This window comes from Pinus tabuliformis, chromosome 3_2, assembly GCF_031772625.1.
Source record: "Pinus tabuliformis cultivar Carrire ecotype Pingquan chromosome 3_2, CPIR1, whole genome shotgun sequence".
Classification (NCBI taxonomy): domain Eukaryota; kingdom Viridiplantae; phylum Streptophyta; class Pinopsida; order Pinales; family Pinaceae; genus Pinus; species Pinus tabuliformis.
Window position 1 is genome coordinate 222,056,691 of NC_142302.1, and position 576,716 is coordinate 222,633,406.

General features: G+C 40.2%; 1 protein-coding gene across 7 annotated transcripts; it reads left to right on the forward strand.

Moving 5' to 3' along the window:
* Positions 1-47,907: 47,907 nt before the first annotated feature.
* On the forward strand, positions 47,908-479,072 carry LOC149180519 (Polynucleotidyl transferase, ribonuclease H-like superfamily protein). 7 transcript variants are annotated; one of them, XM_089416155.1, is made up of 16 exons: positions 47,911-48,153; positions 48,269-48,378; positions 82,206-82,262; positions 82,361-82,426; positions 82,590-82,723; positions 82,941-83,010; positions 83,213-83,345; positions 137,554-137,664; positions 137,759-137,829; positions 138,667-138,726; positions 140,148-140,203; positions 230,774-230,834; positions 231,024-231,291; positions 315,240-315,421; positions 315,573-315,874; positions 478,554-479,072. In XM_089416155.1, exons 2-16 carry the CDS (start codon positions 48,310-48,312, stop codon positions 478,675-478,677), a joined length of 1,764 nt encoding a protein of 587 aa, XP_089272281.1. In that variant the 5' UTR covers positions 47,911-48,153; positions 48,269-48,309; the 3' UTR covers positions 478,678-479,072. The 7 variants fall into 7 exon arrangements, with proteins under 7 accessions (XP_089272279.1, XP_089272278.1, XP_089272281.1 ...); XM_089416158.1 differs by lacking the exon at positions 47,911-48,153 and adding an exon at positions 48,993-49,111 and having other exon boundaries at positions 48,255-48,378; positions 82,356-82,426; XM_089416157.1 differs by lacking the exon at positions 47,911-48,153 and adding an exon at positions 48,993-49,111 and having other exon boundaries at positions 48,256-48,378.
* The last annotated feature ends 97,644 nt before the right edge of the window (positions 479,073-576,716 follow it).

Consider the following 576,716-nt stretch of genomic DNA (forward strand, 5'->3'; position numbering starts at 1 on the left):
TAGGCGATCTTTTCATTTGAGTTTTACGGGTTTGGATTTTGCATCATTAATATGAGGTTTTTTCTCCTTGTATTTCTATGAGTATTATAATCATTTATATGTGGATCATATGGCTGTGATTTCCTCGGTGTTTATGTTTCTATTATGTTGGTTATGTATATATTTTATGATAGTGGCTATGTATGGCTCTCGTCATGTTTTTATTTTTAAATGAATGGACTGTCTATAACCTAATAGATGATAATGCAACTAATGATGTAAGGGAACAATGCTTCTTAGCGATTCTCAAATAAGTATGAGACCCCTATGCTCAAATCTGTTGTTTACTCTTGTAGGTTGCATTGATGCCAAGTGTTTGACAGAATGTCAATCCCGGTTGGGGATGGTCAAGCCTAGTCCTGGAGTTAGTTTTTGGTTTATTAGTCTTGTCATCATGTGTTTAATGGATTCTGAAATTTACATCAAGTTTTGGGAAGTGCCTGGAATTCTGGGCTTGAAAAGTGCCTTAAATCTCGCGGACTCTAGCACAGGTCTGCTGGAAATGGTCCCTGGACACAGGTATGCAGGCTTGTGGGAGCATCCAGAGTTCTCTGGACATTGGCATGCCCATAGCATGGGAGCGTCCAGAGGTTTAATAGCTTAAAAACTTAGTGGGACCCTGGGGCTTGATACCTAAGTGGTTGGGATGGCTCCTGGGAGTGTTGTTGTTGATGTGGATGGTATGTTTGATGTGGTTCTGTTGATTCGACTTCCTTAAGGTCACCTAGGAGGTTGAATCATATCATAGTAGCCTCTCTTTATATGTTTACCCTGGTTGGTCGATTACTTGGGTAGATGTGGGAGGAGGGTGTTACACATTGTCTACCTTCCAACTCCTTATTTCTTCCTTTAAGCTTCTCATTGCATCTACCAAATCGGAAGAATTCCCAACACTGTGCTGCTCATTTTATCCGTAGGGAGAGTCTCTGGAATTGTAGTCTACCATCTTTTTGGTCATCTTTGATATTCTTCCTATAAGGTATATCATGTCATCTAAACCAAATCTCAATAAACCAACGTACCTTAGTATAGTTCGAGGAGGATATCTTGTCTGCAAGATCAACAAATCAACGTGATACATGTATAACATAATCATGACAACATATAAAAATATAACACATAAGCATATAACCATACAACCATCATTCTAGCTAGAGTCCAGTCATCAATGCATGACCATGTCAACTACACATACCATAACCTCATGCATGAAAACAACCACTACATCACTGTACACTTGACCACATGTGAAAATTAACATGCATAAGCAATGAATAATCAACCACACACTCATAACGACACACTCGACAACAACACCATCAACTTTCCATGGCAACATCACTACAACCATGACTCATACCATACAAATGAAACAAGCACATGGTCCTACAACACAAGAGACACACATGCAACTGACATGAATGAATGACCAACACACAGCCCATCTAATCCGAGGGGTGAACCGTGCTATGATACCACTCTGTAACACCTTCCCCGCACATGATCCCAAGTAACCAACCAACCAGGGTAAACATGTGACGAGAGGCTACTATGATTGGATTCAACCCCCTAGGTGACCTTAAGGAAATGGAATCGAAAAAATCACATCATTCATACCTTCCACATTAGCTACAGGAACCCTAAGAACCATCCCAACATTTCTGGTAACCAACCCCTAGGTCCCACTGAGGTTTTAAACCACTTGACCTCTGGATGCTCCCATGCTATGGACCTGACAACATTTAGGAGGCTCTGGATGCTCTCATGTCAAGGCCTGCCAGCATCCAAGGATTATTTTGCTCAATGTTGTGCCAGCTCCCCGGGATTTGAACCACTTTTTTAGGCCTAGAGCCCAAATCACTGCCCATAATTGAATGACACCTTCAGAACAAAAAGATGACAAGGAAAAAATGATGCAAATGCAAATACTTGAACAAGCCCTTGACTACACCCCTACTAGTCATGACATGCATTTCGTCAAACATATCACAAACATGTAATCTATAGGTGTAAACAACAGATCTAAGCACAGGGGTCTCATACTCATCTTAGAATCGCTAAGAAGCATTGATGCCTCAACACATTAACTGCAATTTCATCCATTAGGTCATAGATACATTGTTCATTCATTTATAAGTAAAAACATGATGAGATCCATACATAGTTATTGTCATAAAACATATACATAACCAACATAATAGCAACAAAAATATGAAGGAAATCACAACCATATGATCCACATATAAACCAATATAATGATCATAGAAATACAAGGAGAAATAACCTCATATTGATGATGCAAAATCCAAATCCGGGATGGGACTACCACGTTCCACCCAACCATAGAATGGTTGAGCCAAATCTCTCTTCATCCATTCACCCCCGTGCCATATTCCAAGCATGAATGTGGGATCTCATAGAAATAATCAATCCAAAACATCCAGGGCTTCCAGAGGCCAATCACCTCAACCCATCAAACAATGATTCCACCTCACGGTCGGACATCAAGAAATCATCATCAGGTTGGTCTCTACCCAAGACTTCTAGGGCTCTAGAGTGTTTGTTTCAAACAAGGCTTCCAGGATTAGTAACTCAACCCACAGCTTAACCAGGCTTTCAGAGTGTTTGTCCGACCAAGGCTTCCAGGGCTAGTAACTCAACCCACCAAGGGCTTCTAGATCATATTTCCAACCAAGGCTTCTAGGACTAGTAACTCAACCCAAGTTTTTACAGGGCTTCCAAGAACTAGTAACTCAACCCAAGTTAAAGGAAACATGAGAACCAACCAAAAAAAAAAAAAAATAAGCCATGACACCATGGATATCCTGGAAATGGCAAGGCTAAGCAAATCCATTGTCAATCCAGGAAATCCTTCGTGCCAGTGACAAATCATGACCAATAAACCACATGCATGTTGAAACTAGTGAGGAAACATACATGCAACTCGATACCTACAAGCGAAACCCATGTAGTTGTTGATCCCAATGTCCTCTTGCACTTTCCTTCACTTCCTTTTCCTTCTTGCTCCAAAAATCCAAGTATGTCACACCCTCCAAGAGTGCTCCAAGAAACTCGAAGTGTCCAAGAGTACGAGAGAGAGAATAGAGAGAGAGCTCCAAAACTGAACTGAAAAAAGGTCTGTGAATTGATCCTCATAAGCCTTTTTTATTAATGAGGCCTCTATTTTCTTCATTTTCCATTATTTTCCTTCATTTTCCTCCTCACATGCAACCTGCCACGTTTTACCTCCCCTTTCTGATAATTTCCATTATTTTCATAAATAAATGTGCCAAAAATGCCATTTCCTTTCCAAAGCCTTATCCATTGCCTTTGTAAATTTCCTTTTCCATTAAGCAACCACAAGTGATCCCCATCTCTATGCTTTTGCCCAACATTCAACTTGGAATACGTGTCCCATGAACCGTGGTTATCATTTTGCCTTTATTAACTTTTATTACATGGAATTTTCACCACGACTGTTACACAGGTTTGGGAATTCCACATACCACCCGACCATAGATTGGTTGAACCAACTATTTCTTTCAACCAATCACCCTTGTGCCATATTCCAAGCATGAATGTGGGACTCATAACCCAAACTTAACCAGGGCTTCCTGAGGCTACACCACCTCACCCTCATCAATAGAACCAGGCTTTACCGCAATCCTCACAAGATCACTATGCCAAAATAATCATGGATGCCACCGAATTTCTCCACCTACACCGTGACGAATTTTCATATCTCCTTGTCTCGAGGCTTTACCACAATCCACAGTCTAATTTAGGGACCACTAGGCCATAATCGAGACACCAGTCTCTGGGCTTCACCACAATCCACACCAGATCACTAGGCCCTAATTGAGACTTCACTCTCCAAGATTTACCATATATCCCATCTCGAGATTCCTAAGCTTGATGGATAGCACCCACCTCCATGATTTACTATATATCCTGTCATTCACCGGTTGAGGATCCCTATGCCCACCAAGGTACATGTCAATACTTGGCTTTGCTGCAGCCCTCGATCTGGTTTAGGGGATATTAGGCTACTAAATTTACCACAATCCACAATCTGGTTCAAGGATCACTAGGCCATGTATTCTTTCTTTCAGAGATCCACCTCACTCAATTTTGAATCCATCTGGAAATCCAACTCAACCAAAAACATGAGAACCCATCATATCATGACTATATCGAAATGGCAAGGCTAGGTTGAAGAACATTGTCACACCTGTTAAAACCCATGCCAATGACAACAAAAGAACCAAGAACACAAATGCATAACCATGCATGCCAAAACTAGCAAGGAAATCACACATGCAAATAATCTCTTTGTAGCTGCTTGATCCTGCTCTTCTTTGCTTGATCTTTGCTTCCTCTCGCCTTCTTTGTTTTCCTTGATCCAATGCTAAAGTGCTCCAAGAAAACTCTTAAGTATCCAAGAGTGTGAGAGAGAGAATAGAGAGAGAGCTCCAAAATTGAATGGAAAAAGTCCATGAACTGATCCTCAGAATCCTTTTTATTAATGAGGCCTCTATTTTCTTCAATTTTCCATTCTTTTCCTTCATTTTCCTCCTCACATGCAACATGTGACCTTTCACCTTCCCTTTCTCCAAATTTCCATTTTTTTCATAAATAAAATGTCAATAATGCCTCTTTTCCTTTCCAAAGCCTTTGTCATTGCCTTTGCCATTTTCCTTAAGCCATAATAACCGAAATGAACACCCATTGGGATATTTTGTGCACCACTCAACTTGGAATACGTGTCCCATAACCTTGGTCTTATTTTTTCCTTTATTAACTTTTACATGGAAGTTTGACCAGGGTTGTTACACTCTACTTCATGTGTTATGCTTTATACGAGGACTAACAATCATAAGTCTTAGTGAATGCCATGAGGAGAGATAAAATCATTCTTGTCTTCACCTGGGAAGATAGAATGGAGAAGTGGGTAAGCCTATGGCATCCAATATTCTTTGAGGATGTGGTTGGGCATGCAACATAAGAGTAGTGTAGAGGATCGATATTCTTTGAGGACAGGAAATCCACGATAAGAATAGTCCTAGTGGAACATACTCTGAGAGAACCTGGGTGGGGTGTGTTTTGAGAGAGACAATGATGAGGGTGTCTATAAATCACTGGTCTTGCTGAAATTGTGCTCTGATCTTGTGGAGAGATATAGATGTTAGTCAAGGCCTTGCTATGTGACAATGTCGGATGATATGATGCTATACAAATGGGTTACCAATCTGACCCTTCTTATGAGAATTCTTCAGATTGAGAAAGTCCAAGTACCTTGTATAGATTATGAATACCTCCCTAGTTAAGAGGGAGTGTTGAAATATGTAACTAGGTTCAGTCTTCATAATGGCATATGTAATCGTGATTTTATGTATTTAATGAAAAGAGAAAAATAAATTTATTATTTGTATTCTTGAGGCATGGGTTTCATGCTCAAGGGAAATTTATTTTTAGGTCAAACACCCATTGAGTGCTTCTAGGTTTGTCGTAAAGTCAATCGAGTCATTGTCATGTATTGAAGACCTATTACCCACCACTTTGCGAGTGATATCCCCAGGAGGAATTTTTCTCAATGATGAGCCTCAGCTGGCGGTCAACAACCCTTTGATGCCTCCTACTAGCTTGTTGTGCCATTTCTCTACCACCCAGTCCAGCCATGTGTTCCCTCACTGTGATGTAGGTAAATTCTTGATGAGGACAAAGATAATTCCTCTAGCCTGAGAGAGCCGGTCTAGCCACAAACAAACAATCTATGGAAAACTTCATTAAGCTAGAATCAAATAAGAAGGCCTCCCTCTTAGAATGCTACTATGCTTGGTGATGATCCTGCTTCCTTACTCCAGCTACTTTTCGTTTCCTTCCTTCGAATACCTGAAACAAGCAAACAAACAACAACAACAAACGTGATAGCATACAAATTGCATTCAGCCTACTTAACAGGTCAAGGAACATTAAGCCATCAAATGTAAGATAACACTTTAATGTAGGAAATCAATCAATAGTTGTATTCATATAAGTTCAGAAAGATATTACAACCAATGCCTTGACGTTGTTGGTATCCTCCGACGTATCTAGGTTCCCACACTTCTACTAGCATTTCATGGATAGCCCCAACAATGGAAGTTTCAAGGCTTCTTCCCTTTAGTCTCAAACCAAACCAAACACATTATTCTCCCTCAAACATAAACTAGAGAGCTATAAGCTATAGATGTCTTGCTCATTATTCAAGCTCAAAAAATACAAAGACTGAAAACTAGTTTTGCTTCTAAAAGGAGGGGTTTATATAGCTTGGACGGAGGGGAGATGGCTTCTCTTATCATGGGAGAAGGCCTCATCTCTTGGGTTTGTTCCATCCTAATAGGGTAAAGGAGCCCCAACTGACTTCCTTGGCTCCATCCAGCCCAACCATTTACCAGACTTCTGTTATGAAGCTTCCAAACTTTGAAGCTTCGACTCCATATTTAAAAAACTTGCCAAAAGAGGATCGACGTGACTGGGAAAAGGCACAATAGCGTTGTACGACGCTAGTCCTAGTTTTAATCTCTACAAATCTACGCGAGGAGGAAATGGGTCATTAGCACCCGTCTTGTAAATAGGGATAAAAATAAGATTCTTGGGAAATGATGCAAAAGGGAAATGTTCTCCTCATGAAGAGGGGTGAAATGCTTTACAAGTAGATGCAGGGAACCAGAGTCTGTTTTCGGAAAACCTGCAAGCAAGCATAGATACATATACATCACTGAAAACTCTGACAAATGATTCATGAATCGTGGTATGGACGCAGCCATCCAGAGAATGATCATGTAAATGGATCCAAGGCATGGGCGTAGCCATCCAGTAAGGAGGATCATATTGAAACCAAGGTATGGTCACAGCAATCCAATAACGATAAGGATCACATATGACAACTCATGGTATGGTCACAACCATCCATCCGAAAGAGACATTTATATCAACATGATCATGTCACATCGCCTTGCAACCTAGAGTTTTCTAATTTGAGCCCAAGGTCTTGTGGTCCAATACGACTCAATCAAAGTACAAATTCTAACATGTGAATAAATTTGTTGAAGTCAAAAATGTTAGAAAGTCGCTTGATTACCGGTCAATGATGTGAACCGTTAACAAACGCAAGAGAAACCACCAATAATGACAATGGCTCTCACGATACCAACAGCACAGTCCACGGAATGTGAATAAACGAACTGAAGTCAAACACCCATGAAATCACCCAATCGAAAGCAGATGATGTGAGCTTGTCATCGAGTGTGAACAACTTGCCATTAGGGCATGCAAACTCTAAGGTACTAGAAGGGAGTCTCTCGACCAGCTTCTTGGATAGTGAGTTGAAGTCGACAAGAAGTGACCGTGTCGAAGGAGGGCCATGATGTATCCCACATCATCGACACGAGACGAAGGGATGCAATGGTTTCAGATGATACAGAGAATTAGGAGTAATTGTAATTGCATAAGGACTAACTCTTGAACATATCGGCGACACGACTCTAGAGTTTGGCAGCTTTTGGATCCATAGGATCGGTGGTCATGATGACGTGGTAGAGATCAAATGGGAGGAAAAAATGAACGGCCCAACCAAGGAAGGTCAATGATGAAGGGAGGATATCCCAACCCAACACGAAGCAGAAAGTGTCATGTTCAAGAGTGAGCTCCCGACACAACTGATAAAATTTCCCATTTCCCCCCACCATCTCTGGCAGCTACCCCAATTATTTTTTAATTGCAATCTTAAAGGGGATAGCATGTGCTTGCATTTTAAATTCATCCTTTAGATGAATCCGACCTAGTAAGTTTAATGAGCCCTAGGAAGGAGAAGCTCATGTCCGTCATGGTGACGAATCCGATGTTTAATGTTTTAACAAGTCTGACATGTTGTAACTCAATATCTATTTCATGTTTGGAGAGTTTGAAAAAGACAGAAAAGAAAACTCCACATGGTCCCTTTTCGTACATTTGTGTCTCTCGAGCTCGAAAAGGTAGAAAACAATACTTGAGAGAACCACTTGATCATTTCAGTCAAGGAGTACCTTTTTCGTAAATAGTTTATCCCAACCCGAAAAAAGGGGTAAACATATACAAGGTAAACGACATTTCACAGCCTTTAATGAGTTCAAAATGATAAGAGCTAGGCAACCTTTTCGTGTTTAAAGAGTCAGAAAAGAGCTTAAAAGCGGACTCCCCATTTTTATTATCTTTTACGAGTTAAAAAGGGAAAAATACTCGGCGATCTTTTCATTTGAGTTTTACGAGTCGAGAAAAGAGCTTAAACGTGACTCCAGTACCATCATCAGTAATCTGTCACTTGTCGCTGCACAAAAGGTAAATGCATTATCCAATTTCTAAGGTAAAAATAGGTTAAAAATAATTTTAAAACCCTAATATTTCGTGAAAAATGAATAAAAGAAGGAAAAAGTAAACAATTTTTACCTTTTTACCTTTTGTGGATAACTTTTCGCCAATTTGTGCTCTATATTTTCAGGAGAAAATTGCGAGAGATCTAGAAGCCCATTCAACGATCCGTCAGTTGCAGGTAAGAGCAGAGACCTTTAGCTTAATTTTAATGCTTATTTTTCCTGTTTTTAACCATTTTTCGGATTTATTGAGGAGGATTTAGCAAAAAAAATCACCCTTGGTTGGCGTGATTTTCGGGCACGGAATCACATTGATCGAGGTTTATTAACTCTATGAATCGCATCGTCGGTGCTATTGCTTTTAAAACAGTCTCCCCGACGTCGTGAACACAAAAATTTCAATTTTTTTGCAGCAAATCCTGTTATTTCACTACCAGCTTGCTAAGGTGAATCCACCATTGCCATGAGACCCACTCATGGTTCATTGGATTGAATTGATGCCTAGAATCATCGGGGGCCAACATATGTCATATAAGCCCGCCTTCTTTTCATGGCTACGACACTAGCTGATCGTAGTAGAGGATTGGCCCTATAGCGGTACCAACTTTCGTGGCAATTCAGATATGCTGCTCCCGGAGGGAGAAGATTATGACAATGGAGGTAAAAACAATTTTAAATTTTGATTTTTTTTGTTGTTTTTGAAATGCATGCATTCATGACATTTCAATTTTGTAAATGCAGATGTGGGACTAGAGCATCCTGTCGGGATGTCCCCGATTGCCAGGCGCGTTGCTCGATAGTTCAATATCACTCCTTATCAAGAAGGAAGCAATAATGAGGAGGAAATTACACGGAACCTCGAGGGATTGACCAGAGGTATCCTAGAGTATGCCCGGGTTGGTGACATCCCAAACCAGTATCAGAGGCACACAGTGGGGCTATCAGACCGGACTCACTGACTACTGACTCGTTTAGCTCGAGCAGTTACGTGCTGTCATGAGCACAATGCCGAGTAGTCCATAGGATTAGCATTTTATATTTTTTAGGCCTCCGAGCCACAAATGTATTTGAACACATATATTATATTTTGGGGTTTTAATGCATGACAATCAAACATTATCCACACACACACATACATATGATATTTTTCCTTGCTTACTATGGCACAAATGTTTTGTTTTTGTTTTTCACATGTTTCAAAAATGTCTATCCAACACTGTTACACTAAAAAATGTCACCATGACTATTTGCAGTTTGTATGGCTCCATCAACTGTCATACTATCCTCCTTGGCAAGTCTCATGCCTCTGCTTTCCATGTCAAACTCAAAGAAAGAGAGAAAAGTCATTTAAAGTCAAGTTATCTCTGGTACGCAGTTTCTCTCAGCCTTACCTGCGGGTACGCAATCCAAGTTCACAATCCCTGCGTACTTGTACGCTTTGTCTGTAAAGCAATGGGTGCGTACTCCTGTAAAGGTCAATAAGCGCAAGTTTCACTCCAAAAAAGTTACTTGTGGTTATTTCTAGAGTATTCTAGAAGCTTGTTTGACGTGTATGGAGCGCCTCCAGATGGTTCATGTATCCCTATAGAAGAGGAACTTATCCCATCAAGAGGGGAGCTAACCCACCCAAAACAGGGGCTTATCCCATTGATGGTGGACCTGATTAACTTCTTCTACAACACTATAAATACAGGCATTGGGCCAGAGGGAGGGGAGGTTGAAAGCTGAAAATTCCTAAGGGTAGATGCTGCTGAGATTAGGACTTCCTTGTCGAAGCTTGTGAGGAGAGATTGTCATCCTTTCTTGTTTCATTTGGAAGTGGGTGAGCTGATCAAAGTAAAGGAAAACTCTTGCTGGACCCTGGGAGGAACTTGCACAACACCAAGGCTCAGGTTGTAATGGTTTCTTTTGTTTCCTATTAATACAAATAAGTCCATTCTTCTCAACAATTTGTTATTTATGAGTTGTTTCATATACTCCTTGGTCTGTATGTTAAATATATTTTGTTTTATGAGATATTCAGGTGTTATTTAATCGTTTGATTGTTAGTGAATGCAGGTTTCGAAGAGAAGGAGGAGCTCATCTGGATCGACGAGGTTGGACTACTACAACAGCGTTGGGTTACAGGTAGGATCTAAACACTTGATTTCTTGTATGATAAATGCATATTTAGAGAAGGATTGCTCTTAATTGTCTTGTTTGTCACTAGAAAGCCTTAAGCTTCTAGGGAGGTTGGTTGTGTCCGCACTATCGACTCTTTCCGCATGACAAAATGGCGACTCCGCTGGGGACTCCATTGATGTGAATGTGTTTTCCTTTGTCTGAAACTTTGTTCTGAGAAAAGTCTTTTTCTTTCTGGTTTTTGGTTGTCTGACTATGTGTTTGGGTGGGCTAGCTTAGGGTTAAATTAGTTTTTAGTTTTTCTTAGTTTTGCTATAAGTACGCAGCCTCTGAGTTCAGCATAGTGCGTACTTGTACGCACTGCGACTGTGTGCACAGAGCATACCCGCACCTGTGTAAACAGGTTGCCTGCGTACCCTGTCAAAATTGAGAAAATTTCAATTTTCTCCTTCTTGCTTGTTAGATTTTGCTTTTAATTTGTTTTTTCCACCCAGATCCACTGGTTTACTACCAGAGATCTTCATCTGAACTTGTTTCGTCAGTGTCAAGTGTTTTAGTGAAATTCATAGAGATTTTGCCTTAGGGTTTAATTTTTAACTGGTCCTGTAGTGACTTTGGCATTAGAGGTTGTCAAACTTTGGATCTCCCTGGTTTTGTTCAACCCTCTTAGGAGTCGGGCCTGTCATAGAATTCACCCTTGTGAGAGACCTACCTTTGTGTCTTCTCTGTGCAAATCTCGAAAAAGTTTGTTGATTGAACTTTGAATTTTATTTTTGAGAAAAAGAATAAAAGATTTTGATTTTTGTTTTTGACTAAGAAGGAGAAAATTGAAATTTTCTCAATTTTGGTTCTGCATTAACTAGTCCTTAGTTGCATTTTGACTAAGTAAAACATCCAAGAATCATCTTTAGTAGGCTTTTGCCTCATTAGGTTTGCTTGTTAGGTGAATTTTCGTTTGATTTGCTTTTAAGTAGCTTTGATTTAATTGTCATAGATTTGTAAAAGTTTGTTTTTTTGATTTTTAAATGCTTTGTTAAGTAGGGAAAAATCCAAAATCTCCTTTGAAAGAAAAGTTTGCTTAGTGGCATTTGAGTCTTTGAATGAAAAGGGCATTTTCGCAAAATAATTAGTGGTCATGAGTTGCATGTTTTGGAAAAGATAAAGAAATTGTTTCTTTGATTGTCTGTTAAGAAAGTTGCTTTTATCAATTTTGCATTTTCCAACTCTCTTAGCTAGGGAATTCATTGAAAAAGAAAAGTAGCATAAATCATCCAAAGTGCATCTTTGTAGTGGTTTGAGTCGAGTCTACACACCATCAGTTTCATCTCCGCTACCTTTTGTCTTAAAGAAAAGCCATAAAAATTAACGCTTAAAGTAAAATCAACTTAGTAACTTTTTATTTACTAGGGCTCTGAAACACCAATATAGATCAGGCTAGTGTCTTGGAGTAGGAGAGTAATTAACTCTCCAAGACAGCAAAACCAAACAAGTAGCTTATCTTGTGGTAGGATAAATCCAACTGTTGCATTTATACTCTGGGAAAGCTCCTCTTAAAGGAGAAGCAGTAGCTCGTGTCCGAACCAGTGAGGGGATCAATCCTCCCTCATTGGGAACGACGCCAGACACGCACGTATTACAAACGGTAAACCTCGGATTAACCATTGTCGAGGAGCCAGGGGTCACTTGTCGGTAAACCTTGGATTATTGTCAAGGAGCCGGCAAGGGGATTGAGCTTGATACTCTGCCCTTGCGTGCTGTCGGAGTGTAGACTGTTCCCCCAGGTGTATTTGTTGTTGTTGGTAACCTTAGTGACCATTATCTTTAGGATTCTACCCGAGGTGACGGTGGAGGGAAGATCCCACTGTACCTGGAGCAGACGTCGGCTAGACTCACTTGGATTTTCCGGGGGGTTCACTTCACTCGAGACGGTTAAAGTGGAGGAACTTGTGCCGGTCTATTCATTAAGCAGGTTGCCGGGGTAACTGTTCTACCCACCACTTCTGTACTGAATTCGGCGATGTTGGGCTTCATCACCAACTAGTGTTTTCGGTCCGGAAGGCTACTGTTTGTGCATGGTTTGACGCCCTAGATTCTTTAGGCGTGTGATTCAAATTTGTTTGGTTCTTTAGAGACTTTAGGTGGTTTGTTTTGAGATTTTTACTTTGTTTGCGTGTGCGGTAGTTAAAAGTTTTTAACTGTGGCGGAATTACCGAGACAATCCCGTAGACTTCGGGGCCAATCTCCTGAGCTTATCTCCGTGGCCGAATTGTTGAGGAGATCCCGTAGACTTCGGGGTGAACCTCCTCGAGACGACCCGAGTCATTACGAAGGTTTGAAAGTCCCTGTAACTCCTCCTAGTGGCAGTAAAGTAGGTTCACCTGAAGAAGGAGAATCTTCGTTGGTAGTCCATCCAGATTACCAAAGTCTAGAAACAGGTTATAATCCTGAAGCTGTTACAGTTTCTGAGCTTGCTGGTAGCTTTTCATCTACTAGTGATATAGGCGAAGAACCTGAAATATCTGAACCTGTTACTCCAACTTCTAGTGTTCCTGATTCACCTAGGGTAGAAAGAATCATAACCAAAAAGCTTCCTTCTGGTTTGACAGCTATTGAAGAACTTGCTCCAGAAGAAGAAGTAGGCCCTATTCTTAAAGATCAACCTACTCTTGATCTAAGAGAGCGTGAATCTATCTTTTACAGTCCACCTAGAAGTACTACTTGGTACTTTTCGTTAACTAATTACTTAGACAACTCAGGGATCGGTTTTTCTCCACCTCGTACTCCTTATCCACCCGGAGGTATTTATACTCCTGTAAATATGTCTAGTCAGTCGTCCGTGTTTACTCAACCCCCTGAATCTTTCTTGTATGGTGGTCCTTCTGTTCCTACTGGGTATCAATCACTTTCTGGTACCTTTGCAGGAGCATCTCCTCAACCCATTGGACATGGGTCATTAACTGGAAACAATGGTAATAAACCGTTGGGTGTAGGAGACATATATATGATGTCAGGTTCAATTCCCGGTTCTCAACCTCAAGGTGGTCAATTATCGCCTGGGGGGCAACCTCAAGGACAGTATGTACCTATGGTACAATACATTCCTCAAGGTCAACCCCAGCCTCAATATGTACCCCAGGGTCAACCTCAGTACCAATATATGCCTCAAGGTCAACCCCAGTATCAGTACTTACCCCAAGGATATCTACCCCAAGGTCAGTACTCGAGTCAAGGTTATCAGCCACCTCAAGGTCAGTCTTATGTTCAAAGTATTGGAAATGTACCTGTCAATTATCAATCCTACCCTCAATCCGGTTATGGATCTCCATATCCTCAACCTGTCATGGGTCAATACCCCGGAGTAAATGTAGTGTGGGATCCATCGCAAGTTCAACAAGTGTTGCAGCTAAGCGTACAATTGTCAACTCAAACTGGACAACCTGTGGTTTCTGGTCCACCCCAGCAACCAGTCCAGTCCAGTGTTCAAACTTCTGTACCTTTGGTAGTTACTCAGTCGCCAATTGCACCTAGTACTCCATCTCAAACGACTGTTGCAACTACCGCAACATCTGTTCCTTCCCCCACACCTACTTCTGGAGTATAGACAGCTCCGGTTTCTACTGTCTCAACCACTACTCTGCAGACATCTTTACCATTGTCTGGGTCTACGATTCAAACTACGGTTCAGATGTCCGTGGGGCAGCCAGGTTTAAGTACGGTTGTTACTTCTCAACCACAATTTGTTTATCAACCGTACCAGGGACAGTACCAATACGGGTCTGCTGTCCAACAACCGGTTTACCAGTATCAACCGTATCCTGGGTACACTTATCAACAGCCACAGCAACCCCAGTACGGTCTGGTTAATCCTGGTTTTCCAGGAGGATATAATATCCCGAATGCGATTCCTGTTCCAAGTTATCCTGGATATCCTCCTCCTGGGACTGGTCTTGTGACCCAGAGTTTTAGGGATCCTAATCGGCAATTGTCGTTTATCGCAACTTTAGATTTACCGGACTTGACGCGCCTAACGAACGATCCAATAAATTATCTTCCGTTCTGGCCGCCAATGCCAAATAAGTTGCCCAGTGACATACCCAAGTTCGAAGGTAAGTCTGGAGAGGATCCATCAAATCACGTGATGACTTACCACCTATGGTGTGCTTCAAATTCTATCTCGGATGATTCGATCCGTTTACGTCTTTTTCAGCGTACGCTCATTGGTCTCGCGGCCAAGTGGTACATTGAGTTACCACAGGCCTCTTTTTATAATTTTAGTCAGTTAGCTACCTCGTTCTTAACACATTTTTAGTTGCCGGTCAGATATGATAATGGCACCGAGTTATTAACTTCATTAAAACAGTCGACGTCCACTTATATTTTGGACCATATTCATGAATGGCGACGTCGAAGGCGTTTAGTGAAAGTTTTTATCCCGGACCAAATCTTAGCTGAATGGTTTGTTAAATCATTATTACCGAAGATTACTGAAGACGTAGCTAAGGCCGGAGTAGTTACTGAAGAGCAAGTCATTGCTCAAGCGCAGTACCTTGACTTAGTTTATACTCATTTGGGTACGTTACACGAAAAGATCCCAGATCTTCCAAAGTCGAATCAAATCACTGCTGCTCCTTCGGGATCTCATGCTGCTGATGGCATGATTGGTACGGTGAACACTAAAAGCAAGAAGAAGTCTTCAAAGAATTCTTCGCCCATTATCACCTTACCCGACTCCCCGACAGGAGAATCTTCTCCTGAAATTTCCGCTGATATTCACGTCGTAGAGTCATCTACGGCCAAATCAAAAAACGGTGGGAAAAAGAAAGGTAAGAAGAAGGATAAAGCAGACAAGGCTCCAAAGGAGAAAAAATAAAAGTCAGAAACCAATGACGAAAAACGCAAACCTCGATATTCTTGTCTTATTTGTGAAGAGGATCATTTTACAAGAGATTGCCCTCATCGGGCCGAGGTTGTGAAAATCGTCAAGGTTCCCCAACTCCTGTTGTTTTGAAGGATCCATTTCCAAAGCAGGAGAGTAAGATGATAGGTTCTTCCTCGAATGCCAGTGAAGAACCCATATTGATGATGTCTCATGTACGGATTGCGACTCGATCACACGATTATGGTAGTAAAAGTCTTGTTGATGGATCGAAAGAAGCAGAATCTTCTCAGTCAAATCCATCAACCTCAGCTCCCGGTTCCGATCCACTACAGATCGAGAAACCTAACCCTGACTTAGTAATCAAACCGCCCGCCAAGGGTGTACTTCGAAGGTCTGCTTTCAATCCACATGTGAAAGCGGCCCAGAATTACAACATTGTTGAGGATTTAGTTGTTTCACCCTCAGCGATGTCGGCTTTAGAAGTGTTGCAATCATGCCCGGCACAACGAAAATTACTTTTGTCGGCTATAGGAGCTGATCGTCTTCGATCATAGGTTGAAAAACACCTTATGATCGGCAAAAATGATAAGTACAAAAAACCAAAAATGTCATATGTGTCTACAAAAAGTGACTAGCCAATCACTGGTGGTGCTCTCTATACGAGACCACTGCCCGCGCTACCCTACACAGGAACCCCCTGATAGGTCCTGGGACTGCGACCACATAGTGCTGAATTCGGATAGGAATATTGTCTATAGTCGTCTCTGGTATGTTCGTCGTGAGACGCTCTAGGTCCTGTTCCAACTCGGCTAAGGTCTCTGCGGCCGCATCCTGTGGGGCTGGTGCTGGTGCAACTGGTACTCTTCTCTCGAATGGCCGGAGATTGGCCGGACGTTGTGGACCTACATCTGCATTTTGAAAATTGTCACTATCAGTTTTGAGACAATATAAAAACAAATAAAAAGTAAATAATTTAAAAACTTGTGGAAAATGAAATACCTCTGTCGTCCCATTGTTCTCCCTGTGGAAGAACCATGTCCGGATCACCGCGAAAATCTACTCTGGCATAAGGGAAGTCCTGAATCGCAAAGACCTGGTTCTCCAACCAGTGAAAGTAACCCGCAGGAAATCGAACAACTCCCGCTCCCTCATCAGGATGCCAGGCCATCACCGTAACCCATCGTATCAACTTGGGCTCCCGAGGTGGCCCAACTGCAACAGTGAGATGCTGAGGGATAAGCATCGGAACTCTCTCTAAGGCAAAGCTCACAACTAAAGGCCCATATCCAAAGGTCTTTAATTGCCCGTTCTTTGCCCTAGTTAGTTGGCCCTTCATGTTGGCCAACACAGCATCGCACCAGTTGAAAATGGTGCCTCGGTAGCAATCTATCGCCATCCGCATTTGGGACCCGGTGGCAATATGCAAAGCGGCTGCGCCGCAGAGTCTGGTAACTGTAAAGGCAATTACCATAAGTTCGGGCAGGGATATATACTTGATTTCTATCCCTTTCTCCTGGTTCTGATTGTTGCACCACTCTAGTCGGAGACTAGCAAGGGATTGGCCACCCGGCCTAGTCCCGAACAGAGACAGTTGCTCGCCCCTATTAGGCAAACCAGTGAGAAAATATATGTCAGAGGGCTCTATCTCGAGCTGGTGCCCTCCGAAGTAAAAGCATTGTTCCTCGACGTTCCACCTTTCAACCAACCACTCCAAGAATGGCACCTGGGCCCTCATGCCAGGTATGGCCCAATACTTGTAGAGACCACATGCCTTCAAAGCATAAATGGAGGGTTGATGATCAATTGCGGCCAAATCCACATCTTCGTGTTCTCTTTCACGCCAATCTAGCATGGTGGGCAATCTACACACCAAAAGACATTGATTAGAATTCATTAAATCAAATTTTGATGGTTAGGTTTTGAGTTGGGGTTTTGAAAATCCGCTTTGCGCGGAGTACGCACCCCGCGTTCAGAAACAGAGCGGCGGTACGCAGCTGTTCTGAAGGTGGGCTGCGTACCCCGACCTTTTTCCCATATACGAAAAAGTCGGGGTACGCAGGTCACCCATGGGGCACCTGCGTACCCCGAAAAGCGCACCCTAAAAACCCAAACCCTCTAAAAAATCAAACTAAAGCCTAAAATGAAATTCTAAATGGATGAAATTGAAGAGGAGGATGTTGTGAAATACCTGAAAGAGACGGCGCTCGATTCCGACGGTCGGATTCTCCGCAAAGTCCACGGGAAGTTTCTTGTCAAAAGCCCTTTTCTCTCCCTCAACAATAAAATGGTAAAAATGACATGGTAAAAAGTCTTTTTATAGGTTTTTTAGATAAATGAATGCTAGGTTTGTTTATTTTTCACCATAGAGAGATATTTTTCAATGCATTTTTGCCTATCTTAAACAGGTATGAGTAATGTGTTGTTTTTGTGCAGGACAAAAGGACAAGGACTTTCAGAGAAAATTATCATTTTTCACGAACCAAAACATCAGAGTCATCTTTTAAGCCCTTTTCTGACTCCTAAAACATGAAAAGATTGCCGAGTGTTTCTTTTACACTCGTTAAAATGGAATTAAAAGACGGTCCCCTTATAGCCCTTTTTCTGACCGTAAAAAACAGGAAAAGATTGTCGGGTTTTTGTCGTTTCAAACTCGATACTAGAAATAAAACGACGTGTCCTTGATCGCTTTTTACTTTTTAGGTCAGAGGCACTAATCATGAAAGTACTCCTTGGTCGCAAGATCAAGTGGTTCTCTCAAGTATTATTTTATACTTTTTCGGGCTTGGGAGACACAAATTTACGAAAAAGTTCAACCCTGGAGTCTTCTTTAGTTTTTTCAGACTCTTTAAAATTGAAAAACGCCGAGTTTCTCCTATACTGGACTCGTTAAAATTTTACAATAAAGGACCTGTTCGATTACAAACAGGAACGAACCACTCCTTCTTAGGGTTCGAATCTAAACTAAGTTGGACTCATCCGAAGGATGAGCTTATAATCAAGCATATGTTATCCTCCTCAAGCTTGTAAAAAATAAAGAGGTACTTGCCAGAAATGGTGGGGGAAAAGAGAGAAGAATGAACCTATTTGTTATCCTTTGTCACAGAAGAACCTTATTGCCACTCTTGAACATGACACTTTTCATTCACCTAGGTTGGGAAATCCTTTGTCTTAAAGTTGATTAAAACCACTTTGAAAGTCTTCAACCGTTTATGGGTATTAACTTTAGGCCAATCGTCACCAAGCCATCTGTCGTGTCGTTATGTGTTCAAGAGGTCTCTGCAAATAAACCATTCATATGCAAAATACTTGTCATCCATTTTGACCATCCTTGAGTCAGTCCTTACAGCAACATTTCTTCAACTTGAGCTATGATTTCGTGTTGTGGGCTTGCCTGCAACGGGTCGCTTTCTATCGACATCAGCACATTATCTAGAGAGATGACTTAGAAATCGTCAGTACCTTGAAGTCTGCATGCATCAATGGCAGGTTTCTCGCCTTTGACGACAGTTTACATCATTGACTTTCGATCGAAGGATTCCATGACCTATTCGACATCAACTCATTCATTCACATCTCATGGATTGTACTGGGTACTTTGAGAACCATTGACATCATTGGTGGTCTCTCTCACACTTGTTAACGGTTTACATCATTGACTGGTAATCAAGTGGTTTCTACCATGTTCGACATCAACTCATTTATTCGCATGGATAGAAGCGTACCAATTCGGGAAGTGGAAATGAAGACCCTGGATCTGGTTTCCACCATCCAGACTGCGAGGAGTTTTGTATTCATTATATAAGTAGACTAACTATAAACAGATGTCTGCGTCCATACTATGTCTACAAGAGTCTATGATTATGATGTATTGCGAAATCATTCCTATAACAGAGCAGTAGTTAGATTGTTAGTTAAAGTTTTCAATCTGAGTATGGGAATGCCTACCTCAGCGATGATATCATCTTATATATGTATTTTGTGTTGAATATTTGCAGGTTCTGACCAGGCTCTCCGCAAGATAATCCTTGAAATGATAAATTACTTCACCCATCCTAGATGATTTGAAACCCTAAATCTACTTCAGGCTTCGCACTTTAGGGGGCAATCTGTTACACTAAAAAATGTCACCATGACTATTTGCAGTTTGTATGGCTCCATCAACTGTCATACTATCCTCCTTGGCAAGTCTCATGCCTCTGCTTTCCATGTCAAACACAAAGAAAGAGAGAAAATTCATTTAAAGTCAAGTTATCTCTGGTACGCAGTTTCTCTCAGCCTTACCTGCGGGGACGCAATCCAAGTTCACAATCCCTGCGTACTTGTACGCTCTGTCTGTAAAGCAATGGGTGCGTACTCCTGTAAAGGTCAATAAGCGCAAGTTTCACTCCAAAAAAGTTACATGTGGTTATTTCTAGAGTATTCTAGAAGCTTGTTTGATGTGTATGGAGCGCCTCCAGATGGTTCATGTATCCCTATAGAAGAGGAACTTATCCCATCAAGAGGGGAGCTAACCCACCCAAAACAGGGGCTTATCCCATTGATGGTGGACCTGATTAACTTCCTCTACAACACTATAAATACAGGCATTGGGCCAGAGGAAGGGGAGGTTGAAAGCTGAAAATTCCTAAGGTTAGATGTTGCTGAGATTAGGACTTCCTTGTAGAAGCTTGTGAGGAGAGATTGTCATCCTTTCTTGTTTCATTTGGAAGTGGGTGAGCTGATCAAAGTAAAGGAAAACTCTTGCTGGACCCTGGGAGGAACTTTCACAACACCAAGGCTCAGGTTGTAATGGTTTCTTTTGTTTCCTATTAATACAAATAAGTCCATTCTTCTCAACAATTTGTTATTTATGAGTTGTTTCATATACTCCTTGGTCTGTATGTTAAATATGTTTTGTTTTATGAGATATTCAAGTGCTATTTAATCGTTTGATTGTTAGTGAATGCAGGTTTCGAAGAGAAGGAGGAGCTCATCCGAATCGACGAGGCTGGACTACTACAACAGCGTTGGGTTACAGGTAGGATTTAAACACTTGATTTCTTGTATGATAAATGCATATTTAGAGAAGGATTGCTCTTAATTGTCTTGTTTGTCACTAGAAAGCCTTAAGATTCTAGGGAGGTTGGTTGTGTCCGCACTATCGACTCTTTCCGCATGACAAACACATAATTAGCTAATGCATCTGTCAATGTATTCATATGCCTAAGAATATGATGATACGTAATGTAATCAAAATTTATCTACAATAGATGAATACACAAATACATTCTCAATATTTGAGGGTTTCTGACGGAATATTGCCTATTGAGTTGAAGAACAACAAGTTGTGAATCAAGGTTGACAACCAATTCCAGAATGTCAAGAGCAATAGATTCTGACAGCAATTCGATAACTACGCTATACTCAGCAATGTTATTAGTTGTTATACCTAAACAAATACCTTGAAGATCAATAAACTCACCATGGGGGTCATAAATGGCCCATGTTGCGGATGATATATTTCGGGTACTACGGCAAGCACCATCAGCGAAACCGATGTGACGAGTCACAGATATCTGCAAAGCAGGCGAAGACATAATAAGCAGGAAAGTTGCTTGAAAAGCAACACACCAAACCACACTGCACAAAAATGAATAACACACTATTGTACAAAAGTAGCCATGCAAGATGACTCAGGCAGAATAATTTATCAGGGAGTCCATGCTCAGACTCGGGTAATCAATCAACAAAGATGAAAAACGAAGTTTCACCGTTAACATGATGAGTAAGCATCAACTCGGCTAAATAATAAAGTAGAACTCATATAAGGCTGTGCCCCCATTCCCCCTAGGCGAGGGAGGGTTACGAGTCAGATGACAACCCCATTGCAATAATGGGAAATCGGTAAAAACTCGAGGAGGGAAAAGAAACCTGAACCTATGAGTAGGTAAAGGTGTCTCCAGTTGAAATATCTTGACCGTATCAGGATAAGCTGACATGTCAATAGGCAAAGCAGAAGAGAACTTCTCGAGACAAGTAGACATGACCATCGGGCAAAAATTAAGCCACAGGGATTGAGAATACGTGTCGAGAGATGTTGTTGGGTCCCTATAATACTAGTGATTACCCCATTACTATTGTAGTTATACCCCTTATTTATATTGTTGTGCCCCTATTACCCCCATGTTGTTATTTTGTGCCCCATAGAATCCCTCTATTGTTATTTTTGTGGCTTTATATTATTATTGTTAGGTCGGCTGGATTATATTGTGACTCCTTAGACTCCTATATATAGAAAGGAGGTTTTGTCATTTGTATCATCCCAGAATTGTTCATTTATGTAATGTAAAGGAGGTTGCCCCCTCAAAGAGGCTGAATTCTAAGGCGTTGATCTATCTTTTCTATCTTTTCTTGAGCTAGTTTCATAACATTTGGTATCAGAGCTTTGGATTCTAGGGTTTCGCTGCTCCAAACAGGTCATTGTGGCATTTTCGCTATAACTTTTTTTCTGTGGCGTTTCAGAAGTCGCAAAAAAAAACCCATTTGAGAAGAAATCGTGCTGAACCTTGAGTCCGAATTTCAAAGCTTTTCGTGCGATATTTGCGTAGATATGATCTGAGGAAGTTGGTCTTTTTGCAGACTCCTGAATTACATTCAAAACAGGTGACCTGGGGAAAATCGTCATAACTTTCTCTCTGGGGATTGGATTGAAATTTTGTAAGAAAGTACAGAAAGAGGACGGACTGTAGTTTCTTGTATGTGAGTTTCAGATCGAAAGGTTGAAACAATGACTCGTGGCACGACGTACAAGTTCGCTCTACTGAACTAGTCTAAAAGCAAGTCACTGTGGAAGATTTCACATAACTCTTCCTTGGAGAATCCAATTTGGGTCAGACTTGTGGCATTAGAAAGAGGACACAGAAGGCTACTACAGGTTGCAACTTCAAAACTGGATGATCCGAAATTACAGAGATACATCAGATTCAATATCAGGCTTCTGTAAAGTGAAAAAAGGTGTGTAGTTTTTTTTAAATTTTTGTGTAAGCTTGGTTTAACGGAATTCAAAGGGCATAGTAAAGCATTATTATCGGTAACTAATGCCCCCAGGAAAGAAAATGAAAACACCTAGTAAGGAACCTGAAAGCTCTAGCATGACTCATGAAGAAGAGGAAGAAATGCTACATGATATATCAAAATTACAAGAACAAGTGCAACAAATGTCATGCTCACAAAAGCTAACAGAAGCTAAGATAAATGCCGTGGAATCTTAGATAAATGGCGTGGAATCTAAGATAAAGGGCATGGAATCTAATATGGATGATTCGAAGATAGATTTGAAGAGAGACATGGAAGTTTTGAAGACAGATTTGAAGACAGACATGACAGATTTGACAAATTTTCTACAAGAAATACTTACTAATGGTGAAAAGGTTATAAAGGAAACTCATGATGTGAACAAAAGTAATGTTAATCATGATTCCATAGACTCTAATGTTGGATCAAAGACCCACCATATTCCAAAAATCGATATGAGGAAGTTTGATGGCAAGGATCCCGCCACGTGGATATTACAGATGGAGCAGTTCTTCGATCTCAATAATGTGAAAAACACACAAAAGGTACGTATGGCAACTGTATATTTGGAACCAAATCAGTTTGTATGATATCAATGGCTTTGCTCTCGTAAAAAATTTATCACTTGGGCAATTTTTACGAAAGAATTGATAGCACATTATGAAGATACAAAAAGCAACACTTTTTTAGCCAATTGATAAGTCTCAAACAAAAGGGTTCAGTAATGGAGCACATTGAGGAATTCCAAAAATTGAACATAAGGGTAAAAGATATTTCAGAGGAGCATAGGATTGATGTGTTCATAGGGTCTTTAAAGGATAATATCCAACATGATGTTCGCCTTTGGGAACCTGATTCATTAGAGAAGGCATTCAGGTTAGCAAGAAAAATGGAAAGCAAAATTATGACAACTACGAAGCATACCACTCACAACTATAGAGACAGAAGTGTTGTTGCCCCTATTCTTCCACAACCTATAAGGTTGACACCACAACATGGAAGAAAAAAGAGCAAAAGGGCTTTGTTACAGTTGTGATAGCAAATACACTAAAGGTCATAAGTGTGCTCAGAAGAAATTTTTCTACATAGATTGTGAAGAGGAAGAAGAAAAGGAGCAAGAAAGGTCAAAAGAAGAAGATATACTCCAGGAAAAAAGCCTAGATGAAGTACAAATAAATCCGACCATATCTTGTAATGCATTGGCGGGAATTACCACTCCTCAAACCATCAAGATAGAAGGACAAATCAAGAAGAAAAAGGTAATAGTGTTGATTTATTTAGGAAGCACCCACAATTTTATTCATTGTAGGGTAGCAAAAGAATTGAATTGCTTCCTATATCCAGCACCAGAGTGTCAAGTGATGATTGCAAATCGAGGAACAATAAATTGCTCTAGAAGGTGCCATAATATCAAGCTATCCATGGGAGAATATGTATTGACTAGCCCAATGCTTTCCATTCCAATGGGAGGTGTTGATGTTGTACTAGGAGTCCAATGGCTACAATCCTTGGGTACAATAGCTTTTAATTTTCAATAACTTTTCATCAAATTTTCTACGGAAGGAAAGGAAGTTGAATTAAGGGGTATTGCAGGGAAACCAGGAAAGATAATAAGCTCTAATGGTATGACAAAGCTTCTAAAAAAGGAGCAAAGAGGTGTAATTGCACAATTATGTTCGCTAGATGTTTCCACATCGGAATCATCTATTTCTCCAGATCTCCAAAAAGTCCTGGACAATCATTCCAAGGTATTTGAGACTCCCAAAGGTCTCCCACCTATGCGTGATCATGATCATGCTATTCATCTGATTCCAGGAAGTGTTCCTCCAAACATTAGGCCGTACAGATATCCCTATGTCCAAAAAAGTGAAATTGAACGTATGGTTGCAGAAATGCTAGAGGCTAGTATAATTCAACCAAGTCAAAGTTCTTTCTCTGCTCCAGTAGTATTGGTGCACAAGAAGGATGGATCATGGCGCATGTGTCCGGATTATAGGGAGCTCAACAAGCTCACTATTAAAGATAAGTTCCCCATTCCTGTCATTGATGAATTATTGGATGAATTGCATGGACCAATTTACTTCACCAAGTTGGATCTTCGTTCGGGATATCATCAAATCAGAATGAAGATTGAAGACATTCCGAAAACGACATTTAGAACTCATGAGGGTCATTATGAATTTTTGGTCATGCCTTTTGGCCTTACTAATGCACCTTCAACATTTCAAGGTTTGATGAATTCAATTTTCAAACCATTCCTTAGAAAATTTGTGTTAGTATTTTTTGATGATATACTAATCTACAGCAAGTCTTGGAAGGATCATGTTGAACATGTTGACAATGTGCTACAACTATTGGAGGAGAAACAATTATATGCAAAAAGATCCAAATGTTTCTTTGGAGTCCAGGAGGTGGAATATTTGGGTCATATTGTATCTCATGAAGGAGTTAAGGTAGACCCTAGCAAAATTAAAGCCATTAAGGAATGGAAAATCCCCACATCCATAAAGCATCTGCGAGGATTTCTTGGGTTGACAGGGTATTATCGCAAGTTTGTTAAGAATTATGGGAGAATAGCAGCACCTCTGTTACAGGGAAAAGTGTCTATTTAGAACTGCTCTATCCCACTAAGGTGTGACAGCTGCCTTAGAAACAAACAGAGAAAAACTACTTTTGTTTTTCCTTTATGAATTATAGGTAGAGAGGAATAGAAAGACCAACCTCTGTCTTGCGCTAATCCTTCGATTCGATCCCTCTCTTCTTTGATAGTCCTCAGTTACCTGCTCTCTTGCACGCCCAACTTCAGAAAGTACCTGTAATATCACAAAAGCATAGCACTATACAAAGACATGGATCTATAATCATAAAAAATCTAGGATCAGATGTAAATTGACCATACAAATGTAACAAGCATCAATGATACAAAAGCATGGAGGAAAACTCAAATAGCTTTTATTGATAAACAAGAAAAGATCCAGGAGGAGTTACAACCAGTTGTTCCGACCCAGCATCAACCTCCCAGCAAAGAAGCCCCTCTTCACCTCAAACAAAGCTTAGATCACCCAACAATCTGATGTTTGTCTCTAGAAACCAACAACAATTCCTTACAATATGCAAAATTCCAGCCTCAGGATCTCTGGGATGAGGGATCCATATATAGATATCTGTAAGGGGGATGAGTCAGCTTGTGATTTGATTAGTGTCTTCTCTCTGATAGTTCTTGCTTCCACTTGGAGACTGAGGGCCTCTTACTCATCCTTGGTCGAATTCAATGAGGCAAGTGTCACAGGGGAAGATTCTGGAAGCTTCCATTGCCTCTCCACCTCGCGGAATGACACTGCCATTTGTCATTTCTCGCCCATCGCACCCCACAGAAGGAATTTTTGAAATGCAACGCACCCTCACAGTGTATTTAGGTGAGATGCAACGCACTTAGCCAGTGGAGCAGCTGCAATGATCCTGTTTTGACCAATTTTGAGCAGCTTCTCATGGAGAACTTCTGGGAGAAGCTGTAATCTGTTGACCTTGTTCCTTTAGCGGTTAGAACAACAATTTTAGGGACTTAGGAGCCCTTGTTTTATGGACATTTCATGCTTGGGTTGTAGGGCACAAAAATGTCTATAGCAGTTGCCCCCTAAAGTATGAGGCCGTTAACCTTTTGGTGTCGCGTGAAATGCTTTATTATGAGGATCCGAAGTTCTTTCAATGCTGGGAGGAGACCTGTAATAAGATACAATACAATACATTATCTTCATATTATTTTCATGATCTAGCTGAGGCGGGCATTCCCATGCTCAGCTTTATAAATTCATTTTCATGTACATAGGACAGACAATCGTCTAAGTGTAGACTGATGATTCTGATAGAGCCATCATCCTTTTGAGTGGATGATTATCTGTGCAGCAATGATGTACATTTAATGTCTTTATTTCCCTGAAAATATATCACAGCCCGGATGGATGAAACTAGATCTGGGATCTTCAATCTCGTCCGATCTTCACTCGAAGTACAAGTCGATCCATGTGAGAAATGTTCTGAAGTCGAACATGGAAAGACATCGCTTGATTACTAGTCAATGATGTAAACCGTTAACAAGCGCGAGAGGAATCACCGATAATGATAATAACCCTCAAGGTACTGCAGTACAATTCACGTGGTGCGAATAAAGGACTTGGCGTCGAACACCACGTAAAATCTTTCGGTCAAAGGTCATTGATGTAAACTTGTCGCCGGAAGTGAGAAACTTGCCATTGAAGTATGCAAGCTTCAAAGTACTGAATGGGGTGTTCCTAGATCAACTTCTTGGATAATGAGCTGATGTCGACAAGAAGTGATCCGTCACAGGAGGGCCTTAATGAATCCCACATCAATGACACGGAACGGATCAAATGATTTTAATGGAGGTGAAAACGATCTGGTGATATAAGGTTCAGGGTGGCGGTCATGAAACAATGGAGTATAATGTATGGTAGTGGGTGAGACATAGGTGAATTCTTTGGATGACTTCTCTTGAACATGTCGGTGACACTGATTTGATGGATTGGTAGCATTAACCCCAAATTTGGATGGTATGGCGTGACCATGGTGATGTGACCGGTGAAGGAAACAACCCAACCCGACTCGGACACGGAGTGGAAGTGTCATGTTCAAGAGCGACTTGCTACCAACAAAGTTTCTTTGAGTTTTCTTCCCAATTTTCCCCAGTCATTGCTGATCAGTACCTCTTTATTTTTGTCAAGCTTGAGGAGGATAACATATGATTGTTCTATAATTTTCCCTTCGGGCAAACCCATCGCTATGTTTTAACGAGCCTAGCGATAGTGAAACTCGTTCTCGTCTATAGTCAAATTTGTCGCTATTAATCTTTCTAACGAGTTTAACGACAAAGATAACTCGGTCCTTTTCAATTTTAGAGAGTCTGAAAAGGAACGTAAAGGTAACTCCAAAATTCCTTTTTCGTCATCTAATCCCTTAAGTCCGAAAAAGTATAAAACAATACAGAAGGGATGAATTTTCGATACTTTTAACGAGCCGAACAAAACAAGCGCTCGATCTTTTTGTGTAATAATCCCTCAGGTCCAAAAAGATTAAAATCTAGAGGAGGGATAGCACTTCCTGTCCCTTTAACGAGCTGGAGAGGCCAATGGATCGACAATCTTTTCATATTTTACAAGTCAGTTGAAAAGAGCTTAAAGGAGACTCGTCTTTTGAGGAACGAGTGATAAAACGGGTAGCAGCTGATTCCAGGTAAGGTTTGGAATTTTCCAATCACGGCAGTGTCACAAGGATGGCTAGTGAAATCACTCTTCGCAGCTTTTCCTCAAAATGGGTAAACAATCAAATGGAGGTGAATGATTGGCCAATGAAAAAGTGGAGGTGACGGTGCAAACACGACCAAGGCTTTAACAGCTGAAGTACTACATTCACGATGGTTATTTACCGGGGAATAGTTCATTTTTTAACGAGCTTAAACGCGGGGGGAAACATTTGCTCATGCCTTATGTTTATTTTTTAACGAGCTTGAACTATGTGCTAAAACTGCTCGATTAATCCAGTCGTGTGATAAGAATGTCTCATATAAAATGACAACTTTTAGAGTTTTGCCCCACATCCTTCCTTTATGCAAGTTAGGAGACGACCAATCCTACGAGTTTAAAGGGTTAGAGGTCCTAAAAATTTAAAAAATAAATAGTCGCTCTTCGCTTGCACTCCAAAAGGCTTGCATGCCCCCAGGTATAAAACAGAGTTTCAAGGTTACCCCTTCTTTAGTCCGTTAAAACATTTGTTCTACTGAGAGAGGCCTACCTCTTACAGGTTACCAAAGATTGTTCTATTTACAGCGCAAACAAAACACTTCCTCGGCGATGTCTACCGAAATAGACAAAGGTGAGTGAAGGAGGCTACTCCACTCACATAACTTTGACAAGAGAATCTTGTTCTAGAATAACCCCCTCTTCCAATCACGGACGGGGGTACAGACTAGTCATATTCTCTCGCGGAAACCTACCCTATACCCGAAGTTTTCTTGCTGAAGCAGACCAGGGTGCATGCCCGCTGGCCTTCATTCATGTCCCCCCGAATCACTCGCGCTCATCGGGAGGACGGACTGGAGATTGAGACATTTCTTGCGTGAAAAGACCATTCAGGGATGGTATATGACTATTTGCTCTGTATGATCCGGGAAATGAAAGCTGGTCCACGAGCTTGACCACTCTTCCTTTGTGCAGAAAACACATTACTCTAAAGAGTGAGGAGACAATTGCTCCCATGCAATAAATATAGTCTCGTCCAAGGAGTAGATTGTAATCCAGGGGTCCTTGAACTACCATTACGTTCATGTGAACGATTTTTTCTCTCAATGTTATGGGCACATCGGGAAGGATCCCTAACGGTCGAATGGTTCCTTTATCAAAGCCTGTCAGATTTCTCATCTCAGGCAAAAGCGATGGCGAACCAAGCGCTTTCCAAGCAGTTGAGGAAAGGATACTCACAGAAGCCCCCTCATCTATGATGGTACCAGCCATAACCATTCTACATATTTGAACAATAATTCGGAATGGTATACTAGCTAGTAAACGGGGTCTGCCTAGTTGATTCCAGTCGAAGGAGACAACTAGGTTGCTTGGAGGTGGGACCGAATAGACGGCCGGGTAAGACTCTGACGAACTTCCTTCTGCGGTAAAGGAACGGGTAAATTGCCCCCATGTTCGTTGGAGTCTGTGCTTATGAAAAGAATTTGGACGGTGTCATCCTTGTTCTCTTCAGTGACTGTATCATCTGAAGATGGAACCTCTGAAGGCAAGACCGGTTCAACTGCCACCTCGACCTTTTGACTTTCGTCTGGTATGGATTCAGATGGTTTACCTTCAACGATAGATGCTTCGGCCGACCACCTGAGGGGGCCAGCCGGATTTTCAACTAGTGACGGACTTGGCAAGAATTTTTTATATCCAGGAGGAAGTCGTAACGGTGAAACCAGACGATCATCCAAAACTCTTTTAGCTTCGTCTAAGAAGGGACAACGGTGGACGGCGTGACCGCCTTCGCACAGTTTACAAGGAAATCTATATTTTCCTTTTTGTCTTGGGGCTTCACTTTCACTAGTTGACGGTGTGTTTTCAACATGATCATCAAAGGTTGACGACACCGGGTTGTGCAAACGAGGAGACCAGTCCCTTAAGATCCGAGGGATGCAAGGACAATCTCTATGATAGTGGTCTCCCTTGCAAATGACACATGGCGATTTAGGCCTGGTAAGTGCCGTGTGCGGATTTTCGCTAGACGACACTCGTTTGCCCCCATTCGCTTTTGGCTCCTTCTTCTTCTTCTCTTTCTTCTTCTTTTCCTTCTTCTCCTTAGGCACTTGACTTTTGGCTTTACCAGCCCCATCAAGCGAAGAGGAAAGAGGAGAGGAAGAATTAGAGGAAGTAGAAGGTTGGTGGGTAACTATGGACTCGTCTATTTGCTGATTCGATTGTTCAGGAATTGCGGTGTTCTGAACGACAGAGGTTGAGAAGAGCCATACAAGCAAGCCAATTGCCAGTCCTGTCAGCGACAATGTGGCCATATGGGGTGCACCAACATCTCCCCAAGAGGAGAAGGGACTAGGATTTGCTCCAAGAGGAATTCCTTGGTTGGTGGACTCCATTTTCTCAACCCAAGATCAACGTAGGAAAGGGGTAATGAATATTCCATTTAAAATAAATTTTAGACGCTTTGACACAACTTGTTTTTTCAGTTTTTAAGAGTCGAGAAAAAACAAAAGATGACTCTAGTCTCCTTCGATTTTTAATGAGCCTGAAGTGACAAGTGCTCAGATGGACCTTTTCCGTTAAGGAGTCTGAAAAGGAACGAAAGGGACTGCTCTGGAAATCTAGGTAGAGGGATTACCAAACCAATCGCAAAACTGCAGAATACTTTTTACGCTACGGCAGTCAATCTTCCTGAATGTTGTGTTCAGTGCATTGCGATCGATAGGGCGGCAGACACGGCTTCCTATGGATAAAGGATTAAGCCTATTGGGGTCTCCCAAAATATACTCGACGGTACGTGGGAGCATAAATTCGTACTGGCACTTATCGTCTCAAAGTGGAGGAATCACCCAACCATCAGTGCGAACAACAGTTACCAGGCTTTACGACGTCGGAATACGTCTCTAGCCTAGACTTCTAAATGTTGTGCGTTAAGTTCCAAAGCGTTGTTAGATTCATTGAATTTATTTTAAGTTGATCTTGTTTATGAAGTTTGCCTTTCGGGTTCACCACGAGATGTAGATGTAATTCCTAAAATGCAATCTAAGATGATAAACAAACTTTTTATCTCTTTTATGCAATGAAAATCCTAGCTACTAGGGAAAAGAAAGACAGAATCTTTTCACAAAGAGCAAAGAGCACACTCTAAATGCACTTTCCTAAATCAAGCCAATCAGACTGTCTATATGCAAATGCACATGCATGTATTTGTTTTTCGACTTTCTTAGTATATGGATGCTAAAAAGAAAGTTGATGCACAATTCTGAATTTCTTTTCAAGCGACAAATATCAACAAGCTTCTTTTCGAAATCAAAAAATGGAGACGATTACAACACCTTACGATTTTGAAATGAATACTTGTTCTTGGCACTAGAAAATTACAAATTCAGACCAAAAGCAATATTAATAAGATAATCGACCATCAACAACAATCAAACTTTTTCCTACGATCGAAATCGACACTTGCGACAGATTCAAATCAAAGGACGACAGTATGACTATGCTACTTTTGCAAAGGAGAATTGTAAATGACTCAACAAACACACAAAAACATCTACAGTTCTTTTGTACAAAGGAGGCGGAATAACAACAAGGAAAAGGGGTTTCAAACAGACATATACTGATCACAGGCAACAAGAGTCAAGAATAGAACTGGAAAGAATGAAGCACAGAAGCCATAGTTGCACAGAGCTAGTCTGATCAGCGCACCTGTAACACAGAGAATCTGAAATGCAGCGCAGGTTGTCCACTCAGGAAGTGCGCTGAAATTCAGAATCTCTTAACAGTACCTGCGCTGGGCCAGAAACGAGACTCTGTTCGGGTTCCGGGTCACAGTTTGCAGTTCAGTTCTTGGGTTTTGGCCGAGTAAAAAGCAATCAGTAATTCAACAATCAGGGGTAGATCTAAGGAGGATCTAAGAGCTATCACAGGGGCAATCAGATAGTTTGTGAATCAGTTGTTTAAATCATAAACAGATCCAGTGGATGGACTGAAGTAGTAGTTATCTACTTTGCATTTGTTATGGCAAATACTGTTCGAATGCTACTTGTAAGTTTATGAAATAGACAACAAGGAATGATAAACAAACAAACTAATTACTTCCCCAGCGGAGTCGCCATTTTGTTACAGGGAAAAGTGTCCATTTAGAACTACTCTATCCCACTAAGGTGTGACAGCTGCCTTAGAAACAAACAGAGAAAAACTACTTTTGTTTTTCCTTTATGAATTATAGATAGAGAGGAACAGAAAGACCAACCTCTGTCTTGCGCGAATCCTTCGATTCGATCCCTCTCTTCTTTGATAGTCCTCAGCTACCTGCTCTCTTGCACGCCCAGCTTCACAAAGTACCTGTAAGATCACAGAAGCATAGCACTATACAAAGACATGGATCTATAATCATAAATAATCTAGGATCAGATGTAAATTGACCATACAAATGTAACAAGCATCAATGATACAAAAGCATGGAGGAAAACTCAAATAGCTTTTATTGATAAACAAGAAAAGATCCAGGAGGAGTTACAACCAGTTTTTCCGACCCAGCATCAACCTCCCAGCAAAGAAGCCCCTCTTCACCTCAAACAAAGCTTAGATCACCCAACAATCTGATGTTTGTCTCTAGAAACCAACAACAATTCCTTACAATATGCAAAATTCCAGCCTCAGGATCTCTGGGATGAGGGATCCATATATAGATATCTGTAAGGGGGATGAGTCAGCTTGTGATTTGATTAGTGTCTTCTCTCTGATAATTCTTGCTTCCACTTGGAGACTGAGGGCCTCTTACTCATCCTTGGTCGAATTCAGTGAGGAAAGTGTCACAGGGGAAGATTCTGGAAGCTTCCATTGCCTCTCCACCTCGCGGAATGACACTGCCATTTGTCATTTCTCGCCCATCGCACCCCACAGAAGGGATTTTTGAAATGCAACGCACCCTCACAGTGTATTTAGGTGAGATGCAACGCACTTGGCCAGTGGAGCAGCTGCAATGATCCTGTTTTGACCAATTCTGAGCAGTTTCTCATGGAGAACTTCCGGGAGAAGCTGTAATCTGTTGACCTTGTTCCGTTAGGGGTTAGAACAACAATTTTAGGGACTTAGGAGCCCTTGGTTTATGGACATTTCATGCTTGGGGTTGTAGGGCACAAAAATGTCTATAACAACATCTAACAACATTATTGAAGAAAGATGCATTTTCATGGACTTCGGAAGCAACAAATGCCTTTGAACATCTTAAAGAGGCAATGTGCTAAGCACCGGTCTTAGCTACACCAGACTTCACAAAAACCTTTATTGTGGAATGTGATGCTTCAAGAAATGGAATTGGTGCTGTTCTAATGCAAGATGAAAGACCCATTGCTTTTGAAAGTTGTCCAATCAAGGGAAAGTTTTTAAGCAAAGCTATTTATGAGAAGGAAATATTGGCAATACTCCATGCACTTAAGAAATGGCGACCCTACCTAATAGGAAGACACTTCAAGGTAAAAACGGATCATGATAGCCTTAAATACTTTTTAGAACAAATATTATCCTCTGAAGAGCAACAAAAGTGGGTCACAAAGATGTTGGGTTATGACTTTGAAATCATCTACAAGAAAGGGAAGCAAAATGTGGTGGCAGATGCACTCTCAAGAAAGGATGAGGATGTGGAAGCATTGTTGTGCGCCATTTCTATTATCCAACCAGATTGGATAAACGAAGCAAGGGAGGAATGGAAGAATGATGAAGAAGTGTGGGCACTTATTCGAAAGCTACAACAAGATTCCAGTACGTCTGATACATTTAGCTGGCAAAATGATTCATTATGGTACAAAGATCACTTATACCTCTGTAAGAATTCCCAGCTAAAACAAAAGATTCTTATGGAATTGCACACTTCTCCCTTAGGAGGGCACTCAGGATTTTTAAAAACTTACCACAGGGTTAAGAAGGAATTTTTTTGGGATGGCCTTAAATCAGATATTCAAAAGTTTGTGGCGGAATGTTTGGTTTGCCAACAAAATAAAGTTGAAACAATTAAGACACCGAGTCTATTACAACCTTTATCCATTCCAAGCCAACGTTGGGAGGAGGTTTCAATGGATTTTATCACAGGTTTACCCAAGTCTGAGGGAAAGAGTGTCATCATGGTGGTAGTTGACAGACTTACCAAGTACGCACACTTTTGTGCATTATCACATCCATTTAAAGCCAGTACAGTTTCTACTGCATTTATGGAAACAATTCAAAAGCTACATGGAAACCCAAAGATTATTGTAAGTGACAGAGATCCCATTTTCACTGGAAATTTTTGGACATAATTATTTTATTGTCTTAGTACTTAGTTAGCTCATAGCTCATCTTATCGTCCTCAATCTGATGGGCAAACTGAGATAGTAAACAAATGTTTGGAAGGATATCTTCGTTGCTTTGTATCTGATAAACAGACACAACGGGTCAAATGGTTGCCTCTGGCTGAATGGTGGTATAACACTTCCTTCCATACAACAACAAAAATGACCCCATTTATGGCACTTTATGGGTATCAACCACCATCCATCACATCATATTTAAGAGAAAATTCTAAGGTTCAGGCAGTGGAACATCACATCGAACATCAACAACAAGTCCTCCAACTCTTAAAGGATAACCTCGTGTTGGCACAAAATAGAATGAAACAACAGGCAGATCAACATCGCAGTGAAAGAAGTTTTGATGTAGGTGATTGGGTATTCCTACGGCTACAACCATATAAGCAAATGTCCCTAAAGCAAGCTAAGAAGGATAATAAATTATCACCAAAGTATTATGGTCCGTACAAGGTGTTGCAAAAGATTGGTACTATGGCATACAAATTGGAGCTTCCTGCAGCTTCTCGATTGCACCCAGTTTTCCATGTTTCATGTTTAAAGAAGGTTATAGGCGACAAGCTCCCAGTTCAAACAATATTGCCAGAACTTGACGAGGAAGGAAAAATTATATTGGAACCGGAAGAAGTCACAGAAAAAAGAACTCGACAGCTACGAAATCGATCAATTTCAGAGTATCTTATCAAGTGGAAGAACTTATCCGCTGAAGATTCCACATGGGAGGATGAGAATTTTATGCAGAAGTATCTAGAACTACTCAAGCGTTGAGGACAACACTTTTTTGAAGGAGAGGGGCATGTTGGGTCCCTATAATACTAGTGATTACCCCATTACTATTGTAGTTATACCCCTTATTTATATTGTTGTGCCCCTATTACCCCCATGTTGTTATTTTTGTGCCCCATAGAATCCCTCTATTGTTATTTTTGTGGCTTTATATTATTATTGTTAGGTCGGTTGGATTATATTGTGACTCCTTAGACTCCTATATATAGAAAGGAGGTTTTTTCATTTGTATCATCCAAGAATTGTTCATTTATGTAATGAAAAGGAGGTTGCCCCCTCAAAGAGGCTGAATTCTAAGGCGTTGATCTATCTTTTCTATCTTTTCTTGAGCTGGTTTCATAACAGATGTTCTCGAAACAGGATGATTAGTGAATACCGAAGTTGAGGCTGAAACAATCTCCAAATAATTAATTTCGGTGGGACTTAATGACATAACCTCGCCCCATGTATCAACAAGATCTGGTAAGGGAATGACCCAAGGATCAGACTTGATCGAGATCATGTTGACAAAGGCAACATTAGGAGGTGGGAGCGGAAAAATACCCATCAAGGCGGGATATTTAAAGAGTCCTGCCCCCACACTCTCATAAGGAGCACCAGTTTGCTTTATATAAGGAACATTGCCACCCGAGGAGGAAGAGGCAAAGAAGGACAGTTGGTCAACTGTGACTATCTTCCCTTGATGAGGAAAATGAATCACACAGAAAAGGGAGGAGGATACAACATGCATGGCATGGGTCCAACTCCGTCCAAGTAGAATATTATAATTCGGATTAGTGTCAACAATCTCTACTTCGACGTGAATTGTCTTGCCCTCCAAAGTAATGGCAAGGTTAGGGAGGACACCAAATGGTCGTGAATTGTGTCCGTTGAAAGCTTCCAAAGTGTTAGGGGACTGGTTCAGAGTAGGAGAACCAATTGCCTTCCAACAAGCGACATACATGATGCAGGTAGAAGCACCTTCATCGATGACGGTCCTATGAATGGTTTTCTCATTTATGATCACCTGAATGAGAAAGGCAATCTGATGAGGTAAACGTGGAACGTGGTTTTCCAGATCAAAAAAAAGGAGATTAGAGTCAGTTGGATCAATACCTCCAATAGCCGAGAGTAAGGATTTTTGTTGAGAAGGACAGCTTTGAAGGACCTTGAGAGCAGACATAACTGATGGTGCTTGAGCCAAATCCTCGACAATGTTATATTGCTGAGTGGCTCGAGCATTTGGATTGTATGAGGACTTTCGTAGCACACCTTGTGAAGGTGGTCGAATGGCGGAATCAGGATTAGGTCGCTCTATATGGAGAGGACCAAAAACTGGATGGGGTAGAAGAAGAAGGGGTACCTTCTTTCTTTTTCCCTACATTCAGGGTATGAGTTTGACAATCTTTTGACCTGATAGCCACGTTGATAGGCGTATTCATCATGAACACTTGGGAACTTGAGGAAGCGGATGATTGGGGTTGGTCTACCATTTGGGTCTATTGGGATGGAAAGGGATCTTTCAGGACAACTGGGGTCCCTTTGAGCAACCGACTAACTTCGGATCGTCTGGGACAATGTTTAGTATAATGATCATCCTCACAGATGAGGCATGGATACTTAGGCTTCCGTTGAGAAGCATCACCAATAGACGACTTAGGAGGGCTCTGTTTCGAGGCATCGACTTTACCCTTGCCTTTGCCTTTCTTATTATCTTTAGAGGAATTGTCTGGTGCAGTAAACTGGATGGCGTGAACCTTTGAGGTTTTACCAGGGCCAGGTGAATTGCGAGAGGAATCATTGGAAGCAGTGTTGGAGACTGACTTCTGTTTGGAAGAATATTTTGCAGGGGTCTGAGTCACTGAACCAATTACTCCATCAACAGAAGGTGTAGCCAAAGACTTATATGTTGCCAGATCAAATGATGGTATGGGCGCATCGGGTAACATATCATATAACGTGCCATATTGTGAATAGATGAGGTCTAGATACTTGGCACGCACGATGGCAATGTCCTCAACAATTTTGCTAACGAATGATTTGGTGAACCACTTGGTCAACAACTGACCAACAATCTCAAACTTAATCAGGCGACGACTACGTCTCCATTCATGGATGTGATCGGAGATGTGGGTCGCAGTGACTTTCTTGAGCAACGTTAGCAGATGGTTTCCAGTTTCATAGCGGACTATCAACTGGAAATGTGTGAGAAAGGCCATGGAAAGAGCGTTAAAGTCATGATAGGGATTTCGAGGCAGCTCGATAGACCGCTTGGCTGCAACACCTATGAGAGTTCGTTGGAAAAGATGAAGATGAATGGAATCATCAACGTAGGAATTCGAGGAGCACCAGAGGTGATATGTCATCACATGTGCTTGTGGATCCTCTTTCGCTTTTCCGTCAAACTTCAGACAATCGCTTGGGATCTTGGACAAGACTGGAGGCTAGTATGGCGAATGAAGAATCAGGTCATTTGTGAGTCTAGATAAATCTGGCAATTCCAATTGGGTATTGAAAGGCATTTGAGGCAGATAAGCGAGCCCAGCCGATGGAACACAGCCCTGCTAGTAAGGATTTTGTCCCCATAGTGGAGGGTTTTGTCCATAAGACATTTGATTTAGCCCCCGTTGTGGGTTACCTTTCTTGTAAAGAGGATTCTGGCCTTGGAACTGTCTAGCCATAGGCTACTGATAAGCAACATACGGTTAAAAGGTTATTGAGCCTGTTGACCTTAGACATATGGATTTTGCACCTAATGCCCCTGAGCATAAGGGTTTTGAACTTGTTGCCGCTGGACAAAAGGGTTTTGAACCTACTACCCTTAGACATGGCTGTTGAGCCTGTTGACCTTGGACATATGGATTTTGAACCCAATGCCCCTAAGCATAAGGGTTTTGAACATGTTGCCCCTAAAAAAAATGGTTTTGGACCTACTGCCCTTGGACATATGAATTTTTCACTTATTGCCCTTGGACATAAGGATTTTGGACCTGCTGCCCTTGGACGAAAGGATTCTAAACCTATTGCCCTTGGACATAAGGATTTTGGGCTTGTTGCTGCAGGACTTGACCCTGACCTTGTTGATATAAGTATAAGAGTTGCTAATACTCAGGTTGACATTATTGCTACAAGGGCTGACCTTGTGGCTGTAAAGGTTGTCCTTGTGGCTACAGAGGTTGACCTTATGAGGACATAGGCTGGGAGGATTGCTGAACATACTGCATTTGCGGCTGCACGGTTTGTTGCAACAGTTGCAAGGGTTGCCCCTGTAGTTGTTGTAGTTGTCCTTACTATGGCACTATCTGCCCTTGCTGCTGCATGGATGGACCTTGCTGCAACGAAGGTTGCCCTTGCTGCTGCTGCAGTTGTCCTTGTTGCTGCAAGGGTGCTTGAATAGTTCCCGAAGTGACACCTTGAAAGTTCCCGAACTGTATCTAGCCATATCCACCAAGCGCGGCGGACAGACCAGGTTGAACATAAGGTCTAGGTTAAGGGACATAAGGTGGATTAACCATCACTTGTGAACCATATGGAACATAAGGAGGTTGGTACTGAACCTAAGCCACATAGGGTTGTTGGTACGGAACGCTACTTGACCCAGAGAGACCAACAAGATTCGGTTGTTGGTACTAGACATAACTCGATGCAATAGGGTTTAGAATGGTACCAGAAGAGGGTTGGTTCATCCCAACCATGTGAGTTTGTGAGCCACTCACATTGGTTGTGCCATACATCATAGAAACATTCAGACTTTGACCCCCAGGCGGTGGCACAACCTGTCCACTTACTAGAGGGATCGAAGAACTGACAAAAACATGACTCAAGGCTGTCGGTTGAACCGGACGGGTTACTTGGACCGACGAAACAAGAGGATTCAGAACGATGGGTTGCATCAGAATTGAAGTAACTATAGAATGTACAATTGGCTGGGAGGTCGAGTTGTGAATGAATGGACCTGAGGTAGGCATAACGCCAGACGACCAGATAGGGTTATGATATAGCGATGAAGCATTAGGCATACCTAAAACCAACTGAGCTAAAGTCACGTAATTATGCAGTAACTTAGGATGAACACTGGTCGGAATGCTTCCTGTGTAAGGGAAACCTTCAGGAGGGAAAGGATATTCCTACTCATCGATAGTGTGTGGAGTGGAAACCTCTGAGTGACCCAGAGAGGAGACTGGGATTTTGCCTTTTGATTCCATGGGTGGAAACAAATGATGGCAGACGACCGTAGATGTTCGAGGGGATAATTCCAAAGGAATACCTAGTTGATCGTACGGACTGTACGGACGCTATGGTGATATCACAACATGATCGAACAAAGGATTCAAAGGATAAACAACCAGTCCTAGCTGACCTTTAGAAGTCGGCGAACTCTCGGGAGTCTGGATAGGATTATTTAGAGATTCCAGGCTAATGTCAAAAAGTAACCTAGTATTCGAGGGAGGAGGAGGATAAGACGACAAAGGTTGAATGCTCAGAACAATCCCAAGTTCAACACCTTGGTCCTCAAGTGACTGTGGTAATTCAGGAAAAGGCTCCTCAGACAATCTTTCAGGCAGAGGAGAGGAAGAGGAACTAAGCAAACTTGATGGTTCGACCACGATGACTTTGTCTCAATTAACAAGAAGAGAGAGATTGATTCCAAGGCTTTTAAAATGTATTTAAAGGTATACTCACAATGTGCTCTAGAAAAATACTAACATGAATGTTATATGATCGTGGGCAACAGTTTTTTAAGATGCAAAAACAAAATGGTGCTTTTTCATGTTTTAAGAGTCGAGAAAAAAACAAAGGTGACTCTATCACTTTCGGTTTGAAAAGAACTTGAAAGGAAAAACACTCGGTTATCTTTTATATTCAGGGAGTCAAAAAGATCAAAATGACTACTCATGATAATGTAGGCAAAAAGGATTACCAAGTAATCGTGAACTGCAAAATACCTCCTGGCGAACGGAGAAGTACGGGCAGGAAATCTCCCCAAATTTTGTGTTCGATGTATCACGTTTACAAGATGACAGACTCGAGTTCCAAAGGATAAAGGATTGCAACCTAGTGGGGTCTTCCTTTATATACGTGACAGTATGGGGAGCACAAGTTTGTACTAGCGCTATCTAGTGCCGAAGCGAATGACAGCTGCTAGGTTTAAAGACGTCGGAACACGTCTCTAGCCTAGACCTTCTAAATGTGATCGTTAGGTTTCAAATGCGCCTTAGGTTAATTGAATACATTTTAAAGTTTATCTTGAAATTATGTCTCGGTTTTTAGGCCTTATCGATGTGACTCGAAAAAAACTCCTATATGCAGCTAAATGAGACAAGACCCTTTCAATTCGATGAATGTTTACACTAATGAGAGTAGAAAACACAATCAATGCAACAAACAAGCAATCGAAAACAAAATGACCTTTTCACTACTTCGCTTTTTGAAAACAAAATGATGAAAAACTCTTTCCAATTCCTATCTTTCCTATCAAATGCACTTCAAGTAGTCCTTTCAATAGTAAAGAGAATTCATTTCTTTTCCAATGCAAATGATGATGAAACTCTAGTCTTCAATGATGCTAGCTAATGTAACATATTGATTTAGCAAACTAGAATTATGTATTTGTCAATGAAATGATAAAACAAATCTTTCACAAAACACTTCATTGAATTTTTTTCAAAACATTCAACCTCAAGCAAATGCAAAGCCCAAAAGAGAATTCCTTCCAAACTAATGATGCAATGACTCAACCAAGAACAATACAAGCAATGTAATCTATGCCCGAAAAGAGACGCTTAATCAACAAACGAAACTTTTCAAACTTGTTTAATGGAAATCAAAGCAATAAAAGGACTAAAAACGAAATGCAAGGAGCAACTTAACCAACAACTTGACTTGCTGAGCGCACAAACAACTGAATGGATGACGACCTAGATGCCCTAGGGGCACAAACCATCTATGGACTCAAGAAACCAAGGAAAGAAAAGGCAAACCAAACAAGCACATAAACCAAGGTAATGAAGCTTTCTAGCCAAGGAGAACACAGGCAGAGCAAGCTAAGAGGCAGAAATCAAGAGGGCAAGACACACTGGTTATGATCTAGGGTAAACCCTGATCTTCACCTATAGGAATCGGCGCAACTGCCTAACTGACAACAAGCACCACAAGGGGGTCAGCGCGACTATTTTAGAGAAACTTGTGCTGATCGGCATGACTGTCAGAAAAAAATAAACGAGCTGACCGAGGATTCAAGAAAATAAATAAAAAATTTCAAAGGCTAAAACCAGAGTTGCTATTGTAAATTTGAGACTCAGAGCAGTAAACCAGGCAAAGCAGAGAAAAATAAAGGGAAATGGTGATACTAGAAAAGTTCACACAAAATCATAAAATGACAATCAAGCAAACAGAAGGATTGCCCAGCGGAGTCACCAATTTGTGGTGCAGGTAAATTCTCGATGTGGACAAAGGCAATTCCTCTAGCCGAAAGAGCAGGTCTAGCCGAAAACAAACAATCTATGGAAAACTTCCTTAAGCTAGAATCAAATAAGAGGGCCTACCTCTTAGAACGTTATTCCACTTGGTGATGATCTTGCTTCCTTACTCCAACTACTTTTCATTTCCTTCCTTCGAATACTTGAAACAAGCAAGCAAACAACAACAACAAACGTGTTAGCATACAAATTGCATTCAACCTACTTAACAGGTCAAGGAACATTAAGCCATCAAATATAAGATGACACTTTAATGTAGGAAATCAATCAATAATTGTATTCATATAAGTTCAGAAACAGATTACAACCAATGCTTTGACGTTGCTGGTCTCCTTCGACGTATCCAGGTTCCCACACTTCTGCTAGCATCTCATGGATAGCCCCACCAATGGAAGTTTCAAGGCTTCTTCCCTTTAGTCTCAAACCAAACCAAACACACTATTCTCCCTCAAACATAAACTAGAGAGCTACAAGCTATAGATGTCTTGTTGATTATTCAAGCTCAAAAAATACTAATATTGAAAACTAGTTTTTCTTGTAAAAGGAGGGGTTTATATAGCTTGGATGGAGGGGAGATGGTTCCTCTTATCATGGGAGAAGGCCTTATCTCTTGGGTTTGTTCCATCCTAATAGGGGAAAGGAGCCAAACTGACTTCATCGGCTCCATCCAACCCAACCATTTACTAGACTTCTGTTACGAAGCTTCTAGACCTGGAAGCTTCGACTCCATATTTAAAAAACTTTCCAAAAGAGGATTGATGCGATTGGGAAAAAGCGTAGCAGCACCATACCACGCTAGTCCTGGTTTTAATCTTTGCAAATCGGCGCGAGGAGGAAACGAGTCATTAACACCGATCTTGTAAACTGGGGTAAAAGGAAGATTCTTGGGAAATGATGCAAAAGGAAAATGTTTTGCCCATGAAGAGGGACATAATGGGAGTTTCTTCATGATGGGGAAGCATGTAGGGTTCATTGCAGAGGTCCCCCAGGATCGTGGAACGGGGAGTATAGGGACAGTGACAAAATGTTGTGTAACACTCACCCACCTGTATTGATCGTTTGTTTGAAGGTGGGCCTCTTGAATCTAAAGGTATGTCTTGTCATTTGGTAATTGAGTATTGGGTTTACTTATCATGGATACTTATGGGTATGGATTGATGGGGGGATTTGGTAGAAAGAGTGGGCTTAGTTTGTGCTCTTGTCCCCTTAATCTCTTTTGGTTGCTACCCTTTGATCTTAGCCATGTGGGATCTCCTTTATTGACCATTTGGTTCTAGGGTGGTACTACTTGGGAAATATTTACTTTGGGTGTGTGGTCCCGCTCCTTTACCCGCACATATTATTCCCTTTCCACTCATTGTACCCCCATTCATTGTTTCTCCCACCCTGGTCCATATTTCCATTTTGGGTCCACATAGGGCCAACCTCCCTATCCCCTTGCCCCTGCCTTGGGTCAGGCCTAGAATGATGCCTCAGAGGTTGAAGCAAGTAAAAGAAAAAGTAAAAAGCACAATTGGCTACATTTAAGATGAAATTGTACCACAACATGAAAAAGATGTCCAGGACAAAATTATTAGCACGTGGGCAAAAGACAAAGCATGAGCTCTACCCCAATCCATGGCCATCATCCTGGTTCCATAGGCCCTAGATGAGTCTCCTTTATCATTCAGGAACCCATGATTATCCCAACCCATAGAGGGCAATGAACCGCCCTCCCTAAAAGGGGGTAATCACTGCCATATATTACATATCATGCTATTGTCCTATGATTCCCGAGCAACTAATTAAAAAAATTCATAAAAGTCAAAAGGCATATAAAGAAGGGTGGAAAAATCAAGGTTGGAGCACCTCATGGACCACAATTTCTTCCTCCTACACATTACATACCCAGGTGTGGACTTCCCCTTATCTAGCTACCCCTATGCCCCATTATGTGGCCGAGGACTGCCCCTCTCATTCCCTATTCCATCTCACTTATTTGTCCCTTGCCACCCCCATTAAAGGGATGTACCTTGGACATACTATCCCCTTTAAGGGCTAAAACCACCTAATAAGGTACTTGGCTAACCCCCTTTGGAGCTTCAAGACACTAGCACATGCCAAAGCCCACTACGAAAGGGCATGCCATTATGAAGTGCCCACTTTGTTATCCATGATTTGTAAGCTCTTTTACCCAATTATTTTAATGACTGGTTATACTAGAAGCCTAGGGGATGCATTGGATCTTATGGAGGATTACAAGTGGTTTCCATTTGGTTTTGGTCTCCCTATATGGGATCCTAACCCCAAAGGTTTGCATTGGCACATGTAGGGTGTGCATAGAGAGCCATGAGCCTCCACAACAACAAACAACACTCCACAGATCTTCATGGATGCTCAAAGACTACTAGCTATCCAATTTTGGGATGGTAGTGATATGTTTGGTACATTATGCCCGACAGCCCTGACACCCCACTCCGCCCACAGGAGCCCCACACTCTTGGCAGGTGTCCCAGGACTTGTACGATGTCATGGCAACATTCATTCAACCACTTGGACCCTTACAAAGGATCTACATTCATCTTTGACTCATATGGAGACCCATGTGGTCATCTATGTGCCCTCATACCCATTGGGAGCACCACAAATCTACTATTTAGAGAACAAGGGGTCACCCCCTTGTCCATCATATTCCGAGGAATTTATTCCTCAATATGGCACTTCAAGATATTATTGAGCCTTTGGAGGGCCCTATGACATGCACATATTATTATTTGGCACTTTGTGAGGCTTATTTTTACATTTGTAAGCTAGTTTGGTGGGCTTGTCACCAATAGGGGTTTTATTTGCACATTATTTGATCATTAAGGGCTAATGTAGGCCCATATGCTAATTCAAACTCCTTAGGAGGCTATATATATAGATTAGATACATTCATTTGGATCATCACTTGACTTGGGATCTCTCTAATCATAAAGAACTTCACATTTTTTCCTTGGAGGATATTTTCTGGAGATGGATGAATTTTGACGTATGGATTTGGGCTATTTATCTTGTCTTGGAGCTTTATCTTGTGAACGAAATACTAGTTGGATTTACTCTATAATGTTGTAAGCGAAATTTTGATCTTATTATTCTTGTTGCTGCATACTGCTAAAATTAGGGCTAGTTGCCGCATAATTGAAATGCGAAATTGAGCATGTTTTAGCTAATTTAATGTATGAGCCAATGTTATATGAATGAAATGTCCTAGAGATTGTTTGTCTCGATAGGCTTGCTATTAGAAAATTATATATTACGGAGCAATGAAACACATAAAATATTGCAGAAATATAAACACAGAGAACGCATAAAACAAGAGAGACACAGATATACGTGGTTCACCCAGTTTGGGCTACGTCCACCCTGAACAGCCAGTCCTTCCTTTCTATTATCCAGCAAAATGAAGAGACACAACCTACAGCAAATCTGCTGTAACATCCTCTGTTTTCTCTCACAGTGTCACCTATCAGTTTCTCGCTCACAGAATACACATCTATATCTCAGCCTCCAATACAATGCCCTCATACAAAGAGAGGGGTTGCCTTCTAGGGCAAAAAACCCTAAACTAAACATAAGTTCTACCGTAAGATCATCTGCCTAATGAACGGCCCAGATTGACTAGAAATTACTATACTTTTACAAGGCAATTTTACATTTGTTTTTAGCTTCGGGGGCACTGCCCCCGAGCCCCCGCCGGGGGACTGCTGGCCCCCGGACCCCCGCGGGGGGGACACCCCCCCGCGTGGAGGGGTGTACAAACTTCCTGGGGTATACATTCGGCTGAAACAAAGACCTTTGAACAATCATGCTCCACACACAACACTTGCATCATTTTCTTGGAAGTATAAATGCTTGAAGGTCACTTTTCTTTTCTTTCTCTCAGCATTGGATGAAGTTGACTTTCTGGGCCTCCTTGATCAAGAAACTAAGTTCTTACTCATCACCATCCTTGAATCCATATCCCCAAGTGAATTAGGCACTGGTCCCTTAAAGGGGTGATCATTTCAACCTTCCCTTTTACCATTTTCCCCGTTTTCCTCAAGTCTAGCCCCATAAGGTCACCTAGGGCATCGATTTCGTGGGAATTGACCCAAGGAAAAACTTCAATCTCCTACAGGCTACTACGCTGGTGGGTCCCCTCCCTCTCCTCCTAATTTGAGGCAATTCTAACGGTGGAATCTCCGGGAATCCCAACCCCTAGCTCTAGGATCGAATTTTGCCTAAACATCCCCAAGGCTAGACCTTGATATGATCAATTCAATCTTTCAAAGTGAATATTCTTGTTTGGTCCTTTTCCTTCACCTTGTCCAAGATAAGAACGTCATTGGTTGCTGCATTCCATCCTCGAACCTCGGCTGGGTCAACTTGGCCCCGTGTGGTCCCACTTCTCAATAAATATTATTTGTCAAGGACCATTTGGGAATCCAAGTTTCCCAAGGATTATAGGGATTGAGAACCTCGTCTATAAGCCTATCCTTTCTCCCTCAACCCTCCAATCCTCACCCCTTACCCTTGGTGGACCAAGTCCCTTACTTAAAGAGCAAGCAAGTTCCATTCTTCACTCCATCCTTGGGAAAGGGTTTTCAGGGTCACTTCTCACATATCCATTGGCATATACTTTACAAGTGATCCCTACACTACTGAGACTCCTCCCATCAATGAAAGTCCGTAAAGAGGAGGGAGACTTAACTATGGTGACAGTGGGCTAAGCCTCCACTGTTGCCCTTAACCTAACAGTTGCCCTCTTAGGAACCCCTTTTAGGTCCCCTGCTGGTTTGAGTGGTAGCAATACCCATTTGGGCATATTACATATTGTAAAGAAAAAATTATCGAGAAAAGACCCTCCAAGACCTCGTCATGGCACAAAGATCAAGTCAACCTATATGAAGGGACAAATTGACCTCAAGATAGCAATTCACACCCCTCACAAGTCTATAACTAAGAAAGAATTCAACCTCATTTGCACACTCACTCAAGCAAGTTTGATCTCCTCAAGATAAAAGCTGGAAAAGGGCGAAGAAGAAGAAAAGATCAAGATCAAAGTTTTTGGGTTTCTCTCTCTCTCTTTCGTTAGGGTTGCTACAGTTCCTAGTCTAAACGAAATTTTGAAGCTACAAGGTTGAAGTAGTGAAATTGCGTCTAGATCAAAGCTTTTAGATTTAAGATTTATGGGCCTATTTATTAGTTGTAATTGATTTCCAGGATCCATCCCATTCAAGTTGATTTTTAATCAACGTTTCGAACCTACGACTGAGGTTCATCATCAGGAAATGAAAGTCATAGGTTCAAAATGTCGATTAAAAATCAACTAGATCAAAGCTATGAAGCTGTTAGGTTGAAGATGCATCAAGGTCGAAGCTGTGAAGCTACTAGGTCGAAGTTGCTGAAGTTGCTAGGTTGAAGTTGTAGAAATTGTTGTTGGGGTCGAAGTTGCTGGAAGGTCTAAGTTTGTTGTTGGAAGTTGTAAGGAAAGCTCATCAAGAAGGAAGGATGACTTGGTCTTGGAGGGTCTTGGTCAAGGGTCATAGGTCTTGGAATTCGCCAATTGAAGTTTTATGAAGAGAAGGATTCTAATGGGGTTTCCTCTCAGTTGAGAGGTTTTGGTCTTGGTTGATCGCCTATATCTTCTGTCCTATTGTCTCATTGTTCTTTAAGATTTAGTAGCTGTTTGATGATAACGAACACTAATAATAATAAGAAAATAAGAAGTTAATCAAGTAAAGTAAAAATACATCATAAACAACTATCAAAGCAAGATAAATGACCTACACTTGTTGCCCCCTGGATTTATCAACAAACCACTCGGTCATCCCACGAGGAGACAATAATAACAACAATAATAATCATAATAGTAATAACAATACCAATAATCATTTAATTTAAGGTCATGATCAAGTCAAACACCAAATTAGTGCATGATACCCCCTTATTTGTAAGACAATGGACTTGTCTCCATGTATTTATTTGAGTGCTAAAATTTATGGAGATGTGGTCTCCTTGTGGGACAACTGAGTGGTTGACATAATGGGATGTTATCCACCCAGTTTTGAATCCCACAAGGGGACATCTTTGGCCCATTGTGATAAGGCTCAATGAGTAGGTTCCCCCATTCTCATGGAGTCTTGGCTCTTCCTAAGCCATAGATTCCTAGTATATTTGGCTTAGAGACTGATGAATATACTCTTGCCACTAGGTTTCATCTTGGACTTTGTCCCAATTAATCTAATAAATTATTAATTCACCATAATACAAAATAAAAAAATATTTATATAAATGTATACCTTTTATGGAAAAATACATATTCTTTATCAAACTCGGAAACCAATTCACAAATTTTTTGAGTTGTTTTCTTAATGAGATGAAAACTTGAATGCGTTCTCACATTTATAATAATAACCCGTTAATTGAAAGGAAAAGGACAGTAATTTTTTTTATTTTATTTTATAAAGATGTATACCTTTTATGGAAAAATACATATTCTTTATCAAACTCGGAAACCAATTCACAATTTTTTTGAGTTGTTTTCTTAATGAGATGAAAACTTGAATGCGTTCTCACCTTTATAATTATAACCCGTTAATTGAAAGTAAAAGGACAGAAAAATGGAGTTGATATTAAAATTATGAAAACAGCTTCGAAGTTTTTTTGGTAACTGGACTAGAGTTTTTCGCTACCAGTTTTGAATGTCATTTATTCACTTCCAGGGCAGAACGAAATTGGCAATAAATAATTAGAGAGAAAAGGCGACAGTCCGTCCACTTCTCTTTGGTGTGCCCTTGCTCGAAACCCCTGGTCGCTGCTTCCCAGGTGTTTCTCCCACGAGTACATCATCATCTTTATTCCTGTTTGTGTAAATATATATGTGTACAATTTTCAAGCGGAATCGGAAGTGGAAAGGCAAATTCAAATATTTCAGTTTCAGTTTCATTTCAGTTGAGCCTGGTTATTATTATTATATTTGCCATGGCACCTCCCGATTTGAAGAGAGGGACATCTACTCAAACTGCATACTTCGATATCTATGGAGCAGAGGTATCTCATCTTCTCATCTATAAATTGCTTTATGATTTCCTCTTCCTTTCTTATTTATGTTGTTATGCCTTCAACATGCGCAAAATTAAGAGAGTAGAGTAAGTATGGACTGTAACGGAATATATTATGCATGTAATTACATTGTATAGATAACCACGGCAAGCCAAAAACGGCTCACAAGGCGAGGTTAGTAGACAAAGTAGCCACAGTTCCGAAGGGATTGTCCATAGGTATTTCTGCATGGGATATATGAGTATAATTTAGATAAGAAGTGAGTAGTGGTATATGCAATGTTTTTAAGGGTGCAATTATCATACCCGTCTCTAAAGCAATATGTGTCTTTGTGCTCTTTCTGGGAGCTTTTGTTCTGAACTTCCGGTACTCCTGTTCCTGCCAACCTGTCATATAAAAAGCCACCCTTCTCAACAATTTGGCCTTGAATATGTCCCAATCTGTATTTTCAATGAATACTGAAATCCTTTGTTATATTTATGGAACGAGAAACATCCGAGATGGAAATGATGAACTACATTTATTAATTAAATTTATGTTCAATGCAGATTGATTTATGTCTCTATTCTGTTTCAACCAATCGTATACATGTTTGGATGCAGCTAAATAAATGACTTTGCAAATTGTCCTTTACAAAACTTGGGGCCCATTGTCAATTTGATCCCAACCTCCAAAAAAATGCTCTTCCGGATAGTTGGGTAAAAAAAAAGGTGTTGAAGTGGTATATTCTAGGTCCCTTATATTTATCAGTTCGATGCTTGGTAAACATTTTGAAGCTCGTTTTCAAATTTCAGCAAATTTTAACCCCAAAACTAACCCATCTCATTATTGTGTTTTTGCAGCTGGCCCAAATCCCAAGTAACTTTCCTTGCCCACGTTGCTATCAACTGCTATGTGTTGCTTTTCCACATTCCAAAAATATTAAACTGTTAAGCATATTAGAATGTTTGTTAGAACCACGATAAGCAAATTTTGTACTAAAAGAATTCCTAAACTACAGGATAGCCGAAACCTAAAAGCCACTCAAAACTGTTGTTCTAATAATGCTAAAGCATACAAAGAAATACTGCAGCAAACACAACACTGCACATCCATCACTAGATTGTCAAACACATAAGTCTGAAAACACTAACAGCAAACACAAAACTGCAGCACTCAATCACTTCACTCTATACTCTAAAAAGAAAGAACCACATTGCAAGTAGCTCAAAACTCCATTATATGTAGCCTTTCTTTTATAGAAGGACCAGGAAACAACACCTAGGCTAAATCTGACAATTACCTATGCCACATGCTTTATCTAAGTTTAGAACAACAGCACTTAAAAATGAAAATAGTGCCTAATCTAGAACTGAACAGCATATTTTAAATAAAGAGAAGGCAGTGCCTTCCTCAACTGAAAAGCACCTTCCAAGTCTATCATGTGAAAGATGGCACATGCATGCATGTGCCTCTCTATCAGAGATTGCACGTGTCTCTCTATCAGAGATTCCTCTAACTTCTGCTGCACCTTATGGAGGCTTCCTCTAATTGCTAGGGTTTACAAATATTATAGAGCATCCCTATGGTGCATCTAGGTTGGAAAAGAAACCCTAACCCTAATCCACACTTAGAATAGTGCACCAAATCATGCATGAGCATCCTGCCTGTTTCCACTCAAACTAGCAAGGGGTCCTAGAGGGGCACTTGCTAGGTCAAGAGCAACAATGAAGCTAAAGCCCACTGTCACCGCAACTAAATCTTCCTACTCTTTACGGACTTTCACCGATGGGAGGAGACCCAATATATAGAGAATCACTTATGAAGGATAGATGAACTAAGATGGACGTGAAGTGATCTTGGGGACCCTTTCCTAGGGGATCAACAATGGGACTTGCTTGCTTCTTAAGCAAGGTACAAAGCGTTTTAGGAAAAGGGGACGAGGATTTAAGGGCTAGGTTTAAGGAGTGTGAACTGTAAAGGAGCTTACCAATCTCTAAAATGCTTATAGAACTTGGTTTCCCAAGTGGTTTTTGAAGAATTAATTTCATGAGGTATGGGACCACATGAGACCAAGTGGACCCAAGCTAGGTCAAGAGGAAGGAGTTTAGCAACCAATGATGAACTTGACCTAAACAAGGAGGAGAAGGGGATCAAAGAAATTATTTTCACTTAAAGGTGCAAAATAATCCCTATGAGGAACTAGCCTAGGGAAACTTAGGGCAAAAACCAATCTCGAGGCTAGGGCTTGGGATATCTCACAACTCCACCTTCAAAATTCCTTTAAATTTGGAGGAGGCCTAGAAGACACACCAACGCAGTAGAGGCCAAGAGAGTAGAGTTTTTCTATGGGTGGTTTGTCGGGAAAATGATGCCCCAGGAGCCCTAATGTGGCTAGACCTAGAATAAAGAAGGAGAGGCGAAGAAAAATGGTTTTTTGAGGAATCACCTTATGGTAGACTAGTGGCTAATCCTATGGGGAGATTGGATTCAAGAAGAATATGAGAATGGACTTTGTTTCTAGGTCAAGGAGGCTTCAAGGAAAACTTTGCTTGTCATTTGGACAAAGGAGAGTAACCTTAAAGCTTTTACACTGCGTTTTGCAAAATAAGACAAATTGTCAAGATAAATTCAACCATAGAATTATCCCTAGGAGAATTCGTTCAACATACATGGCCCGTACATAGAGAGATGCTATATAGAAACATAATTCTACAATTTTGTAGTAAATGCATACAATTAGCCCTAGTATAGCGAAAATCTCATCATTAATGCATGTGACAAAGTAAAAGAAGAAATAACATTAAATTTGTACTTACATGTAAGAGAATATATCCAACCATCAATAAACTTGCCAATCAAGAAGCTCTAAGATAAGAAAAGATAATCCAAACATCAAAATTCATCCATGCTCCAAAATTTTGTCCACCAAGAAGGAATAGCGAAAATCTCTAGAGAGATACAAGTCCAAACCAAGTGATGATGAGAAATGAACTCTCATCATTTGTATTTATACACTCCTAATGAGTTCGATTTAGCTACTTGGGCCTACATTAGCCCCTAAAATAAAAATAATGTGCAAATAACTAACTTTTGGTGACAAGCCCACCAAACTAGCTCATAAACAAAATAACAAGCCTCTCAAGAGGTCGAATGATCAATAATACATGTCTTTGGGCCTTCTAAGAATCTAAGAAGCCTGATGAAGTCCATAAGTGCCATAATGATGAATAGGACTCCCAAAAGTAATGGACAAGGGGGTGACCCCTTGCTCTCCACATAATAAACCTGCGGTGCTCCCAATGGGTGTGAGGGCGCACAAGTGACCTCATGGGTTTCCAAGTAAGTCGAAGATGCCTGTAGACCATATGTAAGGGCTCAGATGATGGTGTAAGTGTAAGTGATGCCACATCAGCATACAAGTCTTAGGTCATTTGCCAAGTGCATGGTACAACTGTGGGGCCGACTGGGCAGATGTGAACCAGGTGCATCTTCCTTGTCCAATAGGTGAATATCGATCCATCTCTGAACATTTCTGGGGATCCATGGAGTGTTGTCTACTGCTGTGGAGGCCCATGGCTCTCAACACACTGTACATGTGCCAATGTAGCCCTTTGGAGGGTTAGGACCTCATATAAGGAGACCAAACCCAAAATGGGATCATCTGCAATCTTGCATAAGATCCGATGCGTCCCCTAGCCTTCCAATAAAACAAATCATCAATGGAAATTGAGTAAAAGAGTTTACAACCATGGACAACAGGTGGGCATTTTATAATGGCATACCCTTCCATAGTGGGCTTTCGCACGTGTTAATGTCACCAAGTTCCAAATGGGGTTAACCAAGTATCCTATTAGGTGGTTTCTACTTCTAAAGGGGATAATGTGTCTAAGGTACATCTGTTAAGGGGTGAGGGAATGTGATAAAGTGATGAATGGAGTAGGGGATGAAAAGGGGCAAGCTTGGGCCACATGCTAGGGTACAAGGGTAGCTAATAAAAGGAAAACCCACACTTGGGTATATAATGTATTAAGAGGGAGCAATCGTAGTACATGAGGTACCATGGCCTTGATTTTTCCACCCTTCTTTATATGCCTTTTGCCTTTTATGATTTTTCTTTAATTCACTGCTTGAGGCTCAAGGGATAAGAGCATGATGTGTGAGATATAACAACGGATACCCCCTTTTAGGTAGAGGGCGGTTCATTGCCCACTAGGGGTTGGGACAATCATGGGTTCCTGAATGATAAAGGAGGCTCATCTAGGGCCTGTAGGAACCAGGGTGATGGCCATGATGATGGGGTAGAGCTCATGCATTAGCTTTTGCCCACGTGCTAAATATGTATGTCTTGACCATCTTTTGCATTTTGTGGTACATTTTCCTATTGAATGTAGCCAATTATGCTTTTACTTTTCTTTTCAGCTGCATCAACCTCTGGGGCATCATTCCAGGTCCGACTCAAGGTGTGGGCAAGGGGAAGGTGAAGGCTAACCATATGTAGACTCAGTGGAGGAATGTGGAACCAGGTGGGAGAAATGATGAATGGGGTAATAATGAGTGGAAGGGGGGTAATATATGTGGATGAGGGAGTGAGACCACGCAACCAAAATCATGGTTTTCCACGTAGTACCATCCCTAAAGCCCAAGGGTTAGTAAAAGAGATCCCACGGGACTAGGGTCCAATGTTAACATCCAAAAGAGGTCTAGGGGACAGGAGCACAAACCTAACCCACTCTTTCTACCGAATCCTCCCATTAATCCGTGTTTAGAAGTGTCCATGTTAATTTTAGGCAACAATGGTATGTTCTATGCTTTAGAGCAATTTTACTTCAATTTCTTTATAAGCCCAATATCAATTTCAGTTTAGCAATCACATAAACATGTAAGTAAAATGCTGATAAAACCAAAACATAAACAACAAAAGACAAGCCAAGACAAGAGGACACAAGATGTGGCACTAGCCAGGGACAAACCCCAATGTGGGCAAACCCTTGATCAAATCATCTTTTAGTCTTCAATAGTTCAGCAGAGAGAGATGGTACAATTTACAAATTCTGAAACTTTATAACAGCAACAAAGGAACCCTAACTAGAAATGTCACGCTGGTCAACAGGGCAAATTTCTTCCTCAATTCAGCTCGGTCAAACCCAGTCAACTTCAGTCTCCAACAGCAAGTCTAATAAGCCCAAAACAGTCCGAAAAAGTTCAGTCAAAACTGGTCAACAAAAGTCAACCCTGTGACCAACCCTAGTACAATCAACGCTGGCCAAACAAGAGGTAAGATTGCCTCAGTTCTTGTGCCCAAATCTGCGGCTTGCTAGGACAGAATTCCTCCACCTAAAATCGCATCAAAAACAGGTCAACGCTTGGTCAATGTAGTCAAAACAACCTCCTGCAAATTTGGTCAACGCTGATCAACCACTGGAATAGAGAAGTACAGTCCTTCTTTGCACGTGTGGAGAGCTGCCCAAAAATCCATACCCAATCATGTGAGGAGAGAGAGAAGTGTGAGAAGTGAAGTGTTTCCAAATGAGGATGAGGCATCATGTATTTATAGGCTAATGTTGAGGATGAATAGACGTGACTGTTGGGCTTCTGTGCCTGCATGAGTTTGCTGGCCGACCTTGACAATTTGTCCATAACATAAATAATTTCATATCTTCATTTGTACATGTCAGAATCAGATGATCTTTAGATCAATCCTACACCTCTCAGAGAGAGGAATCCAAGAAAAATATCGGTTGTCATAAATAAGATGACCCATGTGGAGTTTGGCCCTAGTTGCCAATTTTAACAATCCATGATAAGCAAACTACAATACTCAATTACCAAATGACAAGGTATACGATCATAACAGATGGGTGAGCGACCACATGGTTGACTCAGGTGGCAGAGAAATGGCACAACGAGCTAGTTGGTGGCTACAAGGGGTTGCCGACTGAGGACCATCTTGGAGAAATTTTTTCTCCTAAGGATATCACCCACAAAATGTTGGGTTACGGGTAACATTGCCCTAGCAATGCCTATGCTAAATCTGGCACTACCTGTGCCATTTGCTTTATCTAAATTTAGAACAACTCCTAAAGATTAAAATAATGCACTTGCCTTCCTCAACTAAAAAGCACTTTTTAAATCTAGCATGTTAAAGATGGTGCATGAATGTGACTCTACCAATGTTACTTGGGAGCAGGAGTGAAAGCGGGGAGCGGGAGCGAAACTGGTGTGGGAGCGACATTTTCAAAAGCTCCCAGTTTGGGAGCGATTCCCGGAGCGTGTTTTATATAATATATATATATTTTTATGTTTTGATACATATATGTCAACAAAAACATGTAAAATGATGAATTAGATATAAAAAACATAAAAAAACATAGATTGATCATTGAACCATATAACAACAATCATCTAGAAGTTATAATCTTCATCAACCACGTCCACAAGTTAGTAACATACAACATATTGAGTCTCATGAATCATGATTCATCAATCTTAAAGTTTCAAATTCAAGCTTTCAAAATTGAAAATTCAATATATAACATTTATCATCATTGATCACCAAAGTTGTACTTGTAAGCTAAGTTTAACCATTACAAGAAATAATATCTAACATGAAATGAAATGTTATGAAATGAAATGAAATGAAACAACTTTCATGAAGCATCATATTCATAATTCATAATCACTACCAATGAGTTATAATTGCCAACTTCAAACTTCAAACTTAAATTGTCATATATTGTTTACAAAAAATATCATAATAAATATGAAAGAGTCAACAGTTATGGAAACTACAAGAAACTTGCTCTCTCTTGGCCCTCATTCTCTCTTGCTCCTCACTCTCTCTTATTCTCCTCTTGCTCTCACTCTCACTCTCACTCACAATTTCTAAAATAATGAAATTCATTGGAGGGAGGGTTTATTTATATTCCTGCCCTCCCTCCCTTTCCTCCCTTTTTTCCCCAACCGACGCCTTTTTTTCTTTTTCTTTGGTTCTTTGCCGGCGTATTTTATTTTTTTTTTTCGCGCGATTTTTTGGGCGTCGCTCACGTTGCCGGGAGCGATCGCTCCCTGACCGCTCCCAGAGCGATGCTCCCTAAATCGGTTTGGCAATAGGCAGGGAGCGAATTTATTTATTTATTTATTATTATTATTATTATTTTTTGTATTATTATTACTATTATTATTTATTTATTTATTTTATCCGGGAGCATGATCCCAAAATCGCTCCCAAAAAACGGGAGTGACGCTCCCCATATCGGTCCGGCAATAGGCAAGGAGCGAAATTTTTTTCTGGGAGCGCACTCCCGACCTGCTCCTGCCCGGAGCGCGGATTGGGAGTGGGATCGAGGGGGGGGGGGCACTCCCCCCGCAACCCTGGACTCTACCATAGAGGCCTATAACTTTTGTGGCCTCATAGAGGCTTTTTCTATTGCTGCACCTTCATCCGCGAAACTCGATACTGTGCTAAGAAAGAGGTTGCGTGGATCTATTCAACATGCCGATCCATTGAAGGAGAATTACCTATAGAGCAAAAGGTAAAGAAACTAACACTTCCTCTCTGCAAGGAAGATGTTCTCCACCAAGCCAAGTTGCTCTCTCAACAACTCAAACTTCCCCTTAGTTAGGGGCTTGGTCAAAATGTCTATCACTTGCGAGTTTGAAACCACATATTCAAGAGCCACTACTACTCTTTGAACTCTTATCTTTGAGGAAATGGTAGAAAAGGGCAATTTGCTTTGAACGATCATGAAACACTGGATTCTCAAAGAGCTTGATGCAACTTTGTTTATTATACCAAACAAAACAATGAGTTCCAACATCTGATTGATCAACTCTACTATCAACTTGTGAGGCCATATGGATCTTTGATTGATCAACTCTATTATCAACTTGCAAAGCCATATCACCTCACTACTAGTAGCAGAAGTGGCCATCCACTCAACCTCTACTGAATTTAGTGCAATTGTCTTTTGCTTCTTGTTGAACTAGGAAATCTTACCTATTCCCAAAGTGAAACAAAATCCAAAAGTGCTCTTTCTAGCACTAACATCCTTTGCCCATTTAGAGTCAATAGATCCACGCAACAACAATTGACCATCTTCCACATACCTCATGCCATAATGAACTATGTCCTTCAAGTATTTGAGCACATGCTTGGTAGCTATCCAATGAATCTTCAAGGTTGAACCATGAGCTCAAAGTGTTTGTTGCAAAACGTACATCAAGGCTGCTATTCACAAGATACATTAGGGAACCAATCAATTGCCTACACACAAAAAGATCTATCAAGTTTGAATTTAACGCAACAAATAATCTCATATTTGGCACCATAGGCGTAGCCATGTGTTTGTAATCCAACATCCAGAATCTCTTTAAAATCTCCTTGTGTACTTCCCTTTCTTAAGGAAAACCTCCCTTATACCGTACCAAACCTTGAGACCAAGAAATAATGCATAAGACCAATGCCTTTCATATCAAATTCACTGGCCAACTTCTCCTTGTACCATGCAATGAGCATGTCATAACCACTTGTAAGTATTAATTCATCTACATATAGAACCAATACAAGCGGATCGTATTTATCATATAAATAATAAAGGAGATCTTCAATAATCTTGGTGAAGTCCGTTACCCACCAAAAAGTGCGTAATCACCAGGAGAAATTATTCCTCCTCATTTGATAGCCAACTAGCCAACAACCCCATGGTGGTCAACAAATAACATTGTGCCAGGATTCTTGACCCATTGCTCCGATCAACTCTCATTTGACATTTCTTCTTAAAGGAAGGTAGGTCATCTGAAGCATAAAAACTGATAGCTTATAGACTTGAATGTAAAAATACACAAGAAGTATTTGTAATAATAATTTATTAGTAGATATAAATGTATAATTGATGAATGTCACAATGAGGACCTTGCTTTTATACCTCAGCAGGTGACTTTTCATGATTAGGCATGTCTTTTAGACATGCCTTTTCACTTAATGACTATTTAACATAATCAATCTTTTTCACTTAATGACTATTTAACATAATCAATTTTTTGATTATTTAATATTTACATTTATTTTATTTATTTACTTGTTATGAATTATATTCATAACATAGCCCCTTCCTTTGGAAGCTTTGTCCTCAAAGCTTTAATGCAGTGGATTTTCTTCACTTAGTGTTTGTTGTCTCGATGTGTATAATCTGGCCATCCTCTCGTCTTATAGCTCATCAGTAATATTTCCTTGCATTTTTTTTGAATAAACTCTAATTTTTATTTTTTATTTTTTTTTGCGCTGATTTTTTTTGTTTTTGTTTTTGTTTTTTGTTTATTTTTTATTTATACTGAATATATTATTATTATTTTTCTATGTTGTTGTTAATATTAACTTATATAACTATATATATATATACTATAAAGTTATAATATATAAGTTATGATTTATATATAATATGTAATGACAATCGTATTAATAAATATATATCAACCGTAACACAATCGTATTAATCACCGAATCGACGGCCGTCAACAGTTGTCCTGCTTCGTTGACAATTTGACTGGCGCGTTCTCCGAATTGGTTGATACCCAAGACAATGTCAATTACCCCACTACAACCTTGCGGAGCGTTGTTCTCCCCGATCATTGACGGCGTACTGTCCACGGTGGTCGCGATGGCGTGCTGTACACGGATGTCGATGGCGGGATTTGCGGACGCATAGTGGCTTGGTTTCCCACGCCGCGGAGCAGACCCGAGAGGTGTTGACTGTGCGTGGACAGGCAGGACCTTGCGAGGATAAAACTGATTGCATCTCATAAGGATCTGATACATAGGAAAGTCGTAAGTAGGGAAGCATATCTAAGACAACTTCCTTTTCCCAGCCAATGTATATATTAAATGTTTGCACAAACAATTTGCCATTCCTCTGTGCAATAATTCTTTTGTCCTGGTATAGAGGGTCCTTTGTATCTAGTGATACCTCCACTATAAGAGGGTCATGAGCATTATCTTCATCCACAAAACCATAATTCAACAACAATCTTGCATTTGGCTGAGGGCCACACCAGACAACAATTGGTTCTCTTGCTTTGTAGTCACGGTCTACTTCTAAAACCTTTTCAAAATTTGATAGAGAACTCTTAAGATCTCCCCACCTCATTTGAATTTCTATGGCTGAAGACTGACTACAAACTGATGACATCACTGATTCCTTTATCTCAATAAGAACATATTTATCTTTTGATTCCATGATAAAGGAATTCATTTGCTTCCCAAGCGAATAGTCCTTATTAGCCAATTTTAAGTTTTCAGGAATATGTGGGAAATACTCTTCCTCACATGATGAATAGAATGAATCATTTTGTAATTTTTTGGTTCCTCCACTGAGAATCATCATTTTCGTTGGTAGAGGTATCACGAAATGATACTGAATTGCAATTTGGATTGGGTATGTTCTGGAGACACTTCATTGGTCCATCAATACAATTAATGTCTTTGCTCTTATTGTCTAAAATCTCTGATGATGTTACTGACCGTGAACTTGCCAGAACATCATCTTCTTGCTTTCCCGTTGAGGACCTATTTTCTGAATGACCTCAATGTCACCATCTGAGCCATCAGGAGGAGAAGAGGTGTTTTTTAACATGGGAAAAGCTTCCTCACTCTCACTATCAATGTCAGATTCTTTGTTTACCTCCAACTCAACAATTTTGATATCTTCCCCTTCACCATAAGTGGCATTGATTCCTCCACTTTTACCATGTGAATTCATATTTTTCTCTCCATTATCAGAATTAGCCATTTTCACTTCACTTTTATCATCAAAATCAGAATCAGTAATCATCACATCTTCAAAAACTTGTTTTTTCTCAAGAGCCACCAATGGCAGATTTTCATTAATATCTTCTTTCAGCCAGGATAAATCTAATATCCTTTCATTGCCAATATCTACAACAACCTGCTTTTGCTCCAGGGTCATGGATGATAGTTTTTCATTTACAACATCTTCTTCATTGTTATGATATTGTACCTCTCCTTGTTTCTCAAGATAATCCTCATCTTGATTTATATCAGCTTCATCGGAATCATCATTTTGATAATTTTCTGCAACATCTTCATCTTCAACATTATAATAATCTAATGCTTTATCTTCTTTTCCTGCCTCACCTTGTTTCGTCTCTTCAATGTCGCTATCATCTCCCTTACTATCGATTTCCTTTCGTCATGCTTTAACTTCTGCACATGAGTTTTCTAATCGCTGATATACTTCTTGAATTTTATTAAACTGCTCAACACAATCAGGACGTGAACGTAATGGCACATTGTGCGGTGAACAACGTTCAAAGACCCGCATGATTATATTGTGTGCCATGGCTCTGATACCACTGAAGCATAAAAACTGATAGCTTATAGACTTGAATGTAACAATACACAAGAGGTATTTGTAATAATAATTTATTAATATATATAAATATATAAGTGATGAATGTTACAATGAAGACCCTGCTTTTATATCTCAGTAGGTGACTTTTCATGATTACGCATGTCTTTTAGACATGCCTTTTCACTTAACTTAATGACTATTTAACATAATCATTTTTTGATTATTTAATATTTACATTTATATTATTTATTTACTTGTTATGAATTATATTCATAACATCATCTATCGACAAGTATTCTAACTATTATTGCTATCATGTGCATTCATTTAATGCTATGGGCATATTAATGTGGATCATAGGGTATACTGGATGATTGATCGATCTCAATTGTATTCTTGTTCCCACACTTTTTTGGGAGGTTAGTCTTTGACTCTAGTCTGGTGGGACCTCTTTTGAGGCCTTAGGGTTTAGGAAGGGCACAACTAGGGAGTTTGATTGATATAGCATGTCTAAGGTAATCCATACTCACCACTTTCCATCTTTTCTGATTATCCATCTCCATTCTTTGTTGGCAGTCATTGGTCATTGAGATTGACACCCTTTATCTACATCCTTAAGTCAGGGTCCGAAAACTTGGCCCCGGATGTTGATGCAACTAAAAGAAAGTTAAAAGCATATAAATTCACAATGAAAGAAATTGTAAAATGCAAAAGCTGGTTGGGACAATGTCTAGTGTGTGGGGAAAAGCCTAGTGTTGCATTCAAATTGTCAAAGTTCCAGGGAAGTGGAAGTACCATTTTTTTCAACATAATCAGATCACATATCAACAGTCTATGTGTCATGGTTATCCCATTCTGCAAGTTATGTAACGCAAATGATCTTAGTAAAACCTTGAGTTAATGTAACGACCTAGGTAAGTCTATAATTTTGATGACAAATTTCATCCTAGGAGGTTTTTTAACCTCCCTGATTACCTGTGTTTCTAAACACGGCTAACCAGAAGAGTTTTTTCCCTCCAGCCTAAACCCCAAAGCTAGGGTGAAATTTATTGTCGAATTATTAGGTGAGTCCTAGTGTTTTTAGTCGAGTCTGATGTAAAAGTGGTTTGGGAATAATTTAAGCTAGTTGGCTTAATTATTTTATTACAAATCACTTGGTTTACTAGATCATATTATGTCACAGATGGGTTATGTGTCTTGAGGGTCTAAGCCAAATGTGTATTCCCTCTTTGAGTCTTGTAAATGTAAAATCTTATGTATTAGAGGGTCGGAAAAATATTAAATCCCCTCATGTGTAAATTAATTAATTTTTTTGGCAAAATAAAATTAAATCCTAAGCTAGAAAATTAATTAATTAGAGTCAAATTTAAATTGTCTCAGGAAAATCAATTCTCCAAATGGAAAAATTCTTGGGTCTCAAAAGAGTCAATTTTTAGAGGTCCTCCGCCAAGAGAATATTGTATATTTCAAGAAAATTTGGACCCTTGGACTTTGGTGGTTAAGTCAAAGTCAAAATTTTGAGGAAATTAGCTCAAAATAATTAATTTTGAGCTAATTAAAAATGAATTAAATGATAAATTCGAAAATTCCTCAAAAATAAAAAATTCAAGGGCCAAGATTTTTTTTTTTGAAGTGTTTATCAACGGCCAGGATTATTTTGACAAGGATCAAAGAAACTAGCCATTATTTTTCCATTTGGAGGATTTACCTATAAATTAGAGAGTCATTTGAGTCTCTAGTATCTTGATCTCTGACTAGAATATTGCTGCTGAAGCATTTTTGTAAACTATTGTCCCGCTGGGAACTATTTTTTCTGCTATAATAAAAGACTTTGGGGTGCAACTCGAGGTGTTCTTGTTCGTTGATCTGTGGTATGTATTGACTATGGGCTTCCTATGTTGTGCTTTATGTGATTATTTTGAGATAATACATAGTGTTTGCAGGTACTCAATCCTTGGTCTCCAAGTTCACAGACTGTGGGCAAGGATCATTTTACTTGGATCCTTAGTTTTTATATGATGGATTAAATCTTCGCTAAGGCTATAGTGAGCATAATTTTTCTTAAGAATTTTTAGGCATTAATCAAAGAAAAAATATTATAAAAATATTTCTCTCAAAATTCATTTAAAAAACCTTGTATAATTTGTAAAATAATTTTGTAATTTTAATTGTAATTTATTCTTGTAACTTGGGGTGGGGTTTTTTAGATTTATTTTGTATATATTTGGGGTTTGGGTGTTGTATTTTTATTTTTCGTAGGTTGGATCAAGAGATTAAGTGAAGGAAGAGCTAGATCTAGGCCCTTGAGGGTAAAATCTAGGCTCTTGAAAATTTTGCAAGGCTATTCACTTAAGATTTCACGACAAAATTTAGATCCGAGGAAGATTTTTTTCAAGACAAGGGTTTTCATTTTTCGGGCCTCTTGGGCCTAGATTTGGCCTCCTCAGCCCCTGTGTCAGCCCAGTGACCCCTTGCGTCAACATTTTTCAGCCCTTTAGGGCTAGTTGTAAGGCCTAAAGGCCTCCTCCTTCTCCTTCCTTGCACAGAGGGTTTTAGCCCCTCTCACGGCTAGCCGTAACGTTTTGGGGCCGCCTCGACCTCGCTTTGGAAGGCTAGACGCTGCTCTTGAGGGTTTTCTGTGGCCTTTTTGGGCCCAAAACCCTTAACATCCTCCCTTTTAAGCCCCGTTTAACCCTGCATCAAGCCTTTGAGGCTCTTTCTCCCCCAATGTTGCCTCTTTTGGGCCTCCTCTTGCCTTTTCTGCCCCCGATATATCACTCTAACCCCCTTATCCCCAAACACTGGCCTTCTTTGGCCTAGGCTTTTCTTCGCCTCTTTTCCCTAATCTGCCCTAAAACCCTCCTCTGATTTTTGATCATTGAATACTTGATGGTTTTGCAGGTTTTGAGGCTCAAAATTTTTATTTTTCAAGTGGCAACTTGATCCCAAAGTTTCAACAAATTTTGACCAAAGGTTCTTCAAGGCCTTGGGCCTAGGGTTTGACCTCTAAACCCTAGTGTTATCTCTGTTTTATCACAACAGTCAAATCAGTGATAATTAAGCTCTAAAATCACATGTTTAATGGTCAAAATCACCTAAAATTGTAAAATCTAAATTTTTATGAGTTTTGGCCACTTGGGCATCTAAGATCTAGCCTAGATCTAATTTTATGCTTGCTGGAATTTACTGCATAACTGAGAATTTCAGACCTGAAATTTCTAAAGCATGCACTTAATAAGGGTAAAAAATTTTGAATTTTCAGTTTCCGGCAAAATTTTACTATTTTTGGGCATTGTCTTTAGTATTTCTAGCTCTCTAATTATCATCTGTTTACTGCTGTAATAAACATATCAGTTCTGAAATTTGCTGAGTCATACTCTTTGAAACCTTAAAAATTGAATTTTTCAAGTTTCAGTGCATTTTTGCTATTTTTGGGCATATTGGTTATTTATTCTTGGCATCATTAGCTTGCTGATCTGTGGTTATTTACTGCTAATCAGATTTGACATATCACTGAATACACCATCATAAAGTGGGTTTAACGAGTTAATTTTCATTTGCTGGTCATTAGAAAATTTTATATTTCATGTGTTGGGCAAATTTCATGATTTGAAGTGGTTTCCTTACTGCTGTCATAACATTAACAAATTCTGAAATTTCTGAAGTGTTGTTGCTGATCTAAATTGTCGTAAATCTGAAATCAACTTATCTCATCTTGGTCTCAAAGGTTGTCTAACTTTGCACTCAAAATCTGAAGTTAATCTTGTTGATGAATAGAGTTAACTTGGGCATCTAAGTTTAAATTGGCATGATATCTTGTGTTGATAATCATTGCTGGATAAGTTGATTTACTTAAGCATCTTGTGGATTGACCTATAGTTGAATCTTGCTCCTGTATCTGTTAGTATCTATCTTGTTTAAGATTTCCATCTCAATATTGTTAAGTACTCTTGCTATAAGAAGATACTCGCTAAGTACTTAAGTAACTTAAATTTTTTTAACTCAAGATAAATTTCACTCGTCATCTTGCATTAAGCATCCTAGATCTAGTTTGCATTAATAATTTACCTCCTAGCATAAACTAGGTTGATAGAAATATAGGGAAACCCTTCTCACCTAGCTTGAGGGGCCTTGACAACTCTTCAGTGGTTAACACGGTGACTTTGCAGTTGTCAAAGTCACAATCTTTGCAGCACCAGAGGCATCGGGTGATAGGATCACAACAAAAAGTATCGTTAATCAGGTCATAGCCTGTTTTTTGTTGGCCTCCTTCCCACAACCTACCTTGGAACCCAGCTTCAAAACAGTTAAGGGAAGGTCATACTTAGACTAGGCATATAATCTAAAGCTAACTAAGATCCTTGCACTTCACGTAGATTTTAGGACTTGCATTTCATATAGGTTAGTCAAGCATTTAAGCAACGGGTGTCCATCCTGCGACTTGGTTTCAATTTTTAATAAGCAGAATTGTGACTCCATTAAGACACTGGTCGCATTCCTTGAAAATCTAATCTAATCAATAAATCTTGCTCTAATTTAACCAAGTGTCTAGGCCACTCATCCGTGTCTCTTAGGCAAGTTGGTCCCCAACTTGTCTTCCTTCACTTCATCTCATTGGGACTACCCCCGATAGCCAGCTGTTGGGAGACAGCTAGAAAGGAGTGGGCGGGGATCAGAGTGACAACCCCTACCCTGAGCGGTTGTCACAGGGGCCTGTACAATCCCGGCGACAACACCTAGCATGAGCTATACCCCTCTCATTAGTTATCATCCAATTCCTCAAGCATTTAATGCTTCATCTAAAGAAAGGAACTCTTGAAAGTCCCAACCCATGGGCAAGAAACTGTTGCATCTTAATGGGGCGTTGGAAAAATGTAAAAGCAAGCTTGGGCTCGTAAACTATGCACGGATTAAAGATAAGTCATTAATGTAAAAGGCACACCAAAGGGGTGGAAAAGACAGGCCAAGGAAAGGGGTAATTCAAGCCACCACGACTACTCCCTCCTTATGTCTATACTCTTAGGATGTTGGACCTGTTAACCACTCAAATTACATTTGAAGACTTGTCAAAGGTTTCATGGGCAAAGCACATTCAAAAACATTTCATCATCATCAGATTATGTCAGAAATGCTAGAATTCCATAATCCATCAGTTTTGTATCCCAGATTCTACAACTTTGTGGGGATTATGTAAAAATGATTCTAGTATGATGAAAATGGGTCATGCAAAAAGCCTCGGTAGGGACTATGCAAGCGGTTCACTCCAGGGAGTTTTTTTTCCTTAACCCATTATTTTGTTTTTCAACACTTATAATCAATTGAGTTTTTCACCCATATATACCCCAAAGCTAGAGGACGGCTTGATGATAAAGTCTTGACTCTTAGGTGAGTCCTAGTGTCTATAATTAATGTTTATTACCATACTAGATTATCTCTAAAGTTTCACAAATTTTGGTCGAGTCTAAGTGTCACTTTTAACTATTAAAAATTTCCCACTTGTTGGGATTTTTAATAATTATTTGTTGTAAAATGTAATAAGTGTTGTCTATAGAAGTTGTAGGGGGTATGAGTAATCAAAATTCGACCTCTACAACTCAACTTTTTATCTAGACACACTTTGTGGGTGGAAAAATATGTATTTACACCTCAAATCCCATTTTTTCTAATTTTTGGAAAAAGAATGGCAAATAATTAGCCAGAAAAGAAAATGAGAGATTTTTGTTTTGTTTTGTTTTTTTCCTTTCGCCAAGTGAAAATGATAAAAAATGAGATGGAAATTTGCAAATATTAAAGTCAAGTAAAAAATATTAAAGTCAAAAATTCCATTTACCGAGAGAAGATGGCCTAAGGAAAAATTTGATGGTCCAGAAAAGGAGCCAATGATCTAGTGAATCAAATTTTTTAAGAGGATGGTCCATGATGGCTATTTTAAATGAGAGTTTTTCGAGGAAAAGAAGGATGAGAAATATTTTTGGTGGTCCAAACCACTTTGGGACCAAACTTTTGGTCAATCTAGCATCTCCTTCAAGGCACACAAATTTTATCCTCATGATCTGCGTAGCTCATCAAGGGACACCATTTTTTGGCCATGGATCTAGTCGTTTTCCTCTTGGACTTGTTGTCGCCCAAATTGTACAAGCAATATGCGACAACGCTCAGGGCGGGGGCTGTCACGCTAATCCCTGCCCTCTCCATTCTAGCTGTCTCCCTACAACAAGCTATGGGGGGCAGTCCCTATGAAATGTGAAGATGGGAGACTTGTTGGCAACCAACAACTCCAGGAGACACAACCGAATGGCCTAGCAACTTGGTTGATTTAACAAGTTAAATGATTTTATTAGATTATCGTGGAAGACCAGTGCCTTAAATGGCGTCAATTACTTGCTTAAGGTAGATTATTTACCAAGTTACCGGATGAACAATTGTTGCTTTAAAGATGCTTCACTATCCTATATGAAATGCAAATTCTTCAATCTAAGTGAGATGCAAAATCTTGGTTTATTTTAAGTTTATGCCTATTTAAGTGTATCATTCCTCTCAACTGTTTTGAAGTTAGTCTCTGGAGTAGGTTGTGAGAGAGAAACCAAGGGGAAACAAGCTATGGCTTGATTATTGATCCCTCCCCTTGAGTTCTAACCACTAGATGCCTCTAGTGTTGTAGAGAGAAGTTAATTAATTGATGTAAGAGGCTAGTCCTAAAATGCAAATGCAAGATGCGAGATTATTAAGTTTCTTAAGTACTTCAAGACAAATTACAATGATTTTCAATTTGAAACAATGAAGTACTTAGACAACGGACAAATGATAATTTTCACCACAAGAGAAAATGCTCAGAATAAACAAATGCTAGAAAATGTTGCCAATAATACCAAAAGACAATTCTTAAGAGATAAACAAGATCAAGTTGACAAGATCAATGCTCCTTAACACAATTAACAACCTTCAAGATTATAACAATGAATCACCAATATGCCAATTAGATACAATGAAGAGCTCCTTATGGACAAAATTAGATCTCTTATCACAATTAAATTTAAATTTGATTATGGTGCTTTAAGAGTGACTTAGATTACAAATCCACAAGAGCTATTTAACTCAACAATGAGCAATGTATCCACTTATCCAACAATAATGATAGCAATGAGAAACAAGAGCATTAATCACAATGTTACTTGTTAAGCCAATCTCATTGGACAATTATCAAATCAATTAGAGCACAAAAATGAAAATTATGAATTGATTAGGGCACATTATCTCACCATAAGAAAATTATGGCACATTAATTAATTAAGGCACATTATCTCACCATAAGAAAATTATTCCATTCATTAGACACTTATTAAGACAAAATATAGCATTATATTGCACTTAACAAACACCGAAAAGTATATCCATCAACAAACTTGCCAAAGAGAAGCTCCAAGACAGAGAGCGAAAACACTCTACACATCAAAATGCATTTAATCATCCAAATCATTCCACAAATTGCAGGTCTAAATTCATTAGAGATATATATCCCAAATCCAAATGATGATGAATGATACAATGAGGCTCTCATGTATTTATATGAGCCTTAGGGGTTCGAATTATGTCTAATTAGCCTAATGGTGCCCCTAGAATAAAATAATGTGCAAAATAACAAGTCCATCAAATAGCTCCAAAAGTGAATGACAAGTCTCTTAAGAGGGCCAAAATGATAAAACAATAGCCAATAGGGCCGTTGGAAGGCCAAATCGAGTCGCTCATGTGCCGTAATGAATAGAAGGTCTCCAACAACAATGATAAACAGGGTGCCCCCCTCAATCTCTAAGAAAATAACTTGTGGTGCTCCCAAGTGGTTGTGGGGGCACAAGGAATGGTCTCATGGGTATCCAACTAAATCGAAGAAGTCTATGCTCCATCAATAAGCGCTGGAACGATGAGACAAGCCCTCCTTTGTCTCCTTAGGCAAGACAAAACCTCATCTGGGCCTTGGATCCACTGCCAAGTGTGTAGCCGGCTGGGCAGTGTGGTCCAGGTGCATCATCATCATCGAATAACTGGGGCACGAGCTAGCAATAAGTGGTGCTGAAGGATCCCATGGTGTGGCTATCTACTCTCTGCGGTGGAGGAAACCCATGGCTTTCAATGTTCACCCTACAAATGTCATCATGACCCTTTGGAGGGTTTGGGTCCCGTATAGGGAGGCCAAACCCCGAGCTAGCAATAAGTGGTGGTCAAGGATCCCATGGTGTGGCTATCTACTCTTTGTTGTGCAGGAAACCCTATGTTGCAGGAAACGTGGGGCAGAGGTTCGTTTCCGTACGGAAACCGGTATGAAACTCGGAAACGCGTTTGGTACGGCCGTGAAACGCGTTTCCGACAGTACTGCCACGTTTCACAAAAAGGAAACGTGGCCAGTACGGCCGGAAACGCGTTTCATGGCTGTACGACCCACGTTTCATCATTAACTTGTGTTTTTATTTTTATTTTTTTAATTTTTAATTTTTAATTTGTTTTTTAATTTATTTTTAGGGTATGCTAGTGACTTCTAGTTGCTTCTAGATGCCTGTCTAAACTTATAAAAGTGAACTTTGTCTCATTCTCTCATCACACTATTCAGCAAGTTGTTTCTCTTGGAGACTGGCAGTTGTTTCAGTGAAGGTGTTTTGAGCAGTGAGCAAAGTAGATTTCAGCAGCAAGAGCAAGAGATTTCAGCAACAAGAGCAAGAGATTTCAACAGCAGATTTCAGTAGCAGCAGATTTGGCTCAGCTACAGCCATATTTCTCTTCTCTTTTCTGGCATTTTGGGGTAGCTTCAGCTACAAAAAATTAATTTGGTTAATCAGCATTCATTTTGTTAGTTTTTTCCTACTATTTCTTCAATTTTTCTAGGGTTTATGCTGCCAAAAATATGAAAAACGTTTTTTTATTTATAGATTTGTTTTTTTAATTTATTTTTGCAGTAGATTTGGCTCAGCTACAGCCATATTTCTCCTCTTTTCTGGCATTTTGGGGTAGCTTCAGCTACAGAAAATTAATTTGGGTAAGCCACATTCATTTTGTTAGTTTTTCCCTACTATTTCTTCAATTTTTCTAGGGTTTATGTTGCCAAAAATATGAAAAACGTTTTTTATTTACAGATTTGTTTTTTTCAATTTATTTTTGCAGCAATGGCTTCCAGCCAAAGTGCAGCTGCAAGTTCAAGCCCTAGGGCCAATCCAAGGGCTGAATATTATCCTCTTTGGAGGCATGTGACGAAGATTCAAAGATGTGGAGGTGGTGGCTCAAGGGAATGGTGATGCAATCTTTGCAATAATTCGTACAAGGGCTCCTACCCAAGAGTGAAGGCACATCTATTGCATGGAGGATGACAGGGGATTTCAGGTTGCACAACAACATCAGATCCATTGGCAAGGAGGGCATATCAAAGAGAGCAAGATGAGGCGAATGGTACTAAGAGAAGGCATGATGACCTTACTCAAGCTCCATCTAACATTGAGCCAAGGATTGTAGCTGAAGCAAGAAAGAGGAGAGCCGGTCCCACTCAACAACATGAACAATCAACACTCAAAAATACGAGAGGCCCAGGGGCATCCCCTTCAGTTCAGAACAACAGAATTGCTAAATTGGTGAATGTGCAAGCAAGAGAAGAAACTGATTCCAGAGTGGCTAGGTGCATTTATGCATGTGGTATCCCATTCATTGTTGTTCGCTCTCCTTACTGGCAAGATATGATAAGGGTAGTTAATAAAGCTCCTCAAGGGTACAAGGGGCCCAACTATGAGAAAGTCAGAACCCTGCTTCTAAAAAATGAGAAGGACCTTGTGGAGGATATTTTAGCTCCAATTCATTCTTCTTGGAGTAGCTCTGGGGTTACCATAGTTTCAGATAGTTGGACAGATATAAGGTGCAGACCATTGATAAATATCATTGCCACTTCCCCCAAAGGAGCAATGTTTATCAAGGTAGAAGACTGCTCAGGAGAGGTGAAAGATGCACAGTTCATTGCTGATGTTATTATAAAAGCTATTGAACAAATAGGGCCTATAAGGTGGTGCAAGTTATCACGGATAATGCACCAGTTTGCAAAGCTGCATGTTTAATTATTGAGGGGAGGTATGACCACATCTTTTGGACACCATGCATTGTCCATAATCTAAATCTGATTTTAGAGGAGATCGACAACAAAGTTTCCTGGATAAAGGAACTCACAGGGGAAGCAAGGGAGATTATCAAATTCATCACCAACCACCACCAATCTCAGGCCATATTTCGAGAGTACTCCAAATTGGAGTTGTTAAAAATTGTTGAGACAAGATATGCCACAAACTTCCTGATGTTGCGCCGCCTTGTTGAGGTTAAGCATGCATTAGTTTCTATGGTGGTGAGTCAACTTTGGATTGAGTGTGTAATATTCCTAATTAGCTATGGCTAATTGGAATATTTGATTTTGTTCGATTTTTGCCTTCTATAGTTATTTGTAAATAAAAAGTGAGGAAAGGGGAACATAACTCACTTTAGAATAAAAAGTCACTTCCTAGGTAGCACAACGTTGTGACTTAAGGGGGAACCAAGGGGGCCAAAGGGGGACGCAGAAATGGGGCCCACGCGGACACATGGAGGGACTGCGCAGGAGGGAAGGAACACATGGCAAGAAGGGGATCACGCAAGAGAAAGTGAGCCTAGGGATTGTGAGAGGCAGAGGCTATAAAATAGAGAGGAACCCCCTCATTTGGGATCATTCTGGTTATGAGCATTTGTGATAGTCATTTCGACTTAGAGCACGCTGGTTGTTTAGCTAGTCTGCAACACTGTTTAGTGCATTGAGTGTCTCCGTTCGGAGATCTCACCTTTAGCCCCGGGGGACTTCGAGTGCCTGCTCGGGCAAGGTATTTCCATTGGCATTCCAGCAGTAGATTCATTCGCATTTCAGCAGCAGATTCATTCGCATTTCAGCAGCAGATTCATCCGCATTTTAGCAGCAGTTTCATCAACATTTTAGCAGCAGTTTCATCAGCGTCTTTAAGGAACTGCACAGAACCCCAAGGGGGTGATTTTCGAGGGTTAGCCATTTCAGAAAAGCTTTTTGGGTTCTTCTGCGTTTTTTGAGTAGAGTCCGATTCCAGAGTTTTAGCCTTTTTTGAGGAGGGGAGCAGCCCAAAATCCTCATTTGATTTCCAGCAACAGCACCAGCACGACAGTTTCCTAGCAGCTGGGACACAGATCACAGTGAGGCCATTCCAGGAAAGCTTTTTGGGTTTTTCTAGGTTTCTTAAGTAGAGCCTGAATCTAGAGTTTTAGCTTTTTCCGAAGAGGGGAGCAGCCCCAAATCATCATTTGGTTTCTAGCAGCAGCAACATCCACGTAGAGAGGCCATTCTTGTCATTCTAAGAGTATTTCTTCACTTGCCTTATGCAAGTTGAGGTGCCATTTGCCTAATCACCTCTTGTACTCATTTATTGCTCAGTATAATAAAATGGCTTAGCATTTCTCGCTGCATTTCTTGTGTATCTCTTTATGGTTTATCTGATATATATAGTATCATTGTTACTTGTATCTCTGTGAGCATTCTCGGCTATTATACCACTCGTGTGTTTCTATTATACTCTTAGATAGAGTCTGGAAAGGGCCAGGTAGCCTCCGGATCTCGTCCTCTTTTTAGAGGCGACATATCTGGTAAATGCCCTCCCAGTCCATCTCTGGTTGGAGTTTGATTGTGTTTGGGTATATTCCTGATATGGGATATTACAGTGGTATTAGAGCATAGATCTGGCTCAGCCTGTGGAGCTAGCAATCTATGACACTGGGGGAAAAACCCTATATCTGTTACAGAGGTTAGAGATATAAAGACACTAGGCGTAGGTTAGAGAATACCTACGGAGAGGGAGATTGTGTTCCTATGGCAGATGCAGAACAAGAGGAACCTGTGGTAAACGCAGAACAGAGAGAGCTAGTAGTGGACGCAGAGCAGATGGCAGACGAGGACGGGAAGATATTTGCGGATATGCTCCTCAAACCAGTGCAGGATCTGTCGAGGCAGATTGAGGTGATGGCGCAGAGATTCACGACAGTAGAGGCGAGACAGCAGGAGAGCCCACGAGTTTTTTCAGATCGGTGAGGGATCAGGTGCATCCCATCACTTGCCAGAGCAGTGTGATACTGCACAGTAGGGGGCCTCACATGCCCCTACACGCTCTACCATGCCCACCTTCTTAGGAGCAGACACGGGGGCCGTAGTTCAACAGGAGGCAGAGCCCGGGCATATGGGCGATTATGTTGCAGAGTACCAGGCCTATGGGCAGGAGTTCAGGGAAGCCCTCTCATTCAGAGATTTTGTTCAGCTCCAGCAGGATAGCAGACCCCGCCATGATGGCGACACCCATCGTGCAGCGAGCAGATTCCACTTGCCTACGTTTGATGGCTCATCAAACAGTTCAGCAAAGTCTTGGGTGGAGAAGCTGGACATTTGTTTCCAGCTTAACCAGATGTCGGAGGCAGAGGCCATCAAGGTGGCAACGTTGCATTTGGATGGCGAGGCCCAGGATTGGTGGATTCATGGGATGGTTACATTGGGGCACTCCACAGTGACGTCATATGTCGAGTTTACTAGGAGACTGATGGAGTGATTTTATCGGAGGGATCCAGAGCAACATTTCATTGAGCTGACGAGGCTCAAACAGACAAGGAGCCCAGAGACCTACATTGCAGATTTCTTGAGGGTCTCCGTGATGGCTAAGTCACCGGATTCGCCGTATTTAATCCATAAAATTCGAAATTCGTCGTATTTCAAGCTCATTCGAATTTGTTCGTTCCAGTTCGCCGTATTTCATGCCGTATTCGAATTTCATGGCGTATTCGAATTTTTGTCGATTAAATTCGCCATTAAAATCGTTTAGATGCGTTGAAATTCGTTTAGATGCGTTAAAATTCGTTTTTTCGCGCCCGCGGGTATGAGTGTTGCTGTTTTAGCCTTAGGTTTCATTGGTTTCGTTGTTGAGTGTTGACGCAGATTCAAGATAATGCAATCTAACAATATATGTGTTTTGGACGCTTCATCTACTTTGACACGTATCCGACATGACAGGTCAACCAATCGAAAACGAAGCAACCTGATTGAATAATGCCACATAGGACAATTCCATTGCCGGACGCAATCTGATCGAGTGTCAGTTTCCCGGCACCCGGCTAGTTATTTTCGTCTGCCGGCGGTAGTCAATAATTGTGCCTTGCAGGACTCATTCCCACTCGGCGTTTATGACGAGTTCACAAGCCAACAAAGTTCATCTCTTTCTCATGTGGTGGTTGTCGAATCTCATTGTTAGAAATTGAAATATTTGTATAATATTTAATATAATATTATTTTAATCCATTTTATTTTTTCCTTAAATGGAAACTTTCAATATAATAACTTATATCATTGATAGAAATTGAAATGCAGTTAATTATATTTAGAGAAAGATGAATGCTCCTCTTTATCATAATTATATAAAAATATTTACAATATATATTTTAAGAAAATCCTTACGCAAATATTTAAAGTATATATTTTATGAAAATTATAGAATTCTTTTAATTATGTATATTTATAAAATTAATTTTAATCATAATATTTATAAAATTAGTGTTAAGTCAAAATTTTATTATTTAAACAGGTTTAGTTTAAGTGATGGTGAGATAGGGTATTATCTTTACTATTTATATTTTATTTTTGTAAGTGATATATTGAATTTATAATTAGTATATTGTTATAATGATGTTATTTTTGTTAATAAATAATATTTTTTTACATTAATATCATTCCTTGTAACTTTACATTTCCGCAGACCTTCCAGCTTATAATGGTTCCCTCCTGGTCAAATTTATGGGTATTCCATAGCTGAATATGAAGTATATTTCAGTTAATATAATTTCTAACAATAAGATAGTCTTTATAAGTGTATAAATCTGCCCTCTATCTTTAATATACTTTTTTTTTTTCGAATTTCTATATGTCGAATTTTATCGACAAAATTTGAGTTGTCGAACTTTATTCGAATTTCATGGTCCTCGAACTCGAACTCGAACTCGAACCTGGTGACTTAGCGTGATGGTGCCAGACCTCTCCACGGCACGGAGGGTTTATATGTATGTTGAGGGGTTAGCAGAGCCACTTCGGGGTCTAGTTCAATCCACTAGACCAGCTACGCTCTAGGACGCTATCCGCAGGACCCGAGACTTACAGGATGTCTTACCCAGGACCCGGACACCTTACCCCCAGAGACAGGCTTTCCAGTCTAAGGGGAAGGATGTGAGGATTCCTCCTCCAAAGGGGAATCCAGGACGAGTACAACTTGACGATGATGCCAGGAGGGAGCTGAAGAAGAAGCGGTTGTGCTTCACTTGTCAGGAGCCATGGGCACCAGGACATAGATGTGCTGCTGGTAAAGCACATTTTATTGAGGTCGTCTCTGAGAGCAGTGGAGAAGAGGATGACGAGGAGGATGTGGAGGCATGAGATAGCCATGCCATACAAGGACCTTTGCCACCTCCACCAGCAGCAACATGTGGTGCATCTTTTGCACCCACTAGAGGGGCCCTTGCAGCGTTGCGGGGAGTTCCCAAGTATCTGACGCTACGCGTACGAGGGACAGTACGTGGCCAGCGTGTATCAGTTTTGGTTGATAGTGGGGCAACCCACAACTTCATCAATGCCCAGATGGTTGAGTGGAGAGGTATACAGACAGAGAGCTTCGATGGGTTTTCAGTGTTGGTCCCAGGAGATCAGACCATGACGTGTGCTTGTTATGTTCCAGAGCTTTCAGTGACAATGGGCACCTACACATTGACTGACCACTTTTTCGTGGTCGATATTTCGAACACCAACATGATACTGGGTGTTTAGTGGCTTATCACTTTAGGGAAGACCACGACAGATTGGAAGACCCTAGAGATGGAGTGGGATGATGAGAAGATTGGGAGGCATGAGAAGATACGGGGACAACACACATATCCGCCTCAGACTATTTTGGCTCATCGGATGGAGGCAGTCTTCCGGAAGGGAGACATAGAGTGGGCAGTGGAGCTGCATGCATCAGAGGCAGGGACTACAGGGCAGACGATACATCCAGAGATCCAGTCCATCCTTGATCGGTATGCCATAGTGTTTGGAGAGATTCCACGAGGAAAGCCACCGAATTGGGGGTTTGAGCACACTATCGAGCTTGAGCAGGGCATCCAGGCAGTTATCACCACCCCCTATAGGCACCCCAAGGCCTATCAGGACGAGATTGAGTGGGCTATCCAGGAGATGCGCTGGCCATCATGCATGCATTAGCTAAGTACCGGCACTATCTGGTGGGTAACAGGTTTAGTGTGAGGACTGATCACAACAGCCTCAAGTTCTTTTTGGAGCAGAAGCAGCGACAGGAGAGGCAGCAGAAGTGGATCAACAAGATCCAAGCATATGACTTTGACATCGAGTATGTCAAGGGTAAGAACGACGTGGTAGCATATGCCCTTTCACGTAGACCAACCACGTTGTCTCTTATGAGCTTGGATACAGACTTGAGGGCTCGACTCTTAGTAGAGTACTCTGAGGACAGGTTTGCATGCGAGGTTCTGGATGGGCAGGTGGCAGATGATAGGTACAGGGTGGTCGATGAGATCATCTACTACAGGGACCGGATCTTCTTGACTGAGGGGTCTCAGCTCAAGAAGAAGATACTCCAAGCATCACATGATTCCCCATTGGCAGGACATCAGGGTTTTACCAAAACCTACAGGGCCATTAGGGAGAGGTTCTCATGGAAGGGCCTCAAGGAGGACGTACTCCAACACATCCGGGAGTGCGATGTTTGCCAGAGGAACAAGGGAGAGATGAGCCATCCCATAGGATTATTGCAGCCTCTTCCCATTCCGGAGGGGAAATGGGAGAGTATTTCGATGGATTTAATCACAGGGTTGCCCATGGTACAGGGCAAAGATTGTATCTTTGTCGTCGTTGATCGACTGACGAAGTACACACATTTCTTTGCCATATCCGCACACTATACAACAACACAGGTGGCCGAGCTGTTCTTCAGGGAGATCTTCAGGCTACATGGTCTTCCTAAGGCCATCGTCAGTGACAGGGACAACCGTTTCATGGGCGAGTTTTGGCAGGAGCTTTTCCGATTGGTGGGGACGGAGTTGACACTGAGTAACAGTTATCTCCCACAGACGGACGGACAGACGGAGGTAGTTAACAAGTCGCTGGAGGGCTACTTGCGTAACTATGTCAGTGGGCAGCAGCGAGCATGGCTGAAGTGGCTGCATCTGGGGGAGTACTGCTACAATACTTCGCATCACATGTCCATTGGTATGTCACCATTCTATGCCTTATATGGGTATCATCCTTTATCTTTTGTCAATGTGATGTTTGGTGATAGCAGGGCTCCTAGAGCCAAGATTTGGATCCAAGAGAGTCAGGATATCCTCCGAGCTCTCAAGGATAACATGGCTACAGCGCAGAACCAGCAGAAGCTGTATGCCGACAGGGGTCGGGTGGAGAGGCAGTTCGAGGTAGGGGACATGGTCTACCTACAATTACAACCATATTGACAGTCATTGCTGAAGCAGAAGGGGGCTGAGAAGCTCAAGCCCCGCTTTTATGGGCCATACAAGGTGATACGCAGGATTGGACAGGTTGCATATGAGTTGGAGCTGCCCCAAGGCAGCAAGATTCATAACATTTTTCATGTATCATGCCTGAAGAAGGCATTGGGGCAGCAAGTGACCGTGACGGATGAGCTACCACCCATGGATGATGAGGGGCATTTGGTATTGCAGCCGGAGGCTATCATTGACTCTAGGGAGAGACGGTTGCAGAGCAGGACGGTCCAGGAATTCTTGGTGAGGTGGAAGAATTTGCCGGATGAGGATGCCACTTGGGAGAGTGAGGAGATCTTACAACATCCATCACTTCAGTTGCTTGAGGACAAGCAACATTTTGCCGGGGGAGACTGTAATATTCCTAATTAGCTATGGCTAATTGGAATATTTGATTTTGTTCGATTTTTGCCTTTTATAGTTATTTGTAAATAAAAAGTGAGGAAGCGGGAACATAACTCACTTTAGAATAAAAAGTCATTTCCTAGGTAGCACAACGTTGTGACTTAAGGGGGAACCAAGGGGGCCAAAGGGGGACGCAGAAATGGGGCCCATGCAGATGCATGGAGGGACTGCGCAGGAGGGAAGGAACACATGGCAAGAAGGGGATCACGCAGGAGAAAGTGAGCCTAGGGATTGTGAGAGGTAGAGGCTATAAATAGAGAGGAACCCCTTCATTTAGGATCATTCTGGTTATGAGCATTTGTGATAGTCATTTCGACTTAGAGCACGCTGGCTGTTTAGCTAGTCTGCAGCATTGTTTAGTGCATTGAGTGTCTCCGTTCGGAGATTTCACCCTTAGCCCCGGGGGACTTCGAGTGCCTGCTCGGGCAAGGTATTTCCATTGGCATTCCAATGGTAGATTCATCCGCATTTCAACAGCATTTCAGCAGCAGTTTCATCAGCGTCTTTAAGGAACTGCGCAGAACCACAAGGGGGTGATTTTCGGGGGTCGGCCATTTCAGAAAAGCTTTCTGGATTCTTCTGGGTTTTTTGAGTAGAGTCCGATTCCAGAGTTTCAGCCTTTTCTGAGGAGGGGAGCAGCCCCAAATCCTCATTCGATTTCCAGCAGCAACAACAGCACAACAGTTTCCCAGCAGTTGGGACACAGATCAGTGTGAGGCCATTCCAGGAAAGCTTTCTGGGTTTCTTAAGTAGAGCCTGAATCCATAGTTTTAGCTTTTTCCGAGGAGGGGAGTAGCCCCAAATCATCATTTGTTTTCTAGCAGCAGTAGTAGCGCAGCAGCAACATCCAAGCAGAGAGGCCATTCTTGTCATTTTGAGAGTATTTCTTCACTTGCCTTGTGCAAGTCGAGGTGCCATTTGCCTAATCACCTCTTGTACTCATTTATTGCTCAGTATAATAAAATGGCTTAGCATTTCTCGCTGCATTTCTTGTGTATCTGTTTATGGTTTATTTGATATATATAGTATCATTGTTACTTGTATCTCTGTGAGCATTCTCGGCTATTATACCACTTGTGTGTTTCTATTATACTCTTAGACAGAGTCTGAAAAGGGCCAGGTAGCCTTCGGATCTCGTCCTCTTTTTAGAGGCGACATATCTGGTAAATGCCCTCCAAGTCCATCTCTGGTTGGAGTTTGCTTGTGTTTGGGGTATATTCCTGATATGGGATATTACAAAGTGGAGACAAGCAGATTCAGAGCGGGGATCTATGGTGTGTAGATTGTGCCTTGATGAGGATTGGTGGATCAAGGTAGATTTCTTGATAAAGTTCACAACCCCTGCATTTGAGCTTCTCCGGAGTGCTGACACTGACCAACCTTTCTTAGGAGAGGTATATGATGGCATGGATTCCATGGTTGAGAAAACTATGGAAATCATTTCGCAAGAGTCTCCACAACTTTTGTTTGCTGATGTTCATTTTGCTGGTTTGGTCAAGAAAATCATTGTTGATAGGTGGAACAATTTCAACACTCCATTGCACACTTTAGCACATGCTTTGAACCCCAAATTTTATGATGAGGAGCTTATTGCTCAAAGCAATGGGAAGAGGAAGGCACCCCATAAGGATAGAGAGGTGGCTAATGGGGTGAAAAAAGCCCTTATGAGAATGTTTCCTTCTCATCTACACAAGGAGGTAAAGGAGGAATTTGCCAGTTTTGCTGCAGGAATAGATGATTATGCAGATATATTAGCTTTGGAGGAGAGAAGCACCATGAATCCAGTTAGGTGGTGGATTTGTCATGGAGCAAATGGTGTACATTTGCAATACCTTGCCATTTGTATTCTTTCACAAGTGGCAAGCTCTTCATCAGCAGAAAGGAATTGGAGCACTTATGGTTTTATTCATTCTGTGAAGCACAATAGGTTGGGCTCACAAAAGGCAGAGGATCTTGTTTATGTGCACTCCAACCTTCGCCTTGCATCTCATAGGGGTCTAGAATACAACAGTGGTCCTTCTAAAGAATGGGATGTGGATGCAGAAAATCCTGATTTGGAGCTCTCTCTTGCTGCCCTGAATATTGAGGCCGATTCTGGAAGTGGAATTGGTGCATCATCTTCTTCAGCACCACCATCCACTGTTGAGCATTGTGCTGCTTCTATTTTTGATGAGGATTGTTATGACGAGGATTAGTCTTTTGTCTCTATAGTTCTTGCAGCCTTATAGTCTTTATTGTACTTGCAGCCTCATATATTAATATAAATAAACACTGATTTTGAGATTTGGTCCTTGGATATATAATAAAGGTTGATTTTTGATATTTGGATATTTTTATTTTCATTATGTGATCATTCATGAGTAATTGTGATGTAAATTTAATCTTAATGTTTAAATGTAATAAATTATAATGTACCATTTATGCTTTATGATTGCACATATATATATATATATATATATATATATATATATATATATATATATTTGCCTTTCCCCGTTTCCAAAATTTGGCGAGGTCGCGTTTTGTATCGCTTCTCGTTTCGGAAACTCGTACCCGTTTCCCTGTTTCGTGCAACCTAGAGGAAACCCATCGTTTTCAATGCTCACCTTACAAATGCCATCATGACCCTCTCGAGGGCTTGGGTCCCGTGTAGGGAGGCCAAACCCCAAGATGAAGACCCACCTGCAATCCTGAATAATATTCAATGCGTCTCCTCGCCTTCCAGTATAAAAATTCATTAGTGCAATTGAGTAAATGAGCTTACAAATCAAGGAACCAAGTGGACACTTCATAGTGGCATGCCCTTCCATAATGGGCTTTAGAATGTACAAGTGTCTGCAGGCTCAAGAGGGGAGTTAATCAAGGACTCTCTTAGGTGGTTTCAACCTCTAAGGGAGTGACAGGTCCATGGTACATCCGTCAAATGGCAGGTGTCATATGATATAATGATGTAACAGAGTGGGGGTAGTAGGCAGAGGCTCTAAACCACATGCCATAGTACAAGGGCAACAATAATGAGGGAAGCCCACACATGGATGTATAGATGTAGGAGGGAGTAATTGTGGTACATGAGCAACCCCGACCTTTGTTTTTCAATCCTTCTTCATATGCCATATGCCTTTTGCCTTTTATTGATTTTTCTTTCTTTTAATTGCTCGGGGTTCCAGGGAATAAGAGCATGATGTGAATGCTATAACAATGAATACCCCCTTAAGGTTAGGCAATTCATCGCCCACTAGGGGTTGGGACAATCATGGGTTCCTTAATGATGCAAGGGGGCTCATATAGGGGCCCTAGGAACCAGAGTGATGGCCATAATGATAGGGGGTATAACTCATGTTTGGGTTTTGTCCATGTGCTAAATTCTTATGTCCCGACCATATTTTGCATTTTATGGTACATTTCTTGTTGTAAGTGGCCAAATTATGCTTTTAACTTTCTTTTTAGCTGCATCAAAACCTTCTGGGCATTGTTCTAGGCCTGACCCAAAGTGTGGACAGGGGGGGGGAGGCTAACTCCTTGTGGACCCAGTGGACAAATGTGGACTTGGATGGGAAATATGTGGAAAGGGGTTATAATGAGTGCAGGGGAGTGATGTATGTGGTATCAGGAAGTGGGACCGTGCAACCAAAATCAGGGTTTCCCATGTAGTGCCGCTCCTAAAGCTAGTAGCCAATAAAGAAGATCTCACGGGACTAGGATACAAGGTTAACCACCAAATTGGACAAGGGCACTAGAGTACAGACCAAGCCCATTCTTTCTGCCGAATTTTCCTGCTAATCCATGTCCAAATGTGTCCATGATAAGTAAACAAAAATACCCAATTACATAATGAAAAGCCATACCTTCAGGGTTGGAAGGCCCACCTTCAAATGTATGATCATAACATATGGGTGAGGGTAGACAATGGTTGGTTTAGGTGGCGGAGAATGGTGGGTGCAAGGGGCTGCTGGCTACCCGCTGAAGACAAATCTTGGAGAAAAATTCTCCTATAGGGGTCACCCACAGGTGGTGGGTAACAGGAGGTATTCCAGAAAAGGAACCAAGTTTTTTAGATGGAGTGCAACAACCTGTTCTTGTTTTCCCAAGAACATATAGGACAATTTCTCTGGAGTTCAAGATTCATCATCTTGCAGTAAATGCAATATTGAAGAACAACCAGGTGAATGAAATGGAAGGAGGACAAATTTGGCAGCAGTAAGACTTGTCATTGCTTGAGGACAAGTAATGTCGGGAAGGGGGCACTATAAGGGGATTGTAATGTTCCCGAGAAATTAATTGCTGAGGAGACGAAGTAGCCTATCGATCCCTGTAGGCTATAGTCCTTGATAAAGGGGAAAACCCCAAAATACCCAATGTATGTGCGAGTTTTGGGGCAGCTGGGAAAAGAAACCCAACATGATTTAATTTTTTAAACCATTTCAAGCAACATGATCCCCATCTTGTCAGTTTCTTGAGTTCTCAATATATTTTAAACTATCAAACTCTTCTTAGATGCCCCCTCCATGCCATTTTCATGCATTTAAAATGTAGCAGCTTTGATCTTCTCTAGAGGTAGAAATTCTTCTCTTATCAGGCTGCCATAGCCCTTCTCATGCTTTTTATCTGAAAGTTTCTTGGCCTTGAGATAATGTAACAAAATTTGCTGCATTCTTGTCTTTACAATCAATTCATTTGTACTTGGAAGTTACCTGTCCATGTGTCTCATGATTGGGGTGGCTGCCCCTCTGACTTTTACCCTGCCGGGCATTTATATAAAGAGAACTAACAGTGAGGGTTAATGCATAGTCTTGACATTTGGCGCTTCCCATATGACACATCTTCCATGACTTTTTATTCATTGTTTCTTTCACATTGATTAGCTTTCCAAATGATTTTAAAGATATAGCTGGGGTGATGATTGGGTCTTGAGCAGTGGTTAACTGGAATATTGCTTCCAGCAGTTTCACATGGCAACTATGTCTCTTTCCTAGCCCCTTCTGCATTCCAGTAAGGTGTAAGCTTGACTAGGCTAGAGTAGGTGCATATTTGTGCTTGTAAGACATATGTAGGTTATATGGAGAAACTGCATCTAAACCTTTGGGACAATCCATATCATCATTGTTTTGCTGTTATTGTTTCTAAGTAGGATTGTATTTTGAAACAGTCATATTGAGTCTGTCATCTGTGAAAATATCCATGTATGGGCAGTTGTCTTTTGTCCTGTTGGTCAATTACTTGCTTGGTTTATCAATATTGGATTATTTCAATGCCGCCTTCATTTAATTGTTCTGAGAATTCCATCAGCCTTGCTAATCCTCTGACAAGATAGATCAAAGTAACTGACTATATTGACATTGATAGAGATCCTACCAACATTAGGATTAATATGTCAAATATATTATTTTGAATTGATTTCATGCTGTTGTCTTTAATTGAAACATGCATTTATGGATTAGTTTTGTCTATATTCAGGCAAGGGCAGAAGCTATTTTGAAAACACCAGAAGTCCACACTACATTATCTTTACAGGTATATGTGAAACAGAACAATTTTTTTTTGAGAAGTTTCCTATTTATTTTGAATCATAGGGACAGATGTCTTGAACAAGGATCCGATTGTCAGAACAGGATATTCAAGGACTAGTTACCTGGGTTTTTGGAGATGGAGTGATGCCGCCTTGGATATTTATCAAAGTAATCCATTATCTATAGGTTCTTGTTGGCTGCAGTTGTTGTTCTGCTTTCCGTTTTCTAATTTAGAAGCTATGAATTGTTTTCCAGGAGTTTTTGGTGCAGTTAGTGTTGTTAAGACTTGCTTATAAAGTATAATGTCAACTCAATTGTCGCTGATCTGCAGAATAAGCCGTTGATATCAAAAGTAGTACTTCTTTATTTGCCAGGCCTTGATGCAGCATTGTTTATGTCTCAATCTCATCTGCTAGGAAGTTTGAGAGAATGTTGTGGCAATCCGAGGGCTGTCATGGCTGTCAGGTTAGTTATACGAAAACATGATTTGGTCGATGTCCTAGCATCTACATGATTCTAGGCTATTATTTAGATAGAATGTTTTTTTTTTCATGGTTTCTAGTTCTCATCTCATAATATTTGTTTAATCATTACAAATCTTCAATAGCTTTCCAAATTCTTAATCATCTGATGTGGTACACGCATTTTGATTGCGACTTTTTTTGGATCCTTGCTTTGGCAGCTCAGTAGCGGATTCATCACAAACAATAGAGGCTCTCTTAACTTGCAAGTACAAAAGAAAGCGTCAAGATGTAGATAAATTTTCTTCTGAGCCAAATATCTGTTGCAGATTCTATGTTTTTTTTTTGAATGGAGGATTGATAGAAAATCTTGCTTACATGGAAGTGATGATTTTGAAGATTGATGTCAGTTTTTTCCTTTATATTTTCTTAGACAGCAATTTTTTTTTTCATTCACTGCAGTCTTATGCTTTACATTGGATTCATCTCGCAGTTCTCCCAAGCAAATACTGATAATGAAGCTTCTGGAGCTCCCAATTCCAGGCAAAACAGGGGGCAGATCATGGAAGAGGCAACAACAAACTTCAGATCTCAGAGAGAAACAATTGGGACCAATAGAACGATTGGTTTGCCCACAAAACATCCTTTAAATTTTGTCTGATGATCGTATGAAAGATTGTTGTCCATAGATCACCAAAATTTAGTTAATGAGGCTGATGATCACAAATGTTATATATCTAAAGTTGTGCATTTAGCATCTCCACCTTAAATTCAGGATCATCGAGAATCCCAATGGAGGAAATCTAATAGATGAATAATTGACATAATGCATGGAAATGTTGTACTACTATAAATTGCAAAGTTGTATGCATCTATAAGGTCCAAAGTAGGGTTATTGTAGAGACAAACCATCCTGTCTATGGTTCACAACAATAAACTGAGGCAGTATCACATGTATAATTCTTTTGGGATTATTTGTAATTGGATATCTATGTTGCAGGAAACGCCTAAAAAGGTGGCATACTGGTACCGGGGATGGCCCAAAACGCTGAAACGCGGCTGAAATGCTGTTGGCCGTACCGTACAGCATTCGCTATTTCGAAATGCCATACGGTATGACCGGCAGTGTTTCGGCTGCGTTTTAGCCTTTAGGCAGCAGAAAGGTGATTTTTTTTAACCTTTTCATCCAGCTCAAGGGGTGAAGAAGGGCATGGGTCCCTTCTAACACTCAAATGTCCAGATTTAGAGCTCTCTCTTTCTGCTCTTGATATTTGTGCCAAGGCCCAATGGTGGTGCAAGTGCAACTGCAAGTAATAGTAGAGTTGCCTCTTCTATTGAACAAGCATCTTGTTCTATCTTTGCTGATGAGGATGAGGAGTTTTATTAGTACTGATATGTTAAGGTAGCCATAATTGTTTTTAGCTCATGTTTTATTTCAGCTTTAGCACATATAGCCTCACATATAAAGGTTGATTTTGGAGCCTTGGATGTAAAGCCTCATCTATAAAGGCTACTTTTGGATATTTGCATCATGTAATCATCTGTTGGAGTTGATATAAATTGGGATTTCCTTCTAAAATTTCATTTATATGTCTCATTCTTTCTTTTCTTGGAAAATAATATGTTATTTAATATTGATTATATATCTCTCTCTCTATATATATATATGCTGTTTCAGTCACGTTTTGGGCTGTCCCCCTTTTGGAAACTTCTAGATGTTTCGTGCAACTTAGTTGGATATCTATCATAATGATTGCCCCAATATGCCTATAATCTCTATGATCGATCTAGGTTTTCTTTTCACTTTCCTCTGGTCTATCAGAATTCCCCTTGGCAACTCGTGGATCGTTTTTGTAGCTGGCACAAGTGTAGAGGCAATATTTCAATGAGCATTCGATGCAGTCTCGGGGTTGTGTTTGCTTTGCTATTGAAGCCACTGGTTGGAAAAGGAAATGTGTTTAGTTGAGTCTCGTTGACCACTAAAGATGCATTTGAAATTTTTTGAAGACTCCATGCCCAAAGTACATCTCAAGGCACTCTTGCACTTTTAGATCATTTAGAGTTTCAGATTTCATGAGGGCCTTTATACCCCTTTCTTCTCTCCTTCTTCTTTTTGTACTCAAATTCTGTAGCGCTGCGGGGATATTGTAAACATGATGCTAGCATGATGAATAAAGCCATGTAACATGCCTAGGAGATTAGGACTTGACCAACAAGCAAGTACACCTTGGAGTGTTTTTTTCACTTAATTAATTATTTTCGTTTTTTAACGAGGAATAATTAATTGAGTTTTTTCACTCGTTGCATACCCCAAGAGCTGGGGTGACAGCTTGAAGGTTGAGCCCCAAGTCCATCTTAGTGTCTAAAGTCAATGTATATTACCATGTTAGGTCATCTTTGAAATTTCACGGGATTTGACTAGGTCTAAGTAGTATTTTTTAATAATTAAAAAATTCCCGCGAAACGAGATTTTTTAATTTATTTCTATGTCAAGATGTAAATATGTGGTCCTAGGAAATGTCTGGGGCATGTGACTACTCAAAATTCATCCTCATAGGCCCAACATTATCCTGAGACCCACTTTCAGTGTCAAAAAACAACTTATCACACCTCAAAAACCACTTTTTCTAATGTTAGTGGCGAGAAGTGAGAAAAATTTCAAAAAATTTAATAAGTTAAATTTATAAATTTTTCCAAAGTCAAATGGAGTCAAACAAGTGACAAGACAAATTAATGGGAAGAAAATGATGATGTGGCAACCACGTAGAGCCTACCAAACAAGGCACAACTCACTGTCAAAGTCAAAGGCAATCAACAAGGTACCATGTTAAAGTTCATTAGGCACGACAAAATGTTTGAGGTTCCAAAGTTGATTTAATTTAAACAAGGTGAAATTAAAGTGTAAGGCATATTGTATAAAGTTAAAACTTTAATAAATTGAGTTGGGATTGGACCCCACCTCAATCTCCGTAGTATACACATAAGACAACAAAGGGAAATACGCACATGCATAAAAGAACTCCATGCAGTCCTAGCCAAATGGATGATACACATTGATTTGAAGACTAAAGTTTGCTGCCAGAATTTCGGGAATATTGTTCCCTCACCAAGCCGCTTCTCCATGTGTAGCAGCCAATGGATTGAGGTTACACGCTGGTCCAGAGATTTAGGTATGTACAACAGTTTGTTGGAAGTTTGTCAACTCATTTTTCAAAGGTGTCAACACACAACAAATTTGGTTGAGGATTTTGTGGGGTTGATTCCTCCCTCACCCACTCATGTCCACACTTGGCAGCCACCAGAGCTATGGACATGAAGAAAAGGTTGTACACTGGCCAGAACAGGGGATACACAAAGATTTGTCAATTGCAACCTACAACCATTCGATCCACTTGAAAATTTTGCTCATACACATGGCAAATTCAACCTAGCACAGGCATTGACTCCTTGTGCCACTTGTGGATTCTGTTTTCATTGGGATTTCCTCCCAAACTCCTATAAATGTAACCCAACTCATTGTTGAATCATTCTTAGATGAGCTATTGTGCTTGGTGAAACTCTGGCAAATTTTTGTATTAAATGTTGGAAATACTGAGGGGGGGGGGGTGAATCAGTGTTTCTTTTACAATTGTTACTTTACCAGCTTTAGATCACTTATAAACATAACACAAAATGAAAAATAACAAGATAAATAATTTTATTAATCAGAAATAACGAGGACTCCAATCCTCTTCTTTACAATAAATCAAGTACAATAATGTTTAGGGCTCCAACCCTAGATGAAGACACCAATCTTCAATCAACCAGGCTCCGACCTGTATGGTACTAAGGTCCAACTTGGTCTTTATGAGACTCCAACCTCTAGGGCTCCAACCCTATCTTCCACAAGGCTCCAACCTTGTCTTTATGAGGCTCCAATGTCTAGGGCTCCAACCCTCTCCACTGGCACAGGCTCCAACTTGATCTTCTTGAGGACACCTATCCTCTAGGGCACCAACCCTATCAATCTGCTTCAGCTCTTCAATGTAGGTTGAATGGTTCTTCAAGGCCTCCTAAAACCTTCTGCAACAAGCGTTGACAATATCTTCAAAGTTCTCCTTCAACAATGCCCTCAATTGGTCTTCAATACGCTTCACTCATCAATGACAACTTTATAATTCTCAAAAGCTGTGTCCACAGCTCTTCATAATACCCCATCAAACTTTTCCAAGGTTACTCCATGAGGACTTCAATCACTCATCAAGGTCTCCAAGGTCAACTTCTATTATGCTTCCAATTGTCTTCAATAAGACGCTCCAAATGAAAGTCAAAGCAATACTCCTCAAAGTATGCTCCAAAACTGATCTTCAAAATGGTCTCCAACAAGCTCAAATCTTCTCAAGTCTTCCCCAAATAATGGCTTCCAAAACACTCAAATGAACCCTTCAAGAATGCACTGAGATGTCTTCAAAAATGTCACTCAAGTTTGCTTCAAAATGTCCACGAAGTAAGCCCACAAGTCAGCTCAATCAAGCCCAATAAAACTGCCCAAACAAGCTCAACAATTTTTCCCAATCAAGAATGTCTTCAAACAGTTCTGAACTGCAAATATTTTCAAATACTTCTGAACTGCCAATACTGTGCTTCAAAAGTCTTCAATAAACTGCCAACTCTTGTGCTTCCAAGGTCTGCAATAGACTACCAATACTGTGCCTTCAAGATCTGCTATACACTGCTAATCCTGTGGTTTCAAAATCTGCAGTAGAGAATTAATATATCTGCTCCAAAGGTCGGAAATGATCTAATGGTAATTCCAGAAATTAATAATAAGTCCACAGAGCCAAGTCTGGTCCAAGAGTTTGTTCACAAGTTCCAAAGTGTTATTCCCACAGGTCTGAGCTTTTAAGTACATGTCTGATTTTTGTCACGCGAGATTCAGACTTCTGTAGTAGTTTAGATATACAAGTCACCACAGATTCGGACTTCAGTTGTCACTGGTTTCATCACAGGTTCAGTTCACTACACAGTTTTTTGTTGTTGTTGCAGACTTAATTGAGCCACAGAACTGATTGTCTCTTAGTCAAGATTTCGACCTTCTTTTTCATTTCTTTGCTCTACTCTGCACCTTATTCATCTCAGATCCGAACTGTTATTCCTTCTTCTTGACCGCAGATCTATGGCTAAAAAGGACGAGCTCAGATGGGTATTTATACTTGTTTGAACGTTTGATGAAGGGTCATGTCGGTTGGAAAGGTGTGTTGAGCCTACATAAGTCGGCTTGCATAGGCTGGCAAATATATATATTTTTTATTTCAAAAATCAATTTCTCCTTAATGACAAGGAGTTAGGGGGCATATGAATATTCATTGGAAAGGATTTTAAGCCCTCTACAAGCTGATGTAATCAGCTTTTCAAGACATTGTGTCTAATGTCAAAACAATATTTTTTCTTTTATAAAAATATATTTTTATGACAGGTTTTTTAGGGTTACAAACATTTGGAATGTGGATAGGCTTTTAGGGTAATGGATAGGACTTCATTTATTTATGCTAGGAGTTAATTATTTGGGATTTTATGGTATTAGGATTAGGGTTTCAACAGGACTAGGGAGCTAGGGATTTTCAATAAAGAGTTAGTCTACAACAAGGCTAGAAATGATATCATGGGACATGAAGTACAGTGCTAAGGTTTTTGATCAAGGCTAGCTTTGAAGGGTTTCATCATCATAGACGAAGGACTTCAACAATGTTAGGGCATATGTCATCACTTCATATGTCATCATGTGTCAAGGAGGATTTCATGGAAGGGGCTCCTTCATTTAGTCATTATTAGGCCATGCTTCAAAAAACGAAGGCTTGCCATTATATAGACAGGGATATATAGCTAGGGTATCACATAGAGCAAGATTTTATAGGGTTTGCATCAACAAGGGTTTACACAGGTTTTTCTCCAAATGTTTGCTTCAACAATGCACCTGTCATGTTGACATCAATGACAACTTTGACCAACACTCAATTCTTGCAAATAAAGTAAAGACTTTGGGGGTACGATTTGGTGTGGTGTTCTCCTTCCATGTTTGTGAGGTAAAATTGTTTCATCTATTTGTGCTTAATATTCTACATTGGTTCAAAATCTTGTTACTTTCATATTGCCTTTCATAAATGAAGAAGGAGGCTAAGGGTTCAACCAAAAACCTATTTTGCAATTTAGTCCCTTGTGAATGCTAATGCTATCTTCAAGTGTGTAGAAATATAACATTGTTTGAACAAGTTTGAGCGTGGGGTAAGTCTTTGGTTGGATGAACCCACTCTCAAGAGGCAAAGGTGGAAGGACCCATACTGAATCAAGCTACTCTGAAGGGGCTAATCCAACTAGATTGAGAAGGGAGTATCCCTACCTTAGTTCTCTAAAATCACCAAATCTAAATTTTGCTGTGATAAATCTTATGTGCTTTTCTTGACTATCTAGCTTTGAGAGTTCATAGGAAAGACTTAGCCTTTCCTTGCTTGCGCAAGAGAGGAAGTTTCTTCCTTCTCTTGTTGCATTCAATTGTTTTATAGTGTATATTATTTGTGAGTATTTGTGATCTTATTTCTTGTTTTCTCTCATGTCTTGTGCAAATCTTAGGGAGGATTGAAAGGATGGTCAAAATATCACTCGAAGGAGTTTCATAGGTGGATATTGGAAGACCAAAGAGATTTCACTAGATCCCTCTTATCTATCAGTTTCCTCCTTCATAATCGTTCTTCTCCTTTCACCCCTTGCGCAAGAATTTCCTCTTGAAGACCAAAAATCGAAGCGTTGAATTTGTAACTATGGTCGGTCTTCATAATGTACTATTGGTCACTTGATGTAATTATATTTATCATTGTAAAGCATATTTATAAATGCTTGAGTGAAAGAAAAAATTATCTTGAGTCAAAGTCCAATTACAACTTTTAAAAGATGTAAATTTGAATTTTTAAAATGTACTTTTTGTCTCCAAAAGTGACAAGTCGGCTTCCCTCCAAGTCAAGTCGGCCCTGGCCAAGAGACACATCCTTTCACCCTAGATAGACTACTATATAAAGGCATCTCGAGTTCTTCATTTGGGCAATTTCGCATTCTTCTCTCAAGAGTTTTTGGGCAAGACAATGAAGGACAAGAAGGGAAAAGGAGGACGAAGAAGAAGGCCAATGTTTCTCTCTCCTCTCTCTCTCTAGCAACTCGTGCGTGTGAAGGAACCTCTCTCTGTGATTCACATTTTGTTGGGTAATTGTTGCAGGAGGGCTGAAATTTTCTGGGTTACTGGGGGCCAAAATTTTGGGTTACTGGACAGTTGTTGGGAGGTCGAAATTTCTGGATCAGATAGGTAGAACGAAGTGCAGGATCACTTTGGGTGACTTGACTTGAAGGAGAAGACTAGGTTTGACCATAGGTCTAGGTGTGTCTCTTATTGAACAAGAAGAATTTCTCTATTGAAAAGGTTGTTGGATTTTTTCCCGTTGTGGGTTTTCCCAGGGTAAATCTTGTCTCTCTTTTCTGCATTGTGATCTTTACTGTTTTACTGTTGAATTTTTGAAGTATAATTGTTGAATGATATATTGGAATAAGATAAAAAAGATCTACATCAAAAGTAATTATTAATTGCACTAGAAAATCAACATGGTATTAGAGCTTTGGTGACCAAAGGAAGATATGTTGAAATCACTTTTGCAAAAACCCTAGAAAGAGCATTTAATTAAAATCCTTCTTATTCATTGGCATCTATGGCTTCCTCCATGAAATCCAAAAACAAGCTAGAGGGAGCATCAAACTTCAGAGCTTGGAAAGTCAGAATAGATCTTATTCTTGCTAAAAACAAAGTGTTGGATATTGTGACAGGAAAGACAACCGAATTGACCGATGTAGCTGGAAAAGAGAAGTTCAAGGAGGATGATATTTTTGCTGTGAGTGTAATAGTGGATTCTATTAGTGATCATATCATTCCCTACATTGCAAAACATGATACCTCCAAGAAGATGTATGATGCCCTAATAAATCTCTACACTATCAAGAATGTTGGTTAGTCCATGAGTTTGAAAATCAACACAAAGCACTAAGATAATATCTCTTTGAGGAAAGCGAGTTCTTCCATTGGAGAACTCCTCATTGTACTTTCATTATAAACATTGTACTTTCTTTTCTTATTTTATTGATCTTTCTTGAGGAAGAGTATTTGCTTGTTGAAGTTATTTGTAAACTCTCCTCAAGTCCTAAGTCCTCTTTCTCCACTAGACTATCAAGAATGTTGGTCAGTCCATGAGTTTGAAAATCAACACAAAGCACTAAGATAATATCTCTTTGAGGAAAGCGAGTTCTTCCATTGGAAAACTTCTCATTGTACTTTCATTATAAACATTGTACTTTCTTTTCTTATTTTATTGATCTTTATTGAGGAAGAGTATTTGCTTGTTGAATTTATTTGTAAACTCTCCTCAAGTCCTAAGTCCTCTTTCTCCACTAGAGGGCTTCATTATTAATAATAAAGAGTTTCTCTAATGGAGCTTGGGGATCACCCCTTTGGCATCCCAATCTCCTCATTTGGTAGGAGGCATTGTTCATGGTTGCATTCCATTATTAAGTCCTTTTTCTCATTTTTGCAAATAGCTTTATACTGTTTCTTTCACTCATTCACTTGTCTACTAATTCACACCCTTACTTGGGCTAGTGTAGTAGCTTTACATTGTTCATTTGAGGATCATAAATCTGATTTCTTGCAGCTGATATATATGTCCTCTCATGTGACTATTTTATAGATTTCATGCAAGGTCATTTTCACATGCTAATATTGTTTCCATATTGATGTAATTTGGTGATTTTATAATCTAATTTTCAGCTATCTCTTGACACCACTTGAATATGATTTCCATTGTTTATGCAAGTATTTTGTTGCCTTAATTGTGAATGAACATATTTACGTAAGCTATTTTGAAGCATTTCACATTTGGGAGCACTATCTCAACATGCAAGACACCTCTAATCATTTGCATATCCATTGCACTTCTAAAGTTAACCTCTAAGCATAAGTTGGTTGATAGCATTTTTAGGAAATCTTTTTCAACTTTCATTCAATTTCCCAAAATTTGAGTTTGGAGGAAAGGTAAAACTCATGACCTCGCAGTTCTTTTGTGGCCGAGTCCCTTGTAGGAATGAAGGAATGCAGGTTGTCTTGAAGAACTAGGTGGGTATTGTTGATGAAGCCTTAGCTTCCTCACTCTAGCCTTCTTGTAACCACCTCTAGTCCTTACCAAGTTAAAGGAATTGATGGGAAGAAACACCCTAGAATAGACACTTAACTAAAATCAACCAAGAACACCATAGCACACAAACACCTTACAATTTTGGATGGTTTATCTTGCATGCATTTGAAGTTGGAACCTTATTGAACATCTCACTATTTAAGTACTTTCTCAAATAGATGCAATATGTTTTGAAAGCACTTACACTTATTTCATTTGCAAGTACTTTAATTTCATTCTTGTACCTTGCTTATGCTCATTTGGATCAAGTCTAAAGTCTTGTTGATGCTATATCATTGTTGTATGTGAGCTTTTTTCCTCTTTTCAGTACAAGCAATTATTACTTGCAAGCATTTATTTCCAATTAGTGCTTTCCTTTCAAAATTGTACCATCATATTGTGGTTTTGGTTTGGTTCACTAACACTTGTCTTGCAACTCTTCTTTCCATTTGCTTTTGTTGTATCTTGAAGATATTTCCATTGTTGCAAGTACTTTTATTTATTTGAGCATATGTTTCATTTCTTTCAAGATTATATTTGGCACTAGTCTACTTACATTTGTCTTGCAGGATACATTGTTGAGTCATATTGATCTATTTACATTTTTGATGTTGATTACATGCTCATGATCATTTGTACTTGCTAAGTTTTATTGCTTCAAGTTATATTTCAAGTTATTGAATGGTTGATGCTCTAATTGGTCTACTAACTATCTCCTAGAACTTGTTAGTTTAACAAGTCTTCTTTAGGGTCCACCCTCCTCAGCTTTAGCTAGAAGAGAGCCTAGATGGAGAGAGTTGGGATTAGGTGACAACCCCTTCTCTGAGCTTTGCCACGAAGGCCACACCCAGTGGGGTTGAGGAATTTTCCCACATTAACTTAGTTGTGTAAGCTAGGCAGCAACAAGTCCCTCTTCCAAGTCTTACCTTAGCAGATTCTTTTTATGAAGAAATCCTTGAGAAATAGGGACACATGTTATTGTGTCCTTGAAGACAGAGAGATTCTCATGCTTCCCTACTAAGCTTAGACAAAGAGAGTTAGGATTAGGTGACAACCCCTTCTCTGAGCTTTGCCACCAATGCCACATCTAGTGGGGTTGAGTGTGATGTCCCCTCTAATTAAAATCAACAAGCAACACCACTATCTTTGTAATTTTGGTTAGGTGAGCAACAATTTTGGCCCACAACTTAGGAAAATGGATAAATCAAAAGAATATTTAATTTTTGGGTAAAGAGGAGCACCCACTTTGGAGAAAAGGGAAAAATCGTGTAGCTAGTGGAAGGTGGGGGCCGCTCCATTGTTGATCAGTGGTTGTCATTGATGTCAACTCAAGCAGCACCAGGGGCTACCCAAATCTTTCATGGGCATTTTGACTTGACAACTTACTCTATTCCGAGTCAAGGATATTCTAGATGGATTCTACACGTCGAGATGTTTCTGTTGATATATGGCACGCCAAGTAATTCTTCATGGTTTGAGAGATATTCATGTTTGAAGTTAGTAACCCCAGTTAGTGGGCTAAAACCCTATGGGGTTGTGGCATGACACTCATAATTGGTTGTGGTCATTGAATAGTCAATAATTAATAATGATTTTTTTTGCTCCTAAAATCCCTCCAACATTCACTTGTTGAGGACCCTCTCAACTCAAGACATTCATATAAATAGTGACCCTCATATCCTCCTCTAGTAGGGATTTTGTTGCTTCAAACAGGTCATCGTGGCATTTTCGCTATAATTTTTTTTTGTTATTCTCTACGAAGCTTCAGAAGCTGAAATTAAAACCCATTTGAGCCAAAATCTTGATGAACCTCGTGATCGAATTTTAGATCTTGGTTCGCTATATTTTCAGAGATATGATCTGAGGAAGTTAGGGTTTTTGTAGGCTCCCGAATTCCATGTCAAACAGGTGATGTTGGGAAAATCGTCATAACTTTCTCTCTGAGCATTGGATTCAAATTTCGTAAATAGTCATAGAAAGAGGATGGACTGTAGTTTGTTGAGTAGCGTTTTCAAGGCCGAAGGTTGCAACAATGACACGTGGCACTTTATACAAGTTCGCTCTACTGAACTAGTCTATAATCAGGTCATCGTGGGAGATTGGGCATAACTCTTTCTTGAAGAATCTAATCTTGATTAGACCTGTGGGGTTGGAAAGAGGACTCAAAGGGCTACCACAGGACGAAATTTTAGACCCTGGAGATCCGAAATTACATAGATATAACAGATTCAATATCGAGCTCCTAGAAGGCAAGAAAAAACATGCATTCAAGGATCACTGCAGTAAGGACCACACATCAACAGTCAAGGGTAAGTCTCCTACAACAAGGTATGTATGATTAGTGTTTACATTTGAAATATGAGTATCATCTTTGACATATGTTTTTGCAGGACAACGTAAGTACATACAGGGTCTTGGTTATATCTCTATGTCTCTATATGTCACAGTTAGTTTTGATACCACATTTCGGATGTCCTATTCTTGACACATTTGATGCTACATATTCTTGATGCTACACCAAGTCTGCTAAATCTATATGATGTTGTAAGTTCATGTTACTTGTCTTGTCATAGTTGATAGAATGGTCTCTGTTGTTGTACTTAGAACTTGGTCCATCATAAGTCTAGGGTCTGTCATCAGTTTTTTTTGTATATATCTTTAGGTCAGTTTTGCATATAGTCTTGCACAGAGTCTAGGCCTATATCAAGAGTGGGAGTCTTTGTCTACTGTTGCAACAAGTCAACAACAAAAGTGACAAGCACATTTCAGGTACACATTGTAATTTTAATTTGTATTTATTCATTATTATGCACTTACATGTGTTTTGCAGGTAGAGGTAAGTTGAAGGGTATTTTGTTTTGTTTTGGGATTGGTTTCGCCGGGAAAATTTTGCATGCAGGTAGAAGAAGATTCAAGTACAACTTCAAGCAAGAATTCAAGAGCAGAAGTATCAAATCAAAGGAAGCATTTCAGCGGGACATCCTTTGAAGACATGACAACCATCCATATATTGTGAAGAAGTGTCAAGGCCAAGAGTCATCATTGTAAAGTTGTAAAAGAGTCATTTGTAAAAGTGTCATCATTGGAAGAGTCATTATTGTAAAAGAGTTAATTTGCCTAGAGTCGAAAAGGCATTATTGGGAGGTATAGGAGTCTCTGTTGGGATGATGTCATGGTTGGGTTGTAGGGAATAGTGTGATTGGGTGTTCGGTCAAAATCATTGTAAATCATATTGTATCGTGGATCGTTTTCCCTGGTATGGGAATCCACACTCTTGTCTCATTTCAGTCATTATAGGGTGGCAAGGAGGTGCTAGGCTGGTGCGTGAAGTCACCTACAGGTTGGAGCCGGTGAACTCTTCTGGGTGGTAGGTTGGTCTAGGATGTTGGGGCATCCATTCAGTTGACTACTGAAGAAACTAGGGCGTCCATTCAGTTGACTACTGAGAATACACACCCTTGGAGAGCTCGACTTGGAGAGAGGAGGGAAAAGGAAATTCATTGGGTGGAGCCCACAAGGCAAGAGAAGGGGCAAAAATTGTAAATAGGAGGTGGAGCGCTCATTTTGGGACTTTTGCTCATTTGATATTTGAACTATTGTTTGCTCAAGCTGTTTAGTTGGGTCAACAGAGTGTTGTTTAGCACATGGGATTTCCGAGGGGAGATCTCAACTCCTACTTCAGTGGATTTTAAGTGCCACCATGTGGGAGCCTTTGTTGCATTCTAGGAGCTCTTTTTGGAGGGATTTCACAGGGAGATTTGAGCTGTTGAGAAGTAGGCTAGGCGCAGTAAGGGACTACACACTCTTGTGAGGAGTGAGCTTCACGACAATGTTGGTTTCGGGAATTTAGGGGCACATTCTCTTGGCATTCAACAACATTTTTGTAGTGGTTTGGTGGGCAAGTTGAGGGGACTTCCTTCAGGTTGAATTCCTTCTTCTCGGGCCTGTACAGAAGTGGTTTGACTGGGCCTACGTAGTCATTAAAGGAGCACCTTGGTTGTAGAGGCTTGAACCGAAGTTGGGGCAGAGTATTTATAGGGGGACATAAGGATAATTCTTGGAGAGGTTCTCAGTTAATTTTGGAGGGCTTTGGAAACTATTTCTCAGGCAGTATGAATTACCCAGCTGGAGAGGGAGCTCACACAAATTGGGGGTAATTTCAGAAGGTTGGAACGAGGCCCAACCCTTTCTGGGTTTTTTGAGGAGAGGCCAAGATTAATTTAGCAGAATTTTTTGAGCACTCTAGAGTGCTCAAACAAGGGTCTCTTCCTAGCCAACAGTGCAGATTTCTACGGCCAATGCAGAGCATTGAGGAGGAAGCACTTTCCTTGTCTAGGGAACACATTTTCTCACTTGGGATTTGTCTAGCTTGCTTTGGCAAGCCTAGGTGCACATATTCCATATATCTATTGTAATCTCCTCTTTGATAATAAAATGGCTTAGCTTGGCACAATTTTTGGTGTATTTGTGGGTGCCTAATTGTTGTTTGAAATTTTTGTGTTACATGTGTACTTTGATTGAGTATCACTGTTAATTTTCCTAATAGGAATATTACATTGAGGATTTTTCCGACATTAACTTAGGTGTGTAAGCTAGGTGGCAACAAGTCCCTCTTCCAAGTCTTACCTCAACAGGTTCTTTTTATGAAGAACTTCCTGAGAAATAGGGACACATGTTATTGAGTCCTTGATGGCAGAGAGATTTCCATGCTTCCCTACTAAGCAATAACATCTACCACTGCTATAAGAATAGAGGAATACTATGATGCATTTTATAAATCAGGAAATAAACTGGAAAAGCTACTGGAAATAATAGTATGCTTTTTTAGGTCAAGAACTATGATGTGAAATCTACAGTGAAATCATTTGATTTGTTGATTTTGAATGCCTACCTTAGAGACTTTCAACTCTTATACAACCAACCCAACTAGAATAGTTCATAGGAATCAAGAGTGTTCTCCATTGGAGCTTCTTATTCCACACTTATAGGGGGAAACTGATCCCCACTATTTTCCTCTTCCCATCACTTTTACCCACATGCCATAATCTGCGCCCAAAAAAGGTAAACTGGTTACTTGTAAAATCAAATTTTGCATGGGAAGTTGTCCCCACAGTTGGGGGATGTTTCCCTTGCACTTCCCCATCGTTGCTGATTTGTGGACTAAGGGGTCAACCCTCTTTTGGAAGGGAATGTCCACAACTACATGGAGGTGGCTTCCCCCACTTCCACAAGACATTTCCCTTCAAAAGCGAGGAGGTCTGGGAGAAATGCCTTGATGGTTTTGGGAACATTTGGATGCTCCCTATCCAAACTGTTACCCATTTTGCACTAGTTTTCCAAGAAAAATGTTGAAACTTTAATTCATGGATGTGCAAATTTGATTCTTTAGACCTAAAATTATCTGAAAATTAAAAGCTTACAAACTGTCATCAAAACTCCATTTCAAAATAAAAGTTGTAGAATGACAGATTAGGGAAACAGACAACATATCTGATTTTGGATCAATTTGCTAAGTATTTAGTGCTAGATCCAAGAAAGCCCCTACTGAAATTAGAAAACAACAAAGATCTGCAACAATAACTCATAAAATATTGAATTAGCTTGAAAACAATGAATATTGCTGCCGCCGAAATCCACACTCGGGCTAACGTGGAGGAAATATCTAACTCCACTTGGTGTGCCTTGGGGGCAAGTCTCGAGTTGAGTAGCTGTTGTGAAAATTCCTATACTCAAGGAACCCCTATTGCAACAAAACTGAATTTACTTCTCCTACTTGATTTTAATATACATTATCAAGTTATTTTTTGAATAATACTGAACTGAATTACTTCTGTAGCCTACACCAATTTAATTTGATTACCTGAAACAAGAAACTTAGCAAAGAACAAGATACATAGGACATTGTTATTTTTGGACAAAGTAGTCCCTGGAAAAACCCAACGCAAGAAAACTGGTGCAGCAACTCTGAGGGTTTTATATTATTAAGCAGTAGTTCTGAATACAATGCTGGATACCCTCCTGACAATCTAGTTACAGAGAAAAATATAATGGGAGAAAACCGAGTGAGATTACCTCACTTCACCCGACAGTTTCCGGTTGAGTCGACAACAGAACTGGCTAATCCAGGCTATCTCTGCGCTGGCCCTACGTAGGCCCTGCGTCAGCCTTACAGGCTATGCGTCAGCTCTGCACAATCTTTTCTGCCTCCTGGAGCTTTTGCGTCAACCTCTCCCGGCTGTTTCGGCAACTCCTTGACAAAATTTCAGATTTCTGCATGAGGGCAACTTCTCCTTTGCGCTGGCTCTCCCTGGTTTTGCGTTAGGCTTGCGTGGGCCCATACTGGCCCAACATCAGTCCCTCTAGGTGCTGCGCTGCCTCGACTAGTGGCTCTTCGCCTCTTTGCCTAGTATTCCCGAACTATGCTTGCCCCTTTGCTGCAGAATGATCACTTATTTCGAACTTGTCAATTCATTCTCTTGTTGTGTCTTTCTAAATGCACCCCAAGGCTCCTTATACTTTTCTCGTTGAGACTTCAACGACCGAGATTAAGTCTCTAATCAACGGCTAAGATTAAAACTTGACTTGATCTGCCTTCTAGATCATTCTCACCCATATTTTGATTAATAGCCATTAATACTTCAATTTTCCTAAGTTTAGACTTAGGAACCCCATTAAAAATATTAATTATTTTAATAAAATACAATCCGGGTGGAATTTCACCAAACGGTTTCTAGGTTCTTTAGAACTCATGTGCCTTAGCCTCTCCACCAATTTTCATGGCTAGAGCACAACCGATGCTACCAAAAACTAATAGCTGTCACTCAAATCTCAACTCCTCTGTCTAGGCTAACTCCTAGCAAAGCCAAAGGGGGGTGGACCCTATAAGACAAAAAGACTAAGGCTTGATTTAAGATGAATTAAACTAAATCAAGTTCTAGGAGTTAAATGAAATTACACAAGATACATTCAACCATCAATAAATAAATTGCAGCAGTGTTACACCAAAGCATGTAGATAACCTTTCAGGTAAATAAAATAACTATGAACATAAACAATATGTAGCAATAAAAATCAAATGACAACAAATGGAGACCAATGTCAAGATAGCTTGTGAAAGCAAATACTCAAATCAAGAGATAATGCTTGAAAAGTAAGTACTTGAAAGTAAATGCTAATTGCTTGAAAAGTAAGTAATTTGGAAACCAAGAGCTCAAAAGTAAATCCCTGAAATGTAAATTAACCAAGTACTTGCAAAGTAGATAATTGAAGCAAAAGATGATTGTTTGAAAAGTATTGGAATGAATCAAAGTGCTGTAAAGTTACTAGAAATTGAAATGGAATTGCCCAAATGTAAATAAACTTGAATGTAAAGTGGCAATGAGATAACAATGAAGTACAAAATGTTGCAAAATGAAATGTGATGAAGTGTGCTTGTTTGATTTTAGTTAAGATTATATTTTCAATTGGATTTAAATTGATTAGGTGTGTGAGTGCACAACATGCAATTGGATGATTGCAAAAAATTAAAACTAATCTAAGGTTGGTTTCCTCTTAAGGCCTTATCCTCGTTGGGTTAAGGAAAGCTGTAGGGGGTTCCTACAAGGAGAAGGTTAGGCTTTAGTGAGAAACCCTGAGAGCCCACAAGTCGGCCCATCTGCAAGGAGGTCCAACACTAAGGGAACAAGCCCAAAGCCTTATTTCACAAGTCGTAATTTTACTGGTTTCCCCCAATCTCATAATAAGAAGACATATAAGAGGGTGTTCCCTATTTAGTTTACTTCAACCAACAAGCCATTGGAACTTGTTGAAGGTTTGTTACTTTGGATAATGAAATCTTAGTTAATAAGATGAAATCAAAATTACTCTGATGCAATTAGATCGTCTTAATGAAATTGAAATGAATCTAAACTAGATTGTGTGCGTGAAGTTAAATCAAAAGAAATTGCAACCTACTCTAGTGTTGTTTGATTATTAAACTACTCGAAGGTTAATTTTAGCCCAAGAAAACAAACCACGAAAAGGGAGAAGCACACACAGGATCCCCAATGGGGAAATAGGGATTCTTAGGGGATTCCCCTAACTCCCAAAGTGTTACAATACTCTATTTAATCCTGTTACCACAAAATTTAGTAGGCCCTAGAGAGGGAAAGCCTATTAGACAAAAGCTAGGCTAAGTGCTAACAATGGGACAATGTCCCACTGTCACCACAGTCACGGTTGCTTGCTATTTATGGACTTTCACTGATGGGAGGAGTCTTGGTAGGAAGGATATCACTTAGAATCGATATGCTAGGTATAAGGGCACAAAGTGATCAAGCTAGAGCTCATTCGAAAGAGAGGCTCAATAAGGGTACAAGGTTTCAAAGAAGTAAACTGCTTTCTAAGAGAAGCCCTAAAAAAGAAGGCACAAGACCTAGGGCTTTGATATTTTTCGATGGTAATAGGTATTCACAAGGTCAAGGCTCAAGAGAAAAGACTTCTTGAAATATACATCAACAAGTACTAAGTTCATACAACTTCAAAGAAGTCCCTAAGTTAAGGGAGAAGAAACTAGGGATTCCCTCTTTGAACAATACCTAGGGCAAGATATTTTATTAAAATCGAGTGGATGCCGACCAAACTTGGAGCATAGGTAGCCAGATGCTAAGCTTGATGTTTAGGCTCTCAAATTCCCCAAAAGTCTCCCTAAAATTTCGTTGCAAGCCCTAGATTTTTGCCCTATCCTTAAAAGGACTGAATTTTAAGAGGAAAATTATGGATGAAAAGTAGAGATGACCACCAAGGACTTGGATTACTACCTTGTCCTTTGGGCATATGGAGTCTTAGGATGTTCAAGATGAGTTAAAGGAGGCCTAAAAATGATGCCCTAGATACCACTTTTAAGCATTTACCCACTTCAAAGATAATGATATTTCATGGAGAGTTCAAGAATTTTCTCTATTAGGAACATTCATTACATGCCATACATTGAATGTCATATGCAATACTCAACTAGAAAACCTTCCAAAATTATTTTTCAGTAATTAAGGCACAATTAGCACATTCTAGAAGCAACAATTCCATGCATTAAACGAATTCAAGAGAAAAATTCCATCAACATTAAGCACTTATAAGATGACATGCAATATATCCATCCAAGATCTAAGAAATAACTCCAAAGAAGAAATGCAAATTAGCTGCAAATGCCAAAATGCATTCCAAAAGATTCTCCAATAGCCAAAGAAACAAGTGCGAGTTCTTCTCAAGAGATCCAATCCAAGTGTGATGATGATCTCTCACAAATGAACCTAAGTTCTATTTATATGAGTCCGCCTAAATCGAAATTATCCTATTAGCCACCAAAATATTATAATAATGAACAAGATACATACGTTGGTCACAAGCCGACCAAGTAGCTTTTACAAATTATGAATTAGCGATCCAAATGCTAACCGAGTTGGTGACGTCATGTTGATGCATGGTCGTTTGTTGGAGGGGCACATTGAGTCCTCTAGGTGCCAAGATATGAGAGAGGGCTCCATAAATTACAAACTAGGGGATTGCCCGTAATTCTCCATGCAAGTCATTGTGTGGGGCCCCAAAGTGGGTTTGGGGCACAAATGCTGATTTCATGGGTCTCCTGGTGATAGAATAGCCTGTATGATGCTCCAAATAAGGGCTTTGATGATAGTGCTTTCCCTCCCATGTCTCAAGGGTGAGACAAACCTGCTTTGGGCCTCAGATCTACCACTCCATATGGTACATCGACTAAGCAAAGTGCATCATCTCATGAATAATATGGGGCAATAAACATACTGCCGAAGGTGCTTAGGTTGCCCATGGTGTGAATGATGCTTTGCATATGATGGGGAGTCCCATGGCTCTCATCGCATCCCCTGGGGTGTCAATATGACCCTCTGGTGGACATGGGCCCTAATTAAGTTACCCAACCCATGATGAAACCATCTGCTAATTACATATAATATCTAATGCGCATCCTCACCATTAGGTACAATAATTCATTAGTGCATCTAAGTGAACCAAACTTGTTTATCAAGGGCATGATTGAGACATCATAGTCCAAATTTGGGGCTTCAAGATCGTAATAGTGTTACCTCCCTAGGTAGGAGTTGCTAATAAACAACCCTATTAGGTGTTCCTAGCCCCCTAAACGGAAAGACAGTTCCCTAGTACATCCTTCATTTGATAGGTGTTATGTGGATGATGATGAATGGACAGGGACACAAGGGTCTCGATGCCAAATGCCATGGGTTCAAGGGTGGCAATGATGAGGGATGTCCACATATTTGGGTGTATAGATGTAGGAGGGAGCAATCGTGGATACATGAGTTTACCCAAACGTTGTTTTTCCAGCCTCATTTATTTTCCTTTTCCTTTTCTTGACTTTTCTTTGTATCACTGCTCGGGTCTCCAAGGAAATGAGAGCATACGGTGTATGATGTAAGCTACTATTACCCCTTTAAGGTGGGGTGGTTCATTGCCCACTAAGGGTTGGGACGTGCATGGGTTCCTTAATGTTGTGGGGGCACTTGTAGGGCCCTAGGAACTATTACCTACCACCAATGGGTGACCCATCCATCTTCTTAACTGTTGAATTCCTGGGAGATCAGCGAAAGGAGGGTTTCCCAATAGGCTGTCATTCCAAACATTTATCTCTCGATCATTCCCTGGCAGCCTTGAGGTTTTTTCCTTGAGGAGAGGCAAGACTTTTTTGATTAACTTCCACACTTGAGAGTACAAGGCCTGATTGCAGTTCTTTCTGAAAGGAGGGAGAATCAAGAAGGATCAACGTGGAAGGTGCCTCCAGATTTCTCTTCTGCATTCATTATCGGATTTAGGTCACCTCCTAAAATAATGTCCTTGTTGTGTTCCTAAAGTATAATGTTTTTGAGAGAATTCCAACATATCTCTTTTGCTCTGTAGTGATTTGGTGCGTAGATATTGAAGAGGCAATTTGCTCTTCATTTGTTTTATTTCTTAATTCAGTTTTTATCCAGTGTTCCACGGGGACGCGTCCCCCAGGGTCGGGTGCGCGCACCCCTCGCACCCCACGCACCCGGGACGGGGAGTCTCTTGGGGGTGCGTTTCCCCACGCACCCTTTTTGGGGAGTCTTGGGGAGACGCAAGGGGGTGCGTTTCCCCAGTGTGGGAGTCTAGACTCCCCAAGACTCCCCAAAAAGGGTGCTTCTGGGCGTCCCCCTTCAGTGTGGGAGTCTAGACTCCCCAAAAAGGGTGCGCCTGGGCGTCCCCCTTTAAATTTGTCTAATAAGACTTAAAAATTAAATATTAAAAATCAAAAATTCAAAAATCAAAGCCATTAATTTTTTTTTTAAACTAAAATTAAAACTAAATAACTAAAACTTAAAAGTCTAAGCTGAGGGATGGTGAGCCAAGTCATTGCCGTTGAGAGACACTGAGCCGAGACAACGTGTTGCGTCCCCTTGCAGGCTTGCTGTTGGCAGTTGCTCCAACCGCTGTTGTTTAAAGTTTTGACCACGACTTTCAAGTTTCAGCCGCAGCCCAGGGTCCTCGGATCTCCTGAGTCCTTTGCCGTCAACCCTCTGTCCCTGACGCTGTGCGGCTCCACCTCCAGGTAGCCATTAAAGCTTGAAATCTGAACTGTTTTAATTTTGTAGTTTAAAAAAAAAATGTTGTAACAGTGAACATACAGCCTGCGGCCCTGCTGTAATTTTTAAAATTTTTAATTTTTTTTTTTAAATTTGATATCATTTGTTTAAACTATAATTATAATGTTTTAAATTTTAATAATTTTTAAATATAAATTTTAATGAAAACTTCAAAATGCTTCAAAACACAGTGACTTGAATTTAATTCTTATTTTTTGCTTATGTTTTTGTTTTTAAATTTTAATAATTAAAATTTAATTCTACTATATTTGCATTGTAAATTTTAATTTACATGATGAATTTTTTTTTTAAACTCTTCCTGCAGGGCAGAAAAACAAAAAAAAAATTGCAAAATAAATTAAAACAGTGACACAAGATGCAAGCCTGCAAGTGTAAAATCGTTGATTACAACATGAGCATTATTTGAATATTTTATTATTGATTTTTATTTTTGTTTTTCGAATCTCATGGTATGTATGAATAATAATTAATTCAATAATGAGACTTGTCACTTGAGTATGTCATATGAATGATGTATGTATCAAAATGAATGATGAGGATGGATCAATGATTCAAATTTCAATTGTCTACTTAATATTTATATGCTTTCATTATTGAACAGTGAACAATGAATATGAACTTGAATTATATATATATATATATATATATATATATATATACCTCGACGACTCTCCGCACCCCCGAAATTTCCCTAAAATTTGAGGGTACTCCCACACGTCCCCCCTGTGCGTCTCCCCGCACCGGAGTCTTGGTGGAACATTGCTTTTATCCAGTGTAGATCTTTCTGTTGGTGCTGTAGATCCCAGATGTCCTTCCTCCATAAAGTGCAAATTCCTCTAGAGGCCCCTACAGCTTGGAGAGTTGTTCCATCATATTTCCTTGTTTTTTGAATAATTTTCTCCATTTCTTTTTCATTTATCTTGGTCTCCTGGATCATGAATATGTCTGGATTCTCAGATGTTAGGATGTCTTTGACTGAGTTGAATTTGTAGGAGTGTCCCAATCCTCTGCAATTCCAGGAGACCAGGATCATTATTTATTTTGGGTTGATGCCGAGGGACCTTTCTCTCAATTAGAGTGGTGAGTTTTCTCCTTGTTTCCAATACTTTTTTCGAGGAAAGAATCCATCGGTTGCTACGTTCCCCTTGCCATTTCCTTTGTTGCAAATTCATCTCTTAGTTACCTGTTTGTCTTTCTTCCTTGTCTTTTGTGAAGATTTAAGGAGGATTGGTTTCTTGTAAGAATTCTTTCATAGGATGGGGGAGGAGGACTAAGAGGAAAGTTAGAGGGAGAAGAGAGGGTGAAGGGGGGCAGGGAGGTTTGACCGAGAGGGGAGGAAGGGGGAGAGGGGGAGGCGATGAGGGGTTCATTAGGGGCCAAAGGAGGATCGAGGGAGGAGTCAAGAGGACCGAAGGGATTGGGATTAGAGAGGGGAGGAAGGGGAATGGCTGAAAGAGAGGGAGAGGGATTAGGAGGAGCTGAAAGGGGAGGAGCTTGCTGAGAGGAGGTTTTGTTGGTTGTCCTTTTTTTTTAACAGGTTCCCATTTGGATTCTAGAACTTCTACTTCATTAGTTTCTTGCTTTTTTGTACATCTGTTAGCAAAATGGCTGTATTCGTGACATACCTTGCATTTAAACGGGATTTGTTCATAGTCTAGTTGTTGTATGTGCATCCAACTATCGACTCTGATCTTTACAGCTTCTAGAAGGCCTTTTCCCAGGTCGAATTCCACGCAGATACGAGCACAAGCGTGCATATTCTCCTTTGGTTCGCTTCTGTCTATGTATTTTCCTACTATGTTTCTAATAGATTTAACTGACTCATCTCCCTAGTAGTGGAGTGGGAGGTGGGGAGGCGCACCCATACTGGAACAACATTCGGGACATCCAACTTAGGATCGAAGTCTGGCATCCAATGGTTAAGATAAAGTCCCCTTGTGTCCATGAAATATGGTCCATTCTTGAAGATCAGGTCTCTGTCTTCTTTGGTTTCGAAATGGAATGTGTAGTATCCCCTTCCACAGAAGTGTATGGAGATTTTCCCACTGATTGAATGTGACCAGTTCCGCTCGACCCACTTCTGCACTGATTTGGGAGAAGGCTAAAGGCCTGTAAATTTCCCAACCAAGCCACACTCAGAAAGGGAGAGGGCAACTCGACGGGGAAGAGTTGGAGGTAATACGATTTCAGGAATGTCATTGAGTTTCTTGACAAACTTGGAGATAACAGGCCTTGAGCGAGGAGGTCCCAAACAAGAGATCAGGGAGGTGAAAGCCGAGGCAAATTCTTCAGGTTGATTCGAAAGAGCGGAAGTAGGAGGTTGAGCCCCATCCAGAGGAGGCTCCGGAGGGGCCATAATAGTGGCTGGAGGCTGAGGCAACAAGAAAAAATGCGCAACAAGAGCTTAGAGCTAGGTCAGATTGAGCCACGAATGGTCTTTAAAGGTCTAAAGGTGGAGCCAATCTTTTGTTTCCTCAGAATCCTAACAATCTTGTCAGTCGTCCCTTGGATAAAGGGAAGCTGGATACTAGAGGCCACCTCAACCTCTTTCTTAGTTCTAGGTCCCTGACTAGCTTTTAAAAAGGCAGAAACCTTGGAACTTATTATAACCATTCTTCTTGAAGACATTTAAGAGATGGGTTTTTTCATTAGCCAGATGGTCTTCCTTAGAAACCCTTAAAGCCCTTGTTGCTAAAGTGTTAAGAACCCCTAGTCTAGGCTGGAAAGTGATGAGATTTAGCATGAAGATACTGTTCAGTGTGGGTTTTCTTACGAAAAACCTGGTGGGAGAAAAAACCATCATCTTTCTTTGAGATAAGCACATCAAGGAAGGGTAAGCTTCCATTAACCTCACATTCCATGGTAAATTTAATGGAATCAGATTGATTATTGAGATGCTCAAAAAAAGATACCAATTTTCCTGACCATGGGGCCATAAATTGAAGGTATCATCAACAAACCTTTTCCAATTTTTTGGCTTAAATCAAGCCAAAGCTAAAGCTCTTGATTTGAAATCTTCCATAAAAAGGTTAGCAACCACTGGAGAGAGGGGAGAACCCATCGCTACCCCACACGTTTTCTCATAGAATTTGCCTTTGAAACTAAAGAAGGTCGAGGTAAGGCAAATCTCTACAAGCTTGGTAGTATCAGGATCCGTTATGTGATTGATAACATCAATAGCCTCCTTAATAGGGATGTTAGTGTAAAGAGAAACAATATCAAAACTAACCATAAAATCTTCAGGCTCAAATTTCACATCTTTCAACTCATTCACAAAAGAGAAAGAATCCTTAACAAAAGAACTAGACTTACCTACTAAAGGTTTAAGCTTCCGAGCTAAATACTTAGCAAGGAGATACGTTGGCCCACCTATGGTATTGACAATAGGTCTAAGGGGGGCCCCTTCCTTATGAATCTTAGGAAGCCCATAGATCCTAGGAGTGAGAGGGTTACTTTCTATAAGCTTGTGACTTAATGAGCTTACAAATCTATTAGACTTAATATCCAAGGCAACAACTTTTGAAACCTTTTTAATGGGGTTCTTATTTAGCTTTCTATAGCTCCCACTGTTGCACAGGTGATCTAACATCTTCTTCTTGTAATCATCTCTATCTAAAATCACCACCCCTCCTCCTTTATCCGCTTTAAGGACAACAACATCAAGGTTGTTTAAAGATTTTAGGGCTTCAAATTCCACCTTGCTAATATTGCTTTTAGGCGGCTTAGCATTCCTAAGAATCACGAAACAATCCTGCCTAATGACATCCTTAATGTGATCAGGCAACTCCCTGATGCCGGATTCAATGGAGCAGATGATCTCCTCAACCAGAATCTTTCTAGGGCTAGAGCAAAATTCAACCCTTTCTCAAGAAGACTATAAACCGGAGGATCAAAAGAGAACCTGGAAAGGTTAATAACCTTATTATTAAAAGAGTGAGCTAATGAAGTAGAATTATTATTATTATTATCATCATCATCATCAAAAGAAGAATTAGTATTATTTTTATTAAAGGAGGATAATGAAGTATCATTAGAATTATTATTGTTAATAGAATCCCCTATGATGTTAGTGTTATTAAGACATATGCTATCAAAATAGTTAGATATATTAGAATTATGCCAATTAATGTTACACCCATAATTACTAGTGTCTATATTACTATTATTAATAGTTGAATAATAACTATCATTATTAGAATTACAATTAATTTCACAATTTTTGTTACTAGATTCCATATTATTATTATTATTATTAATAGTGGAATAATAGTTACAATTATTAGAGCTACCATTAATTTCACCAAAAGAAGGGTCAACGGATTGAGAGCAAAGGGACCCTTCCAAATTCGAAGGCGGAGCTGGAGATTGAAGAGCTGAAGTTGAACACTGAGAAGTTAGAAAATTATCAGAGGGGGAACCGCAAGAATGCTTAGGGGGCGGGAGACACTGCAAGGAGGCACAAGGGCCGCTCAAAGTAACGAAGGGAAAGGACTGGAGAGACTCATCGACAACAGGGAGTGGAGGAGAAAGAAGAAAAGGAAATGATGGAGAAGAAAAAACTCCAGACGGAGAAGAAGATGAGCAAGGCAATGAACGAGAAGGATTGTTAACCACAGATTTTACACCTACACTCTGCGCACAAACATGAATATCATTCTTTGCTTCTTTTGAAACATGAACGTAGGAAGAGCAAAATTCATCAATCGAGCTTACATTTTGTGAAACCAGTAGAGCATTATGATCTGTGCCATTAGAATTATTGTTGGAACTAATGTCAGAATTGACAGTCAGCGCAGATAGCTCATGATTGCCATTTGGGCCCAAATCTGAAACACGAGGGGCGACGGTATTATCACAACGCTCAGATGAGCCCAACGAACTGCTCCTTAACCATGAACGTAAAACATGTGCCTACATCTTGTGTCTACTGTTTTATGTGCTGCTACTTTTGGTAATTGCTTGATGAACTAAAGAAGGAAGATATAAAGAATTGTAATAATAAACATCACAAGTAATTATCAAGATTAAGAAAATCTTTTCTGCCTTTCTGATTTTCTAACATGGTTTTAGAGCTTTGGTGAAGAAGGAAGAAAAAGGAAGTCTCAAGCACTTGATCTATTCATAGTTACTATCTCAGGGAAGGAATCTATTATACTCAAGGAAGATGTCTAACTCAATCAAGGGTGAGAACAAGATTGAAGGAGCATCTAACTTCAGATCCTGGAAGAAGAGGATTGATGTAATCCTCGAGAAGAACAAGGTGTTGGATTTGGTAAAAGGAAATGTAAAGAAGCCTACAGAAGAAGCCAGTAATGTTGACAAAGCGAAATTCAGGGATTTAGAATTGGTGGCTATGACTTTGATGGTAGAAGGGATAAAAGACAATCTTGTCCCATTCATAGCTAACATCGATCATGCTTAGGAGATGTATGAAGCCTTGTCGAAGCTGTTCACTATTAAGAACATTGGTCAAGTAGCAAGTTTGAAGAATGAACTAAGGAATACGAAGATGACTAAAGAAGATACTATGGCTATCGCCTTTGTGAAGATAGCTAGACTCAGGGATGATCTCTTGGCCATTGATGAGATTGTTCTAGACAAAGAATTGGTGATCACTGCTATATTAGGATTGCCACCCTCTTGGAGTGAATTTGCTTAAGGTCTCAATAGTTGCAAGGTAACCCCCACCTTTGAAGAATTATGGACCGCATGTAGTCAAGAAGGATTAAGGATCTCAATAGTTGCCAATCTTGAAGGAGTATCAAATGCTTATGTTGCTCATCATAAAGATAAAAGATCAAAGGGACCAAGGAGGAAAGTTGACATGTCTAAGATAGAATGCTATCAATGTCATAAGAAGGGTCACTACAAAAATCACTGTCTTGAGAATCCAAGGAACAAGAAGAGAGGACGGGATCAAGCCAACTTTGCTGAAGAAGAAGACTCAAAGAAAGTCAAGTCCGAAGAATATGATATTAGGGACTTACACTATTAAGTCATTTAGCTTGTTTTATATGTTTTAGAATTTATAGGTTTTTAACATATTTTGGAAAAAGGCATTTTTGTATTGTTTTAAGTTTGTAGGTTTCCCTCAAGCTTTGGAGGGAGCTCCCAACAACTTCCAAAGATAAGTATTTCATGTCTTTTCTGTTTTTGTTTCATGTATTCATTTAGTTTTGATTATATTAAATACTAATCACCTTTCTCCCTCTAGTGTGTTGATCAGGAAAACATCCGAAAGGAGGAGGATCTCTCAAGACAAGGTTAGTCAAGAAACAAAGGTATGCTTTGAATACATTGATTGAAAGGATTATTGAATCTTAGTGATTCTTGTTTGGGTGATTCATCTCTTGATAAATCTACTTATACCACTCTTATCTGGTTTTGTAAAACCCTAGATAGGTTCTGGAAAACCCTAATTGAAGGGTGTGCTGTTATGGATGTCTGAAATCATAAAAGCTGATTATGGATATTGTGAATTGCTAGTTGAAGTCTTTATTGATGTCATGTTTGAGATTTTGGTATGATCGGAAAATCCTAACTTGTTAGGATGGAATGATAAGGTCTAAAATCCCGGAACCTTTGAAGTTTTGGGTGTGCCATGTTTGTATATTGGAACCCTAACTCATTACGGTTTGGTGGAATGTGTGAGCAAGACCCTTATACTGTGTTCTTATAAATGATTTCCTTGGTATATGTGTTTTTTTGATCAAACCCTACTGTAATCAAGATGGTTGTGTGTCTAACTCTTATTGATATTTGTGAAGTTGGGTTTGACTAACACATGATATGATGTATATTTGCATGATTATAAATTCTAGGCATATATATGGATATGTCCTTTTGGTTGAAGTCCTAGGTTGGTCTAGGTCAAATGTATTTATGTTATTGGACATATGATATGCTTATATATGATGTGTTATGAATTCCTAGATATGTGTGCTGACCTAGTCATTGATGGTCATAGGTCTTAGGATTTAATGGAAGTCCTTGTCTGAGATTCTAGGATGATAATATCCGGAATCTAGGGTGTTATAGCTAAACCCTAGTGAAGTTAATTGTATAATATGTGTGATATAACAATCTGAAATCTATTAGGTGATTGTTGAGAATGAAATTCTAGGGCTTAGGAGTTAAACCTTAATTGAAGTAGAAATATGATATATGATGACTATATGATAAATAAGGATTTGTGAAATTTGAATTTTTGTTGAGATTGATGATTGATTGAAAATCTAGGAGTTGGAACTAACCCTAGTGGAAGCTAGTCGGGTTAATGACTAAGCTGTGCTTGACTGTGATTGATTCTTTTGTATAAAATCTAGGATTTATATGAATCCCTAGTAAGAAGTCTAACATGTGTATCTTGAAAGGTTGTTAGATACTTTGTAGATATATATTTGTGGGTTTGCTATATGTTGTAGTAAGGCATGTGATACGTTTGGAAGACACATTGAAACCCTAGATGGAATGAATGTCATTCTAAAGTAGTCTAGGGTGTATGACAAAGTCCCTAGAGAAGATGTTAAAGAGTATATGTCTCTTGTTTAAGTTTGGTATCTGTTATGAATAAATTTGAAATGCTTCCGTGATTCTGATATGGCTAACATCATGCTTTTGTATATTTGGTTGTACTTGCTATTGAAGTTATGCAGGTACACAATCTTCAACTTGGTGAAGATGATCATTGATGTGATGAGCATGATGAGGATGATGATAACTTTGATGAAATGATTGAAAGCCATGAAAGATTCTCCTATGTCGAAAAGAAGAAGATGATCTCCTGGAGGAAGCATGAATAGAAGAGATCTCCCTAAGATCAAGAGGGAGTCCAGATAAAGAAGTGCTTCCTGGTTGAGAGGGAGAGATAGATATGGTTCTCTGCTTCATGTGTCATGCACTAGACTAGGACTAACAGCCGTAAGTCTGAGTGAAGGCCATGAATAGGAAAAGGAAATTGGAGAAAGCATTTTCAAGTGTTGCCGAAAGAAGGGAAGCAAGATCCGATTGAAGAATATGTTGTTGCATATGAAGTAGGAAGAAAATTGTATGATCGAGGAATCTCCTATCAAAGATTCGGTTGATAGTCCTACTTTGGAAAGTTGAGAAGCAACATCTGTTGCCTAAAAGACCTCGAAGGTTTGTATTTAATTGAGTATATGTGAAACTATATTATTGATTGGGGTTGTGTGTACAGGTGAATCTCTCGAAGGATTTGATAGCATCCTGGTTACCAATTAGTTTGATTGGGAGATTGGACTTTCTTGATCTGCTGGATCACGAGGTGTTGAGGCTCTGCAAGGGAAGCATTGCCTGGGCAAACATATGGCTGACACTGTGTTGATGTCTGGGTCCTGAAGCAGGAAAGGTGGCATTGGTCATTGAGCTCTGACACACACCTGGATTTTGGGTTGGTGGTTAGCAAGTAAGCCTGATGGTACCTAGAAGGGCTAAAAGATTGAGTCCACCATAGTCCCACTTGGATAGATTGCCCTGGTTAGGAATCTAGTCCATGGCATTGCGATGCCTAAACTATTGAGTGATTGGATAGATTGCCCTGGTCAGGAATCTAGTCCATGGCATTGCAGTGCCGAAAGTTCTTCATGGTTCATATAGTTTGAGATCTTCCATTGTATATGTACATTATGGATACCTCCCTAGTTAAGAGGGAGTGTTGGAAAAAGTAACTATGTTCGGTCTTCAATAATGTACTTGAGTCATTATGTAATGTACTTGTCAAAAGAATAAAGAAAATAATTTTATCATTATTATTTGACTTATTAAAGCATGGGTTACATGCTTGGGTCACCATGTTTTAGGTCAACGTGTCCCCATTGAGGACTTCTAAGATTTATTCTGAGTCTATAGAATTATTGTACATTTAAAGAGACCCTTCATGGCTTTCGAATCATGTAAAAATGTTAAGTGTTGAGTTAAATATGAATTATGGAACCTCTACACCATGCCGGCCTAAGAGAAGATCAAGTCAGCCTAAGACCCTATTCGACCCCTGTTGATCACTACGTGTCAACAACCCATAGCAGTACACCCTTTTTTTCGCAAAAGGGATAGTGCCTGATTGATATGTTCGTGCCGTCCAACGATCATCAACAACTTGATCATCATTTTATAATGTAAACCCATTCTACATGTGTATAATGTAAACAATCTCAGCAGATCCATATCGTGTATGTAATTACCTAGGTAAACCTACTTTTCTGGTGACGATCTACATTCTGGGAGGTTTTTTGTCTCACCGATCCATTCTCAGATGTCCGACAGAGTTTTCCTTTAGCCTTACCCCAAAGCCGAAATGGATTTTGTCATTGGGATCTTAGGGGGGTCCTAGTGTTCTAGATCGAGTCTATGTAAAAGTGATTTGGGAATAATCTTAACTATTTGGTTAGGTTATTTTATTACAAATTGCTTGGTCTGCTAGATTATATTTGTGTCGCAGAATTGGGTAGTCTGTGAGGGTCTTTTGCAAATGGGTTTCCCCTTGAGTCATAAAAAAATGTAAAAATCATGATGTAAAGTGTCTTGAGGGTTGGAAAAATAATTTATCCCCTCATAAGTTAATTAATTAAATTTTCTGGCCAAAATTAATTAAAATCCTAAGTCAGAAATTTAATTAATTCTAGGTCTTAGGTAATTTAAATTCTCCGAAGGCAAAATTCATTGGTCCTTAAAAATTAAATTTTAAGAGGTCCAAGGACTAAGATAAATTGATTATTTTGCTAAATTTTAAGCCTTTGATCCCTGGGGTTAAGTCAAAGTCAAAGTCAAACTTTTGAGGAAATTAATTCAAAAATTTAATTTTTGAATTAAGTAAAATGCATTAAATTGAAAAATTCGAATTTCCTCAAGAATTTAAAATTTCGACGGATGAGATTAAAAGAAATTTTGATCCTTATCAACGGTCGAGATTGCTTTGACGAGGATCACTCGAACTAGCCGTTGAAGGATTTATCTTTAAATAGGAGGTCATTTGTCAGTCAGTTCATCTGATCTTTTGATCGTGTGCTAAGCGAAATCTCCCTTGTAATCTTTTTATGGGCAATAAAGAAAGACTTTGGGGTTACTTTCTGTTGGTGTTACTCTTTGTGGAAATACTATAAGATGTGTCATTTTCATGCATAGATTCTTTTTAGCCATTGATGATAGCTTTTTGAAGAGTGATTTCAGTACAAGTATCTTGCTCAGTCGCTGGGGTTTGAATGATAATTTAAGTTTTGAATATAATAGCAGTTATCTCTATTTATCTGAATTTTATTATCGTTTTCTCGCTCTATGTTGATGGTTGAATTGAGTTTTGCAGGAAAGTCTTGATTTTTAGATCATTGAGCGTTTGGGGAAGTTTTCAGTTGGACCAGCCAATTCTCGAGACGTGTTTGCTGAAGAGCCCAACTTAATTTGATTCCAGGCATATCATAAGATATTTTTTTATGGGTGATGCATGAAGGGTTTTGAGCTCAGCACCTCCTTTAAACTTTAAATTTTTTAATTTTTTTGTGCTAAATCAATAGATTTGGCCGTTGAGAGCCTTGAATTATGCAACCTCCTAGCTTAGCCCCTCGACCCTCCTAACAACAGCTCTGTCACCCTAAAAATGACCCTGAAATAGTCCTTCTACACACTGTTCCAACCTCCATATGCTGCGGCTAGGGCATGTCATAACCCTCCTTGACTGCTGCTAGGTAGCTGCATTTAGGGCTGGTTATAACCCTCCTTCTTGGCTGCGTCCTATAGGTTACTAGGGCTGTGAGAGGACTGCGTCTAGGGCTTGTTTAGGATAGTGTTAGGGCTGCTTAAGGCCTCCTCCATAGCTACGTTAAACTTCTTCCATGAGCTCCTTTAGGTCAACATAGATCCTTTCCGTAGTTTCGTTAGTCTGTCTTCTTTGCTGCGGCTAGGGAAGCAACCTTCCGTCCAACGTCTAGGGCTTCCACTCGTATATTTCTCTTCCACTAAAACCCAAGACAAGTGGAGAGAAATCAAGAGAGAAGTGTATGTGAAATAACTCTAAAGTCATCTCCTTTTATACTAAAACGTTGACCATATGTGGGTGTTATTTGGTTGCTGGCCGACCTTGACGAATTGACTTATAACACAAATAAATTCATAACTCTATGAATACTTATTGGAATCAGATGATCTTTAGATCAATCCTACACCTCTCGATGAGAGGGATCCAAGAAAAATATCATTTGCCATAAATAAGATGATCCACATGGAGTTTGGCCCTAGTTGCCAATTTTAACACTCCCTCTCAACTAGGGAGAACTCCATCAGCTGATCCATTTGCTAGACTGTATTATCTCTGCCATCAGTGCCTTGCACTGCTCTGCTATGTTCTGCTCTGCTCTACTTTGTCGAACCATGAAGAAGAAGAATTGATCGAGAATGTCTCATACCATTCTCTACTGACCCGAAGTCAGTTCCATATGAAGAGAGTGTGTCATACCACTTGTACTGATCCCAGATCAGTTCCAAAAGAGAGTGAGTTATGTCACTCTTACTGACTCGAGGTTAGTTTCATTGATCCCAGTTCAATATCACAAGAGAGTGTCTCAAACCACTCATACTAATCCTAGATCAGTTTCATTGATTCCAGATCAATGGAGGTCATTCTAGCATAGGGAGTACAGTAGATACAACGATGCATCTATCGATAGTACTACTGTGGTCCCTAACCCCATTTCCTTTCTCATTGGTCAGATGAGAGGTACTTCCCATGAGTCCCAGATTGCATGGGTAGGATGCCTCGACAGGAGAACCACTCATCCTGTCCCTAAGTTGCGACGGGGTATCACAGGGGAAGGTTGAGCCATTCACCCTGTACACATCGCATCATTAGGGGAGGGTGAGTCGCCCTATGGTCACTTGTTGCTCCAAGAAGTACTCCAAGCCCCCAGAGCTCCCAGAGCTCAATACATGCATCATGCAAGACCCTCATAAGGGGGTCTCTTAACGACTCCAAGTTGTTCGAGAAAGTCACAAATTTGACCTTTCCCCGGGGCTTCGACAAAATGTCTGTGACCTGTATATCAATCTCAATGCGGTGGAGCCTCCTCGCTCATTGATGTACCATCTCCCAGATAAAGTAGTATCTGATGTCTATATGCTGGGGCAATCATAGAATACGGGATTCCTGAACAATCGTATCCCCCTCTGGTTGAGACAGAAGATCACGGTGGTATGCTTCATGTGTACAAACAACTCATTGAAGAACTTCCACAACCAGGCAGCTTCACACGAGATCATACTCGTAGCTATGCTTCACACGAGATCATACTCGTAGCTATGTATTCCGTCTCAACGGTGCTCAAAGCAACCGTCTTCTGCGTCCTGCGCATCCCAGATATCAAGCAGAACCCAAAGAGAACCAACACTCAAAAGTGCTCTTTGCGATCCTCCACTCTGCCTGCTTAGTCAACATTCGGCTTAGTCAACATTCGAATAATCATGCAGCTTCACATTTCCGGCAGTGTATCTCAATCCATGAGAGATTGTGCCTCGAAGATAGCTCAGAAGATTCTTGGCACCAATCCAGTGAGGCTCAACCAAATATGGGCCCAACATGGTAACTGCAAAACATAATATCTAGACGAAAGTTTACCAAGAACATCAATGCTAGTATGAGTTTGTGAAACTCAGAGGTATTTCCCAAAACAGGTCTGGCATCCCTACCACATAACTTCTGAAAGTTAAGATCCATCGAGGTAGTCATGGGCTTGCAGTTCATCATTCTAAATCCGAAATCCAACTCCCTTTTACTTTTGTAACTGAGAGGGTCTACACCTGTCAGAAGGAGGTCATCCTCATAAGGTGCCAGTATGAGAGGTCTATCATCCACAACCTTCAAGCAATGGTTTGGATCGACTTCACTCCCAATGAATCTCAGCTTCATCAGACAATTATCAATCGTCTCATACTATGCCCGAGGTGTTTTGCTTCAAGCCATAGAGGGCTTTCTTCCACCTACATACATGAGACTCCTGATCATGAATCTCAAACCCCTGGGGTTGTTCCAAACCTGTGGACCTGCTACATGAGGGGAATGGTCCCCTTGTAAGATTTTCCTTCCGTACATCTCAGACATGTACCTTCATGCTCTTTCTGAATTCAGGCATCCCTGTCACCATCTGACTGACATCGGGTAGGGCCCCATAATAAGTAGACCTCCAGTGCTATAGATGTGATGTGTCAACTCACATGGTCCCCAATGGACTTCCTGCAACTTGATACAAATAGCCAACCCTGAACCCATGAGTAAAAACATCTTTGGAAATTCTATTTTCAAACAATTACCTTTCCATCGATGAATGTCACCCTGAAACCTTTGACTTCCATTGTCGAAATGGACACCAGGTTCTTCTTGCGATCGGGTACATAAAGAGATTCTTGTAAATGAATCGAGTTACCCTCATTCAATTGAGGGGTAACATTCCCTACACCCTTTCCGGGATAGGTGGCATCGACTATAATCCCACGATTGTTTCCATCTCTCCCAAATTAGAGAGAGCACCTTTCTATCCGATGAAGTGCCTTGAATCACTACGATCAATAAACCAGATTCCCAAAGAGTCTGAAGGAGAGGGCCAATACAAGATAACGCTTCTTTATCTTATCAGAAACAACATTTGATTCTTCATACCTGGGGTTCCTTGCATTCTTTGAAGAGTCGGCCGTTTCCTGCATTACCTGTCATTCCTCTGATCATTGAAGATGTCCCTGGAATGATTGTTATCATCATCAAGTGATGTGTCCCTACCATTCAGACATTCCTTCGCATAATGGCCGAACTTATTACAACCAAGGCACCTACCTTTCCTTCCACCCTTAGATTTGGATTTCCCAATTAAGTGATCTTTAGGTAGGCCATCAGAAGTTTCCGCTGCGCCATTCTAATAATATTCTCTGCTTCGACTTCACCCTTGGTGAATTTGAAGAGGGATGAGGAATCCATTGAGCCTTTTGTCCTTTCCCAACTGTGTTTTGTGATTTCTCTTTCACTCTTGCTTGGGCTTTGTCTTCACCTCACCTCTGATACCATGTTAATTTTAGGTATGTTCTATGCTTAGAGCAATTTATTTCAGTTTTATAGTTAGCTCAATATCTTTTCCAGATTAGTAATCACATCAACATTAAAGTAAATTGCATATAGAACATAAACATAGATCATAGAAGACAAGCCAAGACAAGAGGACACAAGATGTGGCGCTAGCCAGGGACAAACCCCAATGTGGGGAACCCTTGATCAATTCTTCTTATATGTTCTTCAATAGTTCAGCAGAGAGAGAGAGAGATAGTACATTTACAACAGAAGTCAACACTTTGACTTATCTAAATAAGAGCATAGATCATCTCTAAGAAGATGATACATGAGATAGCTGAACTCAGTTGAAGACAAGCCTGCTTCAACTAATTCTTCAGAGTTGACTCTTTCACCTATCATTGTGCTGCACCTCGTCATCATGTTGCACCTCACCGTTCTGCACCCATCATCACTATGCTGGACCTCAAAACCATGCTGCACACATGATACTGCGGTACCTTACGTTGCCACTGCCATCCCATGTGCCATTGTTGCACCATGCTGCCACAACGGTCCCATGTGCCATAGCTGCACCATGCTAGCCACTGCTGTCTCATGTGGCACACTGTTGTCCCACTGTTTCATTGCCATACAATGTCATCGCTGTCCCAGTTGTATCATTGCTGCACAATGTCATTGCTGTCCCAATTGTATCAATGCTGCACAATGTCATTTCTGTCCCAATTGTATCATTGTTGTCCCAACTGTATCATGCCATCATACTACTAGCGTTGCTGTCCCATTGTTAGTGACATTGCTACTCCTATGTGGCAGTATCCAACACCTAAGAAACCCCTCCACATGGTTGCTAATAGATTCTCCAAGTGTGTAATACACCAATGAATAATCACTGTAGATGCTGCCACTGGTTAGGGCATCTAACCACCAAGTCTGACCCTCCACTTTGGCTACTACAGGCTGCAAACAAATTCCATCCAAATTGATCCAAAATCATGGACCTAGCACAAGTCATTAATGGAGATACCTCTGTACTGCTGTTCATGGGCAGAGTTCTGGCCACTGGTTAGGGCATCCTCCTGTAACTTGCAGCAGCCCAACGATCATGCCAAAACCCACCTTGAATTATGCGGCCTCCTAGCCCAGCTCCTCGACCCTCTTAACAGCAGCTCTGTCACCCTAAAAATGACCTTGAAACAATCCTTCTACATGCTGTTCCAGCCTCCATATGCTGCGGCTAGGGCATGTCATAACCCTCCTTGACTGCTGCTAGGTAGCTGCATCTAGGGCTGGTTATAACCCTCCTCCTTGGCTGCGTCCTCTAGGTTATAGGGTTGTGGTAGGACTGCGCGAGGGCTTGTTTAGGACAACGTTAGGGCTTGTTTAGGACAACATTAGGGCTGCTTAAGGCCTCCTCCATAGCTACGTTAAACTTCTTCCATGAGCTCCTTTAGGTCAACCTAGATCCCTTCCATAGCTTCATTGGACTGTCTTCTTTGCTGCGGCTAGGGCAGTCTCCTTTCCTCCAACGTCTAGGGCTTCCACTCGTAGATTTATCTTCCATTAAAACCTAAGACAAGTGGAGAGAAATCAAGATAGAACTGTATGTGAAATGACTCTCAAGTCATCTCCTTTTATACTAAAACGTTGAGCACATGTTGGTGTTATTTAGTTGCTGGCCGACCTTGACGAATTGACTTATAACACAAATAAATTCATAACTCCATGAATACTTATCGAAATCGGATGATCTTTAGATCAATCCTACACCTCTCGATGAGAGGGATCCAAGAAAAATATCAGCTGCCATAAATAAGATGACCCACATGGAGTTTGGCCCTAGTTGCCAATTTTAACATTAAGAAACTCCAAAATTTCGTCCAAGAGAGATTGCAAAAATCGCAAGAGATACTAATCCAATCCAAGTGATGATGAGAGAAATGAATCATCCTTTCATCTATTTATACAATCCAATAGGGGATTCATATGGCCTAACTTAACTAATTTAGCCCCAAATAATAAAATAATGTACAATAATGATTTGCCTTGGAGATAAGCCCACCAAGATAGCTCTAAAATAGAAAGATGAGCCTCTCAAGAGGGAAAAATAGTTAACATGATGAGTCGTTGGGATGTTGAGAAGGCCTAGTAGAGTCCAAAGTGTGCCAAGTTGAGAGAATAGGCTCCAAACAAAGTGAAAAAGGGGTTGGCCCCTTTATATCCAAGCAAGTCACATGGGGTGTTCCCAAGTGGGTGTGGGGGCACAATGTCATCCTCAGGGGTCTCTAAGTGGATCAACAATGCCTCTAAACTATCTGTAAGGGCTAGAATGATGGCATAAGCCCTCCCTTTGTTTCCCATGGTGAGAAACATCCTCATCCGGGCCCTGGAACGTCTGCCAAGTGTATGGTACAACTGTGAAGCTGATTGGGCGTGGTGATCCAGGTGCTGGGGTTCCATGAAGTGCTCTCTTCTATGGTGGAGGCCCATGTTTCTCAACTCTCACCCTACAAGTGTCAATCTGACCCTTTGGAGGGCTTGGACCCCGTCTAGCGAGACCAATCCCCAAATGGAGACTCACCTGCAATCCTGCATAAGATCTAATGCGCCCCCACGCCTTCCAGTACAACAAATCATTAAAGTAATCAAGTAAAACAGCTTACAAATCACAAAATCAAGTGGACAATTCATAGTGGCATGCCCTTCCATAGTGCGCTTTGGCATGTGCAGGTGTCTCCAAGCTCAATAAAAGGGTTAACCAAGGACTTTATTAGGTGGTTTCAGCCCTTAAAGGGGGTTACATGTCCTTGGTTCATCCATCAAGTGGTAGGTAGCATGCGATATAGTGATGGAATGGAGTGGTGCAAGGACGGGAAGCTTTAGGCAACATGCCATGGTACAAGGGTAGTTAAAATAAGGGAAGCCCACACTTGGGTATATGAATGTAGGAGGGAGCAATCGAGGTACATGAGTTACCCCGACCGTTGTTTTTCCACCCTTCTTCATATGCCTTTTCCCTTTGATTGATTTTTCTTCACAACTGCTCAAGGCTCCAGGGGATGAGAATATGATGTGTAGGGTATAATAGTGGATACCCTCTTAAGATGGGGTAGTGCATTGCCCACCAGGGGTTGGGCCAATCATGGGTTCCTTAATGATAGAGGGGGCTCATATAGGGCCTGTTACCACTCAAACCAACAGGGTACCTAAAGGGGTTCCTAAGACGACAATTGCTAGGTTAAGGGCAATGGTGGAAGCTTAGCCCACTGTCACCATAGTTAAGTGTCCTTGCTCTTTACAAAAGTTCACTAATGGGAGCAGTCCTGGTAGTGTAGGGATCACTTGTAAAGTATATATCAATGGATAGGTGAGAAGTAACCTTGAAAACTCTTTCCCAAGGATGGAGTGAAGAATGGAACTTTCTTGCTCTTTAAGCAAGTGACTTGATCCACCAGGGGCATCGGGTGAGGATTGGAGGGTTGAGAGAGAAAGGATAGGCTTATAGATGAGGTTCTCAATCCCTATAATCCTTGGGAAACTTGGATTCCCATATGGTCCTTGACAAATAATCTTTATTGAGAAGTGGGACCACGGGGCCAAGTGGACCCAACGCAGGTTCGGGGAGGGAATGTAGCAACCAATGATGTGTTGGAATTTCTAAGTCTAACTGTTAGAAACCCTTCATGTACTTTCTGATTTATTTCTGCCTACTTGTTCTGGTTACTTAACAAGTTATTTACCATGTAAATACTGCAAATAAATACAAGTACACGCTCAACACATTATAGATCATCAACTGAAGGAAACAAAACAAGCACAGAAGTGACACTATTGTTTTTGGACTAATGTCTGCGGAAAAACCCAATGCGGGAAAACCGGTGCAGCTATCTGAGGGTTTTAATTATTAAGTAGTTTCAGAATACAATCTGGCTGCCAAAACGGGCTCACCCAACAGAGAAAAATCTCGACAATAGTACCTCTCCTTTGGAGACAGATGCTTTGGCTGAAACCCGGGATAAACACTCTGACAACTCCTTAGCTTCAATTTGCCCCGCGAAAACCCTAGTGTCAGCCTCTAGGGACTGCGTCAGCCATTTTTGGCCCAACATTTGCCCTTTGGCTTGGCCTGCGTCAGCCTCTGGAGGCACTGCGTCAGCCATTAGAGCCTTTGCGTCACCCACGCTGGCTCTGTGAGGAACTGCGCAGCTCCTGGCTGGCTTTGCGTGAGCCCTGGCTGGCTCTGCGTGAACTTCTGGCTGGCTTTGCGTCCCTCTCTCTTGGCTACTGCACTGATCCTCCCGGTACTAGCTCTGCCTCTCTGCTTCTGTGTTCATTGCTCCTTAGCTACAACTCTAATCACTCTCTCAACTTCCTCAGCCAACCTTGCCCCAGAAAGTCGAAATCTTGATCAACTCGGTGTGTTCTCCAAGTGACCCTCAAGCCTCCTCCTATACTTTTCTCGTTGACAAATCAACGGTCGAGATTAAGTCCCTAATCAACAGCTAAAATTAGATCTGGCTTGATCCATGACTTTTGGACCATTCTAATATTAATTCACATTAATATTTTATTTTCCCTAAGTTTAGACTTAGGGACTCCATTAAAAATATTAATTATTTTAATATTTCCCAGTCTGTTTAGAATCTGCCCAAACCCTTTTTAGGTATTGGAGATCTCATGTGCCTTAGCCTCTCCACCAATTTTCGTGGCTAGAGCACATCCGATGCTACCCCAAAACAACACTCCCTCTTAGCAAGGACTGTGCTCTAGTAATACTCTTCACTGAGTATCACCCTGATCATCCGGCATTGGTCCCTATGCTGATGTTAGGCCTGTTGCCCATCATCTGCACTGCTGCATCTCGTACTGCTACCCATGGCCCTGCCACTGCCACTGCTACGTCCGTACAACTCCCTCTCATCCTGTTGCCCATAGTACTACCACTGCTAACTGCTGCACTGCAACTCAGTTACTGAGAAGTAAGTCACTGATCTCCCAACTCTGACATCTCTGTCCGGCTAGAGACACCCACGATTCTAAAACTCCCTCTGTCGCTGACAAATGCTCCCTTTCTGACCTCTATGCCACTGCAACTACTCCATGCATCTCGCATCGTTGCACACTCTCTGTGCCATCCTGCATTGATGCAACACTCCCATGCTTCTCACACTGTTGCCTCATGCTGTTCTGGGAATCCTGCACTATAGCTCCCTTTGTCGCTCTAGTCGCATCTGTCTCTACTGACATCCGCCAATGCTACTACTCTTCATCGGGGCTCCCGTAGCAAGGTATAATCCAAGAGGCTGGGTACCTCGAGGATCCTGCCCCTCATTGCGTATAGCTCGATGTCTCCCCACGTTTGCTCAAGTGGCGTGTGAGCACTCATGGCGCAATCATCATCTGTCTCCACTTCCTTCTCTGCTCTTGCTGGCGCAACCTTGGTCTCGGAGGCCTCTCCCTTGCTCTTCTTCCTCAGGCATTGGGTCACATAATGACCTAGCTCCTCACAATGGAAGCATTTGACCTTGGAGAGGTCCTTCTTCCGCTTTTCCTGCTTTCCCTCAGATGTTAGGGCAACATCCACCTCCTCCTCCTTCTTGATTCTGATCCACTTGTCGCTGCTTCCTGTCTTGGTCAACCTCCTGATCTCTTCTTGGCGAAGAGCCACCCATAGTTCCTCCCATTTGGGAAGGGTCGCCCTACCCAGTATGCTCTGGACAAACACCTCCCAGTCTTCTGAGACTGCATTCAGGGCTATTCTCACCATCAATTTTGGATTCGGCGTGGCCCCTATGGAAGTCAGCTGATCCTGGATCTCCTTCAATCGACCGAGGAAGGTGTCGATCTGTTTTCCCTTCTGCATCTGGTATGACTGCAACTGATTTTCTAGGAGCATCTTCCTCTGCACGGAAGTATGCTGATACAACTTTGTCAGGGCCTCCCACATCTCCTGTGCCGTGTTCTTCTTGGCAATATGTGGTACTATATGGTCCTTGACCCCGTCAAGGATGATACTCTTATCCCTCGTCACTGCATCCTCGTACTTGTCGTTATCAGCTGGGTCAACTGGGACCACTATCGTCTTCAAGGCGAAGTGCTTGACACGATTTCTGTCAAGGACGGATAAGATTCTGGCCTTCTAGACTACGAAGTTTGAGGCTCTGTCCAGTATGTCCTGGTCTCTTACTCCGTGTATTGCCATTTCGCTGCTCCTCTACTTCCCTCCTGGAAATTCTTGGTGTGACTCTATTTGAGCCTCGATTTCCCTCCTGGAAACCCTTTTGCCTATGTCGAGATGCCCCCACTCCGATCGCTAGTGCAGCTACACCACAGATCCGGATTTCTTGGCTAGAAATCCTTGGCAGCAACTCCTCCTTGGTCTTGCCCTGTTAGGTACTGTTCTGACTACAGTACCCCACCAGCTCCACTGTGCAACTCACATGTTATCACTTAAGAAATGATTTCTAAATTCGGAGCATCAGTTCCATTCCAAAGGATTGGTGTTAGCCTTGGTCTAGTCTTTCCATGGTTGCTTTAGTGTCTAAGATCTAGAGAAGAGTCTTGTTGGTATGGTCAAATAGGGTCAACACTCTGTTCTTGCCCATCACTGGTCCCACATCACACATTATTTCCATGTGTCAAGCTTGTGTCAAGGTTTACATTTTATATTTTACATTTGTTCCTAAGTCATAATGTTAGATGGTGGTTAAGTCGCTTTTATGGTTTTTAGAGTTTAAGTCATAGGGTTAGAGTCTCATTTCCATCATCAAATAAAGCTCAACAACCTTGTTTTTACACTTTATGGATCTCATATCATGTTTTGAAAGTCACGTGCTTAGCCATTTTGAAATTTTTTTGAAACTTGCTACGAATCCACGTTTTCATAGTGCAGACAGTGTAAAAAACTAGTTTTGCGCTACGAAATCACTGAACTAGGAGTTTTCGTAGCGTGCTACGAAACCCCTGAAGCAGCCTGTTTCAGCAGAAAAATTATTTTTACTAGTCAACTTCCAGAAGGTTTCCTGAGCAGCTGAAAACTCAATTTTGAAAACTGAAAGAGGCTTTTCTTCCTAACATATTGAACTACAAAAACCTCTTTCAGTTTCTTCAAATTCGTTCTGAGGTGGGAGAAATTTATGGTTAAACTTGCGCTACGAAACTACTGTAGGTGCAATTTTGTCTTCTGGTTTTAGCAGTCTTTTTCAAGATCAGTTTCTGGTTACAAGAAAACTTATTTTGGAATTCTGAGGGAGGTTTCTCTTCATCAACTCTCCAGATACAATAACCTATCTCACTTTCTTCATAAGTGTTTTTAGTTGGGAGATACTAAGCTTTCATTGAGACCTTAATTTTAGAAAACGGATTTTTCCTGTTTTACACGTGTTTTTCAAGGACAGATTCTGGACAACTGGAGAAGTGTTTTAAAAAACCAAGAGAGGTTTTTGTTCTAGACATCATGGACTACAAAAACCTCCTTCAGTTTCGAAAAATGTGTCATGGATGAGGAGATAAAGGCTCTGTCCCACGTGCCAACTTTCAAGGATCCTAAACCTAAAAACAGGGAAACATGTTCCCTAATTTCTAGGGTTTGTCATTAGCAGTCAGGTGACAACGTGGGAGGCTTCATCAAATTCGACTTCATGAGGTTGCAGTTGTCAAAGAATGCATTTAATGTTTAGTTGAGGTGGTTTAGTCATAATAAGGAGTTACACTCCTAGTTGTATTAGGTCTCTAGGACTGCTAGTTAGCTGTCAAATGCATTTAAAGGTTTGTTTTATGGTTAGAATAGGTGTCACTGATGGCAAATTCGAATTCCCCTCATGATGGAGGAAGGAATCCAAGCTTGTAATGAACTCTATATATGACAAGAGATGTAATGCACTTGGGGTTGGCAATTTTCAAAGAAACAAGCACATTGTGCTATTGTATATCACTGTATGTTTTGAGGTTAATACAAAGAGCTGCTTTCACTACTCAGGAATCAGAAAGGGTTTCAATGTTTGATTTTCCTCATGGCTTCCTTCATATACTTACTTGCAATGGTATAGACACATGTTACTTAGAATTCATTTGATGCTCTAACTTCCTTCATGTGTTTGTAGGCTGTGTTCTCTATATTATATCTTTATTTTGCTTTTATGTTAAAACCCTCTATTGCCTGACTTCCATGTGAAATTGATCTTGCTGTTGTACTGAAACACACTTAGACTCCATAGCGATCTTGCTGTTGTACTGAAACACACTTAGACTCCATAGCCCAATGGAAGTTTGTTAATTGGTATTACAACCATTTATACATTGTTGTTCGAATTTTCCATAGAGTTAGCCATCTAATCTTCAAAGTAAAATCTTTAATCCAGTGAGAGAGCCCTCTCAAGTTGAGGAGGCTAAGCCTCAGCCTAAAGTTGGTTTGAAAGAGTTGCACAAGGTCTACCTGATCGGCAGCCTATCAGGGGCTGATTTTGTGATAACATCACCCACAACCTCCTAAAACGCAATAAATTGAAGGTTAGAGCTCCTAGGCTCTGCGCAATCCCGACACCGGCAAATTAGCTTCCTCAGCGAATTGCGTCAGCGCTCTTGGCCTCTACGTGGGTCTACGTGAGCTTGTCTTTGCCTCCCTCAGCTTCTGCGCTGCCTCTTCTTGGCTCAAAATTGATGATGCAGGCACTGCGTCACCCCTTCCTTGCTGCTTCTCTGCTAGGAACAACTTCTGTCACTGGGGACAACTGTTTTCTGCTGCTGCTGCTCTGCTCGGCTGATGTCCTCAGTTCTCCTGTGATCTGCAACCACGTTCTGATACGATGTCGAATTTCTAAGTCTAATTGTTAGAAACGCTTCATGTACTTTCTGATTTATTTCTGCCTACATGTTCTGATTAACTAACAAGTTATTTACCATGTAAATACTGAAAATAAATACAAGTACATGCTCAACACATTACAGATCATCCACTGAAGGAAACAAAACAAGCACACAAGTGACACCGTTGTTTTTGGTCTAATGTCCTCGGAAAAACCCAATGTGGGAAACCGGTGCAGCTATCTGAGGGTTTTAATTATTAAGAAGTTTCAGAATACAATGTGGGTGCCAAAACGAGTTCACCCAACAGAGAAAAATCTCGGCAGTAGTACCTCTCCTTCGAAGACAGATGCTTTGGCTGAAACCCCGGATAAACACTCCGGCAGCTCCTCAGCTTCAATCTGCCCCACGAAAACCCCAACGTCAGCCTCTAGGGATTGCGTCAGCCTCTAGAGGCACTGCGTCAACCGTTAGAGCCTCTGCGTCACCTATGCTGGCTCTTTGAGGCACTGCGCAACTCCTGGCTGGCTCTGCGTGAGCCTCTCGCTGGTTCTGCGTGAACCTCCAGTTGGCTCTCTCCCGGCTACTGCGTTGATCCTCTTGGTACTATCTCTGCCTCTCTGCTTTTGTGGTCACCGCTTCTCAGCTGCAACTCTGATCACTCTCTCAACTTCCTCAGCAAACCCTGCCCCAGAAAGTCGAAATCTTGATCAACTCGGTGTGTTCTCCAAGTCACCTTCAAGCTTCCTCTTATGCTTTTCTCGTTGACAAATCAACGACCGAGATTAAGTCCCTAATCAATGGCTAAGATTAGATCTGGCTTGATCCATGACTTTTGGACCATTCTAACACAACTTTATATTAATTCACATTCATATTGTATTTTCCTTAAGTTTAGACTTAGGGACTCCATTAAAAGTATTAATTATTTTAATATTTCCCAAATTGTTGAGAATCTGCCCAAACCCTTTCTGGGTATTGGAGATCTCATGTGCCTTAACCTCTCCACCAATTTTCGTGGCTCGAGCACATCCAATGCTACCCCAAATCAATATGATGTTCCTATTCTGGACAAGGTGAAGGGAAAGGACCAAACAAGAATATCTACTTCAAAAGGTTGAATTGATCCTGTTGAGGTCTAGCCTTGGGGATACCTAGCCAAAATTCAATCCTAGAGCTAGGGCTTGGGATTCTCGAAGATTCCATCGTTAGAATTACCTCAAATTTGGAGGAGTGGGAGGGGACCCACCAAGGTAATAGCTTGTAGGAGATCGAAAATTTTCCTCCTGTCAGTTCCCAGGAAATTGATGCCCTAGGTGACCTAATGGGACTATACTTAGCGGAAAAGGGGAAATCGTAAAAATAGGGTTAAAATGATCATGCCTTTTAAGGTATCAATGCTTAATTCACTTGGGGATATGGATTCAAGAATGATGATGAGTAAGAACTTGGTTTCTTGATCAAGGAGGCTCAGAAAGTTAGCTTCATCCAATGTTGCGAGAATGAAAAGAAAAGTGACCTTCAAGCATTTATACTTCAAAGCAAACGATGCAAGCTTATCGAGACAAATAAACTCTAGGACATTTCATTCATATAACAATGGCCATACATTAAATTAGCTAAAACATGCTCAATTCCACATTTCGATTATGCAACAACTAGCCCTAATTTTAGTAGTATGCAACAACAAGAATAATAACATCAAAATTTAATTACAACGTTATAGAGTATATCCAACTAGTGTTTCGCTTACAAGACAAAGCTCCAAGACAAGATAAATAGCCCAAATACATACGTCAAAATTCATCCATCTCCAAAAAATATCCTCCAAGGAAAAATGCAAATTTCTCTATGATTAGAGAGATCCCAAATGAAGTGATGATACAAATGAATGTATCTAACATCAATATATAGCCTCCTAAGGAGTTCGAATTAGCCTATGGGCCTACATTAGCCCCTAATGATAAAATAATGTGCAAATACAACCCCTATTGGTGACAACCCCACCAAACTAGCTCACAAATGTAAAACTCCAAAGGCTCAATAATATCCTGAAGTGCCATATTGAGGAATAAACTCATCATAATATAATGGACAAGGCGATGGCCCCTTGTTCTCCAAGTAGTAGACCTGTGGTGCTCCCAGTGGGTCTGAGGGCACATAAATGACCCCATGGGTCTCCATATGAATCGGAGATGCCTATAGATCCTCTGCAAGGGTCCAAGTGGTGGAATGAATGCTGCCATGACATCGTACAAGTCTTGGGACACCTGCCAAGAGTGTGGGGCTCCTGTGGGGGCCTGTTGGGCATAATGTACCAAGCATATCACCATCATCCCAAAAGTGGATCGCTAGTAGTCTCTGAGCATCCATGAAGATCCGTGGAGTGTTGTCTGTTGCTGTGGAGGCCCATGGCTCTCTATGCACACCCTACATGTGCCAATGTAGACCTCTGGGGGTTAGGATCCCATATAGGGAGACCAAACCCAAATGGAAACCACCTGTAATCTTGCATAAGCTCCAATGCGTCTCCAAGGCTTTCAGTACAACCAATCATTAAAATAATCAGGTAAAAGATTTTACAAATCATGGATAACAAAGTGGACAGTTCATAATGGCATGCCCTTCCGTAGTGGGCTTTGGCATGTGCTAGTGTCTCCAAGCTCCAAAGGGGTTAGCCAAGTACCTTATTAGGTGGTTTCAACCCTTAAAGGGGATAGTATGTCCAAGGTACATCCATCTAATGGGGGTGGCAAGTGACAAATAAGTGGAATGGAATAGGGAATGAGAGGGGCAATCCTGGCCACATAGTGGGGCATAGTGGTAGCTAGATAAGGGGAAGCCCACACCTGGGTATGTAATGTGTAGGAGGGAGAAATCGTGGTACATGAGGTGCCCCGACCTTGATTTTTTCACTCTTCTTTATATGCCTTTTGCCTTTTATGAATTTCTTTAATTAATTGCTCGAGGCTCAAAGGACAAGAGCATGATATGTAAGATATAACATTGATTAACACCTTTGAGGTAGGGCGGTTCATTGCCTCGTTAGGCACTGTTCTGTCTCGACAGCAACAACACCCCGCCAACGTCACTCCTTGCAAACTACCCACAGCTTCCTAAGCCCCAACAACCGAAGGACTGAGCCTCTAGGCTCTACGCAATCCCGACACTGGCTGAAATGCTCCCCAAGCCAACTGCGTCAATCCTCCTGGTCTTTGCGTGGCTCTTTGTGAGCCCTTTTTTCTGTCCTCCTCAACCTCTGTGTTGACCTTCCTCTGGCCCGAACTGATGACGCAGTCCCTCTGCGTCAACCCTTCTCCGCCACTTTCTGCTAGGAACAACTTCTGTCACTCAGGACAGCTGTTTCTGCTGCAAATGCTCTGCTTCAGCTGGTGCTTTCAGGTCTCCTGTGATCTGCAACCACGCTTCGATACCATGTTGAAATTTCTAACTATTTCCTGTTAGAAATTTTATCTGTATTCTCTGGTTTATTTCTCCTACTTGTTAATTATGAACAAGTTATTTAAACATATAAACATTGAAATAAACAATATACAATCTCAACCATCTACAGAGCAACCGCTGAAAGAAATAGCAAACACACAAGTGACACTGTAACTTTTGGACAACTCGTCCCTGGAAAAACCCAACTTGGGAAAACCAGTGCAACAATTCTGAGGGTTATTTTATTATGCAGTCTATCCTTGAGTACAATTGGGTGCCAAACTGGCTCACCCGACAGAGAAAATAATCCGACAGTAATACCTCTCTATTCGGAAGCAGATATCGAAAAAATCCGCCCCACGAAACCTTCTCCAACACAACTGAAGCACTGCGTCAACCCTCTTGGCCTCTGCGTCAACCCTCTTGGCCTCTACGTCAACCTCAAAACCCTCTGCGTTAGCCCTCTTAGGCATTGCGCAACCCCTACGACCCTCTGCGTCACTCCTGCAGCCTCTGTGTGGATGACGTAGGCCCTTCTGGCCTTTGCGCTGTCTCTGCGTGGCTCCTTCTGGCTTCTGCGTCTGCCCCTCTGCCTCTGTGCTGGTCTTCCGGCACTATCTCTGCCTCTCTGTCTCGTAGTTACTGCCCCTCGCTGCAAATTGATCACTGATTCGACTTTTCTTTGCAAACCCTGCTCTAGAAAATCGAATGACTGATCACTCTAGTGTGTTCTCCCACTGACCCTCAAGCCTCCTATTATACTTTTCTTGTTGGTCCTTCAACGACTGAGATTACATCTCTAATCAACGACTAAGATTAGGTCAACGACTAATTATTTTAATATGTCCTTAACCGGGTAGAATCTACCCAAACCATTTCTGGGTCTTGGAGATCTCACGTGCTTTAGCTTCTCCACCAATTTTCATGGCTAGAGCACATCCGATGCTACCCCAAATCAACAGAAAGGATAGGCTTATGAACGAGGTTCTCAATCCCTATAATCCTTGGGAAACTTGGATTTCCAAATGGTCCTTGACAAATAATCTTTATTGAGAAGATAAATAGCCCAAATCCATATGTCAAAATTCATCTATCTCCAAAAAATATCCTCCAAGGAAAAATGCAAAGTTCTTTATGATTAGAGAGATCCCAAGTCAAGTGATGATATAAATGAATGTATCTAACTTCAATATATAGCCTCCTAAGGAGTTCGAATTAGTCTATGGGCCTACATTAGCTCCTATTGATAAAATAATGTGCAAATAAAATCGCTATTGGTGACAACCCCACCAAACTAACTCACAAATGTAAAAATAAGCCTCACAAGGGGCCAAATAATAATATGTGCATGTTGTAGGGCCCTCCAAAGGCTCAATAATATCCTGAAGTGCCATATTGAGGAATAAATTCCTCGGAATATGATGGACAAGGGTGTGGCCCTTGTTCTCCAATTAATAGACCTGTGGTGCTCCCAGTGGGTCCGAGGGCACATAAATGACCCCATGGGTCTCCATATGAATCAGAGATGCCTGTAGATCCTCTACAAGGGTCCAAGTGGTGGAATGAATGCTGCCATGGCATCGTACAAGTCCTGGGACACTTGCCAAGAGTGTGGGGCTCCTATGGGGGCCTGCTGGGCATGATTTACTAAGCATATCACCATCATCCCAAAAGTGGATTGCTAGTAGTCTCTGAGTATCCATGAAGATCCGTGGAGTGTTGTTTGTTGCTGTGGAGGCCCATGGCTCTCTATGCACACCCCGCACGTGCCAATGTATACCTTTGGGGATTAGGATCCCATATAGGGAGACCGAACATAAATGGAAACCACCTGTAATCCTGCATAAGATCCAATGCGTCCCATAGGCTTCCGATACATTCAGTCATTAAAATAATCAAGTAAAAGAGCTTACAAATCATGGATAGCAAAGTGGACACTTCATAATGGCATGCCCTTCCATAGCGGGCTTTGGCATGTGCTAGTGTCTCCAAGCTCCAAAGGGGTTAGCCAAGTACCTTATTAGGTGGTTTCAGCCCTTAAAGGGGATAGTATATCCAAGGTACATCCCTCTAATGGGGGTGGCAAGTGGCAAATAAGCGGAATGGAATAGGGAATGAGAGGGGCCATCCTGGGTCACATAGTGGGGCATAGGGGTAGCTAGATAAGGGGTAGCCCTATGTGGACCCAAAATGGAAATGTGGACCCATGTGGGAGAAATGATGAATGGGAGTATAATGAGTGGAAAGGGAGTAATATGTGCGGGTAAAGGAGCAGGACACGTACCCAAAATCGGGGTTTCCCTTGTAGTACCACCCTAGAACTAAATGGTCAATAAAGGAGATCCCACAGGACTAAGATTGAAAGGTAACATCCAAAAGAGATCAAGGGGACAAGAGCACAAACTAAGCCCACTCTTTCCACCAAATCCCCCCATCAATCCACACCCAGAAGTATCCATGATAAGTAAACCCAATACTCAATTACCAAATGACAAGACATATATTTAGATTCGGGAGGCCCACCTTCATACATACGATCAATACAGGTGGGTGAAGGACCACATGGTTGGCTCAGGTGGCATCAAGGGGCTGCTGACTGAGGCTCGTCATGGAGAAAAATTTCTTCTGGGGATATCACCCACGAAGTGGTGGGTAACAAGGCCCATAAGAACCAGGGTGATGGCCATAGATAAGGGGTAGAACTCTGTCTTGGGTTTTTCCCACGTACTAAATTTGTATGTCTTGACCATCTTTTGCATTTTCTGGTACATTTCCTGTTGAGTGGCCAAATTATGCTTTTGTATTCTTTCTAGTTTCATCAACCTCCGAGGCATTGTTCCAGGCCGGACCCAAGGTGTGGACAAGGTGAGGGGGAGGCTAACCCTTTGTGGACTCGGTGGACAGATGTGGACCTAGATTGGAAAAATGATGAACGAGGTTATATTGAATGGAGGGGAGTGATGTATTTGGTATTGGGAATCGAGACCATTTAACCAAAATCAGGGTTTCCCATGTAATGCCATCCCTAAAGCTTATTAACCATTGAAGGAGATCCCACGAGACTAGGATACAAGGTTAACCATCAAATTGTGCAAAGGAGACAAGAGTACAAACCTAGCCCACTCTTTCCGCCGATTCCCGCCACTAATCCATGCCCACAAGTGTTCATGATAAGTAAACAAAAATACCCAACTACATAATGGAAAGCCATACCTTTGGGGTTGGAAGGCCCACCTTCAAACATACGATCATAACACGTGGGCGAGGGCCCACATGACTGGCTCAAGTGGCGGACAAAATGGCACATCGAGCTATCTAGTTGCTGCAAGGGATTGTCGGCTAAGGACCATCCAGGGAAAATTTTTGTCCTATGGATATCACCCACAAAGTGGTGGGTAACACTTTCTTTGGTTGATGATTGTAGAGTGTGTAAGCTTCCCAAGAATGGTTCAAGTGTAGAGTCCTTTGAATGGAGATAGGATCTTTGAGGCCTTCTTCTTCTTCCAAGAGTTGTGATGTGATGGATAGTCCTCGTTGATGCTCTCCTTATGCTTGGCCCTTATGTATCCTTCTTCAATGGAGTGATCTTCAAGCTGCCTTTCCTTGTTGTTGTCTCTTTAGCTCTGAAACCATGTTGAGAAATCAAGGGCAGGTAGATTAGGTGATTTCTTTTGTATTTGATAACTGTTGTGATGTTCTTTTACTTAAGTTGATGTACTTGGTATTAGCTTCTCCTTATTATTGTTTCCTTATCATCAAACAATTACCAAACTATGAAGATGAAAGAAGAAGAGGACATGAAATATAGGCTTCTAGTAAGGGCCAAAACATCTCCTCTTGAGAGGAAAACCCAAAAAAATTCTTCTCTTCTTATAGAATCTTCAAATGACAAATTCCAAGACCTAAGACGCTTGCCAAAGACCCCTCCAAGACCAAGTCAAACTTCTCCTTGATGAACTTGCTTCTCAAAAATTCAACTCAAGTCAAACTTGCCTCATAGCAGCTGCAAATTCTCCTTTGACCAAAATTTTGGACCTGCAATTTTGGACCTGCAATTTTGACTGCAATTTCAGCCTCCCTAAGCTGCAATTTTAGGGCTCCTACAATTACTACAACTTCACATGTGTGGGTAGTTTAGTGGCTGAAATGACCTTCCCTCTCCTTCGCTTGATGTGCTTCCTCTTGTTAACTCAACTTTCTTCCTTGATCTTCTTGCTCTCAAATTTTGGCTTCTCTTGACAGATCTGCCATGACGTCTAGCTGCAACAATAATGATGTCCTAGTTTCACTCGTGCGGGAGATTTTAGCCCAAAACAGTCGCTTCAAATTCGGTTTTGTCTTCTTATTCTCTTCTTCTTTGCTGGTTATTCTTGTCCTTCTTGTGCTTGTGCGAACTGCTTGGATATATCTTCAAATGAGGTCGAGTACCTCTTATATAAAGGCTTCTTGTGGAGGTTGAATAGCCTTTCATGAGGCCGACTTACCTTATGCAGGCTGAGTTGGTCTTGGAGGAGGACATTTGACTCTTTTGACTCTAAATAAATTTCTTTTACATGATACAAAGTGCCCAATGGGGTCTTTCATATATGACAATGACTCAATTGACTTCTTGACTCTATGACAAACCCTAGAAGCACTCAATGGGTGCTTGACCTACAAATAAATTGACCTTGAGCATGAAACCCGTGCTACAAAAATAATAATAATATTTTTTCTTTATTTTTACAATATACAAGAATCAAGAGTACATTTCATATTTATGAAGACCGAACCTAGTCACATACTTCAACAGAAATTTCTAGGTGGAAACCCTTCTAGGAGAAAAACCACCAAATGCTTTTAATGTATGTGTTGAGAATTACATCTATAGGAAGCCCCAACTTCCAAGGTTCTACAGCAACAACTGGAAGGAGTCTCCAACCCCCTGGTTTTATCAACTCCCTCTGAAAGGATGCCCCAACATCCTTTTTTTACTAGCTCCAATTGAAAGGATGCTCCAACAGCCTGATTTTTTCAACTCCGATTGAAAGGATGCTTCAACTAAAATGATGCTCCAAAATGATGCTCCAACACCCTGCAAGGTCCAACTTTCCCTGTCACCACCCTACCACCCTGAAGTGTGCTTAGGCTCTGACCCGAAGGAGACTCCAATCTCCGTCTTGCACCAAGCTGCCACCCTAAAGATTGAAGCTGTTCTCAGGCTCCAACTTGAAGGAGTCTTTGGTCTCCTTTGTCCACCACGTTACCACCCTTAAAATAAAACATAAAAATTGTGGGCTCCCATACCATGGACAATGACCCACTTACAATGGTATTCAAATAAACCCTTACTGCTGTCTCTGCTGATATATGCCCAATGGTGTAATATCAACAGACTTGTCAAATTGTCAAGCTGCCAGAGAACTGCTAAAGTCTTGCCTCAATATTAAAGATACAATTCAAGTACAAGCTGAACAGGAACCTGAGCTCATACGTCAGATGTTTATCAAATTAACCCTGTTGTCAAGATGCACTTTCTCTGCCAATTATGCTTCAGATAAATACTTCCTTTTAATTGAAGTCTTGTAGCTGCCCTTCTCAGTTCTTTGCTAGCTCCACTTCTGATTTCAGTCACTAAAAATTTCTATTAGAAACAAATATCAAAATTGGTCTTTGTACCTTGAATTACCCACAGAAGTGAGGTCTTCAATTTCCCTTAAGAAGGGCTCAAATCTGCTCTCAAATCAGTGGTTTAATTTGGCCCTAACTAGCCCTTATCAGTTGTCCTGATATTTGGCCACAACAGGTTTAAATTGACAGTAGAAACAATCCTAACTTCACAGGTTTTAGAATAAGTCAAATTTCTAGCCCAAATGCAACTTCAAGAATCACTGAGTTATATCACAAGTCTGATGAACATAATGCCAAAAAGGGACAGATTTATACCTTGAAATAGGTCTCAAAAGGAGAGCGAATTTGTCCTCTGCAACTGTCACATAAGAGGGCTGAATTTGGCCTCAGCAATTTGTCTCTGAATATACCTCAGATAGCTCAGGGTCTGCCTCAATAAAATCACTTCAGGACCAGTGAAATTGTCCTCAGAGGGAGTCTCAGAATAGGCCGAAACCAGACTTCAGAAATGGTCAAAGATGATCCTTTAAAAGGACCTCGGAAGGGCTGATGAACTTTGCCTTAGGAAGGCCAAAACTGGCCTCAGAAACAGGTTCTGCCACGAATATAGCTCAGAAGGGTGTGAAAATAGGCCCCAGGAAGGCTGAAACAGGCCTCATAAATATGTCTGTTCTGCCACCAAAAATAGCCTTAGAAGGGCGAGGAAGTATGCCACAGAGGTCTGTCAAACAGGGCCGAAAATCTCAGCCCTAGTCCAGCGAATTCACATAAAGATATACAACGTTTAAGCCCAGAAGAAACTTCAGGAACTCCGCCTTCTACTCAAGACATTCGTGACTGCCCTGGCCTCAGAATTTCAGAGTGATTTTAGTTAGGTAATGCGTGAGAGATTGATGATCTTGAAGTGCAGACAAGCCCTTTATTTTTACTAGATGATGGGGCTTCTAGAGCGGGCATGACACGTTCAAAAGGCTATGGAGCCGACCTTAAACAATTCAAATTTGAATTTTCAAATTCATATTTTGCTGAGCCGGCCAGAACTCCAATATTTGAATTATCTTCATAATTAAAAATCCTGGACATGAACCTCCTTTGCAAGCCGGTTTGGGCTATAAGATATTCCTCATTTGGAGGGCTGATTGGTCAACCCAAGGTCCACACAATTTAATAATTTTTCTTGAATATTAATGCCAATATTTAACCAATCATCAAGCTGCCTTTAGCATCTCATTTTGGGGCACCTTGACCACATAATTGGGGCTCCAACTTTGATGAGGCATATCTCCTCAACTGTGAGGAGTTATGAGGAGTGCCACCTACTGTTGGAAATGGCATGACGAGGACTACACAATGATGAAGGTCTTCCTTGCAAACTCACTGGTATTTCCAAACATTTACCTCAACAGATGGTGGGCTTCTTCTGGCTGCTGCTTGGGTTGACATCAATGACAACCAAATTCCAACACTTTCTGTACTCAATTTCTTCTAATTAAGATAGAATTGTGAAGCATATTTCAAAAGAAAACGTCAGCCCATGTGATTCAGTGTGGTGGTGTTTTAATTATTTTTTCAATTGACTCAACAGCTGTTTAGGAGTATTTGTTAAATGAAAAGTGTCTGCATGTTGCAGATGTTTCAAAGGTGAAAATCCTATATATTTCCAGATTGAAATCTGTTTGTGGTTATTTTGCTAGTTTAGGTTATAATAACTGTACAAATCCTGTTTTTTCTTTTGCACTATGCTCTCTGTTCTCAATTTCTTCTAATTATATAGAATTATGAAGCATATTTCAAAAGAAAAAGTCACCCATTGTGATTCGGTGTGGTGGTGTTATAATTATTTTTTCAATTGACTCAACAGCTGTATAGGAGTATTTGTTAAATGAAAAGTGTCTGTATGTTGCAGATGTTTCAAAGGTGAAAGTCCTATTAATTTCAGATTGAAATCTGTTTGTGGTTATTTTGCGAGTTTAAGGTAATGATAACTATACCTATGTAAGAGCACAATGATGAGTCCTGTATTTTAAATTTCCAGGTAGAAGCGGATCATCCTTTTCAGGTACTACGGAGCCTCCATTTCCTGTAACATATTACACTCTCACCAACCGGGCACTGCAAGATAATGGATACCCTGTTGAAGTTGCTGGTAGTCATGACAGTAAACCAAGTTTATTTTCACTCCTGCAGTACTATACCTAGATGCTTTTTGCCATTGCTTCTTATTAATTTATTGGATGTAGGTTTTGTTTCAACACGGCATGCTCTTCCAGGATCTATTTCTAACAAGATGTTAGCGCTTGATTGTGAAATGGTATGTGGGAAAATCACCAAGTTAAACAATGTATGGTGTCAGCTTCAATCTTGATTAACTGCAGTTGAGAACATGTCTGAAGGAACGGCCTAATTCAGTAGTTGAAGCTTCATGTTGTTTAACATTAAAGGCATTCAAGGGGCGGAATGTATAGTCCTAGTTTCAATCTTGATTAACTGCAGTCGAGAGCATGTCCTGAAGAAACTGATTTATCTAGTAGTTAAAACTTCATGTAGTTTAACATTAAAGGCATTCAAGGGGTAGGAAAAGAACTTGCAAAAGGATTTCTAGGTAACCAGTTACAATACATAAATCATCTGAATATTTACCCCATTTGGCTTGTATGGAAGTTATAATTTGATTATCATAACCTATGTAGAAACAGATAAGATTCTGTTTTCTAAGTGGGTGACCAGTAGATTACTGCCTTTCCTGTACAGATGTACCCCCTTTTCATTGCAGTGAAAATTATTTCACTTCTAAGTTCTTCTATAGGATTTGTATTTGACAACCTCCAGTTTTGGTTTCGTTGATTGTTTGTTTTGCATGTCAGGAAATGGTTTAGAAACTAGCTAGTCTGTATTCTGGAAACTGTTTAATTTCTGTTATTTGTTAGTTAGATGTGTGCCGTAGGAGGGTGGATTTTATGTTAAGCTGGAACTTACAAGTTATCGGCTTGTACCTTAATCAGTAAAGAAGGAATTTGAAAAAGAGCAGATATTTTTCTGGAGAACTTTATGCCATTAGTTATCAATTTACCAGGATAAAACCTTTTGAGTTCATTTTACTCTATTGGCCATTGCTTATGCAGTTTGGTAATGCTAATTTGATTGGCAGTGTTATACATCAGAAGGCCTGGAGCTCACGAGGGTGACATTGGTGGACAAGGAAGGAAAGGTGTGTGATTTCAGATCAGTTTGAGATGGGAAGTGACCAAGTTTTGTTATCGAATAGCCTTTGCAGCCTATTCATCTGTAATATGAAGCCATGAGAACAATCTAAATTCTAATAATGCAGTTCTACCAGTTTTGGGGCGAAAAGGAATGACAATAGGCTGATTAATAAAAAAATATAATGACAGCTCTTGGAAAGATGTTAAACAAGATTGGTAAATGTTATTCTCAAGTATATTTATGCATAAGAGCTCTCAGTTAATTTTTTAGGATCTTGAGGGTGCCTTTCAGCTATGATGTTAAAGAAGTTTATATGATTTGCATTTGCATTGTGTGGTGTATAGCTGCTATTGATCTGTTTCCAAGCATATGACAGCATTTGCTGTTGGTATAATGAAGGATGGGTGCTCTAAATATTAATTTAGTGTTACTAGGTTGCTTTATCATCAGGCAGGTCTAGTGACAGTCTAGACTGTAACAAACTCTGGACCTTGTGGAAGTTGCTTAGATCATACTCTTTCCATTACTGTTCATTAAATTGATTAGGACATATTATTTATGTGCAGTTCTAGGAACTGCAGTCGTGTTTGATATGACAATAGTAACTTTTAGGATGGAACTATAGCAGAAATTCATTAGGTAGAGTTTAATTAGCATTGTGGAATGTTAATACACAGATACCAATTTTAGGTTCAGGCTAAATCAAATTTTGCAGTCATTGATACCCTGTCAATTTTGGTTCAAGGTAAATCAAATTTGGAAGCTCAATTTTTGTATCATAGGAGGTTGCAGTCAAACTAATAAATGTAGCAATGGATATTTTCCTTGACATTAATTTAAGCCAGATAATTTGGACACATTCTGGTCATTGTAATTAAGGATTATGAATTTATTGTAATTCTATGCATATCATTGTCCTAATGATACTCCAAAAACTGCTTGTTGAAGACTTCACAGGTTTTGAATTGTCCTATTGAAAGCTGAGTGATAAGGGCAGACTGTAGATCAGTGGTTTGAGGGGCATCATTTGCAGCGGTTTTGGAAATAAAGTACATTATTGATTAAATAAAGGGTGGTATGGTCTGTTTGACCATAATCAAATGACTCATTAGTGTAATATACGCTGGTCATAATCAAGAGTCTGAATCTTCCTAGCGGAAGAAAGCTTACCATTGTTACATGACCTATATGATCATATTTTAGGTGCTTTGGGCTCATCATTTTGGTTTAAGCCAATCTGTCAATATTAACACTGGGAGAATGTGAACTAATATATGCCTTTATCTGAACAAATAATGCTTTCACATGATCGATGGGTATACTGCAGCACTAACTTGTCTTTTTAAGCTTTTACCATTTGCTTAGAATATCATCCCAGTTGCTATTAAAAATATCATAATTCATGCCTATTTGTGCTCGCTTCAGGTTGTTCTTGACAAATTGGTCAAACCTTCAAGAGCAATTATTGACTACAATACCAGGTATGTTGTATATTATTTGAATATTCAAGGTGTTTCTTTTATAGTCTCTATTAATATTATTTTATCACAAATTATTCTATGCTTGTAATATTTTGTTTATTTGTTCTGTTTGTTTATCACATTCCCTCAATTCAATGATTATGACTTACATGTTTAGGACACATATGCTCTATTGATGTAATCATGTTCCTCCATGTGTTTACAAATTAGAGTCATCACAGCTAAAAGTAAAGAGCAATACTCTATTGTTTTGAGGAACCCTGTTGGAAATATGGTAGTCATGGTCAGTATTTTCATCATGTGAAGAAATGGAAAAATTTAAATTTTGAATTTTGCCTCCTAAAGTTTTCAAGTCGGCCTCCTTTTCTTTTAGGTCGGCTGGGCCCCAAAGAGGCACCCATTCAACCCCTTTTGAAGGCTATATATATAAAGGAGACCATCTCTCCTCATTTGTCAAATCGAATTTGTCTTGTCTATCTATGATCTAGTGAATTTTAGGAGGAGAAAAGGAGGGCCGAATTTCAGAAGAAGGGTTTTAGATTTCATTTTGTTCTTGGGTATTGGTTTGGCTATCTTGATGGTCTTTTTGATGTATTGATGAATCTCTCTCTCTCTCTCATTAGGAAGAATTTTTGGGTTTTTGCCTCGTGGGTTTTGCCGTGGCCTTAGGCCTAATTTTTGTGTCGCTTGTCTCATGGTTTCATGGCTATTTTCTATTGCTCTTTCATTGTTTAATGGTTGTGTAATGTTCCTTTTTCTGGTGTTTCTTATGACATGGTTAGGATGGACTTTCAGGGTTGGAGGCAGACAAATCATGTGAAAATTTCATTTATTATAGCAACTGGAAATTATTTTCCTAATTGTTAATTTATTTTACAATTTCTTTGCAGTTTGCTACGACAAATATTAAATAATTCACACTGTGATATTCACAAATAAAATACCGCGGAAATAATAGCACTGGAAACTGAGAAAATGTGCACACACATAAAACTTTAACACAGTTATTTTTGGACAATTGTCCTACGAAAAAACCCAACTTGGGAAAACTGGTACAACAGATGAGAGTTTTATTATTATTCTTCAACAGGAATTCTGAGTACAATAATTTAGATGCTCTGCTGACAATCTAATCTAAGGAAAAATACTGGAAAAATTATTGTGAGAATGTTCTCTCACCCCACAACCTTTGTGCAGTGCTTGCGTAGAGCCTCTAGGAATTTCAGCCTACCTATTACTGTCTCTCCCAAAACTGGAATACTTCCTCCTGAAATGCTACTGACCTCCTCTACCACTTGCTACTCACCCTCTGGCTCTATCTTCTTTGCTGAGTCTCTGTTATTGAGAAAATCAAACTGCCTGGGCAACTGAGTATTTGCACTGGTGTATTCTCCATCACATTGATCCCTTCTTATATCTTCCTATTGGGACTCCAATGACCAAGGTTAAATCTTAATTGATGGCTCAGATCGTTTCTGGATCGATCCGTGTCAGTTTCTAGAGAATTCGCTCCTTGACCTAGTTAATTCTGATTATTTAACCAATTTTCCTAAGTTTAGAGTCTAGACTTATGAAACATTAAAAAAATTGGTTAATAATCTAGTTAATTCATCTCTATTTGGAATTTCCAGAAACGATTTCTGGGTTTTGGAGATCTTATGTATTCTAGCCTCTCCTCCAAATTTTGTGGCTATAACACATGCGCTGCTACAGAAACTAACAGGTCACAGGTGTATGTTTACTTCATCAATGGACCCAGGGGTTTTCAAAGATGTTTTATGGGGTCCGGAAGATTTCACTTGCCATCTTCCATCATCAAGATTGATTCTGCACAACTCGCTTTTCATTCCATTGCATTCTGATAATTCCCATAAAATGAGTTTATTATTGTGTCTAACTCAATTAATAACACTTAAGGTGGCATTTCGAAAGAAATACTAGACAAAACACCTTAGTGTAATAGCTTGTTGGAACCAAAACGAGAAGATCTATAGGATAGGATGGTTAGTGGGGATTTTTAGTGGCTTGAGGAGGCATGGTGGCCAATTTACCATTTTCCCACATTAAAAAGATATTGTAATTGAATTAAAATGAGGGAAATGTGCTCAATGATTAAAATAATAATAAAATAGGAGTTTCTAGAGGAGGAGGATGCTATTAGAGGACATCTTGGACTTGGGCATTTGTCTTTGTTGAGAGTTGGAGGACAATGTTCTCTACTTCAGTAGCCCCAGGATGAAAACCCTCGGGTGATTCAGTAAGAGTGGGTGAGAACCCATTTCTCCCCTTGGTGAATTCATCCAGAATTCATAGGTGAGCCTAACAATTGTTTTCAGTTCATTTTTGAGGGCCAGTGCAACATTGGAACAGATTCTTGAGGCTAACTTTCCCATCTTAGCTACATATGATTGCATCAGTGTGTAAACCCCAGTTATCTATTATAAATAAAGCTAAGAATATTTTTGTTCATCCTGTTCTTGAATTGCAGTGTTCTACTTGTTTTATTTTACATGGCAATGTTCTGTTAAAATGCATGGGAAATTTTTATGTGGAGAATTTTTGATTTGAATTCCCAAACATTTTTAGTTTTGGATATTACAGTGGTATCAGAGCTGTGCCTCCTGCCAGCCTGAGGATATTTTTATTGCAGATTGATTGAGCCAAGTTCATGGGCTATTCTCTACTAAAGAGGGGCATTCCTTTGAGGTTGTTACCGGGTTGAGTTGCTTACAAGAAGTTGTCAGAACTAAACTTCATTTGCTGGAGCAAAGATAATTGCCAGAGGCCAAGATTATTGCTAAGACCAAATTTCTGCGTTGAGATCAAGCTATTTATTCAGCTTTGGGCCGAGTCCTGAATCAAGCGAGTTGGGTGAAGTTTATTGGCAAGTCAAGTGACGGGGGATCATCAATCCTTTCATTGAGATTCCACTTTGCAAATATTCAACCCTGTTGTTATGCTCTAGGATTGCATTAAATATTTTCTTCTGAACACCCTTAGCATCCTAAGTCAATGCCTTGAATTCATCGATTAGAAGCAGGGAATAAAAATATTTATTTGGGGATTGAAGCAATGAATTATTTTTATGTTATCATGAACACCACGTAGAGAAGGGTCAGTGTTGGGCATCTGCATTTATTGTATGGAGCTAATTATATTCTCTGCAGTCACTCAGAAAAATTGGTAAAATGGAGAAGCTTTGGCGATTGAAGTAGGTTATAAACTTAATTAATTCCCAGTCAATGGTATTGAGAGCTGGCTCCGTCAGACCTTTTGCCACGACAATATTTCTTTGTGAGACAAGCCGAGCATGATCGGGCTAATTCAATGGCTTTATTGTCTTAATACATAGGCTGCGACTAGCACAGTTGTTGAGTGGAAGGTGAGACAGTCGAATTCTCTAGACGCCAGTGACTGCATGTACAGCTGATTGATGGATCTATACAATTCACTGCATGTAGTGGTGGCCGAATTTATGTCCATTATTGAGGCTGCACGAGGGTGGAATGCTGTGTTGCCAAATCGACAGTGTCAGGAGATCGCACAGACTAAAATATTGAATGCACCAGTCGCACCACAGTGAAGTCCGTGCAAGAGTTGGTTGTTAGCTTGAATCGTCGCCAAGAAGGACGTAATATGTAGCTGAAAATTATGCCAGGATCGGAGGTTGCATTAGTCTCCCTTGTCGAATCCAAACTGCCGGTCACACATGGCGTGTTTCTGTTCAGCACAATCAATTTTATTAGTTAAATTGACAGAGCATCTTCTGCTGGGGTGATTCAAATTATAGTTGTTGTAACAGATCGAGAGACAGAGTGTGGGACTGGGGACTGAGGGTGCAAATGTATTGGCTCCTGTACGTGTTAAGTTGTTAACTCGGTGCACATGATAGCTGTGCATGAGGGGATCATGTTTTGTAGTGAAGAGACCTATTGTCTCCAACCCAATGGTCAGATCGTGGATAGTCTAGTCGTGGACTGGTTGATCAGTGGTAGCTTGAACCGCACTTTAGAGTAGTGCAACACAGAACGTGTGCAATCGCAACAAGCGAATAACAGTGACAACAAATGTGAACTAATCTCATACTGACAGTGCGATTAATGCTGAGTGTGTTGAAATCGCTCAGATTTTGTATTGATGTTCCAGTAATTGAGTTATAGGTCGAAGGTCAGAGAGTGAGAAAGTATGCGTGCAAAAAAGTGTGACCTGATAGCAGAGATCAATATATGCTGTGCATTGAAGCCAGTGGATTTCCCTCATATATCTGTGATATGGTGCATCTTCTCTGCAGGGCATGAGTCTGTGCACATACAGAAGAGCGATTAGACTAAAGGCTGAGTTCTGAGCTATCAAGGGTAGAGTTCATTACAGATTTCAGTGGTTGGGGTATCATCTTTGCGTGGCTACCCAGAGGAGCTGATCTACACACTGCTGGTGTTGCGACCATTTTCTGGGCTGAATGCATCTCAGAATTCAAGCTATGTAATCAAGGACTGAAAATATAGATGTGTTCTCCTGGAGGAATATTGGTATTCAAAGAGTTGCTTTGTGGAAGGAAATATCCTAGGTTCCCCTCTTCCTATTACTCTGTATGTATTCTTGTTAAGTGATTTATAAGCTTCTTGTGCTCAGATTTATGGTCCCTAATACATGTATCAGCATTGTAAATTTTCCCGAGTCCTTTATATACCAGTCAAGAATACTTTGAGACTCTCTTATGGCATGTAACAGTCACTGTATATGTATTGAATTAAATCATTAAGAAATTGACACCTACAACAACCTACATCTCTGAATCTCCAGTAGAGTTGTTGAGCAAGGTCTTCAAAGGGTAGATTGTCTTGAGTGTCAGGGCTGATCTGTTAGAATTAGCCAGTCTTATGTTAAGTTGACCATCAGAGTGAATGTGTGGCTGAGTTAAGTTTTATGCTGTTGTCCATGTAGCTGAGTATGTATGTCAGTAAGGTTGGGTCACTGAGTTGACAACCAAAAAGAACATGTGAGAGTATGCTAACTTATGGGGTTTAACATTTTGTTTGCATCACAACATTAACACAGTTGTGGGTGCAAGCACTATCATATTCATATTGTCCTTGTTGTACTATTGGTTAGTCTTGTGTCATGTTTACTGCTAGAGTTTTAACAGTGATGGTTGAATGAGGGTTTGATTTGTATGTCTTAATGCCATGTATATTGATGCCAAAGCCACAATAGAGATCAAATTGATTGTATGTTGATGTCTTGTTGCTCCTGAATGATGGAGTACTTAAGCACCTCTTAAATCAACACAACACATCAATGGACTGCAGATCAAAACAAAACAACAAACCCTTCTCAAAGGGGGTCTAAGCCATTCTTCAGAAAGAACAACCAAGAGATGTGCAGAAGGGGCAGGAAATAAGACATAAAATCTTTGCACTTGGAACAAATTTGAAACAAATGAGGGTCACAGTGAAAGACCTTTTCAAACAGGATGAATTGGATGCACTCCTTTCTAAAGTGAACCACTTAGAGGGGAAGAAACTAATTTGGGCTTCTAAAACCAGCTATGCTTGCTCTCATACAACACAAGTTCTTGGAGGTGTGAAAATTTCAATACTGAAATCCTATTGCAGCAACTGGAATTAATTCTTCTAATTGTTAATTAATTTAACAATTTATTTGATACGACAAATACCAAATTAATCTCACTGCAACTTCACAAATAAACTGCGGAAGAAAATAGTGCTGGAAACTGAGAAAATTCTAGCACCACACACATACAAAATTTACACAGTGATTTTTGGACAAATGTCCCCAAAAAAACCCAATTTAGGAAAACCAATACAACAGCTGAGGGTTTTATATTATTATGCAGTAGTGAGAAATCAATACAATCTCGATGCTGGAAACTAGCAATCCTACAGAGAAATTACTGGCAAAAATATTGTGAGGAATTTTCATCACTCCTGCTAGCAATCCAGGCTCTGACTTCAACTCCAAGTGAGCCGTCCAAATAGCCTCTGTGCAGACCTGTGTCGCCCTTGCACAGTGCCTTCCACGCTCTCCCTGAATCAACTGCTCCTATAGTCGTCCTGTCTACCGATGGCTGAGAAATTGTCTCTCCGACCTTCTGAAACACTTTCCTGGCCTTTGGAACTGAAATCCAACTTCTCTCCAGCAAAATTGAATTGCCTCTAGAGGATTCTGTGCAGCCCCTGCGCCAGCCTCACTGTGGCTCTTTCTGCCTCTCTGCAATGCACTTCGCCGGATCTAGAAAACTTCCTTCGAATCACTGTCCCTGCCGCTCTCTGTCTCTGCTCCCTATTGAAGCTCGAACTCTTCTAGCATTGCTGGCTTTATGGAAAATCGAACTCTCCAAGGATATTGAACTCCACAAGTGTGTTCTCCATCTACCCATTGACTTCTTCTTATAATCCTCTGTTGGACCTCCAACAACCAAGACTAAAACTTAATCAGGGGCCCAGATTAATTCCCTGTCGATCCGTGTGAGTTTCTAGATGATTCACACCTTATCTCAATTAATTTTGATTAATTAACCCCTTTTGCTAAGATTAGACTAAGGAAATAACTAAAAATAGGCTAATAATCTAATTGAGACACTTCTAGGTGGAATTTCTAGAAATGATTTTTAGGTTATGGAGATCTCATGTGTTTTAGCCTCTCCACAAAGTTTTGAGACTAGAACAACTTCGATGCTACAAAAACTAACACTCCCTCTTAGCGAGGAAGGTGTTCTCTCTAGTGCTGCACATATTGCCACAACGCCCTGCTTCTGTACCACCCTATGTCACACTGCTGATATCTGGCCATTGCCCACCAACCACTGTGCAAATCTGATGTTGCTTCTGTGTTGCTGTTGACACTGCCATACTGCTGCCAACTTTGCATTTGCACTGCAACTCCCTCTCATCTGTTGCTGCTGCAACTGCAACTATTGCAACTGAGAAGCATCCAAAATACTGAATCAATTGTATCTTATGTTGCATCAGTCTCCCAAGCATTTGACTGCTACTAGCCACTGCACTATCCATTGAAGAATTTGCGCTGCTACTGACTCTGCTATTGAGCCGCTTGCTCTGTTTCCAACACTGCACTGCGCTCCTCAGCACCTGAATGCCACCAGTTTGCAACTGTCACTCGCGTTATCTGACTGCAACTCCTGACATTGATCCAACTTGCTATTGATTACTGTGGGCCCCCATAGCAAGGTGATGATCCATGAGGTGGACTCCTCAGTGGACCCTTCCCATGTCTGCAACTCTCTGGGACTACAGCTCCAAATCACCCCACCTCTCTCTTGGAGGTATGGCTGCAAACATCCCAAACCCTTCCTCTAGCTTGGAGGACTACTTATCGATCTTGGTGGATGCTGCTGCCTGGTCCTGCTTCTCCATCTTGTCCTTCTTCCTGAGAGGATATTTTGTGCTATATTGACCAAACTCACCACATTTGATGCACTTGACCTTTGACAAGTCCTTCTTCTTCCTCTTTTCCCCCTGCCCCTGATTGGAACCCTTGGATGCTGGGGCCACATTTTTTCTTCCTTCTCACCCTTCACACCTTTGCTACTGCTACTGCTGATGGTGCTCTTTACTAGAGTCCGCCTCAACTCCTTCTGTTGCAGACCGGCCAACATCTTGTCCAACCTCGACAATTTGTTTCTTCCTAAGATACTTTGAACAAATACCTGCCAGTCATCTGAGACACTATTTAGTGCCAACTGACAAGCTCTGTGGGTTGCTAGTTGGTCTCGGACTTTCTGAATCTAGTGAGGAAGCCATCTATGCTCTCGCCCTTTTGCATCCTTATGCTCCTGAGCTTCTCCTGGATAAACATCTTCCGCTGCTCAGAAGAACTTTGCAATAGCTCGGAGAGAGCATCCCACATCTCCTTGGCTGTCCCTTTCTGTGCCACATGTGAGACTAGATGATCTCGGATTCCATCCAAAATCATTCTCTTCGCCTTTGCCATTTCCTTCCTATACTCCTTGAGTTGATTGACATCCTGAGGTACTGCTACCACATTCTCCACGTAGGCTTTTAGGCCATATTCATCTAGAAGGAAGGACATTCTAGCCTTCCAGATGACATAGTTGGAGGCTCCCTCCAACCTATCCTGATCTCTGAGCCTAGCTGTGGTCGTCTCGAATCTGGTCTGGAAACACCCTCTTCCTCTGCTCAGCTGCTGCGCTACTACTCGCACTCCCTTCTGGAATGCGTAGTCCTACTAGTTGCTATTGCCACCTGCAACTCGGAAAATCAGATTTCTTGTCTAGAAATCCTTTGAGAGAAATTTCCATTGTGTGTGCTTTCCTCTTCCACCTGATGCTGATTCTGTTGTTGCAAACTGCTGAAAAACCCTCTGCATCCAACCAAGGAATATGCTTAGCGAAAATTTGAGTTGCTGCTGCTCCCTCTGCCCGCTGGAATCACTATTATGGAAAAATCAAATTTTCTACCACCCCACAATTGCAAATCGAACCCTTGCCCAACAATTCGAACTACTTGGCTAGGTACTGTACAACACTAAAAAATTTCGACCTACTGCTCCCTCTAAACAATGAAATTTTCTTTCTTTTTCCTTTGAGCTTCCCGGGTGATCAATCACGCTTTGATACCATGTGAAAATTTCAATATTGAAATTCTATTGCAACAACTGAAATTAATTCCTCTAATGGTTAATTAATCTAACAATTTATTCGCTATGACAAATACCAAATTAATCTCACTACAACCTTCACAAATAAACTGTTGAAGCAAATAACGCTAGAAACTGAGAAAATTCTAGCACACACATAAAAAATTAACATAGTTATTTTTGGACAAATGTCCCCAGAAAAACCCAATGCGGGAAAACTGGTGCAGCAACTGAGGGTTTTATATTATTATGTAGCAGTGAGAAATTCTGAGTACAATCTGGATGCTGATAACTAGCCATCCTACAGAGAAATTACTGGCAAAAATATTGTGAGGAATTTTCCTCACCCCCACCAGCAATTCAGGCTCTGATTTCAGCTCCAAGTGAGCTGTCTAAACAACCTCTGCGTAGACTTGTGTCACCCTTGCGTAGTCCCTTCCATGCTCTGCCTGAATCAACTGCTCCTATAGCCGTTCTATCTGCCACTGGCTGAGAAATTGTCTCTCCGGCCTTCTGAAACACTTTCTTGGCCTCTGGAACTAAAATCCAGTTTCTCTCCAACAAAATCAAATTGCCTGTAGTGGCTTCTGTGTAGCCCCTGCGTCAGCCTCAGTATGGCTCTTCCTGCCTCTCTGCAATGCACTTCATTCGATCTAGAAAACTTCCTTCGCTCATTGTCCTTGGCCCTCTTTGTTTCTGCTTCCCTATTGAAGCTCGAACTCTTCCACCACTGCTGGGTTTATGGAAAATCGAACTCTCCAAGGAAATTGAACTCCGCAAGTGTGTTTTCCGTCTACCCATCGACTCCTTTTTATAATCCTCTATTGGACCTCCAACTACCAAGATTAAAACTTAATCAAGGGCCCAGATTAATTCCCTGTTGATCTATGTGAGTTTCTAGATGATTCACACTTTATCTCAATTAATTCTGATTAATTAACCCATTTTCCTAAGTTTAGACTTAGGAAATAATTTAAAAATAAGCTAATAATCTAATTGAGGCACTTCTAAGTGCAATTTCCAGAAACGATGTTTGTGTTATGGAGAGCTCATGTGTTTTAGCTTCTCCACAACATTTCGAGACTAGAACACCTATAATGATACAAGAACTAATAGGAGGAACCTTGTGAAGGCGTCAAACTTTCAGTTGCATCTTGTCTCAGTAACATTATGAGGTTGACTATACGTCCTTACAATGATGATGTTGTGAGGAGTGTTTTCAGATTGATAGGAGAGACCTTTCAGGACTTGGATAACACCGTGGGTCTTACCCTTGGGAGAAAGCTCCAAATTTTGGAAGATATGGCCAAGCTTCGAACTTATGAATCATGTTTGATCTAGAGTGTGATCACTTGATCCTGCAAATGCTCCAATGCTTTTTCAGCATTAGGAGACATCATCCTAACTCAGTCAAAGCACACGTGCAGTCCATCTTATAATCATGTATGAGAGGTCGTGATGCCATTTGCAGGAGTTGTAGTCTTGATTACTGTCCGTTTGGAGGAGAGAACAGTTGGTCTCACTTGCTGCTTATGAACAATCCGAAAGGTTGGTTGAACAAAACATAAATCTGGTCAAGAGGCAGTTGACCACGGAGGAGCAACGAAGAGTTGATGGGACATGCAACATGAATGAGTTAAGGAGAAAGGGTCTTTGCTTCATCTGCAAGGAACCTTGGGGACTTGACCACTCATGCTTGAGTGACATAGAGGGGATGATAGAGGTAGATCAGGGGGGAACTCATTCTGACCTTCCAGATGAGGATTCTTCTGAAGACCATCAACATGCATGTGGGGATGATGGCAACAGCCGTGATATTCATAACTATCTTGTGGATAGCTTTGATGAACAACATATTATTCCCATGCAAGGAGCACATTAGGGATATGAGCTATTAGTGGCAATCCAGCATGATGAGCACATAGAGGAGTTTGAGCAGACTTGTAGAGATGTTGACAACAAACCATATATACATCCATGTTCGATGAGTCAGCATGTGCAACACAGTGGAGCACAGTGTGCGTGATGGGCTATTTTTGGAGAGTCACCAACAGCTCATGTTGAGCCCATGGTGGAGGAGGATGAGCAACAACCCCTGGGGCCAGCCGTTGATGAGGGGCATACAGATGTGCAGGCTACCAGTAGGGAGGTAGTATTTGCAGACATTGATCATCAGGAGGCGTTAGACCTGACAGGACAATTTTGCAGGGGATGAGTGGACCAGTGGATCATGGAGTTTTCTGTCAGATGAGGGAGGTTGTTTTGGCGATAATGATGCATCTATCTTAGGGTCTACCCATTGACAAGGTGCAAGTAGATGTAGTGGCAGCTTGCAACGCTGCAATATTTCCAGGAAACAACCCTCTCGAGAAGTACATAGATAGGGTGTGCAATGGTGGTTTCCCACTTGTAGGGAGAGAGGCAGGGATTCCTGGACATATCTGGTTGATTGGTTGGGCAGAGCTGCATGAGTTGAGCATGGTGCAACATAGTGGACTCATACCATATATAAGTGCACATGCATCCGATCCTTCCCACAGGATGGATTAGCAGGAGATCATGAGTTGGTATCCTGTTGGTGGCCTGATATTCTCAGTTGGGAGCATAGTGCAACAGGGACACTTAGATATGAGGAGTACTACATGCTCCAGTTGGCGGTGGGAGGCAGAGCAACAACTTCCCAAGATTTTAGGCCTGCATCTACACAATGGGACTAACCTTGGCCTATGCCAAGGGTTGGACTGGAGAGAGGAAATGAGTTGGTGCGCGGTTGATGGAGCAACATTCATAGCCAGAGCTATAACACAACAGGAGCCATGGAGCATTGATGCTTGTTATTGGTGGTATTGTGATCCAGGGGGATCTGTTGATGATAGGTTCAGTTATAGATTGGTCTGGAATCTGGGCATTGACAGGTTCATTCATGGTGGGTTGACACAGAGGCATAGCATCACCCAGTGTTTTGTATGGGATCCGGGCATTGGGTCTCAATTACATTGGGCCACCAGACTCATCCACAGGTTTGGATTGCTTGAGGGCAAGTAATCTTGGGGTGAGAGGATTTGTGATGTTCCTTTATCTGGTGTTCCTTATGGCATGGTTAGGATGGACTTTTAGGGTTGGAGGCAGATAGGTCACAGGTGGAGATTTACTTCATCAACGGGTCCAGGGGCTTTCAGAGATGTTTTATGGGGTCTGGAGGATTTCACTTGCCATCTTCCATCATCAAGATTGATTTCACACACCTTGCTTCTCGTTCCATTGCATTATGATAATTCTCGTAAAACGGGGTTATTATTATGCCTAATTCAATTAATTACGCTTAAGGTGGCATTTTGAGAGGAATATTTGATGGAACACCTTAGTGTAATAACTTGTTGGAACCAGAACTAGAAGATATACATGGTGGGATAGTTAGTGGGGATTTTTTGTGGCTTGAGGAGGCAAGGTGGCCAATTTACCATTTTCACACATTAAAAAGATATTTTAATTGAATTAAAAAGAGGGAAATGTGCTCATTGATTAAATTAATAAAATAGTAGGAGCTTCTAGAGGAGTCCGTTAGATCTATAAAAAGAGGATGCCATTAGAGGACATCTCGGACTTGAGCATTTGTCTTTGTTGAGAGTTGGAGGACGAAGTTCTCTTCTTCAGTAGCCCTAGGACGAAAACCCTCGGGTGATTTAGTAAGAGTGGGCGAGAACCCATCTCTCCTGTTCGTGAATTCATCCAGAATTTACAAGCGAGCCTAGTAGTTGTTTTCAGTTCAGTTTTGAGGGCCAATGCAACATTGGAGCAGATTCTTGAGGCCAACTTTCCCATCTCAGCTACATATGGTTGTATCAGCATGTAAACCCCAGTTATCTATTATAAACAAAGCTGAAAATATTTCTGTTCATCCTATTCTTGAATTGTAATGTTCTTCTTGTTTTATTTTACATAGCAATGTTCTGCTAAAATCTAAGAAACCAGATTCGTTGCCCGGGCCTCATGTGTCTTGAATCGGGCGAATCAGACACAATTCAGTGGGACACGTGTCCTTCGGATTGTGTTTGAGTGTGTCCCATCAGGACACCTCGTGTCTCGATTGTGTCCCGATGGGACACCAATGTGTCCTGATTCCAGGACACTACTCACGATTTTTTGACTTCCTTGCGACCATAAAACGCTGATTTGGGCCATTCTAACTTCACAATACTCATTCTCTCTTACTGTGGGTTTGTTGTGGGTGTGTGAGAGTGAAGAGAAAAGGGCGTGGGAGCATTTTGGAGGTGATTCAAGCAACATGTAAGTGCATTTTCTTTCTATTTTTTGCATTTTTATTACAACAGTTTGCATGTGCATTTTTTTTTTTTTTTTTTTTACAGCATTCATGGCTCAATCAAGGGCAGCAGTGAAGGGGGAAAGGAAGGGGATACAGAGGAGGAGGATGCAGCAGATGCAAAAATGACATTAGATACAAAAGAGGAGGATGCAACAGAGGAGAGCAATGGTGACCATGATGATAAGTACCATGATGCTGATTTTGATGATGAGGATTGATGACTCATGAGCTACCTATTGCATTGAGGCTTGTAGTTGTTTTGTATTTGCTGTTTCTATTTGCCATTGGCATTGCTACTACCTATGTAACACATTTTGATTTTGATGACTTAATGAGAAAACTACAATATCTTGTCTTTCTCCTATTGGATCATTGATGAATATTGAATATGTATTATGTCACAATTGTATTTGTATGCATAATGTTACTTTGTAAAACTTACATCTTATGAAGATCTATGTTTGAATCAATGAATTTGTATCATGAATGAGAATTTGTGTAAGAAATATCTAATTTTTAATATATATATATATATATATATATATTATATATTTTAATAAATAATATATAATGTACCTGAATGTGTCCTGTTCTAGGGGGTCAACGTGTCTGTGTCCGACATTCGAATCCCCGTGTTTGGTGTGTTATGTGTCCCCTTGTCGAGTGACTTAGGTTAAAATGCATGGGAAATTTTTATGTGGAGAAATTTTGATTTAAATTTCCAAAATTTTACGTTTGGGATATTACAGTTGATATTTTTCTTCTGCAAAATTGATTAATGATTTTGAATAAATGCTATGAGGATTTAATGCTAATTGATAATTGGAAGTAGTTATCATGTAGAAGAAAAATTACTTCTAGTTGTGTCCTAGAAAGTCAACATGGTATCAGAGGCCTGGTTGAAGAGCAAGTTGACAAAAAGGATGAATTGGTAAAAGTCTAGCTGAGTTTATGGCAAGTCCTGGGCATATGAATCAAGAGAAGAAGGCCGAATCTGTAATGAAAACAGAGGTATGAACCTGTGATAACAATTGTGATAGAAGGCCAAATATCATTTGAGGTATGTAACACTATTTCTATGCAAGTCTATTCTCTCTTGTGCAAGCATTTCTAAGGTGTTGATTATCTGTGGAAATACGAGCTCTGTGACATAGTCTATGGCATCCCTTATGCTAACTTGTGGCATCTTACTATGCGAGCAGCCCTTTTTTTTGTAGCTCTGTTCATCTCTATCTAAGCTACCTTGCACTGATGTAAGTTTACGGACTTAGCTGAGGCACAATGATTATCTCTGTGATATTACTATTCTACAAAAAAAGATCTGTTTAACGATCCCAAGCATATTTGATCTGTATGATTGTCTCTGTGAAATTGGTTTGTATGGTTGTCTCTGTGAAATTAATCCGAGTCCTATACATATGTCCAAGCTACAATGGAGATCAAAATCTGTGAAATGACGAGCCAATTCTGTGTTGAATCTGAATCTTTCTATGCCGAATTCTATAATGATTCATGTAGGTTTTAACCTTGTACAAAAATTACCTACAAGTATGGTAAGAAGTCCGAACCTTCTTTTCTCTATGGGGGAAGACCTTGGAATGTGGGAAAAATCCTCAACCCCACAAGGTGTGTTCTTTGTGACAACACTTAGAGAAGGTGCTGTCACCTGATCCCAACTCTCTCCTAGCTAAGTCAAGGGGGTTGGACCCTAAGGAATATTTCTAAGGAAAGCTTGTTAAAGATAGCAAGTTCTAGGAGATTATGATGTTAAATTATTTAGACAGACTTGAGATATAACTTGAAGTGAAATGGATTAGCAAGTTTAAATAATTTTGAACATATATAACATCAATAATATAGATAGATCAATTAGATTCAATAAGATATCCTATAAGGAAAATTGTAAGTAGACTTGTGCTAATAATATACTTGCAAGAAATATGCTCAAAATGAAAATAACAATACTTGCAATAAAAAATCATTGTTGCGAACATCATGATCGAGATTAAATCGACGAGGGTCCGAGATCGGAAAAAATCATAAAAATCGGTAAAAATCAGCAAAAATCGGCAAATACAAGAAAAGCATTTCTTTTCAATTTTTTTAATATCTAAAGCATCCACACCATAAAATAAATTCATTGACACATAAATATGGAAAGAGAACTAATATATAAGATGTGTATATGTCTAGTGTTACATCACACATAATAGTGAATCATGTCTTGAATACTGAGTCCCGAGTCCTGACTTAGCCCCAAAATATCAACAAAAAATATAATAATGTATCTCATATCATGAGTCATAATATCATATACAATGAAATGAACCCAGTAACTAGTACTACTGATTTCCTCTGCCCTTCTTGCGAGAAATATAACTACTGTGCTCTAGAGGTTGAAGAACTAGGAGCTAAAGGATGTAGACCACGTCCTCTACTGGTGACCATGGTAGGTGGTGTCACCTCCTCCTCCTCCTCCCTCCTCCTCTGTAATGCTCCAAATGGAAAGTTAACAACAATATTAAGCAAAATACGCATATAACCTAGAAAAATTCAAACAACAATTAAACACCCATAAAATTGGACCATAACTACGCCAAACTGAGCCATTTTATTATCAAAAGGAGAGTACAATGCATGGAATGTGTGCACCTGGGCTTGCCAAAGTAAGCTAGACAATCCCATGTGAGAAAAATGTTGGTTGGATGCAAAGGAAAGAATTCTCAATGTACTACGCTGGCCATAGAATTTCTGCAAATGTTGACTGGAAGAAACACCTATTTGAGCCTTCAAAAGTGCTCAAATTTTTTTGCCAAATTAATCTTGGGCTCTCCACCATGTTGTAACTTTTTCTGACACCTTCAAAAGTTACAAGTTTTTTTTGAAATTTTCCAGTTGTTCAGGGCAAAACTCTTGGACATATATAAATCTTCATTGCAACAAGGTTGATTGGTTAATTTTGAATAATTTTAATATTTTAAATACTTCTTTTTATAAAAAATATATAATTATATATTTTTTAAAGTTAAAATTATTAAAAAGAAAGATATTGGGCTTGTCACCCAATCTCTAAGTTTAACAATTATCAAGCCCCATCAAACATCGAAGTCAAGTCCACGAAGCAACCAAACTACAAACCAAGTCAAAGACCAATCAGCGCCCAAGTGCCAATTTATATATAGAATAGCAATGTTGCTAGCAGGTTAAAGAGGTCACGCATTGGTAAATTTCAAAGGTGATACGGGTCAAAATATTATCATAGTTGAAATTCAATGGTTAATGTTTAATTGCGGGACCCCCAGGTAATCTGAAGTTTAACAAGGAAGGTGGGTTCCACAATGGTTGTTTCTCCAAAACTAATTTTCCTATGTGGCAAGCTCAAATGAATTGTGGTATCCCCCAATAAAAAGCCGCTTACTGCCTAACACCCCCTCCGCAATTCTATTCCGGTTTTAGTGATAACTCAAGTTTGGGCATAAAATGTCAATGCTTAAATGTGCCATCGACATCATTTAAACACTCAGATTTGCTACAATCATTATGGAAAACCCCATTTCAGAAATTGGTAGCCAGGGACTTGCATGGAGTTGAATAACGTTTTTGGCTTATTTTTTATGGTTATCCAAGATGAGGCAATGAATTGTTGCTTTGCCTTTCAAGAATTCTCAGCCAGTTCAGATGCCGTGAATGCATACAAATAGCTGCAAAAGCGAGACATTTTCTTCAGTACTGATAAAACTGCAAAGATGTCATTTGCAGAGACACTGTAATGTCCCTTTCAGGAATTTTGTGGTATTTTTTTGAGAATTCTCTTTATAAATTTTATGCCGACATTTTCACCAAAAACCCACGAAACTGTACCAAAATGCACCAGTAAATAGCAACCCAGAAGTTATATAAGCACGACAAATACTTTGACAATTTGTAGATGTGAACCCAGAAACTCAAATAACATCAGAAAATGCGGCAGAAGAAATGACCCAACTTTATTTATTATAATATAGCATGCAGAGTACAACTGGAACTATTTGAGACAAAAGAGAAGGATGATAGTTGAGTGAACCTCCAAATATTCTGCTGATATGCCGACCCTGCTTTCTCAAAACTCCACAATGGCTACCACTGAATCAACTGAAAGACGATGAAGCACCAATTGAGGACCTGAATGATCCTCACTCCAATATCCTTGAAGCTCTAGGAAACTCCTGGATGAAGTCTCCTCAAAGAGAGTTGGGTTTTCATCCAACACTCAACAACATACTCGAGGGTTTTTGTCCTGGGGCTCCATTGAAGTAGAGAATTGGGTTCTCAACCTCTCATACAAGAAGAAATAGCAAATCCAAGATGTCATCCAATGGCCTCCTCCTCCTCTTTTATAGAACTGATGAACCCCTCTAGAACCTCCTATTTTATTATTATTTTAATCATGGAGCACTCTTCCCTTTTTTATTTTAATTAAAATATTCTTTTTAATGCAAGAAAAGGGTAAATTGACCACTGTCTCCTCAGGTCACTGAAACACACATCTAACCATCCCGTCATGTAGATCTTCTCGTTCCGGTTCCAATGAGCTATTACACTAGGTGTTCTGTCAAGTATTCCTCCTAGAATGCCACCTTAAGCGTAATTAATTGAGTCAGGCCCAATAACTATGTTTTCTGAACGTTTCCGGAATATGTCGGAATGAAAGGCAAACTGTGCGGATGATGGAATATACCCAGCGCATGCCATCAAACCTCATAGAAACTCCACAAAAGCCCTCCAAAAGCCCCTGGGCCTGTTGGTGACACCAACCTGCACATGTGACTTGTCTACCCCAAACTATGAAAGTCCATCCAAACCATCTCATAAGGAACACCAGAAAAAGGAACATTACAAATCCTCCCGCCCCAAGATTGCTTGCCCTCAAGTAATCCAAACCTATGGACCAGTCTAGTGGCCCAACACAACTGAGACCCAATGCCCGGATCCTATATGAACCACTGAGTGATGCTCTGTCTTTGTGTCAACCCATCTTGTATGGGCCCCTCAATGCCCGGATCCCAAACTGATCTCTCACTGTACCAGTCATCAGCCAATCCTCCTGGATCCTAATGCCACCATGGCTAATCATTGCCCAAGTTCCATGGCCCAGACTGTGCTTTGTCACCGGCTATAGCTATTTCTCAATAAAGTGAATACCAACTCATCGACTCTCTCCAATGCCATCTCTGACATAGGTCGATGTCAACCCCACTCTGTTGATGCTGGGCTAGTGCTATTGAAATACTGATGAATTGTCGATCCACATACCATTGACCACTGAAACATGTAGTAACCCCCTCATCTAAGCGCCCTTGTTGTACGGTGCCCTAGACTAAGGTTGATACTCCATCAAAAGGATACCAACTCATGATCTCCCGCTAATCTAAGGCATGGACTCCGATGTAAGGAACAAGTCTACTATGCTGATGCTGGTCCATGCTCAACTCATGCTGCTCTACCTAGTCAATCGACAATATCCACTGAGAGAACCCTACCTCTCTCCCTACAATGGGTATGAGTGGCCAAACTGTGTTGCACGCCCTGTCTATGTACTCCTGGAGAGGGCTGCTGCCTGGAAACACTGTAGCTCTGTTGGATGCCACTGCACCTATCGACACCTCATTAGTGGGTAGGCCCAAAGATGGGTGCACCACCATCTCTAGAAGATCCTCTCTCATCTGTTCGAAAGCTCCATACTCCTCTGGTCTACTTGTCACCTGCAAAATTGTCTTGTCAGGTCCCAATGCCTCTTGATGACCAATATTTGCAAACACTACCTCCCTGGTGGTTGCCTGCACATCTACCTGCTCCCCTCCAATGGTTGGCCCCAAGGGTGTCTGCTCATCCTCCTCCATCATGGGCTCAATATGAACCTCCAACTGACTCTCCCCAAAAGGCTCATCATGCATACTGTGCACATCATCCCCCTCAGCTGACTCATGCTCATCCATATCCTGCTCATGCTGAATTATCACTGGTGACTCATCATCCTGAATGTCTCCCATAGGGTTCACTGACTACTCATCATACACACCGGAATATAAATCAGGTCTACTGTCGACAACTCCACATGACTCATGCTCCTTAGAGGCATCCTCGTATGAACCCATGGACTCGTCCAAAGAAGAATCCTCACCCTGAAAGTCAGAAGGAACCTCTATCATCTCCTCAGTGTCACTCAAGCATGAGTGATCAGGTTCCCAAGGTCCCTTGCAAATGAAGCAGAGACCCTTCCTCCAGCTCATTTTTGCTGTATGATCCAACAAACCTAAGAAGTTCCTCCCTAGTCAACTGTCTCCTAAACAACCCAATGTTTTTCTCAACCAACCTTTCGGCGAGTTCATAAGCAACAGGTGAAACCAATTGTTCTCTCCTCCAAATGGTCAACAAGATGGACCCCTCTAGAACTGATGGACCCCTCTAGAACCTCCTATTTTATTATTATTTTAATCATGGAGCACTCTTTTCTCGTTTATTTTAATTAAAATATTCTTTTTAATGCAATATGGACCCCTATAGATGGACTAGTTCATAAGCAACAGGTGAAACCAATTGTTCTCTCCTCCAAATGGTCAACAAGATGGACCCCTCTAGAACTGATGGACCCCTCTAGAACCTCCTATTTTATTATAGATGGACCCTATATATGGACCCCTTTTTCTCAACCAACCTTTCAGCCAGTTCATAAGCAACAGGTGAAACCAATTGTTCTCTCCTCCAAATGGTCAACAAGATGGACTCCTCTAGAACTGATGGACCCCTCTAGAACCTCGTATTTTATTATTATTTTAATCATGGAGCACTCTTTCCTCTTTTATTTTAATTAAAATATTTCTTTTTAATGCAAGATGGATCCCTATAGAACTGATGGACCCCTCTAGAACCTCTTATTTTATTATTATTTTAATCATGGAGCACTCTTCCCTCTTTTTAATTAAAATATTCTTTTTAATGCAAGAAAATGGTAAATTGACCACCATGTCTCCTCAGGTCATTGAAACTCACATTAAACCATCCCGTCATGTAGATCCTCTCGTTCCGGTTCCAATGAGCTATTACACTAAGGTGTTCTGTCAAGTATTCCTCCCATAATGCCACCTTAAGCGTAATGAATTGAGTCAGGTCCAATAATAACTATGTTTTCTGAACGTTTCCGGAATACGTTGGAACGAAAAGCAAACTGTGCGGACGATGGAATATACCCAGCGCATGCCATCAGACCTCATAGAAACTCCACAAAACCCCTTCAAAAGCCCCTGGGCCCACTGGTGACACCAACCTACACCTATGACTTGTCACTGGTGACTCATCATCCTGAATGTCTCCCATAGGGTTCACTGACTACTCATCATACACACCGGAATATAAATCAGGTCTGCTGTCAACAACTCCACATGACTCATGCTCCTTAAAGGCATCGTCGTATGAACCCATGGACTCGTCCAAAGAAGAATCCTCACCCTGAAAGTCAGAAGGAACCTCTATCATCTCCTCTGTGTCACTCAAGCATGAGTGATCAGGTCCCCAAGGTCCCTTGCAAATGAAGCAGAGACCCTTCCTCCTTAGCTCATTTTTGCTGCATGATCCACCAAACCTAAGCAGTTCCTCCCTATTCAACTGACTTTTGAACAACCCAATGTTTTTCTCAACCAACCTTTCAGCCAGTTCATAAGCAACAGGTGAAACCAATTGTTCTCTCCTCTAAATGGTCAACAAGATGGACCCCTCTAGAATTGATGGACCCCTCTGGGACCTCCTATTTTATTGTTGTTTTAATCATGGAGCACTCTTCATCCTGAATGGAGCACTACATCATCCCCCTCAGCTGACTCATGCTCCACCATATCCTGCTCATGCTGAATTATCACTGGTGACTCCTCATCCTGAATGTCTCCCATAGGGTATACACACCGGAATATAAATCAGGTCTGCTGTCAACAACTCCACATGACTCATGCTCCTTAGAGGCATCCTTGTATGAACCCATGGACTCGTCCAAAGAAGAATCCTCACCCTAAAAATCAGAAGGAACCTCTATCATCTCCTCAGTGTCACTCAAGCATGAGTGATCAGGTCCCCAAGGTCCCTTGCAAATGAAGCAGAGACCCTTCCTCCTCAGCTCATTCTTGCTGCATGATCCACCAAACCTAAGAAGCTCCTCCCTAGTCAACTGTCTCCTGAACAACCCAATGTTTTTCTCAACCAACCTTTCGGCCAATTCATAAGCAACAGGTGAAACCAATTGTTCTCTCCTCCAAATGGTCAACAATCTAGCCCGTAACTCCCTGCAAATGGCATCACGATCTCCCATAACTGAAGACAAAATGGACAACATGTTTGCTTTGACCGTGTCACGGTGATGTTTCTTAATGCTAAAGAAACATTGGAACATTTGGTGGATCAAGTCATCACACCCCAAAGCAAGCATGATGTCATATGTTTTGACCATGTCCATGACTGCTAAAATCTCAAGTTTCTTCCCGAAGGTAGAGCCTGCACTGTTTTCCAAGTGCTAAAAAGTCTTTACTATCGGCTTGAAAGCTCTCCTCATAACATCATCATTGTAAGGAGGTATAGGTGCGGTCAGTCTCATGATGTTACTAAGACAAGATGCAATTGGAAGTCTAACCCCTTCACAAGGTTCCTCCAAGAACTTGTGTTGTATGAGAGTAAGCATAGCTAGTTTTAGAGCCCAAATTAGTTTCTTCCCTTCTAACTGGCTCACTTTGGAAATGAGTGTATCCAATTCATCTAGTTTAAAAAGAGCTTTCACCGTGACCCTCATGTGTTTCAAATCTATCCCAAGTGCATAAATTTTGGGTCCTAACTCATGTTCTTCTTGTGGCTGCTCTTGCTGTAACATAGAAAGTATCCCTTTGGAAAGGGATCTATTGATTGTTGTTGCATGTTTATGAAGGGAGTTTATGAAGGCTTCAACCATGTTTTAGTCGAATGAAGTCAAGTGCATCACACACAGCCTTGACTAATAGCTCTAATAGCTCAACAAAAGTACCCAATAGTAGCTAACTCAATACATAGACCTTATATTCATCTCAACAATAGCTGGACAATTATATCAAACCTTATGTATAGTAAGAAATACACAGAATCTAAGACCATACCGTGCATATAGCAATACAGAGCTGCTATACCAACATACAACTCATTAAATTATCAAGATGCTAAACCCTAACAACCACAACTTAATAGCAACTCAAGGCAATAGTAGCATACAACTACAACAAGACTTGACATAACAAATTTAGCAGCGACATATACAATGGAAAAATCTTAGAAGCAGCTGACTCTTGATCTCAAAGACACTTTAATGCTCTAATACCGTCGTACATTGATTGGCAACATGCAACACCTACTCAATCTCTTGTACATAACAAATGCATCAAGGGTATATAATTAGTAATTCTATATGTAGAGGGAAAATATATGGCACTTAGGCATCACTCTTGTAATAATATTGATATTTGTTGATTTTGGGTAGCATCGGATGTGCTCTAGCCTTGAAATTTGGTGGAGAGGCTAAGGCACATGAGATCTCCAAGAACCATAAATCATTTGGGGAAATTCCACCTGGATGAGGAGTTATTAAAATAATTAATATTTTTAATGGGTGCTTAAGTCTAAACTTAGGAAAATAAAAATATTAATGGTTATTAATAAAGATAAGGGTGAGAAGCTTCTAAGAGACGAGGATCAAGTCTATTTTAATCTTAGCCGTTGATTAGAGACTTAATCTTGGCCGTTGATTCATCAACAGGAAAAGTATAAGAGAAGACTTGAGGATCATTTGGAGACACATCGACAGATACTTAGTATCCCAAGGAAAATCGATTCTCAAAGAGAAGGAGATCGATTTCAGAGGGAGAGTTGCAAGTTGGAGGAAGAAGAGGGCATCAACAACAATTAGTGACTGAGGAGTAGGCGATGTAGGGGCATTGAGAGATAGCGCAGAGGGAGACGCAGTTCAGGGGAGACGCAACCCTCATGCAGAGGGACGCAGAACCACGCAGAGTGATGCAGAAGTGACATAGAAGTGGGAGAAGGTCTCCAGGGTGTCAGAAAGTTTCTAAGGGAAAGTCTCGGGTGTTTTCTCTCAGTTTCTCTATAAAAGCATTCCTTGTAAAGCAATTGTTGCTGAAGGTTAATAAAACCCTCATCTGCTGCACCGGTTTTCACACATTAGGTTTTCCGGGGACAATTGTCCAAAAACAACTCTGTTGATGTGATTGGTTCTTGTGCATGTATATCGTTGTTATTTTCTCTGTGTAATTATGTGATAACTACAATAGAATTTATTTTAATGTTTGCTGAAGGGATTTTGTAAATAACTTATTGTGAAGAATAAGTCGGTGAAATAAATTAGTTGCTACAGTAGAATTTCGGGTTAGAAATTTTCACATGGTATCAGAGCAGAGTTCCGGCAATAGGAGAGAAGAATCGACTATGGGTCAGGAGCATGATGTAGAGGCATCAACTCAAAGGGACTCACACAGTTTTTCAGAAGAAAGCACGAGGGACATGGGTCACGATTATTCTATGTTAGCTTCCAGACTAGAAGAAGGAGTCGCTTGCCTAGCAAGTTTTGTGTCCTCTGAGGTTTGGTTTATAGATAGTGGAGCTTCCTGGCATATGATAAGAATTTGAGAATGTTTTTCAAATTATCAAGTGAAGGATGAATTTTCAGATCACCATGGAAAATAAGGCAAAGTGTACTGCTGTAGGAAGAGGTACTGTAGTCTTTCAGACCGAAGCAGGAGAGCGACTTCGAGCAACCAATGTGTTGTATGTGCCAAGATTGGGGATGAACTTACTCTTTGTATCTCAACTTCAAAACAAGGGCTATAACCATTGAGGAGAAGGGAAGGAGAAACAAGGTTTTTTAGTATTATTTTGGGACTGTTTTTGGGCCAAAATAATCTCCACATGTGCGCGATCGCAGACCTGAAGATTGCAGGAAGAAGACCGAAAATATTGCAGACCTCTAAGGCAACCGAATTCAGGAAGAAGTCAGGCCAATAGGTAGCCAAGTTGAAGGAAGAAAGTCTCCTTCTAGAGTGAGGAAGATAAAGGGTCAAAGTTGGTCAAACACATGTGCTAGGATTTTTGAAATAGAGATAGGGAGTGCAATGTTGAACCAAGGACCGAAAATTCGAAGAATTGTTGAAATACAAAGAAAGCAAGTAGTTGGATCAAGTATTGTCGTGGGCACGAAAGAGAAGCAATGAAGAAGGATCTTGGTGTCTTGATCTTGGAGTGGCAAATGTTAAGGGTCTTGGTCTTGGTATTCGTTAGTTGAAGTCTCTATCAGAAGAGGTTTTTGTTCGAGTTTTCCTCTCAAGTAGGAGAGGGTTTGGCCCTGGCAGATAGCCTATATTCCGTGTCTCTTTTCTCTTTATGGTTCATGCATTAGTAGTTATTTGATGAAGAATAACTCTATAATAACCTAAGTAAAAGAGGATCCTAATCTAAGAAGTAAAAAGCATTCACAGGCAGTTATCAATAGAAGAGAAATCACCTAATTGCTATGCCCTAGGTTTCTCAACATGGTATTAGTCTTTAGAGCTAAGGTGACTAAGTCAAGGAAGGGCATCTAATCAAGGGACTCTTAAGGATAAAATCTATAGGAAGGCATCAAAGCAAAGATCATCTTAAAGTCAAGATCTACAAAGGAAGCATCATAACCCTAGATCAAAGAAGTAGTCTACAAAGAAGTATTGGGATCATCTTAGGGCTTGCGGCAGGATTTTAGGGCCTTGCCTACCCTAACAGCAGGCCTAACTAGGCCTTTCATCCCTCCTCCTCCTCAACGCTAGCCTTGTAAGGCCTAGTGTTGCCCTTCCTTGGTGCTTATTTGCCTCCATCTCATCTCTATGGGTGCATTTGGTTTTCTAGACTGAATATTGGTGGTTTTGCAGGAATATTTGAGCACAATTTTGGTGTTTTTCAGGTGCCAAAGACATTGGAAAAAAATTGTGCAAGTTTGGCTAGTTCCTCTAAGGCCCCAAGGCATAAGGGTTTGGCCTCTAATCCCTCTCTTGTTCACTATTTGCTACAGCAGTCTTATCATCTCCTAACAGTGATAAAATACTCATGAGAATGGTCTAAAAATCACTCATAATTTGCTTAACACACTAAGGAATAAATTACTTAAGTTGGGTAATCATAAATTGGCATGAATCTACATTTTCTAGTGACTGTCATCTCTGCAATAGAAGTCTGATTTCTAACAGTGGCATTGGTGTCCTAAAGTGGCTAAGAACATTAAAGATATTTTGCATTTCAAGTGCTCTTAAGAAATTGGGTGTTTTGGGGTTGTTGGATACACTTGGTGATTAAATATTTCATTGATTGATTCACTGATTTCATAAGTAATCCACTGCCATCATAAAATTCAGCTGTTGCTTATCATACGTGCTTTCTCTTAGTCATACTCGATTGCTCATAACTAGAGGTATTGATTCCAATTTAGTGGCTAAATGATTTAACGATTATAGCTAAGAAAAGGACTAACACTTGTGGTTTCATTGTGAGTTTCAAAGTTCTCATAATTTAACATCTAATAAACTCACTCACTCAAGCAGTTAATCCATAATTGGACTAATCATTGAGGAATATTGGTTAAGAGCACTTGTAATCTTTTTGGCATAATTGAGCATCATTGAACAATTTGTGATCTTAAGGTTCGAAGAATCTACTTGGTTGTGATATCTTGACATATAAGTGTTCTTTGCTTGAAGGCTTCTAATCTATTTAAATATCCCTTGATAATTGGTGTAAAGTAACATTGTTATATTTTGAGAATCGATAATCATTGGTGTCCTATTAACCGTTGGTTAAATTATTCTAAGTGCTTCAATTATCATTGAATAAGTTATTACTGGATTTTGGCACATCTCGTAACTACTGAATAATTGCATATTGTGGGTATCTATTGTATCTTATTGGCACTTGGTAACTTGACACATTCTCTTTTGGTTAAATATTGCCTCTTAATTTCCATTAATAAGTACCTATCGTCATAATTGAAGATTAATCATAACTAAAGTACTTTGCACAAATAATCTTAACTCAAGACGCACTCAATCCATCTTGCTTTGCATTCTAAGTATAGTTGCATTAATAATTTATCTCCAAGCTTAAGCTTGGTTGATAGACATTTAGGGTCACCCTTTCTCAATTTAGCTTGAGGAACTTAGCACCTCTTTAGTGGTTAACACAGTGACTTTGCAGTGGTTAGAGCCACAGTCTTTGCAGCCCTAGAGGCATCGGGTGGTTGAAACACAGGGGGAGGTATCGTTAATCAAGCCTTTGCTTGCTTCCCGTTGGCTTCCATCCCACAACATACTCTAGAGAAAGTTCCAAAACAGTTAAGGGGAAGGTTACACTTGGAATAGGCATTTAATTTAAAATTAACGAAGATTTTGCATTTCACCTAGTTGGTAGGATCTGCATCTCATATAGGATAGTGAAGCATCCAAGCAGCGATTGTTCATTCGATTACTTGGCATTTGATTGATAATAAGCAAGAAGTTGACTCCATAAGGCACTCGTCTCGTATTCAAATCTAATCTAATCTTTAATTCTTGCTGAAATTAACCGGGTAGCTAGGCCATTCAATCGTGTCTCCCAGACTCGTTGGTTGCCAACTTGTCCTTCATCTTCACATTTCCATAGGGAGTACCCCCCATAGGCTACTGCTGGGAGACAACTAGAACGGAGAGGTTTGGGATCAGAGTAACAACCCCCGACCTGAGTCGTTATCACAATGCCTGTACAATCTGAGTGACAACATTTTCTGGCATTGTTGCCGGAGAAAAGTTTCTTGTTTCTAGTGTTTCGACATTCTTTCCATTTTTCCATCTTCATCCTTCATTTTTCATCTTTTCATTTAAGCCGACAACGCCACAACATTTTCTGGCGCCATTGTCGGGGAGGATTTTTTCTCATTATCGACGCTTTAATGACATCTTTTCAAATTTTCATCTTTCATCATTCATCATCCCATCAATGCCACATTTTCTTGCACCATTGTGATGTTTTCCATATCTCTGCATCTTTTCATCACCTTATCCTTTTTCCTCTCACTAATCTTTTTATCTTCTCTATCCACACCTTTAGCACCTGAACATTTAGGTTGGTTTCCTGTTTGGGTGGCAACTCCACTTATTCATTCATTCACAAGAGCTTACTCTAGAAGGAATTCTGGTAGCTTGGTTAACCCAGCTCCAACCTTGCTACCGATCCTTAAAAGGTTCGAAGTGCTCGGTTAAACAAATAACATTCTAAAAAGCTTTTAATCTTTCTTAGACAGGAATCTCTCCTTGATATCCATTTTCTATTCCATAATCCTATAAATCAAGACTTCATGGTTAATTACTTCAGTGCTTACAACTTTGCCAACATCTAGGGGTATCCTCATGATCTTCCAGAGGATTCTGCTATGCACAAGCTTCCGACTTTCCAGGGGAACAATGCAATCAATGTTTTCGACCACATAAAGAAGTTCAAAACTTTTATACAAAGATAATGTCATGCAACTGCATACAATCACGAAGACGTCAGAATGAAGTTATTTGTCCTTTCATTGGAAGAAGCCGCATTAGATTGGTTTCAGGATAGGTTGGATAATTCTTTTTATTCTTCGCAAGCTCTCACTGATGCATTCAAAGATAAATTTGGGGATAAAAGAGAAGGAAAATATTTGGTCAAAGAGCTTAATTCCATTAAGAAAAGGGAAAATGAAGCAGTTTGAGGAATTTAATCGAAGATTTAATGGTATTTCAAAGGATGTTACTCAAGACTACAAGCCTCTTGATAAAACAATTTTAGAACAATATCTTGAAGCCTTCAATGTTGATACTCAATATGAGATAAGACGTGCCAAGCCTGTTACTTTAGTCGCTGCTCAGAATGTTGCTGAAGAATTAGAAAAGGATAAGAAAGCTTCAGGTAAGTCAAAGATTCCTGGTTTTGAAAGAGGTCCAGTCAAGGGTAAAGGAAAAGAAGTTAAGGAAGAAGAGTGTGATTCAATCAAAGAATTAACTCAAGTAATTAAGGAAATGAGAATTGAGCATGCTAGACAAATTAGTGACATACAGTCTAGGATGATTCAGATGGAAAGAAATCAAGTGCAGAATATGCAACCTAGAAATAACAATAATAACAGAGGCAACAACAATCCTTGGCCAAGAAGGAACCCTCCTAATGATCAAAGGCCTCCTACCCCACTTGAGTCTATTAATGTTGTTGATCAACCTATCCCTTTATGTAGACCTTTCGAAAGTTTACATGTAGAAAGTGCATGTTCTTTGCTAGAAAAATCTTGGAAGAGGGAAAACGTCAATAGATAAATAATGTGAGTTAAGACGCTTCTAAGGAAAGCCATTGTGCAGACATGATTTCTTCATCCTTCGCCATAAATAACTTCAGTAACGAAAATGATCCCATCATGCAGACATTTGGTGAAAAGCCATTTCAGGGACAAATTCTAGAAATTGCTCGAAGTAAGGGTTATACTTATCAGGGGAACGGTAAAGAACAAAATCAGACTAAACAAGTTGCATTTGAAAGATATAAGTCAGGTTTAAAAGTTGATTGGGTTGCGTGGATTAATAGTATTAATATGTCAATCCTAGTCTTGGAACTGTTGAAGATCCCGTCACAAAGAGCTTCATTCTTCAAGGCTTTAGGCATTGCTCAACAAGAAAATATTGACACTCACCCTAAAGATGAAGAAATCAAGTTAAAGGATCTAAATTGCTACATGACTAATGAAGATCATCAACCTTTATTCCTGAACTTGGATATTAACGACCGTTTGCTCCATAATTGTATGTTGGATTTTAGTGCTTCAATGAATGTTATGACTAAGAAGGTTATGGATCAATTGAACTTAAGGATTTCTAGGCCTTATCACAACATTTGTTCTATGGATTCAAAAAAGATTGAAGTCCTTGGTGTGGTCAAAGAATTAGAAGTTTCCTTAGCTAATTATCCATATAAAATCATCACCATGGACATAGCTATCATTGATGTACCAGATGTATGGGGTATGCTCCTCTCACGGAAGTTTGCAGCTGATCTAGGGGGATGTATTCAGATGGATTTATCTTATGCCACTATTCCCGCAACAACAGGTGGTATGGTCAAGTTATATAGGGAAGTAGAAAGAAGATACCATGTCGAAGTTCCAAAGAAACTGGAAAATGGTGAAGAAGTTGTACCATAGGATCATCCACCACTATATGAGGTAGAATTCATTTAGCCAATTTATCACTTTTCCTCATCTCCTCTACCATCCTATCTCCCGAGCAGAAAAAAAAGAAGGTTTCAGATTGACAAAGATACGCACCACAGTTATCACATGCTTCATTAGCGAAAGAGGGTCAAGTTTTAGCAAGGGACATCTGATAAACAACCTATTGATCTACCTGTCAGCAAGAAAATGTTTCAAATTGTGCCACATAGATGACATCTGATGCCATAAGGCATCTTTTGTATAGTATCTCTAACCCTACTCCCTTTTATTTATGTCGTTAGCTAATTTTATTTCACGCACCTAAGTTATATTTTATCCATATTATAGTTTGTTGGAGTAGATTTTTCTATTCCAGTAGATATTCTATGTATGCATGATGATTTCAATTTTGAATGGATCTCTTTTTGATGGACTTTTGTTTTCTTGGATACAAGATTCTGGGATTCTCACGTTACTTCATGGAAGCAACGTGTCCCCATATGGAGCTAGATGTTGCACCCATTTTTTCAACATTCAAAGGAAGCAGGATCCGAGAGCTTGAAGAATTTTTTTCAAAGTCAGAATCATCATCCAGCTGTTTATTATGTCATTGTACACCCATTTTGCAAATTTGTAATGTATGATTCTAGTAAGACCGTGTATTTATGTAACAACCTAGGTAAGCCTATTATTTTGGTGACATATTTCGTCCTAGGAGGTTTTTCATCTCATTGATTATCTGTGTTTCTGAACACGGATGATCGGCAAATTTTTTTCTTCCAACTTCACCCCAAAGCTATGGTGGAATTTATCATCAAGGTCTTAGGTAAGTCCTAGTATTTTAGTCAAGTCTATTGTAAAAGTGATTTGGGAATATTTTAAGCTAATTGGCTAAATTATTTTACTACAAATCATTTGTTCTATTAGATCATATTGTGTCGTAGAATTGGGTATGTTTTATGAGGGTTTATAATGAACGGGTATTCCCCCTTTGAAGGTTGAATTTGTAAAATCTTATGTAAAAAAATTTCAGTGCATGGTCCTTCATACTTAGATACTGTGGCTAAAATATTTGAGAGTGGAAAAAATAACTAATCCCCTCAAATGTCAATTAATTAATTTTTCTGGCAAAAATAAAATTAAATCCTAGGCCAAAAAGTTAATTAATTAGAGTAAAAATTTAAAATGTTAGAGAAGTTAAATTCTCCAAGGGAAAAAATCATGGGCCATTGGAAATTTAAAAAAAATTGAGCCCTTGGACATTCGTGGTTAAGTCAAAGTCAAATTTGTGAGAAAATTAACTCAAAATAATTATTTTTAAGCTAATAAAAAATGGTTTTAATGAGAAATTCGAAATTTTTTCCATTTTTTATTGTTCGATGGCAGGGATTAAAAGTTGATCAAGGATTTATCAACGATCGAGATTATTTTAGTAGGGATCAACTCAACTAGCCGCTATTTTCCAGTTGGAGGAATATCTCTATATAGTATAAAGAGAAGGCTTTTTGCTGCTATTTTCATCTTATGATGAGCTGAGCTATGATGTAATTTTGTAAACACTGGTGTGAAGCCATTGTTTTGTTGGGAACGTTTTAATATCATAATAAAAGACTTTGGGGTACAGTTCATGGTGTCTTTGTCTCATTGATCTGTGGTATGTGCATTCATATATTGTGCTTTAATATTATCTGAATGGTTATTGTTATTTGTAGATGGTAGGAACATTCTATTGGTAAGTTTTGGGCTTATTTTGGGTGATCCTATTCATTGTTTTCTCTAACGATTTTTTCTTGAGAAAATATATAGAGTTTGCAAGTTCCCTGGCCCTTGGGCTCCAAGTTCACAGACTGTGGGCACAAGCTGATCTTGTTTGGACTTCAAATATTTTATGTGATGTTCTTACTTCGCTAAGGTTGTGGTTGAATATCTATCTTTCGATATACATCTAGCCATCATCATATAAAAAACTTAATTCTCCAAAAATCTTTTCAAGCATTGTATATTTGTATGATTTGTAAATAAATTTTTGTAAATAATTTTTATTTTCTAACCCTTGTTTTGCAGCTGGGGTTTTTGGTTTTGGGATTTTGAACTTTTTGTATATATTGGAGGTTTGGGCATTTATAAATTTATTTGTGCAGGTGAGATCCAAGAAGAATTGCTGGATTAGAGCTAGATCTAGGCTTTTGAGGGTAAGATCTAGTCTCTAAAAATTTTGCAGGGCCAACATCAAGAATTTTTGGGCAAAAATTGAAGATCTGAAGCAAATTCGAGTTTCTGGTGAGGGTTTGAATTTTTTTTAGTGCTTATATGCCCAACGTCCTCCTCCAGGCTAGCCATCCAGCCCTCCTTGCTTCTGTGTCAACCCTTTTTGAGCCCCTTAAGCCTAGTTGCAGGCCTAATTAGGCCTTCGCTTGCCCTATTTACCCTTGTTGTGGGTATTTTTGGCCTTTTTAAGGCCTGGCCGTGAGGCCCTCGACCTTCCCTTTTTTTCGTCTCGGCCCGTCGTTTAAGTCTTCCACAAGCTTGTTAAGGCCTTTCCAGCCCTCCGCTCCCCCCTTACTCTCCTCCATCTGCCTCCATCTGCCCTTCCTCCCTCTCTTCCCTAGGCCGCAACCTCCTTTGGCTTGTGATAGCCTCTTGTGAGGCCTCATCCCTAAGCTGCAACCCTCTTAGGGCTTGCGGCGAGCCTTTAGGGCCTTGCCTACCGTAGCCACAGGCCTAACTAGGCCTTGCAACCCTCCTCCTCCTCAACGCTGGCCCTCTAGAGCCTAGCGTTGGCCTTCCTTAGACCTTATTTGCCTCCATCTCATCTTTGTGGGTGCATTTGGTTTTATGAACTGAATATTTGTGGTTTTGCAGGAATATTTGAGCATAATTTTGGTGTTTTTTAGGTGCCAAAGACATTGGAAAAATTTTGTGTGAGTTTGGCTAGTTCCTCTAAGGCCCCATGGCTTAAGGGTTTGACATATCAACCTTCTCTTGTTCACTGATTGCTACAACCATCTTATCATCTCCTAACAATATAAAATACTCATGAGAATGCTCTAAAAATACTCATATTTTGCTTAACACTCTAAGGAATCAATTACATAAGTTGGGTAATCATAAATTGGCATGATTCTACATTTTCTAGTAATTGTCATCTTTGCAATGGAAGTCTGATTTATAACACTGGAATTCGTGTCCTAAAGTAGCTAAGAACATTAAAGATATTTTGCATTTCAAGCGCTCTTAAGAAATTGGGTATTTTGGGCTTCTTGGATACACTTAGTGATTGAATAATTCATTTATTGGTTCACTGATTTCATAAGTAATCCACTGCCATCATAAAATTCATTTGTTGCTTATCATATATGCTTTCTCTTACTCATACTCTATTGCTCATAACTAGAGGTATTGATTCCAATTTAGCGGCGAAATGATTTGATGATTATTGCTAGGAAAAGCACTAACACTTGTGGTTTCATTGTGCGTTTCAAAGTTCTCATAATTTCACATCTAATAAATTCACTCACTCAATCACTTAATCCATAATTGGACTAATCATTAAGGAATATTGGTTAAGAGCACTTGTAATCTTATTGGCATAATTGAGCATCGTTGAACAATTTGTGATCTTGAGGTTCGAAGAATCTAATTGGTTGTGATATCTTGGCATATAAGTGTTCTTTGCTTGAAGGGTTCTAATCTATTTAAATATCCCTTGATAATTGGCGTTAAGTAAAATTGTTATATTTTGAGAATTGATAATCATTGGTATCCTGTTATGCGTTGGGCATTGGTTAAATTATTGTAAGTGCTTCAATTATCATTTAATAAGTTGTTACGAGATTTTGGCACATTCTGTAACTTTTGAATAATTGCATATTGTGGGTATCTATTGTATCTTATTGGCACATGGTAACTTGGCACATTCTCTTGTGGTTAAATATTGTATCTTAATTTCCATTAATAAGTACTTATCATCATAATTGAAGATTAATCATAACTAAAGTACTTTGCATAAACAATCTTAACTCAAGAAACACTCAATCCATCTTGCATTGCATTCTAAGTCTAGTTGCATTAATAATTTACCTCCCAGCATAAGCTTGGTAGATTGACATTTAGGGCTACCCTTTCTCAATTTAGCTTGAGGAACTTAACACCTCTTTAGTAATCAACACAGTGACCTTACAGTCGTTAGAGTCACAGTCTTTGCAACGCTGGAGGTATTAGGTGGTTGGAAAACATGGGAGGTATTGTTAATCAAGCCTTTGCTTGCTTTCTGTTGGATTACATCCCACAACCTACTCTAGAGACTAGTTCCAAAACTGTTAAGGGGAAGGTTACACTTGGAATAGGCATCTAACTTAAAATTAACCAAGATTTTGCATTTCACCTAGTTGGTATGATCTGGATCTCATATAGGATTGTGAAGCATCCAAGCAGCGATTGTTCATCTGTTTACTTGGCATCTAATTGGTAATAAACAAGAAGTTGACTCCATAAGGCATTGGTCTCATATTCAAATCAAATCTAATCTTTAAGTCTTGCTTAAATTAACCGGGTAGATAGGCCATTCAATCATGTCTCCCAGACTCATTGGTTGCCAACTTGTCCTTCATCTTCACATTTCCATAGGGACTACCCCCGATAGCCTGTTGTTGGGAGACAACTAGAACGGAGAGGTCGGGGATCAGAGTGACAACCCTCGACTTGAGTCGTTGTCGCAATGCCTATACAATCTGAGCAACAATATGCATGATCTCTTCTTGTATTTGATCGAACCACAAGCATTCCCAATTTGGTAATTTCTCACTCCCATTCACTGAGTCCTGGTAGCTATGCCAACTTTTGGGAAGGCCTAGAAGAGCGAGGCTTACCAGGTCATCTTCTATAACATTGACACCAACCCCTCCAAGTTCATCACAAATTTGTGTAAATCTGCTAAGATGTTGCGAAATAGTATTATTCCTCTGAATCTTGATGTTTTGAAGTTTGTCTTTGAGGGCCAGTTTCTATGATCACTGCTATTCTCGAACATGTTTGCTAGTGCCTTCCACATTGCGAAAGAAGTTTCTTTCCCATGGAGATTTTGAGACAATGTGGTCTTGCACTCCCTCCAAGATTATTGTCCTCGCCATGGCTACATCTTTCGTCCATTGGGCTAGGTTTTGTGCATCAAATGCGTGTGGTTTTGCAATATTTGTCTTGACATATTCTAGCAATTTGTTGTCATCCAACATCGCCTCCATGCAATGTGTAATGTCCCTTCTTAAACTATTTTTGAACATGATTTATTTCTACATTTTGGGGCTAATTTTGGAGGAGATGGGGCCCATTTGATTTTATTACGAGACTTAGGAGTTAGAAGTAAGTTATTTTGGCTTTGTTCACACAAGGAAAATAAGAACTTCCTAAGCCAATAGTTCAAATTGCATGAGAGGGGAAAATCAATGGCTTAGTGACATACCCACAAAGGAGGGAAAATGGAGGGAAAAAGTGCTCCACTAAATCTATATAAGGAAGGTAGCTCTCCTCATTTCATTCATCTTACTGGAGTATATCGATTTCTCTTTGGTTGCTCAATTTGTTTAGCCGAGTCACTGGCTGTTTAGCACGAGTTCTCTAGGTGAAGAGCTCACCCTTTCTTTGGGGGATTTCGAGTGCCACCCTAGGAAGGTTTTTCTTCATTTCTTTAGGACGAGGATCTCATTGTGATTTCTAGTGATTGCATTCATCTCTAGGTGGTGCGTATTACTTGAGGGCATAGTGAAGAGGAGGTTGATTTTGCTTATGGTGTCTTGCAGTGGATTTTGGGTGAGAGATTTTCCAGGGAGGAGGCATCGGAGGATTGTTGGCATTTGGAAGAATTTTGGAGGTGGAGGAGTCTGCTACCTTGCAGGGTGACTTTCGCACTTCCTGGGTCAGCGTAGAGACAACACTGGGTGCTCAAGTGGAGGGTAGAGTATCAATATTTGCGAATGAACTTCACCGTGGAGGTTAAGGGAAATATTTGAAGAGGTGATTGTTCGATTTTGGAGCTTGGAGGAGGATTTCGTTGGTGTTCCTTGCAGGCTGTATTCCTTGAGCAGTTTGGAGGACGTAGGGCCTATTGGAGGCCGAATTTGGAAGGTCAAAATCCGAGCAAACCATTTTTGGGTTTTTGACAAGAATTTTCTGAGTACCGAAAGTGGGGTTTCCAGCCGTATCTTTGCAACAGATAGTGCAAAATTGTTGGGGAAAGGCATAGTGCCTTTGGGGGCCGATTTTGGGAGGTCAAAATTGGGCGAAACGAATTTTGGATTTTTTTTGGTTTTGGTCAAGGAGCTTGGGGCTGAATTTGTAGCATTTTCCGAGCAGTGGAAGTGGAGTTTCTTGCAGTTCCTTTCCAGCCAACAATGTAGTTTTCTGGGCAGTGCAGAGCATTAGAGGCGCAGACATTTTCTAGTACTTGATATCATTGTCTCATCCCCTGGATTTTGTCATGCTTGCCATTGAGGCAAGCCCAAGTGCATTCATCCATACTATTTTACTTCTCCATTGATTAATAAAATGACTTAGCTGGTTCTACTTCTAGAGTTTTTATGAGCATGCGTTGTTTGTTAAAATTTTCTATGTTGAGAATTGTTTTTGCTTTGCATATCACTATTTTTCCTATTTCAAAACATTACACAATGATATTTGAGCTGTCTTCCAAGGCGTACTCTAATCTCATCCCATTGAAGGTAATTTTCCCAACTCTAAAGAGCTCCTACTACATTTAACTGCAAATTTGAACCTTCTGAGAAACAACTTCGAAATTCTTGTTATAATATGAATCATGCTTTGATACCATGTAGAAATTATGGTGTAGAATTGCAACTGCTCATGAAATTTTAATCTAAATCAAGAGACACAATCTTACTCTACTGCTTTGCGGAATTCGATTCCCAATTTAGAACATCAATCACAAACATGCAATAAGAAACAACACACATGCATAGTATTTTTCACTTGTAGGTTATTCATTTGCAGCTTAAGTCACCTGACACGGGGTTCGGGATTGAACTGATATGGTGATTCGACTGTCAAATACGGACACGTTGACCCCTCGGAATAGGACACGTTCCGATACGTTATATATATATATATATTAAAAATTAGATATTTCTTACACAAATTCCCATTCATGATACAAATTCATTGATTTCAAACTTAAATCTTCATGTAGATGTAAGTTGTACAAAGTAACATTTTTGCATACAAACACAATTGTGACATAAATGATAAATCATAATACATATTCAATTCATCAATGATCCAATAGGAGAAAGACAAGATAGTAAGATAAAGATATTGTATTTTTCTCATTAAGTCATCAAAATCAAAATGTGTTATGTAGGTAGTGCAATGCCAATGGCAAATAGAAATAGCAAATACAAAACAACTACAAGTATATAAGCCTCAAGGCAGTAGGTAGCTCATGACTCAGGAGTCATCAATCCTCATAGTCATTAGCAAAATCAGCATCACTGTACTCATCATCATGGTCACCATTGCTCTCCTCTGATGCATCCTCCTCCCCTGTATCCAAAGTCATCTCTGCATCTGTTTGTTTGGAGGATGACCCCTCTACAGTATCACCATCATCAAATGTGACAAGCTCTAGCACTGGATCATTGAGATCCAAGTTGGCCAATGCCAACTCAACACTGTTGTCCAGACCAGGAATGACATCCCACATCTTTGTCTTTCCCTTCAACCACTCATCCCTCTGCCTGTAAATAAGACGAAGGTTTGTGTGGACACGCACCATTGTCTCTTCCCTGGATTGCTCAAGCCTGCTCTTCTTAACACTATACAAATTCCCATATGTGCTCCAATTCATCTCGCAACAAGAGGATGAAGTCACTTGAGAGAGGAGCCTCATGGCTAACTACTGTAGAGGAGGGATTGTTGCCCCATGATTTTCCCACCAAGAATAGGGCTTCTTAGCCCCCTTATCTCTAATAAGATCATCTCCTGCAAATTGACTAGTGCCAGTGGAAAACTCTGCAAAGGCATCCTCCACCTCATCAAGGGATGCTCTATCCTGAAAAACCCGCCTAAATGCATCTTTCCTCCCTTGTGAGATTTCACCATCCACGTGAGGAGGGAATTCGCGGGAAGGTCCACCATTCAGCGACTCATGGCTGAAGTATTTTGCCAGACAGTGTAAAGGTATGCAATTCTTGTCCCATCTGCTGACAAGAATATCCTGTATAGTGGTGAAGAAGGCCTTTGATGATGTCTCATACTTGGGGCACTCAATCTGTAAAATAATGCTCCTCGCAGACTCAATCATGGAATCCCATCCCTCATAGACCTCTCCTAGGATGGGTTGATATGTGTCTGCAAATCGAAGCAAAGAAATGATAGGGTCCATGATTTGAATAAGTAGATCTACCCTCTCCCACCAAGCATCATCTAACACTATGTACTTCACTCTTTTGGAGGCTACTTGATCTGTCTTTCTCCAAAAAGACCAAAACTCTGAAATAACCATGGCGCCAAGAGCGGTCTTGACCTCCCTCAACCTCTTCAACATGATGAATGAAGAGGAAAATCGTGTATCCGCAATCTTCAACAATGATAGATTGTTGTACTCCTTGTAGATAGTTAGGGCATTTGTATGATTTTGTACAAAGTTATAGATATGTCGTGCAACCTCAATAATGCTACCAATCCAAAGCACATCAAAAGCAATAGATTTCAGTGCTAAGTTCAATGAATGGACAATGCAAGGTGTCCAAAACACTTGTGGATATTTAGCTTCCACAATCATGCCAATAGCCTTGCAAGCAGGTGCATTATCTGTAATGATTTGCACAAAATAATCAACACCTACATATTCAATAACTTTAATAAACAACTCACCCATATATTGTGCATCCTTGTATTGTCCAAGTGCATCCACTACTTTCAAGAAAATTGGACCATTCGAGGAAGACACCATGAAGTTGATGAGTGGTTGCCGTGTTATATCTGTCCATCCATCATAAACAATGCTAACCGCAGATGTTGGCCATGATGCTTTAATAGGCTCAAGCCTTTTTTCACCTCTTTTTTTGCCTTCGTCAACAATGTGGTTCTAAGCTACTCTGACCCAGGGGGCACATACCTTGATGGAAACCCTGGAGTTAGAGTTCGACACATCTCGATAAATAGAGGTGAGTGGGCAACATTAAAGGATATGAAGTTTTGATAGAAAAAAGGCAACTGTGAGATCAAGCTCTTCCCGTTTCTCCTTTTGAGAAATCTTGTCTGTTGGACCAAGTGAAATTGCCTTTCTTTTTGCTGCTTGTCTCCCATTAGAACTCTCAAATGGGAATTTGTTGCTTCTTTTCCTCAAGAATGGAAGGGGGCCATCATTCTTGTTTTTTATTTTTTCTTTTGTAGCCACATTTGCCATACCAACATTGGACTCTCTTTCCATTTCTTTCTTTTTTAGGAAAGGTAGCTTTGTACAAGCTGCAATTCTACAACTTGGTAAAGCCAACAAATGACCTTTCACACGGAAATATGTGCTCGTGAAAGTAGTGTGGCAATAGCTGCATTTCCAACTCACATTGCCTCCTCCCTTCACCTTGCTGCTTGGCCCTTGCTCTCTTGTGACATATTTCCACAAGGGATATTTGTTATCTTGAGGAGGAAGTCTTCCCTCAACATTTGAAGCTGTTGTTGCAGCCCCACTTGCAATAGAGGGAACACTTGCAGCAGACCCTGATGAAATTGGGAGAGGAGGGGCATCTCTAATGGGGACATTCTTCCCCTTCCTTTGCCCCTTCCTTGCTGCCCTTGATTGAGCCATGAATGCTGTAAAAAAATAAACAAAAAATGCAGACATTTGTAAAAGAAACGCACATGCAAACTGCTGTAATAAAAATGCAAAAAAAATAGAGAGAAAATGCACGCACTTGTTGTTTTAAACTCCTTGAAAATGCTACCACACCCTTTGCTCCTTGCTCCCAAACACCCACAACAAACTAAACAACTCAATGTGAAAACATAATGGAGAAAACCGCCTTTATAACACCACGCGGGTTGCTAATTTCTAGATTCGAATCCGAAAATCGGGACACATCGTGTTCGATCAAGACACGATTTGGATTCGATTGTGTCTTGATTGGACACGACCAGACACGTTCAGAAGGACACTAATCCAACTGAATCGCTTCCGATTTGCCCGATTTGGGACACGACGGGCCTGGGGGACGAATCCAGTTTCATAGCTTACAGGTTATTCAGAATTATCTTCCACGTTGGAGGATGAGTTTGCGTGCTTGTCAGGTTCGACGTCATCTTGTGTCTGGTATCTTGATAGTGGAGTTTCAACTCACATGACAAGAGTTAGAGAATATATTTCTCTAGCTATCAGGTGGAGCAGATGGACTTCTAGATCACTATGGGCAACATAACTAAATGTACCGCTATAGGGAGAGGTACCATAAAATTTCAGACAAAAACAGGAACCAACATCAAAGCTACTAATGTATTGCATGTGCCAGGATTGGGTATGAACCTAATTTCAGTGTCCTAGATACAGGACAAAGGGTATGATGCAAAGTATTAAAAACCGGCCCAGCTAACCGGTTACTGGTCTAACCAGCCGGTTAGAAGGCCCACCGGTTGGAACCGGTCAAAAACCCCGGTCAGACACCCTGTTTGGCCAAAAATTGGAGCTAACTGGTCCTAACCGGTTGGTTTGTGGTCAAACCGGCCAGTTTTGTCCTAAACTGGCCGGTTTATTGCTAGGGCAAGTATAACCCCCGCAAAATGCATTTTTGTGAGTTTTGAAGCTGTTTTGAGAGAAATTTGGGGTCGTTTTCCTCCAAAAATAGTCCCTCCAAGAAAAATATGCCTACCCTCTCATTTTCCTGACACATTTCAACCCTAACAATGTTGGCAATTAATAGTAATGTTAAATTCTTAAAGTAAAAGTGACATTTCCTTTAATTTTCATTTTCATCCTTTTACTTAAATTTTTAACATTACCATAAAATGACTCAGGATGTTTCAGAGTGGTTTCAACCTCATTGGATTTCATATGGAGAAACTAGAATTTTAGATTTCACTCAAAATTCAGCAGACTTAATGGTTTTCAGGATTTCATGGTTTGGGGGTAAACAATAGATGCAATTGGAGCTCCAAATGATGAGCAAAACTCCTGATCTAGATCCCATTGTGTTGGACGATATTGATCCAACATCAAAATGGGTGGAGGAGACTAAAGAACCTGTGTTTGAGGCTGATTTTGATATCGACATGGCTTTAGCGGGGGATGAAGCAGATTATGTGGTGGCATCAGAACCAGGATAAGTAGCGGCATCAAGGAAAGGCAAAGAACCAATAGAAGGCACTAGTCATGCAGGTCGACAAACTCGTGCTTCCATTAGGTCCACTTCTATTGTTATTGGTGGCATTGATATTGAGGTTGCAGATCAGGTTGAGGCATCCTCAAACTCTGAACCAGATGATGTCTATGTAGCTCCTGATGATGATCTTGTGGCTAGTAGTGGCGATGAACTTGATGATTGATCATGTGTACACTGTAGAATTGTAGTAGGCCAATGGCGTCATAGCTTGCAGCATTGTTTTTGGACTTTATAGGCCATTTAAAGCCTCATTGCTTATGTATTTTGCTATTTTGTTGATGATATGTATTGCACTTGGCGCCATTTTGATATATTCACCTTGACATGGTATATAAATGAGAAAACTTTGCATATTTTGTCTCTATTGGCTTGGAATCATGGTTTTAAATCTTAAAAATAGTTGTTTCACTAAAAATTAATTGTTTAATGTAATTTTCTAAAACCGGTTCGTTTAGACCAAACTAGTCCCGGTTAGACCGGTTCCGATCGATAAACCGGTTCATTAGGTGGACCGGTTCGGTCACCGGTTCCAGTTTTAAAAACTATGGTATGATGTACACTTTGTGGGAAAGAAAGTGTATGTCAAACACTCTAGCTGGAAGAAGGTGAGACAGATTGGAGCTCGGAGCAACAAGTTATACAGGTTGCAACTCGATTCTCCAATGGCACTGATAGGCAGTGATAATAGCTGTTGGAAGGAGCTAAACGAACTATGACACAGGAGGATGGGACATTTACAGCATGGAGCACTGTAACGGGAGTTCTAGTTCTCAGCACAAAGCACGATGATGTGTGTAGAAGATGCATACTTGGGACATACGTAAAGGAAACATTTCCTAGAAGTGATAGCAGAGCAAATGGCATGTTGGGATTGATACACTCAGATATTTGCGGCCCTATGTCCACTAGAGCTCTTAACGACTACGAATATTTCATCACCTTTATTGATGATCATTCCAGGAAGACCTGGATCTATTTCTTAAAGACCAAAGATGAGGTCTTTGATCGGTTTAGAGAATTCAAGGCTCTCGTAGAGAACGCGACAGGAAAAAGATCAAGGTGTTACGTTCAGATAATGGTGGAGAATACACAGATAAAGACTTCACAGATTTCTGCACGAAGGAAGGCATCAAAAGAGAATGGAGTAGTGGAGCGAAAGGACAGAACAAATAGTTAGGGCTGCAAAGGCTATGCTGTATGACGAGGATTTGCCTAGTTTTTTATGGGTAGAGGCATGCAACACAATGGTGTCCATTCAAAACAGAACACCTCGTAGAGCATTGGGGAAGAAAACGCCAGAGGGGGTCTTCATAGGAAAGAAGCTTGAAGTAAGTCATTTGAGGATATTCGGGAGTGTGGCTTACTGCCACATACCAGATGAAAAGCGCAATAAATTGGATCAGACTGCAGAGAAGGGGTTCCTCGTAGGGTATAGCGAGATCTCAAAGGCATACATGATCTATATTCCTCGCAGTAGGAAGATTGTAGTAAGGTGAGATGTAAAGTTCATGGAAGATAGAGCTTTCAGAAGATCTAAAGAAACGCCTGCAAGTGATAAGTCAATAGAAGTTCTGTTAGTCCAGCAACATGGACAACAATTGGGACAAGCAGGAGGATAGTCACAAGGATCGAGTACAGTGACCAGTACCAATATCTCCTCAGGGGTAGGAGATCCAGGGAATTCTCAGCAGACAAAGCAGCAGGAACAGGAGGAGGAATTGATTGAACCTCCCACCACCAGTGGTAGAGCCATTAAGGAAGTGCATCAGACCTTGAGGGATGCAAAGGAGTTTGTCAGAGCTCCTAGGACAGACAAGAGACATCGCAGACAACCTGATAGATATCAAGCTTTGGTAGCTCAAGTTACAGAACCCTCCAGCTTTCAGGAATCCGCACAACATCATGTGTGGGTGGATGCCATGGTAGAAGAATACAATTCTATCATGCCAAATGATGTCTGGGAGATAGTGCCTAGACTAGAAGACAGATCAGTTGTAGGTTCCAGATGGATCTACATTATCAAGTACGCTGCAAATGGCAGTGTAGAGAATTACAAGACTAGATTCGCGGCGAAGGGGTATCCACAGAAGGAAGGGATAGACTATGAGGAGACCTTCGCCCTAGTTTCCAGATATACCTCTATCAAAGTCGTTATATCCCTAGCAGCGCAGTTGGGATGGGAGATTCACCAGATAGACGTCAAGACAACATTCTTGAATGGGGTGACAGAAGAAGAGGTGTATATAGAGCAGCTTGAAGGCTTCGAAACTCATGAGAAGCACACTCATGCATGCAAGTTGAAGAAAGCCCTATACGGGCTCAAACAGGGACCCATGCGTGGTATGGTCAGATTGACAGTTAGTTGCAATAGTTGGGATTCATTAAGAGTGATGTAGATCCCAATCTCTACTACTTGATGGTGGAGAGTGAGCCTCTCATTCTGGTTTTGTGTGTAGATGACTTGTTTTGACAGGATCATCAGGGCTCATAAATAACTGCAAAAGGAACCTTGAAGCAGAATTCGACATGAAGGATATGGGGTTGATGCACTACTTTCTAGGATTGGAAGTAATAGTATGGTTAAACAATGGGGAGATCTTCCTTGGGAAAGGGAGATATGCTATAGATATTTTGAAGAGATTCAGAATGTAGGACCCATGACGACGCCCATGATCACCAATTGGAAGAAGATAGATGCATGAGGGGACAAGGAAGTCAACCCTACCTTGTACAGACAACTCATTTTGTCGCTCATGTATGTGGTTCACACTAGGCCAGACATTTGTTTCGTTGTTAATACCCCTAGTCAATTCATGGTAGAACCGAAAACTGTACATTGGGCAGCAGCCAGGCACATTCTTAGATATGTGCGTGGAACAGTTGGATATGGGTTGAAATATACTCGAGGAGATGACATCAAATTATGCGGATTCACAGATGCAGATTGGACAAGTAGTTCAGTGGACAGGAAAAGCACTTCCGGGTACTGCTTAAGTGTTGGATCAAGGATGGTCTCTTGTTGTAGAAGGAAGCAGAAGTCAGCAACACTGAGCTCAACAGAAGCTGAATATATGGCAACCAGCACAACTACGTGCGAAGCTATATGGCTTAGGAAGCTGCTCGTGAGTTTGTTTAGGAAGAAGATGGGAGCGACCAGTGTTTACTGTGATAATTAGAGTTGCATAAAACTCTCTGAGAATCCAGTATTTCATGATAGGTCGAAGCACATTGATATCAGATGTCATTTCGTCAGAGACTGCGCTCAATGTGGAGTAGTCCAGCTACAGTATGTTCCCATAGGAGATCAGGTAGCAGACATACTCACGAAAGCTCTAGGGAGAGCTAAGTTCATCTAGTTCAGGGAACAAATGGGTATGGTAGAGAACCCGTTTCAGTAGCAGAAACAGATGGATTCTCAGTTGCAACAACAACAGATGAGAGGGAGTTGCAGTAGTTGGCAACCGTACAATAGGGTCAGTAGCAGCATAGATGCACACATATCAGAGTTGCACAGTAGAAACCAGACATCAACAGTGTGACAGGAGATGGTGCAGAGGCAATGTGTTATGGCAACAATTGTAGCACTAGAACACTTTCCTCGCTAAGAGGGAGTGTTAGTTTTTGTAGCATCGAATGTGTTCTAGCCACGAGATTTGGTGGAGAGGCTAGAATATATGTATTCTCCAATACCCAGAAATCGTTTCTGGAAATTCCACCTAGAAACGACTTAATTAGATTTATTAATCAGTTTTTAATATTTCCTAAGTCTAAACTTAGGAAATATGATTAATTAATCAAAATTAATTAAGTCATGGTGTGAATGTTCTAGAAACTCACATGGATCGACAGGGAAATAATCTGGGCCATCGATTATGTTTTAATCTTGGCCGTTGGTGCTCCAACAGAAGATTATAAGAAGAAGTCGATGGGTAGATGGAGAACACACCAGTGCAGTTACTCAGTTGCCCAGGCAGATCAATTTTCTCAGTGGCTGAAGTTCAATAGAGGAGATAGAGCCAAAGGGTGAGTTGCAGGGGAGAGAGAGAGGGTATCAACAGTGGTCCGGGAAGTGCAGGACGAATTCAGGAAGAGACAACGTGAGGAGAGACGTAGTCCACTAGAGCACTGCGCAGAGGGTGATGCAGAGACACCAACGTATGGGCAGAGGGTCCATCTCGGGGTCAGGGAGTCACTGTGGAGAGTGAGAAATTTGTTACTAAATTTCTCTCAGTATTTTTCCTCTGTTTTGCTGTTTGAATTCTTGTACTTGAATTACTGTTGAAGAATTAATAAAGAAACCCTCATTTGCTGCACCGGTTTTCCCAAATTGGGTTTTTCCAAGGACAATTGTCAAAAAATAACTGTGTCAATATCTTTGTGTGTGCTAGAATTTCTCTAATTTTCCAGCATTTATTTTTCTTCTGCAGTATTTGTTTTGTGAAGGCTGCAGTGTATATGTTTCAATATTTTCCGTAGGAAACTGCAAATAGTTTGTTTAATTAATTTAACAAACATAAGAAATATTATCAGTTGCTGCAGTAGGATTCCGGGTTTCAGAGTTTTCACACTAGCAAAGAAAATGAAAAAGGTTAGTCACTTACTTTCTAAAATCCTTCTACCAAATGAGGAGATAGGGATACCAAGGGGAAAACCCCAAGCTCCCTTAAGAAGAAAAAATGTTTTATTATTATATGAAGAGAAACCCTCTTGTAGAGAAGAGAGGGTTTTAGATTTTGAGGAGGGTTTACAACAAGGGTTTCAAAGAAAAAATACCCTTCCTCAAAATGCAAAATAAAAAATGAGAAAAATATATTACAGTGCCTCTTGCAAAATTAGAATGAAAAATTCCCCAAAAAAGGAATTCGCTTATCCTTCCAATGAATCTTGCTCTAAGGGTTTGACGTCAAGATTCAAGAGAGAAATTTTCGTAAGAGAGAGGAAGAGGCCCTCTTTTTGTCCACGACTAAGGGAAGGAGAAGGCCTAAAAAAGAATGAATTTCTTGATTTTCTCAAGGCTCAAGTGTATATCCCTTCAAATCTTTTTCAAAACCCTATCCATCTAGCCTCCACCAGCAGATCTACGTAAGAGATAAAATGGTGAGGTTTTTTGATCCATGAACAAGGGTAAAGGGGGGCCACAAATTTGTGTTTTCCTTGTTCCTTTAAGCCCCTTGATTGATCCCTGCAAATCGTCTTAAGAAAAACCCCTTTTTCAAGCTTGGGATCTGCGCAAGACACAAGGAGAAGGTTCAGATCTTATGCAAAGGAAAACAATCAGAAAATGAATGAGAAATATATACATAAAAGTACAAAAGCTAGCCACAAGAGTATGAGGACACCTCCACTCTTGGGTAAGCTGGAAAGGGAAAACCCTTTAAATAAGCACTAAATAGCCAAATCAAACTAGTGAAAGACAAAAAATAGGCAGGTAGAATTTAAAATTTATGATATTTGCAAGCTATGGCAAAGAAATGACCTCTTCAAAAAGAATCATTTGATAAATCCTTGAGTAAAATCGATATATTTTCTTCAACCTTCATCCTCTTGAGAGTGGGCTCATTCAACCAAAACCTTACCCCATGCTCAAGATCTGCTTCAGAAAAATAAACTACACAATGAAAAAGGAGGCTAGGGGTTCAACCAAAAACCCACTAGTGCTCCTAGATCTAAAGTGGTCCTCCAATCCAGAAATAAATACAAGATAACTTGCATAAATTAATCCACAAAGGCATATGAAGCTAACAAATTAGAGATCAAATAGGGTAGAGCATTAAGCACAAACAAAATTAAACAATATTGCCATAAAAGAAGAAGAATAACACCATAAATAATATGCCCCCAAAGTCTTCTTTATTAGATCAAAAAATATTCCAGTACAAAATTTTGCAGAGCTTTGTTAGCCAGTGGCTCGGCTCGATCTAGAACTGATGTTATAAATGAGGAGCTCAAGGCTCTCTTAAATAGAAAAAACGAGAGGAGATCATGATGTAGCACACATCTCCAAGCAAAACGTCTTGATGCCATGAGGAAATGGCTAGATCACTTAGAGAAATCGAAACCTTTGATAGGCCCTGCACAGATCTTGAGGAGAGAGAGACTTTTTTCCTTGGGAGTAGCTGGTTGGAGTTGAAATTCACTGTTGGAACCGTTTGGACCACTTCAAAAATATTCCTCTTATTTTTTCTTGGTAAAACCTCATTCAAATCAACAAACTTGGACCATCTCCTCAAAAATTCGATTTTGCTGGGACATTCGCTGTTCTCATGGACCGTCAAATTTTTTCTGGGTCATAGCTTCCTTTGTAAATGTAATCTTCATCATTTTTTGACTTTACCTTTAGCCCTTGGGAATTTCCACTTTCATTTTTTATCATTTGCCAAAAATTAGAAGAATGGGTTTTGAGCGGTGAATGATGACTTTTAGACCCTCAAAGTGTGTCTAAAGAGAAAGTTGAGGTGTAGAGGTCTAATTTCGAGTACTCATACACCCTACAACTTCTCTAGACAACACTTATTACATCTTATATCAAAATTTACATAGAAAATCCCATCCAATGAGAAATTTTTAATAATTAAAAATTGACACATAGACTAAACCAAATTTCGTGAAACTTTAGAAATGATCTAGTATAGTAATATACATTGACTCTACACACTAGGACTCACCTAAGACTTTACCATCAAGCCGCACTCTAGCTTTGGGGTATCTCTGGGAGAAAAACTTAACTAATTATAAGTGTTGAAAAACACAAATAGGAAAAAAACCTCCCTAGAGTGAACTCACTTGCTAGTTAAGTCCTTAAGCTACCTAGGCTTGTTACGTGACTCTTTTCCATCGTACTAGAATCATTTTTACAATATCCCCGTATGGTTGTAGAATTTGAACAACAAAATGATCTAGTGAATTCTGGAATTCTGACTAATTTGATGGTGCTGGAATGTTTTCTTAATGATCATGGAACCTCTGATAAATATTCAAATGCACTTCTAGTGGTCAACATAACCTTCTGTGATCCAAGATGAAGACCGAAGTTATCATGAAAATATGTGAGCCTCTGTAATCCGTGATTTAAATTGAAGAAGTATTCGAGCTTTATCTGGACTCATGATCCGAATCATCTCTGCATATGCATATCTGAGTCTATATTTCTATGAAAATTTGCGGACATGAGGTACCTAATTCTCTATGTAAATTTGCAAATCTGTGGCTATATATTTGTGGAACCTTGCAAAGGTTATGAAGCTATGGAATTGATAAGAAGTCCAGGCTCTTTATATTTATGCAAGTTTTGGGGCATCCGAACTCTCTAAGGCATTCTGGTTTCCTATCTTGTTATAATTCAAGTTCTCTCTAATAAAGTATGCAAGTCCGAGAACATTGCGAAGTCTGGATCATCCTTTGTGATTTGAATCTCTGTGGAGTTGGTTAAGAAAGTCAAAGAAGTCTATCACGAATTCAAGACATGAACTAAGTTATCTCTATGGTTTGGAATTAGCTCTGTAATGCGATGATCTGAAGGTCCCGTGGCATCAATTATGTATGATCCAAATTTTAGCCAAGTCCTTGAAGAAGGACTTGCGATGTAGCCTAATGAAACTCGCTCAAGATAAATGCTAATGACAAGTGCAGAGTCTTTGAGAATCTTGATAAAAACGAAAGTAAAGAATATGCCAAGTCCCTGTGGGATTGAAGAAGAGTTCGGTATCGGCAAAATATCGGCAAGGGTCCAGAAAATATCTTATCGGCAATATCGGCAAATATCGGCAATATCGGCAAATATCGGCAAGCATAAAAAATAATTTTTTCAAATTTTTAAATATAGCCGATATTTTCAAAATATCGCGATATTTTGCCGATATTTTCCGATATTTGCCGATATTTTGAAAATATCGCGATATTTTCAAAACAGAAAATATCGCGATATTTTCTCGGCGATATATCGTTTTGCCGAAAATATCGCGATATTTTCGAATATCGCCGATATATCGCCGATATTATCAACAGTGGTGGCAATTGATCTACTTGGCATCCAAACTAAATAATGGTGGCTGAAGTAACTTGTAGTCTGAGCTAATTCCTTGTGGCTCAAGACCATGGAAGATTTAGATCTATGGAGTGACTATGATAATAATAGGATGACGACCTTAGGCTATACAATTTGATTGATGCTCCAAATAAGTTTAAAGGAAAGGAATGATACCTCATCTTCATAATCTAACCTCAGAATTCAAATCCTTAATCAGATGTTTTGATGTCAACATGAAACTCTTCAGTGAACCAGACTACATGCACTCAAAAATTTTCAGGGTTTTCCAAGCCATTTAGAAGAGGGTATCTTACAAAGTCATTCTTGGATTGTCGCTAAACTTCAAGGTTTTGTAATGCATTTGAATGACACAATTCAAGCAATCACAAAGTCTTCTTAGGGCAATCTGATCTTATGCATCTTTTTGCCTTATATTTAAAATTGTCATTTCCCGAGATAAACTCGAAACGTTCCTTGTATTGAATCTTTGTGATTACACTTGTGTCATCAGTCCATTAGTCCTTGATTTGGTCATACGTCAAGCGTCAAATCAACATGGATCTTTGGCCAGTATTAGATAGGTCAACTCCCAAATTAGGTCAACTTTCTGTAATGCATTTTGACCTTTCTTTATGTATAGAACAGAGACCCTTTTTAATTTGTGAGCCATCCATAATTCAGTCCACAAGGATCTTTGTGACGTCCTCCAAGTGTACCTCTGATCTCGCTCTATGCCGCATTAGATCTCAAAGATATATCAAAGAGAGGCCTTGCAACTTGTGTCTTAAGATGCACATTCAAATAGAGATGTGCCATAGAGATGAGATATCCACAAGGGCCAAAACATATGCCTTCAAGTTCGAATGATGTCATAGAGAGGGTGTCTCAGATCTGCACTGTACTGCAAAGATATATTGTCTCAGATCTGCGTTGTACCGCAAAGATATATTGTCTCAGATTTTCACTCTACCACATACATATATTTGCCTCAGAGCCACACTGCTCCTCAAAGATACTTCTGCCTTAGATCTGCGCATTGGACCTCAATAGATTCGGTCTTTTTGGAGCTAGAGAGAGCAAGTATATTTGCTTCTAATCTGCATCTTTGATCTCCTTATCCTTCTCGTCCAAAACAGAGACATATCCACACCTTTTCCCATAGAAGATACATGCACTTCAGATCCATACTTTTTTTGCTTGAGAACCATATACAATATACCAAAACAAGGCATAGTGGTTGAGAAGTCTTCTGGTCTAAGGCACTGAATATATATATATATATATATATATATATATATATATATTCAGTGCTTCATTGAATTCACTCCTTAAACATAAACTTTGGACAATGATTGAACTTCAAAAAGGCTTTTCCTTATCCAATCACGTGAGACATCAATTCTCCATTGAGATATAAGACTGTGAGATTTTGGATCACTAAAATACCATGTTATGAATATAATATATACAAATAAGATAAATAATAATAATAATGAATAATAATTAATTAGTAGTGAATAGGCATGTCTCTAAAGACATGACCTTTTGTGAAGAGGTACCTGCCTAGGTATATAAATAGGCCCTCACCCTCAATTGTAATCATCTCACTTGTATTCAAATATTCTTATATATAATTACTTGCCCTAGTATGGATGTCTTTGTCTTTGAAGTGTTATGAAGGTTATTGCTAAGTATGAACTTTGTTCGTTACATTGGTATCAATGCTGTTCGATTCTGTGGCTGCTTAACCGCTACGTAGAGCCAGTATGATCCGACTTTTGGCCATTGACTCTTCATCAACCTTGTTGTCATGCAATTGAAGCGTTTTGCTACACATTTGTTGGAGGTTCTCCAGTTTACCCATTGGGCCTTTGGTGATTTAAAAATAAAAATAATAATAAAATAATAAAAAAATCATAAAAAGAAAGAAAAAGAAAAGAGTGGAAAAAGAAAAGAGAAAATAATAGATAATATTTAAAAAAACGTTAAAAAAATATTATATCTATAAAAAAGAGATTAAAAAAAAAGAAAAAAGGAGTGAAAAAAAATTGAAAAGAAAAAAATAGTTACTAAAAAAAAGTTATATAAAAAAAAAACTAAGTTAAAGAAAAATCAAATAAATAAATATAATATATATATATATATATATATAGCAAAATAAAAATAAAAAGCATTGAAAAAGAAAAGATACTAACCAAAAAGAAAATATACTTGAATTAAAAAATTAAAAAATCCATCTTCACTCCACCGCCACTTTTTCCCTACCATAGTTCATAGTCATACATTCACACATACAATATTTTTCAATGTCGTTCTATGCTTTACTGTCATGTCCCTTCCTAAATTAATTTGGAATAAGACTAATTGTTGCATTTTGGGGGCCAATTTTGGAGATAGTGGGGCCCATCGATTTTTCTTAGGAGATTAGACTTAGGAGAAGTTATTTTGTTGTGGTTAAATTACACATGGGAGCCACCCACACTAGGGAAATACGCACTCTCTAGTTCGGTTTGCATGGAGGTGGTTAAGTGAAGGCCTACGATGGAGGTAAAATTGGAGGGAAAAGTGCTCCACGAAATCTATATAAAGAAGGCAACTCTCCTCATTTCATTCATCTTTTGGCATATCGATTTCTCTTTGGTTGCTTGAGTTGCTTAGCTGAGTCACTTGTTGTTCAACAGGAGTTCTTCAAGCGAAGAGCTCACCCTTTCTTCAGGGGACTTCGAGTGCCACCCTAGGAATGCTTTTCTTCATTCTTCCGTAGGATGATTCCATTGTGGTTTCCAACGATTGCATTAACCTCTAGGTGGTGCGTATTACTGGAGGACATAGTGAAGAGGAGGCCGAGTTTGCTTGTGGTGTCTTGCAGTGGAGTTTGGTTGGGAGATTTTCTAGATAGGAAGCATAGGAGGTTTGTTGTCACTTTGGATAGTTTGGGAGCTGGAGGAGTGTGCTTCTTTGAAGTGTGACTTTCGCACTTCTTGGGCCAGCGCAAAGGCAACGCTTGGTGCACACGTGGGAGGTAGAGTATCAGTGTTTGAGGTTGAACTCTTCCGAGGAGGTTAAGGGAAGTATTTGAGGAGGAGATTGCTTCATTTTTGGAGCTTGGGAGAAGGATGTCGTCAGGGTTCCTTGCAGGTTGTTTTCTGAAGCAACTTCGAGGGCGTAGGGCATATCGGAGGCCAAATTTGGGAGGTTGGATTCAGCCCAAACCCTTTCAGGGTTTTTTCTGGATTTTTGACAAGGATCCCAGATATAAAGTTTCAACATTTTATGAGTAGCGGAGGTGGGGTTTTTTGCTGTATCTTTGCAGCAGATAGTGCAAAATTACTAGGGATTGCACAGAGTGCCTTTGGAGGTCAATTTTGGGAGGTCAAAATCAGGCTAAACTGCTTCTAGGTTTTTGTCGGTTTTGGTCAAGGAGCTTGGGGCTGAATTTGTAGCATTTTCTGACCAGCGGAAATGGAGTTTATTGCAGTTCCTTTCCTATCAACAATGCAGTTTTCTGGGCAGGGCGGAGCATTAGAGGAGCAAACATTTTCCAGTACTTGATATCATTGTTCCATCACTTGGATTCTGTCACGCTTGCCATTGAGGCAAGCCCAGGTGCATTCTTCCATACTATTGTACTTGCTCCATTGATTAATAAAATGGCTTAGCTGGTTTTACTTATCGAGTTTTTATGAGCATGTACTGTTTGTTAAAATTTTCTGTGTTGAGAATCATTTTTGCTTTATATATCATTGTTTGTTTAGTTAGGAACATTACATTTACCCAACAACCCACTCGCAGCCGCCACCACGACCTCGACAGGCCACTACCGTCCAAAAATTGGTTTCTTCTGCGGCACATAGCCACAACCACCACCATTTTGCAGCCGTCCCTACTACCACGACACCACCAGCTGCTGTCGCTGCAACTCTCTCCGTCCAACACATCACTGCTGTCAACCCTTTCTGCCACCAATGTGCAACTCTTTTGTTGGGTTGATTTCGTTGCAATTGCCCTCAATTGATGCACTGTCACTTTTCTACCTATTGGAACGTGACGACTCATAACATATACCAAATGAAATTTTAATCTAATCTTTCAAATTCGATATTTATAACAAGGTTAAAATATACCGAAATTTACATTGTAGAGTTGAAGCTATATTGTACGACAACTAGTATATATATATATTGCCTTCATTTACAGTCACGTCTTTCTCTTCACAATACCATATGATGAAGTATTTGGTCAAGCGACCGTATAGAAATAATAGCATTAAAATATTATTTAACAAAAACATGTAAATTTTCAAGCTTCAAAATAGTTTCAAAAGAAGACTTGAATATTATAAAGGAGAAAAATAGTATTTGGTGATATTCCAATTGATGAGAAATTTACCATTTATAAAGGTAATTATATTACTTTAAAGTAATAATAAAAGGGTTATAAAGGAAAAAATAGTATTTGGTGATATTCCAATTGATGGTAAATCGTACATTTATAAAAAGTGATTATATTACCTTTAAGTGGATATTAGTAAGGTTATTAAAAGGGTATTTAACAAAATAAAAATTAAAGAAGGTTTTGTTATCGCTCAAACTAGTAGGGGTCCTAAAAGGGGATCCTTGAAGGGTTACTACTAGGCTAAGGGCAACAATGGAGCAATAACCCATTGTCACTTCGAATAAGACTCCCTACACTTTACGGATTTTCATCGATGGGAGGAGACCCGTTATTATAAGGATCACGAAATGGATGGACCAATGATAGGGCGAGGGGTGATCCTGGAAGCCTATTCATAAGAGAGGCTCAAATATGTGGCTTGCTTGTCTTGGAAGACAAGATGGAAGACTCTCTACGAAGGGCTTGGAGAAATTTCTAGGGTTAGGTTTTGAGTATGTGTCTTATAAAGGAGATCCCTAAGTTCTAGAATTCTTGTGGAATCTTGGGTTCCAAGTGATCTTTGTAGAATTAACCTTGATAGTGCGTGGGACGACATAGGACCAGGTGGACCTGAGGTTTGGTCAAGGGGATAGGATTTAGCAACCAATGATATGCCTGACCTAATTAGGGAGGGGAAATGGATCAAGGAATGAATTTTCAATGAAAGGCAATGCAAGGATCCTAGTGAGGTTTCTAGCCTAAGGGAAACCAAAGGCAAAAATTGGTCTTCTAGCTAGGGCTTGCGATATCTCAAGATCACACTGTCGAAATATCATGAAATTTGAGGGCTTCTTGAGGACACACCAACGCAGCTGTGGACCAAAAATCAAAGTATTTGGATGGCTAGGTCGTGAGATAATTGATGCCCTAGGTGACCTAGAGGACTAGACCTAGAGAAGAGGAAAGGGGAGAAGGAAAATAGGTTTAAGGTGATCACCTTTGGGTGGACCAGTGCCTACTCCTTTGGGGAGATTGAAGTCAGGTAGAATTATTAATATGGACGTTCGAATTTTCTACGTCAAGGAGGCCTCAAAGACAACTGTGCTTGGCACTAGGGCAACAACAAAAGAAGCTTCAAACAATTTATACTTTGTTCAGAAAGATAAATGGCTTGTCAAGATGAATTTCAGTAATGAAACATCTCTAGGAACGTTCATTCATTATACATGGCCCATTCATGAAGCATTCACTATCCAAAAACAAAATTTCCATAATTTCGCATAAGAGATGCAACAAATAATCCCTAGTATAGCGAAATCCCAACAACAATGTATGTGACAAAATTAGAAATAAAGAATAGCATTAAAATGTACTTACATGTATATGAATATATCCAAAAACTTGCCGTCAAGAAGCTCCAAGACATGAAAATTATCTAAACATCAAAATTCATTCCATGCTCCAAAAATTCGTCCTCCAGGTAGGATAACGAAAATCTCTAAAGAGATACTAGTTCCAAATCCAAGTGATGATGCTAAAATGAATCCTCATCACTTCTATTTATACACTTCTAATGAGTTCGATTTAGCTACTTGGGCCTACATTAGCACCTAAAATAAAATAATGTGTTAAACAACTAACTTTTGGTGACAAGCCCACCAAATTAACTCATAAACAAAAGAGTAAGCCTCTCAAGAGGTCGAATGATCAATAATACATGTCGTTGGGCCTTCTAAGAAGCCTGATGAAGTCCATAAGTGCCACAATGATGAATAGGACTCCCAAAAGTAGTGGACAAAGGGTTGGCCCCTTGTTTTCCAAATAATAAACCTGTTGTGCTCCCAATGGGTGTGAGGGCACACAAGTGTATGTTGATTCCACATCAACATTCAAGTCCTGGGTCATCTGCCAAGTGTGTGGTACAGTTGTGGAGTTGACTAGGCATGGTGGAACAGGTGCATCTTCCTCGTCCAATAGGTGAATCTCGAGCAATCTCTAAACATCTCTGGGGATCCATGGATTGTTGTCTACTTCTATGGAGGTCCGTGGCTCTCAACACACACCCTACATGTGCCAATGTAGCCCTTGGGAGGGTTAGGACCCCGTATAGGGAGACCAAACCCAAAATGTAGACCATCTGCAATCCTGCATAAGATCCAATGCGTCCCCTTGCCTTCCAGTACAACAAGTCATAAAAGGAAATGGAGTTAAAGAGCTTACAAACCATGGACAATAGGTGGGCACTTCATAATGGCATGTCCTTCCATAATGGGATTTGGCATGTGCTAATCTCTCCAAGCTCCAAATGGGGTTAACCAAGTATCCTAGTAGGTGGTTTCTACTTTTAATAGGGATAGTATGTCCAAGGTACATCCTTCAAAGGTTAGTGGCATATGATAAAGAGATGAATAGAGTAGGGAATGAAAGGGGCAACCTTGAGTCACATGCTGGGATACAAGGGTAGCTAATAAAACGGAAACCCACACTTGGGTATATAATATATAGGAGGGATTAATCGTGGTGTATGAGGTTCCCCGACCTTGATTTTTCCGCTCTTCTTTATGTGCCTTTTGCCTTTATGATTTTTCTTTAATTAACTGCTTAGGGCTCGAGGGATAAGAGCATCATGTGTAAGGTGTAGCAGTGGATACCCCCTCTAAGGTAGGGTAGTTCATTGCCCACCAGGGGTTGCAACAACCATGGGTTCCTGAATGATAAAGGAGGCTCATCTAGGGCCTATAGGAACTAGGGTGATGGCCATGATGATGGGGTAGAGCTCATGTATTGGCTTTTGCCGACGTGCTAATGTGTTTGTCCCAACCATCTTTTTCATTTTGTGGTACATATTCCTGTTGAATGTGGCTAATTATGCTTTTACTTTTTTTTTTTCAGCTGCATCAACCTTCGAGGCATCATTCCGGCCCGATTGATACGTGGGTTGTATGTACGCTTGTTTAATTAAACTTTAGATATCCAACAAGAGAACATAATATGTATGTATAAATACTTTATTTTGTTGAAAATGAATGATGAATGAATGCCTTACATGGCCATGACGTTTCTCCTTATATAAGGAGTTTACTGGCCATGCCAATGTAGAAGGGTATGTCTTTTGACTAATGCCTCTTCAATTTAATTAAGTATCTTAATATTATTAGATATCATTTTTGGGATTCAACTGCGTTAAGTAAGTCATTCATCTATGACCATTTCCATGAGAAATTAGTCAGTTACGACTACCTCTCATGGAAATGGTCATAGATGAATGACTTACTTAATCCAGTTGAATCCCAAAAATGATATATAATATAATGCACTGCGAAAACCCCCCAATACTTAAATATCTTAATATTAATTTATGTTTAAATATTAATTTATTATTTAATTTAACCTTATATATGTATAGTTATGAATATTTAATTCATAACATTGCCTCTTCCTTAAAGGTGCTTTGTCCTTGAAGCATAGGTAGATTTGGGTGTTGTTGAAGAAAATGTTCTGACTCCCAAGATGAGTCTTCTTCTGGTAATTTCTTCCATTTGACAAGGTACTCCTTAGTTGTCTTGGACCGTAATACCTTTTCTCGGGTAGCGAGTATACCTTCTGGTTCAAGGATGACTCTTCCTTCTTCATTAGGCTCCGGTATTTCTGTTTGAGCTACTTGGTTTTGCCCTAGTTCTCTCTTTAGATTTGATATATGAAAGGTGTTATGGATTCGACAGTGATCGGGTAACTTCAGTCCATAAGCCACGCTACTTATTTTTTTGATTATTTGATATGGACCATAATATTTAGGTGATACTTTATTCTTCCCTTGTTGTTTTAATGACAACTGCTTATAGGGTTGAAGTCTAACAAAGACCCAATCTCCTTCTTCAAACTCCCTTTCAGTGCGATGTCTATCGGCATGTTGTTTCATTCTATTACATGCCATCGTTAGATTCTCTTTTAATAAGTTAATGGTTCTTTGGTTTTCTTTTAAGTGGTTTTTGACTGTTGGAACCTTAGAATCAAGTAGTGCAAGGTCCTTCCATCTGGGTGGTTCATAACCATAGAGAGCTTGGAAGGGTGTCATTTTAGCTGATGTATGGTAGGTGGTGTTATACCACCATTCTACTAGGTGTAGCCATTGAGTCCACTTATTTTGTTTATCAGTGACGAAGCAACGAAGATATGTTTCCAAGCACTTATTCACAACCTCAGTTTGACCATCTGTCTGGGGATGATAAGCTGAACTCATGTTGAGGGATATTCCTGCCTGGTGGCAGAATTCCTTCCAAAAATTTCCCTTGAACCTTGCATCTCTATCACTCACTATGACTTTGGGGAACCCATGTAGTTTGTAGATGTTTTTACAAAACATATCTGCAATTTGCTTAGTTGTGTCCGTTTTTTTGATGGCCATAAAATGGGCATATTTAGTGAGTCTGTCGACTACAACAAATATCTTGTCCTTACCGTCAGACGCAGGTAGTCCTTCTATGAAATCCATCGAAATCTCTTCCCATTTCTGGTTGGGAATGTGTAGCGGGTGTAACAACCCTGGGGTTGGAATATTTTCACTCTTATTCCTTTGACAAATATCACATTCTGCAACATATCTCTGAATTTCCTTGCTCATGCCCTTCCAATAGAATGACTGTCGAATGTTGTAGTAAGTCTTGTAGAACCCGACATGTCTGGCTGCAAGTGAATTGTGAGATTCTTTAAGAATTTTCAACTTAAATTTGGATGTTGGTGTTAGGTAAATTCTACCTTTGTACCACATTATGTCATTCTTCCACTCGAAATTGGTATGTTGATTGATATTCTTAATCATGGAATCACAATCCTCATCCTTGGCATACTCGGCTCGTATTTCGTCCAACCATTCCGGAACAACTATCATGGCGGCACATGTTGTGTTGTCGTCATCCTTACGTGAGAGTGCATCAGCTACGACATTCTCCTTTCCTTTCTTGTGCAATATTTCTAGGTCGAAAGTTGACAACTTCTCCATCCACTTCTGTTGTTTTGTTGATAATGTCTTTTGCTGAAGTAAGAATTGAAGACTGTTGTGGTCGGTTTGGATTGAAAATTTACTCCCAAGCAAGTATTGGCGCCACTTCGTTAAAGCATGTATGATGGCGAGCATCTCCTTTTGGTATGTTGATTTTAAGCTTTCTCATTTATTAAGTTTCCTGCTTTCAAATGCTATAGGGTGGTTGTCCTGCATTAATACGGCTCCAATTCCGAATCCCGAAGCATCACATTCGACTACAAACGGTTTGGAGAAGTTAGGAGTCGCTAGCATTGGTGTGGTTGACATTACTTCCTTTAAATTCTTGAAACACTTGTCTGCTTGGTCATTCCACAGTAAATCATTCTTCTTTAACAAATTGGTTAGGGGTGCTGTCAGATGTGCATAGTTTTTTATAAATCTTTTGTAATACTCGGTTAGACCAAAATATCCTCTTAGCTTGGATACATTCTTGGGTTTGAGCCATTCTTTAATTGCCTTGATTTTGTTGGGATCCACTTGGACTCCTTCCCTGGATATAACATGTCCTAGGTATTCAACTTCGTTTTGCCCAAACGTACACTTTGGTAGCTTGGCGTAGAACTGGTTCTTCTCCAACATAGACAATACTTCTTCTAGATGCTTGAGATGTTCCTTCCACATCTTACTATAGACCAGAATATCATCGAAGAAAACTACTACAAACTTCGGCAAATATGGGCAAAAAGGTTCATTCATGGTTGCTTGGAAGGTGTCTGGTGCATTTGTTAATCCAAATGGCATAAATTTAAACTCATAATGCCCTTCATGAATTCTGAATGTTGTCTTTTCAACGTCTTCTAGCCTTACTCGTATTTGGTAGTAACCTAATCTTAGATCTAATTTGGAGAAGTATTCTGCACCGTGTAGTTCATCTAGCATTTCATCAATGAACGGAATCAGAAACTTATGTTTGATAGTGATTTTGTTTAACCCTCTGTAATCTATACATAATCGGAAGGATCCATCCTTCTTCCTCACCAATATTACGGGTTTAGCTTATGGACTCCTACTTTTCGTAATGATTCCATGCTTCAGCAGGTCTTGTATTAATCGTTCTATTTCTGTCTTGTGGTGATGGGGATAACGATATGGCTTAACGTTTATTGGTGTCAAGTCTGGTTTGACTTCGATGATGTGTTCAATTTTCCTTTCAGGGGGTAATTTCATTGGTAGATCTTGAAAAACCTTCTCGTATTTCTGAATCAAGGATGAAATTTTTGATGGATGGTGAGTCCCTTCTATCCATAATAACTCCAACTGCTGACATTGTGTGACAAATGTGGTGCTCCCTTGCGAATAAGTTTCTTCATTTGCTGAGCGGAGATGACTTGAGTTGGTGGAGCTTGAAACCAAACAATTTATATTTCCTTTCGTCCAATTTGAATATAATCAACTGCTTTTGGTGATTTGCTGAATACGTGCCTAGTGTTTGTAACCATTGTATCCCTAAAACGACATCTACTCTTGCTAGGGGGACTATATAAAAATTGGACTCCATTTCGTATTCGCTTAGTTGCAACTTGAATTTATGGCACTTGCCTACTCCATCTATACATTTTCCATCTGCTACCAAAATTTTTAAATCTGCTACAGGTCAAGCAAAATTGTTCAATGTTTTTGCAACATTGACATCTACAAAGTTGTGCGTATTCCCTGAGTCTATTACAACGATGACGTTTTGCTTCTTGATGTGACCTTTAAGCTTTAGTGACTGTGGCTGAGCTATCCCTGTGATGGCCACCAAAGAAATTTGTGGCATATCTTCTGGTGATTCTGGACTAGGGTTTGAATTTTCTTCATTGTTCTCTTCGTCATAGCTGTCTTCTGAAGATTCTTCTTCTTGTTTGGCTTCACAATTGTAAAATTATTGCGTTGCGCATTTGTGTCCTGCGTAATACTTGTCTCCGCATTTCCAACATTTCCCATCTTTTTTCCTTTCAACACTAGGCTGAGCTATCCATGTGATGGCTACCAAATAAATTTGTGGCATATCTTCTTGTGATTCTGGACTAGGGTTTGCATTTTCTTCATTGTTCTCTTTGTCAGAGCTGTCTTCTGAAGATTCTTTTTCTTGTTCGGCTTCGCAGTTGTACAATTTTTGTGTTGCGCATTTGTGTCCTGCGTAATACTTGTCTCTGCATTTCCAACATTTCCCATCTTTTTTCCTTTCAACACTAGACTGTTTTTTCCCTTCATTGCGCATTTGTGGTGGAACGTACTTGCTAGTGTTCTCTGACAATGGTTTACTTGACTTCCCCTTGGAATAGCTGTTATTTCTCTTGTTACTAGCAAATGGTTCCTTGTGGAGTTTATATTTCCGCTTGATAATTATCGCTGCATGTCTGGCATCCTCAATGGTTTTGGGTTTATGCAATTTTAATTTTTCGCGAATGTAATCTTTAAGGCCACATCATTACATTTTTAATAGCTCTTCATTTGAGAACCCTCTCTTCCTTATTGCTAATACTTCCCATTCGTGAGTGTATTCACTCACTGATCCTTCTTGTTTCAGGTGAACGAATCTCTTGTAGACATCATCGTCCTCCTCGTCATGGATCCTTTTTAGTAGGGCGTTTTTAAAGTTTTGCCAATTGAACGAGCAACCTGTACATTTAGACGACCACCGCAAAAACCAATCGTACACTTCTGCTTTTAGGTAGTTGGATGTAGTCATGACCCTTTCTTGCTCGCCGAGTGGGGGTTCGCTAAGAAAATGGTGTCCATTTTATTTACCCATACGACAACGCCTTTATAGTTCTTACCATCATACTTAGGTAATTCATTTTTGATTTTAAGATGGTTCCTTTCAAAAGATTTGGTATAGTACTGGCTCTCTTGAAAGTGTATTTGCGGAATTCGTAACTTTTCGTGCATCTGGAACTCCTGATCTAGCGAATTTTCTCCTTCCAGGGTTCGAGGACTTTGTGTGGCTGAAGGTTGGTTGGCTCCTTTATTAGATTGTCTCACCATGTCTTGTATGTCTTAGATATTTTGTGCCATGTCGTTTTGAGTCTTCCCAAAATCGTCTTGCTTCCTTTCGACATCGTGAAGTCGTTTCCGCAACCTGTCGAGTTCTTCTTGAATTTTTTTGAATTAGCATCGTGACCCATTTTGTTCTTTTTCTTTCTAGACAAACCAATTGGTTTTTTTTATATAATTAATTAAATTATTTTAACTTTATAATATAATTGAATTATATTAACATTATAATATAATTATTATGAGTTGTATGTATCCCAGCCTATGTAAGTTACCGAATATATATATATATATATATATATATATATATATATCGATCACCGATATTTGACTGGGCCATGGTTGTTGTTGCTGGCCACGCTTGTTGGCCGAGTGTCAAGTCCCCTGCCAGACAGACGCAGATAATACGACGATCAACGGATAAGCGTTAGGTCTCGTTTATGTAAGTTTGCACGATGGTTAGCGGATAAGCCTTCAGGTCTCGTGTTTATGTAACGCTGCACGATAGTTAGTGGATAAGCCTTCAGGACAGTGGACAAGTCAATGGGCAACAGACAAGGGTGGACGCTAAAAAAATTTGCGACAACAGTGCGGACTGGAGGACGGCATGGGAAGGCAATGGATGCACGGAAATGGCAGCGTGGAGGCAAGGACGTGGATGGAAGTCTGAAGATTGCAGCAGACTGATAATTTGATGAGTGTGGAGGCTTGCAGGGCCGACGACCCACAAAAGGTGGCTCTGATACCACTAATACGTGGGTTGTCTGTATGCTTGTTTAATTAAACCTCAAATATCCAGCAAGAGAACATAATATGTATGTATAAATACTTTATTTTATTAAAAATGAATGATGAATGAATGCGTTACATGGCATGGCGGTTCTCCTTATATAAGGAGTTGACTGGCCATGCCAATGTAGAGGGGTATGTCTTTTGACTAATGCCTCTCCAACTTAATTAATTAAGTATCTTAGTATTAATTTATGTTTATATATTAATTTATTATTTAATTTAACCTTATATATGTATAGTTATGAATATTTAATTCATAACACTGATCCAAAGTGTGGGCAGGGGGAGGGAGAAGGTTGACCTTATGTGGACCCAATGGAGGAATGTGGACCTAGGTGGGAGAAATGATGAATGGGGTTATAATGGGTGAAAGGGGAATTATATATGTGGATGAGGGAGTGGGACCATGCAACCAAAATCAGGGTTTCCCATGTAGTACCATCCCCAGAGCCCAAAGGTTAGTAAAAGAGATCCCACGGGACTAGGATCCAGGTTAACATCCAACAGAGGTGCAGGGGACAAGAGCACAGACCTAGCCCATTGTTTCCGCCGAATCCCCCCATTAATCCATGCCCATAAGTATCCATGATAAGCAAACTATAATACTCAATTACCAAATGACAAGGTATACCTTTAGGTTTGGGAGGCTCTCCTTCAAACATGCGACCATGACAGATGGGTGAGGGACCACATGGCTGGCTCAGGTGGAGGAGAAATTCTAGAATGAGCTAGTTGGTGGTTGCAAGGGGCTACTGGCTACCGATTGGGGACTATCTTGTAGAAAGTTTTTTTTTTAGGGATATTACCCACAAGATGGTGGGTAACATTTGGCTCCAACTGGGATGTGATCTATCGAACAATGGGCAAAGCTACACGAACGAGAGGTCATGAGAACACCAACAATCTCTTGGTATACTAGATATCTGTTACCTGCACATAGATGAAAAACACGAGGCAGGATGCTTTCGCGGTGTCTCATGATTGTGTTGATTTCTGGTAGCATCGAATGTGCTCAAAGTCTCAAATTTTGTAGGAAGGCTTGGGAACATGTATTCCAAAGAACCCAAAAAGTGTTTTGGGAAATTCCACCCGGAGACAGTTTTATTAAAATAATTATTTTTTTTAATGGGTCACTAGGTCTAAACTTAAGAAATTTAAATAATTAATGGGTATTAATCTAACTGTGGGTGTAACTCCTAGAAGAAGACGAGGATCAAGCATAAATGATCTTAGCCTTTGATTAGCTTCTAATTTGGGTTGTTGAATGTCAATGAGGAGATTTTTTAAGGAGGCTTGAGGGTCATTTGGAAGACACACAGAGAGTTGATCAGTCAGATCGAATCGCTGAAGCTAGAGGCAGTGCAGTTATTTGTAGTGAGCACACAGAGAGGGGCAAAGATAGATTTGGCTGGAGGATCTTCTCCAGAGCCAAGAATACTCAGCAGAGACGCAGAGAGACACACAAAGGAGGCAACACAGAGGCCAAAGAGGGTGACGCAGAGCTAGGAAGGGTTCACGCAGGTCCCACGCAGAGCAGCGCAGAAGCCTTCACGTATAAGTTCGAAGTTGCTAAGGAGGCTGACGTTTATGAGCCGGGAGGGTTGGAATCAACTCTTGAGAGCAAATCGATTCCTAGCAGAGGTGATGCAGTGCCTTAGAGGCTGACACAAGCCCACGCAGGGGCAACGTTGAAGTAGCCAGGGGACTTGTTGGTTCAACTACTGGATTAGCTAGGACTTGCAGTGTAGAGTGAGGTAATCTCACTAATTTCTTTTGCCAAGTGATATTCTTTGTACTGGATTGCCAGCAAGGCATCCAGAGGTTGTATTCAGAAATAACTTTAGCTTAATAATAAAAACCCTCAGATCTGCTGCACCGGTTTTCTCGCATTGGGTTTTTCTGGGGACGTTTGTCCAAAAACAACTGTGTCATTTGTGTTGTATCTTTCTCTATTGTTCAGTTTCTTGTTTCGGCATATTATTTAAATGGTGTAGGCTGTAGTGTATGTATTTCGATGTTTGCCGTAGGAAACTGCAAATAACTTGTTCATGTAAATCTAACAAGTAGGAGAAATATCATTAGTTGTTGCAGTAGGGATTCCCGAGTTTAAGGAATTTTCACATGGTATCAGAGCAATGCAGGTGAAGCAAGAAGAATAGTGCCAGAGAACCCAGCGCTGAGCAGAAAAGGAGATCGAAATAGCTGCAGGAGGCAGCAGTTCGAATCCCAGAGGGGTTTGCGCAGTCCAAGCTAGGAGGGTTGAATTTTCGAGGCAGTCTCTCTCTAAGTGAGTGATAGAGAGGAAGGGCTTCTAGATCGAAATTTTGCTGTGGCAGAGGGAGCATTGTTGAGCCTCAGCGTACGGAGGAGCTGGTGGGATGCAGTTTTTCTGCAGGCCATTTTGCTGGGAAAAAAGACGTCAGAAGAGGGAAGAGAAGCACAGTGAGGGAATTCTTCCTCAATAGACTTCTCGCCAAGAAGTTTGTTTTCTTATTGGCTAAGCAACAACAGTAAGAAGCAAAGAGGAGCAGTTTGACATTTTCGTGGCAGAGATGGAAACTAGTGGGCTGAGAGATCAGGACAGGTTGGATGGAGCATCCAACTACGTCATCTGGAAGGCAAGCATATCATTCCTTCTAGATGAGCACTCTCTCAAGACCTATGTCGACATCGTGGTGGCTGTGCATGCAGATCAAGATCCGCTGAAGAAGTATAGAGCAAAAATGGTGAAGGCCAAGAGGATGATCCTGGATGGACTTAAGGATCACATGGTTTGTCACATTGCTAGCAGAGGGACTGCTAAGGAGATGTGGGATGCCTTGGCAACACTATATCAAGGATCTTTCGAACAACGAAAGATGTACCTAGAGCAGAAACTGAGATTTGCACAGATGCAGAAGGGGGAGCGCATAGGTCCGTTCTTCATGAAGCTTTAGGAGACCCGGGACGAGTTAGCAGCTGTGGGGTCTACACCTCAAGGGTCCGAGTTAGTTAGAGTGGCTGTCAATTCAGTCTCAGATGAGTGGCAAGTCTTTGTCCAGAGTATCTTGGGCAGGGCGACTTTGCCAAATTGGGATGAGATGTGGGCAACTCTTAAGCAAGAGGAGCTGAGGAGAGACTTGGTCAAGTGTAAGCTTGACAGAAGCAACAACAATGGGTCATAGCCCAAGGAGGAGGAAGAGAATGCAACCCTTGTATCCAAGGGGCAACAAGAGCAGCAGAGTCGGAAGAAGGACGTCTCCAAGATCAAATGCTTTAGGTGTGGTGAAATGGGTCAGTACGCAACATAGTGTCCTCTCTGGACGAAGGACAAAGATGAGAAGTACGATCTGAAGGCTGCACCCGCGAAGAGCGAGGAGGAGGAGTTTGCCATGACAACCGAGATACCTCCAGGAGGGAGGTGGGCTGATTTAGAGCTGTAGTTCGAAAAAGATACAAATGGGCAGGATCCTGGAGGAGCCCAACTCTCGGATCAATTCCTAGCTACGGGAGCCCAGATTAGTAGTAGTAGGATGGACTAAGTGTCAGATGGTGCAGAGGAGTGTTGGAGTGACAGATGCAGTGGCTAGAACACCAAGTCTGAGCAGCATAGTGCAGAGTTGCAGCAGTGCAGGGAGAGACAATGAAGTAGCAGCAACAACGCAATGGCTTTAGAGGGATGACATGGGACTTGCAGTGGTCAGATCTTCAACATTGAGATGCATCTATGCTGAACACTTGTTCAATAATTTGGGATGTTTTTCCGTTGTTGATGCAACAACAGCAACAATTTGGATGCAGAAACTCAGAGGGAGTTGCAGTACGGACGCAGTGTCGACAGTGGCAGTGTCAATAACAGTGCAGTTGTAGCAGCGCAATAGTTGGTGGACAACATGTCAGACATCAGTAGCATAGAGGACGAGTTATGAAGTCAGGGTGATGCTTCAATGAGAGGCATTGCTAGAGCACATTCCTCGCTAAGAGTGAGTGTTGATTTCTGGTAGCATCGGATGTGCTCTAAGTCTCAAATTTTGCAGGGAGGCTTGGGCACATGTATTCCAAAGAACCTAGAAAGCGTTTTGGGAAATTATACCCTGAGACAGTTTTATTAAAATAATTGTTGGAATTTCTAAGTTTATCTCGTTAGAAATTCTTCTTGTACTATTTGGTTTATTTCTTCCTACTTGTTTAATTACTTAACAAGTTATTTACCATGTAAATACTGAAAATAAACACAAGTACAATATCAACATCTACAGATCATCAACTGAAAGAAAACAAGCACACAAGTGACACCGTTATTTTTGGACCAATGTCCCTGGAAAAACCCAATGCAGGAACATTGGTGCAGCTATTTAGAGGGTTTTATTATTATGCAGTGTTTGGAATACAACTAGGGTGCCATAAATGGCTCACCCAACAGAGAATATCCTCGATAGTAGTACCTCTCCTTGGAGACAAATATTCTGGCTGATTAATCACCAAATGAACGATCCCACAACAACAAATGCAGCTTCCATTGCTCTGCGTCACCTTGATAGGGACTGCGTAACCCTATCCGGCTCACTAACTCCCAGTCTGTCCCATGAAATCCTCCCAGCGCTGCCTCTTGGCCCTGCGTCAGCTCTGCTAGCCTCTGCGCTGCTTCTGAAGCTCCTGCATCAGCGCTTAGACCCTCTGCGTCATGCACGCTGGCCTCTCCTGGCTCTGCGCAGCTCCTAGTTGCCTCTACCTAGCCCCCAATTTCCTTTGCATCAACCTGTCCAGGCTCTGCGCTGCCTCTTTGGTACCAACTTTGCCTCTCTGCTATGTATTCACTACTCCTCGTTGTTGATCACTGATTCTATCTCTCTTAGCAAACCCCGATCTAGAGAATAGAATGATCGATCACTCTGGTGTATTCTCCAACTGACCCTCAAGTCTCCTCTTATACTTTTCATGTTGGTCCATCAATGGCTGAGATTAAATCTCTAATCGACGACTAAGATCAGATTTGGCTTGATCCATAACTTTTGGACCCTTCTAACCCAGTTTTATATTAATACCCATTAATATTTTATTTTTCCTAAGTTTAGACTTAGGAACTCCATTAAAAATATTAATTACTTTAATATCTCCCAAATCGGGTACAATCTGTCCAAACCGTTTCTGGGTCTTGGAGATCTCATGTGCCTTAGCTTCCCCACCAATTTTCATGGGTAGAGAACATCCGGTGCTACCACAAATCAACACTCCCTCTTAGCGAGGACTGTGCTCTAGTAATACTCCACACTAAGCATCACCATGATTATCCGGCATCGGTCCCTGTGCTGATGCTAGGCCTCCCCGCCCAACATCCTCTGCATTGCTACATCTTGTACTGCTGCCCATGGCCCTGCCACTGCCACTGCGCCATCCGTACGACAAATCCATCTGCATCTGTGCTGTTGCTGGTCCATCCTCCCAGCACTGCATCTGCATTGCATCCTCTTCTCCTCATGCTGCATCGTGCTACTGCACTGCAACTTAGTTACTGAGAAGTAGGTAACTGATCCACCCAACTTTGACATCCGTGTGAGTTTAGAGACACTCTCAATGCTGAAGCTCCCTCTATCGCTAACAGTGCTCCCTCTATTGACCTCTGTGCCGCTGCAACAACTCCATGCATCTCGCACCGTTGCACACCTCTCTGTGCCATCCTGCACTGGTGCAACACTCTAGTGCTTCTCGCATTGTTGCATCCTGCTATCGTCGCGCTGTCTCCGGACTCCTGCACTATAGCACTCTCTTCTGCTCCATCCGCATCCGTCTCTACTGACATCTGCTAGTCCTGCTACTCCTCTTTGGGGCTCTTGTAGCAAGGTATAATCCTAGAGGTTGGGTACCTCAAGGATCCTGCCCCTCATCGCCTGTAGTCTTCCTGACTACAACTCGATGTCTCCCCACTTCTTCTCAAGTGGCACATGAGCACTCATGGCACAATCGTCCTCCTCCTCGACTTCTTTCTCCACCCTCGCTGGCGCTGCCTTGGTCTCAGAAGCCTATCCCTTACTCTTCTTCCTCGGACACTGGTTCGCAAAATGACCCAGTTCCCCACAATGGAAGCACATGACCTTGGAGAGGTCCTTCATATTCCTCTTTTCCTGCTTTCCTGCAAATGCTAGTGCCGCATCCTCTTCTTCCTCCTTCTTGGTTCTGAGCCCTTTGCTGCTACTCCTTGCCTTGGTCAGCCGTCTGATCTCTTCTTGCCGAAGAGCTGCCCACAGTTCTTCCCAATCAATTCCTCATCCGGCGTGACCCCTATCGAAGTTAGCTGATCACGGATCTCCTTCAACCGACTGAGGAAGACATCTATCTGCTCTCCTTTCTGCATCTGGGATGATCGCAACTGATTTTGAAGTAACATCTTCCTCTGCACGGAAGTATGATGGTACAATTTCTTCAGGGCCTCCCACATCTCATTTGTCGTATCCTTTTCGGCAATATGTGGCACCACATGATCCTTGACCCCATCAAGGATGATGCACTTCGCCCTGGCCATTGCCTCCTTGTACTTCTCATTTTCAGCTGGGTCAACTGGGATCACTATTATTTTCAAGGCGAAGTCCTTGATGCGATATCTGTCTAGAATGGACAATATCCTGGCCTTCCAGACCACAAAGTTGGACGCTTCGTTCAGCCTGTTCTGATCACTCAGCCCATTCACGACCATCTCGATGCTCTTCTTTCTGCTCCTCTGAATCTCTCTACTTCCCTCCTGGAAGTTCTCTGTTCGACTCCCTCTGAGTCTCGATTTCCCTTATGGAAATCTCTCTGCCAACGTCGAGTTGCCTCGCTCCAATCGTCTGTGCAACTGCACCACTGGTCCAGATTCCTTGGTTAGAAATCCACCTCGACAGTAACTCTGTCCTCCTTGGTCTTGCCTTGTTAGGTACTGTTCTGACCACAGTACCCCACCAGCTTCGCTTCGCAAATTACCCATAGCCTCCTATGCCCCAACAACTGAAGGATTGAGTCACTTGGCTTTGCGCAATCCTTGCACCGGCAAATCATCTCCCCCAGCCAACTGTGTCAACCCTCCTGGCCTCTGCGTGACCCTGATTCTGCCTCCCTTAGCCTCTACGCTGCCTCTCTTTGGCCCAGAATGATGACGCAGTCCCTCTGTGTCACTCCTTCCTCTGTTGCCTTCTGCAATGATCAACTCTGTCACTTGGGACAGCTGAATCTGCTGCAAATGCTCTGCTCGGCTGATGCCTTCAGTTATCCTGTGATCTGCAACCACGCTTTGATACCATGTTGGAATTTCTATGTTTAACCCGTTAGAAGTTCTTCCTTTACTATTTGGTTTATTTCTTCCTACTTGTTTAATTACTTAACAAGTTATTTACCATGTAAATACTGAAAATAAACACAAGTAGAGTTTCAACATCTACAGATCATCAACTGAAAGAAAACAAGCACACAAGTGACACCGTTATTTTTGGACGAATGTCCCCGGAAAAACCCAATGCGGGAAAACCGATGCAACTATTCAGAGGGTTTTATTATTGTGCAGTTTTCAAAATACAACCAGGGTGCTAGAAATGGCTCACCCAACAGAGAATTCCCTCGGCAGTAGTACCTCTCCTCGGAGACATATATTCCGGTTGATTAATCACCGGATGAACGATCCCACAACAACAATTGCAGCTTCCACTGCTCTGCATCATTCTGATAGGGATTGCATCACCCTATCTGGCTCACCAGCTCCCAATCTGTCTCACGAAATCCTCCCAGCGCTGCCTCTTGGCCCTACGTCAACTTTGCTAGCCTCTGCGCTGCTTTTAAAGCTTCTGTGTCAATGCTTAGACCCTCTGCGTCACACACGCTGGTCTCTCTTGGGCCTGCGCAACTCCTGGCTACCTATACATAGTCCCTAGCTACCTCTGCGTCAACCTCTTCGGGCTCTGCGTTGTCTCTCTAGTACCAACTCTGCCTCTCTACTATGTATTCATTGCCCCTCACTGCTGATCACTGATTCTATCTATGTTAGCAAACCCCGCTCTAGAGAATAGAATAACTGATCACTCTGTTGTATTCTCCAACTAACCCTTAAGACTCCTCTTATACTTTTCTCGTTGGTCCATCAACGACCGAGATTAAATCTCTAATCAACGACTAAGATTAGATTTGGCTTGATCCATGACTTTTGGACCCTTCTAACCCAGTTTTATATTAATACCCATTAATATTTTATTTTTCCTAAGTTTAGACTTAGGAACTCCATTAAAAATATTAATTATTTTAATATCTCCCAAACCGGGTACAATCTGCCCAAACCATTTCTGAGTCTTGGAGATCTGATGTGCCTTAGTCTCTCCACCAATTTTCATGGCTAGAGCACATCCAATGCTACCACAAATCAACAATAATTAATTATTTTTAATGGGTTCCTAAGTCTAAACTTAGGAAATTTAAATAATTAATGATCATTAATCTAACTGTGGGTGTAACTTCTAGAAGAAGACGAGGATCAAGCAAAAATGATCTTAGCCATTGATTAGCTTCTAATCTGGGCGGTTGAATGTCAACAAGGAGATTATTTAAGGAGGCTTGAGGGTCATTTGGAAGACACATAGAGAGTTGATCAATCAAATTGAATTGCTGAAGCTAGAGGCAGTGTAGTGATTTGTAGTGATCATGCAGAGAAGGGCAGCGAGAGTTTTGGCTGGAGGATCTTCTCCGGAGCCAAGAATACTCAACAGAGAGGCAGAGAGACACACAAAGGAGGCAACGCAGAGGCCAAAGAGGGTGATGCAGAGCCAGGAAGGGCTCATGTAGGTCCCACGTAGAACAACTCAGAAGCCTTCACGTAGATGTCTGAATTTACTGAGGAGGCTAACGTTTCTGAGCCTAGAGGGCTAGAATCAGCTCCTGAGAGCAAATCGATTCCTAGCAGAGGTGGCACAATGCCTTAGAGGCTGATGTAGGCCCACGTAGGGGCAGCGCAAGAGTAGCTGGGGAACTCGTTGGTTGAGCTGTGGGATCAACCGAGACTTGCAGTGTAGAGTGAGGTATTCTCATTAATTTCTTCTGCCAAGTGATATTCTCTGTACTGGATTGCTAGCAAGGCATCCAGAGATTGTATTAAGAAATAACTTCAGCTTAATAATTAAAACCCTCAGATCTGCTGCACCGGTTTTCCCGCATTGGGTTTTTCTGGGGACGTTTGTTTAAAAACAACTGTCATTTGTGTTGTATCTTTCTCTATTGTTCAGTTTCTTGTTTTAGCATTTTATTTAAATGGTGTAGGCTGCAGTTTATGTATTTCGATGTTTGTCATAGGAAACTGCAAATAATTTGTTCATGTAAATCTGACAAGTAGGAGAAATATCATCAGTTGCTACGATAGGGATTCTCGAGTTTAAGGAATTTTCACAGATCACACATGTTTGGATTTGACCCATAAAATTGACTCATAAAAATAAACTTTCAATTGTAGTTTTAAATCGAAATGCAGCTAATCTGTCATGAGAAATATCATACGACATTAGTTGTAATGCGAAAATCAGTATGCGATGCATCCTAACCTAACATGCACATGGTACAAAACTAATACTAAGTGTAATCATAAAGCCAAGAGGAACCAACATATTATCAAATCAATATGAAGATGCCAGCCTATATGATTACTCATGTAGCAAATGCCAAAGCAAATGTGGACAAAATCATATGGATGATAAGGTCGATGGGAGGCAGGAAAATAGAATGCCAACGCATGGATGATCATGTGAGAAGACTGATGAGATGGAGAAACACAAGTAGGTTGCCTATGATGATCACACTGGAAAGGGGAGGCTACAGATTGGTCATAATCTTGAGGGTGCGCCGAAGGAGATAAAGAATATTCAATGAGAGGTTCTTCCTTGAGATTATGCTCAGAAAGGGGAAAGGGATCAAGGTCACTTGAGATCATATGAGAACAAGTGTAGGAATCACTCTCAAAATGATGAATGAGGGAAGAAGGCAAAGGGGAGGGTGGAAGGCTAAGGGCAACAATGGAGCAATAACCCATTGTCAGCTTGACTAAGGCTCCCTACTCTTTATGGATTTTCACCGATGGGAGGAGACCCGTTATTATAAGGATCACGAAATGGATGGACCAATGATAGGGCGAGGGGTGATCCTTGAAGCCTATTCATAAGAGAGTCTCAAATATGTGGCTTTCTTGTCTTGGAAGACAAGATGGAAGGCTCTCTAGGAAGGGCTTGGGGAAAATTTCTAGGGTTAGGTTTGGAGTATGTGTCTTATAAAGGAGATCCCTAAGTCCTAGAATTATTGTGGAAACTTGGGTTCCAGGTGATCTTTGAAGAATTAACCTTGAGAGTGCGTGGGACTGCATGGGACCAAGTGGACCCGAGGTTCGGTCAAGGGGATAGGATTTAGCAACCAATGATATGCTTGACCTAATTGGGGAGGGGAAATGTATCAAGGAATGAATTTTCAGAAAAGGAAATGTAGGGATCCCAGTGAGGTTTCTAGCTTAAGGGAAACCAAGGGGAAGAATTCATCTTCGAGTTAGGGCTTGTGATATTTCAAGATTCCACCGTCGGAATCTCATGAAATTTGGAGGGCTTCTTGACGACACACCAACGCAATTGTAGATCAAAAACTGAAGTATTTGGATGGTTAGGTTGTGAGATAACTAATGCCCTAAGTGACCTAAAGGACTAGAACTAGAGAAGAGGAAAGGGGAGAAGGAAAATAGGTTTAAGGTGATCACCTTTGGGTGGACCAGTGCCTAATCCTTTGGGGAGATTGGGGTCACGTAGAATTATGAATATGGACCTTCGAATTTTCTAGGTCAAGGAGGCCTCAAGGACAACTTTGCTTGGCACTAGGGTAGCAGCAAAAACAACTTCAAAGACTTTATAGTTCATTTTGCAAGGTAAATGGCTTGTCAAGATGAATTTCAGTAATAAAACATCCCTAGGAATGTTCATTCATTATACATGGCCCATACATGAAGCATTCACTATCCAAAAACAAAATTTTGACAACTTCACATAAGAGATGCAACAAATAAGTCATAATATAGCGAAATCCTAACAACAATGTATGTGGAAAAATTAGAACGAAGGAATAGCATTAAAATGTACTTACATGTATAAGAATATATCCAACCATCCAAAAACCTGCCATCAAGAAGTTCCAAGACATATGAAAATGATCCAAACATCAAAATTCATTGTATGCTCCAAACGTTCGTCCTCCAGGAAGGATAGCGAAAATATTTAAAGAGATACTAGTTCCAAATCCAAGTGATGATGCTAAAATGAATCCTCATCACTTCTATTTATACACTTCTAATGAGTTCGATTTAGCTACTTGGGCCTACATTAGCCCCCAAAATAAAATAATGTGCAAAACATTGACTTTTGGTGACAAGCCTACCAAATTAGCTCATAGACAAAAGAATAAGCCTCTCAAGAGGTCGAATGTTCAATAATACATGTCGTTGGGCCTTCTAAGAGGCCTGATGAAGTCCATAAGTGCCACAATGATGAATAGGACTCCCAAAAGTAGTGGACAAAGGGTTGGCCCCTTGTTCTCCAAATAATAATCTTGTGGTTCTCCCAATGGGTGTGAGGGCACACAAGTAATCTCATGGACCTCCAAGTAGGTCGAAGATGCATGTAGACCATATGTAAGGGCTTAGATGATGGTGTAAGTGATTCCACATCAACATACAAGTCCTGGGTCATTTGCCAAGTGTATGGTACAATTGTGGGGCCGACTGGGCATGGTGAACCAGGTACATCTTCCTCTCCAATAGGTGAATATCGAGCAATCTCTGAACATCTCTGGGGATCCATGGAGAGTTGTCTACTTCTATGGAGGTCCATGGCTCGCAACACACACCCTATATGTGCCAATGTAGCCCTTAGGAGGGTTAGGACCCCGTATAAGGAGACCAAACCCAAAATGGAGACCATCTGCAATCCTGCATAAGATCCAATGCGTCCCCTAGCCTTCCAGTGCAACAAGTTATCAAAGGAAATGAAGTTAGAGAGCTTACAAACCATGGACAACAAGTGGGCACTTCATAATGCCATGCCCTTCCATAATGGGATTTGGCATGTGCTAATGTCTTCAAGCTCCAAATGGGGTTAACCAAGTATGCTATTAGTGGTTTCTACTTTTAAAAGGGATAATATGTCCAAGGTACATCCTTCAAAGGGTAGTGGCACATGCTAAAAAGATGAATGGAGTAGGGAATAAAAGGAGCAACCCTGAGCCACATGTTGGGGTACAAGTGTAGCTAATAAAAGGGAAGCCCACAGTTGGGTATATATTGTATAGGAGGGAGTAATCGTGGTGCGTGAGGTTCCCCAAACTTGGTTTTTCCACTCTTCTTTATATGCCTTTTGCCTTTTATGGTTTTTCTTTAGTTAATTGCTCAGGCTCAAGGGATAAAAGCATGATGTGTAAGTTATAACAATGGATACCCCCTCTAAGGTAGGGCAGTTCATTGCCTACCGGGGGTTGGGACTATCATGGGTCCATGAATGATAAAGGGGGCTCATCTAGGGCCTATAGAAACCAGGGTGATGGCCATGATGATGAGGTAGACATAATGTATTGGCTCTTGCCCACGTGCTAAATGTGTTTGTCTCGACCATTTTTGCATTTTGTGGTACATCTTCCTGTTGAATGTGGCCAATTATGCTTGTACTTTTCTTTTCAGCCGCATCAACCTCCGTGGTATCATTCTAGGTTATAATGAGTGGAAGGGGAGTGATATATGAGGATAAGGGCGCTGGACCACACAACCAAAATCAGAGTTTCCCATTTAGTACCATCCCTAAAGCCCAAAGGTTAGTAAAAGAGTTCCCATGGAACTAGGGTCCAGGGTTAACATCCAAATGAGGTTTAGGGGACAAGAGCACAAACTTAGTCCATTCTTTCCGCCGAATCCCCCCATTAATCCATGCCCATAGGTATCCATGATAAACAAACTACAATACTCAGCTACCAAATGACAAGGCATACCTTTAGGTTTGGGAGGCGCACTTTCAAACATACGACCATGATAGATGGGTGAGGGACCGCATGGCTGGCTCAGGGGGCGGAGAAATGGCACAATGAGCTAGTTGGTCGCTACAAGGGGCTGTTGGTTGCCAACTGAAGACCATCTTCTAGAAAAAACAATTTCTAGCGACATTACCCACAAAATGGTCGTTAATAAGTTTCGTACGAAGTTAAAACAAGTGAAAAAGATGGTTTTTCTTCTAGATGTCCTTTTTTGTTCAGAGGGATATTCTTATTTTCAAGAGTCATTCAAGAATCAAAATGTCGTTTGCACAAAATGTCACAAAACTTCTACTTTAGTCGAATATCTAAGTGATGCACAAAAACACTCATTAGCAAGAGATATAGAGCAATTAATGGCAATATTTGGGTGACAACATGCAGATTTTAATAACGAAACGAAGAAAATGGAATCCAAACTGCAAGTTAAAAGCCCGTCATCACCCTTACAAAAAGATGTAATCTAGTGTACTGAGAAACTACAGGTGGAGGAAGAAGAGAAAGACAAAATAGCCAAACTTCGGCAAAAAAGAAATCGTTACAAGAAAAATATAAAGATCTTGCTGATATGCATTACAAGGAAGTAATGGAAAAGGAAGAAGAAATTTGTCGCCTCAAGGACCACATTGAAAAATTACTTGCACAAGTCAAGAAGACTAAGGTCACAAAGAAAGAACTCAATAAACATTTATCAAAACAAGAAGAGGAAAATTTACGTTTAAAGAACCTTAATAAAAATCTATTAGAACAAATCAAAAGTTTAAAAAATGAAGAGAAGGATATTAAGGATTGTTAATTTTAGATAACAATGGTATGTTCTATGCTTAGCGCAATTTACTTCAATATTCGTTTAGCAGCTTGATAACAATTTCCAATTATTTCGAGTAATCACATTAACCATTAATGACATTGACAGTAAATGTAGATAGAACATAAAGCAAATGTAGAAGACAAGCTAAGAGAAGAGAACACCGGATTTGGCGGATGCCAAGGTAAAACTCCAATGTGAGGAAAACCCTTTGATCAATTCTTCTTATTATTATTCAATAGTGCAATAGAGAGAGAGAGTACAAAAGTCAAATAGACTAGCTCAATACAAAGACAAATTAGCCCTGTTAAATTCTACAGTCAACTGCCCCCAGTAGCTTGCAGAGCTCAATGGCCAACTCATGTGGGACCTGCTGCACTCAAATTGTCAAAGTTCCCGGGAAGCGGAAGTACCAACTTTTTCAACAAGGATTGGATCACATATCATCAATCCATGTGTCACCATCATTTCATTTTGCAAGCTATATATTGTAAATGATCTGAGTAAAACCTTGAGTCTATGTAACAACCTAGATAAGCCTATAATGGAATGACGAATTCCATCCTAGGAGGTTTTTTAACCTCACGGATCTGTTTTTCGACACGGCTAATCAGAATAGCTTTTTCCCTCCAGCTTAAACCCCAAAAGCTAGGGAGAAATTTATTGTCAGATTATTAGGTGAGTCCTAGTGTTCTAGTCGAGTCTGATGTAAAAGTGGTTTGGGAATAATTTAAGTTAATTTGCTAAATTATTTTATTAAAAATCACTTTGTTTACTAGATCATATTGTGTCGTAGATGTGTTATGTGTCTTGAGGGTCTAAGACGAATGTGTACTCCCTCTTTGAGTCTTGTAAATGAAAAATCATATGTATTAGAGGGTTTGAAAAATAATTAATCCCCTTATGTAAATTAATTTATTTTTCTGGCAAAATAAAATTAAATCCTAAGCCAAAAAATTAATTAATTAGAGTTAGGTTAAATTGTCTTAGGAAAATAAATTTTCCAAAGGGAAAAATTTGTGGGTCTTAAAAGAGTCAATTTTTAAAGGTCTTCCACCAAGGGAATATTTTGTTTTCCATTTGGAGGATTTATCTATTAATTAGAGAGTCATTTGAGTCTCTAGTCATCTCGATCTCTGGCTAGAATTGCTGCTAAAACATTTTGTAAATTATTGTCCTGCTAGGAATTAATTTTTCTACTATAATAAAAGACTTTTGGGGTGCAACCCGAGGTGTTTTTGTTCGTTGATATATGGTATGTATTGATTACGAGCTTCCTATTTGGTGCTTTAATTGATATTATTTTGAGATAATACATAATGCTTGCAGGCACTCAATCCTTGGTTTCCAAGTTCACACACTGTGGGCAGGGATCATTTTGCTTGGATTCCTAGTTTTTATATGGTGGATTAAATCTTCGCTAGGGTTATAATGAGCAATATTTCATTCTGAAGTGTTTTAGCCATTCTTTCAAGGAGAAAAATATCATAAAAATTATTTTCTCAAAATCCATTAGAAAACCCATGGATATTTTGTAATTTTTTTTTCTAATTTGGTTTGGGGTTTTAGTTTTATTTTTTGTATATATTGGGGTTTGGGTGTTTCTATTTTCATTTCTACAGGTTAGATCGAGAAACCAAGTGGGAGAAGAACTAGATCTAGAATCTTGAGGGTAAGATCTAGTCTATTGGAAATTTTTTGGAAAATCAAAGGAGCTGAAGCATAATTTTTTTTGAGTAAGGGTTTGAACCTTTTCCGGACTTCTAGGTCTGGATTTGCCTTCCTAGGCCTCGACGTCAGCCTTCCTCCCTTCAACGTTTTGGTTTAGGGCCTTGTTTAGGCCTTGTTGTGGGGTTTTGAGGCCTCAGCCTCTTCTCCCTCCTGCTCGGCCTCCCTCTGTCAAGCTTACCTCGGCCCTTCGTCCTCCTCCGCTCCCTCTCCTCGGGCATCCGTCCTCCTCGGCCTCCCCTCTCAGCCCTCCTCCCTCGGCCTTCCTCCCTCCTCCGTCCTCCCTCAACCCTTTTCTCCTCTCTCCCTAGCTCGCAACCCTCTAAGGGCTTGCGATTCCCTTTCCTTGGCCTTTACGCCATAGGCCTTAGCCCTTGCCCTAGGCCTCAATTCCTTCTTTTTCCCAAATGCTAGCTTCATTAGGCATATCGTTGGCCCTTTGAGGCCATATTCTTCATCCTTGTGCACCGATCTATCAACCTAGCCCATTTATCCTCGGAAATTTTCCTCCTTTAGCTTTCTTCTCTAATTCTAGGCCTCTTTTGCCTCAAAATTGACCTGAATCCCTAAGCTGAAGTTTTAAAGCTAAATACTTGGCGCTTTTGCAAGATTAATGTCTCAAAATTCTGATTTTTCAAGCGGTAAAGTAATCCCAAAGTTCCAACGATTTTCAATGGTGGGATCTTCAATGCCTTGAGCTTAGGGTTTGACCTCTAAACCCTTGTTTTCTGTAGTCTTATTGCAGCGAACAAATTACTAATTGGGCATTAAAATCACAAACAAAATGGTCAAAGTCATTTAAAATTGCAAAATCTTCATTTTCACAATTTTTGGCCTCTTTGGTATTTGAGTTTGGCTTAGATATAACATTTAAGTTTGCTAGATTTTTCTGCATAATTGAAATTTTCTGCATATCTGAAGTTTCTGAATCAAATGCTTAATAAGGACCAAAAACTGAAATTTTCAATTTCCGTAATTTTTTTTTCTATTTTTAAAAATATTGGACATCTATATTTAGCTTGATTAGTTTGATGATCTGTGGTTAACTCACTGCTATAATAAACATATTAGTTTTGAAAATTGCTCAGTGAAACTCTCTAGTAGCCCTAAAATTGAACTTTTCAAATGCTATTGTATTTTGTTATTTTTGGGCATATAGGCCATTTATTTTTGGCAGTTTATCTTGCTGATTTGTCCTTACTGCTGTAAATCAAGAAATCAGATCTGAAATTTTACTGAATACATCATATTAAAGTGATCTAAACAAGCTGAATTACATTTGCTGTTCATTAGAATTTCAGTGTTTTATGTGTTGGCCAAGTTTCATCATTTGAAGTGGTTTATGCACTGCTGTTACGACATTGATAATATTTGAACTTTTTGAGGTAGTATTGCTGGTATAAATTGTCATAAATTTGTGATCAACATTTTGATTGACTATTTTAAGCATTTGGCATCTTGGGTTACTCAGTATCTTGTGGAATATTGTTGAAATTTACACTTGTATCTTTAAACATTTTATCTTGTCTAAAGATTGCAATTTACTATTGTTAAGTACTCTTAAAAAGATTCTAATTAAGTACTTGAACAACTTAAGAAAATCTTAACTCAAGATAAATCTTCTTCATAATCTCTTGCTTAAGCATACTAGATCTAAATTTGCATTAATAATTTAGCCCCTAGCATAAGCAAGGTTGATAGAGACATAGGACAACCCTTCTTATTAGCTTGAGTGGCCTCGACAACTCTTCGGTGGTTAACATGGTGACCTTGCAGTCGTTAGAGCCACAATTTCTGCAGCGCCAGAGGCATCGGGTGATAGGAGCCTAACAAAATGTATCGTTAATCAGGCCCTAGCGTGCTTTCTGTTAGCCTCCTTCTCACAACCTACCTTGGAGCCCAACTTCAAAAATAGTTAAGGGAAGGTTACACTTAGACTAGGTATTTAACTAAAATTTACCAAGATTACTGCATCTTACTTAGGTCCTAGGATTTGCACATTATATAGGTTAGTCGATCATTCAAGCAGTGGGTGTCCATCCGGTCATTTGGTTCCAATTTATAAGAAGCAAGAATTTGTGACTCCAGTAAGGCACTGGTCTCATAATAGAAAATCTAATCTAATCAATAACCCAACGTAATTGCAACTAAGTGGCTAGACCACTCATTCGTGTCTCCCAAGCAAGTTGATTCTCAACTTGCTTTCCTTCACTTCATTCCATAGGGATGACCCCCCATAGTCTGCTATTGGGAGACAACTAGAACAAAGTGGGCAGGGATCAGAGTGACAACCCCCATCGACACCTTCCTCGGTCGACTGAATGAGATCCGGGATCAGCTGACTTCCATAAGGGCCACTCCGGATCTAGAATTTATGGTGAGAACAACCCTAAACGTAGTCTCAAAAGACTGGGAGGTATTTGTCCAGAGTATACTGGGCAGAGTGACCCTTCCACATTGGGAGGAAATGTGGTCGGCTCTTCGCCAAGAAGAGATCAGAAGGCTAAGTAAGACGAGAAGCAACAACAAGGGGATCAGAGTCAAGTAGGAGGATGAGGATGTTGCCCTAGCATCTGAGGGAAAGCAAGAGAAACGGAAGAAGGAGGTCCTCTCCAAGATCAAATGCTTCCCAGTGTCCAAGGAAGAAGAACAAGGGAGAAACCTTCGATACCAAGGCAACGCCAGCAAGGGCAACGAAGGAAGTGGAGACAGACAATGACTGTACCATGAGTGCACACATGCCACTTGAGTGGAAGTGGGGAGACATCGAGCTGTAGTCAGACAGACTACAGGTGATGAGGGGCAAGATACTCAAGGTGCCCAGCCTCTTGGATTAGACCATGCTACAGGAGCCCCGAAGAGGAGTAATAGGACTGGCGGATGTGGGTAGAGACGGATGCAGATGAAGCGGCAGAGAGAGCTACAATGCAAAATTCCCAGGACAATGCGAGGTTAGGAGGCTGCAACAGTGCATGAGGCATGGGAGTGTTGCATCAGTGCAGGATGGCACAGAGAGGTGTGCAACGGTGCAAGATGCAGGGAGTTGTTGCAGCAATGCAGAAGTCAAAGAAGGAGCACATGTCAGCGGCAGAGGGAGCTTCATCATCATGAGTACTCCAACCCGACAGAGAGGTCAGAGTTGGGAGATTAGTTACTTACTTCTCAGTAACTAAGTTGCAGTGCAACAGTTAGCAGTGGTAGTGCTATGGGGAGCACGATGCAACATGATGAGAGGAGATGCAGTGCAGATGCAGCAGTGGTAGTGGTAGAGTCATGGGCAGTAGCACGAATGCAGAGGGGGCTGTCGTACAGATGTAACAATGGTAGTGGCAGAGCTATGGGCAACAATACAGGATGCAACAGTGCAGAGGATGTTGGGCAGCAGGCCTAACATCAACACAGGGACCGATGCCGGATGATCAGGGTAATACTTAGTGAGGAGTATTGTTAGAGTACAATCCTCGCTAAGAGGGAGTGTTAATTTGGGGTAGCATTGGATCTGCTCTAGCCACGAAATTTGGTGGAGAGGTTAGGGCACATAAGATCTCCAATACCCAGAAAGGGTTTGGGCAGATTCTAAACAGTTTGGGAGATATTAAAATAATTAATATTTTTAATGGAGTCCTTAAGTCTAAACTTAGGGAAATTAAAATATTAATGTGAATTAATATAAAACTGTGTTAGAATGGTGCAAAAGACATGGATCAAGCCAGATCTAATCTTAGCAGTCGATTAGGGACTTAATCTCGGCTGTTGATTTGTCAACGAGGAAAGTATAAGAGGAGGCTTGAGGGTCAGTTGGAAAATACACCAGAGTGATCAATCATTCTATTCTCTAGGGCGGGGTTTGGTAAGAGAGATAGAATCAGTGATTAGTTGCAACGAGGGGCAGTGAGTACAAGGCAGAGAGGCAGGGACAGTGCCGAGAGACCAGCACAGAAGCAAAAAGAGGTAGACGCAGAGCCAGAGGGAGCCACACAGAGGCAGCGGAGACTGCGTAGAGGCTGCAGGAGTGATGCAGAGAGCTAGAGAGGCTGTGCAGAGCATCAGTAGGTTGATGCAGTGGGTTTCAGGCTGGCACAGAGGCCAGTAGGGTTGACACTGAGATTCAGATTGCGCTGGAGAGGGATTTCGTGGAGCAAGCTTTCCGAATACCTGTTTCTGAAGAGAGGTATTGCTTCTAGATTTTTTATCTCTATCGGGTTAGCCAGTTTGGCACCCAGTGTACTCAGAAAAGAGTTGCTTAATAATAAAACCCTTAGATAGCTGCATCGGTTTTCTCGCATTGGGTTTTTCCAGGGACATTAGTCCAAAAAATAACGGTGTCGTTTGTGTTCTAGTTTATGTTTCCTTCAGTTGATGATCTGTAATATGTTGAGCATGCACTTGTATTTATTTTCAGTATTTACATGGTAATAACTTGTTAATTAACAACACAAGTAGGTAGGAATAAATCAGTAAAGTGCACGGAGGGTTTCTAACTGTTAGACTTAGAAACATCAACATTGCATTGATAAATGAGAGGGTCTACACCTATCAGAAAAAGATCATCCACATAAAGAACCATAATGAGAGGTTGGTCCTTTTCAACCTTGAAATATAGGTTCGGGTCAACTTTACTCCTTGTAAAACCTAGCTTTATAAGATAGCTATCAATCCTCTCATACCAAACCCTATGGGGTTGCTTCAACCCATAGAGGGCTTTCTTCAACCTTCATACATGTGTCTTTCGATCTTGAACTTCGAACCATTCAGGTTGCTCTACATAGAATTCCTCCTTAAGCAAGCCATGCAAGAAAACAATTTTGACATCCATTTGGTGTAGGCTCCATCCTTGAGAGGTAGCAAGAGCTATAATCGAACGAATAGTGGTATATCGGGCAAACAGTGCAAATATCTCATCATAGTCCACTCCTTCCTTTTGAGAGAAGCCTCGAGCAACAAACCTAGCCTTGAGTTTTTCAGCACTCCCATCAGTTCCATGTTTGATTTTGTAAATTCATTTTCTAGTGACCACTGACTTGTCCTTGGGTCTAGGAACCACATCCCAAACATCATTCTTCATGATCGATTCATATTCCTCATTCATCGCATCCTTACATACTTGGTGCTTCATGGCTTCTTCGAATGTACATGGCTCATATTGAACAATGGTACTCATAGCAGCTAAGTACCTTTGGTACCTGTTTGGCTTCTTGCTTTCATGAAATGTGCCCCTTGGTGCAACTTGTCTTTCAACATCTTCAAGAGTATCTTTAAGCCACAAAGTTCTTTTCCTTGAAGTAGAGGGCTCACCAAGAGGTGGATCAATGGGATCCATCGGGCCTTCAACATGGGGCATTAGATCACCTGTCGGAGATTCATCCTTCTTTCCTGCATCATCATCATTGCTCTTCCTAGGGATAGGGAGATCTCTAACTTTCCCAAGGGAAAATTCTTCATCGAAGGTGACATCACGACTTATTTCCACTTCTCTTTGACCAGACACATAGATTCCATATGCTTTTGAAGTTTTGCTGTATCCCACAAAAGTTCCTTTCTTGCCAGATGAATCTAGCTTGTTTCTTTTCTCTTTCGGCACATGAAAATATACAGGACAACAAAAAATTCTAAAATGAGAAACATCAAGTTTCTTATCGGTGAAAACTTCAGGTGTCTTGAAGTCCAATGCCTTTTGCAGACATCTATTTTGAACATATACGACAGTGTTTGCAGCTTCTCCCCATAAGAATTTCGATAGACCTAGATCATGAAGTGATCTGAAATCTATCGTGAATGATCTCAGTTAATTAATGAAGGTATTACAGACTTATGTGCTAGGGGGGTGTCTATGTTATTTTATGCAACGGATCGATAAGATTGCGAAATACATAGACATTAAAACAGTAAGAGAACATAGTAAGCAACCACACAAACACAACAAATTTAATAAGGAGTTCACCCAATCCTCCTGGGCTACGTCTCCTAGTCCAACCTTCAGTGGTGACCTTTCTATTGTGTCTTAAAAAGCAGAGTTTTACAACAGTGAGCTCAAATTGAGTCTCACTTAACAGATAATGATCAGTAGGGCTGTACTTGCATCCCCCAAGTCTCTAGAGTACACAGACTCCCCTTACTGAATCTAGACTTCAACTGGTCTCAGTGGTATGAGTCCAATTTGGTACTCAATACTTGACAGATATACACAGAGGAGTTGCTTGAACCTCTCAAGCCTTCTCTAGAGTTCACAGACTCTCGGACTCTCTCTCTTTGTTTGCTCGATGCTGCCTTTGCTCTGCAGGTCAGCTTGGCTTGTCTGTTCTCTGCAATTTTTGCTTCTCTCTCTCTTTGCTCTCTTTTACTGCTTCCTCTCCCTCTGCTTTCTCTGTCTGTTCATGGCTTAAAGCCAATCTGCTCCCTGACTGTTCGTTTCTGCTTCCCGGCTTTCTAGATCGCCTACCTCTGTCCGCTGGAATTCCCCTGCTCTGCATCATTATCATTGTAACGCTTCACAGAGAGGTGGCCATCTGTTTCCTCACGAACTAAGTGTCAGTTCTCTTTGAACGGTCGTTATTTCTGTTGCTCGAAGATTGCCCGCGAAACAGATTCCCTTGCCAACTCATCGATCATGTCAAATCTCAAATCTTATCCCCTGTTGAATCCGGTCACGCATCGGATTGCTTCTCCGCCGTTGATCTGGGGCTTCTAGATCCTACGGTCTCCGTCCATATTGTGCGGGTAAGTAGCATGATCTTTACCCGGGCGATGAGAGCGGTTTTCTCTCTCATTGGCTGGACGCGTGTCACTCGTTGTATGGAATCGGGCAAGACTCGGTCGAACCCGCTTACTGCTTGAGGGCCTTCCGATATCCTGCTAGTTTTAGCGCGGGGCCCGCCTTTTGACGGAATCGACGATTTCTGTACGGTTCTATGCTTTTCCCCATGACCAAGTGCTCGTGGCTTTCCTTCACTGAGGGGGACGCCCTGCGATATGCGATTAGCGCTAATCGCGTATCAGAAACTGTCTCCATTTCTGGATCTAACTTCCCATTTTGCCAGTTTGCGCCAGCACACGGTTACCATGGGCCAACGGTCTGCGCGCTTTGACCCAGGGTCCTCGTTGCTTCGTGTTGACCACAAATTGCCATTGTTCAGAGGTTATTTCTGATAAGCTCGATATCCATAGCACTTTGAAACTTTGGTATGAGTTTTACAGAGTTCAGGGAACTGTAAGAATGTTTGAGGATCCAATTCGGATCATGAAGAATGGCACGGGTGGCTTCCATGATCGTTCAATTCTTTCTTTCAACAACTCCATTTTGCTCAGGAGTATATGCAGTAGTGGTTCCCTCTTAATGCCACCTTCTCTACAATAGTCATTGAATTTATTTGAGTCATATTTAGTTCCATTATCGGTCTTCATTATTTTGATTTTCTTCCCTATTTGATATTCAACCAAGGCTTTGAAAGAGTGGAACCATTTGATCACTTCATCCTTCTTCTTGAACAAATAGATCCATGTTTTGCGAGAGAAGTCATCCACAAAAATTGCATAGTACAAGTATCCTCCCAAATATGTTACAGGCAACATACCAGATAGATCAGAATGGACGAATTGAAGAATGTCGGTAGTTTGACTTTCACTTGAAGGGAATGGTCCCCTTGCATGTTTTCCAGCTGCACAATCCTAACAAACTGCTTCGTGATCTATGTTGAATTCAGGCATACAGGAGAAGTATCACAAGTCATAGCTCCCAAAGGACTAGCTCCAACTTGATAGAGACCTTCAACCCTAAATCCAAGTGTGAATGCATCTTTCGGGTTCCTTTGCCAAACATGTACTTCCATCAATGAATGTTACCTTGAAGCCTTTATCTTCCATCGCAGAAATAGATACCAGGTTCTTTTTCAAATCAGGTACATACAATACTTCTTGTAGATGAAGGATTTGACCTTGATTCAAGTGAAGAGTGACAGTCCCAATCCCTTTCATGGGGTAGGTGGCATTGTCCCCAAGTATGATCTCCAAATTTGTCTTCTTTTCAACCAAATTTGAGAGGGCCTCCTTGTACCCAGTGAAGTGCCTTGAGGCACCACTATCAATCAACCAATTATCCAAAGTGTCCGGAGGAGAGGCAGTGGTGAGGGCAGAAATAAGATAAAATTATTTTTGCTTATCAACAACATTAGTTTCCTCATACCTGGAGTTTCTTGACCTTTTGGGAGGGCGACCATTTCCATATCGAGCAACGACAACATTTCTCTTTCCTTTGTTGTTGAACTTGTTGTTCCTTTGATTGCCATTGCCTTTGTAGTTGTTGTTGTCATCATCCCTTGGTACTCCTTGCGAGGACACTCTCTAGCATAGTGGCCAAACTTGTTGCAATTGAAGCATCTTGCTTTTCTTCCTGACTTAAATCCTTGACCTTGTCTTCTTGGACCAGTGTTGTTCTTCCTTTTAGCATGAGCGGAGAAAGCAGTAGGATTATTTCCATTTGAGGGCTTATCTTTTTCCATCATCTTTATTTCTTCTTGAGTACATCTAGCTGATAATTCATCAAAACTAGGAATCCTGTCATTGTTGAGGATGGTGGTGTTAAACACATCCCATTCTGTTGTAAGACCTTCAAGTGCAATAAGAGTAAGCTTCCTGTCACCAACAACTTCTCCAATAGATAGATGATCATTCTTGATTTTTGTAATCCTCATGAAGTAAGATTGAATGGAATCTCCTCTATCCATCTTTATGTCTTTCAATTTGTTCTCGAGAAAGAGGACTTGATTTGCATTGTTTACTTTGAACATTCCAAGCAACTTGTCATACATCTCCTTAGATGTTTCCAAATCAGAAATATAGGCAACCAAAGGCTTGTGAATGGAATCGACAATAATTTTCTTAGCTTTGACCTCACCTTTCATGTAATTTGTTTTCGTAGCAACGGGTGCATTTGAAGGAGGCATCACCACTCTTCTCTTTACATAGTCCATAACACCATTCTATTCTAAAGTCAAATCCAGAGACATCTTCCATGCATGATAGTCGGATTTGTCCTTGAGCTTGTCCTCGGATTTGAAGTATGTTGTAGTCGTCATTGAAGGTAGCTCAAACTTCTTGTCCAACAAATTTCATTAGTGATTGCTTTTCTCACTCTTGCTTGGGCTTTGTATTCACCTGGGCTCTGATACCATGTTAATTTTAGATAACAATGGTATGTTCTATGCTTAGCACAATTTACTTCAATGCTCCTTTAGCAGCCTGATAACATTTTCCAGTTATTTCCAGTAGAAATCACATTAACCATTAATCACATTGACAGTGAATGTAGAGAGAACATAAAAAAAAATGCAGAAGACAAGCCAAGAGAAGAGAACACCGAATTTGGCAGATGTCAGGGAAAAACCCCAATGTGGGGAAAACCCTTTGATCAATTCTTCTTATTATTATTTAATAGTTCAACGGAGAGAGAATGTACAAAAGTCAAATAAACTAGCCCAATACAAAGACAAATTAGTTCTGTCAAATTCTGCAATCAACTACAGTCAATCTTCAACACTAACCAGAAAGTCAACTTTAGTCAAAACAACAGTGAAACACCTCCTTTGAAGCTCGGTCAAAAGCAGTCGAATTCGGCGTCCAACAGTGGTCAAATTCAAACCAAAACAATCACAAAAACTCTGGTCAAATTCAGTCAACCTGCGGTTAAATAGGCCTGCGGTCAACATAGGTTAAACAACCTAGAAAACTTTGATTTCTGTGCCAGTCAATGCAGCCTAAGGAAATCGAAATTCTGCCCTCAAAACTGCAGTGAAAACTGGTCAAAGCAATCTCAGTCGACTCTAGTCAAACTATCTGAAATTCTACAATTTTGGTTCTGTAATTTAGCCCAGAAATTCTGTCCTCCTAGTCGCACGCGTGTGTGAGCGAGAGGCTGCCCAAGCTATACGAACCAATCTGATAAAGTGAGAGAGAAGAATGTGTGAGTGATGGATGTCCAAATGAGGTGTGAGGTCTCTTGTATTTATACACTTCGTTGTGGGTGAACTTGTGAAGAGACACATCCATAAGGCTTCTTGAGCCTACATTTAGCTGAGGCCTACTTGAACAATTTGTAGATGTGTGGTCATAAATTCAAAATCACACTTCTGCTTGTCCGAATGAGATGATCTTTATATCATTCTTGGACCTCTCAAAAAGAGGAATCCAATGCAATCATCATCTCCATCAAATGAGCTGTCCCAAGGTGGAATTTGGCCCTAGTTGCCAATTTTAACAAGGATAAACTCAACAATTCAGAAAACGAAGAAATTTCACGTCTAAGGAATCATAATCAAAACCTTCTTATGCAAATAAAGATGCTTAAAAGTGACAAGAAGTCGCTAAAAGACAAGTTAGAACAACTAACTCAAGAAGAAGTATTGCAGTCTCTAGTCGTAACAGTCCAAGTTGAATATAATGGAACAAATACTTCTCTAGTCAATATCACAACTCAAGAAGAGGATAAACCAATTGAAGTGAAGATGTACTAAGAAGTTGCAGTTCAAGCATTGGAAATTTGAAGTGAAGATTTCGCAATTCATCGAACGACCTCTATCTTTGAAAGAAATCGGATTCCTTCAATGAACCACAAAATCACCATAAACAGATTAATGAGAGATCAAATCATAAGAACTCCTTATCACCATCCAAATTATAAAAGCAAATATCTCAACTAGAAACAAGTGACTTATGTTCCCAAGAATGTTGACGCCAACATAATTCAGTTTTGTGATAAAAATCCATCTCAAGTTTCCAATAACTGCAAGATTCCACAGAAGCTTGATTTAGGACGGTCAAATCCCTTCTTAGTTCGAATATTTTGTTTATCACTTAGAGGATCTTATCATTTCGTATCAATGAAGATGACAGATCGAAGAATTCCAAAAGATGCAAATAGATTACAAAGACAAAGAATAGATGATATGCCTTGTCAACAATAAGCTTTGAGGACAAATCTTTTTGAAGAGGAAGACAATGTTATGAATAAAATATATACAAATAATATATAAATAATAATAATGATGAATAAAAATTAATTAGTATTGAATAGGCATGTCTCTAAAGACATGACTTTTTGTGAAGAGGTACCTGCCTAGGTATATAAGTAGGCCCTCACCCTCAATTGTAATCATCACACTTGTATGCAAATATTCTTATATATAATTATTTGTCCTACAATGGATGTTTTTGTCTTTGAAGTGTTTTGAAGATTATTGTAGAGTACGAACTTTGTTCGTTACATACCGAGGCATGGCAGAGGGTTGTTTGATCTCCTGGTCCTGAAATCTTTCATCCTCTTAGAAAAAATGATTTTGGTCTGGTAGTTTTAATCCTTCATATTTTATTCTCTGAGATCTTTCATTAATCATATGAGGTCTCCTGAGATTAGATCTCCAACTAAGGCTTCCAAGAATTCACCATAGCTCTAATACCACGTTGAGAAATCAAGTACAAAGTGTCTAGTATTATTTTTGAACCATTGATAATTATTTGTGAATTTATTAGATCTTCTTTACAATTTTATTCTTCATCAAATAATTACACCTTGAAAATTCAACCAATAGCAGTAAAGGAAAGAAGAAGAGATCAAAGTGCACAAATAACGAGAGACACCAATGTTTAGGTCAGAGACCAGGGAAAAACCCCACAAGGGAAAACCCAACCAAGCTATTCCTTAGAGAGATCCTTCAACAATACATCAAGACATAGACAATACTGACCACAAGATGGTGTCCACAAGTGCTAAGTCTCCAATGTAAATGTCTTCAATTCAATGTCAACAAGCTGTCCAATAAAGTGTCCAATGAGTTCACCACCGAGAGGCTGATCCTCTCATCATATCACAGAAGACAAGGCTTGGATGATAGACCTCCTGAAGCTCGGACCTTGAATAGTATCATAGTCAGATTAGAACTTGGATCTAGGCTCAGATCTCGAACCCAGACTTCAGATCACTATAATAATAAGCAGATCTCGGACACCATACTTCAGATCACAATGATAATAGACAGATCTCGAATACCAGACGTCAGATCACAATGTTAATAAACAGATCTGGAATACTAGACTTAGGTCACGATGATAATAAGCAGATCTCGAATACCAGACTTCAGATCACAATGATAATAAGCAGATCTTGCACCACTTCACAAAGGATAACAAATGAGTGATACATGTGTGATCGAATTTCCTTTTAAAGGAGTGAATTAACCTGTTTATATAGCCATAATGAGATCCGAATGGGTGACTTTCTAGGCAAACTGACTTGACCATCTAGAAGGACTGATCTGAACTGAATGAGAGAGTTTCTAGGAAAGCCAACTAGCCGTCATGTGATCCGAGTGAGTGAGTTTCTAGGCAAGCCAACTAGCCATCACGTGATCCGACTTAGTGAGCTTTTAGCCATCATGTGATGTGATCTGACTTAAAATTTGTGGAGCCACTTGAAAATATAAATAAAACAATAGTTCTCTTCTTTCCAAAAAAACATATTTGCCAAATCAAAAGCATGAAGAACATGCTAGAAACAATAATAATTTTGTTCTTCTCAGGTACAATGATAATTATGAAGACTGACCATAGCTACACATTCTTCAACACCTCTTCCATCAGAATACTCTTAGGGTGTGTCCTTCTCACATTTCTCACTGTGCATTGATTGCCTCTTTATTCGAGCCTATAGTCAGTTCCAACAGAAAGAGACTGCAGACAGTGTAAGTTTTGGGTCCCCCATCCAGCTAGCAGCTCAACCCTCATCACCATCTTCTTTCCAGCCTTGGATGCTAAGTAAGAGAGTTGCCGAGCTACAGTTCTCTTGAGCTAAATCTTGTTCTTCAGGCCCCTTTGGCTCCTTGCCCATATTTCAGCTGGGTGTTTGGGGTTGTTTTGCCTTTGTTCTAGCTTTTCTTAGTTCTTGTCTTTTCCCACTTTTTCTTTCTAGCATTTTGGTATTTTGTCTTATGCTTTTGTACATACTATTCCCAATGCTCTTAATTTTCTTTGTACATTGGCCAATGGTGGTTATTAATTTATATATGAAGACTAAATTAGATCTCTGAAAAATATTTTTCAAAGAAATAAGATAGATTGGCTTCCCAATTTCTTGCAAACAAGGAAGGTCTTTGTTATAGTTGAGATCTTTTCAATGACTGCAGGTACAGTGGGATAACGGGTGAAATTATGGCCACAGTTACAACCACAATTCAAGATATTCAGGTTGGTCCTACTGATTACTAGTTATTTTACCCTTAGTCTTCCCAAACAGATGCCAAATTTTTTACTGTCTTGTTGACAAAGTGTATGCTGAATGCCTTACTCTATCATGCATTGCTTATTTTACCAAAAACGTTTTATTTATGGAATAGAATGTAATAAGAATAGTTCTTTGATTGCTGCCTCAAACAGGAAGAATTTCTGAACCTGGTTTCCAGAGAAACTGTTCTTGTTGGGCATTCATTGGAGAGCGACCTTTTAGCATTGAAGGTTATTCACAATCTTGTAATAGATACAGCCCTCTTGTACAAACATCCCCGTGGCACACATTTTAAGCCGGCTTTACGAATCATTGCAAAAAAGTTTTTGAACAGAGAGATTCAACAATCTGAAAATGGTCACAACAGTATTGAAGATGCAAGAGCTGCAATGGATCTAGCACTACTGAAGATTCAGAATGGTAAGTCTCTTTCATCTTGAACCTCTCCAAATGGAAATTGATGATGAGGAACTTTAATATGTTCTGATTAGAATGACAATATGTTTGACATGGTTTCAATACATCTTTTGCAATTATTTATTTATCCTTTTGTCTAGGGAGATATATGAGTTGTGCATATTTTTGTGTCAGATATACAGCTTTTAATTGCAGACTTTCCATGTGACTAGCCTTTGACATTATTGTTGATTTTTGTAACTATGGTTGGTTTTCATAATGTATAATTAAGTCATTATCTGTTTGTAAAGCATATTTAAATGCCGAGTCAAAGGAAAATTATTTTGAGTCAAAGTCCCATTGTGGCTTTCAAAAAGATGAAATTTAAATATTTTGAAATAAGTTTTGGTACGAAAATGTAAGGTCGGTCTCCTTTTAGTCAAGTCGGCCTTCTTGAATGTTCTAGTTGCCTCCATGAGATCAAGTTGGCTTCCTATATGCACAAGTTGGCTCCAAAAAGGGATATGTCCTTTTGGCCTGCAATATCCCCAATTTTGATTTTCCGCATTAGAGATGATTTTTGGAAGACGAGGCAATTCCGGCATTGGGACTTAGGAGGAAAAAGGGAAATCACAGCTTTAGTGGAGAGTGGGACCACAAGGAGAGAAAATTCGACCCAAGTGGCAATTTGCACTAGTGAGAAGAGAAAGAGAAAGGAAGGGGTGCGAATTAGTGGAAAGTGGGGACCACCAAGGGAGAGAGGGCCAACAATTATAAATAGAGCTTGGAGGCCTGCATTTGGTATCTTTTGATCATTTGACAAATTAACATTAGTTCTCTTGAGCTTCTTAGCCAAGACCACTGTGCTGTTTAGCACAAGGAATTTCCAAGCGGGAATGCTCCCCTCATTTCGGAAAACTTCGAGTGTCTCCCTGGCATAGTTTTAAAAACCGCTCAGAAAAACGGTAACCGGTCAAACCGGCCGTTAGCTAGCTGGCCGGTCCGAACCGGCCTAAAAACCCGGTCAGCCTCTGCATTTGCCCGATTTTTGGCCCTAACCGGTGAAAACCGGCCGGTTTAGGACGGAACCGGTTTGTATCAAACCGGCCGGTTCTGTCCTAAACCGGCCGTTTTAGGCACGCCAAGCAAAACATCAGCATACAGAGAGGACAAGAGCACTGCAGCCATCTCCTTTTCTCAGTCATGCCTATCCATTGCCATGGAGATAAGTTTTTTAACAAAATAATGGTGATAGCTCGGGCAGCCCAGATCAGAAAGATCAACGGCTGCTGAAGCCACATCGTCAGTAGCGAAATATTCCTTTATTATTGACCCAACTTTTCCCTTGTATTCCTCCAGAGACTCGGATACAGTTTTACCCACCAGTTGGTGAGATGATTTTTACTTCAATCCTAGTCGGATGCATCTCCATCATTAATTAACAAAAACATGGTTACATTTTTGCATTCAATGGACACTTTCTGAATAACTTCCAAAGTTCCAAGTGCAATCCATTGTTTGGTGAAATTTTCAAAATGGGTTCAATACAAGAGCATCAGCAGAAGACTAAATTCTAATATCAAAGCAGAGTAGATCAATCACATCATATGGTTTTTTTCCAGAACGGGTTCTCTGCACAAGAATCATAAACAGGAGTAACAGTGTGTCAATGAGTGGCTCCATTTGAGCATCCTGTTGCATCCATGTCTAAGAATAGCAGCATTAGACTTGAATTCCAGGAAATCTTTCAACGATACTTCCATATGGGACAGTATAACATAATTTTTAGAGAACAGATCCTATACAATCATCACCAATAGTAAGAGGGACACTAATGAGAAAGCAGTGCGGTGCCATGGAATTTTCAGTTAATCTGTCATGATGGCAACAGCTCAGCCTTGAAATTAAAGGCACTCTCTCCACACTTCCGTATGCTACAATCCATACTGCGTGAATTTTAACACAACTGGTGATTTTCCGAAAATTGGCCCCATGCACAAGAAGCATCATCTACAGAAGAACAATAATGACAAAAGTACAGTGATTTTCACGAACAGGTCCCAAATCTATGTAAACAAGTTTCAGTTCACCAGATAGGACCTCGGGCAAGGCATTTAGGCACAAGTAACTACTAACAGATCAACATATAGCAAAGCTTACAAGTTACTAGTAACTACTTAGAAACAACTCCAAGAACCTGGCAGTATATTCTTCATCTATCAGTTGCCCGAGTTTGAGCTCATAGAAATCTTTGGCCGCCTTATCATATTATTCCTAAGATAGATACATCTTAAAAATAGTTTTGTTTCATTAAAAATTAATTATTTAATGTATTTTTTTAAAACCGGTTCGTTTAGACCAAACCAGTCCCGGTTAGACCGGTTTCGGTCGGTAAACCGGTTCATTAGGTGGATCGGTCCGGTCACCGGTTCCGGTTTTAAAAACACTGCTCCCTGGTGAGGCAATTTGGGGAGCTCAACTTAGAGTTTCCATTGGGCAAAATTACAAGTTACCTCAGTTTGTACGTGTCCCTTCCAGGGCGTTGAGGTTGCTTGAATTTCTTGTGGGGAGATCAGTTATGGAGCAGAACACCAGAGGATTTGTAGGTATTTCCCCTTGTTTTAGTTGGATATTTTTGTGGTGATTAGTAGGGCCCAGTTTGAGGGAATTCTCGGGGCCGAAATTCTACAATTCTGGAAGTACGTAGGGGTCTCTAGGCAGGCTTGCGTAGGGGCTGGAGGAATAGAGGTTGAGGAGAGATAAGAGATTGGAGGTATGCCTTAGGGGAAAATTTAGCTAGAACTGAGAGAAATTTCTAGTGGTGGATTTGGTCTTAATTCAACAATATCAGTATTGTGGGGCATTTTCTGGCCAAATTGGGCAATTTTCACTTGTTGGGGGTCACCAAAGGTCAGTGGATTCAGCACAAACCCTTTCTGGGATTTTGTGGGTTTGGTGAGAGGAGGCTAGGATTAATTTTGCAGGATTTTCTGAACACTTCTGAGGGTAGAATCCCTAGTTCCATTCACCAGCCAACAATAGAAATTATTGGATTGAGGACGCAATTTATTATGTGATCATTTCCACCACTTGGGTTTGTGAGACATTTCTGGGTTTTGTTGAGCTAGTGGAGTAGTGCCCGTGGCTAATTTCTCAGAATTTTTGGAGCGGTTTGGAGGGTTAAATCAACAGTCCCTTTCCAACGTTAGCATTAATTTTTCTAGGTGGATGCAGATTTGGTAGTTGAGCCATTTCCAACAGTTGGGTGCCATCATATTCAATTGGGATCTTTGCCGACTTGCAGTGGTAAGCTCAAGTTCCTTTGATCTCATTTATTGTACTCATATTTATCAAAATTAATACAATGACTCAGAGTTTTCGTTCATATTTCCGTATATGGTTGTGTATAATTGAATTTTGTAGTTGTAGCTAGTTCATTGCTTCTATTATCTTATGGTATTTTTCCATTTGGAATATTACACGACCTAAGAAACAACTATATAAAGGGCCTATTTGCCCTTCCAAAAGGCTATCACATAGTTTGCATCATCTGAGGTAATTTCGGCCTACTTTAATGTAATATAAGGCTCACATCTTCTGAGGCTCAGATTTGTGGAAGGATAAGATTCACATCTTTTGAGTATATGGCTGGCATCTGCGGTGAGATATGGCTCACATTTGTGGCATGATACAACTCGCTTCTATGGTAGTTTATAATTTCTATTTGTGGCAGCCTATAACCCGTATCTATGGAATTTGAAGGGCGCATCTCCTGGGTATATATTTGTATGACAATTCAGAGATCTGTGGCTACAAGTAAGTGTGTCTCTGAAGCAACATATGGCATATTTCTAAGATAGAACAACGACCATCCTCGAGGCATGTGAAGGTCACTTATGAGGAGCATTGCTAAGGCAGACATCACGGAGTATGTTTGTGTGCTTGATTTACTTGACTAGGACGATGGACATTAGACTAGGTTGTAGTGGGCTTGTTGACCCCTCAAATTGCATTTGAAGTTTTGTCGACAGTTCCATGATCATAGCAAATTTCAGAGCATCCCAGCATTATCAGATCATGTCAAAGATTCCAGACTTCATTAGATTTCATCTGCTTTTTCTCTTTAGCCTGTTGTACAAATTCTGTAGTGTTGATTTGGGGTCGCATCGGATGTGCTCTAAGCCTCAAATTTTGCAGGAAGGCCTGGGCACATGTATTCCAGAGAACCCAGAAAACGTTTTGGGAAATTCCACCCAAAAGTGGTTTTATTAAAATAATTAATATTTTTAATGGGGTTCCTAAGTCTAAACTGAGGAAAATTAAAATATTAATGGGTATTAATCTAATTAGGGGTGAAATTTCTAGAAAAATCCACGGATCAAGCCAAAACAATCTGAGCCTTTGATTAAGATGTAATCTAGGCCGTTGATTGTCTAACAGGAGGGATATAAGAAGGGGCTTGAGGGTCATTTGGAAAATACAGAGAGAGAGAGAAAATCGATTTTCTGAAGCGAGAAGTTCTCAAGAGGAAAAATTGATTGAGGAAATCTCTTGCAGTTGAGGGGCAAGGATAGAAACTTCTGGAGAGAGAGATTCGCAGCCGGAGATACATCAGCAGAGAGAGGCAGTAAGTGATCTAGAAGCCTTGATGCAGAAGCTCACGCTGGGCCAGAAGGGCCACGCAGAACCAATGTAGAGGGAGAGAGAGGAGTCTGAAATTTGCAGAGGAATTCAATTTTCAGAAGCTGGGAGTTGGGGTCTGAGACCGGGAGGCAGAAATTGAATTTCCTTGGCAGGAGATCGACTAGCCAGAGAAGTGACGTAGCACATAAAGAGCTTGATGTTGGGCTGATGCAGACACTGCGTAGAGGTAGTGCAGAGGCATCCATAAAAGTTGGGGGGCAGTCAGTTTGGGGTTAGATCAGCCAGGATTTCTCAGTGATTGTGTGAGGTAAAACTCACAAAGCTTCTGCCATTATTTCTCTCTGTAACTGAATAGCCCTATGAGGTAGTCAGTGATGTATTCAGATTTTGTGACTGCTTCATATAATAAACCCTCAGAGTTGCTACACCTTTTTTCCCACATTAGGTTTTTCTGGAGTCTTTTGTCCAAAAATAACTCTCCTATGTGTTTCTATTTTCCTTGCACAATTTTATGTTTCAGAATCATATTTAATTGGTGTAGGCTGATTCAGTAATTTACTTCAATGTTTCATGAAGAAATCTGAAATAAGCTTGTAAACTAATTTACAATCTAGGTGAAGTAGATTCAACTAGTTGCAGTAGGATTACAGAGATTGTTAGATCTAGGAATTTTCACATGTAGCCATACGGGCATAATGTAAAAGTGATTCTAGTATCATGAAAATGTGTCATGTAAAAGGCCTATGTAGCTTAGGACTATACTAACAAGTGAGTTCACTCTAAGGGGTTGTTTTCCTCAACTCATTATTTGTGTTTTTCAACACTTATAATTGGTTGAGTTTTTCTCCCAGATATACCCCAAAGCTAGAGTGCGCCTTGATGGTACAATCTTATGTGTGTTTGAGTGTCTAGAGTCGATGTACCATACTAGGTCATCTTTAAAGTTTCACAAAATTTTGTTGTGTCTAAGAGTCTGTTTTTAATTGTTAAAAATTTCCCACTAGTTAGGATTAAAAATTATTTGATGTAAAATGTAATAAGTGTTGTCTATAGAAGTTGTAGAGGGCATGAGTAACAAAATTAGACCTCAACACCTCAACTTTCTATCTAGACACACTTTGAGGGTGGAAAAATATGTCTTTACCTCTCAAAAACCCATTTTTTCTATTTTTTGGCAAAAAATGGAAATAATTACACAAAAATTATCCAGAAAATAAAACGAGAGAAAAATAAAAATTCTCTCCAAGTGAAAATATTGAAAAATGAGATAAATTCCCAAGTATTAAAGTCAAGTAAAAAATTGATGGGAATTCCATTTACCAAGAAGAAATGGTCCAAGGAAAAAATTGATGGTCCAGAAAAGAAGCCAATGACCCAACAAATCAATTTTTTAAACGAGATAGTCCATGACGGTTAATTTGAATGAGAGTTTTTTGAGAAAAGAAGGATAGAAATATTTTTGGTGGTCCTGTTAGCACTCTAGGAAACTCTCCTAGGTTGTAGCTTGGAGATGCTTGGAAACATATAAATCTTCAATATTGTTATCTGAACTATTGGAATGGATTGGGGTTTGGATCAAGTCAGATGACTGTTTCAACTCCGTTTTCACTCAAGACATGCATGAACACCCTCAGCTTGACAAGGCTTTCGACCACTAATGCTCAATAGTTTATAGATTCAATGAATAGATGGAGAATCTTTACTGTACCAACAGATACATACATAAACACATATGAATGGCTAGCTACAGAAAGTAAATGAAGCTTACAAATCTAATTTATCAACGCAGAGATAAGATGACAGTTATCTGGCATTTGACACAGAAGAAAACATGAATAACCTATTCAAGTGCAAGCTTAGAACGGAGGAGAAGATGGCGATTGAATATGTAACAACAAAAGAAGCTTGTATTACTGGAATGAAGATGAGACGCTGGGAGGAACAGAGTATCCACAGTCTCCAAAAGTTGAACGTGTCTTACTTCGAACTTTTAGCCATTTATAGGCTTTTTACAATACTCTCGAACTCTCTGAGGCTCGAGATGTCTTAATCTATCCCCTCTGTCTTCTAATTACTTGATGCCGTAACTAGACAAACATGAGCTCAGAGAGCTCTGTTTCTAACACGGTAATCAAATTCTGGTAATTTCGCCGCGCTGTCAGGGGGTTCACTCGTGCCAATGATGTTCCATTATCACTTCTGTTGGTTTGACTGCATCACGCTGTTGTTTTTCTCCCTTTTTGGCCATGCATTCTGTTATTTCAGTTCACTGTCCGACTGTCAAAAACACTGACAACCAACAAATTTCATCCCCGGGTGACTGGTGGGAAGTGGGGTACGGGGGCCGTTGGATGGTGTGGATTGACGGTCGGGATGTTGGTCAGGGGGCGAAGATCGATCTGATTGGAGATCAGAGAATGGAGAGCGCAGCGGAAAGGAGATGAACCGAGAGCGGCCGTGCCGATATTTATGATTGCGGGTGTATAATTTTTGAAGTCCGACTTATGGTTCAGCTGCGGGTTTTCCCATGTTTGCCTTTGTATTGCGATAATTGTATGGTCCCGGGTTTTCAAAGGCTTATGGCTAAAGCGAAGCAAGAGGAGACGTGGACCATCGGAGCTAAAATAGGGGACATTTCCATTAAAATAACAACATTGCACCTCAGTGCTAACACTGGCTCCTTCTGGGGATGAAAGCCTCGCTATGACGTTTCAAGAACTGCAGACTACTGCCTTTCTAGTAACAACCAAAACAAACTTATCTCCTAGTGGTCCATTGGCATGGAGTTTATTTGCATAGAAAACAAAAACTGAAAAAACCTATTACAATAATAAGGCCTTAAAGCCTCATATGAAGTAAAGTTTCAAAAACCGCCCATTGACTGGGCCATCAAAAACACCTTCTCCTTCCAAATTGTGCAGAATGAAAGTATTGTTCATCTTAACTTGAGCAATGACAAATGGTCCCGTCCATAAGGCATCAAATTTACCATGGTTGGCCTTCTTTTCCTTCAATGTATCCCATTTGAGAACCCAGTCACCAACCTGAAAACTGTCCATTTTTGCCTTTCTATCAAAGGTTTCTTTGATCTTCTTCTGATGAATTCTTGACTTCTCAACCAGTTGTTCTCTGATCTGCTGTAATTCAACCAAGTTACTCATTCTCCTCGCCATGTCGTTCTCTTCATCCTGTTCTTCTTGCAAGAATTTGGCCACAAGGAGAATCAGCTGGATAGGAAAAACAACATCAGTGCCATAAACCAGCTTAAATGGAGAATTTCCTATGGACTTCTTGTTGGTAACTCTGTTAGCCCATAGTGCAAACTTCAACTTGGAATCCCAGTTCTTTTTTTTGTCCTCCAACAGTTTTTTGATTATCCTTATAAGACTCTTGTTAGATGATTATGCCAAGCCATTGCCTTGAAGATAATATGAGGTAGAATGCACCAATTGAATGCCCATGGATTCACACATGTCCACCAATTCTTCTGCCCTGAAAGATGCTGCATTATCAGTGACTAGTTTGGTTGGGTAACCAAATCTAGTGAAAATATTCTCATTCAAGAACTTTATGATAACCTGATGATTAACATTTTTAGTGGGTATAGCCTCAATCCATTTGGTGAAATAATCAGTGGCTACCAAGATCCATTTGTGATGGCCACTGGAATGTGGATTGATCTCACCTATGAAGTCCAAGCCCCACTGCTGGAAGGGACCATTGGCGTGTATTGTCTTCAAGGGTAGAGATTTTAACTGTTGTCTTCCTACAAACCTTTGACATTTGTCACAAGACTTCACAAAAGAAGACACATTAGAGAACAGAGTAGGCCAATAATACCCAGCCCTCAGGATCTTGTTGGCTGTGGTTTTCCAATAATGATGCCCTCCATAGATGTTAGAATGGAACTGGTGCGTGACTTCCACAGATTGTCCTTTGTCTAGACATCTCAAGAGGAACCCTGCTGGGTCTCTCCAATAGAGCAGGTTTTTATTAATGCAAAATTTGGCTGATCTGAGCTTAATGGCCCGGGCTTGACTTGAGCTATGCCCTGGAGGGACTTCTAGCTTTTGCAAAAAATGAACTACACTGGAATACCATTCACAAGTGGCTAGATTTTCAGCCAAACACTGATTCTGCTCTTGCTCTTCTGCTGCTTCCTCTGTCCGCTCACCACCTGAATTTGAACCCATGCAATTGATGTCTAACAAACTGCAATTTTCCTCAGCCATAAGCTTAGCCAAGCCCTGGCCTTTGACAAGCTTGGTGGGCTTCACCTCTATGTTGAACTCTATGAATTTTGCAATCCATTTAGCTCTCTTTCCATCAATATTTGGCTGAGTTAGGACATCTTTTACTGAGGCTGAAGGTACATACATGACCACTTTGGAATGCAGAATATAAATTCTGAATGCTTTTAAAGATTTTATGAGAGCATAAGCTTGTTTTTCAATAAGGTCATACCTTAGTTCAACATCCCTCAGAGTTTTGCTGAAAAAGGCCACAGGGTGCTCTACACCTTCATCATTTTTCTGCAATAGAACTGCTGCAAGTGTATCATAAGAGGCAAAAGAGAAGATATAAAACTTCTTGGTATAATCTAGGCTGATTAGAGTGGGAGCTTCAATGATAGCTTGTTTGATGGCTTCAAAAGAACTTTTTGCACCATCTGTCCATTTTATTTCTGATCCTTTCTTCAGCATGGAAGTGATGTGCTTCACTAGCTCTGCAAAGTTTGGAATAAACCTCCTGACAAAGTTAATCTTACCTAGGAAAGATTGAATGTCCCTTTTTGACCTTGGGATGGACAATGTCTAAATTTCTTGAACTCTTGCTGGATCGATCTTCACACCTTCAGCAGAAACAATATGTCCCAAAAGTTTGCCTTCTTCTAGAGAAAACTGTGACTTCTTTGGGTTCACAGAAATTCCAAATCGTCTGCAGTTTAGAAACACCTTCTTCAAATGCTGCAAATGGTCCTTGTGACTGCTGGAAAAGATTGTTATGTCATCAAGGTAAATAAGGACAGACTTGTCCTTCTCTCCCACAAAGGCTATGTCCATGGCCCTATGAAAATTAGCCCCAGCATTCATCAGTCCAAAAGGCATCTTGGAGTGCATGAAAGTGCCCCAAGGAGTAGGAAGGCGGTCTTTTCTCGATCTTCTGGATGTACAACAACCTGATTGTAACCTGAAAATCCATCTAAGAAAGACATGACTCTAGCCCCTGAAACTTTTTGCAGCAAGTGTTCCATCTTAGGCAAGGGGTAGTTGTCTTTTTTAGAGCATTTGTTCAGATTCCTGAAGTCAACACAAACCCTGATTTCTCCATTCTTCTTTCTTACTACCACAAGGTTAGCTATCTACTTTGAATACCTTAGGGGAACTATGATCTTGGCATCCAACAACTTCTTGATTTCCTTTTCAATCAAAGGCAATAGGAGATGGCTGATAGGTCTTAATTTCTGCTTCAAAGGGATGATGTTCTTCTCCAGTGGAATCTTATGTTGAATGATGTTGGTGTCATAGGTCCTAAGATCATCGTACTCCCAAATTGTTTCATCAGGGTGCAATACTCGGAACATTGGGCAGAAGACAAGTGAGTGGACAGATTTATGTACTTTGGATGGGTTGGACTCCCTACATTATGTCTATGAACTGCAGACTCATTTTCTTTTTTGGCAAGCTTATAAGGTACATCATTATGATCAAACAACTTCTCTAGGGGCACCAATCCTTTGGGTATATGGTTACTAGGCAGCTGAACAATGCTATCCTGACCAATCTCGTCCTTTAGCTTGGACTGGTTGCATTCTTCAATGGTTTCGTTTTCTTGGTCAATGTGCATTTCAAAAAATTCATCAATGACTTGTAAAAACCTATTAATTTCATCATCATCTTCAAAAAATTTCCAGTATTTGACATTGTCAGGCAGAGATGGTCTATATTTCACCTGAACTTCATAAGTCAATTTAGGAGGCAAAGGAGGAATAAACGTGCTAGCATACACGGCAAGGGATTCAACAAGCTGGCTCTTCATTCTAGGGATGTAAGACATGCTGAAAATATTAAAAGAACCCTTGAGCTTCCATGCCTTATCTCTGTATGCTTTGCTTGGAGAGTTTTGTGCACCTGCTGAATGATAAGGTTTGTGATGTAGGAGCATTCACCCAAGAGAAAAACCATTGTAATTAAGTAGACATAGGGGGTCATGTAGCTTTAGAGAAGTAGTTTCCTAAGTCTCAAGCTAATGCAATATTTAGGCCTTTAAGTGAGATTTAATTAGATAATGGAGGAAGCTGTAAAAGCTCTCAAATAAATGAGAAATGAGTGATGAATAAATGACAAGAGTCAGAAGTCAAATAGGATTCTTAAACGGTTGCATGATTCGAGGAATTAATTGAACCAAGAGGTGGACCATCGAGCAAAACAGGGGACAAATCTGTTTTAAAATGAAGGAAAAGATGGAATGGATAAAATTCTCGAGGAGACTTATTAAATATAATACTACCACATATGTATTCTGTAGCAAGCTTTATGGGCTTTAATTGAGTGATTCAAGGAGATGATTGATGAGATCCTTCATAGTGATCCGATCCAATGTATTCTTATAAATAGTGAACTTGCGCGTTCAGTTAAGGGAGAGCGAGACAGATAGAATATATGTAAGCCTACGGGCAGAGTCGAAAGAGAGGCCGCAACATTGAAGAACTGGCCTGTGTGAGACTCAGGGTCTTAGATATGTAATTTGCTATTTATATTAATATATGGAGATGTTATTTCCTGATTGTGTCAGAATACTGAAGATTATTTCATAAATGATTTATAGTGAATTCGTAGGTTCTGTAATAAGTTGCAAGCAGAATTCTGAAGGACGCAGAGGAATGGAGTGATTCAAAGGAATCACAATGGGTCATTGAATCCAATTGATGGATAGAGTGAAGCTCTGAGGAAATAGTGAAGTGAGACTGTGTAGAGGTGCAAAACGATTCAGAGAAATCGTAATGGATTGTTGAACCCTTTAAAGGGTCGAGTAATGCTCTGGAAGAACATTGGCTAATGGAGTTGTGAAGTTAAGTGCAAGTGGGAACGACTTGAGCAACAAAAGAACGGAAGATTGAAACCTAAAGAAAACACCAAATCACAGAAGAGTTGAAGGAAGTGCGGAAAAGTTCTAAGTAAAGGAAGCGAGAAGAGAAACAAAGGGTGAGGCACAGGTATCGTTAGATCTCGTAAGATCAACGGTCCAGATCATATCACATCGACGGATTAAGTACTGTAGGTGTAAAATCCAGTTTATACTAAGGACTGGCACAAAACATAGTCGGAATTGAGTTTCGAACTTGAAGTATTATAGAGAGTGGTCTAATCTATATCGGGTCCATAAGATCGACACTTTGAAGTGGAAGGATCCGGCCTGGAGGTTTAGCGAAATGCGATCGCGCGAATAAATCTCAACCGTCGGATCGTGAATCAGATTGATGGTCGTGATTGGATCGTTAAATCGCAATCGGAAGAGTTAGGGCTGGCAGTCAATGGGAATGTCGATGCGCCGATAGCGATAAAGCGCTAGTCGGCGATCAGGCAAGTGGAGTTCAGAGAGCGCGGAGGTAGTAGGTGGACCTGACGACAGTTGTTAATGCGATTTATAAACATTTGAAGTCCGACCTTATATGGTTCGGAGCGGGATTTCAATGGGTTTCCCTTTGTATTCCAAAATAGCGAGGCCGAGTCATTTAATTGGAAATGTGGTGTTAACAATTCCGATAGTCGCAGAGATCGGAGTCGAAGGGTTAATGAGGCATATGCGTGTTAAAGACCTATGAAAGGAGCCGATAGCGATTGCAATAAGGTGTAGCATCGAAATTTGTGTAGAAACTGTACAAAGAGTGGAAAGGTATGGTTTATGCATATTTTCCTTTGTAAAGGGTTATAAGGGGAAAGAGTGCCAATAGTATATTTTGTGTTAACCCATACGTAACCAATGGAAAAAGGGGAATGGTTACATATATGTAAATTATGGGTTATGTAAAGGTTTTGAAGGGTTGTAATTCCCGATAGAAGGATTAATGAAAAGACTTTAATCAAAGTCTTATACGAAGACTCGAGGGTTAATATAGCCCCGATAGGAGGTTTCAGGCGGGGTGATTGGTTCCGATACAAAGGAACTGTGTACAAGAGAGCCTTAATCATTTTATGTATGGAGATTTGACTCCATTGTAGAGTCAAATACTTGGGATAGTTGTGGTTATGCAATTTTATGCATACTGTGGGTATGTGCAGGTCTTACCCTGCACCATTAGTGGTACCAGAGTAGAATTGAAATCAGGGCAAGGGAAGATTTCATATGAAAAGGAGGTTGCACAAAAAAAAGGTAATGTGCATAAGTTAAATGGATGAATGATAGAGACTACAGCAGAAGACTGTAAGGAGAACTTTTGAAGTTCTAGAAGACTGTAGCAGTTCCAATAGAGGCTTGGAGTAGATAGGAACAGAGGATTCCTTGAAGGAAAGAGAAAGCAAGATTGCTTAATACAAGTTCTGAAGGAAAGAGGACTTGTGGGACAAAACAAAGGACAATCCATTCAAAGTGCAGAAGAATGGGTGAAACAAGATCATGCTGAGATATTGAAGGTGAGGTAATATGTTCTGTTTTAAATTGAGAATGCGTGTTTTTATATTAATGCACAGGTGACGACAAGAAAAGCTGTGAGAGGAGAACCAGATGTGTTCTTGAAGGCAGAGTAAGGAGAATACTCTGAAGAAGAAGTGGTAGTGAACCTGAAGAATCCAACAAGAGATTGGACAGAGAGGACAGTTGAAGTGTTCTCAAGAGGAAGTGAGAGATTGCAGAAGCCTAGAAGGAGCAAAGGTGTTGCTCAAGAGGAGGTTCTAGACAGAGAACTGTGCTTACCAAAAGATTGAGTGAGGAGAGCTTAGTGAGGTAAGATTGCAACAAGGAGGACTAGCTGTTGCAGAGGCTTGTTGCAAAGGAGCTCATGAAGAAAGAAGAGAAGAAGATGACTACTAATAGTCATAACAGAGGTTCAGAGAGAAGCCACAACAGAGGATATAAGAAAGAGGATGCCAAAGCAAATGGCAAGAGGATGAGTCAAGAAGAAATTGACAAAGAGGTTGCTGAATTAAAAGAACAACTCAATGCATTAAGGATAATGCTTGAGGAAATTCAAAGACTAGGTTGGGTCTTGAGGAAGAAGCCAGTGGAATGGCATGAGATGCAGAGAAGGCTACAGCAAAAGCAAGTGAAGTGGCTGATGGAAAAACTCAAGCAAGCTGAGTTGGAAATGGAAATGGAAAAGTACATTTGTAAACCAGAACAAGGAGAAATTCTGGGAGAGACTGAAGATGAAAACTTGAAGATTGAAACTTCAAGTGAGGCCAAAGGGTCACATGGGTTTAAAATTGACAATTTGTGTATGTATGCAGGTGAAACATGTAAAGAAGGACAATTGGCTGATATTGTCATAAAGGAGGAAGAAGACCAGCAGAATCTAAATTCTGTTCTGGAAAAAGATGAGATAGATAGATCTCATATGCAGTTAGAGAAAGATATCAAGCAACCAAGTGAAGGGCTTGAAGAGATTGAAGAAGAGACTATCAAAGAATTTCTGAATCATATGAATGATTTAGAACAGCAAGGAGATATGATGGCTGAACCATCAAGTGAGACCATAGGGTCTTATATTTTTAAAACTGATAGTTTGTGTATGATGGCAGATATTGCAGGAGAAAAGCAACCTTTTGAAGATATCTTCAGAGGAGATGAAGATCTAGAAGCAAAAGGTGACAAAGAAAACTTTTCAGAAGAGGAGGAATTTGACTGCATACAGAAAGAAAAGTCTATGGATGAGTTTATAGAAGCTGTCATAGAAATGAGGAATCAAGATCTTATTCCGATGGAGAATGAAGGAATACTGTCTTAGAAAGGTAATGAAATGAATTTGATTGTTATTGATGATAGTGCAGATGGTGAGGCAAGGATAGCTCTTGGGGAAGATAAATAGCAAGAGATTGAAGGCAAGCTTAAAGAAGAAACTATGTTAACTGAAAACATAGTAAAGGATCAAACTATGTTAACTGAAAACATAGTAAAGGATCATCAATTCACTATGATGATAGGCACAGTGGAAGTAGCCATGGAAGCGATAGAGACAGTCAGCGAAGAAGAAGAACATCTACTGAAAGATGTTAAGGAAGAAGAAGTCTATGGGAAAGAATTAGAAAAAGGAGAAAGGACATCTGATGATCTATCCATAACAAAGGAAGGTATGGAGAATTGTGTAAACTTTCCAAATCTACTCCAATTGAAGTTGTTGAGTTATATAGAAAATTAAATTTTCAAAGAAGGGAGTTGGAAAGACAGAGGATAGATGTTCAGGAGAGATCGCTGAAGAAGGAAGACAAAAGAATTGTAATGAATGATAGTCACAAGAGAAAGGAGGTGATAATGAGAATTTAGCAAATTGACACTGCAAAAGGAGTTCACTATGGTGGACAAAAGCAGAGAGATATCATTGAAGAAGATGGTATGAAAGAGAGACTAATGGACAGTCTCATGAATTCGGTTGAGAGTTCAAATCAACATACTGATGTGCTGATAGAGGAGGAAAAAATAGTGTAGCAAACTGAATTGTTGCCAAAGGAAAACAAGGCACAACAACCTTGTGTTTTTAAGTTTAACAAGTGTTTTGTGCGCGCAGGTTTTGTTGCAAATGCTGGAGGAGATTTGGCACAACTAAGTCACTTAAAGATGGAAGAAGGAGATTCTGTGGAAGAATTCAATCCATGGAGCAGGGATGTTAAATTGCTGGAGAGAGTGTTGAACAATGATGATTCAGTGCAAGAGGGTAAGGATGATAGGGAGGCAGCAAGCAAACCAAAAGTTGGAGCAAGGAAAAGAGAAGTCAGCAAAGCAACCAAGGCAAAGGTTGGAGCAAGTAAAGTTAAAGTCAGCATAGGAGTCACAATAAGCGTTGAAACAGGAGCAAATGAAGAAGAAAAAGAAAACCACCAGTAGTTTAAAGAATTAGTGGACAACAACAACTTGAAACAAAGAGGAGGCAGAAAAATGAAGCAGAATATGGATCAATCCAAAGATGTACTGGAAACAGAGATTGAAGAAATGTGGGAGCTGATGATGAAGCAGTCCAAATGGAGGAAAATGGTAGTAGCAACAAGAAAAATCAATCATAAGTTGAATTTTATTGATAAGAAGAAGAAAATGGAGCAAAAGACAGCAAAAGTGCAGCAACAACAAGGGAACAAAGCATGTGGACAGTTACAGAACAAAGTGTGGGATCCAGGGAGACAAAGACCAGAAGACACATGATTAGGAGATCATGAATATTTTCTACTTTGGGAGTTTGATGCAAGAGCATTCACCCAAGAGAAAAACCATTGTAATTAAGTAGACATAGGGGGTATGTAGCTTTGAAGTAGTTTCCTAAGTCTCAAGCTAATGCAATATTTAGGCCTTTAAGTGAGATTTAATTAGATAATGGAGGAAGTTGTAAAAGTTCTCAAATAAATGATAACTAAGTGATGAATAAATGACAAGAGTCAGAAGTCAAATAGGATTCTTAAACAGTTGCATGATTCGAGGAATTAATTGAACATAGACGTGGACCATCGAGCAAAATAGGGGACAAATCTGTTTTAAAATGAAGGAAAAGATGGAATGGATAAAAGTTTCGAGGAGACTTATTAAATATAACACTGCCACATATGCATTCTGTAGCGAGCTTTAGGGCTTTCGTTGAGTGATTCAAGGAGAGGATTGATCAGATCCTTCATAGTGATCCGATCCAATGTATTCTTATAAATAGTGAACTTGCGTGTTCAATTAAGGGAGAGCGAGACAGATAGAATATATGTAAGCCTACGGGCAGAGTCAAAAGAGAGGCCGCAACATTGAAGAACTGGCCTGTGTGAGACTCAGGGTCTTAGATATGTAATTTGCTATTTATATTAATATATGGAGATGTTATTTCCTGATTGTGTCAGAATATTGAAAATTATTTCGTAAATGATTTATAGTGAATTCGTAGGTTCTGTAATAAGTTGCAGGTAGAATTCTGAAGGACGCAGAGGAATGGAGTGATTTAGAGGAATCACAATGGGTCATTGAATCCAATTGATGGACAGAGTGAAGCTCTGAAGAAATAGTGAAGTGAGACTGCGCAGAGGTGCAAAACGATTCAGAGAAATCGTAATTGATTGTTGAACCCTTCAGAGGGTCGAGTAATGCTATGGAAGGACGTTGGTTAATGGAGTTGTGAAGTTAAGTGAACGCAGGAATGAATTGAGCAGCAGAAGAATGGAAGATTGAAACCTAAAGAAAACCCCAAATCACAGAAGAATTGAAGAAAGCGCGGAAAAGTTCTAAGTAAAGGAAGCGAGAAGAGGAACGAAGAGTGAGGCACATGTACCGTTAGATCTCGTAAGATCAATTATCCAGATCATATCGTATCGGCGGATTAAGTCCTGTAGGTGTAAAATCTAGTTTATACTAAGGAATGGCACAAAACATAGTCAGAATTGAGTTCCGGACTTGAAGCATTATAGAGAGTGGTCCAATCTATATTAGATCCATAAGATCGGCGCTTTGAAGTGGAAGGATCCGGCGTGGAGGTTTAGTGAAATGCGATCGCGCGAATAAATCTCAACCGTCGGATCATGAATCAGATCGATGGTCGTGATTGGATTGTTAAATTGCAATCGTAGGAGTTAGGGCTGGTAGTCAATAGGAATGTCGATGCGCTGATAGCGATAAAGCCCTAGTCGACGATTGGGCAAGTGGAGTTCGGAGAGCGCGGAGGTAGTAGGTGGACCCGACTACAGTTGTTAATGCGATTTATAAACATTTGAAGTGTGACCGACCTTATATGGTTCGGAGCGGGATTTCAATGGGTTTCCCTTTGCGTTCCAAAATAGCGAGGCCGAGTCATTTAATTGGAAATGTGGTGTTAACGATTCCGATAGTCACAAAGATCGGAGTCGGAGGGTTAACAAGGCATATGCGTGTTAAAGACCTATGAAAGGAGCCGATAGTGATTGCGATAAGGTGTAGCATCGAAATTTGTGTAGAAATCGTACAAAGAGCGGAAAGGTATGGTTTATGCATATTTTCCTTTGTAAAAGGGTTATAAGGGGAAAGAGTGCTGATAATGTATTCGTGTGTTAACCCATACGTAACCAATGGAAAAAGGGGAATGGTTACATATATGTAAATTATGGGTTATGTAAAGGTTCTGAAGGGTTGTAATTCCCGATAGAAGGATTAATGGAAAGACTTTAATCAAAGTCTTATACAAAGACTCAAGGGTTAATATAGTCCCGATAGGAGGTTTCAGGCGGGGTGATTGGTTCCGATACAAAGGAACTGTGTACAAGAGGGCCTTAACCATTTTATGTATGAAGATTTGACTCCATTGTAGAGTAAAATACTTGGGACAGTTGTGGTTATGCAATTTTATGCATACTGTGGGTATGTGTAGGTTTTACCTTGCACCAGTTTGCATCTCCAAAAACCTTCAGACCTTTGATGCCCATTTCTTTAGCAACGTTTAAGCCCAATATCAAGTCTCCGTACTCTGTTATGTTATTTGTGACTTGAAAAGCTAACTTGAAAGATAAATGAATACATTCTTGTGTAGGGGACACAAGTACTACACCTGCCCCTGCAGCTTCCTTAGAGCAAGCTCCATCAAAGAACATGTCCCAAATTTGTGGGCCTTCTTCCTCTGTGATCTGGACAGATCATTTTGCACTGTTCCACCTAATCTCTTGATCCAACCTCTGGAAAGCAACATGCCAAACTTCGGGGGTACATCTGCTACCACAATATCCATCATCATGCTCTTCATGGGCAGCTGAGACAAGGTGATGGCTAGGTCTCTGATCCCAAACATTTCACTTTTCTAGAGTCATAAGAAAATAGGTCATGATAAGACTTGGTAAAATCAAGACCCAACTCATCCATGATAGCCTTGGGCATTAGATTATGACTGGCTCCTGTGTCCAGAAGGCAGTTGTGAAGGATTTTGTCATGAATAGTCAAAGAGACATAGAATAATGGGGTGCTGTCATCACAATTTTCAATCATTGTGCTGAGAACAACAGCTGGTTTGTCATCTTGCAGATTTACATAGTCAGTGGAGGCTTGGATGGCTTTAGGCTCAAGGGCCTCGAGGATAGATCTCTTGAAGAACTCATTCTTCACTAGTTTGATCAGAGGCATAGGTATGCTTAGCTTCTGAATTTTTGATTCAAAACTGAAAGGAGAAGGAGACTTGTCAAGGCCTCTTACCTCGTGAGCTGGAGCTTTGAGGATGATGGGATCAACTACCGGTCGTTTCTGCATATTAGCTTGCTGTATTGCAGGGACAACAGCTCTCTGAACAAGGGTTTCCTTGGCATTATTCATCTTTGACCTCAGATCATATATATGTTGATCATCAGTTTGCAGAATGACTCCACCATCCCACTCTTGGCTGATCTGGTCATTGGATAATGACTTTTCATAGGCAGCTAAGGTCAAAAAGGAGGCACTGCCTTTGTCTTCTAGACAATGGATCTCATCATCTTCTTCAAACTGCTCTTCTTCCATGACTACATTCTGGAAAGGGGTTTTCACCCTTTGGTTTTCATTGGCATCTTTGCTTCTTTGAAAAATCTGCAACTGCTCATTAGTTCTTCTATATGGATTTGGATTTCTAGGAGCAAAGGTATTAGGAACTCTTCCTTTCCCAGGGTGCTGCTCAACTTTTAATTTGAAGATTTCAGAGTCTAATGACTATATCATCTTGGTCATTTTATCTATCTTGGGATATGAAGATGATGAAGATTTTCCCCCTCTGTCTCCTTCTATTAATATTCCCCTTGAGCTTCTCTTCGACCATGATGTTTGATTCTACTTCCAAGGCTGCATCTTGCATATCAGCCAAGGTAGCACATCGTCTCTCCCTCAACAGTAGACAGAAGTCAAAATCAAAGGCACTAGCATAGGTGAGTTTAGCAGAGGTAGTGGTGGGTTTTACTTAAGCTGGTATCTTGCTGTACATGCGGTTAAAACTCTTATTAAAATCAGACAACAACTCACCATTTTCCCTCTTTAAGTTCCCAAACTCGGTGTGGTAGTAGAGTAGATCCTTCTTATCCCCCCAATGCTTTAGGAATGCATCATCTAAAGCTTCAATATTTGCTATAGACCTTGGGGTCAGTTCTCTGAACCATTTTCTAGCCTCTCCATCTAGACTTTGGACAAAGACTCTCATACATACATCATCTTCACTAATGTCCAGGTTATCAGCATAGCTATAGAATGATCCAAGATGTTCCTCAGCTGTAACACCTTCAGTCCCAGTGAACTTAGGCATATACTTCTGATATTCTCCAGTAGGCATGGCATTGAAAGGAGTGGGCAGTGCTAGAGGTCCATACCTAGCAGTTATGATTCTTTCCATTTTTGTAGGTGCTGCCGTAGTTGTGGTGGCTATAAGGGTACTGGAAGTCTGAATGACAAAGGGTTGAGGAGTGACTAATAAGACTAAAGGAGTATGATGGATAGGAGGAGAGGCTTCCTTTGGGCTTACAACGAAAGAAGAACCTAAAGAATAAGGAGCTCTATGAATCTCTGAGATTTTTTCTTTACTGCTAGTATTAGATGCTATACTCTCAACATGTATTCATTCTATTACAGGATTTTTTTGAAGAGATGTAGAATATTGTTTAGAGCTACCTGAACCTGTTGCTCCTTTCTGCAACGCCTTTCTTTCTTTGATGATTTTTCAGGGTCAGGTACTGGGTTAGCTCGTGGCTTCTGAGGATTTCTCCGAGTATGCCTCACGAACTGAGCCAGAACTATGGAGTGGAGTCGCCAAGAGGTTCGTCCTCCATTAGAGTCGCCAGATAGATGACTACAACCCAAATAGTGTCTAGACTTTGTCTATCATCAAAGCTGGATTTGTGTCGTCCCCCAGGGAAGCTGAGCTTCAGTCTCCTCTCCCCGGTAACGATGCCAATTATGTTAGCACTCTAGGAAACTCTCCTAGGTTGTAGCTCGGAGATGCCTAGGCCCTGGAAACATATAAATATTCAATATCATTCTTTGAACTATTGGAATGGATTGGGGTTTGGATCAAGTTAGATGACTGTTTCAACTCTGTTTTGACTCAAGACATGCATGAACACCCTCAACTTGACAAGGCTTTTGACCACTAATGCTCAATAGTTTATAGATTCAATGAATAGATGGAGAATCCTGACTGTACCAGCAGATACATACATAAACACATATGAATGGCTAGCTACAGAAAGTAAATGAAGCTTACAAATCTAATTTATCAACGCAGAGATAAGATGACAATTATCTGACATTCGACATAGAAGAAAACATGAATAACATATTCAAGTGCAAGCTTAGAACAAAGGAGAAGATGGCGATTGAACATGTAATAGCAAAAGAAGATTGCATTACTGGAATGAAGATGAGACGCTGGGAGGAACAGAGTATCCACAGTTTCCAAAAGTTGAACTCGTCTTACTTCGAACTTTCAGCCATTTATAGGCTTTTTACAATACTCTCGAACTCTCTGAGGCTCGAGATGTCTTAGTCTATCCCCTTTGTCTTCTTACTACTTGATGCCGTAACTAGACAAACATGAGCTCAGAGAGCTCTGTTTCTAACAAACACGGTAATCAAATTCTAGTAATTTCGCCGCGCTGTCAGGTGGTTCACTTGTGCCAGCGATGTTCCATGATCATTTTTGTTGGTTCGGCTGCATCGTGCTGTTGTTTTTTCCCTTTTCGGCCATGCATTTTGTTATTTTAGTTCACTGTCCGACTGTCAAAAACACTGACAAAGCCAACAAATTTCCTCCCCGGGTGACTGGTGGGAAGTGGGGTACGGGGGCTGTTGGATGGTGTGGATCGACGGTCGGGATGTTGGTCAGGTGGCGGAGATCGATCTAATCGGAGATCGGAGAATGGAGAGCGCAGTGGAAAGGAGATGAACTGAGAGCGGCCCTGCCGATATTTATGAGCGTGGGTGTATAATTTTTGAAGTTCGGCATATGGTTCGGCTACGGGTTTTCCTGTGTTTTCCTTTGTATTGCGATAATTGTATGGTCCTGGGTTTCTAAAGGCTTATGGCCAAAGCAGAATAAGAGGAGAGGTGGACCATCGGAGCTAAAACATGGGACATTTCCGTTAAAATAGCAGCACTGCACCTCAGGGCTAACACTATCATCAAAGCTGAATCTGTGTCGTCCCCTAGGGAAGCTGAGCTTCAGTCTCCTCTCCTCGGCAACGGCGCCAATTATGTTAGCACTTCAGGAAACTCTCCTAGGTTGTAGCTCGGAGATGCTTAGAAACATATAAATCTTCAATATCGTTCTTTGAACTATTGGAATGGATTGGGGTTTGGATCAAGTCAGATGACTGTTTCAACTCTGTTTTCACTCAAGACATGCATGAACACCCTCAGCTTGACAAGGCTTTCGACCACTAATGCTCAATAGTTTATAGATTCAATGAATAGATGGAGAATTCTGACTGTACCAGTAGATACATACATAAACACACATGAATGGCTAGCTACAGAAAGTAAATGAAGCTTACAAATCTAATTTATCAACGCAGAGATAAGATGACAGTTATCTGGTATTCGACACAGAAGAAAACATGAATAACCTATTCAAGTGCAAGCTTAGAACAGAGGAAAAGATGGCGATTGAACATGTAACAACAAAGAAGCTTGTATTACTGGAATGAAGATGAGACGCTGGGAGGAACAAAGTATCCACAGCCTCCAAAAGTTGAACTCGTCTTACTTTGAACTTTTAGCCATTTCTAAGCGGCAAACCTTTTACAATACTCTCGAACTCTCTGAGGCTCGAGATGTCTTAATCTATCCCCTCTGTCTTCTAACTACTTGATGCCATAACTAGACAAACATGAGGTCATAGAGCTCTGTTTCTAACAAACACGGTAATCAAATTCTGGTAATTTCGCCGCGCTGTCAGGTGGTTCACTCGTGCCAGTGATGTTCCATGATCATTTCTGTTGGTTTGGCTGCATCGTGCTGTTGTTTTTTCCCTTTTCGGCCATGCATTCTATTATTTTAGTTTACTGTCCGACTGTCATAAACACTGACAAAGCCAATAAATTTCCTCCCCCGGTGACTAGTGGGAAGTGGGGTACAGGGGCCGTTGGATGGTGTGGATCGACGGTTGGGATGTTGGTCAGGTGGTGGAGATCGATCTGATCGGAGATCGGAGAATGGAGGGCGCAGTGGAAAGGGGATGAACCGAGAGCGGCCCCGCCGATATTTATGAGCGTGGGTGTATACTTTTTGAAGTCCGGCTTATGGTTCGGCTCCGGGTTTTCCTATGTTTTCCTTTGTATTGCGGTAGTTGTATGGTCGGGTTTTTAATGGCTTATGGCCAAAGTGGAGCAAGAGGAGACGTGTACCATCAGAGCTAAAATAGGGGACATTTTCGTTAAAATAGCAACACTACACCTCAGGGCTAATAGGTCCAAACCACTCCAGGATCAAATATTTTCTCCATCCAACATCTCCTTCAAGGAAAATGAATTTCCTCCCAGAGATTTGCCTTGGCTTATCAAGGGTTCAAAATTTTTGGCCATGGATCTAGCTGCTAGCACTTGGGATCTAGCCGTTTTCGCTTGGAGAGGGGTCTTTGTTTCTCATTTTTTCTATTTAAGGAAGCTCTAAGCTTCTCATTGAAAAAGATATTAGTTGTAATCGAGCTTCTAGCTCCTCATTGAAAAAGACATTAGTTGTAATCGAGCCTCCTGCCTTGGTCGCAAGCATAGGAGAGGTCTCTCCTTTCCTCTTGAGCAAAAAATCCTTCGAAGGGTTTGAGCGAAAGATTGTTGTAAGGGAAATTCAAGTTCGATTATGGAGAAAAGCACCATTTGAGGCTTGGAAAGTTCACGATAATTTTTTGTCGAAGCCATCCTTATTTTTAAGCCAATTTTCTCTTGACCACAAGCCCAAAGAGGGTTTCCTCCTCTTGTGCATGCTTTTTCTTGGACGTCTAGCTCCTTGAGTGATTTTTTTTGAAGGGAAAGGAATTTCCTTGTACATTTCATCCTAAAATTGGTAAATAATTTTCATAAATTTTTTAGTTCTTTGAGGAAAGGTATTAGCTCGTTAAAACTTCATTCTATAATGTTCCTAAACAGGAAATTAAGTGATAAATAGAGCAAGCAAATAGTGTAGCAATCAGAAAAACGAAATACACATTAGGGATCCATGGAAACGCTGGTAATAGAGAATTGCTAAGCCATTTTATTAAATTTTCAAGTGAAAATACAATGATAAATAGATGGTGCACTTGGGCTTGTCTCTAAGGACAAGTGTGACAAAACCCATGTGAGCAGATGTTGATCTGAAGGCTGCCCAACTGCTACACCAAAATTGATCTGTGCTGCCGAGAAACTACAATGTCTACTGGAATCAAAAGGCTGGAATCACTACTTCCTATGCTTAGAAAATTATAAGATTTTAGTTCTCAGATCCTCAGCCAAAACCCACCAAAACCTATGAAGGATTTGACCTTGTTCAGACTTCTGAAATTTGACCCCCAAGGAGCCCAACCTTTGCTACGATTGTAAAACTCGGCCTACCTGAGTGAAGATGGGAAACCTCCCAAAAACTACCCCAAATCACTGGTATGAGGCCACCTATGAATTTGCTTCCTTCCCAACTGTGATTTCGGGCTCTAGCTCTTTCCCTGAAGACCCACGTGTTGCCCAAACTAGCCCTCTGCACTGTCCTCCAAGACTGGAATTCGAACTTCTTGTTTGCCACACTCTCTTGCTCCAAAACTTTTCGTGAGTGCTAACCCAATGATGTCCTTCGAATCTACTAGTTTCTCTGGCTAATTGCTGGCCTAATGAAGTTCTCCCCTCAACTGCGTGTTCTCTATGTACTGGCCTAGAAATACGCACTTCTGGATAATCGCTGAATGGTCTAGCTGTAAATACCTCCTGGTGCTCCTTAAGGTGCTATGGAACTACCTTCCTAGGGTGGCACTCATAGTCCCCCGAAGGTAAGGTTGAATCTCCCGCTTGAGAGATTCGTGGTTGAACAACCAGTTGACCTGGCTAAGCAGCTCGAGCAAACAGTGAAGTGATTTTCGATATGCAAGAGTGAATGGATGACCAAGTGTGGAGCTCTCTCTCCTTATGACTTCGTGGGCCTCCCTTTGCGTCATGTGGGCCCCTCCAATAGCTATACGAATTCCCTCCAAGGTAATTCGAATTGCCTAGTACGATTTCCCACGTGGGTGGGCCCCACCTTCCACTAGCAAAATAATCTGGCTGTATTTCTCCTAAGTCCCTAAGTCGAAACTATTTGGGTCCTTTTCTTTAGCAAAATTGAGTAGAGACAAAGCTTGTTACAAATTCTTTTGCGAAGGGACATGACAGTCCTCCCCTCCCAAATGTTGCTTGTCCTCAAGCAACTTCAGAGCCGGGTGCTCCAAAATGTGCTCACCCTCCTTGGTGGCATCCTCATCTAGCAAGTTCTTCTAGCGAACCAAGAACTCCCTGATATTGCTGCTCCTCAACTTCCTCTCCCGCCTCTCCAAAATGGCCTCATGCTCCAAAACTAGGTGGCCCTCATCATCCAACATGGGTAACTCCACTGCTGCTGTCACCTGTTGTCCCAACACCTTTTTAAGGCATGAGACATTGAATATGTTGTGAATCCTGCTCCCCGGAGGCAGCTCCAACTCATAGGCCACCTCCCCGACTCACCTGACTACCCTGTATGGCCCATAAAAACGAGGCTGTAGCTGCTCAACCCCCTTTTGCTTCAACGTGGACTGCCTGTACATTGTAACCGGAGGTACACCAAATCCCCCTCGAAATGTCTCTTGGTTCGGTGCCGATCTGCGTACACCTTCCGCTAGTTTTGCGCTGCCACTAAATTATCCTTGAGAGCCTAGAGGATGTCTTGGCTCTCTTGGATCCAATCGTTGGCCTTTGGGGCCTGTCTGTCTCCAAAAACAACGTGAGCAAAAGATAATTCATCATAACCATGTAAGGCACTGAAAGGAGTCATACTGATGGACATGTGATGGGTGGTGTTGTAGCAATACTTGCCCAAATGCAGCAATTGAATCCAAGCCCTCTGCTACCCAGTCACGTAGCTCCTCAGGTACCCCTCCAGCCACTGATTAACTCACTCGGTTTGGAAATCTGTCTGGGGGTGGTTACTCGTTCTAGGGGTGAGCTCGGTACCAACCAACTTGAAGAGCACCAGAAGCCTCCCATGAACCTGCTATCCCTGTTGTTGACCACTACGTGTCAACGACCCATAGCAGTACACCCCCTTTTTTTGCAAAAGGGATGATGCATGATCGACGTGTCCGTGCCGTTCAACTGTCATCATCAACCTGATCACCACGTTATATTGTAAACTCTTTCTGCATGTGTAAATTGTAAATAATCTCAACATATTTGTGTCATGTATGTAATTGCTTAGGTAAACCTATTTTTCTGGGGATGATCTACACTCCGGGAGGTTTTTTGTGTCACCGATCCATTCTCAGTTGGTCGGCAGAGTTTTCCTTCAGCCTTACCCCAAAGACGGAGTGGATTTTGTCACTGGGATCTTAGGGGAGTCTTAGCGTTCTAGATTGAGTCTATGTAAAAGTGATTTGGGAATAATCCTAACTATTTGGTTAGGTTATTTTATTACAAATTGCTTGCTCTGCTAGACTATATTTGTGTTGCAGAACTGGGTAGTCTGTGAGGGTTTTTTGCAAATGGGTTTTCCCCCTTGAGATGTAAAAAATGTAAAAATCATGATGTAAAGTGGCTTGAAGGTTAGAAGAATAATTTATCCTGTCATAGGTTAATTACTTAAATTTTCTGGCTAAAATTAATTAAAATCCTAAGCCAAAAACTTAATTAATTATAGGTCCTAGGCAAATTTAAATTTTCCAAAGGTAAAATTCGTGGGTCCTCAAAATTCAAATTTTAAAAGGTCCTAGGACTGAGGTAAATTAATTATTTCGCTAAATTTTAAGCTTTTGGTCCATGGGGTTTAAGTCAAAGTCAAATATTTGTGGAAATTAACTCAAATTTTTTATTTTTGAGTTAATTAAAATGCATTTAATTGAAAAATTCGAATTTCCTCAAGAATTTAAAATTTCGACGGATGAGATTAAAAGAAATTTTAATCCTCATCAACGGTCGAGATTGCTTTGATGAGGATCACTCGAACTAGCCGTTGGAGGATTTATCTTTAAATAGGAGGTCATTTGTCAGTGAGTTCATCCGATCTCTTGATCGTGTACTAAGCTCTCAAGCTCTCTTGTATACTTTTTTGAATTAATGCAAAAGTCTTTGGGGTTTCAACGTGCTGTAGTGTTCCTCTTCATGAATTTATGGTAACATTGTTTTAATTTTTGCTTAATATTATGTGAAAACTATCAATCAATAACTCTCTTAGAATAATTTGAATACATGTATCTTATTCAGTTTGTTGAATCTAGGGTAACAATTTTAATTTTGATTGAAGTAGCAGGTATCTCTATTTCTTCAAAATTTTATTGTTGTTCTATTTCTCTACTTGATTTGATGGTTGATCTAGTGTTTGCAGAAGATCTTTCAGGTTCTCATTGAGCGTTTGGAGATAGTCTTCGGTTGGAACAACCAACTCTTAACACATATTTTTTGAAGAGCTTACTTCATATAAGCCTCATGATTTATCTAACAATAATATTTTTTCTGCAGGGTGTTTTTGGGCTAGTACCTCTCTAAATTTTCAAAATCTTTTAAATATTTTGTGGAAATTTTGATAGATCTAGCTATTAAGAACCTTAGATTATCAGGTTTAGGAGCGGAGTTGGACTCAAACTCCTCAGATCTGATAGATCTGTAAATTATTTGTATAGATCTGTAAATTAATTGTATAGATTTGTTATTTATTTGTGTAGATCTGAAATTTTGTAACATAATTTTGAATTTTAACACTTGGGTTTTTGGGATTTTCTCTATTTTTGTACTTATTGGGCATTAGGTTTTTCTCTTTTCACTTGTGCACGAATAGATCTAAGAAATCAGCCAAGAAAATCTTCAGATCCGAGCTAGATATAGACCCTAGAGGGCAAGATCTGGGCTCAAAGATTGTGTGTAGGTATAGATCTAAGAAATCATCCTAGTAAATTTTCAGATATGAGCTAGATCTAGACCCTGGAGGGCAAGATCTGGGCTCAAAGATTGTTTGTAGGGATAGATATGAGAAATTAACCAAGTAAATATTTTGATCTTACCTAGATCTGGGCTCAAAGATTGTTTGCAGGAATAGATCTGAGAAATCAGCCAAGTAAATCTTCATATTTGAGCTAGATCTAGACCCTGGAGGGCAAGATCTAGGCTCAAAGATTGTTTGCAGGAATAGATCAAAGAAATCAACCAAGTAAATCTTAAAATCTGAGATTTTTCAAGCAGATCTGGGGGTTTTGAGACAGCTCTAGGCCCTGGAAGGCAATATCTTATCCCAAATCTTTTTACAAGGCCAACCATTAAAGATTTTGCAATAAATTTGAATATCTGAAGCAAAATTATTATTATTATTATTATTTTTTTTATTTTTTATTTTTCAGAACAAGGATTTCAAGTTTTGGGGCTTCTAAGCCCAGATCTGCCTTCTCCTAGCCCAACACTAGTTCTATTGGGCTTAGTGTTAGCTCTCATTGGCCCTAGATTCCCTTGCTGCATTTCTGATTTGAATATTTGATTTTTTGAAGCTAATCATTGGTGCGTTTTTGCAGAAAAGTTAGTAAAAATTTGTGTTTCAGATATTGAAATTTTTTGGCAACTTGGACAAGTGATCTTCAAGACCTAGGGCCTAAGGGTTTGATCTCTAAACCATCTTTTTCTTCGCTGTTTGCTACAACAGTCATATACCTTTCTAATAGTGGTGAAAAACACATCTAAGTGGTTTGAAATTAACCAAAAAATTGCTAATTATGTTAATAAGTCATCTATTTTTGATGTGTATCAAGAATTTGGCTTAGATCTACATTTTGGGCCACTTTTATCTCTGAATAATTCTATTTTTGAAGTCTGAAATATAACAGTGGAAAAATTTCATGTGGGTTAGCGTAAAATCAATTCCTAAGTTGTCTAATACATTAAGGAATTATTTTCTTGAGTTGGGCATTCATCATTAGGCTTATTTCATGTTTTAATTGCTGACTATAATAAGTATATCAGATCTGATATAATTCTAGAAATCACATCATAACAGACTGAAATTTTTTGATAATTCATGTGGTTAGGTTTGGAAAAATTTCGGTAAATTTTTGGCATAAAGATATCATTGATAGCTTACTGTTTTCATTGTCATATTGCTGTTGTCATAAAGTTTTTCTTACTGCTGTCCTAAAAATTAATTTCTGAAAATTAAGTACTCTGTCATGGAATTGTGGTAAAATGCATAGTCTTTGTTTCATAAACTGGGTTATTTTTTTGAGCATCTGTTGACATTGATATTGAATTGCAAAGTTGTTTTTGTTCTCTTTGAGCTAAATTGTATCAAGAAGATTTGAAATACGCTGGTGTTTTAACTATAGTATCTTCAAGAGTTTATTTTCTAAGTCTTCATCTAAAAAAAGGCGAGCGTTTCATTTGGGTAATTGAGGGCTTTTGCGGCGTAAGTGTTTTCGCATTCTCGAGTCTAACTTTATCTCATCTTCTAGTGCATTTGCGTATAAATTAACTTTGCATGGATAAAATTTACTTCCAAGCATAAGCTTGGTCGATAGACAGATAGATCTCCATCTGTCTTTTCTTGAGAAGCCTGTTCTAATTGTACATAAAATGGTGACCTTGTAGTCATTAGAGCCACAGTTAGAATTTCAGGAGAGGTATCATTAATCACATCTTAGTGTGCTTCTCCTGATCTTCTCTTTGCCAATTACTACGAAATCAGGCTCAACATAGAAAGGATTGAAGGGTTCACATTTAAATAGGCATTTAACTAAAATCAACCAAGATTCTTGCATCTCACATTAGTTTTAGGATCTACATTTCATATAAAATAGTCATTCATCTATGCAGCAGTTGCTAATTGATTACTTGGTCTTGATTTCCCTAGCAAGATCGTTGGCTCCATAAGGCACCGGTATCAATCGTTTAAAATCTAATCAAATCCTATAAGTCTTGCTAAATCTTAATCAAGTACTTGATCGCTTCACTCTGTCTCCCGAACTGGTTGGTTCCCAACTAGTTCTTCTCCATTCCACTTTTCCATAGGGTCTACCCCCCTTAGCCTGTTGTATGGAGACAACTTAAACGAAGAGATTGGGGATCAGGGTGACAGCCCCCGATTTGAGCCGTTGTCGCGATGCCTAGACATTCTGTGCGACAACACTTGTCACTCACAATGTTCTTAGGAAGCCCGTGTAACTGAAAGACCTCCCTAAAGAACAACTCTGCAACCTGTGAAGCCGAATATCTGGTAGGGATGGCAAAAAAGTGGGCATACTTGGTCAACCGGCCTTGCCCTATACTCTGGGGAGCCCCGTGATGAAATCCATGGAGATACTCTCCCATTTCTCCTCGGGGATGGGAAGCGGCTATAATAATCCTGCAGGATGAATCAACTCCCCTTTGTTTCTCTGACATGCCTCGCACTCCTGTACGTGTTTTAGCATGTTCCCCTTGAGGCCCTTCCATGTGAAGCGCTCCCTGATTGCCATGTATGTTTTCCAGAACCCCTAGTGCCCTGACAATGGCAAGTCGTGTGCTACCTGGAGCACTCTCTCCCACAACTGCGAGTTGGGAACCATAAATATGCACGTAGATGACCTCATCCATCACCTGGTAGCTCTCATCTACGTGGGTACCCTCGAGAATCTCGCATGCCCTATTGTCCTTGGACTACTCCACCAATAACTGGGCCTTCCAATCATGGTAGATGATCATGAGTGATAGGCTTGCAAGTCTCCGGGATAGGGTATCAGCCACCACATTGTGTTTTCCCCGCACATATTCTATGTCAAAGTCATAGCCCTGCACCTTGCTGACCCATCTCTGCTGTCTGTTGTTGAGGCCTTGTTGTGCCACGAAGTGATGAAGACTGTTGTGATCGGTCTTCACCCGAAACCTAATACCCACCAAATTCTGTCGGAACTTGGCCAAGGTATGCATGATGGTTAACATCTCCTTGTCATATATAGAATATGACCATTCATGGGGTAAGAGCTTTCGACTCTCGAAAGCAATGGGGTGCCCATCTTGAGATAGTACCGCTCCGACTCCCTCCCCGGATGCATCACACTCCACAGTGAAAGGTTGGGAGAAGTCCGAAAGTGCGAAAACTGGACAACTACTCAGCACCTCCTTGAGGCGGTCAAAAGTTGCTTGTGCCCCATTTGTCCATGCAAAAGCCCCTCTCTTGGATAAATCTGTCAGGGGAGCTGCCAACTGTGAAAATCCCTTGACGAACTTCTGGTAATATGTGCAGATGCCAAAGAAGCCCCTCAACGCTGTCACATCTCTGGGTACTGGCCAATCATGGATAGCTCGTTTCTTCTCCACATGGAACTTCACCCCATTTGCACCAATGATATGCCCCAAGTAGAGCATCTCTGTCAGGCCAAACTCGCACTTGGACAACTTGGCAAAGCTGTTGCTCCAAAATACGCAGCACCTCCTCCAAGTTTTAGAGATTCTCCTCCCAAGTCCTACTATAAATCAAGATATTGTCAAAGAAAACCAACACAAATCTCCTCAACTGCCTCCGAAAAACATGTTTCATACATGATTGAAAAGTAGACGGGGCATTAGGCAACCAAAATGGCATGACCAGGAACTCGAAGTGTCCGTAATGGCACCAAAAAGTTGTCTTGGGGATGTCCTGATCCCTCACCTTGATCTGGTGGTACCCCAAACGTAGATCTATCTTAGAGAAGTACTTGGCTCCTCTAAGCTCATCCATCAACTCATCGATGCGGGGGATGGGGTACCAGTTCTTCAGTGTCTTCCTATTGAGGGCTCGGTAGTCAATGCACATGCACAAGGTTCCATCCTTCTTCTTCACCAACACTATTGAAGAAGCAAAAGGACTAGAACTTGGCCTGATATGGCCCAATGCCAATAGTTCTTTGATGGCCCTCTCAATCTCGTCCTTATAGGCCTTAGGATGCCTATAAGGGGTAGTGATCACCGCCTGCACACCTAGCTCCAGCTCGATGGTGTGCTTGAATCCCCTATCTAGTGGTTGCCGTGGTGGAATATCCCCAAACACCACTAAGTATTTGCTTTAGTGTTTAGAGAATAACTTGATAATGTATATTAAAATCAAGTAGGTGAAGTAGATTCAAATTTGCTGCAAGAGGGGTTCCTTGAGGATTAGGAATTTTCATAATGCAAATTTCTTTAGTGAAAGGATTCAACCCCAATAGATGATCAGTTAGGGTTTGCAGATTAGTGACATTTGAACAATGTCCATGCCTCAATGACCTATGGTAGATACATGATAATCAATGTGTAACAGTGAGAGCATCTGATAGTATTCTTATATAATATCATGTTTGACAGTAATGACATTATTACTATGATTCAATGATGACAAATATGTTTACAACTCTCTTGGATTAACTTCATTCAGTTCACAAACGAAGTTGTGAACTAACCCTAGATAGCCTTAGGAGACCTGATGTAATGATGTATCTCATTATGGATGTGTGTACCCTGCTGTTGTTGATTTTTGGTAGCATCAGATGTGTTGTAGCCATGAAATTTGATGGAGAGGCTAAGGCACATGAGATCTCCAAGACTCAGAAATCGTTTGGAGAATTTCCACCCGAATGAAGAGATATTAAAATAATTAATATTTTTAATGGGTTCCTACGTCTAAACTTACGAAAATAAAAATATTAATGTGTATTAATATAAAATGGGTGAGAAAGTTCTAAGTGAAGAGGATCAAGCTAATTCTAATCTTAGCTGTTGATTAGGGACTTAATCTTGGCCGTTGAATCGTCAACAGGAAAAGTATAAGAGGAGGCTTGAGGGTCAGTTGGAGACTCACCAAGAGAGATCAAGAATTCGATTTTCTGGGGTGAGGTTTGTTGAGAAATCAAGTTAGTGATCAGTTGCAGTGAGGGGCAGTTCAGCAAGGGATTTCAATCCAAGGTTGAAGAATACATATCAAAGAGGCAACTTAGTGTCGGAAGAGGCAGCGCAAAGCCTAGGAGGGTTGACGCAGAGGCTAAGGAGGCCAGTGTAGAGGACACAAAAGGCCATAGAGCCTGACGCAGAAGCCGTAGAGGCTGACACAGAGTAAGCAAAGGGCTTAAGAGGCAGCACTGGGAGATTCTGTGGGTCAGACTAGGAGCTGATCAATAGATCCTGAGCTGGAGAGGGTGATGCAGTTCTAGAGCAGTGCTTGGAGCAGCTTTCGCTATCGAGCACAGGGAATAGCCGGAGTGACTGTGGGATTGATCATCTGGTCGCTGATTTGCTGGAATATCTGTATCCGGAGAGAGGTACGACTGCCAAGGATATTCTTTGAATGGTGAGCCATTTCTGGCACCCTAGTTGTATTCATGAATTTGCTTAATAATACAAACCCTCTATATGTTGCACCGATTTTCCCGCATTAGGTTTTTTCGAGGACGATTGTCCAAAAATAACGGTGTCCCTTGTGTTATTGTTTTTGTAATGTAAAGAACAAGTAGGAGATAGTAAACCAGAAATTGCAGTAGGGGTTTTGATGTGTTAGATTCATAAATTTTCACATGGTATCAGAGCGATTGCAGATCATAGGCGATTGAAGGCATCAACCGGGAAATATGAGAGTTTGCAGTAGAGAAGCAGCTGTCCCGAGATACAGTGCTGTTCCGGCGCAAGAAAAATAGAAGGAATAGTGATGCAGTGTAGAGAAGGTGACGCAGAGGCTCACGCAGTGGTTGCGTCCTCATTCTGAGGCAGGAGAGGAAGAGACAATAGCTGGGAGGAGACCACGTAGTAGTTGCGTCAGCTGTCCAGGCCAGTGCAGAGGCAGAGGGGGGCAGATCAGGCCTATGCAGTGCCAAGTCATCTTTCTCAGTCAAGAAGGATTGATGCTGTGGCCAAGAGGAGCTGATTTAGCTCTCATTGTAATTGCGCAGAGCCAGAAGGGCTCAGATTCTTCAGTTGTCGGGGCTAAGAGAGCTGTGCAGATTTTGATTTGAGGAGATGGTGGGATGCTGGTTCTGTCAGTGCAAAACAATGTCTAAGGAGACTGAACCAAGGTAGAGGGAAGCACTACCTCGACAAATTTCTAGCCAAGAAATCTAGATCCGGGGTGCAGCGCCAGAGGAGGATTGGAGAGGTGTGATTCGACAGTTGGCCAGAGGATTTCCAAGAGGGAAATCAACACTTAGAGGGAGTCTAGAGAAGAGGAGCAAAGATGGCAGTGAACGGATTGAGGGATCGGGACAGATTGGATGGGGCTTCCAATTTTGTCATCTGGAAGGCCAGGATCTTGGCAATCCTGGATAGAATCGATTGAAGGACTATGCCTTGAAAACCGTAGCTGTCCCAATTGACCCTAATGCTAATGAGAAGTATGAGGAGGCTGAGGCGAAGGTGAAATGCATGACACTAGATGGGATTAAAGATCATGTCATACCACATATTGCTGAGAAGAACACAAGGGAGATGTGGCAGACGTTGACCACCTTATACCAGGGCTCTTCCGTGCAGCGGAAGATGTTATTAGAGAATCAACTGAGGTCATATCAGATGGAAAAAGGAGAGGAGATAGATCCATTCCTTCTCAGGTTGCAAGGAATTCACGACCAACTTACTTCCGTGGGGTCTACATCGGATCCAGAGTTCATGGTCAAGACTGCTTTGAATGTAGTCTCCGAGGACTGGGAGACATTTGTCCAAAGCATTTTGGGTAGTGCGACTCTCCCTAGTTGGGAAGAGATATGGGCAACTCTTTGACAGGAAGAGATTTGGAGATTGACCAAGGCGGGGAGTAGTGGTAAGGGAGTCCGAATCAAGAAAGAGGAGGAGGAGGATGCAACTCTAGCATCTGCGGGACAACAAGGGGTTCAAAAGAGGAAGAAGAAAGATATCTCTAAGGTCAAGTGCTTCAACTCTGGGGAGCTAGGACATTATGCATCTCAGTGCCCCAAGAAGAAAGGCAAGAGAAAAGCTTTTGATTCAAAGAATGCTCCAGCAAAGGCGGAGAAGGATGTTGAGACTGAGGACGATTGTGCCATGAGTGCTCATGCGCCTTTAGAGAAGAGGTGGGGAGACATTGAGCTGTAGTCGAGAGGACTAAAAAAGAGGGGCAGGATCCTTGAGGTGCCCAAACTCTTGGATCACATACGGCTATGGGAGCCCTTAACGATAGTAGCAAAATGGCAGGTGTCAGGTGGAGCAAGGAGTGATGGAGCGACAAGGCAATGCTAGAGTGTAGAAGTTTGTAGCAGTGTAGTGGAGGTTGCAGCAATGCGGGAGGCACAAAAGAGGTTGTTGCAGTGCAGTGCCAGCAAAGGGAGCAGAGGATAGCAATAAAGGTAGCTTCAGCGTCACGAGGCTTACAGACTGACCAAGATGTCAGTGTTTGGGTGAAGTCAGTTACTTACTTCTCGGTAACTGAGTTGCAGTGCAACAATTAGCAATGGAAGTGCTATGGGCAACTTGATGCAACATGTTGAGAGGGGGCTGCGGTACAGATGTAGTAGTGGCAGTGGCAGTGTCATGGGCAGCGGTATAGGAAGCAACAGTGCAGTGGATGTGGGGTAGCAGGCCAAGCATCAAAATAGAGGACCGATGCGGAGGATCAGTTTGATCCTTCTATGGTGAAGCATTGCTAGAGCACATTCCTCGTTAAGAGGGAGTGTTGATTTTTCGTAGCAGCATCATATGTGCTCTAGCCATGAAATTTGGTGGAGAGGTTAAGGCACATGAGATCTCCAAGGCCCAGAAATCGTTTGGAGAAATTCCACCCTGATGAAGAGATATTAAAATAATTAATATTTTTAATGGGTTCGTAAGTCTAAACTTAGGAATATAAAAATATTAATGTGTATTAATATAAAACTATGTTACCGGATCCGTCAACCTTGGGGGATGGATTCGCGGATCCCCAGATCTGATCCAGATTTTAGACTTAGGAAAATAAAAATATTAATGTGTATTAATATAAAACTATGTTACCGGATCCGTCAACCTTGGGGGATGGATTTGTGGATCCCTGGATCTGATCCAGATTCGCTTGGATATGCTTAGGGACCCATATGAAAAGGTTTTCTTCACCATAATGTGCACCCCGAAATTCAAACTGCGGTTCCTGCAATTTGGGATTTTTACAATACAAAAATACCTATATTCACTAAATTATTTTTTTGTTAATATTCGCTGAATTAATTCCTAACTTTGGGTCCCTTTAGTCATGGAGAAGTTCATATTCATTGAATTAATACTCTATTAATATTTGTTGAATTAATAGTTGAATTAACACACTATTAATATTCGCTGAATAAATACCTAGCTTCGGGTCCATTTGCTCACGGAAGAGGTTATTTCCCAAATAATACTTAGCTTAATGCCTGGCTGGTAAAATGCATTCGGTGGATTGCTTGTAGCCACCATCACAGGCACCCTCGCTGGGTCATCCCGTCACCAATGGAACATATCAGTAATGTTAGAAATAATATGGTATCGGAAACCAAGGGCTGACCATTCGTTGGAACGTGGGGACATTTGGGGACACTTATGGAAAATTTATTAATGTTCTATAGATTATTCACGTTCAGATGTCAGAGCTCAACTAGTAACTTATTAATATTAATAACTATATAATTTATAACATATAATAATAATATTAATACAGAGAATACTATAAAAATTTAAATTTATAATATCGTAAGCTCATATATTAATGAACTCAACTTATAACTTATTAATATTAATAATTATATAATTTATAACATATAATAGTAATAATACAGATATATTATACAAATTAAAATTTATAATATTGCAAGCTCATATATATTAATTAAATTTTAAAATTTGGTATTTTAAAGTTAAGTTTTATATTTATATTTTAATTTCTAAATTAAAATTATATATATAAGATTCAAACTTAGACTTTAAAAAAATTATAATTTAAAATTAAGTTCTATATTTATATTATAATTTATATATTGCACTATAAATAGAAAGACTAAAAATTTCATATATATATATCTATTAGATTAAATATATTAGTTTATTATATCAGATATTGAAAATAATTATTTATTATTATTTTTTTCTCTGCAAATACTAAAATCTATTAACTGAAAAAAGGAATATTTTTACATGGAGTTGAGGCCTCAGAGATCAGAACTCAAGAGCACTCAACACAGCAGAACTGCCCCCTTACAAAAAGAATTGGGGAGACCAGTTACATATAGCAAGAAAACAGATATAAAACCTAGAGAATGACTTATAGAGCGAAGATAGAGACATTGGCAGCAGAAAGCCTAAATTCTTAGCAAACCAACCGGTAAGTAAACCACCACTTCCCCGAAGGGATGCCAAAACATCAGGCTGAAGAAGCTAAACCTTGACTGTGAGCGGAGATGCCTGGAGGTGGTCATCTGAGCAGTATCAAAAACAAAAAGGAAAGAAGCAGGCCCAGGTGGCGTTAAACTTCCATATCCTCACCAGGAGTCTTCTCCGCAGCCAGACACACGTTGCCAATCCTCAGACTTTCATTGCCATCCGTCTCGCTAACAGGGTTTGCCAAGGAATGACTTGTGGCGCCAAGAGTCCCTTCCCCAGCTACTGAGCTTATATCTTCAAGGGGCAGAATGCCTTTAGGAATTTCCTCCTGACAAGACTTATCATTCTTCCAATTCTCCGGGCTTTCTTTATCCATGGAATGCTCACTGCTTTGAGAAGGATCAGGAGCGATGCATGCCAGAGGGGAGATTTGAGTTTCTTCTTCCGAAAGGATTATAGTAATGTTGTTAGGATATTCCGACACATAGGAAATAGTTAAGTACAACTTGGTCTAGTATAGAGTTAGGTAAAGTGTGTTTCTTTACCTTGTACATATTGTAACTTACAATCCGACGGTCACGATATGTAGTGATCCTACGGTTCATTCTCTCCTCGGTATTACCGACACTTGATCCGTGGCTTGACACCCGATTGGTCCATGATTTCTATTTAAAGCGCATGGAGGGTCATTTGTAGGGTAATCCGTCTATGAGAGAAGCTTAGGTAAATTTTCATTCTTTTATTAATAAATTGCCTGAAGTGGCCGCGTTGGCTCAGGCCGTGGACTGTTTCCCTCTTTGAGGGTTTTAACCACGTCAAAAATACTGGTGTATTGATCTGCGATCTGGTTGTGAGCGGTGTCCTTTAGTGTTATGTCTGAGGAACTTACCCTGTAAATTCCTACATGGTATCAGAGCTATTTGAGGGCCGCGTCCGTTGGTGATCCAAATCTGAAGCCGGTAGAACTGCATTCGACTGCCGTTTCCTAGATCTAATGTTTCTGACTGCTTTCGGGCCGAGAGGACTGCTCTGTTGTGTTGGGAGCATCTGTTCCAGTGAGAAACCCCTTTCGTTTCACGCGAAAAGGTTTCCGGTAGCCCTAGCTGCGTCATTTTTAAGATCTGGAGGTATACAGTGTTTATTTGCAGTTTACAGTTATTTTCTCTCTGTTTATTTCGGTTTCGGTTTATTTAGCCTTTTTCATTACCGAATCTATACCTTTCATTTTTGCGTATGCTCCTTGCCCCGCGACTCTGTGCGATCCGGGCAAATCAGAAACAGAAAAGAATGATTTTTCTCATGCGTATGCTCTTTTCCGCTGCGCCTTAGTGTGATCACGGAAAATCAGAAACATTGAGGAAAATATTTAGTTTCCGGCTAAAGCTAACTTCGAGCCGCAAGGTTCATTTTTTTTTGTATGTCCGTGTTGGGTTTGTGTTTTTTGTTTTGTAGGGAGAAAGAGCCTTCTCAAAGCAAGCACGCAACCCAAAGCATCAACCCCCCTCTCTCTGTCTCTCTGTCTCTCTCTCTCTCTCTCAAACTTTTTGTATAGCTCACTTGGTGCAAAGCTAATTTAAGAGAGTAGAGGTCTTGGGTTCAAATCTCCTTTTTATGAGGGCGGATTTTTCATTTCCGCACATTCCCGCACTTCGTCGGCATCTTCAACAACTTTTTTTTCCAAAAGCCATAACTTCTTCATCCGGAAGCCGTTTTTAGAGCCGTTTTTTTTAAACCACCCTAATTTTTCGAGATCTATCCATTGGAATACTTAGTTTCAGCATCTTTAGCTTCAGTTTCCGTTGAAATGGAAAGTCAATACCAAGTTACCCTTGACAACACCAACTACTTCCAATGGTTGTCCTACATTGAGGATTTACTTAGAAGTAAAGGTCTCTACAGAATAGCCTCAGGCCAAGAAAAGAAACCGAAGGATGAAGATAAGGCTGGTAAATGGGAAAATAGGCAAGATCAAGCACGTGGATTGATAGGGATGTCTATTTCTCCAGATCTTAGATTCCATATTGCAGAACTTGATACTCCTGATGAAGCAATGAAACAAATCAATAAAGTTTTTGGGATTAAAAATGAACTTAGGGCCCATCAACTTGAAAATGAGTTGCTTACATTGGACCCTAATAATTTTTCTTGCATTGAAGATTTCTTGTCCAAGTTCAAGACCCTTAGATATCTCTTGGAAGGTGTTAAAGTTAAGAAAGAAGATAGTAACCTTATCTATTCCATTCTTACAAAGTTGAGACTAGCCTACTCTGTGTTTGTTTCCACCTTCCATTCTACAAGAGAAGCCTTCATTTCTCAAGGACCAGACTACAAGTCCCTTTCTTTTGACTCTTTTTGTGATTCTTTAATAAGAGAACAAGAAAAACTCTTACACCTTGGTCTTCTTAATCTTGGAAACTCTTCCAAGAAAGCGTTAGCCGCCTAGCAGCAACCAAATTCAAAGAATCCTAAGAAGTCATATCCTAAAAAGAATGGTCCTAAACCAAACAAGGGTCCTAAGCAATCTCAGCCTCAAAATGAAAAATCATTTCAACAAAATGATAAGACAAATAAAAACAAATGGAAGAAGACTGATAGACATTGCAACTTTTGTAATCGAGATGGCCACTTAGAATCCAAATGCTTTAAGAAGATGGAAGTCTTGGAAGCAGCGATGAAGAAACATAACATCCATTTGGAGCAATCTGCAACTTCAACTTCATCTTCAGGAATGGCACTTTCTGCATGTGGTTGTCAAGCATCTCGGTCTGGCTATGCACTAAATGTATCTTCTTCTTCTCATTCTCATGAGTGGCTCATTGATTCTGGAGCCTCTTATCACATGGCCAAAAACAAAGCCATGTTTTCTTCTTTAAATGATTGTAACACCAAAAATATATATGTTGGTGATGATAGATCTCTTAGTGTTGTAGGGACTGGTACTATTCATCTAGACAATGGTCAGTTTAATGATGTATTATGTGTTCCAACCTTATCCTGCAACCTTCTATCTGTATATCAGATAACTCATTCAGGTGAAGGTAAAATCGTTGAATTTTCACCTCATGATGTTGTAATCAAGGACCTAAGAGATCCTAAAAAGATTTTAGCTACTGGCATTGCTGATGATTCTACAAGGTTGTATAAGTTTCACAACTTTGGGTCATCAAATCTTCCCTCAGTATTTGTTGCTCATAACGATGAAGTGAGCAAACTTTGGCATGAGCGATTTGGTCACTTAACTATCTCTCCCTTCAGCACCTATGTAAAGAAAATATGGTGACAGGTCTTCCTATGGTATCTTGCAGAGATGGTGTTTGTTCCGGATGTGTACTCGGAAAACATCATCCGGACAGTTTTGAAAAACGTGCCTCTTGGCACGTCTCAACCCCTTTACAGCTTGTGCATAGTGATTTATGTGGTCCACTTCCAGTTGTGTCATTCTCTGGCTGCAAGTATTTCTTAACTTTCATTGATGATTTCTCCAGACACACTTGGGTATACTTCTTAAAACTCAAGAGTGAAGTATTTAACACATTTTTGGCCTTCAAGGCCTTTGTTGAAAAACAATATGGACATCAAATTCTTAAGCTAAGATCTGATAATGGCGGAGAATATGTTAAAAACACATTCATCAACTTTTGCATTGAGAATGGAATTCAAATGCAACATACTGTTCCATATACTCCACAACAAAATGGTATAGCTGAAAGGAAGAATCGCACCTTAAAGGAAATGGCTAATTGTATGCTACAATCTAAAGGACTTGGTCTTAGTTTTTGGGCAGAAGCAATTAACTGTGCAAATTACATAATAAATCGCACTCCTACTAAGGCTTTAAAGAATATCACTCCAGAAGAAGCATGGAGCTCAATCAAACCAGATGTAAGTCACTTTCGTGTTTTTGGGAGTGAAGCGTGGGCCCATATTCCAGATGAAAAGCATAAAGCTTTAGAACCTAAGAGTGAAAAATGTACTTTTGTTGGATATTCTGAAGATGTCAAAGGTTATAGACTTATTCCATTTAAGTCCAAAAATGTTATCATTAGAAGAGATGTAAAATTTGATGAAAATATATCGGCCTGCGAGCGTAGTCTGGCGGATGTGCCACCTCTCGCTATCTCTTCTACTTTTGAAAACATTTCTTCTTCAGATGATGAAAGTTACGATTGACAATCCTCTCCCACCATCTCAGGATCCTCCTTTAGCTCCTCAGCTTCCAAAATGGGTTCGTGCTACTCGAGATGCAGCAGGTGATCTTGCCGGTGATCCTACAGATCAGCGACGCACACGTTCTCAGTTTGACAGAGCCTCTTCTTTACTGGCTCAAGCTCCAGTAAATTATGATCCTGACACCTTTGCAGAAGCTTCAGGCCATCCAGATTGGGAAGCAGCTATGAATGAAGAATATCATTCATTATTGGCAAATGATACATGGGATCTTGTTCCTCTACCAAAGGGACGAAAACTTGTTATATGCAAATGGGTTTACAGAACCAAGTATGGACCAGATGGGAAAGTTGATAAACATAAAGCTCATCTTGTTGCTAAAGGTTTTTCACAGGTTGAAGGCATTGACTACACTGAAACCTTCTCCCCTGTTGCCAAAATGAACTCTATGCGCCTTGTTCTTTCCCTTGCTGCCTCGTTCAAATGGGAAGTCCATCAGATGGATGTTAAATCTGCCTTCTTGCATGGGGACTTGCACGAAGAAATCTACATGGAACAACCCATTGGCTTCATAAAAACAGACTCCAGCCTTGTATGTCGGCTTAAGAAATCCCTTTATGGTCTCAAGCAAGCTCCTCGAGCTTGGTATGCCAAAATGGATAGCTTTCTTTTAGAATCTGGCTTTTCTAGGTGTCATTCTGACAATACTGTCTACACCAAGAAAGTGGGCAAGTCTCTTATCATTCTTGTTCTTTATGTTGATGATCTTATCCTGACTGGTAGTGATCGCAACCTTATAAACCATGTGAAGTCTAACCTTAAAAGGAAGTTTGAAATGACAGACTTAGGACACTTACATTATTTTCTCGGTCTTCAAGTCTTGCAATCCAAGGAAGGTATTTCCCTTTCTCAGTCTAAGTATGCCTGTGATATTCTACGCCATTTTCACATGGAAGACTGTAAGCCAGCCCCTTCTCCCTTTCAGTCTGGAGTCAAACTTTCAGTCACTTGTACTTCTCCTGAAGTTGATGCTACCTTATACCGTCAACTTGTAGGAAAACTTTTGTATCTAACCCATACTCGTCCTGACCTTTCCTTTACTGTTGGCCTTGTTGCTCGATTCATGCAAAACCCACGAGAAAGTCATTGGAAAGCAACTAAAAGAATACTTCGTTATGTTCGAGGTACAGTTCAGTTTGGGATTCATTACAGTGCCGAAGCATCTCCTCTATTGGTTGGTTTCACTGATTCTGATTGGGCTGGTGACCCTGATGATCGAAAGTCTACTGTAGGTTATGTGTTCACTCTTGGTTCAGGACCTGTTACATGGGCTTGCAAGAAACAAGGTGCCATTTCTCTTTCTTCAGCAGAAGCAGAATATCGTGGTGCCGTAGAAGCTAGTAAGGAAGACTTGTGGCTTCGTCAGATCCTGTCAGAGTTTGGCTTTCAGCAGCAGCATCCGACTACACTTTGGTGTGATAATCAAAGTGCCATTCAGCTATGCAAAGATCCAGTCCAACATCAGCGCAGCAAACACATTGAACTACACATGCACTTCATCAGAAAGCTCATCCATGACCATGTTCTTGAAATGCAATATTGTTCAACAGATGATAAAGTTGCAGACATCTTTACAAAGGCTCTCACAGAGGCGAAGTTCACTAAACTTCGGTTTATGGTTCAGGAAGTTATCACTAAGGGGGGATAGGCTCTAGTGCCTCCTTCCTTCTCCTATTGTGTCATATTTGTAAAGGCTCTAGTGCCTCCTTCCTTCTCCTATTGTGTCATATTTGTAAATCCTTCAATCCTATCCCAAGTTGTTTTTAAGGGGGGATGTTAGGATATTCCGACACATAGGAAATAGTTAAGTAGAACTTGGTTTAGTATAGAGTTAGGTATAGAGTTAGGTAAAGTGTGTTTCTTTACCTTGTACATTTTGTAACTTACAATCCGACGGTCATGATATGTAGTGATCCAACAGTTCATTCTCTCCTCGGTATTACTGACACTTGATCCGTGGCTTGACACACGATTGGTCCATGATTTCTATTTAAAGCGCATGGAGGGTCATTTGTAGGGTAATCCGTCTATGAGAGAAGCTTATGTAAATTTTCATTCTTTTATTAATAAATTGCCTAAAGTGGCCGCGTTGGCTCAGGCCGTGGATTGTTTCCCTCTTTGAGGGTTTTAACCACGTCAAAAATACTGGTGTATTGATCTGCGATCTAGTTGTGAGCGGTGTCCTTTGGTGTTCTGTTTGAGGAACTTACCCTGTAAATTCCTACAAATGTGAGCAGTAATCAGAGGCCGATTCAAATTGCTTTGAAATTTGAAATGCGTGGTTTGGAAAGCGCTATTAGGAATTGGCCTGCGCCCAGAGCTCAAAGGAGGCACATTCTCATGAGAGGAGGGAAGATTAATAGGCGACTGCTCAGGTTCCACAGGGTGACCGGCGGTTGAATGTTTGCCGCTTCCACGTCGCCCCCTTGGCGAACCATTATGGAAGACGAAGGGAAGGCACAGAGAGACCAGAGAGACCGGAGACAACAATAGAGGGATGGAAAGAATGACACAGAGACCGAATTGAACGCACAGAGAAAGCCCAAGATGGAGCCACAACACTTCCAATTCTGAATTCAAGAGCTGTAGAGAGCTTACCCCTTAAAGCCGTGTTGAACCTCTTCCGGAGATACAGAGAGTTGGCCACGGAGCGACTCCTTCTGCCTTGGCGAACCATTATGGAAGACGAAGGGGAAGGCACAGAGAGACCAGAGAGACCGGAGACAACAATAGAGGGATGGAAAGAATGACACAGAGACCGAATTGAACGCACAGAGAAAGCCCAAGACGGAGCCACAACACTTCCAATTCTGAATTCAAGAGCTGTAGAGAGCTTACCCCTTAAAGCCGTGTTGAACCTCTTCCGGAGATACAGAGAGTTGGCCTGGAGCTTGCCTCTGTTTGCAAGGATCTGCTTGTCACCATATACCACAGCTAACCAGGGCCCGGAGCAGGAAGACTCAGCGCATGGTGTGAGGAAAACATACAGGATCGACATGATTATATCAGCCACAATGTTGCGTTGAACAACACACTCCATAAATGCAGATATCCTACAATATCCAACCTTAATAACTCCCTCCCTCTTGCGTGAGGTGAAGCCCTGGGAAGCCACGCTGCCCTGCAGCTGGCAGTACCGGGTTTTACTGTTTTGCATGACATTCATTTAAAGCAGTTGTGCCACCCGCATCCAGGGAAAATAATTATTTATTATTAAATATCACATAAAACATAATTATATATTTAAAATTTTGTATTTTTATAAATTATAATTGCTAATGTTTATCTTGTTTGAAAGTAAGGAAACATATTAATGGCTCATGAGCTAAAAGTATCTTGCTAGGGTCGAAGTCGCCGGTATTACATACCACATACAAGTTATTAACTTACTTTTAGATGGCCAATTTTGCCTACACAATGATGTAGCTGCATATTGAGATCTTCAGATTGTATCAACAGAGGTTAGACGGGTAACCATGAATATTGTAGCCTTTTCCATACTATGGAAAATATTTATTACTATATACATGTCGTTTCCCAGCCGTATCCGGATCCTGGCTTTTGAAAAATCTAACGGATCCGTCCGTATCCAGATCCGAATCCTGGTAACTTAGATATGAAATGGGTGAGAAAGTTCTAAATGACGAGGATCAAGCCAATTTTAATCTTAGCCATTGATTAGGGACTTAATCTCGGTCGTTGAATAATGAACATGAAAACTATAAGAGGAGGCTTGAGGGTGAGTTGGAGACACACCAAGAGAGATCAAGAATTCGATTTTCTGGCAAGGTTTGCCGATAAATCGAGTTAGTGATCAGTTTCAGTGAAGGGCAGTTCAGCAAGGGATTTCGATCCAAGGCTGAAGAATACATATTAGAGAGGTAGCTAAGTGCCAGAAGAGGCAACGCAGAGCCTAGGAGGGCTGACACAGAGGCTAAGGAGGCCAGCGCAGAGGATGCAGAAGGCCATAGAGGCTGATGCAAAAGCCGTAGAGGCTGATGCAAAGGACACAGAGGGCTTTAGAGATAGCACTGGGAGATTTTGTGGGGCACACTGGGAGCTGATCAACAGATCCTGAGCCGGAGAGGGTGACACAGTTCCAGAGCATTACTTGGAGTAGCTTTCGTTGTCCAACACAAGGAACAACTGGAGTGACTGTGGGATTGATCATTCGGTTGTTGATTTGCCGGAATATCTGTCTCCGGAGAGAGGTACTACTACCAAGGATATTCTCTGAAGGGTGAGCCATTTCTGGCACCCTAGTTGTATTCACGAATCTGCTTAATAATACAAACCCTCTATATGTTGCACCGGTTTTCCCGCATTGGGTCTTTTCGGGGACGATTGTCCAAAAATAATGGTGTCCCTTGTGTTATTGTTTCTGTTTACTTCAGTGCATGATCTGTATATCTGTGAAGGTTGCATTTGTGTTTACTTCGATATTTATGCAATTAAATAACTTGTTAATGTAAAGAACAAGTAGGAGATAGTAAACCAGAAATTGCAGAAGGGGTTTCTGATGTGTTAGATTCAAAAATTTTCACCGCTGCCTACACCTACCTACAGTTAGTGAGAAAAGCTTTTAACCCCACAAGGTGTGGTTGGTGGCAAAAAAATAAGAGAAGGGGTTGTCATGTATTCCAAACTCTCTTTGTTTGAACTATCTCCTAGGTTAGCTATGGGGGGTGGTCGTTAAAGGAAAATTAATTCAAAGATGTGAGGTTTCTAGGAGAATGTTAAGGTGAAGTGGATTACTTTTTTAAGATTACAAGAAAATATGATGTGAGCAATATGAAATGAAATAACCATTAACAACCATCAAGACATGAAATAAGCATAAGCATATGAAAAACCAGTGCCTTTTAAGGTATTGCTCAAGAATGAAAGATATTTGCTTAATACAAATGAATGCCTTTCAAATAAAAGCACAAGTAATCCCGAAAGTGAAACAAGAAAACGTTAGCACAATAAAATAACCAATGCAAGATATAAGGATGCCTCAAAAATATATGATCAATTGCTAATTCAAAGCATACTAGGATATCTTGCAAAAGGAAAACCATTAGTATTCTACTTGCAAAATATAGAAGAAGTAATGCTTGCCAAAACAAAGCATTCATTTCGGCAATGACAAGTAAAATGATCAATTGCAAGTAAAAGCATGAGATGTGTTAATATGAAATGCACCTACACTAGATTTGGATGCAATTATCTTGGTTACTTTTAATCTAAAATGCCTAATTTAGAAGATAAGTCCTCGTCTTGAGATCTTACCAAAGGGTAAAAATTTGGGTGACTGTAAGAAAGAGGGGGCGAGGACACGATGATGTCATAAATGATACTCTTCCCCTGAGTCTTATGAGCCAGCGTGTGCTTTCGTTCTTAGAAGGGGACAAACCATCTGCTAGGTCACAACGCTTTTACCTTACTTTGTAACAAATGGAAGAATTTTCCAAGAAAGTATTTTTTCCTTATGATTTATATTAACTAAGCTTATGCTTGGAGGTTGATTTTAAATATGCAACTACGTTAGATGCCTAGTACGATATGCAAGTAAATTTGCAAGTGCCATGTAAAAGATAAGTATGCTTTAAACACAAGTTTTCATAAGCTTTATAACATGTAAAATTGTGAAGTGAAAGTATTTGCTTTGACTTATGATAAACTAATGATCCACCAAAAACAAACTCTTATGAGCTCTTACCAAAGGGTAAAAATTGGGGTGACTGTAGGAAAGAGGGGGCGAGGATACGACGATGTCATTAACGATACCCATGCCCTGAGTCTTACGAGCCAGCGTGTGCCTTCGTTCTTACAAGGGGACAAGCCATCTTCATAATTGCAGGGTCACAACGCTTTTACTTTGTACCAAATGGAAGAATTTTCCAAGAAAGTCTTTTTTCTTTATGATTTCTATCAACCAAGCTTATGCTTGGAGGTTGATTTTAAATATGCAACTACGTTAAGATGCCTACTATGATATGCAAGTAAATTTGCAAGTGGTATGTAAAAGCTAGAGATGCCTTAAACACAAGATTGCGTAAGCTTTATAACATGTAAACTTGTGAAGTGAAAGTATTTGCTTTGACTTATGATAAACTAATGATCCACGAAAAACAAACTTGAAACTTATGAGCAATTGATTTGCATGTAAAATAAATAGCAATGCTTGTGAAAAATAAACTCATTATTGTACTCAAAGTAGATTTGCAAAAGAAAGAAACTTCAACTTGAGAGATTAGCTTGACATAAAATAAATTGTTGCTTTGGAAAGTAAAATTGCCCAAATACAGAATGCATCAGAGCTCAAGATGTGAAATTGTTGCAAAATAATGAAGCATAAGTGAACTTTAGATAATACCCAAGCTAAATGTATCAAGTTAAAGAGATGCTTTGCATGAAAATAAATTGCTATGAGATAGAAATGTAACTTGTGACTTGTAGCAATTAATGTAAATGGTGCAAGCAAATTGTATTGAACTTTAGCAAATTAAGTGAGATGTATGGTTGTGTTAATCAGCGCATGGAAGCATGCAAGTGAGAAGAGAAGCTAAAATCAACAAATCAAACCAACCATAAGTTCTCTCCCAAAGTGGAGAGATAGGGATGGCAATGGGTAAAACCCACACTCCCAAAAATTAGAAATTTTACTAATTAATTTACGAGAGGCAAGGGCTCATGAAAGGCTCCTCCAAAATCAAGGAAAATATTTTACAATGAAGCCTTTAGACCATAGACTTTTCCTTTATGAATTACTGCCACAAATGAGACCAAGGAGGGCCTTGACATCTGAAATTTGAAAGGGGCACTTTAGATACAAAAAATTAGATTCAAGAAAAAGAAGAATTTGCACCAAAGCAAGAGAGGCTATGCCTCCCTAAGCCCATGGCCAAGAGAGAGAAATGCAGCCCCAAAAATGGAACGCAGTCTTGCCAAAGAGAGCTTCGAATGCCCATGACCAAGAGAGAGAATTAGTCTTGAATTCAGAGCCCAAGGCACTGCACACAACTTGTGAATAGTTTCAAATGATAAATCCTGCAAGCTTTCAAATGAAACAAGTTAGAGAGGGCTGTAAAACAAACCAAGTGTTAGCTATGAAATTACTCAATAAAATTACAAATGCATAGATTTAACATAATCTACAAAAGCTAAGCTAAAGAGTATGAGTAAACTCTCCTCTTTGCCTAACCATGTTTTAGCTCTAAAATGACAAGATATTAGCAAATGAAGCACAATATTTGAGAAATAAATATTGAATTATGAAGCAAGAGATATGAGACCAAAGCTGAAAACAAATCCTTGTAAGGCTGTGAAAATTCCTACACTGAAGGAACCCCTACAGCAACACATCTGAATCTACTTCACCTACTTGATTTTTAACATACATTATCAAGTTATTCTTCTGAATACTGAAACAAATTACTCTTGCAACCTACAATAATTAAATATTTGATCTCATGAAACAGAAAACAGAGCAAAGAACAAGATACATAGGACACACTTATTTTTGGACACAATAGTCCCTGGAAAAACCCAATGCGGGAAAACCGATGCAACAACTCTGAGGGTTTATTATTATGTAGGAGAAATATCTGAATACAAATCTAGGATGCTCATCTAGCAATCCTTTATAGAGAAAATACTAGCCGAAAATCTGGGTGAGTTTTACCTCACTTCACCTGGCAGATTCCGGCTGATTCAACAACAAGACTGGCTAACCTCGACAGCTTCTGTGTAGGCCCTGTGTCAGCGTTTCAGGCTCTGCGTTAGCACTGTGTCAGCTCTTCTGCCCTCTTTGTCAGCGATCCTGGCTGTTCCGGCAGTTCCCGACGGTTCCGACTTCTGCGCGACAAGCAACTTTCTCCTCTGCACTAGCCCTTTTGGCTCTGCGTCAAGGCTGCGTGGGCCCAGACTGGCCCAACGTTAGCTTTCCCGACTCTTGCGCTGCCTCCACAAGCTCTCTCCGCCTCTGTTATTTTTCTCCGGAAAGTTCTTTTCCCAGATTCTCTCTGCCCCTAGCTGCATAATGATCACCTAGTTCGAATTTCTCAGCTTCCTAGCCCTAGAAATCGAACTCCAGATCAATTCACTCTCTTCGTGTGTGTTTTCAAATGAACCCCAAGCCTCCATCTTATACATTTCCTATTGAGACTTCAACGACTGAGATTAAGTGTCTAATGAACGACTAAGATTAAAACATGACTTGATCAGCCTTCTAGATCATTCTCGCCCATAGTTTGATTAATACCCATTAATATTTTAGTTTTCCTAAGTTTAGACTAAGAACCCCATTAAAAGTATGAATTATTTTAATAAAATACAATCCGGGTGGAATTTCACCAAACGGTTTCAGGGTTCTTTAGAACTCATGTGCCTTAGTCTCTCCACCAATTTTCAAGGCTAGAGCACTTCCGATGGTACAAAAAATTAACACAGACAAATTCGAATGATGAGACTTTGGCAATTGACAATGTAGGTTTCCTTGAATACTTTCAAGAGTGGGCTGGTTAGCCCGAGAACTTCCCCACACCTGAAGCTTGATCAAAAAAAGATTTTCTAGACAGCTTCACATGAACATATTAGATCCACATGGGCTTAATCAAATGCAATGAAGAGAAAATTCTAGAGATATATTTGACATCAACTAAAACATTTCTCTATCTAGAGCAAGTAAATAATCCTTATGCTAATGTGAGATAGCTACACATCAACATAACTTGAAAAACATAATGGAAATAATAACATAATGAAACAAGTAGAAATATAAGAGCAAGAATATCAAGAAGTTACCATACACAAGGAGAAGAACACCTCAAATGTAACCCCAAAGTCTTTTGTATTAATTTGCAAAGAGTGTACAATCCAACATAGTATCCTTAAGCACAATAGCTCGTATTCCAGATTACAATATGAGAGCTCAAGGCTCTATTATATAGAGAGTTGGAAGAAATTCCCAATGTAGAGTCCACATGACAAATGGCTATGGAGCAAATCCCAAGGAGAGCAAGTCGAGTTCCAAGTGGAGATGAGAGAGACACCAAGGCAAATCGAATTCCATATGTGGCACCATGAGATCCTCAAGCAAAATCGAATTCTCTATGTGGCACCATGAGAAAATCCAAGTGTGAACCAAAACAAGGAGCTAACTCCAGTCAAACTCCAAGAACAAACCATGTGATGCCACCTCAAATGATGATCCCAATGAGCTCAGCATAGATCCTCCTCATGAACTGCGTGGTCCCTCCTCAAGGAAATTCAATGTGCCATGATGAATGCCAAGTGTAAAGGTGAGGGAACATAAGTGGAGACAAACTCCCAAGAATATCTCAATCAATATCTCTCCAAAAGCTTTCATGTGCATTAATTCCCAAAAATTCGATTTTCCAAGATATTTGCTGCTGCATTAACTCCAAGAAATTCAATTTCCTTGAGTGAGTGGTGTATTTATGATGTAAGGTGCTCAGTCATCCTCCATATGTCCCTTGACTCAACTCTTTGACTTTGGATAATTTCCAAGTCATTTTGTCACATGGAGCAATTTATTTGTCATGTCCCTTCCCAACTGGATTTGTAACAGGTTTTGGTCTCACCCCAATTTTGTATAAAATTTTTGATAAGTAAAGGATCCAAGCAATTTCGACTTAGGGACTTAGGAGAAATGAAGGTTGGATTAATTTGCTAGTGGAAGGTGGGGGAAACCCATGTGGAAACACGCATTGGGCAATTCAAATTGCCTTGGAGGGGAAATTGTATGCCTTGGGAGGGGCCCACATGGGGGGAAATGAGGCCCATGAAGTTATAAGGAGGAAGAGCTCCTCACTTGGGCATTCATTTTTGCTTGGACATCGAATTCACCTACATGTTTCCTTGAGCTACTTAGCCGAGTCAACTCGCTGTTTAGCCATGAGTCTCTCAGGCAAGAGATTCAACCTTACCTTCGGGGGACTACGAGTGCCACCCTAGGAAGGCATTTTCAGATTACCTTGAGGAGCACCGAGGAAGATTTGCAGCCACTACACTTAGCCCACAGACGAGCAAAGCGTATTTCTGGGCCACGCAGAGAGGGGAACACGCAGTAGTGAGCATGGGGTCATCTGTGCAGCACTTGCCAAAGAAACTTGGAGAGTTGGAGTATATCAGGAGATCAACCTAGGGAGGAGTTTTTGAGTAGGTGGGTGCAACATTTGGGCAGTTCGAAACTCAACCTTGGAGGACTGCGTAGAGGGCCAGATTGGGCATCACGTTGGCATTGAGGGAGAGAGGCACGACATCGAGATCGGATCAGAGAAGGGTGGAAATTCCTAAGGGATAGAATCCAAGTGATTTGGGGAAGTTTTGGAGAGCTTTCCCAACACATTTCAGACAGGCTGAGTTTGCCAGCTTGAGTAGGAGGACGGGCTCTTGGGTGTCGATTTTTAGGGATTTGAAATAGGCCAAACCCTTCTTGGGTTTTGGTTGAGGATCCGAGAGCTGAAGTTTCACAATTTTCTGAGTAGGGGTTCCAACACTTTCTTTCCAACATATAATACAATTTCTGGGCAGCGTGGATCATTTCTGGAGCAACAGTTAGGCAACCCTCAAATCATCATTGCTCACCTGGGTTTGGTCACGCTTGTCCTTGGAAGCCCAGGTGCACCGTTCCATTCACTGTTGTATTTGCCCCATGATGATTTAATAAAATGGCTCAGAATTTCTCCATTTCCAGTGTTTTCATGGGTGTTCGGTGATTGTATCTCATTTTTGGTTGATGGTTTGTTTGTTTGCTTTGTTTATCACTGAATTTCCTTGTTAGGAACATTATAGTGGTATTAGAGCCCAGACCTTGGCTTAGTCGTGGGAAGTTTCTCCTATGAGAGAAGGGGACCAACAAAATATTACATACAGGAGGCAGAGGCACCGGAGCAGAGAAATAGAGCTGGAGATCACTCTAGACACGGAGGATAGGGGAAAGACAATAGTAGTAGAGGAAGACATGGGAGAGCCCAAGAGCAAGGAGGAGATGGCCTTTGATAGTCTCTTGAAGGCTTTGAATGATCTAGCAAAGGGGCAAAAGGAAATGTTAGAGTAGATCAAAATGTAGAACCGGGAGAGAACCACTGCTAGGGGATTCCTATTTGGGGAGACTTCGGGGGCCTCTCAACAATTCGACCATCCTTCACCTGCAGCAAAACCTCCATCACCGAGTGGGCCAACTTGAGTTACACTGTGCTGAAGTTTCTAAGTTTACATAGTTAGAAACCCTCCATGCACTTTATCTGATTTATTCCTACCTACTTGTTATTTTCTTTAACAAGTTATTTACAATGTAAATACTAAAAATAAACACTAGTGCATGCTCAACATATTACAGATCAACAACTAAAAGAAACAAAAACAAACACACCATATGACACCATTATTTTTGGACTAATGTCCCTAGAAAAACCCAATGTGGGAAAACTGGTGTAGCTATCTGAGGGTTTTTTTAAGCAACATCACAGTACAATCTGGGTGCCGAAACTGGCCTACCCAACAGAGAATTTCCTTGGTAGTAATACCTCTTAGTTTCTGACAAATCTCTTGGTTGAAACCCCGAATAATCCTTCCGATAGCTACTCAGCACCAATTTTCCCCAGAAACCCTAGCGTCATCCTCCCTCTGGACTGCGTCAGGCCTTCTTTGCCTCACGCTGGCTCCGCGTCACCCCGGATGGGTTTGTGTCAACCCTGGGAGGCCCTGCGCCAACCCTCTAGCCCTCTGCATCAGCAACGCTGACCTCTCTGAGGCTCTGTGCAACTCCCGGCTGCCTCTGCGTGGCCCTGCGTGAGCCTTGGCTGGCTTTGCGTCACTCTCCTTGGCTACTGCGCTGCTCTTCCGACACTATCTCTGCCTCTTTGTCTTTCTGTACTCAACTGCCTCTTAGCTGCATCTCCCGATCACTAATTCTATCTCTCTTAGCAAACCCCGCTCTAGAGAATAGAATCACCGATCACTCTGGTGTATTCTCCAAGTGGCCCTCAAGCCTCCTCTTATACTTTTGCTGTTGACATATCAATGGCCGAGATTAAGTCCCTAATCAATGGCTAAGATTAGATCTGGCTTGATCCATGTCTTTTGTACCATTATAACACAGATTCATATTAATACACATTAATATTTTATTTTACCTTAGTTTAGACTTAGGGACTCCATTAAAAACATTAATTATTTTAATATTCCCTGATCTGTTTAGAATCTACCCAAACCCTTTCTGGGTATTGGAGATCTCCTGTGCCCCAACCTCTCCACCAAATTTCGTGGCTAGAGCACATCCAATGCTACCCTAAATCAACACACTGTCGTCTTTTGTGCCTTTGGCACAGGCTGAACCAACAGGGGCCAAAGACCCTTCACAAATGGGTGAACACTTCAGAGAATGGCAATCCATGGGTGCAAAATTTAGGGAAGCACTCTCTTTCAAAGATTGATGCAAGCTTAAGCAAAATGAGAAGAGCAAGGCCTATGGAGGATAGGGCACGCAGAGCTATGAGTTATAGAGGATGTTAGGGAGAATGTACTTCCCCACATACGATGGCATTGCCAAGTGCACTACTCGAGCATGGGTTGAGAAGATTGACACCTATTTCCAGTGCAACCGGATGACGGAGCTGGAGGCCATTAAGATGGTAACATTGCACTTGGAGGGGGAAGTCCACGAATGGTGCTTTCATGGCTTGGCTACCTTGGGGCATGCCAATGTGACTTCATATGAGGATTTCACCAGGAGGGTGGTGGAGCGTTTTGACTAGAGGGCTTTTGAGGTTCACTTCAGGGAGCTAACCCAACTCCAACAAGTAGGCAACCCAGAACAGTACATATAGAAGTTCTTGAGAGTCTCAGTGTTGGTACTGAACCTATTAAATGCTCCGAGGGTGCACACCTTCGTAGAGGGCTTACTCGAGCCCCTGCGTGGACTGGTGAAGTCACGCAGACCCTCCATGTTGCAGGAAGTGGTTACATGTGCTAGAGATTTTTAGGGGGTCATCCCCAAGACACGACACCCTATCCTGCATGTACCCCCTACCCCAGAAGGGGAGTGATAGTAGATCCCCACCTCATAGAACTGCCCAGGGACCGGGGCAACTGGATGATGAGACATGGAAGGACCTTACGAGTAGGAAGTTGTGCTTTACTTGTTGGGAGCCCTGGAACTAGGCCATCGGTGCACAATTGGCAAAGCACACTACATTGAGGTCTTTTCAGATAGTGACTAGGAGGATGAGGTGGAGCAGGAGTGTGGTATGGGACACGACGAGAGTCTAGCAGAGAGCGGACGACCACCACCACCTCCACAGGAGGGGGACATCCTTTGCCCCATCCGGGCGAGTCCTTGCTTCTTTATGCGGGGTCCCCAAATTTCTGACATTGATGATTAGAGGCACGATACAGGGACAACGGGTATCGGTCTTAGTTGACAGTAGGGCTACCCACAACTTCATAGATGCCCAGTTGGTTCAGAAGAGGGGCCTCACCACGACCGAGTTTGAGGGCTTTTCAGTCTTGGTGCTGGGTGATCGTACCATGCAGTGCACTCGATATGTGCCCGCTTTGACGGTGGCCATGGGGAACTACTCTATGACAAACCATTTCTTTGAGGTCGATGTGCCAGACACCAACGTGGTGATGGGTGTCTAGTGGCTGTACTCCCTAGGGAGAGTTACCACCAATTGGAAGAATCTGGAGACGGAGTTCACCGACCCGATTGGCAAATCGATGGTTCTTAGAGGCATGCATTCGTACCCACCACATACAGTGTTAGCACATAGGATGGAGGCAGATCTGTGACATGGAGACATAGCATGGGAAGTAGAGCTGAGGGTTTCAGAGGTTGGAGGGCAAGCCCAGCCACCACCTCCAGACATACAGGCTTTGCTAGATAGGTACCTAGTGGTATTTGGAGATATCCCACCAGAGCAGCCACCAGACAAGGGATTCGAGCACACCATCGAGCTGGAGTGAAGCATAAAAACTAATAGCTTCTAGACTTGAATGTAAAAATACACGAGGTATTTAATAATAAAAGGTATATGTGATAGGAATGTTACAATGAGGCCCTGCTTTTATACCTCAGCATGTGACCTTTCATGATTAGGTAGGTCTTTTAGGCATGCCTTTTCACTTAACTTAATGACTATTTAACATAACCAATATTTAATTATTTAATATTTATATTAATTTTATTTATCTTGCTTGTTATGAATTATAATCATAACACAACATTTTCCTTCGAAATCTTTGTCCACAAAGCTTCAATGCTGTCGATTTTCTTCACTTAGTGTCTGTTGTCTCAATGTATACAATCTGGTCATCGTTTTGTCATTTAGCTCATCAATGATATTCCCTAGGATTTATTTATTTATTTTTTAATAATAATATTATTATTATTAATCTTTTTTTTTTTTTAATTTTTATATTTTTTACTGCTGATTTTTTAAATATTTTTTTTGTTTTATACTCTAATACATTCTTTTTTATATCGACCTCCCATTATATATATATATTTATATAACTCTAATATATTATTATTTTATTTTTATTTTTTTAACTGAGCTCTCATATATTTTTTCTAATTGACCTCCTATATATCTATATATATATAAATATATATATATATATATATATTTTAAATTTAAATAATTAAATTAATTTTAATTATATAATTAATATTATGTAACTATTATTATTTAATATTATTATGTATGTATTACGTTATGAATTAGTCCTAACGTTATGTTAAACGTGACCATCCGAAGAGGTCACACCTTTTGATCGGCGGCTCCGAAGATGGCGACATTCTATTCAACGTGCAGATAGCAGAATCGACTGAGTAGACAGGCCAGTCGGAAGTGACGTGTTTATTTTTTTTTTTGTTTGGCAGTGGATGGCTCGATGGGAGCACGGCGACAAAGGCATGTTCGAGCCAATGTAGAGCAACGTCGGCCAAATGGTGGAAGATGGAGGGAGGTTGTGCGTGAGATAGGGACGACATGTGGTGGGTGACGACTGATTCTATAGGTGATGATAGGAGAAAGCTCGTGGAATCCTGGCGGAGGGTGGATGGAGGATGGAGATCGAGCACAGGTGGATAGATTTAGGCGGTGGATGACGGCAGCACAGGACGGGCAGTGGACGACGGCAGCAGCAGAACAGGACGACAGTGTTTTTAGCGGCGTGTGCGGACAAGGTGGGGTAATACGTTGACTGTGCGGTTCGCTCTTAAGCTGTTTGGAACATGTATGTGGGGATTCTTGGGAAAATTATCTGTCTTCAGGCACCCGTAATTTTTCATCGTTGTCAACATTGGTAGCAATATAGAGCGTCGTGGTCACCCAGCTGACAGAGGGGTTGTCGCATGACAAGGGCGTGGCCACGCACCACATGCCACCTCCGTTCTTCATTGCCTTCGATTACGTTGGCAAATTTGCGTAAGAGGGATAGGCTGCATTGATTCATTATAGAAATCGCAGATCCGATGAGGAAGCCTAGGGTGGATATTGAGTCGAAGAGAGGGTCATTAGTGTATTGAGAAAACCACATGTTCATTCTTTTTCTCATTCTCAGATTGGGCAACACATCTTCATCTTCTGTCATATAAGTGGCCCATTTTGTTATTTGTTGTGGAGGTAGATTCCTCAAGGGGTCATGGAGCTGTACCTTGAGGCTTCCATCCTGAAGATCACAAACCCCCATACCACCTTTCTCTACATAGATTAACAATCGTTGTGATTTACATAGACATACAAGTTCTTGCGACTTTTTTACATTATCTATATTAGTTGTAATTCTAAAATAAGTTTTAGAATCATAACCCTCTACCCTTATGTAAAAATTGAGTAATGGGCATCCTTGCCACTTAATCACAAGATACATCTCACAAAGTTGAATTATTTCAAGCTTTTTCCCTTTCATGGGACATATGAAAAGGTTGGTAACAACTCCAAATGGCTTTTCTGATAAATTCTTAATTCATTGTGCCTATGTGTATGGATGAAATATTTTGGATGTATTGCATAATGGTGGAACTCCCAGGTCTTCCCATTATAAAATTTGAAGTATGGTTGATATCTATTTTAGGAATTTCAAATATAGTAACAACATTATCCAACTCCATCACCTCGACCCAATGACGACAATTGGCCAGATTGAAACGGTTTGGGATGTCAAATTCCCAGTCCGCAGACTCCGAGTGTATGGTTAATCTTCTCGGAAGTTTGTTCAGGATCGGTTGTTCATGGATTTGATAGAGAGCAGTGCATGGAAAATCAGAGCTAACTTCTCCATACAATTCCATATACAACAACAAACAATTCATCTCATTGTGGTAGAAGATTTTCCCAGTGATGTCGCTTCTGATTGGCTCTCTCAGAATGTACACAGTTTCAAATTTCTCGCGTTCAATAGCCACAATCCTTCCTTTTATTCCGAGTACATATAATAGTTTATCAGAAAAAGCCAACATGTGAACCTCCTCCATCTCGGGCAACTGATAAAATTTCTTGAATTTGAATTTTGAGTGGTCTTCTTCTCTAGTTTTCATATACCCACTTGGACTGTCCTTCTCATCATAATCGTTGTTGAGATCACTTTCATCTTCATGTTCATTATCTTTAGAATCATCATCTTGACCTGTATCATTCTCATATTCAGTAATATCAACATTTTGATCGAATTCTTTTTCTTTTTCTTCTTCCACATTTTTCTCTTCATCATCTTCCTTATTATTGATTTCCTTTCGACATTCTTTAACTTCTGCAATTGATTTCTTTAATCGCTGAAATGCTTCTTGAATACTAAACCGCTTGACACAATCAAGATGTGAACGTAATGGCACACTGTGCGGCGAACAACGTTCAAAGACTTGCATCATTATATGTGTGCCATGGCTCTGATACCACTGAAGCATAAAAACTGATAGCTTGTAGACTTGAATGTAAAAATACACGAGATATTTAATAATATATATATATATATATATATATATAAAATGTATATGTGATACAAATGTTACAATGAGGCCCTGCTTTTATACCTCAGCAAGTGACCTTTCATGATTAGGCATGTCTTTTAGACATGCTTTTTCACTTAACTTAATGACTATTTAACATAACCAATATTAATTATTTAATATTTATATTAATTTTATTTATCTCACTTGTTATGAATTATATTCATAACATGGAGCTTGGTGTGCAAGCAGTGATGACCACCCCTTATAGGCATCTGAAGGCCTATAAGGACGAGATTGAGCGAGCCATCAAGGCACTGTTGGCATTGGGCCACATCAGGCCAAGTTCCAGTCCCTTTGCTTCGTCAGTGGTGCTGGTGAAGAAGAAGGATGGAACCTTGCATATGTGCATTGACTACCGGGCCCTCAACAGGAAGACATTGAAGAACCGATACCCCATACCTCGCATCGATGAGTTGATGGATGAGCTTAGAGGAGCCAAGTACTTCTCTAAGATAGATCTACATTCGGGGTACCATCAGAGCAGAGTGAGGGATCAAGATATCCCCAACACAACTTTTCGATGCCATTATGGGCACTTCGAGTTCCTGGTCATGCCCTTTGGGTTGACCAGCGCCCCAGCTACCTTTCAGTCATGTATGAACCATTTGTTCCGAAGGTAGTTGAGGAGGTTTGTATCGGTCTTCTTTGATGACATATTGTTATACAATAGGGCTTGGGAGGAGCATCTCCAGCACTTGGAGGAGGTGCTGTGTATTTTGGAGGAACAACAGTTCTATGCCAAGCTGCCCAAGTGTGAGTTTGGCCTGACCGAGATGCTGTACTTGGGGCATATCATTGGCACAGATTGGGTGAAGGTCCATGAGGAGAAAATACGAGCTATCCTTGATTGGCTAGTTCCAGAGATGTGACAGCGCTGAGGGACTTCTTGGGCATCTGCACGTATTACCGGAAGTTCGTCAAGAGGTTTTCGTACTTGGAAACTCCTCACGGATTTGACAAAGAGAGGGGCTTTCACATGGACAGATGGGGCACAATCAGCTTTCGACCGCCTTAAGGAGGTGATAAGCAGTTGTCCAGTATTCGTACTTCCGGACTTCTCCCAACCCTTCACCGTGGAGTGTGATGCATCTAGGGAGGGAGTTGGGGCAATACTATCTAAAGATGGGCACCCCATTGCTTTCGACCTTGAACATAAATAATAATAATGATAATAAAACACATGCTCAAAAATTAATAATAATATTTTTTTTTCATTTCATAATTTACAAGAATCAAAAATACATTTCATACTTATGAAGACCGAACCTAGTTACACATTTTTCAACAGAGAGCACTTAAAATGCAATGCTTATGAATGCAAGAGGATGATGCATGTGAAAATGCAAATGACGCAGCCAAGGAAAGACTAGAGAGGCAACCCAATCAAACTACTTTGCCAACACAATATTGCAAACAATGATGCAAGAGATGCCACGAGATGAATTCTCTATGAGCTTAAGATCTTTTTAGATGCCACTGTTATGTATGATCAAACTTTATGATGCTTTCCAAACAATGTGACCATCATCAAGATTTTATGAAATATGCCAAAAGTGATTACCCAATAGATGCAATGACTTGTTAATGTGTTATGATGAAATATTAATTAGTTTAATGCCACTTATATGAAATTTACACCACTGTAAGAAAAATGACAAAGGATGCTAGTAAAACAAAGATAAATATAGGGCTTTAGGAGGCAAACCAATAGGTGTTTATGTCTTGATATTGACTAGTTTCCTTGCCCAAAACTCTTCCAATGAATTGATCTCCTGCAACCACAATTGTTAGCTCAAAATTCGCTTGAATATCTCTGCAACCACAAAGTATTAGTGACAAAATTCTCAATTATAACCCAAGTAATGATTGAAATGAGGCAAAGAGGGATGGAGAGGGCCAGAAGAGGGAAGTGATGAGAGCTAGAGGCCAATGCTAGGGCAAGAAGGGGCCTACGAAACATAAGACAGGGTTGTTAGAGGATGTCGCTAGGGAAAATAGTGTTGCTAAGGAGGAAAGGGAGGCCTTGAAGCCTGTGGCAGAGGGTTAGGAGCTCACGGAAGGGGAAAGGAGTATCACAGAGGGAGCAAGAGGTCACAAAGGAAGGGATCAAGGCCTCAAGAGGCTTGCAGCTAGGGAAGGTAGCCCTCTTGGGCTGACGACAAAGGAAAAAAAGGGCTATGACAAGGGTTAGGAGGTCAAGATAGGCTAGTAGCTCACCAAGGAAGGAAGAAAAGGCCACAACAAGGGCTGGAGAGGGATACGCTAGGCCTAGAAGGCCCTAAAAAATTTCGGATCCTCTGCAAAACTAAAAATCTTGACCCAAAACTTCGAAGATTGCCACAAAATGCCACGAATTGACTTCCAAGTTCTATAGACTTCCCTTTATGCTTGTGCGTTGAGCTTGGAGAGAAACTAGAGGCCAGATCTTGCCTTCCTAGGCCTAGATGCCTCAAAACCCCAAGGACGCCTCAAAACCCCAACGACTTCCTTCAAAAGGCTAGACGTCTCACTTGGGTGAGAGAAACCCTTCAAACCGTTACACAAAATTTGAATTTTACTTGATGGCTTGAGAATTCACCTACACAACTGAAAGAAAAAATTCTTAAAAACCCCAAATATATACAAAATTTGGAAAACCCCAAAATCCACACTATTGCAAAACAAGGGTTAAAAATAATTTACAAAAATAGTCTACAAATTATTTACAAGATATTTACAAGTATACTATGCTTGTAAATTTAAATATTTGAGAAATAAATTTTAGCAGTGGATAAATCTGTTTTCCGAAATATTAGTATATTGGCCACAAAACCTTCTGCAAAGTTAGAATAGCATATAAAATCCTAGAGCCCAAACATAGTTGGCTCTTTCCCACAGTTTGTGAACTTGGAGCTTATTTCATCGTTCTCAACTTTTCTGCTTGATTTACTTTTACATGCATTCACTAATTACAGTTAATTTTACGGATCTAGAAATTAAATAAAATTGTAATAGTGTAGAATCTCATATTTTAAATATAATATTATCAAATCTGTTGTGAGGAGCTGTCCAGTGGAATATCCAGGCAATTTACGGATCATTTGGTATCAGAGCAAGTTTCTTTGGGTATTTTGTGTTGATTACAGGGATCTAGATCGGCGGGGTCGTAAATCGTAAAACCCTAAAAATGGGTGACGAATTTGTAAATGGACCTCGTGATGCTGCGGAGGTGAGGTTTTCGTGGCTCGAAGAACAAGTTGCAGATATAAATCCCAATGTAAACTTCCTCATGGCGACCCTAAGCAATAAGTTGGGGATATTTGGAGAAGAAGGGGGTTTGAATGGAGAGGACAATTAGAAGGGGGATCGGGAAGACACAGACAACCAACCGAAGAAAGAACCTGGGAAAGATCAACCTAGTTAGAGTGTCGTGAACCAATCTCTGTTTAAAGTGGGAGCAAAAGTCGATATCAAGCCATACCATGGCGAAATCAAAGCTCTGAAGCTGAACCACTGGTTGCAACAACTTGAAGTTTATTTTAATGTCCATCAGATCGAGGAAGGGCAAAAGATCTCATTCATGCGACAAAAATTGGAGGGCCATGCATTGACTTGGTGGGAGAGCCACACGAAAACACTGAGGTTGGAGGGAGAACCTCCAGTGACGAAGTGGGAGGATTTCAAAACATCATTAATTCACAGTTTTATCCCATTGGGTACATGGAAGACCAATGGATCTGATGGCATTACATCAGGCAAAAGTCAGGCCAAAGCATGCAGTACACCACAGAATTCAGAAAGATCGCTATAATGTTGGGTATCTCTCCAAAGAACCCAAATGTACTCCTCAAGTATTTGGGGGGTCTGCATCGCCATTTAAGTGAGCAAGTGATGTTGTTTAAGCCCAAAATGGTGGACGAGGCTTGTGTACATGCACAATACCTGGAGAACATAGCCCTGAAAATAGCGCAATCAACTGGATCGAAGCAAAAGGAGCAACCAAGTTGAAAGCAGCTCAGACGTGGATGAGAAGATTGTCTGTACATCAGTGTAGAAGGAGGTGAATTTGAGTAGCCTTCACCAACGGGAAGAGAAAGAAATGACCAAACTCTTCCACGTAAAGATAAGATACAGGTCAAGAAGACGAAGATTGATGCTTTGTTTGACTCAGGATCATAGGCAAATCTCATTGTAGTAGATTTGGTCAAGAAGTTGGGGCTGGAAGTTCATGATCATCCAAACCCATATCCACTGGGATGGGTAGATAAGGATGTAGAGTTGAAGTTAACAAAACAATGCAAAATTAGATTTGCTAAGTGTTGATTTTATTGATGAAGTAGATCTAGATGTGGCTCCCCTTGATGTATGTGGAGTCGTGCTTGGGAGTCCATATATGTACATGCGTGATGTAATATTCATGAGGAGAGCTAACCAATGCCGGCTCATCAAGTATGGAAAATCGTTCATCATCAATGTGCGCAAAGGCAAGTCGAAAATTTCACTGGTAAGTGCCAACCATGCCAAGAAATTGATCAGTTCCAACAAGAAGTATGTTTTATTGTTTTTAAGAGAAAGTTAGTCTAAAGAGGAGTCAATAAGAGGCAAGGCATCCCTAGAGGGGTGTACTAAGAAACAAAAACAACAATTGGAGGAGTTGTTACAAGCCTACAAAGACATGTTCTGAGAGCCTAAAGAGCTACCCACAAGAGAGAAGTGGAGCATGAGATCCAGCTATTGCCAGACTCCCTATTGCCAAATATTGGGTTGTACAGGCAGTCTGTTATAGAAGCAAGTGAGGTGAAGAAACAGTTGCAGCAACTGCTGGAACAGGGTGTCATTCGACCAAGTACATCACCATGTGGGTCACCCATCATCATTGTGCTAAAGAAGTATGGGGCTTGGCAAATGTGTATAGATTACAGGGCGTTGAATAAAATCACACTCAAGAATAGATACTCCCTACCCAGGATAAATGATTTGCTAGATTAGTTGCAGCAAGCAAAGTATTTCACCAAGCTAGACTTAAAGTCTGGATATCACCAGGTTCGAGTCAAAGAAAAAGATACATGGAAGACTGCCTTCATAACCAAGCAAGGTTTGTGTGAGTGGTTAGTTATGCCATTTGGCCTATGCAATGCACCAACTACATTTATAAGATTAATGAATGATGTACTGCGCCCTTTTATAGATTCATTTGTTATTGTCTATTTGTATGATACACTGGTATATAGTGCTACCTGGGAGGTGCATCTTTCACATTTGACGTAGGTGTTGGAAACATTCAAGAAGCACCAGCTGCTAGTAAATCTCAAGAGGCGTGAGTTTGCGCAACAGTCCTTGGTGTATTTGTGATATGTTATTGGTGGGGGAGAATTGAAGATAGATCCTTCCAAGATGGAGGCCATCATGAAATGGCCGGTGCCTACTAATGTTACTGAGTTTAGGATTTTCATTGGAGCAAAACAGTACCTAAGGAAATTCATAGCCTCGTTTTCAGCTGTAGCAGCACCGCTCCACGCCATAACAACAAGTGGCAAGAGTTTCCAGTGGGGAAAAAGGCAGCAGAAGGCTTTCGATGAGTTAAATAAGAAGATCAGTGAAGCACCATTTCTGGCATTACCAAACTTGCAACGACCCTTTCAAGTGGAGACAATTGCGAGTGGGTATGCTATGGGAGCTGTCTTGATGCAAGGAGGAAGGCCCATTTGCTATCATTCTAAAGTATTTCATGGGGCAGTTCTTAACTACCCTACCTACGATAAGGAGCTCTATGCCATGGTACAAGCTGTGAAGAAGTGGAAGCACTATCTGATGGGAAATGAGACAATAATCCACATGGATCACCAACCGTTGCAGTACCTGCAGGCCCAGAATAAGGTACAACATAGCAGGCATTACAAGTGGATGAGGTTTTTATAGCAGTTTCATTTGGTGATCAAGTATAAGAAGGGCAACACAAACAAGTTGGCCGATATGCTTTCAAGGTCACCCACATCAAAGATTATAGCTTTGGGGACACTTATGCACATGGAGCCATTCACCCATGATGCATACAAGGAGGCATATTCAGAAGATGAGGACTTCAAGGAGGTGTATCAGTAGTTGCAGAATCAGAGTGGTGTCCACGATGGCGACAACACCATTGACTACCATCTCCTAGATGGGTTACTCTACAGGCTAGATAAGCTATGTGTTCGTAAAGGTGAGCATTTGCAACTGATTAGAGAGGCTCACACCTCGAAGGTTGCATGGCACTTTGGCGTAGGGAAGATCGTGGCTAACTTGCAGAGGTATGTGTATTGGCCCAAGATGCAAGAGCAAGTAGCTAGGTTCATAAGAGGATGCATGCTTTGTTGTACCAGCAAGCCTACCAACAGGAAACAAGGTCTGTATCATCCCTTACCTGTACCTACTCGTCCTTGGGAAAGCATTTCCATGGACTTTGTGGGGGCTTTACCGACAACCAGGAAGGGACATGACTACTTGTTCGTGGTAGTTGACAGGTTCAACAAGATGTGTGTTTTAATGCCTTGTAAAAATACTATCAGCGAACAAGAAGCAACAAACTTGTTCTTTGGACAGATTGGGGTACACTTTGGGATACTAAGGAGCATCATTTGAGACAGGGATACAAGATTTCTCAATGCATTCTGGACTACATTGTGGGAGAAGATGGATACGAAGTTGAAGAGATCTACAACATTCCATCCACAGATAGATGGGCAAACAAAAGTAGTCAATAGGAATTTGGTGCAACTTTTGAGGGGTTACAACCAGAAGCATTCGAAGACCTGGGATGAAAATCTGGTATATATACAACATTATTATAATAGAGCAGTCCACACTTCTATAGGAAAGTCCCCATTTGAAACTTGTTTTGGATATTTGCCACCTTCACCTTTGGATATTGCATATGGGCAACAAGGAGGAGTGAAGGAAGACATTACAGGAGATGCTTTGAGGGCTGAAAAATTTATAGAGAAGATCAGGCAAATCCATCTACAGGTACATGAAACACTGCAGAAGTCGCAGGTGAAGTATAAGGCTAGGTGTGATCAACACAGAATAGAGAATTCATTCAAGGTGGGAGACAGAGAATGGCTATAGTTGAACAAGGAGAGGCTGCAGGGGCTTGGTAAGAAAATCAAGGCTCTAAGGCATGGTCCCTTTGAGATACTGGAAAAGGTGGGTGATAATGCCTATCGACTTAGTTCACCACCATATATGCGCATTTACTCAGCTGTAAATGTGGAGAATTTTAAACTCTATGAGCCTTCCATGCTAGATCAGGAAGAGGAACAGGTCCTACCTTCTGTGGAGGATTTAGCACCAGACGCTTAGGCAGAGTTGACAGAAGATACAATTTTGTAGAAGAGGTCCAGAAATACAAGACAAGGGCAACAAGACCTTTGGCAGATTGGGTTGAAGGGACAACTTCCAGGCAAAGCTAAATGGTACACCAGAGAGAAGGTGGAGGAAACGTTTCCTCACCTCATTCAGTAAAAGCTTTTGGGGACCAAAAACCTTCCAAAATGGGGAGATGTGATCCGAATTGGATCATTATATTGTTTGTCATCCATCTCGATGCATTTGGAGTGGAAAAAGTGGAAGAATCAGCTCACGAGACCATTTTTATCGGCGGGACCCAGTTTGGCGAAACAAGGTCTGAAATCTTATGGGAGTGTTTTGAGGCATCAAATGACGTTTTTTGGGGGTAAAACTTTTTTGCCAAAGTGCAACACCTTTTCATGCTATTCTACACAGAGAGCTTTCAACGACGCAAGAATCATGTCAATCGGAGTCCGTATGCAAAAGTTATGCCACTTAGAAGTTGACCTTACCATTTTCACACCTATGGTTCGGGAGGATGCTGCGTTAGCCCCCATTATTCATGGAAAAGGGGCTAGCCATGTGTTTGTGATGTAAAAGACTTTAGAATAGTCTATTTTGTAACTCTAGTTAAGTGTTGATGTAGTCAAACTTAACCACTAGTAGGCTATCAGGCTGTGTTATAACCAGACCATTAGGAGGAAGAAACATTCCATTATTTCAAGAGCATTTTGTTCCAAGGATGAGCAAAGATAGCCAGGAGAGATAGGAGGTAGATCACACAGAGAGGATCTGTGCACTGTAGCAGCTCATGGGCCACAAGCATTACTTCTTTGTATCAACAACCATATTTCCAGACAAAGAAAGAGAGCAAAGCAATTGCACCTTTCAGCTGGGTTTTCTCCTGAAAGGGTTTCGCAGAGAGCATATCTTGTTTATTATGTGTGTGTGAGCTTATTTTGTCGTTCTCTACTTTTGTGTTTGATTTACTTTTACATGCATGCACTAATTAGAGTTAATTTTACAGATCTAGAAATTAAATAAAACTGTAATAGTGTAGAATCTTAGATTTTAAATATAATATTATCAGTCTGTTGTGAGGAGCTGTCAAGTGGAATATCCACAACAATTTACAAATCACTATTTATATTATTATGATTATTATCTATTTTTATTTATTTTACATAATTTATGTTCATAACATCATTCAGGAGCAGACTGGGCGCAAAAAATGACCACACACTCTTGTGGGGAGTGAGCTACAAATCAAAGCTGATTCTAGGAATTCAAGGGCATAATCTCTTGGTTTTTAATTCAAGGGCACGTGCAGAGGTGACTGGACCAAGGCCTGCATAGTGATTTGTGGAGGCTATTCGTTGAGGGGGCTTGGCTAGGAGTTTGAGGCTGAGTTTTGCTGGAGGACCTAAGGAAATTTGTTGGGGAGTTTGCTCAGCATTTTGGAGGGCATTGGCAACAACATTTCCGGGTTGTACGAGCTACCCAACTGGAGGAGTACGCTATAATTGGGGGTAATTTCGGAGGTTGGAACTGTTATGAATAAATATATATAAATAATATAAATATAAGTAATGAGGATAATTGTAACAATGATTAGTTAATAATAATTAGTAATTAGGTTGAAGAGGCATGTCTAAATAGGACATGACTCTCCATGAAGAGACACTTGCTTGATATATAAGCAAGCTTCTCGTTCTCATTGTAAATCATTTTCATTCTTATTCATATATTTAATATAATATTTATATCCTCAATGGAAAACTTCATATTCCAAGTCTTCTGGAGTAATTAATTTATAGAAGGAACTATGTTCGCTTCATTTGGTATCAGAGCAGTTCGATCCTTTAGCTGCTTCACCGCTGCACAAAGCTTGTTCTCCGATCCAGGTCTTTGGCCATCGAAATTCGTCAACTTCGTTGTCGTTGCAGCGTTTCGCTACAAGAATTTGGAGTTTCTCCAAATCGCCATTTAGGCCTTTGGCCATTTACAAAAATTATTAAAAAGGGAAAAAAAATAAAAAAAATATACTTGCGTCGCCTATTTCACACGCAGACCTCTGCAACAATTGCACCGTCGTCGTTGTCAAACTGCAGCCTAGTCATCACGACAACAAATGCACGGAAAAATTGTGGTAAAAAAAAATAAAATCATTGCCACACAATTCTCTCGACCCACACCACTTCGTCGTTGTGCCACCAAATGTTGAGCTGCTTTTTCCATCACCGTAGCCCTCACGCACAAACCCCTATACAACCACTATGCCACCGCCGTGGGAAGAATCGATAAGAAAAAAAAAAGGGGTTTATTGCTCGCTTACATTCGCTATTTCTGTTGCTCGGAAATTCCTCGTTGTTGCCAGTTCTTTGTTGTTGACCCTCCCATTGATCCCTCTGTTACGTTGTCATTTTTTTTTCTTACCTCTGTGGCATCCATACTGTTGTGACCCATGCGCTGTAATACACTCCCTTCGGATGTGACAGTCATTGAACGATCTCCACTGTCGCATCTTCTACTTCGTTGGTGTGTCACAAAAGTCTGGTCTGCTTACCAATTCTTTCTCGTGGCCCTCCATTTCTGTGCACAAATTTCTCTACCTCACCGCTCACAGTTTTCTGTTGTTAAACTGAATAACATTAGATTGATCTAATTTTCATACCAACTTCCATCATTGTTCATCGTCACCCTCTCGTCATACAACAAAGTTGTGTTTCCTTAAGAATATCATACACACAAGTCTTTTGATCCCATGAGTCACGACTGTTAAGTCTTTCCGTCTCATGAGTCACAACTATATAGAAATAACATACCAAAGAAACAATTAAAATATTATTTAGCCAAAAAAAAATAAAAAAATAAAAATCCATACAAAGTTAAAAAAAAAGTGAAAAATATATATAGAAATAAGGGATATTTTATAATTAAAAAAAGCTCAAGTTGACATATTGTTTACGTAAAAACATCAACGCAAAATGGAAACTAGTGAGGGAAGATTTCCTAAAACCTTTAGTAAATGTGTTGACACACTATTTAAAATCAAAGGATCACTCGCAGGAAGAGATATCATAATCTCTATCAGTCCTACTGAAAGAAGTAATTATGTTAGTCCTAAATGTGCTAACCAATTGGTGATTCCTGAATCAAATATAGTTGAAACGATTTTTGTTGACACATGTGACAAACAATACGACATAAGCAATCTACATCTAAGTATTGGAGATTATACTTTTACCTCGCAATTCATCGTGAAAACCTTATTTTTTGATGATAGTGACATTGTTTTGGGCTCACCCTCGATGGAAACTCTAGGGTCCTTTATTCTAAATACGAAAAAGAAGCTTTTGACATTTTACCACAAGAAGAAGAAAAAACACTCCAAGATGTTACACTGAATTTTGAAACCAAATTCAGTGACACCAGAAAATATATCAGACATTTCAAAAGTAATTTCTCAAGAAGGTAAAAAAGTATTACAAAATATGCAAAATGATAAGAAGTCATTAGAAAACAAGGTACAACAACTTATCGAGAAGGAAGCATCAAATGTAGGAATTCAAGTTGATGACAAAACAACATATACCAATCCAGTGAATGTCACAACTTAGGAAGAAGACAAGCAAGTTGAAGAAAAGACGCCCTTGGATGTTGCAGTTCGGATGATAAACACTCCAAGTGAAGGTTTGGTAACGAAATCAACAACATCGTCCCCTGAAGTAAATAAAAAAAAATTCCACACACTTAATAAGGGAATGTCAAACCAAAAAAGTTCCATATCGGCATCTAAGAGAAGATTGATGTAACCTCAATCTAGTCCTATGATGACAAGTCGTTACAAAATTGCAGTGATCAGAATATTCCACAGAAGATTAATTTAGGATGGTTTGATCCCTTCTCAGTGCGACAATTTTGTTTGTCACTTAGAAGATCATATCAGCGTGTATCGACGAAGTGATTGTTCCGAGAGAGAAATTCATTTGCAGCCGAAAAAGAGATCAAACCTTTTTCATCGACAAGCTTTGAGGACAAAGCTTTTTGAGGAAGAAGGCAATGTTACAAATAAAATATATATAAATAATACAAATATAAGTAATGTGGATAATTGTAAAATGATTAGTTAATAATAATTAGTAATTAGGTTGAAGAGGAATGTCTAAATAGGACATGACTCTCCATGAAGAGACACTTGCTTGATATATAAGCAAGCCTCTCGTTCTCATTGTAAATCATTCTCATTCTTATTCATATATTTAATATAATATTTATATCCTCAATGGATAACTTTATATTCAAAGTCTTCTAGAGTAATTAATTTATAGAAGGAACTTTGTTCGTAACAGGAACTAGGCCCAACACTTTCTGGGTCTTTGTGGGGTTATTGAAGACAGCTCAAGTTTAATTTTGCAGAATTTTTTGAGCACTCTAGAGGGGTCAAACAGCAATCTCTTTCTAGCTAGAAGTTGTAGATTTCCAAGGCCAACGCGGAGTTTGAAGAGGAATCACTTCCTAGCATCCATGCAACACAATTTCTCACTTGGTGTTTGTCTAGCTGGCTTTAGCAAGTCCAGGTGCACATATTCTACACATATTTGTACATTCCTCTTTGATAATAAAATGGCTCAACTTGGCGCAGTTTTTGGCTGAATTTGTGGGTGTCTAATTGCATGTTAAATTTCGTGTGTTGCATGTGGAGTTTCGATTTTTTTATCACTGTTATTTCGTAGTAGGAATATTACGAATCTCTTTAAAATAAGTAAAAGATTTGATTTGTAAATAGATGATCTTGGCGGAATAAAAGGCAAGAAACTCCCGTGAAAGTGTTCTTATGATGAGCGTTTAAGAGAAAACCCATTATGGTTTCTTAGCCTTCATGTTTCCAGTAGATGGTTGGTTCAACTAAAACTTCCTGAAGTACTTGAAATTTGATCAGATAAAATTTTCTACACACGCACTTGAAAAGTTTGTTAGATCCATTGGAGTTGACTGGTATAGGGAAAAGGAAGTCTAGGGATTTAGCTAAAATATATTAGATTTGCCTAATCATCAATGTTTCCTCAACCCAAATAATAGTGCATAATAATTGTACACTAATAAATCCAAAAGGAAGATAGAACTAATACTAAAAAATCTTAGTAGAAAATTAAGCAGAAATTAGAACAAAATTACCATTAAATTGAAGAAATACACCATAGCTTTACCCCCAAATAATTTTGCTTCTATTAACTAGAAAAAATATTACAAAGCTTTTAGAGCCAATTACACCATCCAAAGATGATACAATGAGGAGCCTTAGGCTCAATTTATAGAAAAATGAGTGATCTAGATTCCCATCCAAGTGGAAAATGGCTATAGGTCCACAACTTTGACTTGATCATAGAGAATAACAGCTAGTTGATGCTTGATCCATGCCAAAATTTAATCTTGTCCCTTGACCTAAAAGAAGAAATTCGAATTTGTTGATGAAGGCTTTGATCTCGGTCGAAAAAATAGTTTTCTCGAAAATTTTTCCTTTAAAAATTCCCCTTCAATTAACAACCATGGTCCAAAAGTTTGATTTTTCTTAAAATTTCAATTTTTGCCTTTGATAGAGGGCCTCAAAAATATTTTCCAATTTCTTTCCTCAAAATTCCCTCATTCAATTTAACCACTTGGACCAAAAAAATCGATTTTCCTTGAGAAATTATTTTTTTGGTCCAAGGAATTTTTTGTGGGATTTTTCTGCCTTGGAAATGAGTCCTTAAAATTTAATCTTCCTCAGGAAAGTCCACTTTCTCCAAAAATTCGTTTTTCCACTTGGAGAGAATTTTATTTTCTCTCATTTTTAATTTTTTGCCATTTTTTTGCCGGAAAATAAAAAATAAAAATAATTTGAGGGGATAGACATAATTTCAACCCTCAAAAAGTGTCTAAATAGAAAGTTGAGGTGTAGAGTTTCTAATTATGAGTACTGTATCTCCTCAGCTATTACATTTTACAATTTACATCAAAATAATTATTAAAATCCCCACCACTGGGAAATTTTAATAACTAAAATTAGACACTTAGACTTAACCAAATTCTGCAAGATACAAGATATGATCTAGCATGATATTATATCCCAACTTTGTTCAAAATCCAATAGAGAAATGTATATGTTAATTCTCTTAACTTGATAACTGCTTGTGTTTTCTTTTTACTTATTAACTTTGACCTTTCTTATTCCAATGTGTAATACATCAAACAACTACCAAAACAATAAGAACAATGACACCTTGCAAGATTCAAGATATGATCTATATCATGTCCCTTCTCAAACACATTTGTAACAAGGTGTTTCCACACTTTTTTGCACAATTTTGGCCAAGGGAAAGAACCCAACATTTTCGACTTAGGGACTTAGGAGGAAATTCGACTTAATTTGGTTGCGAGTGGAAGGTGGGGGCTACCCACACGGGAATTCGAACTAGGCCATTCGAATGGTTTGGAGGGAATTCCAAGTGCTGGATGGAGGGGCCCACATGAGGCAAGGAATGCCCACAAAGATAAAAGGAGGAGAGAGCTCTCATTTGGATTCATTCTTACACCTTGCAATGAAAATTACTTGACTGTTCGCTCTGCTGTTTAGTTGAGTCAACCCACTGTTTAGCCACGAATCTCTCAAGTGGGAGATTCAACCTCTACTTCGGGGGACCATCCGTGCCTGCCCTAGAGAGGCAGTTCCATAAGTATTTTAGGAGTTTCGGGAGTGTGTACAGTACTACCATTCAACCACAACAGGGAGTGCGTATTTTTGGCTAACTGGAGAATACACAGGGGGAGTTTGGAGCTATCAGTGATCAAGCATTTTCCGATAGAGTTAGAGGATTGGGATAGCAACAAAGGGTCATCCTTTCTTGTGAGTTTTGGAGCCAACAAAGCCAGGATCCCAACAGTTCAATTTACAGTTACCCTGGGCCAGCCCAGAGAGCCACCACTAGGCTCACATGGGAGTTGGAGGAAGGAATTGTAGAGTTGGAGCTGGCCGGGAGAAGTAGGAGATCACTTGGAGGGCCATTTGAGGAGGATTGTTGGAGTTGGGAGAGCAAAGATTGACAGGATCAGTCACAGCAACATAATTCGAAATTGGAGAAGGGCCAAGCTGTGAAAGGTCAATTTTTGAAGGTTGGAACCAAGGGAAACCCTTTTTGGGTTTTTTTGGGTTTTGGGCAAGGATCACACTCCTGATTCTATAGAATTTTTTGGGTAGATCTAAGGGGTCAAACCGGGGTCCCAAGTCAGTAGGCTCCATATATCAAGGGCTAATCTGATGGATGCTAATCTGCCCTGTGTCTTCCACTGTGTATTACCGATGATTGCTGGAAGCCACCTGTGCCAAATAGCTACCCCCTGAATGCAACCAAAAGATGGGTATCCGATACTTGTAATTGACTCAGGGTATGTGGATCCGTCCTGTCCCTGCCAACCAGCTCCCCTGGGTCTGCCATCCACCCTCTCGATAATGTGCCAATATAAGGTTTGGAGTCTAGACACATATGTGAAAATTCTATCACTGCAACAACTGATTTTCCAATAAGTTATTTATGAAATTCCTTCAATAAACATTAAAATAAATTCTACTACAGATATCACACCATAAGACAGAAACAACACATGCACAAGAATCAATGCATCGACACAGATATTTTGGACAACAGTCCCTGGAAAAATCCAATGTGGGAAAACGGTGCAACAAAGGAGGATTTTATTATTTAGCAATTCTTCCTTACAACAGGGTGCCAAATTGGCTTACCGAACACAGAGAATTCTCCAGCACTTCTCCCAGTCTCAGCGTCAGCCTGGCTGACCTCTGCGTAGCTCCCAGACACTCTGCGTTAGCCCCTGCCTCTCTGCGTCAACGCTGGGCCTCTCTGTGTCACCCACGCAGGCCCTCCAGTGACTGCGCAGTCTACTGCTGCCTTTGCATCTGCCTCCCCAACCTCTGCGCTGATCTTTTGGTGTTGTTCTCGACTCTTTGTTCCGTACTTGTTGTCTCCTAGTGCTCTCCAGACCACTAGTTTGAATTTCTCAGCTAACCCTGCTCCAAAAATCGAACTGATTGGTCTCCCTCAGTGTGTTCTCTAATTGACCCTCAGGCCTGTTCTTATACTTTTCTCGTTGGTCCATCAAGGACTGAGATTAAATCTCTAATCAACGACTAAGATTAGATTTGGCTTGATCCGCGACTTTTGGACCCTTCAAACCCAGTTTTATATTAATACCCATTGATATTTTATTTTTCCTAAGTGTAGACTTAGGAACTCCATTAAAAATATTAATTATTTTAATATCTCCCAAACCGGTTAGAATCTGCCCAAATCATTTCTGGGTCTTGGAGATCTCATGTGCTTTAACCTATCCACCAATTTTCATGGCTAGAGCACATCCTATGCTACCCCAAATCAACACTCCCTCTTAGCGAGGACTGTGATCTAGTAATACTCCTCACTGAGTATCACCTTGATCATCCAGCATCGGTCCATGTGCTGATGCTAGGCCTCCTTGCCCAACATCCTCTGCGCTGCTGCATCCTATACTGCTGCCCATGGCCCTGCCATTGCCACTACTGCATCTGTACGGTAGCTCCCTCTACATCCATGCTGCTGCTGGTCCTTTCTCCCAACACTACAACATCACCCCCATTTCTACTACTGAAATGGATTCTTTACCATCTCCATATTTTCCTTGAAATAATCAAACTTTGTTCTTCCAAGGGCCTTGGTGAGGATGTTTGCCACCTGTTCTCGTGTAGGAGTGTAGCTCAACTGTACAACTCCTTGTTGGACACAGTCTCTGACAAAGTGACACCAGATATCAATATGCTTTGACTGATCATGAAACACTGGATTCTCAGAGAGCTTGATGCAACTCTAATTATCGCACATGATCTTGGTCGCCTCCATTTTCTTCTGAATAGGTTCACAAGAAGTTTTCTAAGCTATATGGCCTCACACGAAGCTGTGCTTGCCGCCATATATTCTGCCTCAGATGAGATTATAGCCACAAACTTTTGTTTCCTACTGCACCAGGAGGTCATTCCTGATCCAATGTTGAAACAATACCCAGAGGTGCTTTTCCGATCTATTGAACTTCCTGCCCAATCTGCTTCATTAAATCCACTCAATCTGATATCCTTACTCCTGATGTACAAGATCCAAAATCGATTATTACTAGTAAATACCTGAGAACATGTTTGGCTGCTGCCCAGTGCGTCCTCTTCGGTTCCACCATGAACTGACTCAAGGTGTTGATAGCGTAGCAAATGCTTGGCCAAGTATTGACCAGATACATCAGGGACCCTATGAGCTGCCTGTATAAGGTGGGATCAACATCCTTGTCTTTTGATGCATCAATCTTCTTCCAGTTGGTGATCATTGGAGTAGCCATGGGTCTATAGTCCTCCATCCTGAATCTCTTCAGGATTTCTGTAGCATATCTCCCTTGCCCAAGGAAGATCTCTCCCTTTTGCTGCCAAACTTCCAACCCTAGGAAATAATGCATTCGTCCCAAATCCTTCATATCGAATTTTGTGGCTAGATTCTTCTTGCAGTCCCCGATGAGCCTGGATGATCCTGTCAGAAAGAGATCATCCACATACAATACCAAGATTAGCAACTCATTCTCTACAACCAGATAGTAGAGATTTGGATCTGCGTCACTCTTGAAAAATCCCATTTTCTACAAGTAGCCATCGATTCGACCATACCATGCTCTAGGTGCTTGTTTCAACCCATACAAGGCTTTCTTCAACTTGCATACATGAGACTTCTTCTCATGTGTCTCAAAGCCCTCAGGTTGTTCAATGTATACCTCTTCTTCTATCACCCCGTTAAGAAATGTCGTTTTGACATCCATCTGATGAATCTCCCACCCCATCTGTGCTGCAAGAGATATAACGGTTCTAATAGATGTATACTTGGCTACCGGGGCGAAGGTCTCTTCGTAGTCAATCCCTTCCTTCTGAGCATACCCCTTATCCACAAACCTGGCTTTATATTTCTCAACACTGTTGTTTGCAGTGTATTTGATCTTGTAGATCCATTTCGAACTTACCACTGATCTATCTTGAGATCTTGGCACTACCTCCCAGACATCGTTCACCATTATGGAGTTGTACTCCTCTACCATCGCATCTAGGCAAACCTGATGTTGAGTTGTCTCTTGGAAACTGGCAGGTTCCCCATCCTGAGCTACTAATGCCTGATATCTATCTGGTTGTTTTTGCTCCCTATTATTGTTTCTTGGCGAATCGATGAAGTCTTCTGCATCTCGGAGAATTTGACGAAGTTCCCTGCTAGTTCTTCCTCTGCCAGCAAGTGCTTCTGTTAGCTCCTCCTCATCTTGTTAATCTTCCTAACTCGAAGAAGAATTCTTCACTTCCGTTGGTTGAAGAGGTGTAACCAACGACTCCTCTCTTGACTATTCCTCGGAAGGCATTTCACGAGATTTTCTGAAAGCCCTGTCCTCCATGAACTTCACATCTCGTCGAACCACTACCTTCCTGCTCCCTGGAATATAGATTCTGTATGCCTTAGCGTTCTCGGTATATCCCACTAGATATCCTTTTTCCACAGTTTGATCCAGCTTTTTCCTCTTTTCGTCAGGTACGCGACAATATGCTAAACTCCCAAATATTCTGAAATGACTAACTTCAGGCGCCGTCCCTGTGAAAACTTTCTTTGGAGTAATCTTGCCCAATGCCCGATCAGGAGTCTTGTTCTGAACATAGTCTGTTGTGTTGCATGCTTCTGCCCACAGGAATTTTGGCATATCGTGATCATACATCATGGCCCTAGCTGCTTCTACAATAGTCTTGCTTTTCCTTTCTGCTACTCTATTTTGCTTCGGATTGTAAGGAGCTGTCCACTCTCTTCTAATGCCCTCCTTAGCACAAAAATCAGTGAAGTCCTTATCGACATACTCTCCACCATTATCGGAGCGCAAAAATTATATTTTCTTCCCATTCAGATTCTCCACGAGAGCCTTGAACTCTTTGAATCGACATAAAACCTCGTCCTTGGTTTTCAGAAAATAAATCCAAGTTTTCCTTGAGAGGTCATCAATGAAGGTAAGGAAGTACTCGACACCAGTAAGAGCTTTAGTGGACATAGGTCCGCAAATATCTAAGTGTATCAATCCTAGTACACTCTTGGCCCTGGTTTCACTTCTAGGAAATGCTGCTTTGGAATACTTTCCTAGAGCACATCCTCTACATACATCATCTCGTTCCGTACTAAGATCTGAAACTCCTGTTACAGTGCTCTTGAGAATTCTCAGAGCCCCATGGTGCAAATGTCCCATTCTTCTGTGCCATAGTTCGTTCAAATCCTTGTCTCCATGACTGCCTATTAGTGCCATTGGTGATTCCAGTTGTAGTCTATACAACCTGTTACTTTTGATCTCTATCTGCACTTTCTTTTTCCAGCTCGGGTGTTTGATGTATACTTTCTCCTTGATGAAGAAGACGTCATAGCCTTTGCCATGAAGTTGCGATACGGAAAGTAAGTTCATCCCCAATCCTGGTACATGCAGCACAATGGTAGCAGGTAACTGCTCTCCTGATTCTGTTTGAAACACTATGGTACCCCTCCCTACTGGAATACAGTTTGCCTTGTTCCCCATGGTGATCTGAAAGTTCATCTTCTCCTCCTAATAATTTGAGAAACATTCCCGAATTCCCGTGATATGCCAAGAGGCTCCACTGTCTATATACCATACCTCTGATGATGCAGAACTAGTCATACAAGCCACTTCTTCTTCCAACTTGGAAGCCAACATAGAGAAATCGAAATCACTTTCTCTTGCGCAATTTTCTGGAAATCTGTGTGAGTCTCCTGACTTAGATGCCTCTGCATCATGTTCTCAACCCATAATTGATTTTCCCTTCCCGTTCTCCGATTACTTGCTCAGATACCATGTGAAAATTCTATCACTGCAACAACTGGTTTACTTTACCTACTTATTTTCCAATAAGTTATTTATGAAATTCCTTCAATAAACATTAAAAAAAATTATGCTGCAGATATCACACCATAATACAAAAACAAACACATGCACAAGAATCAATACATCGACATAGATCTTTTGGACAACAGTCCCTGGAAATACCGGTGCAACAAGGGAGGATTTTATTATTCAGCGATTCTTCAGTACAACAGGGTGCCAAACCGGCTTACCCAACAGAGAGAAAAATTCTCCAACACTTCTCCCAGTCTCAGCGTCAACTTGGCTGACTCATGCATAGCTGCCAGACACTCTGCGTCGTCCCCTGCCTCTCTGCGTCAACACTAGGCCTCTCTACGTCACCCACGCAGGCCCTCCAGTGACTGCGCAGTCAGCTGCTACTTCTGCGTCTGCGTGAGAGGCTCTTCGTCTGCCTCTCCAACCTTTGCGCTGATCTTCTGGTGTTGTCCTCGACTCTCTGTTCCGTACTTGCTGCCTCCTGCTGCTCTCCAGAGCACTAGTTTGAATTTCTCAGCTAACCGTGCTCTAGAAATCGAACTGACTGGTCTCCCTCAGTGTGTTCTCCAACTGACCCTCAAGCCTCTTCTTATACTTTTCTGGTTGGGCCATCAACGATCAAGATTAAATCTCTAATCAACGACTAAGATTAGATTTGGCTTGATCCATGACTTTTGGACCCTTCTAACCCAGTTTTATATTAATACCCATTAATATTTTATTTTTCCTAAGTTTAGACTTGGGAACTCAATTAAAAATATTAATTATTTTAATATCTCCCAAACCGGTTAGAATCTGCCCAAACCATTTCTGGGTCTTGGAGATCTCATGTTCTTTAGCCTCTCCACCAATTTTCATGGCTAGAGCACATCCGATGCTACACCAAATCAACAACATACTGCTAAACTACCTCAGTCATACCCAATATCCTCTGCTCATGCTTGATCTTGACATACCCTGAGAAAAGAGTGACACATGTCTCCCTCGTGACTAGCTCCGTAGACGTAGGCTTGGTGATGAACGATATGCCACCCCTGCAGATGATCACCTCATCCCCCAACCTATGCCTGTTAACTGAGGCACCAACCTAATGCCACTACTGAAAAGTCGCCTCCCTAGTGCGTTGAGTGTCACCCAAATATCTCGGGTGAGATCCTCGTCCTCTGTTGCTCATGCGCAGAGTGCGGAAAGTCGACATCAAAATCAACTGTGCCCGTGAGGGATGTAGAAGAAGGTTAGGCATGTGAGTCCCTGCGGATACCATCAAGTATCACTCATATGTTTCCCCGTCGATCCTGGGGAACTACGCCAAAAGTTGTGCCTGGTGTTTCCGTCCAAGGGTTTCTTTGGAGGCAACGCTCCCAGACCTCGTACTGCAGCACTATACACCCCTGCATACCATCGATCATCCCAATACTCTTGGACATGCCAATGTACACTGTGGCCTACCCCTGTACACCGCTAGATATGCTTGGTTACGGCTATGCCATCTTGTACTGGCTTGTGTCCCTCGTATGTCACTGTACCTATCACTCTCCGCATGTACTCAATGCGATGTGAGGCACTCCCGCTCCACAGGGCAATCCTACCCATCCTTGAATGAGATGGCCTAACGCTGTGTCCATATGTGTTGAGCCGCATCCAAACTGTATCATCACCTCCACTGTCGCATCACCATGATCTCCGATTAGGGGACCTCCCATCCACATCCTCCTAAAGGGACCCAAGAAGTGAATCTCCCCAGGTGTCAGCAACGATGCCACCATTGCTATGCTCTTCCATGTCCCACACAAATGTAAAGAATCCCCTGCTCCATACAAGGCATTGTTTGGCGGCCTGCCAATGCCATCTCCTCCGACAAACTCCTGCCAGAGTATGCTGATCATCCAGTGATCCTGTGTACAGATGCCATACCAAGACAACCAAAAGAGTCTGTCGATAAAATGGTTGGCCACTGGTGCTGACCGAGACTCCCTAGCGAATGTGCACACTCAATTGCTAGGTCAACTATACCATCCAGGTTTTAGTCAACCGACATACCTCGGAAATGATAGGTAGTCCTACCGGGAACCCAATGCAGTTTGCGCTGCTGGTATCCCCAGTGCTTGGAGCTCCTGCTGAGCTACACCCAGGTCCACCACCTTCTCCATAGCCCACTCCATAGGGTATCGACTCAGAATCTCTCGCCATCTAACCCCAAGAGAGGGATCGAATGCACGAACTCTTGCACATGGAACAACCCCTGCATTCAGGTGCTGCACCCTTTGCAACTCAGGTCGTCTCGTCTCGCTATCCTAGTCAATACATGAAATTTGACTTGGTAGCTCTGTCTCTCTCTGTCCAATGTGCCAAGGTAACCTAACAGTGCTGCTAACCCCGTCTATGTATGCTCGTAGAGCGCTGCTCTCATGCGCCAACGTGCGCTCTAGCTGCACCAGTAGGGAATCCAACAGCTCCCCAACGCGAGTCAATTTGCCCGTGGACTGAGCACAAACTGTTCTCATGCCCTCCAACTCCTCATTCTGCTGCAGAATAGCCTCACACACTAACATAATCTTCCTTTGTAATGCTAGAAGGTGGGCCTGAAATTGGTGGAATTGCTGTGGGAATCTATCACCTGTAAACTCGATCACAACTCCAGATACCTCAACAACTATTGGCATCTCGTCCATGGGTGGCACCCCCTCAATAGATGGCTCTATGTGTGTAGGCTCTATCCTCTCCACCAAGGTGTCAACTGGGGCTATCAAAGAGGTCTCTAATAAAGGTGACTCCTGTGCCACACTGGGTATATCGATGTGCTCCTCACCATCCTATGGGCTCTTAGCATCATGCTCAACCTCCTCCTCAGGCTCCTGATATCTAAAGCCAGGTCTCCACCAGCAAAAGCGCCCCCTGGTCTCACCCTCTAACTATCTTTGTCCTGCCTGCTCCTTTTCAGGAGATCTGGTGCCCTGATCTGGTCGACTTTCCCCACATGATGTAGATGGCTACACCCCCATGGCCTGCTCACCTCTAACGTCTCTGTTGTAAGGGTGAGGATGGGTTTGGTTTGTCACCCTCCTCAACTGGGCCAACTACTCATCGTCCTAATGAATTCTACCCTAGAATTTTTGCATACTAGATTTCTCTTGAGCCATGGGTTTGTCTCTGGTTTGACCTATCACTGTGCACTCATACTCAAAGCTTCCATGATCTTTTGGCTAGTTTCCCACAGGTGGGCCAAGATCATGCTTTGATACCACTGTAACGTTCCGAACTCGGAGGAATAGTGTTATGCAAAGCAAACAATAAAAACAACACCATAAAATTGAAACATTCAGTGCACACCCATAAAAAGTCCAGGAATAACCAACAACTGAGCCATTTTATTATAATCTGGGAGAAAAGTACAATAATGTGGAAGTGGTGCACCTGGGCTTGCCTCAATGGCAAGCGTGATCAAGCCCAGGTGGTAATATGTCAAGCCCAGATGGCACAAATAAGTGCTGCAATGATGCCCTGCATTGCCCTTGTGAAACTGTGCTGTTTGCTGCAAAAATGTTGCTGGAAACCTCACCTTTGGTGCTAAGAAAATTATGGGAATTAACCCCGGCCTCTCCACCAAATACCCAGAATAACCCACGAAGGGATTGGCCAAATGTTGACCTCGGAATTTTGGCCCAAATTCCCCTTAGCTCCTTTAGTTGTTGGCTGAGTTGGGACCCTTGTTTGACGCTTTAGATCTGCCCAGAAAATTCTATAAAATTAGGAGTGTGATCCTTGCCCAAAACCCAAAAAACCCAGAAAGGGTTTCCCTTGGTTCCCACCTTCAAAAATTGATCCTTCACAGCTTGGCCCTCCAATTTTGAATTCTGTTGCTGTGACTGATCCTGTCAATCTCTGCTCTCCCAACTCCAACAATCCTTCTCAAATAGACCTCCAAATGATCTCCTACTTCTCCCAACCAACTCTAGCTCTACAATTCCTTCCTCCAACTCCCATGTGAGCCCAGTGATGGCTCTCTGCAAAGGCTTAGGTGACTGTAAATCAAACTGCTCCAAAAAGCAAATTCCTGCTCCAAAACTCTCCCGAAAGGTTGATCCTCCACTATAGCTCCAATGCTCAAACTCTCCTATCAATTGTTGCTTGGATGAACCCACAAGAAATACCTGCGTGTTCCCCCTTTTGCGTCCTGCAGAAACACGCACTGGCTAAGACAAATGCTGAGTGATGTGACTCTGAAACTCCATTGGCTCTCGTCCAAGGTAGTACAAATTGCCTTCCTAGGGTGGCACTCGAAGTCCGCCAAAGCAAGGGTTGAAATTTCGCTCAGAGACACTCGTGTGCTAAACAACATAGTAACCCGGCTAAGCAGCTCGAGCAGCTAAGGTTGAGTTCAATATGTCAAAAAGATACCAAATGAGGCTGAGCCTTCTCTATTTGTAATTCGTGGGCTTCTTTTCCCTTGTGGCCCCCCTCCAACTAGCAATTCGACTTTCCCTCCTTTGTCATTCGAACTTCCCTCTAAGGTGGTGCGTATTTCCTCATGTGGGTGGCCCCCACGCTTTGCCAACAAAACATTATGGCGCCTTTTTCCTTCCTAAGTCTTTTCCGAAAATCACATGGGTCCCATGGCCTCACACGTGAGAGAGAATATGAGTTGTTGTTTGAGAGTTAACAGATGAGGAGATTAATTGCTCCTTTTATTTGTCAACCATGGAATGCTCCATCTCGGTCAAGCTACAAATATCCACTATGGTATTCTAGTCCAAGCAAGTATATCAACATCAATGATCCAATACAACCTTTGAAAGACTTGTATTCTGCCTCTTTAGCAAAACTCAATAAGGAATACGCCATGACAGTAAGATGTCTCCATCAAAGAGGGAATATGGCATTCCAATGTCCTCCACAAAGCATATTATTAATATTTGTGCAAACAACAACCTCCAAGTTTCTCCTTGGAAATTTTGAAATTCTGAGAAGATTGTTTTACACTCTAGAATGAATATAGTTACCATATGAATATGTGAACGCATACTGAGATTACTTCCTGCTCAAACTCAAATTGGCCCTTTACATCGCATAAACATTAATCATAATAACAATATTTAAATAATATAAAGAATAGAGCCCAAGGGAGACAACCCTTCACCTTCATGACTAGTCAATGCTTATATAAGCATACCATCACAAGGCTCATTGTATCTATCTATATCATTCATATATATATATGTCTGTGTGTGTGTGTGTCTAATCTATTCTATATGGATTTCAACTCTTTGTTCTTATGTTGGAGATTTTCTCATAATATATGAACTATTGTTCATTACAGTATAAGAGTTAAATATTTGCACTGACTAGTCCTTCAAGCGGTAAAAAAAAGATGGCCTTGGTTTTTCCAAAGTGAATCTCCAATTTTCTTAAGTCAAAACAAGTTGCAGGAGAGATTGATTGTTGCTACTTCCCCTTTGATGGGAGGAAGGCCATCTACAAGCAAAAGGGTAAATATCTGGAATTCCTATAGTCAACGACCATGCTTTGTCTCATTTCTTTAATATGTTCAAGATCATTAATGTAACAGTCACAAAGTTGTTTTACCTTAATGGTGCTATGAATATCCCGTGAGAACTGACAAGGTATGCATTCCTTGCAAATGACACTCTCATATAAAGCTATAACTACAGAAAGATCCTCAGTTGCTGAAGTTGTTCTCATAGGGGACATCCAAGGAATGCGTCAAATGCCACTCGTGTCCATCAATGAACTATATAATTTTTCTATGGTGATGTTTTACCTGCTTAATAACATGGATCTAGGGATGTGGAAGTTTCACAATCTAGAGGAAGAAACATTGTCATTCACAATACAATCTGCCAGCGAAACAACAAAATTAGAACAAGGTTTTCAAATAAATGAAGATTCCATCATTCTGCTGTCTGAAATTATAGTCAGTCCTTTTACTTGTTAGCTGGTAGTCTGTTCATAAGCTTTCTTTCAACTATCATTCTGTGGGCTCATCAGTCACTTATCATTCCTATATAAAATAGTTGTTCATAATAATGATTACAAATGCAACGGAAAAAGGATTGTAATAATTGTATAAGCAGTTGTAGGTCACCATTCCTCTGGTTAAAAGTTGAGATTCTGGTGCTTGAACATGTAGTGCTCAGAAAGTTCTGATACTCTTTCATTTTCCAAGGAGTTGGTCTGAAATTGGTATATGCTTGCAGGGCCAGCATTTGGAAATCCTCCATGTGGTTCTCATCAAAAATTAGTTTCATTGTTGAGTGATCATGGCAGGAGATGTTCACTTATTGATCAGAAGGAAGTTTTACAACGCTATGCCCTTGGCTCATGTAATGCCATCTTGTCTCTGTCAGATGATGATGCACTTTCCAAGGCCATAAAAGAGGTTTTTACCTTTAAATTACTTATTTTTCAACCAGTTTGAGTAGTAACCCTAAAAGTGAAAGTCTCTTTGTTCTAGGATTGGAGTTCATTCTCACTAAATTATAGATTTAATTTCCAAATACATTTCAATAGTTTGCATTGTACATTTTCAGGTGAAAAATGAACATGTGGATTTTGTTTGGACTCAGTTTTCAGAAATTAATTCATATTATGAAAACCAAATAAGAAATGCTCAAACTTTGAATGCACAAGCTGCAGAAATGATAGCATTGACAACCTGTAGTGACAAACTTGCCAAAAGCACAAAAAAGACCTTTGGCCATGAAGTTTCATCAGAATTGCAGGCAATCTTGCAGCACATGGACAAGAGGTTTAGAAACCTTTTCACTGCACTGCCAACAAATGGGTTGCTCATTATTTCAACTGGCCATGGAGATACTGCTACTGTAAAGAGGTCAGTGTTCAACTCTTTGGTCACTGTCAGAATGATATATTTTTTAATGGTTTCTCTTAGCTATTTGTTTAAGTTGCTTAATGGGAAATTCAAAATATCAATCCTGAAAATTACCTTAACCTTGCTTTTTTGTTGTTAGCATAATGTAATGTTCCAATCTTAAATAAATAGTGATATGCAAAGCAAAAGTGATTTACAGCACAAAAATTTTAAACAATCAACAAATGCTCATAAAAACTCTGGAATAAAGAACCAACTGAGCCATTTATTAATCAATGGAGCAAGTACAATAGTATGGAGGAATGCACCTGGGCTTGCCTCAATGGCAAGCGTGACAGAACCCAGGTCTTAATACAATGATCTCAAATGCTAGAATTAACTGCTCCTCTAATGCTTTGCGCTGCCCAAAAAATTTCATTGTTGTCTGGAAAGGGACTGCAAGAAACTCCTTCTCTGGTGCTCAAAAAATGATGAAACTTCAACCACAAATTCCTTGGCCAAAACCCACAAAAACTCAGAAATGGTTTGGCCCAATTTGGACTTCCCAAAATCGACCCCCAAAGGCACTGTTCAATCCCCAACGATTCTACACTCTCTGCTGCAAAGATACGCTTAAAACCTTCGGTACTCAAAAAATTATGAAACTTTATATTTGGGATCCTTGTCAAAAACCCAGAAAAACCCGTAAAGGATTTTGGCTGGTTTAGACTTTTGAAATTCAACCCCTTTGGAGCCCAACCTCAGCTGCAACTACAAAACTCGGCCTGCTGGAAACTGCCTGTAAATCCTCCTGGAAATGCCCCCAAAGTGTGGGGTGACCCTTGCTATCCAATCCCTGACTTCCCGGGTGAGCTCTTGGCCTAAGACACTTGCTCCTAAGCTCCACGAAAAATTGCTGAGTGGCCTCTGCGCTGTCCCCTAGCCCAACAGTTCGAACCGCTGGAATGCTGGCTCTGCTGGCTGTAAAACTCAACAAGAATGCTGGTCTATTGTTGCCATCTCAGCTCTCTAACTCTTCGACGAACAATCTGACCTCTGCTGTCGTCTGTCTCCCTGTACATATTCTCTGGCTGCCCAGAAATACGCACTCCCTGCTCTGCACTAGTTGGTGGTGCTATGTCACTACCTCGAAACTCTTGAAATCCTTGTAGAACTGTCTCTCTAGGGCGGGCATGGATTGTCTCCCTGAAGTAGAGGTTGAATATCTCGCTTGAGAGATTCATGGCTAAACAACCGGTTGACTCAGCTAAACAGCAAAGTGAACAATCAAGTGATTTTGTTTGCAACATGTATGAATGAATCCCAAAATTAGAGCTGCTCCCCTTGGGCCTCCCTTGCCTCATGTGGGCCCCTCCATCCACCTATTCGACTTTCCCTCCAAGCTATTCGAATGGGCCAATTTGAATTCCCATGTGGGTGGCCTCCACATTCCACTAGCAACCAAATTAAGTCAAATTGCCTCCTAAATCCCTATGTCGAAAATGATGGGTTCTCTTCCTTAGCCAAAATTGTGTAGCAACACCCTGTTACAAATGTGTTTGAGAAGGGACACGACACATAATTTCAAATCTAATGGTGATCGTTTGTTTGATTGTGCACTAGCTAATTATATCCCTCAAAATTTCTGTTCACCCTCATGGGTTTAATCTAAATTTGGTCCTCGCTTATCGACTCTTAGTAATCTGCCCCTCTGAATCTCTCGGTTGCACAATGTCTGTTACTTTGGATAGCCCAAAATAAACTAAAACCATTATCGTGCTGCAAGGATTGTGTACTTTAACGAAATTTATCAGATAACCTTATTGTTCATGTCCTTTTATTTATTTTAGAATGTCTATGTTGCTTTATCATCTTTCTATCATTCATTCATTCATTTGAGATTTAATTCATTTCTTTTCAGATGTCATGATATTCCACTAGATAGCTCCATGGCAACATGATCCTGTTGCACTGTTTCTCTTCCCTAGTTTGTGTGTGCCTCTCATTTTGATAGCCCTCAGAAGCTGGTATTGCCTTTCTCTTACAAGTAATGCGCTTTTCAAGTTCGTCCCTTGGTAGAGGTTGTATTATCTCTGACATAGTTTCCTCTTGTTTTCTACTAACTTGCGTAAATATAAATTCACATTGCTTCTTTTGAAAAAAATATATGAATTTTTTTATTAGTCTAGAGATGGAGTAATATGGGTAGGTTTGAGTCTCACCCTGTAACACTAGAAGGTAAGATAATCAAAAGTTTCTTATGCCTTTAATCATTTCTACCTTTTACCAAATATGCATCACTTCTGAGAGGAGATTGCATTACTCATATTACTCCTGGTCTAGATTATGAAGTAATCCTTGCTGGTTTGAAAGAAAATATCGCACTTGATAAAAAAATGACATGTGCAGAACAGCAAACTATTAGTGTAGGTTTGGGAAGAATTATGTGAAGAATAGAGGATCTTAACCAAATGTACAAGATCCATCCATTAGGCACACCCTAGAGAGGATCTTAACCAAATGTACAAGATCCATCCGTTAGTCACACCCTAGAGTTAGCATACACTAACATTGAAGAGAGTAGCTTTGGAGGTGACAGATCATTGTTCCTAGACTGTCCATTCAAAATCTTTTGAGGTTGACTTCTCAAAGGGAGTGTTATCCCTATATTAGTGGGGCTACATACTTTATAGTGCATCATTCACCACCATTGTAAGCCCAAGATCATAGGTCAAAGCCATGTAAAAACCATGCGAGGCCTTGTATTAGGTCTCCTAAATTTATGTCTTTTCATTTTGAGTTTGTCTCTATTGTGATTGGTCAGACCATGCCCTATCCCTTGAAAGCTCCATTAAGGCAATCACGTCCCTGATGTAATATCCCAAACGAGATATTTGACCTATACTTAATTAGGATTTGTCACCGCGATATGCCGACGACTTACCACTGGGAATCGTGGGTACCGTAGAGCTCATAAGAGGAATCCAGAAACGTATCACCCACTTCAAGGCCTCTATTGTAAAGGCTTCTCTCTTGTAAAGGCTTCTATGGGTTCCAGAAATCAAAATGTGTGTATGAACTGAGAACATCATAAATAACATCATGTTTCCTGAAAGCATAAAGGGCCATGCTGATTGCTACTTTGTTGGAGGCCTCTTAGCTCACAAAGAAGGCTTAGATGGTGGTAACAACCTAGAACAAACGACCCAATTTTGTTCCACCCAACATAACGTCCTCGTTCCGTCCAACCGTTCGAGTAGCTCTCCCCCCGCCCCCATTCCTCATTCCCCATTTCTTTCACAACTGCTAATCTCAAATAGGGGCAAGAGATAAGCCTTCGGTCCTTCTCTTCCACTTCACTTCGACTACCTTATCTCATGGCGCTTACGCGCTTAGGGGGCCCTCCAATGAGTTGGGCAATAAGCCAAACACTATAGCCACTAAAAGCACTACTTACTATCTCAGATCACGACCAAGTCATAGATGCGAATGAGTGAGCGTTAGCGAAGGCTGATCAAGTCATAGCTTCAAGTCAGAGTCCTGCTCGGAGATCAAGCTGATTTGGACCAAGAGCGACCAAGCTACCTACCTGCTCCCCCAAGCGTACCCGAGCGAGAAATACCCGGAGACGAATGAACAATGTGGGCTGCAGGGTGAAGGATATGGAGGGGCATTTCACATTCAATATTTCCGGAGCTGCTGCTACCTGCCCAAGACCTAGTACCCTATACTTGGATGAATGAGGGGCTTAGGAGGTACCACTATAGACCCGGCATGGGATGGTATTTCACTACCTTACTCTTAGCTTTACACCTTCAACCTAGAAGATAGAGTGATGGATGCGGATGCCCAACCCCCATGACTTTATCTTAGAAGCAGCACCAGATGGATCTTTGTTCTTCTTATTCATTATCTCTGTCGTTTCTAGCAATCAATCCTCCCTCTTACCACCGAACTACCTACCTATTAGAATGAATTTTTCCTTCACCAATCACTCCAAACACTTCGCCTAAGAAAGGTCTGTCCTGGTTTTTCCCCACTATTGCGACCACTGAACAAACTTGGTTGACGAACATAGTTTATGCGCCGCCAATGTAGCAGCTTGTCGAGCATCTGACAAACTAACACCATCCATTTCAAATGGGATTTGTCCCGTGGACGCACGAGCAATCCAACCCGTAGGATTCCCTTTTCCTTTTCCCATTCTCACTTCTGTAGGTTTACCGGTAATAGGGGGCACTCTTACCCGACTAATTTTGCAGAAATCTAACTGAACTAGAATTACTTCATAAAACTTACTGTTCATTTAACAAAACATTGCCATGTAAAATATAACCAATAGAATATGGAAAAATAACAACAAGATGAATAGGAACAATCTCAACTTTTATTATAATAGATAAACTAGGGTTTATATGCCGATACAACCAAATATAGCTGAGATCGGAAAACTGGGCTCAAGAATCTGCCCCAATGTTGTACTGGCTCTCCAAACTGATCTTGTTAATTTATGATATGTTCTATGCTTAGAGCAATTTACTTCAATTCTTCTTATTAGCCACTATTTAGCAATCACATAAACATAAAGTAAAGTGCAGATAAAACATTAATAGATCGACAGAAAACAAGCCAAGACAGGAGACATAAGATGTGGCTGCTAGCCAGGGACAAACTCCAATGTGGGGAAACCCTTTGACCAATTCTTCTTTAATCTTCAATAGTTCAATAGAGAGAAATAGTACAAATTCAGAAATCTGTAATTTTATGGCAGTAACAACAAATCCTAAATTAGCAAAGTCAAATCTAGTCAAACAGACCTGGATTGACCTCTAGTAAACCTTGAAGAACTCGGTCTGCAACAACAGTCTTTGGCAGCCCAAAACAACCCTTGGTCAACAGTCAAAACAAGAGTCAAAGATCAACAGTCTGTGGTCAGCCCTAACCAGTCAACGCTGGTCAATGCAACACCCAATCAGCATGCACAGGTCAGCGCTTGGTCGACGCTTCATTTAGGGGCCCAACACTTGGTCAAAGCAACCCTAGAAAAGTCAACGCTGCCCTAAGGAGTATGGTAGATACAACGATGCGTCCATCGATAATACTACTAATGATCCCTAACCCATTTCCCTACTCATTGATTAGATGGGAGGTACTTCCCACGAGTCCTAGACTGCATGGGTAGGATGCCTGGACAGGAGAACTAATCATCCTGTCCCAAAGTCACCACGGGGTATCATACGGGAAGGTTGAACCTTTCACCCTTTACATAGCGCACCAATAGGGGAGGGTGAGTTGCCCTGTGGTCGCATGTTGCTCCAAGAAGTACCCCAAGCCCCCCGGAGCTCCCAGAGCTCAATATATGCATCATACATGACCCTCATAAGAGGGTCTCTCAATGACACCAAGTCGTTCTCGGAAAGTCAAGAATTTGACCTTTCCCAAGGGCTTCATCAAAATGTCGGTGACCTGCTCATTTGTACCGATATGTTGGAGCCTTATTGCTCCCCGTTGCACCATATCCTGGATATAGTGGTACCTGATATCGATATGCTTGAAGCGATCATGAAATACAAGATTTTCTGATAAAGGAATCCCGCTCTGGTTGTCACACAAGATCACGGTAGTATCCAGTGTAAATCCAAATAGCTCACTGAAGAGCTTCCGCAACTAGACCGCCTCACAAGAGGCCATACTCGTAGCAATGTACTCTACCTCAGCGGTGCTTAAATCCACCGACTTTTGCTTCCTGCTCATCCAGGATATCTAGGCAAATCCCAAAGAGAAACAACACCCGAAAGTGTTCTTTAGGTCCACCACACTGCCTGCCCAATTAGCATCGGTATATCCATGTAGTCTTACATCTTCGGCAGTGTATCTCAACCCATGAGTGATTGTGCCACGAAGGTATCGCAACAGATCCTTGGCACCAATCCAATGTGTGTGGTGAGGCTCAACCATATGTTGACTCAATCTGTTGATTGCAAAACATATATCTGGACGGGAGTTCACCAAGAACATCAATCCTTCGATGAGTTGACAATACTTGGTAGCATTTTGTAAAATAGGTTTGGTAGCACTACTGCTTAACTTCTTGAAGTCAAGCTCCATCGGGGTAGTCACGGGCTTGTAGTCCACCATACCGAATCTCTCCAATATCTTCACCACATATTTTCCTTGAGATGGGAAAATCTCCCCTGGCTTCTACCAGACTTCCAGTCCTAGGAAATAGTGCATGAATCCTAGGTCCTTCATCTCAAACTCGAAAGCCAACTCCCTGTTACATTTGTGAATGAGAGGTTCTGCACCTGTCAGAAAGAGATCGTCAACGTACAACACCAGAATGAGAGGTTTGTCATCTTCAACCTTAAAGTAAAGGTTAGGGTCAGCTTCACTCCTAGTGAATCCCAGCTTCATCAAAGTAGCTATCGATCCTCTCATACCATGCTCAGGGTACTTGCTTCACCCCATAGAGGGCTTTCTTCAATCCGCACACGTGAGATTCCCGATCATGAATCTCAAATCCTTCAGGTTGTTCCACATAGACTTCCTCTTTGATCGAACCATGGAAGAACACGGTCTTGACATCCATTTGGTGTATGTTCCATCCTTGCAAAGTAGCAAGGGCTATGATCGAGTGGATGATGGTATATCGGGCAACAGGTGAAAATATCTCATCATAGTCTATACCTTCCTTCTGAGAGAAGTCACCAGTGATAAAACGAGCCTTATACTTTTCAGTACTTCCATCAGCTCCTTGCTTTATCTTGTAAAGCCATTTTGAAGTGACAACTGCTTTGTCCTGGGGGTCTGGGATCACATCCCAGACATCGTTCTTCATGATGGACTCATATTCCTCAGTTATAGCATCCTTCCATACTTGATGCTTGACAGCTTCTGCGAACGATGAAGGCTCATTTTGAATGATCGTGTTCATGATGGTCAAGTATCCCTGATACTTGGTCGACTTCTTACTTTCCCGGAAAGTCCCTCTGGGTGCAATGTGTCCTTCGACAACATCAAGTGTCCCCCTCAACCATGAAGATCTCTTCCTGGAAGAGGAAGGCTCTTGCGGAGGGGGATCAATAGGATCCATAGGTTCTTCCACATCGGACATCATCTCATCTCCTTTTTCCTCCAGTTTCCTGGTGTCAGCTTCTCCAGATTTCCTCAATATAGGAAGTTTGTCAATTTTGCTAAGAGCCATATCTTCGTCAAAGGTGACATCATGGCTAATCTTGAATTCCCTTTGACCAACCACATAGATTTTATAGCCCTTAGTGTTTTCGCTCTAGCCCACAAAGGTTCATTTCTTTCCAGATGTACCCAATTTATTCCTTTTCTCTTTCGGCACATGAAAATATACATGACTTTCAAAAATTCTAAAATGAGATACGTCAGGTTTCTTACTAGTGAACATCTCTTCGAGAGTCTTGGAACCCAATGCTTGATGAGGGCATCGGTTTTGAACATATACGGTGATATTCGTAGCTTCCGCCCATAGAAACTTCGGAAGCCTTTGATCATGGAGCATAGCACAGACAACTTCCACAATTGTACGGTTCTTCCCTTCCGCCACACCATTCTGCTTAGGAGTATATGGTGTTGTAGTCTCCCTTTTAATGCCAGCCTCTTTGCAAAAGTCATGGAACTCATTGGGTTCATACTCAGTCCCATTATCAGTCCTTAAGATCTTGATCTTCTTTTCGGTTTGATTCTCGATCAAGGTTTTGAAGTGATGAAACCCGGAGAACGTTTCATCCTTCTTTTTCAAGAAGTATATCCAAGTCTTGCGAGAATTATCATCTGTAAAGGTGAGGTAATATAAATATCCTCCCAAGGAGTTCACAGGCATCATACCAGATATGTCTGAGTGAACCAACTGCAATATATTGAAGGTCTTGCTATGGCTTGAGGGGAATAGTCCCCTTTTGAGCTTTCCTTTGGCACATTCAGGACATACACCTTCTTGCTCTAATTTGAACTCGGGCATCCCGGTCACCATTTGTCTCACATTGGGTAGAGCTTTATAATGAAGGTGGGCAAACCTCCGATGCCATAGTTCGGACTGAAGAGATGTGTCACAAGTCAAGACACCCAACGGACTTCCTCCGATCTAATATGGTGAATCAACTCGAAACCCAAGAGTGAAAGCATCTTTAAAATTCTTTTTCCATACACGTACCTTGCCATCGATGAAGTCCACTTTGTAGCCTTTGTCTTCCATTGCTGAAATGGACACTAGGTTCTTTTTGAGATTAGGTACATATAGGACTTCTTGCAAATGAATTGTATTACCCTGATTCAATTGTAGAGTAGCATTTCCTATGCCTTTCACGGGATATTTGGAGTTGTCCCCAAGAACAATTTCCAGGTTGGTCTCCTCTATCAGATTGGAGAGAGCTTTTTTGTAACTAGTGAAGTGCCTTGAGGCACCATTATCAATAAGCCAATTTCCTAGCGAATCCGGGGAAGCAGTAGTAGAGAGGGCCCCTAGGAGATAATATTCATCTTGCTTATTGTTAACAATGTTAGATTCATACCTAGAGTTTCTTGCCTTCTTGGAGGGTTGACCACTTCCTTGATTTCCGACATTCCTCTTTCCATTGCCATTGAGCCCGCCATTCCTTTGATTGCCTTGGGAGTGATTTTGATCGTCGTCATGATGTGTGTCTTTTTTATCAAGGCACTCCCTCGCATAGTGGCTCATTTTGTTGCAACTGTAACATTTCCTTTTCTTCCATCCTTTGATCCGACCTTTCCTCTAGATTTAGACCCGGAATAGTTTCTCCTTTTAGCATGAGAGGAGAAAGCAGAGGGATTGCGTATAAGTGCATGCATTTCTTGCTCTTCCATCCTTATCTCTTCTTGAATGCATCTTGCCATCAATTCCTCAAATCCAGGAATTACATTATTGTTGAGAAGAGTGGTTCTGAATATATACCATTCAGATGAGAGCCCCCCAAGAGTTGTGATGGTTAGTTCCTTGTCAGGAATGACTTCCCCAATTGATAGGAGATCATTCTTGATCTCAATGATCCTTAAGAAGTATGCTTGCATACTCTCATCTTTGCCCTTCTTAATTTCCTTCAGTTTATTCTTAAGGAACAAAACTTGATTTGCATCATTAACTTTAAATAAGCTTACCAGTGTATTGTAGATTTCCTTGAGGTGGTCAGCTCGGAAACATAGGCCACTAGACACTTGTCGATAGAGTCACGGATAATCTTCTTTTCTTTGACTTCTCCCCTGGTCCACTTGTTCCTAGCGGTAGCAGATGCATTTGATGGAGGCTCAACGATTCCGCCTCTCACATGGTCCAACACTTCCTGCTCTTTTAATGTCAAATCGAGAGACATCTTCCATCCGTGATAGTCAGACTTCTCATGGAGCTCGTCTTCAGTGGGGAAGTGTGATGAGGACCCCATGAAGTCTTTGAGATTGCTTCAACAGCCTTCAGTGATTGCTCTTGCTCTTGCTCTTTCTCTTGCTTGGGCTTTGTCTTTACCTCAGCGCTGATACCATATTAATTTATGGTATGTTTTATGCTTAAAACAATTTACTTCAATTCTTCTTATTAGCCATTGTTTAGCAATTAGATAAACATAAAGTAAAGTGCAGATAGAACATTAATAGATCGACAAAAAACAAGCCAAAACAAGAGACACAAGATGTGGCGGCTATCCAGGGACAAACCCCAATGCGGGGAAACTCTTTGATCAATTCTTCTTTAATCTTCAATAGTTCAATAGAGGGAAATAGTACAAATTCAGAAATCTGTAATTTTATGACAGCAGCAACAAATCCTAAATCATCAAAGTCAAATCTAGTCAAACAACCATGGATTGACCTCTAGTAAACCTTGAAGAACTTGGTCTTCAACAACAATCTTCGGCAACCCAAAACAACCCTTGTTCAACAGTCAAAACAAGAGTCAAAGATCAATAGTCTGCGGTCAGCCCTAACTAGTCAACGCTGGTCAATGCAACACCCAAACAGCATGTGCAGGTCAGCCCTTGGTCAACGCTGGGTCAACGCTTTTAGTAGCCCAGGACTTGGTCAACGCAACCCTAGAAAAGTCAATGCTGCCCTAAACAGAAAATGTGTCCTTCCTCTTGCATGTGTGAGAGAAGCTGCTCCTTCATTGGCCCAATGAGATGAGGAGAGAGAAGATGAGTGAGATGAGGAGAGAGAAGATGAGTGAGATGAGATGAGTGAATAATGAGTCAATCTCACTTGTATTTATATGATGTGCTGGGCATGTGTGCTACACATTTACCTGCTGGCCGACCTTGACAATTTGTCAAGTAAATACAAATAAATTCATATCTCCATAAATACTTGTCGGAATCGGATGATCATTAGATCAATCCTACACCTCTCGACGAGAGGAATCAAGGAAAAATATCAGCTGCATAAATAAGATGACCCACATGGAGTTTGGCCCTAGTTGCCAATTTTAATAGATCTGAAATCAATCACTGCACCTGTGAATTCTAGATGAATCCACTAAGGAGATGAGGTGGGTTTTCGTCCACTCGCTAAAACCACCCAAGAGTTTCGGTCTTGGGGCTACTAAAGTAGAGAACTGGGTTCTCAAACCTTTCACACAAAACAATGCTTAAATCCAAGATGTCCCCAAATAGTCTCCTCCTCTTTTATAGATCTGATGGACCCCTCTAGAAGCCTTTATTTTATTATTATTTTAATCACTTAATACCTTTTCCCTCTTTTTATTTTAATTAAAATACCCTTTTAATTTGGGAAAATGATCAATCAGCCACCATCCCTCCTCATGCCATTGGAAGTCAATTCCTACCATCTCATCCTATACATCTTCTCGTTTCGGTTCCAATGAGCTATTACACTATGGTGTTCTGTCAAGTATTCCTCCCAGAATGCCACCCTAAGCATAATTAATTGAGTCAAGCCCATTAATAACTCTATTTTTTGAAAGTTGTCAGAATGCAATGGAATTGAAGGCAAATTGTGTGGATGGTGGAATATACCAAGTGAATGCCATTGGACCTCATAAAATCTCCATAAAACCCCTCCAAAAGCCCCTAGGCCTGTTGATAGAGTACAATTGCTCCTGTGGCATAGGTGCCTCCAACCCTGGAAGTCCATCCTGACCATGCCTTAAGGGAAACCAGAAAAAGGAACATAACAAATCCTCCTGCCCCAAGATTGCTTGTCCTCAAGCAATCCACATTTGTCGACCAATCTAGCGGTCCAGTGCAATTGAGAATCAATACCTGGATCCCTTACAAACCACTAGGAGCTACCATACCTCCATGCCACCCAACCAAGAACGGATCCCTTAATGCCCATATCCCAGATTAAACTCTGACTTGTCCTACCATCAATAGATCCTCCTGGATCCCAATGCCACCATGGCCAATCATCAACACCCCTATCCCATGGCTTTAGTTGTGCTCTATCTCCAACTATAGCTAATGCTCCCTCAACCGAATACCAACTCATCACCTCTCTCTAGTCTAACCCCTGACTCAATCTAATGCCAATCCCACTCTCCTGATGCTGGGATGGAATGTTGATGCTCTGTCGGCCTGTATCCCACTGCCAACTGGAGCATGTAGCATCCGTCATGTCTAAGGGTCCCCGCTCTACTATGTCGTTGACTAGGAATATCATACCATCAATAGGATACCAACTCATGATCTTTTGCCAAGCCAACTTGTGGGAAGGATCGGATGCATAGGCACTTGTATATGTGATAAGTTCCCTATGCTTCACCGTGCCCAACTCATGCAACTCTGTGTGGTCAATCAACAATATCCATCAAGGAAACCCTGCCTCTTTGTTAATCTTAGGTATATTCTATGCTGAGAGAAAATTTACTTCAATTTTCATATTAGCTTAATATCAATTCTAGAATAACAATCATATTTAGCATGATAGTAAAATGCAGATAGAACATAAAAATAAATCACAAAAGACTAGCCAAGACAAGAGGACACGAGATGTGGCGCCAACCAGGGACAAACCCCAATGTGGGGAACCCTTGATCAATTCTTCTTATATTCTTCAATAGTTCAGTAGAGAGAGAGATAGTACATATACATGAGAAGTCAACATTTTGACTTGTCAAAATAAGAGCAAAGATCTTCACTAAGAAGATAACACATGAGGTAGATGATCTGAACTCAGATGAGGGCATACTGCTTCAACTGATTCTCCAAGGTGATTCCATCATCATGTTGCACCCATCACTCAGCTGTTCTCATCACTTTGCTGCTCCCATCACTGAGTTGCACCTCATCATCATGCTGCACTAACCCACTATGCTGCATCTCATCATGCTACACTAATCCACTATGCTGCCCCATGCTGCACCCATCATCACTGTGCTGCACCATGCTGCACCCATCATCACTGTGTTGCACCTTGCTGCACTAATCCACTATGCTGCACCCATCATCATTGTGTTGCACCATGCTGCACCCATCATCATTGTGTTGCACCAAGCTGCGCCCATCATTACTGTCACCTATATGCTGCATATTGCAATACTGTCATGGGACACACTTAGCTTCTTGCTATGGCTTGCAACCTAACAAAGCATCTAGCTGTAGCTATAGATTAAGAAACCCTTCAAATCAAGCTCACGGATCATCACTAACACGACCAGACAATTCTTAATTATGCCATGCTATCACCTACAGTAATGTGGCATCATGTCAGCAAGTAAGGTGATTGTAACAAGTTCTCTTTGAGCTGCTAATAGACAACAATTTAGGTCACCTTAGGATAGCAGTAAGGATCTCTTTGAACAACAATACAAGACTACTAATGGGCCTCTCTTAACAACATATAAGGGCTACGTAAGAAGTTTTCGTCCATGACTGCTTCTAAACAATGGTAGTCCTTCTCTTCCATGCTGGAAGTTCGACTACCCTTAGTCTTAGAATAGAGACCCTTTTCCTTACCTAAAGGATCCTTCTGCTTGCTGCGTATAAGAGCTTTACAAACATTGGTTTTTCTGCTAGCATATAGGAGTCTCTTGATTGTGTATAAGCGTCACCCTTTGAACAAAAATTAGGGCTCTTTAGAATTGCAGTTTATGCCTTCACACGCTGTTGGTTAAGGTCTCTCCCTCTGTGTCTTAGCTCACCCTTTAGGACTGCGGCTAGGGTAACATAGGACAACAACTAGGGCTAGATATGATAACGTCTAGGTCTCCTTGTCTGGACAACGAATAGGGGTCCTTTTGGGCTGTGTATAGAAGCTCCCTTTTACTGCATTTAGGGCTTGAGCTCCCTTCTAAGACTGCGGCCAGATCCTTCTTTTCTCTGCGGCTAGGGCATGGCTGTACCTTCTCTAAGACAACGTCCATAGGGTTGGCTTCATTGACTGTAATATAGGGCATCGTAGGCACTCCTCCCTGACTGTAATTAGGGTTCTCCATGTTAGTGTTAAGGCATCATTAGGCCATCATATATCCTAGGGCACTCCCTCTAGATCTCTTCTTCATCAAACCCAAAACAAATCGAAGAGAGATCACAAGAGTGTGTGTCAAAGTGACTTGAAGGCCACCTCTATTTATACTAAAACGTGGAGGACAAGTGGGGGTAATTTGGTTGCTGGCCAACCTTGACGAATTGTCACATAACACAAATAAATTCATATCTCCATGAATACATGTTGGAATCGGATGATCTTTAGATCAATCCTACACCTCTTGACGAGAGGAATCTAGGAAAAATATTAGATGCCATAAAAAAGAAGATCCATATGGAGTTTGGCCCTAGTTGCCAATTTTAACAGTCCCTCTCAACTAGGGAGAACTACATTTGCTAATCCATCTGCCAGTCTGTACTATCTCAGCTATCAGTTCCCTGCACTGTTTTGCTCTGCTCTGTGAAGAAGAAGAAGTGATCGAGAATGTATCATACCATCCTCTACTGACCCGAAGTCAGTCCCATATAAAAGAGAGTGTCTCATAGCACTCTTACTGACCCAAAGTCAATTCCAATAAAGAGAGTGTGTCATACCACTCTTACTGATCCGAAATCAGTTCCAAATAAAGAGAGTGTATCATACCATTCTTACTGATCCGAAATCAGTTCCAAAAGAGAGTGAGTTATATCACTCTTACCAGTTACTGCTGCAACTGCCTCCTTATCTGTTGCTGCTGCAACTGCGACATCTGCAACATGCAAAATAGCTTGTCCCCTTCTACTAAAATGGGTTCTCCACCATACCCATCTGTTCTCTAAAATAGACGAACTTAGCTCTCCCTAGACCTTTTGTGAGTATATCTGCAACCTTCTCTTTTGTGGGACCATACTTTAGCTAGACTGCTCCTCGCTGTACACAATCTCTGATGAAGTGGCACCAAATATCAATGTGCTTTGACTTGCCATGAAACACTGGATTCTCAGATAGATTTATGCAACTCCGATTATCACAATAGACACTGGTCGCCTCCATCCTCTCCCTGAAAAAGCTTACTAGCAGCTTATGAAGCCATATAGCTTCGCACATAGCAGTGCTAGATGCCATATACTCTGCTTCTGCAGAGCTCAGTGCTACTGAAGCAGTACCCAGAGGTACTTTTTTTGTCCACTAAACTGCTGCCCAATCTGCATCTGTCTACCCACTAAGTCTAATGTCCTCCTCTCGAGTATATTTCAACCCATACTCGACTGTGCCTCGAATGTATCTCAGAATATGCCTCGTTGTTGGCCAATGTACCCTTTTTGCTTTTACCATGAACTGACTAAAGGTATTGATTGCGAAGCAAATATCTGGCCTAGTCTTGACCAGATACATGAGAGACCCAATGAGTTGTCTATACAAGGTGGGGTCAACATCCTTGTCATCTGATGTATCTGTCTTCTTCTAGCTGGTAATCATGGGTGTAGACATGGGTCTGCAATCTTGCATTCTGAACTTCTTCAGAATATCTGTAGCATATCTTCCTTGCCCAAGGGAGATCTCCCCATCCTTTTGCCACACCTCCAATCATAGGAAATAATGCATCAACCCCAAATCCTTCATGTCAAATTTTGTTGCCAGGTTCCTCTTGCAATCCTCTATACACCCTAATGATCTCATCAAGAATAGATCATCCATATACAAAACTAGAATGAGGGGCTCATCGTCTACTATCAAATAGTAAATGTTGGGATTTGTGTCACTCTTGATGAACCCCATTTGCTGCAAGTAAGTGTCAATTCTACTATAGCATGCCTGGGAGCCTTCTTGAGCGTGTATAGAGCCTTCTTTGATTTGCACACATGTGTGCACCTCTCCTGAGTCTCAAACCCCTTTGGTTGTTCTATGTACACTTCCTCCTCTATCACTCCATTCAAGAAGGTTGTCTTGATGTCCATCTAGTGAATTTGCCATCCCATTTGCGCTGCTAGAGATATAACTAATTGGATGGAAGTGTATCTAGCAATTGGGGCGAAGGTTTCCTCATAAGCTATCCCCATGTTGCTTGGGAGCGGGAGCGGGAGCGGGGAGCGGGAGCGAAAACGGGAGCAGGAGCGACCATTTTCAGAAGCTCCCGGTTTAGGAGCGAATCTGGGAGCAATTTTTTAAAAATATATATATTTTTTATATTTTTTAATTTTTGATACAGATATGTCAACAAAAACATGTAGAATGATGAATTAGACATAAAAAACATAGATTGATCATTGAACCATATCACATCAATCATCTAGAAATTATAATCGTCATCAACCATGTCCACAAGTTAGTAAAATACATATTACAACTGCAACATATTGAGTCTCATGAATCATGATTCATCAAATTCAATCTTGAAGTTTCAACTTCAAGCTTTCAAAATTGAAAATTCAATAACATTTATCATCATTGATCACCAAAGTTGTACTTGTAAGCTAAGTTTAACCATCACAAGAAGTAATATCTAAGATATTTCTAAGTCCTAACTTCTAACTGTTAACATGATATGAAATGTTATAAATTTATAAAATGAAACATGAATAATGAAATGAAATGAAACAACTTTAGTCTTTCACGAAGCATCATATTCATAATTCACAATCATTACCAATGAGTTATAATTGCCAAGGCCCAACTTCAAACTTCAAATTTTCATTGTCACAGTGATATATTGTTTACAAAAAATATCATTATGATATGAAAGAGTCAAGAGTCAAGAGTCAAGGACTCAAAACTCAACAGTTATGAAAACTAAAGTCTAATAGAAACTAAAAAAGACAAGTAAACTGTAAATCTACATGTGGCCCTTGCCACGAGAGTCTCCAGGAGTATAAGCAGGTCGTGGTGGTCTTCTAGGAGTCTCCCGCACAGACCGACGACCAGAACTAGAACCTCCACGTGAGGGTGTAGATGGAGGTGGCGACAACAAAGGAACAAGACTCAGACCTCGAGCACTGCTACTGGATGGTGGAGGTGGCATGGCTGCTGCAGCTGCTTCATCTTCATCCCTTACAAGTTCCTCTTCCAGTTCTTCAATATGTACAATGCCATCCTCCAAATTGTCATCCTCTGGGTGATTGTCCCAAATTTTATATGTGGGATCCTCATAAGCCCGATCACAGTAATGACTCAACAACCTCAAGTTGTAGTGCACATAAACCAAGCTTTCTGCTCGGTTTTCATTGAGTCTGTTTCTTTTCACATTATGTATGTAGCTGTAGGTGCTCCAACACCTCTCTGCAGAAGAAGTATTTACAACCTGTGAAAGAACTTTTTTTGCCAATTTTGGCAAAATTCCATGCCTGCCATATGTTTCCCACCATGTGAGGGTATCAAATCTATCTCTGTCGTCCATTGCATGGAAGTTACCATACAAACCAGTGCCACTGAAGTATCTGCCTATTTCAAAGCGCACAGCGACACATTCCTCCCTGTCAGGTACCAACTTTTATAATGCTTCCAAATATCCTTTAGTTACCTCTGGATTTAAATGGGGTTTGGTCCTAACCCCACCCCCGCTGCAGGTTGGCCCAACCAAGATGTAGAGTAGTATTTTGGCGTAATGATATACGCCAAGCAATGTAGTGGAAGATTAAGCCTATTCCACCGTTCACACACACAATCATGAATTTGTACAAGTTGGGATCTCTATTATGAACAATGTCTTTTATTTCCCCCAACATGGTATCCATTTGCTCATACACCTCGCCAATCACTGGTTTGTCTGTATCTGCAAACCGAATCATGTGATAAATTGGCTTGGTGAAATCCAATACCTGCCTCACACTTATCCAAAACTGCCCATCAAGAGCGACCTCCTCCACCATTTCAAAACCTGCCATGTCAGCTACATTTGTAGCCCTTTCCTTTAATACCTGCCAATGTGGACTTGATACCATGCTAGCTAATGCCTCTCTTACCTTCAAAAGGCGCCTGAAGGTGAGGTAATAGCTACCAAATCTGGTCTTCACAATCTTCAACAACTCCAATCTCGAGTGATTGTGGAAAAGGCTATGGGTATTGCTATGATTTGTAATAAATTTTATCATTTGTTTGCCTTTCTTGTACAAATCACCAATCCATTGGTATTGTTCATTTTTGTTCTTGACAATATCATGTAACAAAAGGTTCAATGTGTGAACCAAACATCCAGACCAAAATATGTTGGGGTATTTATCCTCAATAATTGCTCTCGCTGCCTTACAATTAGGAGCATTATCAGTGATGACTTGGATGACATTGTATGGGCCAATATGCTCAATTGTTTCAAGTAATGCTTCTGCAATGTTGATGGCGGTCTTGAACTTGTCTGAGTAATCATGTGCAGCTAGAAAGATGGGACCATTAATAGACATCGCAAGAACACTTATCAATGGCTTGCCTTTTACATTTGTCCATCCATCAGATACAATGGACACCCCATGGTCAGTCCAAAAACTTGTCATTCTATTCAAAGAATGTGATATTTTTGCTTTTTCATGATCAAGGCCAACGGTTCTTGCCTTGTCATACCCAGGGCTCTTGTATCCTTTAGGGGCATCATTTATGGCAGAAACCATTTCGTGCCAATAAGGTGAGCGAAGAACATTGAATGGTACCCCACATGCATAGAGAAACCTGTAAACCTTCGAATCCACATCATTCCTACACCCCTCATCAAGAAATCTGATATGGTTCTACGCCTTAAAGATGATGACCCTGTGCCTCCATATCCACTGCCTTGGGAGGATGCTGGAGGAGTTCTTTGTGATTGTGAGCTTGGTTCAAAGAAACCCCTTGATTTTTTTGATCTGTATTGGGCTTCCTCCTCTTCCCTTATGTATTTGGCTCTATCCGCTGCTGACACCGCTGTACAAGTTTTGATTCCTATTTGTTTGTCTCCATCCCATGGCCTTTTCCCGCAGAGGTGTCTTCTTGCACGGGTGTATGAACCTGTGTAATCAGTGTTGCAATGGAGGCAATGAAATTTAGTGGTTCCACCCCGTCTCCCTGTTTCAGCCCTGTTAACATATTTCCACAATGGAGTGTGGTCTTGTTTAGTTTTTTGAGGGTCATGTTCACCCTCCTCCAGCTCCTCCCATCGGGGTTTTCACCAATTTGACTTTCTCCAGCTTCTTCATCCCCCTCTTCAGTTTGGCCCCTCCATTTCCTACTCTCCAGCACCATAATAACCATAAAAGGGACCAGGAAGAGGAAAATGCCCAGAAATATAGCCAGGTCCATGGTGTTTGATGTTTGTAGGGTTTTGATTCAAGAATTTGCAAATTAATTTAATTTATTGGGATTAATTAATTTAATTTATTAATTTAATTCAAATTCATAATTTTTAAACTCAATAAACTAAATTAAATTAACTAAATTACTACCTAACTAAATTAAACTAACTAGACTCACTAAATTACTAAGTTACTTACCTCTGCAGGCTTGCTCCTCGCTCCTCGCTCCTCGCTCCTTAGCACTTGCTCCTTGCTCCTTTGCTCTTGCTCTTTGCCAAGCTCTTGCTCAATGGTTTGATAATGAAATTTTTTTATGCCCTTTGGGCTTTTAAAACAATTTTTTTTTTTTAAAATTCATTTTTTTTTACGTCCGCGGAATTTTTTTCCGCCTAACTGCTCTCGGCGCCGCGCGAATCGCTCCCGGAGCGATTTTTTTAATGCTCTGGAGCGATCGCTCGCTCCCCGATCACTCCTGGGCTTAAAAAATCGCTCCGGGAGCGACCGAGCGACCGCTCCCCTATGCACTCCCGAAAATGGCAGGGAGCGCGCTCCCCAATATCGCTCTCGTCCGGGAGCGATTTCGGAAGTGCGCTCCCGAGGCGCTCCGGAGCCGCTCCCGCCTGGAGCGCGATTCGGTAGCGGGTTCGAAGGGGGGGGCACTCCCCCGCAACTATGAGCTATCCCTTCCTTTTGTGCATAACCCTTTGCCACAAACCTAGCCTTGTGCTTTTACACAGTGCTGTCTGTCGCATATTTGGTCTTGCAGATCCATCTCGAACCTACAACTGATCTGTCTTCTGGCTTGGGCACTACTTCCCAAGCATCATTCATCATGATAGAGCTATACTCTTCTACCATGGTATCTATCCACACCTGATGTTGTGCGGCCTCCTGAAAGCTGGAAGGGTCTGTAACCTGAGCTACCAATGCTTGGTATCTATCAGGCTGTTTGCGTTATCTCTTGCTCGTCCTAGGAGTCCCAATAACCTCCTCTGTATCCCTTAATGTTTGACAAACCTCTGTTGGCTTGACCACTATTCGGGGGAGGTTCTGCCAGCTCCTCATTTTGTCTTTGCTGCTCTATCTATTGAGAACTCCTCGGATTTCCTGCCCCTGAGGAAATACTGGGACTGGTCATAGTACTTGACCCTTGTGATTGTTCTCCTGCTTGTCCTATTGGCTGCTCCTGTGGCTACCCGTGCTGCTGGATTAAAGGAGCTTTTGCTGACTGATTTTGATCACTGGCAGGCATCTCTCGAGACCTCCTGAAAGCTCGTTCCTCTTTGAACTTGATGTCTCATCTTACTACTATCTTCCTACTGCTGGGAATGTAGATTCTGAATGCTTTGAGGTTTCATTGTACCCAATGGAAAACCCCTTCTTTGTAGTCTGTTTTAGTTTGGTCCTTTGTGATCTGATTCGTGATGATAAGAAATGCTGCCAAAATTTTTGAGGTGGTTGACATCAAGCTTCTTCCCCGTGAAGACTCCTCCTGGCGTTTTCTTCCGCAATGCTCTATGAGGAGTACTGTTCTGAATATACATTGCAGTGTTACATGCTTTTGCCCACAGAAATCTAGGTAGATCCTGGTCATATAACATAGCCTTTGCAGCTCCAACAATGGTTATATTTTTTCGCTCCACTACACCATTCTGTTGTGGATTATATGGAGTTGTCCATTCTCTCTTGATGCCTTCCTTTAGACAGAAATCTGTAAAGTCTTTATCAATATACTCTCCACCATTCCCTGAGCGAAGTAGCTTGATCTTCTTCCCTGTCGCATTCTCCATGAGAGCTTTAAACTCTCTGAAACGATCGAAGATCTCATCTTTGGTCTTCAAGAAGTGAACCCACATTTTCCTGGAATTATCATCAATAAAGGTGAAAAAATGCTCGACACCACTGAGAGCTCTAGTGGACATCGTTCCCCAAATATCTGAGTGTATAAGTCCTAACATGCCATCAACTTTGTTGTCACTCCTTGGAAATTCTGCCTTAGCTAACTTCCCAAATACGCACCCTCTGCACACATCATTGTGTTTAGTCCCTAGTTTGGGAACCCTTGTTATGGTTTCTTTGAGCATCCTGAGTACTCCATGATGTAGATTTCCCATTCTTTCGTGCCATAATTCATTCAGCTCCTTCCCACTACTACTTTTACTTCCTATCAGTGCCATTGGAGAATCGATTTGTAATCGGTACAACCTGTTACTTCGAACTCCAATCTGGCTTCCTTTCTTCCAGCTCGGGTGCTTGACATACACTTACCTTCCTATGAAGTGAACATCGTACCCTTATCCTGTAACTGGGATAGGGAAATCAGGTTCAACCCAATCCTGGCACATGCAATACATTTGAAGCATTGGTGCTTGCTCCTGATTTCCCCTAGAAATCTATGATACCTCTCCTTGCTGTAGTACATTTCGTTTTGTTTCCCATAGTAATCTAGAATCCATCTGATCGCCTTTGTAGCTAGAGAAATATTCTCTAGCCCCTGTCATGTGAGTTGAAGCCCCATTGTCTGTGTACCAAACTCCTTGTGAGGCTGATCCTGCTAAGCAAGAAAATTCGTCATCCAATCTGGAAGAGAAATCTGAAGTCTTTGAATGTTACTTCTGTCCTTTGCTAAACTAGAACAAATTTAGTATGCTATTTCTCTTTTCCTCCCAATGCAAATTTTGAAGCCTGCAACAAAATTTTTCTACGTCCAACCAATATTCTGCTCAGCGGAAAAAGATGAGTTGCAATTGCTCCCTCTGATTGCTAGAATCACTAACTGGGTATTTTGATTTTCCTGCCTTCTTTCAACTGAAAAATCAAACTGCTGCCCTAGCAACAAAAACTGCCTATTATGGGTTCTGTGCAGTCTCTTTGGGAATTTCAATCTACTGCTCCCTTTGAACATCGAATTTCCTATTTTCTGCGTCTGAGCTTCCTCGTTGATCAATTAAGCTCTGATACCATGTGAAAATTCTATCTATTGCAGCTATTGAGAAATTATTCTTCTAGATCAAAAATTAATTCTGCAGTTTATTTACTACGTCAAATAACGAATAAAATCACAACTGCAATTTTCACCATTAAAATACTTCAGAAAATAAAATACCGGAAACTGAGAAATTCCAGCGCACACATAATAAAATTGACACAGTTATTTTTGGACAATTGTTCCCGAAAAAACCCAACTTCAGAAAATCGGTGCAACAGATGAGGGTTTTATTATTAATGTTCAACATCAAATCTGAGTACAATAATTTAGATGCCCAAATGGCAATCTAATATGAAGAAAACATTGACAAAAATGTTGTGAGAAATTTATCTCAGCCCACAACTATTTTCTCCCTTCGAAATAACTTCCCCAACCTTTGCGTGAGATGCCTGCGTCAGCCTTTGCGCAATCCCTACATTGGCCCTCTGAAGATTTCGACCATCCTTCCTTCGACTCTTCCGAGAACTGAAAGCTTTCTCCTAGAATGCTGCTGCTCTCCTTCTCAACCTGCTACTCACCCTTTGGCTTTATCTTCTCTGCTGAGCTACTGCTACTAAGAAGATCGAATTGCCTGGGCAACTAAGTATTTGTACTGGATGATCTCCATCTCCACATCGATTTTCTTTTATTGTCCATTTTCGGAGCACCAACTGTCAAGATTAAAACTTAATCAATGGCTAAGATCATTTTTGGGTCGATCCATGTGAGTTTCTAGATGATTCATGCTTTATCTCAATTAATACTGATTAATTAACCATATTCCGTAAGTTTAGACTTAGGAAATATTTTAAAAAATGGTTAATAATCTAATTGAGACATTTCTAGGCAGAATTTCCAGAAACGATTTCTGGGATTTGGGGATCTCATGTATTCTTGTATCTCCACAAAATTTTGTGGCTAGAACACATCCAATGCTACAAAAACTAACAATTAAGGATACACGTGCTAATAAAGAATGAATCCACAAGATACTTCAACAAATTACCCAATTTATCAATTAGCCAATGATTAATAAAAAATATTCAAAATGTTCTTGTCACAATGGCAATTATATTTGAAATGCCAAAGCAACTTATACCATCAAGAAGATCGGAAATTTAGAGGTTAAGTGTATGAGTGCTTTAAGTGTATAATTCAGAAATTCTTGTAACTTAAAACAAGAAAAGAAAATGTTAGATCTCAAATATCCAAATCAGCAGTAACACTTCAGAAATTCCAACACTTATTAGTCTTATGACAGCAGTAAGAAAATTACTTTAGATCATGAAATTTACCAAGCATATGAAACATAAAATTTTCCACTGATTAGCTAATGTAAATTTATGAATTTAGCCCACTTCAGGATACAATATTCAGAAAATTTTCAGATCTGATCCACTTATTAGAGTAGTAAGAAAATGTGATGGCAGTAAGAAACTTAGGACAACAGTAAATTATTAGTGCCACAATATGCCCAAAATTTAGGAATTAGCTCACCAAACAAAAAAGTTAGATTCTTAGACCTCTTATGATGCAAATTTCAGAATTATATCAGATCTGATATACCTTGTTACAACAGTAATCAAATCAGCAAATCGGTGAGTTAGTGATGCTACAACAAGTGCTACTTCAAGCCCAAAAGTTTGTAGAACATTACCAAATTGAAAAATCTAGTTTTGAGCCCTTTTAGGTTGTATCATAAATAAAATTGCGGACCTGATTCAGTGATTTACGCATAAAATTTCAGCAAACAAATTTTAGATCTAGGCTAGATCTTACATGCCCCAGTGGCCAAATTTTAAGAAAATTCAAATTTTGCAATTGAAGAGTATTTTGAGTCTGACCAATTTAATGTGATTTTAGGGCTTATGTATCATTGTTATAAAATAAAAATTATAGCAAAAGTAAAACAGTGAGAAAACTAGGGTTTAGAGAGTAAACCTTAGGCCCAAGGCCTTGAAGATCCCTTGGTCCAAATTAGCTGAAACTTTGGGATGAAGTAGCCATCGGAAAAATAGATTTTTTGAGGCCCAAAACCTACAAAACCACCAAGTATTCAGTTCAGAAAAATCAAAGATGGATTTAAGGCAAATTAGGGCTAGAGGCCAAAGAAAAGGCTCAAGAGGACAACGACTAAGGAAGAGAGGCCAAGGAAGGCCGAAAAGGACACAAAAGAGGCCAAGGTGTTGGAAAATAAAAGATATTATATTAGGGTTTGAATCTCCTTTCTTGGTAATTACTTGTGAGTGTGTTCACTTCTTTTACTTTATTATCTTATCTTTCGTCAAGCAATTATACGTACATGAAGATACACAAAATATAGGCACATGCTAGGGCAAAACCCCCCTTGAGGGGAAACACCAATCAGAGTAATTCTTTCTTTCAATAGTATTCTTTGAGAATCTTCACCCTATATCAAGACTAGACATTCCCTCCACACCATGTTAGCCTCCAAGATCTTCGACTCCTTCCAGCAACTTCGACTAGGCAACAATTCCCAGCGACATGCAGCATCCGGCAACAACAAAACCCTAGGATATTTCGATCTCCTAAACCAGACCACGAAACAGAGGGAGAGAGGCACAAAGAGTTCAATTTTCCTCCTCTAGAGATTCCCCCAAGCTCGCACTTCTTTCCACCTTCCGGTTGCAGACTTCGCACTTCCTAGCTCTTCTAGAGATATTGAATTTCTTGAGAGAGTGAGTGCTTCAAATGACTTCGACTTTCTTCTATATATAGCCTTCTTGTGGGTTGAATGGGGGTCTTTAGGCCGACTTGATCTTCCTCAGGCCAACATGATGTGGAGGACACATAATTCATATTTTACTTGATACAAAACCTTTTTACATGATCTGAAAGCCCAAGAAGGGTCTCATCGAATGCACAATGACTTTATAAACTCAATATTAATCCTAGGAGTCCACAATGGGAACTTTGACTAATATAATGATGACCAAAGCATGAAACCCATGCTTTAATAAGTCATTGTTACAATAGTAAAAATTAATTTTTTTATTGTTTTGACAAGTACATTACATAATGATGACCGAACATAGTTACTTTTTCCAACACTCCCTCTTAACTAGGGATGTATTCATAATGTACAAATACAATGGAAGATCTCAAACCATATGAAAACATGAAGATCTTTGAGGCACCGCAATGCCATGGACTAGATTCATGATGTATGCGTAACAGACTGATATACGCATCATGGTATACGCACAACATGGATACTATACATGATATATGCGCAGACATAAAGACCCTAATCCGTTGTCAAAGGTGACTGATATATGCACTATCGTATAAGCACAGCATGGAGACTCTATACATGATATACACATGGAGAATACAACATAAGGCCACTGTCAATGCATGAAGCCGCAGTGAATGCATGAAGCCACAGTAAAGGCATGAAGCTGCAGAGAGCCACAGTCAAGCAAATTACTGTCTTGCTATGACTCGATGATGAGATAAGGATTCGATGAGGAGATCCTTGGCTTATGTATCATCAACGTATTCCTGTGGCAAAGAAGATCTATGAAATCCTTCAGCAGCATTATCATGATCATGAGCAGCATAATGATGAATGAGATCATAAGCAGCATGATGATGAATGAGATCATGAGCATGAGCAGCATAATGATGAATGAGATCATGAGCAGCATGATGATGAATGAGATCATGAGCATGAGCATCATAATGATGCATGATGATATGAGCATGGGCAGCATGATGATGAATGAGATCATGAGCATGGGCAGCTTGATGATGAATAAGACCATGGAAGATGCAGCATGATGAGCAGCATGAAGATGAGAGAAGCTCAGTCATCAAGGTTCAACACATGTGACAGTACAACAAGGTGTCACATGGTAATGTGCAGCAAATGAATGAGAGGCAACACTACAATAGGTGAAGTCTTCACCTTGGAGAATCAGTTGAAGCAAAATGACTTCAACTAATCTCATTGTTATAGGAAATGATCTATGCTTAGATCTAGATAAGTCCGAGTGTTGACTTCTATTGTAAATGTACTATCTCTCTCACTTTCTCTGCTAAACTTTGAAGAACATAAAAGAAGAATTGATCAAGGGTTTCCCCACATTGTGGGGTTTGTCCTTGGCTAGCGCCACATCTTGTGTCCTCTTGTCTTGGCTTGTCTTCTGCGATTAATATTTATGTTCTATTTGCAGTTTACTTTAATGCTGATGTGATTGCTAATCTAGAAAAGATACTGTGAAAATAAAATAAATTGCTCTAGCATAGAACATACCAAAAATTAACATTTATGTAATGTATATGAGTCAACGTAGAGTCTAGTTCAACCCTCCAAGACAAGCACAATCCTCTTGAAGAAGGCAACAAGCTAAACGATGAAGAGAATAGTTAAGTCGGCCAGCAAAATCGATATAAAGAAAAGCCACGTCGGCTCAGATGAAGTGACACAACAGTTCACATTCATGTCGGCTCATTTATAGAGACAGAACAACTATAAATACTCAACTAAACTTTGCAAAAGCACAGACAAAATCTCGCATTACTCTGTGGCTTTGGAAAAGGCAGCAAGGTGCAGTCACAATGATAACCATAGTGAATACCCTCACATTCCTCTCAGAAATATTGATCAAGTTAAAGGTTACAAGAATCTCGGAGGAAGACTTTATTATAGAATCTCGGTTGAGGAAAGGGTCTATGGTTCTCGGATGCAGATTATAAGAGTACACACTCTCGGCATAAATATCACAGTAGTGTATGCACAACATGACAAAGACGAGGATAATCTCTGAACACAGTCACATACTCGATGAAGTTCTCTATGTTGTCATAGTCATGGTAACAAGGATGATCACAGTCTCAACATAAAGGAAGGATCTCAATGTACGTCAAGGTGTCATCATAGGCATGAAGGATTAACATGAGGACTTCGATGCAATAGTCACATGTATATATCTATATACATGTCTCATCATAGAAACCTCATCTACATAATGATGATCTCGGTAAGCAGTAAAGAACTAAGTAAAGATAGAGATATGGTGCAGCAGTCTTGCTCTCATGAATATCTTAGTGATGTTGCAGCAGTAATGAATGTCTTAGAGGTGCAGTCACTAGTGACGACGATGATCTCAGCAATATTAAGAAGAGGATTGGTGGCTTGGTCTTGGAGTGGTTCAGTTAGTCAAGGGTCATGGTCTTGGTGTTTGTCAATTGGAATCTCTATAAGAAGAATTTTATGCGGCTTTTCCTCTCTAGGAGGGAGAGGCTTTGGCCCTGGAAGAATGCCAACTTATTGTGTTCTTGTCTCTTTGTTATGTTAGCTATTTAATGAATAAAAGAAGACATACTGATGTTAACAAGCTTAGCATTTATAGTTATCATGTAAAGAAGAATCTCATTAACCCTATGCCCTAGATTCTTCAACATGGTTTCAGAGCTATGGTTACAATCTAAGGAAGGGCAGAAAAGAGACATGGAAAGAACAAGCCTACAACAAGAAATGTACAATCGTTGTTATCAGATGGTACAGGCTCTCAGTGACACAAAACAGTGACATGTTCAAACTCTTCATCAGTCTTGATGAGCACAACAAAGTATAATACCTCAGTATATGAACTTGGTGGATACTCTGTTTCGGTAAAAGAGGAGAATACCCTGTCCCGACACTCTTATGATTTATGTACTGTCTTGGCATCAATACAATCACTGTCTCATAATCGCAGTCCTGTCACTACATGCTCATGATGGAGAGATACACTAACAAGTCTTGACACATCTCTCTCTCAGTAATCTCTCAGCATAAGAATGATGGTCTCAAACATCCTACAACACCACTCAGTTTCGATGGAAAGAATCATGGTGATCCCAATTCTACTTATGATGCTTAGTTATTAAGGATCTCAGGTAAAATTCAATCGTTTGAGTAATTCCATACAAGTCCTCGATACAAGGAGACATTTGTAATCTTAGGCAAACAAAGTATTGTTGGTGCTCAGAAACTCAGGAAAAGAAGGCAGGTTTGGTGATCACAGTCACATCCTCGGTAAAGATTTCTGTGCAATCATGATAAACGCAACTTACATTCTCGGTCAAGGTGCATAAGTTATGATCTCAGTAAAAACTATGAAGAGACAGCCATGATCTCGATAGATCAAAAGGCAGGTCCCCAATACATATCTCAATAAAAACACAGTGATGAATTTGGTGACAAGTTCGGGCTCACAACACAGTGCACAATTCGAATGAACAACACTCATGGACATCACTGTCTCGGTATAGTATCAATATACTTGTCACAGTTTCGAATCTGGTCTATAAACATGATCTCAATAGCATGATGCTCAGATCAGAGCATGAATTTGCTGATGCTGAGTGTAATAAGGTCCACTTGTGGGATGGCAATATCACTAGCATGTCAAATATAGGAGTCAAAAACACCTTGAAGATGAATTAGGAATCAAGATGATCTCAAGATCATAAAGCAGTTTCAGTGATGACAAGATCACAAAAGTCATAATGCTAGAAGGTCTCCAAAGAAGTTTTGGTAAAAGGATACTAGTGGTACATGATGGGCAGCTCAAGCAAAGGGAGCATCAAGGTGAAGATCTCCTCTTCACATGCCAAGTAAGTATCTTTCATGTTTTTTGGTTTAATGACTTTGATGTGCAAGAAAACATAAATATTGGAGGATAGTCATAGTCCTCATGATAAAGGTCCTTGCATAGAATGAGGAGGATGGTCTTAGTCCTCATAGATGAATCATTGAATAAGGTCTCCTTTGAATTCATGAAGGTAGACATTAGGGAAGCTAGTAGAACATTATAAGAAAATTCATGTCACTGGATAGGATGGAAGGATCTGAATGAAGTCCATGGTAAGAGAGAGTAGAATGCTTTAAGGTAGTCTCTCTCTATAAGTCTCTTTTTGGGCTCCTAGATCCTGTGTAGAATGTGACTACAATATATTATCAGATATGATGTGACATTATCTCGTGACATCATCACGAGGGTGACTAGATTCACAAGGATAAGTAAGATACCTCAGTCAACAACTTAGGGTTTCTATGAAAGAAGGCAAGTTGTAGGCTACAACTTTGCAGAACTCAAACATTTGAAGAAGGCTCATCATGCAAAAGGAAAACATTTGCTGAATAGGGATCTTTAAAGATCCTCAAGATTCTCTGGTAGAATCTTCACTAGTAGATTCATTGAGCCAGGGATGAAGCAAGTGTTTCAATAGAAACTCCAGTGTGTGGAGTTCATGAATAATAATATGATGACGTAAGAGTAGTTCAAGGGATTGAAGATCTTTCAATCAAGAAAGCTGTTGAAAGGAACCTAGACAATCTAAAGGTAAAATGAGGTATGTATACTTGTATTTAATTTTTATAATGTCATGTCGTATGGTTGCAGATCAATACTTCTATCTGGAGAAGCATGATCGAACGAAAATGATCTCCTCCTCTGAAACGGTGCAGAAAGACATAAGTCACACCAGATGAAATCAACATAATATGTCCTCATATGAAATATGAGGTGGTTGACCACAATTACATAACTTTGATTAGAAAACTCTAAAAGGACACCTGGGAATGGAATGTGTAAGGAAGGAAGAGATCGTGAGATATGCAACCCTGATGAAGGCAATCAACATCCAAAAAGATCAAGAAGACGTGACTAGAAAATCTCCTGAAAATATATGAAGACTTTGATAGAAAAAATGTAGACCCTTGACAATGGATATCTTTAGGAAATGTGTCAACATGTATGTAGGATGCTGATACCTACAAAAAGATGTCATGATGAAGAGCCATCTAGTAAGGTATGATTTGATTTAATGATATGTTTCTTGAATAATATCTGGATAAGTTCATGCAGAGCTACTTACAAGTACAACTAGCATTCATGTGATGGATGCAAGAAGCATGATGAGAAAGAAGTTTCATATGACGAAGGTTCCAGATATGAAGAAGGCCACTTTCCATGAAGAAAGGAATGCCATGACGAACTAAGGATGAAAGTGATCGATGGCTGTTTCCCTACAAGGAAGAAGCTCAACTAAAATTCATGACATCAAGGAAAGAAGTTGATCAAGCAGCTGAAGGACCCACAAAGAAGAAGTTGTTGATATATAGAAGAGTCCCTAGCTAAGAGGGATCTCTAACATGTTCTTGATTAAAAGGGAGCTTGGGCAAGTTTCTAATTAGAGGAAACTTGGGCATACCTTCCCCAGTTGAGAGGGATCTTTAACAAGTTCCTGATTAAAAGGGAGCTTGGGAAAGTTTCTGATTAGAGGAAACTTTGCCATATCTTCCCTAGTTGAGAGGGAGAGATAGACACAACCTTCCTGTCTTCACTTTGGAAGAAAGAATGGAGGATTGGGTAATCATTTGGCATCCGATGCTCTTTGAGGATGTGTAGGGCATCCAAGACAAGAGTAGGTAAGAGGAACGATATTATTTGAGGGTTGGGAACCCAAGATAAGAATAGTCCTAGAAGGTCATACTCAGTGAACAGCCGAGTGGTTATGTACCTTGAGAGATAATGATGAAGGTGTCTATAGTCATTGGTCTCGCCAACATTGTGTGTGCTCTAATCTAATGAGAGATAGAGCTGTCAGTCAAGGCCTTGCTCTGGAAACAATGTTGGTTAATATGATGCTATATTGAAAGTTACCAATCTGATTCTTCTTATGAGAGATTCTTCAGATTGAGAATAACCAAGTACCATTGTAAATACCTCCCTAGTTAAGAGGGAGTGTTGAAGAAAATGTAACTAGGTTCGGTATTTATACATGTAATTGTGATATTTGTACTTGTAAAGAAAAGAAACATTATTTTTAAGAATTATAAGGATGAGTTTCTTGCTCATTCCATAGGTCTAGGAAAGTCAAAGAGCCAAAGAGATCTTCTTGAGCATTTATGTAATGTATATGATTCAACCTAGAGTCTAGTTCAACCCTCCAAGACAAGCACAATCCTCCTGAAGAAGAAACAATCTAATCGATGAAGAGTATAGTTAAGTCGACCAGCAAGATCAATATAAAGAAAAGCCACGTTGGGTCAGATGAAGTGACACAACAATTCACATTCATGTTGGCTCATTTATAGAGACAGAACAACTATAAATACTCAACTAAACTTTGCAAAAGCACAGACAGAATCTCACATTACTCTGTGGCTTCAGAAAAGGCAGCAAGGTGCAGTCACGATGATAACCACAGTGAATACCCTCGCATTCCTCTCAGAAATCTCGATCAAGTTAAAGGTTACAAGAATCTCAGAGGAAGACTTTATTATAGAATCTTGGTTGAGGAAAGGGTCTATGGTTCTCGGATGCAGATTATAAGAGTACACACTCTCGACATAAATATCACAGTAGTGTATGCACAACATGACAAAGATGAAGATAATATCTAAATACAGTCACATACTCGATGAAGTTCTCTACGCTGTCATAGTCATGGAAACAAGGATGATCATAGTCTCAACATAAAGGAAGGATTTCAATGTACGTCAAGGTATCATCATAGGCATGAAGAATTAAGACGAGGACTTCGATGCAACAGTGACATGTATATATCTATATACATGTCTCATTATAGAAACCTCACCTACATAATGATGATTTTGGCAAGCAGTAAAGAACTAAGTAAAGATAGAGATATGGTGCATCAGTATTGCTCTCATGAATATCTCACTGATGTTGCAGCAGTAATTGATGTCTCAGAGGTGCAGTGACAATGATGATCTCAACAGTATGAAGAAGAGGATTGGTAGCTTGGTCTTGGAGTGGCTCAGTTAGTCAAGGGTCATGGTCTTGGTGTTCGTCAATTGGAATCTCTATAAGAAGAATTTATGTGGGTTTTCCTCTCTAAGATGGAGAGGTTTTGGCCCTGGTAGAATGCCAACTTATTGTGTTCTTGTCTCTTTGTTATGGTAGCTATTTAATGAATAAAAGAAGACACACTAATGTTAACAAGTTTAGCATTAATAGTTATCATGTAAATAAGAATCTCATTAACCCTGTGGCCTAGATTCTTCAACAAGTAGGACCCAAAGACTTTTTGAACAAGTCTGTCAAAAGCTTCCTTAACCAAACAACCTCTTTTCCTAGTTCACATGTAGCCACATATTTTGCGTCGGCACTACTCAATGCAACGGGTTCTTGTTTCCTATTCATCCATGAGATCATAGCAACTACTAGACCAAATCATCCTCTGGTAATGCTCCTTCCATCAGTCTTACTGCCACCCCAATCAGAGTCTGTGAAGCTAATAAGCTTGACTTCCTTACTATCATACTTTAGGCAATCATGTATAGTGCCACGAAGATACCTCGATATATGTTTCGCAGCGATCTGGTGATCATGACGAGGCTCCAACTGAAACTGACTAAGAATGTTTACTGCAAAACATATATATGGCCTAGTATTTACCAGATACATGAAGGAACCCACCAACTTACAATATGAGGTAGGATCCACGAGACTCGAGTTGGAGCTTCTAACTTCTTGAGGTTAGTGATCATAGGAGTGACTATTGGCTTGAATTCCATCATCCCAATTTTTTGGAATAACTTGATGATGTGCTTTCCTTGCCACAAATATTTCTCCCCAGGTCTCTGCCATACTTCTAGACCTAGGTAGTAATGCATCAGTCCCAGATCCTTCATCTCAAATTCAACTGCCAACATCTTCTTGCATTCTTGAATTCTTCGTTCTACACCAATGATGAATAGATCATCCACATATAGTAGAATAATGACTGGCTCATTATTCACGACCTTGATATATAGATTCGGATCAACAATACTCTTCATGAACCCAATTTTGAGAAGATATGCATCCATTCTTGCATACCATGCCCTTGGTGCTTGCTTCAAGCCATATAGAGCCTTCTTGAGTTTGCAAACATGAGAGTCCCTGCTATTCACTTCAAATCCTTCAGGTTGTTCGATGTACACTTCCTCATCAATGGTCCCATTCAGAAATGCGGTCTTAACATCCATTTGATGGATATTCCACCCCATTGTAGCAGTCAGTGAAACCAACGATCTAATGGTAGTGTACCTTGCAATAGGTGCAAGTGTTTTTTCATAGTCAATGCCTTCCTTATGAGAGAAACCCCTTGCAACTAACCTTGCTTTGTACTTGTCTATACTTCCATCAGTAGCATGTTTGATCTTATAGATCCACTTCGATGTGACAACTGATATGTCACTAGGTCTAGGAATGATTTCCCAAACCCCATTCTTCATGATGGATTGATATTCTTCCTGCATAGTTTTCTTCCAAACCTCTTCATGGTCATCTTCCTGGAATGTAGATGGCTCAACGTCAATCAACTTTGTCATATATGCAACATAACTAGAATACCTTTTCGGTTTCTTACATTCCCTGGAGGACCCTTTCGCAGCTTCATGTCCTTTAGAATCTTCTAGATCCACTTCGATGTGACAACTGATATGTCACTAAGTCTAGGAATGATTTCCCAAACCCCATTCTTCATGATGGATTGATATTCTTCCTGCATATCTTTCTTCCAAACCTCTTCATAGTCATCTTCCTGGAATGTAGATGGCTCAGTGTCAATCAACTTTGTCATATATGCAACATAACCAGAATACCTTTTCGGTTTCTTACATTCCCTGGAGGACCCTTTCGTAGCTTCATGTCCTTTAGAATTTTCTAATGTAGCTCTCAACCAATATGGCCCCTTACTTGTGGTTTGGATAACCACCGATTGAATAGGCTCACTTGGTCCTTCTTTTTCAAATATGGGAACTACTTCTTCGTCATAATCAATAGGAATATCCTTTGATTTCTTTGAAGCTTGATTCTCATCAAATATGACATCCTTGGTTACTTCAATGTATCTTCCCTCCTTTATGTATATTCTATATGCTTTTGAGGAAAGACAATAACCAACGAATATTCCCTTGATGCTTGTTGAGTCCAACTTCTTTCACTTGTGCTTAGGAACATGGCCATATGCTGGACTTCCAAATATGCCGAAATGAGCCACACTTAGCTTCTTTCCTGTGAATACTTCTTTGGGTGTAGTATTATCAAGACTCTTATGAGGACTTCTATTTTGAACGTATACGGTAGTCATCGCTGCATGATCCCATAAGAACTTCAGTAGATCTCAATTAAGGAGCATAGTTCTAATGCATTCTTCAATTGACCTATTCTTCTTTTTGGCCAATCCATTTTGTTGGGGATAGTAGGGAACAATGAGCTCCCTCTTAATACCTACATCCTTACTGTTATTTTTAGGTATGCTCTATGCTGAGAGAAAATTTACTTCAATTTTCCATATTAGCTCAATATTAATTCCAGATTAGCAATCACATTTAACATGATAGTAAAATGCAGATGAAACATTAACATAAACATCAAAAAACAAGCCAAGACAAGAGGACACAAGATCCTTACTGTTAATTTTAGGTATGTTCTATGCTAAGAGCAAATTTACTTCAATTTTCCGTATTAGCTCAATATCAATTCCAGATTAGCAATCACATTTAACATGATAGTAAAATGCAGATAGAACATAAACATAAACATTAGAAAACAAGCCAAGACAAGAGGACACAAGATGTGGTGCCAGCCAAGGACAAACCTGAATGTGGGGAAACCCTTGATCAATTCTTCTTATGTTCTTTAATAGTTCAACAAAGAGAGAGAGAGAGATATAGTACATATACATCAAAAGTCAACATTTTGACTTGATAAAATAAGAGCAGAGATCTTCTTTAAGAAGATGACACATGAGGTAGCAGATCTGAACTTAGGTGATTCCATCACCATGCTGTACCCATCACTGAGTTGCATCCATCACTATGATGCACCTCATCATCAAGCTGCACCCATCACTGTGCTGCACCTCATCATCATGCTGCATCCATCACTGTGCTGCACCTCATCATCATGCTGCGCTCATCCACTATGCTGCATCAAATGATGTTGCACTAATCATCACTGTGCTGCACCATGCTGCATCCATCATCACTGTGCTGCATCTCATCATGCTGCACTAATCACTGTGCTGCACCTCATCATCATTCTGCGCTCATCCACTATGTTGCATCAAATGATGCTGCACTAATCATCACTGTGTACACCATGCTGCACCGATCATCACTCTGCTGCATCTCATCAAGTTGCACTAATCATCACTGTGTTGCACGATGTTGCACCCATCATCACTATGCTGCATCTCATCATGCTGCACTAATCATCACTATGCTGCACCACACTGCACTCATCATCACTGTCACCTATATGCTGCATACTGCAATACTGTCATGGGACAACCTTAGTTGCTTGCAATGGCTTGCAGCCTAGCAAAGCAGCTGGCTATAGCTGTAGATTAAGAAACCCTTCAAATCTAGCCCATGGATCATCACCAATATGCCCAGACAGTCCTTAATTATGCCACGCTGTCACCTACAATTTTGTGGCATCATGACAGCAAGTAAGGTGACTGCAACAAGTTCTCTTTGAGCTGCTAATAGACAACGGTTTAGGTCACGTTAGAATAGCAGTAAGGATCTCTTTGAACAACAATACAAGACTAATGGGCCTCTCTTAGCTGCAGATAAGGGCTGCGTAATATGTCTTCCTCCATGACTACTTCTAAACAATGGTAGTCCTTCTCGTCCATGCTGGAAGTTCCACTACCGTTGGTCTTAGAATAGAGACCCTTTTCCTTACCTAAAGGCTCCTTCTCCTTGCTGCGTATAAGAGTTTTACAAACAGTGAAGTGTATAGGAGTCTCTTGACTTTGTATAAGGGTCACCCTTTGAAAACAATGAGGGCTCTTTAGAACTGCAATTTAGGCCTTCACACGTTGCTGGTTAAGGCCTCTCCCTCTGCGTCTTAGCTCACCCTTTAGGACTGCAGCTAGGGTAAGGATAGATCCTCCATGACAGCGTTAAGGTGACAGCGTTAGGATCTCTCCATGACAACAATAGGATCTATCCTTCTTGACTGCGTTATGGTCAAGGGCATGCTTTATTGACTGTGCCTCGATCTCAATTAGAACAACAGTTAGGGCATCCCTCATTTAGGACAACGTTTGGGCTTCTACTTAACTGTAAGTAGGGCTTCCTCATCTCAGCGTTTAGGGCTATTGTAACCAACATATAAGTCCTTGTTTTACTGCATTCTAGTCCCTCGTTTGATTGCGTCCTAGTCCCTTTTAGAATTGCAGTTTAGGGTATGACAAATCTCTTCGTAGGGCATCGTATCTTCTTGGGGACTTCCCCTTCCACTAAAACCCAAAATAGTGGAGAGAAGAGATCATAAGAGGTGAGTCTAAAATGACTTGCAAGGCACCTCTATTTATACTAAAACGTGGAGGACAAGTGGGGGTAATTTGGTTGCTGGTCAACCTTGACGAATTGTCACATAACACAAATAAATTCATATCTCCATGAATACTTGTCGGAATTGGATGATCTTTAGATCAATCCTACACCTCTTGACGAGAGGAATCCAAGAAAAATATCAGCTGCCATGAATAAGAATACTCGCATGGAGTTTGGTCCTAGTTGCCGATTTTAACACTCCCTCTCAACTAGGGAGAACTCCATCTGCTAATCCATCTGCCAGTTCGTACTATCTCTGCCATCAGTGCCTTGCACTGCCCAGCTCTGCTGAACTATGAAGAAGAAGAAGTGATTGAGAATGTATCATACCATCCTCTACAGACCTGAAGTCAGTCATATAAAAGAGAGTCTCATACCACTCTTACTGACCCGAAGTCAGTTCCAATAAAGAGAGTGTGTCATACCACTCTTACTGATCCGAAATCAGTTTCAAATAAAGAGAGTGTATCATACCACTCTTACTGATCCGAAGTTAGTTCCAATTGATCCCAGATCAATATCATCCTAGCATAGGGATTGCGATAGATACATGATGCGTCCATCAGTACTTATTACTACTATGGTCCCTATCCTCATTTTCCTACTCATTGGCGAGATGAGAGGTACTTCTCACGAGTCCCAGATTGCATGGGTAGGATGTCTCAGCAGGAAAAGCAGGAAAAGGATGAACCACTCATCTTCCCTACATGTCGCCATGGGGTATCCTAGGGGAAGGCTGAACCACTCACCCTGTACACAACAAATCACTAGGGGAAGGCTGAACCACTCACCCTATGATTGTATCTCAGCAGGAGAAGGATGAACCACTCATCCTGCCTACATAGCAGACGACTGGGGGAAGGCTGAACCACTCACCCTATGGTTGCTCATTGCTCCACGATGTACCCCCAAGCCCCTCGGAGCTCCCAGAGCTCAATGTCCATATTATATAGGACCTTCAGGAGAGAGTCTGTCCACGACTCCTAGTTGTTCTCAGAAAATCAAGAATTTGACCTTTCCCAGGGGCTTCATCTGAATATCGGCGACCTGCACATCAGACCTAATATGAAGGAGCCTCCTTTCTCCTTGTTGTACTATATCCCAAATAAAATGGTACCTGATGTCTATATGCATAGAACACGAGATTCCTCAACAATCGAATCCCCATTTGGTTGTCACAAAAGATCACGGTGGTATCCAACATGTGTCCAAACAGCTCACTGAAGAGCTTCCACAACCAGACAACTTCACACGAGGTCATACTTGCAGCTATGCATATGGCCTCAGAGGTGCTCAAAGTAGCCGACTTCTGCTTCCTGTTCATCTAGGATATCTGAGCAAAATCCAAAGAGAACCAGCGCCCATAAGTGCTCTTGCGATCCTCCACACTGCCTGCCCAGTCAACATTCGAATAATCATGTAGCGTCACATTTCCGGTAGTGTATCTCAATCCATGAGAGATTGTGCCCCGAAGATATCTCAAAAGATTCTTGGCATCAATCCAGTGAGGCTCAACTATATATGAGCTCAACATGCTAACTGCCAAATATATATCCAGACGAGAGTTATCCAAGAACATCAATGTTATTATGAGTTGATGAAACTCAAAGGTATTTCCCAAATCAAGTCCGGTATCACTACCACATAACTTCTTAAAGTTATGCTCCATTGAGGTAGTCACGGGCTTGCAGTGCACCATTCCAAATCTGGAATCCAACTCCCTCTTACTTTTGCAAATGAGAGGGTTTGCACCTGTCAGAAAGAGGTTGTCCTCATAAGGTACCAGTATGAGAGGTCTATCATCCACATCCTTAAAGTAATGGTTGGATTGGCTTCACTCCGAGTGAATCTCAGCTTCATCAAATAGCTGTAAATCCTCTCATACCAAGCTCGGGGTGTTAGCTCTAAATCATAGAGAGCTTTCTTCAACCTGCATATATGAGATTCCTGATCATGAATCTCAAACCCCTCAGGTTGTTCCAAATCTATGGTCTTGCTTTTACATGAGGGGAATGGTCCCCTTGTAATATTTCCTTTGGTACATCTCGGTCATGTACCTTCATGCTCTTCTTGAATTCAAGCATCCATGTCACCATCCGTCTCACATCGGGTAGGGCCCCACAAGGAATATGGGCAGACCTCCGGTGCTATAGAAGAGATGTGTCAACCAACATGGTCCTCGATGGACTTCTTGCAACTAGATGCAAATTGCTAACCTTGAACTCAAGAGTATCTTGAAAAATTCCTTTTTCAAATACATACCTTTCCATCGATGAATGTCACCTTGAAACTTTTGACTTCCATTTCCGAAATGGACACCAAGTTCCTTTTGAGATCAAGTACATAAAGAACTTCTTGTGATTTACCTTGATCCATTTGAAGAGAAACATTCGCTGCACCCTTTTCGGGATAGGTGGCATTGTCTCCAAGAGTAATCTTCATGATTGTTTCCTTCTCTATCAAATTAGAGAGAGCTTCCTTGAATCCAGTGAAGTGCCTTGAGGCACCACTATCAATTTTCCCAACGAGTCCAGTGGAGAGAGTCGACATAAGATAATACTTAGAAACAACATTTGATTCTTCATACCTAGAGTTCCTTGCTTTTCTTAAAAATTCGGCCATTTCCTGGATGACCTGCATTCTTTTAATTCCTTTGCTATTGTACTTGTCATTCCTTTGATCATTGAAGATGCCCCTGGAATGATTGTTATCATCATCAAGTGATGTGTCCCTTCTATTTGGACACTTTCTCGCATAATGGCCAAACTTATTGCAAGTAAGGCATCTGCCTTTCCTTCCATTCTTAGATCTGGAATTCCCATTGAAATGACCTATAGGTAGGCCACCAGATGCTTCTGCTGCGCCACTTTGAGAATCTTCTTTGCTTCGACTTCACCCTTGGTGAATTTGACGATAGTTGAGGAACCCATTGAGCCTTTTTGTCCTTTCCAACTGTCTTTGGTGATTGCTCTTTCACTCTTGCTTGGGCTTTGTCTTCACCTCAGCTCTGATACCATGTTATTTTTAGGTATGTTCTATGCTGAGAGCAAATTTACTTCAATTTTCCATATTAGCTCAATATCAATTCCAGATTAGCAATCACATTTAAGATAATAGTAAAATGCAGATAGAACATAAACATAAACATCATAAAACAAGCCAAGACAAGAGGACACAAGATGTGGCGCTAGTGAGGGACAAACCTCAATGTGGGGAAACCCTTGATCAATTCTTCTTATGTTCTTCAATAGTTCAGCAAAGAGAGAGAGAGAGATAGTACATATACATCAAAAGTCAACATTTTGACTTGACAAAATAATAGCAGAGATCTTCTTTAAGAAGATGACACATGAGGTAGCAGATCTGAACTCAGGTGATTCCATCACCATGCTGTACCCATCACTGAGCTGCATCCATTAGTGCGCTGCACCTCATCATCATGCTGCACCCATCACTGTGCTGCACCTCATCATCATGCTGCACTCATCCACTATGCTGCATCTCATCATGCTGCACTAATCATCACTGTGCTGCACCATGCTGCACCCATCATCACTATGTTGCATCTCATCATGCTGCACTAATCATCACTGTGTTGCACCATGCTGCACCCATCATCACTATGTTGCATCTCATCATGCTGCACTAATCATCACTGCGCTGCACCACGCTACAGCCACCATCGCTGTCACCTATATGCTGCATACTGCAACACTGTCATGGGACAGCCTTAGCTGCTTGCTATGGTTTGCAGCCTAGCAAAACAGCGGGCTGTAGCTGTAGATTAAGCAACCCTTCTAATTAAGCTCACAGATCATCACCAATATGCCCAGACAATCCTTAATTATGCCACGCTGTCACCTATAGTAATGTGGCATCATGTTAGCAAATAAGGTGACTGCAACAAGTTCTCTTTAAGCTGTTAATAGACAACGGTTTAGGTCACCTTAGGATAGTAGTAAGGATCTCTTTGAACAACAATACAAGACTACTAATGGGCCTCTCTTAACTACAGATAAGGGTTGCGTAATAAGTCTTCTTCCATGAATGCTTCTAAACAATGGCAGTCCTTCTCTTCCACGCTGGAAGTTCCACTACCCTTGGTCTTAGAATAGAGACCCTTTTCCTTACTTAAAGGCTCCTTCTGCTTGTTGCGTATAAGAGCTTTACAAACAGTGAAGTGTATAGGAGTCTCCTATCTATGTATAAGGGTCAACCTTCGAACAACAATGAGGGCTCTTTAGAACTGCGGTTTAGGCGTTCACACGCTGTTGGTTAAGGCCTCTCCCTCTGCGGCTTAGCTCACCCTTTAGGATTGTGGCGAGGGTAAGGATAGATCCTCCATGACAGTGTTAGGATCTCTCCATGATAGCGATAAGATCTGTCCTTCTTGACTGCGTTATGGTACAGGGCATGCTTTATTGACTGTGCCTCAATCTCAATTAGAATAGTAGTTAGGGCATCCCTCATTTAGGACTGCGTTTGGGCTTCTACTTAACTGTATGTAGGGCTTTGTCATCTCAACATTTAGGGCTATTGGAACCATCATATAAGTCCTTGTTTTACTGCGTTCTAGTCCCTCATTTGACTCCGTCCTAGTGCCTTTCAGAATTGCAGTTTAGGGTATGATAGATCTCTTCTTAGGACATCGTATCCTCTTGGGGACTTCCCCTTCCTCTAAAACCCAAAACAATGGAGAGAAGAGATCACAAGAGGTGAGTCTAAAATGACTTGCAAGGCACGTCTATTTATACTAAAACGTAGAGGACAGGTGGGGGTAATTTGGTCGCTGGCCGACCTTGACGAATTGTCACATAACACAAATAAATTTATATCTGCATGAATACTTGTGGGAATCAGATGATCTTTAGATCAATCCTACACCTGTCGATGAGACGAATCCAAGAAAAATATCAGCTGCCATGAATAAGAAGACCAACATGGAGTTTGGCCCTAGTTGCCAATTTTAACACTTACAATATGCAAACAACTTTTAGAGGTGTATTCCCCACCATTGTCAGACTTTAGAGTCTTTATCTTCTTTTCGGTTAAAGTTTCCACCTTAGCCCTAAACTCCTTGAACTTATCAAATACTTCATCTTTGGTTTTGAGTAGGTAGAGCCATGTCTTCCTTGAATGGTCATCAATGAATGTTACATAATAGAGATGACCTCCAAGTTTCTTGTTTGACATGGGCCCACACACATCAGAATGGATGAGATTTAATATTTCTTTAGATCTAGATTCACTATGATGAAATGGCTTTTGTTATGGATCTAATTTGAAAATATATGAGAATGCAAATAAAACCAGAAACAATAAGATAGAAATAGATAGAAATGTTTCTTTATTGATCAAACCCTTAAGGTAGGGCAACACCATACATTCACTCCTTAAGGAAGGAGTACACTCCACAAGCCATATCCCTGTTCATACAATATTCCTTCACATCTCTCAATGGGGAGTCTCTAACCTCTATATAGGCCTCATACATACAATACCATGGGTCATTACCATGGTTCCCTCAATACCATCTATCTAATACCATGGACCCATTATATTATTACTAACTACTTGTGGTCCCTTGCATGATACGGGTTAACCACCTTATTTATTACTATGGCCCAGCCCATTATTACATTATTCCCTTGGGTACCTCCCTTTGTACCCCATATTATCCCCCCTAGGTATACTACAGCTTTCTAGTATGCTTCCCCAAAGAACATCCCTTCCACACACTTTCATGGTCTAACTCCATATCAGGAATACCATTAACCAATTGAATAAGAGTAGGGATGACCCTATAATGAAGATGGCCATACCTTCGATGCCATAGTTCAATGGGACTTATTTCTATATGAACAAGAGCTTGAGGAGATGGAGGAATAACTCGTAAAGACTTCCTTCACGAACACCAATAACCCTAGCTTTATCAATACTAGATTTCTTTCCCCAAACCAATACTTTTCCATCAACAAAAGCAATCATTTTCCCTCTATCTTCTAAATAATAAATAGAAAGTAAATTCTTTTTCAAACCTGAAACATAAAGAATGTTGTTGAGATGCAGCTTCGATCCATTGTCCAACTTTAATGATGTAGATCCCAGGCTCTAACAACATAGCTTTTGTTGTCACCCAATTCCACTGCATCAGAGGATGATTCCTTTGATAGTGTGTGTAGTTGCCTACTTTCACCTATCATATGTCTCAATGCTCCACTATCAATTATCCATGCATTATCATTAGTAAGAGATGATGTAAGCATAGCCAAGGATCCATGACTCTTGACATTGTTGAATGGGTAGTAGATGATTTTCTTGATCCATCTTCTAGCAGAGTTAAAACCTAATCTTCTGTAGTTCACCATAGAGGGAGAATCCATGCCAACAAAGTGATATTCGACTTCTCTTGACCTTAGCTCTAAAACCATGTTGGAGAATCAAAGATATTATATTAGGGTTTGATTCTCCTTTCTTGATAATTACTTGCGAGTCTGATGGCTTCTTTTACTTCTTTATTATCTTATCTTTCATCAAGCAATTATACATACATGAATATCACAAAACAAGAGACACAAGATATCGGCACATGCTAGGGGAAAACCCCCCTCGAGGGAAAAAACCAGTCAGAATAATTCTTTCTTTCAATAGTATTCTTTGAGACTCTTCACCCTAGACCAAGATCAGACTTTTCCTCCACACCATGTTAGCCTCCAAGATCATCGACCCCTTTGAGCAACTTCAACTAGGCAGGAGTTCCTAGCAACACGCATCTTGCGGCAACAGCAAAACCTTAGGAGACTTCGATCTCCTGAAGCAGACCACGAAACAGAGAGAGAGAGATACCAAAAGTTTGATTTTCCTCTTCTCTAGAGACTCCCCCAAACTAGCACATCTTTCCTCCTTCTGGCAATAGACTTCACACTTCCCAGCTCTTCTAGAGATATTGAATTACTTGAGAGAGTGAGTGCTTCAAATGACTTCGACTTCCTTCTGTAGATAGCCTTCTTGTGTGTCGAATGGGGGTCTTTAGTCTGAGCTGATCTTCCTTAGGCCGACATGATGTAGAGGACACATAATTCATATTTTACTTAATACAAAATGGTTTTGCATGATTCGAAAGCCCAAGAAAGGTCTCTTCGAATGTACAATGACTCTATAAACTCAATATTAATCCTAGGAGTCCACCATGGGGACTTTGACTAATATAATGATGACCCAAGCATGAAACCCATGCTTTAATAAGTCATTGTTACAATAATAAAAATTATTTTCTTTATTCTTTTTGACAAGTACATTACATAATGAAGACCGAACATAGTTACTTTTTGCAGCACAGGGAAGGGAGAGCGAAAGGCAAAGAAGGAAAAATCCCTAAAGGGCTTGACATTGGGGATTAGAGGGTGGTTTAGGGCCCTAAGGGGTCACATCCAGACCAAAGGGCAACCGCTAGGGGTAGAGGAGGGAATCCAAGTGGCCTAGGGCCCACGGCTAGGCCTTTCAAGGCCTAAAACCCCTAATACTGGGGCTAAGGAGGAAGGTTGAGGGCTCTAGGGCTTACAACCTACCCTAGAAAGGGAAAATATGATGACACATAGGGGAAAAGAGATGACACAAGCGGGATAAAGGCCAATCTGGCCTTGGGAGCGCGGGATTTGGGCTTGGGAGGGCTAAATTTTTTATTTGCTTCAAATCTGAATTTCTTCTCAATTTCTTCAATAGCTGGCCCTACAAAAAAATCTTGGATACTAGATCTTACACTCAAGGGCCTAGATCTAGCTCTATTCCAGTTTTCTCCACTTGATTTCACCTGCACAAATAGATATACAAATACGCAAAACCCCAATATATATATAAAAATCTTAAAACACCAAAACCCTAATTAGAAAAAATAATTCACAAAATAAATTTACAAATTATTTACAAAATTTACAAATATACAAAGGTGTTTTAAAATAAATTTTGAGAAATAAATATTTTAGAATTTTCTTTGACGAATGGCTAATAATACTTTGGAAAATTAATGCACACTATAGCCTTAGCGAAGTTAAATCAACCACATAAATATTTGGAGTCCAAACAAGGTCGGTTTATGCCCACAGTTTGGGAATTTGGAGACCAATGACTGGGAAACCTGCAAACACTATATATTTCTCAAGAAAATTTGTTAGACATATGGTGAATCAAATCATCTAAGATAAACCCAAAATCTATCAATAGAATGATTTTATCCCCATCTAATGAAAAACAAATTTTAACATTAATCAACACAATATAGGAAAGCCCGTACCTAGCACATACCACAAATCAACGAACACTGAACACCTTGAACTACACCCCAAAGTCTTTATTATGATTCAAATATACGTTCGCAGCGGGACAATATTGTTACATCAATGCTGCTGCAAAATTTCTTTGCCAAACATCAGATGGCTAGAGACTCAAATGACTCTCTAATTTATAGATAAATCCTCCAAGTGCAAAAATAACAACTAGTTTGCTTGATCTTTTTCAAAATAATCTCGGTCATTGAAAAATACTTGGTTATCTTTAAATTTTAGTTGTTGAATTTTTATTTTTGAGGAATTTCTGATTTTTCTCATTTAATTCAATTTTTTTTAGCTCAATTTTTTATTTTTTATTTTTTTATTTTAAGCTAATTTCCTCAAAATTTTGACTTTGACTTAACCACCAAGCTCCAAGGGTTCAATTTTTCTTGAAATATCCAATATTCCCTTGGTGGAGGACCTCAAAAAATTAATTCTTTTGATACCCACGATTTTTTCCACTAGGAGAATTTAATTTCTCTAGACTTTTAATTTTGACTATAGTTAATTAAATTTCTGACTTAAGATTTTAATTTAATTTTGCCAGAAAATTTAATTAATTGACACTTGAGGGGATTAAATGTTTTTTCCACTCTCTAATATTTTAATCATGGTGTTTAAGTATGAGGGACCATGCATTAAAATATTTTTTACATAATTTTTTTTACAATTCAACCCTCAAAAGGGGAATACTCATTCGACTTAAACTCTCAAATTATATACCCAATCTGTGACACAACATGATCTATCGGACCAAATGAGAGGACCTCCAAAAATTAATTCTTTTGATACCCACGAATTTTTCCACTTGGAAGATTTAATTTTTCTAGACTTTTAATTTTGACTCTAATTAATTAAATTTCCGACTTAGGATTTTAATTTAATTTTGCCAGAAAATTTAATTAATTGACACTTGAGGGGATTAAATGTTTTTTTCACCCTCTAATATTTTGACAACAGTGCTTAAGTATGAGGGACCATGCATTAAAATAATTTTTACATAATTTTTTTTTTACAATTGAACCCTCAAAGGGGGAATACTCATTCGACTTAGACCCTTAAATTATATACCCAATCTATGACACAACATGATCTAGTAGACCAAGTGATTTGTAACAAAATTATTTATCCAATCAACTTAAATTATTTCCCAATCGTTTTTATAAGACTCGACTAGAATGCTAGGACTCACCTTAAGAGTTTGACGAAGAATTCCACCCTATTTTTGGGGTGAGGTTGCAGGGAAAAACTTTGTTGACCATCCGTGTCTAGAAACACAAATGAATCAGTGAGATAATAAACTTCCTACGATGAAACTCGCCAAAATAATAGACTTACTTAAGTTGTTACATACATTCGTGCTCTTACTAGCATCATTTACATTACATAACTTGGAGAATGGGTTTGCAATGACACATAAACTATTGATAGATGATCCAATCCTGTTGAAAATTTTTGGTACTTCTACTTCTTTGGAAATTTGACAAAAAATGTGCAACATCTGTTGGAAAATCAAAGATATTATATTAGGGTTTGATTCTTCGTTCTTGATAATTACTTGTGAGTGTGTTGGTTTCTTTTACTTCTTTATTATCTTATCTTTCATCAAGCAATTATACATACATGAAGATCACAAAGCAAGAGACACAAGATATAGGCACATGCCAGGGCAAAACCCCTCTCAAGGGGAAAACCCAGTCAAGATAATTCTTCCTTTCAATAGTATACTTTTAGACTCTTCACCCTAGACCCTGGCCAAACTTTCCCTCCACACCATGTTAGCCTTCCAGATCTTCGATCCCTTCCAGCAACTTCGACTAGGCAACAGTTCTAGCAACATGCAACAACAAAACCCTAGGAGCCTTCGATCTCCTAAACCAGACCACGAAACAGAGAGAGAGACACCAAGAGCTCGTTTTTCTTCTTCTCCAGAGACTCCCCCAAACTGACACTTCTTTTCTCTTTCTGACAACAGACTTCACACTTCCCAGCTCTTCTAGAGATATCAATTTGCTTGAGAGAGTGAGTGTTACAAATGACTTTGACTTCCTTCAATATATAGGCTTCTTGTGGGTCGAATGGTGGTCTTTAGGTCGACTTGATCTTCCTTAACCTGACATGATGTGGAGGACACATAATTCATATTTGACTTGATACAAAACCTTTTTACATGATCCGAAAGCCCAAGAAGGGTCTCTTCGAATATATAATGACTCTATAAACTCAATATTAATCCTAGGAGTCCACAATGGGGACTTTGACTAATATAATGATGACCCAAGCATGAAACCCATGCTTTAATAAGTCATTGTGACAATAATAAAAATTATTTTCTCTATTTTTTTGACAAGTACATGACTCAAGTACATTATTGAAGACCGAACATAGTTACATTTTCTAACACTCCCTCTTAACTAGGGCGGTATTCATAAAGTACATATACAATGGAATGTCTCACGCTATATGAAATCATGAAGAATTTTTAGGCACTGCAATGTCATGAACTAGATTCATGGCTAGGGCAATCTATCCAACGAATCACCAATTTAGGCATCGCAATGCCATGGATTAGATTCTTGACTAGGGCAATCTATCCAACGAATCACTCAATTTTAGGCATTGCAATGCCATGGACAAGATTCCAAACCAGGGAAACCTATTCAGGTGGGACTAAGGTGGACTCAAGCTTTCAACCCCTCTAGGTACCATTAGACATACTTGCTAACCACCAACCCAAACATATGCAATGGAAGATCTCAAACTATATGAAATCATGAAGAATTTTTAGGTGTTGCAATGCCATGGACTAGATTCATGATTAGGGCAATCTATCTAACCAATCACCAATTTAGGCATCGCAATGCCATGGACTAGATTCTTGACCAGGGCAATCTATCGAACTAGTCACTCAATTTTAGGCATCGCAATGCCATGGACTAGATTCCTCACCAGGGAAATCTTTCCAGGTGGTACTAAGGTGGACTCAAGCTTTCAACCCCTCTAAGTACCATCAGGCTTACTTGCTAACCACCAACCCAAGCATATAGGTGTGTATCCAAAACAGAGCTCAATAAACAACATCACCTTTTCAATTCTAGGATTCCAGACATCAACACATAGTGTTAGCCAGATGTCTCCCCAAGCAATGCTTCAGTGGCAAAGCCTCAACAAATCTCTTATGCTTCCTTATCATTAATACAATCACCAATATCTACCAAACCTAGCAGGTTTCTTAGATATTCGAACTTCTTATTACGAAGAGCCTTTGTCAGTAGGTCTGCTACTTGTTCATCCGTCGGAAGATACTCTAGCTTCACATTTCCATCCTGCACCAAGTTCCTAATAAAGTGGAACTTATTATTGATATGTCTCGTCCTTGAATGAAAGACGGGCTCTCCAGACATCTTGATACAACTTTGGCTGTCACAATTGATCACATAGGACCTAGAGACATCTCGAACAAATCTGTCATAAGCTTCCTTAACCAGACAACTTCTTTTCCTACTTCACATGCAACCAGATATTCTGCCTCGACACTACTCAATGCAACGAGATCTTGCTTCCTACTTATCCATGAGATTATAGCAGCGCCCACGCTAAAGCATCCTCGATAGTGCTTCTTCCATTAGTCTCATTGCCACTCCATTCATAGTCTATGAAGTTAATTAACTTGAGTTCCTCACTATCATATTTTAGGTAGTGATGTATGGTGTTATGAACTTAAAATCATAACAATTAAATAAAATATTAAAATGTTAAAGTATTATTTAAATAAATAAATTATTAATTATAATCAATTAATTAGCAAATAATTAGTTAAATGAAGAGACATCAGTCCCCAAGGGACATGTCCCTTTGATTAGGCATGGCCAGTGAACTCCTATTTAAGGAGCACCGTCTCAGCCTTGTAAACATCATTCAATTTTTTTTAAATTTATATATAAACATATTACATTTAGAATTTGTCTAGTGTTTTATAATAAGTCTACAAAATTCAGAAAAAATACTCTTAACAGTGGTATCAGAGCCAGACTCCGTCTGGTGACACCCACGATAGCTTGCTGGCCATCAGGCCCTACTGGCCTCCCATTTCCGGCCTGTTTGGCTGTGTCACTGTTGCGGACTGAATGGATTGTGACCATAGGTTCTAGGTTGAATGAGGGAAGGCGACGGTGGGCGTGGCTTTGGTTCTGCTGGCAAGCGGGTCCCCGAGATCCATTGTCGGTTCCATTGCTGTGGAAGACGTCTGCGTGTGAAATAGGTTGACATAGCAAGAAGGGTCGTTGTGAGGTCCACGGTGTTTAAACGCTGCAAGAAGGATCATCGTGAGGTCAACAGGTTGACATAGCTAGAGAGCCACGGTGTTTAAACACTGCAAGACGGGTCGTGGTGAGGTCAATAGGTTGACGTAGCAAAGAGCCATCGTTTTTAAACACCGCAAAAAAGAATCATGGTGAGGTCAGGTCAATGGACGTGACGAGGGGACTTGACCACACCGGTTCGAGAAAATTCCACGCAAATTGACTATTTAAAAAAAACGAACTATATATATATATATATATATATTCGTCCTTCTATAGAATATATATATATATATATAAACGTTGGAGAAGGGCCTGTTTCCAGCCAGAAACGAAACGGAAACAAGGAATCTCGTACCGTACAACTTGGAAATGCGTTTCCGACCGTACTGGCTCGTTTCTCAAGGAAGAAACATGGCAAGTACGACCAGAAACACGTTTCCAGGTCGTACGACGGAGTTTCCACTTCTAAATTGACTTTTTTATTTTATTTTATTTTTTCGCTTCTAATTTTTTATTGGGCGACTAAAATATCTTCTAGATGCCTCTCAAGTTATAAAAAATAGGATTTTTTTGAGTGAGGCAGTCTAATGTTCAAGCCTATGGCCTTAGTGTTGATATGCAGTTCATGGTAATGTTAAATTCTTAAAGTAAAAGTGACATTCTCCTTTACTTTTCATTTTCATCCTTTTACTTAAATTTTTAACATTACCATGAAATGACTCAGGATGTTTGAGAGTGGTTTTGCCCTCATTGGATTTCATATGGAGAAAGTAGAATTTTAGATCTCACTCAAAATCCAACAGACTTATCTGTTTTTCAGGATTTCAGCATTGGGGGGATTACAATGTTTCCATTGGATTTTGTCATGTACTAGGGTATCGAACTTGTATTTAATCAACAAAACCAAGCCCTCTATGCAGGGGAGGCTCCCAATAATCCATAGCACGTAGGATACTAGGGTATGGAACTTGTATTTAATCAAGAGCACTAAGGTCGTTCGACTATGTAGGAGGAGATTCCCAATCAAGCACGAGACAAGAAATTAGAAATTTCTCGTGGCTGATTTTGGATATTGTTATTTTCATTATGTGATTATTCATGAGTAAATGTGATGTAAATTTAGAGACTTATAGTTTATGCATTGACAATTTAATCATAATTTAATAAATTAGAATGTATCATATATGCTTTATGATTGCACATATTTCTTAAATGTCCTAATATATATATATATATATATATATATATATATATATATATTACGTTTCACCGTTTCCAAAATTTGGGGGGTCACGTTTCGTACCCGTGCCCATTTCGGAAACTCGTACCCGTTTCCCCGTTTCATGCAACTTATATATATATACATATGTATGAAATATATCAATATTATATATTTGTGAATTAATTAATTAGTTAATCAATTAATTAAAAAAAATTGGGTCTTCAAGAAAAAAAATAATCAAATGGCGGCGAACAATAGTGACAATATGAAAAAGGTTCAAGAGGACATCAGGGAGCTGAATAAACGTTTCGATAATGTCGAGAAGTCAGTTAGTAAGCAGGACCAGATGGATGACGATATATATTTCTTAAAAAACTTGATGAGTCAGCGCTTTGGAGAAACCGATCCACCTTCAGTGACAAAGAGTCCCACGACTTTAGAAGGGGAGACTTCTCTAGAGCATGATTTCCTGAGGCGTGAGAAGTAACAAATACCCCAAATTCACTTCGAAGGAAGCCAATATTATACTCATTCTTTTGGAAGGAACCATCTTAAAGTCAAAAATGAATTACCGAAGTATGATGGTAAGAACTTTAAAGGCGCCGTCGTATGGGTGAATAAGATGGATGCAATTTTTTTAGCAAACTCTCCGCCTGGTGAACAAGACAAAGTCGTGACTGCATCCAACTACTTAGAAGCAGAAGCGTACGATTGGTTTTTGTGGTGGTCGTCTAAATGCACAAGTTGCTCGTTCAATTGGAAAAACCTTAAAAACGCTCTGTTAAAAAGGTTTCATGATGAGGAGGAAGATGATGTGTACGAGAGATTTGTTTACTTGAAGCAAAAAGGATTAGTCAGTGAATACAATCACGAATGGGAAGTATTATCAGTAAGGGAGAGAGGGTTTTTAGATGAGGAGTTGCTAAAAATGTACCGTTGTGGCCTTAAAGATTACATTTGCGAAGAATAAAAATTGCATAAACCCAAAACTATTGAGGAGGCCAGACATGCAGCCATAATTATCGAGTGAAAATGTAAACTTCACAAACCATCGTATGTTAGTAACGACGGGACTCATAGCTATTTCAAGGGAAAGGCAGGTAAACCCTCGTCAGAAAATACTAGTAAGTACGTTCCACCACCATTACGAAGTGAAGGAAAACAACAATCTAATATTGAAAGAAAAAAGATGGCAAATGTTGGAAGTGCGAAGACAAGTATTATGCAGGACACAAATGCGCAACACAAAAATTGTACAACTGTGAAGCTAAACGAGAAGAGGAGTCCTCAGAAGACAGCTCTGACGAAGAGGACAATGAAGAAAATGAAAACCCTAGTCCAGAATCAGAAGACGATATGCCTCGAATTTCCATAGCAGCCATCACAGGGATAGCTCAACCATAGACGCTAAAGCTTAAAGGTTACATCAAGAAGCAAGGCGTTATTGTTATGGTGGACTCAGGGAGTACGCACAACTTTGTAGATGTCAATGTTGCAAAAAGACTGAACATCTTTGCTTACCTGATAGTAGACTTAAAAGTTATGGTAGTAGATGGAAAGCATATAGATGGAGTTGGCAAGTGCCTCAAAGTTAAGTTGCAATTAAGCGACTATGCAATGGAGTCCAGTTTTTATACAGTTCCCCTAGGAGGAGTAGATGTTGTTTTAGGTGTAGAATGGTTAAGAACACTAGGAACTTATTCAACAAATCACATAAAACAATTCACTAGATTCAAATGGGATGGGCGGAAATATCAGTTGTTCGGGTTTCAGGCACCACCAAGACAAGTCATCTTCGCTCAACAGATGAAGAAGCTTATTCGCAAGGGGGCACCAACATTTGTTGCACAATGTCAGCACTTGGAATTATTATCAACAAAAGGGACTCATCAAACATCAGAGATTTCATCCTTGATCCACGAGAAGGTTTTCCAAGATCTACCAATGAAGTTACCTCCGGAAAGGAAAATAGAACACATTATCGAAGTCAAACCCAACTCAACTCCAGTTAATGTTAAGCCATACCGTTATCCCCATCACCACAAGACAGAAATAGAACGATTAATTCAAGACCTGCTGAAGCATGGAATCATTACAAAGAGTAGAAGTCCACATGCTGCACCCGTAGTATTGGTCAGAAAGAAGGATGAATTTTTCCAATTATGTATAGATTACAGAGGCTTAAACGAAATCACTATTAAGCATAAGTTTCCGATTCCGTTCATTGATGAAATGTTAGATGAATTACACGGTGCATAATACTTTTCCAAGTTAGATCTAAGATCAGGTTACTACCAAATACGAGTAAGGTTAGAAGACATCGAAAAGACAACATTCAGGATTCATAAAGGGCATTATGAGTTCAAGGTCATGCCATTTGGATTAACAAATGCACCAGCCACCTTCCAAACAACCATGAATGAGCTCTTTCACCCTTACCTTAGGAAGTTCGTATTAGTTTTCTTCAATGATATTTTATTCTATAGTAAGACGTGGAAAGAACATCTCAAACATCTAGAAGAAGTGTTGTCTGTTTTGGAAAAGAACCAGTTTTACGCCAAGTTATCAAAATGTACGTTTGGGCAGAAGGAAGTTGAATACCTAGGTCATATTATATCAAGGGAAGGAGTCCAAGTGGATCCCAACAAAATCAAGGCAATCAAAAAATGGCCCAAACCCAAAAACATATCTAAGTTGAGGGGATTTTTGGGTTTAACAGGGTATTACAAAAGATTTATAAAAAACTACGCACATTTGACAGCACCTCTGATGAATTTGTTAAAGAAAAATACTTTTAAGTGGGATGACCAAACAGATAAGTGTTTTGAGAAATTAAAGGAAGAGATGTCAACCACACCAGTACTAGCAATTCCTAACTTCTCCAAATCATTCGTAGTCGAATGTGATGCTTCTAGGTTTGGAATTGGAGCTGTATTGATGCAGGACAACCACCCTATAGAATTTGAGAGTAGGAAACTTAATAAACAAGAAGGCGTAAAATCAACATATCAAAAGGAGATGCTCGCCATCATACACACTCTGATGAAATGGCATTAGTATTTTGTTGGAAGTAAATTCTCAATCCGAACTGACCACAATAGTCTTCAATTCTTACTTCAGCAAAAGACATTATGGACAGAACAACAGAAGTGGATGGAGAAGTTGTCAGCTTTCGATTTAGAAATATTACACAAGAAGGGAAAGGAGAATGTCATAGCTGATGCACTCTCACGTAAAGATGACGATCACACAACATGTGCTGCCATGATAGTGCATCCGGAATGGTTGGACGAAATATGAGCCGAATATGCCAAGGATAAGGATTGTGACTTCGTGATTAACAATATCAATCAATATACCAACTTCGAGTGGAAAAATGACATCTTATGGTACAAGGGGAGAATATACCTAACACCTACATCCAAATTTAAGGTGAAAATACTAGAGTCTCACAATTCACCAGCAACCGGACATGTCAGATTCTACAAGACTTAGTGTAACATCCGACACTCATTCTACTATAAGGGTATGAACGCGGAAATTCAGAAATATGTTGCAGAATGTGATATTTGTCAAAGAAACAAGAGCTAAAATGTTCCAACTCCAGGATTGCTATGTCCACTACACATTCCAAATTATAAGTGGGAGGAGATTTCGATGGATTTTATTGAAGGACTACCTGCATCTGACGGAAAGGATTAAATATTTGTAGTAGTCGACAGTGTCACTAAATATGCCCACTTTATGGCTATTAAAAAGACTGACACAACTAAAAAAATCACTGTTGTGTTTTGTAAAAACATTTACAAACTACACGGGTTTCCTAAGGTCATAGTCAGCGATAGAAATGTAAGGTTTAAAGGGAAATTTTGGAAGGATTTCCGCCATCAAGCAGGAATATCTCTCAATATGAGTTAGGCCTATCACCCCCAAACAGATGGGCAAACCGAAATCGTTAATAAATGCTTGGAAACATATCTTCGTTGTTTCGTTACAGATAAACAAAACAGATGGACATAGTGGCCACACCTGGCTAAATGGTGGTATAATACCACATACCACACGTCAGCTAAGATGACACCCTTCCAAACCTTATATGGTTACGAGCCATCTAGGTGGAAGGACTTTGCACTCCTTGATTCTAGGGTACCAGCAGTTAAAGACCACTTAGGAGAAAGTCAAAGAATCATCAAATTACTAAAAGAAAATCTAACCATGGCCCGTAATAGAATGAAACAACAAGCCGACCAACACTGTTCTGAAAGAGAGTTCGAGGAGGGAGATTGGGTCTTTGTTAGACTCCAACCTTATAAACAACTATCACTAAAACAACGAGGGAAGAATAAATTGTCACCTAAATATTATGGAACGTACCAGATAATCAAAAAAGATAAGTAGTGTAGCTTATGGGTTAAAGTTACTGGACAACTGCCGAATCCATAATACCTTTCACATATCAAGTCTCAAAAAAGTATTAGGGCAAAATCAAATAGCACAAATAGAAATATCAGAGACTGATGAAGAAGGAAGAATAGTCCTTGAATCTGAAGGTATACTCGCTACCTGAGAAAAGGTTTTACGATCTAAGACAATAAAGGAATACCTCATCAAATGGAAGAGGTTACCGGAGGAAGATTCGTCTTGGGAATCAGAATGTTTTGTGCATCAAAACCTAGGCATACCTATGCTTTGAGGACAAAGCATCTTAAGGGGAAGGCAATGTTATGAACTTAAAGTCATAACAATTAAATAAAATATTAAAATATTAAAGTATAATCTAAATAAATAAATTATTAATTATAATCAATTAATTAGCAAGTAATTAGCTAAATGAAGAGACATCAGTCCCCAAGGGACATGTCTCTCTGATTAGGCATGGCCAGTCAACTCCTATTTAAGGAGCACCGCCAGCCTTGTAAACATCATTCAATTTTTATCAATTTATATATAAACATATTACATTCAGAATTTGTCTGGTGTTTTATTATAAGTCTACAACATTCAGAAAAAATACTATTAACATATAGTGCCACGAAGATACCTTAATATATGTTTAGCAACTACCCAGTGATCATGACGAGGCTAGAACTGAAACTGATTAAGGATGTTCACTGCAAAACATTTATCTAGCCTAGTATTTACCAGATACATCAAGGAACCCACCAACTGTCGATATGAGGTAGGATCCATGAGACTAGAGTTGGAACTCCTCAAGTTCTTGAGATTGGTGATCATAGGAGTAACTATCGGCTTGGAGTCCATCATCCTAAATTTCTGCAATAACTTGGTGATGTACTTTCCTTGCCCCAAATATATCTCCCCAGGTTTTTGCCATACTTCTAGACCTAGGTAGTAGTGCATCAGTCCTAGATCCTTCATCTCAAATTCAGTTGCCAACATCTTCTTGCATTCTTGAATTCTTCGTTCTACACCATTGATGAATAGATCATCCACATATAGTAGAATAATGATGAGCTCATTATTCACGACATTGATATATAGATTCGGATCAACAGTACTCTTCACAAACCCAATTCTGAGAAGTATGCATCCATTCTTTCATACCGTGTACTTGATGCTTGCTTCAAGCCATATAGGGCCTTCTTGAGTCTGCAAACATGAGAGTCCCTACTATTTACTTCAAATCCCTCAGGATGTTCGATGTACACTTCCTCATCAATGGTCCCATTTAGAAATGCGGTCTTAACATCCATCTGATGGATATTCCACCTCATTATAGCAGCCAATGAAACCAACGATCTAATGGTAGTGTACCTTGTTGTAGGTGCAAATGTTTCTTCATAATCAATACCTTCCTTTTGAGAGAAACCCCTTGCTACGAACCTTGCTTTGTATTTGTCTATACTTCCATCAACAACATGTTTGATCTTATAGATCCACTTCGAGGTGACAACTGATTTGTCACTAGGTCTAGGAAAGGTTTCCCAAACCCCATTCTTCCTAATGGATTTATATTCTTCCTGCATAGCTTTCTTCCAAACTTCTTCATGCTTAGCTTCATTGAATGTGGATGGTTCGACTTCAATCAATTTTGTTATATATACAACATAACCAGAGTATGTTTTCGGTTTCTTACTTTCCCTGTAGGACCCTTTAGCAGCTCCATGTGCTTGAACATCTTCTATTGTAGCTTTGAACCAATTTTGCCTCTTCCTTATGGTTGGGATAACCACCGATTGAATAGGCTCACTTGGTCCTTCTTCTTCAACATTAGAAGGATCTTCATGATGAGTTTCATCTTCTTCAAATACGAGAACTTCTTCATCATCAAAGTCAATATAAATGTCCTTTGATTTCTTGTAGGCTTGATTCTCATCAAATATGACATCCCTGCTTACTTCAGTGTGTCTTCCTTCCTTTATTTAAATTCTGCAAGATTTTGAGGAAAGACTATAACCAACGAATATTCCTTTGATGCTTGTCGAGTCCAATTTCTTTTGCTTGTCTTTTGGAACATGAATATATGCTGGACTTCCAAATATGCGGAGATGATCCATGCTCAGTTTCTTTCTCCTGAATACTTCTTCGGGTGTAGTATTATCAAGACATTTATGAGGACTTCTATTTTGAACATACACAATAGTCATTGCTGCTTCACCCCATAAGAACTTTAGTAGATCTTGAGCAAGGAGCATAGTTCGAATGCCTTCTTCAATTGACCTATTCTTCCTTTCAGCCAATCCATTTTGTTCAGGATAGTAGGGAACAATAAGCTCCCTCTTAAAACCTTCATCCTTACAATATGCAATCAACTCTTTAGAGGTGTATTCCCCACCATTGTCAGATCTCAGAGTCTTTATCTTCTTTTCGGTTAGGGTTTACACCTCAGCCTTGAACTCCTTGAACTTCTCAAATACTTAGTCTTTGGTTTTGAGTAGGTAAAACCATGTCTTTCTTAAATGGTCATCAATGAATGTTACATAGTAGAGATGACCTCCAAGTGACTTGCCAGACATGGGTATGCAAACATGAGAATGGATGAGATCTAATATTTCTTTAGATCTAGATTCACTATGATGAAATGGATTTCTAGTAGGCTTCCCTAGAGAACATCCCTTGCACACACCTTCATGATCTAAATTCATATCAAGAATACCATGAACCAGTCGACTAAGAGTAGGGATGACCCCATAATGGAGATGACCATATCTTCGATGCCATAGTTCAATGGGACTTATTTCCATATGAACGAAAGCTTGAGGAGACAGAGTGATAACTTGGTAAAGACTTCCTTCTTGAACTCCAATAACCCTAGCTTTGTCAATACTAAGTTCTTTCCCCAAACCAATACTTTTCCATCAACAAAAGAATTTTTTTCCCCTTTATCTTCTAAACAAGAAATAGAAGGTAAATTCTTTTTCAAACTTGGAACATAGAGAATGCTGTTAAGATGCAACTTCAATCCATTATCCAACTTTAATGATGTAGATCCCAGGACTCTAACAACATATCTTTTGTGTCACCCAATTCCATAGCATGAGAGGATGATTTCTTAAATAGAGTGTGAAGTTGCTTGCTTTCACCAGTGGTATGTCTCGATGCTCCACTATCAATGATCCATGCATTGTCATCAGTAGGAGACCCTGTAAGGGTAGCCAAGAATCCTTGACTCTTGACCTTGTTGAATAAGTAATAGATGATGGTCTTGATCCATCTTCTAGCAATGTTGAAACCCAATCTTATGTAGTTCCCCATAGAGGGAGAATCCATGCCAATGAAGTGATCTTCGACTTCTCTGGACCTTAGCTCTGATTCCATGTTGGAAAATCAAAGATATTATATTAGGTTTTGATTCTCCGTTCTTGATAATTACTTGTGAGTATGTTGGCTTCTTTTACTTCTTTATTATTTTATCTTTCATCAATACATACATGAAGATCACAAAACAAGAGACACAAGATATAGGCACATGCTAGGGAAAAACCGCTCTCGAGGGGAAAACCCAGTCAAGATAATTCTTCCTTTCAATAGTATACTTTGAAACTCTTCACCCTAGACCAAGACCAAACTTTCCCTCCACACCATGTCAGCCTTCCAGATTTTCGATCTCTTCTAGCAACTTCGACTAGGCAGCAGTTCCAACTTCCAGCGACATGCAGCAAAAAAACCCTAGGAGACTTCAATCTCCTAAACCAGACCACAAAACAGAGAGATAGACACCAAAAGCTTGATTTTCTTCTTCTCTAGAGACTACCCCAAACTCACACTTCTTTTCTCCTTCCAACAGCAGACTTCACACTTCCTAGCTCTTCTAGAGATATTAAATTGCTTGAGAGAGTGAGTGCTACAAATGACTTCGACTTCCTTCAATATATCGGCTTCTTGTGGGTCGAATGGGGGTCTTTAGGTCGACATGATGTAGATGACACATAATTCATATCTGACTTGATACAAAACCTTTTTACATGATTCGAAAGCCCAAGAAGGGTCTCTTCGAATATACAATGACTCTATAAGCTCAATATCAATCCTAGTAGTCCACAATGGGGACTTTGACTAATATAATGATGACCCAAGCATGAAACCCATGCTTTAATAACACATTGTGACAATAATGAAAATTCTTTTCTTTATTCTTTTGACAAGTACATGACTCAAGTACATTATTGAAAACCGAACATAGTTACATTTTATAACAACCTCTGGCTCCATATGGGGACACGTTCCTTCCAAGAAGTAATGTGAGAACCCCCGAATCCTTCATCCAAGAAAACAAAAGTCCATCAATTAGATATCCATTCAAAATCAAAATCATGTATACATAATAAATGCCGCTGGAATAGAAAATTCTACTCTAACAAACTAAAACATGAAAGACATAATATAAATGCGTGAAATAAAACTATCTAATGGCATGAAATAAAAGGGAGTAGGGTTAGAGATACCATACAAAACGATGCCCTATGGCATCAGAGGTCATCGATGAGGTACAATCTTGGGCATCTGCCTGCTTATTGGTAGATCAGTGGGCTACTTTTCAGATATCCCTTGTTGAAATTTCATCCTCTTCGGTTGGTGTAATTGCTCATCACTGTGCTGCATATCTCTATCAAACTGAAATTTGTTTCTCTTTCTGCTCGGAGGAGGGGATGGGTGGTGGAATGAAGAAAAGTGACAGACCCACTGAACAAATTTTGACTTGAAGTGCGGTGGATGACCCTGTGGCATGACTTCACCATTTTCCAATCTCTTTGGAACTTCCACATGATACCTTCTCTCCACTTCTCTGTATAATCTGACCATGCCACTTGTTGCTGCTGGAATAGTGGCGTAAGATAGATCCATTTGAATATAACCACCAAGATCGACTGCAAACTTCCTAGAAAGAAGCATTCCCCACACATCTGGCACATCAATTACTGCTATGTCCATGGTGATGATCCTGTATGGGTAATCAACTAATGCGACCTATAGATCTTTAACCACACCAAGGACTTCAACTTTTTTAGAATCCATTGAGAAAATGTTATGATAAGGTCTAGAGATTCTTAAGTTTAATTGTTCCATAACTTTCTTAGTCATAACATTTGTAGATGCACCAGAGTCAAGCATGCAATTATGGAGCAAACGATCATTTATGTCCAATGTCAAGAAGAAAGGTTGATGGTCTTCATTAGTCATATAGCAATTTAAGTCCTTTAACTTGATTTCTTCATCTTTAGGTTGAGTATCAAATCTTTCTTGTTGAGCAATGCCTAAGGCTTTAAAGAATGAAGCTCTTTGTGATGGAATCTTCAGCAATTCTAAGACTGGAACTGACATCTTAATGTTATTGATCCATGTTTCCCAATCTACCTTTAATCCTGACTTATACCTTTCAGATGGAACTTGTCTATTTTGGCTCTGATCCTTACCTCTTCTGGTATAATCTTTACTTTTTGCAATGCATAAAGAATCTTCTCATGAGATGGCTTCTCACCGTATGCTTGCATGATGGGGTCTTTCTCTTCATTGAAGGTGTTGATGGAAAAAGTTGAAGAGATCACGTGGGCACATTGACTTCCTTGTAGTTATCTTGAATAGCGTCATGATCTTGCTGGTTTCTACTTTCCTCCAGGATTCTTCTAGCAAAGACATGTACTCTCTTCATGGAAACTCTCACAAGGTCTACAGAAAGGAACAACTCATCAATCATATTAGTAGACTCAAATGGTGTAGGAGGCCTTTGATCATTTGTTAGATTTCTTCCCGACCATGGATTGTTATTGTTACCCCTGTTATTATTATTAATTCTAGGTGGCATACTCTGCATTCGGGACCTTTCCATTTGTATTAATTGATTTTGTATCTCGCCTATCTGTTTGGCTTGTTCAATCTTCATTTCTTTCACTAATCGGGTCAATTCTTTAATTGGCTAAGATTTTTCTTCTTTAACTTCTTCCCCCTTAGGCTTGATTTGGACTCTTTCAAAACTAGGGATTTTCGACTTTCCTGAGGCTTTTTTATCCTTTTCCAATTTCTCAGCTGTGCTTTGGGCAATAGCTAAAGTGTTGGGATGAGCACGTCTTATCTCATACTGCGTCTCTACAGGGTAAGCCTCAAGATATTGTTCTAGAATTGTCTTGTCAGGAGGCTTGTAATCTTGAGTCATATCCCTTAATAGTTTATTAAATCTTTGGTTAAATTCTTCAACCGTTTCATTTTCTCTTTTCTTAATAGTGTTGAATTCTTTAACCAAATACTTTCCTTCCCTCTTATCTCCATACTTATCTCTAAATGCATCAAGAAGGGATCTCAAAGAGTTGAAGACATTGTCAACTTTGTCTTGAAACCAATCGAGAGCATCATCTTCTAGAGAAAGCACAAATAATTTCATTCAAACATCCTCGTGATTATAAGTAGTAGCATGAGTGAATCTTTGGATAAAGCAGTTGAACTTCTTTATGTGACTTTCAACATTAATAGCATTGTTCCCTTGGAAGAGAGGCAACTTACTCATAGTGGACTCATTCGGCAAATCATGCGGATATCCTTGAATGTTGGTGAAGTTGCAAGGCCCGTAGAAGTCACCCATGATATCTTGATTTATAGGATGGTTGATGAAAACCAAATGGAGATCAAAAAGAGCTTCCTGTCTGAGAAAATTTAAACAATCTCTAGAATGTAATTTTTTAACTGGACTCTTAAAACCTTTTTAGTATCATGAGTAGGGTTAACCAGGCTACCAGGATTCCTTCTAGAGAACGTTCTTGTGAATGGATGAATAAGTGGAGTCGCCACCCAAACAGGAAATCAACCTAAATGTCTGGGTGCTAATGGTGTGAATGAACAAGATGAGAAGATTAGTGAGAGAACAAAAGCTAAGGTGATGAGAAAATGAAGAATGATGCAAGAAGGGAGCCAAAAAGTGTGGGGTTAGCGGGATTAATGGAAAGATGGAAGATGATTAGAAGATTGAGAAATTGTCTTAAACACCGGTAACAGAAAAATCTATCCTCGACAATGACGCCAAAAAAATGTTGTCGCTTGGATTGTACAGGCACTGCGACAATTGCTCAAGGTGGAGGTTGTCACTCTGATCCCCACCGACTCCATTCTAGCTGTCTCGCAACAACAGGCTATGGGGGTAGTCCCTAACAAAATGAGGGAGGAAAACAAGTTGGGAACCAACTTGTTCAGGAAACACAGTTGAGTGGCCTAGCTACCTGACAAAATTTAGCAAGATTAATGATTTGATTAGATTTAATATTGAGACTAGTGCTTGATGGAGTCGAAACTTCTTTCTTATTAGAAATTATAGCCAAGTAATTGAATGGACAACTGCCACTTATATGATGAACTAACCTATATGAAGATGCAACTCCTAAGAACTAAGTGTGATGCAAGGATCTCGGTTAATTTTAGATTAAATGCCTAATCTAAGTTGAACCTTTCCCTTAATTGTTTTGAGAAACAATCTTTAGGGTAGGTTTTGGCATAATTAACGATACCTCCCCCTGTGTTCCAACCACCTAGTGCCTCTGGCGCTGCAGAGATTGTGGCTTTGACGATTGCAAGGTCATTGTGTTAACCACTAAGAAGGGCTGAATCCCTCAAGCTAGATGAGAGAGGGTTGTCCTAGGAGTCTATCAACCAAGCTTATGCTTGGAGGTAAGTTATTAAGTGCAAAACTAAGACTAGAATGCTTATGCAATGATTATGAGTGAAGTTACTTGAGTTAAGATTGTTTAAGTGTTTAAGTACTTAAGTTATGATTACTCTTTATGACAATAGTACTTAACAATAATTAGAAGACAATCTTAAAACAAGACAAATGCTTAAGGATACAAGTGCTAATAAAAAATGAATCCACAAGATACTTCAACAAATTATCCAATTTATCAATTAGCCAATGATCAATAAAAATTATTCAAAATGTTCTTATCACAATGCCAATTAGATTTCAAATGCCAAAGCAACTTATACCATCAACAAGATCAGAAATTTAGAGCTTAAGTGTATGAGTGCTTTAAGTGTAAAATTTAGAAATTCTTGTAACTTAAAACAAGGGAAACAAATGTTAGATCTCAAATATCTAAATCAGCAGTAACAATTCAGAAATTCCAGCACTTATTAGTCGTATGACAGCAATAAGAAAATGACCTTAAATCATGAAATTTACTAAGCATATGAAACATAAAATTTTCCAATGATTAGCCAATGTAAATTTATGAATTTAGTCCACCTCAGGATGTGATATTCAGAAAATTTTCAGATCTGATCCACTTATTAGAGCAGTAAGAAAATGTGACAGCATTGAGAAACTTATGAGAATAGTGAGTTATTAGTGCCACAATATGCCCAAAATTTAGGAATTAAATTGCCAAACAGAAAAGTTAGATTCTTAGACCTCTTATGATGCAAATTTCAGAATTATATCAAATTTGATATGCCTTCTTACATCAGTAAGCAAATCAGCGAATCGGTGAGTTAGTGATGCTACAACAAATGCTACTTCAAGCCCAAAACTTGGCAGAACATTACCAAATAGAAAATTCTAGTTTTGAGCCCTTTTAGGTGTATGATTCAGAAAATTGCAGATCTGATTCAGTGATTTAAGCAGAAAATTTCAGCAAGTAAAATTTTAGATCTAGGCTAAATCCTAGATGCCCAAGTGGCCATATTTGAGGAAAATTCAAATTTTGTAATTCAAGAGTATTTTGTCCAATTTAATGTGATTTTAGGGCTTATGTGTATCACTGTTATAAAATAAAAATGATAGAAGTAAAACAGTGAGAAAACTAGGGTTTAGAGAGCAAAGTCTGGGCCCAAGGCCATGAAGATCCGTTGGTCTAAATTTGTTGAAACTTTGGGATGAATTTGTCACCTGAAAAATAGATTTTTTGAGGCCGAAAACCTGCAAAACTGCCAAGTATTCAGTTCAGAAAAATTAGAGATATATTTAGGGAAAATTAGGGCTATAGCCCAAGGAAAATGCTCAGAAGGACAACATCTAAGGAAGAGAGGCCAAGGAAGGCTGAAAAGGAAACGAAAGAGGCCAAGGAAGGGAGAGAAAATGGCAAAGAAGAAGGAAAAAGCCCGAAAGGGCTTGATGTTAGGGCTTAGAGGGCAATTTAGGGTCCTAAAGGGCCACGACTAGCCCAAGGGCAGTCACTAGGGGTAAAGGAGGGCAGCCGAGTGGCCTAGGGCCCACGGCTATGCCTTTCAGGGCCTAAAACCCCTAAGACTAGGGGTAAGGAGGGAGGTCGAGGCCTCTAGGGCTTATGACCTTACCATAAAAAGGGGAAAAATGTTGACGCAAAGGGAAAAAGGAATGATGCAAAGGGGATAAAGGCCAACGTTGGCTCTAGGAGGGCTGGAACTAGGCCCCGGATGGCTAAAACATGAAACTCCAACTTCAAAAAAATTATTTGCTTCAAATCTGAATTTCTGCTAAGTTTCTTCAATAGCTAACCCTGCAAAAAATTCTTAGACTAGATCTTATCCTCAAGGGCCTAGATCTAGTTTTATTCCAACTTTCTTCACTTGATCTTACTCGCACAAATAAATTTACAAATACCCAAAACCCAAATATATACAAAAATCTTAAAACCCCAAAACCCCAATTAAATTTTTTTTTTTACAAATTATTTACAAATTTTAGAAATATACAAAGGTTTTTTAAAATAAATTTTGAGAAATATTTTTTTAGAATTTTCTTTGATGAATGGCTAATAATATTTTGGAAAATTAATGCACACTATAGCCTTAGCAAAGTTAAATCAACCACATAAATATTTGGAGTCCCAACAAGGTCGGTTCATGCCCACAGATTGTGAACTTGGAGACCAAGGACCGGGGAACTTACAAACACTATATATATTTCTCAAGAAAATTCATTAGACATATGGTGAATCAAATTATCTAAGATAAACCCAAAATCTATCAATAGAATGACTTTATCCCCATTTAATGAAAACAAATTTTAACATTAATCAACAAAATATAGGAAAGCCCGTACCTAACACATACTACAAATCAACGAACACTGAATACCTTGAATTGCATCTCAAAGTCTTTATTATGATTCAAATAAATGTTCCTAGCAGGACAGTTACATCAATGCTTGTGCAACAATTTCTTAGCCAGACATCACTTGGCTAGAGACTCAAATGACTCTCTAATATATAGATAAATCCTTCAAGTGGAAAAATAATGGTTAGTTTGCTTAATCCTTGTCAAAATAATGTTGGTCTTCAAAAAATATTTGATCATATTTTAATCTTAGCCGTTGAATTTTTATTTTTGAAGAATTTTCGAATTTATCATTGAATTCTATTTTTATTAGCTCAAAAGTAATTATTTTGAGCTAATTTCCTAAAAAATTTGACTTTGGCTTAACTGCCAAGGTCCAAGTATCCAATTTTTCTTGAAATATCCAATATTCCTTTGGTAGAGGGCCTCCAAAAATTAATTCTTTTGATACCCTCGAGTTTTTCCACTGGATTTTTAATGTTGAATCTAAATAATTAAATTTTTGGGGTAGGATTTTAATTTACTTTTTCCAGAAAATTTAATTAATTGACACTTGAGGGGATTAAATGTTTTTTCCACTCTCTAATATTTTAATCATGGTGTTTAAGTATGAGGGACCATGCATTAAAATATTTTTTACATAATTTTTTTACAATTCAACCATCAATGGGGGAATACCCATTTGGCTTAGATCTTCAAATTGTATACCCAATCTGCAACACAACATGATCTAGTAAACCAAGGGATTTCTAACAAAATAATTTAGCCAATTAGCTTAAATGATTCCCAAATCATTTTTACATAAAACTCAACTAGAACGCTAGGACTTACCTAAGACTTTGACAAAGAATTCCACCTTAGATTTGGGGTGAGGTTGGAGGGAAAAACTCTCATAACCATCTGTGTTTAGAAACACAAATGAATCACTGACACGAAAAACCTCCTAGGATGAAACTCTCGCCAAAATAATAGGCTTACCTAGGTTGTTAAATACATTCTGGTGTTACTAGCATCATTTACATTACATAACTTGGAGAATGGGTTTACAATGACACATAAACTGCTGATAGATGATTTGATCTTGTTGAAAAAATTTGGTACTTCCGCTTCCTTGGAACTTTGACACAATCTGTGCAATAGGGCCATTGGCCTAGTACAATACTACAAGTCTACTAGTATGTATGAGTGATCAACATGATCATTCCTCATCATGATCAAATTCATCACCACTACTAGACACAGGATGATCAACAAGAGCTCTATAAACATTATCTGGATCAGAGTTTGAGGATGCCTCATCCTCATCTACAACCTCAGTAGTAGCACTGCACCAATAACAATAGAAGTGGACCTAATGGAAGCACGAGTTGGTCGAGTTGCATGACTAGTGGCTTCAATTGGTTGTTTTCCTTTGCTTGATGCGGCTACTAATTCTGGTTCCAATGGCGCTACCAAATCTGCTTCATCCGCCCTAACACCATGTCAATATAAAAATCAACCTTAAACTCAGGATATTTTGTCTCCACCACCCATTCTGATGTTGGATCAATATTGTCCAACACAATGAGATCTAGATCAGATCTTCTGTTCATCATTTGGTTGTGCCTTGGTTGAAGGTTGTATTGCACGAAGACAAGATCATTTAACCATTTTTGTTCCAAATGGTTTCTCTTCTTCGTGTGTATGCGCTAAAATATAGACCAATTGCGTTCACAACCTGAAGCATTGTAAGTTTGGCTGAGGACTCTAACTGCAAACTTTTGCAATTGAGGTCATTGGTCGCCAAATGACTCCCAACAATGTGTTGCAAAGAAAAAGACATTAATTAGTAACTTAGTTCATTTCATTACTTTTTGACAATTATTTACAGACAATTTGAATTGTAAATTTGTAAACAATTGATCTTTTAAAGAAAAAAAATTGGAATTGCTTACCTGGTTGATCCACATCTCTTGCCATCTTTGCCATTTCCAAAGGTACCTGCTGCCATACTGAAAAGAGTAAGTTATTTATGTATTTCCAACTAGTTTGCATGGCTAGGGACCATGCACTCTAAGCAATCATACAATCGATCTCTGACTTGCCCAACCTGTAGATCTCCTAGCCGAGCTTTATAATGATACTTTGGGTTCAAAAAATACTCAGCAGCATGTATACTACAATGGAGTTTATTGTTCCATCTGTTATAAATGATCTCCCATATATGCCCATATTTTGCCAACTTATCCTTGTAAGCTGCTTATATCTGCTTCTTTTCTTGATCCATAGCCTCATAAATGTAGTCCATGGCCAATTTTTCGCCATCCACCATCTGTAGCACCTTAACAAGGGGTTCGGTAATTTTCACAAGCTCTGCAGACCTTTTCCAAAAACAATTGTCAAAAACTTTCTTTTTGGTGTCTTTACCATCTTGTCTACGAGCCCACCGAGATGAAGTCCAATCATAAGAAGAAAACATTTTCTGCAAGTTTTTTAGTTGAGAATTGAGACGTTGCAATGTGAGGAAGTGAGTTGCAAGTCTCGTAATTGTAGGCCTAACAAGCTCTTTGCTCCCCAATGTTTTTCCTCATTAGGCTCAATACCCATGAGTGGTTGTAGATGCATTTTGTAATGCACTTGGCATGCTCGACAATGTGTTTTACCGACTGCACTTTGCCTATCTCCTCAAGCATGAGATATATGCAATGTGCAGCACATGGAGTCCAAAATATGGTCTTATATTTGGACTCAATCATCTTTCCAGCAAGAACATAGTTTGAGGCATTATTTGTGATGACCTGCACAACATTTTGCTTTGCCACTCCCTAAATAATCTCATCTAAAAGCTCAAATAGAAGAGTTGCATCCTTCACCTTATCAGATGCATCAACTGATCTCACAAACATGGTTCCTTGACAGCAAGACACAAGGGAATTAATGATAGTGTGGTTCTTTCCATCGGTCCATCCATTTGGCATGATTGAGCAACCTGTTTTGAGCCATTGCTCATTATACTTAGCCAAATATTCATCAATGGAAGCAATCTCTTTTTGCAAAAGAGCTCCCCTTAAGTCATGCATAGTAAGGCTTTGAAGCCCTTTCTTGTAGCTATAACAGAGTCCCACATGGCTTGGTAATAAGGTGAGCTAGCAACATTAAATGGGACATCTGCATCATACCACCATCTAGGAATGTATTGAAAAGAAGATTCTTTGCATTTTTTTTTCCAATGTTCATCCAAAGTGGGATGACGACTTGGCTGGAAGGAAGTGGCATTGGCAGAGGTAGTGGTGGCAGAGGATGAGAAATAACTCTGGATGTTCAACCTCTTTGTTCCTTTAGATTGTCGGCCTTGATGATAAAAACCAAGAGCAAGAGGAACATAGTGAAAGGGGTCATTTATGGAAGGGATAAAAGAGGAGTTTTGAATCTCAAAATCATCATACCCACTCTCTTTCATGGCTTGCAAAATTTCCTTCTTCCTTGCAATTTCTTCTTAGATAGCCTTCTCACTAGCCTTATTCTCCTCAAACTTAGCAAGGCATTCTACCCTAAAAGGACCTATCACTTCCTTTGGTGCATCATATGGCTCAAAATGTCCTCTTATCCTAGCCAAGTGTTGTTTCAACCTGAGAATACTCCTACCTCCAATAGATTTATTGCAAAATTCGCATATCATTTTTGCATCAATCACATCACAATGAGCTCATGCATTGTCCTTGGATTTTGGAGGCATGGTGGCTAAAAATATTTGAAATTTGCAAAGGAATCTGCCATTAAAAAAAATTTGCGGCTAAGAAAAATGGAAAACCTAAGATAAAATTGGGAAAAAAAGGACACATTTAGCCTACAAAATTTGATAGCAAAAAACTAGAGATTTGATAACAATGTAGCACGAAACACATAAAAAAATTAAATACATGGACAACAATGAAATATGGATTTTTTCAAGTGAAAATCCTCACCTGGAAATGCAAACTAGCTTAGCCTCCTCTTGAAGATGCCAAGTCTCTTAACCATTGTTTTAAGAAACGGCCGCTTCGAAACCGAAACGGTCGGGTTGATCCGAGCCAATACCTTTTTCTATGACCCGGCCTTTGGAACGGTTCGACTGGCCGAGTCAGCCATGACTCGGCCGAGTCATGGCTGACTCGGCCAACTCGGCCGTTTCCGTTATGACTCGGTCGAGTCACAAAAAAACGCCCAGCATCATGTCAAACTGCGATTTAATAAAATTTTAATGGATTTTTAAATTGTTTTTTGGTTGGTTTGGACTCCAAGCAGTGATAAATTTTCATGGTAATGTTAAATTCTTAAAGTAAAAGTGACATTCTCCTTAATCTTCATTTTCATCCTTTTACTTAATTTTTAACATTACCATGAAATGACTCAGGATGTTTGAGAGTGGTTTCGGCCTCATTGGATTTCATATAGAGAAAGTAGAATTTTAGATTTCATTCAAAATCCAGCAGACTTATCAGTTTTTCAGGGTTTCAGGATTGGAGGATTGCAATGTTTCCATTGAATTTTGTCATGTATTAGGGTATGGATTTTGGAACTTGTATTTAATCAAGAGCACCAATCCCTCTATGTACCTTGATGTTAGTGACATTGGTTGTCGAACTCCTCTGGGATTCGCTCCCAAACGAAGAGCTTCTCAAAATGTCGCTCCCGCTCTCGTTTTCGCTCTCGCTCCCCACTTTCGCTCCTGCTCCCAAGTAACACTGAGCCAGATGATGTTGGCAACTCTAGTAGTAGCCAGTAGTACTGGTCACAGAGTTTTGTTGTAGAGGCCATTTATAGCCTCCTTGGTTATGTGTTTTTGTTTTGATCTCTATATCATCATCGTGTATGTATTGGACAATGTACTGGGTGCCATTTTGATATAATGGATATATTCATGTGCCTACTTTGATCATAAGTTGTCTTCTATCTGTATTCTAATGCTATGTTTGGAAACATGAATGAAAATCTTTAAAATTATGTGTTTTTATAAAAAATAAATATTTAATGTATTTTTTACAAGGACCGAGTCATTGAAATCGAGTTGGCCGAGTGATACCGAGTCGGAGTCGGAGTTGGAGTCAACCCTCGGCCGAGTCGGAGTCGGAGTCAAAGTTTTAAAACATTGCTCTTAACAGCTCCAAACTATCTCCAAAATAGCTCTAAGTCCAAGTCCAAGCCTCCAAGATGACTACTCCAACAAACACTCAACACTTTCCAAGCTCCCAATGAAACTCAAAAAAATACCAAATGAGATGTGTGAGAAAAATGAGAGCAGAGACCTCCTTTTATTGGCTTAGAGGGGGTGTTTTTGGAGGGGAACAACCCTTAGTCTCCCTCCAAACCACCTTGGAAGCCGCAAAACAACCTCTCAGTGGGTCGACGATCAACATGGCAATGAACCGACGGGTTTATGATGGAACCGGCCGGTTTACCCATAAATCGGCCGGTTAGGAACAATTTTTGTGAAGGAAAGGTGAAATCGTCCCATAAACCTGGTTTTTTGCCTAGTCCGATTGGGTTAGCTAGTGAACTGACCGGTTTGATCGATTTCCTGTTCAGGTTGACCAATTTGTAATTCTATGGTATTGACTACATCTAGCTATGCAACTGTCATCTGAATAACTAACAACACCACCTGATAGTGAACCTGCTATTATGATACTGTGGGCTCGTGTAGCAATGGGTGATGGTCCTGTTGCAACAAACTCGAACTGATCTCCTTGTTGCAATTGCATTGGAGCCTGCCTATTTGGCATATTGGAGTTTCATACTCCTCCTAGATCTGGTGCCTCACAATCTCCTTTTGAGCTTGGTCCCTGTTGGGGACCCAACTTCACTTTGCAACTAGCACAAGACAACTCGCACTTCCTACGACACCTGTCTCTGACAAATGGAAGTTGATCTATTGCCCAGATCTCCATTCTGGCTAACTTGCATGACCTCCACTGACAATCTCGTACACCCATCTCTGCGAAGACGCAAAGTTTGTGAAACTCAAAAATAGGAAAAATAAATTGGAATCTCCTCCCACTCCTTCTTTGCTGCTAGCTTTGTTATTCGAACTCCCTTCTGGAGTGAGAAAATTTACCTGCTACAACTGGTAATATTGGATTTTTGTACTAGAAACCCTTTGAGAGAAATCCCGTCTATGTGTGCACTTTGTCTTCCACTCGACACTGATTTTGCTCTAGCGAATTGCTGCAAAACCCTTTTGTGCCCAAACAAGGAATCTGCCCAGCAAAAATACTGAATTGTTGGTCCCTCTACCTGCTGGAATCACTCTTTCTGGTAAGCCGGTTTTTTCTGCCAACGCCGCACTGAAAAATCGAACTGCCCAACAAGTTGCACTTCTTGGCTAGGCACTTCGCAACCCTTAGAAAATTCATGCTGTTGGTCCTTTTGAACATCGAATTTTCTTCTTTTGCTTTTGAGCTTCCCCATTTGATCAAAGTCCCTCTAATACCATGTGAAAATTCCTTGAAATGCAACAACTTGAATTAATTCTCCTAATTGATTATACAATTTATTTAATTTTTCTGATTAATATTGAATTAAACACTGCAATTTCTTCACAAAATAAAATAAACTCTATGGCAATGAAAATGTTGGAAACTTCGAAATGCTAACACACACACAAAAATTATGACAATTATTTTTGGACAAAAGTCCCCAAAATAACCCAATGTGGGAAAATTTGTGTAGGAGTTGAGGGTTATATTGTTGAGCAGCAGTGAGAAAATTCGAAGTATAATAAATATCGCCAAACTGATGAATCTATCCAAGAGAAATACTGACAAAAATTATCTAAGGGATTTTACCCTCTGCGAGTAATCTCGACACTGTTTGACCTCTGAAAAGCTAGCCGTCAAAGTGGTCTGCACATGGTTTGTGTTACCCTAGCGTTGCCTTCCACACACACTGCTTGAATCGACTGCCAATCTAGCTGTTTTGCTTGCTGCTGATTGGAAAAATGCTTCTCCGACGCTCTAGAAAATCTACCTAGCGTATGGAACTGAAAACATCTTCCTCTTCAGCTGGATTGAGCTGCTATTCTGAAGCACCTGCATATTCCCTGCGCTGCTTCTTGGAGAAAAACTTGGCCTCGTTTTGTAACTCTCTGGAACTGGAAAAACTGTTGAGAAATCTAGGGCATCAATGAACAAGTGATTTCTCTATTTTGATAATTGCTTGTGAGTGCTTTTACTTCTTTATTTAAGATTTTTTATTCTTTCGTTATTATAGTGTTCTTTTCATCAAGACAATTACCATTTCATGAACAATAAAAGCGACAAGAGACGTAGTATGTACGCTGTTAGCCAGGGTAAAACCTCCCACTCCTGGGGAGGAAAACCCAAACAAATTCTTCTTATAGAAAGTTTCTCTTGACGAATACCAAGACCTTGACCTAGACCCTTGACATTAGAGTCCTTCCAAGACCAAGACACAATGTCTCCTCTTCACCCTTTACCCAACATTGCTCCTCTTCTTTTTGCTTCTGGATGATGTTGCTCCTCTTCTTTGTCTTCTCGGCCTCCTTCAAAATTCCAACTTTCTCTTGTAGATATGCAACTTCCTTTTAGGACAACAACCCGAGATTAACTTCTTAACCCTTGACTTGTATTCGACCTTCCTTCTGCGAAGTCTTCACACTTTTATGATTGTAATTCACTTAATGTAGCACCCTTGTATTGCTGCAACATCAGCCTCCTATTGCAGATTGGAGACCTGCAATTCTTCGCATGTGTGGGAGGAATATCAAAAAATAGTTCCAAAACAATGAACCTACAACTTCACTCTTCTTCCCTTCTTCTTCGCTGGTATATGTGCTCCTCAATGTGACTTTTGCACTTCAGAATCACAAAAAACCCTTGACTGAAATTCTGTCTCCAAATGGTAGTCGAGCTCGGTATATATAGTAGTTTGTCCCTACACTGGGGCTGACATGAACTTGTGAATAGGTGTGTCTTCCAATTGTTGAACTGACTTGAGTTTTCCATCTTCTTTTGAGGCAAACTTCAAGAGGAAAGGCATGTGCTTGTCTTGGAGGGCTAATAAACTTTCTCAAATACATTTTACATATGCAAAAGAAAGGCTTTACAAATATGACATTGACTCTTTGACTCTTTCTAACTAAATGACAAATCCTAAAGCTCTCAATTGGAGCTATCTACAAAAATAAAATTCTTGCTCATGAAACCCATGAAGCAAGCATCATAAAAATAATAATAACAATTTTATTTTTCCTCTCTTTCAGCATTTTACAAAAATTACATTTACATGTCTTTTTGAAGATCAAACTTACTTACATTCTTCAACACTCCCTCTTAATTAGGGAGGTATTCATAAAGGTACTTGGTCATTCTCAATTTGAAGAATTTCTCATAAGAAGAATCAGATTGGTAACCCATCTATATAGCATCATATCAACTAGCATTGTCACATAGGAAGGCCTTGACTAACAACTCTATCTCTCCACAAGATCAGAGCACAATGCTGGTGAGACCAATGATTTATAGACACCATAATCATTGTCTCTCCTCTGAAACACACCCACCCAGGTTCACAAGGTGTACCAACAAGACTATTCTTATCTTGGACTCCCTAGTCGTCAAAGAATATCAGTCCTTACGACTACTCTTATCTTGGATGCCCTATATTAGCCTCAAAGAGTATCAGATGCCAGATGATTACCCAATCCTCCATTTTGTCTTCCCAAGTGAAGACCAGAATGTTGTGTCTATCTCTCCCTCTTAATTAGGGAGGATACCAAGTTTATATCAATCAAGAAACTTGTTTCCAGGCTCCCTCTTACCTAGGGACCTACAACAGCTCCTCATGTGGAGATCATGGAACAACCAGTTGCTTGAAGAGCTCCTTCCTTTGATGTCATGAATTTCTTCTTCGTCATGGAGTCTTCATCTTTTGGGACTTCTTCATAGGGCAAAGACCATCCATCACTTTCAGTTGTCAGTGATGTCATCATTCCTTCCATCTGAAAGTGATTTGTATTTGGCATTGCTTCATGTCATGCTGCATTCTTTAAAAGGTTCTTACATTCACCGATCTTCCCTTGACAGTGTTGCATAAGCCCATCCAGATATTATGTTTAAAATAAGTAATGAAGGACCTTTGTGATGGTCCTTCATCATGACATCTTCCTATCAACATCCTACATTGTTAAATCTGGCAACTAGGGCCAAATTTCACCTTAGGAAAGCTCATATGATGGAGATGATTATTGCATTGGATTCCTCTTTCGGAGAGGAACAATTTTGATATAAAGATCATCTCATTTTGACAAGCAGAAATGGAACTATGAATTTATTTCTCTTATGGACAAATTGTCAAGTTTTTTTTTTTGTTTAATTCTTTTTCTGTCAAAGATAGGCTCATGAAGCCCAACAGATGTGTCTTTTCACCCTCAATGAAGTGTATAAATAAGAGAGACATTTTCCTCATTTGGACATCATTTCATCACATCTTCTTCTCTCTCTTGATTGGGTCATACAACATTGGAGGCATCTCTTCTTCTTCACACGTGTGGCAGCTCCCTCTCTCTCTACTTCGCACATGTGGAAGCTCCCTCTCTCTCTACTTCGCACATGTGGTAGCTACCTCTCTCTCTCTACTTCGCACATGTGGTAGGAGGCCGAGTTCTTTTGGTGAATCAGGCGGAGATTTCAAGTTGTTGACCAGCATTAACTTTGGGTGATTTGACCAGTGTTGACCTTGATTTTTGTGCTAGAAGTTCTATTTTAGGAGGCCACATTTATTGGCACAAAAATCGAGGTGTTTGGGGACAGTTTGACCAGCGCTGACTGCATGTTGACGTTTGTTTTGACCGAAGAAAATTACTGCAGACTTTCTCTGAAGAATTTGAGCTGATTTGAAGGCCGAATTGGACTACTGTTTGGTGGATGTTTCGGGGCAGCTTTGATCACCGTTGATTTTCTGGTTAGCGCTGATTTGTTTGTTGATTTGGCAGATCTTTTTTGGGCTTATATTTGTACTCTCTCTCCTTGCTGAACTATTGAAGAATAATAAGAAGATTTGATCAAAGGGTTTCCCCACATTGGTGTTTGTCCCTGGCATCCGCCACATCTTGTGTCCTCTTGTGTTGGCTTGTCTTATGCATATGATTTTATGTTCTATCTGTGTTTACTGTCAATGTTTATAAGCTAATGTTATTGCTACTGGATATAATTGGAATTTGTCATTGTGCTGTTAAAGGAACACTGAAGTAGATTGTCTTAATCATAGAACATACCATTTTTATCTAAAATTAACAAGGCATCGGAACTGAGGTGAAGACAAAGCCCAAGCAAGAGTGAAGCAAAGAAATCACTAAAGGAAGTTGTTGGACAAGGACTTGGAACTAGTCCCAATGACGACTATCAAGGAAAAGCTTAGGGACAAGTCTGGCTATCATGCATGGAAGATGGCTTTGGATTTGACTTTGGAAGAGAATGATGCCATGTACTATGTCAAAGGAAGAATAACCGAGCCTCCTTCAAGTGCATCTGCAACTGTTCAAACTAAGTGCAAGAAAGATGAGGTGAAAGCTAAAAAGATTATTGTTGATTTTATTCATAAGCCTTTGGTTGGATATATTTCTGATTTGGAAACATCTAAGGAAATGTATGAAAGGCTAGTTGGAATGTTCAAAGTGAACAATGTAAATCAAATTTTCTTTCTCAAGAAGTTGAAAGACATCAAGATGGATAGAGGAGAATCCATCCAATCCTACTTTATGAGGATCACCGAGATCAAGAATGATCTTCTATCTATTGGAGAAGTCACTGGTGACTGAGAACTCTCTCTTATTGCACTTGGGGGCCTTACAAGAGATTGAGATGTGTTCAACGCTACCATTCTCAACAATGATAGGGTTTTGGGATTTGAGGAACTATATGCCAGATGCACTCAAGAAGAAATAAAGATGATGACAAGCCCTCAAATGGAAACAATCCTACTGCCTTCTCCGCTCATTCTAGAAGAAGGAACAATGTTGGTCCAAGGAATCAAGGAGAAGGGTTCAAGCCGGATTCAAAGAAGGAAGAAAAGGAAGGTGCTTCATTTGTAACAGGTTTGGCCACTTCGCTAGAGTGTGTCCTCACAAGAAGGATACTCCAAGAGATGATGACAACAATAACAACAACAACTTCAAGGGCAATGGAAATCGAAGGAACAACATGTCCAATAACAAAGGAAAGAGGAATGCTCCTGCTACTCGAAATGGAGGTGGTCGTCCTCCAAAGAAGTCGAGAAACTCTAGGTATGATGAAGTTAATGTTGCAAAGAAGAGTGAATTTTATCTTATTTCTGCCTTCTCCACCGCCTCTCCTTCAGATACGTTGGACGATTGATTGATTGATAGTGGCGCCTCAAGGCACTTCATTGGGTATAAAGAAGCTCTCTCAAACTTGGTTGAGAAGAAGACAAATATGGAGATTATAGTTGGGGATAATGTCACTTATCTCGTGAAAGGAATTGGGATTGTTACTCTTCACTTAAATCAAGGTTAAATCCTTCACCTACAAGAAGTGCTATATGTACCTGACTTGAAAAAGAACTTGGTTTCTATTTCTGCGATGGAAGACAAAGGTTTTAAGGTGTCATTCATTGATGGGCAGGTTCATCTTTGGCAAAGGAATCCAAGAGAAGCATTCACTCTAGGATTCAGGGTTGAAGGTCTCTATTAGGTTGGAGGAAATCCATTGGGAGCAATGATCTGTGACACCTCTCTTCAATCCGAATTGTGGCACCGAAGATTTTCTCACCTTCATTTTAAAGCCTTACTCGCTGATGTAAGGAAGATGGTCACAAGAATGTCCGAATTCAACTTGAATCACGAAGGTGTTTGTCAGGGATGTGAAGCTGGAAAACATACAAGGGGACCATTCCCCTCAAATGAGACTAAAACCATTGATATTCATCAATTGGTCCATTCTAATCTATCAGGTATGATGCACGTTACATCTTTGGGTGGATATTTGTATTATGCTATTTTTGTGGATGACTTCGCTCGCAAAACATGGATCGACTTCTTAAAGAAGAAGAACGAAAGTATTCAAATGGTTCCTCTCCTTCAAACCCTTGGTTGAGAATCAAACAAGGAAGAATATCAAAATTTTGAGGACCGATAATGGGACCGAATATGAGTCTAATGAATTCAAAGACTATTGTAGAGAAGCTGGCATTAAGAGGGAGACTACAACTGCATATACTCCTGAACAAATGATGTTGCCGAAAGCAAGAATCGTACTATCATTGAAGCTATTCGAGCTATGCTTCATGATCAAGGTCTTCCAAAGTTCTTATGGAGAGAAGCTGCCAATGCCGTTGTGTATGTCTAGAACCGATGCCCACATCAAGCTTTAGACTTTAAGACACCTGAAGAAGTATTCACCTGTAAGAAACCTGATGTTTCTCATTTTAGAAATTTTGGATGTCCCGTATACTTTCATGTGGCGAAAGAGAAAAGAAACAAACTAGATGTAGCTGGGAAGAAAGGAACATTTGTGGGCTACAGTGAAACTTTGAAGGCATACACATTCTATGTGCCTAGTCAATGGGAAGCGGAATTACGTCATGATGTCAGTTTTGATGAAGATTCTGCACTTAGAAAGATTCGAGATCTTCCTATTCCTAGGAAGATCAGTGATGATGCTGTTGTAGAAAGGTAGGATGAATCTCCATATGATGAACTGATGCGCGATGTTGAAGGACCGATGGATCCCATTGATCCACCTCCTTGTGAGCCCTCTACTATAAGAAAAAGGCCTTTGTGACTTAAAGATACTCTTGAAGATGCTGAGAAACACATTGCACCAAGGGGGACATTTTGTGAAAGCAAGAAGCCGAATAGGTACCAAGGGTACCTAGCTGCCATGAGTACCATTGTACAATCTGAGCCTTGTACATTCGAAGAAGCCGTGAATCAACAGGTTTGGAAGGATGCAATGAACAAAGAGTACGAGTCGATCATGAAGAATGATGTTTGGGATGTGGTTCCTAGACCCAAGGATAAGTTTGTGATCACTTTGAAATGGCTCTACAAGATCAAACATGGAGTTGATGGGAGTGCTGAGAAATTCAAGGCCTGATTGAGGCTTCTCTCAAAAGGAAGGAATAGACTATGATGAGATATTTGCACCGGTTGCCCGATATACCACCATCCATTCAATCATAGCCCTTGCTGCCTCGCAAGGATGGACACTAAACCAGATGGATGTCAAAACTGCTTTCTTGCATGGTTCACTTAAGGAGGAAGTATATGTGGGACAACTCGTGGAGTTCGAGGTTCAAGATTGTGAGACACATATATGCAAGTAGAAGAAAACCCTCTATGGATTGAAGCAAGCTCCTAGGGCTTGGTATGAAAGGATCAATAACTATCTTATGAAGTTGGGATTTACAAGAAGCAATGTTGACCCGAACCTATACTTCAAGGTTGAAAATGACGGACCTCTCATTCTGTTCCTTTATGTGGATGATCTCTTTTTAACAAGTGATGACCCTAATGCAAGAGGGAGTTGGATTCCGAGTTCGAGATGAAGGACCTAGGATTGATGCATTATTTCCTAGGGTTGGAGGTTTTGGCAAAAGCTAGGTGAGATTTTCCTTTCTCAAGGGAAATATATTGTGGAGCTACGTGAGAGATGTGGGATGATGGACTGCAAGTCCGTGACTACTCTGATGGAATTCAACTTCAAGAAGCTATGTGGAAGTGTTGCTTGGCCCAAATTGGCGAACTCTACCGAGTATCGTCAACTTGTGGGGGCACTAATGTTCTTGGTCAACTCCCGTCCTGACATATGCTTTGTTGTGAACACGTTGAGTCAATATATGGTAGAGCCTCATCACATTCATTGGATTGCTGCCAAGAATCTCTTGAGATATCTCCGGGGCACAATTCGCTATGGATTGATATACACTGTCAGGGATTTGAGGCTTCATGGATATTCAGATGCTGATTGGGCTGACAGTGTGGCAGATCGTAAGAGCACGTCTGGATGTTGCTTCTCTTTGGGGTCTACTTCTATATCTTGGATGAGTAGGAAGTAGAACTCGGTTGCACTAAGAACTGCCGAGGCCGAATACATTGCTGTAAGTATGGCATGTTGTGAAGCAATATGGTTGGGGAAGCTCTTCAGTGAACTATTTGAGCACGTGCTAGATACCACCGTGATCTTCTGTGACAACCAGAGTGGGATTCATTTATCAGAGAATCCTGTGTTCCATGACTACTGCAAGCACATTGATATCAAGTACCACTTTGTTCGGGATATGGTACAACGGGGAGCAGTTAGGCTCCAAAACATCAGGACATATGAGAAGGTTGCTGACATTCTCACGAAGCCTCTCAGGAAGGTATTCTTAACCTTCCAAGAGAGACTTGGATTCGTGGAATGACCCTCTTATGAGGGTCCCCTATGAATTTGACACAAAGCTTTGGGAGCTCCTGGGGGTGTGGGGTACTTCTTGGAGCTAGCTATGAGCGACCATAGGGTGAGTGGTTCACCTTCCCCTGTGATACCCCATTATGGTTGACATGTGTGTAGGGTGAGTGGTTCACCTTCCCCTACCCGGACACATGCATGTAGGGTGAGTGGTTCACCTTCCCCTACGGTTGACATATGCATGGGATGAGTGGTTCACCTTCTCCTATGGCATATGAGCAGGATGAGTGGTTCACCTTCTCCAGTTGATGCCCCGACACACATCCTATCCATAGAGTCGGGGACTCATGGGAAGTACCTCTCATCTGACCAATGAGTTGGGAAACGCTGGTTAGGGACCATAGCACTACCGATGGAAGCATCATGTACTGCCGTACTCCTTATGACTAGGATGCATGGTGTTCAACAACTTGATTTAGGATCAAGGACTAACTTTAGTTAGTGGAGAGTGGTATGGTACACTCTCGATCACTTCTTCTTCATTATTACTTCATGATTCAACAGAGAAGTGATGGCATGATGGTATAGGATGATAGGTTGGCATGATAACGAATTGGCAGGTGGAATTCTCCCTAGTTGAGATGGAGTGTTAAAATTGACAACTAAGGCCAAATTCCACCTTAGGACAACTCATATGATGGCGATGATTATTGCATTGGATTTCTCTTTCGGAGAGGTACAATTTTGATATAAAGATCATCTCATTCTGACAAGCAAAAATGGTTTTATGAATTTATTTCTCTTATGGACAAATTGTCAAGGTTTTTTCCAGTGATATGTAGGCTCATGAAGCTCAACAGATATGTCTTTCACCCTCAACAAAGTGTATAAATAAGAGAGACCTTTTCCTTATTTGGACATCATCTCATCACATCTTCTTCTCTCTCTTGATTGGGTTGTACAACATTGGAGGCATCTCTTCTTCTTTGCACATGTGGCAGCTCCTTCTCTCTTTCTAGTTCCCACATGTGGCAAGAGGCCGAGTTTTTCTAGGTGAATCAGGCCGTAGATTTCAGAGCATTGACCAACATTGCCCTCGACTTTTGTGCCAGAAGTTCGATTTTAGGAGGCCGCATTTATTGGCACAGAAATCGAGGTGTTTGGGGATAGTTTGACCAATGTTGACTTCAGGTTGACTTCTATTTTGACCACAGAAAATTACAGCAGACTTTCTCTCTCCTTTGACTGGGTTTGACCAAAGAATTTGAGCTGATTTGAAGGCCGAATTGGACTGTTGTTTGGAGGATGTTTTGGGGCAGCTTTGACCACCGTTGACTTTCTGGTTAGGGCTGATTTGACATATCTGTTTTGGGCTTATATTTGTACTCTCTCTCTCTCTCTCTACTGAACTATTGAAGAATAATAAGAAGATTTGATCAAAGAGTTTCCCCACATTGGGGTTTGTCCTTGGTATCCGCCACATCTTGTGTCCTCTTGTCATGGCTTGTCTTATGCATATGATTTTATGTTCTATCTGCATTTACTGTCAATGTTTATAAGTTAATGCGATTGCTATTGGATATAACTGGAATTTGTCATTGGGTTGCTTAAGGAACATTGAAGTAAATTGCCTTAATCTTAGAACATACCATTGTTATCTAAAATTAACATGCATACATGTTGACATATCTCCCAAAGATTTCTATTGTCAAGGGTCTCCATCTTTATCAGATTTCCATCAGAGTCTTTACATCTTTCTGGGAGATGCCATAGTCAAATATTTCAGTTCCTGGATGTTGATAGCCTTCTTCCATGGTTGCACAGTCTACGATCTTCTTCCTTCCTTTCTTCACTTGATTCCTTCCCACGAGCTTCCAATCAAAGTTCCTTTAGATATTGTTAATCTCCTCATGTTCCATATGAGGATATTATGTTGATTTCATCCAGTGTGTTCCATGCTTTGTTGCATCCTTATATAGAAGAAGAGCCTTTCCTTTTTTATCATGCTTTTCTAAATCGAGCAGTGATCCATATTACCTGCAACCATATGAAATGACTTTATAATATTGAATACAAGCATGCATACCTCATTTACCTTCTAGGTCATCTAGGCTTCTTTCAACAACTTCCTTGATTGACAAGAGCTTCAATCCTTTGATCTGCTTTATGTCATCATAACATCATCCCATGAACTTCACAAGTTGGAGTAGATGAAAACACCTGCTTCCTTTCTAGATTGGAGAATCCTTTTGATGAAGATTTCATTACAGGACCTTGAGGATTTTCCATATCCTTATTCAACAGATGGTTTCCTTTTTACAGATGTATGATGAGACTTGTTCTGGATGACTTCTTCTTTTCTTTTCCCTCAAGTATAACTCGAGTTTTTTGTGAGGTTTCCAAGAGCTATATCCTTCATAATTGATTGTAGTAGATTTTGTACCAGACATCCTTCATGCTTCCTACGGTGATGTCTTGAGCTCTTGCTTCTAATGCTTCTACCATGATGTCATCTTCTAATATGATACATCCTACCTTACTTGCAATGCTTCCTAGCTACTATTTATAGACCTGAAAAGTACTTAGTGGAGGAGACTCTCTTAGTCGTAGTATAGGTATCTTACATCCTCCTGCTTTTCTTTCTTCTTTTCAGGTTCTTCAACTTTTTCGGTAATATGGGCTTCTTGCTTATTTCTCTTGTTGTTGCCCTTCTTGAACTTTGGACAATTTCTCTTATAGTGCCCATATTCTTGACACCCATAGCAGTGAATCTTTGATATGTCCTTCCTTTTCCCTTGAGGAACAAACTTTCCAATTTTTCTCCTTTTCTTTGCCAAAGCAGAATATGCTTGGTTTTGTTCGTTTGATCCCACATCTGTCTTTGCCTTCAATCTGGTTTCTTCAATTTTGCAGAGAGACCATAGATCATGGAATGTAGTGGCCTCTTTCTTCCCATAAATGCTTGAAGTGAAGTTGTCCCATTCCTCCAGTAGTGCATTTAACACTTCTGTAGTCATCTCTTTGTCAAACATTATTTCGCCCAAATCATGAGGTTGATCTCTTATTTTAGAAATCCTCATGAAGTATGAGGTTATTCCTTCTTCCTTGGAGATCCTTAATTTGTAGGGTTGTTGCCTTAGAGAGATTACTTCTCCTACAGTACTTTCGGAAAACAACTCTACCAACTTGTCATATATTTCTTTTGAAGTGTTTGGTTTCAATAGATATGGTATGTGGGAGTCCTTGATGGATTCTATAAGAATCCTCTGAGCTCTCACTTCCCCTTTCATGTATTTAGCAAATGCTGGAGCATCTTCTTTTGCAGGCTTAGAGATAGTTCCCTTGATGTGCTCCATGACTTCATTTTCAATAAGGTTCAGATCTGTTCTTTTCTTCCATGCAAGGAAATTTTCAGTCCCAACCAATTTGTTGCTCTCCTTGCAAAAAGACATTTTAATAGTTTCAGATGAAGTCATAGATATACTTACTTGAGTAGATGCTGCCTTCTCCACTTGCTACCTCCTTTGCTTTGATAGTGATATAGATAGTAGATGACTAGATCTTGATAGATTAGATCTTCAAGAGTAGTCCTTGATCCCTTTGAGAGAGATCACCAAGATGATGAATTCCTTTTGATGGAGTTCTACAAGGTTAGTACCTTGCTTCAATGATGAGATTGTACTTCCCTTACAAATCCTTTTGAAGATGATGATGATGTTCTTCGATCTAGCCTTCTTGATTCTGGAGCTTGCATTAGAGATGATTTTCCTCCTTGAGTGAAGATCTCGGTAATGCTTCTAAGGTTTAGATCTGCTTCCTTGAAGATGACTTGATCACCTTTTGCTGAAGTAGGTTTCTTCGATCTAGTATAATATAGATCTTGAACTTGATGAGGGGACCCAAGACTTTTGCTGGTGCAAACTTCTTGATGCTTTGATTTGATTGGTGATCCCAAGACTTTCTCCTTCTTTGTAGATTTCAACTTCGCTTTTGATGTCATCTTTGAAACTCGATCCTTGTGTGTCTCTTGATAAGATGCCCCTTCTTGTCCTTGTCACCTTAGCTTCGATACCACCCTTAGAAATCTAGGGCCTCAATGAACAAGTGATTTCTCTACTTTGATAATTGCTTGTGAGTGCTTTTACTTTTTTATTTAAGATTTTCCCTTCTTTCATTATTATAGTGTTCTTTTCATCAAGACAATTACCAATGCATGAACAATAAAAGAGACAAGAGACACTGTATGTAGGCTGTTAGCCAGGGTAAACCTCCCACTCCTAGGGAGGAAAACCCAAACAAATTCTTCTTATAGAAAGTTTCTCTTGACGAATACCAAGACCTTGACCTAGACCCTTGACATTAGAGCCCTTCCAAGACCAAGACACAATGCCTCCTCTTCACCCTTGACCCAATAATGCTTCTCTTCTTTCTGCTTCTGGATGATGCTGTGCAGCTGCTCCTCTTCTTTGTCTTCTCGGCCTCCTTCAGAATTCAGACTCTCTTGTAGATATGCAACTTCCTTTTAGGACAGAAGCCCTAGATTAGCCTCTTAACCCTTGTCTTGTATTCAACCTTCCTTCTGCGAAGTCTTCCACATTTATATGACTGTAATTCACTTGATGTAGCACCCTTGTACTGCTGCAACTTCGGCCTCCTGTTGTAGATTGCAGACCTGCAATTCTTTGTATGTGTGGGAGGAGGAATATCAAAGACAAAAACAGTCCTGTTGACCTCTACCGGTCAACTACCCATGCAGTACACCCCCTTTTTCTTTGCAAGAAGGGGCAGCACCTGATCAGCGTGTCCGTGCCATCCAGCAGTCATCAACAGCTTGATCATTTTTTATTATAAACCCAGTCTGCATGTATTAATTGTAAATAATCTTAGCAGATATGAGTCGTGTATGTGAATTGCCTAGGTGGACCTAACTTTCTAGTGGTAATCTACGTCCCGGAAGGTTTTTCGTCTCACCGATCCATGGATCGGCAGAGTTTTCCTTCAAACCTGACCCCAAAGCCGGGATGGATTTTGTCATTGGAATTTTAGGAGAATCCTAGTGTGTTGATCTGCTAGATTATAGTTGTGTCGCAGAACTGGGTGATTTGTGAGGGTCTATGTTAAAGGGGTTTTCTCCCTTAAGATGTAAATTGTAAAAGGCATGATGTAATGTGTCCTGAGGGTCGAAAAAATGTTTTAAATCCCCTCATGAGTCCTAAGTCCTAGGTCCTAGGTGATGTTTTCGAAGGCTTAGTTCGATGATCCATTTTAAAATGAATTAAAAAATTAAAAAATAAATAAAAATAATAAAATAAATAAAAATAAAAAATGAAATAAATAAAAAATTAAAAAAATAAAGCAAAAGCCCTAACTAATAAAATAATAATATTTTAAGTGAATAAATCGACGGATGAGATCAAGAGATGTCTTGATCCTCATCAACGGTCGAGATCATTTCTACATGGATCACTCGAACTAGCCATTGGGATCATTTCCTTTAAATAGGGTGCTAGGGGTCATTTCAGATCATTCGATCTGTGAGTCTTGTACTGAAGAAGCTCTCTTGTAAATCTGTTTCTGGTTAATAAAAGAAGACTTTGGGGTCCATATCTTGCTGGTGTTACTCTCTTGAAATGCTGTGAGATTGTTTTAGTTTCTGCATATTTTATTTTCAGCCATTAATAATAGCTTTTTGTAGAGTATTGTGAGCACAGGTATCTTGCTCACTTGCTAGGGTTTGAGTGTTGTTAGGGTTTCTGAAGTAATGGCAGGTATCTCCATTACTTTCTGAGACCTAGCAGCATTTTTGCCCTCTTTACTGACGGTTGTTTTGAGCTGTGCAGAAAACCCTTTCTGAAGGAAATTTGTGGGCATTCGGGGAAGTTCTCTTCTGAACCAGCCAACTCCCGCAAGCTTTTTTTGCTGAGCCCAGTTGGATTTGATCCTGGGTCTATCATTCGGTTTATTTTTCTAATTTGCATGAGAGATTTTCTGAAGTTCTTCACAGTGAAAATCTGAAATCTTTACTTCTTTAAAATACTCCTGTGCTCATTGCTGAATCTGGCTGTTAAGGGGCCAAAAAATTTGTACATTAATCAGCTGTTTTAGGGTTTCAAATTTTTCTGATCTAGGGTTTCAAATTCTTGCTTTATGCAGATTTTTTATTAGGGTTTTGTTTTTTGTGTACAGGGTTTTCAGTTTTGGTTTTAGGCATATATCATTCCTTGGGTGATCTTGTCCATCTCAGCAAATACCTGAAGCCATAAATCAAGCCACCAGTCCGTTCACCGTCGAAGTACATCCGTGAATAAGAAAAGCGAGTTTTTCTTTTGAGCCTAGCGTGAAGGAGTTTTCAGTAAAGCGTGTGTGGGCTTTTTGCGTGAGTAAACAGCGTATGATCACCAGCTTCAAAATACCAATGCGTTTCATTTAAGCACTGTCGTGATTGAAACTGCAAGAATCTGCGGATCATGGGCATCATGCGTATAAAGTATTGAAGCCGTAGCGTGCATCATACCCGCCTTCATCACTTACAGCAATACGCGCGTCCTTCTGCCGTCTTGCTTTCCAACCTGCGTCAAGTATAGACCTGCAAACACCAAATAAAATTCGATCTTGGGTTTTGATATATGATTCGGTAACTGGAAGCTTCAAAACGGTGGCTCAACGCATGAAAACGTCAAACTATCAAACGCAGGATTGCTCAGGGTTTCAATTGTGTTCTAATGATTGCGTTTTCAATTGCGGGTCAAACGATTCATGAATCTGAACCAAAGCAAAGACGTGGTCTCAAAATCGATCTGCTAAGCCATTAACACGTCATCATTTGAGGATCTTCTCGGCCTGTGAGATATCGTATTTCTTTGTCATTGCTGCTCAGGTAAATCATCCCGCCGTCTGAAAACTGGAAGCTGCAATTGTTATCATCCGCCGTCGAGAAGGAAATCGAATTTGTTCTTGCATAGGGTAAGTTATCCGCCACATTCGCTATCGTGCCAGGTAATTCCTCTGCCAAATATGCGTGTATGTCATTCTGCTCTGTGTGAATATCCGTCGAGGGTTGCTGCGTTTCTTTTTTTTTACTATTTTAGACTTTGACTTTCTGATATTACGTGATTTCGTAGGTTAGTTTTAGGCAGGGTTTAGTATAGTTTTTTTAAATTTGATTTCATTTTTATTTGCCTTATAGTTTTGTTTTGGTTTTGTTTCCTTATAGAAATTTTGTTTTTTTTTGGTTAGATTTTAATCATTTAAGTTTTTTTTGATTTAATATTTATTATTTTAATTTAGGACTTTACATTTGTTTAGATTTTAAATAATTGCAATTAAAAAAAATAAAATAAATAAAAGATTCATTTATAAAATCTGTAGGCTATAGAAATAGTTTAGATTTTGATTTAGTTTTATAAAAATTTTGTTTTGTAATAATTAGATTAGATTTTGATAAAGTTTATTTTTGAATTTAGATTTGATTTTTTAGGTTATGTTAGATTTTAGTTTTAGATTTTTCCTTTTTTAGATTTTTATAATAATAAAAAAAAAAAAAATAATAATAATAATAATAAAAAGCAAAAAGATTTTAGGCTTAGTTTTATTTTTTAGATTTTAATGTTTTTAGATTTCGATTTTTTAGATTTAAAGTTTAAAATTTTATTTTAGATTTTTTTATTTAAAAAAAAAATAAAAAAAATGAAAAAACCATAAAAATTTCGTGGAAAATTATTTTGCCAGATTCAGTGGTTTTCATGTTATATCTTACATGCTGAATTTTCAAGTCGAGATGCGAAATTGATATCTGGTTAAATGGATTATGACTCGTGGTGGTTTAAAGCATTCATTTTTTTTTTTAATTTTCAGTTGCCAGATATCGTTTTGGTCATGTGATTAAGCTGATAACAAATGATTGTTGTTCACGGTTGATGTTTCTATATCATTTAATAAGTAATCATTGTAATAACAATCTTTTAAGGCATTGGTCTGCTAATTTAACCAAATCATTTTAGTGCTTATCTCATCGTGTCTCGTGTCTCCCAACCAACTGGTCGACAGTTGGTCTCATCATCTCAGAGGGTCTACCCCCCTTAGCCGCGGGAGACAGGCTTAAACGGAGGGATCAGGGATCAGGGTGACAGCCCCCGATCTGAGGGTTGTCGTGTCAATCCGCGCGACAACAAGTCCCAAAACAATTACTCTACAACTTCGCTCTTCTTCCCTTCTTCTTCTCTGGTACATGTGCTGCTCAATGTGACTTTTGCACTTCAGAATCACAGAAAAACCTTGACCAAAATTCTGTCTTCAAATGGCAGTCGAGCTGGGTATATATAGTAGTCTGTCCCTACACTGGGGCCGACATGAACTTGTGAATAGGTGTATCTTTTAATTGTTCAGCCGACTTGAGTGTTCCATCTTCTTTTGAGGTCGACTTCAAGAGGAGAGGCATGTGCTTGTCTTGGAGGGCTAATAGACTTTCTCAAATAGATTTTACATATGCCAAAGAAAGTCTTTACAAATATGACATTGACTCTTTGACTCTTTCTGACTAAATGACAAATCCTAAAGCTCTGAATGGGAGCTATCTTCTCAAATACATTTTACATACGCCAAAGAAAGTCTTTACAAATATGACATTGACTCTTTGACTCTTTTTGACTAAATGACAAATTCTGAAGTTCTAAATGGGAGCTATCTACAAAAATAAAATTCTTTCTCATGAAACCCATGAAGAAAGGATCATAAAAATAATAATAACAATTTTTTTCTCTTTCATCATTTTACAAAAATTACATTTACATATTTTATGATGACTGAACCTAGTTACATTCTTCAACAAAAACTTCCTCCGGACTCATTGTCTCTGCCCCTCTGTCTCTATGTCCCCTCTCTAGTTTCAACTCTTTCGACAAACTATTGTTGCTCTTTGGAATGTCGAACTGCCCAAGGAAATTGATCTCAAGTGTGTTGCTCCATCTATCCTTCTACTACTTATAATCTCACTATGGGACTCCAACTACCAAGATTAAAACTTAATCAATGGCGGAGATTATTTCCTAGTTGGCCTGTGTGAGTTTTTAGAGAAATCTCACCTTCCTCAATTAATTGTTGTTAATTAATCATTTTCCTGAAGTTAGATTTAGGAAAATTTAATTACTGATTAATTAACTTAATATAGGCATTTCTAGGTCGTTTTTCATGAAACCTTTTTTGGGTTATGGAGTCCTAGAGTTTCTTAGCCTCTCTGACAATTGTAGAGACTAGAACACCATCCAATGCTACAAAAACTAACAATCAAGTCCCTAAGGTTCCTTGCAAATGAAGCAAAGACCCTTCCTCTCAGCTCATTCTTGCTGCATGGTTGGTCACAATGTTGCACGAAGCAGGAGCGAAGCGGAAGCGGAAGCGGGAGCACGGAAGCGTCATTTTCCAAAAATCTAGGAAGCGAAGCGTCCGAAGCGTCTGCTATATATATATATATATATATTATATTTTTTTGCATTTATACTCAAAACAAACATCCCAAATACCAAATTAATTGTAGAAGACATGAAAACATGCATATTTTTGCATAAATCAAGATAGATATGGCATCCATGATTCCATTGTAGTTACTAGTATGTACAACAATCATCTATATTCTAGCTATTACAAACATACATCAAATTTTTAAGCATATTATAAAACATAAAACATTTAAGCATATTATAAAACATAAAACATAGAGCATATTATGATTTATCTAGCAAGTGAGCAACTGTCAACATTTGTCATGTCCAAAATTCAAATAATAATGTTTACAAAATATGTCACTTGGTCACCGCCAAGCCAAAAAGGTTCAAAATTCAAATTCACAAGTCTACAAGTCTAATGAGTAATCTATGACAAAAAGTAGTAGATTGTGAATATATCTACTAATCTCTCCTCCTTCCACCACGAATAGAACGTGGTGGCGGGCCTCCACGTGGTGGAATGAAGAAGATGGTGCCTGTGTAAGTCGTGGCACTGAAACTGATGAAGAAGAACCCCCTACTGTTGGTGTTGAACCATGGAACCTAGGAACCAAGGGACCAGATGGGGGTGGGGGTGGTGGCATATCAACACGGTCATCATCATCCTAGAATCGCTCAAAAAATTCATGCAAAAAAAAAAACACTAGTTAACAAAAAAATTAAAAACATGAATTAGAGAAATGCTTTATAAGGGAAAATTGGAAAATTCATACCACAATGGACATACCTGGATAAGAGCATCCTCTAATTGCTCTAGTCGCAACACTCCATCCTCCAAATTGGGCTCCTCTGGATTCTTGTCCCAAATCAACAAGTCTTTATTAGACTTTGCATCTTCACAGTAATGGGACAACAATCGCAAGTTGTAATGAACATAAACCAAGCTCTCTGCCCGGTCTAAACTCAACCTGTTCCTTTTAACACTGTGGATGAAAGAATAAGAGCTCCAACACCTCTCTGCAGAAGAAGTGTTTACCACCTGTGATAGCACCCGCAATGCCAAACTCTGTAGAAGTGGAGTACCCCCTCCATGCATGTTCCACCACTCGAGCAGAAAAAGTCTCTCGATCTTTAATTGCATGCATGCTCCCAAATGGATCAGTGTTGAGCGTATAGGTGCTCACCTGTCTCCGTACCAATGCAGCGTCCTCCTCATCAGGGATTAATTTACTCAATGCAGCCATATATTTTTCGTGAACCTCTTTATCTTGGTGTGGTTTTCTCCTGCTTCCCCCCCCAGGTGCTGGTGTTGAAAGCCATGATGGATGATAGTATTTAGGTGTCAAAACATATGCTAATGCATGCAATGGAATATTTAGCATTTCCCATCGGTTTTGCACCTCTACACGAATATAATTGTACAAGGTGGTATCTCTAGGCTCAACAATGTCTTTAATCTGCCCCAACATGCTATCCATTTGCTCATACACCTCCCCAATTACTGGTCGATCTGAATCTGCAAACTTGATCATGTAATAAATTGGTTTGGTGAATTGCAAAACATATTTAACCTGTGACCAAAAGTAACTGTCAAGAACAGTGTCCTTGACTGCATTAGCACCATTTGTGTCAGTGTTAATTTCATCCCATGTTTCAGCACACACCAGATTAGTTAAAGCTTGTCTCACCCTCACTAGCCGCCTAAAGGTGAGGTAATAACTAGCAAATCTTGTCTTTGCAATTTTAAGCAATTGCAACTTGGAGTAAGTGCCATAGAAGTAGTTTACCCTTGTATGCCCTGTGATGAATTTAATGAGCTGCTTCCCTTTCCTATAAACCTCAGCAATCCACCCACAATCTTTGTGTTTCACAATATCATGCATCAAAAGGTTCAATGTGTGAACCAGGCACCCAGACCAAAAGATGTGTGGATGAGTACGCTCAATAATTTTTCCTGCTGCCTTACAATTTGCTGCATTATCTGTGATCACTTGAACCACATTATTCGGACCAACATCTTTGATTGATTTCAATAGGAGATCTGCAATGTTTTGTGCAGATGTAGTGATGGAGGAGGAGTCATGACATGCAATAATACTGCACCACTAGAAGAAACACCAAGAACATTTATCAAATGTTGGTTTCTAATATTTGTCCACCCATCTGATACAATGGATACCCTAGAATCTACCCACTCATTTGTAAAACGTGTCAAAGCTCTTTGAACCTTAGCTTTTTCTCTTTCTAATAACACTGTTCTAGCTTTCTCATAGTTGGGGGCCTTGTATCCTTTTGGGGCTTCATTGATGGCCTTTACCATTTCATGCCAATAGGGAGAGCGAAGCACATTGAATGGTACACCGCAAGCACAAAGAAAACGGACTATCTTTCCATCCACATCATCCCTCCCAGCAACATTAAGGAAATCCCCTATTGTTCTTCTACCTCTAGAGCTTGCAGAAGTACCATGAGGAGCTGATGAGCAACTACCAAATTTTGAGGTTGCACTTGATTCAGAATGAGTTTTTTGTTTCTTGTTTTTTTGTTGTGCAGCCATCTCTATTTGGATGTATTTTCTTCTTTCTTCAGTTGAAATGTTTGGGCAAATTTGTACCCCCACAGAACCCTTTTTTTCATCACTGTCCAGCACCCCACAAAGATGCCTCCTCAGACGGGTATATGAACCACAATATGGTTTTCCTCCATGACAACCATGAGGGCACACAAATTTGTAAGATCCACCACCCTTTCCCCCATCAAGTTTGGTCACATAGTTCCACAAGGGTGTTGATGTAGCTTTCCCATCTTGTGTTTCAGTGTCCCCTTCAAGTTCATCCGCTTCCTCTTCAAACCCTTCCTCCTCATCATACATTGGGTCACTACTATTAGGACCATCACCAATGTCCTCTTCTGTTTCTTCCCTTCTATTCCTCACCCTTGCCATCATTAAAACCAGGAGTGGAATGATACATAGAAGCCAAAAGAACACCATTTTGGAATATGGATATAGGTGGTGGACAACCTGTAAATAAAGGAGCAAGTAGAAACAATGGGAAAGAGTAGGAGAGGGAGGAGAAAAATACAAAAAAATTGTCACAAAAAATAAGGGAGTTTGGGGTTTAACTTACCTCTTTAGCTCTTGTAGATGAAGTCCTCCAAGCTCTTGCTCCAAGCTCCTCCTCCTTCTCCTTGCTCTTCCTTCTTCACTCCTCCAAGCTCTCCTCTCTTCTCCTCTCTTTTCCTCTCTTCTCTTCTCCTCTCCTCTCTTCTCTTCTCCAACTCTCATAAACTCAAAGTGAGAAAATGAGGAATGAATGGGGGCTTTATTCTTTTCATTCTTCACATTAACCTCACTCTAACCTCACCCTAACCCACCCCCTCAATGCTAACTTAAGTTAACTTTAAAAAAAAATTTAAAAAATGAGGTTTTTTTCCCTTGGGCGCGCGGTTTTGGAGGAAGCGCTCCGAAGCGCTGCGTGAAGCGCACGCTTCCTGGCCCGAAGCGCTGCGCTTCAGAGGCCCGAAGCGCCATCCGAAGCGCGCTTCGGGGCCGAAGCTTCCTAATTTCCAGGAAGCGCATTAAAAAGGCCGAAGCGCGCTTCGCCATTTTCGGAAGCGCGCTTCCGGGGGAACTTCCTGGGCGCTTCCGTACGGGGCGCGCTTCTGGCCTAGGATCCGGGGGGGGGGGGGGGGGGGGCACTTCCTGCAACATTGGTTGGTCACCGCTGATCCTCCGCAACTCCTCTTGGGTCAATCGTCTCTTTAACAAACCAATGTTTTGCTTAACCAACCTTTCGGATAGTTCATAAGCAGTAGGTGAGGCCAATTGTTCTCTCCTCCAAATGGCAAACAATCTAGACCGCAACCTCCTGCAAATGGCATCATGGCCTCTCATACATGAGGACAAAATAGATTGCATGTGTGTTATGACTATGTCAGGATGATGTTTTCTAATGCTGAAGAAGCATTGGAACATTTGTAGGATCAAGTCGTCACAGTCTAGCTCAATCATGATGTCATGAGATCTAACCAAGGCCATGACTCTAGAATCTCTAGCCTCTTTCCAAAGGTAGGGCTCTCATTATTATCCAAATCCTGAAAGGTCTCCAATATCAGTATGAAGATGTGATGTTCCCACTTAGCAATTCTGCTAAGTAAATACATTTTTGCACAATTTTGGTATTTTGACATGATGGACTTATGAAAAGTGGATTAGGCGGAGCCCACCTTGCAATTTTGACTAAGGGAGGCTCAAACATAGGAAAAAGGAGGCAAATCGAAATACAAGTGGGTAGTGGGGGCCACTCTAAGAGGGAATATGCACCCCTTGGAGACATTTGCACTTGTGGAGAGAAAGGGAAGAAATGGGGGATGAATTATGGGTCTCAGATGGAAAGAAGAGGAGCCCAAGGATAAATAGGAGGATCATGCACCATTTTGCGACTTTTTTCTAATTTGAGAATTGGCTTCTTGTACACTTGTGCTGTTAAACCAAGTCTACACGTGTTGTTGAGCACAAGAGATTTCCGAGGGGAGATCTCACCTTGATCTTTAGTGGACCTCGAGTGCCACCCTAGGGGGGTCCCTTGTTACATTTCAGAGCTGGTCTAGAGGGTGTTGCTGGGGAATTTGAACTTCATTTGGAGCAGATTGGACACAGTTAGAGGACCACGCACTCGTGGTAGAAATTGCTCTCGACCTTATCAACTTTTGGGTCTTTCAGGGACCTATTGTCTTGGTATTTTCTGGATGTTTGGGGTGTTTTTCCGAGCTGGAGTTCAGGGAGTTTGGAGCAACATTTGTCTATTATTTTGACAGTGCGCAGAGGCATTTTGGCTTGGCCTACGCAAGGGGTGATAGGTTGGAAGATTTGTGTAGAAGGATTGCCAGAAATTGGGGTTTGGCTGAGGAGATTTTGTGGTGGGATCGTTGTGTAGTTTCTGGGAGTTTTTGGGTGGATGCAGATTTAGTAGTAGAGATATTTCTGGCACTCAGGCACTTTCATTTCTCACCTGGGATCTTGTCTCGCTTGCTATAGCAAGCCCAGGTTTGCCTGTTCCATATATATTTGTACTCCTCTTGCTTCGGTTAATAAAATGGCTCAGCTTGGTGCAATTTTGGAGCAAATTGTTGTTGTTAATGCATGGACTAAATTTTCTGTTTCATGTTATAGTTTTGCTTGATTATCACTGTTATTTCCTAGTAGGAATATTACAGCGGTATCAAAGCACTGGTCTTGGCTTAGCCATGGGAGAAATCTTCTATGACCACAAAAGACGAGCAAAACATTACCTACAGGGGGCATAGGTATACAGACAAAGAAAGGGAGTTGGAGATCACACCTGATTCTGAGGTCATGGAGCGGGAAATAGAGAAGGTGAGCATGGTGGAACCAATTAGCAAAGAAGAGGCAACCTTCAATAGCCTCTTGACGGGTCTGAATGATTTGGCCAAGGGGCAAAAAGAAATGTTGGAGGAGATTAAGCAACAGAACTGGGACAAAAACGTCCACTGTGAGTTCCTAATAGGGGAGAGTTCGGGTGCATCCCATCAATTTGACCATCATTCTCCCTTGACCCATCCTCACGCTTTCAGTGGGTTGACTAGGTCCATGATACCCACATTTTTTCCACAAGGAGCTGGAGAGTAGACAGGATATGGCGAGATGCCCATGGGGGAGTATTTTCGTGAGTGGCAATCAATGGGGGAGGAACTTCGAGTTTCTTTGAGCTTTAGAGACTACTGCCAACTCAAGCAAAATGACAAGGGTAGGGATGCAGGAAGCTTAGGCACACAGAGCTCGGAGTTGCAGCGTACCATTGGGAGATTGTATCTCTCTACATTTGATGGGTCATCCAAGTGCACGACTAGAGCATGGGTGGAGAAACTATACACTTATTTCCAACTTAGTTGGATGACAGAGGTGGAAGCCATTAAAATGGCTACTTTGCACTTGGAGGGGGAGGCACATGATATGTGGTTCCATGGATTGACTACTTTAGGGCATGTTGGTGTGACCTCTTATGAGAACTTTACATAAAGGATTTTGGAGCATTTTGATAGGAGGGATTTTGAGGCCCATTATAAAGAGCTGACCCAACTCAAGCAGACTAGCAACCCAGAGTAATACATAACAGAGTTCTTGAGGGTGTTAGTGATGGTGCCAGACCTGTCAGAGGCTAGAAGGGTTTATACATTTATGGAGGGCTTGGTTAAGTCTTTGCGTCGGCTAGTGATGTCGAGTAGACCCACTACTCTTCAAGAGGCAATGAACTGCACATAAGACTTGCAGGATGTCATTCCCAGGACGAGAGCACCAGTGCCACCATGAGCCCCTTTTGCATAGAGAGGCTGAGACACTAGACCGCCACAACAGAGAGATGTTCAGGGGCATGGGCAGATGGATGATGAGACTAGGAGACGTCTCCGTAGGAGGAACTTGTGCTTCACTTGCCAGGAGCCATGGGCACCTGGGCATAGGTGCACCAAGGGCAAAGCCCATTACATAGAGATGTTCTCAAACAACGAGTTAGAGGATGATATTGAGTAGGAGGCGGTGAGTTGCAAACTATTGGAGGAGGTGGAGGAGGAGAAGCACCACCCCCACTAGATGGAGACCTTTTTAGACCCATTGGAGGGTTCATGGCTTCACTGAGGGGAGTACAGAGGTAATGCTGAGGATCAGAGGCACAGTACAGGGGTAATGTGTAGCAGTTTTGGTGGACAGTGGGGCTACCCATGACTACAATGATGTGTAGATGGTGGATTGGAGAAGCATACAAACATAAGGCTTTGACTGTTTTTCAGTTTTCGTACCAGGAGATAGGAATATGCAGTGTACTAGGTACTATGGGAAATTATTCTGTGATGGATCACTTCATTATGGTCGATATTCTGGAGACCAATATGGTGATGGTTGTCCAGTGGCTCTATTCCTTGGGACGAGTCACTACTGATTGGAGGAAGTTGGAGATGGAATTCATAGGGCTAGATGAGAAACTGGTGGTGTTGAGGGGGATGCATTCATACCCACCGTTGACAGTATCAACACATCGTATGGAGGCTGATCTCTGACAAGGAGATATAGAGTGGGCAGTGGAGCTCAACATCATAGAGATGGGGACTCAACCCTACAATTTTTGGGGATATTCCTCTAGGTAGACCACCAGAAGGGGATTTGAGCACACCATTGAGTTGGAGGAGGGAGTGCATGCAGTTATCACTATCCCTTACAAGCATCCCAAGGCCCTATCAGGATGAGATTGAGCGGGCTACCTAAGAGTTGTTGAGAAGGGGCACATCAGGCTCGGTTCTAGTCCTTTTGCCTCTTCGGTGGTGTTAGTGAAGAAGAAGGATAGGACCCTCCATATGTGTATTGACTACAAAGCTCTAAACAGGAGGAACCTAAAGAACCATTTCCCGATCCCACGTATAGACGAGGTAATGGATGAACTCAAAGGGGCCAAATTCTTCACCAAGATAGACTTGCGCTCGGGGTACCACCAAATTCGAGTGAGAGAGCAGGATATTCCGAAGACAGCCTTCAGGTGTCATTATGCCCTTTGGGTTAACCAACGCACTGACTACCTTCCAATCTTGCATGAACCATGTGTTCCACAAGAAGTTGTGCAAATATTGTTGAGAAATCTAGTGCATTTCAATGTTAAAAATTTCTCTGCTTGATAATTTCTTGTGATACACTTTTACTTCTTATCTTATAATCTTTTGTTCGTTAGTTTATTAATGTGTTCTCTTCACCAAGACAATTACCAAAATAAATAAAGACAAGTGACACAGTATGTAGGCTTCTCCAACCAAGGCCAAAACCTCTCACCTCTTGAGAGGAAAACCCAATCAAAATTCTTCTTCTAGATCTTCAATTGATAAGTACCAATACCTTGACACAGACTCTTGACTCTAGTATCCTTACAAGAACCTTGTCACTAACCTTGATGATCTGCTTCTTCCTTCCTTCACCTCTCTTCTAGATCTTGAACTGCTTTTCCTCGGCTCCTTCTAGAGAAACTTGGTCTCTATCTTTTCTACTACACCTTCACAACTTCCCTAGAGAATCTTGGTCTCTAGGTCTTCTAGAGAGAAACTTGGTCTCTACTTAGAAGAGTCTTCTTTTTCTGCCCCAAAAGATACCTTCCCAGAAGAAACCGTACTTCACAGGTCCCAGAAGAATCCTTCTTTGTTTTCCAAGAAGAATGCTATCTACTACCTCCTTCGCTGATCCAAAAGATTCCTTCTTTGCTGCCCCAGAAGATCCTTCTTCGCTGCCCTAAAGGAGTGACTTTCGTAACCCTAGAGAAAAACCCTTTTTACTGCTTTACTTCGCACTTCCTTCTGCACCTTTCTTCGCTCTTCTCTTAGACCAAAATGAGATTGAATTGCTTGTCCGAATTCTATCCTTCCAAATGAGGTCGAGTTCCTCTATTTATACACCTTCTCACTGGGCCTATAGGCCGACTTGACAGTTGGAGTTAGGCCAACTTGTTCTAGCAGCTTCTCTATCATTTGTAGGCCAACTTGAAGAGGTTTGGTGACAAGTTCTTGGAGGATACTTTACATAGACAATATTGACCTTTTACAAAGTGTAACATGACTTCATTTGCATGACAATGACTCTTATATTTTATGACTAGATGATAAATAAATCCTAAAGACTCTCAATGGGAGTCTTGACTCAAAAACAAAAATCCCTTGCTCATGAAACCCATGAAAGAAGTCAATACAATAATTTTTCTTATTTACATCTCATTACATAAAATCATAATTACATGTCATTATGAAGACTGAACCTAGTTACACTTTTCAACACTCCCTCTTAACTAGGGAGGTATCCATAATGGTACTTGGACTTTCTCAATCTAAAGAATATCTCATAAGAAGAATTCGGACTTGTAACTCATTTGTATAGCATCATATCAACCAACATTGTTATATAGCAAGGCCTTGACTAACAACTCTATCTCTCCACAAGATCAGAGCACAATGTTGGCGAGACCAATGATTTATAGACATACTCATCATTGTCTCTCTAGGAACATACCCCACTCGAGTTCACTCAGGATATGCTCCATAAGGACTATTCTTTTCTTGGACTCCCTAGTCCCACAAAGAATATCTGTCCTCCATGACTACTCTTTCATGGGATAACCTATCTCATCCCCTAAGAGCATCAGATGCCAAATGATTACACAATCCTCCATCCTGTCTTCCTAGGTGAAGATCAGAACAACATGTCTATCACTCCTTTTTATACTAGGTTGTTTTATTCCATTAAAGGAATGTATTCATTCCTATCACAAAGGAATGTACCTAAGCTCCTTGCTTAGGAATTTCCAAGTTTCTTCCAAGTAAGAAACTTCTTCTCAGGCTCCCTCTTAACCAAGGACCTATCGCAACTCTTCATGTGGAGATCCTAAAACAACCAGCTGCATGAAGAGCTCCTTCCTTCCATGTCATGAATTTCTTCTTTGCTAAGGAGTCTTCATCCTTTGGGAACTTCTATATAGGGTATAGATCATTCGTCACTTTTGTTCATAAGTCAGTCATGTCCTTAACTCATCAGAAAGTGATCCATCAGATTTTATTTGAAACTGCTTAATAAATCATACCCTCAGATAGTTGCATCGGTTTTCCCGCATTGGGTTTTTCCAGGGACATTTGTCCAAAAATAACTGTGTCATTTGTGTGCTTGTTTCTGTTCCTTTAGTTGATGATTTGTAATGTGTTGAGCATGTACTTGTGTTTATTTTCAATATTTACATGGTAAATTACTTGTTAATTAATCAAAACAAGTAGGAAGGAATAAATCAGAAAGTACATGGAGGGTTTCTAACTATTAGACTTAGAAACTTCAATAGCGAAGGGAAGAGAACGCCATACAAAGAAGATCGAAGTCTTCTAGAGGAGCAGTAGTTACCGAAAGGCAAAATTTTGGATCTGTAAAAGTGGGTCGAAGTTCTTGCAGCAGGAGGCCGAGTTGATCTTGATCTTGGAGGGCATTTGTTTAAGTCATTAGGTCATGGTATTCCAAATTCATCAATTAAAGGACCAATAAGAAGAGAAGAGATTTAAGGGTTTTCCCCTCAAGAGGAGGGGTTTTGGCTCTTGCTTGCAGCCTATCCACTGTGTCAATATTCTTATTGTTTTGATAGTTGTTTGATGTATATCACACTATAATAATAAGGATCAAAGTTAATAAGGAAAAAGGTAACACAAATAGTTATCAAGTTAAAGAGAATTAACTAGTGTTCCACGGGGAGGCGTCCCCCAGGGTCGGGTGCACGCACCCCTCGCAACCCTCACGCCCGGGATGGGGAGTCTCTTGGAGGTGCGTTTCGCCACACCTTTTTTGGGGAGTCTCGGGGAGACACAAGGGGGTGCGTTTCCCCAGTGTGGGAGTCTAGACTCCCCAAAAATGGTGCTTATGGGCACCCCCCTTCAGTGTGGGAGTCTAGACTCCCCAAAAAGGGTGCGTCATGGCGTACCCCTTCAAAAAGGGTGCTTCTGGGCATCCACCTTTAAATTTTTCTAATAAGATCCAAATTAAAAATTAAAAATCAAAAATCAAAAATCAAAACAATTAAAAAAATAAAATTAAAACTAAATAGAACAAAAACATATTAAATAACTAAAAGTCTAAAACCTAGGTTCAAACTTTGAGTTATATAAATTTATTGTTCAAACTTTGAAAATATACTAGTATGTTTTGCTTTCAATTTAGATTTTAGAATGATGAATGATGAATGATGAATTTGATTTTTAAATCAATGTTGATTGTAGAATGATGAATCAATGAGTGATGAGGATGGATCAATGATTCAATTGTCTATTTAATATTTTTATACTTTCATTATTGAACAATGAACAATGAATATGAACTTGAATTATATATATATATATATATATATATATATATATATATATATATACCTCGATGTCTCCCCGCATCCTCTAAATTTCCCTAAAATTTGAGGGTACTCCCACACGTCCCCCCCCATGCGTCTCCCCACACCCGCATCTCCCTGCACCGTAGTCTTGGTGGAACATTGGAATTAACATATTCACTGTCCTACTAAATTCTCAACAGGGCCTCCTTAGATGCTCAGGAAATATCCAGAAATTAACCCTGGGCTCTCCACCAATAACCCACAAAAACCGATGAAGGAATTGGCCAAATGTTGAACTTGGAATTTCAGCTCAATTTTCCCCTAGCTTCTTTAGCTGTTGGCTGAGTTGGTCCCCTTGTTTGACCCCTCAAATCTGCCCAGAAAATTCTGCTAAATTAATCTTGGCCTCTCCTCAATAAATCCAGAAAAACCCAGAAAGTATTTGTCCTAGTTTTGACGCTCCAAAATTGACCCCCAATGCTTGGCCCTCCTCCACAAGCAAAAGATGTAACTTGAAGCAAATGCTATGTTTGCTTCTCTGCCAAAATGTTGGAAAAGCTCCCACAACACTTCCCTGGACTCCACCTCAAGTTTCAGCGCCTAACTCCCTTCACTCCACAACCTCCAAGCATGCCTCCTCCAAGATTTGCGTAGTCCCTGTATTGTTGCTGCCAACTCTCTCCACAAACCAGAACTCCTTCTGCTGGTACAATCTGGTATAGGTAGGACTCCCTCCTTGTGCTAAGCACTCGAAGTCCATCGAAACAAGGGTTGAGATCTGAGCTCGGAGACGCACGTGTGCTAAACAACACTGCATACTTGGCTTCAACTCAAGCATGCTATGTCAAAGACACAATTTTTGAATAGATGAATGAATGCCCCAAATGAATGCCTCTTGCTTTATTTATCAAAGAGCCTCCAAGATGCCCATGTCAACCCAACTCGACTTTCCCCACCAACTTCACTCCAATGAAAGTGTCTCCCACATGTGGGTCGTAATTCTCGATGGGGTGCCCCCCATGCTCCACTAGAGCCGCAATATTTCCCTTCCTTCCTATTGTTTGGGGTCCCACTTAATCCCAAAATTCATGTGGGACCTCTGAACCCACATATCCTAAATGCAAACATGAAATAAGACAAAATTGGACAAGATTGATATTTTACTTAGCAATATTTCTAAGTGAGAATATTACATCATGGGATGCATTTGTAGTAGGCATAAGTAGTAGAAAGGAAACTCCCTCATTTGAAGAATTGTAGTTCTCTTGTGCCCAAGAAAAATTAAGGCTTATATCAAGAGATAGAAAGGAAGAAGCTTCTCAAGCATTAGCAACCGACTTCAGGAATAAAGGAAAGATGAAGGCTGGCTCTCAACACAAGAAGTCAAGGAAGAAGGACATGTGAAAGATTCAGTGTTATGGTTGTCAAAAATTTGGACATTTTGAAAGGGATTGTCTTGAGATGGCTAATAGAAAAAAGAAAAAGGGAAAACAACATGGTTTTGCAGCCGATGTTGAAGATGAACATCTAAGAAGTCTAAAGGTAACAAAGATTTCTTTTACTTCTCTGCTCTAACAAGTTTTGTTGCAGATGATGATGATATGTGGCTGGTAGATAGTGGTTCTTCAAGACACATAACAGGAGATCGTGGTAACCTTACTAGCATGATGGGAAAGAGGTTGTCTCAAAGGGTAGAACTTGGGGACAATGACAATTATGCAGTCAAAGGAGTTGGAAAGGCATCCATTGAGTTGGAATCTAGTAATAATGTACAATTATACAATGTTTGTATGTACCCAGGATTGAAAAAGAATCTTGTCTCTATTTCATGTTTATAAGATAAAAGAGATAGAGTGGCTTTTGTGGATGGAAAAGTACTTGTGTGGTCCAAGGGCTCTACTATAGATGATGCTAGGGTTATTGGGATTCATGAAGAAAGATTGTATAGGCTTGTGAGTCAACCAACTCAAACACTAGTACATGATGAAATCAATCCAAAATAGAAGGTATGGACATGTTCATTATAGAGCATTACCTAAATTGAATCAAATGGTTTCAGGTGTCCCTCAATTGCTCATAGGTCATGAGGGTGTTTGTAAAGGTTGTGCACTTGGAAAGAACATCAAGAAACCATTTCCAAGTAGTGACAATAGATCTAAAGAAGCTTTAGATTTGATTCTCTTATGTATTTGGTTCGATGCTTGTGAGATTGCTTGGAGGTTCATTGTACTATGTGACATTTATTGATGACTTCTCTCGTAAGACATGGATCTATCTCATGAAGAACAAGGATGAAGTCTTCACGAGGTTTCAGGAATTCAAAGTTGAAGTGGAAAACTTGACAGGTAAGAAGATCAAGATCTCGAGATCTAACAATGTAGGAGAGTACACCTCGAAAGAATTTGTGGCTTTTTATTATCCCCCTATAATCCACATCAGAATGGTGTAGCAGAATGAAAGAATAGGTCCATTGAAGAATCTGTCAAGGCCATGATGCGTAATCAAGATTTGTTGATGTTCTTATGGGAATAAGCACCATTGATAGTTGTATATATTCAAAATAGAAGTCCTCATCGAATTCTAGAAAGTATGACTCCTGAAGAAGCGTTCTCTAGACATAAGCTAGAGGTTGGACATATGAGAATCTTTGATTGTCCTATCTACGTTCATGTTCCTAATGATAGAAGGAACAAGCTTGAGCCTTCAGGAAAGAAAGGCATATTTGTTGGTAACAGTGAATCATCAAAGGCCTATAGAGTTTATATTTCCAGAGTAGCGACGGATTGAGGTCAGTCGAGCTGTCACTTTCGATGATAAAGTTGCATATTAAAAGTCTAAAGAAGTCTCCATGGATTCCTATGATGAAGTAAAGCAGGAGGCTTTGAAGGAAGAACATTCAAGCTCTATAGAATGTCCTGAAGAGCCAGATGGGCCTCATGAACTAGTAAAACCGGTTGTTGTTCTAGAAATTAGAAAAAATACCAGCATGACTGATCCGGATTTAAACAGGAACGCAACAAATTACAGAGATAACCATCAGCATATAGATGCAGCGGAAATAATACTTCATTTCATTAATGTAAAATACTGAAATATGCTTACAAACAGAATTGGAAATAAACCAGCTAGGGTGATGGTAGCTTATCTCTGAGAAGAGATGTGGCGGCCACATGCCTCTGAACCGTGTTACAATGAGGCTCGAAGGCCTATTTATTGTTGAGAAACAATGGAAAACCCTTAACATTCCAAAACCTAACCCTAGAAGATGAAACACCGAACTGTGGGCCCCATTTCGGTAAATTGGTACATCAACTTCCCGGGGTCGTAACTTTGGTATACGATCTCCGTTTGACGTGCACAATATCTCGATAGAAAGATCTATCCGAGAACTACAACTTTGGGAAGAGCAACATGCTCTTGGGTCCATGGACCCATGTTGCTCCTAGTTTTCCCAAAAAACGTCGTTTAGGGCCTCAAAACGGCTCCAAAAGTTCAGGACCCGAAAAATTGCTAAAAATAGTAAATTAGGCTACAATTAAGGAAACTGAAAAGCTGAAAGAAACAATGGTGGGGGTCCAAGTGGATTTGGCAGGTGACACCAATATCCACCTGGATCATTCTTCCCCCCTTAGGAAGCAATGGTCCCCATTGTGTTGAGTTCTTCCATGAGATGAGGAAACTTCTGTTGAACTTGGTCCCTGGTGAGCCACTTGCCCTGGTGAAGGAGTTGGCCTGCTTTGACAACTCAATACAATTGGATGTTCTACTGGCGAGTGTGCTTGATCTGTGTGTCCATGATCCGATCAGCTGCAACTTGTTCCATGCAATTTGGGTTTAACTCTGTCGATGTGCGTTGTTTTGCAATGTCGGATGTGTCTAGTAATGGTGGAAAGTATGGCCGAAGGTGGTCTACATTGAACACTGGGTGCAGGCCAAGGAATGGGGGAATGTTGAGCTCAAATGCATTGTCTCCCATAGCCTTGGTAATGGTGTAAGGACCATATCGAAGTGGTCTAAGTTTCCGATAGGCTCCGGTTAGGCGTTCCTTTTGCAAATGCAACCAGACTTTGTCGCCCACCTGAAATTTGTGTGGCACCCGATGTTGATCATGTCGCTGCTTGTACTTGGCATTTGATTTCTCCAAAATTTCATGGACCTGCTGGCGAATATGTTGGATGTGCTCAATGAAGCTGTGAAGCGAACAAAGTTCATTCTTAAGATTAATTACTCCAAAAGACTTGGAATATCAAATTATCCATTAAGGATATAAATATTATATTAAATATGTGAATAAGAATAAGAATGATGATGATAATGATTTACAATGAGAACAAGAGGCTTGCTTATATATCACGCAAGCGTCTCTGCAAATGGCATGGCCACATCAATGGGACATAGTGACTGGAATGCCAAGCCCACCTGAAAAGGGCTGTGGCCAGTCGAGCTGTGAAGAGCCCAATTGTAGCTATGCTGAACATAAGGGAGGCTCTCGTCCCATGTGCGTGGATGCTTTGAGTTGTACATGCACAGAATGTGTACGATCATCTTGTTGACAACCTCTGTCTGGCCATCAGTTTGAGGATGGAAGGCTGTTGACTTAGTGAGTTTGGTGTCGAGTATTGACCAGAGACTGGACCAAAATGGACTGAGGAACCTGCTGTCCCGATCTGAGATTATAGACTGTGGGATCCCAAAGTCTACCCACACTCGTTCAAAGAAGAGTTTAGCAGTGGCTTCTGCTATGATGTTCTTCTTGCAGGCAGCCATAATGGCCATCTTCGAGAACCTGTTGACGACCACAGAAACACAGTCATTTCCATGCTTAGTGGGAGGAAGGCTTGACATGTAATCCATGGAGATGGATTCCAAAGGTCAACTAGGGGTAGGCAGTGGGGTATAGAGGTCTTGCTTCTTGATGGTCAATTTGGCAATGGCACAGGCAATGCATGATCTGATGTACTTCCCGACATCCTGCCGAAGATTCGGCCAATAGAAATACTTATGCAGTACTGCTACCGTTTTCTCGACCCTGAAATGTCCAGCAGCCCGATTGTAGTGTGCTTCTCAAATCATCTTGGCACGCTTGCTTGAAGGAACACAACGGTGACCTAGGTGACATAACAGGGCATGCTGGAGGTGAAAATCTGGAACATGCTGACCCTCCAAGAGTGTCTGGTAGTTGTGGCCGAATTTTGGGTCGCTTTTGTAGAGAATTGGCCAATCAGAAGTCTCGTGCCCACAAGAGTTGAGCGCAGTGGTTAACACCATGATCGGTGGTCGGCTGAGGCAATCTGCAACATTATTGGTGCTACCCTTCTTATACTTGATATTCAAATGGAACTGTTGCAGGTATGTGGACCACTTCTGATGGCGATCATTATGCAATTTCCCTTGGGTCTGTATGAACTGCAGGGGTCGGTGGTCTGTGTGGATGACCGTTTCCTTCCCCAAAATGTAATGCTTCCATTGTCGGCGGGCCTGCACAATGGAATACATCTCTTTGTCATAAGTGGGATACTTCTGGACTGTGTCTGAAAGTGTCTCACTGTGATATGCCACTGGATGCCCGTGTTGAGTGAGGACTGCCCCAATAGCATAGTCAGAGGCATCTGTCTCAACCTCAAATGGTTGTTGCAAGTTTGGTAATGCGAGCACTGGTGCCATGCGGAGGCGATCTTTCAACTTTGTGAATGCCTTCTTTTGAGATTCAGACCAAAAGAATTTTGCTTTCGCTCCTCCCTTGGTGACTTGACTCAAGGGCCAAGTGATATGAGAAAATCCCAACACGAACCTGCAGTAGAAGTTGGCAAGACCTAGAAAGTTGCGAAGCTCTGTTAGTGGTTGGAGATGGCCAATCTCAAATGACTTGGATCTTGGATGGATCCACATGTACCCCTTGTTCATCAATAATGTATCCTAGATACTGAACTTGGGTCATGCCAAAAGTGCATTTCTCCAAATTGGCACATAGCTTGTGTTACCACAGTGTTTGGAGAACCTGTCGGATGTGGTGGAGGTGTTCTTCCCAACACTGGTTGAAGATCAGGATGTCATCCAAGTATACCACTGCAAATGAGTTGGTGAATGGCGGCGAGATGTCATCCATTAGCCTCATGAAGGTTGCAAGAGCATTCGTCAATCTGAAAGGCATAACCAACCATTCGAAAAGGCCCTCCTTGGCTTTGAAGGCAGTCTTCCACACATCGGAGGGTTCAATTGATACCTGGTGATATCCTAACTTCAAATCGATCTTGCTGAAATATTTTGCCCCCTTTAGTTGGTCCAAGAGGTCATCAATCTGTGGGATTGGGTACCTATTATGGACAGTGATCTTGTTCAGCGCCCGATAGTCAATACAGAGTCTCCAAGTCTCGTCCTTCTTCTGTACCAACATGATCGGGCTCCCACAGGGCGATGAATTTGGATGGATGTGACCTTTCTGTAGTAGCTCCTGAATCTGCCTCTTGATTTCATCATTCTCTAGAACAGAGTGTCGATACATTGGTCCATTGGGCAATGGCGCACCTAGGGTCAGATCGATGGAGTGCTTGACCTGACAGTGTAGAGGAACCCCTGCGGGGGAGGTGAAGATATCCTCGTACTCCTTCACGACCTTGCCGATTTGTAGTTGTCGTGTGGTGGGGCCCTGTCTGGAGGTCGGGGCCACCATCTTCTTCGTTCCTTGAGGGCGTATCATTAGAAAAACAAATTTCCTGGTTTTGGACGAGCTTACTGCATTGTTTTGCAGTAATCAAAGAGATGGCGGTAGGCGGTGCTACCTCCGATATCCTGTACAACTTATTTCCCAAAGTAACAATAACAGCACGGGGCCTTGATTCATACACAGCATGTCGCTTCCACAAGTAAGGTTGTCCTGATAATACATCACAAACTTCAAGGGGAGCAATGTCACACAGTAACTCATCCGTGAAGGGCTTGATGTTGTATGGAAGGCGACACTGCTGGCTCACGCGAAGATCCCGTCCTTGGTGAAGCCACCCGATGGTGTACGGTTGTGGATGTGCTGTGGTTGGTAAGCCCAGCCACTTCACGACCTTTGCCGAAATGAGGTTCTTTTGGCTCCCGCTGTCGACAATGAACTGTAGCGGGGAGCCCTTTACCCACATCTGGGAGTGGAAGAGACGCTCCTCCTCCTCTGGATCTTCGGGTTCCTCCTTCTGGATCTTCGTGGTGGCAACGATGGCGTTGGGCTCCGCATCGATAATCTGCTTCCCTTTATCATTCCCCTTGTCGGGTTCTGACTCAAAGTCGGAACATGCATCTGATTCTGAAACCTTTAGCTCGGCCACCAGTGACTGTTTGGACCGACACTCACTTGTGTTGTGAGTGGAGCTCTTATGGAACTCACACCACTTTCCTGTGTCCTTTTTCGGCTTCACAACGCTGTTCTTTGCTTGCAGCTTTGGCGGGTTTTCTTGGGCTACCCCGCCTTGGCTTTGTCCTTTGTTCTGTGGTTTGGAGGCACCTTTCCCTTGCTTCGGATTTGCAGATCCAAGGTCTCGCTTCTTCTGTTTAAACTTTTGCTCGACCTTGATGGCATATCGGTAGGCCGTGCTGAGCGAGGGGATGTTCAGGAATTCTATTTCTTCCTGGATGCACTTGTGCAAGCAGCCGCGGTATTTGAGTATCAAACGCTGCTCTGAATCCTTGATACCCAACTTTGTGCGAAGGGTATGGCAAATATTGGTAAACTCCGGCATGTCTTGGTCCCTTCCCTGCCGCACCGTGGTCCACATTATGTATTGATCCTCATAGCTTCCGACAGGGTACTACTGCCGCTTGATGGCCTCTCAGAATGAATCCCAAGTGGGTGCGGCTGAAAACAGTGAGCCTTACTTTCATCCTTCTGCTCGCAGTAGGTTTCCCACCAGTCCTTGACGTGGGGGGTTGCTTTGAGAAGAGAGAAAATAATCTTTTCTCGACTGGAAAAATCATGCACAGAAAAATAACCTCTAGCAAATTTAACCATTTATCGACGGCATCTACGTCTATCTGACCCTCAAATATGGGGATTTCAAAATTAACTTGTACCTTAAATGGTGTGGCATTTCCAGAGTAGCTGTTGGAAGCTGATGCGTCGCCCTTGGGTAGCCGCCTGATGCGTTTCTTTGTTGCTCGAGGGCTTCTTTGAGCAAGATTTTGATAGGATCTCTTGCCCCCTCGTCTTTCTTTTCATCCGCCATGGGAGGCCGTTGGGATTTGCGAGGCTGGTCTTGCAAAGGTTCGACTAGTTCAAGCCCTAACTCCTTATATCTCGACCTCGTTGGGGACATGCAAAGAAAAACCGAGAAAAAGCAGACCGCTCTGATACCACTGATCCGGATTTAAACAGGAACACAACAAATTACGGAGATAACCATAAGCATAGAGATGCAGCGGAAATAATACTTCATTTCATTAATGTAAAATACTGAAATATGCTTACAAACAGAATTGGAAATAAACCAGCTAGGGTGATTGTAGCTTATCTCTGAGAAGAGATGTGGCAGCTACATGCCTCTGAACCATTTTACAATGAGGCTCGAATGCCTACTTATTGTTGACAAACAATGGAAAACCCTTAACATTCCAAAACCTAACCCTAGAAGATGAAATGCCAAACTATGGGCCCCGTTTGGGTAAATTGGTACATCAACTTCTCGGGTTCGTAACTTTGGCATACGATCTCCCTTTGACGCGCACTGTATCTCGTTAAAAAGATCTATCCGAGAACTACAACTTTGGAAAGAGCAACATCCGTCCATGGATCGATGTTGCTCCCAGTTTTCCCAAAAAACATTGTTTAGGGCCTCAAAACGGCTCTAGAAGTTCAGGACCCAAAAAACTGCTAAAAATAGTAAACTGGGCTACAATTAAGGAAACTAAAACGCTGGAAGAAACAATGGTGGGGGTCCAAGTGGATTTGGCAAGTGGCCACCAATATCCACCTGGATCAATGATTGGGTTCTACATTGGAAGAAGCATAAGGGCATGCAACCCCTAATGGCACTTCCAAAGAAATCAAGAAACCTAAAAGGTTTTCTAGCTATGCAAATCTCATGACTAACCTTATTGATGCAGAGCCTTCCACTTATGTAGAAGCAGCTAGCCAACAAGTATGGAAGGAATCTATGAATGAAGAATACCATTCTATCATGAAGAATGATGTCTGGGAGATTGTGCCAAGGCCAAAAGGGAAGTTAGTGGTGACTTCCAAGTGGATATACAAGACCAAGTATGTTGCAGATAGAAGTATTAACAAATACAATGTAATATTCGTAAAGGAATTTTTATAGTAAAAAACAAGTAAACATAGAAATAAAACCACGAAAATCAAACACATGAGTCAAACTATGAAATCTCACCAAAATCTACATTGTTGAGTCATTTTATTATAATAAGAAGAGGGTACAATGAGGTGCTGGAAAGAGTGCACTTGGGCTTTCTCAAGGCAAGCTAGCTAAGCCCAAATGAATAATAAGAAATCCCTCTCAAATCTTTTGCTACTCTCTCCTTCTTCTACGCTGAAACTACCCATAAAATATGTTGCTAGCTGCAAAGAATTGTTGCTTAGGCCTCCTCGGGTGCTCAGAAAATTCCAGGAAATCAACCCTGGGCTTTCCACAAATAACCCACAAAAACCTACGAAGCCATTTGCTAAATGTTGACCTTGGAATTTTGGCCCAATTTTCCTCTAGCTCCTCTAACTGCTGGTTGAATTGGAACCATTGTTTGATCCCTCAAATCTACCCATTTTTTTTTCAAATTAATCTTGGCCTCTCCTCAATAAACCCAGAAAGGGTTTGTCCTAGTTTTGAAGCTCCAAAATTGACCCCCAAGTGCTTGGCCCTCCTCCACAAGCAGAAGATGTAACCTGTAGCAAATGTTGTGTTTGCTGCTTCGGCAAAATGCTAGAAAATCCCCCACAACACTTCCCCAGGCTCCACCTCAAGTTTCAGCCCCTAACTCCCTTTACTCCACAGCCTCCAAGCGTGCCTCCTCCAAGAGTTGTGCAGTCCCTGTATTGTTGCTCCCAATTCTCTCCACAAACCTGCAGTTCCTGTCGCTGGTACGAACTTGTATAGGTAGAACTCCCTCCTTGGGCTGGCACTCTAAGTCCACCGAAGCAAGGGTTGAGATCTCTGTTCGGAGACACTCGTGTGTTAAACAACACTGCAAACTTGACTTCAGCTCAAGCGTGCTATGTCAAAGACACAATTTCTAAATAGATGAATGAATGACCAAAATGGGTGCCTCTTGCTCTAGTTATTAAAGAGCCTCCAAGATGCCCACGTGGGCCCAACTCGACTTTCCCCACCAACTTCGCTCCAATGAAAGTGTCTTCCACATGTGGGTCATCATTCTCCATGGGGTGGCCCCCACGCTCCACTAGAGCCGCAATATTTCCCTTCCTTCCTAATGTTTGGGCCCCCACTTAATCCCAAAATTCATGTGGGACCTTTGATCCCACATCTCCTAAGTGGAAAGATGAAATAAGACAAAATGGGGCAAGATTGATATTTCCCTTAGCAATATTGCTAAGTGGGAATATAACATACAAGGAAAGATTTGCGGCTAGAGGGTTCTTCCAAAAAGAGGGAGAAGATTATGATGATACCTTTGCTTCAGTTGCCAAATACACCTTCATTAGATCCATTATTTCTCTTGCTGCTTCGTTGGGATGGAACTTACATCAGATGGATGTGAAGACTACTTTACTCAATGGTGTGATTGAGGAAGAGGTGTACATAGAGAAACCTCAAGGTTTTGAGGTGCATGGAAAGGAATCTCATGTTTGTAGGTTAAAGAAGGCCTTGTATGGACTCAAGCAAGCTCCAAGAGCTTGGTATGGTTGTATTGACAACTATTTGATGAGATTGGGATTTACCATGAGCAATATTGATCAAAACCTTTATTTCAAGGTTGTGAAGAATGCACCTATGATCCTATTGCTATATGTTGATGATTTGTTTCTAATAGGTGAAAAACCTCTCATAATTCACTGTAAAAAGAAATTGGCTTCTGAATTCGATATGAAGGATCTTGGTTTGATGCATTATTAGTTGGGATTGGAAGTATGGCAAAAGCATGGAAAAGTCTTCCTTGGCTAAGGGAAGTATGTTATTCAGATCCTTCAGAAGTTTGTAATGATGGATTATAAATCCATGGCTACTCCCATGGTGACTAACTTGAAGAAGTTAAGAGGCTTTGAATCCAATTTGGTAGATCCATCAATATACCAATAATTGATTGGCTCGTTGATGTATTTGGTTAACACTAGGCCGAACATTTGCTTTTTTGTGAACACCTTGAGTCAGTCTAGGTTGAATTGAGACATGAGCATTGGATTCTAGCAAAGCACATTTTGAGATATCTACGTGGTACTGTGAACTATGGTTTCAGATATGTTGCAAACAAAGATGTATGGGTTCATGGATATATGCTGATTGGGCAGGAAGTGTTGATGATAGGAAGAGGACTTTGGGGTATGCTTTCAACTTGGGCTCTGCTATGATATCTTGGATGAATAAGAAGTAGAGATTTGTCGCGCTAAGCACTGCAAAAACATAATATATTGCAGCAAATGAAGCGTGTACAAAAGCAGTGTGGCTTCGAAAGTTGTTTGCGGGATTGTTTAAGCAAGAGTTGGAACCGACCGTGATACACTATGATAATCAAAGTTGTGTAAAGCTTTCAGAGAATTTCATGTTCCATGACAGGTCGAAACATATTGAGATCAAGTACCGCTACATCCGTGACATGGTACAAAGGAGATCAATAAGGCTCGATTACATCTCCATCGATGAGAAAACAACTGATGTTCTAACAAAGTCATTGCCTAGAGAGAAGTTTGTGTGCTTCAGAGACAAGTTGGGGCTTGTGGAGATTACCCCTCTCATTGAGAGGGGGTGTTAATATGATATTAGCATGGATGGACATTCTCCTGAAGGAGAAAATGGTCTGAGAGGCCTAGAGTGCTCACCTGGTAGGGTTTAGTGAGTGCCTCTTAGAGAGGAGACCCGATTACTCACCATAAAGGGTGGAGTAAGGCCTGGACCCGATCACACACCAGGGAGGGTGTAGTGAGGTCTATCAGCTTTTGGACCTGATCACACACCAAGGAGGGTGTATTGACGTCCTGGACCCAATCACCTACCAGGGACGGGTGTAGTGAGGTCTTTCAACACCTAGACCCAATCACACACCAGGAAGGGTGTAGTGAGGCCTTTCGGCATCTAGACCTAACCACCAACCAAGGAAGGGTTGAGTGAGGTCTTGGCCTAGAGTGCTCACCAGGAAGGGTGAGTGAGTGCTTGTTAGTTGAGATCTCAACATTTTGGCCTAATGAGAGGCCTTGGGATTTGAGGACCGATCACTCTAGAGGAGTGAGTCCTTATATGCTAATGATATGCCATGGGCTTGGTACCATCCCAGATATGAGCACTAGCAGATATTGATAGTAGATGATGATGATGATGATGATTTGATATAACCTTTTCTTAGAGAAATTTGTCAACTTGAGAACATCTATGATAGTCATTATGAATACTTCCCTAGTTAAGAGGGAGTGTTGAATTTTGTAACGATGATCGATCTTCATAATGTATATTTGGCCATTTGATGTATTTGTATTTATTATTGTAAAGCATATTTTAAAAGAAAAATATATTTTGAGTCAAAGTCCCATTGCGACTTTTAAAAGAAGAATATTTGAATTTTTGAATTTGAAATTTGTGGCTCCAAAGTTGTCAAGTCGGCCTCCCTTCAAGTCAAGTTGGCCTAGGGTAAAGAACACATCCATTCGACCCAGCATACCACTATATGAAGGAAGCTCGACCTCATTCTCTTAGCACCAATTCACACTTCCTCAAAAGACATTTTCTAGGCATCTCATTGAAGATCGAGAAGGAAAAGGAGGATGAAATAGAAGATGAACTGCATCTCTTTCTCTCTCTCAAGCTTGCATGTATGGATAGTCTGTTCTTTTTTTGGCTCGCAAATTTTATGGGCAGTTCTATTACATGGGGTCGAAATTATGGGTTTACTGGCAGTTGCAGGGGGGTTGAAATTTTGGGTCAGATGAGGTGGAGCGAAGTTCTGGATCAGGATTGGATGGCTTGACTTGGAGGGTTGACCATGTGTGACCTAGTTAGTGACTAGGTCTAGGTGTGTCTCTTGTTGAACATAGAATTTCTCTATTGAAAAGGTTGTTGTGTTATTCGCCGTAGTGGGTTTTCCCAATGTAAATCTTGTCTTCTCTTGCGCATGGTGATCTCTATCGTTCTACTGTTCTTGTATGGTTGAATTTCTGAAGTATCAATTGTTGAATGATATATTGGAACAATTTAAAATAAGATCAATATCAAAAGTGATTATTAGTTTTTCAGAAATATTGTGCTAGTCTCTATTCCACTTAGAATATCAACACTTATAACCTCCTATCTTGTAAAACAAGTGAATTTCACCGTTGTAACCTTCTAAGGAGCCATTTTAATCCCCTTGATTTCAAGGGAATCCATTTGTAATTCCATCAATCATTCTTCACTCCTTTATTCAAAAGTGAGTTCTTTCTCTTGATCTTGATCTCTTTATGCACAAGGGATCTCATCAAGCATCGTAGCCTTCTTAGGGAGTTGGGGAAATCCCTTAAGCATCCCTCCTCCCCATTTGGGGATCTTCTTTCCTTCTGTGGTTGGATCTAAAATTAACCATAGAGTAGAATAATCACATCATATTAGAATAGGTTACATTTCTTTTAATTTAACTTCATTCATGCAATTTAGTTTAGATTTATTTCATACCGTTTGAACAATCTAATTGCAAATCTAAAATAGTTTTCTTCTATGCTCTTAATTTAGAATAATTGCTAATACCTGTTTTAGATTAGATTTAATTATGATCTCATGGTATTAGCTTAGATTTGATTTTGCAAAGTGATAAACCTTCAACAATTTCCAACAACTTGTTGGTTCAAGTAAACTAATTAGGAACTCCCTCTTCTATGTCTTCTTATTCTAGGATTGGGGGGGACCAGTAAATGCCTAACTTGAGATGTAAGGGTTTGGGCTTGTTCCCTTAGTGTTGAACCTCCTTGTAATCGGGCTGACTTGTGGGCTCTCAGGGGTATTCATTGAAGCCTAAGCTTCATCCTGTAGGACCCCCTTGCAATTTTCCTGAACCCAACGAAGATGAGCCCTAAAGAGGAAACCAACCTTAGATTAGTTCTATATTTTTTACAATCATCTATTTGCATGACGTGCACACGCACACCCAAATTAACATAAACCAAAGTGGAAATATAATTTTAATTAAAATCAATGAAGTCCACTCCATCATATTTGTATTTCAACATTCGATACTTGATCACTTATATTTGCCATGTTATGTTCAAGCATATCTACTTGTGGGCATTTACATTTCCAAGCACTCTATCTTTCAAGTACATTTACATTCCAAGTGTTTTACCTTTTGCAAGCACTTTGGCACTGGTCTTATTTGGTGTAATGTCCCCATCTTAGGAGACATAAGGGGATGATTCCACTAGCCTAATTAAGTTCCTTTTGGCTAGGACGAAAAATTATCAACATAGCACAATTGCCCGAGGAGAAAACCTTATAAAAGCAAAAAGGGGAAAAAAGAGGACATCGTCCTAGGTTAACAAAAAATCACTTTTAATTTATAACATGAGAAAACCCATACTAAAGTGACTTAAATAAAAAGATAAAAAGGTAACAAAAGAGTCAAGTGAGTTGGAATATTCCTAGTGGGAAATATTAAGTGATAACAACAAATCAAACATAAACATGTAACCTTAAAACTAACACACTAACATAATGACAAATTGCACAAGAAATTGTACTAGAGTTGAGCCATTTTATTAACTGAGAAAACAAGGTACATAAAAATGAAGAAGAGGAACCTAGGCTTGCTACAACAAGCTAGTCAAGTCCTAGGTGGAAATGGAGTTTCCCAAGTGTTGGGAACTGCTCTCCCAAGTCTCTGCATTGGTCCAATAAATTTTGTTATTGCTAGTTGGAAAGGACTTGGTGTTTCAAGCCTCTAAATTGTTCAGAAAATTATAGGAAATTAAATGGAGCTTCCTTACAAGGAACCCATAATAACCCAGAAAAATCTCACTAGCACAAGTGGTGGAAATGGTCCCAGAGTGAACTACATCATTCTCCAATAATTTTTTATCGTTGGCTGTTGACTAGAACACTGATTTTGGTTAGAAATACTGCCCAGAAATTCTACGAAATTAACCCTGGTCTCCTCTCACCAAACCCATAAAGACCCAAAAAGGGTTTGGCCTAAACCCACTGACCCCGGGTGACCCCCAACAAGTGCAAATCACCCAATTTAGCCAGAAAACGACCCACAATTTGAAATTACGGAACTATGACCGAATCTACCATTGGCTAAATTCTCCCGTGAGGTATACCTCCAATCTCCGACCCTTATCTCTCCACAATTCTTCTCACTTCTTCCCTTGTGCAAGCTAAGCCAAAAAGCCCTACACCCTTCCAAATGAAGAGAATTTTGTCCGACAGATTTGTTGCTATCTATCCTTGCAAAATCACGACAAAATTCTCGGCTCCAACTAGGAATATCCTCCTGCAAATAACCCAGATTCCAACTCGTTGTATGCTGGACCACAATGAATAAATTGAATTGCTTCTATGCCTAGAAAATACGCAAAGCTGGGATTACTATTGTCAATGAAGGTTTATGAAAGCCCAGTAATGGACTCTCCAAATTCCCAACTAGGGAGGCACTCGATGTCCTCCGAAGATTGGATGGAATCCCCCCTGGAATTCCTGTGCTAAACAACACTCTACCCTTGCGCTAAACAACTCGAAGAAAAGATGAAGTGTTAAGTGTAATTGTCAAAGGATGCCCCACAAAATGAGCCCTTCCTTTTATATTTTCTCTCCATCCTTCTAGACTCCTTTTAATATTATTCTATTGGTGGGGGCAATTTTCCACGTAGTTATTTTTTCTACCATTTTAATAAAATAATAATTTGTCACCAATCTGCAATAAATTGATACTTCCCACTTTTCTTGAAAATACTAGTTGCCCCTTTTAATTAATATTACCAAATTTGGGCAAAATTCCCTTGCTCACAAAAATGGGGATATTACAGTCCTGCCCAACAAAAATTGCTTGTCCTCAAGAAATGCCCGAACAATCACTCTCTCTATCCATTGAGCCAAATGGCTACTGCAAATGATATTGGGGTCCCAAATGTGCCACTGAGTCATGCCTATCCCCAACACTGTCTTGTCATGAAGCAATTCCTTGATACCAGGGTCCCAAGCTATCTTGATCAACGTGGAGCACACATTGCTCCACTCACTGTCAAACTTGGTATAGGCATCCAAATGTGAAAATTCGGTGACCCTGAATCCAACTGTAGCAATTGATAATGTTTCTTCTATTTGTTAAATTAATCAAACAAATTATTTGCAGTTTCGTACGACAAATATCGAAATATATACACTGCAACCTTAACAAAATAAATACTATGGAAGAAATAAAAACATTGGAAGAATAGATGCACACATACAACATTACACTGTTATTTTTGGACCAATGTCCCCGGAAAAGCCCAACTTGGGAAAACCGGTGCAGTAGTTGAGGGTTTTATTATTATGCGGTAGTAAATCTAAGTACAAAACTATGGAAGCTTAGATCTAGCTTTCTATATAGAGGAAATGATTAATAAAAGTCTAGTGAGAAAAATCTCACTTCCACCGATGAGTCGACAGTGACCTTAGCTCAAGATGAGCTGCTCCTTGTTGCCTCTGCGCTGCCTCTGCGCCACCCTACGAAGATCTGCGTCACCCATCTCGAACCAGCATCTCTCTCTCTTTGTTGATCCGCTGATACTCTGGAAACTTGATCTTCTGGCCTCCGGGCTCCCACTCTGGCTCTTGCCACTAAATTTCGACTTCTCATCAGTAAAATACAGATCTCCCTCTGAAGCTCTACGTCACCTCTTTGTGGAATTCTCTCTCTCTACTATGCACTCACCGGACTAGAAAAACTTCCTGTCGACCTTACTATCCCTATCCCTCTCTCACTGCTTCGAAACCACTGAATCACCTCCGACAACTTACTGCTGCTACTATGGAGTTCAATTTCCTAGCAATATCGAATTCCTTGCTCCTCAAGTGTGTTCTCCAACCCCCGTCGAGTTTCTTCTTATAATCTCTAATTGAAGCTTCAACGACCAAGATTAAAACATAATCGATGGCTAAGATTGACTAGAAATCGATCCAAGTCTTCTTCTAGAAGATTCTCACCATGACTTAATTAATACCCTTTAATTAATCAGTTTTCCTAAGTTTACACTTAGGTACCATTAAAAAAAGTTTAATTATTTTAATTAAGTCGTCTCTAGGTGGAATTTCCAGAAACAATTTCTAGGTTTTGGAGAATACATGTATTCTAGCCTCTCCACAGTTTCGTGGCTAGAACACATCCGATGCTACAAAAACTAACACTCCCTCTTAGCGAAGAATGTGTTCTAACGTTGCAACCCACTAAAGCAACACCTTGTTTCTACACCACCTCTTGTTACACTGCTGATGTCTGGTTGCTCTGCCCATCAACTAACTTTGATATGCGTTGCATCTATGTTGCTGCTGGCCCTACTGAACTGCTGCCAACATTGCATCTGAACTACAACATCCTCTCCATCTGCTGCTGTTGCAACTGCAATGGAAAAGCGTCCAAAATACTGAACCAATTGTGGTCAGTATGATGCACCTGTTACCTGAGTCCTGACTACTACTAGACTCTGCGTTGTTACTGAAGCCTCTGTGTTTCTGTTGACTCTTCTCTATGCCAACTACATTGCTACCAACTTTGTTCAGCGTCATACCGCTACTAGCTACTGCATTTGTCACTCTGGCACCTGATTGCATCAACTGCCACTGATCCATCTTGCTACTGCACACTATGGGCTCCCGTAGCAAGGTATTGATTCATGAGGTGGACCTCCTCAAGAATCTTGCCCATCTTGTAGCGCTCTGGGGCTACAAAATCAAATCATGCCACCTCACTCCTGGAGATATCTCGGTGATCATGGCAAACTCTTCCTTGAATCTAGAAGACATCCTAGCAATCTCAGTAGATGGAGCCTATTGATCCTGCTTCTCCTCTTTGTTCTTCTTTCTGTGAGGACATTGAGTGTTTAGTGGCCAAGCTCACCACATCTGAAGCATTTCACCTTGGAAATGTCCTTCTTCCTCTCACGTTGCTCCTCATGCCCCTTTGATGTGAGGGCCACCTCTTTGTCTTCCTTCACATGCTTCGTCTCACTGTTGTTGCTGCTGCCAATGATGGTGGTCTTCACCAAATCTCGCCTCATCTCCTCCTGCTACAGATCGGCTCACATATGATTCGGATCAGGTAACCTTTCTCTGCCCAAAATACTTTGGACGAAGACTTGCCACTCTTCAGAAACGTTTGTTTAGAGAAAACCACACCAACTCTTAGGCTGAGGCACTGACCCTACTGCAGACAATTGATCTCGGATATCCTGATGCCTAGTAAGGAAGGGGTCTATGCGCTCCCCTTTCGACATCCTTGTGCATCTAAACTTCTCCTCAAGATACATCTTCCGCTACTCGGAAAATCCCTCATATAGCATAGCAAGTGTTTCCCACATCTGTCGGGCAGTATCTTTCCCAGCGCTGTGAGATACCACATGATCTCGAACTCCATCGAGTATCAACTTCTTTTTCTTTGCCATCTCCTTCTTGTAGGCCTTAAGTGGATCTGCATCTATGGGTATAGCTACCACGACATTGATATAAGCTTCGAGATCAGGTTCATCTAGAAAACATGAAATTCTTGCCTTCTAGATCACATAGTTGGAGGCTCCCTCCAATTGATCCTGATCTGTTAACCCTGTTGATGCCATCTCTCCAAAAATGTCGAATTCCTCCTCTTCTCCTCTGCGCCGTTGTTGCCCAGCCACTTGCACTCCCTTATGGAATGAGAAACTCTGCACACAACTACCGTTGCTCTCCTTGGAAAAATTGAACTTTTGTGCTTGAAGTTCTTTGAGGAAAGAATTCCCTCTGTGTGTGCTCTTCCTTCCTCCTGATGCTATTTTGCACTGGCAAACTGCTGCAAAATATCAATGTCCCATCTAAAGATTAGCTCTGCAAGGAAACTGCTGCTAGTCCCTCTGCCTCTGGTAATCTTTGATCTGGAAAGTTTAGTTTCTTTGTTGACGCACTCAGAGAAATAATTTTTCCTCAAAAAACTAACCCTCTTGGCCCAAGGGACTACGCTGCCTTTGAGGGTTTTGAACTGTTGCCTCTACAGATATTCAAACTTCCTCCGTCCTTCTGCACCAGTGATGCAGAAATCATTATTGGGAGTAAATTGGCAAGGGGAAAAAATCGGAAAAAATTGTAAAAATCGGGATAAAATCAGTGAAAATCGGCAAAAAAAATGTTAATAAATACGTAAATCAAGATTTTTTTCCCAAAAAATCGGGATTAAATCCTGATTTTTTCGAAATGAAAAAATCACTGAATTAATCGTGCGATATTATTGGGAAAATGAAAGAATCGTGGTTTTTTGATGTTATCGCGATTTTCGCAACACTGTTCTGCGCTGAGCTCTCCGACTTACGATTTGTGCTCCGATACCATGTGAAAATTTGGTGACCCTGAATACTACTGCAATAACTGATAATGTTTCTTATATTTGTTAAATTAATCAAACAAATTATTTGCAGTTTTTGATGGAAAATATTGAAACATATACACTGCAGCCTTCACAAAATAAATACTGCAGAAGAAATAAAAACACTGGAAGAATAGATGCACACATACAACATTATACTGTTATTTTTGGACCAATGTCCTCGGAAAAACCCAACTTGGGAAAATTGGTGCAACAGTTGAGGGTTTTATTATTATGCAATAGTAAATCCGAGTACAAATCTATGGAAGCTCAAATCTAGCTTTCCATACAGAGAAAATCACTGATAGAAGTCTAGTGAGAAAAAGCTCACTTCCATTGGTGATCTGACACTGACCTTAGCTCAGGTTGAGTTGCTCCTTGCTGCCTCTGCACTGCGTTTGCGTCACCTAGCTCAGACCAATGTCTCTCTCACTCTATTGATTAGCTGCTACTTTGGAAACTCGATCTTCTGGCCTTTAGGCTTCCACTTCGGCTCTTGCCATTGAATTTCGACTTCTCCTCAGTAAAATACGGATCTTCCTCTGAAGCTCTACCTTGCCTCTCTGCACTGCATCAGCCTCTTTGTGGAATTCTCTGTCTCTACTATGCACTCACCGGACTGAAAAAACTTCCTTCCGTCCTTACTATCCCTGCCCCTTTCTCACTGCTTTGAAACTACTGAATCACTTCCAGCAACTTACCGCTGGTACTCTGGAGTTTGATTTCCTAGCAATATCAAATTTCTTGCTCAAGTGTGTTCTCCAACCCCATCAAATTTCTTCTTATAATCTCTCGTTGAGGCTTCAATGGCTAAGATTAAAACATAATCGATGGCTAATATTAACTAGAAATCGATCCAAGCCTTCTTATAGAAGATTCTCACCATGGCTTAGTTAATACCCTTTAATTAATCAGCTTTCCTAACTTTAGACTTAGGTACCATTAAAAAAAGATTAATTATTTTAATTAAGTAGTCTCTAGATGGAATTTCCAGAAACGATTTTTGGGTTTTGGAGAATACATGTATTCTAGCCTCTCCACAAAGTTTCATGGCTAGAACACATTAAATGCTACAAAAACTAACACCAAATCCCTCTGCATACTGTGAGTGAGTAGAGCATCATGATAATATAAAGTCCTGATCAACTCGTCGTGTCGCTGCTCTACTGAGTCATCCATCTCATGCACTCCAAGGGTGGAATCCTGAAGATGCAATCCAACCCTGGTGGAGATGAATCCTCGCCGCATGAGCTTCCCTTGGTCTCCTCCTACTGATCATCCCTCCATGTTGGTGAAATCCCCCACACCAACAGCAAACCACGAAAATCCAATGGAAGATCGGAATGGTCTCGCCCTATCGAAGTAGCTAAACTGTCAAGTACTGTGACGCCAAGGTCCCATGCCCATTGTAGGAAGAAAGTATTTTGCTGACCCTGTGATGCTCTGGTTATGACTCACTGCCCAACATGGTCGTACTAGAGCCTCCTATCCTGTAACTCTCGGTCATAATATATGTGATGATCAAGGTTATGCCCAACCTGGCCAAGTGACTTAGCAATTCCAGAGCCTATCACTCCATGGTTGACCCCAATCTTGAGCAACAACCTGCCTCGCCATATGATGAAGATCTTGGTGATTTGCCATGTGTCAGCCTAAGAATGAACCAGTTTGCTTGCTACCCTAGTTGTACTCACTAAGAAATGGAGTGTCTCACCAATTAACTGGATCCCTAGATCCCATAGCCATACTAGAGGTCCACAACTCCCAATCCTCATTGCGTGCTGCAGTGACATGCAACTAGCTACTAGGACTCCTGTGCCTTGTCTTTGACCCTTGTATGTATCCAATAGACAGGCACCAAGAATCAAGAATCACTGAGAAGTCTCTCCCTCGATACTCTATGTCCCAACTAACTGTCTCGAGTGAGCCTCTCGTGTCTTGCTACTCGTGATGAAGGTATCAAGGTACAACATCCAACTCCTTTGTTCCTGCAAACAATGTAGAAGTGAGAGAGGTGCGTGAGTCGCCATGGATATCATCAAATGATGCTCATCTGCGCCCTCATCGACCTTTGGTGAACTATACCCAATGGCATGTCTGTCATCTCTACCAGGCGATCTCCCTGGTGGTAACGCTCCAAAATCCCAATGGGAAGCATTACACATCACTACATACGACCAAGCATGCCTATGCTCCCTTGCATAAGAACATCTATCTCTTTGCCCCTTGGCACACGACTGCACCCAGTTGCACACCTTTATGCACTGTTGGACACCACTACCAGTGGCCATATCATCCTGAATCATCAGATATCTCTCTTGTGACGAAGTAGCTGTCACTCTATGTGAAACCTCGAGGTGGTGTGAATTGATCCTCCTACTCTGCAATGCAAGCCCGCACAATACAAAACTCCTCCATGCACCTTTGTGCTCCTCTAAAGAATACTAAACTTTGTGGCACGAATTTGTGCACCATTGAACACCTACGCTAACTGTCGCACCACCCAACATCCTCAACTATCCGAAATGTGTCAATGCATCCACTACTCTGCTAGTGATTCCACCATGATGTGGGTTACACCTCCTCATCTGCCCTGGTATACTTGAGCAGCCTAGCTCCTCACATGCTAACGGGAATGATACTGTTGTGCCTAGTCTCAGTAGCTCCTGCGTCCAGTATGCCAATAAGAGAGCACTATCTCCATACAATGCCTTCTATGATAGCCTTCTAATGCGACCTCCTTCGACTAGCCCATGCCGGAGTATGTTGAACATCCTAGAGTCCCATGTACGCCCAACATCCATGGACAACTCGCAGAGTCTGCTTGCTCCCTTGTCAATCCAACCCGAAACTAGTGCTGATGGAGAGCTGAAAGTGTGTGGGCGCTCAGTCACCGAATGCATCACACTGCTAATACCATCACTAACCAATCCCATGTTGTGACAGCGAATTTGACCTGGATCGCAATAACAATTTGGCCCTCGTACTCCTCTAGTAATCCACGACCTCTGCTAATATGTGGCCATGGATGTACCCAACCGCCTAACCTGCTCCATCGAGTACCTACTCAATACCTTTCGCCATCTAGTCCCAAATGAGGGATCTGTTGTCGCACAGAATGTCTAGGCCTCGCGACAACGCTCAGATTGGGGGTTGTCACCTTGATCCCCAATCTCTCCGTTAAAGTTGTCTCCCTACAGCAAGCTAAGGGGGGTAGACCCTATGGATAAACGATATGAAGGAGAACCAACTGGGAATCAACAAGCTCGGGAGACACAGCGAGGCAATCGAATACTTGATTAAGGCTTAGCAAAATTATAGAATTTTAAATGATTACTACCAGTGCCCTATGGAGTTAATGATCTCGCTAGATAAAATGAAAACCAAGTAATTGATTAGCTGCTGCTGCTTCAGAAACAGAGATAATTCCACGATAAAAATCTCTTAACAATCACTTGAAAATATTTGCAAAATGTCTAACATGTAATGAGCATTAAATGATTCAAGCAATGACAATCAATATCACTAGATGCACAATGTATTAGCAAGTAAATTTTAAGAGATACAGATACTTCAAACAACCACGAATTTAGATTATTAGGTTTAGTGAACCAAATCTAGGAAATTCACCACTTTCCAATAGTTAATCTTTAGATATAACAATTTAAGCACATTTAACTAAGGAAAAATTTTGATACGACACAAGCTCTTATTTTTTTTTGTTTTTAACGATTTAATTAGTCCTTAGGAAAACCTTTTCTAATGTGCTAAGCAAGACTTAATCAAGATTTTCTCTTGTGACCCAAATAAATCAAAAGATTAAACAATTTTTAACTTTTTTATTATTATTATTATTATTATTTTTAATGACTTTTTAGGCTTTTGATAAAACAATGAAAAATAAAATCAAAATAAAATAAAAAACTAAACCAAAACCGAACTTGGAAATTTTTATTTTTTTACTTCTTTTTTTTATGTTTGAAATTTTAATTAAATCAATTCAAAACACATTTCATAAAATAAAGATTAACACTACCTAACCTAAATTGAAAACCAAATAAAATGAAAAAGAAGATATCTACGTTAACCTACTCATAAACATATAATGAAAATCGAAACTTTGCTGTTGTGTGTTTAGTGTGTGCAGGTGAAGGCAACGGAGGAGCTGACAGACAACGGCGATGAAGGCTAAGCAGCGACGGACATGGATAGAGGGACTCACAGCGACAAGGAATGAAGATCTGTAGGTATGGAGGATAGGGAGCTACGTAGGGAGCACGATGGGCAGTTGTGTGAGGAATGGCGTGGGCAACGACAGAGGGACAGATTTATGGAGTGTGGTAACGGAAATGAAACAAGGGAAGATAGGACGCAGATGAGGAGGAATGTGACTAGAGGAAGGGGCTGAAATCAAAGGGTAGACGGAGGCTGCTGCTACAGGTCGAGGAGTTAGAAGATTGCGGTAAGAAGAGCGCAGTGAAGAGGAGGATGGAGCTACACAGGCCAGGGATAACATGGAGGGAGAGCTTCGTGGAGCCGAGGAAGAGGAGACAAAGTGGAAGGGTTTGGAAGCCAAATAAGAAATACAGATTTGATGGGTAACGAGAGTAGCGAGGGTTTCACAGTTTGCCCAAAATTTTTGAAATTTTCCTGCAACAAAAAAAAATGAAAACCCTAGGAAGAAATAGATGGGTGATCCACAAAACCCCTCAAAATTTTCCAGAAATCCTTGATCAAAATGTCACATTTATGCTTCAGATTTGTTACTTGAAACACCTGATAAATTGTCTCCAGATAAAAAAAAAATTTAAAACCCAAGACTGCAGAAATGATGTTGCTGCAAGAGATGGTTCTGAGGCCAGATCTTACCCTCTAGGGCCTAGATCTGGCTTCAAAATCAAACTTCGCCTTCAAATTTGCAACCTGTTCCAAAAAACACAAACACCCAGAATATCGATATAACAAAAAAAGAAACCCTAGAAACCCTAAGTCAGAAAAATAAAAATAAAAATTACAGATCTATGCAACGGAGTAGCAGATCTACCAAATCTGGCGAGTGCGAGTCCAACTTCGCTCCCAGATCTGATAATTTGAAGCTCTGAAAAGCCAAATTTATCAATTTTGCACATAATTTTTTTTTAAATTTTAAATCTAAAGGGAGGTGCTTCACCAAAAACCCTTCATGCATCAACAATGACATTTTTTTATGATAAGCCCGAGATTCAATCAAGCTGGACTCTTCAGAAAATGCCAATCGGGAGTTCGCTGGTCCAACTGAAAACTTCCCCAAATGCCCGATGATCTCAAAATCAAGAATTCACTGCACAACTCAATTCAACCATTAATGTAGAGCGAGAAAACGATAATAAAATTCAGATCTAATAGAGATACCTACCATTATATCCAGAAATTAAATTACCATTCAAACCCCAGTGATCAAGCAAGATATCTGTGCTTAAACCACTCTTTAAAAAGCTATTATCAATGGCTGAAAAGGAAATCTATGCATGAAAATAACACATCTTACAACATTCCCATGAAGAGTAACACCAGCAGAAATTAACCCCAAAGTCTTTCTTTATTGCTCATGAAAAAAGATTACAAGAGAGCTTTCACTTAGCACACGACTCAAAGATCGAACGATTTCAACTGACAATTGACCTCCTATTTAAAGATAAATTTCCCAACAGCTAGTTCGAGTGATCCTTGTCAAAGTGATCTCGACCGTTCATGAGGATCAAAATTTCTTTTAATCTCATTCGTCGAAATTTTAAATATTAAAGAAATTTCGAAATTTTCAATTAAATGCATTTTAATAAATTCAAAAATTAAATTTTTGCATTTATTTCCTCAAAACTTTGACTTTGACTTAACCCCAGGGACCTAAGACATAAAATTTAGCAAAATAATCAACTAACCTTAGTCCCTGGACCAGTTAAGATTTAATTTTTAAAGGATCCACGAATTTTACCTCTGGAAAATTTAAATTTACCTAGGACTTAAGACCTATGAGGGGATAAATTATTTTTCTAACCCTCAAGACATTTTACATCATAATGTTTTTACATTTTTTTTTACATCTCAAGGGGGAAAACCCATTTGAACAAGACCCTCACAGACTACCCATTCTGCGACATAAATATATTATAGCAGATCAAGCAATTTGTAATAAAATAACCTAACCAAATAGTTAGGATTATTTCCAAATCACTTTTACATAGACTCGGTCTAGCACACTAGGACTCCCCTAACATTCTGGTGACAAAATCCATTTTGGCTTTGGGGTAAGGCTCAAGGAAAACTCTGCCGACCATGGATCGGTGAGACAAAAAACCTTCCGGAATGTAGATCGTCATCAAAAAATTAGGTTTACCTAGGCAAGTACATACACGACATGGATCTGCTGAAATTATTTACAATTTACACATGCAGAAAGGGTTTACAATATAACATGATCAGGCTAATGATGATAGTCAAATGGCACAGACACGTTGATCAAGCACTATCCCTTTTGCGAAAAAAGGGGGTGTACTGCTATGGGTTGTTGACATGTAGTGGTCAACATCTGGCTCTACTTGGGGACATGTTGCTGCACTGTAGGAATGTGAGAATCAAGAATCTGCATCCACGCAACACACAACAAAACATAAGTAGCGTCCATCCAAAGATCATCATATAACATTAAACACAGGAAAGATATAAGCTCTTCATTTATTAACTATCTAGTAACATGAAAAGTAAATCTAATCCTAAAATAGAAATGAAATGCTGAAATGACAAGGTGTAGGGTTAGAAATATAATACAGAGGATGCCCCATGGCATCAGATGTTATCTTTGAAGAATAGCTTGAGCATTTGGCCATTCGCAGGTGAGTCAAGTGGTTCGCCATCCAATCTGCTCAAGTGGAATGAATTTGGCCCAGCAATGTCTCGGATAATGTATGGTCCCAGCCACAAACTGTCAAATTTCTTATGTTTTCCTGGTTTTTCATTCTTGCGATCCCAAAGGAGTACCATATCTCCAACCTGCAAAGATCTAGATCGAGATGATTTATCAAATCTTTTCTTAATTTTAGATTGAACTTTACATATATTATCAAAAGTTGCGCTATGAGTTTCATCCAACTCCACAATCTGATCAATTCTATGTTGAACAACATCTTTATTAGTGGAAAAATGTTGAAGGAGTTGATAAGCTGGCAATTTCAGGTGCACAGGTAAGGTTACATCCAAGCCATAAACTAATTCAAAGGGACTTTTACCAGTAGCTTTCTTTTTAGTGATCCTATCTGCCCATAAAGCATGCTTGATTTTGCTACCCCAAGATCTTTTATTATCCCCTACTATCTTTTTGATAATGGTTATGAGATTTTTATTACTTGATTCAACAAGTCCATTACCTTGAGGACAGTAATTTGATGAATGAGATAAGACAATGCCATACTTGAAACAAAAAGATGAAAATTCTGAAGAACTAAAAGCCTTGGCATTGTCAGTAATGATCTTAGCAGGGACATTGAATCTAGTAATGATATTATTTTCAATGAAATCCATAATGACCTTTTCAGTGGCATTCTTAGCAGGGATGGCATCAACCCATTTAGTGAAATAATCAGTAGCAGTCAAAATCCATGAGTAGCCATTGCTATAATTTTCATGAAACTTCCCAATGAAGTCCAGACCCCAATGCTGAAAAGGTGCCTCCACAATGACAGGTTGTAAGGGCAGGGCAACAAGCTTCTGTTTCCCAGTGAATAGTTGGCAGGTTTGACAACTTCTAACAAACTTGTGCACACAAAAAAAATCGAAGGCCAATAATAACCAGCTCTCAGAATTTTGTGGGCAGTAGCTCTAGCAGCGTAATGACCACCACAAAACCCTGAATGAAATCAGAAACTAACTTCTTGGACTCAATTTCATCAACACACCTAAGTATTATTCCCTCAGGATTTCTCCATCCAAGGCCATCCTTCATGAGGCAATACTTAGTGGCTTTTAATCGAAGAGCCCTTCTCTTATGAGCGACTAAATGGTTAGGACATGTAAGATTAACAAGTAATAAATAATGTCCTTGTACCACTCATGCTCTCCTAATCTTTGCAGCTCAGGTGAAGATGAATCGTTCAGACAAATCAAACCAAGAGCTTTTCCATTACCTTCGGTTATCATTTGAGCCAAACCTTGGCCTTTGACTAAGTTGGTGGGTCTAATCTCTAGATCATATTCTTGTCGTTTAGTAACCCACCTAGCACGAGTCCCTAAGCAATCAGTTTGAGTTAATATATCTTTAACTGCAAATGTGGGACAAAAGCAATGATTTTTGAATAACCCACATAAGTCTTAAAATGCTTAAGAGATTTTATTGAGGCATAGGCTTGCTTTTCCATGGTATTGTATTTTAACTCAGAATTTTGAAGCGCTCTACTCATGAAAGCAATAGGCTGCTCATGACCATCCTTATTTTTTCTGCAATAAGACACCAGCGATGGTATCTTCAGAAATGAAAGAGAAAATCATGAAATCCTTAGAATAATCAAGACTAACTAAAACAGGGGCTTTTGCAATAGCACCTTTGATTTCCTAAAAGGCCTTTTTTCCATCTTCTTGCCAAACAAATTTTACATCTTTTTTCAGAAGACTTTGAATAGGCTTAGCTACTTTTGCGTAATTTGGAATAAATCTTCTAAGAAAATTTGGTTTCCAAGAAAAGACTAAAGGGATTTAAGATTATGGGGAAGAGGAATCATTTGGATTGCCTCAACTCTTTAAGGATCAATCTTGATTTCGTCTTTAGAAATGATGTGACCAAGTAATTTCCCCTCAGTTACTCCAAAAACAGACTTAGCCGGATTTAAAGATATCCCGTATTCTCTACATTTATCAAAAACTTGCCTAAGATGACTTATATGACTAATACCATCCTTAGAAAAAACAGTGAGATCATCTTGATAAATTTCGATAAACTTCCCAATTAAACCCTTGAAAGCATAATCCATAGCCCTTTGAAACGTAGCCCCAGCATTGGTTAATCCATACGACATTCTAATATATTCGAAAGTACCCCATGGTGTGGTGAATGTAGTTTTGTGACGATCCTCCTTTTTAACCCATGCCTGATTATACCCAGAAAAACCATATAGGAATGACATCATTTCAAAACCAGTTACTTTTCGCAACATAGTCTCCATGTTTGGCAAAGGGTAATTATCTTTCTTACATGCTAGATTAAGGTTTTGAAAATCGACACAAAGCCTTATCGTACCGTTCTTTTTCTTAACAATCACCAGGTTGGAACACCATGTTGAATGCCTCGTTTGAGCAATAATTCCTGCTGCAAGCATCTTTGAAAGCTCCTTTTGAACCAAAGGGGCTAACTTAGGATTTATTTGCCTAAGCTTTTGACGAAAGGGTAGCATTTTCATCTTTCAAAGGGATAGTATGCTCCATGACATCTTCCCTATGACCTTTTAATTCATCATAAGAAAATGCTAAAACATCCCGATATTCACGAAGTAAATTGGTTAATTTTTCCTTTCTTCAACATTAGTACCCTTACCAATTTTAATGATCATTGGATCCCTAGAAGTACCAATGTTTACCTCGATTTATTTGCCTGGATCCATTTTATTTTCCTCTTTTGTCTTTGTGGCATCATGTCGATCAAAGTGTTGTTCTAAAGCAACCACATTCCTAGGAGTAGGATTTATGATATCTTCATTGTAGGAATTTACAGGGTAAGTTCCTCAGAAAGAACACCAAAAGGACACCGCTCACAACCAGATCACAGATCAATACACCAGTATTTTTGACGTGGTTAAAACCCTCAAGGAGGGAAACAGTGCACGGCCTGAGCCAACGTGGCCACTTCAGGCAATTTATTTATCAAAGAATGAAAATTTACATAAGCTTCTCTCATGCACGGATTTCCCTACAAATGACCCTCCATGCGCTTTAAATAGAATTCATGGACCAATCGGGTGTCAAGCCACGGATCAAGTGTCGGTAATACCGAGGAGAGAATGAACCGTCGGATCACTACATATCGTGATCGTCGGATTGTAAGTTACAAAATGTACAACGGTAAAGAAACACACTTTACCTAACTCTATACCTAACTCTATACTAGACCAAGTTGTACTTAACTATTTCCTATGTGTCGGAATATCCTAACATCCCCCCTTAAGAACAACTTCGGATAGGATTGAAGGATTTACAAATATGACACAATAGGAGAAGGAAGGAGGCACTAGAGCCTATCCCCCCTTAGTGACAACTTCCTGAACTCCAACCATAAATCGAAGTTTAGTGAACTTCGCCTTTGTGAAGATGTCTGCAACTTGATCATCTGTTGAACAATATTGCACTTCAAGAACATGGTCGTGAATGAGCTTTCTAATGAAGTGCATGTGCAGTTCAATGTGTTTGCTGCACTGATGTTGGACTGGATCTTTGCATAGCTGAATGGCACTTTGATTATCACACCAAAGTGTAGTCGGATGCTGCTGCTCAAAGCCAAACTCTGACAGGATCTGACGAAGCCACAAGGCTTCCTTACTAGCTTCTACGGCACCACGATACTCTGCTTCTGCTGATAAAAGAGAAATGGCACCCTGTTTCTTGCAAGCCCATGTAATAGGTCCTGAACCAAGAGTGAACACATAACCGGCAGTAGACTTCCGATCATCAGGGTCACCAGCCCAATCGGAATCAGTGAAACCAACCAATAGAGGAGATGCTTTGGCACTGTAATGAATCCCAAACTGAACTGTACCTCGAACATAACGAAGTATTCTTTTAGCTGCTTTCCAATGACTTTCACGGGGGTTTTGCATGAACCGAGCAACAAGGCCAACAGCAAAGGAAAGGTCAGGATGAGTATGGGTTAGATACAAAAGTTTTCCTACAAGTTGACGGTATAAGGTAGCATCAACTTCAGGAGAAGCACAAGTGACTGAGACTTTGACTCCAGACTGAAAGGGAGAAGGGGCTGGCTTACAGTCTTCCATGTGAAAATGACGTAGAATATCACAAGCATACTTGGACTGGGAAAGGGAAATACCCTCCTTGGATTGCAAGACTTGAAGACCAAGAAAATAGTGTAAGTGTCCTAAGTCTGTCATTTCAAATTTCCTTTTGAGGCTAGACTTCACATGGTTTATAAGGTTGGGATCACTACCAGTAAGGATAAGATCATCAACATAAAGAACAAGGATGATAAGAGAGTTGCCCACTTTCTTGGTGTAGACAGTATTGTTAGAATGACACCTAGAAAAGCCAGATTCTAAAAGAAAGCTATCCATTTTGGCATACCAAGCCCGAGGAGCTTGCTTGAGACCATAAAGGGATTTCTTAAGTCGACAAACAAGGCTGGAGTCTGTTTGTATGAGGCCAATGGGTTGTTCCATATAGATTTCTTCATGCAAGTCCCCATGCAAGAAGGCAGATTTAACATCCATCTGATGGACTTCCCATTTGAAAGAGGCAGCAAGGGAAAGAACAAGGCGGATAGAGTTCATTTTGGCAACAGGGGAGAAGGTTTCAGTGTAGTCAATGCCTTCAACCTGTGAAAAGCCCTTAGCAACAAGACGAGCTTTATGTTTATCAACTTTCCCATCTGGTCCATACTTTGGTAAAGGAACAAGATCCCATGTATCATTTGCCAATAATGAATGATATTCTTCATTCATAGCTGCTTCCCAATTTGGATGGCCTGAAGCTTCTGCAAAGGTGTCAGGATCATAATTTACTGGAGCTTGAGCCAGTAAAGAAGAGGCTCTCTCGAACTGAGAACGTGTGCGTCGCTGATCTGTAGGATCACCGGCAAGATCACCTGCTGCATCTCGAGTAGCACGAACCCATTTTGGAAGCTCAGGAGCTGAAGGAGGATCCTGAGATGGTGGGGGAGGATTGTCATCCTCACTTTCATCATCTGAAGAAGAAATGTTTTCAAAGGTAGAAGAGATAGGGAGAGGTGGCACATCCGCCGGACAAGGCTCGCAGGCCGATATATTTTCATCAAATTTTACATCTCTTCTAATGATAACATTTTTGGACTTAAATGGAATAAGTCTATATCCTTTGACATCTTCAGAATATCCAACAAAAGTACATTTTTCACTCTTAGGTTCTAAAGCTTTATGCTTTTCATCTGGAATATGGGCCCACGCTTCACTTCCAAAAACACGAAAGTGACTTACATCTGGTTTGATTGAGCTCCATGCTTCTTCTGGAGTGATATTCTTTAAAGCCTTAGTAGGAGTGCGATTTATAATGTAATTTGCACAGTTAATTGCTTCTGCCCAAAAACTAAGACCAAGTCCTTTAGATTGTAGCATACAATTAGCCATTTCCTTTAAGGTGCGATTCTTCCTTTCAGCTACACCATTTTGTTGTGGAGTATATGGAACAGTATGTTGCATTTGAATTCCATTCTCAGTGCAATAGTTGATGAATGTATTTTTAACATATTCTCCGCCATTATCAGATCTTAACTTAAGAATTTGATGTCCAGATTGTTTTTCAACAAAGGCCTTGAAGGCCAAAAAAGTGTTAAATACTTCACTCTTGAGTTTTAAGAAGTATACCCAAGTGCGTCTGGAGAAATCATCAATGAAAGTTAAGAAATACTTGCAACCAGAGAATGACACAACTGGAAGTGGACCACATAAATCACTATGCACAAGCTGTAAAGGGGCTGAGGCGTGCCAAGAGGCACGTTTTTCAAAACTGTCCCGATGATGTTTTCCGAGTACACATCCGGAACAAACACCATCTCTGCAAGATACCATAGGAAGACCTGTCACCATATTTTCTTTACATAGATGTTGAAGGGAGCGATAGTTTAAGTGACCAAATCGCTCATGCCAAAGTTTGCTCACTTCATCGTTATGAGCAACAAATACTGAGGGAAGATTTGATGACCCAAAGTTGTGAAACTTATACAACCTTGTAGAGTCATCAGCAATGCCAATAGCCAAAATCTGTTTAGGATCTTTTAAGTCCTTGATTACAACATCATGAGGTGAAAATTCAACGATTTTACCTTCACCTGAATGAGTTATCTGATATACAGATAGAAGGTTGTAGGATAAAGTTGGAACACATAATACATCATTAAACTGACCATTGTCTAGATGAACAGTTCCAGTCCCTACAACATTAAGAGATCTATCATCACCAACATATATATTTTTGGTGTTACAGTCATTTAAAGAAGAAAACATGGCTTTGTTTTTGGCCATGTGATAAGAAGCTCCAGAATCAATGAGCCACTCATGAGAATGAGAAGAAGAAGATACATTTAATGCATAGCCAGACCGAGATGCTTGACAACCACATGCAGAAAGTGCCATTCCTGAAGATGAAGTTGAAGTTGAAGATTGCCCCAAATGAATGTTATGCTTCTTCATTGCTGCTTCCAAGGCTTCCATCTTTTTAAAGCATTTTGATTCTAAGTGGCCATCTCGATTACAAAAATTGCAATGTCTATCAGTCTTCTGCCATTTGTTTTTATTTGTCTTATCATTTTGTTGAAATGATTTTTCATTTTGGGGCTGAAATTGCTTAGGACCCTTGTTTGGTTTAGTAGGACCATTCCTTTTAGGATATGACTTCTTAGGATTCTTTGAGTTTGGTTGCTGTTGGGCGGCTAACGCTTTCTTGGAAGAGTTTCCAAGATTAAGAAGACCAAGGTGTAAGAGCTTTTCTTGTTCTCTTATTAAAGAATCACAAAAAGAGTCAAAGGAAGGGGGCTTGTAGTCTTTTCCTTGAGAAATGAAGGCTTCTCTTATAGAATGGAAGGTGGAAACAAATACAGAGTAGGCTGGTCCCAACTTAGTAAGGATGGAATAAATAAGGTTACTATCTTCTTTCTTAACCTTAACACCTTCCAAAAGATATCTAAGGGTCTTGAACTTAGACAAGAAATCTTCAATGCAAGAAAAATTATTAGGGTCCAATGTAAGCAACTCATTTTCAAGTTGATGGGCTCTAATTTCATTTTTAATCCCAAAAACTTTATTGATTTGTTCCATTGCTTCATGAGGAGTTTCAAGTTCTGCAATATGGAATCTAAGATCTGGAGAAATAGACATCCCTATCAAACCACGTGCTTGATCTTGTCTATTTTCCCATTTAGCAGCCTTGTCTTCATCTTTCGGTTTCTTTTCTTTGCCTGTGGCTATTCGGTAGAGACCTTTACTTCTAAGTAAATCCTCCATGTAGGACAACCATTGGAAGTAGTTGGTGCTGTCAAGGGTAACTTGGTATTGACTTTCCATTTCAACAGAAACTGAAGCTAAAGATGCTGAAAGTAAGTGTTCCAATGGATAGATCTCGAAAAATTAGGCTGGTTTAAAAAAAACGGCTCTGAAAAAGGCTTCCGGATGAAGAAGTTATGGCTTTTTGAAAAAAAAGTTGTTGAAGTTGCCGACGAAGTGCGGGAATGTGCGGAAATGAAAAAGTCCTCCCCCACAAAATGGAGACTTGAACCCAAGACCTCTACTCTCTTAAAATAGCTTTGAACCAATTGATCTATACAAAAAATTTGAGAGAGAGAGAGAGAGAGGGGGGGGGGGGCTTTGGGTTGCGTGCTTGCTTTGAGAAAGCTCTTTTTCCATACAAAACAAAAAACAAAAAACCCAACACGGACATGCAAAGAAAACGAACCTTTCGGCTCGAAGTTAGCTTTACCCAAAAAACTAAATATTTTCAAAAATTGAACCTTGCGGCTCAAAGTTAGCTTTAGCCGAAAAACTAAATATTTTTCTCAATGTTTCTGATTTTCCGAGATCACACTAAGGTGCAGGGAAAAGAGCATACGCATGAGAAAAATCCTTCCTTTCTGTTTCTGATTTGCCCAGATCGCACAGAGTCGCAGGGCAAAGAGCATACGCAGAAATGAAAGGTATAGATCCGGTTAAAAAAAGATAAATAAACCGAAACCGAAATAAGCAGAGAGAGAATAACAGTAAACTGCAAATAAACACTGTATACCTCCAGATCTTAAAAATGACGCAGCTAGGGCTACCGGAAACCTTTTCGCGTGAGACGAAAGGGGTTCCTCACTGGAACAGATGCTCCGAACACAACAGAGCAGTCCTCTCGGCCCGAAAGCAATCAGAAACAGCAGATCTAGGAAGCAGCAGTCGGATGCAGTTCTACCGGCTTCAGATTTGGATCACCAACGGACGCGGCCCTCAAATAGCTCTGATACCATGTAGGAATTTACAGGGTAAGTTCCTCAGAAAGAACACCAAAAGGACACCGCTCACAACCAGATCACAGATCAATACACCAGTATTTTTGACGTGGTTAAAACCCTCAAAGAGGGAAACGGTCCACGGCCTGAGCCAACGCGGCCACTTCAGGCAATTTATTAATCAAAGAATGAAAATTTACATAAGCTTCTCTCATGCACGGATTTTCCTACAAATGACCCTCCATGCGCTTTAAATAGAATTCATGGACCAATCGGGTGTCAAGCCACGGATCAAGTGTCGGTAATACCGAGGAGAGAATGAACCGTCGGATCACTACATATCGTGACCGTCGGATTGTAAGTTACAAAATGTACAATGGTAAAGAAACACACTTTACCTAACTCTATACTAGACCAAGTTGTACTTAACTATTTCCTATGTGTCGGAATATCCTAACATTCATGATCATTAGATCCATCCTCCTTAGAATCTATTCGAAAATTTTCAAACCCATCCAAATTATCAAGAAAATGAATCACCTGTTTCTCGTCATCAAAAACTTGCCAATACTTTGAGTTATCTGGAATAGAAGGCCTAAATATAGCTTCCATTTTTATCTTATCCTTAATCAGCTCTTCAGATAACAACAAAGTAGAAGCAGCTACAGCAAGCTCATCTACCGAACTATTCAGCTCTCTTGGGATAGCCTTAAAGTCAAGGGCATCAAAGTATTCCATAGTATCCCATACAACATTTCGATAGCTCTTTAACCTTCGATTTTTACATGTAAATTTATTTTTAATTTGCATGATAATTAAGTCAGAATCCCCCTTGATGCTAAGCAACTTAACTCTTAAAGCCTTTGCTAACTCAAGACCCAACAACAAAGCTTCATATTCAACAACGTTATTAGTTGCTTCAAACTCCAGCCGATAGGCAAATTTGAAAATATGAGCAAGGGGAGATTTTAATATTATTCCTACACCTTTACCATGCCTAGACAACGCCCCATCAAAATACATGTACCAAACTTTATCCTTGAGACCCCCAATGATTTTATCAACCTTATCATCAGGAAGAACTATGGAATTAGACAGGATAGCATAATTTCCAATGTCAGATTGTTCTTTAATTATTTCATTATGAGGTCTCTTAGGATCTTCAACATGGAATCTTCTCTCAGGCTCTCTATTAAGTCTCACAAACCCATCCCCTCTAGGAGATGGAATCATAGCATATGACCAATTCATTTGAATACTCCCTCCTAGATCAGAGGCCCATTTTCTTGATAAAAGCATACCCCAAGCATCAGGCACATCAACAACAACAATGTCCATAACAATCATAATGTCAGGGTAAACTGATAAATGAACCTGTAAATCCTTGATCAGACCGTGAACTTCAATCTTCTTAGAATCCATGGCACATATATTGTAGTAAGGCCTAGAAACTCTTAAATTAAGTTGTTCCATGACCCTCTTGGTCATGACACAAGCTGACGCGCCAGAATCTAGCATGCAATTATTCAATTTGTATCCATTAACCATCAAAGTAATAAAGAATGGCTGATGATCCTTGTTATCTGAATCTAGACTTTGCAAATATATAGGAGCATCCTGATAATCAACCTCTGGTGCCTTCTGTTGAGAAACATTCACTTGAGGAGCTTCAATAGCTTTTAGTAACTTAGCCCTTTGGGAAGGAATTTTCACAATCTCGGAGACAGGAACCTAGATTTTTGCATTATTAAACCAACTTCCTAAATCAACATCTAATCCAGAGTTTGAATTCGGGTTAAAAATTCGGGGGGAGGGGGGGGAATTTGATTCCCAGTTTGATCCTTATCCCTTCTTTGATAAGTTAAACCCTTATCTTTAGCAATTTCCATGATTTGCTCTAGAGAAGGCTTCTCACCATATATTTAACCATCATATCATCTTCGTTCTCAAATTTATACTAAAAGCTGATGTGGAAGGCATAACATCTCGACTATTTTCCTTAACTTCCATCCAATCTTTCACAGACAAAGAAAACTCTTTACCCACACAATTTATTTGATTACCTACCCCAAATATTTCACCTTCTAACTATGGGGCAAGTTGCCTCCTCATGAAGAGCATCACAAGCCCGACAATGAGGCGGAGCGTCATCGACCAAATTAGTATGTTCAAGCGAATTAGGTGGTCTCTGCTCACTAGATTGACCTTTCTTCTGCCAATTATTATTTCGATTATTATTATTATTTCTAGGCTGGGAATTTTGCGTTTGAGCTCTTTCCATTTGGACCAACCTATTATGCAAAGTAGTTATTTCCTTAGCATGGTTAGAGGTTAATTTTGCTTGGTTAATCTCCATGCTTTGAATTTTTTGCTGTAATTTTTGAACAAGATCGTTATCAGGTTCTTGAACCTCTTTTCCTTTAGGTTCTTTCAATTTTGTTGAAGCCCTATCAAAACCTGGGATTTCAGACTTCCCAGATGCTGCCTTATCTTTTTCAAGCTCTACTGCTAAAGCTTGACAATCCCTATAATCAGGAAGTTTAGCACGTCTTAACTCATAAGAAGGCTCAGGGCTAAAGGCATCAATATAAAAATCCCGAAGAGATTTATCAATTGGTTTATAATCTTGAGGTAATTCCTTAATGATATCATTGAACCTCTTGTTAAATTCCTCCGCAGCCTCATTTTCTCTCTTTTTAATGATACTGATGGCTTTTACGAGATGCCTTCCTTCTCTCTTATCTCCATACTTTTCCTTAAATGCATTAACAATTGATTGCAAAGAATCAAATGAATTTTGAGGCTTTTTGGTAAACCGATCTAAGGCATCCCCCTCCAAGGTAAGAATAAAAAGGCTCATTTTTACATCTTCATGATTAAGATCAGTCGTCCTTGTATACTTACCCAACCATGAACTAAAAGATTTTAGATGAGAGTTAGCACTAACTGCATTATTGCCCTGAAAGATAGGCAATTTATCCATCCCATGCTTTGGAATATCATTGGGATAACCTTGAATGTTAGCAAAGTTACAAGGGGCGAATATGTCCATGATGTTGTGCTCGACCGGGCTAGTAAAAAGAAAATGGATATCAGAGAGGGCTTCTTGTCCAAGATTAACAAGAAGGGTACGAGAAGAGAGTTTGTGTAATCATACTCTGAGAGCCCTTTCAAGATCAGGAGCAGGATTAACCAAACTGCTTGGATGTCTTCTAGTATACACTCTTGCAGAAGATAGATGAAGTGGAGTCGCCTCCCGGAGAAAAAAGTCTAACTCAGAATAACTCGAAAGCAAGGAGCCAAGGACAAGGAACTTATCCTGGTAAGAGACAAAAGGATGAGATGAATGTCGAAGAAACCAACGACAGAAAAAACTCTATCCCTGGCAACGGCGCCAAAAAATGTTGTCGCACAAAATGTCTAGGCCCCGCGACAACGCTCAGATTGGGGGTTGTCACCCTAATCCCCAATCTCTCTGTTTAAGTGGTCTCCCTACAACAAGCTAAGGGGGCTAGACCCTATGGATAAACGGGATGAAGGAGAACCAGCTGGGAATCAAACGGCTCAGGAGACAGCGAGGAAATCTAATACTTGATTAAGGCTTAGCAAAATTTAGAATTTTAAATGATGAATAACAATGCCTTATGGAGTTAATGATCTCGTTAGATAAAATGAAAACCATGTAACTGATTAGTTGCTGCTGCTTCGGAAGCAGAGATAATTCCACGATAAAAAAACTTTAACAATCGCTTGAAAATATTTGCAAAATGTCTAACATGTAATGAGCATTAAATGATTCAAGCAATGACAATCAATTTCACTAGATGCACAATGTATTAGCAAGTAAATTTCAAGAGATACAAATACTTTAAACAACCACGAATTTAGATGATTAGGCTTAGTCACCCAAATCTAGGAAGTTCACCACTTTCCAATAGTTAATCTTTAGATATAACAATTTAAGCATATTTAACTAAGGAAAAATTTTGATAGACACAAGCTCTTATTTTTTTTTTTAACGATTTAATTAGTCCTTAGGAAAACCTTTTCTAATGTGCTACGCAAGACTTAATCAGGATTTTCTCTTGTGACCCAAATAAATCAAAAGATTAAATAATTTTTAACTTTTTATTATTATTATTATTATTATTTTTAACTTTTAATTTTTTATTCTTTTTACGACTTTTTAGGCTTTTGATAAAACAATGAAAAATAAAATCAAAATAAAAAAAAACTAAACCAAAGTCGAACTTGGAAATTTTCATTTTTTTACTTTTTTTTTTTTATGTTTGAAATTTTAATTAATCAAATCAAAACACATTTCATAAAAATAAAGATTAACGCTACCTAACCTAATCCGAAAACCAAATAAAATAAAAAAGAAGATACCTACGTTAACCTACTCATAAACGTATAATGAAAATTGAAACTTTGTTGTTGTGTGTTTAGTGTGTGCAGGGGAAGGAGATAGAGGAGTTGATAGACAGCGACGATGAAGGCTGAGCAACGACGGACAGGGATACAGGGGCTCATGGCGACAAGGAATGAAGATCTGCAGGTATGGAGGATAGGGAGCTGCGTAGGGAGCACGATGGGAAGTTGTGTGAGGAACAGCGTGAGTAGTGGTAGAGGGACAGTTTTATGGAGTGTGGTAACGGAAATAAAACAAGGGGAGAAAGGACGCAGATGAGGAGAAATGCAGCTAGAGGAAGGGGCTGAAATCGAAGGGTAGACGGAGGCTACTGCTACAGGTCAAGGAGTTAGAAGACTGCGATAAGAAGAGCGCAGTGAAGAGGAGGATGGAGCTACGCCGGCGAGGGATAACGTGGAGGGAGAGCTGCGTGGAACTGAGGAAGAGGAGACAATGTGGAAGGGTTTGGCAACCAAATAAGAAATATAGATTTGATCAGTATCGGGAGCAGCGAGGGTTTTACACAGTTTTCCCAAAATTTTCGAAATTTTCTTGCAACAAAAAAAATGAAAGCTCCAGGCAGCAACAGATGGGTGATCCAGAAACCCCTCAAAATTTTCCAGAAATCCTTGATCAAAATGTCACATTTATGCTTCAGATTTGTTAAAAAAAAAATTAAAACCCAGGACTGCAGAAATGATGTCGCTGCAAGAGATGGTTCTGAGGCCAAATCTTACCCTCCGGGGCCTAGATCTGGGTTCAAAATCAAACTTCGCCTTCAGATTTGCAACCTGTTCTAGAAAACACAAACACCCAGAATCTCGAAATACCAAAAAAAATCAACCCCAGAAATCTTCAATCAGAAAAATAAAGATAAAAATTACAGATCTATGCACTGGAGTAGCAGATCTACCAGATTTGGCGAGTGTGAGTCCAACTTCGCTCCCAAATCTGATAATCTGAGGCTCTGAAAAGCCAAAGTTATCAATTTTGCACAATTTTTTTTTTAAATTTTAAATCTAAAGGGAGGTGCTTCGTCAAAAACCCTTCATGCATCAACAATGAAATTTTTTCATGTTAAGCCCGCGATTCAATCAAGCTGGGCTCTTCAGAAAATGCCAATCGGGAGTTAGTTGGTCCAACTGAAAACTTCCCCAAACGCTCGATGATCTCAAAATCAAGAATTCCCTGCACAACTCAATTCAACCATTAATGTAGAACGAGAAAACGATAATAAAATTCAGATCTAATAGAGATACCTACCATTATATCTAGAAATTAAATTACCATTCAAACCCCAGTGATCAAGCAAGATACCTGTGCTTAAACCACTCTTTAGAAAGCTATTATCAATGGCTGAAAAGGAAATCTATACATGAAAATATCACATCTCACAACATTCCCATGAAGAGTAACATCAGCAGAAATTAACCCCAAAGTCTTTCTTTATTGCTCATGAAAAAGAGATTACAAGAGAGCTTTCACTCAGCACACGACTCAAAGATCAAATGATCTCAACTGACAACTGACCCCCTATTTAAAGATAAATTTCCCAACGGCTAGTTCGAGTGATCCTTGTCAAAGTGATCTCGACTGTTGATGAGGATCAAAATTTCTTTTAATCTCATCCGTCGAAATTTTAAATATTGAGGAAATTTCGAATTTTTCAATTAAATGCATTTTAATAAATTCAAAAACTAAATTTTGCATTTATTTCCTCAAAACTTTGACTTTGACTTAACCCCAGGGACCTAAGACATAAAATTTAGCAAAATAATCAACTAACCTTAGTCCCTGGACCAGTTAAGATTTAATTTTTTAAAGGATCCACGAATTTTACCTCTGGAAAATTTAAATTTACCTAGGACCTAGGACCTATTGGGGGGGTAAATTATTTTTCTAACCCTCAAGACATTTTACATCATTTTTTTTTTTACATTTCAAGGGGGAAAACCCATTTGAACAAGACTACCCATTTCTGCGACACAAATATAATCTAGCAGATCAAGCAATTTGTAATAAAATAACCTAACCAAATAATTAGGATTATTCGCAAATCACTTTTACATAGACTCGATCTAGCACATTCCGACCATGGATCGGTGAGACAAAAAACCTTCCAGAATGTAGATTGTCATCAAAAAATTAGGTTTACCTAGGCAATTACATACACGACACAGATTTGTTGAGATTATTTACAATTTACACATGTAGGAAGGGTTTACAATATAACATGATCAGGGTGATGATGATGGTCGAACGACACGGACACGTTGATCACATAGTGGTATGGGTGTACTGCTATGGGTTGTTGACACATAGTGGTCAACAGGATCAAATTTACAATCCCCTATGTACGGGACAAGCCCTCCATTCTGACGCTATGCCATACTCAACTCAAGCCGCTAGCCCTTGCTGACTTGGTCATCCCCTATGATTTGTCTCGGCAACTCTGCCTCTATCAATCCAATGCATAAGGGTGAGATAATAACGTTGTGGACGCTGTCAGCATGCCTCTGAAGCAAACTGTGCTAAAATCCCAATGTGTGCTCTTTGCGCTGCCCCATGTCAATGTCTAGCCCCAAGGACGGTTGCACATCCTTGTCCATCACAACCTCATCTTGAGCCTCCAACTGCTCCTCCACTGAAAACCCATCTTATAAAACATCCTCACCAGTTAGTTGTAAGTAGTGTTAAAAATATCGGTATTGGCAAAATATCAGCGAGGGTCCAGAAAATATCTTATCGGCAATATCAGCGAAAGTATTGGCAAAATATCGGCAAATATCGACAAGAATAAAAAATATTTTTTCAAATTTTTAAACATAGCCGATATTTGCCGATATTTTGAAAATATCGTGATATTTTCAAATCAGAAAATATCGCGATATTTTCCCGGCGATATATCATTTTGCCGAAAATATTGCGATATTTTCGAATATCGCTGATATTATCAACAGTGGTTGTAAGTGACTATCGTCTGGCAACACTATCATAGATTTGGATGCCTTTGTACCTATCATCTCGTCATCAACGATGGAGATGTCTCCCGACACATCATCACCCTGTGGTGCATTGCTATCACCTAAAAACTCAGTCACAACATTGGGTACCTCATCAACGGGTTTATGCTGAATTGTCTCCTTGCCAACCATGGCCCCTTCAAATACTTTTTTATCTTTTGCCTTGATCCTCCTCATCATCCTTGCATAATTCCACTGAATTCCCACTGATTAGTGCATGTCTCTTAGTTCATCGAACTCCCAAATGGAGAGGGACGCCTGAACGTCATGTCCCAATGACTGGTATGCCCTCCAATTTGCTGCCAATAACTCCACATCAGTTGTAATCATGTGTTACCATCTTGATGCATTATCCATAACTTTGGGCATAGTGGATTTCTTGTATAATTGGGAATGGTCCTAATTCCCAATTTGGTATGAATCAATTTCTCCCCCACATCAATCACCATTTGTCACATCCCAATCACCTCATTCAAGGCTATTGCCATGTTGTTCGATTTTAACCTTTCTTTGGATCCCATGATTTCTTAGCTTTTTATTCTGGTCTTGTCATCACTAGGCTTAAGGCCTACAACTGGCCAAGATCATGGCTGTGATACCACTGTAATATTCCTAGTGGGTAATATTAAGTGATGACAACAAATAAAGCATAAATATGTATCCGTAAAACTAACACACCAACTTAATGAGAAATTGCACCAGAAATTGTACCAAGAGTTGAGCCATTTTATTAACTGAGAAAACAGGTACATAAAAATGAAGAAGAGGAACTTGCACTTGCTACAACAAGCTAGTCAAGTCCTGGGTGAAAATGGAGTTGCCCAAGTGTTGGGAACTGCTCTCCCAAGTCTCTGCACTGGCCAAGTAAATTCTGCCACTGTTGTTTGAAAAGGAATTAATGTTTCGAGCCTCTAAACTGCTCAAAAAATTCCAGGAAATTAATTGGAGCCTCCTGACAAGAAACCTAGAATAACCCAGAAAAATTTCATGGACCTAAGTGGTGGAAATGGTCCCAGAGTGAACTGTGCCCTTCTCCTTTTTTTTTTTTTGTTGGCTAATGACTAGAACATTGATTTTGGCTAGAGATACTACCTAGAAAATTCTATGAAATTAGCCTCGGTATCCTCTCACCAAACCCACAAAAGCCCAGAAAGGGTTTGGGTTGAATCCACTAACCCTTGGTGACCCCCAACAATTGCAAATCGCCCCATATAGCCAGAAAATGCTCCATGGTTTGAAATTACGAAATCATGCCCAAATCTATCACTGGCTAAATTCTCCCTTCAGGTATACCTCCAATATTCGGCCCTTGTCTCTCCACAATTCTTCTCCCTTCTTCCCTTGCGCAGGCTAAGCCAGAAACTCTTGTGCCCTTCCAAATGAAGAGAATTTCTTCCCATAGATTTTTGCTCTCAATCCCTACAAAATCACCACAAAATTCCGGCTCCAACTAGGAAAATCCTCTTGCAAATAACGCAGACTCCAACTCACTATATGTTGGACCACACTGAATAACTCAAATTGCTTGGATGCCCAGGAAATATGCAAACCTCGGAATATTGTTGTCAATGAAGCTCTATGAAAGCCCAGCAATGGACTCTTTGAATTCCCAACTAGGGAGGCACTTGAATTCCTCCAAAGATGGGGTGGAATCTCTCCTAGAATGCCTATGCTAAACAACACTCTACCCTTGCGCTAAGCAATTCCAAGAGAAGATGAAGTGTTAAGTGTAATAGTCAAAAGATGCCCCACAAAATGAGTCCCCCCTCTTATATTTTTTCTCCATCCTTCTAGACTCATTTTAATATTATTTTATTGGTGGGGGCCATTTTCCATTTAGTAACTTTTTCCACAGTCTTAATAAAACAATAATTTGCCGACAATCTGCGATAAGATAATAGTTTCCACCTTTCTTCAAAATACTAGTTGCCCCTTTTAATTGATATTACCAAAATTGGGAAAAATTCTCATGCTCACAAAATTGGGGATATTGCATGAGTTATAAAAGGGGAGAAAGAGGAGTCTCTCTGAATGCTTCCACTTTTCACTTGCGAAATAAAATTTTAGAGGGCTCTTGAGAAAGAGACTAGGGCTTTTGGAAACCCTTATTCTGGGTGTTGGTTTTGGTGTTGAAACTATACACCTTATCTAATATTGGAGCGGAATCACTCAAATTTCAACATTGGGCTTCATTGTTCACGAAGAAGAAGATAGTGACAGAAATGAAGTGAGTTCAGGGTTTTATCAGTCGATTTTCTCAATGACTTTTGTTAGTCTGTAGTATCTTTACAAGTTGGGTCTTGTGCCATACTAAAGTAGTTTTTCACTCTCCAAAGAGGTTGAGATTCTCTTCTCATGAGTCATATCAAGCCAAGAGTTCCTTTCTTGCTTGCTAAATATCTCTTGTTCTCTAGACCAAGTTTACTACTTCTTTGTGGGCTAAGTTCTACCATTTTGTAATATTCCTAAGGGAAAATTAACAGTGATAAACAAAGCATTAACAATACATGCAACACAAAATTTCACACATATAATTAAACACCCCGAAATGGTTCAAAAATTTCGCCAAGCTAAGCCATTTTATTATAAATCAATGTGGGTACAATATAAGCATGGAGTGAATGCACTTGGGCTTGCCAAAGGAAAGCTAAACAAGTCCCAGGTGAAGAAAACAAGTGCTCGGATGCTGGAAGAGTATCCTCCTCAATGCTCTGCGCTAGCCCTGGAAAACTACATTGTTGCTTGGTAAGGATCTGTTGTTTGGCCCTCCTCCAGTGCTCAGAAAATTCCAAGAAATTAACCTCGGCCTCCCCTCAAATAACCCACCAAAACTCAGAAGGGGTTTAGCCTAGTTTTGACCTCTAATTTACCCCCAATTTCTACGTGTTCCTCCACTAGCTGGCTAATTCGACCCACCTGAAAATGACACTGCCCAACTCCTCCAAAATGATAGCAAATGCTAGTAAAACTCCCCTTTGGATGCCTTAGCAAATCCCAGCTCAATTCAGCCCCAAGTATCTATTCACCTAGCCTCCATGTGTGGACTAGGAAATGCCCTTGCGTAGGGTTATGTAGTCCTTGCAGAATTGTCAATGCTACAACAAGATTCCCATAGAAATGTGCCTAGCTAGCACTCCAAATTTCTGGCCAAAGATGGTACAAGTCTCTCCTAGAAAGCCCAACAAAATTGTTGCTCCACAACCAGCTATTCGAGGAAGTGCATATTTTTGTACTCCACAACTAACAAAATTGATGCTACACAACCAAATTGTCAAAATTGATATTTCACTTAGCCATATTTGCGGACTGGGAATATCACAACCCTCCCCGCCAAAATGTTGCTTCCCCTCAAGCAAATGCAGTGATCGGTGTTGAAGTATTTTCTCACCCTCTCAAGTGGCATCCTCATCAGGCAGGTTCTTCCACCTGATCAAAAACTCGCTGATAACTCTACTCCTCAATCTACTCTCCCTCGTCTCCAGAATAGCCTTAGGCTGAACAACCAAATGCCCATCATCATCCAATGGAGGTAGCTCAGTCACTGCGGTCACATGTTGTCCCAGTACTTTCTTGAGGCATGAAACATGGAAGACATTATGCACCTTGCTTCCAGGTGGAAGCTCTAGCTCGTATGCCACCTCACCAATCCAACTAATCACCTTGTACGGCCCATAAAAACGTGGTTGTAGATTCGCGGCCCCCTTCTACTTCAGCGTGGACTTCCTGTAAGGTTGGAGACGCAAGAAAACCAAGTCTCCCACCTCAAAATGTCTCTCAACCTAATGCCTATCTGCATACATCTTCTACTGGTTTGGGTTGTCTGCAAGTTATCTTTGAGAGCCTTAAGGATGTTTTGGCTCTCTTGTATCCAATCTTTGTCCCTTGGGGCCCGACTATCTCCAAAAACAAGGTCGGCAAAAGATAAAGCATCATATCCATATAGGGCTCGGAAATGTGACATACTAATAAACATGTGTTAAAATTGGCAGCTAGGGCCAAACTCCATTTGGGTCATCTTATTTATGGCCATTGATATTTTTCTTGGATTCCTCTCATCGAGAGGTGTAGGATTGATCTAACAATCATCCGATTCCGACAAGTATTTATGGAGATATGAATTTATTTCTATTTACTTGAGAAATTGTCAAGTTCGGCCAGCAGCTAAATGTGTGGCACACATCCTCAACGTTTCATATAAATACAAGTTAGGTTGAGGCATTATTCACTCATCTCATCTCATCTTACATTCTTCTCTCTCTCTCCTTACTTGATTGGGTATACAAGGAGTATCATCTCTCACGTGGGAGAAGAAGGACGCAGCAAGGAAGGAAGACGCAGCGAGAAGGAGGACGCAGGTCTGTTCCAGCATTGACTGTGGTTGACCAAGGAGTAGCAAGCTAAAGTTGACTGCGTTGACCAACAAAGAGGGTGTTTTGACTTCGGCCTAGGGTGAGGAGCCTCCATCAAGCAAGTCGCAAATTTGAACAGTAATCCGTTGACTTGATTTGACCACCGAATTGACCAGCGTTGACTGGTTAGGGTTGACCGCAAGGCTGCGTATGGGTTGACTACTTTTGACCATCTCTTTTGGATTGTTTTGGGTTGACCTTCATTTTTGTTGAAGGCCAAGTTGTCCAAGGTTGACTTGAGGTCATTTGTGGATTGTTTGACCAACTTTGAAAGCATTGGTTAGGGTTTTATTATTGTTGTCATAAAATTAAAGAACTGTACATTTGTACTATAACTCTCTCTGCTGAACTATTGAAGATTATAGAAGAATTGATCAAAGGGTTTCCCCACATTGGGGTTTGTCCCTGGCTAGCCACCACATCTGGTGTCTCTTGTGTTGGATTGTTCTCTATCCATCTATAAAGTTTTATCAACATTTTACTTTATGTTAATGTGATTGCTAAACAATGGCTAATAAGAAGAAATTGAAGTAAACTTCTTTAAGCATAGAACATACCATAATCTAACATGGTATCAGAGCTGAGGTGAAGACAAAGCCCAAGCAAGAGCAAGAGCAAGAGCAAGAGCAATCACCGAAGACTGTTGGAAAAGTCTATAGACTTCATGGGTTCCTCATCACACTTCCCGCTGAAGACAAGCTTCGTGAGAAGTCTGACTATCACGGATGGAAGATGTCTCTTGATCTAACATTGGAAGAGCAGGAAGTGTTGGACCATGTGAGAGGCAGAATCATTGAGCCTCCATCAAATGCATCAATTGTAGCAAGGAACAAGGGGACTAAGGGAGAAGTAAAAACAAAGATTATTCGGGACTCTATCGACAAGCGCTTGATGGCCTACATTTCCGAGCTAACCACCTCCAAGGAAATCTACAATAGACTTGTAAGCTTATTTAAAGTTAGTGATGCAAATCAAGCTTTGTTGCTTAAGAATATTCTAAAGGAAATTAAGAAGGGCAAAGACGAGAATATGCAGTCCTACTTCTTAAGGATCACTGAGATCAAAAATTATCTCCTATCGATTGGGGAAGTGATTCCTGACAGGGAACTGACTATCACAACTCTTGGAGGACTCCCATCTGAATGGTATGTATTTAGAACCACTCTTCTCAACAATAATGTAATTCTAGGATTTGAGGAATTGATGGCGAGATGCATCAAGAAGAGAGAAGGATTGAAGAGTAGGAAATGCCTGCATTTAGAGGCAACCCCATTGGTTTCTCCTCTAATGCTAAAAGGAGAAATAATTCCGGGTCAAAATCTAAAGGAAAGGTCGGACCGAAAGGTGGAAGGAAAGGAAGATGTTTCATTTGCAACAAAATTGGCCACTATGTGAGGGAGTGCCCTAATAGAAAGGACACATCTCATGACGATGATCAAAATCACTCCCGAGGCAATTCCAACCACAATCAAAGGAATGGCAGGTTCAATGGCAAAGGAAAGAGGAATGCCAGAAATCAAGGAAGTGGTCAACCCTCCAAGAAGGCAAGAAACTCCAGGTATGAATCTAATGTTGTTAACAATAAGCAAGATGGATATTATCTGATATCGGCCCTCTCTACTACTTCTCCTCTGATATTGGGAAATTGGCTTATTGATAGTGGTGCCTTAAGGCACTTCACTGGTTACAAAGAAGCTCTCTCTAATCTTGATAGAGAAGGAGACCAGCCTGGAAATTATTCTTGGAGACAACTCCACCTATCCCATGAAGGGGTGTAGGAAATGTTACTCTACAATTGAATCAGGGTAATACAATTCATTTGCAAGAAGTCCTATATGTACGTGATCTCAAAAAGAACCTGGTGTCCCTTTCGGCAATGGAAGACAAAGGCTACAAGGTGGCCTTCATCGATGGCAAGGCACGTGTATGGAAAAAGAATTTTAAAGATGCTTTCACTCTTGGGTTTCGGGTTGACTCTTTATATCAAGTCTGAGGAAGTCTGTTGGGTGTCATGTCTTGTGACACATCTCTTTAGTCCAAACTATGGCACCGGAGGTTTGCCCATATTCATTATAAAGCTCAACCCGACGTGATACAAATGGTGACAGGGATGCCCGAGTTGAAAGTAGAGCAAGAAGGTGTATGTCGGGATGTGTCGAAGGAAATCTCAAAAGGGGGCCATTCCCCTCAAGCCATAGCAAGACCTCCGATATATTGCAGTTGGTTCACTCCGACATATCTGGTATGATGCCTATGAACTCTTTAGGAGGATATTTATATTACCTCACTTTTATAGATGATTATTCTCACAAGACATGGATATACTTCTTGAAAGGGAAGGATGAAGTGTTCTCCTGGTTTCGTCACTTCAAAGCCTTGATCGAGAATCAAATCGAAAAGAAGATCAAGATCTTAAGGACTGATAATGGGACTTAGTATGAATCCAATGAGTTCCATTACTTTTGCAAAGAGGCTGGTATTAAGAGGGAGACCACAACACCATATACTCCTGAGCAAAATGGTGTGGCGGAAAGGAAGAATCGTATGATTGTGGAAGTTGTCCGTGCTATGCTTCATGATCAAAGGCTTCCGAAGTTTTTATGCAGTGCTCCATGGGACACATCCCCCAAGGTCAGGTGCACGCACCCCTCACACCCTTTGCACCCTTGACGGGGAGTCTCTTGGGAATGCATTCCCCACGCACCCTTTTTTGGGAGACGCAAGGGGGTGCGTTTCCCGATGTGGACGAACCTATGCATCCTATTGATACCCCTCTGTAAGAACCTTCCTCTTCTGGGAAGAGACCTTCATTGCTTAGGGGGACACTTGATGATGCTGAAGGACACATTGCACCCAGAGGGACTTTCTGTGAAAGTAAGAAGCCGACCAGGTATCAAGGATACTTGACCATTATGAGCACGATCATTCAAAATGAGCTTTCATCGTTCGCAGAAACCATAAAGCATCAAATATGGAAGGATGCTATGATTGAGGATTACGAGTCCATCATGAAAAATGATGTCTGGGTTGTGGTCCCCAGACCCCAGGACAAAACAATTGTCACTTCGAAATGGCTTTACAAGATAAAGCATGAAGCTGATGGAAGTGCTGAAAAGTATAAGGCTCGTTTTGTCGCTCATGGCTTCTCTCAAAAGAAAGGTATAAACTATGACAAGATATTTGCACCTATTGCCTGATACACCACCATCCACTCGATCATAACCCTTGCTTCTTTGTAAGGATGGAACCTACATCAGATGGATGCCAAGACCACGTTCTTGCATGGTTCGATCAAAGAAGAAGTCTATGTGGAACAACCCGAAGGATTTGAGATTCATGATCAGGAATCTCACATGTGCAGGTTGAAGAAAGCCCTCTATGGGCTGAAGCAAGCACCCCGAGCCTGGTATGAGAGGATCGATAGCCTACTTGATGACGTTGGGATTCACTAGGAGTGACGCTAACCCTAACCTTTACTTTAAGGTTGAAGATGATAAACCTCTCATAATGGTGCTATACGTTGACGACCACTTTTTGACAGGTGCAAACCCTCTCATTTACAAATGTAAGAGGGAGTTGGCTTCCGAGTTTGAGATGAAGGACCTAGGACTGATGCACTATTTCCTAGGACTGGAAGTCTGGCAGAAGCCAGGGGAGATTTTCCTATCTCAAGGAAAATATGTGGTGAAGATATTGAAGAGATTCGGTATGGTGGACTGCAACCCTGTGACTACCCCGATGGAGCTTGACTTCGAGAAGTTAAGCAGTAGTGCTGCCGGACCTATTTTGCAAAATGCTACCAAGTATCGTCAACTCATAGGAGCATTGATGTTCTTGGTGAACTCCCGTCCAGATATATTTTTTGCAGTCAACACGTTGAGTCAACATATGGTTGAGCCTCACCACTCACATTGGATTGGTGCCAAGAATCTGTTGAGATCAGTGTTTTACAACCCGGCCGAGTCAACTCGGAAACGGCCGTTTCGAACCGAGCCAAAGCAAATTTTAATGACCCAGCCAGCAACCCGGCTCGGTTGACCGAGTCAACTATGACTCGGTCAACCCGGCCGGGTCCGTATTGACTCGGCCGAGTCAAAGAACCCACGGTTGCTCTAGGTGCCATTTGTATTATTTAGGTTTCAAATAGGTGTTCAAGAACAGTTAATAAAATAGCTGGGTATATGTACATCTATGCTCTTGCAGCCCAGGATTAGACATAGTAACTACAATCAGCCACTCAATGACTGTGATGCATTCTTGTGGCACGTATAGCTAAAGTTAATTCATGATTATGATCACCATTCTTTCAGCAGTGTAGACACAACATGTAGGATTTCACACAAGTGTAGACTTATTTAATAAAGATCTAGGCTATGAACTGTAGCATTCCTTTTACCACACAGGAATCTATTAATGCAAGCATCTTAAACTTGAATAGTGTCCATAAGCACCCTTAATGCTGAGATTAATTAGACTCGAGAGTCCATGGCACATGCATATAGAGTACTGCAATTTTCACATGATCAGATGCATATCATGAGGTCAACACATGTAATCATTTACATTTTCATCAACAATCAAAGCATTATCATAACATGAGCAATTCCAATCCCTTAAGAAAGCATACTTCACACAGTTAATTAGCATATAAACCATTCCAGAAATATAAACATGACATCCATTGCTCATATCAATTGTGGTAAACACTTATCTCAAAATATAAGCTGGGAAACTAAGTCGGGGGCTTGAAGTCTCTGCCCACCCATAGTTTGGGCTGAGTCTCTGCCCACCCATTGGGTACCATTTTGATATAATGGATTGGTTCATGAGCCTACTTTGATCATATGTTGTCTTCCATCTATATTATAATGCTGTGTGTTTGGAAACATGAATGAAAATCTTTAAAATTATGTTTAAAATATTTAAAATTATGTTTAAAATATTTAAAATTATGTTTTTTTATAAAAAAAATAAATATTTAATGTATTTTTTACAACGACCGAGTCATTGAAATCGAGCCGGCCGAGTCATTACCGAGTCCGAGTCCGAGTCCGAGTCGATCCTCGGCCGAGTCCGAGTCCGAGTCCGAGTTGTAAAACATTGGTTGAGATACCTTCGTGGCACAATCACTCATGGGTTGAGATACACTACCGGAGATATGAGACTACATGGATATACCGACGCTGATTGGGCAAGCAGTGTGGTGGACTAAAAGAGCACTTCTGGGTGTTGTTTCTCTTTGGGATCTGCCTCGATATCCCGGATGAGCAGAAAGCAGAAGTTGGTGGCTTTGAACACTGCTGAGACAGAGTACATTGTTGCGAGTATGGCTTCTTGTGAGGTTGTTTGGTTGTGGAAGCTATTCAGTGAGCTATTTGGATATACATTGGGTACTACTGTGATCCTGTGTGACAACCAGAGTGGGATTTTTTTATCAAAGAACCCCATATTTCATGGTCGCTCCAAACATATCGATATCAGGTACCACTTTATTCGGGATATGGTACAGCGAGGAGCAATAAGGGTCCAACATATCGGTACAGATGAGCAGGTCGTCGACATTCTGACAAAGCCCTTGGGAAAGGTCAAATTCTTGACTTTCCAAGAACGACTTGGAGTCGTTGAGGGACCCTCTTATGAGGGTCCTGAATGATGCATGGATTGAGCTCTGGGGGCTCCAGGGGGCGTGGGGTACTTGGAGCGACAAGCGACCATAGGGCAACTCACCCTCCCCTAGTGGTGCACTGTGTATAGGCTGAAAGGTTCAACCTTCCCCTTTGATATCCCGTGGTGACATATGGACAAGATGAGTGGTTCTCCTGTCGAGACGTCCTTTTTACCCATGCAGTCTGGGACTTATGGGAAGCACCTCTCATCTGGCTAATGAGTAGGGAAATGGGGTTAGGGACCATAATAGTACTATTGATGGACGCATTGTTGAATCTACCGTACTCCCTATGCTAGGATGACCTCCATTGATCTGGGATCAGTGAAACTGATCTAGGATCAGTATGAGTGGTTTGAGACACTCTTCTGGCACTGATCTGGGATTAGTAAGAGTGGTATGACACACTCTCTGGGTCTAACTTCGGGTCAGTAGAGAATTGTATGATACATCCTCAATCATTTCTTCTTCTTCATAGTAAAACAGAGTAGAGTATAGCAGAGCAGTGCAGGGCAGTGCATTTGATGGCAGAGAGTGCCGACAGTCAGATGGATTAGCAGATGGAGTTCTCCCTAGTTGAGAGGGAGTGTTAAAATTGGCAACTAGGGCCAAACTCCATGTGGATCATCTTATTTATGGCAGTTGATATTTTTCTTGGATTCCTCTCGTCGAGAGGTGTAGGATTGATCTAACGATCATCCGATTCTCACAAGTATTTATGGAGATATGAATTTATTTGTATTTACTTGACAAATTGTCAAGGTCAGCCAGCAGCTAAATGTGTGGCACACATCCTCAACGTTTCATATAAATACAAGTTAGGTTGAGGCATTATTCACTCATCTCATCTCATCTTACATTCTTCTCTCTCCTTACTTGATTGGGTATACAAGGAGCAACATGTCTCACGTGGGAGAGGAAGGATGCAGCAAGGAAGGAAGACACAACTAGAAGGAGGACGTAGGTTTGTTCCAGCGTTGATTGTGGTTGACCAAGGAGCAGCAAGCTAAAGATGACTGTGTTGACCAGCAAAGAGGGTGTTTTGACTTCGACCTAGGTTGAGGAGCCTCCAACAAGCAAGCCACAGATCTGAACAACATTCTGTTGACCTGATTTGGCCACCGAATTGACGAGCATTGGCTGGTTAGGGTTGACTGCATATGTGTTGACCACTTGTGACCATCTCTTTTGGACTGTTTTGGGTTGACCTTCATTGCTGTTGAAGGCCAAGTTGTCCAAGGTTGACTTGAGGTCATTTCTGGACTGTTTGACCAACTTTGAAAGTGTTGGTTAGGGTTTTATTACTGCTGTCATAAAATTACAGAACTGTACATTTGTACTATTTCTCTCTCTGTTGAACTATTGAAGATTATAGAAGAATTGATCAAAGGGTTTCCCCACATTGGGGTTTGTCCCTGTCTAGCCGCCACATTTGGTGTCTCTTGTCTTGGCTTGTATTATGTCGATCTATTAATGTTCTATCAGCATTTTACTTTATGTTAATGTGATTGCTAAACAATGGCTAATAAGAAGAAATTGAAGTAAACTGCTCTAAGCATAAAACATACCATAAATTAACAACATGTGATAGGTAGTATTGTAGCAAAACTCCCCCAAGTGTAGTCATTTCACCCAAGCTCGTTGTTGCCCTGTCACATAGTTCCGCAAATACCTCTCCAACCACTTGTTAACTATCTTAGTCTGCCCACTATCTGGGGTGGTAGCCGGTACTAGGAGTGAGCTTTGTGCCCACCAGTCTGAAGTGCTCCTGCCAAAAAGCCCCCATGAGGCAACTATCCCTATCACTAGCTATGGTCTTGGGGAGACCATGCAACTGAAAAACCTACCTGAAGAATAGCTCCACAACTTGCAAATCAATGTACTAGGTGTGGATAGCAAAGAAATGGGTATACTTCGTCAACTAGTCCACCACCACATATATGCAGTCTTGACCCTGCACCATATGGAGTCCCATGATGAAGTCCATTGAGATGTTCTCCCACTTCACCTCCGGAATGGGAAGCAGTTGCAACATTCTAGCGAGATGAGTCAACTCCCCCTTGTTCCTCTGGCAGACCTCACACTCGTGTACATGCCTCAACACGTTTTCCTTGAGGCCCCTCCAAGTGAAACGCTCCCTGACTGTCTTGTAAGTCTTCAAAAACCCCTGATGTCCTGACAAAGGTGAATCGTCGGTTGCATGGAGAATATTCTCCCTCAATTGTGAACCAGGCACAAGATATATGCGCCCCTTGTAGTAAATGACATCGACCATCACTTTGTAGTGCTCATCCCCATGAGTACCATCCAAGATCTCACATGCTTGTCAATCCTTGGAGTACTCCACCAAAAGATGCACCTTCCAGTCATGGCAAATGCTCATGAGTGAAGTGTCGAGGGCCTCCTAGATAAGGCATTTATCACTATGTTCTGCTTGCCCTTGACATACTTTATGTTGAAGTCATAGGCTTGAATCTTGCTAACCCGCTTTTGTTGCCTTTCATTGAGGCCCTTCTACTCCAAAAAGTGGCAAAGACTATTATGATTGGTCTTCACCCTGAACCTGTTGCCCACTAAGTACTGTCAGAATTTGGCCAATGCATGCATGATGGCCAACATATATGCAGTCTTGACCCTGCACCATAGGGAGTCCCATGATGAAGTCCATTGAGATGCTCTCCCACTTCCCTTCCGGAATGGGAAGCAGTTGCAACATTCTAGCGAGATGAGTCAACTCCCCCTTGTTCCTTTGGCAGGCCTTACAGGCCTCAACACGTTTCCCTTGAGGCCCCTCCAAGTGAAACGCAACCTGACTATCTTGTAAGTCTTCAAAAACCCCTGATGTCCTAACAAAGGTGAATCGTGGGCTGCATGGAGAATATTCTCCCTCAATTGTGAACTAGGCACACGATATATGCACCCCTTGTAGTAAATGGCATCGACCATCACCTTGTAGCGCTCACCCCCATGAGTACCATCCAAGATCTCACACACTTGTCGATCCTTGGAGTACTCCACCAAAAGATGCGCCTTACAGTCATGGCAAATGCTCATGAGTGAAAGTATTGAGGGCCTCCTGGATAAGGCATTTGTCACTATGTTTTGCTTGCCCTTGACATACTTTCTGTCGAAGTCATAGGCTTGAATCTTGCTAACCTGCTTTTGTTGCCTTTCATTGAGGCCCTTCTACTCCAAAAAGCGGCAAAGACTGTTATGATCGGTTTTCACCCTGAACCTGTTGCCCGCTAAGTACTGTCGGAATTTGGCCAATGCATGTATGATGGCCAACATCACCTTTGTCACAGATAGAATAAGGCGTCTCATGACTAAGGAGCTTCTGACTCTAGAAAGCTATCGTGTGGCCTCCCTGTGACAACGCTACACCAATGCCCTCACCTGATGCATCACACTCCAAGGTGAATGGTTGTGTAAAATCGGGCAAAGCCAACATCAGACAATTGTGCATCACCTCCTTGAGGTGCTCAAATGCTGCCTGTGCTCTATATGTCCATGCAAATGCCATCTTCTTAGTCAGATCTGTGAGGGGTGACGCTAACTGTGAGAAGCCCTTTATGGACTTCCTGTAGTATGTGGAAATGCTCACAAATCCCCTCAACTCGGTCACATTTCGGGGAAATTTGCAGTCTCAGATGGCTCTAACTTCTCCTCATGCACTCGCACTCCATCCTCTCCAATAATGTGCCCCAGGTAGAGCATCTCAGTCAGCCCAAACTCACACTTGGACCGCTTCGCATAGCGTTGCTACACCTCCAAGATGCGTAGCACCTCCTCTATATGATGTAGGTGCTCCTCCCACATTCTGTTGTAAATTAGTATGTTGTCAAAGAACACCAACACAAACGTGTGCAACTTCTTGTGGATCACATGGTTCATGCAGGATTGGAAGGTAGCAAATGTGCTGGTTAGCCCAAAGGGCATAACCAAGAACTCAAAATGGCCATAATGACATCTGAAAGTTGCCTTAGGGATATCCTAATCCCTCACCCGAATTTGATGGTACCCCGAGCGTAAGTCTATCTTAGAGCAGTATTTAGCTCCTCTAAGCTCATCCAAAAGCTCATCTATGCAGGAAATGGGGTACCGGTTCTTCGGGGTCTTCTTATTAAGGGTCCGGTAGTCAATGCACATCTGCTTTAAATCGTCCTTCTTCTTCACTGGAACAACTGATGAAGCGAAGGGGCTAGACTTAGGCCTAATGTGCCCCAATGGCAACAACTCCTGGATAGTTCGCTCAATCTCATCCTGATACGCCTTGGAATGCTTGTATGGGGTTGTAATGGCTGTCTCTACCCCTAGCTCCAGCTCTATGGTGTGCTCAAACCCCATGTCGGGTGGCCGCCCTAGTTGGATGTCTCCAAACACTGATAGGTATCTATCTAGAATGGCCTAAACATCTGGGTGTGGTGGTTTGGGCCCATCCCCTAGATCAAATATCCTGAGCTCTACAACCCACTCTATATCCCCATGTCTCAAGACTGCCTCCATCTTGTGCGTTCATACTTTCTGTGGGGGATATAAATGCATGCTTCTCAACAAAATAGGCCTCCCATCTGGCCTTATAAACTCCATCTCCAATTTCTGCCAATTGGTAGTAACACATCCCAAAGAGTAGAGCCACTGTACGCCAAGCACCACATTGGTTTCTAGAACATCCACCACAAAGAAATGGTCTGTCATCGAAGAGTTCCCCATCACCATTGTCATCCCTAGAACGTATCTGTACACTGCATGGTGCGGTCTCTCGACACCAAAATGGAGAAACCCTCAAAAGACTCTGTGTGTATGCCTGTCCTCTCCACTATCTGGGCATCTACGAAATTGTGGGTTGCCCCACTGTCTACTAGCACTGAAACGCGTTGCCCCTACATTGTGCCCTTGATCCTCATAGTGAGGTACTTCGACACTCCCCGAAGTGAAGCGATAACTATTGCGGCCGATAAGAAAGGAGCGCCTCCTAGTGGGTGTGGTGCACCTCCACCTCCTCCTCCTCCTGTAGCCTTTGGCTCATCATCACCAACGCCTATCTCTTGCTTTGCCTCATCCTCTGGCTCGCTATTAGAAAACACCTCTATGTAGTGGGCCTTGCCCTTGGTACACCTGTGCCCTGGTGCCCACGGATCTTGATAAGTGAAGCACAACTTCCTCCTACGGAGGTCTCTCTGGTTCTCATTGTCCAACTACCCACGCCCCTGAATGTCACGTTGTGGTGGTGGCCTAGTGTCACAGCCCCTTTGTGGAAAAGGACCTCATGGTGGAATTGGTGCGCTAGCCTTGGTGATTGCGTCCTGCAAATCATTGGGCACAAGATACGGCCTCTTGTAGAGTGGTGGGCCTATGGGACCTCATTAACCTATGTAGTGGCTCAACTAAGCCCTCAACAAAGGTGTAGACCCTCCTAGCATCCGAGAAGTCTGGCATCATCACTGATACCCTCAAGAACTCTGATATGTAGTGCTCTAGGCTACCTGTCTGTCTAAACTACGTCAACTCTTTGAAATGGGCTCCACAACCCTTCATGTGAATTTCTCGTAGGAAGTCACGATGGCATGCCCTAGCGTGGTCAACCCGTGGAACCACCAGTCATGTGCTCCCCCTCCAAGTGCAAAGTAGCCATTTTGATGGCTTCTACCTCAATCATCTGGTTAAGCTGAAAGTATGTGTCCAACTTCTCAACACAAGCCCTAGTCGTGCACTTGGACGACCATCAAAGGTGGGGAGATACATCCTCCTGATAGTGCGCTGCAGCTACGAATTCTCCGTGCTTGAACACCCTGTGCCCTTGCCCTTTTCATTTTGCTTGACTTGACAAAAATTCTAGAAGGGCAATGTATCTCGAAAATCCTCTCCCATAGACTGCCATCCCCAAAAGTATTCTCCCATAGGCATGTCATCTTGACTAGCCTGATCACCAACTCTTGAGGGCAAGAATGTGGGCAACGTAGTACTGGTTAACCCACTGAAAGCGTGTGGGTGAGTCAGAGGGGAGTGGTGGTCATACAAGTGGGAAGCCCTTGAATTTTCCCCAAATAGAAAATCTCGGTGAATGCCCTTATCTCGGTTTTGCTGCTTGATCTCCTCCAACATCTTCTTTTGTCCCTTGGCGAAGTCATTCAGGGCCCTTAAGAGGCTCTCAAAAGTTGCCTCCTCTTTGCTCTTTGGCTCCCCCATGTCTACTTCTTCCATTGTCTTTTCTAGGGCCTCAGTGTCAAGTTTGATTTCCAACTCTCTCTCTCGACTCCTCTACCTCTACCTCCAGTAAGTAAGGTTCTGCTTGTCCTCTAGGGTCATAGAAATAATCCCACGACTGAGTGAAAACCAGAGCTCTAATACCACTGTAATATTCCTAGGGGAAAATTAATAGTGATAAACAAAGCATTAACAACACATGCAGCACAAAATTTCACACATATAATTAAACACCCAGAAATGCTCCAAAAACTGCACCAAGTTGAGCTATTTTATTATAAATCAATGAGTGTACAATATAAGCATGGAGTTAATCTACCCGGGCTTGCCAAAGGCAAGCTAAACAAGTCCCAGGTGAAGAAAATAAGGGTCTGGATGCTGGAAGAGTATCTTCCTCAATTCTCTGTGCTGGCCCTAGAAAACTGCACTGTTGGCTAGTAATGATCTATTGTTTGGCCCTCCTCTAGTGCTCAGAAAAATCTGAGAAATTAACCTCGGACTCTCCTCAAGTAACCCACCAAAACCCATAAAAAGTTTGGCCTAATTCTGACCTTTGAATTTACCCCCAATTTCCATGTGCTCCTCCACTAGCTCAATAATTTGACTCACCTGGAAATCACACTACCCAAATCCTCCAAAATGATAGCAAATGCTAGTAAAACTCCCCTCTGGATGCCTCCACAAATCCTAGCTCAATTTAGCCCCAAGTATCTATCCACCTAGCCTCCATGTGTGTACCAAGAAATGCCCCTACACAGGCCTACGCAGTCCCTGAAGAAGTGTCAATGGTACAGTAAGATTCCCACAGAAATGTGCCTCAGTAGCTCTCCAAATCTTCAGCGAACGATGGTCCAAATCTCTCCCGGGAAGCCCAACAAAATTGTTGCTCCACAACTAGCTCTCCCAAGAAGTGCATATTTCTCTACTACGCCCAGTCTGTTGAATAATCCCACGAAATGCTGGATGAAAACACCCGGAACAAATCCAAAATAGTATAGATTTTCCTCCTTGGGTAGGCACTCGAAGTCCATTGAAGGTCAATGTTATCAGAACCGAACCGGTGATTGAACCGAAAAACCTTGTGGACCAATAACCGATCAAAACCGAACCAAAACCAGAAAAAAAAAATAATAAATAAATAAAATAAAAATAAAATAAAATAAAATAATAAATAAAATAAATAAATAAAAATAAATAAATAAATTGGTTTACCAAAAACACATAAAATATTCATATTTTAAAGAAAAACATATATATTAATGTGCATCCATATGAATCCAAACCATTTATACACAAATATGCAGAAATTCTCATTTAAATAGCATGTAAGGATGCACATAACCAAAATGGCATCGAGTGCAATCCATCTCTGAACCGAAATTACATCAGCAAATAGGCTCTAGATGGCCTCTAGCATCCAAATAAAATCATGTTACAACAAATGCCTACATATCATCAAAACCATTGCATATATTAGGGTCTTTGTCATCAATATAACTATTTAGGCATTAAAATAAGATAGAAAAAATGTAGGATGTCATGTCAATATTTTGTTTGAGTGATGGGTACATTTTTAGTAGAGTCGTGATAGAGGAGTTTGACAACCAATGCCACTAACATCAAAGTACATAGAGGGCTTGGTGCTCTTTATTAAATACTAGTTACATACCCTCATACATGACAAAATCCAATGGAAACGTTGCAATGCCCCCAATCCTGAAATCCTGAAAACTGTTAAGTCTGCTGGATTTTGAGTGAAATCTAAAATTATACTTTCTTCATATGAAAGCCAATGACGTTGGAAGCACTCTCAAACATCCTGAGTCATTTCATGGTAATGTTAAAAATTTCAGTAAAAGAATGAAAATGAAAGATAAAGAATTTAAGAATTTAACATTACCATGAATTCAAAATTCCATAGCAATACTAGGGCCATAGGCTTGATTATTAGGCTGAGGGCCATAAGCTTGAATATTAGGCTAGCCTAGGGGAGAATTAGAAGCTAGCCAACCAACTGAAAGATTCAAAAAATTCAAAAAAAAAGGCATTTTTTTTTTCTTATGTCGGAACTAGTTTTGAACGGTCGGTTTGGTGAAATAGGGCAGTTCGGTACCGAATTGGCCGGTTTTGTTACAGAACCGGCTAGTTTGGTACCGAACAGGCCTATTTCGGTTCGGAACCCTGGTTTAGACCGGTTTTGGGCCAAAAACGGCCAGACCGGTCGGTTCCAGTCCGGTTCTGATAACATTGCCGAAGGTAGGGTTAGATTCTCACCTGAAAATATCGTGTGCTGAACAATAGTTGCAAACTTGGCTCAACAGCGCAACGGTGCTAGGTAGGTTTGATTAACAAAGGTTCAAAAAGCCCCAAAATGATGCATGCTTCTCCTATTTATCCTTGAGCTTCCTTTTCTCCATGTGGATACCATGCATCGACTCCCTTTGCCTTTTTCCCTCCAAGAGCATGAATTATCTAAGGTGTGTGTATTTCCCTTTGGGGATGGCCCCCACCATCCACTAAGAAGTCGATTTGTCCTTTTTCCCCTATGTTGGAGCCTCCCTTAGTCAAAAATTGCAAGTGGGACCCTACAACCCACTTTTTTGTAAGTTGGAAACCAAAATGTCAAAATTGAGCAAAATTGATATTTCATTTAGCAATATTGCTAAGTGGGAATATCACACATTTCAAAGGGGTCGAGTTCTGTCCTTTTGAGGACCGAGTTCCAGTCTATTTCTGGAGGTCGAGCTGCTACTTAAAAGGCGGTCGAGTTCCCTCCCGTTGTGCCATTTGAGCTGCCAAAGATCTCTGTTATTACTGGCAGAGGATTTCTTGGGAAGAACTGTGGGTGATATTTGATATCAGTCCAGCGTTTTTCTTGAGTCGAGTTCCTTTCTTTGGGCACATATTCGAGCTATCAAGGGTCAGCTTCTATCACTGCTGAGGACGTGCTTGAGGGGCTAAAGGAGTTCATTGTTATCAGCCCAGTTTACTTCTGTGGACTAAGTTCCAGCTTTACCATTGGAGTTGCCATCCCACAGCCAAGCTGTTTACACTAAATTTGCTGGTAGTTATTTTCATATTTCTCCTAATATTGTGTGGCACGCTTTATTAGTGGTATGTACATTCTCAAAAATTAATATCTATTGGTCACTATTGATTTGAAGTGTTTTCATAAGCATCTATTTGGCACTATTCATGTTATTTTAAAAATAGTTACAAAAGGTGCACCTACAGACAAGGTCTATCTTACATTTGGCATCTCATTTGCTATTTCAAGTATTTCACTACATCTATTGTTTATAAATGTTCATGGTGCTTATAGTTATGTACTTGTGAAATCATTTACATGCTTTGAGGTACATGCTGTAATTTGTTTATGATTGAATGCTTCTTGGGTAACTCATTTTACTTCTAGAACTTGATTTAGTTTAACTTTAGCTTAAGTCAAACATTGGTTTTTTTTTTGTCTCATAGGGCCCACACCCCTTGGCTTTGCTAGGAGTTAGCCTAGACAAAGGAGTTAAGAATTGAGTGACAGCTACTCAACTCAAGAATTGCCCCCAAAGTCACACCAAGTGGATTTAACGATTTTCTCCACATTAGTCCAGGTGCGGATTTAGGTGGCAACAGAGACCAACAGGCCTATCATGGGATTGGTCTTTGATTGAGTTAGAAGAGGAGGCACTAGAGGATGTAGCAAGGGAGAGAGAGAGGTAGAGGAGGAGGTGACATCACCACCTTTGGGGACTTTGACAAAGTGAGTTGGACTTAGCAGTAACATGGGCACCAGTAGAGGATGTCAGAGTCTACCTCTTACTCCAAGAGAACGTCAAAGTTTAACACCAACCCCAAGACTTTCTTCATCTAGAGAAATACCCATTACGTTCACCCATAAAAGGGGCAGAGGAAATCATTGATTTATGTATCTGATTTCATCGTAGATGACTCATGATGATGAGATATATTTATTATATTTTTTGTTGATATTTTGAGGCTTTGTCAGGACTTGGATTCAATACATGATTACGTGTTGAAGTGTGATGTAATGCGACATCTTATATGTTAGTTTTATTTTCATATTTATGTGGCAATGCATTTATTGGATGTTGTTGCTGCTTTAGCTGTTAAAAAAGAATTGAAAAAAAAATGAAATATTTTTTTATTTTTTAAATTTTACCAATGTTTCTGATTTTTACGATTTCTTGTTTTCCAGAACCTTGCCAGTTTTTTGACTGACACAATGCCAGCAACACTTGACTGAACCCTATGATCACTAGCACAGATTCTGTTGTGAAGCCTATGATCACTAGCAAGATTGTCTGTAGTGAATCCTTTTAGATCAATATTGGCTCCTGGCTCACTTTTCTAAGAGGCTATTAGAGAACCTTCAACATAATGTGTAACATATCTTCTCACCTATACTTGAGGATGAGGTAGAATGCTGGTTTTCAATATGAAGCTGCAAAAATAGTCTTCTTAAGTTGCAGTTATATTCACTTTTACTGTCAGAAACAGGAGGCCCAATCCAGTCCCCATATGCTTACTGAAGGATGCAATTTAGACCCACGTGTAAACTTTGATCTACATGCACCAGTTATTAATACAGTTTCATGCCATGCAGGTCGTTTCTTATAACTTAGCTATAGTTCCACCCTTTACGTGTAAGCCTGGTGACAGCAGTTATCTATATGTCTAGTGTTGTACATTTTTCATATCCAGAAAAATAGTGCTGGTGATCTCAGATTTTGCATTTTCATACTTAGATATACTTTGTTCTGTTGGCATTTTTTTTGTGCTGCGAGCTTGGTCAAAATGATCCTCATTTGGATGTTTTCTGCTTGGAGTTGTGTTTTTCTTTGGAAATGCCATAGTGTTTGGCTATTTTAGTGTATAGTTGAGTACATCCAATTTCTCCCGTGCCTTCATTTCATGTAATATATTTGTATATGGTCAAAGTTCCAATGCCCAAAGGAAGGTACTCATCTGATGTGTCCTGTTTGTCCGTTTATGACTTGTGGCTAGGTTGCGGGATGTACTGCGGCAGAAGGTGGAAACTAAAATCTTGCGTCAAAAACTGATAACGACCTTGGAAAATTTGCAGGCTGATGCAGAGATTGGTTTGGGATGGTTTTGTGTGAAACAATAGTGCTGCTGCTGGTGCACTTGTTTATTTGCAATGAGAATGGTGGACCTTGCATTGATGGTCTGAAACATCAATGCTGCTATTGTGGCTGTAATTGTAGTTTACTTTTACTTGTTATATCTGAAGCAGCATATATCAAATTTTCGGGGTAAGGTATTATCAGCAAAGGCATGGATTTCTCACTAGCTATATTTATTAAAAACCTGTTTGACAGCCACTGCAGCATGAAAGTTTTGCCAACAACATTACTTGATTTTTTCCACCTAAAAAGGAGAGGGCAGTCAACATCAGATGATCACCAGTATAGTGTAGTCAAATTACATACAGATATCATTGAAGTGAAGTAAATGCTGTGCAATTTTGCATGTATTGTTGGTTGTTTATATGTGTTATATTTATTCTTTGGTGTAAACTTCTAAGTATTTAAGAAATTACCCTGGGATTGTTTTTTCCAATGAGACTGATGTCCCCTCTAATTAAAATCACAAACAGCACCACCATTTTGCAATTTTGGTTAGGACACCAATTTTGGCTCACAACTTAGGGAGAGTAGATAAAATTAAAGGGCACTCAATTTTGGGGGGAAAAGAGAGACCCATTTTGGAGAAAAAGGAAAATTGTGGAGCTAGTGGGGCCACCCCATGAGGAAATAGCACCCCCTTGGAGAGTTCGATTTGGAGGGAAAAGGAAGAAGAAGGGGATTAGTTGGGTGGAGCCCTGTTAATTTTAGGTATGTTCTATGCTAGAGCAATTTATTTCAATTTTAGTTATTTTTTTCTTGATCAGCAATCACATCAGCATTAAAGTAAACTGCAGATAGAACATAAATATAAATCGCAAAAGACAAGCCAAGACAGGAGGACAGAAGATGTGGCGCTAGCCAAGGACAAACCCCACAATGTGGGGAAACCCTTGATCAATTCTTCTTTTATGTTCTTCATAGTTCAGCAGAGAAAGTGAGAGAGATAGTACATTTACAATAGAAGTCAACATTTTGACTTTTGATATCTGCAGAGATCATCTCCTATAACGATGATGAGATCAGTTGAAGACATTCTGCTTCAACTGATTCTCCAAGGTGACGGCTTCACCTAGTAGTGTTGCATTTCGTCCATTTGCTACACATAACCGTGTGACACCATGCTGTACTGTCACAGTGTTGAACCTTGATGACTGAGCTGCTCTCATCTGCTCTTGTCATCATGCAGCTCATTATGCTGCATCTTCCATCATCATGCTGCCCTTGCTAATGTGCATCATTCATCATCATGCTGCCCTTGCTAAAGTGCATCATTCAATATCATGCTGCAAATAAACCCTTCTAGGGCTGCGGAGTACCTAGGTTAGCTCCCTCACTTGCCACGCTTTATATGGATCTGTCCACCCTTGACAACCTTCAATGCAAGCTTGACTGTGTGCTATGGCCTGCGGCCTAGCACAACAATCTTCCAGAGTGAGCTGCCTCCAAATGTCACCACAGAACCCTTCAAACAGTCCCTAACAGCCAGCGTTTTGCCCCTCTGCTACTCAGCCTTACAACCCAGCTCCTTGGCCCTCAACACAGCTCTTCGGACCTGATGTTTAGCCCTTAACCAGCCCTTAGACAGTCCGCAGTCTAGGCCTTCAAACACAGTCCTTTTCCATGCTGTCCAAGGTTGATTCTTCACGCTGTCTAGCCTTCAAACTTTGGCCTTTCTGCCCTGCAAGAGCACCCAAGAACAACACCAATCAACCACCCAAACAGGCCTAGGTTCCCATGCTGTCACCTACAGCAATCCTGAAATCTTCAACGTTGTTTCTAGGGCTTCTCCATGCTGTGGTTACCATCTACTGCGGCTACCTGTTTCCATCGTGGCTACCATCTACTGCGGCTACCATCTATGCCTGCGGCTCTCTTACTGTATGATCTGCGGCTACCTAATTATGACTGCAGCTTCCATATGACAACGGATCCAGATTAGGGCATCATGTTGACTGTCTTCATGAACTACGTGTAATGTCTTTATGACTGCGGCTGTTCCATATGACAACGGATCCAAATCACGTTGACTGTCTTCATGAACTGCGTGTAAATGTTTCCATGACCTGTGTATATCAGTCTCCATGAACAGCGTATGTATGTCTCCATGACCAGCGTAGATAAGGGCATCATCTGCAGCTAGGGCTCCTTCTAGACCAGCGTATTCTTTAGTTCTCTCCTTCTCCAAAAACCCAAGACGTGGAGAGGAGATCACCTTAGGATTGTGTAAAATGACTTTAAATCCTCTTCTATTTATACTAAAACGTAGATGATGAATATACATGTTTATTGGGCTTCTGAGCCTATGCAAGTTGCTGGCCGACTTGACAATTTATTTTATAACATAAATAAATTCATAACTTCATAACTACTTATCGGAATCGATCATCTTTAGATCAATCCTACACCTCTCGGTGAGAGGGATCCAATAAAATTATCAGCTGCCATAAATAAGATGACCCACATGGATTTTGGCCTTAGTTGCCAATTTAACAAATCCACAAGGAGGGAAAAAGAGGCTGGAATTATAAATAGAAGGGAGAGCACTCATTTTGGGACTTTTGCTCATTTGACATCTAAACCATTATTTGATCAATTTGTTTAGCTGGGTCAACAGAGTGTTTTCAGCACATGAGATCTCCAAGCGAAAATCTAAACCTACCTTTTATTGGAGAGTTCGATTTGAAGGGAAAAGGAAGAAGAAGGGGATTAGTTGGGTGGAGCCCACAAGGAGGGAAAAAAAGGCTAAAATTATAAATAGAAGGGAGAGCACTCATTTTGGGACTTTTGGTCATTTGACATCTAAACCATTGTTTGATCAAGTTGTTTAGCTGGGTCAACAGAGTGTTGTTTAGCACATGAGATCTCCAAGTGAAAATCTCAACCTACCTTTGATGGATCACGAGTGCCATCCCTAGGAGGATTCTCTTGCACTTTAGAGCACTGTTCCAGGAGGCATTGCAAGTGTCTTGACGAATTTCTAAGATAGACTGGACGCAGTAGCATAATTTTCACTTCTTGGAGTTGTTATATGTCAAATCCTTTGCCGGGTTGTTGAAGGGAGTTGTTGCCTACATTTTGCAGGTGGATTGGAGTGATTACAGAGCTTGCTTCTGTGGTAAATCAGCAGAGCCATCACTTGCTGTCTAGGTCTTGTGTGGGCCTGTGCAAAGGACAATTTGGGCAAATTCGTGTGAGCTTGGGGCTATTGGTTTGGAGTTGGAATTTCCAGGATTAATTGGAGGGAGTTTTTGCTGGGTTTTTATAGTGGATTGAGGGCCATTTGCAGCTATTATTCAGCAGTGCGTACAATTGGTGTCACTGGGCAATTCACACTTATTGGTTGGTTTTTTGGTGGCTAGTTGGGTGTCCAAGTCCTTTCTGGGTTTGATGGAGCAGCATGAGAAAAGGCACCAGCTGAATTTTCATCCCTTTTGGAGTAGTATTGTCTGTACAACCAATTTCGTCCACCAGCAGCACCAAGAATTGCCAGAGCAGCACAAAAGCTAAAGTGGGGGCCGACTTCTTAGTGTTTGGGCAGCAGTTTTGAGACCTGGGCGTGGCCTAGCTTTTTGTAGCAAGCCCAGGTTCCCCTTTCATACTCTCTTTCTCATATAATATAAATGAAATTGTTGTTCTGGGTCAATTTTCTAGCATTTGGTATTAAATGGTGCAGCAAAATTTTGGATGTTTCTTTTGTGTATGCTATGGTTGCACTGTGAATTTTCTATTTAGAATATTACAGTGTTATCAGAGCTGGTGATTTGGCCAGCTGGGGGGAAAAACCCCTGTGCCTATGACCCCAGGAGGTAAGCAAAACATCACTTACAGAAGGAAGAGATATAGAAGTAGAGAGGGGGTATTGCAGATTACAGTTGGTTCTGAGGACTCAGAGCAAGAAGAAGAGACAAAAAAGATGGAGGAAGTTAGTAAGGAGGATGTAGCCTTCAACAATCTCTTGAAGGCTCTAAATGATCTGGCAAAGGGGCAAAAGAAGAAGTTGCAGGAGCTGAGACAACAACGCATTGGAGAGAGGCACTGGGAGTTCATGGGGGGAGAAAGTTCCGGGGCTGCACACCACATAGAGCGTACCACACCTAGGCGTCACCCACACATCTATAACGCACCCCCTAGATCTACTATGCCTAAGTTTTCACCAGCAGGAGTTATGGAGCACATGGACGCAGAAGACATGCCTATGGGGGATTACTTCTGTGAGTACCAGTCCCTGGGAGAGGAGTTCCAAGCTGCTTTGACTTTCAAAGATTTTTTCCAACTCAAGCAGGGCAATAAGAGCAAAAGGATGAGTGGCTCATTCACCCAGAACTCTGATTTACAGTGTACGGTTGGGAGAGTATATTTGCCCACTTTTGATGGCACTTCTAACTCTAAGTGCACAACTAGGGTGTGGGTGGAGAAACTTGATACCTATTTCCACCTTAACCAGATGTCAGAGGTGGAGGCGATTAAGCTGGTCATGCTGCATTTAGAGGGAGATGCACATGACTGGTGGTCTCATGGGCTGAACATGCTGGGGCATGCTAGTGTGACTTCATATGAGGAGTTCACTCGGAGGGTGCTGGAGCAATTTGATATTAGGGATGCCGAGGTGCATTTTCGAGTGCTGACTCAACTTAGACAGACAGGCAGCGCAGAGCAGTACATAGCGGAGTTTCTGAGATTGTTCGTGATGGTGCCAGATTTATCAGAGTCCAAAAGGGTCTTCATGTTTGTAGAGGGGCTAGCTAAGCCTTTGCATGGACTCGTGAGGTGTAATAAACCCACCACGCTACAAGATGCGATGTACTAGACCCCAGAAACAAAGGTAACAAGACGTGGACAGTTGGACGATCAGACACAGAGTTCTCAGGAGGAGGAAGCTCTTCTTCACATACCAGGAGCAATGGGCATCGGGACACAGGTGCACCAAGGGAAAGGCCCACTACATAGAGGTGTTTTCAGCAGTGGGTCGGAGGATGGTGCAGAACAGGAGATAGATGTTGGTGATGGTGAGCCATAGGTGACAATAGGAGGAGGAGGTCCACCTCCCCTGCCCAAAGGAGTTGGTTTCTTGCCTACAAAAGGAGTTATTGCTTCACTTCAGGGAGTGTTGAAGTACCTTATGCTGAGGATCCAAGGCATGGTGCAGGGACAACATGTATCAGTGCTAGTAGACAGTGGGGCAACCCACAATTTTGTGGATGCCCAAACGGTGGAGAGGAGAGGCATATGCATAGATGCTTTTGAGGGCTTCTCAATCATGGTGCCTAGAGACCGTACCATGTAGTGTACTACATACGTCCCCAGGATGACAGTGGCGATGGCGAACTATTCAATGATGGACCATTTCTTTGTGGTTAACGTTCCAGACACCAATGTGATGCTTGGTGTTCAGTGGCTATACTTTGTTGGGCGCTTCACCACCAATTGACAGATGTTGGAGATGGAGTTCATAGGGCCTGATGGGACGTTGGTTTTGTTGAGGGGTATGCACTCGTATCCCCCACATATAGTGTCGATACACAAGATGTAGGCAGATTTGAGGCATGGAGATATAGAGTGGGCAGTGTAGCTCAGGATATCAGATGCAAGGGACATGCCTCGACCACCACACCCAGACATTCAGGCCATTTTAGACAGGTACCCAACAACGTTTGGGGACATTCCACCAATTAACCACCTGACAGGGGCTTTGAGCACACCATTGAGTTAGAGGAGGGTGTACACGCAGTGATCACCACACCATACCTATTGAAATTTCTAAGTTTGACACATTAGAAATCCCTACTGCATTATCTGGTTTAATTTCTCCTACTTGTTCCTTTCGTTAACAAGTTATTTATAAATATAAATACTGAAATAAACACAAATGCAGCCTTAACAAATATACAGATCAACAACTGAAATAACTGAGACAAACACACAAGGGACGTCATTATTTTTGGACAAACATCCCCAGAAAAACCCAATGCGGGAAAACCGGTGCAACAAATATGAGGGTTTTATTATTATGCAGTTTTTGAATACAACTAGGGTGCCAAAAATGGCTCACCCAACATAGAATGTCCTCGGCAGTAATACCTCTCCTCGGAGACAGATATTGCAGCTGATCAATCACTAGATTAATGATCCCACAGTAACTACGACAGCTCCTTAGTTGGAGAGCGAAAGATGCTCCAAGCTTCTCAACTGCTCTACGTTACTCTGCAGGGACTGCGTCACCCTTCCTAGCTCACCAACACTCAGTCTGCCCCACGAAAAATCTCTCGGCGATGCCTCTTGGCCTTGCATTAAATCTGCTAGCCTCTGCGCAACTACTGAAGGCTCTGCGTCAGCTCTTAGACCCTCTGCATCACCCACGCTGGCCTCTTCAGCCTCTGCGTAGCTTCCAGCTGCCTCTGTGTCAGCTTCTCCAAGCTCTGCTCTGTCTCTCTGGCACTATCTCTGCCTCTCCGCTATGTATTCTCGGCCTCATGCCGAACTGCCCCTCGCTACAACAGATCGCTAGCTCGATTCTCTCAGCAAAACCCCGCTCCAGAAAATCGAACTGACTGATCAATTTGGTGTGTCTCCAACTGACCCTCAAGCCTCCTCTTATACTTTTCCTGTTGAGTCTTTGACAACTGAGATTAAGTCTCTAATCAATGGCTAAGATTAGATTTGGCTTGATTCATGTCATTTAGAACATTCTCACCCAGTTTTATATTAATACCCATTAATATTTTAATTTTCCTATGTTTAGACTTAGGAACCCCATTAAAAATATTAATTATTTTAATATCTCTCCAACCGGTTGGAATTTCCCCAAACCATTTCTGGGTCTTGGAGATCTTATGTGCCTTAGCCTCTCCACCAATTTTCATCGCTAGAGCACATACGATGCTACCACAAATCAATACTCCCTCTTAGCGAGGAATGTGCTCTAGTAATGTTTCACCATGGAAACATCACACTGATCCTCCGCACGGTACTTGCGCTGATGCTAGGTCTGCTACCTCACATCATCTGCACCGTTGCTTCCTGTACTGCTACCCATGACACTGCCACTGCCACTGCTACATCTGTACTGTAGGTCCCTCTCAATATGTTGCCCATGCTGCCTCTAGCACTGCCACTACTAACTGCTGCACTGCAACTCAGTTGTTGAGAAGTAGGTAACTGACTTCTCCCAAACACTGACATCCCAGTCAGTCTAGAAGCCTCGTGATGCTGAAGTCTAATGCTATCCTGTGCTCCCCCTGTTGCTGCTGCGCTATTGCATATACCTCTATGCCTCTCACACTGCTGCAACCTCCACTGCGTTGCCTCAGAATTCTGCACCCAAGCACTTCCTTGCTGCTCTACTACACTTTGCTCCACCCGACATCTGTCATTATGCTACTGTCATTAAGGGTTCCCATAGCCAGATGTGATCCAAGAGTTTGGGCACCTCAAGGATCCTGCCCTTAGTGTGTAGTCCTCCTGACTACAACTCGATGTCTCCCCACCTCTTCTCTAGAGGTGCATGAGCACTCATGGCACAGTGGTCATCAGTCTCGACTTCTTTCTTCGCCTTAGTTGGAGCTGCCTTAGAATCAGAAGCTTCTCCCTTGTTTTTCTTCCTGGGACACTGGGATGCATAATGTCCCACCTCCCCACAATAGAAGCACTTCACCTTTGAGATGCCCTTCTTTCTCCTCTTCCTTTGCTGTCCCGCAGATGCTAGAGTCGCATCCTCCTCCTCTTTCTTGATTCAACTTCCCTTGCCACTACTCCCCGCCTTGGTCAACCCCTTGATCTCTTCTTGGCGAAGAGATGCCCACATCTCCTTCCAACCTGGAAGAGTAGCCTTGCTCAAAATACTTTGGAAAAATGTCTCCCACTGCTCGGAGACTGCATTCAGGGCGGTCCTCACCATGAACTCCGAATTTGGTGTAGACCCCACGAAAATAAGTTGGTCACGAATCTCCTGCAATCTGAGGAGGAATGGATCTATCTGCTCTCCCTTCTGCATCTGATACGACTGCAGTTGATTCTCCAATAGCATCTTCTGCTACACAGAAGTGCCCTAATACAAGGTCGTCAAAGTATCCCACATCTCCTTTTTTGTGTTCTTTTCAACAATATGTGGTATGACATGATCTTTGACCCCGTCTATGATCATGCACTTCGCCCTCGCCATTGCATCCTCATACTTTTCATTCTTAGCTGGGTCAACCAGGATAGCCACAACTCTCAAGGCAAAGTCCTTGATGCAATGTCGATCCAGGACTGCTAGGATCTTGGCCTTCCAGATGACAACGTTGGAAGCCCCGTCTAACCTGTCCTGATCCCTTAGTCTGTTCGCTGCCATTTCAACTCCTCTTCTGGACTGCCTCTAAGTTTCGACTTCCCTCCTGGAAGTCTCCCTCTAAGTCCTGATTTCCCTCCTGGAAATCTTTTGGCCCACTGTCGAACCGCTCCTCTCCGATCCACCTTGCAACTACAACTCGGATGTGGATTCTTTGGCTAGAAATTCGTCAAGGTAGTGATTCCCTCTACCTTGGTTTTGTCTCCTTAGGTACTGTTCTATTCTGACAAAACCAACACCCCACCATCTTCTCAATCAGAATCTGCCCACAACTCTCCAAGCCCCGACAAGTGAAGATATTGAGCCTTTCAAGCTTTGTGCAATCCCTTGCAACAACAAAATCTGCTCCTCCTGGCCACAGCGTCGATCCTTCCTGGCTGAGAAAGATGACCGAGCACTACATAGGTTTGATCTGCCTCTCTCTACCTCTGCACTGGCCCTCCTCCTAACTCGAAATTGTGACGCATGCCCTCTGCGTCACTTCTTCTGTACCGCCTCTTCTCTGGAACAACGTTGTCTCTTGGGACAGCTGCTATTGCTGTAAATTCTTCAGATTATCGTTGGTGCCTTCAGTTCTCCTGTGATCTACAATCCTCTGATACCGTGTTGAAATTTCTAATGTTGACACATTAGAAATCCTTACTACATTATCCGGTTTAATTTCTCCTACTTGTTCCTTCCATTAACAAGTTATTTATAAATATAAATACTGAAATAAACACAAATTAAACCTTAACTCATATACAGATCAACAACTGAAATAACTGAGACAAACACAGAAGGGACACCGCTATTTTTGGACAAATGTCCCCAGAAAAACCCAATGCGGGAAAACCAGTGCAACAGATATGAGGGTTATAATTATGCAGTTTCTGAATACAACTACGGTGCCAGAAATGGCTCACCCCATAGAGAATGTCCTCAGCAGTAATACCTATCCTCAGAGATAGATATTTCGGATGAACGATCCCATAGTAACTACGACAAGTCCTTAGCTCAACAGCGAAAGCTGCTCCAGGCTTCTCTACTGCACTGTGTCACTCTGCAGGGACTGCATCACCCTTCCCAGCTCACCAACACTCAGTCTGCCCCACGAAAAATCTCTTGGCCCTGTGTCAGCTCTGCTAGCCTTTGCGCAGCTATTGAAGCCTCTGCGTCAACCCCTTGGCTCTTTGCGTCAGCTCTCAGACCCTTCGCGTCACCGACGCTAGCCTCTTCAACCTCTGTGTAGCTCCCAACTGCGTCTGCATCAGCCTCTCCAGACTTTGCGGTGTCTCTCTGCTATGTATTGTTGGCCTTATGTCGAATTGCCCCTCGCTGCAACAGATCACTAGCTCCATTGTCTCAGGAAAACCCCGCTCCAGAAAATCGAACTGACTGATCAATTTGGTGTGTCTCCAACTGACCCTCAAGCCGCCTCTTATACTTTTCCTGTTGAGTCTTCAACGGCCGAGATTAAGTCTCTAATCAATGGCTAAGATTAGATTTGGCTTGATCCATGTCATTTAGAACATTCTCACCTAGTTTTATATTAATACCCATTAATATTTTAATTTTCCTAAGTTTAGACTTACGAACCCCATTAAAAATATTAATTATTTTAATATCTCTCCAATCAGGTGGAATTTCCCCAAACCATTTCTGTGTCTTGGAGATCTTATGTGCCTTAGCTTCTCCACGAATTTTCATGGCTATAACACATCCGATGCTACCACAAATCAACAATATCAACATCCGAAGGCTTATCAAGATGAGATTGAGAGGTCAATACAGGAGTTGCTCACCTTGAGACACATCAAGCCTAGGTCTAGCCCCTTCACTTCAACGGTGGTACTGGTGAAGAAGGACAAGACCCTTCGTATGTGCATAGACTATAGGGCACTGAACAAGAAGACCTTGAAGAACCAATACTCGATACCATGCATAAATGAGTTGATGGACGAGTTTAGAGGATCCAAGTGCTTCTCTAAGATAGATTTGTGATCAGGGTATCATCAGATTCCAGTGAGGAAGCAGGATGTCCCAAAGACGACCTTCAGGTATCATTATGACCACTTTGAGTTTTTGGTGATGCCCTTTGGGCTAACCAACACACCGACCTCTTTCCAATCCTGTATCAACTACGTATTACGCAGACAGCTACGCAGGTATGTTTTGGTCTTCTGTGACGATATTCTGATCTATAGCAAGACATGGGAGGAGTACCTCCAACACTTGGAGGTGTTGCGCATCCTAGAGGAGCAACAACTATACGCCAAGATGTCCAAGTGTGAGTTTGGACTTACAGCGATGTTGTATTTTGGCCACATTATTGATGAGGATGGGGTGCAAGTTCACCAGGAGAAGATTAGGGCCATCCTGGACTGGTCTACACCTAGGGATGTGACGGAGTTGCGGGGATTCTTGGGTATTTGCAACTACTACAGGATGTTGAATTTTCTAAGTCTATCCGTTAGAAAATTATTCTGTATTCAACTGGTTTATTTCTTCTACTTGCTAATTTTGAACAAGTTATTTAAAACATATAAATAACGAAATAAACACAATACAGTCTCAACATCTACAGATCCTCAGTTGAAAGAAAACAAACACACAATTGACACTGTTATTTTTGGACAAATGGCCCTGGAAAAACCCAATGCGAGAAAACCAGTGCAACTATTCTGAGGTATATTATTATGCTGTATTTCCTTGAGTACAACTGGGTGCGTAACCAACTCACTCAATAGAGAAAAAATACATGGCAACAATACCTCTCTATTCGGAAATAGGTATTCAGAAAACCTGTCCCACGAAACCCTCTCCAACGACTTTGAAGCTTAGCGTTGGCCCTTCTAGCCTCTGTGTCAGCCTCCTATTGTTCTGCGTCAGCCTTCTGAGACACTGCGCGGCCTTTGGGACCCTTTGCGTCACTCCAGTTGCTTTTAGTGTGGATGATGCAATCCCTCTGGCCTCCACCCTGTCTTTGCTGAGCTCTATGTGGCCTGAACTGGCTACTGCCTCTCACTCTTTGCTTTCGCGTTGGTCTCTTGGCATTGTCTCTACCTCTCTGCCGAGTATTCACTGCCCCTCGTTGTTGATCACTGATTCACTTTTGCTTAGCAACGCCGCTCTAGCAAAATGAATCACTGATCACTCTCGTGTATTCTCCAACTGACCCTCAAGCCTCTTTTTATACTTTTCCTGTTGGTCCTTCAACGGCCGAGATTAAATCTCTAATTAATGGCTAAGATTAGATTTGGCTTGATCCATGACTTTTGGAACCTTCTAACCTAGTTTTATATTAATACCCATTAATATTTTATTTTTCCTAAATTTAGACTTAGGAACTCCATTAAAAATATTAATTATTTTAATATCTCCCAAACCGAGTACAATCTGTCCAAACCATTTATGGGTCTTGGAGATCTCATGTGCTTTAGCCTCTCCACAAATTTTCATGGCTAGAGCACATCCGCTGCTACCCCAAATCAACACAAGAGGTTTGTGCGGGGATTCTCATAGTTGGCCGCTCCCTTCACTGATTTGATGAAGAAGTGGGCATTTGGATGGACAGAGTGGGCACAAGACACTTTGAGTGCCTCAAGCAAGTGATGAGCAACTATCCAATGTTGGCATTATTGGATTTCACACAACCCTTTGTGCTAGAGTGTTATGCCTCTAGGGAGGGCATCAGGGCAGTTTTAATGCAGGGCAAACATCCTATTGCTTTCGAGAGTCGGAAGGCGATTATAATAGATCGCAAAGGCCTTACAGCTCAGGACAGTGCGCAAAGTGACCTGTGCGAAGCCATTCATAGTTGGACTAAATCGACCCCTCAGACATCTCAAGGGTGTGGAAACCTAGTTCCAGCATCCCCCCATACTACTTCGGGTGAGACTTCAGTCCATGCTCTGCGGGTTGACGCCGAAATGGCCAGTAGTGTAGGGATTTTTTTGGCTAATTAACTCCGAACCTGGGTCAGGCCCCCTCAAGCCAACGCTTTCCTTCAATTGTAGGTGAATTTTCTCTTCTGCAAGTTGATGAAGACAATCTTGATATGGTCAATCCTCAAGTTGTTGATAATACATAGTTAAATTCCAAGGTTGCATATCATGACATCATACAATTATTAATCAACTTCATTCTTAAAGGGTTAATTCCTATAGAGAAATTATTTGATTATAGTGATGTCCCCCGAAACCCTCCATCCATTTCTCTTGAAGATGACATAGAAGAAATTAATATTGGAACACAAGAACAAGTGCAAAATATAAAATTCTATACATCTTTAGCCCTAGAAGTTAAAGTTGAATATCTTAAGTTACTTGAAAAATATAAAGATGTTTTTTCTTTGTCTTATGATGATCTTAAAACTTATGATACATCCCTCATTAAACATAAGATCCCACTAAAAACTGAAGCTAAACCCTACTAGAAAAAACTCAGAAGAATTAATCCAGTTCTTCTACCAACTACTGAGAAAGAGATTAAGAAAATATGAGATGCACATATTATTCTTCCACTAAGATATTCTAATTGGATTGCCAACCTAGTACCTGTCAGGAAAAAGAATGGTGAGATTAGACTCTATGTTGATTTTAGAAACTTAAATAAAGCATCACTAAAAGATAACTATCCATTACCTAAAATGGATGAGTTACTTCAACAGGTTTCTGGAGCTAACATACTTTCTATGTTAGATGGTTTTTCTAATTATAATCAGATTATGGTGGAAAAAGAGGATAGGGAAAAGACTGCCTTCACAGCACCTTGGGGTACTTTCATGTATGAAAGGATGCATTTTGGTTTGACAAATGCAGGAGCTACATTCTAGAGAGCTATGGATATAGCTTTTGTAGGCCAGGTAAAAAAAATTCTTGTTATTTATCTTGATGACGTTACAGTTTTTTCTAATTCTAATAAAAAACATTTAAAGCTCTTGATGAAGGTTTTTGAAAGATGCAAGAAATTTGGAATATCATTGAATCTAAAGAAGTCTCTATTTTCTATCTCAGAAGCGAAATTTCTTGGCCATATAATTCCAAAATATGTAGTTATTGATCCAAACAGAGTGTCAGCCATTCAGACATTAACATTACCAAGAAATAAAAAGGAAGTTCAAGTTTTTTTTGGTAAAATCAACTTTTTAAGAAGATTCATACCTAATTATGTTGAAATTGTTAAAGACATAAATGATATGCTTAAGAAGAGTCATGAAGTTAAATGGACTATCTCTTCTAGACATGCATTTGATCAAATCAAGAAAGCTATCTCTGAAGCTCCAACCTTGGCCAACCCTGATTATACCAAATCATTCAGTATCTTTTCCTTTGCCTCTGAAAAAACCCTTGCTATTGTTTTACTAAAAAAGAATGAAGATTCCCATGACCAACCTATAGCCTTTTTTAGCAAAGTTACGAGAGATACTGAGCCCAAATAAGACATAATTGAGAAGCAGGCTTATGCCCTAGTCCAATCCTTGAAATATTTCAAGATGTATGTTTTACATTCAACCATTATAACCTATGTTCCCAACAGTGTTGTTAAAACGATTCTCACTCACCCAGATACTAATGGGAGGAGCGGTATATGGATCACTCAAATTTTGCAGTATGATCTCACTATCAAACCACAAAGCTATTAAAAGGTCAAGGATTAGCTAAGCTTCTAGTTGAATCCAACTATAAAGTGCTAGGAATCAACTCTGTTATGGAAATACCAGGGGAGAATACACAAGAACCTTCCCAAAATGTGAATGAGAAGAATCTACAAGAACCTTCTGTCTATACAGAAGGGGAGAATACACAAGAACCTTCCTAAAATATAGAAGAAAAGAATCCACAAGAACTTTTACCTTCAGATCAGGCTATTCTATACACATTGATGAGACATTTCTTTTATCAGACTAGTATCAAGATATTGTAAATTTCTTGATTCATTTTGAGTGTCTTGCATCATTTTCCAAAATTCAATGTAAGACTCTCAAATTGAAAGAAATCAAGTATTGTATCATAAATGCAAATCTATACTGGAAGGACCCACTCAATATATTACTATTATGTTTAACAAAATCAGATACTGAAGGGATCATTGATCAGTTTTATATAAGATTTTGTGGAGGACATTATGCTTGGAGATCAACGAGATATAATATATTAAGGGCAGGATTCTATCAGCCAACATTGTTTTTACAAGTAGGAGCAAAGGTCAGAAGTTGTGTCCCTTGTCAGATGTTTTCTGGTAAGAAAAAACTAGCAGCTCTTCCACTGATCCCACCAATAGTTTCAACACCTTTTCTCCAATGGGGTTTAGATTTTATTGGAGAGATTCATCCTACTTCAAGCAATCAACATAGATGGATCCTCACTGCAACGGATTACTTTACTAAATGGGTGGAAGCAATTCCAGTCAGAAATTCTACTGATATAGTAGTAATCAAATTTATTGAAGAGAACATTTTATCTAGGTTTGGTTGCCCAACCTAGAGTGTTACTAACAATGACACAACATTTTCCAATGTTAAAATGATTGAGTTTTTCCAGAAATATCAAATTCTGCTACATCATTCAACTCCATATTATCCTCAAGGTAATGGTCTTTCAGAAACATCCAATAAAAGTTTGGTAAAGGTTATCAGAAAAAATTTAGTAGATCATAAAAAAGTTGGGACACTCATCTAATTTATGCAATCTGGGAAAACAAGATTACTCCAAAGAGATCTACTAGAAAATCTCCTTTTCAGTTAGTTTATGGGAAAGATGCAATTTTCCCTACCAATTTGGCCTTCCTTGTTTTAAAGTTTCTACAAGATTCAACTTTTGAACCTGATGATTTTTCAAGGAGGATAAATCAAATCATTGAACTAAATGAGAACAGAGATGAAGTTCAATACAAATTGAAACAGTATCAGAATAAGATGAAGAGCCTATTTTACAAAAGAGACAGGGAAAGGGACTTCAAAGAGGGTGATTTAGTTCTAAGATGGGATTCCAGAAGAGAAGACAAATGAAAACATGGAAAGTTTGACAACCTGTGCTTTGGACCTCTAGCTATTGCTGAAGTAAAAGGAAACAACACTTTTGTGTTACAAAATCTAGAAGGACAATATTCCACATATCCTGTTAATGGAAGATTTCTAAAGCATTACATTAAGTACTGAGAAATTGGAGTAGGTTTTACACCTTAATTGTAAAAAGTCAGATGTTATCTTACTTTTTCAACTATCAGTTTGATTTTTTACAGCAAATACTCCAGAGCCCTAGGAGAAGGCACATGGATCTACAAGTTCTCTGCATTCTACAGGAGAAAGCAGTCCCCAGTTGGAGCTGATGTTGTAACATTATTGTTTTTGATAAGTTAGCTATTAGATAAAAAAAAATCAAAATGCCATATAAAAAATGATAAGTTAGGATATGGACCAAAAACAACTTCGAAAATAAAAATGTTGGGAGTGATTATTATTGCAGGTCCATATCAAATAAAATGATAGGGTAGTTTCTCTAAAAAAGGAAGGCAAAATGAAAATGTTAGATAAGCAATAAAAGAGAAATATTTTCTTTAGAAAATAAACTAAGGTTGCTAGCTCAAATGCACCTTTGAAAATGCCCTTTTGATTAATCATGATTAAGTTCTTTAATTATGATTTAATTGTTCTAATAAACTTGATGACCTTATAAAATAAGTGACAAATGACAATTTTGTCATATTGGCAGAAATGACAAAATGACACATTGGGTGTCGTAACCAATGTGCACTTTTCAATGAAGATCCTTCACTCCGCCTGGATCAACAGTGGAGGAAGCCTTTCGAGCCCCCCTTGGTTGTTTCACGTTAACACGAGGGGGAGGGGGGTCTGAAAACTAGCTTTCATGGCTGCCACTTTTTGCAATGTGGTGCCTCCAAAAAATTTCGGACCCCCAAGGACTGAAACCACAAATCATTATGCAACCCCCCCCCAAAAAAAAAAAAATCCACTTCTAGTTTTTTACATCCGACCGTTGACTTCTCTCAGGCCTTATGCATCCGTTATCTTCTGTCCAATCATGAACCTCCACGTCATGCATCCATTTTCACTTACCCAATCACCACCCACCAAGTTATAATATCGTTGCCCATACGCTCCAAAGCTATTTTTGTGCCTGATTATCCATTTAAACATCCATTAAGAATTAATTTGCATTTCCCCTGCAAATTGATTACCTATGGCTAGATCTAAATAGTCAATTGAGCCTAATTAAATCTATAAATCCTCCATGGATCCAATATTTTCCACTTTTCGCTTCCATCCATACACCAAAAGCACCATTTGTTGCTATGTGTATTTTTGCCACTGTCATCAATTTTAGATTAAAACAGCTTCTGAATTTTCCCTGCAGCAGTGATGGCTCCTAAAGAAAAGATGCAAAATATTGCTAAAGAAGGGAATCCCTCCATAGTCTCCCTTGATCTGGATCATATGCCACTTGTAGACTCCCTTTTCAAGATCAATGACTATGAATGTGACTTTGATTTTTATGAATTACATTCATGGTTAAAACTGAAATATACTGATCAGGAGGATCCCATTCGCTTCTGGGAGACACTTCTGCCATTATTTTCTTTTCCTAAGACCCATTAATTCCCTAATCTAATATCTTGGTGCCAAGCCAGGTATGACCCTGTGCAAAGAACAATGATGACTTAGGATGGAAAAATCCTGATTACCATCACTGCTCAGAGCATAAACCAAATGTTAATGATTCCTCCATCTGATTCCCTTAGCCATTTCTCACATGCAGATCTCATGGACCTCTACAATAAACTCACCTTCCCACAAAGAGCTCTTATCTTTGAACTTTTCCTACCAAAAGATGCTGAATTACCTAAGAGAAATCCTCCATGTTCATCTTCCATGTTCCCTAAAGCTACTAGACGCATTATCTCTCTATTATCATACCTCCTAGGTTATGAAAATGACCAAGATGTTGATGAATCCATCCTTGGATTCTTTTCTATTTTTAGCAAAGAATATCAACCTACCTTCATGTATAATTATAACCAATTTCTGGTTGATAATATACATTAACAGTTTATGAATTTGACCACACAAGGAGTTTTCAAGTACAGTTCAGTTATAATTCATCTAATTTTGTTTCAACAGGGAGATCTATTGCCCATTCAGCTGAATAGACAAGATGAGCAGGGAGTAAATTAATCAATGATTCACTGGACATAGTTAGTAAGGGTAGAATCATTAAATTTTACATTCTCTCAGTTCACTGATTCTTTCATACATCCAGTTCTCCAATTACTCAATAGCCAGGCAGATACCAGAATTAGAGAATAAATTAAAAAGACACTGCACCTATCAGAGCAAACCAAGACTGGTGACTGCTACCTATACCAGAATTACACTGAGATTAGGATCTATGGCAGTGAGTTGGCTCCATACAAATTACCTAAGTATGTGCCAATGAGAATCTTCACATTGTGCCCACAGGGATTTGGATTGGCGGTGAATGGGTGCACTGTTAAGGCACTCCTTGTGGTAGGTCATTGGTTCAAATCCCTTATGGGTGCTTACCTACCAAAAAAAAAGGAGAATCTTCTCACTGTAATAGATCAGGAAGATGATAAATATGGATGAAGTCCATTTTGTCTCAAGTAAGAAGAAATCATAATTTAAACTCAAAGCCAAAGTAGGGAGTTTCATCTATAACACTAAGTCTGCAGGTATAGATGCAGACATATTACTAAAAAACATGAACCTCCAACCAAGCTTCACTTCGTCTTATGATCCTTTTTGGATTATTTCAACTCTCAGAGTGCAGTTGAAGGCAACACTTTACAACCATACTCCCAGGCCAGAATTGGAAAAATTTATGAACCAAGAGCAATGGTATGAAGGTACTCTCATAGAAGCTGATGAACAGGTTATATCAACTCCACAGACAAAGACTCTAGCTACACAGAGTACTCAGCATAAAATATCTAGAGAGGAAACTCAATCAACTACAAAACTGGGTAAAGAGTACTATATCTTACAAAAGAAGTTGAAAACTAGACTGTCAATGTCATCAGGAAGCAAGCCACCAGAGATAATTAATCTTGGAGAATTGGAAGATGTTTCATCAGCAGGGACCACTGATCCTAAGCCTCCCTCTACTTCTTCAACTCCTTCTTCAACTGAACCTATGGATATTATCCAATCAATTGAGACCAGCTCAGCAGGAGATACTAATACCTTCTCAACATTTTTTGAAACCAAGCAAAAGAATGAAAGTCTTAAATCTCAATGTTACAATCAGTTTTGGAAACAGACATCCACTTCTCAGCATAGACTTCTCTCTACCTTTGACAATGAAATAGGAAGGATACAAAAGGCATTTTTGCAGGCTCAGATTCCATTTCCCAAATCCACAACATACTACAAGAAGACTATCTTCTCATTTGATGTGAACCAAATACATCCCATTGATCAAATGGATTTGCATAGACAATCAGGTGAGATGTTATTTTTAACAATGACTACAACTGTCATGTCTCTTTCCAAGCTCAGAATTGCTTTGTCAAATGTACAAACATAGCTTAAGATTGAAAAGTTGTCATCCTTGTCTAAAGATAACAAATTAAAGTCTTAAGAAGATATGATTATCAAGAATGGATATGACCCCCAAGACTATAAATAAATTGAAGAAATACTGCAAAAGAAGAATGTAGAGATTACATCCTTGAAGAAATAGTTGAAGCTGCCTTCAACTAAGGATCCATAGACCAAATAAATGGCATAAAAAGAACAACACAGGGAGGAAATGTTAAAGCTCATTATTGAGCAAAACATATAGATCAAGAAAGTGGAGGAGCAGATAGAATAACCACTCAAGGAAAAAGAGGCAGCACAGCTTGTTGTGACCTCAATGACAACAATTCTAATGACATGTGCAGATTTAAGCTCATCTCCTACTGACATTTCTTCATCTTTAGCAACAGGTGAAACAACAAGGTTATCACAGTTGCTACATGCACAAAAACAACAAAATGAGAAGTTACTCCAGAATTTCCAAGCCCTGGAGTCATAGAAGGTAAAAAATGATACCATGTATGTAGAGGAAATGCAAAAGTGACACAAGTTAGAGCTCAAGGTTAAATAGTTAGAAAGTAAGACTCTAATGGCAGGCACTTTTGCGCAAACCAAATAATACATCTGGTTAGATATTAGCCACTCTATAATAGAAGTATGGCCATCCATACAAATCATTTTCGAGCAGCAAGAACTGATTGCTAAATGCAGGGTAGAGATAGAGACCTAGAAGGAAGCATTGGGTACAAAACCCAAAGAGGCATCAGGGATGATCAGGGTACTAAACTCTAAAACTAGGCAACAGTTACAAGAGATGAACATTCCAAATAGAAAAACTACTATTTTGGAAATTAAGAAAGTCCTAGTGAAGAAGAATCTGTTATCTCAGCTAAAAACCAAATGTGAAGCTTTGAACACTACAGTTAGAAGTTTTCATTATAAATTCAGTATGTTGCATAAGAAAGGGTTACGAGAGATAGTGTGTTAGGGTCCAACCCTAACCCCCTTTTTATGTAGTAGGATCGAGTCATAGTTATAGTTAAGTAAAAAGTCAATAAAGCCCATATTAATAATTGTAAGTGGTTGACCCGCATTTAAAGAAGGGACCATAGTTAGTTGTAAATGGGCCATGGTATTAGATAGATGGTATCAATAAGAACCATGGTATTAACCCATGGTATTGCATGTATGAATCCTATATAAAGGATAGAGACTCCCCTCGAGGAGCATCGTGTCTTATTTTGTAATTGATCCCAGCTCTATTAGAGGTTTCCCCTCGAAGAGGCAAGTAAACATTGCTTTCTGAATAATAAAATAATTGTTGTTATTTCTTGTTGTTTTGTGTTCTGTGTATATTTGTTCGCATATTTTGTATTTTGGTATCTTCTCATAGGTCAAGAGCATAACAAGTTGTATCAGAGCACTTTCCAGGGTCAGTGGGATCTCCAATTTTTAGCAAAATTTTTTTGGCTAGAGACGTGTTCCGGCGTCTTTAAACCACGAGATTTGTCATTAAGCACATAAACTTGCATATTTGGGGAGGCATGCACGCAAGAAATACAAGAGGTGGTCACGCTTGTTGGACTCCCTTGTAACCCCTGTGGGTACCCCTTCGAGTAGTAGCGCATTAGACAGAACCGCGCATGGACAGTCTTCCAAGTACCCTCTGGGTATATATTAAGCCCCCTAGGCTCTCTTGAAACCTAGCCATAGATAAACCGTCGGCCATCTTGCCGCTACAGTACACCGAGAATAGCACTCGAGGAGATTACTCGCGCATATGATAGGGTAGTCGGGTTGTATGGCTAAGGGTACGGTTGATCCTCCTTGGTTAGTGCCCTGAAATATTGGGCCGAGTACTACTGTTAGACCCTTATGTATATTGCGATATGTAGCACCTGACACTCCTTAAGACCATAGTTCCCATCTCTCTCTCTGGATCACGCATCATCTTTTCTAGATCAGATCTAGCAGGTAGGTTCTATCGTAGCATCAATAATCAGTTCCGCCATTCAGATCTATCAGATCCACCATTTAGATCCATCAAATCCGCCTTCCAGATCTAGCAGTTTGGGTTTGGTAGCAGTCGCAACACTTAGATCCACCATTCAGATCGCAGCAGGGGTTCGATCACTGCCACATTCCTACTCATACTCTGTAGTTGAGGGGTCGCCGACAGATCTGACTATTTGTGTGGGTTCCTATACCTAGGCGTGATTCTCGCAGGACTTTGGGTAGCATTGACTTTTCTGGGATTCGGCTACTGCAGTATTCCTAAGCGAGGAGTAAAACTCCTTTCGGAGTAAAAAAAAATAAAAATAATAAAAATAAAAAGGTCTGAGACCCCCCGGGACGCTTATATGAGACTTAACCCATAAGAATCAGGTTGACGAGCTGAGCGAGGTGGTACCATTTAATTGTTAGCGTCAAAAAATTTCGGGCAGTCCCAAATTTTAAGTGCTTCAGATCGGTGCATGGTACAAACTAGAGCTCAAGCTATGGCCAATGAGAAGATCAACAGCCTTGAATCAAAATTGAATGACGTATTGTCATCACTGAAGACCTTAACTGACACACTCACAAAGGGCAAGATGGAGGAACGCGCAGAGGCATATATTTTCCATGAAAACAGTGAGGGCAAGTCTAGCCATTCTCTTCACCTCTTTGGCAACCACCAACAATCCCAGATGTGACCACCCAAGTTGGACATGTATAAATTTGATGGCTCTCATCTGGCCACATGGATAGCACAAATGGAGAAATATTTCACACTGAATCACATCAGAGATGATGCGACTCAGCTTAGTGTGGGTAGCATGTACTTGGACAATGAAAGATGGCAATGGTGGCAGTGGCATCAACGTTGCTATGGAAGGCCTGTGACTTGGAAGACATTCACAAAAGCTCTTACGGATTACTTTGACCATGAATCTAACTTTTTGGGTCATCTCACTAAGCTCCGATAGACAGGAACAGTGAACGAATATATTATAGCCTTTGAAGCCTTAGCTTTCTGCACAGGAGGTCTACAAGATGAGTTCTACTTGGAATGTTTTGTCAGTGGTCTCAAAGAAGCCATACAAGCCCACGTTCGACTGCAACACCCTATCTCATGGCTACATCCTTGCAGGATAGCTCGTGAAGTAGAATGTGTGTTAGCGGCCCAGTCCAAGCGCCCAAATTTCATAGCCAAGGGTCGCCCCTCCCAGGCTCAAAGCACTACCCAAACACTCAAGGTTCAAAAGGTGTCACCAGTGGAAATGGCGAAAAGAAGAAAGAAAGGATTGTGTTACTATTGTGATGAGAAATACTCCCTGGGCATAAATGCAAGGAGCCCAAATTCTTTCAAATTAATGCTACTGATCACAGTTCATCAGAGGAAGCCCCACCACTTGAGGAACTAGAGGAGGAAGACGAGGACAACTAGCCGAACAATGTACCCGAAGAACCAGTTATCTCACTGCATGCTTTGGTAGGGATTTCTTCTCCCCAAACACTCAAAATCAGAGGTTTTATTAAGCATCTCCCGGTAATAGTTTTGATTGATAGTGACAGTACACATAACTTTATCCATCAAAGAGTCACGAAAGCAGTACATTGTTTTGTCATAATAGTTTCTAACTTCCAAGTCCAAATTGCTAATCGGGGGACAATGAAATGTGAAGATCGCTGTGAAAATGTCAAACTTCAAATGGGGGATTATCAGTTAAATGCCCACATGTTTGCCATACACATGGGAGGGTGCAACATTGTCCTAGGTGCTGAATGGCTTCGCACACTTGGCCCAATCACAATGGATTTCCAGGAGTTATATATGAGCTTTAAGCAGAACAACCACACACATACCCTTCGCGGACTCTAGGTGGGTGCTCCCTCTATCATCAGCTCACATAGGATGGAAAAAATTAAGTTATAGCTCAATTCAATGCCATCTAGGCCTTCGAACCCACTTCTCTTCATATTCATCATGAGATGCAACAGATCTTAAACAAACATCTTCCAATCTTTGACAAGCCTCATGAGCTTCCACCCTCAAGAGGGGAACATGATCACAGCATTACTTTGGTCCCAGGGGCCCAACCCCCAAATGTGTGCCCATATAGATATCCCTTCGCCCAAAAGAATGAAATTGAAAAAATCATCAAGGAACTCTTGGAAGCAGACATCATTCGTCCCAGCATTAGTCCTTATTCATCTCCTGTGGTCATGGTGCTCAAGAAAGATGGGGAATGGCGTATGTGTCCAGAATTCAGGGCCCTCAACAAGTTGATAGTCAAAGATAAATTTCCCATCCCAGTTGTCGATGATTTGCTGGATGAACTAAGTGGGGCTCAATTCTTTACTAAGCTTGACCTTCGCTCAGTCTATCACCAAATTCGTATGAAAGAAGTAGACATTCCAAAGAATGCTTTCTGAACTCATGAAGGCCATTATGAGTTCCTGGTCATGCCATTTGGTCTTGGTAATGCCCCATCCACTTTTCAGAGCCTTATGAACCACCTGCTCAAACCATATCTTAGAAAAAATTTCCTTGTTTTCTTTGATGACATCCTCATCTATAGTCGCACCTGGGCCACACATCTTCAACATGTCGATCTGCTCTTGCAACTGCTCCAGAAGCATAAATTATTTGTCAAGATGTCCAAGTGCTCTTTTGGCATGGAAGAAGTTGAGTATTTGGGCCACATTGTGGGGCGTGAAGGTGTCAAGGTGGACCCCAAAAAGATCCAGAGCAATGCAAGATTCCTCAACCAAAGACCTTGAAGAGCTTGAGAGGATTTTTGGGTCTCACAGGCTACTATTGCAAATTTATCCGCAATTATGGTCGCATTGCTAGACCCCTCACCTCCTCAAGAAAAATTCATTTCTCTGGAATGATGAAGCACAACATGCCTTTATAGCTCTCAAACATGTCCTGTGTTCCACTCCCATATTAGCACTACCTGACTTCACCAAATCTTTTGTGATTGAATGTGATGCTTCAAGTATGGGTATTGGGGTGGCCTTAATGCAGGAAGGTTGACCCTTGGCCTTCACTAGCCAACAACTAAGTGGGAAAAATCTGGGACAATCTACTTATGAGAAGGAGGTGATGGCCATCTTACATGCAGTAGATACCTGGTGACCATACTTATTGGGGCGGAGTTTCCAAATCCGCATAGACCATCAAAGCCTTAAATATTTTTTTGGAGCAACACCTGTCCTTGCCACAACAAATTAAATGGCTCATCAAAATGTTGGGATATGATTATGAGATAATTTACAAGAAAGGGCGTTAAAATATCGTAGCAAATGCGTTATCATGCCAATTTGAGGAGGAGAGCACCCTGCTCGCAATCTCCCTTCCCATTCCAGAATGGATTGAAGAGGGTCGCAAGGAATGGTTTTCACATCCCTGGCTCTTCCAACTCATTAATCAATTGCAGGCGGATCCAAATTCCACAACATGCTACTCTTGGCAGGATGAGATTCTTCGCTACAAGGACAGAGTCGTGATATCACCAACATCCACCCTCAAAAGCCGCATTTTGGCGGAGTTGCACTCATATCCCACTACAGGACATTTAGGCTTTCAGAAGACCTATGCTCACACTCGACGATCATTCTTTTGGATAGCCATGAAAAAGAACATTCTTACTTTTGTAGCTAAGTGCGACGTATTTCAACGACACAAAGGAGAAACAGTCAAATCCCTAGGCACATTACAGTTATTGCCCATCCCGGCCTCAATCTAGATGGAGGTTTCTATGGATTTCATTACGGGTCTTCCGAAGTCAAGAAACAAGTTAGTCATCATGGTGGTTGTGGATAGAATTTCTAAGTATGCTCATTTTTGCGCCCTACCCCACCCTTTTACACTGAATTTGGTCGCTCAATCTTTCATAGACTAGATCTTCAAATTACATGGCATGCCCACTTCCATTGTATCTGATCGTGACCCGATCTTCACCAGTAACTCTTCAGGCTACAAGGTACCCAACTACAACTTAGCACTTCCTATCATCCATAAACCGATGGTCAAACTGAAGCAGTCAACAAATGTCTAGAGACCTACCTTAGGTGTTTCACTTCAGAAAAGAAGCATCTATGGGTACAGTGGTTGCCTCTAGCCAAATGGTGGTATAACACCAACTATCATGCCACCACCAAAATGACTCCATATGAAGCAGTTTATGGTCAACTCCCTCCTTCACCTACTTCTTATATCAAGGGATGCTCGAAGGTACAAGCAGTGGATAAACTCATACAGAACCGCACAACCATGCTAGCCCACCTTAGAGAGAATCTTTATCAATCCCAAAACCACATGAAGCAACAGGCAGATCAACACCGTTTAGAACGCCAATTTCAAGAAGGGGATCAGGTATTTTTGAGGCTGCAACCATATAAGCAAACATCACTAAAAGACAAGGGTTGTCAGAAATTATCTTCAAAATTCTACGGACAGTATCAAGTACTTCAGCGCATTGGAGAAGTCACCTACAAGCTAGCTTTTCCACCCACTGCAAAAATCCATCTAGTTTCCATGTCTCATGCCTCAAGAAAGTGATTGGGAACCATTTCCGAATTCAAACCAGTCTACATGAATTGAATGAAGAAGGGTCAATCTAGCTCCAACCTGAACAGGTTCTTGACACACGAGAATGGAACTTGTGTGGAAGCATGATCAAGGAAGTCCTCGTCAAGTGGAAAGACACCTCTCCGGAAGATGCGACCTGGGAACCAACCACTATCCTTCAGTAGTTTCCGCAGCTTCATCCTTGAGGACAAGGCTATTCTTATGGGGGAGGGTATGTTAGGGTCCAACCCTAACCCCCTTATTTATGTAATAGGATCGAGTCATAGTTATAGTTAAGTAAAGAGTCAATAAAGCCCATATTAATAATTGTAAGTGGTTGACCCGCATTTAAAGAAGGGACCATAGTTAGTTGTAAATGGGCCATGGTATTAGATAGATGGTATGAATAAGAACCATGGTATTGACCCATGGTATTGCATGTATGAATCCTATATAAAGGATAGAGACTCCCCTCGAGGAGCATAACTCTATTGGAGGTTGCCCCCTTGAAGAGGCAAGTGAACATTGTTTTCTGAATAATAAAATACTTGTTGTTATTTCTTATTTTTCTGTGTTCTGGGTATATTTCTTCGCATATTTTGTATTCTGGTATCTTCTCGCAGGTCAAGAGCATAACATAGCGTCATCAAATGATCAGCTAGTAAAATTAGAGTATTACTGTTAGAGACTATATGCTATTGCAGTAGAGAGTAGTCAATTTGCAGGTATAAAAGGAGAGATTACTGGAAAATAGTTTTTCTAAGCCTTGAGCTCTGACCTCACCATCAAATATGAATTTGGACACCTTTTTCTCACTAAGCCCAATTTTGAGAGATATACCAAATTTGATGAGATACTTAGAAGGATGGTAATCTCGAGATACCCAGCGAGAAAAGGTGGGATCAATTGTGTGAAACAATTGATTAACTTTTCATTCCAACAAGAAAACAAAAACAACAGATTTTGAAGGAACAGTCATCAACAACTTCCTATCTAATAGGGACACACCATGTAGCAGTTTTTATTTTCCTATCTTCGTTCAAGCTATCTTGTAATCAGTTTAGGATATTTTGTTTAAAACTTGTATAAATAACTCTTCTATGAGTTATTAAGTGTGGTACCTTTCCATAAGCAAATTTGTAAAGCATCGATGTACAAGCTTTTCTAGATCATTGATAATAAAGCAAAGGATTTTGAATTTGGTGTCATACAGTCTCATTTTCTTCTATAAGTTTTTCATGCGTTTCATTCATTATGTTTTTTTTTGCATATGTTTAATCTTTACAGAGATATCGGGTGAGAATAAATGTGTTACATTTATTCTTAAAAATCCTTTGGAAGTTATTATCATAAAGAGACTGAGATACTAGACTATTTGTCTGAAATGCTCCCTCTAAATCATAAAATTATCACCATCTCATGTAATTTTAAGCATAGTTTGTTTAACTTTTGAACATTGGACGAAGGTTTTCCCACTTTTGATAATTTATCTTTCTGTCTGAAATCTAAATTAATCATATCTCCTTACTATTCTTTCTACACACCTTATAAATTCAAATCACTGTGTGAAGTTAAAAAGCAGCCCTTTGATTATCTATTAGTACAATCTAAAAGAGTTAATACATCATTCTTATAGTTTGTTCTATGTATTGGTCCTCCATAAAAACCAAAACCAAAACCCCTAAAACAAATATCTTAGATGCTCTAGCATGATCAATTGACCATTATCATCTCAGAGGAACAACAACCACTACTACATTTTCAGCCACGTTTTCTCATAGCTTCACGTGGAGGCTTTTATAGCCTTTCCACCAAGTTTTTCACTTAATCCAACTGTGACTACGCGCCAAAGACTCACCCAAATACACCTTCAACTCTGTAATCTTTGACTTGGGTTCATAGAACTTTGACTGGCCCTATTTCACGATCCAAGAGGCACTTTTTGATCTTCCATATACCGTTGGAAAGCTCTTCTATAGCTCTATCCATCTTATTGGTTTACATCTTCTCCTAAGATAATCTACTACTCCATAATTGGTTCCAAAGCCTCTGCACCTTTTTTCTAATTGCCTTTACCTTACAGTCTTTGCCATTTCCTTTTCTTGTGCCACCTGTTGACATCAATGACAACATATTTTCAACAATTAGAATAGGAGATCATATTCCATGATGAATGCAGGATCAATTCACTTTATAAATTTGTGAGTTATTGAATAATAATATACCTAATAGTCTAATAATGCCTCATTGTATCCAAAATTTCTTATCATAATGGCATGTAGTACAACAATAAATGTGGATGGCAGAAAAATAAACACATTATTACAACCATGCCTCAAGAAAATTTATTTTTTCCACCACTTTAACATGGTTTTATATCTTTACAAGGAACTAATGGCTACCTTAAGCTAATTCCTAACTTATTGAGGCATCAACACATCCCCTTAATTTTCTCAAAATTATGGGGTGCTCTTATAATTTTTTCTAATGTCTCTTTTAGATTGTTTTATCTTTATTTGTTTGAGTGATTTTGGATTCTTTAGTTTTTAGTTTTCATTGCTTTGTTGCTTCAGCCTTTCTATAGCTCATCAACGATGGAAATTGTAGAAACATATATATACATATATATAATAGAAAAAATTTATGCAAATATAATATTATTGTGTAAATTAATTTTATTATTTCATAAACTTATTTTTTTTAAATATATATATATATATATATATATATAAATTTTATGTACGTTACATTCACCAAAACATAAAACACTCTAAATTTGTGCTCCCATAAATTAAATTTTGAGCCCATTCTCATTGAATTTTCCCATCAGGCTATCAAGCCCTCGTCCACCAAGGTCGATACGCCAATAAACAAAAAAATCACAATGTTGAATGGTTTAGTATTTTTATCCCACCCCAGGGTTTCACTTTGGACGGTTATGATTTCATTCTTGGATGGTTATGATTTCATTCTTAAGGAGGCTCGTGATGATCAACCCAGATTGACTTTAGTCAACAGGGCACGTGACGATTTTTAGGGTTAGTTTTATTTCATTTTATCCATTTTCATTCAAGAGAAGGGGAACATGGAGGCCATTATTGCTATGATTTTATTGAAGTGTTTAATCCTATTCATAGTCATCAACCAAAATCATACATAGAGGCTAATATCTCTTAGAGAGCCAAAATTCTTATTGCTTAGTTAAGGACTAATTTTCATTAACTCTGTTGTGAAACAAAGTGTTAGAAAAGGCCAAAAGAAGTATGGGAGGAAAGAGTATGAATTTTTTGTTCTTCCGGAAAAGTGGAAACATGAAAACATTTCATTTTAGAATGTGAGTCCTTCAAAGACAACAGGGAAAGTTATGCAGATATGATGGTAGCTAGCTCTTGGGATAATCTATTTAGCAAGGGGTTTGTCAAGATCTTGGGAGAATTTATTGTGAAGCTTCACAGATAAAGGGTTGAATACATCAAACAAATGAATAAGCAATCTGTCCCATAGTCTATCTTTGGCTTCATGGACGTTAAAATAATTTTTTTATTCTTTCTTTCTTCTTTCCACATGTGCGTAGGCATCCATGTAAACCTCCACCTAGTTGATTTAAATTTAATATTATTTTACTACCCACTCTCCTCACCCACTCCATGTCGGATGGTAATTTAAGATTACAAAGGTTTTTGAATTTAATAAACTATATAACAAAATATATGTAAAACAAATTAATAAATCATTAGCCTTTTTTAAAAATCAAAATGCCATTCCTTCTTGCAGATGTGAAGACTGCTACAAGACTCCGACTTTAGAGCACCACATCTCGAGATTAGGGCACAAAATCATGCTTAGGAGGACTAGTTGGAAAATTAATTTAGAGGGGAATGATATGGAAGCATTTATTTAACTAAATATAGATATTAAATGCTCCTAAAATTCAACAAATGTACGGGTTGAGAAATTGTCATTGATTGAATTTTATGAGTTGTTTTTAGTAAAAAATTAAGGTTTTGTTGTCGAGATTTATTTCCTAGATTATTCATTTTCCAGTTACACAACAACAAATTACAATGGGGAGATTAGATTTGTTTTTTATTAATTATTTATTTTTAATGTTTCTAAATATGTTTGTTTTTTAATGTTTTACTTCTTCTTTTGTTTCCAAGTTTAATATGGTTTTAATTATTATTTTTTAACTTGTTTGCAGATATTGATGAAGGGGATCATGACCTAGAACTTCATATCATTGTATTGGAGATACAAAGGAAAAAGAGGAATTTTCCAAATCCCCCATCAAAAACTTCTTTCAATACAAACTCTATTAAGGAGAAACAAATTCTGATTTTTCAAAAGAGAGATACTCTTTGCACTATTGTAAAGGGGTTATTTTTTATTTATGTAGGATAGATAGATACTCATATCTGAGTTTGGGGATTTTCTTCTTGATATCCAATCTTTGGTATTGAGGCAAATTTCACACTATTGTGACTTGGTTATTTGTTGAGAGAGCTTAGTGTCCTAGGTTGTTGGAGAATTCTTTGTAAAAGACAAACCATGAGATTCAAAGGTTTATGAATGTATTTCAATTCAAATACTATTATTTGTTTGAATATAATTATATGGTTTTGTTTATGGCAGATTTATGCCAATATTTGTATATTGTGGCACTAATTTTATTTGTATAGAACATTGCTTATATGATCAACTACATGGTTTCATAACTTTATAGATTTACCATTTATGAATTGATCTAATCATGTATTTAATTAAATGTTTGAAAACTAATTGCTCAAAATTTTATTAATGTACATTGGTTTAACAATCATTAAAAGTATAAGAACTACATCCATGCTATAGTGGCTTATTTTCTATTGGTATCGGTCTTTAAATAGAGAATGCATAGAACTAAATAATATTGATTACAAAAACTAATTCGGTAACTCGATATTGATTATAAATCTCATGTTTAATCCCATTTTTTAAAATCATTGCACGTGGTATATAGGAACCACTTCCTATTTTCCAAGTTAGAATAATTTTATTTGTTTTTCCACATTAGCAGATAACACTGCATTTATATTTATATTTAATATTCATTAAAAAAAAGGTATCCTTACACAGGAGCAAGCATCCCAATGGAATGAATGAGCCCTCATTTTAGGTAACATATAAGACTACCTCTTGCAAGTGGCCACAAAAGGGAAAGTCTTTCCTTTTGCCTCTTAATATCGACAAATAATATCATACACCAACAGGTAAATGTTAGAGTTAGAAATAGGTTTATGCATTTAGATTAGTTTTAGTTTATATTATGAATTTATTTTAGGTTAGTTTTAGGTTGAGGAAATCAGACCCATAATTGGTCGAAATCACCATCCCAAATGGAAAAATATTCTAATTGGGGCCATGACCTACTGATTTCCTTAATGTTGGTCATGGTCAATTTTGGCCATCAACATTTTTGGTGCTATAAAGAGGGCCACAAACAAATTGACCCTTTGGAGTTTAGTATTTTAAAGTTTTAAATTATTTTCAATGGCTCCTTCTAAACTTCCCATTTAGATTTGCATCTCTGGACATGCATCTTCCAACACTCTAATGAAGGTAGTAAAACTCTTGTCAAAGAATAAATTTGATGTTAAGGGAAAATTTTCTTCATATGAACATGTTTTACAATATATTCAAATCTTTACAAATCATACTTTTTCTAATATTAACGAAGGTGTAATGTGCAGGATTTTTACTCTAATTATCATAGGCCAAGCCAAAAAATGGTGTAAATCATTGTTGGTTGCCTCTATAGACATTTGGGGTGAATTTATATATTTTTCCTTCACACATTCCAAGATTACGACTATGATAAGGTATGTATTGAGCTTGAAAATTTGCAAAAATTTGAAGGTGAATCTACAATGCACTTTATCATTAGATTCAAATTGATTTGTTTAAAATTCAATCTCAGATAGACCTTCTAACATAAACTTAATGGAAAGGTTTCACCATATTATTTATCATCCTTGCATTCCAAATAGTTGTGATGAACTTGAAGATATGAATTTTCTAAGTGCATTTATTGTTGTTGATGAATCTGTTGCTTCTAGAGACATCTTTGATCCTATTCAAAAAAACAATTTAGAAATGATTAATGAACAATTTCAGGAACACATGAATTCACCCAATAAAATCAATGTTAATTTGTAAATTGTTCTAAATCATAATTAAATTTTGTTTGTAATAAAGAGGATGATGACAAATTAATAAAAAACATTAGCAACGATGATTATTTTAACAATGTGCTTCCTACTGTAGATTCTACTGAATTTTCTTATGTTATTAATGACATTTAGTCACATACCTTAGAACATCTAGATATTCATTCTCAAGAATATATATTAAACCAAATTCATGATATTCCTGAAATCATTTCAAGCTATGTCAAACCCAATATATGTGCTAAAGAAGTCAATGAAAAAATAGAATTGAAAACTCAAGAATTATTCTATAATTTTAATGATTATTCTAAAAGGGAAGCATTTTGTTTCATTTGTTTGAAAAATCATTTCTCTTTATATCATGATCTTTTTTATGATAATAATTTTTTTTACAATCATTTGGTAGTTTCTTCATACACAAATGCTTTTTAGAAAACAAGGGAGCTACCATAAATTTAACAAATGACAAATTACCAGTTAGTTTTGATCAGAGTAGAGAATTATTAAATGATCATACCTTCAATGACTAAGAATTTTTAGGATTCTGCATCAGATTGTTCTTCTTGTTCTAATATACTTTTTGGAATGGAGGATATTAAACATATTTATGATGTTGATTTGGAGATTGATGATATTGAGATGTTTCACCCTTCGTTATTGAATATATTTGATCCTCATCCTCAAGTCGAATTTAACTTACAAGATGAAATCTATCCTTATTATGTTAATGCTAAAATAGATCTTCATCTTGAATCTTCAAGTCATCATAATAATTTCAATTTTCAAGAAGAATAATGCATTCCCATATACAATTCTGAGGTCATCAGTCAAGTTCCTAAATTTTGTTATGTTCTTTAACATATTTGTTATGAAACCAGCTCAAGAAAAGATAGAAAATATAGATCAACACCTTAGAATTCAGCCTCTTCGAGGGGGCAACCTCCTTTACATTACATAAATGAACAATTCTTGGATGATTCAAATGACAAAACCTCCTTTCTATATATATGAGTCTAAGGAGTCACAATATAACCTAGCTGACCTAACAATAATAATATAAAGCCACAAAAATAACAATAGAGGGATTCTATGGGGCACAGTAATAACAATATGGGGATAATAGGGGCACAACAATATTAATAAGAGGTACACCTACAATAGTAATGGGGTAATCACTAGTATTATAGGGTCCCAACATGCCCCTCTCATTCAAAAAAGTGTTGTCCTCAACGCTTGAGAAGTTCTAGATGCTTCTGTATAAAATTCTCATCCTCCCATGTGGAATCTTCAGCGAATAAGTTCTTCCACTTGATAAGATACTCTGAAATTGATCGATTTCGTAGCTGTCGAGTTCTTGTTTCTATGACTGCTTCCGGTTCCAATATAATTTTTCCCTCCTCGTCAAGTTCTGGCAATATTGTTTGAACTGGGAACTTGTCGCCTATAACCTTGTTTAAACATGAAACATGGAAAACTGGGTGCAATCGAGAAGCTGCAGGAAGCTCCAATTTGTATGCCATAGTACCAATCTTTTGCAACACCTTGTATGGACCATAATACTTTGGTGATAATTTATTATCCTTCTTAGCTTGCTTGAGGGACATTTGCTTATATGGTTGTAGTCGTAGGAATACACAATCACCTACATCAAAACTTCTTTCGCTACGATGTTGATCTGCCTGTTGTTTCATTCTATTTTGTGCCAACACGAGGTTATCCTTTAAGAGTTGGAGGACTTGTTGTTGATGTTCAATGTGATGTTCCACTGCTTGAACCTTAGAATTTTCTCTTAAATATGATGTGATGGATGGTGGCTGATACCCATAAAGTGCCATAAATGGGGTCATTTTTGTTGCTGTATGGAAGTAAGTGTTATACCACCATGCAGCCAGAGGCAACCATTTGACCCATTGTGTCTGTTTATCAGATACAAAGCGACGAAGATATCCTTCCAAACATTTGTTTACTATCTCAGTTTTCCCATCAGATTGAGGATGATAAGATGAGATATGAGCTAACTGAGTACCAAGACAAGAAAATAATTCTGTCCAAAAATTTCCAGTGAAAATGGGATCTCTGTCACTTACAATAATCTTTCGGTTTCCATGTAGCTTTTGAATTGTTTCCATAAATGCAGTAGAAACTGTATTGGCTTTAAATGGATGTGATAATGCACAAAAGTGTGCATACTTGGTAAGTCTGTCAACTACCACCATGATGACACTATTTCCCTCAGACTTGGGTAAACCTGTGATAAAATCCATTGAAACCTCCTCCCAACGTTGGCTTGGAATGGATAAAGGTTTTAATAGACTTGGTGTCTTAATTGTTTCAACTTTATTTTGTTAGCAAACCAAACATTCTGCCACAAACTTTTGAATATCTACTTTAAGGCCATCCCAAAAAAATTCCTTCTTAACCCTGTGGTAAGTTTTTAAAAATCTTGAGTGCCCTCCTAAGCGAGAAGTGTGCAATTCCATAAGAATATTTTGTTTTAGCTGGGAATTCTTACAGAGGTATAAGCGATCTTTGTACCATAACGAATCATTTTTCCAGCTAAATGTATCAGACATACCGGAATCTTATTGTAACTTTAGAATAAGTGCCCACACTTCTTCGTCATTCTTCCATTCCTCCCTTGCTTCGTTTATCCAATCTGGTTGGATAATAGAAATGGTGCACAACAATGCTTCCACATCCTCATCCTTTCTTGAGAGTGCATCTGCCACCACATTTTGCTTCCCTTTTTTGTAGATGATTTCAAAGTCATAACCCAACATCTTTGTGACCCACTTTTGTTGCTCTTCAGAGGATAATCTTTGTTCTAAAAAGTATTTAAGGCTATCATGATCCGTTTTTACCTTGAAGTGTCTTCCCATTAGGTAGGGTCGCCATTTCTTAAGTGCATGGAGTATTGCCAACATTTCCTTCTCATAAATAGCTTTGTGTAAAAACTTTCCCTTGATTGGACGACTTTCAAAAGCAATGGGTCTTTCATCTTGCATTAAAACAACACCAATTCCATTTCCTGAAGCATCACATTCCACAATAAAGGTTTTTGTGAAGTCCGGTGTAGCTAAGACCAGTGCTTGGCACATTGCCTCTTCAAGATGTTTGAATGCCTTTGTTGCTTCTGGAGTCCATGAAAATGCATCTTTCTTCAATAATGTTGTTAGAGGTGCTGCTGTTCTCCCATAATTCTTAACAAACTTGTGATAATACCCTGTCAACCTGAGAAATCCTCGCAGATGCTTTATGGATGTGGGAATTTTCCATTCCTTAATGGCTTTAATTTTGCTAGGGTCTACCTTAACTCCTTCATGAGATACAATATGACCCAGATATTCCACCTCTTGTACTCAAAAGAAACATTTGGATCTATTTGCATATAATTGTTTCTCCTCCAATAGTTGTAGCACCCTGTCAACATGTTCAACATGATCCTTCCAAGACTTGTTGTAGATTAGTATATCATCAAAAAATACTAACACAAATTTTCTAAGGAATGGTTTGAAAATTGAATTCATCAAACCTTGAAATGTTGAAGGTGCATTGGTAAGGTCAAAAGGCATGACCAAAAATTCATAATGACCCTCATGAATTCTAAATGCTATTTTCAGAATGTCTTCAATCTTAATTCTGATTTGATGATATCCTCAACGAAGATCCAACTTGGTGAAGTAAATTGATCCATGCAATTCATCCAGTAATTCATCAGTGACAAGAATGGGAAACTTATCTTTAATAGTGAGCTTGTTGAGCTCCCTATAATCTGGACACATGCGCCATGATCCATCCTTCTTGTGCACCAATACGACTGGAGCAGAGAAAGAACTTTGACTTGGTTGAATTATACCAGCCTCTAGCATTTCTGCAACCATACGTTTAATTTCACTCTTTTGGGCATAGGGATATCTGTACGGCCTGATGTTTGGAGGAACACTTCCTGGAATCAGATGAATAGCATGATCATGATCACGAATAGGTGGGAGACCTTTGGGAGTCTCAAATACCTTGGAATGATTGTCCAAGACTTTTTGGAGATCTGCAGAAATAGATGATTCGACTGTGGACACATCTAGCGAACATAATTGTGCAATTACACCTCTTTGTTCCTTTTTTAGAAGCTTTGTCATACCATTAGAGCTGATTATCTTTCTCGGTTTCCATGCAATACCCCTTAATTCAACTTCCTTTCCTTCCACATAAAATTTCATGAAAAGTTTTTGAAAATTAAAAGCTATTGTACCCAAGAATTGTAGCCATTGGACTCCTAGTACAACATCAGCACCTCCCATTGGAATGGAAAGCATTGGGCTAGTCAATACATATTCTCCCATGGATAGCTTGATATTATGGCACTTTCCTGAGCAATTTATTGTTCCTCCATTTGCAACCATCACTTGACACTCTGGTGCTGGATATAAGAAGCAATTCAATTCTCTTGCTACCTTACAATGAATAAAATTGTGGGTACTTCCTGAATCAATCAACGCTATTACCTTTTTCTTCTTGATTTGTCCTTCTATATTGATGGTTTGAGGAGTGGTAATTCCCGCAATGCATTACAAGATATGCTCGGATTCATTTCTTCCTTATCTAGGCTTTGTTCCTGGAGTATATCCTCTTCTTTTGACCTTTCTTGCTCCTTTTCTTCTTCCTCTTCACAATCTATGTAGAATAATTTATTCTCAGCACACTTATGACCTTTAGGGTATTTGCTATCACAACTGTAACAAAGCCCTTTTGTTATTTTTTCTTCCAATTGTTGTGGTGTCAACCTTATAGGTTGTGGAAGACTAGTAGCAACAACACTTCCGTCTTTATAGTTGTGAGTGGTATGTTTCCTGGTTGCCATAATTTGCTTTCCATTTTTCTTGCTAACCTGAATGCCTTCTCTAATGAATCAGGTTCCCAAAGGCGAACATCATGTTGGATATTATCCTTTAAAGACCCTATGAACAAATCAATCCTATGCTCCTCTGGAATATCTTTTACCCTTATGTTCAATTTTTGGAACTCCTCAATGTGCTCCATTATTGAACCCTTTTGTTTGAGACTTATCAATTGGCTAAAAAAAGTGTTGCTTTTTGTATCCTCATAATGTGCTATCAATTCTTCCGTAAAAATTGCCCAAGTGATAAATTGTTTACGAGAGCAAAGCCATTGATACCATACAAACTGATTTGGTTCCAAATATAAAGTTGCAATACGTACCTTTTGTGTGTTTTGCACATTATTGAGATTGAAAAATTGCTACATCTGTAATATCCATGTTGCGGGATCCTTGCCATCAAACTTCCTCATATCGATTTTTGGAATATGGTGGGTCTTTGATCCAACATTAGATTCTATGGAATCATGATTAACATTTCTTTTGTTCTCATCATGAGTTTCCTTTACTACCCTTTCACCATTAGTGACCCTTTCTTGTAGCAACTTATTCATATTTATCTTCAATTCTTCCATGTCTGTCTTCAAATCTATCTTCAAATCATCCATCTTAGCTTCCACGTCATTCATCTTAGCTTCTACACCTTTCTTTAAACAATCCATCTTAGCTTCTACGCCTTTCTTTAAACCATCCATCTTAGATTTTGTTCCTTTTTGTGCAAGGGACAGTTGTTGCATTTGGTCTTGTAATTTTGATATATCATGTTGCATTTCTTCCTCTTCTTCATGAGTCATGCTAGAGCTTTCAGGTTCCTTACTAGGTGTTTACATTTTCTTTCCTTGGGGAATCCGTTACTGATAATAATGCTCTATATGCCCTTTGAATTCCTTCAAAATAAATTTTCAAACCAAGCTTAAGCAAAAATTTAAGAAAATCTACACACCTTTTTTCACTTTGTAGGAGCTCGATATTGCCTCTGATGTATCTCTGTACTTTCCAATCATCTAGATCTGAATTTGTGACCTGTAGTAGCCCTCTATGTCCTCTTTCCAATGCCACAAGTCTGACCCAAATTGGATTCTCCAAGGAAGAGTTATGTGAAATCTCCCACAGTGACTTGATTATAAACTAGTTCCCTAGAGTGAACTTTTATGACGTGCCACGAGTCACTGTTTCGAGCTTTGGATCTGAAAAATGCATACAAGAAATTACAGTTCGTCCTCTTTCTGTACCTTCTTACGAAATTTCAATCCGATCCCTAGAGAGAAAGTTATGACACTTTTCCCCAGGTCACCTGTTTGGAATGTAATTTGGGAGTCTGCAAAAAGACCAACTTCCTCAGATCATATCTCCACAAATATAGCGCGAACAGCTCTGAAATTTGGACCTGAGGTTCAGCGCGATTTCTTCTCAAATGGGTTTTTTTTTTCAACTTCTAAAACATCGCAGAAAAAAGTTATAACGAAAATTCCACGACGACCTGTTTGGAGCAGTGAAACCCTAGAATCGAAAGCTCTGATACCAAATGTTATGAAACCAGCTCAAGAAAAGATAGAAAAGATAGATCAACACCTTAGAATTCAACCTCTTCGAGGGGGCAACCTCCTTTACATTACATAAATGAACAATTCTTGGATGATTCAAATGACAAAACCTCCTTTCTATATATAGGAGCCTAAGGAGTCACAATATAACCCAGCCGACCTAACAATAAAATATAAAGCCACAAAAATAACAATAGAGGGATTCTATGGGTCACAATAATAACAATATGGGGATAATAGGGGCACAACAATATTAAGAAGGGGTACAACTACAATAGTAATGGGGTAATCACAAGTATTATAGGGACCCAACAACATTTCACAAGTAAAAGATAATACTAATCATGATTCCATTATCTCAATCTATACTTGTGAAAAGGAAATTTTTATAAATAAATCCTTGTTGTCTTTTAACATTAATGTAAGTAGTGATGTGATTTTATTGTATATCTTGCATTCGTTATGGACTTTTTCAAATTTATATACATCTCTTATGTTTTAATTTTTTACTATTTCATGCTGGTATTTTGAGCACTCAAGCATTGAACATTCATCAAATGTGTTAGTGGAAGAATATGAAAATAATTCTCAAAGCTAGGATTATGAGTATCAAAGCTTTAAAATAATTTAGTTTCATTTGATCCCCCAATCGGGGTGTCGAAGTGGGAGAGTACGGGCATGAAGACAGATCAGGAGAGAGGACGGCCAAGATGGCCGCCTATTGTCCTCAAGTTGGAACAGCTGGACGTGGTGGCGTCCTGCATGACTGTGGGAACATCAAGGGAGCAAAGTGGCATGATTATGAGGAGAGAGGTTGGCAAGAACGACGACGGTAGCAGGATGGGACGTAGGGTAGGTGGGAAGGGATACATGAAGGTGACAAGATTAGGGAGAGAGCATAGAACACAGCGAAGGGAAGACGGGAGTAGGACAGCGTAAGCGTTGGGGACATCTGTGGTCGAGCATAACTCTGGGTATGTTTCCTTTCGCTTACCTCTTGCAATTCGCTCTGAGAAGAATAGTATGTTGAAGGAGGGGGAAAGCTTGGGTATGTTGGGAACGGGCTGAATCAGGGTAGGCCTGAGGACAGAGATGAGAGGTAGAGGGATGGCCCAGATCAGCTGATTAATAGCAGCCAGAGCATAGGCATGCCCAGGGAGTGTAATCTCAGGACAAAGGGTCAGCCCTGGGAAACTAAGGATGAAAATATTAAGGAGGATTGGATGGTAGACGGCTCGGCTGCCAGCCATAGTCTAGGATGGGAGAGGGCCACGACTCTCCAGAGAGACAGGGAGGGCTTGAGTAGGGTGGGAATGCTTAGAAAAAAGGAAATGTCAGAAGATTGGAAGTATGAAGATCCTCAAAAGCTAACGTTTTCTGTTGATAATTGTAAGCAGGAGTTTGTAAACGAAGAGATGGCTCGCCTAGGCAGAGGCAGATGCCATGGGGGCAGAGGGCACTAAAGCCAGTCAGTTAAAGAAGATCCTACCACTTTGAAGACTGCGGGGCCGAGAAGAGGTAGGAAATCCATTAAGGTGGCGGTCAATGAAGCAGCTTGAGCATACAAAGAAGGTGCGGATGCCAACATTCGTCAATTGATCTAGGAGATGGAGGACAACATCATGGAAGAAGACTCTGAGCCGGAAATGGAAGAATGGGGGGACAAAGTCCTCGACCCAGGGCATACCAGGGGCAGGATGACGCTATTCAAACAAACCTTGCACATATACTGGGTCATGAAGCACTTGTTGGCCAGAGCCCTGGAACAGGTGGCGGGGGAGATGGCAGAAATAGCCCAAGGCATGCCCAACCTCAAAAAGGACATGAAGAATCTGCAAATTATGATGTTTATGCAAGACAGTAAGTTGGATGAGATCCAGCAACAAATGATGAAGCTATCTTCGGCGTCGGGTGACTCTGCTGCTGCACCGATTATTGTGGATTCTGAAAAAGACGATAGAAAGGAATAGTTTTTTACCTTCCAGTTTTTACTGGTTTTTTTAGCAGATAGCATTTACTTTTCTTGTTTTTATATGTCAGTTCAAACCTTAAACAGTGTATCTAGATGTGAAGTGTATTTAGCTTGGGTAGAAAGACTTGTTTTGCTACTAGATGGCTTATAACAGACTAAGGTGGCCAATCGACTTGGTTTCCCATGTGGGCAAGTTGAGGCCACCAAGATTTTGTATATGGAACAACTTGCTTCTATAAATAGAAAAATAAGGAACTATCGTAGCCTACAAAAAAAAAATTAGTTTCATTTGATGTTTATTTCATACCAACTTATTTTGTTTTCTAGTATGAATCTCCACAAGCTTCAACACTTGAGAATGTGTCATTTCAATATTTCCATCTATCTTATCCATCTGCAAATTTTATAAGATATTTAACATATTTCCATCCAAACTTTGATGATCTAATTGAAAATGATTTGAAAAAAAGAATTTCAAAGAACATTTCTAATAATTTTCTTATTGTATATAGTACTACTTTTTTTGTACATGATGAGTTGAATGTTGTTCCAATCATGTTTCCCTTTCAACAATTTCACAAGGATTTCCATGATAGATTTGAAACGTGGTTGGAGAATTTATTTCAAACAATATTTCTTGTAAATAAACTCTTTCTTTTCTTAAATTTATTAAAAGTAGATGTACATATGATGGATTTCTCTTCATATAGTTCAACGATGATTCAATTTCTACTAGTAATTCTAGATTTACATTACTGTAGGAATAAAATAGCTTGTAGAAATAAAATAGCTTGAATGGATCCATTGGAAGTTTCATTTCACTTAGTCCTGGTTATTTTAGTATAGTAGAGTAGGATAGGAATATGAGTAGTTTTAGTTCTTATTTATGTTTTCTTTCTTTTATTTAACCAAAATTATGCAGTTGTGGAATGAGTAGATGATGATACCATAACTCTTCTTGATATTCACTCTACATCCTAGTGAAGAATGAGTCAAAACATTACCAACAAAATCACTTTATGCATAAAATCTTTTGGGAAGTATCCTTTTACTCATCAAAATTTTGATTTTAACAAGTTGTGCTTTGATTAATACTAAACTATAAATTTGCACATGCACTTCATTCTGAATTATTTTTCTTTGAAAATTCCATCCTAATGTTGTTTAAACTACTCTTAATGTTTTTGGAAAAATTAAATAAATAAACCATGAAAATGGTTAAGTCCTGGAGGCGCGAACATGAATTTTTCTATTGTTTATATCAGGCATAAATTTTCCTGTCAATATTGTAAAATTTCCTATCTTCAATGATCACTTCATAACTGCTTCGAGACGTGACTTAGACTTACCTTGTTAATTGTCATTAACTTTCCTATCTCTCAGCCCTATTAAAACACATATCCTAGCCCATTCCAAAAGTTAGTTATAATATTTAGTTGGGGAAAATAAAAGCATGATAATAGGGTATGAGAACTACATGGCCCTCTTGCACACCTCCATGTGTCATTTTGTTTTTCACCATTTATTATACGACACTTTGTTAATCTGATTTGGTGGAAACTAATGATAATTTTTCAATCCAAGCTAATTTCAACATTAGTGACTGTTGCAACATTTTTATGAGACACATTCATATTATTTCTTCCTCAAAAGTAAATTTAGAATTAGTTCTTCTGAGGGTAATTTTGAGGTTAGTCTCGAGGATAAATCTCAATCAATGATAAATTGTCTATTGAATCTCTTGCATTTCCATTAATATCTCACATATTTTACATGATATGTAGGAAAAGAGAGATATCTCTAATAATATACTTATTCATAGTTTTGAGAAAGTTGTAATTCAAAGCAATGTACATTTATTATGAATTGGAACCATCTTTATTTAAACACATATTTGAAATTTCTTATGATTCTTAAAATTCATTTCAGGTATTTAATTATATTTATTATTTCACCAAATGCTTGTTAGAAACATGAAACCATTTCTTTTCTTAGTGTTTTTCTTTGTTGGATTGATTCTTACCTTAGTTTAGATTTAATAAATTAGATGATCTTTAGTATATGAAAATTTTGAGGAGAACGAACTTTTTCTTGCTTATTTTATATTTTGCAAAATCTTGAATGAGAATAAGCTACTTCTTTAAAACACTTACTTTGGAGATAGTCAAGAAATTTAAGGTAAACTACAATGAAAATCTCCAAGGTATGCTTACATATATTTATTTTCATCTTTCAGTATTTTACATTATAGTGTTAGTTTTCTCGTCATAGTTACATTATGTTTCTAATTTTTATTGTTTACCTTTTTATAAGTCTCCAATGGTTCCATACTCTTTAACTTTATCTTTCAATTAGATTAAATTTAGTTTAAAGTTTAGCTTAGTTTATTTTATTAATTTCATTTTAAAAAAGCGATTGTGTATATTTTTATGCTAATATTGAGCTATTTCTAGGGTAATTACTTTAATTTTTCTCTTATTCCTTTTTTAGCAACATGCTTATCTTTATTTTCATTAAAATTTTATTTTAAGCTTTGTCCCTAATAGCCTATTATTAAAGATTATTCATTTTTTATGAAGCAAGATATGATAAAGAAGTAATATATTGGTTACGTTTTCATGTGAAAACTTGAAATCATAATTGCACTTTAATTGGATTTTTACTTTATAACAGGGAAAATTTAAGGGGCTAATATTCGTAGGTGGACTAATTTTCAATGCTTTTTCCAAAAAAAAGATTCGTCAATTTCCATTATTTTCTAAAATGATTCACCCAAATTTTATAGTACATCATTATTTTACCTTAAAAATCACCAAAATATTATATCGACTAATACAAAATCATTGGAAATATAAATATTTCTACAAAATTATCACCAAAATTTTTACAATTTACATATTAGGGACTAGTAAGATTCTTTGCAATAAAGACATGATTAATATTGACCATGCAAGACATAATTGGTCACGATCTCAATATAAATGAAAACACACGTTGACCTAATACTCTCTCTTTACATTGAGATTTTTTTTTCATTTTGTCTTGTTGAAGTTTTCATGTATTCATGGCTTATTATTTTACCTTTCTTTTGGGTTTTCATTTTTCTTTCTTAGGTAGTTTTAAAAGTTTCTTATGCTAGTTTTTCATTTTATACAGTGGTTTGTTCTTCTACTTTCAATTTGGATATAGGTTTTGCAAAACAATTGTAGTCTTATGTTGCACCTTATATAGTAGTCTGATTTTAATTTTTACTTAGAGTTTGATTTCATGATGTTTCAAAACCTATATGAGGAATTTTTTCCATGTAACAACAATCAGTAACTATGGGAAATATATACTCTCTTACTAGAGTGGTTTTCATTTATCCAAAACGTCATTCTTATCAAGTTTCATTTTTCCCTGCATTGACCCAAAGACTTTGGAGGAACACTTTGATTTTTTAAAGTAGTATGGGCCATCTTTTTTAAAGGAAAGAATGTGCTTGGGTCTTTTCTTTGAGTACCTCCCTTTTCTCATAATTTTGCTAGTGTCACTTTTAAATGGTTTTAGCTTGCATTGTTTGAGTGATTTTGGATTACCTTTATTTTTACTTTTCATTGTTTTGTTGCTTCTTCCTTTTTGATAACTTATTGACAATTGAAATTTTGTCTCATTTCGACCTCTTGGAATATTTTTACTACATAGGCAACTTTGTCAGTTTTCGAGACCCATCACCCTATAAGCATAGAAACATGTACGTGTGAATACTAATTATAGATTAATTTTAGTAAATTATACATATTAAAATATAAATTAATTTTATAAATCATTAAAAAAAATTAAACATTATCCACAAATTCATTGTATATATATATGTGACAAAAATTAAATAAACCGTGCCAAACTTTACAAACCATGTACATTTTATAAGCGACCTACATTATATAAACTTTGAAAGGTATATATAACATAGGTATCTGCAATAGATTCACTAAAGCATAAAACACGTCCATGCTCCATGAAAAAATTCATGACGTTGAACAATTAATATTTTTGTCCCACCCTTAGATTTTGCTTTGGGTCATTGTCATTTCATGTTTCGCGAGGCTCGCAATGACATCAACACAGGTTGACTTTGGCCAATAGGGGGCACGGATGTTTTTAGGGCCATTTTTATTTCATTCTCTTCATTTTTATTTTTATTTTTATGATTTTAGGATTCTACCTGGGCGTAGGCATCCATGTGAACCTGCACCTACTTGACTTAAATTTAGTATTATTTTATTACCCACTCACCTCACTTAAGATTAAAAAGGTTTTTGAAGTTCATATATATTAAACTTTTAAAGATCAGAGTGTCATTCTTTCTCATGGACGTTTAGGGCATATTTTGGAAAACCATATCTCGATATTTAGGGCATGAAATTAGGTTTTGGAGGACTCATTGAAAAGAAAATTTAAAGAAGAATGATATGGAAGAATTTATTTAATCAAATATTAATATTAAATGCTTCTAAAATTATAAACTTATAAATAAGGTTTTCAAATTATAAACTATTAACCTTACCCACTCACCTCACTTAAGATTAAAAAGGTTTTTGAAGTTCACATATATAAACCATTAACCTTTTTCTAAAGATCAGAGTGCCATTCTTTCTCATGAATGTTTAGGGCATATTTTGGAGAACCATATCTCGATATTTAGGGCATGAAATTAGGTTTTGGAGGACTCATTGAAAAGAAAATTCAAAGGAGAATGATATGGAAGAATTTATTTAACCAAATATTAATATTAAATGCTCCTAAAATTAAAAAAAAAACAGGGTTTCCAAATTATAAACCATTAACCTGACCCACTCACCTTACCCACTCACCTCACTTAAGATTAAAAAGGTTTTTGAAGTTCACATATATAAACCATTACCCTTTTTTTAAGGATCAGAGTGTCATTCTTTCTCATGGATTTTTAGGGTATATTTTGGAGAACCATATCTCGATATTTAGGGCATGAAATTAGGTTTTGGAGGACTCATTTAAAAGAAAATTCAAAGGAGAATGATATGGAAGAATTTATTTAACCAAATATTAATATTAAATGCTCTTAAAATTCAACAAAAAACAAGGTTTCCAAATTATCCCCGATTGAAGTTTCATAGTGGTTTTTAGGAAAAATTAATAGCATAAAGTTCTTGTTATTGAAATTTGTTTCCAATATTATTTGTTGGTCATTTTCACAATAGAAAAAATAAATTGGGAGGTTAGATTTAATTTTTATTAATTATTAAATTTGGTTTTTTTCCTAAGATGTTTGTTAAATTGGGAGGTTAGATTTACTTTTTATTAATTATTAAATTTGGTTTTTTTTCTAAGATGTTTGTTTTCAAATGTTTTAATTCTAGGTTTTGTTTCCAAGTTTGATATACTTTTAATTGTATTTTTTTTAATTTGTTTGCAGATTTTGTTGAAGGGAAACATGACATGGAGACTTGGATCTTTGTATTGGATATATAAAGGAAAAACATGATTTTTCTATATCTCAAAATCACAGATCAAAATATTTCAACATTCTTGAAACAACTATCCATTTAGAGAATGAAAGTATAAATTATAAATAAGAACTTTGTTAAGGGGAAAATGGTTCTGATTTTGCAAAAGAGAGATACTCTTTGCATTATCGTAAAGAGGTTATTTTTTTTTGTAGGATTAGACAGATACTCAAATATACTTTTGGGGATTTTCTTCCTGAGATCCAATCTCTACTATTGAGGTAGATTTCACACTATTATGACTTAGTTCTTTGTTAACAGAACTTGGTGTCCTAGGAGGAATGTTAGATAATTATTTGTAAAAGATAGACCATGAGATTTAGAGGTTTATGATTGTATTTCAATTCAAATACTATTATTTGTTTGAATGTAATTATATAATTTTGTTTATGGAAAAATTATGCCATTATTTTTTTTTATGACACACACGTCATTTATACAGAATTTTTTTTATATGATCACCTACTTTGATTTATAATTTTATAAATCCACCATTTATCTATAGATCTTCTCATATATTTAAAAAATATTTGGAAACAAATTACTTAGAAATTTATTAATATGCATCGGTTTAACAATCACTTAAAGTGTGCGAAATATTTTCATGCTATAGTGGCTTATTTGCTATTATTTTTGGTCTTTGAATAGAGAATGCACAAAAATAAATAACATCAATTACCATAACTACTTTTTAAACTCAATATAAATTTTAAATATCATGTTTAATCCCCATTTTTTAAGCCATTACAATTGGTATCTAGGAATCTCTTCCTATTTGCCAAGTTTGAATATTTTTATTTTTTTTCCACAAAATAAACTAGCACTACATTTATATTTATATTTAATATTCATTTTAAACAAAAATATCCCCATCCATGTGGCCTGGTCGAGCCCTCGTTTTAGTTAACATATAAGGTTGCCTCTTTCAAGTGGTCAGAAAAGGGAAAGTCTTTCCTTTTTCCTATTAATATCAAAAAATAATATATATCATACACCAGCAGGTAAAAGTTAGAGTTAGAATTATATTTATGCATTTAGAATGGTTTTAGATTGGATTAGGCATTTTGTTTAGGTTAGTTTTAGGTTGAGTCAATCAGAACCATAATTGGTCGAAATCACCATCCCAAACAAAAAAGGGTCTAATTGGGGCCCAAACCAGGGGATTTCCTTAAGTTTGATCATGGTAAATGATGAGCCTCAGTATTGCAACAAGAATGTTGTAACTCCCAAAGCACTATATGTGCAACAAACAATGTGTCCTTCCTTCGCTTTCATGATGTAATGAATTTAAATACTAATTGGTGTTTATTGTTCGTCAACCATTGATTTAAAGACTAGGGATCACGATTCAAGCCTAAGATATAAAAACCAAGATTTTTTAGCAAACCTAGGCAATTATATACATGATAGAAGAGTGATATAGGAAGTTATAGGTGGTGCTACAGGAAGTTACAGATTTGCTACCAAAAGTTATAATTCACCAAATGACTGAGTAAATAAAATTAAAATGGGATGGGAATTTTTTTTTATTGAATAGGATATCTTAGGTCTCCATTCCAAGTGGAATCACTCAAAAATACCCATGTTAACACATGCTAAAAAATAGTAGAAAATTACTAGTCTAAAATCTAGAATTTCGAGAACTAGTGAGCTAGTTAATCTATCAAATGCCTACCTTAATCAAATGAAAATGAAATGGGCTAAGTTGTATTATTAACTTTAATGTCTTGATGATCTAATTCAAGTGTAATAAACTCAATTGATGCTCATTAGCATGCTCTAAAAAATATAAAAAAATTACTACTATTTGCCATAAGGGACTTCCAGAAAGTTAGATAGGGGGATAAGAAAACTAATCCAAGTAGCTCAATGATTACTATGACCTTCCAAAGCTGTTACAAGGATGAAATCATACTTTTGATCCTGCAAAAGAACTTACTTCAACCATTTAACCCAATCCTACAACAAGAAATCATCAATACTAAATGCAGAAATAGGAAAAAAACAAGAACAAGAGATGCATGTGAATAAGAAGTGAAAAGAAGAAAATTAAATTATACAAAAGGGATCTAAGGCTCCTAGGATATCCAAGCCCAAGGAAACTTAGATTCCTATGAAGGAGGCCAAGATTTAGAAGCTGAAAATGACACCAAACCTCCTTATTTCCATCAATACAATTACATCATTGCTAGAATGGAAAGTAGAGTTGTAAGAATATAAGTTCTCTCGACAAGAAGATTAAGAAAAACCAAACCATAGAGGAAAATTCGAATTGGTACTTATACAAAATGATCAGGAAGAATTCTAATTGAAAGTAGGAAACTTTCCCCTCCAAAATCCCTCAATTAGTGGATCTGGTTCCCGACACTAAGAATCTGCATTAAATGACAGGGAACACATCCCTAGATTTTCTCAACCATTGGAGCTCCAAAATTTGTGCAATAATTTCAGAATATCTAGTTGATTTATTATCCATTATTGATCCTCATGTATTAAGGATCAAGTCCCTAAATTATCTCCTCCTCCAAATCTTCATAATTTACCCAATATTTCCACAATATTCTACAAAAATAAATAATATTAGGCACAAATACGCAATTATCCATAAAACTTCCTAATGAACATATTAAAGTTAAAAATATGCCATCTGATGCAAAAAAGAGAGGTTTAATGTGTTGAAGGATGGTCAAATGGGCCTTAATTTATGTCTAATTTGGAGGTCCATCATACCCCCCTATTGAAAGTGTTTCTCATCCTTTGAGCAATTTAGTGACCTCATTGTGCCTCATTCATGGCCTCAATGGCCTCTATCTTGTACATTCCTCAGTCCTTTCTCTTAAGAAGCTTGGTTGTAGGTTTTGGAAGGACAAGCACAAAATGTAGTTGTTATTTTCATGATTGTTTAACGTCCTTCAAGCACAAAAACATAACTTTCCTCTTTGCAAGTGAACTATGTTGGCTTGTAGATCCATTTCATTCACATCCTCTCCATTGAAACCATTCCATTTTCACTCATTTTTCCAAAACTGTCTGTGCATAGAAAAATCATAGTGTTTCTAGAGACCATTAGTGTTGGCATTATGAGACAAGTGTTGTCCTTGATGGCAAATCACACTGATAACAAATCATAGTGCAGAAGGATAGCAGCAAGAAATTGATGATCAGTCTACAAGTATGAAGAAAAATATATACACGCTGGTTCACTATATACCAAGTCGCGTATACAAGCAGGTTCACTATATACCAAGTCGCGTATACGCAGGTTCGCTATATACCAAGTCGCGTGTACACGCTGGTTGACTTCAGTAAAAGCGCGTGTATGTGGAAAACTTATCTTTGGTCCACGGCGGTTATTTCTTGGAAGTTGTGCCTATGGTTTTGGACCTTGGTGTCTCGACGGATGTGTTGATCCCTAGTTTTTGAAGTTGATGGTATTGGATTTCTATGGTTTTGGCTCGTGGTATTGAACAAGGCCTAAGGCTATATAAGGAGAAGGAAATCATTAGGCAAGAGCATCTGAAATGTCTTGAATATCTGATGAAGTATTAGATCCAGTATGCAGGTTATTGGTTGATGGTGTATTGCTTGATCTGAGCTAAGGAGAGATCTCATCGGTTGATGAAGAACAAGATCTAAGGAGAGATCGGATCAAATGGTTGAAATGAACTACCTTTATATGGTTGATTATGCTAATTTCTAGATCTACATACTGACGCAATGTTATGTTCTGGGTATAACTGAAATCTGGTACAGCTGCAAGTTATGAAAAATTTTTTTAGATCTGTACGCAGGTTGTCTTCGGTAAAACCGCGTGTATACGCAGGTTGCCTTCATAGTAGTAGCGTATATCTTTTGGAGCTTGATTTTTGGGTTGCAACTGGATCTGACTGTTATTGCAGAGTTCTATAGTCTGCTCTGTGTTCTGGTGACTGGATTTGACAGGGTTTCAGTGGTTCAGTGATTCAAAGATTGATGATGCTAGTATGGTTGTTTTATATGATTTGTGAATGAATCATGGTCTTCAAATTGTAATGTTGTGCTTCAGGAGTATCCAGTCTGAAAATTGATGATAAGTGGTACCTGAAGGAAAGAAGATTGTAGGCCAGCACCTACGTACTAGTATCTTAGCTAGTACAAGAGCAAAGGGGGTTAGAGCTCCCTTCCAAGGAAGTTTGGAGAACGAGAGAAGGTTGAAGCCTTCTGCAGGTTGTAGCCTACGTACTGGTATAAGGTTGCACCAGTACAAAAGATTGTAAACTGAAATTCTTATTAAAGAAAGATAGAGACGACTTGCAGCAGGTGGTTTTCACCCACATTGGGTTTCCACCTTATATCATGGTGTTCATGTGTGTGGCTTTTGTGTGATGATCTGTTCTGTTATACTGCATCTGTTTACTCTTAAGATGGTGAATGATGACCTGATGCACTTAACTGAAGATAAACTAACTGAATTATAAGTTTTCTGGTTATACGTTGTTTTCCTTAGACACAGTAGCGTGTACACGCTGGTTCACTTAACTGAAGTAGCGTATATGTTTCTGAGCATTTAAAAAGTTTTATTGATCTGATAATACTGATTCACCCCCCCCTCTCAGTATTATTTCCAACAATTGGTATCAGAGCAGGTCCTTCAGAGAAGCTTGATCGCTTGAAGGTAGATCGTTCATCATGAGCAACTACGAGAGAGAAGCATCAATTAGGCCACTGGTTTTTGATGGGACAAACTTCAATTACTGGAAGGTAAGAGTTACTGCCTATCTTCAATCTCTTGGTACAGAAGTTTGGGACATCGTAGATACAGGCTACACTTTTCCTTCAGCTACTCCTACAGATGCAGCTGAGAAAAATAAATATGAAACAAATGCGAAAGCAGTCAATACTCTATTGGGATGTATATCTCAATCAGAATTCATGAAGGTAATGCACTATAAATCTGCAAAAGAAATATGGGACAAAATTGTCACGAGCTATGAAGGAGACGAACAGGTAAAGCGTGCTAAACTTCAAACTCTCAGGATTAAGTATGAGACTCTCAGAATGTATAATGATGCAAGTGTGGCTAACTATTTCCTTAGGGTAGATGAGATTGTTAATTGCATGAAAAACTTGGGTGAAGAAATAAAAGAGGCTGTTGTGGTTGAAAAGGTTCTAAGATCTTTGTCCCCCAAGTTTGAATCTAAAGTGTCTGCCATAGAAGAAAAGGAAAATCTGCAAATTCTTACTATGTCTCAGCTTCACGGAATTCTAACTGCTTATGAAATGAGAAAGGGAGGTCCATCAGACAGAAGAGAAGCTGCTTTCAAGGCTTCAGGCAAAGAAGAGTATTATGAAGCAAGTCACATGCCAGAAGATGAAGAAGAGGAATCAAATTTTGTCAGAAATCTTCAAAGGGGTTCTGGAAGGTTCAGAGGTAAGTTACCTTTTAAATGCTTTACTTGTGGAAGAGTAGGTCATTATGCTACCAGATGTCCTCACAAAAATAAGAATGACAAGGGAAAGGAACCTATTAAATGGAACAAGAAACAAAATGAAAAGAAGAAAAGCTATTACACTCATGAAGATAGTGATGGTCTTTCAATTAGTGATGAAGATGAACAAGGTAATAGATATAAATTGTTAATGGCTTTTGAAGATGATGACTATATGGATGCTATAGATGTACAAGGCTTTTGTGAAGAAATGAAAGATCTCAAAGTTTGCTTAGAAGAGAAGAGTGCTATTATTGATTCTCTACAATGTCAACTAGCTGAAAAGGAAAAACATCTTGAAAAACTAGAATGCGAGATTGTTTGTCTTAGAAAGGAGATTGAGAAAACAAAAGCGATTAATCTTAAATTTGTTAGAGGATCTGAAACCTTGGATGAGATTATCAATGTGCAGCGATCTCCTCTGATCAAGACAGGTCTTGGATATAATGGAGAAACATCTCAAGCCTCTACCTCTAAAAGCTATCTTGATGCAGCAAGGAAAAGCGAGCAAAGGCCAAATAAAAGTAATCAGGTGAATCAGGGACAGTTTACCTCAAGAACAAATAAATACCATCAAGAAATTCGGGGACAAACTGCCTTAAGGACAAACAAAAGCTACAATCAGCCTCAGGTAAAATCTTCCCAATTTGCTCCAAGAATGAATGTGAATAGAAGCTACAATCGGTTGGATGATAGATCTGATTATCGCAGAAGTTTCTTTAATGGCCAATGCTTTTCTTGCCATAACTTCGGCCACAAAGCAGCTCAATGTGTTGCCTACAAGACAATCATGACTAGAGAAGCTCAAAAGCAAGGGAGAATGACTGGAACCATGAAAAGGACTTATAACAACTTTTCGGTTCTTGAAAATGAAGTTGAATGCTCTATTTGTAATAACTTTGGTCATGAAGACTCTGAATGCAAGAGCAGGTTCTGGAAGACAACTCAGAAGGAACAAACCTCAAATGTCAGAACATGGAGAATAAAGGAACCGCAACCAGAAAGATGTGGGATAGCCTTTTATGCAGAAGGTCAAGAAAGTCTATGGTACATTGACAGCGGATGTTCGAAGCATATGACAGGGGACAAAGAAAAGCTTGAGTCATATACCGCATTAGAAAAAGGGAAGAAAGTTTCTTTTGGAAACGATATCTCTGCAGCCATAAAAGGAAAAGGTGTGGCTCCATTGAAAGAGAAGGTAAAAGCTGGAAATGTTTTGTATGTTGATGGATTGAAGCATAATCTTCTGAGTGTCAGTCAGATGTGCGATCAAGGAACAGAGGTAATATTTAGATCAAATGGATGTTGTGTTCGTGATCTTGATACAGGTAAAACAGTGATCAAAGGAAGAAGGACTCCAAATAATCTATACATATTTGAATAAGGACCACAACAATGCTATTTGAGCAAGGATGATGAACACTGGCTATGGCATCGAAGGTTGGGGCATCTAAGCTTTTCACAAATAAGGAAAGCATGCAAATATCAGGTAGTTCGTGGTCTTCCAGATATCAAAATTCCAGACAACACTATATGCAAATCTTGTCAGTTTGGAAAGCAAACCAGAACTAACTTTCCAGAGAAGGAAGGATCAGCTAGCATGCCTCTTGAGCTAGTACATACAGATACATGTGGTCCATTCAGAAAAAGAACACCTCGAGGAGAAGAATACTTGATATTATTCATTGACGATTTCTCCAGGTTTGTCTGGTTAGGACTTATGAAGCACAAAGATGAAGCATTCGAAAAATTCAAAGCCTTGGTTGAAAATGAATCAGGACACAAAATCAAGTGCCTCAGATCTGACAGAGGTGGGGAGTTTACCTCAAATGAATTTTTCGATTTCTGTGAAGAACATGGGATAAGAAGAGAATTCTCTACAGCTAGAACTCCTCAGCAAAATGGGGTTGTGGAAAGAATGAACAGAACAATACAACAAATGGCTCGTGCTATGCTTGATGAATCAGGTACTCCCGCAACCTTCTGGGGTGAGGCTGCACATGCTGCGGTTATTATTCTTAACAAAACAAATGTCCGAGTAAACAACACTCAAACACCTCATGAGCTCTGGAGTGGTGAGACTCCTTCGGTGAAGCATTTCAAAATCTTTGGGAGCAAATGTTATATTAAGAATACTGATGAGCAACTTGGAAAACTTGAACCAAGAGCAGATGAAGGCATTCTTCTTGGTTATTCTCCACATAGCAAAGCATACAAGTGCTACAACAAAAGACTTGGCAGAATTGTTGACAGCATTGATGTAGTGGTTGATGAGAAGGGATATATTCCTAGGCAAGTTCATCATGAAGACATTGAAGAAGATGAAGGCTACCCTCAAAGGAAGAATGATGAAGAAGAAGAACCTCAAGAAGAAGAAGAACCTCAAGAAGAACCAGAGGAGCAGACAAGGATAGAAGAGAAGACTCCATCCAGATATGTTCAAAAGAATCATCCAGAATCTCAGATTGTGGGGCAGAAAGAAGCAGGAATACAAACAAGAAGAAGAATTGCAGAAGCTTCAAGCTATTTGGCATTACTCTCTTCCACTGAACCACAAAATGTGAAAGAGGCATGCAAAGATGAATGTTGGGTCAAAGCAATGGATGAAGAACTTGAGCAGATCGAAAAGAACAACACTTGGGAACTGGTTCCTAGACCAAAAGATAAGAATGTCATAGGGACAAAATGGGTCTTCAAGAATAAATTGAATGAAAATGGAGAAGTAATTAGAAACAAGGCCAGACTTGTTTGTAAAGGGTATGCGCAGCAAGAAGGGATAGATTTTGAAGAGACCTTTGCTCCTGTAGCAAGACTTGAAGCCATCCGAATGTTCCTTGCTCTCTCAAGCTTTCAAAACTTCAAGGTATTTCAAATGGACGTGAAATCAGCCTTTCTGAATGGAGACTTAGAAGAAGAAGTATATATTGAACAGCCAGATGGTTTCATTCTTGGGAATGATCCAAACCTTGTATGCAGATTGAAAAAGGCTCTCTATGGTCTCAAACAAGCTCCAAGGGCTTGGTACTATCGGTTGGACAAATATCTTCACCAACAAGGCTTTTCAAAAGGATCAGCAGATAGCAATCTCTATATAAAAGTTGAAAATAACAAATTGCTAATACTTGTTGTTTATGTAGATGATATTATCTTTGGCAGCAATGAAGAGACTATGAGTCAAAACTTTGCCTTGGTTATGCAGAAAGAATTCGAAATGTCACTACTTGGAGAATTGACATACTTCCTTGGATTGCAAATCCAACAAAATGAAGGAGGCATCTTCTTGTCTCAAACCAAGTACCTCAAGTAGATCTTGAAGAAGTATGGCATGGAAGAGTCAAAGCCAGTATGTACACCCATGGTTACAGGATGCAGCCTTAGTGCAAATGATGAATCATCAGCAGTTCATCAACCAACTTATAGATCCATGATTGGGAGTTTGCTTTATTTGACAGGTACCCGACCAGACATCATGCATGCAGTCGGAATAGTTGGGAGATTTCAGGAAAATCCAAAGGAGACTCATCTTCAGGCAGTGAAGAGAATCTTCAAATATCTTCAAGGGACACAAAATTATGGATTATGGTATCCTAGAGATACATATCTCACACTTCATGCTTATACAGATGCAGATTGGGCCGGAAGCGTGGATGACAGGAAGAGCACAAGTGGTGGTGCATTCTTTATGGGCTCCAGATTAGTATCTTGGTTCAGCAAGAAACAGAGCTCGATTGCCTTATCTACAGCTGAAGCAGAATATGTGGTTGTGGCATCTTGTTGCACACAACTTCTTTGGATGATGCAGACCTTGCAGGATTTTCAAATCACTTGCACTTCACCAGTCTCTATCTTATGTGATAATACAAGTGCAATCAGCATTTCAAAGAATCCAGTCATGCACTCAAAGACCAAGCACATACCAATCAAGTACCATTTTCTTCGGGAACAAGTGTTTGAGCAGAAGGTCAAGTTGGAGTATGTTCCTTCTAAGGAACAAGTTGTTGATATTCTCACAAAACCACTGCCCAGGGAAACTTTTGAATATCTCAGACAAAAGTTGGGAGTAGTTGATGCTTCATCCTGTTGTTGAAGCTTGTCTGTTCTACAGAAAAGTTGGTATACGCAAGTTACGTAAGGGATATCCGCATATATACTCCGATTTATGCTCGGAAAGTTGCGTGTATAGTGTACGCGTGTTGCAAAAAGCATATCCGCGTGCATACGCTGTTTTCTGCAGGAGAAGTCGCGTATATGGAGTTCTGAACAGCAAGGGCAGACTCTGGTCGGAGAAGGTCTGGGATGGGTATGCCAGAATTCTTCAGGCACAGGTTCAGGGGGAGCAACAGGCACAGGTTCAGGGGGAGCAGATTAAAGTTTCATAAAGCATTGTTGGCATTTAGATGCTTTTGGTTCTAGTACACAACTGTTGTTGGTTTCAGGAGAAGGAGCTCAGAAGGAAATCTTGGATGCTGATCTAAAAGAGGTGTATCAGATGCTGCTTGTGACTTTCATAAGTCTTGGTCTAGATTTGTTGTCTCTATGTCATGTATCTCTTCTGTGATATCTCTTTTATGGTGTCAAGGTCATGTAACGACCTATGTTGGTTTCCCCACTATGCCTGGGATGAATGATGTAATATAATTGGTTGTTTCTAATGTATCCCCTCTTGGTTGGGAGTATGGATGTATGTATTGAGTCTTTTGGTAATAGGAAGGTCCCTTATGGTGTATCAGTCTTGGTTCCTTTGAAGAACATATTTTGCAGATCTTGCCTACAGTCAGAGGAAGCATGTTTCAGCACAACCAAGCAAAGATATCAGCATGTACTCAGGGGGAGCATAGCCCTTTGCCCTTGATGACAAAGGGGGAGAGTGATTTGTTATTGTTGCCATCAAGTCCAAAGGGGGAGATTGTTGGCATTATGAGACAAGTGTTGTCCTTGATGGCAAATCATACTGATAACAAATCATAGTGCAGAAGGATAGCAGCAAGAAATTGATGATCAGTCTACAAGTATGAAGAAAAATATATACACGCTGGTTCACTATATACCAAGTCGCGTATACAAGCAGGTTCACTATATACCAAGTCGCGTATACGCAGGTTCGCTATATACCAAGTCGCGTGTACACGCTGGTTGACTTCAGTAAAAGCGCGTGTATGTGGAAAACTTATCTTTGGTCCACGGTGGTTATTTCTTGGAAGTTGTGCCTATGGTTTTGGACCTTGGTGTCTCGACGGACGTGTTGATCCCTAGTTTTTGAAGTTGATGGTATTGGATTTCTATGGTTTTGGCTCGTGGTATTGAACAAGGCCTAAGGCTATATAAGGAGAAGGAAATCATTAGGCAAGAGCATCTGAAATGTCTTGAATATCTGATGAAGTATTAGATCTAGTATGCAGGTTATTGGTTGATGGTGTATTGCTTGATCTGAGCTAAGGAGAGATCTCATCGGTTGATGAAGAACAAGATCTAAGGAGAGATTGGGATCAAATGGTTGAAATGAACTACCTTTATATGGTTGATTATGCTAATTTCTAGATCTGCATACTGACGCAATGTTATGTTCTGGGTATAACTGAAATCTGGTACAGCTGCAAGTTATGAAAAATTATTTTTAGATCTGTACGCAGGTTGTCTTCGGTAAAACCGCGTGTATACGCGGGTTGCCTTCATAGTAGTAGCGTATATCTTTTGGAGCTTGATTTTTGGGTTGCAGCTGGATCTGACTGTTATTGCAGAGTTCTATAGTCTGCTCTGTGTTCTGGTGACTGGATTTGACAGGGTTTCAGTGGTTCAGTGATTCAAAGATTGATGATGCTAGTATTGGTTGTTTTATATGATTTGTGAATGAATCATGGTCTTTAGATTGTAATGTTGTGCTTCAGGAGTATCCAGTCTGAAAATTGATGATAAGTGGTACCTGAAGGAAAGAAGATTGTAGGCCAGCACCTACGTACTAGTATCTTAGCTAGTACAAGAGCAAAGGGGGTTGGAGCTCCCTTCCAAGGAAGTTTGGAGAACGAGAGAAGGTTGAAGCCTTCTGCAGGTTGTAGCCTGCGTACTGGTATAAGGCTGCACCAGTACAAAAAATTGTAAACTGAAATTCATATTAAAGAAAGATAGAGACGACTTGCAGCAGGTGGTTTTCACCCACATTGGGTTTCCACCTTATATCATGGTGTTCATGTGTGTGGCTTTTGTGTGATGATCTGTTCTGTTATACTGCATCTGTTTACTCTTAAAATGGTGAATGATGACCTGATGCACTTAACTGAAGATAAACTAACTGAATTATAAGTTTTCTGGTTATACGCTGTTTTCCTTAGACACAGTAGCGTGTACACGCTGGTTCACTTAACTGAAGTAGCGTATATGTTTCTGAGCATTTAAAAAGTTTTATTGATCTGATAATACTGATTCACCCCCCCCCCCCTCTCAGTATTATTTCCAACAATTAGTTGCCTTATTCCCCTTATTCTAGATGGGTTCTTGAAGAAAATTTAGTTTGGCAAGGTCTTCCACATCCTTTTCCAACCTTCTTCTACCTTTTTCCACCATTTGGACACCTCTGCAACCCTTAAAACACACTTAGATGAGATCTTGTAGCAACACAGAGCATCTTGTAGTAGACTTTTAGAATTATGTAGCACATCACAAAATATATCAAATCTTAACCAAAATTGCACCTCGTGCTTAATTTTTGCCTCTTACCTTTCTATAACATCTTCTAGGCCTTCAACAAAAGATAGAAAGAGATTAGGGATCTCTTGGAAAGCCTCTTTTCATCCTTGTGGTTTGAGTTCTATTTTGATGGTGAATGCCTTCTTGCCTTTTGTTTCCTTATTTTTCTCTTTTGTGGCCTAGATGACTGCCTAATCGGATTTAGAGTTCTCTGTTTTGATTAGGTCTCTCTTAGTGTTATGTGGAATTTTGCATCTACGAATAAATACAATTTCCCTAGGTGGGTAGCTACACTTAGAACAACAAATTTAAAGTGTTTATCCTTTTTCTATATAAGATAAATAATGCAATGGACCTACTTGATATCTTTCGCTTTCCCTTTGTCTCCTTTGTATGGCTCCTTTCGCTCCTTCTCGAACTTAATCCGCTCGACAAGTACCTACAATCATAAATAGAAGACAAAAACTAATCAAAGCAAGAGATCTATCTACTATAAGAAAACGGAATTGAAATCATTTACACATATAATCATCATACATAAAGACAAGAATATGGGAAAAGGTGTAAACAACTTTATTAAGTAGAAGGAAGAGTTACAACCATGAATCCGATCCAATGTCACTCCTCCAACTTGAGTTCCATCCAACATCACATCAAAAGCACAACACTCTGGCAGCATAAACTTACTTGCTTACAATCTCAAACCTCACACCAACAGTATCTCCTTACAAATTCTCAAAGTCTAGCCCTTGATCACTTATATGAGTGCTCAATTTATAGGAAAATGGAGGTGGTTTGGTCATAAATGAGGGTATTGAATGGCCTTCCAAACTTAGAGTTAGTTTCCATGGAGGAAGGGATGAGAGGATAGGAGGTTACTCAACTCATTCCCTATCCAATTTCAAGCTCATAGGATATGATAAGTGTGGGAATCTTCTAGAATGCTCCAGAATATAAGAATATTCCCAAAACCCAATGAAAAATTATCTCAGTCTCACCCAGCGCAGGTCAAAGTGGGCCTAAGTGCATTGAAATTCACCCTTAAATGGACCTACCTACACTGAAGCACATTTACCCCTGACCAAGACTGCGTTGGTCCCTCAAGGAGGCATTTCTGGAGGGTTTCAGGTCAGGAAACTTTCAAGGAAGGAGGCATTCAAAGTGATGACTTGTCTAGGGCATGTAACAACTAGATTAGGGTTTGATGAGCCCTAATAGTACTGATCTGAATGTTAGGAGTGATGTGTCCAAATGGATCTGTAATAGCTTCCCCCTAAAGCATGAAGTCGAAAATGATAATGTCGAGTGATATGCTTTACGATGTGATGAGGAGGTTTTGAAGTGGATGGTGACTTGCATCAATTACAATACATAATATCATGATATTTTGGAATTTTCATGAATTGTTGAGGGAAGGCATACCCATTCTCAGCATATAAAATTTTCATTACATGTAAATAGATAGTCATCTACAAATATAGACCCATGATAGGATTGCCATCTATGTAAATCCGTTATATAAATGATTTAGTACTTTCCTGAAATCGCAACCCGCATGGATGAAACTAGATCCGGGGTCTTTTATCTCGTTCAATAATTTGCTCAAGTACGAGTCTAACCATGTGAATATGTGATCTGAAGTCAAACATGGGAAGGCATCATCTGATTACTAGCCAATGATGTAAGTTGTTAACAGACATGAGAGAAATTACCGACAATGATAATGATCCTCAAGGTACTGCAGTACATTCTACATGGTGTGAATGGATGTTTTGATGTCGAACACCATACAAAGTCTTTCATTCGAAGGCCAGTGATGTCAACCTATCGTCGGAAGTGAGAAACTTGCCATTGATGTATGCAAGCCCCAAGGTACTAAAAGGGTGTTTCTAAGTCAACTTCTTGGATAATTTGCTAATGTCAACAAGAAGCAACTTGTCACAGGAGGGCCTTGATGTATCCCACATCAATGACATGAAACGAGTGTAATGATTTTTGGAGACGGAATGTGATTGACAACACAAGGTTCAGGAATGGCGATCATGAAAATGAAGGTTTATGAGTATTGCAAAGGATGAATCTAACTGAGTGACTTCTCTTGAACATGTCGGCGACACTGAATGAATTGGCAACATTGACCCAAAACTAATGTAATGGATGGTATGATAGACCATAGGTGTGATAACCATCAAGCATATAACCCAACCCAAGTAGTCATAGAGATGAAGTGAAAGTGTCATGTTCAATACCTGCTACCATAAAGTGGTTTACCCCTTTCCCATTTTCCCTAGTCATTGCTAACCACTACCTCTTTATTTTTTATCAAGCTTGAGGAGGATAACATATGCTCGTTGTATAATTCCACCCTTCGGGTGAATCCATCGCTATGTGATGTTTTAACAAGTCTAGCAAAGGTGAAACTTGGTCTTGTCATGATGGACAAGTTTGTCGCTATTTGATGTTTTAACGAGTTTAACGACAAAGATAACTCGGTCCTTTTCATGTTTAGAGAGTTTAAAAAGGGATAAAAAGAAAATTCCACAAGTTCTTTTTCGTAGATTTGTCTCTCAAGTCTGAAAGAACGTAAAATAATATGAGAGAGAACATATTGACCATGTTCGATCAACATATTCCTTTTTCATAAGTAATCTATCTCAATCTGGAAAAGGGTTAAACTTATACTGAGTAGATGTCATTTCCAATCCATTAATGGGTTGAAAAGGACAAGCACTCGACAATCTCTTCATATTTCGAGAGTCTAAAAAGAGCTTAAAGAGGACTCCACTTTGAGGAACGAGTGGTGTCTAGGATAGCAACATGTTCCAGTGATGTTGGAACTTCTCAAAACATGTTGATTTATGTGAAGAGGTTGGCTAATAATACCACTCATTGCGATTGTTCCTCAAAAAGGGTAAAACAACCAAGTGAAATCATATGATCAGCCAAGCAGATAGTGATGATGGAAGGAGAAAAATCAAGGCTCATCTGATGGAAGAAGATGATAGAATGGAAATCATGAGGGTTAAAATGGAGATGGGTTCTTTTTTACACAAGCTTGAACCATAGGGAACTATGCTTGGATTTGATTTCATGTTTTCACAAGCTTGAAACAAAAAACTATGCTTGGATTCAGTTTCATTTTTACACAAGCTTGAAACAAAAAACTATGCTTGAGATTGGTTTACATGCCCCCAGCATGGTGACTGGATTCTAGGTGCATGCCCCCCAAGCTTCATTGCATTCACCTAAGTAGACTAATCGTGGCTATGAGGTGGATGGAATGAAGGTTCATTTACGAGATCAAGTGAAAGACTCGACTGGGATTTTACGAGATCTAATCAAAGACTCGAATTGGAACTTTGCTCTAGGGGACCTTGTTTCATTTTTTAATGAGCTTGACACAAGAAAAGGAACTATGCTCTGGAACCTGTTTCATTTTTTAATGAGGTTGACACAGTAAAAGAACTATCCTCATATTCCTTGTTTCATTTTTTAATGAGCTTGGCACAAGACAAGGAACTATGCTCATGCCCTTTGTTCCATTTTTTAACGAGGTTGACACAAGACTAGGAACGATCCTCATATTCCTTGTTTTAGTTTTTAATGAGCTTGACACAAGAAAATGAACTATGCTCAAACCCTTGATCATGACCCATAAGAGGTCATGACTTCCAAGAGGTTCTCATCAAATGGGAGAATAATGCTTTGGAAGGAGAGATCTGGTTCCAATTCCCCCAGTACATAATGTACAACATCACGGAATTGATCGTCTGTTGATGTAGGCATGGAATGGGTTGCCACATAATTAACCCGTGGTGGGGAAGATACCATTGGGACAAAAAGACCATTTAGGGAAGATGGTTGACTGGAAGCCATATTTGGACCAAGAAATGAAAGTTGGTCAACAATTCTGCCTTCATGCGAGAAACACATCACTCGAAAGAGTGTTGAAACAATAGCTCCCATGTCATAAACATAGTCATGCCCAAGAAGTAAATTGTAATATAAAGGGCTTGGGACTACCATCACAATGAGATAAAAAAATTTCCCTCCCAAAGTAATAGGCAATTGAGGAAGTATCCCTAATGGATGACTCATTCCTCTATTAAAAGGCAACATATTCTGGATAACAAGCACAAGTGGCAACGAACTGAGCACTTGCCAATAAGTGGAGGAAAGGATACTCACAGATGCACCTTCACTAGTGCTAGGTACAATCATATTACAAACCTGTACTATGATCTGGAAAGGCACATAAGAAGGAAGATGACATCCTGTCAGTCGATTCCAATTAAATGAAGTGACCAAACTACTTCAAGGGGGTACCGTACAAACAGGAGAATTAACCCCTTGAGTTACGAGAGAGGGAGGATTTTCCTCTTGTCTTGATGGAACAGGAGGATTTCCCCCAAGCTCATTGGAATTTGAAGAAACTAAAATAACCTGAGTGGTATCATATTCACTCTCTTCGGGAAAGGTACGATTAACTAAAGGTGAAATTAGGTCACTTGTTTCCTCAACCTATGATTGGTCAGGTATATACTCATGGGATTCACATTCAGAGAGAGTGGGTTTGACTGATGGTTGATTTGGGTCAGTCACTTTATCAACTAGTGAAGGATTAAGGGAGAGTCTCATGTAATTAGATGGAAGTCATTGCGGAGAAGCAGGAAGGTTATCCAACACTTTTTTGGCTTCATCCAGATAGGGATAAAGGTGAATGGGGTGATTCCCTTCACATAACCTACAAAGAAACTTAATTTTACCCTTCATTCCATGAACTTTACTACCACTAGTTAATGGTGTGTCACTAGCATGATCTCTAGAAGTTGATGACACAGGACGATGTGAACGAGAATACCATTCTTCTAAGATCTGAGGAATATCAGACAATTTTGAAGAAGATGGTCTCCCGTACAAAGTTTGCATGGATATCGAACTTTGTGAGGCTTATCAGACAGTTTCTCATTAGAAGTTGCATTCAAAGCAATGGTTACTTGGTTGCTCCCCTGCTGAATTTTCTTCTTCTTCTTCTTCTTCTTCCCTTTCTTCTTCTTCTTCTTCTTAGCCACCTGGTTACTAGTGTCAATACTTTCACCAAGTGAAGAGGAAGAAGGGGAGGAAGAAAAAACCAAGGAAGAAGGCAAAGGGTCAACTTTAGGATCAACTGGAGGTTGATTTTGTCGAGTTGGAGGAGTACTCGACTACGGAGAAATCACAAGATTTTTAACCAAGGAGGTTGAAAACAACCATATTTTCAAGCCAATGGTAAATCCCAGAAGGGACAATGTAGCCATATAAGGAGCACCAATATTTCCAAAAGGAGGAAAAGGACCAAGATTCCCATCAAAAGGAATTCCTTGATCGGTGGACTTTAGGGTTGTTGCCATATGTCTGAACCTAAGATCAACTAATGAGTGAACATGGAGGATGTTATCCATAGTCAATTTATTTTATTTTAATCAAAATAACATAACAAAACAAAAGAGGGATAATCTAGGCAAAAGGATTACCAAGCAACTGTGAATTGCAATAGACTGCCTCAGTAAACCAAGGACTTAACATACGTGCAAGAAATCTCCTCGAATGTTGTGTTCAGTGTATCACAATGTACAAGGAAACTGACTCGGTTGCCTAAGGATGGATAGCAACCTAATATAGTCCTCCCATATATACCTAAAATTACGTGGAGGCCCAATCTGTGTTAGCACTGTCTAATGCAAAACTGCACAGTCAGAGCATTCCTTTGTACTTTACGTACTATAACACCACCCTATATACCCGAAGGGACATGGAAGAGCTACAGTATACTTGATGAGCCTCATCATTGGGTAATTATATGGGCCTTAATTCACCTCCTAGTTTAGTCAAACCAACTATTCTCACAACTTATTGCATACTTTTGATTATATTTTGTTTATGAGATGAGTTAGAGTTGGATATTTTTCTTTGTGGTCTAATGTGCATGTAACGTAGGATTAAAGGATAAAAGCAAGGCATTTTAGCAAAGACCTTGGTCAAAAATCGAATGGGACAAGGGAGAGAAATTATAGGAGGTAAATCCTCCTCATTTACTACCCCTCCATTCAAATATTCCTTCATTAGCTCAAAGTTCAACCAGCCAAATCATGACGACTAGAAGGCAGCCGAGCAAGTGAAAGTTAAAGCACCAATTATCTCAAGTTTTGGAGCCGAGCCTCCCTAATTTTAAGGAAATCATTGGAGACTTCAGTTGCATAAATAGAGAGGCTTAGGACCTTAGTAGGATTCATACTTTTGATTGTAAAACTTTACTTTATTTTCAAGTTGCAAGACTTGTGACAGTTGTGGATGTAAATCCATTGTTTTGATAATAATAATGAGTTTTGTTTTGAGCCAGCACTAAGTTAACTCAGAGGGATGAAGCTCTTGGGTTAGGGCCCAACCCTAGCAGCTAAGGCTCCTCTTTACTGTACATGTATGTTAGCGTAGATTCATGGTTTAATCATTAAATTGCTTAAGTAGCTGCATTTCCATTACAACAGTGTAGCACATAGATTCATGGTTTAATCGTTCATTTGCTTAAATAGTTGCATTTCCATTACAGTAGTGTAGTGCATAGATTCATGGTTTAATCATTCATTTGCTTATGTAGCTGCATTTCCATTACAACAGTGTAGCGTAGATTGGTTGTGTTTTAGTTTACTTCCGTTCGTGCCTTTTTTTTTTTCAGTTAGCAGGTTAGCAAGGATTATACCCGTAAATTTCCTTTCACAACAACCCTGACCAACCACCATCAACCGTGTGTCACATAGCTTCTTCGTATTCATTTCAACATTTGACTTTATGTGCTCCAAATCTCCACTATCGATTTGTCTAGCTTGATCCAACGGCTATCGCACAATCTCGCGTGGATTCTTGCACGACCGATATCCACCTGAGAGCACACAAGAAAAGTGGTTTTCTCATGCTACGTGTCACCCATTTAGGCTAATTGCGTAAAATTTTGGAATTCAACTTATAGCCTTGAGGGCACGCAAGAAATTTCTTACCGCCTACGGAAACCCATTCCATCATTCCGCACATTTTTTACCCTTCGGTTGCCATGTGACTTGATGTGATCCATCCATCTATTCACTTGATCTCTGCGATAAGATCTCCGCCATTCATATCTCATTTAAAATTTTTCGTCCATCTATTCACTTAACCTACGGGATAATATGTCTACCGGTTGTCTTCCGTTAGTCCTATTCATTCATCTATTCACTAAATCACCCGTGATAAGATATATGATGCTCATCTTTCGTTAACCCTGTTCGTTCATCTATTCACTAAATCACCCACAATAAGATCTCTGCCATTCATCTTCCGATTAGTCTTGTTCGTCCATCTCTTGACTTAACCTCCCGCGATAGGATCTCTGCCATCCATCTTTCAATTAGTCCTGTTCATCCATCTCCTGACTTAATCTCCCATGATAAGATCTCTACCATTCATCTTTCTTCAGTCTTATTCATCCATCTACTCACGTAATCTTCTGCGATAAGATCTTTGCCACTCATCCTCCATTTTTACTGTTCATTGATCGATCCAACGGTTCCTATGCACTTCTGATTTGTTATGTCCTCCTTTCACTGATTTCGATCTCTTCTTGCTCTTCCACTTGACTCCTTGCATGTTTGATTTTACCAAAACACCAAAAACGTGAAAACAAACTTAGTTTAGTTTCCTTGCTTACACATTAGTTTGGTGTGATTCTCCTTACTTCTGTAACATAGATAGCAGCATTAGTTTAGTGTTGATTTAGCAATTCTTATTAGTTTAGTTGTTTAAATGGTTAATTAGGATATGGTGTGATTTAGCATTACATGTTGTTTTCTTCATTAATGCAGTAGAGTAGCTCTCTTAGAATATATTTTCTCTTATTCCATCAAAGAATCAAGCTTCTTCTGACTCTATAGAAGTCTGGCTTGGAACCCCTATGGTCTCTTGCCAGATGACCAAGTGACAACAGGCGGGACCTTCACTTCTACTTTTGCATATAGCACTGTCACCTCCAAGTTTGTACGAACCTTGCATTGATAAGTAAAGCTGGTAGCCCGGGAGTTGCAACATCCTTGCTGCAATACTGGCACTCATCACTTTTTGGCACCGTTGCCAGGGAGGTGTCTGAGTAGAATGTGATTTACTTTCTTTTCTTCTACTTCTTATCTTTAATTTTCTGCCATTAGTTTATTTCTACAAAAGTAATCTAGTAGCTTCCTTTCTTTCAGTTGTCATTATTTTCTTTCCTTTCCATTCTGCAAGTAGAATTTCAATTCAGCAAGTAGTTTCTTTATGTCGATAGTTTTCATTCAATCACCAGTTTCATTTCTGCAAAATACTTTCTTACTAAAAAATCATCCAAAAACCAACCCAAAAACATTTCCTTTCATGCCTCATAGGAGTAGGGACAATTTATGAAAATTCTTACCAAATACCCCCACTGCATCCAAGAGCCAACCTTCTCTCTTCTTCGGTGACTGTGAACAGGAGGAACCTTTAGGTGAGAAACATAACATATGTGAAGAACCTATAGGGGAAGAAGAAGAAGAATAACCCATTCCTACTGAACCAATGGCTGAAAACCAAAATGACAGAGGGAATAGAGAGAGAATTGAGGGTGCCTTCCCCATCAGGGAAACCAATGGGGACACCAAGATGAAGAATATAAGCCCCTCTGCTCTACCTCATTTCCATGGCCTAAACACAGAGGACCCTGAGACTTTCCTACTTGAGTTTGCTGTTATATGTTGAACCTATGACTATACAGATGATGAGAAAAATTGAAATTTGTTTCCATCTACCCTCAAGGATGCAACATTGCACGGTTCATGGGTTTACCTGGAGGTAACATCACAACTTGGGCTCAGATGCAGCAGGATTTTAACAACAAATATAGGAACTACTATAGGTGAAAGGATACTAAAGAGGATATTTTTAGGATGACCATGGGCTAGGATGAATCCTTAGAAGACTATGAAGAAAGATTCTGGCTTACTTACAAAAGGGCCAGGTGCACACTTGACCCCGAGTCACTAAAGTTGGTCCTACTCAGAGGAGTAAGGGAAGATATTTTGGATACCTTACATTTGTTAGCAAGAGGAGATATCTACCAATTACCCTATGATGATATCAAGACTATCTTTAGAAACCATTCTAGGGAAGCTAGGAAAAAGGGTAGAAGTAGTCAACCTATGGCCAGTACATCATCTTCCAACACATCCATCAAGGGTGAAATTGGACATATGATAGAAGATTTCAAAAGTGAGATGCTGCAAACTCTTGCCTTGCAATTGGATGCCATGAATATCAAAGGAAGCAAGAGGAAGTAGAGATAACCTTGGCCATCTTTTGTCCTAGATGCACCAGGAGGCTTCCTAGGAAAGAATGTCCATTGAACTATATTGAGATTTGCTCGATCTGTGAAGAAAACCACTCCACAGATAAGTGCCCTTCTTTGCCCGGACTCAAAGCTATATATCAAGGAGCTGAAGGGGTCACTGAGTAGCTTTGTTACATCAACCAAAGGAGACCTCTTGGGCCTAGACCATACTAGCAAGGTATGCAAAGTTCATCCCATGCATATTACAACCCCAACCAAACCACAATTATACCTTCTTGGGGACCCCCTACTCATCCTTCTTGGTCTACACCCCCTCCTTGGTCCTATGCATCTCAGTATCTTTCCCAACTAGCCAGCCAGTCATTTCAACCTTATGCTCAGCCACAACCTTAGTGGAAAACCCCACTCCAGGCGTGGAGGCCCCAATAAAACAATGCTCCAGCTCTATTGCCTCCACCACCTACCCAACCACAACTCGTACACTCTGCTCCACCCAAAAAATCCTAGATGCATGCCCAACCAAATCCGAACCCAAACAATAGGTAGGCTCAACAAGTATACAATGGAGATACATCATACCCAGCTTATGCAATAGAAATCCAAGAGATCAACCTAAGATCTAGGATAATTCTCCCAGATAACCAACCTCCCTCTCCACATAGGGATGTTGAGGAAGAAAGAGAGGAAAACAACTTTAAACTAAATTCACCCTTTCCTAAGAGATTAGCCCAACCACTCCAACCTACCCCAGAAGAAACTAAACTTCTAGGAGAATTGAAAAATCTATGTGTAAAGATCCCCCTTCTCTAAGCAATAAAATATGTTCCCATTTACAATAATTTGATTAAGGAGAAGTGCTTCAAGCATCCAATAAGAAGAAAAATGGATGCCCCTACCATTAATGTCATTGGGCAGTTGTCTGACTTAATGCAGGTGTAGGTAATACGTCTGAAGTATTTGGACCCTGGAAGCCCTGTAGTAGATGTGCACATCAGTGGCACCATTGTCCCACACACTCTGATTGATCTTGGGGCTGCCATTAATGTGATGACCAAGGACACCATGCTCAAGCTCAACCTCCAATGGTCATTGAGGAAGACCACAATAGTTCTACAACTTGCAGACCATTCCACCATCACCCCTGAGGGAATTGTGGAGGATGTGACGGTCTCCATTGACTCCTGGGAGTACCCTGTTGATTTTCTAGTTCTCTAGCCTAAGGATAAGCTTACTGGTTACCCTCTCATCCTTGGGATGCCATGGGTAGCCATAGCTGATGCTTACATTAGCTGCAGAGCTGGGAATATGACCATCAAGAATGGGCATATGTCCAAACAGTTAGTCCTATACCCTCCTGCTCAACCTTCTCTAGAGCATGATTTACCTTTATGGTTGGAGGAGGAGGAAGAAGTTGAGGCTTATTCAACCCAATTTTATGCTTTGGAAGCAACCATAGGAGGAGGACAGCAAGATGAGGATGACTTAATTGAACACTTGCTCCAAAGTCCAACTCCTAGTTCATTACCATTAAAAGAAGAAGTAAGGGAAATCCAAGAAAATAATCCAATTGACTTATGCTTGGCCAATTCCAATCCACTCCATGTCAAAACCATAGAATTTGTCCTAAAGAAAACTTTTAAAATTAGTCCATCCCTTTCTACTCTCGAAGAGGAAAATCTATGCAACATGTGGAGAGAAAACCTAGAAGCCTTCGCTTGGAGTTACAAGGAAATGAAGGGAGTACACCCCTTAGTGTGTACTCGCCACATATACATCAAAGAAGGTTAAAAACTAGTCAAGAAACCACAAAGGAGGATGAATCCATCTCTTAAAGATATAGTCAAAGAGGAAGTGCAAAAATTGCTAGATGTAGGATTCATTTACCCTATCTTTGATAGTGAGTGGATCTCTCCTTTAGTGTTAGTTCCCAAGAAAAATGGTAAGTGGAGGATTTCTGTAGATTACAGGGAGTTGAGCAAAGCCATAAAGAAGGATCATTTTCCCCTACCCTTCATTGACCAAGTGTTAGATGGCCTCGAAGGGAAAAAGTTTTTCTCTTTCTTAGATGGATTCAATGCGTACAACCAAATCCAAATCTACCCAGAAGACCAAGATAAGACCACATTCACCTATCCTTGGGGTAGTTTTTCCTATAGGGTCCTCCCTTTTGGCCCATGCAATTCTCTTGCCACTTTCCATAGAGAAATCTTGAGTATTTTTGTTGAATTAGTACATTATGCAGTGGAAATTTATATGGATGATTTTACACCTTATGGTTTTGATTTTCAAGAAGCCCTAGCTAACCTAGGTAAAGTATTGCACAAATGAATTGAAATGAACTTATCTCTCAGTCCAGAAAAATGTGTATTCGTAATGACTGAAGGGACCGTGCTAGGTCATTCAATATCTCAGCAAGGACTGTAAGTGGACCCAAACAAAATAGCAATCATCCAAAGGGTCCCACCTCCTCAAAAGCAGAGGGAAGTTAGTAGTTTCTTGGGGTTATATGGATACTACCGAAGGTTCATAGAGGACTTCAACAAGTTGACCTCTCCTTTATTTGGGTTGTTGGCCAAATATTTTGTGTTTATATGGTCAAAGAGTTGTCAATAGGCCTTAGACATTTTAAAGGGTAAGTTAACCACTGCACCAATTCTTCGAGGCCCAAACTAGGTTCTCCATTTTCATATTCATGTTGATGCCTCACACAAAGCCATAGGAGCAACCTTAGATAAGGTAGAGGAGAAATTGCCCTATGCCCTCTATTTTATTAGTAAGAACCTGTCAAAGGCTAAGCTAAATTATACTGTGACCGAAAAGGAACTCCTGGCTATTTTGCATTCATTAAACAAATTTAAGAATTACATTATAGGTTATAAAACATTTGTGCATACTGACCATGTTGCAATCAGGTATTTAATGAACAAACCAGATGTGAATGCTAGAATTATAAGATGGTTGCTTTTATTACAATATTTTGATCTAACTATTGTTGATAAGCCTGGTAAGGAAAATGTTGTTGCAGACTTTCTATCTAGGATGAATCTACCTGCAGGTGATGAAGGAATGGTGAATGACCAGTTACCAGAGGAGCATTTGTTTTCTGTTTTAGTTCTCTCCCCATGGTTTGCTAATATAGCAAACCATTTGGTATCAGCACAGTTCCCACCAAACTTTCCCTCCAAAGAAAAGAGAAAGATAGTCAAGAAAAGCACCCCCTTCACCTGGATTGGGGGAAATCTCTTCAAAATTGGCCCAGATTAAATCTTGAGAAGGTGTGTAAGGGAAGAGGAAGTTTTTGACATCCTTTTGACCTGTCATGATGGGCCTTATGGAGGTCAATTTGCAGCAAAGAGGATATCATTCAGAGTGTTGCAAGCAGGCTATTATTGGCCTACTCTTCATCAGGATGTGAAAAAGTACATCAGTCAATGTGATCGGTGCTAGACAATGAGAAAGACTACTCCAAGAGATGAAATTCCCCTACAACCTCAAGTGACTTTCGAGCCATTTGACAAGTGGGGCATGGACTTCATTGGGCCTATCAACCCTCCTTCCAATAAAAAACAATACATTATTGTGTGCACTGATTATTTGACTAAGTGGGCTGAAACCAAGGCAACAACAGAAGAAAAGGTGGTTGAGTTCGTAAGGGGGAATGTATTCTACAAATTTTGGTACCCTGGGAGCTAGTCACAGACCATGGCAGTCAGTTTACCTCCAACATGATTGAAGAATTTATCATCCATCACAAAATCAAGCATAGGACCTCCACTCCTTATCATCCACAAGTTAATGTGCAAGTGGAGGTGACCAACAAGGCACTAGAGAGCATATTAACCAAGGCAGTGACCAACAACAAGAAGGATTGGGCAAAGAGACTAGTTGAGGCCACCTGGGCCTATAATAGAACATGGAAGACCACCACTATATTTACAACCTATGAGCTAGTCTATGGGAAAAATTCTTTGTTGTCCATCGAGTTTGAATATAACACATTGAGGATGGCATCCCAACTAGATTTGGATCTTAGTCATGCACTGAAAAAAATATTGTTCCATTTGAATGGCTTGGATGAATTCATAATGAAGCCCTCCTACATACAGAGATAGTTCATCTTCAGAGGAAGATCTAGCATGATAGACATATTAAGGAGAAGCAATTTCAAGAGGGTGATTGGGCATTGTTATATGATTATAGGTATAAAGACTTCAAGGGAAAGCTAAGGAAAAGATGGATTAGACCTTATGTGGTGGAAAGATGCCATGATAATGGTTCAATGCAAATCAGAACTATAGATGAAGAAGCCATTCCGTTTCTTGTTAATGGACACTGATTGAAAATGTACAAGAGGCCTTTATCAAAACAAGAGTTCATTGACAATATCAATAAGACAGTGATGATGGTGGAGCAAGTTCCAGCTCCTCCCTCATCACGTCACTGAAAAAAGAAAAAAGAAAAAAGAATAAGGATTCAAGTGAAAATCTCCATGAGGGCCTAAGTCCCATCTTTGGGTTGAAAACCTCGTGAGGTGGCCCAATGATGAAAAAAATGAAAAAAAAAAAAAGAATAAGAAGATCCCTAGGTGAAAACCTTCCTTGAGGCGCCCAAGGCAAACATCTAGGTTGAAAACCTCTCTGGGGCAACCTAGGTGTTTTTCAAAAAAGAAAACAGAAAAGAGGAAAAAGGCATAATTGTTATTTGTTGGCAGGTGAGAAAGACAATCAAGGAGAAAAGAGAAGATCCAAAGGGAACCCTACCTCACATATCTTCATCTTCTCCACTCCTTACCATGCATCCCTCCATCAATTCCACTATTTTTTCACTTCATTACTTCAATTTAGGGGAAGATTGTGTTTTCTACAGGATCCCCTGTATTCCTACAGGATACCCTGAAAATCTATAAGAAGCAATCTAAGGGTGAATGGTAGGTTGGTTAGGTCCTATAGCAACCTATCTCACAGAATATCAATCATCAGCTATAGCTTTTCACTAAGATGATCCAGACAGCAGACAACAGCCACTAGAAGAGGAAGAAGAATGACCATGCAGCAAATAAACAACACAGTACATCTGATCTTCGACAACTGCAACATGGCATCGAGAGCACAGGTAAGTATCCCGCTCACTCACTCATATGCATAATTTGATCAATATTTGTAAAGGTTATTGGGTAGTTGGTTTATAAGTGAAAAGGTGGCCAGTTAACTTGGCCACCTTCATTCAGTCATCACATATAAAACCGAGTGTCCTCTCACACGTGGTCGCAGTCAACTCAAAGACAGAGGAGGAGTAGGATAAGAAGTGGTTAACTACAGATCTACAAGGTGGGAACTGATTACGAGAAGTGGGAAACATAAAATCATTTGCATGCATTCATGCATTCCACCTCCTCGAAACTCCCACACTCAAGTCGCTCTTATAACTTTGGCCACCCATCGGAAGCAAGGATCCATCGTTTTGCAAGAGAATTTCTACAGGAGCATGCACAAGGATTCCTATAGGAAATTTCTATTGGAGCAGTCTATAGGATACACAGAGGTAGTCTACAAGATAGGAAAAGAGGGGTTCAAGAGGGGATATCATGAGAATTGTCTACTACCACCATTCTAAAGAGGTAGGATCTAAAAATCCATCCCCATTTACAAGCAAATGAACTAGAAATGCTCTAAAAGCAAGTGGATATAACAACTGTGGGAGGTATATTACATACACAGGAAACTTTGTTTTCTCCTGAATTTAAAATTCTTGTGTCAAACCTCTGATTTCCTCCTCAAGCCTCACAAGAAAGATGACAAGAGGGTTTAATAGGAGAGAACCCACAAACACTGTGAGGATACAACAACACCCCAAGTGCTTGAAATCTTTTTAAGACACCAATGGATGGGGCTTTTCGAAAAATTCACAGGGTATGATGATGAGGTGGTTCAATAATTTTCTCATTCCCTCACTCCACACAACAAAATCCATGCCATTGTTATAGTTAGAGGTCTCACTATAGGTCTCACCCCAGAGATCGTCAGTAGGGTCACCACATTCCCCTAGGAATTCCATGGATAAAAGAAGACAAAGCAAACAGTTAGGTGGAAAAAAGGAAATTCTTTTTAGAAGGTGAAGAACACACAAAGGATAAAAATGGAGTAAAGAGGGACAGTCTGCCATACCCATGGAGTGAGGTAGGTTACCAACTCATTAAATATATCTCATGTGAGAGTATATACATTATTGTTTATGGCTTCCATTTTAGGATGCTTGAAGAATTAAGATTTGGGGTAGAAACACCAGTTCACCAAAGACTCATCATACCCTATTTCTTGATGCAATCACTCATAGACTCCAGCAACAAATTAAAGGGAGGGAATCCACAACAAATGGCTCACCATGGGTTGATCAGGATCTTCATTGATGATGCCCTCCAAAACCTTAGGATCCCTATAACATGGTCAGCCTTCAAAGACTTACCAGTAGAGGATGACATCAAAACCCTCACCTATGATGTTAGTACTTCTGTCAGTGAGGAGGCAAAACACAAAGAAGAAGATATAGAGCTAGATGGGGATGAGATGGATGCTGAAGAAACTAATACAGAGGAACATGATGAAGGAGAAGAGAAGGAGGATGATGCTGAAACAAAGGAGGAAACGAAGGAAGAAAATTATGGAGATGAGAAAGAACAACAAGAGGAAGAAGATAAGAAAAACAAAGAGCTAAGTGGCTTAAGGGACAGAGAAGCAATAATGAGAGATCAACTTGAGAACGAAAATGCATGGCTGAGAAGATAGATGCAGGAAAGGTAAAAACAACTAGCATGTATGGTCAACCTCTCCTTGGAGGCCATCCATTGTAGGATGCCAGCTAAATCCTATGATCTTTACCTCAGAGGACAATTGTTGCAATTTCATATTAAAACACTAGCACAAAGGGGCACCATGCCATTTCAGGACTATAGGCAGTTTATTGATCTTTGTGATCAAAGTACACTAGAGGATAGGGCCAAAATGTTTGATTTTTACTTGCACAACATGGCCCTCACAGACATGAATGTTTGGGATCCTAATGCCGAGCTAGGTGATCTACAATTAATGGCTTTGGCGTCATGGCTGAACCATGAGGAGTCAAGGGCTGCAGAGATGAAAATAATATTGAACAGAGAGAAAAATGAACCTCTTTTCGTCAGAACTGAACAATCAAATCCCATGGCCCTAATCAACAACCATAATCTAATTGCAAATGATCCTTAACTAGCACCTAGATATCTTGCTGCCTAAGAGCAAGCAATTTCACATTTTGAGGATATGTTTAGCCTACTAGGAGATGATAGTATACATGCTTGCTCAAGGAGATGGAGCACACTACAAAACAACATGAATATTAGAGAATATTGTAGAAATTTTGAATAATTTAACACATATTCACAGAGATTATCCTGATCATACAATTATAAGCTGAACATGTATAATACATAATCTCCTCTACGTTGATCATCAATTTACAGAAGCAGAAACATTCACAGGCGCACATAGAAGCATCAATCAAACTCATAAACACAGTATGTATCCCGGGGAAAGCATCTCGCTAAAAAACCCCACACTATATGTATATTATATTGATTGAATCATGTAACAATACAAAGCATAATACTTCTCACAAGTATCTCCACCTGTTACACACAATACAGCTCAGATTTGATCTCCAAATCTCCCCCGTTGCTTGCCTGCCTCCACTACTCAATACCTGCTCAAGAACTGATGAGAATTGCTTCCCAAACTCGATTTTCACCTGCAAAATAGTCACTCACTCTTTGTGGACGTGAGCAAAGGCTAAAATGTGGGCCAAATACGTGAGCAAACTCATTGGCATACTCAATCCCTTGATTGTGCAAGATCTGATGCACAACTATAGTCACAACTGATAGCAATCTGATTCTCTACCACTTGTCCCTGTTGAACTGAACATGCACTGACATGCAACTGAGTTAACTGATGTATTCTTTAGTTGTATTATGAGTTAATAATTAGTTTAACAACTCATCATTAGTCTATCTGCAGTTAGACTAACTACAACTAGTTTAACTAAGTCAAACTGAACACAACTCCATCAACTGTACCTCCAGTCCACTAAACCCAACTCACTTGAGTTCTAACTGAAGTCATGCATGCAACAACTCAACTGACTCATAAGAAAAGCGTATTTCCTTCTGACAGCTGCATGTGCCACCTCTGTAGCTCAAACTGAAGTGCTCCAAGAGAATAAGATCAAGTTTATAGTCCAAATATTATTGTGAGATAATAATATTTGACTTTTCTATTTTTGACAGCCAGTCTAAAAATAGACTTTGATCACTCACACTGTGATCACTCACACTTTCATCAAAAATAGAAGTCCATCTATTTTTCCCAACTTGATCAATCATCCATAAACATAGACATGATCCATATGTCTAAAAATAGACATAGTCTAAAAATAGACTTGCGCCAAAAATAGCCTGCGAGCCCACTTAGTGAAGGCGACTCTTTTCACTAAGCTCCATCATCTTGTTGCACTCTCAACAAGCATTTCTTGTTGCACACTTTTCAACACTCCCTCTCAACAAGAAAGGCTTCCTCTCAAACCCGATCCTGTAACTCTGGAATGTTCTCCATGCAACACATCTGGCTGGTCCACTTGCTCTGTCATCAAAGTCTCTGATTGCTATTGCCTCTGTCGACTGAAACTCTGCATCTCTGTGCTCTTTAGTATCTGATTGCTCTAGCCTATATCACTTTGATCTCTGACTGCATCCGTGCTACTGCTGGTTCTATCTCCCATTATTGCATCCGCACTGCACCTCCCAACTGACCTCCCTGTTGGGATAGAAACACCCTCTGATGCTGAAGCTCTACCTGCTGCTGACAAGTGCTCCCTCTCTGACATCTGCACTACTGCAACATCTCCATGCATCTCGCACCATTGCACACCTCTCTGTGCCACCTAGCACTGTGCAAAACACTTGTGCCTCTCGCATTGCTACAGCCTGCTAGCTATGCGCTGTCCTGGGATTCCCTGCACTGTCGCTCTCTCTGCCGCTCCATCCGCATCTATCTCTACCCAATCAATCAGTTCCTGCTACTACACATCGGGGCTCCCGTAGCAAGGTCTCATCCAAGAGGTTGGGTACCTCAAGGATCCCGCCCCTCCTCCTTGGGACGATCAATCCACATCACCCCACCTCCTACCTGGAGGTATGGCTGCATGCAATCCCTCAGCCCACCTGGCTTGAAGTTTCCCCCTACTGGAGGTCTCTGGATGAGTAGAGGTCTCTACTCGATCTCCTCTCAGCTTCCCCTGTTGTGGCTCCTCCACAATCTCTTGAAGCTGCTGCACCAATCGTGGCTCCTCCACAATCATCTGAGACTTCTTCTGGCTCTGCATGTTGAGAGGTAATATACGCTCCCTCTCAACCACCAAGTCTCCATCAGTTGCCTTGCTGCTCAAGGCTTTGCATGCATCTTGAACCTCAAGAGCATACAGGTTCTTGACCCGTGAACCAATCTTCTTCACCTGTCTGGTGATGATGTGTCTAAGGAAAACCTTTCCCTTACTGAAGACTACATCATAGCCTCTGTCTTCCAACATCGCGATCGACACCAAGTTTCTCTTCAGTCCTGGTACATACTTGACATCGGTCAAGGTAAGGCGAGCTCCATGCTCCCTCGGAAAAATAACCGTGCCTACACCTGAGACACTATACTTCTCATCATTACCCATCCCTATGAGTATCTGGAGATCTTTCTCCTCCAAAGTACTGAACAAACTTTTGTCACCGGTCATGTGGAAAGAAGCTCCACTGTCAAGAAACCAACCACTTCCCATCATGGATGAAACCATGCATGCGAAGAGTGTGAAGTCCAACTCAAACTGTGAAGCAAGTGAGGCTGCCTCACCTTCAGATCCTTCCCCGGATCCCTTCTTGGACTTCTTCTTTGGGCAATTAGTAGCATAATGACCCAACTCATGACAACGAAAGCATCTCACCTTCGCCTTGTCAACCTTCTTCCCATCATTGGAAGAACTGGATTCGGAAAGAGAAACCTTCCCCTTCCCCTTCCTCGCCTTACTCGCTAAGGCACAGTTCTCCTCATCCTGCATGGATGAAGAACCATCTCTGGTGCTCCGCCTGATCTCCTCCTGCACAAGATCCGACCAAAGTCTCTCCCATCCTGGCAATTTCTCCCGACCATTGACAGAGTCCTGATAGGAATGCCAACTCTTCGGAAGACCAAGGAGAGCCAAGCTCACCAAGTCCTCATCATCGACAGTAACCCCCACACTTCCCAGCTCATCTCGACACTGAGTGAACTTCGTGAGATACTTGGGAATACTGTCTCCCTTCTCGCATTTGATGTTTCTGAGTTTATCTTTGAGCGCCAGCTTCCTCTGATCGCTCTTGCTTTGGAATAATTCTGTTAATGATTTCCACATCAAATATGGAGTAGCCTTTCCATGGAGGCTGGACACAATGTGATCCTTCACGCCCTCCAACAGAATTCTTCGACATTTTGCGATCTTCTTTTACCAAGCATCAGCTTGAGTAGCATCAGTAGGCTTTGGGATATCCGTATCTATGAACTCCTTCAGCCCGTTATCATCCAATACTGTCTCCATCCTGTCCTTCCATGCAATATAGTTTGAGCTGCCCTCAAGAGCATACTCCAATCGCAATCCATTGAAAGACATTGCTGCGTTGTCACCAAGAAAAACACTGCTGCAAATTCGAATTCCACCAGCAACCAACTCAACTGCTTCCGATCTAGAATTCGTGAGTACAAAATATTTCTCGTACAGAGATTGACTGTATGGGCTTTCACCAGATATTTCACCTTCCAAAGGAAGGATGAATCCAGAGGCTACCTGGCCCGATTATAGGTTCTGCCTAGAGAAATAGAATGTAAACACTTCCTGAATAGTAGATCTGATGATCAATCCTCGCTTGATATCCTGTAAAAATCTCTTCTACAAATCAAGCTGCTCCGATACCATGTAGAAATTTTGAATAATTTAACACATATTCACAGAGATTATCCTGATCATACAATTATAAGCGGAACATGTATAATACATAATCTCCTCTACGTTGATCATCAATTTACAGAAGCATAAACATTCACAGGCGCACATAGAAGCATCAATCAAACTCATAAACACAGTATGTATCCGGGGAAAGCATCTCGCTAAAAAACCCCACACTATCTGTATATTATATTGATTGAATCATGTAACAATACAAAGCATAATACTTCTCACAAGTATCTCCACCTGTTACACACAATACAGCTCAGATTTGATCTCCAAATCTCCCCCGCTGCTTGCCTGCCTCCACTACTCAAAACCTGCTCAAGAACTGATGAGAATTGCTTCCCAAACTCGATTTTCACCTGCAAAATAGTCACTCACTCTTTGTGGACGTGAGAAAAGGCTAAAATGTGGGCCAAATACGTGAGCAAACTCATTGGCATACTCAATCCCTTGATTGTGCAAGATCTGATGCACAACTATAGTCACAACTGATAGCAATCTGATTCTCTACCACTTGTCCCTGTTGAACTGAACATGCACTGACATGCAACTGAGTTAACTGATGTATTATTTAGTTGTATTATGAGTTAATAATTAGTTTAACAACTCATCATTAGTCTATCTGCAGTTAGACTAACTACAACTAGTTTAACTAAGTCAAACTGAACACAACTCCATCAACTGTACCTCCAGTCCACTAAACTCAACTCACTTGAGTTCTAACTGAAGTCATGCATGCAACAACTCAACTGACTCATAAGAAAAGCGTATTTCCTTCTGACAGCTGCCTGTGCCACCTCTGTAGCTCAAACTGAAGTGCTCCAAGAGAATAAGATCAAGTTTATAGTCCAAATATTATTGTGAGATAATAATATTTGACTTTTCTATTTTTGACAGCCAGTCTAAAAATAGACTTTGATCACTCACACTGTGATCACTCACACTTTCATCAAAAATAGAAGTCCATCTATTTTTCCCAACTTGATCAATCATCCATAAACATAGACATGATCCATATGTCTAAAAATAGACATAGTCTAAAAATAGACTTGTGCCAAAAATAGCTTGCGGGCCCACTTAGTGAAGGCGACTCTTTTCACTAAGCTCCATCATCTTGTTGCACTCTCAACAAGCATTTCTTGTTGCACACTTTTCAACAAATATCACTCCCCGAAAAGGTTGAGAGAGGCACTCAACATGATACATATGTATAAGCAATCAATGCAAAGGTTGAAGGTCAATTGGATAGGCCTAAAACTCAGTCCACCACTACTATTAGGGATGCTAGAAGGGAGAAAAGAAGAAGAGGAAAATAGGTAGTGGGAATAAGCATAAAGGAAAGCAGGCATCTATGAACAAGAAAAAGAGATGACAGTAGAGACATGGGATGCTAGAGAGGCTACCAGAGCCATGAAGGACATGGACATTGACTAAGTTGCTCAGAGGATGAGCAACACTTTCAGTAGGGGGGTGATGATGAGCCTCATCATTGGGTAATTATATGGGCCTTAATTCACCTCCTAGCTTAGTCAAACCAACTATTCTCACAACTTATTGCATACTTTTGATTATATTTTGTTTATGAGATGAGTTAGATTTGGATATTTTGCTTTGTGGTATAATGTGCATGTAACACAGGATTAAAGGATAAAAGCAAGGAATTTTAGCAAAGACCTTGGTCAAAACTCGAATGGGACAAGGGAGAGAAATTATAGGAGGTAAATCCTCCTCATTTACTACCCCTCCATTCGAATATTCCTTCATCAGCTGGGAGTGCAACTAGCCAAATCATGACGACTAGAAGGTAGTTGACCAAGTGAAAGTCAATGCACTAGTTATCTCGAGTTTGGGAGTTGAGCCTCCCTAATTTTAAGGAAATTGTTGGAGAATTCAGTCGTATAAGTAGAGAGGCCTCGGACCTCAGTAGGATTCAGACTTTTGATTCTAAAACTTTACTTTATTTTCGAGCTGCAAGACTTGTGACAATTGTGGATGTAATCCATTGTTTTGATAATAAGAATGAGTTTTGTTTTGAGCCAGCACTGAGTTAACTCAGAGGGCCGAAGCTCTTGGTTTAGGGCCCAACCCTAGTAGCTAAGGCTCCTCTTTACTGTACATTTATGTTAGTGTAGATTCATGGTTTAATCATTCATTTTCTTAAGTAGCTGCATTTCAATTACAATAGTGTAGCGCATAGATTCATGGTTTAATTTTTCATTTGTTTAAGTAGTTTCATTTCCATTACAACAATGTAGTGCATAGATTCATGGTTTAATTTTTCATTTGCTTATGTAGTTTCATTTCCATTACAACAATGTAGCGTAGATTGGTTGTGTTTTAGTTTGCTTCCATTTGTGCCTTTTTCTTCAGTTAGCAGGTTAGCAAGGATTATACCCGTAGATTTCCTTTCACAACAACCCTAACCAACCATATTCAACCGCGTGTCGCATAGCTTCTTTGTATTCATTTTCAAAGTTTGTCTTTATGTGCTCCAAATCTCCACCGTCGATTTGTCTAGCTTGATCCAACCGCTATCGCGCAATCTCGCGCGGGTTCTTGCATGACCGATATCTGCCCGAGAGCACGCGATAAAAGTGGTTTTCTCATGCTACGTGTCACCCAGTTAGGCTAATCATGTAAAATTTTGGAATTCCTCTTACAGCCTTGAGGGAGTGCGAGAAACTGCTTACCGCCTACGAAAACTCGCTCCATCATTCCACACTTTTTTTACCCTTCTGTCACCACGTGACTTGATGTGATCCATCCATTTATTCACTTCACCTTCGAGATAAGACCTCCGCCATTCATCTCTCGTTTAACCCTATTCGTCCATTTATTCACTTAACCTACGTGATAAGATCTCCTTCGCTCATCTTTTGTTAGTCCTATTTGTTCATCTATTCACTAAATCGCCCATGATAAGATCTCCACCACTCATCTTTCGTTAACCATGTTTGTTCATCTATTCACTAAATTGCCTGCGATAAGGTCTTTTCCATTCATCTTCCGATTAGTCCTGTTCATCCATCTCTTTACTTAACTTCTCGTGATAGGATATCCACCATTCATCTTCCGATTAGTCCTGTTCGTCCATCTCTTGTCTTAACCTCCCGCGATAAGATCTCTGCCATTCATCTTTCGTCAGTCTTATTCGTCCATCTATTCACATAATCTTCTATGATAAGATCTCTGCCGCTCATCTTCCATTTTTACTGTTCGCTGATCAATCCAACAGTTCCTATGAAATTCTTCTTCGTTATGTCCTGCTTTCACTGATTTCGATCTTCTCTTGCTCTTCCGCTTGACTCCTTGCATGCTTGATTTTAAACACCAAAAACGCAAAAACAGACTTAGTTTAGTTTCCTTGCTTATACATTAGTTTGGTTTGATGCTCTTTAATTCTGTAACTTAGATAGCAACATTAGGTTAGTGTTGATTTAGAAATTCTACTTAGTTTAGTTGTTTAAATGGTTAATTAGGATATGGTGTTATTTAGAATTACATGTTTTTTCTTCATTACTACAATAGAGTAGCTCTCTTAGAATAGATTTTCTCTTCTTCCATCAAAGAATCAAGCTTCTTCTAACTCTGTAGAAGTCTGGCTTCGAACCCCTGGGGTATTTTGCCAGATGAACAAGTGACAATAGGCAGGACCTTAACTTCTACTTGTGCATAGAACACTTTCACCTCCAAGTTTGTACGAACCCTAGGTTGATAGGTAAAGCTGGTAGCCCAGGAGTTGTAGCATCCTTTCTACAATACTAGCGCTCATCAATACTCACGTACATGGAATGAGGTATCACACTCAGAATGTATCACAGACAAGTTAGCAATAGCTCCTATGTTTTACGATGTTGCAACATGTCTCTAGCCTAGAACCTCTAAATGTTTTGCGTTAGGTGACAATGCTCCATTAGGTTGATCGAGGTTAATTTTAAGTTAATCTTGATTAAGAATTTTCCTTTCAAGGTTCACCACATGATGTCTTTGAAATTCCTAGAATGAAACTAATATGATAAGCATTCTTTTCATTCAATTTTGAACAATGAAAACCTTAGGGATAGAGAAATCAGATTCTTTTAATCAATGAACAAAGAGAAAATCTAATGCAATTTCCCTAAACTATTCCTATGAGCACACTCAAACTTTTTACACAATGCAAGTTTTTTTCAATTTCCTTAATGTTGAAATGAACAAAAGGAAACTAATGCATATACAATCGATCAATCTTTTTCCAAGAACATAGCCTTTACAACAGTTCCTTTTCGAAAGAAATAAGGACTTTTACAACACTTTCTTTTGAAAAAAGATTAATCGACTATAAACTAACTTTGACAATGAATTCATAGTGATAAAGAAATCATTTAATAAACACTAAACAATGAAGGCCAAAGTAGGGCTAGGAAAGGAAGCACAAATTTATTTCAAAGACACAACAATCATTGATCTTTCAACAAGCAAAAATGGAAGGAAATTTGGGAAAAATCAAGTCAAAGGTGGGAATTTTTACCTAAGGAGGATCAGTGCAGCCTTGAATGTGAGACAATGCGCTTTAGAGCACTGTCCTCAAGCCAAGGGTGCTATACAATTCTCTATGTCTTGACCAAGCCTGTGCTAGTGTCAAAGTGGCCATTCTAGGGGCTTTCAAGCACAATTTTTACCAAAAAACACTTCAAAAGGCTGAAAGAAGATCAATGGAAGAAAGTAAAGTATACTAGTGTGTACTAGGATGAAGGTAAACTACCTGGAAGGATGATTGCTCCCCATTATGGGCACCAATATGTTATGTGGAATTTTGCATTTGCAGATAAATATAATTTCCCAAGGTGGGTAGCTACACCTATAACAACAGATTTAAAGCGTTTATCCTTTTTCTATAGAAGATAAATAAAACAAGGGACCTACTTGTTATCTTTCGCTTTCTCTTTGTCTCCATTGTATGGCTTTCGTCACTCCTTCTCGAACTTAATCCACTCGACAAGTACCGCTAATCATAAACAGAAGACAAAAACCAAACAAAACAAGCTATCTACTATAAGCAAATGGAATCGAAAGCATTTACACATATAATCATCACACATAAAGACAAGAATATGGGAAAAGGTGTAAATGACTTTATTAAGTAGAAGGAAGAGTTACAACCATGAAGTCTGATCCAATGTCACTCCTCCAGCTTGAGTTCCATCCAACATCACATAAAAAACAAAACACTTCGACAACATAAAAATACTTGCTTACAATCTCAAATCTCACACCAACAGTATCTGCTTTCAAATTCTCAAAGTCCAACCCTTGATCACTTAGATGAGTGCTCAATTTATAAGAAAATGGTGGTGGTTTGGTCATAAATGAGGGTATTGAATGGCCTTTCCATGGAGGAAAGGATGAGAGGATAGGAGTTTACTTAACTCATTCCCTATCCAATTTCAATCTCATAAGAGATGATAAGTGTGGGAATCTTCTAGAATGCTCTAGAAGATAAGAATATTCCTAAAACCCTATGAAGAATTCGCTCAATCTTACCCAGCGCAGGTCAAAGTGGGCCTAAGTGCACTAAAATGCACCCTTACATGGGCCTAACAACACTGAAGTGCATTTACCCCTGACCAAGGCTACGCTGGTCCCTCAAGGAGGCATTTCTGGAGAGTTTCAGGCCAGGAAACTTTCAGGGAAGGAGGAATTCAAAGTGATGACTTGTCTAGGGCATGTAGCAACTAGAAAAGTCATACCCCCATTGAAGCACTCTTTAGATATAATAAATTTGGAGCTCATCCGTAATCAGCCCCAGGGTGTATAGCTCAGTGGAAGAGCCTTAGTGTCGCAGGTTCGACTCCTGCTATGCCCATCGGGAGGGACAGTTCAGGGACAGTCAGTGACTTGAAATGTCAATGGCTGGGTGGAGGAGCTAGCCCATGTGTATTTACCTCATTAGCATGTGGTATCACTATCACTTGGCAAGCCAGTGCCTTCAGCTCTAACCTCAGGACTGGGTTGATAGCAGGCCCCATGGAACCACATGCTCATGGTGCAACTTGTGGAATCATCTGGTGTGGAAATCATGTTTCCAGCCCTAACCATGATGGACATCCTCAACAATGGGGCTGAGAATCATGTATGTCCCCTCCAGGCCCACACGTTGTTTACCTCGTGTGGTTAACCTCCCATTGAGGCAAGGCAGTCCCCTGGCTCCCTAACATCACCCACTAATTTTCTTACTGGTACTACCCTTTAGAAATTGGGACAGTCATTAGCGAAGGTCAATGGCTGGGTTCAAGAGCAGGCCCCATGGATCCACATGCTTTTATCCTATTGAGCTTGTGGAGTCGATTGATCTTGGTAAGCCTGATTCCATCAGCCCTAACCATTGCTCATATACTAAAAATGGAAAGGGACAGTCATTGGCTTTTGAAAGGGTCAATGGCTCCCTAACATCTGGTACTACCCTTTAGAGAAATTGGGGACAGTCATTGATTGGGTTGATGAGCAGGCCCCATAGACCCACAAGCTAAAAGCTTGAACAACTTGTGGAGTCATTGGAGTGTGGCAAGCCTACTTCCATCAGCCCTAACCCTTCCTATAAGGAGTGTTTGTAAGTGGGTTTTGATCCTTTTTCTATACCCACCCTACGCTCTTTTTGGTTGGCCTTTCGGTGAAGCGCTTTCATGCAAGGAACTTCAACCAACAAACTCCCTGTGGTGATCATACACCCTGATCTGACTCATTCCCTCCTAATTGAGAGCTCGGCAATAAGCCTTCTCTCAAATAGAGATTGGAACAGACATTGACCTCGGCCCAGAGGTAGGAGCTTTTGGTCAAAGTTAAAAAATACAAGGTTGGGTGGTTCAAGGAGGGGCCCCATCAATGGGACCCATATCAGGAGACCCCTTCTGGGCCAAAGGCTTAAGGGTCAAGTTGGGGCCCCATCAAGGTGGGTCGAAGGCTCAAGGCTCAAATTTTGGCCCTCTCCCAGACCCAAATGGATCTGTAACACTTAGGCACTACTATTTTGGTTTTTAGCACAATTTGTTGTTGGCATTATGATGCATGTGTTGTACTCCATGGAAACCCACTTGTAGAAGAACAAGTATATCGAAACTAAATGAATCTACAGGACAAATCAGAGGTGAAATAATGATGGAAGAGAATAATGGTCAAAGTTTTGATACAGGGAGATTGTTAGTGTGTGTTGTCCTTGATATTTGATGAATGAACTAATTGATAAAAGTATAAATGGGATGTGATAGAATGCATGGCAGTTGTGTTTACAGAAGTGACAAAATGCGAGAAGTTCAAAGAAATTAGTTCAGAAGTGATGTATGATGGAAAATCACATTATAATAGGTCAATTCAGAGGTAACAGAGCAATGGTACAAGAGAATAGGATATTGGAATAAAGGACTACATATCAGAATCAAGAAATTGAAGAAAAAGGATGTTTTCAGGTATGTTAAGTTGTATACGCGGGTTCACTGTACAAAAAGAGCGTATACATATGCACGCACTTTCACAAGAGGAAAAGTGAGTATGGGATGAAAAATTAAGGAAATTAAGGTGAAAGAATACCAAGGGTCAATACCATGGTATTAGCCCACAATATTTAGTGGAGTAATGGTTATTTGATCCTATCCAAGAATACCACAGGTTCTAAGTGTTTTTTTGGTCCGAGGTATTGAGAAAGGCTAAAATTATATAAGGAAGAGAAGATTAAAGGGCTAAGAGCAAAAGTAATAAATATCTTATTAATTGTGAGATCAAAAGAAAGTATACATGTTATGGGTTTCTAATGCTTTGCTTGATCTGGACTAAGTATGAACCTGAATGTTTGATGATGGACGAGATCTAATGATGGATCAGGATCATAATAACTTATCATTATGAGATCTGATAATGTATAGGCTAGATCTGAGTGCTAACAAATGTTTTGTGCTTTAAATGCTATGATATGGGTATATCTGAACACTGGAATAGTTGTGACGTTATAAGTTTTTATCTACAGATATGTACGTTGGTTTGCCTTGGTGAAGGTGCATATACACGATGGTTCGAAGCTTCCAAGTAGATTATACAAAAGAAAATCATGTTATTTAGAAATGACTGATGTATTTGATCAGTGCTGTTGGTTTACTACTGTCTGCCAATGATGTATTCTTAGATTTGAAAGTAGAATTGAATGCATAAGGAGATTGAGTCTGATTGATTGATTAAGTGGGAAGAGTGATCTTTGTTGTTGACTATGTAGATCTCTATAATTTGACAGTAGATGCTCAGAATATTACTGGTTGCTACAAAATTGATTCATAAGTTCTATTTTTTAGTAGTTTTGGATGTATATGCAGGTTTGGTTAAAGGAAGTAGCGTATACACACAGTTTGGGATCATTAAAGTAGCGTATGCATTATGATATATGATTCTCGAGGTTGCAGTTGGTTCATAATGATGATGCAGGTTTTTGGGTTCAGCACAGTGTTCTGGTGACAATGATCTGACTATTGAGATTTACTGATTGTTGGTTGATGGAGTTAATATTATAGAGTTTGATTTTCAAAGTTTCTAATGGGTCCAGTGTGAAATTTTGATGAAACGAGGACTTCATATTGTGTTTTTGTGTACCAGGAGCATCTATTCTAAAAATTTATGACATTTGGTTCCTAGAGGAAGAGAGAAGGTCGTAGCCTTCTCTAGGTCGGAGCCTACATAATAGTAAACATATTGGCTAGTACAAGAGCTAGGGGGTTGTAGCTTCATTCTAGTAGACGCTGGAAAATGAGAGAAGGTTGTAGCCTTCTGCAGTTGGGTGCCTATGTACTAGTACGAGTCTACACCAATACAAGATTGTAAACAGATTATTCTTTATATTAAAAAGAAGACAGACAACAACTGCAGGTGGTTTTCTCCCGCATTAGGTTTCCACCTTAAATCTTGGTGTTCATGTGTGTTGCTTATGTGTGATGGTTTATTATATCATTACTGCACATGGTTACTGTTGAATGTTTAATAAAGTACTGATGCACTTATTAAAGATCAACATATGATGAATTAACTAAATCATAAGTTCATTGGATATACACTAGCTGCCTTAAGAACAACTGCGTGCACACACGAGTTCCCTTCACTAAAGTAGCATATATAAATATGATTATGGAAATGAAAAATTTATTGATTTGTAAATATTGATTCACCCCCCCCCCCCCCCTCTCAGTATTATTCCCAACATTTGTTCCTTTCTTCCTCGAGTTTTTCTTTTGGCTAATTGCCCTCTTCTCCATATTCTTTTGCTTCTTCATTGGATTATTCTTCTACTTCTTCTTGGTTGTTGGATTTCGATGATTATATACATGCCCCATAGCCTTCAATAAAACTTTCCAAGGTTGGCAAGGTGACTGTATATTTCTGCTAGAAGTTTTAGATATTCCTGTGTAATGAGGGTTTTTATTTGTGAACTTTTATCAAAAGTTTCCCATGTGTTGTACTATTGAAAAAAAAATGAAACTTTTGTAGGCTTTGTGTTCACATATGGAAAGGAGAAATATTTATTTACCCTTTCTTTGGGTGTTTTCCTTCAAATCCTAGGGTTTGGGAGTGAAATTCCTCAAAATCGAGGTCTTTTACAACAACGTTTTCCTTCATGTAGCATCTTTGTTTTTCCTGTAGCACACAGTTTGTCTTTCCTGTAGTAGTATTGTTTCTCCTGTAGTAGCTATGCGTGATCCTGTAGCGCCTACAAATCAACTATGTATCTCTTTTGTAGCACCCTAGGTAGCCCTGGGTACCATCTAGCTCTACCCTCAATGCCTCAATGAGCCTCTCTGATTGTTTTGGGAATGTGCATTGATACAATTGAAGTTGAGCCTTGTTCTTTGGTAATGGCTCAGAGCACTTCAATGACTTGGCCTTTGCATAAATTTCCTATTTTAACTGTTGTCCCCACTCCTCATAATCATCACCCTTCATAGTTTGGATTTTCCACATTGCATGAGTGAGGGATTTAGTTGCAATTAACTAGTTGAGGGTGGCTGAGACTGCTGACCCATCGTTAGCTTATAAAACCTCATCTCTCATCCAATGACAACAACTTTCTAACTATAATATGCTCAAGAGAAGAGCTCAAGAATATTGCATACCTGTACCTGCCTGATGGTTGTTGGATAGGAATGCATGCTGCTTTTGAGTTGATGATCGATCCATACTTCCTTGGAGGTGCTAATTTTCTTCGCTTTCTTCTACATAGGTCTTCATAGCTTGATGATTTTGACTTTTAAGTTTGTTGTGTGCAAGTTTCATTCCGGTGTTCAATCTTCTGCTCATGGAGTGGATGTACTGCTTCCTAAGGAGGGTTTTCCCCCTTCTCAATCTTCAGAAATGGCTTCATGTTGCTCCAGGTGGCTAGATCTTCTGTTGTGTGATTCAAAAAAGAATTGATGTTGAGTTTTGTTGTAACTGTGCATGTTTCTTATAGGAGGAATCCTTTTCCTATAAAAGTCATTTAATTCCTCTTCGAGACCTCATTAATTCATGTGGGATTGATGGAAATTCATAGGAGGTATAATGACAAGGTTAAAATCATCAAGAGGTGGTGTAGGTGGTGGAAAAGTTGATGACAAATTTTTTCTAATTTTTTTCATGTAAGGCAAAGTGGAATTTGAAGATGAATTTTGGTTAGATGGAGTGGATGAGTGATGAAAGTGGTGTTGGGAAACCTCTCTCAACCTTCCCTGAAGAAGACATGACCGTTTCACCCCTTTCTCCAATCGTATTTCGTCTTGTAGCTTCCTCTTGTCCATCTTGTAGTGCTACAGGACCTTCCTATAGCAATTACAGTCTTCCTGTAGCATAATTATTTTATGCATATCTCTCAAACGGTATACTGGATTGACCTAAAATTTGGTGAGCATGTTGTCATCATCAAATATATTGGGAAATGGATGCATGAATATTGATAAAATTTAAAAATGGTTGTAGGTGATGGAGGTTGATTTCTTGAAACATTGAAATTCACTGAAATTTCTTGAGCATGTTACCATCATCCATATGCACCTCCCCATGAAACAGCTTTGCAAATGGATGAATGATTTTCAAGATTAGATAAAAATTTTTTTTTGCTCTATGTATGATCCTAACTTAAATAGTAACACAACAAATTATAGATATAATCATAAATATAGAGATGTAGCAGAAAAACACTTCATTTCATTAATAGAAAAATATTGAACTATGCTTACAAACCGAATGGAAATAATATAGCTCAGGCGATGGTAGCTTATCTCTGAGAAGAGTTGTGGTAGCTACATGCCTTTGAACTGTGTTACAATGAGGCTCCATGGCCTATTTATTATTGAGAAAACAAGATAAAATCTTAAACAACCAAAACCATAACTCTAGAAGATGTAATGCCAAGATTTTGTGGGCCCTGTTGGGGTTAGTTGGGAAGCCAACCACCCAGGGTCATAACTTGGTCATATTATCTTTGTTTCCCACGTACGATACCTTGTTGGAAATTTCACTCTGAGTACTATAGGATTTGTGGTACGCCCTTGCTTATGGCTATGGGCCTGTAACAGACTTAAAAAAAAATTGTTTAGGGGGTTAAAACTGCCCTAGAAGTTCACGACCCTAAAAACTGCTAAAAATAGTAAATGTTTAAATAAACAAGGAAAACAATGAAACTAACTAGAGGTCTAGGTGGAATAAGCGGGTGGCCACCAATATTCATCTAGATCATTCCTCCCCTCTTAGGAAGAAATTTTCCCCATTTCATGCAGAGCCTCCATGAGGTGAGGTAATTTCTGTTGAACTTGGTCCCTGGTGAACCACTTGCCCTGGTGAAGGAGTTGGCATGCTTTGACAACTCGATATAGTCAGATCCTCTATTGGTGAGTTTTATTCATCTACATGTCTAGAAGTTGATCATTTGTGGCATGTTCCATGCAGTATAGATTGAGCTCTGTTGGTGTGAGTTGTTTTGCAATGTCAGATGTGTTTAACAATCGTGGAAAGTATGGCAAAAAGTGATCTACATTGAACACTGGGTGTAGAACAAGGAATGTTGGGATGCTGAGCTCGAAGGCATCATTACCGATAGCCTTGGTGATGGTGTATGTTCCATATTAGTGCAAGCGAGGCTTACGGTGGGGTCCAGTGAGGCACTCCTTCTGCAAATGTAGCCAAAATTTTGTCACCCACCTAGAACATGTGTGGCACTCAGTGATGATCATGGTGTTGCATGTACTTAGCATTGGCTCTGTCCAATATATCATGGGCCTGTTGGTGGATGTGTTTAATTCACTCAATGAAGTTTTTAGCCCTGCTAGCTTCAGACTGTACATGAGCCAAATCTTCTTGAGTGGTTGCAAATGGTATGGCCACATCAATGGGACATAATCGCTAAAATACCAGCTCTACTTGAAAGGGGTTTTGGACCATTGAGTTGTGGAGAGATCTATTGTAGTTATGTCAGATATAGGTGTGACTTTCATCCCATGTGCATGGATGTTTCAATTTTTACATGAGTAGAATGTGTATGATCATCCTGTTGACAACCTCTGTTTCGCCATCAGTTTGGGGAAAGAAAGCCATGGAATTAGTAAGTACTGTATCCAACATTGGCTAGAGACTTAACCAAAATGCACTCAAGAATCTACTATCCCGATCTAAGAAAATGGATTGTGGGATCCCAAAGTGTACTCACACTCACTCAAAGAAGAGCTTAGTAATGGCATTTGTTGTGATACTCTTCTTGTAGACCGTCATGATGACCATCTTAGAGAATTTGTCGATGACCACAAAAACGCAATCATTTCCGTGTTTAGTAGAAGGAAGGCCCGACATGTAATCCATGGAGATAGATTGCCAGGGCCGGCTAGGAGTAGGTAGAGGAGTATATAGGCCTTGCTTCTTGATGTTTGGTTTGGAAATGGCATAGGCGGTGCAGGATCTAATGTACTTACCAACATCCTGATGAAGTTTTGGCCAATAAAAATACTTCTACAATACCACCACCATTTTCTCTACTCCAAAATGTCTAGCGACCTGACTGTAGTGCTGTCACACGGAATTTGTCAAGGGTGTGGACACGACTGACCTTCCTAGAAGTCTAAGACGTTCTAATGACAAACAAGACAAAATGGAGTGATCTCTCTCTAAATACACCTTTTACAACATGAAAACTACAAGTGTTTAGGCTTACCTTATTCCAAAACGCTGTTGTTGAAGTCCGTTCTTGACGATCCGGATGAGCTCCTCCTTCAAGTCAATTCCTGCAACCACAAACAATCAAACAATTACCAAGCACTTGCATTTCATATAATAAAACATATATTCAACATGCAGACCAAGGAACACATGAAATAACTCATTAACACAAGCTATTGAGAAAAATAAACCAGTTTGTATTAATAACGAAACAAAGAAACTCTTACAACCTGGCCTTGGTGTTGTGCAAGTTCCTCCCAGGGTCCATCAAGGGTTTTCCTCTACTTTGACAAAGCTCACCCTCTTCCAAGTAGAATCAAGTAAAGACAATCTCTCCTTACAAAGGCTCTAATGGAAGACCTAAATCCTGCAGCATTTACCCAAAGAAAATGTATAGCTCCAACCTCCTCTCCCTCTGGCTCAATGTCTTTATTTATAGTGCTGTAAAGAGGTTATTCAGGTCCACTATCAATGGGATCATCCCCCTCTTTGGGTGGGATAGCTCCCTTATTGATGGGATAAGTTCCCTCTTAATAGAGATACATGAACCAACTGGAGGCGCATCCATTTCATCAAACCGACCTCTAGAATGTTCTAGAAGTAACCACAAGTAACTTTTTCAAGATAAAACTCGCGCATTTTGCCTTTTACAGAGGGACGCACCTGTCCCTTAACATACAGAGCGTCCATGGACGCAGATTTTGTGAACATGGTCAGCGTCCCCGCAGGTAAGGCTAGAGAGAACCTGCGACCCCAGAGATAAACATAGTTTTTACAAGACTTTCTCTCTTCTTTGAGTTTGAGATGGATAACAGAGGCATGAGACTTGCCTAAGAGGGTAGCATGACTGTTGATTTGAGCCATACTAACTGTAAGTAGTCAAGGTGACATTTTTTAGTGTAACAGATTGCCCCCTAAAGTGCGAAGCCTGGAATAGAGTAGGGTTTTGTAATTCTAGGAAGGGTGAAGCGCTTTATCATTTCAAGGATTGTCTTGTGGATGGCCTGGTTGGAACCTGCAATTTTCAACACAAAATACATGGATAAGATTATATCATCACTGAGGTAGGCATTCCCATACTCAGATTCAAAACTTTAACTAATGGACTAACTATTCTGATACAGGAATGATCTTGCAGTACATCATTTTTATAGACTTTTGTAGACACAGTATGGACGCAGCCATCTGTTTATGATTAGTCTACATAGATAATGAATACAAAACTCCTCGCAGCCTGGATGGTAGAAACTAGATCCAGGGTCTTCACTTCTACTTCCCGAATTGGTACGATTCTAGCCATGTGATTAAATGATTCGATGTCGAACATGTTAGAAACCACTTGATTACCAGTCGATGATGTAAACTGTTAACAAGCATGAGAGAAACCACCAGTAATGTCAATGGTTCTCAAAGTACCAAGCACAACCCGTGAAATGTGAATAGATGTTTTGATGTCGAACACTTCACGGAATCCTTTGATCGAAAGTCAATGATGTAAACTGACGTCAAAGGCGAGAAACCTGCCATTGATGCATGCAGACTTCAAGGTACTGTCGATTCCTAAGTCATCTTTTAGATAATGTGTCGATGTCGATAGAAAGCGACCCGTTGCAGGCAAGCCCACAACACGAAATCATTGTTCAAGTTGAAGAAATGTTGCTGTAAGGACTGACTCAGGGATGGTCAAATGGATGACAAGTATTTTGCAGATGAAAGTTTTTGCTTGCAGACCTCTTGAACACATAACGACACGACAGATGGGTTGGTGACGAATAACTCAAAGTTAATCCCCGGAACCCGGTTAAAGACTTTCAAAGTGGTTTGGTCAACTGTGAGGTAAAAGATTTCCCAACCCAGGTGAATGAAAAGTGTCGTGTTCAAGAGCGGTAATAAAGTTTCTTCTGAGACAAAAGGTGACAAATAGGTTCATTCTTCTCTTTTTTCCCCCACCATTTCTGGCAAGTACCTCTTTATTTTTAACAAGCTTGAGGAGGATAACATATGCTTGATTATAAGCTCATCCTTCGGACGAGTCCAACCTAGTTTAAATTCGAACCCTAGGAAGGAGTGGTTCGTTCCTGTTTGTAATTGAACAGGTCCTCTACTGTAAAAGTTTAACGAGCCCAGTATAGGAGAAACTCGGCGTTTTTCAATTTTAGAGAGTCTGAAAAAACTAAAGGAGACTCCACGTTGAACTTTTTCGTATATTTGTGTCCCTCAAGCCCGAAAAAGTATAAAATAATACCTGGGGGAACCGCTTGATCTTGCGACCAAGGAGTACTTTCATAATAGTGTCGTTGACCTGAAAAGTAAAAAGCGATCAAGGACACGTCGTTTTATTTCCTTATCGAGTTTGAAACGACAAAAACCCGGCAATCTTTTCCTGATTTTGCGGTCAGAAAAGAGCTAAAAGGGGACCGTCTTTTAATTCCGTTTTAACGAGTGAAAAAGAAACACTCGGCGATCTTTTCATGTTTTAGGAGTCAGAAAAGGGCTTAAAAGATGACTCTGATATTTTTGTTTGTGAAAAAATTACAATTTCCCTCGAAATCCCTTTGTCCTGCACAAAAGCAACACATTACTCATACCTGTTTAAAATAGGCAAAAATACATTCAAAAACATCTTTTCATGGTAAAAAATGAACTAATTCATCCAAAAAACCTATAAAAAGACCTTTTACCATGTCATTTTTACCGTTTGACTTTGGAGGTTGAAAAAGGAGCTTTTGACAAGAAACTTCCCGTGGTTGCTGCGGAAAATCTGACCGTCGGAATCGAACGCCGTCTCATCCAGGTATTTTACACATCCTACTCTGCATTTCTATCCGTTTAGAATCAATTTTTAGGTCTTAGTTTTATTTTTTGGGGGGGTTTTGGTTTTGGAATGCGCCTCTCGGCGGACGCAGGTGCCCTTCGGGTGACCTGCGTCCCCCGACTTTTTCTCATACGGGAAAACGGTCGGAAGACGCAGCCCGCCTTCAGGCCAGCTGCGTCCGGGCGCCCTGTGCTACAAAGCCGGGGTGCGTCCTCCGAGAAACGCGCATTTCAAAACCCCAACTCTCTCAAAAAACCACCAAAAATTCCCAAATCAATTTCTAATTGCTATTTTTGATATGCAGGGCATTAATCATGTTAGACTGGAGAGAAAGAGAGCATGTAGAGGAAGATGAAGCTGCAATAAATCATCAACCTTCCCTGGATGCCCTAAGAGCATGCGGATTATACAAATATTGGACCATACCGGGCATGAGGGGCCAGGTAAGATTCTTGGAATGGCTGGTTGAGCGATGGAACGTTCAAGAACAATGCTTTTACATAGGAGGGCACCAGCTCGAGATAGAGCCCTCGGATGTATACTTTCTCACTGGCTTGCCAAACAGAGGTGAGCAACTCAGTCTTGCGGGGACTAGGCCGGGTGGCCAATCCCTTGATAGTCTCCGCGAGGATTGGTGCACACGTGGGGCTCACCATTCGAAAGGCATAGAGATAAAACACATCACTCTACCGGAACTCAAAGTCATAGCGTTCACGGTTACCAGAATTTGCGGCGCGGCCGCTTTACACATTGCTTCCGGATCCCAAATGCGGATGGCAATTGACTGTTACCAAGGCACCATTTTCAACTGGTGTGAAGCTGTGTCGGCTCATATGAAGAGCCAACTGACCAAGGCAAAGAACGGACGACTAAAGACTTTTGGATATGGGCCTATAGTCGTGAGCTTTGCCTTGGAGAGAATTCCAATGCTGATCCCTCAGCAACTCACTGTTGATATCTTGGGTCCTCGGCAGCCAAAGCTGATACGATGGGTTGCGGTGATGGCCCGGCATCCTGACGAGGGCGCGACAGTAGTTCGATTCTCAGATAGTTATTTTGACTGGTTAGAGGGCCAGCTTTTTGTGATACAGGACTTTCCGTATGCCGGAATGGATTTCAGAGGTGATCCGGACATGGTTCTTCCACAGGGAGAACAATGGGACGACAGAGGTACTTTTATTTTCACAAGTTTTCTAGTTATGTATTTTTTGTATTTTTTATATATATCGTCTCAAAATTAATAGTAAAACTTTTTCAAAATGCAGATGTTGGTCCACAGCGTCCAGCCAACCTCCGGCCTTATGATAGACTACATCCAGCTGCACCGGTACCGGTCCCACAGGACGCGACAGCAGAAGTACTAGCTGAGTTGGAGCATGATCTAGAGCGTCTCACGGCAGATATACCTGAGACTACTATGGACGACATTCCTATCAGGCTTCAGCGCTTCGTAGTCGCGGTCCCTGGACCGTTTAGGAGATTTTTGCGTAAGGTAGCCCGCGCAGTGGTGTCGTACAGAGAGCACCACCAGTGATTGACTAGTCACTTTTGTAGTCACATGTGACATTTTTGACTTTTTGTACTATCATTTTGCCGATCATAAGGTGTTTTCAACCTATGATCGAAGACGATGTATATATTTTTTGACACACTTCTATCTATATATATCACTATTACCGGCTTATCTTGTTTAACATGTATGATGAAATGTTTTTAAATTTACTTGCATGATTATTATAAATGTCTGTCCAACACTCGAGAAGCAATTGCATCTGCTAATGTATTCAAGACCTTGGAATATGTTGATATTCAATGTAATCAAATTCACGTTCCAAGAGACGCACTCTCAAAAACAACCTTAATAACACAGGATTTCTAATGGCATAAACTCTATTAAGCTGTAATACAACAAGTTCAGAATCTAACCTCACTATCAAACGTCGAATTCCAAATGAAATAGATTCGGATAATAATTCAACCACTGCACTGTATTCTGCAATGTTATTCGTTGTTTGACCGAGGCTTACCCCATGCATAGAAACTAACTCGTCAGAGGGCGAATAGATAACCCAAGCTGCGGAAGAGATATTCCGTGTATTACGACAAGCACCATCAGCAAATCCAATGTATGTTTGGAGAGGCGTCGACATCTACAATATCAAGAGTAAAACCAAGATAAGCCAGAATAATGACGAAAAACCACACTCGCTAAGCTAAGCACACTGACTAAACTAACACACTTGCTAGCTAGAAAGGAAATCTAACCTATCTAAAAATTTCTCCATACCCATCATTTTAAGCATAATACCTCTTTAGGTAAAGTCCATTTCTGGGTTTACCCAAAGAGTCCCCATCAAAATCAACTAACTCATAAGCCCCTTTTGCTAGCTTTCGCTTTACAATGTAGGGCCCATGCCACATGGGAACGAATTTTCCGGCACCTAGCTTATCGTTAGCTTGATCATATAATAGTACTAGGTCTCCTTCCGAAAAACTTCGAGGGGTTACATTTTTATCGTACTGAGCTTTCATTCGTTTCGCGTGAGTCTCGATAGCTAAAGTAGCGTCACGTCGAGTCTCATCTAATTTAGCCAAGTATAATAACCGTTTCTCCTCTTCGGAAGTAGCTGGAAGTAATTCGACAGCCATTTGAAGTGATGGGATTTCGCATTCAATAGGTAACACAGCTTCTAAGCCATAAACTAGCTGGAAAGGGGTGAAACCTGTTGAATTTTTCACTGAAGTTCGATATGCCCATAGCGCCGAAAATAACATGTTATGCCAATTCGTTCGATGGATACCAATGATCCGTCGAATCATGATGACTAGAACTTTGTTGATTGACTCAACCAAACCGTTGGCTTGCGGATAATAAGGAGTAGAGCTATCGTGGCGCAAACCAAGCTGGCTTGTAAGCTCAGTCATCATGACGTTTCGAAAATGGCTCCCATGGTCAGTAATGATTGCTTGTGGGACACCAAACCTAGTTATGATATGATTGAATACGAAAACTGCAGCTGTCTTGCCGCTTGCGTCGAATGTAGGCATCGCCTCGGCCCATTTTGTAAAATAATCAACCGCGAGGATGATATACGCATGCCCCCCGGCCGAGTGAGGGTTACAAGTAATAAAGTCAATGCCCCATTTGGCGAATGGACCAGCGGCAATTATAGGGTGGAGAGGAGCAGGTGGAGCGCGCATCTTTCGATCAAACACTTGACAGTTGTGGCATGTTCTGACAGCAAGGATACAATCTTTAAACATAGACGGCCAGAAATAGCCAGCGCGCAACACCTTCTGAGCTGTGGCATACCCAGACATATGACCGCCACATGCTCCAGAGTGACAATCATTCAAAACTCTCTCAGCCTCTTCGTGAGTTAAACAACGTCGAAAAACTAAGTCTGCCCCCGGCGATAAAGTGTATCTCCAATAATTCTGTATTGCTGGGATCGAAACCGAATTTTTCGACGGTCTTCCTTGGAAGCTTCAGGCCGAAAGGTTTGGGTTTGGAGATAGATGATTATATCCCCATACCACGGATCTAAAGTGCTAATAAGAAACAAAGATTCGTCCGCAATGGACTCCTCTGCCACAGTCTCTGTGTCAGCACTCGGGAAATCACACATCAATTCCGCAAAAACTAAAGATTTCTTAGACTTGGACTTCTCGAACTCCAAGTCGAACTCTTGCAGGATAACAATCCATTTAGAGTACTTGCCCCCTAGCAGTTGTTTTGTCAAAATATAAATCATAGGGTTGCAATCCGAAATAACTGTAGTCTTGCGGAGAAGAATGTAGTGACGAAAACGCTGGACAGCTTGAACGGCTGCCAGGGCCAATTTCTCCACATGCGAATATTTTAACTCAGTGGGATTTAAGG

What these genes read in the sequence shown, in the direction of transcription:
- LOC149180519 (XM_089416152.1), top strand. Translation starts at nt 48,207, where the DNA reads ATGTGTACAATTTTCAAGCGGAATCGGAAGTGGAAAGGCAAATTCAAA. An exon ending in TGGGACCAATAGAACGATTG is followed by an intron (nt 83,346 to 137,553) that starts GTTTGCCCACAA and finishes TTAAATTTCCAG; the next exon opens with GTAGAAGCGGATCATCCTTT. An exon ending in ATACCCTGTTGAAGTTGCTG is followed by an intron (nt 137,665 to 137,758) that starts GTAGTCATGACA and finishes TATTGGATGTAG; the next exon opens with GTTTTGTTTCAACACGGCAT.